Source organism: Triturus cristatus, chromosome 2_1, assembly GCF_964204655.1.
Source record: "Triturus cristatus chromosome 2_1, aTriCri1.1, whole genome shotgun sequence".
Classification (NCBI taxonomy): domain Eukaryota; kingdom Metazoa; phylum Chordata; class Amphibia; order Caudata; family Salamandridae; genus Triturus; species Triturus cristatus.
The window spans coordinates 220,857,911-221,434,626 of record NC_140581.1 but is presented as its reverse complement, the minus strand read 5'-3'; positions in this window follow the sequence as shown (position 1 = coordinate 221,434,626).

Sequence of the window (576,716 nt, the reverse complement as noted above, 5' to 3'; positions counted from 1 at the left end):
AGAAAGCCTGGGCAGACCACTGCTGGGAAGCGGGCGTCAAAGAAAACACTTTATTTTTCTTAAGAGAGACACGTTCAGCTTCTCGTGCTAAAAAGTGTCTTCAAGGGAGGGCTCGAGGTCACCAGTGATTTATAATGTGGTAGTTTATGGACCCCATGGTGGGGGCTCCAGCTGTGCAGGGCCCTGTACATTGGCATTCCTGATTCTTTTAGAGGAGACACAATGATTGCTCATTGAAACTTTAATGACCTAGGCATCACCTGCACTTGAAAGGATCTCTGCCCTGTTCCAAACCTGGCTGTAACCTCAGACTTTCCCATTAAAGAAGGCACAAATGACAAATTATATTCAGGAACACTGGAAGTATGCGGCAGGAGAGGGCCAAATTATGCAGCAGAGTTGGTGAATTTATGTGACAAGAAAATGCAAATTATGCGTCACAATGCAGCACATTTTCAGCTAATATTACTTCACTATTTTGTCATTTTTACACTTGTTAACACAGTACATTGTCTGGCCATAGGTTGCACCTCATCAGTACCAGTTTAACAATCAAAGCCATAGGCAACAGAAAGCTGACCTGTCAACACGTGTCATTGTGTTTTTTAGTAACTTTTTAACCATTTTTAGAGCTAGAAACAATGTCTTTTTTGGGGTAAAATCTGCAGATTACACAGCGGATGATGAATTATGTGGCAAATGCAATAGATCCATAATTATTAACTGTATGACATTATTCCACCGCCTTTTATCCCGCAGGGAATCACAACGCGGTCGTTACAATGACCGCATTGTGATTCCGCATACCATTACTCCGCAAGTCGGAACAACGACTTGCGGAGGGGGGGTGCTGGATGTTGGAATAGTATAATTTACTATTCCAACTCCAGTCTGTGCGGAGACTAGGGAAGGTGTTGGATTTTAAATCCAACACCTCCCCCCCCCCCCCCCCCCCCCGCAAGTCGTTGTTCTGACTTGCGAAGTAATGGTATGCGGAATCACAACGCGGTCGTTGTAACGACCGCGTTGTGATTCCCTGTGTTTTAAAAGTTTCGGGGTAACACGTTGTTTACCAATATTATGTCAAAAACGCTGCAGCTGCACAATAGCAAAATTCCAGTGGCCCTGATTCTATTGTATGTAATTGCATTTATGTAGTGCTTATTACCCATGACAAGCCGTCGCAAGCACTATATAACTGCATAAAAGGGATAACTTTTTTTCTCATTCTTTAAAAAATGGTGTTGCAAGGATTTATTGTCAATTAGGCAGTCTGGACTTTTTTGTACCAACAGCTTCTTGCATTCTCTAGGGGAACGCTTGTAGTTTTGCTTCTAAAAACTACAAATGCTGGCTAACAACTAAGACCGTGCATAGTGATATCGGCAAATAGGGGTCTGGACAGTAAGTTTGTTTCAGTGGTTGATGGCGGGTGGCACCAGTACCTAATAGTTTGGGCGAGCATTTTTAAAAAGATGGTCCCGCAGGCAGCCTCTGCGTAACATTTTCCTTGCTGCCTGTCATGCCACACAGTTACTCTAACAGTCTGTAAAAAGGCAGCAGAGGCGAGCAGCCCATCACTGTGCTCCTCTACCTCTTGTTTGCTATGTAGCTCAGTTTGGGTAGAGCGGAACACCTGCACCACAGTAAGGATGTATATGGGGTGCAATATTTCACTGTGCCTTATTGAGCGCCGCGAGGTGCTGACCTCTCATAGTCCACCTCACAGAACACTGTGTGTGTCTCTTGCCCTGGGTGAACATTTAGTAGACTTGCAGAGTGGATCAGCATGGCACTGTGCATGAAGAGCACCTGGAAATGTGCCCACCAAAGCTTTCTGCCGCAGCAGTATGTTGTACCCCAGACCGCTCTGCCCTTGCGTGGATTACCTTTTGGCTTTCTTACCATATCTCCAAGTGTCAGCTGGTGATTGAAAAAAAGGAGAAAAAGGTCACCCAGTTCCAACTTAAAGACACAGACACATTTCAAAGGCTCATTTGAAATGTATCTTGCCTGCGAAACCTCTGGACCTTGCTGTCCTGCAACCTGGCCCAATGTTGTAATCAGTTAGTGCCCACCCTGTCTTCTACTCCCCTATGCCATCTTCGAACTGGCAACTGCAGTCCTGTGCGTTAATGCACCTTTCTTCTGAGACACAGTCCAGATGCATCGCCTCTTTTGAATGTTTGCCTGAAAAGGGGATTTTTAAAGCTCAAGCTTGATGCCAGAGACAAGAGTTCATGTTTTACATAGACAAGGGGTCCACTGGGGTTGAGTGCTGATGACATCTTTCTTGATATTGACACACCTCAAAATATTTATTTCATGTGCATTGACCATCCATATCAATACAATGCTAGACATAACATTTTCTGTCTGAAATTTCTCAAAATCATAGTTACGCACCGGGCTGGCCCATCAAGCACCATGCCCATGAAGATGTGATTTGACCCCCCCTAGATTTCCACTAGGGTCCCTACTTAGTACTTGGCAAGAAAAATTCAGCCACTCCCACATAGCAGGGGGAGCCCCCTTTGGCCAACCAGTAGGTTAGGTACTAAACAATACCAGAAAAATCCCAAATTGGACCCTCCTCGCACCTTCAGAGCATAAGTCCCCAAAAAAGAAGTGGGGGCACTTACCAAGTTAGGCAAGGTGCAAGTGACACCACGGTGCATAACATCACGGCATGTGATATCACAGTGTGTGACATTACAGGAAATTACATCACAGGAAGTGACATCACAACCCATGACTTTTTATGAAATAACATCACAAGAAGTGACATCAGATCTTAACACCTCACACATATGTTTAGCAGATATATCATGAGTAGTTTGAAGGCATTACGAAATTTAATAAATTAGATTTTCTGTCAAGGTAGTGGCAAAAAAGTTATGCAATCCCAACACAAAAACAGGACCTCAACCTATACATTTATCTTTTTAAAACTCTACCACAAAGAAATGGGCAACAAAGAGAAATGAGCCAGTTAGTCTGGTCTGCTTAATTGGTTGCAAAATCTGCATTTTAAAATATCGTCTGTGGTTATGACACCTGTTGCAGAGATTTTTGAGTTAGAGGTGGGCGAGCCACTGAAAGCTCGAACCAGGCTCAAGCCTGAAGCTTGGCTCTTGCTCAGCTTGAAGTCCTGCTGGAACCTCAAGCCCATAGCGAGCCGAGCTTCCATGTGTCTTCTGCTTGCCACCCTCATTCCATCACTCCATCCAGGATGTGGCGGTGCGGCATGAGCTCGCAACTTTGGAGCTGAGAAACCGGGTTCCAGTCTCGTGGTTGCTCTGCAGCCAGTGAGTCTAGGCAAATCACTCAATCTCCCACTTCCTGTAAATAATGAATAGGACCTTGTGTAATGTAATTTATCCTCACATAAACCACTTCAATACAGTAGGGTCGAGTTCACACTATATAAAACACTACAGAAAAATGTGCAAAGAGGTCAAAACAAAGCGTGAACATAAGGAAACACAAATATATACGCATCTACTGGCTGTTTTGTACGAAGTCAAACTAGAAAACCATACTAAATTGCAGCTTACCCGCTTAAATTGCGTGATCTTCTCCTTTTTCATTATGCGGTATGAAAGTCCTTTCAAATCTGCCACTTCAGATTACCAGTTGTACAAAAACCTATTGTGTTTGATTTATTAGACTAAAATGTGCTCTAAAATAATCGGGGCCACGTACAGGGTTTACATTAACTTTTAGTAAGTGCTTCTAGTGTCTTGCCATAATGTACCATATTAACATCAAAGATACCACATATTAAAACAAGATCAGTATCATATTTTAAGTGATGTTTGTTGTGAGATTTGCGTAGTAAATATTTCCGGGCGTGACTCATGTACTGCCTCTACGAGCCGAGTCAGACCCTTGGCTCGGCTCTGGCTCGGCTCTCCATGTTAATTTGTGGCTACGTTAGGAGCCCAGTAAATCTCAGGGAATAATAATGGTAACAGAACTCTGTAGGTTATCGCATTTTCTGGAAAGATCTGCATTTTGTCTAGTCCCAGTTAGTTTTGAATGAAAGGAGCATAGAGGGCTAATGTGTGTCCTGTAAAGCACTTCATGTGACATGCAGATGGCAGATATTTATTTTACGTCAATAGATGAGTGGGTTTCTGCTTTGAACAGAGATCCTTTTGTTACTTGCAGTTCATACGTTGTAATCCTTTTACTATAGCACAGTGATCTATGAATGACATGTGACTCCCTCACCTAAACCCTAACTGTATCTTATGTACATCCTGCACATTAATTTGTACACTTGCATGATGAATTGTCAATGAATTGTGTATGTGTGATGTTAAGCACTCTGATACAATGCATTGGGATGGGTAGCGCTATAATAGGAATAAAACAAAATAATGGTATTTAAATTGTTATTTGTGTAAATACTGTGACAGACCAACACACTTGACATTCTTACGGTGCATGCATATCTCTTATATACAAGGACTCCACAAAGTTAAAGCCACGCCTCTTTTAAGTACATGTGAAGTGAAAATAAGCTGTGTGCCTTGAAAAATTACACAGGGACCAATTCAGCATACTTTAGTGGGGCCCAGCTTCTTGGCAGGGTTGACCGTATCCACCCTGTGAAAATAGAGGATGGACTCCATAAATTTGCCTGTACCGCTGACGTGTGCCCTGCCCGCCGCGGGACAATAACTAGATATGAATGTAGAATTCACCTGACTTTATAGGGAATGTGTGTTCAAAGGCTTCGACGCCTGCTCTCCGGCTCCTGACGAAAGTTTGAACTGCCATTGGGCACCACCTTCCACCTCCCTCCTCCCACTGGCCCCTGCCTAAACGCTGGTGGCCCCCTTTATTAATATTAGTTGTTTGCCTTGTGCTTTTCTGTGCACTGGTATATTGGTGAAAGTGGATGTGCTGCTTCCACTCTCATTTCAGTGGCATTCTTGTAAAATGCAAGTAGTCTCACTCGCTTAGTTAAGATGCTGTTAGAGATACTTCTGACATAACCTGAAACTTCTGAAGCTGCCACATTGAGTCTTGCTGTTGCCACAACTCCTATGTTTGTCATATCCTTGAGCCTTGGTGCTGTCACTGAGCCTCGCTTTCAGTGCCTGCAGGTCATAATGCTGTCATGCCCTGCAACTCAAGCTCTTGTGACTACAAGTAAGTGCTGCTGCTCTCATATACTGTCAGTTCCTGCTGCTGTCACTCTGAGTACTGCTGTCAATGGATATAGCTCATGCCATGATCCTGCTTCTTCAGGCCACATGCACAATGCTCTCATCTACTGGTGATCTGGCTGTCAGTCCTTCTGCTATCACCTCCCAGGGCTTGGTTGCCGCTGGCAAACCACAAATTGAGTGTATGGATGTGTGGATCATAAAGTCTGTGAGAGCAGGTCAACTTCAAGGATACAAGAGGAGGGATTTACTTCTGCAGCCTCAATCTTCAATCATAGTTCCATCAACAGACAAAAGGTCGAAGGAATAAACTCTCCCATAGACTGCTAGCTATTACTTCCACCTTCCTGCAAGAGATCATCAGGTATCAGTTCAGGTGAAGCAATATGAGCTCCTCACTAGCTGGGGGTGCAGGTGTGGTCTGCAGGTGCTCTCCACCAGCTGGAGCTACAGCATACAAGTGTCACGGGAGAAGCAGGTCCATGTGCATGCTTACACCTTCCCACATACATGGGGCTATGCCCAGGTCTCCATCTGGTTATCCTCATATCGTTCAATCTAATCCTGCATCAGGGTCATGTGCTGTTGATATTCACCATATTAAGGTGTGTTCACATTTTTTCCACAGCTTCAGCTCCATCATAAACATGGCTGACATTATTTATCTTGTTGAATTTCTGGTGCAGCATGTACACATTTAAATGTTGGCATCTCTAGCTAACCCCGTCCATTCAGAGAAAAAGAATATGTGACTGAGTACAAGTTTGGCCTAAGCATGTGTTTGTAATTTTGAAATATATTTAACCTGCAGCTCAAAAAAACGAACTGACAATCTTGGTGCTTTCATGTCACAGCAGCATATAGCCATTTCAAGAAAGAATTGCAGGGCCAAAAACTGAAAAAAGATTTAGCAACCCTTTGTATATTATTTTAAATGTATACCACAGCAAAAATAGATACTTGGCATTAGGACCATGATCTCTGTTCCACCCTGATAGGCACAATGGAGATGCATCACTATCATTAAACCATTAAATCGTTGCTAAATATGTAAATATTAATGTTATATATCATGTTACACCGTAACCCGTAGTGCATGTGCACATAGACAAACCTGAACTTTAAATAATAGATAATGTAATCAAGGTGCGACTCCTGTATAATAAATAGATGCCACAATAATTAGCATTTGCTCTACGAATTAGACAGCATGGAAAACACAGCATAATGCCTATGGCAAAATATAAAAAAAGAATGTGTGTTCATGAGGATTGGTGGAGGTGAACGCTTGGAGCATCCTCAACTCAACCTTTATTTGAATTTTGAATATTGTTTTTTACATCAACTCAGGAAGACGATGTGGTATAGTGATGAAGTAAACCTGGGGAACTGGTTTTGAATCCAAAGTGGCACTTCAGTGGAAATTGGGCAGTTCTGTGCAAATAACTTAATCTGTTATAATGGTGTAATTGTGTGTAAGTGGATAATTCAAAGATTTAAACCCTCACTTAAAGTATGCAGTCTCACTCCCCAAAATGTGCAATAATGTTAATGTTATTGACATTTATAGAGCGCACCTGCTACCCGAAGGTGTCCTGGCACTGATCTGGTTCTCCCCAGCTAACACGTATGTGTGATGTAAATATAAACACATACATGTTTTACATTGTTTAGTTATCCCGCTTATTCCACTCTGTAAATGCCCCTTGCTTTTGAGCTCTTTGTGAATTCCCTCATTTATTGACGTTCAGATAGAAGCCCCATATTGATTTTCTTTATCTCAGTACACATTCCACACCTTTAATACAGTTCGTAAAGCTCTATCTCTCGATGTCTGTGGGTGCACTTTTTTGTGTTTACTAGGAGATTCGCCACACACATGTTCCTGTTCCATGGGAAATTTTGTTTGTTATATGTCTTACGAAGCTTTTAGTATGAAAATACACCTATCAATAAGGATTCAGTGCTTTCTTTTCTATCTGTCAGATAGGCACTCAGGCGCAAGACTCTATGTGCCAAACATGTTGATGGCATCTGATGCTGGCAGGTCCGGTGGAACTCTCGAAGCTCCAGCCTTGCTTAGTGTCTGAGTGGAAAATTTTGGCAAAGTCAATAGATCTGGCATAAATGTGCTGAAACATGAAAGTACAGACATGCACGAAAGCTGTTTGCATACATTAGCACATTAAAGCCAGACATATTGGCAATGTGTGCTCTCATACTGGCTCTGAGAACGTCTCTTACCGCATTGTGTAAAGGGGTAGCCTCACCAGTGTGGCTTGAAGTACTAGCCCTCCCCTTAAGTTAGGGTCATGTTGCCCCCCTGACCTAAGCTCCTAATAAACTTGATTCTTTCTACCAATTATAGTGTGTCTTGCTTCCCAAAAGTGACATACCCTTATTTTGCTTCCATTTAACTAACTTCATCCGTAAGATTAGCGGTGGTCTATATCACCATATGTTTTTTCTCTAGGTTGTGTCTTTCCAAGATCTAATTCTTTCAATGTATGGATTGATGTAAGGGTGATCCTATGTTTCTTATTTCCCCATACTTTTCTTCCTAATAGAGTCATATGCCAATTAACCCAAGAGAGAGTCTCTTTGACAGAACAGATCTTGCAGAGTCACACCTAATTTATGAGTTTTGCTGCAGTTGTTGTAAGAGGTCATTGCTGATGTCATAGAGGCCAAAAGCCATCTGTGAAAATGTATTTTATTTTTTATTTATTTTATAACGTTTTATATAGCGCGAACATGATCCCGAGGGATATCAGAGCGCTTTACAAATGGAGGGAGAGGAAGGTAGAGGTTGCAGTACATGAGTCAAATCGGGATACCAAACAAAGTACATATCAAAATAGAACTCACAGCACAAGAACGGATACAAATGAAGGGGTCGACAAAGAGTAAGATAACAACTGATACGCGGTGAACAAGGAGGGGAACAGATGAATCAAGAAGGGAGAAAGAAAAAAAAACAAGAATAACATCCAGCGCAGGGCTTAAAGGTGTGAGTCCAATGTAATAGAGCAGAAAACCCAGCACCCTATTAAGGTAGGAACTTGTTCATAAGGAATCTTTTTACTTCCATTTTGAAAGTGACCTTGGAGGAGATTCTCCGTATTTCTGGTGGGAGAGAGTTCCAGATCTTCGGAGCAGAGCCGGAGAAAGTTTGGTGACATGTTGTCCTTTTGCGAAAGATCTGAGGTTTCAGGAGGACGGAGTTAGCACTCCTAGAGGGTCTATCCCCTCCGGATAGCTCCAGCTTTTGCGCTAGATAACTGGGGGTTTTGAAATGGAGGGCTTGGTGTGATAAGCAGGCAATCTTTAGCTGTATTCTTGCTTCATAGGGTAGCCAGTTTAGTGATTTTAGGACTGAATGAATGAATGAATGAAAGTAGATTTATAGAGCGCAACTCAGCCCCATGGGCATCAAGGCGCCTAACCAAAAACTGGATAAATAAAATAAACTTGCTTCCTGGTAAGCCTTGATAAAACACCATGTTTTGAGTGCTTTTTTAAACTGGAATAATGATGGTTGGGCCTTAATTTCTACAGGAAGGGCATTCCAAAGACGGGGGGCCAGATTGGAAAAAGCTCTACTACCCCATCGGACTTTCTTTACCCGAGGAACTGCCAAAAGATTCTTCTCAGAAGAACGCAAGCTCCTACTGGGAGTGTATACAGCTAACAGAGAGCCTAATGCATTAGAAGGACCAGAGGATAAGGCTCCAAACACCAAACACAAGAGTTTAAATACAATCCTCTGCTAGATTGGAAGCCAATGCAAATCCTTTCTAACTAAAGTAGCCGAAGACAAAAAGGGTGCAGCGACCACAAATCTTGCCGCAGCATTCTGCACTACCTGGAGGCGAGAGATGAGACCCTTGTTAATATCAGCGTATAGTGCATTACAGTAGTCCAATCTTGAACCTACTAAAGCGACTACCGTTTGCTTACGCGCCTGAGGGGAGAGGTAGTGAGCAATTCTCCTCAGAATCTTAATAACCCCCCAGCAGGTGGCCACCGTTCTATTGACTTGCAGGGTCATGTTCAATGAGGTGTCAAATATAACGCCGAGATTCCTAGCCGAGCAAGATGGTATAGGGCAGGATCCCAAAGATGGGGGCCACCACTCATTAGACCAGATATCCTGGTTGTTACCAAAAATCAGTACCTCTGTTTTTTCACCGTTCAGCTTCAGGGAGTTTTGAATCATCCATTCTGACACTGCTTGCATGCAGTTCCTGAAACTGAGCGCGGAGGTACAGGCCGAATGAGCTAGGGATACCATAATTTGGGTATCATCGGCGTATGACACTACCTCCAACCCCATAGCCTTCACCAACCTAGCAAGAGGGGCCACATAGATGTTGAAAAGGGTCGGACTCAAAGCCGACCCCTGTGGCACCCCACAGTGCAGGGATTTAGCAGGGGAGAGGAACTCTCCAAGTTTGACCCTCTGTTCTCTTAGTTCTAAGAAAGAGGACAGAAGGCTCAGGGCCGAACCCGCTACTCCAGCCTCCCTCAAACGAGATGTTAAAGTTGAGGGAGACAGGGTATCAAAAGGACCAAAAGAGTCGTCCGACCTTGGTCCACCTTCATCCGGATGTTATTCACCACCATGGTGAGTGCCGACTCCGTACTATGACATTTTCTGAAACCATGCTGAGAATTATCCAGATAGCCAGAAGAGTCCAGAAAAGCCGACAGATGGAAATTCAAGTGGGATTCCAGCAATTTAGCTGGGGCGGGTAGCAAAGATATCGGACGAAATTTTTTCAATATTTCTGGATCTAGGGTGGGCTTCTTAAGCAAGGGCCTCACTATTGCCTTTTTCCAGGCCACTGGAAACGTCCCCTGTGTCATGGCATTATTCATCACCTCTAACAAAGGAGGTAATAGCCTATCCTGACATGATTTCAGCACATTCAGGGGACAAGGGTCCAGAGTAGAGGCTGATTTTGTCTTTTTCAACAAAAGCTCAAAACCTTCACGGGACAGCGGAGGGAAGTGAGTAAAGGTCTTAAAAGGATCTCTATTCCAAACCTCCATTTTTTCCAGGGCCAAGGAAGAATGAGTTCCCAAAGTACTCCTCTGTGATTCCAGGGCAAGATAGATTTCCTCAATTTTATTATGAAAGAACTCCGAAATTTTGTTACATAGCTCTTGTGACCCTACCACAGGATTAGGCACCTGAAGAGAACAAAGGGAATCCACGATCTTAAAAAGTTCATTAGATGACGACAGGGAAGAGGTGAGATTAGAGAAAAACTCCTGCTTTTCCTTGATCACCCTGGATTTATAATCTTGCATCAATTGTTTATATGTCTCTCTTTCCCTAGGGTCCCAGAATTTCCGCCATTTTCTTTCCTGTCGCCTGACGCCCTGCCTCAAGAGCCTTAATGGCTCAGAGAACCATGGAGCAGAAGGCTTCCGTCTTGCCACATATCGAAGAGAAACAGGAGCTAACACATCTACCGCTCTAGAGATGGAATTAACGAGCTGTTGTGCCGCCTCATCTACTTCCTTGGTTGCAAAATGTGAGATATCCCCAATGAAAGGAATAAGAGATTCATTGGTAATGTTCTTATAACATCTTTTAGGTACTCTATTGATGGGGCTCCATTTAGGCAGCTCTCCAAGGGGGACTGCTAGTTCTAAAGGTACTGCCAAATGATCAGACCAAATCAGCCGTACGGGGGAACCAACTGACAGCCTCGGATCATTAGAGAACACCCCAACTAAAATATGTCCCGCTCGATGGGTAGAACTACATACCAATTGGCTAAAGCCACATGCATCAAGCGAGTCAACCAAGGAGAGTGTGTCATTAGAACCCACATCATCTAAATGAAAATTTAGATCCCCAAGAATGGTCAGATGAGACTTACCGAAGTAGGGTTCCAGAATTCTAAGCAACTCGCAACTAAAAGAAGATCTAGGACCAGGAGGTCTGTAAATAAGAACGCCAGTAAATGATACAGACGGGGAGCAGGAAATACAAAAATACCAGGCCTCAAAAGAGTCAGACGACTGAGATAGAGCTTTGATACTACAGGCCAAAGAGATTTCATATAGAATGGCCAAACCACCACCTCTACATCTTGTTCGATCGAGTCTCTGCAGGGCATAGCCATCAGGGATAGCCATCCGTAAATCATGACCCGCAGAGTCCGACGCCCAGGTTTCGGTGACAAAAACCCAAGAGGGTTTCCTCGCTGTCACAAATTCATGAAAGGCCAGATTGTTTTTAATAAGGGACCTAGCATTCACAAGGAAGCCCTTTCTGAGTTGAGAATCATTCCCTCGAGTAATAGGCCCAGAATTCAACCCATTATTAGAGCACGAAGGCGATAAAGTACTATTACAAGTATGACATACTTCCGCACATAAAAGGCCCTCAGGCAAAAATCTATGATGGCATGCTAAGGGGGAAGGCTTGAGGACAATCAGCTCCTGCATGGAATATGAGCAGGAGACCTGCGGCAGCGAAAATCTATCCTTACTGGCCTGCCCATCCTGCAGCCCTTCCTCAGCGCTGACGGGCGCAGACGGGCTGAACTCAGGCGTAACTCCGGCGGAAAACCGGCGATTCCGCTGCGCGAGTCCGCTGCGCGACCGCATGACCCCCTTATGAAGCCGTCTAGCGTCCTTGTGACGACTAGACCGTCAGATGCCCAAAATGGCGCCGCCAGAGAGATGTGCGCATTTCTTTTGGTACCCGTGACCAATCTGGCCGCCGCATTCAATGAGGCCCTTAGTGGGGCCAAGGTATATTTGGGGAGACCACAGAGCGTAGCACTGCCATAGTCCAGCCTGGACAAAACCAGCGCTTGGACCACTTGCTTGAAGTCAGCTTGTGGGATGAAAGGTTTGAGATTCCTGAGTAGCCTCATCAGGTGGTTAGCTCCCTTGCAAACATTGCTAATATGAGTCTTCATGTTCAAAAGCGTGTCCAGGGTGATTCTGAGAGATTTAGCTGAGTCAATAATGAGGGGGGAGCAGTTGAAGGCAGTGAGGTGGTTCATCCAGAGGTCTAACTTAGGAGTGTGATTCGAAGGAGAAATGAGAAGGAATTCTGTTTTGGAAGTGTTGAGCAGGAGGTGGTTCTCAGTTAACCAGTTTTGAGTAGTCAAAAGGGTAGTGTTGAGTGAAATGATGTTGTCGGGAGAGGAGACTTTCAGATAAAGTTGGGTGTCATCCGCATACATATGGAAGAGAATGTTCATGGAATTTAGAGCATTAGCTAATGGTTCCAAGAACAGGTTGACGACAATGGGAGATAGGGCGGACCCTTGGGGGACCCCCATGGATACTGGTGATGGCTGGGAGAGAGAGTGGTTCGCCTTCACTCTTTGGGATCTGTGATGGAGGAAGGACGAGAACCATTGCAACACCGTACCAGATAGGCCCATCCTATGCTCTAGAATGAATAGGAGATTGTCGTGATTAACAGTATCAAACGCAGAGAAAAGGTCCAGGAGGATAAGGAGGCTGAGGTGTATGCTGGACTCAACCACCATGGAAGAATCCTTTATGACTATCCACAGAAGTCAACCTGCACCCACGAGTGGTGGTAATTAGGGCACTTGGTTCACAATCTTGCATCTTTTCTTCGATTTATCCTTCACCTGGGGTATTTTGGGAGAATCGGAAGCCCATATTCCTGGAGTCCATGGTATTCCTGGTGTCCATTTTGTATGATTCTTTGGTATTTTGTGTCTTTTCATTTTTCAGGTTTGTACAAATGTGTTCTAACGCTCAGTCTGCCTATTTCTCTCAACAATTTCTACAGAGAAAAAAGATTTATGCACAATTTATGCAGCACTCTATGCCTGAAAGGGAATTGTTTTGACTTATACTGGGTTCTCCCTTGTGTCTGGGCAAAGCTATACCTCTCTGAAGATCTCTAATGAGAGCAAAACACGTGTCAGCGGTTGCTTTTATTCATTTCAGGTTGGCTTGGATGGTATTTACCAATCCAAAGCTGTAATACTGTGCCTGGAGTGGTAAAAGGTTTTGGCCGTTTTACAGCTCGGCAAGGATAGCACTGTGCTAATCCTATGCTTAAAGACTTTGCTGTAAAAACGGTAAAAGACTTTGTCCCTTTCTATCTCGGCGTGGATAGCACTGTCCTAATCCTCCGCTTAAAGACTTTGATAGAAAAGCAGACATTTGAGGTGAGCAGATCTAGATTGTCGCTGGTGTTGAGAGAGCTCTATACTGGAGCTGCTTTCCACCTAAACTTGAGAAATACCCAGAGTTCTCTTTCTCTTTTTTGCATAGTTTATGCATCACTCTATGTCTGCAAAGGTATTCTTTTGACTTATACTGGGTGCTCCCTCGTGTCTGGACAAAGCTTGACCCCTCTGAAGGACAACGAAACACGTGTCAGGGGTTGCTTTTATATATTTCAGGTTGGCTTGGATGGTATTTACCAATCCAAAGTTGTAATACTGTGCCTGGAGTGGTAAAAGGCTTTGGCCATTTTACAGCTCAGCAAGGATAGCACTATATATATATTTACACTCACACAAAGCGTAATATGCTATTTATTACCATTGTTGAGTTGAGTGGGGGCATGTAAATGTTTATATATATTGCTTGTTCTGTGCCATATTGCTGCGGTTCTTCTACGTTCTAAGAAGCCACAGAAGCAGATACATGCACAGGACAATACCAGATTCATCCCTGTGATTCGAACAGCATCTTTGCAAATTACAGATCCTTGCCTCAGCGCAGAGTGGCAGAATAGCTGAGTCTGTAAGCAGGGAGAAAAGAATGCTTTCTCACCATTATAAGCTGCCAGTAAGTGATACTGGCCAAAACTAGGAGTTAAAAATACAGCAGAGATCTCAATGAAATATGCATGATGTGTTGAGGTATTCACTTCATGCGCCTCAGGCTGACTGAAGGAAGCTAACACAGCTAGGGCAGCTCCAAGCAGTGAGTGCTTAGTCACTAAGGCAAACTGCATACAAATGATGGACGGAATACGGAACAAATCAAACATTTGGGAACAGTCTAGCCTGAACTGCCAAGCCAGGTCCTCCCTTGACCAGAAACAAGCATCCTGGGACCGGTTTCAGGGCATCACCCCTCATCACCAAGGCAGGACTTAAACTGTGCAGAGAGCCACCTGCCTCTCAGAACGGGCCAGTAGCCCTCTAGGGATGCTGCATTCAGGCCTCTTTCTCCCTAGGCTGCATATAGCTCTTACTCCTTGTGAAGGAACTCAAGCCTTCCACACCCCCTGAGAGCCTGTTAGCTAGCTTTCGCTAACCGTTCTGTATATACATGATAACGCAAATTTCCCCCCACAATAGTTTATAGTGTATGCCATTAGGTCTAGGCATGTCGTTGCCAGTGGAGTAGCAACGGTACCCTAGGCCCTAGTGCTAGCAAGGAAAACAGGGCCACCAAAACCAGGTTTGGTTGTAAAAACAGCTATTATTGGGGTGTGGCGGCACCCTTACACACCGGTGCTTTGCACCCGCGCATAGGTGTTCAAGGGTGCAACAGTGCCCCCCCCTGCACGGTTGATGAATACGCCCCTGGACACTGCAATAAAATACGTTTTGATCCATTCATGGCCTCCTATGTCTATTGTTACCCCTGTGTGCACACTAAATGCCAGGGCCTCATTCACAAGGCTAGTTCTGTCGATTCAGAATATCACGCACGGCATACGCCTGCAGCCTAAGTCATTCGAAAACTTTTTGGAATACAAAAAATAAAAATAAAAAATGTACCCTACTGGCGTCGACATAATATGCAAGAATTACAACTCCTAAACTGCTGAAACATTACTTCCAAGGTACAAATGTGGGAGTTTACCAAGAGTAGGACACCAAAATGCTGAATATCTACAAAAAAACATGTGAGAAAGAGAAACAGAGGTGGGGCCCTGGGGGAGCAAAGGCAATCCACTGGTAAACCTACAAAAGTGTATATCAGTTAGAAGCCTAGCTTACAAAAGGAAATACCCACAACTACCTAAGTAATATTGCAATGCAGGGAGGCTCAACGTAACACCTCCCCAGTCGTGAATTAAGCTACACACTACACACAGACCAATCATACAATCTCACCACACACAGACCAATCATACAACCTCACCACACAGAGGCCAATCATATAAGCTCACCACACACAGGCCAATCATACAACCTAACCATACACAGACCAATCATACAAGCTCACCACACACAAGCCAATAATACAACCTCACCACACGCAGACCTATCATATAATCTCACCACACACAGACCAATCATGCAATCTCACCACACACAGACCAATCATACAACCTCACCACACACAGGTCAATCATACAAGCTCACCACACACAGGCCAATCATACAACCTAACCACACACAGACCAATCATACAAGCTCACCACACACAAGCCAATCATACAACCTCACCACACGCAGACCTATCATACAATCTCACCACACACAGACCAATCATACAACCTCACCACACACAGGCCAATCATAGGACCTGCAAAGGATTTCCAAAAAGATCATTGGGTGTAGTGAGCCCCCTGAAAAGTTGCAATGCGAACAAATATAAAGCAACCTAGAAGCAAGCAACATGGACCGTGTGATACCAATTAGCACCCTAGCAATGTGACAAAACAAGGGCAACAGCTGCCCAAAAAGGCAAGAACTCAATGAATACATATTCAATAAAATGCATGTACAACATTTTAATACATCAAAGTAGAAAGGCTTGTGGATAATAAAATACGTGTATGTTCTCTATAAATGAAAACGTGTAGCGTCCACACACTCCTGAAAGTGCTTTCTAAATCGACATGTGGCCACTACACGTACAAAACAAATGGAATCACACATTTACATATTCTGCTGACGTGGGTGAGGGCTGTTTCAAGAAAAACACCTGTGTCACACCCTACCTCAGTATCACTAAATCAACCAGTGACCAATCCCACGCATGTCAGCCCCACAGGGATCAGAGACAAAACAAGTTGTCCCCAATGATGTGAAACAGGGAAAACGTTACCTTCTGTGGTGTGGCTGATAAACAGGCTTTAGTGGAGTACAGCTTCACTCCCGGACATGACTGAGGAATGTAACTAGTGTTAACTTCACCCTCAGCCTGCTCCTATGCCATCCATGCCAAGGTGATTTGTCGCATTTGTGGCTACTTACTGGGTCATTTGCATGGACTTGGAGAGCTCACGGCTGCCGTGTCACAGCCAGCCAATTCAGTTGCTTGCATCAGTACTGAGATGAGGCAACAACCATGTGCAGCAGCACATAACCTTGCCACGGTCACAGGATGTGTGTGCCATGCAGTTTTATGCCATTGCCCATTTCCCACCCATGCTCGGGTGCCTCAAAATCACACCGGCAGCAGTGGTGCCACACTGGTACTCTGCATACATTTATCATCATTGAAAGTGCTGGCACTCCATTGATATGCAAGCTGTGATGCCAAGGACAGGCCATCTCCAGGAAATATACTACACCGACGCGCCCAGAAAGGGTATATATAACCGAAACTGCTTGGAGGACTTGGGGTGCTGGTTTAGACTCGAGGTACTGGGCATCCTTGGGAGGTGCCACCAGCTAAATAGGAATGGCAGATCCTAATTCAACGAAAGTTTATGATTTGTACTAGAGAGGTAAGAAACTACAGGTGTTCTGTGACTATAGTCAACTAGCTTGTGTAAGTGAAACCATGACATTTCTCACAACGGAGTTAGGTGTTCAAGTGATTTGTGACACATTCAGATGTAGAACCCATAACTACACCGTGGCAAGTCACAAGTTGTCTAAAATAATCTGTTATTGCCGTGTGTGCTTCAATGCATGCCAAAAGAATCTTCAAGCTGCAAAACCTCTTCGTTCCATCCTCCTCCTAAAACCAGTGCCTCTTCCATCAAACATCTTGTGTCAGGGTTTCCTTTGTGCTTGGCACCCCAGAGCCCTCAAATGCTCTCTGTGCACCTTCTCAACCCAACCCACTCTAGAAAATAGCTAGAGTGCATCAGGCATGTGATGGCTGGGCAGTAGGAACATGTGAAGACTGTAGGAAAACACACTAAGGTTAGGAAGGCGGGAAGTGAAAGGGATGTAAAAGATGGAAAATGTAGCCTAGATGAGGCTCATAGCATCCTTGAGGAGTCCTAAAGAAGAGAGATGTACTGTGGAGCATGTGTAAGCTAGGTTAACCATCTGTAGTTCCAGCAAGGTTGGTATGGGTCACCAGCTCTGTAACAGAAACAAGAGCCTGTGCATGACATCGGTGCAAGCAGAGGTGTAGGTGCAACTCCCAACAGCTAAAGACCACTTGGCTCTGATACAACACAATCTCCTCATCGTCCTGCCTGGTGTAACTCACCGAGATGGTGGCCAGTCCATTTTCTCCAGGTATAGTGTAGAACCCCATATCCGCCTCCAGAAGGGAGAAATAGGGTCTACGGGAAAAGTTTATCGACCAAACAACAGTTCCAATCCCCAATACTATTAACACAAATACAACAGGAAACTGGTGGTCTAAAAAAAGGAAGAACATAGGGAACAAACCAACCTAACTCGTAGCACCAAGATGAGCTATCCTACCAATAACAATCGCTAGGGAGGAAAGATACCAGTGAAAGGAAATAAATTCGCATAATGTTGATAGGATTTCCATCAACTGCCAAGTGAGGCCAGTGTCATCATTTGGTTATCCTTCAATCTTAGCTACTGCTCCTCAAAGCCTTGAGGGAAATCATGTAGCAACAGATTGCAACTGAACAGTACACAGTAAAGTCAGAGAAGGAAACTTTACAGATAAAGACTAACCAGTATGGTCATGAGTGATACAGCAATAGTAAATCATCTCTTGTGTGATGGAAATATTAGCGCAGTGCAAAAAAGTGAAATTTAAAAAGGAGTTGGGAGAGAGAGAAACAGCCTTTAATCACCATCTCAATGCCAATCCTATTAAAAGTATGTATAAGCAACTTTAAACAAATAGGTTGCTTCACAATGGGTCGACTAGTTTCAGCCTAAATAGAACTTTTTCCGGCTTTCTTCAGGACCTATACAAATAAACTAGCTACTGCAAAATAGTGAATATGAAAAATATATGTAACGTGTGAAAGAAAATTGTCAAAAAGTACAACCTTGAGTGATGAGATCTCTGAATGAGCAGGGTAGTCTTCACTCCTGCATCATTCGAGATACAGACCTCACCTCACCTGGTCACTAACTCAGGTATTTGAGACCCCGCTCTATCCGTCGGTGCCTCGGACTCTCCTGGGTTTTTCACCATCTCAATGCCAATCCTATTAAAAGTATGTATAAGCAACTTTAAACAAATAGGTTGCTTCACAATGGGTCGACTAGTTTCAGCCTTAATGGAACTTTTTCCGGCTTTCTTCAGGACCTATACAAATAAACTAGCTACTGCAAAATAGTGAATATGAAAAATATATGTAACGTGTGAAAGAAAATTGTCAAAAAGTACAACCTTGAGTGATGAGATCTCTGAATGAGCATGGTAGTCTTCACTCCTGCATCATTCGAGATACAGACCTCACCTCACCTGGTCACTAATTCAGGTATTAGAGACCCCGCACTATCCGTCGGTGCCTCGGAGAGTCCGAGGCACCGACGGATAGAGCGGGGTCTCAAATACCTGAGTTAGTGACCAGGTGAGGTGAGGTCTGTATCTCGAATGATGCAGGAGTGAAGACTACCCTGCTCAATCAGAGATCTCATCACTCAAGGTTGTACATTTTGACAATTTTCTTTCACACGTTACATATATTTTTCATATTCACTATTTTGCAGTAGCTAGTTTATTTGTATAGGTCCTGAAGAAAGCCGGAAAAAGTTCCATTTAGGCTGAAACTAGTCGACCCGTTGTGAAGCAACCTATTTGTTTAAAGTTGCTTATACATACTTTTAATAGGATTGGCATTGAGATGGTGATTAAAGGCTGTTTCTCTCTCTCCCAACTCCTTTTTAAATTTCACTTTTTTGCACTGCGCTAATATTTCCATCACACAAGAGATGATTTACTATTGCTGTATCACTCATGACCATACTGGTTAGTCTTTATCTGTAAAGTTTCCTTCTCTGACTTTACTGTGTACTGTTCAGTTGCAATCTCTTGCTACATGATTTCCCTCAAGGCTTTGAGGAGCAGTAGCTAAGATTGAAGGATAACCAAATGATGACACTGGCCTCTCTTGGCAGTTAATGGAAATCCTATCAACATTATGCAAATTTATTTCCTTTCACTGGTATCTTTCCTCCCTAGCGATTGTTATTGGTAGGATAGCTCATCTTGGTGCTACGAGTTAGGTTGGTTTGTTCCCTATGTTCTTCCTTTTTTTAGACCACCAGTTTCCTGTTGTATTTGTGATAGTGTAGAACCCACCAGTGGTTGAAGGAACATGAGTGTTATGCTTCTCATTGAGTGGGCTGTGAATAAAAGATACTGGTGAGCTCATTCCCAAAGACAGGTGATGTGCAATTTCCACAGATGTGAGACAAAGACAACCAAAGAGGATGTAATCCTGCATGTACTATAAGACAACTCTAGCATGTTCATTGTGTCTTTGCCGGAGGGTACCACAGGAGAATTTTCTGTAGACGATCTCTGGTAGGTGGATGGGGGTGCCACGGAGGTGACATTGTGGTTTCAAAATGCACCTGAACGATGCAGCTGTGGGAAATAAAAGGACAATAAACATTATGTGGCTTAAGATTTGTGGGGAAGTAAATATAGAGCAAGAGTGGTTAGCAAACAAGGCAGACTACATATGAATATTGGTTAGACACAACCGTAGAAAAATGGAGACATGTGGCAAACTTGTGCAGAGGGCATGCTGGACATGGTGTAAAAATGAACCCAGTCTGAGTTTGGCCATCAAAGAGGACGTCTACTGAGTGATGGATGGCACTCACATAAAACACTTGCAGTAGGGGACCAGACACACAAAGGTAGGTAAGTTAGAGGGTTAGACTAGTGTGTGTTGATGCAGATGTTGACAGATTAGCCCAAGTACTTTTACAGCAGGACACAGTTCTGATTGAAGTTCAGATTGACAATATGCCCAGGTTAAAATTCAAACAGTGGCCCATAGTCATGTGTTGAGTACAAGGGGGTGAAATCTCAGCAATCCTAATGGCCTGTGTTGAATCTGTGAAAGTATGATCATTCCTTTGGCCATGTGATATTTGATGGAAACATGTATCATGATGTATTAACAGGTGCTCCTCCTTTTCAAACACTGGGCCATCAGGCAATCAGCAACCCCTTGAGTCCTGCAGCTCTGTGGAGGACACATGCTTCATATGCCATTAACCACCGGCACTGCCTCGGGATCTTTGTCTGGACGGTAGAAGGACAGAGGTAGTAGTTTGATATGATAGCAAGGAAAAACTCACACTAGTACAGAATCTAACATCCAAAGGCAGGCAACTCCCTCTCATAGGTGATAGAGTCCAACACACTCTGGGGGCACTGTGATGCTGCACGTGTGTTAATAGCAGGTTATTTACAGATAAACCAACAACATCCAAACCTGAGCCATAGGCACAGATTGCAGCATAGTACATCCCTTGGTGGTGGTCTGCCTGACTGGTGATGGCAATATGATGCCATTTTCCTTACTTCAGGTGCATATTAATATGCATGGAGCCTCACAAAGGGGGGCTGAGATCAGTCTTACAAAGGGTAATAATGCTCCAGCAGGTACTCAGGCAGATATGAAAACATCATAATCGATGACTGACATTTGGCCGGAGGCAACATCGTCTCACAGATCATAAAACGCCAACATATTCATTACCTCATTGCTGTGGAAATTCAGCCCTAACTCATCCAGAGCTGTAATGGACAGGCGGTCAGAATCTGCACATCCTGATACATCAACAGTTTTAGTTTCAGTTCATCTAGATGTGTCATAATAGTTTCGCTCCAAATTGGGAACAGGGTGTAATATTTACCACACAGCTTTTAGTATGTGGGATGTTACAAGACAGGTCAGAACAATTGAGGCCTGTTTACAAAGCGAAACTTTACCACGTAGGTATGTACTTTTTGTAAATAACGTTCTTTATGTCACTTCAAAACCCGTTAAGGGTAGAAAGATGTGTTTTTTATGGTTCAAAGCGAGTAGAAGTAAATTATGGTAAGAAGATTTTAGGGTTCTATGACGAATAGAGGTAAATGTTAGTGGTTTTTAGGGTTCAAGACTGTGTAGATGTAAAGGGATGTAAGGGTTTTAAGGTTACAGGGATAGGCAGAAGTAAATGTCAGTAAGACATTTTTAGGGTTCATGACGTGTAGAGGTAAAGGGACGTTAGGGTTTTTTAGGGGTCAGAGATGGGTAGAGGTAGATGATGGTAAAGGCTTTTTAGGATTTAGGGACAAGTAGAGGTACAGGGGTGTAAAGTGGCTTTTTACAGTTCACGGACAGGAAGAGGTAAATAGTGGAAATGGGTTTTTCGTTTCAGGGATCGATAGAGGTAAAGGGACGTAAGAGTTATTTTAGGATTGACAGACAGGTAGAGGTAAATGGTAATATACAGTTTTAGGGCTGAGGTATGGGTAAAGGTAAAGCAACATAAGGTTTAGTCAAGGTTCAAGGGTGGATAGAGGTAAAGGAAGGTAAGGGCATAAGGGAAACTGAACTCTGGGAGGTATTTAAAAAACACACATTTATTTTAAATGGGGGCATTTGCGGGTTTCCCCAGTCACACAAAAAAAACGATTATGTGGGGGGTCCTAGAAAAAAAAGATAATGTGTTGTTCTAAAGCAATGCGCGAACTTGACCCAAAGGTATCGGGTATCAGAGCGCCTTGCACGAGCACCAGTTGCGTTACATGAATACACTTTCATTTTTAGGTCTCGCCTGATCCAGCGCATGCGCTGCTCTGGCCGAGACATTTTGTATACAGGCTTTTCAAAGTGCTGCCGTGGCCTAAAGCTTCAGTGCACGTGAACGTGCACGCGCGCAGCGCCATGTGTCTTTCCTCCGTAGCACGCGATCGTAATCGCGATCACTTTCACTTTCGCGGCCGCGTGGCCAAAGCTTGTGTATGTTAATGCTTTTGTTATTTTAATGCTTTTGTGAATCGCGGCCGCGTCTGCCTCACTTTCGCGGCCGCGTCCGCTTCACTATTGTTTGAGTTTCGTTAGCATCCTTGCTCGCTTTGAGATGTACTATAAAGTTATTTTTTTAATCTAAATTCCTTTTTAAACCGTACACATCATGACGTGCTTACGCTCAACTGTGATCACGTGGACACTGTAGGTTCAGCGTTCCTTGGGGAGAGTAATTGGTGAGTCCAGATCCGTTAGCGATATTCTGTTTCTTCTCCTTTTCACTACTTGGAAACTGAGAACATGTTTTGTTAAATTTTGGTTCTTTTTATAGAGTTGGAGTGTGTAACTACTGCCTCTCAGTAAGATGTCCCCAGACACGTAATTCACTGGGTGCTTTGATATGTTGGGACTATTTCATTTTGTTTACCTTCACTTTGTATTTTGTACAGCTTTTGAATTTCACATTCGAAGCTTTTGTGGTAAGCTTTTGAACATTCGATTCGGAAAGATATTGATACTTTAATATGATCACCTTGTACTCACTTTGAGTCCTTTGTTTGTAGAAACGCATGGACCCGTGCATACTAGAGGTATTATTCCGCACATGGTTGTGTGCACGCACGTTGATGCACCAACGATCTTAGAGACCTTGCACGCGTTACACGTTGGGGAGTGGTGTCACTGGTATACTGTTGATTTTTCGGGTCTAGTGAGTCTTTCATACAACACCTATTACACCAGCTGTTTTCTTTTCGTTATGGCGGCACGTTCCGCTTTTGTCTTTATTTTGTATTCAGACTCTATTTACGTATTGAGTATCGTGTGTGCAAATTCTACCTTGTGGATTGTGTTCTTAAATGACAATACACGTCCTTAGTAATGGTCTTTTTATCTTACCCTCGTAGTTCCGAACGGAGGCAGCTATCTGTTGTTCATCAATTGTATCTCATTACTGTTACCTCGTTATATGAACCCCTGAAGAAGGGTTTTTTCAACCCGAAATGCATTGGGTCGTTTTTTGTTTAAATATGGAGCATTACTTAGTTGGATAATTGATCAGAGCACAAAGATTGTACTTAGTGTACTTATTGTGTTTGTTACCAATAACTTTTTGCTTTAAATACCTTGTGATATTCAAGGATGAAATAGAAAGTTGTTTTGCAACTCACCTTTGTCAAACATATTTATTGCATACATGAAATATAAGAAAAGTAGGTAAAATAATTGAAACCTTTGGGACATTTACTGTGCAGTTTCGGATTTTTCCGTGTCCTCACACAAGCAATTCTTACACTGGGCTCAGGGCTACACCCCATCACACAGTGGCACGCTTAAGGAACTAAACTCATTTTCACTCAGATCACAGTTTCACTTTAAACCTGATAGAGAAAAGTGTGCAGGTCGGAACACACTTACAGAGCTATTTTACCCAAGGATGCAGCATAGACATAACCCACAGCCCACAGAGTGTTTATAACAGTGCATTAAGGGTAATAAACATGGGATATTAGTTGCCAGGTCCTCGAGGATGCGACTTTTTTCCACTTGTTGCCAGTCATGCATGTTATAGGTTCCTCCTGAGGCAGTGGAGCGACGGTGCATTAGGTGTTGCACATCATAGGGCAAGATCTTGTCCTGACCAAGGTCTCATCCCACCTTGTCCAATGTTCTGCCAGTGAGTGACAAACCTGAGCTCCGCAGACAAAGGACAGGATCTACACAGAGGCTAAAGAGGGAAAGATCTGTGCAGGCAGTTAACTCTGCTAAGATGATCAAACTCAGGTGTCCAGGAGAAGTACAGCCTTTGCCAAAACCTCACTCAGACAGGACAACATTTGTTAAACCTCCTGCCACGTCAATAGCATCATTGTGCTACTGAACCAGAAAAGGGCTTATGTCTGAACTGTTGCACAAACAACCAGGTCTGAAACTGCTTGAGAAAGACCCTTCTCCTTTCCATGGGAAACAAAGGATGGAAAGCTGTTAAAGTGTTAGATGTGCAGAGTATTCTCTGCCTCCACTTTTCGAAAGATGACTCGGAAATCAATATTTGGTCTCTTAAGCTGAGAAGACAAAGTGGGGAGTCATGCCTTTGAATGTGAATCTGCTGTTGCAAGAAGCTGGTGCAATGCACAGAGGTAATGAGATTGTGTCTAGTGTTTCAAGTAGGCAAAGCTGACTTCAAAAAGACAAATAATTTCTATTGCCAAGCCCTAGCAATAGCACATCAGTGCTGTGACAAACAGTATGTAGAAAACAACGCTATAGCGATTGCTAGTGAAGAGTCATTGGAACTATAAACGCAATAGGTCTCGCATTTACGCGAGTTTGAGCTATTCGCATTGTAAATTACAATGTCTTTTATTTATGTTTTGGGTTTTAAAACAAATAAAAGGCATTGTTATTTGCAACGCTAGTAGCTTAAACTCTCGCAAATGCGAGACCTATTGCATTGCAAATGCTTGTTTTGTTAGGCACCGGGAGATTTAAGTGATTTGCCCAGAATCACAGGATGTTACGTGTCCTTGCTGAGACTTGAACCAAGTTTCCCAGATTTGAGGTTGACCGCCCTAGCCGTTAGGCCAACTCCTCTCCCAAATGTAGGAAGCTGGCTCTGTATATACTATACCAAAATGAGGTATAGTATGCACAGAGTCCAGTGGAACCCCGAAGGTAGGCAGAGGTAAAAGTAGATAGCACCTTACTCTCTTTTTGTGGTAGTGTGGGCAAGCAGTAAGGCTTTATCAGAGGGTAGTGTTAAGCGTTTGTTGTACACACTCAATCAGAAAATGATGTCACACACTCAAAAACTGAACTCTGACCAATTTTGTTTGTATACAAATATTATTTAGTTATATTTATTTCTTTGAACCAAGCAAGCCTGGCACAGGTAAGTGATTTATACTTTGCAGTAACAATACGGGTTGAATTGAAGTTGTATATATACTTTGGTTTAGTTACAGCAGAATCACTGGAAATGCAATACCTTGAAATATTGTACATATAATTTATAATGACTTTTCAATAGCAAGTCATGTATTTTACTTTGCAGACTACTTTTCTTACACAGTGTAGTATACCTGGATACTGCACTGGGACATTTCCTGTAAACAGGTAAGTAAATGTGCTCTGGTTATTTGTTCACAGTTGTATAGACTTTTATAGATTTTCCAACTCCACGCTTATAAACTTTTTCGTAGAAAACAGTCAATGTTATCCTTTGGGAGGAAATAGAGTTATTGGTTAGCTGGAAAGTACTTTGTTGTTGGAGTTGGTTTTCTGGGGTTAGATTCAGGGGTCTCCCAGGGTCCAGGATGCACTCTCAAAATACCCTCAGCGGCATTAGGGCGGCCGGGTGCAGAGTGCTGAGGCACAATGTTATCCAATGGGCATAGGGGACCTCCGGTTGGTGGCTGATCAGGAGCAGGCCACAAGGTTGTAGGAGCAAAGCTCCTGGACTCTAGCTCAGGGCAAATGGGGGTTCAAGTTAGCACCAAAGGTACACGCTCAGCGGCACTAGGACGGCTGGTTACAGGGTGCTGGTTTGTCGTCGGGTGCCCTGTTACTTTCAATGGGGATTCTCCGGTTTGCAAACAAACAGCACGCTCGGGGCAAAGGTCTTCTGGGAGTGACCTCCACTTGGAGAGGTAAGTTGGGATTCTGTGGGTTGGCTAGACACTGTCGGTTGGGCTACCCAAGCCCGTGGGGCGTCAGGTGCTGGGGTGTCTTTTAGGGTCAGATCTTCTTACCAGCTCCTGGTCGTGGTTGAGGAGACCCTCCGGATTGAGGCTGAGGAGTCAGTTGGAGGCTTGAAGCTGGTCAGGGATCACTATATCTCGGCTCAGGATTGCCAGGAAGACCTCCTCGTGGTGTTGGGCCACTCGAACTCGGGCCGTGGGCGACGGGTGAGGAGTGGTGCAGACTCACGGATCTTGCCGGAGCTGGAGTCTGTTGGTGAACAAATCCAGTGTTCATGGGAGACAAAGTCTTTTCCTGGGAAGGCAGGGCAGGTCCTCGGGGTTCTTGAGGTTGCTAGCTGCAGGACACACCAGAGTTTTCCCTCTGCAGGTTTGAGGTGGGGACAGGCCGGTAGGGCAGGGCCCAAGTCAGTAGGCGTCCTCCTCTCCTTAGCTTCGGCACAGTTGTTCGGTCCTTCTTCTTCTTTTAGTCGTTTCTTGTCGGAGGAGGCAAGGTTCAGCGGTGCCCCTAAATACTAGATTTAGGGGTGTTACAGGTGAGTAAAAGGTTGAGACCAATGGGTACCTTCCTCGGGTGGGTACACCCCTATTATGCCACCCTCTAGTGGGAGGGGGGAATATGCCTCACGCGGATTGGCTGGATCCCCCCATCAGCCAGATGGTGGGGACTGAGAGTTGTGCTTCACCTCGCCTCCCCCACCTGAGGGATGGGGTTGGCAAAGGTGGGCACAACTCCCTTCCTCACTTGGTTTTCCCACCGGTTGATCCACCCAAAGTGGTGGTCAGAACCAGTGGAGACCTGTTGCTGGAAGCAACAAAAGGCCTGGGGAAGCTCAAAAAGTTAGCAAGCCTTTGAAGCTTCCCCTCTGTGGACCCTGCCCATCCTGGGGGGGCTTTGCACCTAGTCCCATGATGTGCATTGTTTCAGGCCCCCGAGAGCAGCAGGCTCTTGACCCAGGTGTCTCGGAACATGTGAGCATTGTAAACAAGAATGCATTTTATAAATCCATGAAAAACTCATGTGTTGAAAAAAACATGCATTGTAATAACGAATTTGCATTGGGAACATATGACTTGTGATACCACAAAATGAATGGCTGGCTTGAAAAAACAGAACACATGAAAATGGTTAAGGCAGGAAATCTGAAGAACACATGGATGACCAGGGACATGAAACGGTATCAGAACTGATGAAAGCACTTACCAGGCTCTGTCATACAAGCAGCCTGCTCAGCCAGTCCCTGTGGCACCATAGCAGCACCACCAGGGCAGGTGGTGGCACATGGCAAAGCCATCATAGGCCTCTGCACACATGATATTACATGAATAGTTTCTGTGATTAGCGACAATTTGAAATTGTATGCAGTGTGACATTATGAACACAACATTAACTTTTTGAAACGAGCCCTACAGTCTTTACTAAAAACGCACAGTCTACAGAGAGGGGTTGTAAGTGTTCTAGTACTACCAACATTGTAGCCTGTTTAGTTGAACAAACACTACTGATAATTTGTTTACATTTGCTGTATATAAAAGCGCAAACTGCTTTACATAGAAAACATTTGTTCTTGTTGTTGCAGGAGTTAACTTGACGTGTTGTACATAGGCCATTGGTACATACTTGTGTGGACCCCGTTAGTGAGCAGAGCACAGAAACCAGGAAGTGATGATGAGAATGCGTAATTAGCGCAGCACCGGAGTACATTCTATCAGTACTTTACAAATCTTTATATTGCACCCTTGTAGAATATGTGACGTGATGCGACGTTAGTGGGGAGTTGTGGAGCATGAAACATGGTTCCTTTAGAAACCTTAGGGCACTTGGATTAAGAACATTAGGCATGGCGAGGGGAAGCTTTCAAAGCATTTCTGGCCTTGTGAGGCTGGTGACTTGGTTATTTATATTTTATTTTTATTGTAAGCATATACAAGCAAAAAAAAAAATCAAGAGGAAAACAAACCACCACATGGTCGAAATATTCCTGAAATAAAAATGTTACCTCAAAAAAATATTTACAGTTGCACCATTTATTTTATTATTATTATGAGACAAAAATGAATCACCACATGTACAATCACTCAAATCACAGGCAACTACAATGTTGCAATGTCATTCTAAAACTATATGACAAACTTTAACAAGCACTGGCAAAGACAATAGGTCTCGCCTATGCAAAAGCTACTGGATTTGCCAATATGTTTTAGCCATGTTGCACACTGGCATGGAAGCTGTTCAGCATGGCTAAAAGTTAGTGGTGTATAGGATACTTGCGTGGAGTGGAGTGTCGCAAAGTGGAGTAGAGTGGATTGTTATGGAGTGGCGTGGAGTGAACTGGAGTCTTATGGAGTGGTGTTGAGTGGAGCAGAGTGTTCTAGAGTGTCGTGGAGGGAGTAGAGTGTTGTAAAGTGGAAGGGAGTAGTGTGTCAGAGTGGAATAGAGTGTCATAGAGTGGAGTGGCACAGAATGTCCTGGAGTGGTGTAGAGCAGAGTGGAGTGATGTAGAGGGTGTTGCTTTGAGTGGAGTTAGGTGTTGTAGAGTAGAGTTGCGTAGAGTGGAATGGACTGTCATAGAGTGGAGAAGTGTAGGAGAGTGGAGTGAGATTGAATATCATAGATTGGAGTGGCGTGGAGTTATGTTATGTTATGTTATTTAATTTTATAACGTGCACGGCTACTCAAAGAGTGTCCCGGCGCAAACAAAGGGGAAACACACAAGAAACAAACCTAACCCTTACATAAAGAGATGAGTTTTTAGCAATTTTTTAAAAACAACAATGTCATCCACCGAGCGCAGAGCAAGGGGAAGTGCATTCCAGGCTCGAGCTGCCAAAACAGACAGGGAGGCACCCCCCAAGCGATGCCGCTGGAAACCAGGAATCTTTGCCAATTTAAGGGATGCAAAGCGCAGAAGTCTCCCCGGAACATAAAAAGAGAAACGCTTCTGCAAATAAGCCAGTCCAAGGCCGTGGAGCGCCCGATGGGCTATGGTGAGGGATTTAAACACCACCTGCGCCTTGACCGGGAGCCAGTGCAGGGAGCGCAAGTATCCCCGCACACTCACCCTGGGCGGAATCCCTCCCAGAAGACGGGCAGCTGCATTCTGGATCACCTGGAGTCTATTGAGGGAGTAAGCTGGAATTCCCACATACAGAGCGTTCACGTAATCCAGACGAGACAGGATAAGCGCACGCACAACCGCCTCGTGAGCCGACTACAGAAGAAGCGGAAAAAATCTTCTCAGAACTCTCAGGAGACCAAAACAACAGCCTGCCAGTCGATTGACCTGGCTGGAAAAGGAAAGATTCGCATCAAACCAGACACCCAGGTTCTTGGCTGTCTGGCTACTGGACAGGGGGGGCGGAAACTCAGCTGGCCAGATCAAATCTCTGAACCCAGGTGGGAAGACGCCAAACATCAAACCTCAGACTTGTCTTCGTTGCATTTCAACTGGGCCCTAGCCAACCAGTTGAAAACTGCCGCAAGACACGATTGCACAGGGGCCACAGCAACCGAGTTCTTATTCCAAGTGAACAGAAGTTGTGTATCGTCTGCGTAGGCAACCACCTTAGCCCCCAGATCTTCCGCCAACCTAACAAGAGGGGTAAGGTAGATGTTGAACAAAAGAGGGCTAAGGGATGAGCCCTGGGGCACCCCTGTGCACACCCTCTGTGATGAGGAGACAGCCGGAGGAAGCCAAATCTGCTGAGACCAGCCCTCCAGAAAGGACTTAATCCAGCCTAAGGCAGAGCCAGTTACACCAATCTCTGACAATCTATCCAGTAGAAGAGGATGGGGGACCGTGTCAAAAGTAGCCGACAGGTCGAGCAGCACTAAGGCTGCTCTCCCGCCGGCATCGAGACAGTCACGGATGGCTTCCGATATCTTCACTAAGGCACCTTCCGTGCTAAAGGAGGGGCGAAAGCCCGATTGCGCCGGGTGAAGTAGGCCCGCACCCTCCACATACTCTGAGAGTTGCCTGTTAACAATCTTCTCGCACACCTTAGAAAGGCTAGGGAGAAGAGAGATCGGCCGATAATTCCCCGGCACCGAGGGATCAAGAGCAGCCTTCTTCAAGAGGGGGAGGATTTTTGCCTGCTTCCAAATACTAGGGACCTTGGCGACGTGCAAGGACATATTAATGATGTAATTAACTTCGGCATTCACCGTCTCTGCCACGGAAGCCAAAAGTCTTGTCGGGCAGGGATCAGCCGGAGAACCGGACTTCAAGCCCTTCAAAATTCACAGCGAGCCGGGAAGATCAACTGGGGAAAAATTAGCAAACGAATGGATGGAAGAAATACCCACCTGGCTGAGCACCGGGGAGCCCAGAGAAGAGGATCTACAATCCTGAGCAACAGGATTTAAAAAGCTATCTTTAATCCCCTGGATTTTACCCAAAACATTTTGGAAAGGGACTCACACCAGGCAGCAGCCGCGGGCATCGTGCTACTTTGAGCCAATGGAGACATGAAGCTCTGAACAATGGCAAAAATCTCCTTCGAGTTGTTTTGCACCTGATCTATGCGAGTAGCAAAAAACTGCCTTTTGGCCAGAGAGATGGCCTTGTAATATATTTTCTGGCACTGCCTGAGCCTGCCCTCGGCCTCCAAGCAGTAATTTCTGAGGCGCCAGGAACGCTCCAGCTTCTTACAGTCCTGCTTCAGGTGATGCAAATCCTCCGTGAACCAGGGTTTAGAGGGAGAATCCCTCGACCTTCTAGAAGAAGTTGGATTGGTTATCTCAGCTAGAGAGTCCTGCAGCTAATTATGAAAGGCATCAAGATTCCCATCCAAATCCTGCGACAAGGATGGTCTTCTCGCCTCCAAAGCTCTTACAAAGTCAACAGGGTCAATTTTCTTAAAAGAGGGTTTGTGAGAAACTATAGACTTTGAACACGGGGAGGCTACTTCCCATGAAAAGGAAATTAAATAGTGATCAGACCAGGAAACCGGCAGAGGGGCCTTAATTTTGATGGGAAAGGTCGAAAAAATGGGATCAAGGATGTGGCCACCTTGGTGAGTCGGCTGACAGACCCACTGCGAAAACTGCGCTACCTGGCAGATCTCAAGAAGCTCCACCGTATCCCTAAGATCCCCTTGATCGACATGAATATTGAGGTCTCCAAGAATTAGGTAGTGGGAGAACCGAAGTGCCTGCGATGTAACAGCCTCATCACAAGCCTGAAGGAAGGATTTGGCCGCGCCTGGTGGGCGGTAAATCACAGACCCACCAAGCGTAAAATGGGCTGAAAAACGAATACTAAAATCCAGTGCTTCACAACCGCCCCACTGGCAAAGGTCACTTTTGCCCAGCTCCCACCTATCCTTAAAAATGACAGCAACCCCCCCTCCTCTCCCGACGGGGCGATCTAATCTACAAATGTTATAGCCTGCTAGCCATTGACACTATCGGGTCAGAGGAGCCATCCAGCCAAGTTTCAGTAATAAATAGAAGGTCCAACGAGTTATCCTCTAATAAATCAAAAACCTCCAAATAGTGCTTCCTCAATGAACGCACATTTAACAATGCTGCAGAGATGGCTGGAGCTTTAAGCGCTGGGGAAGAATCCAAACAAAGATGAAATCCACAAACCCCACACTCATAATTTTGCATTCCCCATAAATTGGGGTAGATCTGAATGTCACAACAAGCGCCCCTCAGCCCTTTCAGCAACTCACTCGAAAAACGATGACGATCACCAGCGCACCTTATTTGCGAAGCAGCATGACTGGCCACGGCCGCCGACGAGACGCTGACGGGCGCAGACGGGCTTGCCTTAGTCGCGCCCGCTGTGCTCGTCCGCTGCGCGAACGCGCAGCGTGCATTGAAATAGCTTCGGTGGCCAAAGAGCTAGAGCGCGCCCGCCAAAACAAAATGGCGCCTCTGTTCTGGCACACCGGAAGTGAGTGCAAAGAGCAGAGATATGAGCAAATTAAAATTTCCCCCAAGATCGTGTTAAAAACATTACATGTGCAAAACAGCACTATGAGCAAATTTTAAAATTACCCCCACACAGTAAAACACAGATAGCAGCAAGAGAGAGCAGCGTCTTTTAGATAGAGCAGGTAAGACAGATGTCAACCCCTAAGCACCTGCAAACGCACAGCGTGCATTGAAATAGCTTCGGTGGCCAAAGAGCTAGAGCGCGCCCGCCAAAACAAAATGGTGCCTCTGTTCTGGCACACCGGAAGTGAGTGCAAAGAGCGGAGATACGAGCAAATTAAAATTTCCCCCAAGATCGTGTTAAAAACATTACATGTGCAAAACAGCGCTATGAGCAAATTTTAAAATGACCCCCACACAGTAAAACACAGATAGCAGCAAGAGAGAGCAGCGTCTTTTAGAGTGCAAAGAGCGGAGATACGAGCAAATTAAAATTTCCCCCAAGATCGTGGCAAGTGGAGTGGCATATAGTGGAGTGGAAAAGAGTGGAGTAGTGTGTCGTAAAATAGAATGGATTAAAATGGCATCGAGTGGCATAAAGGGAGTTGAGCAGTTTGTCGTAGATGGGAATACTGTTGTATAGTTGCATAGACTGCAGTAGAGTGTTGTAGAGTGGACTGGCATAGATTGGAGTAAAGTGACATAGAGATGAGCAGAGTTTAATTGAGTAGAGTGTCAGAGTGAGCTAGCATTGTAGATCAGAGTGTCAGAGTGGAGTAGAGTGGCCTAGAGTAAAGTCGCGTAAAGTACAGAGTGTAGGAGAGTAGGATCTGCTTCTTATGGTTACCCTCACTTTTTGCTGATGTTTCACTGTTTTTCGACTTTAGTCTGGCTGGGGCCCTGCTATTCAGGGCCCCAGCCTAGCTGCTTCCTCTCTAAGTTGATTGCATGTACTTTAGGTACATTCCAGATTGGATTCTGGGGTACCCTTATAAGTCCCTAGTATATGGTATAATATGTACCCAGGGCATAGGTACGCCAGAGGCCTACCAGGGGCTGCAGCATGAATTGTGCCACCCCTGGGAAGCCCTCTACAGCAGCCTGTGTAAGGTGATGTGTGCACCCCTTACTGAGCTATAGGTTACCTATATCTCTCCATATCACTGCACATGTAAAGCTATCAGTCACCCCTATTGCAGGCCTTGACAATCCTGAAGGCAGGGTGCTGGGTTTCATGTAAGAGGGTGACCATGCATGAGCAGAGACCCTCTGCAGCTTTCGGAACCTTTATTCCGGGGTTGTTTGTGATGCAGCCAAACCATATACTCTTAAGTGCATTATAACCTTGCGGTAAATGCTAACTTTGGAATGGCTGCATGGAAACATGTCATGTTTGGTGTCAAACACCTTGGAATCATACCCCCACACCAGTAACTGGTGTGTGAGGTATGATTCCATCCTACTAGAGGGAGAACCATGCCAGCACCGGTATACCCGGTACTAGTTTAACACACCCTGGGATCACAAAATGGATGCTGCCAGCCACAGACACGAGTCTGCCCTCCTGCTGCTGGAGGAAACTATGGCAGGGGAGGCCTGGACCATAGGTTTCCTGTCATAGGGAGGTGTAACCACCTCCCAGACAGGCTTTAGTGTATTGGGGCTGGGTGGGTGCACTCTAAGAGTGCTTTAATGTCTGCACTGGGGGAACATTTGGTGTCCCTGTGCATAGTCCATCTCAAACCGGTTGCAGGGGCACTCAGCTCCTGCTCTGGTGTGAAACTGGACAAAGGACATGGGTGTAGCCACCCCTCTGTCCTGACCCTCCCATAGGTGGGTCCCCAGTTTGTCCCACCCCTTCCTTGTGTATAAAGTAGGAACCCCTGACTACAGGACTTTAGATTTACCTGGACGAAACTCTGCTACAGAATACCAGAACTTTGCCTATCTACACGACGTTGGATGACCGAAGAATCTCCCTTGGAGTAAAGGAGTTACTCCCCTTCAAGGCAGGCACCAAAGACGCATCTGTCTGGTTTGTATCAACGCTGCTCCCGAAGGACACCGACAATATTGCAACACAGGAGGTGGGTTTCCAAGCTTCCCCGAGGCCGATCCATGCTCTCAGCAACTCTGAGATCCAAAGCCCTTGTGGGGACTGTGCAACCCGAACCCCTGGACACCGCAACCATTTGCAGCAGCATATGCCTCTTGGTGATCCCAGAGGCTGTGTTTTGGGCTACTTGTAGTCCAGACCCCGAGCAGTGATTCCACTGAAGATTACTGGCCTACACTCCTCGAGTGACCCGTGGGCTTGTATCTAGTGATTCCTCTCGATGTCCCTTCGCGATCCCTTGTCTGTCGACTAGTGGGTCCCTGAGAAGGGTACATTAACTTTCAATGGGCTTTCCTGGTTGCCCCGGACGTGCCCTGACTCTCCATCACTTGGGAAGTCCACAGGACCTTGCTGGTCCACACCGAAGCCATTTTCTCTCACCGCGTGGGTGGCTCTTGCCAAGGCTTGTTGGTCACCAATCTGGAAACTGACCCCCCAGCACTCGACATCCTTTGTGGGACAGCTTGCCTGAGGACTGTGGTCATTGTCGATGCCTCCTGGTACCCGTGGCACTGGAGTCAAGCTTCACCTCTTCGCACCTGAAACACCCGACATCGGTGGGGATTCGTCTATCGTGCCCCTGGTCACTGGCATGTGACCCAGGCTTGGATCACACCGGAAACTTCTCCTTTCCACAGCAGCAGCACTTTGCAGCACATCGCCATTGAAATCAACGACGATTCCCGACACCATTTGACACCTATGCACCCGGCTTCCCTGGGTGAGGTAACACGAGTACTCCAGTGCTCCCATGGGTGCTGGCCCTAGAACTCCCTAAGCCTAAAGGGGTTTGCTCAAAGTCCTCTCCTAAGTGTCCATATTCTTTAAAATTCCAACCACGACTTTCCTATTGAATTGTACGGGGCTCGCGGCTGTGTTCTCACACTGCATACGTCCCCAGTGGGTCTACTGTGTCACTGCCTTGGGTGGTTCCTTGGGGTCTCAGCGATTCTACGTGCTCTAGGCACTGTGTCTAGTCAAGTCATGGTTCTTATACAACTTTCTTAATATATGGTTTGGTCACCCCCTGGGGCCCATAGTATATTGTGCTATTTACTGTCGTTTAATAACTGTGTTATTGTGTGCCTTGCTCTCTAACTTCATAAAGAGGTTAGTAGAGAGTGTTTAGAAATAAATACATATATTTTATATATATACCTTGTGTGGTTCTCCTTTCATTTAGTTATTCAAGAGGTTATAATCTGGTAAACCAAGCTGCTTTACACTCCTTCAAGACTTAGCCTGAAGGCTGCTCTCCATAGCTACCACTAGGATAGCTTTCAATAAAGGTTGTCTTAAACCTATTAATCAATAAGGGTTGTTTGGACTGGTGCAAGAGACCCACTATAAGTAGTGGACAACATATACCAGGCCAACTTCTCACACAGTGGTGCAGAGTAGATTGGTGTAGAGTGCAGTGGTATGTAGTGCATTCGTTTTGAGTAAAGTAGTGTAGAGTACATTGGCATAGAGTTCAATGATGTAAGGTAGAGCGGTGTAGAATGAAGTGGCATAGAGAGAGTGGTGCAGAGGAGATTTCAGTGGCATAGAGTGCAGTGGCGTACCATAGACTCAACCCTAAGAAGGAGCATTGGCAAAATAAATAGCCGGTATTTAAAGTTAATTTAATAAATACAATAAAAATGCACATGTGAACTACCTTTTGGCAATGACAGGAAAGGAACCTTCTGCTAAGCGGTGGTGAACAATGTACACAGACTTTGTGCAGTCACTCAAACTAAAGCGAGCCAGTGGATAAAGTGGGCTAACACATTGCCAATGTGTGCTGTGGTTGGCAGAAGTAAAATACAAATGGGAATTTAAAAGACCAATGGGTGAAGCCAGAGAGAAAAACTACCCCTCTGTATGCATGTTATGTATGAATTTATTTGAAAAAATGGGGTTTCAGCCACTTCCTGAAAATCTTATGTACTTTAGTGAGGAGAGTTTACTGATGGATCTGCAGGACCTTTTATCTTTGCAAAGGGATCACATACTATGCTCTTAAACAGTGCTATTTTGCCACACACAGTAATTACAGTTTTAACACAAATCAAAATCCTGTAAAATGTTACCATAGTCTTGTTTTCAACTGCTGTTACTTCGGCGCTTCTATCAATGCTAATGCTCACATCATGCAGTGCACTTCTATGATTGAGGTTGAGAGGATCATGTATGTCTCCAAAGCAATCGGTGGTTAAATTATTGTTTGCTTTCATTATATGCAGGTTTAAAGTGTGTGTTAACTTCTTAACATTAACTTGTAATTGTTCTGCTATTTTGATATCTTTAAGTTATTCTTCATTTTGGAATGTTACAATTAATAACCTCAATTGTGCCTCCAGAATCACCATCACATGTCTGAATGGTGATTGTGCTATACTGCACATTTACAATGAGAGAATTGCTTGCTGAAGTTACAACATTTTAGTTGTATCTGTATTGTCATAAGCTGCTATGTAGCGTCTCAGATCCCTTTGTTTTTATGTTTTATTTGTTTAGGTTTTGAATGGTTTGTGAATATTTATAAATATCATTTGTTGTGAGAGGTGTGAAATACCCTTTCATTCTTTTCCATCTTTGGAGAATCCAGAAATATTTTGTTGTAGTATACACCAAGAGTCTTTCACTAGAAGGCATGATTGTTTACTAGCACAATCAATCAATCAAGCAATCATCATTTGTATAGCGCAGCACTCTCATCCCCAGCGGTATCTGGGCGTTGAGGCAGCCATGTCTCCGTCAAAAAACAGGTCTTGAGTTTCTTTCTGAAGTCTGCCAGGGAGGCTGCTGTTCGGAGGTGGAGGGATAGGTCATTCCAGGTCTTGCGGCGATGTAGGAGAAGATGCGCCCCTCATTGCGGCTGTGACGGTTGTGGGGGTGTGTGTGCAGGCAAGTGAGGAGGAGCGCAGGTGTCTAGTGGGTAGATGGAAGTTCAGTCGATGGTTAATGGTTGATGTAGGACGGTCCTTGATTATGGAGAGCTTTTTAGGCGTGCGTGAGGATCTCGAACTGGCATCTCTTCTGGATGGGGAGACAGTAGAGGTTTCTAAGGGGGGGGGGTGATGTGGGTCCATTTGGTGAGGTCCAGGATGAGTCTGGCGTCAGCGTTCTGTATGGTCTAGTGTCTTCTGAGGAGCTGCGTGGAGAGACCGACATACAGAGCTGTGCCGTAGTCGAAGCAGCTGGTGACGAGGCCTGAGTGATGATCTTTCTGGTGTTGGCTGGGATCCATCTGAAGATTATGCAGGACATGCAAATGGAGTAGAAGCAGGTGGAGGCGACCGCGTTGACTTTTCATTGCATGGTCAGTTTGCTATCGAGGATGATGCCTAGGTTGCGTGCGGGTGTTCATCTGAGTTCTGCTGGCCGCCAGCTGTGGTCCCAAATGGATGTGTTCTTTCTGAAATCAGTACTTCTGTCTTGTTGGAGTTGAGTTTGAGGCAGTTGTCTCTCATCCAATTGGCTATGTTGGTCATGGCGTCAGTTTGTTTTAGAGTTGGAGGGATCCTCGGTGAGTGAGAGGATTATGTTGAGGCCATGGGATCTGATGACGTCTTCGAGGGGTGTCATGTAAGTGTTGAACAGGGTGGGGCCGAGGGATGATCCTTGGGGTACGCAACATATGATGTCCTTGGGTTCGGAGGTGAAGGGAGGCATCCAGATGGTTTGTGTACATCCTGTACTGTGGTAAATATTCTTTTTACCTTGACTGAATTTCATACGGAATCTAAAATAAAGTAAAATAGCTCAGAATAACAAGAGGCAGAATCCGTGGTATAAGAGATTTTCTGAATGGGCTTTATTCCAAAATGGCCGACTCGAGTGGCGGCCTTCAGGTTCCGTCACCACGAGGGTTCAGGAAGTGAAGTACAATACTTTATTGACAAGAAGTAACTTTTATAGGTCATACATTACAATGAAACGAATGCAAAAGGCGTAACAATTGATAAGAGAAATGACATAGTGGTACGTAATCGAAACTAGGCGTAATAAGGAGCAGAAAGAAACATGATTGGCTCTGATTATCATGCATAGGTGGATCTATAAGATAATACTTAACATAGATGCGCGCGCAGCAGCATGACGTGTGATTGACGTGCAACTAGGGGGTGAAGGGGACTTGACATTTAGCTCTACATGTGGAGACGAGAAGTCTGGGGGTCAAGTCAACCTAATCCCAAATCATATCTAACATCCTATGTTTAGAGAACTATGTTATCCACAAGAAAAGACTCTCGGACAGAATCTATTCTATACTGACTGTGTGTGCGTGTACAAGCGTCTAAGTGTCTATATGAGATGCGAGGGGCAGAAAACTTTCCATGGCAACAGGGCTATGAATTACTTGCAGGAGGACGGAAAGGCCGAGTCCTTTGCTTGTGAGCTAAAGGAAATGTTTACCTAAATCACTAGACAGGAATGCATCGGCTGAAGAGCAAAGTAGATAATTCGAAGGTGAAATACAGCTTCTTGGCAGGCAGGCAAAACTGGCCGAGGCAGGCACCGTTAGCTGCACAGGGAGTAGGACAAAGTTCATGGATACAGATGCGAGCTCAAGCTGAAGCTGTCAGAGACAGAGAGCAGGGAAGGCTTTGAGGACAGAATCGGGCCTACTTGCCTGAACTGTAAAAATGGAGTAACTTAGCCATATAAAGTCGGTGGCCTTTCATACTTAGGAATCGAATATCCAGCCCATTGATGGCGGATCTGACAGAGAACATGTTGACGGTGGACGCACATATGTTTGCGTTTTGGAAACTGGAACTGGAGGGAACATACATGTACTTGTGACATGCACATAGAACCGTTGGGGTCCAAGATAGGGGACATAACTGATCAGGAAAATCCACATTTCCACATTCCCTCCTTGTCCCCTACTTGCCCTTCAAGAGATATCAATCTTCATCATTCCATCGATTTGCTCATGGAGCATCATTTCTTCTTCCTTCTTCTTCCGGCATTTTGAACGAGAACTTTGATATGGAATGCATGATGTGGCACACAGACCACAAATCGCTGGTCCACATTGCAGGCATAAACAACAACTGAAGAGCATAAGAAGGCCAATACCTAGGAACGATAGAACTCTCCATCCCCAGGCTGATATTACACTCCAAAACCACCCGGACCACGTCCAAGTGCCTGGATTCTCGTGTATCTGGCTCACAATCTTATGAAGGCGTGTTATAGCTTTATATACAGATGGCGAATTTTCTGGTATGAATATGCAGCAGCTGGATCCGATGACCCTGCAAGCTCCGCCCCTATCGGCCAGGATGACGTCAAGGACAAGACGATTCTGGAGAACAACAATTCTCATCACTGATTGTTCCTCTGTCAGATTGCCTAGGGCGGCTATAGTCTCGTTTACTACAGCTTCAAGAGTCTTGGTTAGTCTACGTATCAGCTTACTATTTGATATTGTACCTATATAGGGAAAGATACCTTTATTGAAATCTACATACTTGTCCCATGCCGTCTCAGTATAATCGACAACTGGGAGATCTCTTCGCTCTCTATTGTGTACTAAATGAACATCTCGATAATAATCAGGAGGAGCTAGGAAAACAGGTGGTAAAAGGAATGCTATGTAACAGGTACCATCCCAATCTAGAGGCAGACGCATATATGCCGTCTGACCACATATAAAGTAAGAATGGCGAGAAGCTCTAAATGAAGATTTACCTTGATCACTATATTCTACTGTAGTAACGCATTGGCTATGGCCCATATGTATGGAACCAACTTTTCTTACACATAATTCACCCTTAACTGGAAATACTGACATAGTGGGCAGAATTAGTTCAACTTCGGATTTGACATTCAGAATCATAAGATTAGGTGTAAAATTACCTAATTTATACACTTCATTTTCTAGATCAGTCCCTGTTCTACTGGGGTGACCCTCCTTATTAGGGTGACAGACTTTGAATAAAACTAGATTCAGATTTCCCCATATCCAATGTTGTTGATAAACTGCTGTGTCTGGGTCTATGGAATTTAGTAAACTAAACCATGCTCCGCAGGAGCCATTGTGTGTGAACGGATGTGGAAAGAAAGGCAGAACTCCTTTGTTATTCTGATAGGGAGGGAGTCGGCCACACACCCAACAATTGGTGGCATTACTAGTCTGATGGGAATGATGTAACATACTAATGAAGGTGTTATTGCGCAGCGCAAGTCTATAAGATAATTCATGTGGCGGTAGGTCACTAAAAGAATGTTCAGCAGCAACATTATAAACATGTCTAGAAATAGGATGATATATGTGCAAAATCACACTCGTAATAATTATTAAAACACTCAATAAAAACAAAATTAATAATGTCCTCATACAGTAGCTACGCAGTGATTTACAATACGCCTGTCGTTTCAACATTTCTCGGGTATTTTCTCTACTCAGGTCCAAGGGATACATGTCAGAGACAATTCAACCGCTTCACCTTGGAGAGGACTTAAACAATCAAATTGCTCGACTGTTTGGGCCTAAGCTTTAATTTATAGTTCTGAGAGTCACTTTGCTCAACAAAAGGAAGTTTTGAATCAGTCTGTGAGGGAGTGCAGGGCACAGTGTCTATATCCGAGGATAGTCCATGAAATTTCTTAATGTGGCTGGAATGTATCCAGCCCTTGCGGCCCTCAACTTTCACGGCTGTTCTTGTGGTCAGCAGGACTAGCTTCGGTGCTTTCCACCTGGGCTCCAACTGGGTCTTCCGATCAAAATTTCTTACAAACACCAGATCCCCCGGAGCAACGTCATGGGGTTTCACCTCAGTGTTGTCAGGAAAAGCTGCAGCTACCTGTGAACGACAAGATTGTAGTGCAGACATCAAGGAAGCCAAGTAATCTGTCAGCATATTACAATTAACATCAGTTATTTTACGTGGTATAGGCGTCCCCCACATATTTGGTGGCCTTCCGAAGATCACCTCATACGGGGATAGCCCTGTTCGAGAGTGTGCTACCATTCTTATGTAAAATAGTGCAACTGGTAAGGCTACTATCCAGTCAACACCTTTCTCCTTACATATTTTAGACAATCTGATTTTCAAAATTTGATTATGTCGTTCCACGAGACCTGCTGCCTCGGGGTGTCGGACACAGTGGAATTTCCACTGATATCCCAACAAAAGTGAGACATGTTTCATTAATTCGGATGAGAAAGGCTGGCCGTTATCTGAATATACAACACGTGGTAAACCGTACCGTGGGAAGAATTCTCGAACTAACTGTTTGGCAGTAGTCGGGGCCGTGTAATCTGATACTGGGTACGCCTCAGTCCATCGGGAGAGAGCGCAGACAACTACCAGAACATATTTGAATCCTCGACATCGTTCCATCTGGATATAATCCATTTGGAGCATTTCAAAAGGATGATCAGGAGTCTGGAATCCACCCTGTTCTACGGGAACACCTTTTCCTGGGTTGAACTGACAACATATCATACAGGTACGGACTTTTTGTTTAGCTGCTGCTCGTAAATGTTTATTGAACCAAATGTGTTGAATGCTATCTAGCATAGCTTTCTCTCCTAAATGCGCTGGGCTGTGAATTGTAGCTATAATGGCTTGGACCATAGAGTCAGGAAGAAACCATACAGATTTCTCCTTCGTCATCCATCCCTGATCTGTCTGGATCCCTCCTAGTTCAGTCCATTTCTTTAATTCTTCTGCAGTAGCATGTGTCTGTATGTCAATTACGTCAAGTGCGGGATCCTTAATTGTCATACACTGTGTTGGTGTCTGAACTATTGGCTTTGTCATGTCTAATGTGCGATTCTGAGCAGTCTGTTTAGCTGTTCTGTCAGCTAAATCATTGCCTTGAGAAATGATATCAGTAACCTTCGTGTGTGCTTTACATTTCATAATCGATATGGCAGTTGGTAGATGTATTGCGTCTAACAAGGCATGAATGAGGGTTCCGTGCTGAATGTGGGCACCATGGGAGGTTAAATAACCTCTCTCTCGCCACAGCACGCCGAAGTCGTGTACAACTCCGAATGCATAACGTGAGTCAGTGTATACATTAACTTTCTTATTTGTGGCTTGAATACAGGCTTGTGTTAGAGCAATAAGTTCTACTGCTTGGGCTGACAAAGTATCTATACAATTTGTCTCAATAACTTCAGTGTCTGTTGTGACTGCATACGCGGCCACTAAGTCTCCTGTACTTGCTCTCATGCACGATCCGTCTACATACAACGTCAGGTCTGGATCTAACAATGGAACGTCTGTCAAGTCTTGTCTAGGTTTCGTCTTTATTTCAACAATTTCAACACAATCATGAGCTAGTGGGTCTGTTCCAATTACAGGTAATAGTGTAGCAGGATTCAATGTATTACACCGTCGGATCTCTATGTGTGGCTGAAACAATGTCAGTTCATAACCGGTAAGTCTTGATATGGTCAAGTGTTGTGTTTGTGTTCGGTTCACAAGAACTTCTACTGCATGTGGTACTTGTACTGTCAATGGATGTCCTAACACTATGGCATCGCTTTGTCTGATTGCTAAAGCTGTTGCCGCCACTGATTTCAGGCACGCGGGCAAAGCCTGAGCTACGGGATCTAATGTACTGGAAAAATAAGCACATGGCTTGCGTGATCCTGCTTGTTCCTGAGTGAGTACTGACAAGGCAGTACCTTCGCGTTCTGTAACAAAGAGTGTAAAATGTTTGCTATAACATGGTGTTGCTAAAACAGGTGCTTGACATAAAGCTTTCTTTAAGCTTTCAAAAGCTTGTGTATGTTCCTGAGTCCAAGGGAGAACAGTCGATGTGGCTGCCTCCTGTGTGGTTAACTGAATGAGTGGTTTTGCTAGAAATGCGTACTGAGGGATCCACTGCCTACAATATGAAGTGAGGCCTATGAAAGCCCGCACCTCCTTTTGTGTCTGGGGTATTGACATGTTAGCAATTAACTGGATGCGATCTGGTGTAAGCTGCCTTCCCTCCTTGGACAGCGAGTGACCAAGATAAATAACTCGCTGGACACAGAATTGCAGCTTAGAAGGAGACACCTTGTGCCCCTTGTCGGCTAGAAAATGTAAAACTGTCAGAGAAGCCTTTTCACATTCAGGTTCGCTTCTCGCGGTGATCAGCAGATCATCGACATATTGAAGCAGTGCAGTGTTGACTGGCATGTGGATACTGTCAAGTTCTCGTTTCAGTGCTTGGCTGTAGATGCTGGGGCTTTCTGTGAATCCTTGGGGAGCGCGTGAGAATTTAAAGCTGCGCCCATTTAAACTGAATCCGAACAAATATTGGCTTTCCGGATCTATTGGGACGCTGAAAAAGGCATTCTTGAGATCAATTACAGTAAAGAATGTTGCTTCGGAATCAATTGCTGTCAATAATGATGATATATCGGGGACCACAGGAAATTGTGGCACAATGCACTTGTTTAGTTCACGCAAATCAATAACCAATCGGTATACTGGCGGAGCAGTAGGGTCAGTTCGTTTAAGAATCGGAATTATCGGCGAATTACATATATTGGAGTCTGTTTCTACAACTACTCCTTGGGCAATTAACTCATCAATGATTTTCAGCAAAGCCACTACAGCATCTTGCGGTAACTTGTATTGTCGCAATCGTGGTAATACCACTCCTGCCTTGAGTGTAACTCGGTATGGTGTAATGTTCATGTAACCAACATCAGTAGGGCCTTGTGCCCATAGATGCGCTGGTAAAGTCTGTAGTCGGGGATCCATGTCTCTAGACACATAGTGACCTTTAAAATCACGTAAAAACAACCTTACTCCTTCCGGAGAACAACATATTATGGCTCCTAGGGCTTTCAGAGTTTTAATTCCTAACAGATTTTCTGGGCATGATTTAGTAAGCAATAAATCTGTAGTTCGTGTCAAAGGTCCTATCGTAAGTGGAAGAGGCTGTGATACTTCATTAACAATAGGTTTTCCTGAAAAACCAAGGGAAACATTTTGAGAGCCTGAGAGGGGTGCCCCTGGAACTTCACTACGTTTTATAGTTGTTCGACTTGCCCCTGTATCGAGTAAGAATTTTCTATCTTGACCTAATAATTCACTATGTACATAAGGTCCTTCTTGATCTACAGGAATCTCGATAAGCGGTAAGTCAACTTCCCTCTCTAGGCTGGTTCATGCGTAACGCTGATACTCAGGATATTCATACTGTGCAGTCTGATACATTTGTCGTGTTGTGGTTTGTGTGGCAGTAACAGGCAACGGTGGTGCAGCTGGCACAAACTGTATTGGCTGTTGTGCGGCTGGCATGGCCTGGGAATGCGGCATAGCTCCTTGTTCATTCTGATCTTGTCTGAGTGGCCGTGATCTTTCTTGTGTTTTACCTATGGCGATATTATGTTTTAAAACTGGACAATCGTGTACGTAATGACCTGGCTTTTTGCAATAATTGCATGTCCCTTTTACCGGTCCCGCTGAATCGGACTGTGTCATACCCTTTTTATGTCCTTCAGCCGGTACTGTCTGAGACACTAGCATTTTCATTTTTGTATCTTTCATACGTCTTTGTTCGTGTTCTTGTTCATCTCTAATTCTATTGTGATGATACTGTAACATTTGTAGCATTTGTGACGGAGTGTTACTTTGCCAGGTACTCTCGAATTTCAATATTCTATTCTTTACTGGAGGTAAAGCATTTTCTACTAATTTTGTCACAAATAAATGTGGATACGACTCACTACTTGTTTTTATACCACTATTTATTCCAAAACATTTTTCAAATCGGGCATAATAGTCACTTGTGTCTTCATCATGCTTTTGTTTACAGGCCGTGATTGCACCCCAATCTTCCTTTTTCGTAGTTAATAAACGTGGCAGTACTTGTACTAGTAAACCTGGTAATGCTTTGACTTTATCCCCGAGCCCTGAACCTGCAGCTCGGGCCTTTTCTTCCGTTTCTAATGCTGTCCAATCTATCTTTTGGTCTCCCACTTCCCACTCTTTTTCTTTCAGTTTTTCATAAATGCCAGCAGGTAAGAGCACCTTTAATATCGTCATAATATCAGGATAGGTATACTCTCCCATCAGTAACATGTCCTTAATTTCTCGGTGGAAACCCGCTGGGTCTTTGTCATGACTTGGTACTACTTTCTTCATTTCTAACAATTCAATTTTTGATATGGGTGTGTATACAAATACACGGTGAAACTGATTGTCTTCGCCTTTTATTGGGTGCACTTCTCGTAAGGGATTTTGTCTATCCATATAATACGGTGTTCTTTCTCTGCGGGGCAGCGGGAAAGAATCCGGACTTACAAAAAGGACATACTGTTTACGTGACACTAATATTTCTTTAATTAACTTATTACTAGAACCTCTCCATCTGTTCGTGAGTAGTTCCGTTAATATATCAGGTAAAGGACCAGGGTCAGCATGTTGGCTCTTATATAGTATAAGGAGTTGCTGAATCATATAGATTCCAGCTAAACGTTGTTCATCTGCACTAAGGTTAAAAAACGTGTGTGCTACGGTCTCATCACCGTATTTTTCAGGACTGTCAATCCAGTGAACGGCTGATCTGGCCAATTCTTGCTCATCCATGGAATCGAGGAGGTGGTAACCCCTTCGTTCTCGTAGTAGTTTATCTGCGGCTTGGAACAAATGTTCAGGAGACTTTAAATTTATTACAGGCGTCGGATACGTTCTGCTATTATTTGGACATACAGAGTGTATGGGATCAGAAAAGCATCTAGTATTATCACAGGATCTTCCTCTGCCTACGTATGCTATGGTTTCTGACTGTCTTGCGGAATTCCCTGATTCGGACACTTCATCTTGCTCGAACTCGTCTGTTTCCAATCTTTCTTCATGAATACGTTCTATTTCTCTACGGATTTTTCGGCACATGGCTATTATACAGTTTTTCTTATCGTGTCTCCCTTCTGATATATTCTGGCTCCATCTTGTAAGAATAAGCATTGTATTCGGGTCTACCCCCGGACGGTCTTGATTTCTGATCACACAGTTTATGAGGAAACGTAACAGTTCCCCCTGTATCTCTACTTTCTGGAATTCCATAGCTCTGTTAATACATTCTGGGTCTCGCCCTGTTTGGACAAAATGATATATGTTGTCTAGATGCGTAGTCATTCCTGGTAACCTCGCTAAATACTCTGCGGCTCGTCTGATACGTAATGATGCCAGGACCATTTCGTCCTCTTTACCGACCACCGGGTCATATCTACAATCTATAAGGAGTTCCTTAAGCGTACGTTCACTTACGAATTTGGGTGTACGTGAATGCGCTGATTCTTGAAAAACAAGTTTATTTATTCTAGGTGGCGTAAAAGTATTGCTTGCACCTCCCGTGGCCCCTTCAGGGGCGTCGGGTGTGAATGGATTCGTCGAACGTGATACAGCAACTATAGGTGTCGATACCACTGTAGAATCGATTGCGGGGACAGATGCGGAAACAGATGTGCTTGCCGGAGCTCGTGTCGGGACTTGCTGTTGCACGGGGACAGATACCTGATCCTGACGTTGAACCCCTCCGCCAGACGGTCTATGTGGTGTGGGGTTAGCATACTCGGGAGCTGCGTCATCTGGATATGAGGAAAGAAAAACATCTTCTGCGGTTCTGGGATGCCCTTTTGGATGTACCTTAATTGGAAATAATGGGGGTGGCAAGTCTTTTGGCATCTCTGGAACAGCCTTAGGTAGTCCTTCGGCTAGGAGGGGATACATACCACTCATAAGAGCGTTTCTTTGTCTATCTACTTGTTCTGATTTCACTCGGATACCTTCCTCAATTAATATATTTTCTTGAACTTCCTTTGAACTCTCTTTACTCCTCTCTTCTTGTCTACATGCTTTTTCTGTACGTCTATGAGATTCTTTACGCCATAACTCAACAGCGTCTTTCTGTGACTGTCTGACTTTTCTTTTCCATAACTCTTCCTCCACTTTCATGATGCACTCTGCATCCCAGGTTCCCGCTGCGGGCCACCTTTGACTTTCCGGCAATCCCTTGGTATAATCTACCCATAGATCAAGAAACAATATGGCATCTAAGCCATGCTTGTGATACATAAAATGCCCTGGAGTGTCCCTAGGAGGAATAGGAACTGCTTCTTCGAGCACCCCTTTTCGGGTAGTAATCTGTCTTAACTTCGAGAAGAGCGGCATCTTGACAACTGATCTGATACTTATTCTTGAATTCACTTAATACGAAAAAACACAATAATGAACGGTGAACAATGAACAATCATTCATACCACAATATGCAAGACATTTGAACACTTTAAACATTTAAACATTAAACATTTTAAAAATGACCGACGATGATGACAGTCTGCATAACTAATCACCAAGCTGAATTCTTGACAATAACTGAATACTTCGGAATACTTGATATACTGCTAAACAGTACATATACACTGCTAAACAGTGCAGACCGGATTTGTGTACCCAAATCCGTCTTGACCGGCACAACCTATGTGCGCGTCAACACGCCTCCCCGGCGATGGTACTCACCGAGTAGCTCCTTGAAACGGAAGGCCTCAGAGAATGAACGGGACTCGATGACTGCGGACAGCGGACCCTCTGGACATCGGGATTTCGAAAACCTGGTGGGCCTCTGTATACCTCGGATCTTGCTCTCTCAGCTAGGCTCTGGTCGGGATACTTCGCACTTCTCACCGCCTCGTCTGGGTTGATCGCAGCCTCAGTCGCCCCCGCTTGACCGGAGGGAGCTTACAGGAAATCCTGCTGGTACGCGTTTATGGTCCGTCCAGCTGTGGCAGGAGACCGGGCCTGCAACGCACCGCCGGCGCGTGAGATGAGAAAGTGTCCCTGTTCGGGCGCCATTATGTGGTAAATATTCTTTTTACCTTGACTGAATTTCATACGGAATCTAAAATAAAGTAAAATAGCTCAGAATAACAAGAGGCAGAATCCGTGGTATAAGAGATTTTCTGAATGGGCTTTATTCCAAAATGGCCGACTCGAGTGGCGGCCTTCAGGTTCCGTCACCACGAGGGTTCAGGAAGTGAAGTACAATACTTTATTGACAAGAAGTAACTTTTATAGGTCATACATTACAATGAAACGAATGCAAAAGGCGTAACAATTGATAAGAGAAATGACATAGTGGTACGTAATCGAAACTAGGCGTAATAAGGAGCAGAAAGAAACATGATTGGCTCTGATTATCATGCATAGGTGGATCTATAAGATAATACTTAACATAGATGCGCGCGCAGCAGCATGACGTGTGATTGACGTGCAACTAGGGGGTGAAGGGGACTTGACATTTAGCTCTACATGTGGAGACGAGAAGTCTGGGGGTCAAGTCAACCTAATCCCAAATCATATCTAACATCCTATGTTTAGAGAACTATGTTATCCACAAGAAAAGACTCTCGGACAGAATCTATTCTATACTGACTGTGTGTGCGTGTACAAGCGTCTAAGTGTCTATATGAGATGCGAGGGGCAGAAAACTTTCCATGGCAACAGGGCTATGAATTACTTGCAGGAGGACGGAAAGGCCGAGTCCTTTGCTTGTGAGCTAAAGGAAATGTTTACCTAAATCACTAGACAGGAATGCATCGGCTGAAGAGCAAAGTAGATAATTCGAAGGTGAAATACAGCTTCTTGGCAGGCAGGCAAAACTGGCCGAGGCAGGCACCGTTAGCTGCACAGGGAGTAGGACAAAGTTCATGGATACAGATGCGAGCTCAAGCTGAAGCTGTCAGAGACAGAGAGCAGGGAAGGCTTTGAGGACAGAATCGGGCCTACTTGCCTGAACTGTAAAAATGGAGTAACTTAGCCATATAAAGTCGGTGGCCTTTCATACTTAGGAATCGAATATCCAGCCCATTGATGGCGGATCTGACAGAGAACATGTTGACGGTGGACGCACATATGTTTGCGTTTTGGAAACTGGAACTGGAGGGAACATACATGTACTTGTGACATGCACATAGAACCGTTGGGGTCCAAGATAGGGGACATAACTGATCAGGAAAATCCACATTTCCACAGTACGGAGGGAGGTAATCCACTAGCAGGCATTGTGCTGTATGTCAACGTTGGATAGTTTATCGATGAGGGTGTGGTAGGAGACGGTGTCAAATGCAGCAGAGAGGTCGAGGACGATCAGGGCCACTGTTTCTCCATGGTGGAGGATAGTTCTAATGTCGTCTGTGGCGGTAGCAGTTGTGCTTGGTGGTTCTGAGCTCTGGGGTGTACCAGCTGGCTTGTTTTGAGGTTTTGTTGGTTTTTGTTGGTTTCAGCAAGGTGACTGTCAGTGGAGAAGTTCTGGATGGCCTAGTCATGGTCTGATGAAGCTTCAGGTTAGGTGGTGCTGAGGGCCTGTGTCCACTGTGTCTCGGTTACTTTACCCAAGCTGCGGTGGGGGGAGCTGTGATGCTTGGTGATGGTGTGCTGAGCATTGGAGATGGTAACGTGAACAATGGTCCGGTCGGTCCAGGTGAGTTCTGTGATGTGGCTGAGGCGGTGGCGACAGGGGAAGGGTCCTTTTTTTGAGCGCAGGGAGGATGTGCAGCAGATGTTGTTTTGGTGTACGGGGTCCAACCTGAGGTTGGCTGCCTCTGGTCAGCCAGCCAACTAACAATCAGAGTAGAATGAATCATCAAACCTTACAAATATTACATTGAAGAAAGACGTGGCATCATTTCATGCAGTCCTAAAAGTATAACATATTTTTTTCCATTATGTTATGTATGTTTTTATGTAAATGTGTGTGTGTGTGTATGTGTGTGTGTTTGCATGTATGTATGCAGAATTTCAATAGTGCAAACATATCTAAAAGTCAACAGAGCTCCGTAGTCATAGACAAGCATGTCAACTAGTGATAAGAATGGTATCTGGTTTTTTGGGACTTTTAATGTTCCCTTAATATAACAAGGAATGAACCACACTTTCAACTCTTTTACAAAAACCTTGAACTGGTACCATGTAGGAATGAGGGCCAATATAAGGAACAAAATGACACTGATCCAGTTCCAATCACTCACACACATAATGATCTATTCATGCAGGACCCCTTCTAAATGCACCACATGGTTTTCTCATCAAACCTTCTCTTGCTACTCCTCTCCTATCTCTTCCTTATTGTCTCCTCCAGCCACTAGCCCACAGCACAGCACCACCTGTATTGCTGTCTTACCCATCCTATTTACCCTTTCAGCCATCCCAATAGCTTGAAGGTTATCGAAGGCAGTACAACGAGGCACACTCATAATTCTATAGGAGCTCTTTCATTTCATGTTAACTGTGTGCCATTAGCAATAATTACATACGTAAGGTACTCTTCTCTGCTGAACAACTCTTACAACTTACCAATTGTGGTTACAGTTGAAATTTCACTCAAAAATACTCATCCAACCATTTTGAATGCACACCCATTATTACTACCACAAATCGATGTACCTCACACAAACTCATCAGTGGAAAAATAAAGTCTAGAAATGTGCCGCTCCATAATTTACCTGGGTCATCCCCAGGGGTCTTGTGATAGACGTCAGAGGTGCTTGTTAGAGCAAAAGTTCAAGCGTTGCCAGCCAGCCATTCAAGTAACCAGAGAAAAATCCTCACTTCTTAAAAATGTTGCATGGAACACAGGTGTGGCATCCTTCCATGTAGGCTTAAAGGTATAGTATATTACTTAATATAGTTGTTTATGTTAAGCACATATTTTTTTCATTGTTAATGTCATGTTTCTTGACAACAACTAAATATTCTACTAGGTTAAGGGCTGCGGCAAAAACGTATGTGTAATGTTGCAATTATGTTGCTTCATGGTAAATGGCCTCTTGGAGAAGCTGTCAGGTCTATCTCATTCTGGCCTAACCAATATACTGGCGCTCTTTAGCCAACTTTCATTATTATATTGTTACCATTCCATTATACTGCCTCAGCTCTGCACCCTGAATCGAAGTTTTACTTCTGAACCCACTCACTGTTGTGTGATTACTTGCTGGCTTTTCACGGCTTCTCTCAGGGCTCCTCAGTGCTAATAAAGCCTTCAGCAGGCAATAACCTACAATATTGCTAGAGGGTGAGGAATCTTACCCTGAGAAGGTCAACAGAAAATCAGTTTAGAGCTCCGCATTGGATAACATGACTGGCTTTTCATTATATTATACTTCTGGCCTTTGTGGCGATATGAAGAGGACTCAAAAGGGTTCGATGAGAGAGCCTTGAACAATTAAACAATTAAAAAGTCTAGATGTCTTAGCAATCTTACAAGAGTTCAGTGTCTTTGGGAACTCAACACTCATGTAGGAAGCCAAATACCGGTCGGTAACGGCCGAAATTCAGTAAATATCCCGTTACCGACCGGTATTGAGGCACTTGAGATGTAGGTGGCTGATTTCTGGATTCGGTATTTACCGAATCGGAATTTTAAGAAATCGGTAAAATACCGATTCGTTAAATACCGAATCCAGAAATGCTATGTAGGGGGCACTCAAGTGAGCGCATAATTGGTGTCTGGATTCGTTATTTACCACCAACTACAAGTTGATGGTAAATGACGAATACCTTTAAAAAAGCATTTTTGTGCAATTTGTGAAGTGCCATGTGGCAGACATACATGCCCTTAGGGCATGTATGTGCGCCACATGTGCACACATGCACGAATCAGGGGTGCAACAGGGCGTCAATATGACACCCTGCCACCCATGATAATGCCTCCCCTATTACCGATTCGGTATTTACCGAATCGGTAATAGTAACTGGAATAGGAATCAATGTGAAGGGATGCATTATTACCGATTCGGTAAATACCGATTCATAAATACCGATATTTACCGAATCGGTAATGATTACCGATTAATTACCTACATACTATTTACCGATTCATAAATACCGAATCGGTAAAATTCGGTATTTATGAATCGGTAAATGTTATGCTACCTACATATGTCCCTAGATGTCTTAGCAATCTTACAAGAGTTGAGTGTCTTTGGGAACTCAACACTCAGCTCAGACATCCCTCTCAAATACTTTGATTACTGAAAACATCCTATTGTGAGACAACCCTGCTATGGATGATATTTTTCCAAATTCTACCGTTGTCCACTTTAGGTTCAATATAGTCCAGTATAGCTACAAAGCAACCTAGTCTACCACTGTGGGATAACATGTGGCATCAGGACCATTACATTGACAGATCATATTAAATGACTACTGAGCTATCATTGTAATCAGAGATGTAAGGAAAGATTTGGACAGTTGATTTATTGAACAATGTTGTGTGGCGAAGATAACATGCAATTATAGACGCTAAGGACCTGATTTAGAGATATTTAATCTTTCTAAAAGTATTGATAATGTAATCTTCTACTTAAGTGTAATTTCTACCCGAGGAATCTCCCTCGGAGGAATTAACACTGCCTTGCTGTAGCATGTTAATCGTTATCCTATATGTCTGGTCCAGATTGCCTTCCCAACTTGGATGCTAATTAGAAACTGTGCTAGAAATAGCACAAATAGATTATGGATGCTTAAACGTTCCTGCTTCAGGTGGCCTAGTTTTCTTTATGTGATATTGCTGAAGTAGTATGTAATCTATCAATGTTTTAAAGCAGCATAGGCTGCTTGTTCTTGCAAAATAAAAATAGAAAAAACGTCCAGTTACCATGAACTTGTTTCTGAGAAAAAGAACTGAGGGGGGAAAATGGGAAATGTGACATCAGTTTCAGAAGCTTGATGGCAATAAAACTAAAAGTTTGAAATGTTATTGACCATTTCCATTTTGTAGCTTGTCTTTATACTCTTTCCAGTTTATCATATAGGGCCCATTTTGTAAAGATTTGTCTGTGAATTGGTGTGCTATACATTTGACCTAAGTGGTCATTTAAAGTTGGTGGGCAGTCTGCTTGTTCTGTTGCGAGATCTCAGACTGTCTGGTAGGTATCACTACCTTCAGAGCCATCACTGGTGCAGCTGTTGCTCTGAAAGGCAAACAAGTTTCATGAGTGAGAGCCATGCAGTTTTGGTCCCAATCAGAAAATTTGTTTTGTTTTTCAGAAACAAACTCCTACATTGGAAGTTGTTTTAGAAAACCAATAACATGGCTCAGCCATGTGTGTCATGGCCAGTGTTTGATGGCCTGGCCATGACCACCATGCCACACATGATGGGCCTGCTCAGGGAAAGCAAATGAGAGTCTTTCACCCTAGAGCGTGTGACTGTCACTAGGACCTGGTGGCCTCGTGGTCATTGATTTATAGTGGTAAAGCCAACAGAGTCTACTTTGGTGGAAACCCTGGAGTTCTGCCACTCAAAATGGGGCTGGGCACTGCCATTTTGGCAGCCGGTGAAGGCCCAATTTATGGTGGTTCACCTGCTCCTCCAAACTGTAAGTGAGGCCCTTATTCTTTAAATTACAGGAAGTCATAACTACTATTTTATAAATCGGGTCCATTAAGTCATTAAGTAAGGATTGCAGTGAGAGTTTGATGGGTAACCAAACCTTCAAATGGATGGATCTTCAGCATTATTTAAGATATACCAGTGTTCTGCTCAGTATCTGTTCAATATATATATATATATATATATATATATATATATATATATATTCACTGAAAAAACCATAGGTTTCACACACGTTATAGTTACGAATTAGCATTTAAAAAACCTTGCAAATTCACTTAAAAAACCATAGGTTTCACACATGTTATAGTTAGCTGGACATTTCACTCGCAAAAAACCAATGAAATTCCCCCGTTATAGTTAGTGCAGGCAACTATAACTCACGCGACCGCAATCCTCTGCTGATGACGTCAGATATTACATCACTGTATTTAGACACTTATTTACCCATGTCTTCTTCCATTAATCTTTAGCTATACATATATTACAAATATTTATTTTTCAGAAAGACACATATGTCATCACGAGGTGCTCACAAATTAGGTGATGCACTAAATTAGAAAGGAGTGTGGACAGAAGCAAAACTGGGCTGGAGAAGACTTTAGAAGGTATCACCACATTAATAAAATAGAGCAAGTACTTAAATGTAACTACTTTAAGGAGCAGCTATTTTGAGTAGCAGCAATTCAGTGTGAGTTGGGTGGTCTACAGAAATATCAACTGCAGATACCAATTTACACAATGTTGTCAAGTATTGTTTAAGTATTGTGAAATTAGAATAGCAAATGTATGCTTCTATGTGTATTCCTAACTTGTTGATTTTGAATTAGTCGAAATGTTACAGCCAATAGTGTTGCGGGTCGAGACTGCTGAGCTGTAACTCAGTAACTATTAAATGATTATATGTTGTCAGTGTGAACCACTGATAAGCAAAGGTACAATCACCCACATTTTTCTAGAGTGGCACCATAGTGCAAGGGGGCCTGCGTTACAGTCAGGATTGTTTTTGCTCAGGAATGTTAACAATCTTTTGAGGTGTTTTCCTCTTTTAGAATGCAGCACATGTAGAATCTAGAAACGAGGGGAGATAAACATATTTCTCTTCGTTACAACTCGCCTCGGAAGGCATTATAAGGTTTACGAGTGTTCGTAAATATGAGAATGCACCAAAAACCATAGGTGGATGTGTGAGAACACCCACACTCCATCCTGAAATGCCATGCCAGGGCACAGAAACGCAAGGCAGTAGCTTGCACAGCCTTGCGCTACTGCAGATTTACTATGCCACACAGTGCCCCAGAATGCAGCATCTGAGCCAGGACATAAGGTTTCGATCCAGAGCACTGATTGGGGACAAATAAAGCATAGACAGAACACCTTGCTAGCATGCTGTCGACTATACAAGTACATGGGTGTTTAGATTCCTGCCATTCCAACAAACACAATCAAAATACTAGTGAGGCTTTCATTTGTTAAATGCTTAGTGGTCACTGACGTTCAGCACTGATGGTGCTTGAATGTAGCTAGTACAACTCAAAATACTGCACAGGACTTACTACACACGAGCAGCACTACACAGAATGGGCAGGGCCGACGACCCAATGTGCTTGAGGGATTGCGGGTCGCAGGGCACCTTCTATCACACCTTGTGGGAGTGCCCCAAAATCACGCAATACTGGGAGGCGGTTATGAACACCATGACGCGGGTTTGTGGCCCCACTGTCCCCCGGACCTGAGGCGTTGCCTCCTCAATATTTGGGAACCAACAGACCTTAACCACGCAGCACAGGACTGGGCGACCTTGGGTATGATGTTGGCTGAACGTAACATAGCGCAGAAATGGGGCTCACAAGCAATTCCAACGCTTAGACAATGGTGCGGGGACATGGATAGAGCAATGGTGGCAGAAAAAGCTGTTTTTGTCCACAGAAAATGCCCCAAAAAATGGACTCGGATATGGGGCAAGTGGAATGCATACAGGGGGAATATTTGCACTTCTCCACTCTAGGAAACAGACTCAGACATAAGTGCATAGTGGATATTCTCACCTTTGGCACACCCCACGAGAGCGGTATATTTCGAGTGTACAAGAAAATGAGGGCTTACAGGCAAAATGCACTGATGGAAATATTATTAATGTATTGGCACGGGTGTACCTTCTGTGCGTATTTATATTGTGTTAATTCTTTGACTCACTTTCAGTTACTAGAAAAGAACAATAAAAATATATTTTTTTTAAATAAAAAAAAGTCTGAAGAAGCTGGCCGGCTGGATCTGGTGGCTTAGTGTACTGATCCGTCCACTGTAGTGGCCTGTGTTTGACCTCATGGTCACAAGTTCAAAGCCCAGCGGGTCCACTCCGCCTTTCATCCTTCTGAGGTTGCTAAAATGAGTACCATTGAGTTGGGTAACTATAAACATCTGTTATTCAGCGCCAAAATACCCTTGGGTGAACATGCCCTTTACAAATACATGTCATGTTATGACTGCACCCCTTGAACATCGAATCGAAGACAATGAAGGGGCCAATAACACAGAACCGACCTATGACTAGTGGGCCTGCCAGAGGGAGTGGAAGGACAGCAGCCGGAGACATTAATTATGAACTGGTTCCAATCTTGGATCCCGGAAGGTGAGATATCCACTTGCTTTAAATTAGACCAAGCCATTGAGCGCTTGCCCCATAACCGCCACTAGGGGTTCCGCCCTTACCTGTCATTCTCTAGGTGCTCAACTATGCAGACAGCGATGCTATTTGGTGGTGGTCCCGCCACTCCCAGACCTTCACTGCACAGATTCTAAAGTACTGCTATTCTTCGACTATAAGGCTAAAGTGCAACTCATGGGCAAATCCTTTCTTGAAATGAAAAGGAAATTCAGGGCTATGGACATTTAGTGTGTACTAATCTGACCAGCTCAAAGTCTTATTCTAATTGAAAGCTCTGTTCTTTGAAAGTCCAGATGAGGCATGGGACTGGGCAACTGAGAGGAAACAGCTTCTGAGATTGAAAGTGGAGCCCTTGATAAACTGGTGGGGGCGGGGGGTAAGATGAACAGTCCCAGGATGGACAGAAGTCGGAGACAACACAGCAGGAGAGGACAGGCCCAGCTAGCACAGACCTATGAATAGCAGTGGGAGGAGTCTCCTGCAGATGCACCCAATAATCATCAGCAAGAGGACCCCCAGGGAACCAAGCTTCCAGTTGCCTGCTCAGAGAGACATAACGTTTCTCCTGGTAGCCCTTCCTCCCATCCCCATAGGTTTGCCCCAATATTATTGGCTCTACAAAATGCCTTCCCGCCTAGGGCGTGATCGCTCATGTGTTAAGAGGCTGGAGTGAGGATAGCTAATCCCACTACATTAGACTTTGCTATTTGTTTCTTTGGTTATGTCAACGTTTTCAATGGAACTGTTTGACTAATGGGTGGCAGATGCTTCTGAAATTGAAGTACTGGGTGAGGGGCGAGGAGGGGGGGAAATAATTGCATTTATAGCTGGTAGGAAAAGAGTGAGGGAGAAGGAAATTCTGGCATGGAAAGAGTAGTTGGGGAAATGGAAAGGTTCCTAGCTTAGGCAAAGGAATAATTTGATCTCTACTGCCTTGAAGATGCAATGGAAGCCCTCAAACAGAATATACTTTGGCTATAATTAATCGTTTTCAATGGAACTGTTTGACTATTGGGTGGCAGATGCTTCTGAATTTGAAGTATTGAGTGAGGGGTGAGCAGGGGGCTGGGTTGTTGTTTAACAGTTTTGATTTTGCTACACACAAGCGCTACACACCAGGCTCCTTCTCTAAACACCTAACGTACAAGATTGACATTCTCACCATAACCATAATAGTGGGTTGCATATATAGTAAGATTGTGTCTTGGAGGTTGCTCAGGACAGACTTGGGTGATACATATTGATAACAGGTTCATTATATGGGAGGCAATGAACGGTAGTCAACATATATGTCCCACATATATGTCCCACTCACATTGTGAGCAGCCACACTAACGGCGCTGACAAAGATTATCGTGACGGATCCTGGGGGGGGGTCTCATTGATGGGGTGACTTCAATGATGTCATGCACCCACACATAGACACTGGAGATGAAGCTGGACTGGGGCGTCAAACATCCCTGGAGTACAAGGGCTCGCAACCCAGCCCCCATGGAATACACCTATTGCTCTTACTCCCATAAGTCTCATTCGCAATTAGACTACTTCTTCCTTCCTTCGTTAAAAATCCAAAGGGTGTCGGGATAAAATTGACCTGAGAGAACTTTCCGACCACTCACCCATTGAGTTCATTATGGGGCTGAATCCACACAGAACGAACACGCATTTGGGTTCACACGTGGGTTGGCTGACGGACACTAAGTTATAGAAATACGTTCAGGAGAAAATAGAATCCTATTACAAAGTCAATTTTACCCCAGACATTTCATCTGTGACACTTTGGAAAGCCATGAAGGGAGTACTCGGGGAGACAATAATCGCATTTATAGGTGGTAGGAGAAGAGTGAGGGAGAAGGAAATTCTGGCACTGGAAAGAGTAGTTGGGGAAATGGAAAGGTTCCTAGCTCAGACAAAGGAAGAATTTGATCTCTACTGCCTTGAAGATGCAATGGAAGCTTTCAAACAGAAGATACATGGGGCTTCTAAGGTGGTCCTGGCAGATACTGACAATAGATTATGTAAATTCAGTTACAAAACCAGGAAACGAATCCATAGATTTGCTACCAAAATGCTGAAAGACAGGTGAATCCTACAGGTTCGCATGTGGGACTGTGGGGTGTCTCACGAGGCACAAGAAATAGCCGATGCCTTCTCACAATATTGCAGGCAGCTATACCGGTAAATCCCTCTGGGCGGCACTACAGATCCCTATAGTAGCTGACCTGGTGGTGCCAAGGCTCTCGATTTGGGAAAAAGGGGGTGGTGATGGACAGAGTTTCTGAATGATGCAGAATACTCTTACCAAGTCAAGAGATCATGGTTTTAATCCATCACCGTTTTTTAGCTCACTGCACCATCCCAGCTCAGAACCTGGCTACATGCAAATTAGTCTGTACCTGTCCCAGTGCATGATGGGAACAGGGCAAACCAAACTACCAAGCCAATTCTTATACTGGGAAGGAAACAAGCTTCCGGGGACCGGTTTCTGGCATCACAGCCTTCGTCGGCCCGGCTTGTCTGAATCCTGATGGTGCAATGAGCAAGGGACTCACGTCTGAGCATACCCTCCCACACTGAGTGTGGATAAAATCGATTTGGGAAAAAGGGGGTGGTGATGGACAGAGTTTCTGAATGATGCAGAATACTCTTACCAAGTCAAGAGATCATGGTTTTAATCCATCACCGTTTTTTAGCTCACTGCACCATCCCAGCTCAGAACCTGGCTACATGCAAATTAGTCTGTACCTGTCCCAGTGCATGATGGGAACAGGGCAAACCAAACTACCAAGCCAATTCTTATACAGGGAAGGAAACAAGCTTCCGGGGACCGGTTTCTGGCATCACAGCCTTCGTCGGCCCGGCTTGCCTGAATCCTGATGGTGCAATGAGCAAGGGACTCACGTCTGAGCATACCCTCCCACACTGAGTGTGGATAAAATCGATTTGGGAAAAAGGGGGTGGTGATGGACAGAGTTTCTGAATGATGCAGAATACTCTTACCAAGTCAAGAGATCATGGTTTTAATCCATCACCGTTTTTTAGCTCACTGCACCATCCCAGCTCAGAACCTGGCTACATGCAAATTAGTCTGTACCTGTCCCAGTGCATGATGGGAACAGGGCAAACCAAACTACCAAGCCAATTCTTATACTGGGAAGGAAACAAGCTTCCGGGGACCGGTTTCTGGCATCACAGCCTTCGTCGGCCCGGCTTGCCTGAATACTGATGGTGCAATGAGCAAGGGACTCACGTCTGAGCATACCCTCCCACACTGAGTGTGGATAAAATCGATTTGGGAAAAAGGGGGTGGTGATGGACAGAGTTTCTGAATGATGCAGAATACTCTTACCAAGTCAAGAGATCATGGTTTTAATCCATCACCGTTTTTTAGCTCACTGCACCATCCCAGCTCAGAACCTGGCTACATGCAAATTAGTCTGTACCTGTCCCAGTGCATGATGGGAACAGGGCAAACCAAACTACCAAGCCAATTCTTATACTGGGAAGGAAACAAGCTTCCGGGGACCGGTTTCTGGCATCACAGCCTTCGTCGGCCCGGCTTGCCTGAATCCTGATGGTGCAATGAGCAAGGGACTCACGTCTGAGCATACCCTCCCACACTGAGTGTGGATAAAATCGATTTGGGAAAAAGGGGGTGGTGATGGACAGAGTTTCTGAATGATGCAGAATACTCTTACCAAGTCAAGAGATGGTGCCAAGGCTCTCCCCAGAGGGTAGGGCAGACTTGGAGAGGTTCCTCTCGGAAGAAGAGCTCTTAGCCGCTCTGCAGGGGATGTAATCTGGGAAAGTGCCCGGTCCTAATGGATCCCCCCAGTTCATTATGGGGCTGAATCCACACAGAACGAACACGCATTTGGGTTCACACGTGGGTTGGCTGACGGACACTAAGTTATAGAAATACGTTCAGGAGAAAATAGAATCCTATTACAAAGTCAATTTTACCCCAGACATTTCATCTGTGACACTTTGGGAAGCCATGAAGGCAGTACTCGGGGAGACAATAATCGCATTTATAGGTGGTAGGAGAAGAGTGAGGGAGAAGGAAATTCTGGTACTGGAAAGAGTAGTTGGGGAAATGGAAAGGTTCCTAGCTCAGACAAAGGAAGAATTTGATCTCTACTGCCTTGAAGATGCAATGGAAGCCCTCAAACAGAAGATGCATGGGGCTTCTAAGGTGGTCCTGGCAGATACTGACAATAGATTATGTAAATTCAGTTACAAAACCAGGAAACGAATCCATAGATTTGCTACCAAAATGCTGAAAGACAGGTGAATCCTACAGGTTCGCATGTGGGACTGTGGGGTGTCTCACGAGGCACAAGAAATAGCCGATGCCTTCTCACAATATTGCAGGCAGCTATACCGGTAAATCCCTCTGGGCGGCACTACAGATCCCCATAGTAGCTGACCTGGTGGTGCCAAGGCTCTCCCCAGAGGGTAGGGCAGACTTGGAGAGGTTCCTCTCGGAAGAAGAGCTCTTAGCCGCTCTGCAGGGGATGTAATCTGGGAAAGTGCCCGGTCCTAATGGATTCCCCCATGGAATTCCTGAAAAGGTTCATGTCCACTCTTGTTCTGTGTCTCCATAGTATGATCAAGGGTGCGGGTAAAGAGACACTCAATCCACTTGACATCTGGTGGTCCTCCCTAGAAGAGATAGGTCACTTATGGCGTGCGCGTCCTGTAGACCAATTTCGTTGATTAATATCAGAACCCTGGTATACTACACCCAAAACAACTTCATGCTGACCAGGGGCACCCAGCATTGTATCGGGCAGCTGAACACAATATTAGCCCATCTGGACTTGGCCTCCGTTCCCACGGTTGTAATGCAACTAGATCTAGAGAAGGCCTTTGCAGGCGGTGTGGCGGGTGGAGCGGCACAGCCCTGCTCATGACACCTGGCGTGAGGAGTCTGCAGTAGGACGCACATGGACACACTATGCTATACTGTGGTAGAGGTCGCGGAGGCGGGAACTGGGACCATGGGTGGGGAGGGGGGTGCAATGGTGGTGTAATATTATGGTTCTGGTTGTATGTTGTGTTTCTGCTTTCGAAAGCACTATACAAAGAAATTAAAAATACATAAATAAATTAAAATCCTCGGTTCCAGTGGGTGAGAGGGCACAGGTGTGATTCCAATTCAATTCTGGACGGTGAGCCCTGCCTCTGACGTCATGCACAGCTATGTGCCTTGCCATTCATTCACTGTCACAAATCTTAAGGCTTGAATGTTTCTTGGTGTTTCTCACAGGAAGCAGCACGAATATTCCCTCCTCTTCATTTGGGTGACAGAGCACATTGAACTACACATGCTGCACACTTAGAATGGACCATCCGTGTGATGCCCAGCTCGCGCCTGCCCATGTGTGGGGCCCCTCTGCCTCACAGTGCACTTTAATAACCCACATTTGTTCAGAAGCTGACAGGTCGGCCCAGTCCTGGACAGATGGGCAGATTGTTGACTGCACCACATTTATTTTGTGCTGTGCAGAACATGCTGAAGAGTGTTTCAGGCGGCCCTAAATGTCGTTGCTCAGCATCCGTGGTCGAGCATAATGTGCCAGATGTTACACGGTGTACTAGTAAGTCCAATAACGGCAGATACGGATGCCGGCCTGTGGGATATAGATAGCCATCAATTTAAAAGGAACATATTCCGCTGAGAGTGGAGCGGTAAGTGCCGTTCTGAAAGACTTCCACCAGGGACTGATGCGGAGGAATATCTGCATACATTATTCATAAGTATTTTTAGCGAGGCTTCAGAGCACGCTGCAGAGCCATCTGCAAATATTATAAATTCACAAGGAGGAGACCATGCCAAGAAGAGGGCCAAGAAACGGAAGAGCAGCAAACAAATAACTCAGTGTTTATGATTTGTGTGGGTGTGCCCACACATTACTCTCCAAGGGACAGAATCTCAAAAATCGGAGAGTGAAAATGATACGTCCAAGTTCCAGGACTATTACTAGGAAGCTACGACAGTGGCAAGTCCCCCACGAGTCCTCACATGCACACCCATTAACGCATATGGAAAGGTAGCACACTGACACGAAACCCAAAAGTGCATTTTCACTCTGAGATGTGTGTTTTGCCCCTGTGACGAAAAACCTTCCCTGATGATTCTCCATACTTCGTGGTTTATCTAGCTCCATTTCTTTTCTGAATACGTCCTGCCATTGTACTCCTGCCCCTGTCAAGAGGATTTCTGTGGAAGAATGGGGGAAGCTATCAGGAATTTCAAAACACTTTTCAACATGTAAGCAAAATGCTATTTTGCTTCAGGAGTGCTTCCCGAACACAGAAAAAGGGACATTTTCGAACTTGTTGTCATTAATTGCTACTACTGCCACTAGTCTCTGAGGGATTTCTGTCTTACTTCTCCTTATGGAAGCGCCTGTTCTGGAAACTGCCTGCACAAACTTGCTGAATACCCCGAAATTTTAAGTTTGGGGGTGTTCACCAACTTTATAAGTAGACCCACCCTAGCATCAACTAACCACTTAGAACTTATAGGTACGCTCAGAAACCCCATCATTGTGTGATGGGTGATCTGTAGACAGATCTATTGAGACTCTGGTTCGGTGGCCTGCTATCTTTGACAGGCCCAAGCCCCATTAACAGTGGCCCACCGCAAAGGCATTTACAACAAACCGCAAGAAGGACATGGTGAGTTTCCATTTAGGAAATAGTGAGGAGCTATTAAGACTCTAGAAACCGGGCACTTACTAGGGCAGGATCAACATGCTCTAGTGACACTGGCCTAACAAAGGGACCATCTGCTCCCATGGCTTCCAACCATCCCCGTGGTCGTAAATTTGGTTGCAGTTCTACATAGATGTCTTCTGGCTTTGTTTTCTAATCTCTTAAACAGAGCACCACATTTTGTAAATGAAGTTGATGAAGAGGCATTCTCATCCTAACCATCTGATGAACAAGCTACATGTGTCTGAAGAAATGTTAGCATTGCCCTCATAAATGAAACCTGGAGAAAGCACCATGAGGGAGGCAAGTTCCTCCAGACAGTCTACAAATAAGCTGTGGCAAGAACAAACCATGTGATTGTGGGTCCTATCCATAAAGATGGGAGGTCGGATCAGGGTGGATTTTCTACTTATGATGGAACTGTGAAGGGTAATCACCAATAAGAAGCAGGGAAACTAGCCAGAGCAAAATACATACTTTACCAAGAGATTCTATGCAACCCAGAGCATCCCCACATCTATCACAAACCAGGTCTGATGTTAATGTCATTAATATCAAACGTGGTTTGTGATAGATTTGGAGCACCTTGAAAGACCAATGTGCAGTAATGTATCATAATTGCCTTCAGTGGTTACCTTTTCAGCATCAAGTGGGTGCAAATGCTTACCCTAAAAATGTGTAACCAAGTGATGACATCCCGGAATGCTCATCCCATGTGCATACTTGCATACTCTTGCATAGGTCAAACCATATGTAAGGTCAGGCAGTTGTGATTGGAGGTATGTGTGCCTGCATACTCAGGCCTTGCCTACAAAACATTGCTGAGCAATCATTTTTCCATCTCTTTGACTGGAGGAAGATTCAGCTTGTAAAATATGTGCCTATTAAAGTTACTTCTTGGTCTCTGCCACATCAGAGTCTCCCAGTTGTTGGCTCTTTCTTGAGTTAACATGTCCTCTCCTCCTGTACTTTCATCTTCAGCCATCCCCTTTGAGTGGCACGACAACTCCAGGATATACCAAGTGATAAAGGGTACCCTCAACGTCTAGGGAACAAGGAAACACAAACTATATATGATCATCTTTATTAAGCCTGGGCAAAGCACTACGCTACGCTCGCGTAGTTTGCGAAGTTCGCGCTACTTCGCACTACGCGAACTGCACGTAGCACAGTGCGAACACGCGTAGCATAGTGTTGCGTAGTGCTGCGGTCATTTTTTGCTTGCTCGCGGTCCTCAACGTCAAGTTGGCGACCGCGAGCAAGCAAAATGACATCCCGGCGAGACTTTTTCCTTGTTCGCGATCAGCAACATCAAGTTGGCGATCGCGAGCATGGAAAATAAACCTCCCGGCGAGATTCCCAACGCGAGGAGGTCAGGTTTCTCATTGCGAGTGGTCGCGTATGCTCGCGACCGCTCGCGATGAGAAACTACCAGTTCGCGTTGAGAAAGCTGCAGCTCGAGTAAAAATATACTCGAGCAGCAGAAAACTACAGCTCGCACTGTGCAAGATGCCATTTTCAATGATTGCACAGTGCCGGTTGCTTGTCCGCACTGTGTAATCATTGAAAACGACATCTGGCACAGTGCAAACAAGGTACTACGCAGTTCGCGAAGTGCTACGCGTAGCTCGCGTAGTGTGAACTGCACTTTGCGTAGCTTCGCGAAGTGCTACTTCGCGAACTACGCCCAGGGTTAATCTTTATGCAGCCATAAAGTGAGGTCTACCATTTGCACTGTTGTGTGTATGAAAATAAGTTTTGGCACAGGCAACTCTGCTGCATCTTAATATTGATGTGAACCATCTCCGCAGATTCTTCAAAAGTGTTGATGTTCCACATAGTTGTGGAGCTTGGCCAAACAGATCTCAGCCCCTTGCCAGAATTAGTGCACATGTAAGTCCTCTCAGATTTGTTTTCCGACCCTTGTCTCAGACAAAGATGGCATCAAACAGGTCTTAGAATATTCATGCTACAGCCTCTGATGTCTCACTGATACTAATCGGATCCAAAAAGCTTTATTGTTGGAAAAACTATAATCTGTTTCGAGCTCATAAAGATTGTATTTTACTTTGTGTTCACTTCACGTTGATTTTCTAGAGTCCTACACAAGTGTGGACTTTCATGAATGTGGGCAGTCAAGACAAAGTTGCACACTAGCCATCTTGCCTTATAGTGTAGACAATTTATCAAACAGAATTTTAATAGTGAAAAGTAAGTATTTGTGTTAGATGGTGATCTCCTTCATAATGAGCTCAATATGTCCTCGAGCTGTTGACATATCACCCTTTAGAAAGGATATCTTGGAGATGCCCAGCGTCGAAGCAGTCAAAGGAAGTAAGTCTTAAAAGAGTAAAAAGCTAAGGGTAAAGACGCAGAGTTTTGCCATTCCATATGGCTGTTTTTGGAAGCAAAGAATTCAAATTACCAAAACAGCACTGCCCTGATGAAATTCTGGAGTTGTGGCCTTCAACAAGCAAAGTTAAATAAGAGCAAAGCAGTGGTTGTTTTGGCCAATCAAATGTCCTCACTGTAAACTAGGATACAGTGGATAGTTGAAACGAGCCAATCTATTTTGGTCAGTGTTGCATATCTGGGTAAAAAACAATTACAGTGGTCAAACAGCCTAGCAACATATTTACACTGACCATTAGTGTAAAGACACACTGTTCATGACACATATTTTCCCTTCGATCAGTGGACCAAGTATTTTTCTAGTGCAGTCTGAGGTATACCCATGCACTCGGCTCCTCCCACTAAGATGGCTGACAAGCTGCATCGGGCTTTGTGAGGAGGTTTAGGTAGATCCGGTAATCCAAGGGAAGGCCACCACCGCCGGTCAGAAAGCACAAAAGAGTATCCTATCCCCTATGCTCCCACTCTAACATGTTGAACACACAAACACACACACACACATGCACACACACACAACCCCCCACACACACACAGACACACACACACACAGACAGACACACACACAAAACACTGAGGGAAGGGTTGAATAAGCAACAAGCCCAGATGTTGGTCCTTCATGCACAAGCATGCCTCCTGGGTCTGCAGGTCTGTTTAGAGTGCAGAGTGCATGGCCCAAGTTTGCAACCTGAGAGTGGAGCCACAATCAATTTATGGGAAGGAATTGACCAATCTCTAACACAAGTACTAAAGAAAACCCTGATTCCTATTATGTCACCTAAATCCAGGTGCTCAATTGCTCAGATTATTTCAAGAAAAGTGGGTCTAAATAATCCACTTGTGTGGCAGGTCTTCTAACATAAATATACAAATGAGGAATGTGTTTACGTATGGGTGACATACAAGAGAGGTTCAGATTCAAATTACCAAGCAATAAAAGCAGCGACATCTTTTTCAGTGTACAAGGCAACCTTCCCAACCAATTAACACTTCTAGAATTTAGACCCTTGCCAGGATAAAGTTAGCACCATCGTGGACACAGGCGAAAAGGGTTCGCCTTCCATGTTTGCCTTGTACAATGCCAATATTAAAAAATCTCAAGTATTAAAATGACATTTTCAAGATCGTAACATAATTTTAAAAACGTTACACCTAAATTAATTTTAATTGTCAACTATTCTTCCTGCCTTGTCGGGCTAAAATTGTAAAACTCTTTCATCGAAACAGCATTTTCACAAGAAGTCTCAGGGCATAATGCCAGTCTTGGTTCTGTGTGGTTTCAATGTCCTTAACTTTCCTGCCAACTTCTGAGCTGAACAGTAGTTTCCTAAGAGGCCGCGTTGCGCTAGAATATTAATTCCTCGTGGGGGGTGTTCTTTCCAATAGCTCTCGCGCCTCATGAAGGCTTGAAAAGGTTTGTCTCTACAGTATTTCGTTCCAAGGGAAATTCCGGAAGGACTGAGATTTTTTTTTAAACCAAAGCAGCTAATTACAGCGCAGAAGCAGGGTTTGCAATAACATCAGTGGCCTTCAAGTTATACAAAGCATGCTCAGATGAGCGCATTGGGGTCTTGCTGGTGTCACGTTGCAGGAGGTCTTAGTTTGTTCAAGGGAGAGAATGTTTGCTTAATCCTGTGACACATTTTCTAGATATATCATGAGGAGAGAAGAGCCTACAATTCAAAGCAATTAGGAGCCTGCATTCTTCAACACAAATGTTAATTGGTCTCATGCATTTCTGCCACAGCATCCATGCATTCAGGTACATATATATATATGTGTGTGTGTGTGTATGTATATATATATGTGTGTGTATATGTATAGTCACTTAAAAAACCATAGGTTTCACACACGTTATAGTTAGGAATTAGCATTTAAAAAACCTTGCAAATTCACTTTAAAAAACCATAGGTTTCACACAGGTTATAGTTAGGTGGACATTTCACTCGTAAAAAACCAATGAAATTTCCCTGTTATAGTTAGTTCAGATAACTATAACTCGCACGCCCGCAATCCACTGCTGATGACGTCACACATTACATCACTCATGACATGGTCAATGGCATCACTCATGACATCACTGATGACATCATCCTTTGATAGAGTGGCGGTCTTTTACGAGTGAAATGTCCACCTAACTATAACCTGTGTGAAACCTATGGTTTTTTAAGTGAATTTGCAAGGTTTTTAAATGCGAATTCCTAACTATAACGTGTGTGAAACCTATGGTTTTTTAAGTGAATATGTACGTTTTTTTAAATGCTAAGTTATGTATTTATTACAATTTTTTTTTCAAGGTTTTTCACCGTGCGCGCGCTTTGGGCGCGCGGTGCGCTGCGCACACCGTGAGCGCACCCCGCGATTTTTTTCAAATATAATACAATGGTTTTTTCACCCTTGGGGGTCCTTCTGTGACCCCCTGACAAAGGCCAGGGGGTCAGGAACTCTCTTCCCTGCCCCCTTTTCACGTTTTCCACCTTTTTTCCACCTTTCCTTTTCAGTGCGACAGACAAAATGGCGGCCGACAGTTCCTGATTTCGACCGATTCGAATGTTTACTGACATCTATCAACCAATCAGAATTTCGCTCGTGCACTTTCAGGGTAGGAGCTGAGCGGAGCGCCCCATTAGTTTTGAAAATTTCGCAAGGATTCGTCAACCGGCGCCAAAGTTATTCAAAATAGAATTTTCAGATTTCCTATGGGAACTCGGTCCTAACTATAACTATCTACTGGCGACCGCCAGTAGATAATATATATATATATTTATATATACACACACACACACACACACACACACAGTGGTGTAATTTATGCATACAAATCTATACATACATAGGCTTACACCTCTGCATTCTTAAAAAACAAGATTGCAATGAAAAGATATTTGTAACTAGTATAATGCATTGTACAAAGCCAAAGGAAATTTGATGAAGTGATGTAGATGGTACCTGTGTACTTTACTCTTCTGCTCATACTGAGGTGTGACGTCACTTGGGTTGTCATGAGGACTCTGTGATGCCATTTGCAAATGGAAGTGTTAAGTGGGAGCCTGAACAGTTTTTTTTCCTCTCCCATAAATAAACATGCTTCTGATACTGTACTGGTCCTGAGTCTTTCAGGATAAGATAACTGCAAAAGTTTTGACTGCAATGTATGCCCATAATTTGGCAGGTGGAATTATCAGCCGTTTTTGCACTTAGTGAAAAATTGAGGATATATTTTATTTATTTATTTATTTATTTATTTATTTATTTATTTATTTTAACTTGTAAGGCGCAACAGCTACCCAAAAAGGGTTTCCCGGCGCCGAGATACAGCCAAGACAGTCAGGGGCGAAAAAACTGACTATTCAAGTTATTGTTCGAAAAGCCAGGTCTTAACATTTCTTCGAAACCTGCCATAGTTATCCTCTTTTCGAATGAAGGGAGGAAGAGTGTTCCAGAGGGATGGACCAAGGTAGGCAAATGATTTGCCTCCCATTCTTGCCAATTTAAATCTTGGAATACAGAAATTTGAATGAGATTGTGAACGGAGATTACGTTTGGGGAAGTAGGGATGGGCCAAAGCAAGAAGGTATTTAGGTGCTGTACCTGCCTTGATTCTGAACATATACGTCAAGGCTTTGAAGCGAATTCTGCTATCAACCCTGAGCCAGTGAAGCTCACGGCGGTAGCTAGAGACCTCGGAGTTTTTAGGAATTTTACACAGCAAGCGGACTGCGGCATTTTGAACAAGTTGCAGTCGACTGACAACAGCTTTATTTGACCCGAGATACAGAATGTTACCATAGTCAAGGAAGGGAAGTGATGAGGGCATTGACTACAGTCTTCTGGGTGGAAGGGGGCAGCATCCAGATAATTTTCCTCAACCATTTGATAATGGTGAGGCACAGCCCAACAACTTTATTGACCTGTTTGCTCATAGAAAGGGCACTGTCCAAGATAAATCCCAGGTTACGAACTTGAGTCACTGGTGTTGGAAAAGCGGCCAACTGGTCAGGCCAGTGAATGAGATTCCAGAGTTCCTGCTGTTTTCCCAAGAGAAGAACCTCTGTCTTGTCTCCATTAAGTTTTAATTGATTTCTCGTCATCCAATTAAGGATGTTTTGAAGACCAAGTTTGAGGGGAGATGAGGAAGATGTGACTGGTTGGGATAGGGAAAAATGATTTGGGAATCATCTGCGTAGGTCATAAGGGAGAGTCCGGATTTTTCAGCAAGATCAGCCAGGGGCCTGAGATAAATGTTAAAAAATAAGGGGCTCAGAATTGATCCCTGAGGCACGCCGTGAGGGGCGTTGAACGATTCAGAGCAGGCCGTAGAGGATGTTATTTGGAATGTCCGGTCTCCCAAAAGAGAATGAATCCAATCAAGCGCTTTACCCCGGACACCATTTCTATATAGTGCCTTAATGAGGATGTCGTGTGATATAGAGATCGAGGAGCACGAGCGCGACCGTCTGACTTTTGTCAAGGAGATTGCAAATATGTTCCGTGACTCCAAGAAGAGTGGTTTCCGTCGAGAAACCAGCTCGGAAGCCAGATTGTGAGGGGTGTAGGAGAGAGTTCTTTTCGACAAAGGTGGACAAAGCTGTGTGAACATGTCTCTCCAAGCACTTGGAAAATGCAGGGAGCAGGGAAATGGGTCTATAGTTTGCCAGGCCTTCTGGGTTAGCTGTAGGCTTTTTAAACAGTGGCGTAACCATAGCGTGTTTCCAAAGAGTCGGGACTGAAGAAAGTTCAAAGGAAGCGTTGAGCATATCAACTATAACTCCTAAGGACTGGTCGTCAAGTTGTTTGAGGAATTTAATTGGGACAGGGTCCCTGGGGGAACCGGACTTGATGTTTTTAAGGATGGATTTCATTGTGTCTACCGTTATGAGTGGCCACGATTCCAAGGTAGTTTCACCGAATGGGGAAAAATCCAAATCAATAGAAGAGGGAAATATGGTGTTGTTAGTTTTAATGTCCCTGATGATTTTTTCAATTTTATCAAAAAAGAAACAAGCAAGGTCTTGGCATTGTTGTGAGTTTAATGGGGGAGCCACAGCTGTGGTGTGGGCACCAGCTATATCCTTGACCAAGTTAAACAGAGTTTTCGATTTGTTTGAAGCTTCAGTGATAGACTGGGACACAAAAGCTGCACGTGTTTTAGCACAGGCAGAGTGGTATAAATTCCTTACCACGTGATAGATGTTTTTAGCTTCAGGGTCATAGTCTTTACGCCATTTTCGCTCCAATGCCTTACATCTTGATTTTTCTATTTTTAGTAGGTCATTAAACCATGGAGCAGGATGGCGGTGTCTGTTACTTTTAATGGAAGTGGAAGATAGGCAGTGGTCAGCAGCATCGCTGAGCAATATATGAGTGGCTTCAGCCAGGCTATTCATGTTATGGCCCTTCTTAGGAGGGTTTTCATGGAGTGCCTCATTTAATTTGGCCATGTCAAGTGATTTCCAATTTTTCCTGGATATGGCAGGAATGTCGGGTGTCGTAACAGCGATGGGTAGAAGTTTAATACTCAGTTCAATTAAGTAGTGGTCCGACCAACAGATAGGAGAAGTGTTATGCCATTTGGGCTCGGTCAGGTTGGAAAAAATGGGGTCGAGCAGGTGACCTTTATTATGAGTCGGCCCAGTGTTAATTAAAGACAAGTTAAGGGCCTTCAGGTCATCAAGTAGATTAGTACAAGCGGGAATGGATGAGTCCTCCAAATGCAAATTTAGGTCGCCAATAAGTGAGAAATATTTCGATGCCCAATAGTACGGAGTAATATAGTTTGCTAAGTTTGAAGCCCATGTGGAAAATTTCCGGGGGGCCGGTACATCAATATGCCGGACATTGTATAATTGGGATTCAGAGAGATTTTAAAAAGACCTGCTTCACAGTCAGGGATGGAAATTTGTTCAAAAGTACACTTCACATTTCTGTTGAAAATGATAGAAATTCCACCTCCTGACTGGTTTTGTCTATCAATCCTAGTGATAGCGTAGTTAGCGGGGAGGGCAGTAGCCACATCAGGGCCCGCACTCTCGTGGAGCCATGTTTCAGTCAGAAAGAGGACACTGGGATTTGCCTCTAATAAGAGGTTGAAAATGTCCAGTCTGTGCTTGGGAAGTGAACGGCAGTTTGTACTATACAGCACGAATTCCCTTCCCTCGATAGGACGAGGTTGTTTGTGTTTCCTGTGTCTTCTAACAGCATCAGGGAAAGGTTGGAGGATGGTTGTGGTTAGCTTGCACTTATTACACGACACCACTCCAGTGCTATGGAGATTAAGTGTGGAGCAACTTGGGTTGGAAGATGGGCGTAACGCACGCAGTTCTAGCAAGGATCTGACCAGATGTCTGTGTACGAGGGGTGTATAGTGCCCCGTACTGGCCCGGACGGGCACAGACGGGCTAGTCTTTGGCGTGTCTTCGGCGTACAGAGTGCGTGCCCGCTGCGCTTGTCCGCTGCGCTTCCAAGGCGTGTGCATACTTGTAAGGAGGGGAGGGGGTGTGGCTAACTGCGAGGGGCGTGGCCAGGCGACTCGTGGGTGGCAATGGGGGCAAAGGACTCGCCCTACTCGTCCCAGCACTGGATCTGCAATTGGGGAAGATGACCGGCCCAAAAGCACCAGAAGCGTAGGTAAAACACAAGTACAATTTCTATCAATAACAATGTGCAAAATAGCGTGAGATACAAGTTTAAAAAGTTAAGATGCAAACACCCCCGGCTTCCGCCTCAAGGGTAGCTGTAAAACACCGGCTCGTAGCTCAGCAACGGCGTTAAATGTGTCGGGAAGGGGGCGTGGCTAACTGCGAGGGGCATGGCCAGGCGACTCGTGGGTGGCAATGGCGGCAAAGGACTCGCCCTACTCGTCCCAGCACTGGATCTGCAATTGGGGAAGATGACCGGCCCAAAAGCACCAGAAGCGTAGGTAAAACACAAGTACAATTTCAATCAATAACAATGTGCAAAATAGCGTGAGATACAAGTTTAAAAAGTTAAGATGCAAACACCCCCGGCTTCCGCCTCAAGGGTCGGTTGTCGTGAAAATGCTATCACCTACGTGAAGAACACTGATGCTGAGTAATTGCTGTGTGATTTGCCTCCTGGTGCTACATGCAACTGCCACTCTGTTGATGACTGTATTTACCAGCAGAGGCAGAACTGGATATACTGTTCAAAGAAAGGACTTTACTTGTACTGTGCAGTTCAGCAGTTTGAGTTCAGGTTTCCTTACCATCCTTTAGACCGCATGTTAACGATGTAACTATTGTTCTATTTTGGCATCTGACTCACCGGCTCTAAATGGCTTGAAACCTCACTGCCATCTTTTCTATCTTTCAGTGACTGGCAGGTGCCAGTCAATTGGACCCAACACTGCACTTATTTATACTTCCCTCATCGGCAGGCAATTTCTTGTAAAGCGTTAAATAATCTATGAAGTTTCAATTCAATGAGAGGTAGGGCCGTATTCCTGCTTGTTTGTCTTGCAACAATTGCCTATGATCTAGGGGGAGAATTGTACCAGTTGTGCTAGAGGAACCAACATCAGCTTCCATGCGCTCATAACTAAACTGCCTGTCTGATTCATACCCAAGAAAGAAGACAAATACATCTTGAGGTTCTAAAAAATATAATCAATTATGTGCCAGTATGTAAAGTCCCCTCTAATTTGTGCCGCAACTGTGTGGCAATGTAGTATTTGTGTGAGTAAAAGTCATGCAACAACCCACTATATTGAGCTACCAAGATCAATGGAGTTGTGTGGGATGACCACACCCCAATCATTTTTTATAACTAAATCAAAACAAAGCATGTTATCTTCGTAATTTTATATATAGCTTGATTTACTACGTCAAATAGTTTTTAAAAATGTTAAGCAAGCAGCAGGATATAAAAAACAGTTTTCACTTTAATCAGAGATAGGGTCCAGTCCCAGAACACCAGAGTTTTGACATAGCTTCATTATAAGAAAAACAAGATGACCAACCTTTCTCCAACAGTGGTTGGACATCAGAGCAATATTCACTCCATTGTTTAGGATCTATAAAGCCAGGGTGGGGTCGTTCTTTAAGCATTTTATTTGATTGGTGTTCAGTGTGATGATTTTGATACCCATGCTCCCAACTTTGTGGCCAGGATTCTTCTGTTATTTTCAGTACCAAGACTTTCTCCCATCTTCCTCTGTGTTGATGGTATGAAACGAGAGTGGTATTCCACAATCTATCATAACAGAGATAATGTGTCTTGAAATCTCGTAGCAAGAGCATTTCTTCAACTTCCTGGACATCATGAATTCACCTTCTTAACTTTTAATTTAAAGCCCAATGCCCAATAAGCAAATATTGGAATACATTCTCTTTTGTTACTTTACCTTTGTTTCTACACTGTTCAAACTTCTACTTCCATTGATAATATAACTTTCTTAAAGTGTGCTAGCCTACTTCTTCACAAAATCACAATTTCTAAATTTGGTGCCATATACTCCCTGGAAAATTCTGCTGTGGCCAAAAATTACAAGTAGAATGGGCAAAGATGTCTGATATTTTCCTAATAACTGAAGGTTAATTTGACAGCCAGTATATCTCCCTTACTAATGATTGGAACAGGTTCTCCATTGACTTTCCATCCATCTGCTAATGCCAAATAAAAAATAATCCTTAACTCTCCTGTTTTTGTAACTTTTAAAATCTATATTAATATATTTGAATCTGTTACTGTCGTGAACCTTAAAGATTTAGAGCTCACACCCCGTAAGTTGCCTGAATCTCAAAAGGAAAATATTGAGTTTTTAGGGAGGAAAGGACGACTGACGTGTGTCCTTCTACTGTCATTATGCACATGTGATGGAAGGGCATTAGGAGTCAGACAGAGAATCACTTGCATCTGCAAATTATATTGCTGAGCTTTCCCCTGAATCTCAGAATGACGACACCCTAACCTTAGTATTACGACACATACAAATAATAACATTTTATATTATATCACTTCTTATCTTTGTAGGAATCATGTGAGCAAAAATCATCATAACATCTGAGCAATCAAAAATGAAATAAGAGTGAACGCTAAATACATCAAACACATTGTTCATCACATACCCCTATCAATAAGCACAATTCCATATGTATATAATATTTAGCTTACTCCTAAATTGATGTATTATTTAAGCATACATTTTAGTCGACTCTTGTAATGTCACTGCATATCTGTATTTCAATAGGCATCAGACTTGAGTCACATTTGTCAACTTCTTTTCCTAGCAAATGGCCAGTCAGTCTACCTTGCATGCTTTTATATAACCTTTTCATTAATGAAGGCTAATAGAGCAGGGGTAAGCTGTTTGTGGGATCTTAACCCTTGGATCTTGCATTTGCTGCACAGTAAAGAAAACAATTGGGATTTCAGGAAGGACATAAAAAGTTGCTGTAAAATATATTTCAGTTGCTTTGGCATACGGCTTGCACAAGATCAACCCACTCGCAGATCTCTAAGATAATATGAAATGCTACAGAAAAATGAGTTATGAGTTCATGAAATACAAATTCAAATACACTCAGGGCCAGATTTACGGGCTTATTTACTAGCCCTTTCCGCTGCCCTTACTTCACTTTTTCCCATGTTGAAAGTGACACCCTGATGGCTCAAGGGGCTTGTAAATAAGCCCTTTAGAGTTTAGTGAATAGGTTACTCGATCACAAACATGACGGCTATCTCGACCCCCTTATTCCACGTGCATTATTTCCTTTGGCACTTGTAATACAGTGGATGGGATATCTGTCTCCTAACTCTGTCCTTACCACAAGTGAATTCAGTATCATTTCACATGTTTGACTTAAAATCATGAACATTGCACTCTGAGACACTTTAAAAGGCTTCCAATTCTGAAGGTTTGTTAGGTAAGGTAAAGTAGACATACAATGCAGCCAGCAAACGATGCAACTTTTCGTTTTGGCCATAAATCACCATTCCTATATTATTTTTGGTGTCTCTTGTTTGCAGATCTATCAGTTTTTAATTGTAGAAAAGAAAAAAGAGGTAAGGGCCACGCCTGTCTAATTCCTCACTATAGGAGGATATCGGATGACAGGTTAATTTTTCTGGTTTAGGTTTCAGTACTACATGCTTTGCTAAAATAAAAGATGTAAATGTGGACGCTATCCAAATGAACCAAAAAACAATTTAATAAAATCCCAAAATCTCCTTGTGGCTGGCAGGCCTTAATGAATTAATGTTCCCACTATATGGTAAGCTGGAGCGCATCGTTGTGTAAATCCACAAAATTCGGCTGATTTGCTTGCACCTGCCATTGATGGAAGCAAGCACAGGCAAAGACAATAAGTCTGGGTTTAATGTTCTAACACAGTCAGGGCAAGCCCATTAAAGTCAGGCAAGAAACAAATGGTGGACTGTATTGAGCCCGTCTTTTTTCTTTGATACACTTGTCACTTTGTTTTTTGTTTCTATTACAAATAAAAGATTAATGACAAGGGAGCTTTCCAGCCGCGGTCCGTGTAGGTAACAGCAATGGGGCTGGGTAATGGGGGATATCGAGGGGATATCGAGGGACTATGCTGAGGGAAAATTAAATAAATCATTCATTTTACCTCTGCATTGTCCCTCAAAATTCCCCCTTACCCGGCCTCACCACCTTACGCTGCTGGAGCTTTTATTTATAGTTCTCCTTTGATTTCTATGTGAGAGAAAGGAAGGACTAAAATAAAGACTCCCAAGAAACGTGACATTAGTTTGTCATAGAGACAAAGCGAGGATAGTATTGAAGACAGTTAGGGCCCTCAACCCAATTTAGTTTTTATGAAATAAAAAAAATACATAGTTCCTACTGAACTTCAGAAAAGCTTCCAGGAGAGCAGGAACAAGGAGTGCGAAGGGAAGGGAAGGGCAGGGAAGGGAGGTAGCGATATTCAAGAGGGTGGTGGGCAGTGGAAATGAGGAGTGCACAAAGGGAGGAGCAGGAAGCACACCAGTGCTTAATTTGTAAAACAATTAGAGCCAGGGCCCTCATCAGAAGACTACTGCAGCATGCACCACACATTGCCCCTGCCATGTCTGCCAGTAATATTACCAAAACAACTACTAACCATTACATTCCTACAATTCACACTAATCCTGGGCCTCCAAAGCTATATGAATGGCTTAGGCAGCAGGTAATAGTCATTTTCAATCTACATTGAATTAATAAACAACTGTGGTCGTCTCTAAATTGGAAAAACAGCGCCACCATGTGGCAGACTGTCACAAGCACCAGTGTTGACAATTAAGTGGTGATGCCGAGCACCAGAAACCACCCACTCAAATTAAGCACTGAAGTAGACACAAAACAGCGGTGGTTGGAGGAGCGAGGAGTGGTCATGGGAAGAAGGAAGAAGCTGACGGGTAGAGAAAGGAAGAACAGAGTAGGAAAAGCTAAACTAGTACCGCTCCAATCGGTGCGTGGCGAGCCTTTTGGGATTAGATGTTGGTGGGTGTATTAAAAAGGGTTGATTAGTCTGAATAACGTAATCCCAAAAGGCTCGCCACGCACCGATTGGAGCGGTACTAGTTTAGCTTTTAGGTGAGGTTTATGACATCATCACCGCGATTTAGGTTTTACCTGAACTGAGTTTTTAAAGACTGCCTTGACACTGTGTCACATACTGCATCCACCAGTGCATGATCACTATATCCGAGCACATTTGCATCCTGTATAGTGCATGTATACGAGGAGTCTTTAACTCCATTACACTAATGTACATATATGATAAAGTGATTTTAAATGATTGTTGTTGGCCTTCTATGCTTCTTCCCTTTCTTCTAGGCCACTCCATTGCGGAAGTGATAGATTAATTCACACTTTCTTAGGGTAGACTTGACTAGGTACATACACATAAATGTGAGACCCTGTCATACACCCTCATGATTGTAGATAGTTTGCACCACACTGGTCCTGATGAATTGCCGCTGGATCCTCCTGACCATTAGGCGAGAAACATGTTGACCATCTGAGCTGAGCGTTGTTAGTTCTTGACCTAATGAGTCCAGACTACCGCCACTCACACTGTTTTTAAATAGGGTGGATTACTGACCTAATAAATTACGTTATTCAGACTAATCAACCCTTTTTAATACACCCACCAACATCTACACCTGCCTGGCCCTTACTTGCACTCATCTTACGGCAAGGAACAAAAGATCTCCGATAAAGAGCCCCTTTTAGGGTGCCCGTTGGGTATTGCAGCGCCGACCCGACGAGGAGCAAAACCCAGATGATGAAGCATGACACCTAGCTTGCTGGGTGTGTGAGGGTTTAAGTTCCACCCTTGCAGGTCCCCCACTCCCCTTTTTCATTCAATTTTTTACATCATTTTTCACTTTATCTCCACCCGGGAATGGTGGACTGCCAGTCAAAGCAGTCCCTGGAGATATGCAGAGGGATCAATGTGGATTGGGCCGGGTTGAGACGGAGACCGGAGATCAGTTCAAAAGAGTGTAGATTATTGCAAGATGTCCTGATTTGGCTGGGGGAGGACTATGGGTGACGGGGATTGACTGCATTTTGTTCTGTGACCTAATAAAGTTTGTTTTAAAAAAAAAAAAAAGATTTGAAGGCACCGTGGCCCAGAGTGGGCTGGTTCCACCAGGAACAGTAGGACGCCATCTGCATGAAGCAAGGTTTTGTCCTCTGGAGATCCTCCCCACCGCCAGCCCCGAACTCAGGTGTTGGAGCGAATGTGATGGGCGAGGGGCTCCATGGCTAGGGCAAAAAGCAGGGGTGAAAGGGGACACCCCTGCCTCTTCCCTCTGCCTATTGGAAAAGTGTCAGAGAGTACGCCGATGACCTGCACCTGTACCGCTGGTTTGGAGTACAGGATGCATACCATTTGGCAGAACTTGGGACCCAGGCCCAAGACCCGCAGGATGTCTCCGAGACAGTCCCAGTCCACCGAGTCTAAGGCTTTCTCAGAGTCGACAAGGAGAAGCGCTAGGTAGGGGTCAATTCCTGGTAGTTAGCCAGAGCCACGTGGAGACGCCAAAGGCAGTGCCTGGTGCCTCGTGCCGGCATGAACCCATACTGGTCAGGGTGGACCAGTTTGGCAAGATATGGTTTGAGTCGCTGAGTGAGAATCGTGACAAAGATCTTGACCTGATCAAGGAGATGGAGCGGTAGTCAGTGCATATCGAGGAGGGGGGTTGTGTTTTGGGGATGAGGACTATGGTGGCAGTGTCTGTTTTGGGAGGGAATGAGTCTTTGTCGATGGCTTCCTCATAGAGGACTATGGTGGCTGTGTCAATTTTGGGAGGGAAGGAGCCTTTGTTGATGGCTTCCTCATAGAGGGTGGCCAGGTGGGGGGTGAGTGTATCTCTATAAGCGGAGTAGTATTCTTGTGGATAGCCGTCTGGGCCTGGGGTCTTGCCGGCTGCAACCAATGAAATGGCTCCCTGTATATTGTCAGCCGAGATTGGATCCTCTAGTCCAGCCGCCTCAGTTGCCAACAGTGCAGGGAGGTGCAGGTCCTCTCGGGAGAGCATCTCCACCAGGGAGGAAGTGGGTTTCCGGGTGGAATAAAGCTCAGAGTAGTAGCACGCAAAGGTTTGGGCAATCGCTTTGCGAGAGCGGTGAGTGTGTCCCGATGAGTCACGGATCTCTGGAATTATCCGGGCAGCCAGGGGGTAGGTTGTAAGCCGGTGCAGCAGTTTCCCATTTTTGTCCCCCCACCCATAGACTTGGGCCACCGAAGACCCTCAAAGGAGTGGGGCCGAGTCCAGCGAGAGTTGCCAGATCTCATCTCTCACCAGCACCAGCTGACGCAGGTGAGACTCACTGGATGAGTCATCGGTGGTGCGCTCCAGCTGCGCTGCCTGTGATTCAAGGAGAGTGAGTCTGCTGTCTCTAGCAACCCACTGAGCCTTAAGAAGGCTCCTGGCATGCCTGCGAATCGTGGCCTTACACGCCTCCCATAGGGTACCCGGTGAAGAGACTGAGGCCTGGTTTATGAGAAAGTATTGTTCAATGTCGGTGTTGAGGGCCTCTTTGAATTTGTTATCCTGAAGGAACTAGGCATTCAACCTCCACAGCGGACGACGAGTGGCGGGAAGACCACCCATAGTGAGAAGCAGCGGCGAGTGGTCTGAAATGCCCCGGGGGAGGATATCTATGTCCCTGACATTAGTGCATTCAGGGGCAGGTGCAAATATTAAATCGATGTGAGAGTGACTGTGGTATGCTGCTGAGGTATGCGTTTAGTGGGAAACCCGGGGCTGCCATGTACGCCACACGTCACAGAGCCCCATGGCTGCAGTCCTATCTGTGAGTATTTTAGCGTGAGAGTTGCGAGCAGAAGAGGGAGACCCCGTGCCGTCAAGTGCAGGTTGCATGACGGCGTTGAAGTCCCCTCCTACTATAGTCGTGCCTGGTGGCATAGGAGCAATTATGTCGCCTATGTGGTGTGGGTCTGCGTATGAGTGGCATTGGGAACGTAGGCGGAGAGGATATTCAGGGTGGTTTCACCGAGGGTTCCGGAGAGGGCGATAACGCACCAATCATTTAAAATTACGGCTTAGGTACCCTAAGTTTGTCACTCCACCTGAATCCGTTTCATTCCCATTATTCCACAAATTTCTTCGCTTCGTCTTTTTTCACCTTTGGAATATCCCCAAAAAAACAGATTCTTTACACATTCAAGCAAAACTACAAATCCCAGAAGCCCCTCAGTCGTGATTCCCGCGAGTGTTTAAAAAGTGGCTCCAATTGGATAGCTCGTACCTACTGGGTGACAAACAACTGAGGCAAAGAAACACGGACACTGCTGTTTCCTGAGGTAAGAGCTTCCGCCTTGTAACAGACTCCATAAACTCTGTTCGACTCTCAGGCGCACATTACCTGATGCCGTATTTCGTATTCCTTAGATTCTTCACTTGCGGAAAGTTGCTTCCCCTGACGGCCGGCTTAGTTCCTGCCTCGCTAGTCCTTGCTCCGGAGAGCAGACGAACGTGTGAGCCGATTGACTCCTCCTGTTCTCGCCCTTGGAGGTAAGCGCCCACACACCCCCGTACAAGCTCAAGCAAAACTTTGCATTACCGAAGCATTTCTTGATAGGTTGCTCCTCCATGTTTACAGATCGTCCAGAGCACCTGTAACACTCGTGACTTTTCAAATGTTCGTTGATTCCATAACGCCAGAAAGAAGTTCCTTTGGTTGACTCGACACCCTTCTATACACCCTAAAGCCTCACTAGTAAGAAAAGCCAGGTTTCGTTTTTGTTTGTTTTTGACAGCGTTTTCAAGGTGGTGGTCTTGATTTGTTGTTAAAACATAAAGAGGTAACAATTTGTCGATTTTGCTTGTTCTAGGATTCGGGTTGAGTTCCCCCCTCCTTAGATTAAGGTAAGAACTCTCTTCACACAGCAGTCTAACGCCTACAGAGTGGGTCAGCTTAGTAAATTATTTCTTCTCTGCTTTGTTTGCAGCCAAGTGTTGGTCCTGATGAGAATCCCTGTCTACAAAGGGATTCGAAACGCGTAGACCTTTTTTCTTCTACGGCCAATCTTGTGTAAAATATAGTATTGAGATTCATTACTATGCACAGTCGTGTTTATTGATGGCCTTTGTGTAATGATTTATTTATTGAGTATCACTGTTTCATATTGCACGTTGTTGAGTGAGGATGCATGAGTAGTATGATTGTTGTTCTCATGGGTGAGTGTACTATTGATTATAGTGGTGTCTAATTCCGCAAATGTTTATATTGTTGAGCTAATTGTATCTATGTTTTTGTAATGAATATGTATCGTCAATTGAAAATGTCTTCAAATGTAAACTGAAAATATTTACAGGATTAAATCCAACGGAACAATTGGTTGCTAGTGTCACTGTTTCACTCAGTTCACTAATCAAAGTTTAGGCAATTTACACGCAGCACTGGCTTTTGCTTTTGTTTTCTTAAGAAGGCTCCTGGCATGCCTGCGAATCGTGGCCTTACACGCCTCCCATAGGGTACCCGGTGAAGAGACTGAGGCCTGGTTTATGAGAAAGTATTGTTCAATGTCGGTGTTGAGGGCCTCTTTGAATTTGTTATCCTGGAGGAACCAGGCATTCAACCTCCACAGCGGACGACGAGTGGCGGGAAGACCACCCATAGTGAGAAGCAGCGGCGAGTGGTCTGAAATGCCCCGGGGGAGGATATCTATGTCCCTGACATTAGTGCATTCAGGGGCAGGTGCAAATATTAAATCGATGTGAGAGTGACTGTGGTATGCTGCTGAGGTATGCGTTTAGTGGGAAACCCGGGGCTGCCATGTACGCCACACGTCACAGAGCCCCATGGCTGCAGTCCTATCTGTGAGTATTTTAGCTCGAGAGTTGCGAGCAGAAGAGGGAGACCCCGTGCCGTCAAGTGCAGGTTGCATGACGGCGTTGAAGTCCCCTCCTACTATAGTCGTGCCTGGTGGCATAGAAGCAATTATGTCGCCTATGTGGTGTGGGTCTGCGTATGAGTGGCATTGGGAACGTAGGCGGAGAGGATATTCAGGGTGGTTTCACCGAGGGTTCCGGAGAGGGCGATAAAGTGCTCTAGGGGGTCTCTGGTGACCTGGGAGGGCACAAAGGGAAAGTTACGTTTTGTGAGAATGGCGACCCGAGAGCCCCATGAGAAGCCAGAGTGCCAGGCTCTATCAAAGCCATATCTGGCAAGGAAGGGACAAAGGTTGCCTAGGAGATGGGTTTCTTGGAGTAGAAGAATGTCTGGAGTGTGCCTTTGGGCATGGTGCAGGACTGCGGTGTGTTGAATCCTATCTAGGAGGCAATTAACGTTCCATGACATGAGGCGGAATAGGCTATCATGATGGGACATCTTGGCGGGAGTGGTGCGGAAACCTGCAAGGCTGGTGGAGCCTGTCGAGGGGCGAGCTCCCTGAGGACAGCGATCTAAGTGTCATGAGGGACAGTTGCGGCCGCGTCGGGGTAAAGCGGTGTCCAGCCAGTGTGAAGTTGTGTTGCTGCGTGTCTGTAACTGTCAAACAATTAATAACTAGGGGCAACGGCCCCAACCTCCCCCTCCCTTTACTTCAGGAACGGAGGCATCTGTCGCCCGTTAACTGTGGAAGTAAGTTAAACTAGAACGTTTAGAGTCAGTGAGACCTGGTGGACCCCTCCCATTGAAGGATCAAGGAATGCATCAGCAGAGACATCTGATTGGGATGGTGTGAAGCCGTGCAGAGCCACCGCCCTAAAACTGTGGTGGAAGTCTTGTGAAGCCTTAGACTGGGAGGGTGGGACTGAGTGAGGGATCAGAGTCTGCAGTGGTGACAGTCTGGATCTTGGGTGAGGAGCTTCGTGCAGGCGTGGGCTCCCGAGAGTGAACCCTAGGAAAGCAATGTGGCTTCGGCAGGAGGGCTGGGCAATCGGGTCTTGAGGAACCAGCCCCAGGGGAGGCTGATTGCGTTAGTATCATTTTCAGATTTCTGTGAGATTGTGTGCGCCTGGACCATGGAGCAGAGTTGTGGGCACCAGATGCCTGAGACCCGAGAGCCCCGGAAGTGGTTTTGAGCTGGAGGGGGCATTCCTCAGTCAACCAGGTCTAGGCCGCTTTGAGAGAGTCAAAGAAGTAGGATTTGTCCTGGAAAATTACTCGAAGTCGCGCTGGGAAGAGAAGTCTGTATTGCAGGTTAAGGGCACGGAGTTTTTGTTTGACGTCTGTGTAGGAGCATCGTAAGGACTGGACTTACCTGGTATAGTCCGGAAATAGCATGATCGGATGATTTTGGAAGGCAACAGTTTGTTGGGCGCGGGCTTGTTGCAGGACGAGATCCCGGTCCCTGAAGTTAAGGAACCGTGCAATAATGGGCCGGTGTGGCACGCCCTGAGGAGGCTTTGGAGCCAGGGAGCGATGAGCGCGCTCAACGGCGAACCATGTAGAGTGAGTGCCAGGCGGTATCCAGGTGTTGATCCAGTCTTCAATGAAGGATTCCATCGGGCCCCGCTCAATTCCCTCCGGAAACCCCACCAGGCGAAGATTGTTACGACGAGAGCGGTTTTCAGTGTCCTCCGCCCGTTTGTGAAGCTCTTGAATTTGAGTTTGGAGGCGAGTCACTTGGTCCCTAACAGTGGACACATCGTCCTTGACTGAGGAGATCCTGGACTCCGCTTCGGTGAGCCTGGCTATCACATTGCGTATGTCTTGTCGGATCAGAGTCATGTCCCCTTCTCCGATCTTGTTCTCTACTGAGGTCTCTGAGGCAGAGATGGCTTGAAGAATCATGCTAAGGTCTCACTGTGATGAGGGGTGGCCCTCTGCACCCTCCGATCGGGACCCTTGCTCAGTGACCATATATTGGTCCATGGTGGTCTGGTTCGTAGGGTTCTTCGGTCCCCGGTCGTGTCCGGGGTTAGCAGGCCAGAGGGTTGTCTCAACGTGTCAGCGATTAGACACTCAGGATAATGACGGGCACAGGCCTCTTCCTCCTGGTGCAGCACCACCCTCCCGACCCACTGCCACAAAGGAACTCCCGCGCCGGCTTGTTCGTGGGGGGGCCCCGCTGACTGACCACGACAGCCGATCCCTTCGGGGGCCCGGAAAGAGTCCATTGGGTGCCACAGAATGGTGTTGACCGGGATGCCCTGGGGCCTCTAATGCCACTATTTGCCACTGTGGAATCGAGTCCCCTTGGCAACAGTCCAGGCCCAGGCCTCAGTATTTATTCGCGCAGCGTTGTTCAGAGGCAGCAAGCGGGGGGGGGGGGGTATGTGCGGAATGTGGCAATGCGGTCTGGCCAGTGCGCCTGTGCGGTCCCAGCCATCCGGCTCCTTCACTCGGGGATCAATTGTCCGCTTACCTCGCCTCTGCAAGCAGGTTGATCGCTGGCAGCCTAGGCCCGCCCCAGGTCGCTACTGTCCTCCAGGCCGTAAGCAGATCCTGAGGCCTTCCCGAGCCTCAAACCCATTGGTGTTGCTCTAGGGGTGGATGCCAGATCCTGCACAGGACTCCCGCGCTCACCCAGGTCTCAGGGCCGCTCCGGTGGCTAGGCCGAGTCTTCTGGGTGTCAGCTGCAGGCAGGTTTGTGGCTAGCTTGTCTTGCAGGGCCGGGAAGTGGACACCAAGTCCCAAACAGAGCGGCCAGGCCAGGCCCAGATCCGATCCGGCCCCGGCCCCGGCTCCAGATCCACGATTTGTCGGCTTCGTTTCACTCCTGCATCCTGTGGAGATGGCAGCCGCCGGTTCTCTGCAAGGCGGCCGCAGGTGAGTGCGGGGCCGCCGCGGGTCACAGTTGTGTCTCTGGGTCGGCTCGGGCCGGACACTGGTCTCCACCTCCAGCTGCAGCCCGTCGCTGCGCGGCATTCACTGGGACGGGAGCTGGGGCGGGCAGTAGCAGAAGATTGCCACTCAGATTGCAGGATGCCCCCAGCCTGCTGCGCTGCACGGCGATGACCGGCCGCTGCGGTTCAGGTGGCAATGCAGCAAATTATTTCACTATATGTACTTCTAGTGATAGGAGCGGTGCAAGTTACATGATAAAAACGCTCCAGAAAGTTTGTGCAAATCTGCAAACTAAAATGTTTGTGGTTATCCACAACTTTAGCATTACTCATTTCCATGAAGACTGTTAGAGATCTGCTCTTATCTAGGGGTGGAGTAAATCTCGTTTCCATGGTGGGAATGAGTAGGGAACACCACTAATATTAGAGGGAATATATGTTAGCAGGTGTCTCAATATAGAAAAAGCTTGAACGAATGAATAACAATGTAATTGTGTTCTTGAAAAGGACTTTCACATCTATTGTTGTACAATGCATATAACTGCACAAGAAGAACTGTTTTTACATGCATTTAAAAAGCAGTTCACAAACCATTTCCATGAATACTCCCTGGTAACCTTGGTGAAATTAAAAAAAACTGCACTCAAGAAAGAGAACAAACCCCTGAGTTCATACTTAAAACTCTGTTATCAATCCCTTTATCAATGCTCTTGTTGTGGCTGTCACTCTTTCCTCTTTCTTGAAAGGGAAGTCCGGTGTAAAGGATAGTCTCCATTCCTAGCCTTGCTCTGATGTTCTTCATCTCACTTACTTCAATGAAGATGGCTTCTAATTGATGATGTCAAAGATGAATCTAGGCATCTGTCACGATCTCTGTTGAGACCCGGACTATAATAGCTCAAACGAAGAGCAGGCTCTCTACAGGGGCCAGGGATGTTAACACAAGATGTTTAGCATATTTTAGGGAGGACCTCTAACCTTTAAGTGTGAGAACTGAATAGAAGCTGAAGACTGACATAGGCTGGAGCAGATAGGAACCTGTAGACTGGATTGTAACTGTGTAATGCCTGTAGAAGACAAAACTAGTGAGGGAAAACATATTCCACTCCCTCTTTTTTCTTTTCTCACATCCTGCTTGCAAGAGGTGCTTAGAATTTGCCTCTTCTGTTTTTAACTACAATTATTGCTTCTATTTGTATATGTTCTTGCATTTAGTAGAGGGTGAATGTCCTTGTGCTATACTACAGATTTTCATTTTAATTCATTTGGTTGGCAGTATATTATTTGTTTGGCCCTATTTCTTTGACTTAACTTTCCTGCCTGACCCAGGGTATGCAGGGGCCTTAAAATGGCAGCCTGGGCTCACAATCACCACCAATGCGCCATAAGCGCACCAAGGCATGCCCTTCTGAGCCCATCCGGATCCAGCTGAAGGCCAGACACGCTAATCCTGAGAATTAGCAACCTGGATCCCATCTCGATACAGATGAAATTTTAAACTTTTTCCCCCAATTATGCTCCCAACAGTAATTCCAATGAAGTGTTTTTGTTTTGAAATTCTTTTTTATCTTATCACTTAATTCACAGTAAAGTCCGGCTTTTACAATCATTGGATCCTGAGCGCCAACTGCAAAATCCTGTACAGTGCGGTCTTTGTGTAATACTAGATCCACCATTAAAAATTGCCTTTTCATAGATGCTTTGATATTGAATGACAACCTACAGCGCCTGTTCCTTATGGAAAGTGGTTTTCTGAGGCCTGTTCTTTATCTTTAATTTTGAAGGAACTATTCCCTAACCATTTAAAAATTATTTCTTCAACCATCAACGGCAGGTAGCGTGGTTCTTATCATGAGCCAGTATCAATGCTATCAAAAACTTTTAGTCAATTTTATATCTTATATGTTTTACTCAAGCATAATAACAGTGTCTAGACAGGGTATATTTACTCTATTCCCTCTCACACACTTACTACTCCAAATTTGTCATGATACCTTGATCGTTCTTAGAGATTTTATTACCTTGGGTGTGTGCCCAAAATGCACAAGACCTATTCTTCAACAAAAAAAATCTGTATCCTAAGCAACTACATATTCGTCTCACACATTCTGCAGGCTATTCTTTAGACATAGCTTTCTTACCAGAATTTGTGTTTCATTCTGTCACTCATATCCATTTCATTGGTGTGACTGTTACTGTATCTATTTTAATGTAATGGAGTTCAAGACAACTCAACCTACTCTTAAATCTGCAAATAGAACATGTATTTCTTGCAATTTGAAAGAGTTTAGTGGTCAGTTGAAAATTGAAGGAGACTTCTGATCTTTTTGTTTCCACTTACGATATTATGACTCTGTGTAACTGCCTGGGTCATTGTATTACTTACTTAACTACTATTCTGGATGAGCTGAGTGGCTTACAAGAGAATTCTACTAAGACAAAACAGTCGTTTTGCAAACAGTATGCCAAAAATCTGACAGCAAAGAAGTTGCTCTTTAAGAATTTAGAGGTAAAATGGAATAACACTTATAATCAAACTGATAAATCAGCATTTCTTAACCCCTTTGTCGCGGGGCAAATTCCGCTGCGGTGCGAGAGAGGGCGGTGTTGGGCGTGGCGCTCCTGTACTCAGGACATCATGGTGGGCGTGTGCTCATGACGGCCGGGAGCCGTCCGATCTCTGCCCACTGATTAATTCTCTCGCACAGACGGGGAATTAATACCGCGTGGGCGGAACGGCAACATTCGGACGGGTCCCAGCTGTCATGAGCACACGCCTACTGTGACTCATTACGGCCAGGAGCCGTCATGAGCACTCAAGGAGTTAAAGAGATGTGGATGTATAACTACTGTAAGAAATGAGGTTGTTGGTTGAAGGGTTTGAAATCTGACTCAAGCAAGAGCCACAATCCTTGTCAGGGTGAACCACAAATACTCACTAAATTAACCTGTGCTTAACCCTCTGGTAGCTTGGCACAAAAGCAGTCAGGCTTAACTTAGAGGCAATGTGTAAAGCATTTATGCAGCACTTCAAACAGTAATAAAGTGAAAACACAGCATAAGAAATATCCCACACCAATTTAGAAGAATGGAGTAAAATGAAATAAATTATTTGACACCAAAGCAACAAAAATCCAATCAATAGAACCAGAGATATGCAATTTCAAAGAGTTAAGGTAAGTTTAGAGCCTGAAAGCACAAAGCGCCCCTCATAATTATCTGGCTGTGGAAGATCGGATGAAATTCAGGCCAATCGCAATGAAACGTGTACTGAATACAGGGACCAGGTCAGTCCCACTGACAAAGTTACCTTCTAAAGTCCAGCGTGAAAAGTTCAGTTCATGGTGGAGGAGACTGCAAAGAGCAGGGAGAGCATTGTGATGGTAATCGCTATAGCAAGAAGAGCAGACTGGGTATCGCAGACGTTTGTCACTGTAGCACAAAGATCTTGTCAGGCATCGCAGATGGTAAATCTCATAAGCTTCATGTTGGTGTTCACCACTTGGCTATAGATTCTGTTTAGCAAAGGGTAGATCTCACGTTGCCAGTCGTTGCTGTAGTGCAAAAAGTCAGGTTCACTAGAGTTTCCAGTTGGAGGTCAGCACAAGCGACAAGAGCTTGGCATGAACCAGCTCGTTCGCAATCACAAAAATACAAAAACCTCCTGATTTCTCCTTATCTTCAAGGAGGAGTTCAACTAATGCCACACCAAGGGTGTAGGACTTGATGGGCACCTCTTGAGGATCACGAAGTCACTCCAGCAGAGTCCAGCATTGCTCAGGCAGTTCCAATTGCAGGTCTAAGTAGCAGGTCAGCCGGGCAGATACAGGGAGGCCCCTGGAGCTGATGTCCCTGTAGCTCAGAACTGGTGGTCAGGCAGCTGGCCCTTGGAGTCACTGCAGGGTACAGGTACAGTCTTCCTTCTCAGCAAGAAGGACAGACCTCAAGAAGCAGTGCAGCAGCGTATCCTTCTTCTGTAGTTACCACAATCCAGGAGTGTACTGAAGAGTGGGTTTGAAGATTCCCTTTTAGTACCTGGTGCCGACTTTGAAGAGGGAGAAGCTTCTGGAGTTTCCTCTTACAGAATGGTCTGGAATATCCTGCCTTCTTGCCCTGGTCCCAGTCTGTCTGGAGGCACTAGTGTCCTTTGTGTGTGCTGAGGCAGCCCCATTAAACTGCAAGTGTGATGTGTGACACCATGCCAGAGATGGCCCATCCTACAAACCCCCAAACTCTCTATTGTGTGGCAGCCTAGGGGGAATATATAATGGCCAGCTGGCAACTACACCTAGTCAAGTGACCCAGTAACAGGCTTCAGGCACCAAATGGTTACGAAAAGAAAATGTCAACTTTCTAAAAGTGTAATTTTCCTAATTGTGACTTAAAATCCGACTTTACCAGTAAGGAAGATTTTGAATTACATTTCCTCAGACATTAAAATATGACTTTCCTTTCTGCTGCTAATCAAACATCATCACTTATTAAATGTAATACTAAGGTAATCCAATGTTATCCTATGGGAGGCGCAGGTCTTGCAACAGTGAAACGTTAGATTAGGTGTTTTTTTACAACCAGGATATGTGAAACTTAAAAGCACATGTTTAACTATTTAAATACAATGCACCCTGCCCAAAGGGCTGTTTAGAGCCTATCTGAGGGTCGAAATGGCAGTTTAAAACTACATACACAGGCTGCAATGGCAGGTCTGACATGTTTAAAAACGCTTCTTAAATGGGTGACACAACAAGCGCTGCACACCCACTAGAAGCATTTTATTTACAGGCCCTGGGTACATGTAGTACCAATGTACAAGTAATTAAATGTGCAATTGGGTGTAAGCCAGTTTTACCATGTTTAAAGGGGGAGCACAAGCGCTTTAGCACTAGTTAGCAGTGGTAAGGTGTGCAGAGTCCTCAGGCCAACAAACATTAGATCAGCAAAGATAGGAGGAATAAGGCATAAAAGTTTGGTGAGAAGACCACCCCAACACTGACAGGTGTAATACTGCCTACTCAGATCAGCTAAAAGAAAATATTACATGTAAGATCATTAAGCATGATAATATTTCAAAATACATTTTTATGGCAATATCTTCCTTAATTGAGAGGGATCTAATAACACTCTTTGTTCTTTCTTCGCACGAACAGCTGGATACTTTATCAGACTAGTTTCAGATAAGGCTTTCTAATACACACACTTTTTACTAATTTACAGGAAACATTCTTTGCATGGAATTTAACTTATTAACTTATGAAGGAGTGGAACAGCTAATTATTAATAGTAAGCCTTCTGGAGCTCCCGCAGATCTGCTTCCAAAATGCTTTTAGAAAACATTTAATTTGCAAATTGCACCACATCTGATGAAAATTAACTCTTGTTGGGTACAGACTATAGGCCAGATAGTTTTAAATCAGCTGCAGCGTGTTCTTCTCTTGGATAAAGCTGAAGATGGTTTTAGACAAGGCAGGAGCATTGAATTGTCAGTCACTTCTGAATTCTCGCCCAGATCAGAACAGAATCATGGGAAATTCCCTAAGGTATATGAAGCTGAGTTATTACAACAGTTTAATGTGATGGTGTATGATACTGGCAATGGTACTCACCGATATTTAACATGAAAGACCTCTCAAATCCCCAATGCTCTGAAATTTTCTGAGCCTTTAGGCCATAGGTGTTTGGATAATTGTTATGTTTCCTAAATTAAATGCTGCTAAATCAGAAATCCTAGCTGTCTCTGAGAAATTAATGGAATGGAACCCTTTTATGTGACCCACAATCATGGAAGTTCCCCAAACCAGTGAAAGGAATTAGAAATTTGGTGAATAACCTTGATTCCCAACTAATCTCCAATGGACTCTGTAACTAAGTTCTGCAATTTATCACGAGATCATTTTGCAATGCGTGCTATCATTTATATCTTTCCCGCATAGATGTGGTCATTGCTTATGTTCGGTCACGGCTCGACTTTGGCAACTCTGGCTATGTAGGTTTCTCAAAAAAAAAAGTCTTCTGTGACTACAGAGAATCCAGAATTCCTGAATTCAAATTTGGTTTAATTGCGGAAATTAGGACATTTCTCTTGGTATCATGACCACTTACTCTGGTTGCCAGTCCCTAACACTATACTATTTTAATCTGCTTGTATTCTTCATAGAATTGTCTATGGTAATGGTTCTACTTTCCCTATAGAAAAGTTCAAGATATATCAACCCCTGCATCCTGAGAGATACCGCAAGAGGCTAGATGGCTGCCTGTGGTGGCAAACCTTTATGTGTGCCAAGTGCCAGCATCTGTAGCTCCCTTCCTTTGGCTCCACAAACAGAACCCATTGTGCTCCAATAAATATGAACACTAAAAACGAGATTATATGAATGACTAACTTTCTTATTCTGTTTCCGTGGCCTCTGTCAGCAATCCTATTAGGGCTCCCATATATGAGGATAAAGGAAACAGAGCAGGGGAAACAGAACTCAGGAGAGGCATAACTGGATTCTAAGAAACATGGAAAGGAGAAGGTGTCACAGAATACAAAAAGAACAGACAGATGAAACCTTACAAGCTAACTGTATAGAAACACATCTTCACCTAGGGAAGGCGGACAATCAGCTGGGGCGAGGACTGGCTTAAGAAGAAAGAACCTTTTTAAAATAATACAGGGCAAGGACGATGCAGTCAAACGAGAACAGCAGCAAAGAACCATGAACTAGAAATCTGCCCAGAAATCAGAAAAAAGGGAATAAGAGAACAGGGAACAGAGAGGCAACAGCAGCAGAACAGGGTTCCAGAAAAAGCAGTAGCGCCACAATAAAATACAATAAAAGAACAGCTATTGCAGCAATGTAGGAGATCGGAAGAAAGGAATCATGCATCTGCAGAGCACACAGGAACAAGGGTGCTGGCTTTAAAGCACAGCTGCAAGTTAGGTCCAGCTTGAGCAGAGCCTCGGCAGAAACACCACTGCAACAACAATAAGAACAACATTCAAATAGTGACTCCAGGGAGGAAAACAGCTGCAGCAGGTGTGTGCAATTAGCCAGGTCTTGAGGGTCACACCTAGAAAGTCGAGGCTAGCCTGGGATTTGGAGAGGGAACGAGCTCAGAAGACATAAGGAAAGCGACTGGAAAACTAGGAATGGAGTGTTGATCAGAAAAGAAATAGAGTAAGCCAGTAAGGCATGGTTCAGCCTTACAAACACTTTGAATCTGGTTAGCATTACTTTTGCAACACAACCCCGACACAAAGAGTTGTGGTGGGATCTGCAATCTTTGTAACCCAATATCATGCAAAGTTGTGCATTGTGCTGGCCTGTGCTACTTTGCATTCCTATGCACTCACCCATGGGTTTTCATGAAAATTCCGGTGTACAATGAACTGTAGACATGGATTTGTACCAAATTCCTGGCCTCTTCCGGAGGCAGGGGGAACAAAGAGAAATGTTTTAATTTCACCCCATTTTTCCCACTTTGCATTGGAGCTGTGTTTTACAGCAGACATAAAAGCCAGAAACACCTTAAAGCATAGTTTGTGTACTGGAAGGGACCATTTCTAGCACAAAATCTAGACTTCCCACATAGAAGGTACCCTTGTGCTATGGCGCAATGTTCTCTACGTTGGCTCACGGCAGCCAAAAGGGCACGCGTGCAGGCAGAGATTCGAACAGCGCCACATCTTAGTAAATATGGTGCTGCTATGCTCTCTCCCATTCACCCAATGCACAGCAGCAACTTTACTTGCTTTCCTGTATTGTGGAACTGCTATGTAAATCTGGGCCCATGTGTCTACTTGCGGCAGGTTTTCCCAGGCATAGTATAACAGAATATAGGTCCAGGATGACAGAAGCATACAAACCTCTGGATAGTGCCCAGATAGAGACCACTTTATTTGCAAGCAAATCCTGCCTAATTAAGTTACCACAGAAGCCATATACATGCAAGGATTAGGTGGGCACTGAGAGGTATTGTCCTTTCCTGAGTCTATCTTCTGTAGTCTGGGCAGTAATGGTGCTAGCAGTGACTAGAAGCCAAGCCATAATCATGCCCCCAGGGTCAAAGCCAGACTCAATATTCTGTAATTCACCAATGCCTGGAAAGACAAGCGGGGCAATTAACATCTAAAAGGCCACTTTGATCCTGGTTATGCTGACTCCTAGGGAGGATGCCATGGCATTACCAGGAGAGAAAAGAAGCTAGCCCGTTCTCCCTTACAGGACTTTTACTTACCCTGGAGTCCCAAGTTGGACACAGCCAATGTCATAATTCTTTGCCATACATCGATGTTTCCCTACACAAATCCTCTAACACCTAACACGTGTACACTCGCTTGGCAGATGTGTGTCTACAGGCTGTGGAATGCACACAAGGCCTGTGGGAGACTGAGGTGGAAGCAGATAGCACAGATCATTGGATTTCTGTTTCACTTTTCTGGGTTCATGAATATAAGGCGGAAGCCGAATGTAATGCTTCCAATGCCTGCTCCCATGAGGGACAGGAAGCTGAGGGCCAGGCTCTGCTCTTCCCATGTGGGAGATGAATCTGTTTGTCAGAGCATGGTAATGGAGTAGAACCCAGTTTGGTGGAGCTTTGGTTTACCAGTTCAAAGCCTCCTCTGAGGAAACAGCAGCAGTGAAAATGTGGCAGATGTCAATGTACATATATATTCATTGGTTGCTGAAATATCGATTCTAATGTATGCATAACTACAATTGAAACTAATAAAGATAATTTTTAAAAAATCTGCCTCTGAAGAAAAGTTCTGCAGAAGCTTATAATTTAGTTTTGATCATCTGGATAGTGAGACAGAGCAGCCGGGGCTTGCTCTGGGAGATGGTTTTGGTTAGAAAACCAGAAATCTGCAAATTACGCAATAACACAAATAAGTTAATGCTGAGCTAGTCCTTTTACTTTTAAAACTACATAATACGAATTCAATTACAAATGTACACAATGGAAACCTATCCCCTCCTAAACGAGAAATCTATGTAAGAAAATCCTCCTGTATTTGGCAGAGTTTGCAATGTAAAGCTGCTCCTACTGCACATCACAAGGATTACACCAAGCGAAATCAAAGTGCCTTTCTCTTGGATCCTTTTAATGTGTTTGTGATTCCATGAGCTCCGACCAACAGCTGCGCTGGGAAGCCAGACCCAAAAATGTGAGGCAGAATTTCCTGAAACTAAAAGCAGATTTACCTTTGAGTGCAGCCGAGCAGAGCTTCGGGTAAAACTATTACTAGCATTGATTTTGATAAATGGAAAACAAGCTATGGAAGCAGGTGATTTCAGAAGTGGCAATCAATTAAGTATTTTATTAGTGCACAAATTTGAGCATAAAAGTGGAATTGAATTTTTGTGTGCTGAAACAGTTTTAATTAATGGAGCAGATATTTTATACGAGGTCTGTGCCTGATCATATACTATTAAATTACAATGCAGCTTGTGATATAAAAATGTGAAAACTTAATTAACCTAACATAAACCACTAATGATACACATCTGAGCAGCTGTATTCAGGGGACGCTGATGCTAACAAGGCAAAAATTAAACTGCAATAGTTAACTTAAAGCAATCCCCGGAACATCTCCTTCATAATTAATAAATGAAAAATGTTATTGCAGCTAATCAATAAAGTTGTTAGAGAGAATTGATCGGGTGGGGAACTCTCTTTTGCGGGTACGATTTTTCACCTATTCAGAACAAAAGACTCCCTGGGGTACTATAAAGCTGATAGACACTTAAGAGCCGGACCCGAAAGAAAAAAATCTAAAGGAAGGCAATTAATTAAAATCCAGACTCGTGACGTCTCCTTTCGCTGCACCAGTGGAGGTACAGATGCAGGTGCTTGGGATCTGAAGGGCTTGCCATATCTTCTCATGCAATGGGAGGGAAAGGAGAGCGTTGGGATGTGACACATACACTACTACACATACTACTACACACTACTACACATACTACTACACATACTACTACACATACTACTACCTACTCTAAACCAACAAAGGTTATTCATGCAAACCATACTAGAAAGAAACAGGCATTTAATTTTATTCTATAACAAATTATGAACCACTATAAAATAAATAGTTAAAAAATCATTAAGCATCAACAAATCCTACCCAGTTCAGTTACACATTAATACGAAGTACTAGAGACAATATTAACTCTATTTTGCTGGCTTGTGTTTATTTTTGATTGGACCTTGAGCTCATTGCATCGGCAGCCATGAAGGCGTGAAGGCGCTTCGGATGGCGTGGGAATTGAGAGGGGGTGGGGTTTTGGTGCAGGTCAGTGTCCGTGACCCATTGTAACCCATCCCTACCCCCCTCAAAAAACAAAAAACACCAAAACTAGGCTTCAAAGGCTCCCCCTGATGATCCGGGAAGATTGGAAAACTCAATGGACATCAGCTCTGCTCAGCTTCCAGACAAACACTCTCGGCATGTGTTTCCAACTCTCGTTGTCTACCACCGTGTGATATCGGCTACTCACCGGGTGACCATGTGAAAGGAGCCGATACCGTGTGACACATGGAGGCACCGTGTGAGGTGGCAGGTCTGGTGAGCAGCTTAAATATCAAGGTTCATATATAAAAACACCCTGAAAGCGTCAAGCGAAATATTAAAAGTAAAGCTAAAATTCAAGGTTCATATATAAATACACTACAAAAGGGGCAACCAAAATATTAACGGGGAGGAGCTTAAATATCAAAGGTTCATATGTAAATACACCATGAAAGGGCCGAGAGAAATATTAGAGGTGGGGAGCTAAAAAAAACAAGCTTTATGTGATTTGCCCTAATTAGCATTTTTTTTTTAATGTATAAACTTGACAAAGGTATGGCAAGAAATAGGTTAAAATAGACACAGCGAAATAGAAGTATATAAATAGTACACAATATTTGTGATATCTCCACAATTACTATTACCCCTTCAGTGATGTGACAGCAAAATTGAACCTCATTATGCATTTCTGTGATGCCTCAAAGTGGGAAATTACTTTTATTTCCAGCTTACTTACATTACATTAAAATGGGCAAGCCAGTAACCCAGTGACCTGGGCAGGACAATTATTATCAACAAAGTGATCTCTATGAGGGAAGTGTAGCCCTTGACTTCCACAACAATGGTACTGAAAAACCTCTCTTACGAGTTCGGTTTTGTTATACATTTTGTGCATTTATTTCACAACAGATCCTGTTTTAAAAATACAAGCTAGGATTTAAACAGTATTAATACAACTAAACAGGACAAGGTGCTCCTATAAAGTGATGGCACTCTGAAAGTGATGTAGTGAACAGAGAGTGCGCTGGTGCTATATCGTGCAGTACACTGGATCTCTGGCGTATCTTGGATTTCCAACCCGCCCCACACGGAAGCCAATTATCCTTGCAGCTCCGTTCACCCTTTTCTTCTGCACGCCGTCACGAACAAGTGTTCCAGCGGTTGCCTCCAATTGTTATCCGCTTCATGGCCGTTTGTCCTCCGAACAACAACCCCATCTGGGTTCCTCCCAATTGTTAGCAACGATTCTGTTCGCCTCCAACCGAGGAATTGTACTCTCAGGCTTGTTAATTACCAGTCCTGATGATGATCTATGTATTGCGTAAATAGATCGAAACGTCGTCGACCCTATGTACAAACATGCATGTTAAACACATATGTTAAAAATTGTGCATGTCATTGTACCGTCTTGAAAGCTTGCCCTTGTATTTCCTATCGGCAATAAGCTTCTCTCTTCAGCCTGATAAATGTCTTTTATGTGTCACTGTATGTAATTGTGTCAAGTGTTGAAGGACGCAGGACTGTGTCCCACTCGATATTCACACGTATGTCTATATTATCCGTTTTTTTGATCATTAAACTTCAATGTCCGGCTGGGCATTGCATAATTATATAGAGCCGATTCTGGTCTATATTTCTCCTATGTTGAATTGCTTTTGAAGGACCTACTGTTTTTCAAATTAGTAAGTACCCTAGGTCCTTCCTACCTCACGGGTTTCCCCTTGTCACTACATGAGTGTCGAAATCCACAATCGAATTTAAAACACAGTCCACATTTGTAATTGTCGACGTTTCGGCCCATAGTACAGAGTTAATCAGACGAGGGTTGTCATCAGTGTAAGATGTTGTAAGAGGTGTCAGGGGGATGAGAAACAATCCTATGGTCCTAGAGGGTGCATCAATCCAGGGACAACAACACATGTGCTCAGCAAAATGACAAACAGGGGAGCATAGGTCAATCTTCCTTTTGACTTAGGAGGTGTCTCAAAATGGGGAAAACATCAACATCCAGCTTGCCCAAAAATGACAAGCAACAGTAAGGATATGGGAGATAGGTTCCAATCTCGCCATATCAAAAGGGTCATAACATCAAAGGACAGCAGACCTCTAGAAACCTAGGTGGGACAAGAGATATGGGGGAAACTCACGACTAACACCAGTAATGGCCACTTCAGGGTAGGCAATAACAGTTTGGGTGTGTATATATATATCTCTTCAATACAGTTGTAAAAGCCCTAAAAAAACAAGCGAAAAACGTGACGGTCAATAATCACTCATTCAAGCTACAGCATGTGCTGTCGGGTGGATCGGTATAGCTGCAACGTCTCATAGAGCATGCAGGCCAGAATTATTCTAAGGCTTGTCTTGTTTAGTTGTATTAATACTGTTAAAACCCTATCTTTTATTCTTTGAACAGAATTTCTTGCAAAATAAATCCACAAAACTCATAACAAAACCATACACGTAAGACCGTTTTTTCAGTACTTCTGCAGTGGAAGTTAAGGGAAGTCCCATAGGGACCACTTTGTTGAAAACACATTAAACAGCGTGCCCCAAACACCCGCCTCGGCCTATAGACCAACAGCTTCCTGATACAATTTGGAAGAGTAGCAGAAGAATTAGTAAGTGGTAATATTATTAATAGTATACGGTATAAAATCATTTCCATGAGTCCTGCAATATTAGAGAGGATATAGAGTTTGTGATGCGCACCCTAGAAGTGTCAGTACTCGGTCTATAGGGAAAAGATGGCTTCCCAAGCTTGCGAGTCACAAAGAGGGCGGGACACCCATTTTATTTCTCCTTTCCTTACAATTTGCAAGGATTGACAACATCTCCTTCACACATTGAGATAGCAGGTTTCCACTTGCACAGCCTGGAGTTATTATGATTATTACAAACTTGTAATGCGTGCAGCTACCCCGAGGGGTTTCCCGGCACAAAGCTGGAGTAGTGACAGAGAGGGAAATATCTGTAACACAAGTTAGAAAAGCCAGGTTTTTAGACTCTTTCGAAAAGCAAGAAGGATCCTGAATTTTTCAAGGAAGCTGGCATAGTCCATAGTAATGGCCATAAGTAGGAAAAAGAACGTCCTTTCCTGTGAGGCAGACGGGTTTTTGGTCAAATAAACCGAGTCTGCAGAGCGGATCTCAAGGGCCCGGTGGGACTGTAGAGGTGGACTAAATCCAGGAGAAATTTAGGCGCAGATCCAGGTTTGACCCTGAACATATAGCAAAGGGCTTTGAACTTGATATGGTTTGACACCATCATCCAGTGTAGATCATGGAGAATGCTGGAGACTGAGGTGAACTTGGGAAGGCGATAAAGAAGCCTGTTGTCTGCGTTCTGCACAAGTTGCAGTCTGTGGATAGCGGATTTGTCAGCTTCCAAATACAGGACGTTGCGATAATCCAGTCTAGAGATCACAAGGGCTTGGATTACCGTCCTCTGCGCTGAGAGAGGAATCAGCCATAGGATCTTTTTTAACCACTTGAGGACTGCAAAGCAGGTAGATGTCACCTTGGCCACTTGTTGCAGCATGGATAGTGACTCATCCACAATGAACCTCAGATTTTTAACACTGCTAGAAGGAGTGGGAAGAGCTCCCAGTTCAGCGGGCCAGTACAGCGTGCCCCCAGCGATTAGACCTTTTGCTTAGAGTCATAACTTCAGTTTTGTCTCCGTTTGCTCACTGAATTTGTTGTAAATGTAACAACTGTGTAAATTGCAATGCAGATGTACTCCTTGTATTATTATAATAGAAATACATAAACATAGCCTTAACACATCATTTTAACCAAGAGGTTCCTTCTGCTGTAGCATCAAGAAGCAATTTAATTTTTTCTGGGATTACATAAAAATAGTTGTACTTGACTATTTTTCGAGCATTCTGCATTCTTTTTTACACTTGTAGATAACAAAAAATGTTCCTGAAATAACTAAACTGTATCCCATGCTTTGAAAGTTAAATACAATTCCTAAATCTGCCATTCCAGTCATTCTGCTGTGTATGTGGGCTGATATTCAAGTCTGTCTTCTATGTGTATTTTATATTTCTTGCACTTCAAGTTCAGATGTTCTGCATAAGTATGGCCATAGAAAATCTCAAATTGGCCCTGCTCCAGACCTTTCCTTGTTGCATACCTCTGCCTCCCTCCCTCACAGCAGCGCCTTCCGCCTGAGACCTCTTCTGGTGGTAATAAAAGGTATCCCTGAGCCCGAATCGTAACTTGACCTTGCTAAACTCCTGTACAGCTCAGGAAGTTTGACGGACAAGGGCACCTTGATTTTACAAAAATTAGTACAGTGTTAAACAGCACCTTAGCACCTACTGTTTATTTTACTGTTTTTGATATGTTAGGTCATCTCGTTATTCTCAGTATAGTGCTCTGTTCCAGTGCTTGATTTCAGCCAGTGGTTGAAGGTGGGACCCACCTTTGCTTATTCTTTTACAAATTAACCACTGCTGCTTCCCCTGTGATGGGGTTCACGCTCTGTAAATACTTCAAGAATTAAACAGACTTTAAGAGGAATATTGGATTTTGTAGTAACCCTAACAGCTTACATTTGGTTTCACAAATTGGACATTTTTCTCTGTTGCCTGTTCCCAACTCACTCAGAAATGGAGGTCCCTGAGAACAGTAACACGAGCATGACTAGAGGCTGACAAACATGGCTGCCAGTGGATCTCTTGCCAGTGCGCGCGGCGCATTTCACTAAAGCGGTAATACGCGCTCTGGTGCAATCTGTCAGTCTCGCGCTCTAAAGGTCAGCATTCTGAAGGCTGTGAGGAGAGGAGCAGCGCCTTCGTGTCAGCTTAGCTCCTTGACAGAGCTGTGCTTGGGGTAATATCATATTTCATCGCATCATCTGATAGACAGATTGGGGGGGGGGAAGGAGCGAATCCGTGGAAAACAATAATTTATAGCTGGCGGTGTCTCAGGCCTGCCAACTGTCACCTAAAGATCAAGCTTTGAGGGTAAAAGCATCACTCACTGGACTACAACACAAGTACACCTGCGCGTGCACAGATACATTTTATAAACTCGCATGGATATTGTCTTCATTTGCATGTAATACCTATATGTTTAGAGATGGCATCGCCATTGCAGGAAGACTGTACTGGTACAAATAGGGGGCAAAACCATGTCGCCCTGTTTTTCAGCTTTTGTGATTCACTGAATTTGTTCCCCAAGGTATGTAAGAGAAATGTTTTGCAGTTCAGGGTAAAAATATGAAAATGGATTGTGTGGGAATTGCAAAACATGTATTATAGGCATTGGCTTAAAAATCATTTAAAATGTACCACAGACATTTTAAAACCTTAACACTGGGCCCAGAGCGTGAACAACAATTCAAAAGAGAGCAAACTGAGTTTCCACTGTTAACCCTGTTTAGGTAATAAAAGTGAACAAGCCGAGAGAGCTTCAAGCACAGTCCCATCTTTCATTTCTGGAAAATGGAGAACAGGTAATTTCTCCATGGAGCAGAAATAACGCAAAACCAGATTGTTTGCCATGGTGCAAATTGTTCTGCTTTAGAATCAGCAACAATTGTGGCAATGTGTTTTCTCTGTTTTGTTGTGCACCAATGCAAGGTGTCTGCAATACAAAGCCCAGAAGTATACACAGTGTAGCAAAATGTACACAAAGAGTTGTGTGCGGAGGTGGGTTCTGTCCAGTGCTTAATTGGAGCCTGTGGGGGACATCAGCACTAATCTTTGGGGACCAGCACTTATTTTCCTCATCTAAAGAGTAAAAACACAGAGAGCGGTAACAAGGAGGAAGAGATAGACGGAAAAACATTACCAAGAGAAACAAGCATTGAAAATGCAAAAGGTCTCGCCTTTGATTAAGTTAAAGCCATTTGCTTTGCTAATGGTATTGTATAGCAAAGCAAATGGCTTTAACTTAATAAAAGGTGAGACCTATTGCATTTTCAATGCTTGTTTGAAATGTGTACTCACATTAAGGGAAAGCTGTCACATAATGGGAAAGCTGTCTCGTTTTTAAATTCACATATGAGCACTACTACATCAGACAGGCTGATCCTGCGCAACAGCCTAAGCACCTGCCCGTGCTTTTTCTTTTTCATATTTTCCAATATTAGTTTTTCAGACATGTGGTCTTAAATTCACGTACAAAGAGTGGTTGCCACTTAAATATAAAACAAAGCAAAAAGCAAAAACAGTATTTGCGCTAGTGGACAGCTTTAAGAAAGGTACTGAAGTAAATTAGCAGTAAACAAACACACCAGCTAGAGAGGTTCTTCAAAGTTCATATGCTATATATCAATTTAAGTTGCTATATCCTCGATGCTACATTTAGCCGCGGCTTGCTACAGAACTGCACCATTTCAAAACCCGCCTTTGTTTCCCTCGAAAGGGTAGGGACTCCCACAATAAACTAAACAGTTCCTCGACTGTCCTTTTGTCTAAAGGAAATGCAAAAATACTCACCGAACTCCGATGAAACAAAATTCCAATGAATGGCGTGTTTACATTGGAACCTTTTGTGTCTCAGCTTCCTTCTTGCTCTGGGCACTTTGCGTTCTTTATCGGACAGGAAGTAGCATACTGTAAGGTGACTGAGACTTTTTGAAGCTGTGACAGGAAGTAGGTGGCTTCGTGAGGGTGGTGAAAAATAACAAGGAAAGAAAGCTGCTCTTCACCTGGAGTTCATCTGAAATGTAAATTTGACAATGGCAGTGTATGTAAACTGTAAACGTAAAGTAGAGGGTGTGCCATAACGGCCAGAACTGCCGACTACACAGCTCGGAAACCTGGTTTGAGTCTCGGCGCTGGCTCAGCACCCTGTGATTCTGGGCACATGTCTTAATCTCCCCGTGTCTACAAAAGTGGTGCGTCCTTGTGTAAAGTAACAGGGTCTCAAGTAAAGCGATCCCATACCTTTGGGTGGAGTTCGCACGAAATAAAACTGCAAAAAAATAAAATAGTGAAAGGAAAATAAACCAATGCCGGGAAAGTTGCAGTCACAGTCAGCTCTTTCAAGACGCCTGAGTAATTCTAGCCGCATCATTTTTCCACCTTCTTCCTAAAAACACGCTGTACGAAGCAGTGTGAACGTAGCCGCTTTACGAGGTAACAGTCTGCGAATAAATTTTCACGAGCAGTGATGTCAGGTGTGGAAATATGGATTTTTATGATCAGTTATGTCCCCTATCTTGGACCCCAACGGTTTCATGTATAAATCACAAGTACATGTATGTTCCCTCCAGTTCCAGTTATGAAGACGCAAACACATGTGCGTCCACCGCCAACATGTCCTCTTTCAGATCCGCCATGAATGGGCCGGATAGTCCATTCCTAAGTATGAAAGGCCACCGGCTTTATATGGTTCACTTATGCCATTTTACAGTCCAGGCAAGTAGGCCCTGATTCTGCCATCAACCTTTTCTTGCCTTCTGCCTCTGAAAGCTCCAGTCCGAGCTCGCATCTGTATCCATGAACTTTGTCCTCATTCTCTGCGCAGCTAACGGTGCCTGACATCAGCCTGTTGCCTGCCAAAAACTGTATTTCACCTTCGAAATTATCTGCTCCACTCCCTATCCAATGCATTCCTGTCTAGTAGTTTAAGTAAACATTCTTCCAGCTACCGAGCAAAAGGCCCGGCTTCTCTGTCTTTATGCAAGTAATTCATAGCCCTGTTACTATGGAAGATTTTCTGCCCCCGCATATTGTGTAGACACTTAGACGCTTGTACACGCACTAACAGTCAGTATAGTCAGTATAGAATAAGATTCTACTCTAAGAAGGCCTCTCTTTTGGATAACATAGTTCTTTAAACATAGGATGTTAGATATGATTTGGGATTAGGTTGACTTGACCCTCCAGACTTCTGTCGCCACATGAAGAGCTAAATGTCAAGTCCCCTTCACCCCCTAGTTGCACGTCAATCACACGTCATGCTGCTGCGCGCGCATTTCTGCCAAGTATTTCTGCTGACATTGCGAAATTCTTTCATGGAACCACCCTATTATGACATCATACCTGATGACGTTCCCTAGTTACACCCAGTTACACCCACTTTTGCTACGCATGTATGTTTTATCTTTACTATCAATTGTTACGCCTCCTGCATTTGCTTCACTGTAATGCCTATTGTATAAAAATGATTACCTGTCAATAAAGTAAGGTCTTCACTTCCTGAACCTTCGTGGTGATGGAATCTGGAGCTCATCAATTTAAATTGATTCTGGAATAAAGCCCGTTCCGAACCTCTAATACCACGGATTCTGCCTCTTATTTTACTGAGCTATTGTTATAGATTTTCCGCATCAAATTAAGTTCCGGTAATTAAATTATTTACCACATAAATGGCGCCCGAACAGGGACACTTTCTCATCTCACGCGCCGGCGGTGCGTTGCAGGCCCGGTCTCCTGTCACAGCTGGACGGACAACAACGCGTACCCACAGGATTTCCTGTATCTCCCTCCTGCCGAGCGGGGGTAACTGAGGCTGCGATCAACACCCAGACGAGGCGGTGAGAAGTGCGAAGTATCCCGACCAGAGCCTAGCTGAGAGAGCAAGATCCGAGGTATACAGAGGCCCACCAGTTTCCGAAGTTTCCGAAGTTCCGAGTCGAGTCCAGTCCGGTTCAAGTTCAGTTCAGTTCCGAGGCCTTCCGTTCCGAGCTACCCGGTGAGTACCATTATCGGGGAGGCGTTCTGACGTGCACATAGGTTGTGCCGGTCAAGACGGGTTTGGGTACACAAATCCGGTCTGCACTGTTTCAGCAGTGTATCTGTACTGTTTAGCAGTATATCAAGTATGTCTAGTATATAATTCAGAATTACCTAGTTAGTATCGAGTATTATGCTTAGTGACTAGTTCCCTAAATGGCCATCATTGTCTGTTTCATTTAAATGTTAAATGTTAAGGTGTTTTAAATACGTTCTGTATATTGTGGTGTGAATGACTGTTCATTATTGTGTTTTATGGTATTAAACGTGTTCAAAATTAGGTATTAGATCAGTTCTCAATATGCCGTTTTTTTCGAAATTAAGACAGATCACAACTAGAAAAGGGGTACTCGAAGAAGCTGTTCCCATTCCTCCTAGGGACACTCCAGGGTACTTCATGTATCATAAACATGGCCTAGACGCCATATTATTTCTTGATCTATGGGTAGACTACACCAAGGAATTACCAGAAAGTCAGAGGTGGCCCGCAGCTGGGACCTGGGATGCAGATTGCATCGTGAAAGTAGAGGAAGAATTATGGAAAAAGAAAGCTAGACAGTCACAGAAAGATGCCATTGAATTATGGCGTAAAGAATCGTATAGACGTACAGAAAAAGCACGTAGACAGGAAGAGAAGAGTAAGGAAAATTCAAATAAAGTTCGAGAAAGTGTATTAATTGAAGAAGGTACTCGAGTAAAGTCAGAACAAACAAACAGACAAAGAAATGCCCTTGGGAATGGTATGTATCCTCTTCTGGCCGAAGGATTACCTAAGGCTACTCCGGAAATACCAAAAGACTTGCCACCCCCATTATTTCCGATAAAAGCACATCCCAAAGGGCACCCCAGAACCGCAGAAGATGTATTTCTTTCCTCTTATTTAGACGACGCAGCTCCCGAGTATGCTAATGCTGCGCCACATAGACCGTCTGCCGAGGGGGTTCAACGCCAAGACCCTCCTCCGTCTGTACCTCTGCAACAGCAAACCCCGACACAAGTTCCGGCAAGCACATCTGTTTCTATATCTGCATCCACACCTATGGTTGCTATATCCCGTTCAACGAATCCTTTCACATCCAGCTCCCCAGGTGGTGCTACCGGAGGTACATCAAGCATTTTTTCTACGCCACCCAGAACAAATAAACTTACTTTTCAAGAATCAGCGCATCCACGTACGCCCAAACTCATAAATTCCCGCACGCTTAAGGAACTTCTTGTAGATTGTAGATATGACCCTGTGCCCGGCAAAGAGGACGAAATGATCCTGGCATCATTACGTATCAGACGAGCTGCGGTGTATTTAGGGAAGCTACCAGGAATGACTATGCATCTAGATAATATATATCATTTTGTCCAAACAGGGCGAGATTCTGAATGTATTAACAGAGCTATGGAATACCAGAAAGTGGAGATACAGGGGGAACTGTTACGTTTCCTCATAAATTGTGTGATCAGAAATCAAGACCGACCGGGGGTAGATCCGGAAACAATGCAAACTCTTACCAGATGGAGCCAGAATATATCAGAAGGGAAACATGATAGGCAAACATGTATAATAGCCATGTGCCGAAAGATCCGTAAAGAAATAGAACGCATACACGAAGAGAGATTAGCGGTAGACCAGTTTGAACAAAACGAGGAGGAGGAAGGATCAGGACTGCCCACAGGACAGTCAGAAACCATAGCCTATGTAGGTAGAGGAAGATCTTGTAATAGTATTAGATGTTTTACTGACCCGATACGTCCGATATGTCCAGATAATAACGGGAATTTCCAAACACCTATAATAAATATAAGGTCCCCCGAACATTCATTCCAAGCCGCTGACAAATTACTCCGAGAACGAAGGGGTTATCATATACTCGATTCTATGGACGAACAAGAATTAGCCAGGTCAGCCGTACACTGGGTTGATAGTCCTGGAAAATATAGTGATGATACACTAGCGCATACGTTTTTGAACATCGCCCCAGATGAACAGCGTTTAGCTGGTATCTATATGATTCAACAACTTCTTATATTATATAAAAGCCAACACTCCGATCCTGGTCCCTTACCTGATATATTGACTGAATTACTCACGAATAAATGGAGAGGTTCCGGTACTAAGTTAATTAGAGAAATACTAGAATATAGAAGGCAGTACATTCTTTTTGTATGTCCTGAACATGTCTCACTGCCCATCAAGGAAAGAACGACGTATTACATGGATAGACAAAATCCCTTACGAGAAGTGCACCCGATAAAGGGTGATGACAATGAGTTTAAACGTGTGTTTGTATACATACCCATATCCAAAATAGAACTATTAGAAATGAAGAAAGTGGTACCCAGTCATGACAAAGACCCAGCGGGTTTCCACCGTGAAATTAAAGATATGTTACTCATGGGAGAATATACCTACCCCGACATTATGACAATATTGAAGGTATTATTGCCTGCGGGCATTTACGAAAAACTCAAGGAAAAGGATTGGGAGGTGGGAGACCAGAAGATAGATTGGACAGCATTAGAAAACGAAGAAAAAGCTCGAGGTCCAGGTTCAGGGCTCGGGGACAAGACCAAAGCACTACCAGGTCTACTAGTACAGGTACTGCCACGTTTATTAACTACGAAAAAGGAAGACTGGGGTGCAATCTCAGCCTGTAAACAAAAGCACGATGAGGACACTAGTGATTTCTATGCCCGATTCGAAAAATGTTTTGGTATAAATAGTGGAATAAAAGCAAGTAGCGAGTCGTATCCACATCTGTTTGTGACAAAGTTAGTTGAAAATGCCTTGCCCCAAGTTAAGAATAGAATATTGAAGTTCGAGAGTACCTGGCAAGGTAACACTCCATCACAAATGTTACAAATGCTACAGTACCATCACAATAGAATTAGAGAAGAACAAGAACATGAACATAGACGCATGAAAGACACGAAAATGAAAATGCTAGTTTCCCAGACAGTGCCAGTTGACGGTCATAAGAAGGGTATAACACAGTCCAGCGGTTCAACAGGTCCTGTGAAAGGGACGTGCAACTATTGTAAACAGCCAGGTCATTATGTACACGATTGTCCAGTTTTAAAACATAATATTGCCATAGGTAACGCAAAAGAAAGACCACGACCAATTAGACAGGATCAGAACCAACAAGGAGCCCCGCAGCATGCACAGTCCATGCCAGCTCCGCAACAGTCTATGCCAGCTCCGCCACCGCAGCCTATTGCTGCCACACAAACAACGACCCGACAGATGTATCAGACCGCACAGTATGACTATCCTGATTATCAACGATACTCATGAAACAGCCTAGAGAGGGAAGTTGGCTTACCCCTTATTGAGGTCCCTGTAGATCAAGAAGGACCTTATGTACACAGTGAACTGTTAGGTCAAGATAGAAAATTCTTACTTGATACAGGGGCAAGCCGAACAACAATAAAACGTAGTGAAGTTCCAGGGGCACCCCTCTCAGGCTCACAGAATATTTCCCTTGGCTTTTCAGGAAAACCCATCATTAACGAAGTAACACAGCCTCTTCCACTTACGATTGGTCCCTTGACACGAACTACAGATTTATTACTTACTAAATCATGTCCAGAAAACTTGTTAGGTATAAAAACTTTGAAAGCTCTAGGAGCTATAATATGTTGTTCTCCGGAAGGAGTAAGATTGTTCTTACGTGATTTCAAAGGGCACTACGTGTCCCGAGACATGGATCACCGACTACAGACTTTACCGACACATTTATGGGCACAAGGCCCTACAGATGTTGGTTGCATGAACATTACACCATATCAAGTCACACTAAAGGCAGGAGTGGTACTTCCACGAATGCGACAATACAAGTTACCCCCAGATGCTGTAGTGGCTTTACTACAAATCATTGACGAGCTTATTACCCAAGGAGTGGTTGTGGAAACTGACTCCAATGTATGTAATTCACCGATAATTCCGATTCTTAAACGAACCGATCCAACAGCCCCGCCAGTATATCGATTGGTTATTGATCTGCGCGAATTAAATAAATGCATAGTACCACAATACCCCGTAGTCCCAGACATTTCTTCATTACTGACAGCCATTGATTCCGAAGCAACATTCTTTACTGTAATTGATCTCAAGAATGCCTTTTTCAGCGTCCCAATAGATCCGGAAAGCCAATACTTGTTCGGATTTAGTTTAAATGGACGAAGCTTTAAATTCACACGCGCACCTCAAGGATTTACAGAAAGCCCCAGCATTTATAGCCAAGCACTGAAACGAGAACTCGACAGTATCCACATGCCAGTCAACACTGCCTTGCTTCAATATGTCGATGATCTGCTGATCACCGCTAGAAGCGAACCTGAATGTGAAAAAGCCTCACTGACGGTTTTACAATTTTTGGCCGAAAAGGGGCACAAGGTGTCCCCTTCTAAGCTGCAATTCTGTGTCCAGCGAGTTGTTTACCTTGGTCACTCGCTGTCCAAGGAGGGAAGGCAGCTTACACCAGATCGCATCCAGCTAATTGCTAAAATGCCAGTACCCAAGACACAAAAGGAGGTGCGGGCTTTCATAGGCCTCACTTCATATTGTAGGCAGTGGATCCCTCAGTATGCATTTCTAGCAAAACCACTCATTCAATTGACAACACAGGAGGCAGCCACATCGACTGTTCTCCCTTGGACTCAGGAACATACACAAGCTTTTGAAAGCCTAAAGAAAGCCTTATGCCAAGCACCTGTTTTAGCAACACCATGTTACAATAAACAGTTTACACTCTTCGTTACAGAACGCGAAGGTACTGCCTTATCAGTACTCACACAGGAACAAGCAGGATCACACAAACCATGTGCTTATTTTTCTAGTACATTAGATCCCGTAGCTCAGGCTTTGCCTGCGTGCCTGAAATCAGTGGCAGCAACAGCTTTAGCAATCAGACAAAGCGATGCCATAGTATTAGGACATCCATTGACAGTACAAGTACCACATGCAGTAGAGGTTCTCTTGAACCGCACACAAACACAACACTTGACTATAGCACGACTTACTGGTTACGAATTAACATTGTTTCAGCCACATATAGAAATCAGACGTTGTAGTACATTGAATCCTGCCACACTGTTACCAATAAACGGAACAGACCCACTAGCACATGATTGTATTGAAGTTATCACTATCACGACGAAACCCAGACAAGACTTGACAGACGTCCCATTGTTAGACCCAGACCTGACATTGTATGTAGATGGTTCATGTATGAGAACAGGTACAGGAGAGCTAGTGGCCGCTTACGCAGTCACAACAGACACCGAAATCGTTGAAACAAATTGCATAAATACCTTGTCCGCTCAAGCCGCAGAGATCATCGCTCTGACACAAGCCTGTATTCAAGCCACAAACAAAAGAGTCAACATATACACTGATTCACGTTATGCATTCGGAGTTGTACATGACTTCGGCGTGCTGTGGCGAGAGAGAGGTTATTTAACTTCTCACGGTGCCCACATTCAGCACGGACCCCTTATTCATGCCTTATTAGATGCAATACATCTACCCACTGCAATATCAATTATGAAATGTAAAGCTCATACGAAAGTTACTGATATCATTTCTCAAGGCAATGATCTAGCTGACAGAACAGCTAAACAGACTGCTCAAACTCGAACATCCGACATGACAAAGACAATAGTCCCGACACCAACATATTGCATGACGGTTAAGGATCCCGCTCTTGACGTAATCGACATACAGACACATGCTACACCAGACGAAATAAAGAAATGGACTGAGTTAGGAGGGATCCAAACGAATCAAGGATGGATGACGAAGGAAAAATCTGTGTGGTTCCTTCCTGATTCAATGGTCCAAGTTATAATTGATACTGTACATAGTCCAGCACATCTAGGAGAAAAAGCTATGCTAGACAGCATTCAACACATATGGTTCAACAAACATTTACGAGCAGTAGCTAAACAAAAAGTTCGTACCTGTATGATCTGTTGTCAGTTTAACCCAGGAAAAAGCATTCCCGTAGAACAGGGTGGATTTCAGCCTCCTGATCACCCTTTTGAAGTCCTCCAGATGGATTATATCCAGATGGAACGATGTCGAGGATTCAAATATGTTCTCGTAGTTGTCTGTGCTCTTTCCCGTTGGACAGAGGCATACCCGGTTTCAGATTACACTGCCCCGACTACTGCCAAACAGTTAGTTCGAGAATTCTTCCCACGGTACGGTTTACCACGTGTTGTCTACTCAGATAACGGCCAGCCGTTCTCATCCGAATTAATGAAACACGTTTCACTTTTGTTAGGCTATCAGTGGAAATTTCACTGTGTCCGACACCCCGAGGCAGCAGGTCTCGTGGAAAGACATAATCAGACCCTGAAAATTAGATTGTCCAAAATATGCAGAGAGAAAGGTGTCGACTGGGTAGTAGCCTTACCCGTTGCACTCTTTTACATGAGAATGGTAGCACACTCTCGAACAGGGCTATCCCCTTATGAGGTGATCTTCGATAGACCACCAAATATGTGGGGGACGCCTATACCACGCAAAATAACTGATATTGACTGTAATATGCTGACAGATTACTTGGCTTCCTTGATGTCTGCACTACAATCTTGTCGTTCACAGGTAGCTGCAGCCTTTCCCGACAACACCGAGGTGAAACCCCATGACGTAATTCCAGGGGATTTAGTTCTAGTGAGGAACTTTGATCGGAAGTCCCAGCTGGATCCTAGGTGGAAGTCGCCTCAGCTCGTACTGCTAACGACGAGGACAGCCGTAAAGATCGAAGGACGAAAAGGCTGGATACATTCAAGTCATATCAAGAAATTTCATGGACTACCATCAGACGTAAACGACACACCTTGCGTGTCTTCCCCGAGTGACTCAAAACTTCCTTTGGTTGAACTGAATAGCCATGAGCTATATAAACTAAAACTTAGGTCTAACAAGTCAGGCAATTTGATTGTTTAAGTCCTCTCCAAGGTGAATCGGTCGAATTTGTCTCTGACATGTATCCCTTAGACCTGTGTAGAGAAAGAAACAAAAGGATAAAGTTGAAACGACACGCGTACTGTAAATCACTGCGTAGTCATTGCACAGTGACGTTATTAATTTTGTTTTTCCTAAGTCTTTTAATAATTACTGCAAGTATATTGTTGCACATATATTATCCTATTTCTAGACATGTTTATAATGTTACTGCTGAACATTCTTTTAGTGAATTACCTCCGCATGAATTGTCCTATAGATTTGCGCTGCGCAATAACACGTTTATTAGTATGTTACATCATTCCCATCAGGTTAGCAATGCTACAAATTGTTGGATATGTGGCCGACTCCCTCCCTATCAGAACTATAAAGGAATTCTACCTCTCTTTCCATACCCGTTCACACACAATGGCTCCTGTGGAGCATGGTTTAGTTTAATTAATTCCCTAGATTCGAATTCTGCAGTTTACCAGAATAACTGGGTATGGGGAAATTTGAACTTAGTTTTACTCAAAGTCTGCTACCCTAACAAGGAGGGACTTCCCAAAAGAACAGGAACTGATCTAGAAAATGAAGTATATGGATTAGGTAATTTTACGCTTAATCTCATGATCTTGAATGTCGAATCCGAAGCTACTCCAATTTTGCCCGCCATGTCAGTATTTCCAGTTAAAGGTGAATTATGTGTAAGAAAGAATGGTTCCATACATATGGGCCATAGTAGATGCACCACTGTAATAGAATTTAGTGATCAAGGCAAGTCTACATTTAGAGCTTCCCGCCATTCCTACTTCATATGTGGTCAGACGGCATATATACGTTTGCCACTAGATTGGGATGGTACCTGCTACATCGGATTCCTTTTGCCACCTGTTTTCCTAGCTCCTCCTGATTATCATAGAAATACTCATTTAGTACACAATAGAGAAAGGAGAGATCTCCCAATAGTCGATTACACTGAGACCGCATGGGAAAAATACACAGATTTCAATAAAGGTCTCTTTCCCTATATAGGTACAGTTACCAATAGTAAGCTGATACGTAGATTAACCAGAACCCTTGAAGCAGTAGTGAACGAAACTATTTCCGCCTTAGGCAATTTAACAGAAGAGCAGTCTGCTATGCGGATTGTTGTGCTTCAAAATCGTCTTGTCCTTGACGTCATCCTGGCCGATAGGGGCGGAGCTTGTAGGGTCATCGGATCAAGTTGTTGCATTTTCATACCAGAAAATTCGCCATCTGTATATAAAGCCATAACTCGTCTTCATAAGATTGTAAGCCAGATACACCAGAATCCAGGCACCTGGACTTGGTCCGGTTGGTTTTGGAGTGTATTATCTACCTTTGGATGGAAGGTCCTATCCTTCCTAGGTATTGGCTTCCTCATATTATTCAGTTGCTGTCTATGCCTACAATGTGGACCAGCGATCTGTGGTCTGTGTGCCACATCGTGTATTCCACCACCAAGATTTCATTCATCACGGAAGAAAAAAGAAGAACAAATGATGCTATATGAACAGATCGATGGATTGATGAAGATTGATATCTCTTGACGGGCAAGTAGGGGACAAGGAGGGAATGTGGAAATATGGATTTTTATGATCAGTTATGTCCCCTATCTTGGACCCCAACGGTTTCATGTATAAATCACAAGTACATGTATGTTCCCTCCAGTTCCAGTTATGAAGACGCAAACACATGTGCGTCCACCGCCAACATGTCCTCTTTCAGATCCGCCATGAATGGGCCGGATAGTCCATTCCTAAGTATGAAAGGCCACCGGCTTTATATGGTTCACTTATGCCATTTTACAGTCCAGGCAAGTAGGCCCTGATTCTGCCATCAAGCTTTTCTTGCCTTCTGCCTCTGAAAGCTCCAGTCCGAGCTCGCATCTGTATCCATGAACTTTGTCCTCATTCTCTGCGCAGCTAACGGTGCCTGACATCAGCCTGTTGCCTGCCAAAAACTGTATTTCACCTTCGAAATTATCTGCTCCACTCCCTATCCAATGCATTCCTGTCTAGTAGTTTAAGTAAACATTCTTCCAGCTACCGAGCAAAAGGCCCGGCTTCTCTGTCTTTATGCAAGTAATTCATAGCCCTGTTACTATGGAAGATTTTCTGCCCCCGCATATTGTGTAGACACTTAGACGCTTGTACACGCACTAACAGTCAGTATAGTCAGTATAGAATAAGATTCTACTCTAAGAAGGCCTCTCTTTTGGATAACATAGTTCTTTAAACATAGGATGTTAGATATGATTTGGGATTAGGTTGACTTGACCCTCCAGACTTCTGTCGCCACATGAAGAGCTAAATGTCAAGTCCCCTTCACCCCCTAGTTGCACGTCAATCACACGTCATGCTGCTGCGCGCGCATTTCTGCCAAGTATTTCTGCTGACATTGCGAAATTCTTTCATGGAACCACCCTATTATGACATCATACCTGATGACGTTCCCTAGTTACACCCAGTTACACCCACTTTTGCTACGCATGTATGTTTTATCTTTACTATCAATTGTTACGCCTCCTGCATTTGCTTCACTGTAATGCCTATTGTATAAAAATGATTACCTGTCAATAAAGTAAGGTCTTCACTTCCTGAACCTTCGTGGTGATGGAATCTGGAGCTCATCAATTTAAATTGATTCTGGAATAAAGCCCGTTCCGAACCTCTAATACCACGGATTCTGCCTCTTATTTTACTGAGCTATTGTTATAGATTTTCCGCATCAAATTAAGTTCCGGTAATTAAATTATTTACCACACAGGCCTTAAATGTCTGAAAACTCAGGGAAGGAGGGTGCGGGGGAGGGGGTTAGATCGTTGAAGGGGGGAGCTAAATGACGACCTTACCATGTGCCCATGAAGGCGGCTCGCTGCTGGGTGTCCTGGTCCTGTACTGCCTGGGGCTGCCGGTCCTGGGAGGAGTGACTTCACGAGCGCATGGCAGTGTGCGCTGTGCCAGGTCCTGGGAGGGCTGACTTCCGTACACATGCATGTTTAGCTTTGGCTGAATCGAATGCAAAATGCTTTTTGAAGAGACGCCGTGAGTGCGCGTGCTTAACAAGATGGCGTTGGACTGTCCACTGTCCGTACGTGTGCATGTTTAGCTTTGGCCGAATGGCGAGAGCAGCCATCTTTGTCCATCCGTACGTGTGCATGTTTAGCTTTGGCTGAATCGATTGCAAAATGCTCTCGAATGGAGAGAGCAACGCATGCGCGCTGCTAACGCCAGGCGAGACCGAAAAACAGGAACCCACAAAAGCGAGATAAATTAACAGGCAGTGTCTGGCAGTGGATTATTTATTTATTTATTTAGTTGACGATTTGTAGAGCGCATGGTGACCCGGAGGCATCTCCGCGCTATAATGGACTTGTGCAGACCGAGGGGAACGAAGAGATCCTATTTAGGAAAAAGGAGAGTTTTCAGTGTTTTGCGGAAACGAAGGTGGCAGGGTTCCAGCCGCAAGCGGCGTGGGAGCGAATTCCAACCAGAGGACGCTTTTACTGCGAAACGTCGACCGCCAGTGCGCACCTTCCTGAATCTTGGGACGTTGGCCAAACGCTCATTGTCCGAGCGCAGGGGTCTGGGTGCCTTATACAAAGTGACCATGTCTCTCAAGATCGAAGGCCCTAAGCCGTAGAGGAGTTTATGAGCAGTACACATAGCCTTAAATTCTATCCTCTGTCGCACTGGAAGCCAGTGTAGGGCCTTGAGTGCAGGTCCGGCAGAAGCTCTGATAGGAAGATTCATCAGGAGCCGGGCAGCCGCATTTTGAGTACGCTGAAGTTTTGCCAAAGTAGATTCGGGGGCTCCTAGATAGACGACATTACTGTAGTCCAGACGAGCCAGAATCAAACCTTGGACCAGGAGTTTCCTCGATAGAGGGGGGAGTAGCGGAAGAATCTTTCGGATAGAACGCATAAGTCCGAAGCAGATTCCTGCTGTTTTGGCTGCCTGGGTCTTCATGGACAGGTCAGGTTCGAGCCAGACTCCCAGGGTCTTAATTTCCTTCTTTGGGGTGGGCACCTCGCCAAGAACATCAGGCCAAACCGATGGAGGGATAGTAGCCCATTTCTTGCCCATAAGCATAACTTCGGTTTTAGATCCGTTAAGCTTAAGTGATGAATCGCACATCCAGTGGTGGATTTCCTGGAGGCAGTTCAACAGATTGTCTGGGCAGTGGTCAAGATGTGAGAGTGAGACGACCAGTTGCGTGTCGTCCGCATAGCTCACTATCTTGATCCCGAATGGGGCAACTACATCCTCCAGAGGGGCCATGTAGGCATTAAACAAGGTGGGACTTAGCGAGGACCCTTGAGGGACTCCGCTCAGAAGAGGGAGTGAGGCTGAGCGGGAATTGCCGTCCCAGACCTGGAATGAGCGGCCCGATAAGAAAGACTCTATCCAGGCAAGTGCGGTGCCCCCGAGTCCTGCCCTGGCCAGACGGTGGAGCAAGGCACGGTGATTCATCGTGTCGAAGGCTGCACTAAGGTCCAGGAGGATCACTGCCACTGACCCTCTTGAATCCAAGATGCACCTAGCCTCCTCGAGAACTGCGAGGAGGGCCGTGTCCGTACCGTGGCCAGGACGAAACCCAGTTTGGGACCGACGCAAAAGGTTGTTGGATTCGAGGAACTGGGACAGTTGGACATTGACCAGTTTTTCGGCCATTTTGCTAATGCCCGGAAGGAGCGAGATCGGCCTATAGTTTGCCAGATCGGAAGGGTCCAGTTGAGGTTATTTAAGAAGAGCTTTGACTACTGCACCCTTCCAGCTCGGAGGGACAGAGCCTTGGGACAGCGAGATGTTAATCAACTCCGTGATAGGGGACACGATGACAGGGGCCACTGTTTTCAAGAATCTTATGGGAGCGGGGTCACAGGGGGAACCGCTTTTCATTTTGGCCAGAGTCTTTCCCACTTCGTCCAGAGATACCGCCCTGAACGCGGTCAACTGTGGGTGTGAGATGTTTCCTGTATGGAAAATAGACACATCAGTGTTGCAGTGATTTAACTGACTGGGAGGTGGGAGTGAGGCCAAAATACAGGAGATTTTGGAATCAAAATAGGTTGCCAATTCATCGCTTCTACCCGGTGAAGACCTGTTGGAGGAAGGGGGTACTGGTATTTTCAGAAGCTCTTTTACGATGAGGTAAGACTCTTTTGCCGAATTAGTGGCATTTTTTATTCTAGCGTCGTAATAAGAGGCTTTAGTGAGTTTCAGGGTGAGTTTATAGGTTCTCACCGACCTACGATAGGCGTCCTTACTAGAGTGGAGCCAGTCCTTTCTCCACAGTCGCTCCGCTTTTTTGCATTCTTTGCGGAGTGTTCTAAGTTCCGGGCTAAACCAGGGGGCTGAACCTGTCCTGCCGTATTTGTCCTCCCGAGATTTTATAGGGAGGATAGAGTCAAGGGAAGTGGAAATCCACTCCCTAAAATTTCTGTCCGCTATGACAGGGTCCTCAGAAGGATTAAGGGTCGAAGAGTTCAAGGCTCTGGCCCAGTCCTCTGTGGAGAGTCTGGACCAAGACCTGTCCCGGGTGTAGGTGGTGGGCCTGTGGAGCTTCCTGAGTACTCCTGATAGGAAGAGAGGGACCAAAAAATGGTCCGTCCAGGGGAGGGGAAGAGATGCTTTGGCTTGGAGGGTGTGGACATTAGTAAAGACTGGGTCTAACAGGTGGCCCTTAATATGGGTGGCTCCAGCATTGGTCAGTTGGAGACCATAGGACGCCAGGTCAAGGATCAGATCTACGGCCCCTGTATCTAGGGGGTCGTCAAAATGGATATTAAGATCTCCTAGTATAGTAAAATTAGAGGTGGAATGGGCCAATGAAGATGTAAATTCTAAAAGGGCGCTCGCAAAGGAGCCAAAAGGGCCGGGGGGGCGATAAACTAGGAGGCCTGACAGTGAGCTTGTCAGTGCCAGCTGGATGGTAAAATGGCAACTCTCTGAGTCCGAGATATGGGCATCCTTAATTCTGCAGGAGAAGTGATCCCGATGGAGAATAGCTAGTCCACCTCCTCTGCCAGAGGGACGTGGTTGAGACTGGATGAGGAAGCCTGGGGGAAGGGCTATGACCACGTCTGAGTCTGAATGAGCATTAAGCCACGTTTCCGTAAGGAACAGAATATCAAGGTCATGGTCTACAAATAGGTGATTGATGTGTAGAGCATGCGAGGGAAGCGACCTGCAATTCAGTACGGCTAATTTAAGGCCAGGATGTGAGATGGGTGGATCAGTAAGTTGAAGCTGAACGGGATGACATAGTATACAGCTAGTAAAGGGTCCGTCTCCGTCATAAACATAGTTGCACATAGTATTGTTGGTGGGTCTAAGACTTAGAAGGGCCCGGCGAGAGTAACTTACCCTATTAGAGGCTAGCTCCGGCATAGATTCTGGCCCTGTGCCCTGTCGTGCGGGGACGGGCGCAGACGGGCTTGCCTTAGGCGCGCCTTCGGCGCGAAGACGACGCGAAGACGGCGCTCCCGCTGCGCTTCCTGGCCAGGCACATTATATTGGTATTTACTGAAGAGGGAAGTCGGAGGGCATGGCCCACGAGGGCGTGGCCAAAAAGTGGGCGTGGGCGTGGTCACCGTCCACGCGGTGCCGAGATCGTTGGGGACGTAGGAGGGGGTCGAGGCAGCGTGGTAGCGCAGGGGTCAGCTGCCCGTGCCAAATGCCGCTCGAAGTGCCCAGGTGAGAGTGAATAATTTTAAAAACACACGAAGTCAAACAGAGCACAAGTCAGTCAATCAAATTTAAAAATGGAGCCCAAACAGTCCCGGCTTCCGCCTCAGGACACACAAGAACTAGCTGCCAGTCGCTTACTAACAGCGTTTATATCTGGCGCTTGATGGGGGCGTGGCCAAAAAGTGGATTAAAGAGGCCTGAGGTGGATTCAGGGCTACAAAGACTTGGTATTTGGCACGTTGACATTTAGTAGCACTGGCCACGGGCTTCTGAGCAGGGTTTTGGGCACCGGTACTCATTCATTTACAGATTAAGGGCTGGTTCAGCCACAGGGGCAGAGCATAAACATAGAGATCCCCAGCACACGTCGAGGGTGTCTCAAATATTTTTTCAAATGCACAGTGCAATCAAAAACTAATATACAAGTGAGTCCTTTTCTTGTTTCTTTAATCTCAGGGTCTTCAAACAGCCGACACATGTTTTGTCGCATACATGGGAAATCGTCCCGCGGCTTTATAAAGGCTAAGTCTTCTGAGATGTAATCTTTTATTTGTGGTGATATTTCCGACCCACAAAAGGGGTTCTGTGTCGAACGACATTTAAACGTAGACATGTCTATGCCAAGGGGATTCAGATATGTCCCCTCAGTCTCCAGCTAGATTCAAAGTGCAGAATTCTAGACCATCGTTCTTTAGATGTGCTCCGAGTACGGGACTCGGAGCACATCAAAGAACGACGGTCTAGAATTTTGAAGACCCTGAGATTAAAGAAACAAGAAAAGGACTCACTGGTATATTATTTGTGCTTACACTGTGCATTTGAAAAAATATTTGAGACACCCTCGACATGTGCTGGGGATCTCTATGTTTATGTATTTAGTTGACTTAGGTCACTAGCTTTGGGGAGGTCAGTGGTTCTCCTCACCTTGCAGCACCGTCACAGATGATTAGAAGTTTTTCAAAAAATACAAGTGCTATTCTCCTGTGTGGCGCCATCTTTCCTAAATAAGTATACCACGGACCATTAATCCCCACAGGTGCAGAGCATACCTCACTCACACTCATTCTCAAAGACTTTCTGCAGAAGCCCTAGAAATCTTCATGCTGCATTATAGATTCAAAATGACCTACTGTACTGTAAACTTGCCTTAGCATATTCAACTTAATTTTGGTTTCTTCACAGAAAATATTTTATCCTAATTAAAAACTTTTTTCATACAACGTTGGAAAGGTGGGTGTGCACCCTCTCCACACGCATCACTGAAACAATGTTTTGTGGTTTTAGGTCTGAAACAGTCCCTACATATTGGTTGTAAATGCATGGCCTGTGTAATGTCGCAAACTCCTGGACCTAAAAAATATATGGATTATTCCTGAAAATTACAACAACCTCAAAAATGTCAAAGCTGACAAAGTTTGAGAATGGGGAAAAATAGTCCCTAAATATTCCTGATGGCACCCATGGCCATCAAAGCACCACTATTGCGTTTCGAGATTGTGCTGTGACGCAGCATACTCCTATTAATGCAAATTGCAGAAGTTTGCACTTTGTGAAATTCTATGTCTGGCTTCTTGAGCATAGGATTTCACAATTACTCCCCCCACCTCTGGTTAAATTCCTTTACACAATGTTACAATTTTGTACTACTAACACCTTAAAGTTGCCTCTTCAAAAACAGATATACTAGTGTAATTGTGGCCTTCATAAATATACTGTGCAAATGGAAAATGCTGTTGATCTACTTTCTGTGGATCAGAATTGGGATTTGCAATGTGCAAAGTAAACATTTTGCACATTTTCCACACTTAAGGCATCGTTAGTCACAGAAAATGTATTATGCATCAGGCTCCTAATGAATAATTCAAAGGTTGTAACTTTGTGGAGGTTCGCAGATATTTTCAAAGACTTTTCACAACTAATTTATACCATGCACATTGTGACTGTAAAAGATTAGAAGTACTCGAACAAAGCCCAACACCTAAAAATAGCAAAGCATACATAAACGGTCAAATACATTTAGACAATGCAGACAGTGATAATCTTTACATAGTCATATATTAAAAAAAGATAAATAGAAAATGAAATCAAAATGAATGCTACAATAACTGAAAAGATTCCAGACACGTAAATGAATTACCCTAGAAAAAGCACACACTTAGAAAATTACAGATATGTAAATAGTTACTATCTATAAAATAAACACATCTCATTACACATATAACTCTATTTTACACACACTCCAAGACACATCAAAACACACTGTATGTCTCAATCAAATACACCTACATGCACATTCACACATGTGCATACACACATACACACTCATCCCCATATGTATTTGCACACGTAGGCAGCTGTAGCAAAAGAAAGAAAAAGGACGCAATAAAAAGCAAATATGTCAGTCCTCTATAGGATTAGTCCCTGTAGTTAGTCCTCCATTGGGGTACTCACTCACCCAGTACCCAGCTGCCAAATGTATCACTGCAAGAAATGTTTGCAGAAAACTCCAGATTACGAACGGGGTAGAGCACACTCTTTGATAAGTTCAGTACACAAAGAGATGCGACAATCCAATCTCTGCATCACTACAACCTTGTAGAGAAAGAAAGAAAGAAAGAAAGAAAGAAAGAAAGAAAGAAAGAAAGAAAGAAAGAAAGAAAGAAAGAAAGAAAGAAATGTGATTCCACAATGACTCACAGCACAAGTGTGGGAGGGGAGAGCCCGGGATGTGGTTCCTGTTTATGTGCCCCCCATAATAATGTGTGAGTATTATGTGCCTCAGGTGATGGTTGTTTCATTATTCTTTTCAGTTTTATACACAACATAGGCGGAGAACCCGGTCTAGGCTATATAGAACTACTTTAGAGAAAAAGAAAGAACTGTGAGTCCACAACGACTCACAGCACAAGTGTGGGAGGGTAGAGGCCTGAATGTGGGTCCTATTTATGTGCTCCCCACAGTAATCTTTGTCATGTGTGTATTATGTTCCTCAGATGATGGTTGTTTCCCTGTTTTTTCAGTTTCATAGTTCTACACAGCATAGGCAGAGAACCCTGTCTAGGCTAGATAGAACTACATTTGTGTGATTTATGCTTAAAATATGCCTCTAAAGGTACTTTACCATAGCAGTAACTTTACAACAGTATTTTGAGTTTTGATACAAGGGGGGTGTAGATATGAACTCCTACTACTAGACATAAATGTCATGTGCAGAAATTTTCACCCGCAGAACTACCTTTGCGAGTTGGCTTACTTGCCCCACACACGAGGCACTCCGTGGTTCCACCTCAAAATACCTTGGAAAATTGTTGGTGCATTACCAACCTGCCTGAAGTCTCATGGGGACGAACTGGAGCCTATTGTGAAACCGACTGGGGTAGAGTGGTTGAAACGTTTCAGCACTCCGTCCATCATCTTGTTATGTTTGCTATTGTGAAACGCACCATTAAATACAAGCGATATGGTGGTTGATCTCTCCATTTTCAGGTCTCCTGTGAAACTTTGTGCCTTTATTATTAGGACTGAAAAACAACTGCCTCAGATTCAGAAGATCCTTAATGACCCACCTCTTCTTCCTGCCGTTTTCAAAATCATACCTTCTTCAGGGTTAAGTGGCCCATTAGCACTGAAATATTAAACAACATCTCCACCTTTTCTTCACTCTACTGAGGCATGTGAAATGTCACAGAAGAAACAGTAAACACCATCAAAATCACAAATCTTTTATTCTTTTGCTTGAACTAATTTATCTAGTCCATTTCAACGAATGCCTGCATAGTGTGCAAAACAATAGCAAATATTTTTGAGTGCACCATTGTATTCATAGGAAACAAACTGCATGCATCAAACAAGATCTAAAAATAGATTCCTTTTTTACACAGGACAAAATTTGAGCATTTATATTACGCAAAAACAAAAGGATTGTGTATTTCCTGGCTGCACTGATGATTTTATTTTTATTTTAGTCATTTGTCAAGTCTCCTCAGTACAGTTCTCAAGTTGTCTAAAGTCAAGTGTGAGCTTCGCATTCTTAAATTCCCAGCGTAAACGTTAAAGCGCAAGTGTAAAAGCACAGCTGACTGCCTTATTCTTGTAATAAGTCTCTGCTTTGACAACCAACAGCGAGGATTAAATTAAGAGGGGATAAAGTCAGCCTTGTTTGAGATTAACCTCTGCATCTTCGTCTTGTAGGTGAAAGTGTGTGTGTGATTGAGTTAGGTTTCCTGAGATTAGCAGGGAGCGTTTTGTCAACAACATTAGATTGTGCGGGATTCAGTAATGGTTCAAGTGAAAATGTGTACTGTGCAACAGAAGGTCAGATATCTATTAACTATTGCAATGCAAGCAGGGTCATCCCATGGGCTGGGTACACAGGCTTTGTACCGGGGAAGTGAATTAAGAGGAAAATGTTGAGGTAGAAAAGAATAGAACGACAGGAAGTTAGTGGCAGAGAAACAGGGCATTGGTATGAAGAAAATGTGCCAAAGTTTGTCTAAGAAAGTTACCAACTGCAACAGCGAGATATTAATAGAAAGAAAGAAAGGGTGGATAATGCACGCATTACAGAATTACTATGGAGAGTGAAAAAATGGATACACCGGTGGCAGGATGAGAGAGATGGAGCACACGAAAGAGTTACAGGAAGAAAGGAGAAAACAGTTACAGGTAAAAAAATGAATGAAAGTAACAGAAAGTGAGTGAGTGGGAGGTAAAGAAATGGCACAGGACGAATATGAACGGGAGTTAGCAACAGAGAAAAACGAATAGTGATGGAAAGACAGCAGTAGGGAGGAAAACAAGAATTTGCAATGCAATAGGTCTTGCATTTGCGAGAGTTTAAGCTAGTGGCATTGTAAATGAAAATGCATTTTATTTATCTGTTTTGATAACTAACACATAAATAAAAGGCATTGTCATTTACAATACTAAAAGCTCAAACTCTTGTAAATGCGAGTCCTATTTCATTTCAAAGAAGTGGCCGCCATTGTCCTGGGCTGCTAGGAAAGTGAAAGCGTGCATGGAGCACTGAATGTTGCATGAAAGCATGTTGTGCCTGCAGTAGGAGAAATTCGCTAAACAAAATAGTGCTTATAGACTAAATAAGACATTCTATGTAACAACAGAAGTAAAAGGGCCAGGGGCGTGGCTAACACCCACTGAAGATGGCGGCAGGCTAACGGAGTTCTGTGGCAGCTGTGGGGTAGTTTTTATCACATCCCTACAATTTTGTCACCAGACTGCTACTTTTAATTTTCAAATGAAGCAGAATACTTTCAGAACAGAACTGCATTCACAGGTACCCTCTTTTAGTGTTGTGCCTAGCAAATCCTCTTATTTTAATATCCATATCATTAACAACAACAACCGGACTCCCCTCCGGCTGCCTCAGGAGTCCGGTTGTTGTCATCTTCCCTTTTGTGGTCGAACCACTCCCAATTATTTTGTCCTGGTATTTGGTATGTCTTTTGTCTTATTTTGTTTCTGTCAACATCCTTATTTCTTTTATCCTTTTCATGTTTTCTTTACTCTATCTGCATTTCCTTATCTTTACTTCTATTTTCATACTCTCTTCCATGTTTTCTTTATTCATGACTTTACACATTATTACTTAGAATGTAAAAGGGTTAGGCTCACCGATTAAACGACAAAGACTTCTTACTCATTTAGCCAAATTAAATGCTGATATTGCTTTGTTACAAGAAACTTATGTTACTGAATTGGAGACCAAAAACCGTGTTAGAAATTGGGTATGATATGCATTTTCCTCACCAGGTAACGTAATGGAGTTGTAATTCTGTGTAAAAAATCTTTGGATGTTACCTTGTTATCACAAGAATCAGATAAAGAAGGTTGATGGCTTCTCATAAGAGTACAAGGAAACAAAATACCAATATCTGTTTTTAATATGTATGCACCCACACATCCTGATAAAACATTTTGGGCCTCAATTATACCCAAACCGATGTCTATTTCTAATGACTACTTAGTTTTTGGTGGGGATTACAATCTGGCAATGGATCCTTTTTTAAATCACTCCTCCGTGTCTTCTTTTGTCTCTTCCTACATTCAAAAGCAATTCACCACAGCCATCAAACAAAGATCCTTTATTGATTCCTGGAGAATTTGCAACCCCTGTTTACAAGAATATACTTTTGTCTCCCCTGTACATTTCACTCAGTCTTGGATTGATCATCTTTTTGTCTCTAAACCCTTATCTCAACACATCTTACGAGCTGAGATAGGTACCATTTTAATTTCTGTTCATGCACTGGTAATTCTAGGTCTAGACCTCCTTCCCCTTCCTTCCAAAGTTAGACGTTGGCGCTTCAATACTTCTCTTTTATTGGATACCTCTTTCACACAACGCTTTGATACTTTTATAACAGAATTTTTTACTCTGAATGAATCTCCTGACTTATCAGTTCCAATGATTTGGCATACATGCAAAGCTGCTTCTAAAGATTTTATCATTACTTATGTTTCCACTAAAAAGAAGATAAATAAAAAAAAACACTAAATATAATGAAACATATTAAATCCTTAGAACAATCCTACTTCGTAACCAAATCGAAGGCTTGTTAAGATAATTTAATTAAGACTAAATTTGACTTCAATAAACTCTCCACGGAAAATGCTAACTCTTAACTCCTTAAATCTAGTTCCAGATACTAAGCTAGTCAAAATAAAGCAGGTTAATTTCTTAGCAAATTATCTTAAAATTAAAAAAGAGTGACCTAAAATAGAAACTATTTTAAGAGATGATTCCATGCCTCTTTTTAGAGACAATGATATCCTTAATGAATTTACTAAATTCCATCAAAATCTATATACGTCAGAGTTAGATCCTCTCTAATTTGATATTAACTCATATCTTTCTTCTATCCATAAGGAATTTGATTCAAACACTGATTTTTCCTCCCTTGATTCTGATATCACAATTTATGATATTCATACTGCAATTCACTCTAGTAAAAAAAAGGTAAAGCTCCTGGATCTGATGGTTTTCCTATTGAATTCTATCTCCATTTCTCTAAACAATGAATCCCTAAATTACATCAATTATTTACCTTCTTTAATTCCTCCAAATCTGCTACTGGGACATTTCAAGAAGCCTTAATATGCCTTATACCAAAAGATAATAAAGATCATAAGTTAGGCAAAAATTATAAACCTATTTCCTTAGCTAATTCTGATTTTAAGATTTTTGCCAAGATTCTGGCATTATGTCTTGATCCTCTCCTCCCCAATTTAATTGGTCATGAACAAGCTGGTTTTGTTAAAGGTAGACAACTCCCTCATAATGCCAGGCTTTTCTTAGATGTTCTGAGTAAATCTAAAGCTTATAAACATTCTTTAGTAGCCATTTCCTTGGATGCTGAGAAAGCTTTTGATTGGATACACTGAAAATGTTTATTCTCTACATTTTTATGGTTTGGTTTTGGGGAAACATTCATTATTTTATATTATTCCCCTTCCACATCTATATTTGTCAATGGCCTAATCTCCTCTCCTTTTCTTGTACACAGAGGTGTACGACAAAGCTGTCCCCTAACGCCTCTTCTTTTCATTCTAGCTCTCGAACCTTTTCTATCTAAAATTCAACAAAATAGTGCCATACAAGGATTCAAATATGGAGATAAACAAATTAAATTTTCAGTCTACGCTGATGATATTCTTTTATATACGGCCTCTCCTGATTCTTCTTTACAACCCTTTTAAAAACCTAATTCTGCCAAATGTGAAATCATTCCACTTAATATATGGTGTATCAAACACGATTTCATCCCTTCAGGATTTCTTTGGAGCCCAGCAAAAATTAAATATTTGGGCCTTTGGTTCACTACTTCTATAAAGGACACTATATCACTCAACACTACTACTTTACCGTCTACTTTATCTAACCTCACTTCACAATGGAATCCGCTATTTCTTTCCTGGTTGGGTAGGTTAGATTCTAATAAGATGATGTTAGTCCCCATCATTCTTTTCTATCTTTCAGCAATTCCAATGAACTTTCCCATCTCTACTTTTTAAACAATTTATTCTATTATCTCTGCATTCTTATGGAATTAAAAGCAGTATATATCTTTGTCCAAATTGCAAAGGCAAAAGCAGCAAGGGGGAGTTCATTTTCCCCATTTTCAGTCTTATCTAAATGCATTCTTTTTAAAACAGTCTATACTTTTTCAAGATGGCCCACCCACAATTCCATCTCCCACATAACTGGAGTTATCTTTTATTCAACCTTTCTCTTTGGCAGAATGTTTGTCCTTTACTCAACGCCCTTCTTATATGTCTATTCCTATTCTCAAAAATGTTTGCAGAATATTACGTCCATTTGATATTTCTTCCCTTTCACCTCTAGATCAATTCCTTCAATCCTCGATCTGGTATAATACATTAATTAAAATTAATAATAAAGCTATTTTTTGGAAAGCCTGGAGGGATAAAGATCTATTATCGACTCATCAATTGATACATAACCCTTCATCTATCTCTTTTTCGCAAGCTCAATCCATCTTTCACTTCCCTCTTTCATATCGAAACAAATTTCAGTCACTGATCTCTTCTATTTCTACCACATACCTTTCACTTTATTTGTTACCCATTTCCCCTCTTCCTATTTCACCTATACTAACCTTACTGCTAACTGCCCCTACTGCTTCTCATATATATAACCACCTTACCTCTACCCCTGTTTATGGACAAAAATCAACCCTAGCAACCCTAGAATTACAATGGGAAGCAGATCTTCACACCTTCTTTCCTATTCCTTTGTGGGACAAATTATGGCTTAAAATTCGCTAAACATCGTGTGCTGCCAACAAAACTAAAAAAGAACAATTGATGGAAGAATGCAGAACAATGTGATACATTCACCCCAGTACAGAGATCTGGGCTTAAATCCATAGATTTTTGCACCCCATACCATTCCAGTTTGAACCAAGCCCTATGCAAATCAGTCTTGAACCTGCACCCAACGGGAACAGTCCAGCCCAAACTGCCAGGCCAGTTTCTCCCTAGACTGGAAACAAGCATCCTAGGACCGGTTTCGGGGTTTCACCACTCATCAGCCAGGTTAGCTTGACTCCAGTGGCATGGAGAGCACGGGACCCAAGTCTGGGCATACTTGGCCCACTCGGGGTGACAAACGTCATACATTTCCCCCAGTACCAAGATCTGGGCCTAAATCCATTGTTTTTTTGCTCCCTATGTCATTCCAGTTTGAAACAAGCCATATGCAAATCAGTCGTGAACCTGCACCCAAAGGGAACTGTCCAGCCCGAACAGCCAGGCCAGGTCCTCCTTGGACTGGAATCGGGCATCCTAGGACCGGTTTCGGGATTTCACCCCTCACCAGCCAGGATAGCTTGACTCTAACTCTCAACTCAAATGCTCTTTTTTTTATTTATAACCAACTTCTAATCACTCCTGTTTCTTCACAGAAATTTGGTAACGCCACTTTGTCATCTTGTTGGTCCTGTTCTGCACCAATTTCTGATATAAAACACATTCTGTTTGAGTGTCCCACCACCTATCAATTTTGGTTACAAGTGTAGAAACAAATTAACTATTTTTCATACACATATATTATTCTCCTTTACTAATTTATTTTTAGGTAGTCTTTCTGATGATTGGCATTGCTGTACTTTTAATATACAAATTGTAGACTTATTAATTGCTGTCGAATTTCAACAGATTACTAAAAATTGCAAGAATGCTCTGCAGCTCTCCTTTGAAGAATTGTGGTATGGTGTTTGATATAATCATTGACTAGATAGAACCTTTACTGCCCCAATGTCTCTTACTATTAAACGAAATTCTCCCTGGTCTCCTGTAACCATTTTTCTAGATTCTTCAGTTTCAAGGACTTTCATACATCAACCCTTAACTGATTAAGTTTCTAAACCTCCTTGAATATATTATTTTTCTTTTTAGAGCTTCCATACTAATTGTACTATGTTTTGCTTTTTTGTTTCACTGATATGTACTCTATGATTTTTGTGACCATGACTGCTGTCTAGGCTGTCAACCTGTCAACCTGTAAAACCACAAAAAGAGAAAAGGGATGTGAGGATGTGTAAGATGGCAGAGAGGAAATGCGTAGAAAAGGATGAAGGAGAAAGAAACTCCGCAGATCACCAAACCAAGGAGCCCTGGTAAACCAAGAGAGACCAAAGCTGGAGGAGTGAAGTGAAAAATCCCGCAAAAGGCAACACACAGACGGGTGAGAGAAGGCAAGAGAGTGATGAACGAAGTGGCAAACTGAGGCTAACCACGGACTTCGCAGATGCCACAGACTTTGCGGATGAGAGAAACGATCTGTATGAAAGCTTTGAATAGTGGTACCTGACACAGCCAGCAGCAAGCTCACAGCCCAATTGTGGTCCTGGAAAGACAGCACCAGGTGAGTACTGGGAGGAGACAAGAGGGAGGAAAGGCAGCATGTAGGGTGTGAACTCGTACGTGGCGGTCTCTCCGAACGCTATCTGTGCCGAACACGGCTTCTCAATTACAGTACTAAGGATTTCTGAGCAATTCATAGACTTTTTGGATGCTTTTCAGATGTCGACGCTTTTGCTCCAAGCATGGTTGTCTATTCAATACGTGACCAAAACGAACCTATAAGCACTGCCCTGAAGAAGCCCTGAAGAAGCCTATGTTTAGGCGAAACGCATTGACGCATATGTTTTTCTGTTTGAAGAAGAATTTTTTTTTAAAAAGCAACATTTTTCAGCAAAAACTAACTCAACTGTTTTCTCTCTTCAACTAAAGCAAAATATTTACCTGTTATTATTTGGAAACTTTGGTTGCCTCTCATTTTTATGTTATGGCATGTAGGGTAAGAGCGAAGTTCGAATGAAGCAACACTGGGGCGAAAGTAATTACCGATCCATGGCCAGGAAAGAGCATAAACATACAAAGAAAAGAGAGAAAGAGATGGAGAATTATAAATGAATAAGGACACAGAAAATATAGATAAAGAAGTTTTTTTCGGGGAGTTGGAAAACCAAAGGAAATCAAAAAAGATTATAAGTGAGAGAGAGAATAAGAAGTAAAAGAGAAAACATAAAAAGGGTATTACATCCTCATAAATAGTACATCCCTTCCCTTAATGTCTTGTGTCTTCTCCCTTGGGTACACTCCTGGTATCCAAAGAGAGGAAGGAGCCAGCTGTGAGCAGCAGACTAACAACCAACCTAAGGAGAAAGAAAGAGAACTAATAAAGGGCTATACAAAATAGAGAGAGTAACTGAGAGAGCATGGAAAACTTATAGATTAATTTAACTTTGGGAAACATCTATTTTCGACAAGCTTATGATGATGCCTTCTGTCCACTCACACACACCTGGCTTCTTAAATTCAACATTGGCATATGGTGTAGCACAGCAATGTTAGATCCTATTTTTCTTTATTTGTATAGAGCCGTTTTCCTCTCCAGGAACCCTGGTACATTGCATAATCTCTGCCCGCTATTCTGCGAGACACAGCTGCAGTGGTGTCTTCTCCATCATGGCGGAGGAGAGTTGTCCCCTTGCTGAGAGCTAGCAGAGGCAAATGTGAAAAATAAAATGATAATAAAACAATATTTCTATCATTTTTTGTTTTTACGGAGTCAGACCCAGCCATGTCTAGGGCAGCGCGGGGCCATTCTGATGACAGAAGCAGGAAGGAGGAGTAGTGCGCAATGGCCAAACCGACATGCACACTTATATTTCTCCAACCCGAGCTGTGTTGCACAACCGGGTGGAGAACAGGCAGGGGATTTTAACTAATATTACCTTGGTCCAGGAGCATTACAGCTATGGCTGTTGAATATTTTCTAAGTAAAGACATTCCAAATTAACAGACCTTTTTTACATTTTGCTGCTGGTACCACTTCCTGACCACTTAGGTGATCACTGCTGGTAATCCTGCATAGGATGGCCAATAATATCATCTTAATTCATGTTGCCACTATTACAACACTAATAATAGTAGTAGCTCGGAATGATTTTTATTGAACATTAGTAGCTCTTGTTACAGAAAAGGTTGGAGACCCCTGGTCTAGAATTTCTAACTTGTTGCAATATAGGACTGTGAATTGTAAGAGGATCCGACTTGATTTGTTTAACAGACCAGGGCCTACTGTAAGAGGTTGTTGCTTTTATTTGTACATTGTCACGTTGTGCACCTGCCACACTGCGTCTTCTGCACCATTGTCACTATGCAACAAGATTATGTTCAGTACCTACATGATGATAAGATGTGTATATAAATGATTAATGATTCAAAAGAAAGCCCACATTCTGTATGAATTACAACTATTGAATGGATGGATTAGCTTGGGTTACCACTGATTGTTATATGACGTTTCCCTGCCTTTCCGAGAGAGTGCCATGCGACCACTGTTTTGATATCACCGCTAAAATGGTAGAATTAATGCTTATGATGATGATTATTAAATATTACTATTAATATTATTATCATTACAAGAATAATGTAGAGAAGATGGTCAAGAAGTGAGCAGTGTAAGGGTGTTTGTGTTCTGAAGTGCATGGGTTTTATACTGGAAGGGGACCCTTCCAGATCCTTTCAGTACAAACCTGTTTTTTAGTACAGAGTGCAGCACATAAGAAAAGTTAGAAAAATGTGAATACTTTTAAAAGTTGGTTCATTGTTACACCTGCCTCGAGGGGGTGTAATTACCCAACTACAAATAATTGTAGCTACATATTTGTATCAAAACCCATGGGCGGATGCATGGTAATGGCCATGTGCCAAACATAGTATGCCATCATAATGGGATTTGTGTTGGAAACAAATCCCACCACAACACTTTGCGCCGAGTTTGCGTCACATTTGTGACTCATACTCTGTGCAAAGTGTTAGTAAGCCTGGGCAATTGGCTTTGGCAGTGCATGTTTCTTTTTCTTGACAGTAAAAATATGTTTTGCTTAGGTCTCCACTACAGGAGGCTTAGGTGCTTTTTTTTTAGAAGGAACAATCCAAATTTCTCCCACTGCAGAAGCTGTGATATGGAATTTTGCTCTGTCTAAGGACCATGCCAGGCACATCAGGGTGGTGCAGTCTGTGATTTGGAAGGCTAGATGGCTCTGCCATACTGGCTGCAGCTGGGAAGCGATTTGGGAATGTATAAGGTAACCCTGTGGGTATTTATTTCTTTCTTTTGAATTGTTGTCTGCATCACATCTCTAATTTAATATTTATTTGCACTTCAATTCTCACTTACATTAAGGACTGAGGCCTGCAATTGTCTTATTACGTTTTAGGTCCATTAAAAGGCATTGGTATTTCTATATGAAATTGTGACATAAAAACAAACAATGCGCAATTGTTTTATACTGTATGTTGTGACGCAGCTTTAACAGACACCGAAATATTATTCTTAAAGTGATCAGCATCATCTATCAGGCACGGCTTGAACACCGGCTAAATGTCCTCTGGACTTCGAATATGAGCAACTACCAACCCCCATATGTGGCCCTTAGTCCACTATAGTATGTTACACAAGCAAATCATTGTAATTCTTCTTTTTTGAAAACAGTGAAGTCAAACAGTCATTTCCTGACCTTTGATTCATCATTAAGCAAATAGTGCAAAACAGAGGCCTTAATATGACCTGTTTGTAAAGCTGACGGTTCCCACCACAAATGATTGATGAACTTACTACAGTTTGGATAAAAAAGTTCATTGACTCCAAAGAGAAGTTAAAAACCAACACATGTCTCAACAGCTGACCAACAATACGTGTTGAAAACCACCCACCAGCACATATGAGGCAACTGGCACCTACTACAATAGAAAACTATTCAGGAAACTCACCATGTGCAAACATCCATTCACCACACTCACACCTATTAAGCAATCACCATGGAAAATCACAAAAATGATCCTGTTCCTCCAAAAGAAAAAGGAAATTCCTTAAGTTGTCAATAGGGCTCAAATGCACTATATAAACCCTAAGATATTCTGCCAATGGAATTATTGAAGAGAAAACTGTGGACGGAGGTTATAGTTACCATAGGGCATGGGTTATAGTTACTTGAGATAACTATAACTGGTACATTTCAATGGTCTTGTACATTTAAAAAAGATTTTCACACACTAGAGTAGATATCAAGATAGGGGGTAAAAGACATACTAGAGAAAACAATACCGGTATGAGAGGGTTGGGGCATAGAATGTCTGTAATGGCTGCAGTTCCAAGGGACAGGAGGCAGCAGAGTTCTCTGTGCCGGATAGCATGCACAGCTTAGTGTGCCTTCACCTCCCTCACCTCCTCTTAGAACCCTTAAGAGATCATCTGCTGGTCACCTGCTTCATGAACTCCTAGAGAGCAGCCTAAACAGCAGTCATGGTCACACGCTCAAGTGCTTACGGCTGGAACACCCCAAGAAAGCCCAGGGCTCTCCGGGGCAAATCTCCACCTCGGCTACTAATCCTCAAGATGAAAATTTACACCAAGGGGATGCAGCTGAATGCTCCATTTTCTGGGGCTCTCTTGAACGGTGGAAGGAGGAGTTTCAGGTGCTGATAATGGACAGTCCTGCTAACGATGTTGGTTAAAACTGGTCGGAGGAGTCCCATTGACTACTTCTTCCTGGAATATCCATGTGTCCTGATCAACCATTCCCCTCGGTTGCCTTCTCAGCCTCCTCCAAGAGTGAGGAACCTCTTGGCTTCTGATCAAGTGACACTCTGTGTGGGGCACCTAACATGCTGCTGGACGATCCCTCCCTCTCTGTGAAAAATGGAAATATTTTGAGCATATCTGTCAACTACTTCATGTAAAAATGCAACTTTCTATGGAATAATAAAAAGTGTTACAGTAAAATAAAATGTCACAGAACCACTCCTCTTTGCCATGGAACCTTCTAAAATGAAGCTGCCATTATTAACTCTGGGTCGCAATGGTTATCAAACATACAAAAGAACTACAACATTTTTATCACACTTTAATTTAAAACATCTATTACATATATGGAATAATATCACCTAAGCAAATGGAATGGCTAGAAATACAAAAATGTTGTCATCCAAACATTTACTTTTTTGTTGTTGCAGAGTTTTATATAGCACGAACTTGACCCGAATCGGGTATCAGAGCACTTTACATAGCACCAGTTACGTTACATGAGGACACACATTCATTTTGGTTAGGCAGTGGGAGATTAAGTGATTTGCCCAGAATCACAGGATGTTCAGCATCATTGCAGAGACTGGAACCCAGTTCCCCAGATTCGAGGTCGACCGCCCTAGCCGTTAGGCCAACTCCTCTCTATGATGGCAAAAGGGAACAGGAGACTGATAAGTAGGTCATATGTTAGATCTTAAAACATCATGAATTTCTGCTGAATAGCACTTGTCACATCGCATGCGTTTTCTACGCATGCCATTACAATACAAGTCGTTACAACGATGCCATTACAATGCAAATCATTACACGACTTGCTGTAGGGGGGGTGCTGGAGTTTGGAATAGTATAATTTACTATTCCAACTCCAGTGTGTGCAACAGTAGGGAAGGTGTTGGATTGAAAATACAACAAATCCAACACCTTCTGTCCCCTATAGCACGACTTGCGTTATAATGACATGCAATGTAACAACGCGTCGTTGTAACGACTTGTGTTGGAATGATATGCGATGTAACGCATGCGTTGTAAACAATGTTTCCCATTTCTGCTACGTGGATATGTGGTGACTTTTTATTGAAATAGTGTCACAATTACCACTTTATGTGTTTAAATGTATAGGTTTATTAAAAATGTGTCAACACTCTATCTAAGATGTATATCTGAGTTGAAAAACATCTTCTAAGTTATATGTGTATAAATAAGTACATTTAGAATTTAAGGGCACATGGCAACAATGAAGTACAATTTTACAAAATTGTATCAAGCAATATAAAGATGAAAATATCCTTTGTGCCAGCATACTCACTATAAGGTGTATAGTATATTTAAAAAAATATTTGGGGGATGGATATATGCATTATTAACATTCACCGTAAGTCACATTTGACTCTGTAACCTAAAATGTTCACACCTTGGAAACACACATACAAAATAAACACGACACAGCATTACAAAGATTTTAAAGCACACAAACAATGTTATTTTATTTAATACTGTTTGACTTGCCATCTTGCTGCTACTCATGTGCCTCAAGATGAACATGGAGGGCTAGCCATGATGTTCTCAGAACCCCACCTGTGCAGTGGGGAGAGCCTAGGGTACCTCTTGTTGGGCTTGCAAGATATCTCCAGCACAGCCTTTGTATTCAATTTTGGCTAGTTCTGAAGGTTCTCTCAACAAATGTAGCACTCCCTGGCTCTTTGGACCAAAACATGCACTGGAGTGTGTGGCAAAGGCTGCCAAATCTCAGTCCGCTCGCAATTGCTCAGCTGGATATTAGATCTCCTGAACAGCTGAAGATACTTCTGAAGGATCTGCTTCCCATTGATTTCTAATTATTCTTAATCCTTAGCCATTCAATGAATAACTAGAAAAAAGGAGGAGCAGGATGGGAGTGGATTGTTTGGTGATCCTTGGACAGCTCAAAAATGGCCACCATTCTGTTCCTGTATGTCATTTCCTGTGTATTGTGGGAGCCGAAGAACTCCAACTCCAAGGTGCTTTGCTAACTCTATGGAGATTTACACTTACAAAGTGGAGGTGAAGAAATCTGGTCCAGAGGTATAATAAATAGGTACAATAGTAGCAGAAAAGGAAAACACATCTGTAGATGTGAAAGTATCCATAGTATTGTATGAAAAGATTAAAGTTAAAAAAGAATTAGATGGATTTATAAGTACATGTATGTGTTTATCAAGCTGTGGGTATATAATCCTAATTTACATATACTTTTAAATGCCTACGTTACAAGAAGGTTTTTAGGATGTGACTTGAAATGTTATTGTGTGAATGATGCATATAATCATAATCATCTATGACTAAATGAGTGAGTGATGTGTTTATGTATGTGTATTACATTGGGGTTGCTGCTTTGGATTACCAGAATGGGGTTGGAACAGTGGGGTCTCAGGATGGTATATTTGTATAGAGTCATTGTCCACCAACATTGCCATTAACTCAACACTGTCAAGCCACTGTGATGCAGCAACAAAGCTAATGGTCAGTTAAAAACTAGGTCATTCGTTGGTCGTGAACTTACAGACCCAGGCTTCGGTTATGTGCCCCATCCCACAAACCTGAATCAAGCCATAGAGCAGGGGTAAGGGCTACTTGTCAGCCCAGTCACATGGTAATGTTATGAAACATGCAAAAGGCTCCAAACGTCTTACACATAACTTTAAGGGAAGACAGGAGCACCCCCATATGGTCAAGACTTCTCAGCTTGAAAATATCAAGAGTGCACTCAATAATAGCTCATAGTGTAGGCGTGCCCTACTGTGCCTATGTTCGCGCTTTGTGGTTGGACATCAGAAGGGATTGAGGTAATGGGAGAAAGGACATAACCAGCATCACCTGCAAAAAATAAAGATAATATTTTCTTAAAGGTGGTGCCATTCAACATGTAATACACAACCTACACATGCATATATTCAATATTATTGATTGCTATTGGTCAGTACTGCGATGGAGTAAAGTTATAAGTGACCCACGAGATAAGGTTTATATAGCCTTGCTCAGAAAGCGGTATAAAGCTGCCCTAAATACCCAAAAAAATGAAATCAAAGAGGATGCATGGAATGAATTATTAGCAGTAGAGGTCCTAAAGGATAGCTCTAGATTTTGGGCTATCGTGAATAAACCCTTTGGAATCGAGAATGCCCCATTAGAATGTAACATCACAGAGGCACAATGGCTCTCTCATTTTGAATCTATATACGAGCCCCTGCTATCTTGAATTCCCCTGCTAGGTCAGATCATATAAGGAACTCCCTTAAAGTGGTCTTTAATGTAGACGAAGTAGAACTGGCTATAAAGTAAATGACCAGTAATAAGGCCCCAGGGCCGGACCATGTTCCGGACGATTTATATAAACAATATCCAACTTTCTGGGCAAAAATTTTGACAAATGTCTATAATGTGTCGAGTCACAAGGGTTTACCCACATCATGGACTTCTTCAATTATTATCCCAGTTTTTAAAAAAGGCCAGAGAGTAGACCAACGCTGTTATAGGCCAATATCTTTAATTGACTCTGCTGTTAAAGTTTTGTGGAGAGTGATTTTAACTAAGCTAGTGGATTGGCTGGATGAGAACGGTGTTTTAACAAACCTCCAATATGGTTTTAGACAAGGAAGGTCCACATTGGATCAGTGCTTAAACTTACACCTATTAGCAGGGAAATACACATTGGCCAGAGCAGGGACACTACAGCTGGCCTTTATGGATCTTTAACTCTGCTTTCGACCTGGTAAATAGATCAAAGCTATGGTCCATTCTGGGAATAGATCAATGTTTAGTTCACTTCATGGCTGACTTGCATAGGGATCTCTCCGCAAGGGTGAGAGTCAACCAAGAAGGTAATTGCAAAAAGCACTCTAGGTCCGGAAGAGGCGTCTGTCAGGACTGTATTTTAGAGCCACTGCTTTTTACCCTATATATAAATAACTATGGAAAGTTTTTAGATTCTGCCAGCTTAGATATTCCGAGAGTAGGAGACAGGGTTATCTCTGTGCTTCTAAACGCGGATGACGCTGTATTACTGGTCCGTACAGCTGTAGGGCTTCAGAGGCTTCTGGACTCCTTAGGAGCCTTTATGAAATCACTGGACCTAGTAGTCAACATAGCCAAATCACATATAATGACTATGGTTCAGAGGCCAAGAAAGTCAAAAACGTTCTATTGTGAAGGTGCAGACTTGTATAGAGTGACCTCTTTCACCTATCTGGGAGTTCTATTCGACGAAAGGGGCTCGTGGGTCCCCCAACAGAAAGCAAAAACAAATGCGATGGCAAGGTCTGTGGCTGCTGTTCATGGTTTTGCACAGCTATTGGGGACCAGGCCAATCACAGCCATGCTTAACATATATAGGTCTAAATGCATAGCCATTGCAACATATGGATCTGCCATCTGGTGCTATAAGACAGTGGAGGGGTTACAGATAGTGAAAATAAGTTTTTACGCACTCTTTTGTCGGTCCCCCAATCTTCCTCTACTTTTCTAATACATCAAGAGCTAGGTGTTAGTTATTTATCTGATTGGTTAAGGTTGGCTCCGGTGGTTTGTTGGCTTAAGACCTGGATCAACCCACAATTAACTTTGAATCACGAGATCATTAGGGAGTGTGTCTCTATGGAGTGAGTTAGTTGTATCTCCTGGCTACACTATGTTAACCCCTTCGACGCTCATGACGGAACGGTTCCGTCATGAGCGTCGGTTGAGCTGTGCTCATGACGGAACCGTTCCGTCATGACCACGCCCGCGCAGGTAACGGTCAGCACAGCGGGGGAATCCGCCCCGCATGGAAGGGGTTAAGCAAACATTATATAAACTAGGGCGCCCAGACCAGATCTACTTGACTACCCGGATAAAATAAGAAAAGAGGATCTGGTGTGGGTTCGAACACATTTTTTTAATCTACTGTCGGTTGAGAGCGAGGCGAATGAACTAACGAAACCCTCAGTAAGAGTCTATTTCTTGCTAAAAACCTCTCCCAAGATTGAACCTTACATGACTATTGTCACTAAGCCCTTCCATTGCCTGCTTTTAACCAGGTTTCGTTTTAACTTGATTCATTTTCTTTTAGGCGATACACAAGGTTGGAGTAGGGCATGTGATTTAGGCACTTTATAATGTTTTGTGATCATTATAGAGATATTCATAGGAGGAACATATTGTTTGTGCATGCCCAGCATTACTTCAAGCCAGACGGCAGTTGCTGAGAGGCCAATGTATTATGTTGGGTGTACGCTCCTGTCGTCAAGCAATAATGGCTGCCCTCAACCCTGTTAACACCAAGTTAAATATTGGGCTTGCGAAATTTGTTCATAAAGCGTCAAGACTTCTTGAAGCCAAACTTGCATTCTAGCCAGAGTAGAGATTTTGAACTAAAAGACGATTTATCCAAATCAGAAACTACATGAAATCCAGGGTGATGTATTGTATTAGAATATTACCACACTTTTACGATTATTGAATTTTATCTTATTGATTAATTGTTTTAAAACTTTTATCATAGTTAACTTGATTATTCAATTTTTAGCTTGTTGTTGTAAATGGTTTTTTAAACCAAACAATAAAGAGTTATTACCATAGGAGGTTTTTACTCCCAATTCTGAGAGGGAAAGGTTTTACTCAGGTTAGACCTGCCCTACCTTATCTCCAGATGTTGAATGACACATGGGAGATATTTAATATTGCGAGTTACCTAGTGGCTGCCGCTAGACTCAGAAGAAAACGGCATCTCCTGACAAGTGTTTTAGGAGTACTCGCTACGATCAAATGATTACCATTTTACGCTGGCATATTTAACTTTAAATTATTTTTTAATTTTTAACTGAGCTATTTATTACTATTCATGTATTAATTGGTATTTTGGGTTTTTATGTGTATCAATGAACTCTGACTTTCTAATGTTTTTTAGGTTGCCCATATTTATTGATGATTTGTATTTTAGCTGTTTTTACTGCATTGTGTAATATGTCGTATGTGTTGTACATTTATGGAATAAAGTGGTTTGACTGACTGACTGACTACGCTTATGGTTTTGATGCCATTTCCTAGAAATACATTCCACGTGAAAGTGATTTGTTGAAGTAACCACATGCCACCGAAATTCCCAGCAACCAGCTGAGGTGCCTGTCGAAAAATGTAGCTATTGTTTGTGCATCCAAAAATGGCAGTGTGCACATGAGTGAAGCAGCCAATTGCACGTTGATGGAGTGCAAGCGTGTCTATTGGGGAAATGTTGTTGCCAGTGTCTCAGTGGCTGAAGTGCCAAATTTATGTTATCAGAAGTCACCCAATACCTGAGGGAAGTGGGTAATGGCATGAAATTCCATTTCCAAATATTGCCTTTCAGTCAGTGTCTATGGCATGGCAATAAACTGGTGGACTTGGCTGGTAATGCATCTCAATACCTGTCTCAAATGGTGTTGTTGGTTTGCCTGTGAGGTACACACAGTGTCCATAGTGACTTTCTGGAAAGTTTCAGGGGCCAAGAAATGTAGTGCAAACAGTATTTTGACATAGGTGAATGGAACTAATGCTCCCAGTTTGCAACCATGACAAAGATCACATCAAATGTCAAGAAGCATCAAGCAATGACTGCTTCATTGAGCATCCCAAAGCTTTTGACACTATAAATCCTCTCTCTCTTCAACAAATAATTGTTCATCAAAATGTAGGGTCAGACAACAAAGATATTCTCCAGTAATGAGATAGGTGTGTGTCTTGCTTCCATAGGTGGGCGGACTGTGTGTGACTGGTTGATATGATAACTTCTCATCTGTTGATGAGTGTGGTGGAATCCCAGCTGTTCACTCTCACCCTTGATATAGGAAAGGTGCTGAATGTGAATGAAGCATTGTTGTAATAAGTGCTCTTTATTACTTGTAGATGTGCTTAATTACATATAGAGTTTTTTTAATTACACATAGGTCTCTATTTGGTCTTGGTGTGATTCCTTTCCTCCACTGCTTTCTATGAGACTGCCTTGCCGTATCAGTGATTGTTCATGTGTGGCATATAGCTTACTCAAAGACTTGGCTGGAGGAGATTTGAGACTGTTTTGGCAGTAGGACTATTTTAGATGTAGGTGTAGGTGTAACAGTGATGAATAGAGATTGTCTTACTTTTTTGTAGGTGTGCTTTGTACCTGCATTTCCCTGCCTAACCACCTATTTGCTTTTTCCTTTAGATCTACACATTTAGTAGTAGATCTGCCTCATTTTCTAACTATGCCCACTTGTCCCTCCCACATTCACTCCTAAAATGGAGCCCTCTACTTGTGTGGCAGAAAACACAAGCTATAAGAGATAGGGAAGGCATAGATGGAGATCTCCACCTAGAGATTGATTAGCATTTGCAAGTGCATAAAGTGGTACTAAAGCTATTCTTGCCCGTTATAGATATAGCCATTGCTAATGCCTCTCCCATCACTTTATGAGCTACTTGGGCATCCGTATCTACATTGCCCTCCCATGATCCTTGTACTTCCATCTCAACTGTGCTTTGACAAATTAACTCACTCTTTTGGGTAGAATCATACTTAGCCATACTGGATTCAACTATCTCACCCTCTATGCTTTGAGCATTATGTTTGACCCTTGTTTTCTTTGTTTTTTCTTTTTTGAGTTTGAACGAAGAGTGAATATCTCAGAAGTGATTTAGTCAATATACTGAAGGATGCTGGAGTGGTTTTGCCGTGCTTTACATGGGGGCGGCTATTCTTTATTGATTCCCAATTTATTGGCTTCTGAATTCTGGAGCCAACCATATTGAGTGGCAGAGGTGGTGGAGTGGCATATTGTGTGGCACGGTGGTAAAGTGGTACAGATCCAGCCATGTACTGTACAGAACAACCTGTGAAATGCTACTTCTGCGTAGAACTCCTTGTACAACTCTACAAAGTAAACAGCACCAGCAGTAGTTGAAAATATGAAGCCTTTAGTGTTAACCCAGCTGATCACAACCCCCACTGACAGAGTAAGACCATTTCACTGTAGCCACTCAGACTTGAACATAGCCACCACACTATCGATATCGTGGAAGAACATCAACCTGTGGAGTCTCCATAGAATTTAGGATTTCCTTTCAGAAATTGGGCGCTCTACCACTATCATTCACTTCTTCAGGCATAAAGTCATTTACCATCTGGTATTTTGGTAGCCAAAGAGAAATTAATAGACAGTCTCAGTTCATTTCCAGAGCTTAGAAGTCCACCTGAAAATAAATGCACTGTCCACATTAACATCAATTAGAAATAAGAAGGTAATGTAGACACCCATCGGGGAGCCAATAACCTAGGAAGTGGTAAAGCCCAGTCCCTCTAGTCCAGCAACAAACCACCCACCAAATCTATAAATGCCCGCTGACTTGATGTGATATTTTCACTAAACAAAGTATCTATAAAAATACAATGTCACCGTGTCATGGCCTCCTGATCGTATTCTTTTGTTTTGACCCTCAAGAGTATATTTTATGATAATGAAAATAAGCAGTGTCCTTGATACTTTGGAGTTCTCTCCCAGCAAATGGATCTCACTGTTTTTATTTCCAGTTTGTGGCAGCCATAGTTTAGAGAACGATCACATACATGAACAAAAAGGTGACTGCCTTTGTGCGCCCTAAGTTGGCAGGGTATGCCCAGACGTGGGTCCCTTGCTCACTTTGCCACTGGATTCAAGCTAGCCTGGCTGATGACGGCTGATTAGCCAGAAACCAGTCCCAGGATGCTTGTTTCCAGTCCAGGGAAGACATGGCTTGGCAGTTCGGGCTGGACTGTTCCCATGAGGCACAGGGTCAGCCTGATTTGCATATGACCATGTCTGAACTGGGGTGGCGGAGTGAGCTAAAGAATGATGATGGATTAAACCCAGATCAGTTGACTGGAGTGAGTGCTTGCAATGTTCAACACTCCGTCCATCATCCCCTTTGGTTTTGCTTTGAAAGGCACTCCCTAAACAGGTTGGTCCTTCCACCACCTTGAGACCAGAAGCCTGTTGACCTTAGATGACTGGCAAAGAGTTTCTGATGGTTGGCGCAGCTGTGTCTCAATCACCCCAATCTCAGTGGTTCCCCCCACCTCTAAATGAAGTAGGGGAGCAGCATAGATGGCAGAACTCAACTTCCATTCATTTACAGCAGATGCCCCACATTCTTCTAAAATGGCCCTGTAAGTCTCCGATAAGAGGCCTAGGTTTGAATGAGCATTAACACGCTTGAACAGGATAGCAGCACCTTGATGACTAGAGTATAACATTTTGCTGTGCTACAAGAGACCTTGATAAACTGGGCTACTTAGCTGGCTATTAATGATCATTAATTTTACACAATAAATCCACAAAGTGCCTACCTCAATTTGCAGTATGTGGGTGCAAAACACCTGACTGACTTCAGACCAAATCTTAGTCTCTGTCTTAAATCTGAAATTGTTGGAGCATCAACACATATTTATCGAACAAGTTGTTACAAATGAGTGTGCAACTATTTATAGCACAGAGTACACATGTACACACACAGCAGTGTCCTTGTGAAGGCGGATGCTGTGGAATCTCAAAGCCCTGGTGACATTGCTCTGCTGTTTTCGATGCTCAGAGTGTAGCCAAGCAGGCAGGCAGGACCGCCGGCTGCCTCTGCTACACCTTTCAATATTCTTTCACTCTGGGTCTAAACATGTAAATACAAGAGCCAGCTGCTTGCTTTCCATTCCACTCGGAAAGCCGGAGCCTTCAGAAAGATCTGTTCTATTTTCTTAACAGAATTAGGCTGTGCATAGTTAACCCATTGAAACAGATTGAGCCTCTCGTCTAATCCCATTACATGCCATGGATTTTCTGGCTGCAGCATCTTCAGAATACAAAGGAGGCAGAGACAGCTCGAGAGTTTTGAGGCCTGTCATGGCCTATAAAAATCAGGGGGAAATGACAGCATCCTCTCCCAGGCACCTCCAGGTGGCAGAAGGGCTGGGCTTGGCGCTCAGATGCTCGGCAGCAAAAGCCTGCATCAGAAAAAATATATAACATCTTACTGTTGCAGAAACACAATTGCCAATTAGTGATGTGAATCCTTTACAAAGCACTTCAGGAAAAAATCTCTCCAAAACATTATTGAATATCGTGATTAATAAATGAGACCAACACCGTGCTCAAGTCTCAGTTATTGTTGCTGTTTTCATGAGGATTCATTTTCCCACAATTTACGCCATTTTAACCTGCATGCCGTTTAAATAAGGGTACATTTTATTTAAAGTAGGATATTAATTTGTACCACCCCCTGCGTTTCCTTCAAAACATGCTAAAGCATTCATTTCGAGGTTCGTCATATAGTACTAAAAAACTGCAGAAAATCTAAAAATATATAGTGCGTCCGAATGCCGTTGTAAAGGAAATATTGACAAGAAAAGAACAGAATTGCCAACAATTCAGGAGCCGAAACTGTGGTGTTATATCGGGAAGAAGAAAGAAACCAGTTCAAAAACCTAACAAGATGCCTCCTCTTCATTTTGGAGAAAACCCAAAATGGAGGACACCAAGCAGTTGGTCTCCATTTGAATACAGGAGTGAAATTAAGTAAAGTTTTTTGCACTGAAATTCCTAACACATTTCTACAAAAAGTTTTCAAAACAAAAATATAAACTTCCATCAATTCCTAAAAATAGTTGAAATAGTATTAAAACCCTTGAAGTGATGAAGGGAAATCTCCAATTAAAAAGAATACAGGCCCAGGGAAGAATGCTCTCTTCAGTGATTCTTTCAGCATATGGGCCAGCTGGCCACGCCCACTTTCCCTATACCATGTCATGCAATAGCAACGAGGACTGAGTGTGGGAGATAGAAATTTGAAGGAGGAGGCAGCTAAGTAGCGGCTGGCATCTACCGGGATGGGGGGCAGATACGCGGGAGCAGGCGCAAATAACATTAAATAATTAATAACACAAATAAAAACACTTACAGAGACGCACCAGACCTCTTCCTTTCTCTTATTTCTTCCACTGCAGCCCCGCCACCAGGAAACTCGCTTGTCCAATCCTGGCGGCGCTGCTCTCATACCATGAGAGCAGCCTTAGGATTGGTGGGAGCAGCCTCACTCAGCGCTCCGGAGGCTTTGGCTTGCTCTACAGCTGGGTTAGGGAGGTTTAAGGTACGCATGTGTGGCTAGCCTTTGCCAGACGGCCAGCCAAATAGGCATGGGCAATTTAAACAGTGCTTAGCCAGCCCACCCTACTCTCTGCTGAGTGACATGCTGCTGTAACTCAGATGCAACCCTACCCCCATCCTGACGTTCTGTTTGGACCGGTGTTAAACAAAATGGTAATGACTTACCATTTTATTTTTCATCACGGGGGCTTTGGGAATAATTTAAGTGAGGTGGTGTTCCTCTGCTCCAACAGAGGAGCCGCCCCTGGGGCTCTATCCTTTTCATCAGGCTGGTGCTACATGAGGAGGGGGCAGCGGGAGTTAGCAACATCAACAGTAGAAGACAACAAAAGACACTATTAAGGAAATGTCTTCCTTGATGCAGAGCGGCAGGAGTTTGGCATGCTTATGTGCTCCATTTTGCAGTCTGGAGGTTTCCTAATTTTATTAATCCCTAATGTTATTAATCCCGTACTGACTTCCCCCTACTATATATATCGATCTCTGGCAAGATGGCTGCCGCGTTGTTCTTCGTCTAGTAGAGATCTACTTGTCCCATTTGGTGTTGGCTGGTTGTGAGCAGGACCATGTCCTCTACATATGGGATGTTAGCCCGCTGGATTCGGGCGTATGACTTAAATCAGATGGCATACTCCACAACCGCTCTGTGGTTGGAAATGATTGTACCAGCGAGTTCTGTATTACTCGAAATCAGGACCCTGGACCATTTTAAGATGGCCGCTGCATTCTCCTCAGCATATCGAGACAATCCGGGTAATCGCGTAGTCTCGCGAGATGGCGGGAGAGCCGCCCTTTGAAAACAGACACAGTCGCGCTGTTAGTTGTTCCAGTGTTGAGGTACCGCCTGGTTGTACAGTGACAGGGTAAGCTGGGGGTGTATGAGCTACTGAGAAACAGCTGTCTGCACCCTCGGATGTTGCGTGGATGTTGCGGTATATAAAGACCAAGGTTATTTTTAAGTGTGGCGCGAATAAGAGGGGTGTCATCTTTGAAGTCAGTTCAGCTGTATAAACATTATTGGTAACGAGTTGTGCTGACGTGATACATCAGAAATGAACGGGTTAGTCGCTGAAAGGACACATGATTGAGTAGAACTACCAAACTGCTAGGTGATTGATCTATGAGAGATCGAGGAACAGTAAACATATAGAGATTGTGCCGGATTAGACTAGGTATATATGGTCTATACATTTTTTCTACAGGTGCAGGCACCAACGACGGTCGTGCCTTGCAGAGCAGGAAGGCGATAGTAAAAGGTTTAGAACGCCCCTGCGACTGGTTGGTGGCTGGTATGTGGGCCCATAGCCCCAACTAGGTAATGAATCTAAGCTGATTACCATTACTATCTTTTTGATGGTCAGTGAATACATCCCTCGCCGAACTGATTAAGCTGTATGTTTGTTTATTTGTGTTTGTCAGTCCTTTTTAAAGGTGTGTGTCCAGAGAAGGTGATCCTTGACCCCTTCTTGCCCTGATGAATTTGCCACAAATTTTATTGGCAATGAAACATGTTGGCCGTCATTACTAAGGTATGCAACATGCTGTGTTTTTAAACAGTGGGATAGACTCCTAACCAGAATAAAACAATTATCTGAGAGTCTATATACCCTCACCATTTTTTACTGTCTTTGTCTGCACAGTTTATGTGTTTTTCTGTTTTTTACACTACACCGTCTTGTGTTATGTGTTTTTTCACTGGACACTGCACACTTTTTTCTTGAGAGAGAGTTGCCGATGATGAAATAAACGTGGGCAAGCTGGTGAGAACCAACCAGTAGCTCCTCTGGTGGTGCGCACGTGAGGTACTCTCTTTCTCTCTACACATTTTTTCACCTCTTTAGCATTGAGGGTCTCTGTAGAGTGTATCTTTTTGTGGACTGACTGCACATTCTCTTTCATTCTGACTTTTCTTATCCACTTAACTTTTTAATTTTGTAGCATTCTGGATGGGTTGTCTCCATACAATATAAATGAGTGTTGGAGGTTTGTGATAAAGCACACTTCCTCTACCTAGTCCAGAATAACAAGAAAGTTATGCTACAGTGTGCCAGGACTTTTTGTGTTGAAACTATTGTTGATTGGAGGGCGTTCTGGCACGTTTTTCCCTCTCTAACTCCTTTGTGATTGAATGCTTTTGCCTGTACCAAGGGCTGATACCAAGGCCTGATCAGACCATGGCAAGTGCCTAGCCTGGCCCACCTGTGGAGGCGGAGGTGCTCATGCCAAGCCGCTAACCGAGATTCGAGCGGTGTACTCTATCCGACTGGCACCAAATCGGCTTGTCTTTTCAAATTTCGTTGAAAAACTCAATATTGCTGCCAATGCCAGAAAAATATTTAAACGGCTCTAAAACACAGAAATATACAAGATTGTCTGGTCATCTCCCAAAAATGCTATGATCCGCTATTAACCAACGGTTGAGTTGACAAGTATGACATCTGGCGTCCACCTTTAACTTAAATGGAGGAGGTTCCTTCCATAGGGAGGTGTTTCTGACATAATGTGGCCATCCCTAACAACTGGTGCTCACTCCAGCCATAACAGGGCATCACTCGCATGAGGTGAGCATCCTTACCATACGTCATGGTGGGCGTTTTGCAGAGGACGGCCGGGGGCCGTCCGTTCCGCGCATGCGTGGAATTCTTCCACGCCGCGGGGGAATTCCAGCTGCGTCGAAGCGGATAAGGTGATCGATTAGCTGCCTACGGATGGGAACTCTGGCATGCTGTGAGGATCTCTGACATCATGTGACCATAAATGATATGTGTAGCAATGTCTGACATAAAATGAACATTAAAGGCAAAAGGGCAGGTTCTCCTGAAACTTATTGGCAGCCCACACCATTAAATGTAACACCTGGTGGGCACCTCTAAAACTGATGGGCATTTCTTGCATCTGTTGTTGGTGCAGGAGTATGAGACCAGTTCTAGCCACGCGGTATAATAGCAAACATGAATTCTTATTGAAAATTTGTTTATTCAGAAAAAAATGAAAAAGTGACATATGGGAAAAAATAGTGTATATTTATGTAAAATGAAAAGCTGATGTTTGAAGACAAATTAAGTGAATATCCCACCAGTAGATAAAGCAGTGCATGGCTATTCATTCACACTGGGGAGACATCTACTGCTGGTGCTGTGCTTCAGTAGGAAGCTTTTAACATGAACAACCAGATCAAAATCTTGTTATTCACTGCAATGACATCACATCAGTGGGTAAATATAGTGGTTAACCACTCTTAGGATGTCAATAGGGGAAGCACTTGTTTCACCTTTGTTCTGCCGTCTTACGTGGGTTTCCAGCGACCTGACAGCAGCGTTGGTATGGTGGTCTCACCTACCTTATTCTGCCTCTCCTGGTTCTGCTGCCACCAATCACCTTCTCCCCCATCAACATGTCTCCATAGACCTGTCCTGAAGAGATATCAACCTATGCTGGCAAGCTCCTCTCACAGAGCTGCTGTCAACACAGCAGCAGCTCTCTGCTCTCGGAGGGAGAGGGTATATGTTGAAGATGGTGAGGGTAAGTGGCAGAAGGTTGGGTGACCAGATGTCCCTGTGTCCCAACGCTTTCCTTAATTACAAATGCGTGTCCCAGTTTTTGGGACGAAGGTCAAGGCAGCCTGCAAAGGACAATGGAAAGGTATACCATTATTAAGTAATTTCTCTGTTTCTTTCAGGTAATGCAGAAGGAAGTCTGCTGCATGCTCCCAGTAGGGGAGGAGGTTAGGAATTTAGGTAACATTAGCTAAGACAGGACCTCTACCCTGAGACCTCCTGCCCTTCTCCCCACTCTGTCTCCCCTCTGCTGGAAGCATGCATCCAACTTCCCCCTACACTGCGTGAAAGAAACAATTACTTAAGAATAGTGTATATCTACTTAAAGAGGAGATACACACACAAACACACACACTGACACCAACTCCTACACCCCTCCCCTATGCAAGAATCGGGACAGGCCAGACATGAAAGTAACAAATCTCAGGACAGGCCAGACATGAAAGTAAGGCTAAATGCTTTAATTCTACTTTTATGTCTGGCAGGCCCCGGTTTTTACGTCTTAAAATCTGGTCACACCACAGAAGGCCAGTTTTTAAAAAATTGTTTACATAATATTTATGGCTCCCCGTTATTGCTCTGCTCCTAAATACATGTTGGAAGCAGAAGCAAATGATTTGGTGGTGGAATATACAACTGGGTGACATCATAGACAACTCGGGCTTTGCTCACGTTACTTATTTAATGCCACTCAGAACCCTTTGGTGATAAACACCTTTGCTAATCAACTACCCATCTGTTATTCTATATCCTATTACTTTGTTTTTAGAGGACACTGTAATCGAACCCACGCATGCACACTCCATGCTGGAACCTGGAACCAAGCCACATCACAGACACTTCTATGGATGTGATTCTGGGCCAGCACATTTTCCAAACAAAAAACTAGAACATTCCACGCAGACTAAAATGGGGCTACAGTTTGCCAGTCACCTTACAGAGGTAAGGACCAGGCAGGAGATAAAGACCCGAGTAGGCTCAGCAGGCAGTGGGTAAAACCTGAAGGCAGAAGTAAATTGGGATCTGAAGTCTGGATGGGAATTGGGCAATGTGTGCAGCAGATGAAGCTAGACGCGTAAATAATGCAAGATTAAATTGGAAGGAGAATGGCGAAGTCAGTAGGAATTTTCAAAGCAGAGTAACAACAGATTAACCACCATTAACAATAATCTGTGTACTATGTGAATAATTACTCATCTGTAACTATAACTGATCACAAAAAGGCATGGAACGGTTATACTCAGAGCCTTACACTGTACCTTGAAGCCCTTATGAACGAAGATCAAATAAAGCGCGTCTCTGTGCATAAGGCACCAAGCCTTAGAACTCCCTCCCTTACAATTATACGTTTTTGAACATGAACACAAGCTGGACAAATTGGAACAGAATACAGAAATGGAGCTCACGGGAAAACAGGGCCAGATTCTAAGAAACAGGAAATGGTGCAATATTAGAGAATACAGAGGAAGCAAACAGATCACAACTAACTGTGAATCCATGACAGGCATTTCAAACTAGTATACAGGATAAGCAAGAATCTCTGTAATGCAGGACAGAACCTCAGAGAGCAAGCTGTCTGGATGAACCCTTATACTTCTTATATCAAGACACTCAAATGGGGGGTGCCACAAGGATCTGCTCTGAGTCTGACCTTCTCCAATACATATATGCCCCCGCTTGCCTTATCAGTGGAATCTTTTGCCATTAAAATCATCTTATATGCGATAATACTAAGTTATTGCTTTCTTACAAGGGTGATTCCGCATCAGCAAAGCAGGCTTTCTTTGCTTTTATGGGGGCAGTCATGAGTTGGTTGAGAATAAATAATTTGCCGTGCAACCCAGATAAGACAGGCGTTCTGTTATTTGGCCCCAACCCATTGTCAGGATGGATCGGTAACTGGCCAAGATTTTGTCTGGTGCCTCCTCCACCAACTGAGGTTGCTAGACATTTGTGGATGTTGTTTGATTATCACCTCTCTTTTAAAGCTCAGGTCTTTTCAGTGGTGAAGACTTGTATTTGGATAATGAAAGTGCTGAAAATGTTCCTGGCTTTTCTCCCTTGAGAAGCACACAGATCAGTTTTCCAAGCTCTTTTCATCTCCTGAATGGACTATTCAAAAGTACTTTACCAGGTCTGCTAGACCACCTGGTTCAGCGAATGCAAGATGTGCAGAATAGGGCAGTCCTTCTTCTATTTAAACTTTTCAGACGGCCCTCCACTTCTTTTAAAAAAGCTATATTGGCTCTCCTTTGGAAAGAGAATTGTGTTTAAATCTCTGGTGTTAGCTCACCATGAATTTTATGTCACGGGCCACAATATCTCATGGCCAGGTTGCGGCAATACTTTCCATCCCGGGCTGTGGGCTCTTGTGATGCCCGGTTGATGGTGTTTACTCATTTTAAACTGATGAGAAGAGGAGGGTCTTCTTTTTCTGTCTGGGCTGCTTTGAACTGAAAGCATCTTCCTTTTTTATCTCAGGAATATGCCTAAATGAGGACTGTTTTCATAAAACTTGTTTTAAGCAATGAATACACTTGTTTAGCTCGCAATGATTTTGTCCCTTGATTTGCTTCTGCCTGTAGCACCGGGACACACTCAGAATAGCCATACGCTCAGACTGGACATTCATTCATTCATTAAAAAAGCACGCAAATAAAGAAGCATTTGTGCATTAATCAAGAACGTACAATATTGGCTGACATTGTGCAGAAATGTATTTTGCACTTGATTCCAATGTATATGTGGTTGGGATGCTATAGCCATTGAAACAATTATGCTATGACCTGTTAAAGAGTGATTACATTGGCTTATGTTTACTAGGCCTCAGTTAGGTCTTGATTCCAACTTGTTAAAAAATATTGTCTGATCACGTTCATGCTTTGTTTATGATCCTGCTGTACAGAGATCAGCAAGACCTGTTTGTTTATTTCTGAATGACAATGTTCTTGAGGAAGGCTCTATAGAATGGGCTCTCTATTGTAACATTTACAAAGTTCTTCAGTTTGCATGCAGTATTACATCCATTCGTAATGGTTCACTGTTTGTGTATCAAGTTTGTTCTGATGTCTCCAAGTGACATTAGGTCAGAAGGTTCTGATCCATATTCATTTAGTGGGTTAGTGCTTAGGTTCTAGGGCTTTGTGACGATTTTACAATCTGTATTCTGATTGCTGAAAATTAGCAATTTCAATTCTCTTCTATCGGGAAATTTGATCTATAATCGACACATTTGAGGGTGAGCAAGAGACCCTTTCTATGCTACTAGGGATGCTATCCGTTTTTTGCTGCACTTTTTAAACTCAGCCAATTTCTGATTTTGCTCATTATTCTGAGTTGTCCTATTACTAAGAGTCTTCAAGGTAATGAATTTATGCATTAAAACGAGACTTGCTGCATCTGCATTTACTATCTCTCTATTGTACCTTGTGAATTTTTGTGCTAAACGTTCACGTTTTTTCGAAATTCCGCTCTAGAACTCAATTATTGAACAAGTCTTTCCTTAGCTTACTTTATTTTCATATGCCAATTTGTACCTTGTCTGTGGGGATCATTGCCTCATGAAATTGAGGTTCGCACCATTCCCGATCACTCCAACCAATGGGCGTACTTTTGATGTGTAAGAATTTATGGGTACGCCCACACAAGCAAAGGAACAGTAACCAAAAATGATTGTATGATTTGAGAAACAGAAGTAGTAAGAGCATCAAAAACAGGGCTCAGAAAAAGAAGGAACTATCTCACCACAACAGGATTTAAGAAAGGTGCAGCTACAGCAGCAAAACGGGAGCCACGAATATCAATTCTCCAAAGCATGGCTTTTAACACGACCAGCAAGCAAGCCAAGTTCAAGCAGCGTCTCAGAAGGGCAGTCATCCATTAGAACCAATCACTGTGTTTTATCTTTTGTCCCACAAAACCTCACTCTACATGAGATTTCAAGTTTAACAGCCATCTTGAGTCCTATTCTGAAAGAGGTAATTACCCGGAACGTCCAGAGCTCAAGACTAGCGGAACAGCCCTAAAACATTGCTGTTGGAACTCAGAAGGCGTAATTTATAGCCAGACTGTACCAAGGTCGATTGTTGGAGTGTTCAAAATTACATTTTTGTCAGCAAATATTTGTGAAGATGAGACACTTTGTAATTCTCCAAGGTTGCACAGCTTCACAAAGGAGTAAAGTCTGTCATCATTGTGAAACTTAAAACATAATTTGTTGTGATAGATTTTTCTCCAAAAATCATATTTTTCTAAAAAGTAGAACTTTGTTATTTCTTTAGCTCATAAAAGCTACTTTTTGTATGATTGTTCACCCACTGTGTTTCTAAAATATCGCACGTTTTGCTTAAGTCAGTGGTAAATAAAACTACGAGATGGTGACAAAAGCCAACTTTGCAAATTTCACACACACCACAGATGTAGTGATAGGAAATGTTTGAATACAAGTCTAGGTACATGCCCTTCTGTGTTAGCAACCCTGCAGTGCCTATCCTCCCCCAGCCCAATTACAGCGCATTCAAAATGCAGTATTGATGGGAGCGGGCCGCCTTATCAGAGAGTTGTCAGCTCAGGAACCTTCCCACATCAGGCCCTCCCTCCATACAACACTCCCCTAATCTGCAGACATTAAAGCCATGTAAGAAACTGAGCTAGCCTCCTGTCAATCTAGGGAGATCAATGCACAATTAATTACTATCATCAAGTACTCTGCTCAAGCACACTTATATTTATCAATTGCTAATTAGGAGCTCGTGCTATGGTACTGACTGTCAGCTCTGCTGTTCTAAAGGACCAGGCGCTGCACGTACAGTTTGATGGTGAACTTACAATACACAAAAGTAGGCCTTTGTTTTATTCAGTGATGAGCGCATAAAATGGAGCATGATAGCTTTACTAATATTTTAGATTCATCCATTTCAGTTTTTCTCTAAATTGAAGGTCAAACGTAAAGGAGACTTCTAATCTCCCATCGCAGCAAAATTAACTTTCAAGGAGCCCAGTTTATAAAGCAGATGTCCTTCACCTTCACGAATTGCTTTCAATTCCATCCTGACATTTTTATTGAAATGGCCGCCCTGATTGCATTTGAGCAATACGAGCCGACGTGACGTGCTTTGCCGCCCTCCTCGCGCATTCCGCGCATGTCTAGGAATGCGGCAGCGCGAACATTCCAACCAGCAGCCAGGCCACACTGGCGCCGCAGCCTCAGTACATTGGGACACTGGCAGACACGGTACACTTTTACAATTGTAATCAACTTAGGTATCGATTTCGTGTCATCTAAAAACATAATCGTGAAAAAATAAGAGGTTCTCGATGTTTTTTTGTTGAATTTATTGAGAAGTTCATTAGAGTTGCTTTTAGGACTTTATACGTAGAGGAGAAATAGCCTTGTAGGTTTTGACTTTGATTTATTTATTTCATGTCGGAGAAATGACTTTGCTGGTTAAAAGTTTGTCCTGGAGGTTGAACAGGATAATACTTAATGATGCTGAATTCCATAATTTGCCTTAGAGCATGCTTTTATCATTTGCTGGTAGTCCATATATGATTCTATTTGCTCTATTTTGATCCTTTCTCTAACGACTGTTTTTAAAGCAAGACATGTAATTAATCTATTGTTATACTGCATAGCATTTCTCAAAAATGGTTTTCTTGTTAAGCAACGTATTTCCATGCAACCCCTGATGGAGTGTTAGCAGCAATTGCTTTCTTGCACTGCACAGCGTACACCTGTGTGGCAAGTAAGGCATGGTCGTTGCCAATGTTCATGAGTATCCCTCAATTTACAACTTTTCTGCGTTCATCACTTTTGCAACGCCCACACTGATAAGAGTATCAATGTAATTGTGCATTTATGTGGTTGTTTTGTACACATCTGTGTGTTGTTGTGTGGTTGTTTAAGAACACTTGGTTCAACTAGATTGAAAAAATACAGAAGCAATTGAAGCCAGCTGTAGTCCAGTCGGACACAAAGGAAATTCTTCAAAAACTGCTTTAGGGTTAGAACTCCAGTGCAATGATTGTCCAAACAATTCTTTGTGTAGTTTCTTGAACCAAATATAGTTTGGTTTATACTCTAGCATGGGCCCAAGGCAATCCAGACCCTGGCATAAATACAGTGCTTCACAAAATATTACAGTGATACACATTAAAAGAATATTACACTATAGTACTGTAGATAGGTTAGATATTCAGGAAATATTTATGGATAGAGAAAATGTAGACGATGGATGGTCATATTTCAGCATTGGCTGAAGCTCATGTAAACTCTTTATGAAAGTGCAGTTGGAGATAGACTTCAGAGTATGGAGATACACAGCCTTATCTGATTTTCACTGGGGGTATATTCCATATATTTGGTTTGTGTCCAGAGAAAGATTGTTTGATGGTACAATATAGGGGTCTCTAGTTTTAGAAGAGAACGCCTTCTTAAGAACATGTTTCTGCTGGAGATCTGGAGTTTTTGTAACAGGTATTACCTCTTTGTCCAACTCCCCTTCCAGTTATTACTTTATGAGGATAGCTCATTTCCTCAGACAGAACCCATTGTCTTATTTCCTTTTCACAACCGCAAAGAAAAAACCTCCCACTATAACGAAGATAAAAGAGCTGCCCATCCAGAAGGCATTCGGTTTTTTATATGTCTTCTGGACAGCCTTCCTTGGTCTGGACTATAGGATTGCTGTCTCTTTTATTATTTTTCTTTCTCAATTTAATGTATCTTGTTTTTTTGTGTTTCTTGTGAGGAGGTGCAGTTTGTTACCGAGCACGGGTCCGGACCGTCTAGGTAATCTTTTTGAAATTGTCAACAAACGGGTCAGCTCCAGCAAGCCCAACAGGCTCACGAACACCTCAACAGAGAACTGTGAATCAGTTGCATCCCTTTTGAAGACAAATTATAGAAAATTAAAAGATCAGTTACCATTGACAACAAAAGGCAAAGGGTTTCAAACAGCAATGTACAACCCTCTCATATGCAGACTACTATATATAGTAGTACTCAGGTTTCCTTACATCCTAGCAAATAGGTTTCCTTACATCCTAGCAAATAGGTTTCCTTACATCCTCGCAAGCCTAAAATTCCAAAAGATCCTAAAGACCCAATCCCCTCGACAATCATAAAAGAGATCAGCTAACTTGTCTCCTGTGCTTGGACAAAAATCATAAACACATTGCTAACACAAGGCACTAATCATGCATATGATGCTTCACTTGAAAAACATGATGCAGATCGGTCAGATCGAAATAATATTTTTCTGGTGTCTAACATCCCTTACTGGCAAAACTGCTAGAGAAATGTGATCACAATCAATTAGGTCAATTAGTTCCAATCTGGTTTTAGTCCTGGACACAGCACAGAATCGGCCATCTTACACATCATTTAAGATGCACTCAAAATAATGGATCAGAACAACTCATATCTTCTCAGCCTCCTGTACCTATCCATGGTATTCAACATCATCAATCATGATTGCCTTCTGGAGATACTTTAACTCAGATTGGGGCTTTTGGGCAACATTCTCAGTTGGTTCACCTCTTTCCTACACAATTGATTGCAAATCAAACTGGGAGGCTCTCTATGTAATGTGTATGCAGTGAGTGTGTGAGTACCGCAAGGTTCCACCATATCCCCTACACTTTTCAGCCTATGTATAGAACCACTGATGTAAATGCTTACTCAGTCGAACCTTGCGTACCACCTATACGCAGACGACACACAGCTGTTCTTAAAGATCTCCTCCCAGCACGATATCACAAGATTCAATGAGATTCTGATGAAAACCCAAACGTGGTTGTCACGTAACCAGCTACCATTCTCCGCTCCCCATAGTACCCTACCAATGCAAGAATGGCTGAGCCAACTAGACGCCTACACTTGCAAACCCACCACTGTTAAATCTACAAACTTTCATGGAATAACACTAGATACAAAGCTTAACATGCAAACACACAATAGCGCATCTACATGCAGTGCGATCCACCAACTCAACGTCCAAAAAAAGGTTAAACATTTTTTACCACTACAAGACTTCAAGATCGTGGTTCAATCCCTGGTAGTGTCAAGACTACACAACGGGATTGCAACCTTAACTGGTCTACTAAAATCACACACAGCATCACTAAAGGCAACCATAAATGCAACAGCAAGATTAATAACAGGTGCATGGCACTTCAACCACATCAAACCCTCTCTCAAGTGCCTATATTAAATCCCAATAGAAGCCAGGATCCAATTGAAGATAGTGTGTCTGACGCACAAAGCCCTGAACCATGAGGCACCCAGGTAAGCTTAATATCTCAGGTGGCTGTGGCTCTCTTCAGAGCATAAAATCCTTACTGCGGGAACCTCCCATATTCAGAAACAAGAAGACCTACGCTGGCATCTTCTCCAGATATGCCCAGAGAATATGGAACTCTCCCCCATCGGAGATCAGGTCTAATCCATCGACAGCCATCTTCCAGAAAGAAATCAAAGGGATTTTAGAAGACTGAACACAATGTTCTAGACTATGCTCTATCTACCCTTCTTGGATAAACTCAGCCATCTCATCATGAGCACTCTATCATGATGACATAAGAGAGGATGAGGAAATGCTGTGCCTACCCTTATTTATTGATTTCTAATCTTGTATTATATTTGAATGTCATGTTACGGGCTACTTGTGATACTGATGATGAATGCCATGAAATAGGATAAGGTTGTTTATGTACTGCAATCTGATACCCTTGGGTCATGTTTGCGCTTTATAAAATTATCTAAATAAATAAATAAAATTTGGAGAACAAATAAATATTTAGAGAGTTTTATACCTTGCTTTCTGCGTGGCTGGGAGAGTCTACGCCATAGGTGGTGGAAAGTTTGCGTCTGGAAATAATAGCACTGTGAACAATGCGGGCAGGAGGACAATGAGAATGCGAAGCAGGACTGCATCTTCCCAGGCCTCCATTTCTGGGTCATGCACAACAGAGAGAAAAGGCAGTGAAGTGTCAGAATGAGTCATCCTATCCATTCCAATCGTTGAGCCAGTAACAGTTACTGAAATAAGATGTTTAGGTGATGATGCAAATAACTTTCACCTCTTGCTAAAGAAGAATACAGTTTTGAAATGTGTGTGGCTCAGTACTTAAAAAAAGAAGAATGTATATCTCTAGAAAAACGTTTTTAGGGGATTGTGATTGGGTAATGAGTTTCGTCAAATGGTATGAGCTATTAATAAGGAATAAGATTGCTATATTTTGTTTAACTTAGTGAGGTTTTTGCTCACTTTGGTGGTAGTAAGATGGGGGGCAAGAGAGCGACCAAGTGACAGCATTGTTAAGTCAATTATTTTAAAAAGGAGCTGGAAGGATGTAGAAACAGACACAGCTATTTTACCTCTAGCAGTAGGCTGGGAAAGCACAGACATCCAACAGGCTGTGGCCAGAGCCTTGCCACCTGAGAGAGAGGGAGAAGAAGTATGAGCATCATAATAAAAGGGTTTGTTCAAGTTCCCCTTCCTCCTCACTCGAGGAGAAAATATGCATGTAGAGAGGGGGTTGAACAGATCCATGTTTATTTATGGTCAATTTGAGTTTCCTTTCAGTAAAAGCAGACAAAAAAGAATTCATCAAGCCTTTCCTCAATGTAAGCAACCCTTGGGCCAGCTCTTCAATCACACGATGAATTACATTTCTTAAGTCCCAGATAATGGAGGATTTCAAACATTTGTCTCAGTAAATGCACATGCTGGAGGAAACATTCAGTCTCCTTCATTCAATTAAAGTGGATTTCATGTTGATCACATTAGGAGAGCTGATAACAGTGATTTCAAAAAACTGCGTTCCATCAGAAGCAGTGATCCAGAAAATAGAAGCAGCTTTAAAGAAGGCCTAAGCATGTTGCAGTTTCGCTCAGAGTGCAATTGCTACTGCTGCATACTCAACGTAATTTCTAGTTAAAGACTTTGATACAGTGAAAGCAGACATGCAGGATGAGGAGGACTGCTTGCAGTCATAGGCAACTATGGAGCAGCAGGCAAGGTTCCTGTCAGACATTGCATGGGCTCAGAGTGTCTGCAATGGCAGTTGTCTGCACTGTTTTGGGCCCATCATCAAATTTGTTGGAGATACTGAATGGCTGAAAGTTCTGAGAAGTCAATTTTACTAAATATCCAATTTTCCTGTCTGAAACTGTTTAGGGATCAGTTAGATGCCATTGTTAATAACGCATTTAAAGACAGAAAGCATGACCTTCTCTACAAGGGGAAAGGGTCTTTTAATTCTTGGGCTACTACCCAGGATAGCCACAAACATTCTAGAAGGAGAAAGAATTTCCAGCCATGTCAGTCTTCAAAGATCCTTCATCTAACCAGAAATCCTCTTTCAGGAGACGAGTGCTCCTGAAGCTTGTGGCATAGTGGACAATCCTGTGGCAGGCCGTATCTAAGAAGCAGATGTCTAGGATCTTTGGGTGCTGAATATTATTCTGCATGATTAGATTATCGACTTCTCAAGCAAACCTCCAGATTCTGTGTTTATCCTTACTCCTGTTTTCAAGCGCAACGGGAAGCAGAAGCACTGTGGAAATGCCTAAAAGATGTGGTCCACAAGACGGCAATAATGCTGGTTTATGTTGAGGAAAGGTGTCAAGAATGTGTTCCATTCCTTTTCTGGGGAAAAAGGCTTCAGGAGGATATCATCCAGTTCTGGATCTGAAGAAGGTGAATACAAGGGTGTTGACAATCCATTTAAAAAGGGGGGGCACAAACCCTACCCGCCAGCACCAAAGACAACGAGCAATCTGGGGCGGGAGGCCCGTTTGCGGGAGGAAACGAGACCCGACCTGATGCGAGGCCGAGAAGCGAAGATGGCGATCGGACCTGGCCGGGCTAACGGAGGCCGACAAGAGGACAGAATGGGAGCTTGGGGGGCAGCCGAGCACAGCGAGGTCTGCCCCCCGGGCAGATTGGGAGGGGGGAGGGGTGTAGTGGCCGGCGCGGCCATTTTGAAGGATTTGGGCTACATTTGGGAATAGCCCAAATGTAGGCCAATTTTTGAGTTTTATAGCCCAAAGGGTTTATAATGTATTTTCGCGCTAACCCAGCCACCATTTTAGGTTTGGTGACCTGGTGGCTGGGAGCGCTGTGCAGGGCATATTTTTTGTCCCCTCCCGCCCACCCTATTTTCTGGAGTTTCAGGGGGCGTTTTTTGGGGTTAGAATTTTTTGGCGTGGGGAGTTTTTGCAGGCGGCATTTGTTGGAACAGGTACATAGGGGCAACTTGGTGTATTGTCGCTTGGAACAGGTGCAGGTGGGGTGGTTGACAGTTGTCCGGGATTGGCTGGAGTTTGTTGTTATAGGTTTGGTAGTTTTGGAGCAGGAACAGGGAAAGGGTAACCAGGTAGGATGAGTTTAGATTAGAGGTTGGTTAGTTACAGTAGCACAAAGGCAGGTAGGGATTACGGTCAGGGGAGTTTAGGATTTGGAAAGGCTAGATTGTGTAGGATTGGGTTATATGATGGTTATGGAATGTTATGTTGTATTTTGTGGGATGGGGGAACTGATGTGGGGATCGTAGGGGTGGGGGGAGGAACAAGGGGTCAGGAAATTCTTTTATAGTGAGGTGTTTAGTTTTGTAAGGCAGTGGCGAAGGGATGAAATTGTGATATGCACCTGTTTCAATAAAGCGGCCTTTTTCACACACAATAAACTGGTCTCGTGTCGGCTCGCCCCCGTGTCTGCTCGCCCCCCCCCTTTCCCCCTTTATCTCCCAATAAGCCAGAGAGCACACAGTGGTCGGCCAAGAGCCCAGCTACGGTTGCGGAGAGAGGTGAGAGGCTAAACGGGGTGCCCTGACCCGGGCCCTGCAATGCGCCGATAGGCACGGCCGCCAGAGAGAACGGAACCCGGTGAGGCCTACAACGGAGTGCGTGCGAACGGGGCTGAGCCGCGATGAGCTGCACCACCGCCGCTCTTCCTCGTGGAGTGTTAGCTAGAGCCATCGGCTGGCGTGCAAGGGGTGGAGTGGCAGTCTTCCAGACGCACAAGCCCGGGAACAGAGGAGGTGACCGGAGAGCACAGGGGGGTGGGAGGTTCGGGCGGGCCCCGGGCATTGACCACCTACGACTGTGACTGCGACGGAGGTGAAGCGGAGCTTGGAGGAGCCATCGAAGGAGCCCTCGGAGGTCCATGCTCTCTACACAGCGGCAGCGGACTACGGGGGAACGCTGCACAGTCTCAGGAGACGGAGGTGAGACAAGCCAGTAGGATAGGAGCGGGGAACCAGTGCATAGAGGCCTAGTGTCCTGAAACAGGCACGAGGAGGGGCCCCCAGAGGAACAGACCCCCTTAGCAACACGAGGAGAGTTGGCACAGACCAGAGCAGAGGTGCAGGGGCAGACCGGGGAAGATTAAAACCAGCGGGAGGCCCGAGCAACAGAAACGGCCTGGTCATATTTGCTCCGGCCCGGTGACGAACAGGGAAAGCCTGGAGAGAGGGCGAGTGCTCGCCGACAGAACCAGTGCGAAGCTCAGTGAGCAAGAGAGCCATAGGGCGCGACCGGGGGCTCGGAATGAGGCCCATTAAAGAAGCTCACAGCGCTGGTGGAAGCAGGGCCCAGCAAGACCTAACAGGCTGCCACTACCAGTGGAGTGAGTGCTGGCCGAGCGGAGACGCGGAAAGCTACATTGCCGGCGCCCTGTCTTGCAGGTTACCGGCCAGAGACATCGGCTGGCAGGCGAGGCCTAAAGGACCGGCCGGCACGGAAGAAGACAGTCCCCCTGGACGATAGATATCGACTGGGGACGGGAGTCACATTCCCCCACGATAGAGAGGAGGGGACTGGAGCGGTTGTGAGAGAAAGGGCAGCCATGTCCATGGTGAGGGGTAAGAAGGACAGAACTCTTAAGGAGATGTTGACCAAACTTCCTTCCACGGGAGCCGGAGACTATCCCCCACCACACAAGCGGGACAAGATACGGATGCACACGAGGCCCCGGTTATGCGTGTTTTCCTGGAAACGCTCTTTGGCATGTTAAGGGACGACTTCCAGACACTGAAAGGAGAACTTGCAAGGGAGATGAAGGAGTTGAGACGGGACATCGACGCAGTGGGCGAAAGAGTGGCCTCCATTGAAGATCAGGAACAAGCGAGGGAGGAGGAGGTAAAGCAATCGCAGCAAGAGATCCTCAGGCTCAAAGAGCAGCAGATTGACCTACAAGCGCATACAGAGGACTTAGAGAATCATTCTCACTGCAATAACATCCGCGTAAAAGGTGTGCCATTCAAGGAAGAGGGGCCAGACATCACGCTGTACTTACAAGGCCTCTTCAGCACCGTGTTGGAGGTCCCACCGGACTTCGACATAAAAATAGATAGAGCTCACCGAGTGGGGCTCCAGGGTAGAGCACCGGCACCCCCGCCTGATAAACTGGTGTACCTTCCAGGTTTTCAACTTAAGGAACGCATACTGAGAGTGGCCAGAGACAAGCAAACCATACGATATCAGGACCATCCTGTAGCTCTATACCAAGACCTGGCACTGATCACCCCTCAGAAGCGAAGGGAGTTTCGGTGGGACACGACACATTTATGGAAACAGGGGATACAGTACTCGTAGGTGCACCCATTTAGACTGATCTTCAAGTGGCAGGGCAAGCTCTATCAACTTCGGTCACTACAGGATACCTGCCGGGTGCTGGGTATCGAGGCCCAGCAGTAGGAAGAGACGGAGAACAGACAGTCTAAGGCTCCCAGAGTGAGATGGCATAAGGTCACCGGAAGGCGATGTACAGAGCGGGCGATGAGACCTGACCCCATGACCATGGCGCAAGAACGACAGACGGTGCTGGAGAAGTTGTCAAGAGGGACATCCTCGAATGCAGATTCTTCGAACGACTGAGGGACAGATACGTGACATCAGCTGGGCCGGGAGGGGCAGTGGAGTCATCTACAGGGAGCGGGGGGGCTGGGGGCTATGACCACACAAAACTCCCAATCTTTTGGAATACCAAGGACACGCACGTGGACTTGGAGGGTCCTGGACATTATGGGGTGCACAGGGGGTAGGTACATTTGGGGTTAGGGAGGGAGGGGACACTGGTATGCAGTTTATAGACAGGATGAGGAGGGTCAGCCGGCACCGGAGACTTGAGGGGGGAAGCACAGCGGCAGGGGGGAAGAAGCACAAAGTCTTGAGGTCATCCCAAAGACGACGCCCAACCTAGGGTGAGACATGGCTCAGCCCACCGCGAAAATCCTAACTCTCAATGTGAGCGGCCTTAATAACCCTATGAAAGGGCGGGCCATCCTTTCCTACCTGGAGAACTCAGAGGCGGATATATGCCTTCTCCAGGAGACACATCTTCTTTCCAGGGACTGGCATAGGATGAGATCCCGAGTCTTCCCACACCAATTCTTTTCTTCTCCCTCAGATAAAAAGGTGTGGTGGCTATTCTTGTGGCCAAAAAATTCAGGGGGACAGTGGGGGAGAAGGCGGCCGAAATAAGGGGAAGGTTACTGGCTCATACTTTCACGATAGGGGGACACAACCTATTTATAGGCCTAATGTATGCACCTAACATTCCTGCGATCAGCTCTTACGGAGGTCATGCACAGACAAGAACGCAGGACGATCATAGGGAGAGACTTGAACATAGTTATGGAGGCGGCACAGGACAGGTGTGGTGATCGATACTCGCAGACTGGGGAGGTTTCACAGGAGGGTAGAGAGTGGCTTCGGTCCCTGGGAATGGTGGATCTGTTGGGGAAGGCTCACCCCACATGTTGCAATTTTCCAATTATTAACATGCACACAAGACATATACGAGATTGGACCACTTACCAGGTACGGTAGAGGTCAATCAAATGGTAGAGGAGGTGGATATGTGCCCAGCGGCATTGTCCGATCACTATGCAGTGACGGTCTCTCTACAAATGCCCCTGCATAAGAAACCAAAGGGGGGTTGGCGGCTAAGGGAGACGATGCTTCACAAGGAGGAGGTTAGATCGCAGCTTACTAAATGCATCCAAGGGTACCTTGAAGTCAATGATTCCCCAGACACTCCAATAGCTTCATTATGGGGGCCCTGAAAACGGTAGTGAGGGGGGAACTAATTGCGATCTCTGCGGCCAAGAATAAAGACCGTAAGGAAAAAAGGGCTGAGCTTTCGGCACAGGTGCTGGAGCTCGAGAGGGTTCATAGCCGGACGAGTGCACCGAGGGTCTGGAAGCAACTGAAGACGGCACGGGCACAATTGGCGGGGCTAGACCTCAACAGAGCGGAGTATGCAGCACTGAGGCTAAAACACTCCTATTATAGTGGCAGGGACAGGACGGGACACATGTTGGCAAACAAATTAAGGGCCCGGGACCAACAGACGAGGATGCAGACTATCGAGACTGACAGGGGAGAGAACCTGACAGATGACGAGGACATTGCGCAAGCTTTCCGGGACTTCTACACAAACTTATACTCCAGAGACAATAAATCAGAGAGTTTGATAACTTCCTATTTGCAGGGGATATGGACGACAGCGCTAACCAGTGATCAAGCAGAGGTGCTGGATGCCCGATCCGGATCGAGGAGGTGACAGGGGCGATAGCCCGCCTGAAACCTCTTTAGTCACTGTGGCCGGACGGCTTTTCCGTTTTTTTTTAATATAAATCCTTCTGTCAACTGCTCGCTCCAATCCTGACACGCCTGTTCAATTCATTTGAGGGGCCGGGCTCAATCCCCACCGATATGTTGGCGGCATCTATAGTGGTACTCCCTAAGCCGGGGAAAGACAAAAAAGAAGTGCACCTCTTACTGCCCGGTATCCCTACTGAATGTAGATCTCAAATTACTCATGGCCATACTAAGTGATACATTTAATTTGTATTTCAGGGTTGATCGGTGCACATTCTATAGATGTAAAACGTACATATAGACTGTCCCCCGATCACCTCTGCATTACAAATTTCAGCATGTCCTTTAACTGCTAGAGCTCCCTACTGTATGACCGGAGAAGCAGGTTCCAGTCTCGGCGTCGACTCAACATCCTGTGATTCTGGGCAAATCACTTAATCTCCCTGTGCCTAAAAAATGAATGTGGCCTTGTGCAATGTGACTGGTGCTCATGTAACGCCTCCAATACCTTCGGGTCGAGTTCACACTATATCATTTTTGTTTCCTGCCCCCATCGGAGGGTGGCTGATGAGATAAGTGACCCTGGCTCTCCTCTTCACCCCCTGCCTTTGTTCTCCGCTGCCCTCGGCTCAGTCCCGGCACCCCGACTCTGAGGGTAGGTTTGTGCTGTTTATATTTTAATTCTGGATGTGAGGCAACTCGATTACTACTTTCCGGAATGGTGTAAAAAATCATTGAGAATACTGCTTATGAGAAGAATTTATTATTGCATTCTCGCACAGCTTGAAATGTGGAATATTTGGAAATATTTGCGGTTTTGTGGCCATGTCATATAATGTCATTTTGGATCGTATGAAGCAGGGATGTCCCGAGTTTCTCTTCACAAGAGCTTGAATTTAGCCATAATTTCAGGATAACCAAAGAATATGTAAATGATACAATTTAGATAACTTTATGCATGATTGTCATATGTGTATTTAATAAAATCTGATATGAACCCAACCTTCATGGACCAACATTGGACATCACTGCCAGAAAGGGAACTGTGGTGGAGCTAGTCTGGTAACATTGGCCCCATTTAATATACATTGGCTATGAGCATGTGCGTTGTCGGACTCTCTCTCGTCGTGGTGATGCCTGGGGATGCCATTGGGCCACATACAGGCCTTCAGACTCTATGTTAACTAGATTTTAATTTCTGTGAGGAGGTTGTTTTCGATGCTATGAATGAATTCACATATGTCCAGAAAGCAACCAACAGCTACTTGTAAAGTGTTCATTAGCTTTCACACTCATTTGTTTTTTGGTATATAGTTCTCTGATGAAACTGTGTGCATCTTTGAGTACAGTGCAGCGAAGGGTGAATGCAGGCTTAGTGAACCCCCGGTAGGTTGTTCTGGCTCGCTCGCTACGCTCGCTCGCCACAGTGCAGTATTTACGCCCCACCACTTTCAAATGTCACCAGCCGCTACTGGCAGCACCTAAGAGCAAAGAAGACATTCCTCCGGGACTTGGCAACGGTGCAGATTGCTAAGGTCCTTCCCTCACACTACAGTTCATGACACAGCCTCTCTGTTCCTCATGTTGGTTATGTTTCTCCTTTCCATCAGCTCCCTCATGTTTCAGATCCTTTGCTTTTAGAGGGTTAGATTTTGTCTTTGCTGCGTTTGTACCGCGTCTTACGCAGAGTCACAGTGGAGTCTGCTGCCGCTCCTCTTTCCTGGTCATACGGAAGGCTTCCTGGTATTCCTCCACAATTATCAAAGCACCACAGGGAAATATGACTGAATTTCTGCTTCCATATCTTTCTAGAGGTAGTTGTGCTTTCACGTGTATACATCTACCTTCCTGGCTCCTTCGGTGTCTCAACACTTCATCATCCTGAATCACTTAGTACTTAGCACCCAGCATTGGACAAAACCCACACTGGGTCTGCAGTGTGTTTCTCTCTTCCCTATTCCACATTTTCCCCTACCTGTTGCAGTGCTCTACTGAATATATGGCAACACCTACAATGCAGAAAGGAGGACAAGTATTCAAGTTGGATTCAACATAAGTGGAGAACCTAACATTTTGCTAGGCCATCAATTAATCTAAATATAGATCCATCACAAGTCTTGGCCTTCTCTTATTTACAGGATGAGCTGGAAAAAGTACATCAGTTACAATCCTTTTTGTGACAACCTTGATGGGCTCTCAAGTAAATACATCAACAAGCATAGTTACACCTGGAGGAGCCCACACGGTTCAGAGGATACCACCAGGGAGCAGTGATGTTGTGGATACAGGTGACCTACATGCCCTACAGTGCAGCCTTCTGCCAACCAAAGGCGACATTCACCTCACCTTACATCCTATGTCAACAAGAAACTCAACTTCAGTTCATTGTGGAGACAGACGTTTCCTCCATAACAGTTGGGGACCTTGTTGTCACAATGGCATGCAGTAACTGCAGCTCTACATCCAGTGGCCTTCTTATTAAAAATTCTCACATCAACAGAGTAGAATAATGCCACATATGACAACGAAATGCTTTCCATAAAAGATGCTTTGGCACAGTGGAGACCCTAATTGGAAGTGCTGTTCATTCTGTTTTAGTACGGACTTACCATAAAACTTTAGTTCCTTGTCTCAACAGAACCGGGCCTCACCAGGAGCCTTAATCACTTCACTTATGACTGGAACGAAATGAGACCTAGGGTCGTTCCTAGTCTGGCGATCATATACCAGCACTGAAGATGGCTGGCTGTGATGGGATACCTACACTGCACACTCCACCGTGGGAGGAGAAGTGGCTGCAACACACAGTACACCAATAGGGATTCAAAAATTGGGATACAATCAGAATTACCAATCAGGGTGATGTCTGGCAGGGTTCAGGCATGAAATCATCTTTGCACTTTCTAAAACCCAATTTTATAAATACTTGCAACTGCGTCATGCACATGCGAGTCACCAAGACCCTTTCGATTACAATCTCATAGAATCTAAATTTATTCTAGGACAGATGTGAAAGGGGGGAATTTCCCAACTTTACCAGTCCACAGAAATTAATGCTTCGGACAAATTCTCAGCCTTCTAGCAGAAATGGGGGAATTTGGTGATGATGCTGTTTGGAGAGATGCCTGTATGATGCTTCGTACTATTGTTATTTCTTCCCAACTCTGAGTAATCCAGTTGAACTTTTTGCACACCACATTTCTTACCCCCTGCTACCTCTGACAAACTACTGTATAGTTATGCTCATTTGTGGGGCTAAACGCCACTCTCCCACTTCCTCCCATATGCTGCATGCCTGCCCCTACCTACCCCAGCATTGCTGTGTGTTTAGTTTATAAAATTAATATTAATTTGCCATTCTCCTTGTCTCCCTGTGGCTCCTCGTCTTTTCACACAGTCACATAAATCAAATACTGTTCCACTGAATTCAGGGACATGTAGTTCTTTTTGCCTTTAAAATGCTCTAACCACCATCCCAGAGGTGCGTGCCAGCATTTTCAGTGAGCCCTAGCGTTGTTGATGCCGCTATATACTGGTGCCACCGCGGAGGATCACAGAGGAGGCGGCTGGAGCCCTGGAGCAGCAGCAGATGGCAGCTCAACACGGGCTCGGCTGACCCGTTTTCAGCAGCTGCTTCCTCCCTTCTCCTCCTGCCTACGCTGCTCTGCCCAACCTCCTCCCTCCGCTCCTGGAGTTCTCCCGCTCCACCATAGCCACCAAAATATCAGGCTCCCGGCTGGAGCTCAAGGTCAAGCGATGCCGCTGAAAGTGCCAGTGGGACTCTTGTCTCAATAAAAGGACATAATGGCTAACTGGCCGCCTTATTTTTAGGTCTCGCCTGACCCAGCGCATGCGCTGGTCTGGCGAGACTTTTTGTGAGGGCTCAAAAAATGCTACCATGGCCAGCCTAGAGCTACAGTGCATGTGTGTGGGCGCGCGCTTAGGAGCAGAGGCTGGCAAACCTCGTCATGCTCATTAAGCGCCCGCGATCACTTTCGCGGTGCCCCTTTGATGTTCTCGTTCAAAGAACATCAAACATCAAAGAACATGTTGTGTTAATGCTTTGCTGCGCTCATTTGACTTACAATGTGCTTTCTCTTTCCACAAACTCGATGTTTGTGTTCCTTTATTTTGAGATGCTTTTAGTATTACTGTTTTGTGACTTAAAGAACATTAAGGAAATGTTACTGTGAAACTGGACAACGTTCACAGTGTTTATTTCTGATCGCAGCGGCTGCTTCATGTCCGTTGCACCATTCAGGGAGTCCTTTCGTTGGCGCTTTCATGAGGACATGATGAGGAAGCTGGAAACTTTTGGCACATTCTCTTTAAAAGCACAGCATGTTGGCGACTGGTTAATCGATTAGACCTATGTAGCGCTTTAGATCTCAAAGCGCTATTCTGGGTGCAGCAGTTACAACTCATGAAATATGGGGTGCAACTCACAAGAAGGGGGCAGGTTTGAGTGCACATTGGCTGCAATCGAACTCTTAAGATGATGGGCTGTGTGTATCCATTATCAGCACTCAGTCTTCGCTAAGTGATCTTGTTTGTTTTGTTGTTGTGTTAATGCTTTGCTGCCCCCGTTTGACTTACAACGTGCTTTGTCTTTCCACAAACTCGATGTTTTTTTATTTTGAGATGCTTTTAGTATTACTGTCACACACACAACCACATGTACAACCACACACACAACCACACACACACACAACCACAACTACACACACAACCACACATACAACCACACACACACAACCACAAACATACACACAACCACACACACACACGCACACACAACCCCACACACACACACAACCACAACCACACACACACGTTCAACCACACAACCACACCCACAACCACACACACAACCACACACACAACCACACACAACCACACAACCACCCACACACACAACCACACACAAGCACACACACACACAACCACACACACAAACACACACACACAACCACACACACAACCACACACACACAACCACACCCACAACCACACCCACAACCACACCCACACAACCACACCCATAACCACACACACAACTCCACACACAACCACACACACACACAACCACAACCACACACACAACCACACACAACCACACACACAACTCCACACACAACCACACACACACACAACCACACACACACAACCACAACCACACATACAACCACACACACAACCACACACACAACCACACACACACATAACCACACACACAACCACAACCACACACACACACAACCATACACGCACCCACAACCACACCCACACCTACACCCACAACCACACCCACACACCCACACACACACACAAACAACCCCACACACAACCACACACACCCAACCACATACACACACACAACCACACACACAAACACATACAACCACACCCACAAACACACACACACAACCACAACCACACCCATAACCACACACACAACCACACACACAACCAAACACACACAACCACAACCACACACAACCACACACACAACCACACACACAACATACACACAACCACAACCACACACACAACCACACACAACCACACATACAACCACACATACAACCACACACACACAACCACACACACAACCACACACACACAACCACACACACAGCCACCCACAACCACACACACATAACCACACACATACACACAACCACACACACAACCACACACACAATCACACACACAACCACACATCCACACACACACCCACAACTGCACCCGCACCCACAACCGCACCCACACCTACACCCACAACCACACCCACAACCACACCCACACACACAACCACACACACAACCACACACACACAACCACACACACACAACCTCACACACACAACCACATACACACACACAACCACACACACACAACCACACACACAACCACACCAAGCATTGGCATAGCCAATAGGTCTCACCTTTGGGACCTTATAAGTGTTTAGCCATGCAACAGTTGATGTGGTTGCACCAAGGATATTGTGCTGTATTACTAAATACTTAGAAGGTCCCAAAAGCGAGACCTATTGGCTATGCCAATGCTTGTTTTAATACGGGTGAGATACTGAGGTTTTTTGAGATCTCAGTTATCCAGCCAAAGAAACACCACCGACTACAGCCACCTTCCCTAAAAGTCACTATTTATGGAGGGGGCACATCTCCGGTAACTGTTTTCAGAGAAAGAGTGCAGCAAAGTGCCAAGCCAGAAGGTACAGTGTTTTTCTGTTTGTTTAGGAACTGCTCTGTTCAACAAAACGAGCAACCAGGATTTCTAAACAAAAAAAAGCCTGGTGCTTCCCTTAAGCGTATAGATTAGGAGTGTAATACACCGAATCAAATTAACATTTCACATGTAGTTAGTGCACATTCCGTGGGCAACTACTGTAGTTGTAGTGATCACTATTCACTCAAGAGTCATCAATAACTCAAACTCTCAAAACTTTTACTAAAATAATGTATGGAGAATGCCTGATGGTTTTTAAACAGACTTTCTCTAATTAATATACCTTCTCGCAAACTACTACTGTTTTGTCTGAAATAAATCATCTGAAGCAATCAATTACATTTTCAAAAGGTAAATAAATATACAGAAATTAATTTGGAAATAACATTGAAGGCCTGCATACTTCAAAATGTGAGGGTATGAGCAAAACAAATGTATTCGTTAAATCCAGCACGTCAGACGGATTAAAAATTCCATGTAAAAATAAATGAGCCTGTTTTTGTTTTGATGGACTTTCCCCGAGTTAAAGTATATATTTTTTACCTTTCTGTGTGCTAGGCAGCCTAGGTTCTACCAGAGTCATGTTCCCTTCGTTGCACCCACAGCTGCTGAGAAACTAGGAAAAGGGCATATTTGTACTACTGACCAAGATCTGAAAACACTGCTGTGGCAAAAAGCACAAGCTCAGAGTCCTCCCAAACTAGGACAAGAATTGTCCATCTTTCTCCACATCGCCTTCTCATCCCAGTAGTACAGCATTAGAACTAGAGTGGTAAGGCCGTGTATAACTAGCCCCTTTCTCCCTACGTTTGTTTTTATTCATTCCTCTCCTCTGTCTCCCCTCCAGAAGCTGTACATTAGGACCATCTGGTACTATGCTTGGCTGCTGGCTGAGGAGGTCGAACTCTCCCCTTATGGGTTTGGGGCTAAAGCCAACATGTTTTCTTCTACTGGAAGAATGTCCCCTATAAATGTGCATTGTTCAAGTCCCCCCATAGAATTCATGAACACAAATGTTGCCGGGGTTGACTCTACATGTTTTTGTCTTGATATTTGGACAAGTCTTTGCATATTATAAGGTTTGTAAATTTGTGCGCAATGAAAGGCCATCCTTCTTTGTAATTATTTGTAATCATTTTTAAACTTGGTAACAAAATCCACACAAATACACTCCACACCATGCCACATAATTCCAGTCAGCATAATATCACTCAGCGCCATACACTTCCACGCCACACAATTCAACTCTATACATTTCCAATATACACCACATAATTTGACAACATATCACATATTTCAACTCAATAAAATAATTACACACCACACAACACATACATCTAATCCACACCACAGAATTCCCCATCATGCCACATAATTCATCAGCACACCACATAAGAAAACTCCACAGCGTACCGCTACACCACACAAAATGCCATTACATATAATTACATTCTGACACACAATCCCACTTCATATAATTCCAGGTCACTCAATACCACATAATTGCTCATCTACATATACATTACACACCATGCCACGTAATTCCACTCCACAAATCAACTCCACACAATTCCACAACTAACAATTTCAAGCCACATAATTCCACTCAACACCACATACATCCACTACAATCCAAAACACAAGGGTAAAAGTCATTCTCATTTACAACGTCAATACCTCAAACTCTTACAAATGCGAGACCAATTTGAATTGCAAATGGTTGTTGCTCTTACTTCAACTATAAGCCTGAGAGAACTATGGGCTAGATGTCTGAAGCACTGGTCGCAAAATACTGGTCACAATTTGTGACAAGTATTTTTGTGACTAGTATGCTATTTTATTAACTAACCTATGTACTAACATGTTGGTTGGCAAAATAGTGATTCCTAGTGGGCCGCTATTCAACCTACCTCATGAATATTAATGAGGTCTGTTGCAAATTGCGGCCCACTATGAATCACAACCATTACAGGGATGGTGGCCTGCGGAAGTCAACAGACCACCATGTCTGTAATTGCTTTTAAATAAACAATTTTTAAAAAATGCAACCCGTTTACCTTGAAGGAAAACAGTATGAATTTAAAATACAAATGAAAAGTTTAGGCCATGACATGGGTCCACCTCCTACTCTTAAAAAAAATTTTGTCGACATTTACAAAAGGGATGGGGTCTCATTTGCAAATGTTTTACCACCACATGATTGTAGTCAGTAAGACATTAATGTTTTGCGACCTGTTTTCGGAACCATTCCGAATCAGTATTTGAAAGGGACACAATAAAAACGCTCCTTCCAAATACCGGACTGGTATTTGGTGGCAAACCCAAGTTGAAAATCGCAGTTTGGATTTCATACGTCACAAAAAGGCTTTTTGCAGGCTCAAACGGCCAGATTCTGCGAATCGGACCTTTTGCGATCTCAAAAAAGCTTTAAAAATCTGGCACTAAGTTCACTGTCTTGTTAACCCTCGTTTTTGAGAATCTTTTCTGATTGATTAGTTCTCTGATTAGCTCTTGCTTTCACCCCTAATGTTTAATCTCCTTTCAGGCTAGATCAAGATGTTATCCTGTCAGAATTCATGCCTAATCCTTCCACTCCAGAATAGGAGACTTTGCATTGTCTTGATGTCAAAAAGGCTGTTCTGATTTATTTGTTGAGAGAAACCTTTTTTTAGGAAGGTAGATTGTTTGTTTGTCAACTATGGACCTGTGAGAGAAGGTTTATCCATCTTTAAGCTGTTGGGTTCGCTCAACAATTGCTATTGCTAATAAGGAGAACCATATGCATTGTCCATAAGGGGTTAAAGGGAGCTCAGTCAAAGCCATGTGCAGAGACCTTTTGAGGCATGGGCAAAGTGGGCTCTGGCCCAGGGCCTCTGCCTTTCAGGGGGCCCCTGATAGAGCCACTTGCCCTGATGACCCTGAATACTTCTTAAACAGATTGGTTTAAATACCATTTTCTTATAAAAAACATTTAGGGCCTCATGTAGGTAGCCAAATACCGGTCGGTAACGGCCGATTTTCGGTAAATATGCCGTTACCGACCGGTATTCAGACAAGTGAGATGTAGGAGTCCAAAAACGACTTTTCGGTAAATATGAGGCGGTAAATACCGAATCATATTTACCGAATTCTAAAATACCGAATCAGATTTACCGAATACATACTTAACGAATCGGTAAATATGAAGTGGTAAATATGAAGTGGTAAAAATCAAAATGACATGTAGGAGCACTCGGTAATTAAGAAATCCAAGAAAATCGGTAAATAAGAGTCGGTAATTAACACGGATTGAAAGCAGGTGGTAACCATCAACAGTGCATATAAGCAATCCCAAAATGCAACAGCGTGGACAACATGGCCGCTATGTATGTCATTGCAAGGCGCCTACGTCTACAGGCAGCAGGACTGAGGGTTTTGCGACGGGAGGAACGCATCTACAGACAGCGCATCACACTATTCCAGCTGACTGATGCAGAGATACATGAGAGGTACAGGCTACACCCCGAAACCATCATGGATTTAATCAGGGACCTTCACCCACTCCTGGACCAGCCAATAAGAAGGGCGCACGCCATACCCCCACATGTGCAGGTGCTCTGCAGCCTACATCAGCTGGCATCCGGCAGTTATCAGGTGGTGATAGCTGCGGTGGGTGGTGTATCCCAGAGTTGCCTGTCACGTTTCTTCAGGAAGTTCCTGGATGCCATGATGCAGAGAATGCACCACTACATCAGCTTCCCCAACACACAGGCTGCACTGCAGAAAACAAAAACAGACTTTTATCACATGGCACAGTTCCCCCATGTCATCGGCTGTATTGATGGTACACACATCCCAATCTGTCCACCAGCTGACACAGAGCACATCTACAGGAACAGGAAGTCCACCCACTCCATCAATGTGCATACCGATTTGAATGATTTTGTTAAGGGTCCTGTGGGTGGCAGAACCAAAAGGTGGGCGTATGCTATTTACAACGAAGTCTGGAAGTTGTCGCAGATTGAGGCGGCTTCCAGATTGAGAACTATTGATCAAGCAAACATGGAGAAGGTTTTAGCCGTTATAGATAATAGCATTAGCACTCTCTCTTCTAGGATTTATACATTAGACAATATTGTTTCTTCGGTTGTTGATATTGTGCATGATGATATGTCTGTGTTATATCATGGTCACAACCAGTTGCGTTCTGTTATGCAGTTTGCATGGACGTTGCAGACGTTAAAGGCAGGGAGGGTCCCTTGGGACTATCTGACCACTACATCGTTATTCCTTCCCTACAACCTTACTGACAAGCAGCGATTTATGTCCATGAAGGATGCTACATATTCATTGTTACAGATTGAAAAGTTAGAACCGTTGCCTTTCTCTGTAGCGGAGATCAATTCAGCTACGTGGTTAGTACACGGATTGATAACTCTCCCAATCGCGCTTTTTAAGTTTATGTCTTGTATGAAACATTATGCTTTGGGTAGGTATGAACCGCTGCGCACCGCTTTCATGCATGAGGTTTGGTCCCTCCCCTTTACGTATAGATGTACTAGGGACGGAACTGAGGTTTATTTGAAAGGCGAGGAATGTACCACTACACCAGACCATTCCTTGGTATGTAGGCACATTCAATTACACGGCGCATGCAATGTACAAGCCCCGAATTTGGCGTGCGTCCTACGAGGTATCCCAGTGCCTGTGATTACACCTTCTTTCACGCTGCTTGCAAACGGTAGTTATTTAATTTTGAATAATGAAGCTTGCTGCGGGATGTTAGTGGGAATCCCATATATAGTAACTGTATCGCAGAGGGTTGTCTGCTGCAATAATGTTCTCTTTCCACCCCCGCATGGGCGGCTGGATGTTTCCATCTGGCCTTCGATTCCGACCTTGAAAGCAGAGTTCAACAAGTTGAGCAGAATAAGAGCGCTATTGTCCCAATAAGAGGTGCCATTGACTTCCTCTCGTGAAACATTTGTCCTTCACGTTGCTAATACGCGCACTGAGGTACAGGCGCTTCTGAATACTGACCTCCCCCTGCATTTCGGCTCTTTGATCCAAACTATTTTCAATGCCTCGTCCACGACCGGCCTGGCTCATTTTTTTATACTTGTGGGCTCGGGTCTCGTGACCTCTTTCCAAACTATTTTTGGTGTGATTCCGGCATTTCTTCATTCACTTTTCTCGAGCATCTTTGGAGGTGTCCCGCTGCTTCTGGCGCTAGTGGCAGGTGTGCTGCTTTTCCTTTTTATACTCCGGAATGGCTGCTCCTTCTGTGCCACACGAGCACCTGTCCCGTCTGCATCTTCTTCGTGATAGGATGCTTGACTTGTATGGTACTTTGCCATTGGCGACTGTGAGCCTGGCTTATGGATTATCCTTCAGGTATTCCTACTTCACCTGCGTACAACCTGTATTTCATTGCCTGGATTGTCCCTTTGAATGGCCTCTGGATTTGTGCTTGACCAACATGGTGTCTCCGGTGCCGGATTTCGATCGACTGATGAGGCCCTTAGTGTCTCACGAGTTGGCCTGTTCTGGTGTCCGGATTATGGCCTGTGGTGCGGCGCATGGTATCCTGGGTAATTGGGACATCTCGGCGGCCGCCTACGACTTCTTGGCTATGAGCTATTTGGAGGAACATTCCGGGTGCCCTCTGATTGTGCTAGAGGCTCCGATGGTTGGAGAACACGTATGTTCCTTTTCTTTACTTAATTGGATGGCTGAGACTTTCAGTGGCCCTGCAAACGATTTTTTGTTGGAAGCAGTGGCCACATATGCTGCCTATACATTCATGGATTAACTGGACTGTCGTCCATTGCGCCTGTGCTACTGGACAGCACCCTGGCGCAACATTTATTTCTTTTATTTCTCTTTTTTCTCTTCCTGATGGTCGTTTTGAGTTTTTTTATCTACTTGCATTTTTTTTTAGAATTCTATGCTGCTATTTTTTGTAGTTTCGGACTTTGGCGCAGCATTGGTTACGCCTTGTTCTGCTCTGACGAAACTGAACTCTGCGTTCTCTCTTTTCTTGCCTATTAAATAGTGCTTCGATCAAGGGGGCGTGTAGTGAGTTCTCCCTGAATACGTACATACATTGTTAAGTTCGCTTAACCACGTTAAATGTTAGACAGCCATCTTTTTGTCTTTGCACACGACACTGCGTTTACATGTTATTTCTTAAATAAACTGCTGACTCGAGACTTGCTTCACACGAGAGCAATCTGTTGTTACCATCCCAAGCTCTGCACAGCGACCTTGGTCTGTACATGGTGTGACAAACAGTCTGGAATATTACACAATGCATGTTTTCCACTCTAGGTTGATCGACCCACTATTTAGCCATGACACACGCGCAGCTGCAAATACCTGAAAGTTGGTGCTTTTAATATCACAGACATCATGTTTATTATTCAGACCGAAGACGAGCCTTCCTGCGAGAAGACTCCTGATGCTCCTGTGATGTGATTTCACTAAGCTGATCTTTGAGGTATGGGGTCCCCTATTCAAGCCTAAGAGACCTTCTATTAGCATACAAATAATATTAGCTTCTTAGTAAAGGGAAGGTGGTAGTATCCTCGGTATTTTCCGATTCGGTAAATACCACCTCGGTATTTACCGATTCGGTAACTACCACCTCGGTATTTACCGATTCGGTAAATACCACCTCGGTATTTACCGAATCGGTAAATACCACCTCGGTATTTACCGATTCGGTGAATTCCGATTCGTGATTACCGAATGTTACCGAATGGGTAACTGTTACCGAATTTTTACCTACATATAACTTTCCGATTCTAATTTACCGATTCGGTACGGCTCGGTATTTAAGAAACGGTAAAATTTATTTACCTACATGAGGCCCTTAATGTGGTAACATTTTGCAGAGAAATGTTTGTTTGTCAACAACATGCAAAAGTCATAAAAAAATGTCTTTTAGATCAAAGCAGTACCTCACATAAGAGGAATCTACCATGAATAAGATGAAGCTCAGAACATAGGGAGGAGAAGATGTGGCCTCACGGCTCGGGTGGTCGACTTCGAAGATGAGGAACCGTGTTTGAGTCTCGGCAGAGACGCTCAACTTCCTGTGATTCTGGGCAGATCACTTAATTTCGCTGTGTCTAACAAAAAAGGAATGTGTCCATCTGTAACGTAACTGGTGCTCATGTAAAGCACTCTGATACCTTTGGGTCTAATTCACACTCTATAAAACAAAAAACACAAAAAAACTGTACTGCAAGAAACGCACTTTCAGTTTCACAGGAAAACTGAGCACACATCAACCCAAAAAACAAACAGCTATTGGTTTAAATTGTCCTGGATGTAGACTTCTGTTGTTGCAATTGGCTACCAGTTTCTGCCTGACCTGATAGACTCTGCTCTTGCATCTCAGCCCCAGCCACGACTGTCAGGTCTTGCACATTCTCCATGCCTTGGTGTTAGTCTTTTCTTAGGAGTCCTAATTGTTTTTCTGAGGGTTTATACCCATATGTTATGACATAGGTTTCTCTTGGTTATCAGCGAGTGATTATTGGTATTACATTCAGGTGGTTTCGATTAAATATCGAAATTAAATATTGCATTTTGTAGCTTAACTATTGAGTCTAAGAAGTTGACCAATTTGGGTTCAGCCAGGAATGTGAATTTGCTGATGTCATGTCCCCGGCCTGTGTTTAAGTAGCCAAGAAACAGAAAAACAGGAAGAAGGCGGGAATTATCTGGGCGACAGTGAACTGGTTCTAAAGATATACTGCTCCTCACTCATCCCTGTACAGCCATTCACACGGAAAGGGGTAGAGACATGGGATTGGAATGCCAGACAATGGGAAGAGATTGAGATGCCAGAGGTTCCTTGTCAGTAGTGCCTTCTTATGGCTAAAAAACAAGTCTGTAGAGGTGGTTCATGTATTAATCTAAACCTGCTTGACTGGACCCTGTGCCAAACTTCATATTTTTTACTGTGTTACATAACTGGCATTTGAAACAAGAACTGAGAAATTACTTCTTGCAAGGCATGTGACCACCTTCTTCCATGCCCTTATGTGATAATGTGAGGTAGTGAAACTGTGATGTCACGTAGAATGATGAGTGGAGAAAGTTCTGTGGTCAAAGGGAAAGGTGTTCAAGGTTTTATAGGGCAGTTAAGATTTGGAATGGAAAGGGGGACATAGCACAATATGCAAGCTCTAATAAATGCATTGCATGTACTATCTACGATTCCCGAGTATAATCTACTTTGTTACAATGGCGATGAGGGGAAGAACTTAAGATCAAAACTTACAGTGAACTGGAAAATGAAGAGTAAATCACTGAGCTTGATGTAATGAGTTATCTGAGGCTGTCACATTGGCTCCAATGAAGATTGTGGAAATTGTTAAGTAACCAACGGTGAGCGTAAAAAAAGGGGAAGAAAACAAGCGGTGAGTGGCAGACACAGTCGGTGTTGAAGAGAAAGGCAGACGTGTATTGCACGCGTGCGCGAAAAGCAATGCAGACATTTTGAGCACCATTTTGCAGTCAGGCAGTTTCCAAATAGCGCATGGAAATTGGAAGCGAATAAAATAAGTGAGCAAAGCAAATACGAACAGCGGGAAAGCGTTAATAAAAGTGTGCAACTGAAAGTGTGCATCTCGGTAAATAATTTGATAGTAGGCACACTAAGTGTAAAATATATAGATCAATGAATCTCTAAAAAGCATGTAACATCGCAAGAGTTTGAACAAATCTTGGTGACCATGGAAAAATCAGGCATACATCTGGACATTCTAATAAAAAGTATTAAAAAAGGCCATTTTAAAGTTAGGCAAAAAAGGAAATCAGATTCTGAAATGTTAAACTGGTTAATAAATTGAATACATAGATAAAAGAAACACATAATAGGGAAAAGTAAGAGTCATGTCGATATAAGATACTAGCAGGGAAGTGAAACTTGAATTCAGAGATATATGAAGAAGATATTACCGGAAGTGTTTAAAATAAAAATTTTAGGAGACCATTCATTATCTTTTGACTTATCGGCTCAACAAAATGTTGCTCAGAGGTGTGAAAAATGGAAGAGAACATTTGAGCACTTTCTAAAAGCAACATATAAAAAAGACACTGATGAACAGGCAAAAGACGTGTTGCTTAATCATGTGGGAGATGATGTGGAAAACTTGATAATTACGTTTGCTGATCAAGAATGAAATACTCATAAAGGGCATATCAAATTTTTGAATGACAAATTTGATCAACAAAGTCATCTAGATTTTGAAAGGTATAATTTTAATATGACATTTCAACTGGAAAATTAAACAATGGCTGTCACAAGCTTAAAAAAAATTGAAACTTTTTGTGAGTTTAACAGATTAAGCAAGACGAGACAATACGACTGAGAGTTATACAAGGTTGTAACTCTGAAGGTTAGGAAAAAGTTTCTAGTAAAAACATATGACTTACAAGAGATTCTATGCTTGGCTTGAACAGAAATACAAGCTCAGAAACATGCTACGAACATGGAAGAAGGAAGAATGAAAACTATAAAAACAAGTAAGACAGATGTCAAGGAAAATGAATAGTGGAGAAAGAATGGAACCACAAAACAAAGAAAGACGATTGTTTAACAGGTGTGGTTTTCAATTTCCCTATCAGCAAACCCGTCCGGCGATAGGACAACAATGTAGGGAATGTGGATAGCAGAATCATTTTGCAAGTGTATGCATGTTTAAGAAAGAAAAGACAAAAATCTGGACAAAAAAGGAATAAGCAAACTACTTTAGCTGCCAAAAAAGAGACTAGAACACAACGGAATGGAAGGAATGGAAGAAGATTCTGACAAAGAACTTGAGCAATCTGAAAGACTTTACATGATGCAGGAAGAAAGTGAAGTTCAACATCTTAATATGACAAAAAGGGAAAATATTTTTTTTTAAAACGTCTGTAGATTTGATGGTTGGTTGGTCTCCAAAAGGTCCCATTGGATCTGGATTGTGGAGCGATGTGCAACATAATGTGCATAACAGAATATATGAAAATGGAAGAATAGCCCTCTTTAAGCCCATCAAATGTCAGTGTCTTTCAATGGCGAGCTAAGCATTCTGTTTCTTGCTTAGGGAAATTTGAAGAAACACTGCGGTATGGAGATGAAGTTAGCAAAAAAGAAATACAATTTTTAAAAGGTGAAGTTCCAGGACCATGTCTGTTAAGTAATGCTACTTCTCAGGGTATGGGTTTGTTAGCAATGACATGTAATATAATGACGGATCATCCAGTGCTGAGAAAATATTTGGAGTTATTCAGTGGATTAGGCTGGCTAAAAGATAGAGCAATTACCCTGCATATAAATGAAGCAGTGAAGCGAGTGGCACAAACACATAGAAGAGTACCAATCCACATGCAAGTGAAGGTAGAGAAACAGGTACAATTATTACTTGAACAAGATATAATTGAGGAAGTTACAGGTCCAACGCCTTGGGTGTCACCCATTGTAATTGTTCCAAAGAGACACACTTGGGACATCAGGATCTGTGTTTATATGAGGATTCATAATACAATCATTGAGAGAGAAAGATATCCAGGTCCTCATTTTAAAGGATATGATTAGTAATATCAATGGTGCTGTTGTTTTTTCTAAACTTGATCCATGGAAAGGATATCATCAATTAGAAATTGATAATCAGTCGAGATACACCACAACGTTCTCTATGCATCTAGGACTATTTAGGTACAAACGATAAAAAAATGTAATATGTTCAGCTGCTTAGATTTTCCAAGAAATTATAAAAAATCTCATAAGGCCAGTACAAAATAGCATGAACTATAGTGATGACATTTTAGTTTTTGGCAAAACACAGGAAGAACATGACCAGGCTCTAAATGTAGTATGTCAATAGCATCAGAAAGCTGGGTTGGCGCCCCATATAAAAAAATGTGAAATAAATAAATCAGAGTTCACATTCTTTGAACATATATTTTCACGTGAAGGAATGAGGCCAGATTCTTTCAAAGTAGTAGCTCTAAATGCAATACAAAGGCCAAAGGATGTAACAGAGTTGCGATCATTTCTGGGAATGGCTAGTTATTGTGCACTATGTGTTAAAATGTTTGCAACCATAAGCTCACCACTGAGAGAGTTAACAAAGAAAGGAAAACGATTTTATTGGAATGCTGAATGTGAGAATGCTTTTAAAGAAATAAATCTAGAGATATCAATTGCAGCAAAATTAAAATAATTTGTGCTGGATCCGGGGAACAGAGTTAGTGGTGGATGCCAGCCCTTATGGCTGGGTGCAATTTTGGTACAACATAAACCTGGGAGAGAAACTCCTATATATGTGCCAGTAAGAGTATATCTGAGGGGAAAGAAAGGTACTCTCAGCCTAAACAATAAAGTTTGGCAGTGGTCTGGACATGCAAACATTATTATTTTATATTTGGGAAGCCTTTTTGCAATTATAACAGATCATCAAGCTCTCACTTCTATCTGTGGGAATCCAAAAACAAAAATGCCATCAAGGATTGAAAAATGGGGAATGAGACTAATGGATTATTATTTTAGAATCAATCATAAACCAGGAAAGGAATATAATACAGCTGATTATTTGTCTAGACACCGATTTAAGACAGGTGTAGAGCAACAGTTGGAAGCAGAGGAGTATATATGTTTCGTAATCAAATCGGAAGTACCAGGAATTATTACACAGAAAGGGTTAATTGAAGCAATGCAAACAGATAATACTATTCAAGAAATAAAGAGAATTATACATGAAAATAGTTGAAGATTAATAAACAGTGCAAGTCGATTTCAATCAAATATAAGGAAACATGATATATTGCCATTCAAAAACATACACTCTGAGCTATATATGGCTTCATATGGAATACTTCTAAGAGGTAACAAATTCATTATTCCAGCAAGTTTACAATGATGTGTCACTGATCTCGTGCATGAAAGTCACAAAGGTTTTTCTGCCACAAAGAATTTCTTGAGAGAAAAGTTATGGTTTCCCAGACTAAACAGTCAGGTCGAAAAGGTGGTTCAGTCTCTTGCCATATATGTCAATGTACTTCTAAGTAAAAAGGGATGGAAGAGTTTCACATGTCTGAATTGCTAAATGCTGTATGGCCTAATGTAGCAGCAGATTTCTATGGCCCATAGAACTCTGGAAATTATCTGTTAGCAATAATAGATGAATATTCTCTGTTCCCTATTGTGAAGGTAGTGTTGTCAACATTGACATCGGTAATACTCCTGGTTCTAGATGAAATAATTTCTACTTGGGGAATACACAACATTCTGAAAACAAACAATGGGCCACCATTTAGTGGGAATGAATTTCAAAAATTCATGAATTCTTTTGCAATTAAACACAGTAGAATAACTCCAGGCATGGTGTCAAGTTTTGCAGGACTACAGAAATACTCCACATGTGTCTACGAGAAAATGTCCTTCGGACTTAATGTTTGGTCAGCTAAGAAAAACTCATCTATCACATCTGCCAGCGGATCCACCAAAGGATCATGAAGAAATAATGCAAAGAGATAAGGAGGCAAATAATAAAATGAAATATTATGCAGAAAGAGGAAGACATTCTTTAAACCAAGACTATGAAATAGGAGATTGTGTATCCGTGCGCCAACAACAGATAAAGAAGTCACAAAGCAGATTTCACCCTATGCCTATGAAGATAACAAAGGTTCAAGAAACAGCATTAACAGTGGAAGATGACAGCAGAGTAATAACAAGAAATAAGACGTTTTTCGAGAAACTCAAACCGAGTAGTGGACACGAAAGAATACAATTGAGCACTCAACAAGATGAGCGGATGCTCAGAAAATCTGAAAAAATGTTAAGAAAACCTGAACGGTTGATTGAAAATTGCTGAATTGATGTGTTTTTTCTATTTCTGGAGGTGGAGAAATTCGATAATGTGATGTACTGACACTGTGATGTCACATAGAATGATGAGGGGAGAAAGTCCTGTGGTGAAAGGAAAAGATTTTTTAGGGAATTACAGGGCAGTTAAGACTAGGAATGGAAAGAAGGACATAGCACAATATGCAAGCTCTAATAAATACATTGTGGTTACTTTCTACGATTCTTGAGCTTGATCTTCTTTGTTACACCTTGATTCTATTTTTCTCAATCCCTCCTCCCCATTAAACTAGTAGTTCATGAAAACAAAGCACATTCTTGGCTTTGCGTTACTCATTAATATCCAGGTTCACTTCTTCTTAATGCTATTTATAAGGCATGAAGTATCAGGAAGAAGTAATTTTCTAACTCAGTTCAATTTGACAATCTCTTATCTCAGAACAAACTCACAGTAATCTCACTCTGCGTCATGAGAGCTGTCACCTGGCGGTACTCTTGCAAATAGATGTCAATAAATAACTAATAATCACATTACCATTAACATTTACATTAGGAGTAAGTTTCTACCATCATGGGTGCTTATCATGAAGAATATAGATTATTATGAACGTTTGGCAGGTAAATGGTGACATGGTCCAATAAAGGCATTCTAATGTAGTGTTTTCACTCAAGTTAGAATGCCCTGGGCAGGGAGGTGGTGTGTACTCCAGAGGCGTGCCTCCTTGGAGGTTTCTCCAGACTTAAACCCAGAAGGTAGGCATTATATTCATTGACTTACCAATTGGTCTTAGCCAGAAGACTGATCGGGGTGGCTAGAATGTACGGGGTGGTGGGGTGGGTGGGACAAAAATAAAAGTAAATAAATAAGTGAAAAAAGAATTCCACTTAACTTGCTGGGGCGACGTCCTCCTCTTTTGGGTCTTCTCCAGGCAGGCAGGCTCCAACGAGGGACCCAGGAAATTGCACTAACCAATCCTGGCGCTGCTCTCATGAAGCATGAGAAAAGTGCCAGGATTGGAGGGAGAGGCCTCCTTTGGCGCTCCCGAGGACACTGGAGCGCAATACTTTCTCTAACCCAGCTGTCCTAGACAGCTGGATTAGAGAGGTTTAAAATGTGCACGTCTGGCTGGCCGTCTCAATACGGCCAGCCAAAGAGACATGTGCACTTTAAACTTAAAGTGCCCTGCTCATCACTTGTCTCTGCAGTCAGCAGTGTCTCCGTCCTGGTCCTGACGCTCGGCTCGGGCTGGGGTTTTGAAAAATAAAATGGTAATAAGTTAACTTTATCACCATTTTATTTTTCATCTCTGGTGGCATTTAGTTAGGCAGGCGACGCTCCTCCGCCTTAATAGAGGGCCGCCCCTGAGACTGATTGCTATTTATTGCAACACTTCAGGTGGGCCTTTGTATGGTAAGTGAAGGAGGGACATGGTGCAATGGGCACGAGCTGAGGAAACCCTACATTGGGAAGAGGGAGGTGGAATGCGTACGCTCCCAATAGCTGATCTCCGGTGGAGAGTACTTTTGCAAGCTTTTGAAGAAAACAACACTTAAAAATAAAAAAAGATAGCCTGGAGTTGAGAAAACTTGGGAGACTGCCCCTAAAGATGGAGGTTGCATTCCTCTTTTTTTCTCTGTACAGGAACAGGTTCACTTAAATGTAGTGTTTTTCTGCTGAATGTTCCTGCCCTTACTGATTACCCTGAGATTAATTTAACACACATAGAAATTCATACCAACAGGTGTTGTACGGATCTGGTCTATCTTGCCAATGTTTGTTTGGATAAGTTTCCATTTAATTCAAGCCTCTCCCTGTCGTATTGGATAGATTCTTACTGCTTAATACTGTGAAACAGATATATATGGAAAAGGAACATGAACATTTGTTTACTTTTGGTATATAGATGGCTTGTGAATGATGAATAGTTTAAATAAAAAGATATTATAAATAAGAAGTTGAAATGAATGACCTCTGTGACCATTCAGATGTTCTTCAAGATGCTGACGTCAGCATGATAGCGAGAAGACCTCAGTTATTTCATCGCTCCTCATTAGTGGACCTTTCCTCTATGTTGGCCTCCCCAGAAATTAGTTGCACCATGAACAGATAGTGTAGATGGTCATTGTGAGGCATAATTGTATCCAAGGGATGTATTCATAAGGGTTCTCTATTTTGCTTTCAATGAGTCTAGGATATTTCCCCCTACTTTATCCATAGGGCCATCTTTGAGCTGCCTTCTCCATGGTACGGGGTATGCTTGGCACAGTCTGTAATGCCTGCCTTTCTTAAATTCCAGCACCTAAGGTTTGATGACAGTGCTCGGACATATGTAACCTCTAAACTTTCTTTGAACTGGGCTTTCACTTGTTCTAAGGATCTTATCAATCTTTTTAGCAAGCATCACAAGTGGATCTTTATCCTAGAACATTTTGGGCTCTTTCCTTCCTCTGCTGTTGCATGCCTATAATTAGCAACTTCCTGCCAGGGCAAGGAAGCCCTCTGAGACAGCAGGCTGTGCTTTATGAATATTAAAAATCAAACTCAAAGTTAGCTGTGGAAGAAGCGGACTTGATAAAGGTCTAACCTGGTTATTTAACTGAAATAGACACAGAAATGGGTTGTGCCTATGTAGCATATTATTGACTCATCCCTTCTTATAATTGATATAGTTCACAATGACCTGGCAACACAACCGCTGTGTGGTACTGATTTTTTGCAGTATATAAAACGTATAATGCATGTCAAAGAGGCCCTAAGGAGCTTGCTGTGTCACGTCCCCATGGGCCCACACTTGGCATCCTTTTCCAGGGTACCAGATGCCAAAATTGGTTGAAAAGCTCACTGCCTAAATGGCCCTAGAACCACTGCAGAACTACACTGTCAATAGAACTGTGGGCCACAGACCATAGTACCAGTGTAGAACCCCAGTATGAAAAAACACGAGGCCCAAGGGAGCTGTCACCAGTGAAGACCGTACTGTCAATCATCAACAACCCCAAACCAAGACACCAGTTCAGAACCTCATTGACAATAACCCTGAGGGCCCCACACCACAATCCACTACAGATAATAAAATATCGGACTCCAGACCCTGACACTAGTGCGGAATAGACTGTAAGTAAAACCAAGGACACGAGAACCTGGCTCCAGTGCAGAACCCCACTGTTAATAGAACTGACGGCATTAATCGATCGCACCTTTGCAGAGCCCCACAGTGGATAGAAGTGTGGACCACAGACACGAGGGCATCTGTGCAGAACCCAATGTCAATAAACCTGATAGCACCAGTGCACTACACCACAGATAATAAAATCGAGGACTCCAGACCCTGGCACTAGTGCAGAATATGGAGAAAGTAAAACCAAGGACCCCTGGCACCAGTGCAAAACATGCTGTAAGTAAAACCAAGGACACAAGAACCTGGCTCCAGTGCAGAACCCCACTGTTAATAGAACTGACGGCATAAATCGATCACACCTTGGATAGAAGTGTGGGCCACAGACATGAGGGCACCTGTGCGGAACCCAATGTCAATAAACCTGATAGCACCAGTGCACTATACCACAGATAATGAAATCGAGGACTCCAGACCCTGGCACTAGTGCAGAATATAGAGAAAGTAAAACCAAGGACCCCTGGCACCAGTGCAAAACATGCTGTAAGTAAAACCAAGGACTCCAGGCCCTGGCACCAGTGCAGAACCCAACTCTTAATAAAACTGAGGGCACCAAACCATGGCACCAGTGCAGAACCCCACAGTGGATAGAACCGAAACCCACAGCCACTGGCACCAGTCAGAACATACTGTCAATAACAACCCCAAACTAAGGCACCAGTGCATAACCCTAATCTGAATAAACCTGAGGGCACCAGAACATGGCACTATTTCAGGACCCCAAAGTCAAAAACCTGAGGGCACCAGTGCAGTACCCCACAGTGGATATAACTGAGACCCACATCACTGGCACCAGTGCAGAACATACAGTTAATAACAGCGACCCCAAACCAAGGCACCCAATATCAATGAACCTGAGGGCACCAGTGCAGAACCCCGATGTCAATAAACCAGAGGGCACCAGTGCACAACCGCACAGTGGATAGAATAGAGACCCACAGCACTCGCACCAGTGCAGAACATATGGTTAATAATAGTAACCCCAAGCCAAAGCACCAGTGCAGAACCTCAATGTCAATAAACCTGAGGGTACCAATGCAGAACCCCAATGTCAATAAACCTGAGGGCACCAGTGCAGAACCCCAATGTCAATGAACCTGAGGGCGCCAGTGCAGAACCCCAATGTCAATGAACCTGAGGGCGCCTGTGCAGAACCCCAATGTCAATGAACCTGAGGGCGCCAGTGCAGAACCCCAATGTCAATAAACCTGAGGGCACCAGTGCAGAACCCCAATGTCAATGAACCTGAGGGCACCAGTGCAGAACCCCAGTGTCAATAAACCTGAGGGCACCCGTGCAGAACCCCAGTGTCAATAAACCTGAGGGCACCAGTGCAGAACCCCAGTGTCAATGAACCTGAGGGCGCCAGTGCAGAACCCCAATGTCAATTAACCTGAGGGCGCCAGTGCAGAAACCCAATGTCAATAAGCCTGAGGGCACCTGTGCAGAACCCCCGTGTCAATAACCCTGAGGGCACCAGTGCAGAACCCCAGTGTCAATAAACCTGAGGGCATCAGAACATGCCACCAGTGCAGAACCCCAATGTCAATAAACCTGAGGGCACCTGTGCAGAACCCCAATGTCAATGAACCTCAGGGCACCAGTGCAGAACCCCAGTGTCAATGAACCTGATGGTACCAGAGCAGAACCTGTGTCAATAAACCTGAGGGCACCAGTGAAGAACCCCAATGTCAATGAACCTGAGGGCACCAGTGCAGAACCCCAATGTCAATGAACCTGAGGGCACCAGTGCAGAACCTCAATGTCAATGAACCAGAGGGCACCAGTGCAGAACCCCAATGTCAATGAACCTGAGGATGCCAGTGCAGAACCCAAATGTCAATGAACCTGAGGGCGCCAGTGCAGAACCCAGTGTCAATAAACCTGAGGACGCCCGTGCAGAACCCCAGTGTCAATAAACCTGAGGGCGCCCGTGCAGAACCCTAGTGTCAATGAACCTGAGGACTCCAGTGCAGAACCCCAATGTCAATAAACCTGAGGGCACCTGTGCAGAACCCCAATGTCAATGAACCTGAGGGCGCCAGTGCAGAACCCCAATGTCAATAAGCCTGAGGGCACCTGTGCAGAACCTCAGTGTCAATAAACCTGAGGGCACCAGTGCAGAACCCCAGTGTCAATAAACCTGAGGCCACCTGTGCAGAACCCCAATGTCAATAAACCTGAGGGCATCAGAACATGGCACCAGTGCAGAACCCCAATGTCAATGAACCTGAGGGCATCAGAACATGGCATCAGTGCAGAACCCAATGTCAATAAACCTGAGGGCACCAGTGCAGAACCCCAATGTCAATGAACCTGAGGGCACCAATGCAGAACCCCAGTGTCAATTAACCTGACAGCACCAGTGCAGAACCCCAGTGTCAATAAACCTGAGGGCACAAGTGAAAAACACCAATGTCAATGAACCTGAGGGCACCAGTGCGGAACCTCAATGTCAATGAACCTGAGGGCACCAGTGCGGAACCTCAATGTCAATGAACCTGAGGGCACCAATGCAGAACCCCAGTGTCAATAAACCTGAGGGCACCAGTGCAGAACCCCAGTGTCAATAAACCTGAGGGCACCCGTGCAGAACCCCAGTGTCAATGAACCTGAGGGCGCCAGTGCAGAACCCCAGTGTCAATAAACCTGAGGGCACCAGTGAAGAACCCCAATATCAATGAACCTGAGGGCACTAGTGCAGAACCCCAATGTGAATGAACCTGAGGGCACCAGTGCAGAACCCCAATGTGAATGAACCTGAGGGCACCAGTGCAGAACCCCAATGTCAATGAACAGATAATAAAATTGAGGGCTCCAGACCCTAGCGCCTGTTCAGAACATATTGCAAATAATACCAAGGACAACAGACCCTGGTGTCTGTTCGGAACATATTGTAAGTAAAACCAAGGACCCCAAACCCTGGCACCAGTGCAGAACCCCACTGTTAGTAAAACGGAGGACACCAACCATGGCACCAGTGCAGAACCCCACTGTTAGTAAAACGGAGGACAACAACCCTGGCACCAGTGCAGAACCCCACTGTTAGTAAAACGGAGGACAACAACCCTGGCACCAGTGCAGAACCCCACTGTTAGTAAAACGGAGGACAACAACCTTGACACCAGTGCAGAACCCCACTGTTAGTAAAACGGAGGACAACAACCATGGCACCAGTGCAGACTCCAACAGTGGATAGAACCTTGGGCCACAGACCCCACCTCCAGTGCAGAACCCCACTGTTAATTAAAACTGAATAAACCTGACTCTTGCTCCACTGCAGAACCCCACTGTGGGTAAAAGTGAGGGCCACTGAGCCTGGCACTAGTGCAGAATACTACAGTCCTTAACAGGTACGTGGTGAACCCGCTCCGGTTTAGCAGATCAGCTACATTGGGTGTGGAGTTCTATATGGGCCTCTTCTGCCTGCAACTCGGCAGACAAAAGCTCATAATGAACACTAAAAAAACAAAGAAAGTTGAGATGATAGAAAGGGGAAAAGAAGATGGGAGGAAGGAAAAGTGAAAGTACGGAGAGGTAAAAGATGGGTGGTGGGAAGGAGGGAGGAATGGATGAGTGGGTGAAAGGAAGGGTGTAAGGATGGGTCAATGGATAGGTGGGTGGAGAGGTGAAACGGTTACAGAGTAAATGGAAGTACGATTGTCGATGGATGGATGGATGGATGGATGGATGGATGGATGGATGGATGGATGGATGGGTGGATGGATGGGTGGATGGATGGATGGATGGATGGATGGATGGATGGATGGATGGATGGATGGATGGATGGATGGATGGATGGATGGCGGACGGACGGACAGATGGAGGGAGGGATGGATGAGTGGGTGAAAGGAAGGGGGTAAGGATGGGTCAATGGATAGGTGGGTGGAGAGGTGAAACGGTTACAGAGTAAATGGAAGTATTATTGTGGATGGATGGATGGATGGATGGATGGGTGGATGGGTGGGTGGATGGATGGATGGATGGATGGATGGATGGATGGATGGATGGATGGATGGATGGATGGATGGATGGATGGATGGCGGACGGACGGACAGATGGAGGGAGGGATGGATGGACCGCTGGATGGATGGCTTAATTGGACGGATGCATGCATAGAGGATGGATGATGGATGAATGGATGGATGGATGGATGGATGGATGGATGGATGGATGGATGGATGGATGGATGGATGGATGGATGGATGGATGGATGGATGGATGGATGGAGGGATGGATGGATGGACCGCTGGATGGATGGCTTAATTGGACGGATGCATGCATAGAGGATGGATGATGGATGTGTGAATGGTGGATGGATTGAATGGCAAAAGACTGAATGATGGATGAAAGTATGAATTGATGACAGAATCTAAAAGTGAAATGAGGGATATTATCAGGCGGATAGAAGGGTGAAAGCATGAATGGATAGATGCCGGGATGGAAGAGATAAGCAAGATATTCTGGGAAGTGCCGGGATCACTTGCTCACTTGCTTCGTACCATCAGAGCTTAGGTTCAAAGTGGGGGTATTTTAATCTTGAGGCTACTGCCTTGGTTATTGAAACTGAGGGACGAGCTCTGGTTCTTTAATTCCTCCAGGACTGGCACGAATATCAGGTGCCCCTCATCATAAATGTGTTGGTGCCATTCTTTTAGCATATTTTGTGTTGTGCTAGTGTACTGCGTCTAATCTTTGCAATAGATGCACGTGGAGCAAGCACATTTCATTTCATATATGGTGTTCCTGAATTCGGTACCAACCCATCGAGAAACATGCCCCTCCCCCACTTCTTTAACACTCTCCTAATGCAGCTGAATCCCCTTCCAGTGGTATCACTCCAATTGTACATTAAGCACAAATACGCACTTGCGCTGATGATGCACTTACGTTTTACGTTATCACGACAAAAGAACGGCGTTCGGGGCCTTACTTGTCTTGTAGAAGAAAAGGTGCGTTTGCATGCCAGAACACAACAGAGCTTGGCACGAACATTGAAGAATGAAGAAAGGGTTTAAGAGACTGCCGGGTAATCTGCGTGCTCCCACGTCCTGATACCTGAAGTGTGAACATTAATTAAAGGTCACGAGGAGAGCTTCAGTACATTATCACCGGCTGACCTTCCTGCGCCGGGCGCGCGGGCTCCAGGGCACGTAGATAATTGATTGTGGCCGTCACTGCGTGTCCATGCCAGGCTGCTAATCCGCGGGGCTCTTGTTGATTCAGACATAAGTCAACACGTTATCGTCGCCGAGCTCTTATCTCGGCTGCGGACAATGGGCTAACACAGGGCCCTGACTACCACTCCCCGCGACTCCTGGGAGGCAAGGTAAGTCATTACTTGTAATTAACATTATCACGTAAATGAAAGCGGTAAATCAATCAGCCGTGGCTAATAAATAAATCTTTAATCTGCCACTATCTACTTGACGAGTAGCCATGAGTTTTTAACGCCTACCACCTCCCACCTGTCCCCCATCACCTGACCCATGCTGAATAGTCAGTGACGTAAGCCAGGTATGCCTTCTCCCCAGCCCACAATAACGTAAACATGTTCCCCTCACCTTCACACAAACCCCACATACCCTCCCTCTGGAGACCACATTCCAGCTGCTTGACATCCAGACACCACCTTTTGTATCTCTCAAATTCCCCACTTTCCAACACTTGCACCACTCTTATGATCCCATGTCACCAATTCCATATCAGCACTGCTGCACCCAATGTTTACCCCCTCTAAACCTCACATCGTAATACCTTTTATTCACTCGCCAGCCTTCCGTTTCCACCTAACACTGATTCATACACACCATAACACCGAAACTCTCGTTAGCACCGAGGCTCGACAACCACCACCCCTTACTTGCTGTAGCCTCAGATTCAACGATGCACACCAACTCTCTCCTAGCCATAGTCACACCAACCCTCACCTAACCATAATTACACCCACTCACACCTAACCATTACCACACCAATTCACACCTAATCATAATCACACCAACTGTCGCCTAATCATAGTCACACCAACCCTCGCCTAACCATAGTCACACCAACTCTCGCCAACTCTCGCCTAACCATAGTCACACCAACTCACACCTAACCATATTCACACAACCCTCGCCTAACCATAGTCACACCAACTCTCGCCTAACCATAGTCACACCAACTCACACCTAATCATAATCACACCAACTGTCGCCTAATCATAGTCACACCAACCCTCGCCTAACCATAGTCACACCAACTCTCGCCAACTCTCGCCTAACCATAGTCACACCAACTCACACCTAACCATATTCACACAACCCTCGCCTAACCATAGTCACACCAACTCTCGCCTAACCATAGTCACACCAACTCACACCTAACCATAGTCACACCAACTCTCGCCTTACCATAGTCACACCAACCCTCGCCTAACCATAGTCACACCAACCCTCGCCTAACCATAGTCACACCAACTCTCGCCTAACCATAGTCACACCAACTCACACCTAACCATAGTCACACCAACTCTCGCCTAACCATAGTCACACCAATTCACACCTACCCCATAGTCACACCCACTCTCATCCAACCAAAGTCACACCAACTCTCACCTAACCATAGTCACACCAACTCTCGCTTAACCATAGTCACACCAACTCTTGCATAGCCATAGTCACACCAACTTTCACCTAACCATAGCCGCACCTATTCACACTTAACCATAGTCACGCTCTCACCCAACCATAGTCACACCAACTCTCGCCTAACCATAGTCACACCAACTCCCGCCTAACCATAATCACCCTAACTCTCTCTGGCCTATCCCTGAGACATCGCCAAAAGATACCCAAACTTCTTTCTACGTCAATGTGAAAAACCTCTCCCAAAGAGATCAATATCAAATACACCTTCGTCTACTTACACCCCTATGTTCAACCCCTACGTAATTTACATGTGTGTAAACCACTTTACTGATTCATTAGTTAGCATCATACGTGACCACACACACATCACAATCCTTGTGAACTTCAGCACATTGGTTCTAGCTCCTCAATAATAAAAAACCATGCATTTTGACCCCCCGCACTGAAACACCAACAGTAGTAATTAATTCATGAAAGTCTACACACACTCATGATCTCATTTTTAGCACAGACAAGCTGTGAATGGCTGCATACTGCCCCCCTTATCAGGGGAGGACCATTAGGCGTTCCTTGCCATTTCATTTGGGTTCAGTCAAGAACAAGGACTTAACTTCCACGGCTCGGTAGCTAGGAGCCTTTCGGGCAGATTTAGTAGTTTCTCATGCAGCTCAGTGCAGCAGTCGCAAATGCTGCGCTGCACTACGTGAAAAGGAGAGAGGAGGAGAGCGCCATATTTACTAAAATAATGCACTCTCCTCCCCTCTCACTAGTGCCGGCGCTGAAATCAGCTGCCGTGCGCCACGGAGACACCTTTGCGTCATGGTGCAAGGGTGTCTCCGTGAGTCTAGCATAGGTTTTTAAAAAAAAATCTTTTTATTAACATAGCTCATGGAACCATACAACAATAGACAATGTCCAAGAAGCAGATTAGGAAATTGTGGTGTGGTGAATAAAGACGAGCACATTAGTACACAAGTGGGATATCCAAGTACATAATTACTACCCAGACTCCCTCCCCGACCCTCTATATTTCCGCCATGGCCCCCAGATCTTCTTCCATTTCTTGATGTAGCCCCTGCTCTTGTATATGGTTTCCTCAGCTCTTTGGCACCAATCTAGGTCTCTACTCCACTGTTCCCATTGCGGGGGGCGTCTGGGAACCCCACCCCCGGGCGATGTTTCTTTTCGCTACCCCTGCGGCCAATGCCAGCCAGAGTTCAACATGCCTCGTCCAGTCTATGTCCCCCTTAATCATCAGTAACAGCCACTTTGGCTCCATCGGAACCTTGTCACCCACAACCGCGGACATATTGTCCGTGACCTTGGTCCAGAAAGGAACTGCTTCAGGGCACTCCCATAGTATGTGGCAGCCCCACACGCAAAGGGCCGATTGACTCCTGCCCCACACGTAGAGATGTGTGCGAGGGTAATATATACGATGTAAAATGTTCAATTGGACCAGCCTAAACCTGGGACGGATTGCTATTTCACGTGAGCTCTGTATGGCGTCTTCCCAGTCATCGTCATCTAGGGTACCAATGTCACTGGCCCATGCCGCCCGAGCCTCACCAAAGGGTCTGGCATATTATTTATGAGCTTTCGATAAATAGTGGATGTGGGCTTCTCCAATATGGGGTGCAGTAGTAACCTATCCTCCAAGGGGGAATATTCCGGGATAGAGGAATCTCTACTAATATGTGAACGTATGGCGTGTGTGAGACGTATGTAGTGGTATTGTTGTTAGTCGTGCAGGTCGTATTCTTTCTTGAGGTAGGCAAAGGAGCGGGGGGCAGATCCCTTCCAGACGTCACCCAAGTAGTCAATACCAATCAGCCTCCGCCCCCTAAAGCCGGTCAGAAGTGTCACCTCTCTCAGCTGATCTCCAATCCATAGGGGGGTTCTACCGGTCAGTTTTTCCTTCCACCCCAGGAATCTGTTCGCCTCCCTCCAACATTGAACTACCACTCTTGTGTGTACAGGCCACTCTCTTCGTGACCTCTGGGCGTAGAGCAGGTACTCACAGTTACCCCCTGGCAAGACTAACCTGTCTACTCTGTAGGCCGCTTCGGAGTTATCTGTATATACCCAGTCATTGACTACCTGGAGCTGCGAGGCACAGTAATATAATCTGACATCAGGGAGTGCCAGGCCCCGTCATATACCCCTCTAGTGAGCTTGTGGAGCGCTATTCTAGGAGTCCCACCATTCCAAAGCAGTGTCCGCACCACCTGCGAAATGCGTGCAAATACCCCCGGGGGGACAGGATACGGTGTATTTTGTAGGATGTATAGTAGCCTCGGCAGAACGAGCATCTTAAATAATGCCGCTCGGCCCATGAGGGAAAGAGGTAATGAACACCAGTGACTCACGTCCGCCCGTGGCGAGCCAACTGAGGCTCAAGGTTCCTAACAAAAAATTCCTCCTCATCTTCCATGATATAGACCCCCAAGTACATGAACCCGTCGGTGGCCACGGTGGCTGGGCATCTTGGGGGGATTCGTTGGGGGGTGAGGGGGCCGACAAGGGAAAGATCCCCAACTTCCCCCAACTGATGGTGTAGCCGGAATAGCTGCCGAATAACTTGAAGAGGTCTAACGGCTGCGCAATCGAGTGATATGGCCGTGCCATGTACAGCACAATGTCGTTGGCGTAAAAGGAAATACGCTCTTCCCATTTGTCTGTCAGCGCCAGGCCCCAGAAAGACCCATCTCTCCGGATCCAATGAGCCAGCGGCTCCAGGGCCACGGCAAAAAGGAGGGGAGACAGGCGGCAGCCCTGCCTGGTGCCCCTCCTAAGTGGGAACACCCTGGACATAGCGCCGTTCACCCTGACTCGAGCTACAGGTTGTTCATAGAGAAGACGCACCCAACTGCAGAAGTTCGGGCCAAAACCAAGTTTCCGGAGCACCATAAGTAAATAGGGCCATTCAATACTATCGAATGCCATTGATGCGTCTAACGCCATCATCGCTGTCTGTGCGTCTCCAACATCCTCCGTCATATATAGTACGCCGTACAAGCGTCGCAGGTTGTGGCGGGTGCTCCTACGAGGCATAAAGCCAGACTGGTCGACATGCAACAGGTCAGGAAGAACAGATACCAGCCTGTCTGCTAGGGCCCTGGCCAGGACCTTGGCCTCTACGTTGATAAGGGAAATGGGGCGGTACGAGGAGCATTGGTCCGCCGGCTTCCCGACTTTATGAATGACCACAATCGGGGCTTCGCGTGGATGGGGGGGAGCCTACCCACCTCCCACACTTCCGAAAACATCCGAAGAAGAGGGTTGATAATTTAGTTTGCCTGCCTCTTGTAAATTTCTATTGGAAGCCCTTTGGGTCCAGATGCTTTCCCAGACTGAAGCCAATTAAGGGCCTTCCCAATTTCCTCCACCGTAAGATCCACGTCCAGGCGGGGACTCTGTTCTTGGGACAACTTGGGCAGCGCAAAATCCTGCAGGATTTCAGCGCAGTCACCCTCAGCCCTGGTGCACACCGGGGAATACACCCTTTCGAAATGAGACACAAACGCCTTCACTATTTACAAACTGTTGGATACTGGGGACCCCGAGGCGTCCATCACCTCAGCAACCCAGGAGCACTGCCTGTCGCGTCGCTCGAGCCAAGCCAGCAACTTTAGGGACTTATCCCCAACATCATAGATCTGGTGTTGGTGGCAAGTGCGTATGCCCGTGCCTCCCCCTCAGCTAGCGATCGAGTCTAGCATAGGTTTTGTACTGGAAGGAAACCTTCTAGTACAAAATACTATGTACTGACTGGCTTTGAACATTTTACCACTTTGTATGTGCAGCACGTATGCAAAATCGGAAAAGGAAGGAGAAATAAAAGCATTTCTCCTTCATTGAGTCTACTTGAAAAGGGTGCAGTTTTTTTCACGCTAAACCCAAACTACTTTATTTAAATTGGGTTTAGTGTAAGACACCTTGGGTAGTTGTATGGGATCGCCCATGCTCCACCCTTGGTACGCCCCCATGGTGCAAAGTAATGCAAAACAGCAATATGTGCTGCTTTGCATTACCTTTCCAATATTTCCAGCGCTAAACAAGTTTAGCACTGGAAAGTAAATTGTTGAAAAAGAAATTTTGCACCGATTTGCGTCACTTTTTTTTGGTGCAAACACGGCACAAAATCTTAGTAAATCTCCTCTCCTGTGTCTGGAAAAAGCATGCCCCTGAGCACCCCGGTAACCATTGCTGATCATTCTAGCCCTGAATTCTTGGATCCTAAGGGGGATATTTTCAAACCTTGTGCACTGGTTTAGCGTTACAAAAGTGACGCTAACCAGTGCAAATTAATTTTTTTGCTATGGAAATTACCCTCTAAGTAGCGCAAAGCAGTGCTTTGCATTAATCTGCACTGAGGGGGCGTTACATGGGTGGTACATGGGTTTTCCCATGCAACCACCCATGCCTTTTGACGCAAAACCATATTTTCAAAGATTTGTGAACATTGTTTAGCGCCAAAAGTTAACGCCCCTTCAAAGGAGGCGCTAACAGGAGAAATGCTTTCATGTCTCCGTGCTTTTCCAACTTTGCAGTTGTGCTGTACTGTGCAGCACGTATGCAAAGTGGGAAAAGCTTTGCATGGTGCCTAGCATAGTATTTTGTACAAGAAGGGTACAGCTCAGCATAGTATTTTGTACAGGAAGGGTACCCTTCCTGTACAAAACCTATGCTACACTCATGCACACAACCTAGCACTACGGACCGAGGGTGTGTGCATGGCGCATGACAGCTAAAATCAGTGCCGGCGCAAGGGAAAGGGGAGGAGTGAGCCATATCTCTGAATATATGGCCCTCTCATGCTCCCTCCCTGTCGTGCAGGGCAGCCTTGCAGGGGCTGCGCTGCGCTGTGTGACTTTTTGGAAAATCTCCCCCTTTAAGTCTTCCAGAAAATCCTAAAAACGATCTTAGATATAATTGTCACTGCTTAAGAACCACCTGATTTGCACTTACAATGAGAGTCACTGTAAACGGATTACCACATTGTTTGCAGACCTGATGACGTTAAAGGACATCCTTGTGCAGAAATTGTGCTGTACCTCACACAAAGTACAACAAATCTAGACTTTACAAAATGCCAGTGCACATTGCCCATTCTCACTACACAAACAGGATTACATTCCTCACCCCTTGGAGAGTTGTACCCCATTGTATGCTTGGTGTCCCTGCATCCCTGAGAACAGCACCTATTTAAATGGTTGGTGACCCTGTACCCCAGAGATGCTTGCCCAATTCGATGTTTTCTGCACCCTAGAACTGTGCTCTGTCGAAACCTAATGCTCTGCAGTCCCAGAGTATTCAGACACACAAGGCTGAAAGACCCTGCATCTGAGAGTATCCACAGCCCTGTGCAGCTCTTCTTTGCACACAAACAGCTGACGCACCTGCACACCAGTGACTTCGTAACTGTTCGAGACTATGTTATCCAAACTTCCTTGGTGATCAGTGTACCCACAGTGGCATTCTCCCCACAGTTTAGAGTCATTGGAGGCCCCGTATCACAAGTTATAACTATATTATCATACTGTGCCGAATCCTCAAGAGACTGGTGCTCTATCCTGCGCAACGCTGTGACATGTCTCTTCAATCTTCTCCTCCAAGTAAAGAAAACTTCAAATCATCGATGACCCATATTTCCTACGACTACTATTCTCCTCCCATTCCTATTCCGATCACTCCTCAAACTCCCTTGGTTCTTCTGTCACTCTCTCTTCCAGTCAACCTACCTGACCATCAGCTGCTTACCAGCACCATGCCCGCAAGCTTCACAGTAAGTCACTCCCAAATCATTATCCCACCCCATCCCTTCAGTATCTAGGGTACACAAACAATGCAATGGATTAAGCTATCAACCCACACTGTGTTGGTGTTTCTGGAACTTCAATCAGTTTAAACTGCTCAAGGGTGAGAGATCTATCCCTGGGAAGGTGAATGGGAGCAGCTCCAACTGGCCCATTTCACAAGATCACCTTCCAGGAAGAAATATGCTAGTATCTCTAGATCCTCCTTAGCACTGGAATTGTGGAATGAGTTACCCACCATGTTCTCTTCACATATGATCACTTAACTTTTAAAACATCCTTCAAAGCATGGCTGTTCACTGAACTGACCAATCAACGGCCTACTCCAATGAGACAGCACATTAGCAATATATTCTACCACTGATGGGACAGGAAGACATAGGCTCCTGGACTGACAGACAGGGACACCACCACAGACAGAGAGAGGCAAGCTATGGACTAGTAGGCACAGATTGCTTTGAACTATAGAAAAATGGACACCTGGGGAAACATATAACCACTGGAAAAATGAGTCATGGTATTGGTGCAGATCACTGCATCGCTATGACGGGGAGATACAGAGTGAGCAAGAGGGATAAGGAGACTGTGACACATGAGATACAGAAACTAGGACCCGGGACCTTGGGTGATGTGATACACAGGTATGGACACTGCAACGTGGAGTCATTGCATTGTGATATGGCGACACACACTCCAGCAGATGGGGATATTGACATCCTAGGATAAGGAAAAGTGAACAGGGATGGACTGAGGGCCTGATTACGAGTGGATCGGTTAATTTCGACTCAGGCACAAACCCCTCTTTACGCATGGGTCGGAATTACGAGTTTTAAGGTATTTAAGGCATCTAATAATTATGAAATGCGTTAAATAAATGAACCTTTATTACATTTCGTCAGGTTAAACCTACCAAAACAGGGGAAAAGCACACTGTATTTACAGTATCATGCGGATTCTGGTGTGTTCAATTCCCCACATTCTCGTAAAAGGTGTTATTTATTGCGATAAATAACGTACCCTGCGGTCATTGTTTATCAGGAGTGCTAAATAACTCCTACACTTGTAATCAGGCTCTATGACGGTGAGGAATGGACAATAAAGTATCTCTTTTCCAAGCCTATGAGACTAAAACGCAGTTCAATAACAGAGTAACTTAAGATACGTAGTCAGAAGTTACTGTTGATGCCATAAACCTATTAACATCACTAGGCATATTTGCTTGATGATAAAAGTCATATAATATAGAAAGGAAAACTTTACTTCAAAATTCTGTTTATTTTTGCTGATACTTATGCAGCCTAATGTTCATATTCTACGCCACCACATCTGCCAAGAGTCATGAACTGACTGTGCGCCCTTGCCACCCACAAAAAGTTAAAGTCTATAACGGAGGCAATTCAGTGAGGTCGCAGTAGTACATGGTAGCCATGTTTCCAAGACTCCGTCAATACTTGTTATAAGCTCAAACCTCTAAGACAGTGGTCTTCAAACTTCCTAATGCTGCGCCCCCCCGTAAAAAAAAATCCCAAAAAAAATCCATGGGACCCCCCTCAATTTTTGTACAATAATTCTGCTACATTGGCAATGATTAAATATGTCCAAACATATTTAAACATTGCATTTAAGCACTGTTATCCCTTCTTACACATACTACCGTTCAGGATATAAATGACTAAAGTTGTTGGTGATGGCCCATTTCAAGCTGGCTTACTGCCGCTCATGTTTTTAACACTTAAAACAAAGCATGATGCTTCTCTGGGCCAGAGACTGAGATCACTTGAGGCCCTCCAGTATGAAGACCTCTGCTCTAGGCAGGGGCATCATTAACACCCCACAGCCCCCGCTCCAATTCGGCGGCTTCAGCGGGTGTGGGTGTCACTGGACAATTCTGTGCAAACGAGAAGCATTTATGTTGTTTTTTTATGGCCCCTTTAACTTTGATTGGAGACTCTCGTCTCCCAAAAAATCATAAAAAGGACCTCTTACAGTGGAAGGAGGAAGGAAGGAAGAGGTGGAGAGCGGGAGAGAAGATGAATGGTTGGATGTAGAAATGGATGGTGAGATGGATGGATGTACAGGTAGATGACGAGAGGGATAGAGGGAAGATAGAGATCAGGATGGATCATGGATGGAGAGAAAATAAATGTAGAGATGAATAGATGGAAAGAAAAGCTAGAATGACAGATGGAAATAACGAAGGAACATACGATGTAAGGATGTGTATATGGCAAGAAAAAAGGAAGGATGAATGATGGATGAAAAAGGAAAGAAGGAAACAGACAGAAGTAAGGATAAAAGGAAGGGTGGATACAATAAAAATGGAGAGAAGAAAGGATGGATCGAACACACAGAAAGAAGGATGGGTGAATGAGTAGTTGAACGAATGGAAAAAGGTACAGAAAAAGAAAAAGCATGATGGGAAAAGACAAAAGAATGATGAGTGTGGGAAGGGCAAAAGACTGAAAGAAGGATGGCGAGAAGGAAGGAAGAAAATGTAAGAATTTCAGAATTGCCTCAGGAGGAGCAATCTCCTATGTAATGACTCCCGAACATGTTTGACTCACCCCTCTACTCAGGGGCATTTAGGACAAGGTTCAAAGGGCAGGTATTTTACTTTCCTGGGTCCTCCCTGGCCCCTCAGCCACATCTCCTCCTCTGATCAAGGCAAATAAAGGCTTTTAGTTTTATAAAATGACAATATTTACTAACTTAGTGTTGAAATTCACCTCATCCCATTCCTCCCAACACACCAAAGGCCTTGGAATAATGGTTGCCCTAATTTAGGCAATTTTAACCCTTTCACAAACTATCTGTGTGACCTAAAGCAATTCCAAAATAGATGCCAATGAGTGTCAATTAACAGATAGAGTAGACTCTTCAGATTGTTATATTATCATTGTAAAAACTGTGAGGGGGGCACTATAAGGAAACACTGGCTTCGAAAGGGATAATAAATAGGGGTAAACTCATGTAGTTTCATTCCACGGAATTCCACAAAGTTACAGAAAAACTCCACAGGATTCCATGGAATTCCACCAAAGGGCAGAAAATATGCAGCTTGTGCTGCAATTTAGCGCCATTAGTGCGAGCAGCGCTGAAGATCCAACGCGAATGGCAACATGCGTTGCAAAAGAGTTCATTTTGCTGCCGCTCGAGTAGAAAATCTACTTGAGCAGCAGCAAATCTACTCAAACAGCAGGCCTCTGATCGAGATCCCTCGCAAACAACAGCGAATGCCTGTATTCGAAGATCACACTAGGGGACGCCAAATCTTGCTCGCGCATGCCATCTCGCATACACTCAAGCCACGCGGGAGAAAAATTCTGCCACGCGGTGATTAGCGGAATTTGGCCAGAACTCCGCGTTAAAGAGAAACATGGAGTGGCCAAAATTCTGCATCTTCCACATGCAGAAAGGAACATTCCGCCCACCCCTAATAATAAACTGTAAATGTTGTCTTCGTGCTTTTCAGCAATCCGGCCTTTTAATCTCTATACCACATTTTAAAAGCAGCCTCAGAGTGTAGTAGGCAGACCCTGCAATGTTCGAAATTACTGAAAATTGCTGCAATTATGCATCACAGCTTAGCTTCATACTAGTCACAGTGAGATGAAATCCTGACAGAACCTCAGAATATAGCACTGCACGATTACCATAACAAATTAAATGCTAAATACTTGCATGCAATTATCGAAGAATAGCGCTGCTTCCGAGGCTTCGACAGAAACCCACAAAAGTTGGAAGTAATTCTTCTCATGTACCCGAGAGAGTGTATGATGCTGCGCTTTACAAATGGCAGACCATGCAACTTAACTGCCAGTGTGTTCGAACCCAGGAATGTATCACAGCCTGTTGGTGTGATCTAAACCAGTTATTACATGCCGCTCCTGAAGTTCTAGGCCAGAGTCACAAGAGATAGGGTAGGTAAATTCCTCATTCCAAGGAGACTTGAGGGGGTGAGCAGAGACAGGGGGAGCGAGGGGGGACTCAAACATCCCATAGGTCCCGGCAGCTCTACCCTCCCTCCTGTCATGGGTCCCACTGCAGCCATCATTGAGTTACAGCATTCACCAAGGGAGAAGAGATGGGCAAGCCTCGCCGCCACTGCTGTAGACTTGCCCTGGTGTACAGTCCGACCCTCAGGGGCCAGAAGGGACTTTGTGGTTTGGCGGTTTGGCGCTATGGCAAGAGAGGGCAGGAGAGAGTGTCCCTAAGAGTCGTGGTCTCTCCCCCAAGACACACACGCTGCACTACTCCTACTGAATAACAATCATATAGGGGCAGCTGCCTCTCACTTGGTACAGCCTCATCACCACAAACAAAACCATCAGCTCCTGCATAGAACTAATGGAGCAGGGGAGATGGACCGGCCCGGGGCTCATAACCTGTAAATATTGATGGCAGCGGGCTTATACCAGTGTCCATACGCTCCTGAAACCATACTCTTTCCTTGGAGCCCTCAGCATGCCAGCGCTCTCGCTCGTTAACTCACGTCTTGTTATGCAGCTGTGGAGCAAGCTTGGAATCGTCCAGCTCGTTAATACTGGTAGAAATATGAGTAATTCCTACTGGAATATGGGTTGTGGCACATACATATGTGTACAGCAGGCATATATACCCACTACGCTACAACCATATCTGTACAGCAGGCACATAAAACTATTGCGCTGCAACCATATCTCTGTAGCAGGCACCTAAAGCCATTGCGCTACAACCATATCTCTGCAGCATGCGCATAAACCCAGCACGCTGCAACAATATCTCTGCAACAGGCACTCAAACCCAGTAGCTGCAACCACATCTCTGCAGCAGGCACATAAACCCAATACGCTGCAGCCATATCTCTGCAGCAGGCATATAAACCCACTGCGCTCCAACCATATGTTTGCAGCAGGCACATAAACCTACTAGTACAAGCATCCTCAAATGGTCCGTGCCCATCTGCGAGTGCAGGCCCGTCGAAGCGCCCTGTGTGCCTTTAACAGGACATGCCTGGTCCTTTTCCCTCAGCTCTGTTTGTGATTCATCCGCGGGGGTGGCTGCGCCTCCCCAGCCCCCTCCCTGGCACAGAGCTCCGCTGATACCGCCTGTCATTTGTCTTCCTCCGTCGGAGCAGCATTTCCAGGAAGCGAGCAGTGGAGTTAAAGCGTGTCAATCGGCAGCACTTACTGCGGGTTCTGTTTCAAGCACTAACGCAGAGCGGGTGCGTGCGCTAATGGGGTGATGCGGGGCCTCTGGTACAGCAACATCACGACATGATCCCTGTCAGACCTCGAGCCGTGACGCTGGCACCGCGCGCCAAATGAACATGCAATACAGGCTTACTGTAAACGTATAAATAAAGCTGAATTTAAAGAAAACCGTTTAGCAGCACAGGATTTGCTGTTACTATTGCCATCACAATGTAGGAAACTGTAATAAGCACTAAACTAATGGAAAATAACCCTAGAACTGATTGATATAATTTAGTAAACACAAAATGCAGGGTTATATATATATATATAGATATATATATATATATATATATCTATATATATATATATATCATGTATTTATTTTTTTGACATTGAGGAAGGCAATTGTGCAGAAACTCTTCTGTTCGGTGTTTCTATCATGTTGGAATTAAAACTTTGAAAAAATGGGCATTCCTGGTGTGCGCCTCAAATCTATGATCACAAGATCATTTCTCTGCGAGAAATATATATATGTGTGTGTTTATATCTCCTCAAAAGCACAAAATACCTAGTATAACGCACTCTCAAGTCACGGTAAGAGTTGCTGCAAATTATCCAAATGTAATTCATCTTCTCATTTTATATATGTATATATCTATATATATATCTAAAAATATCCCTGCATTTTGTGTTTATTGTATTATATTATATTATATTACATTATTTATTACCCAGTGGCGGTCACCAGTAGGTAGTTATAGTTGGGAATATGTTTCCATAGGAAATGCATTTGTGTATATAGCCCATGATGGCGGCTAAAGGGAAACGTACCAGGGGGTGTGGGTCTGTCACCGGTACACTCGATCACTTTATTACTCGAGCTGTATCAGTTCTGGAGCATGAACTTGCTATAACTGAGCGACGTCTGTCCACGGAGCTAGTGCAAGCCAGACGTTCATCTCTGGGAATTCTGGCACTGGCAAAATCTCCTTTGAATTTAGCAGGTCAAGATAAGGGTCAAGATAGGGGTGATTTAGTACTACGGGAGAACCCTGGGGATAATACTTCTATATCACAGATCTGTAGTGAAGTGTGTGATATTCCTGGTGATTCAGGTGACACTGCCATAACAACAGGCAGCACCCCCGTTATTACTAAATCTGCTCTAACTTATCCGCAGACTAGGGCTAGCGGGAAAACTGCAATCCCCCCCAACCATAAGAGGAAAAGAGTGGGGATGTCCCAGGGAGGGAGAAAGGCCAAACACCCTAATGTCACGGAAAATCCTCCAACGGGGGAGATTCAGATCAATGACCATCCATCTTCAGGTGATAATGCTACTAGGCATATAGAGCAGCTCCAATCAAGCATTATGATTCCCCAGATAGAGAAAATGGTCCGTTCTCTGATACTTCCACTGTTGGAAAGGGTTAAGCTGGTTAGTGATAAGGTCGATAGACTAGAACAAACTGTCCTAGACAATTTTTGTTCTCTCAAAAATGTCATCAAGCTAGCTACCAAGGAAAGGGATAAGATTCTAGGGGAGCCCGCCAGCCTCCCCACTCTCCCGCTGGTATCCTCTGATTACGAAGTAACGCCTGGGGTTTCTCCTGAGGCTGCTCTTCCCAAGGCACAGGTTATTGACAATTCAATAAGACAAAGTGTTGAAAATGAGAGGGATAATCCTACGAGTGTGTGTAGTACCAATGCCAGGAAAAAGCGCGAGAACAAGAGAAGGTCTCTGGAACCTGGGGTTAGAAATAGTACACTGACTAGGGCCCATATACATTTGCCCCCTGCTTCTACTCCCTATGTAGCCGTACTGACAGGAGTCCCGGAATTAAAAGAAGGTGCATCAGAATCATATCAGCTATTGAAAAACAAAGTCACCTTCTGGCTAAATAGGAATAGACCGCTCCCGAATTATCTGGACGGAAAGATCCTCTTTGTCAGAAGGGTTAGCTGGGTAGGTTCAAGACCCAAAGATGTTCCTGGGGACTCCATTATTGTTAACTTTGGTGATAGTCGAATAGTGCATTATATATGCGACTCTCGACTGGTTTGCGACCAGTTAAAAATTGGGGTGCATGACTTAGGGTTTTTCTACAATTTTAATCCCAACGTTCCTGAAGGATTTAGTTCAGCTCAGAATAATTGGGAAGCAAACGACTTGTGCGACCCAGTCACTCTTGCCTGACCGGTATCTGGGACGCAGTTCCCTATTGCACCCCCCAATCTAAGCATTACAGCCGGAGATTCTAAGTCTAATGTAAATACATACTATTCCCCCGTTAAAGGGACGGCTGAGATAGTGGATGTATTAACCCCTGAGTTGTCTAGGGAAAAGCGATGTATATGCGAGCAGCTTTGTGCTGATCCCGCATATGTTCATGTTCAAGGAAGGGAGGGGGGATCAATGGTTTCTTGGAACATTGCAGGTTTAAAGTCAAAAATGGACTCCCCGGAATGGTTAGCCTATATAGGCGACTTTGATGTCTGCCTCTTCCAGGAAACCTGGTCCTGTGAGCCCCTGTTTTTGCAGGGCTTTTTGAATTTTTATGCACCAGCAACCCAGGGTCCTAGGGGGCGTCCAAAGGGTGGCCTGGTAACCTGGGTTCGTCAGGATGTATTTCCAGAGGCATGTGCAATATCAACTGGGTCTGAGGATATCCAGTTAGTCAGGGTATCACTAGGGATCCTGGGCGACTTGGATATTTACAACTTGTATCTGAGAGACCCCAATGGGACGGGCTCCCAGGTTTTGGCTCACTTAGTCTCCCTTATAGACCAGTACTCGGGTGAGAGGCGAGTGCTCGTCGCTGGGGATTTTAACATCACCTTTGAACCACTTCTAGACCCTGACTCTGGGTGGGGTGTTGACCCTGTGGAAGATCAACTGTGGGGGGTACCTGTGCTTGATCTCAGTCCAGTAAAAAGGTGGACTGCGATTATTGTCCAGGTTAATGCTCTCTGCTATGAGTATGGTTTGAGGGCCTTGAATGGGAGGACGCCAGGTGATAAGCAAGGGGCGAAGACATTTGATAACGGTCGCCACTCCAGCAGGATTGATTATGTTTTATGTAGCTTGAAATTATGGCAATCTGTTCTAGATATGGTTGTTGAGGCTAGAGCTGAGAGTGACCATAACCCCATCTGTGTAACCCACGGATGGTGGTCTAGTAATCACCTATTATCCGGGGAGCCAGTTTCGAGCGTGCCTGAGGTACTTTCAACAAATGATATGCGTAGACTTAGGTGGGGTGAGCTCGAGCATAACATCCTGGCTATCGCCGACATAGATAAGAAACTAACTGATACCATTGTCGAGCTTGAGGATACGATAAATTATGTGCCAAGTAGTGCTGTAGCCACTGTATCCCATGACAAGTTGGTTGCTGAAATAGGCTCGTATTTTATGAAGCCTATGAGGAACAAGAATAAGGCTCCAACTAAGAGAAATAGATGGTATGACGGCGCCTGCAGAGAATCTAGGGCCAACCTGGTAGTAGCTTTGTCTAATGGAGGAAAGGATTGTGTCCGCTCCGCCAGATTAACATACAAAAAAGCTGTAAGAATGGCCAAAAAAAACTGGGATGAACAACGATGGCTTGATCTAAAAAGTGCTTGTCGTACCAGAGATTCCCGGTTATTTTGGAACATTCTTAAGTGGGACAGAGGTGGGCGGCCTGACAGTCCATCTAATTATGTCTCACAGGTGGAGTGGGTCCATTATTTTAAACCTCAATACGCTTGTAATCCCTCGTTTAATTTTGCATGGGTGCCAAACTATGCTTTTTTTTCCCAGGGTCCCTTTTGCATCCAAGACGCTAAAAGTGCCTTGGGTTCAGTCACTAGTGGACGTGCCCCTGGCCAGGATAGGGTTCCTTCGGATGTCTTTCTCCATGACAAAGATAAGTGGAGCAAGTACATAACCCTACTGGCTAATGCTGTGGCTGTAGGCGCTCCAGTTCCAAAATCATGGAGGGGGGCTGTTATCATCCCTGTATTTAAGAAAGGAGATCGGTCGCTCCCAGGAAACTACAGGCCAATTAGCCTTATTGATTCTATCCAGAAGGTGGTAGGGAGGATGGTCCTGATCCAAATTCAAGAGTGGATCGATGATAATAATATTCTGTCACCCTTCCAAGCAGGTTTTCGAAAATTAACCAGCACGGTGGACCAAGTCTTTTGCTTTGTACAGCTCCATTGGAGGGTGGTGACATTGGGAAAGGGCAGTCTCTACGCAGCTTTTGTTGATTTAAGAGCTGCCTTCGACCTCGTTCCCCGTCATCGGTTGTGGGCTGTTCTTGAGAGGCTAGGTCTTCCCAAAGAAATGTTGACAATGGTTATTCGATTGCATGAGTCCAACTATGCTAGGATTCAGTGGGGTGGGGCAGGTGAGGACACCCCTGAGTTCCCGGTTGAGCGTGGTGTGCGACAAGGCTGTACTATGGCACCCACGCTCTTTTCTCTCTATATAAATGGGATTGTAGATCTTATGCTCTCTGTCAATACTGATGCTCCAAGGCTGGCTGGTGTCTCTATCCCCATACTAATGTTTGCAGATGATACGCTTATCGTATCTAGAACATCTAATGGCCTGCAAAAAGCCCTCCGCCTGTTTGATGATTTCTGCCTGGATTATGGTCTGGAGGTCAACGTGGCAAAAACAAAATTTATGGCCTTCAACCCTCATAGTAGTTTCCGAGGGAAAAGTGTGTCCATGAACGGGCAATCTCTAGAAATGGTAACTAATTTTACGTATCTTGGTATGCAAATTTCAAGTAGCAATAACTGGCGTAAACATCTTGAAATGGCTTCCCTGCGATTTAAACAGCTAACTGGTGCCCTGAGTAGGGAATTTAATAGGTCATTCACGAAACCAATAAGCCCGGTATTGCAAGTTTATGAAGCGAAGGCCCTAAACTCTGTGCTTTATGGGGCGGAGCTCTGGGGCTTTGATCAGTTGGCGACTCTGACCAGTGTGGAGCATAAATTCTTTCGAAGTATAACTGGTCTTCCCCAGAGCACTCCTCTGATACCACTTAGGTATGACCTGGGCAGGAGGTCCATCAAGAATATTGCAAGGCTCCGTCCGGTTTTATACTGGCGGAGGCTTTGGACTACTCCTGAACTTTCCCACTATGCCAATGGCCTTATGGATATTATAAAAACTGATGTCTTTCATAAAATTGAGTGGCTGAAGAACTTACATGCGACTCTAAAAGACATGGGTATGGAAGGGATATATCCAATGACTGCCCAGTTCCCATCAAAAAGGTCTCTTAAAATAGCATACTGGGAAACAATAGATTCCCAGGTATTGAGTAGAGCTATGGGGATGTCCAGTAATTTTCTTGAGTTTAAAGACTCCCCTAGCCTTGAACTATACTGGGATCTGGTCACTAATGTGGGTGATAGGAAGCTTTACTTCCAGTTTAGAGCTGGCTCTTTGCCTCTTAGATTTCTAACTGGAAGGTGGGTTAGAAAATCGGAATTGCAGTGCCCTGCATGCGGGGCTGTAATAGAATCAATTCCCCACTTCCTGTTTGCCTGTCCGGCATTTACTATCCCAAGACGTGTATGGCTTTCCCCTATGTGCAAGACTCTTGGCACAAGGAGCAGCGCTGTGGCATTACGTATTCTGCGCACTAGCTTCTTGACAATAGTCTCTGTCGCACTGGCAAAATATCTGGGATGGGCATGGGCATTGCGAAGTAAAGCAATTAAGCGTACCCTTGATGGTCTTCAATGAATTAGCGTCTGGGCTTTCCCGTTTAACTTTTGAACCGAGGATTATTTAAAAGTGTTCTTAACTATTATATGTCAGTCCATTGATGTGTTTAATGTATTTTTAAATGTATTTAAAGTATTTATTGAAATCCATGTTCTATGTACTATGTTTGTGTCTTTTATGATTGTTTTAAATCGAATAAAGACTGATGATGAAACTTAATATATATCTATATATATATATATCATGTATTTATTTTTTTGACATTGAGGAAGGCAATTGTGCAGAAACTCTTCTGTTCGGTGTTTCTATCATGTTGGAATTAAAACTTTGAAAAAATGGGCATTCCTGGTGTGCGCCTCAAATCTATGATCACAACAAGATCATTTCTCTGCGAGAAATATATATATGTGTGTGTTTATATCTCCTCAAAAAGCACAAAATACCTAGTAAAACGCACTCTCAAGTCACGGTAAGAGTTGCTGCAAATTATCCAAATGTAATTCATCTTCTCATTTTATATATGTATATATCTATATATATATCTAAAAATATCCCTGCATTTTGTGTTTATTGTATTATATTATATTATATTACATTATTTATTACCCAGTGGCGGTCACCAGTAGGTAGTTATAGTTGGGAATATGTTTCCATAGGAAATGCATTTTTGTGTTGCCAATAACTTTGGCACCGAATCTCCACAACATGTTGCAAAAAAGTGCTCTCTTTTGCCTTGTTTGCGCACGGAAAGTTTCAGGGTGATCCATCAAGCGGGGACGAGAAAAATGGGGGATTCCAAAAGGAGTTTTCCCTATACAATTGCCCCATTGGAACTATAGACACAGCTACAGCCTAAACCCCTGAACGGATCTACACCAAATTCGGTAGAAAGCTAGATCTAGATCCAGAAAGAGTGTTTTTTGTGTTTTGGTGTAAATCTGTCCAAAAGAGGTTTTGAGCGATTAATGATAAAATAACTTTGTATATTTCGCAATGCAGAGGCTCCGCGGATCTCAAAAGATCTCAAACTGAGATCTGATTGCCTGCTACCACCTCAACCAGGAAGTAGTGGTAGCTATCTTACGACTTGGGAATCAGTCCTGATTCCTAAAAAACAAGTAGAACAAGCATTGGCATAGCCAATAGGTCTCGCCTTTGGGACCTTATAAGTGTTTAGCCATGCAACAGTTGCATAACTAAATACTTATAAGGTCCCAAAAGTGAGACCTATTGGTTATGCAAAGCGGCCGTGTGGCCGCGAAAGTGAAAGTAATCGCGGTAAAGCGCGGCGCGCGCACCCGCGCACATGCACTGTAGCTCTAGGCTGGCCTGGTAGCACTTTTTGGAGCCCTCTCAATAAGTCTCGCCAGACCAGCGCATGCGCTGGGTCAGGCGAGACTTAAAAATGACACAAGGGTGGAATGGTACGAATACCCTGACCCACTAGGCCTGCGTGTGGGGTCCAAAAGAACCTCACCAGGGGCAAAAAACTTTTTTTTTTTTTAAAGTTTGCCACAAACTCAAAGAAGATTTGCAAATTCTCAGTAAAGTCAAAAAAACTAGCATGGCCTCCTGCACTTGTTTTTTTAAGCCCCTCAGATGGGCGGGGGAAAACAAATTTATAGTTTGGGGGAGTGGGGTGCACATGGCCCACCCCTCTCCAGGCCTTTTTTGTCCCTCGTAACGCAGGGCCTTTTTTGTCCCTATGAATCCAGGACCGGCCTCATTGACGAAGGGGGGCACACGGACCCTCCCAGGACTGATTTCGGCCCGGGAACCTCAGCCCCCATGGCCTGGCTGAATTTGGAAAGGAGGAGCCACACAGCCCTCCTCCCCGGGCCAATTTCGGCTCTGCAAACCCCATCCCTCATGGCTTGGCCATATTTGGAAAGGGGAGGGGGCTGTGTGGCCCCCTCCCTGAGCCATTAATGGCCCTGGTGACCCTATCCCCCAGGTCCGGCTCATATGCAATGTCCTGTGGTGCCCACCCCCAGGATGTGAGCAGGGAAACCTGTCTTTGCTCTTGCTTGGCAGGAGTAATTTCAAACCTCCCGCCAAGCAGGAGTAAACACCAGGTCCACTCCCAGCAGGCCTGGAACTTGACAAATGTTACCGCCTGCTGGGAGCAGACTTTTAATCTGCTTCCCTGCCTGTAGTGAAGCAGGCAGGGAAACAGATTAAACGAATGCTCCTGCCCACAGGGAGCAGCATTTTTAGCTGTTCCTGCGGGCGGAAGCAGTACCGCTCCCATTGGATGCGGGTAGACGGCTGGGGCCACGGGGTTTCCCCCATGGCCTCCAACAAAAGTGTGATGGTTTCCCTGGGTGGGCATCAGGGCATCCACCCTTTGTTGGCCGGGCCTTGGGATGGGGTCCCCGGGGCCTAAACCAGCCTGGGGAGGGGGGCTACGTGCCCTCCTCCCAATTTACAGATGCATCCAGGCACTGGGGGATGGGGTCCCCGAGGCAAAAAATTGGCCCAGGGTGGGGTGGGGGCACATGATCCCCTACTCCTTCAAATATGCGACTGTGCCCAGGGGTCACAATCGGCCCGGGTGGAGGGGCTGTGTTCCCCTCTCTCCCTTAAAAAAGTTGTTGGGTTCTTGGGGATGGGGTCCCCAAGACCAAAAGCGGTCCACGGAGTGGGGCCTCGTGCCCCTTTCCCCTAAAAAATTTGCTGGGTCCCGGGGATGGAGTCCCCAGGGCAAAAAGTGGCCCAGTGAGGCAGGGTGGCATGCCCCCCTCCTCCAAATAAATGTGCCAGGTCCCTGGGGATGGGGGCCCTGGGACCAAAATAGGCCCTGGGAAAGGTACTGCGTGTCCCACTCCCCTTAATTTTAATTAGTGGCCATAGGGGATGTGGACGCCAGGGCCATAATAGGTTCGGGGATGGGGGCCATGCAGCCCACTCCTCTTTAAAAAAAATCCTTTGAAGGTTGGCCACAGGGCCTGGCCTGTGGCCAGGCATTGTGGACAACCCCTACCTGTGCACCATGGGGTTGGCTGCATCCGGAAGGGCCCAGTGGCCAATCCCCGCCATGCACGACCGAACAACCTGTACAGCGTTAGATTGGAATAACGCATGGTAATTAAATTTTACTTTACGTTAAAATAAAAAAACGTAGAAATTCACTGAAAAAAACAAAGGCTAAAGTAACAATATAGTTAGGTGAAATGTTCTGTTTTAAACTCTAAAAACCAATGAAATTTACCAGGGATAGGTAGAGTATCTCAAGCCCCTATAACTCATGCCTTAAGGTAACTATAACTCACACCCTCGCCATGCACTCCTAAATACCTTAGATATGACACCACTCATGACATGTTCTCTGACATCATTGATAACATCACAGTGCATGATGGGGGCATGAGTTGTAGTTACTTCAAATAACTCTAGCTATAACTGGTGATTTTCAATAGTTTTTAGAGTTTAAAACTGAACATTTCATCTATCTTGAACGTTACTCTAACCTTTGTTTTTTTCAGTGAATATATATACATATATTGAAATAATTTAAAATTGTTTGAAATAATTTGCAATTATTCAGATTGTAAATGTCTGGTTATTGCAAATAACGTCGAGTAGACATTCTTATATATTCTCTAGCAGTCAGGCTCTCAAATGCTCAAGGTATCCTTTTCAATTTGAGTGTAAATCGTTTAATCAGAGTTCTGCTGTTTTGGGGAGTATAAGGCCAAAATATGGCTTTTACCAAACTTAAATTTATTGCTATAGCTTTTTGCTGGTGTTTGGGCCGGTAATGTTTTAAAATTGTGTCCTCCAGATCTAGTTCTCTGGGGCACGGGCAGAAATGCACAGTGTTTAATTTGTAAATAGTAAGTGCCGGACCCACACGCTTGCTCAGAAGCCCGCATCTAGGGCTATTGAAGGTCGCGGGTGCCGAATACCAAGGCTGCATAGATTTGATACCACTGCATGCCTCTTTAACCCATCACCAGACACATGCTGCCTCTTTATCTTACTCTTGTAATTTCTTTTTTATCCCTGCTTCCTTCCTTTGTCTCAATTTTTCAGTCTTTCTCTTCTACCTCCTTTCCCCCTTTTATGTTTTTCTCTTTCTTGCTCTGCATCAAAGTCTCTTGCAGAAAAACAAATCCCGATCCCCGACAACGAGTGCCAACTCAAATTAAGCAGTGGCATGCATAATTAATCTGTTGCTCGACGTTTGTATTCTGTTCTTGCTAGAAGTCGCTTACCCAGATATCAATTTCCAACATTTGGAAAAATACCTACATTTTTTGTGGTTTGCACACTGTTTGTCATGCACCCACAATCCTTCACAATCCTTCACCCAACTTCTGCTTTAGAATCCATGGGGCAGGGCCGAATTGTTTCACACCGAGAAGCATCGCATGGAGAAATTGCCAAGACATATCTGCCCTGAGTACAATCTTAGTATGCCAAACACACTTGCTTTTTCCAGTCTTAAAGCTTGTGCTGCAGGCGTGTGTGTTGTCGACCAGCTGCAGCACATCCTTTATTCACTAACAGGACACCCACAATTGGTCCAACAAGGGCACAAATGTACCAGAGTGTAAGCTTACACATGCTATGCATTAACATTCAGGCAATCTGCAAATTTTACCTTTCTTGAAATCAACAACCCCGACATACCCAGTTTTGTTGATACATTAAGTATTATTGGCATCAAGCAGCCAGTAACTTTCCCTACACATATCGCAGGACATACCCTGGATGGGGTTTGTTCTAATAGCCCAGATTTGGTAGTAGAAACTCCTGTTCACCAGGATTGGTCTGATCAGAATCTGATCTCCCTCACAATTCTGGTTAACTTAGACGCCCCCCTGTCCACCACGACTATGGGCCCTCACACCCTACGTAAATGGGGAAAGATGATGACAGACCCAACCTAACCTCATGTCTATCCACCTCCACTCGGACCCCCACAGAAATCTTAGTTGAAGGCCTCACTCTATTGAATAATTGGATTACTAATACAGCTAATGATTTAGCCCCTGTAATACCTCTTAAGAAGCACAGATCCCACCCCTCAGCTCCACAGTCCTCTCCGATCGTAGCAGCCACTGCTCTGCAAACAATTAGAACACAAATGGCGGCAGACATACAGTCTTGAGGACCTGTGTTGCACTTGTCCACAATAAGATCTGACAGAAACAAGAAATAGTTTAAAATATTTATTTTAACTAACGTGCCCTAACATGCAGTATACGTGCCACAACAAGCACGAAAATGCATAGTACAAATATAGTCAGCATAGCAGCTAGTCCATAAAACATGAAGGGAGATGTCCTCATGGAAAGACAATAGAGCCTAACCTCCCTCCCCCTGCTAAGAAGTAATATTTTTATATAGTGGAAGATCTCTGGGCTTTGTCAGCAGACCCCTTACTTTAGCCTATAGATGGTAGATCTACATCATAGGTGCTGTCTCGCTCTTCTCCCTGGAAAGGTCCCTCTGCAAGTGTGTGCTACCTATTCGTGTATCCCACTAAAAACCAAACTACGTTGTCCAAAACAACAGCTGCATCGGTATGTTTTGTCTAGGGGCTAAGGCCAGGCCAGAACAAAATAACAAGGGGCATAACAAGGGGCATTGTTATTCGGCGTTGCACATAATGTTCAGTCAAAATCCCAGGAACATGCAGAGAGTGAATACAGTGATGAGCAGCCATAGAAAATATTGCAAAAAGTAAAGAGGTGTAGTAACGTGCGCAAAGCAGCAGGCAGGCTGCAACGTGCTCATGCTAACTTAGTGAAGACGACAATGTCCCTATGGGCCACGTGACACATGCACCACTTTCAAACTGTGCAGAAAGCTTATCATGCCCAGATCAAGCCAGCCAAAAAAAAGCATACTTTACTGCCCGGATTGAAGAGGCCCAGTTTGATCCTAATATTATTTTTAACATCTCCAAATCATTTTTTCAACTTAAGGCACTTGTTAGGGACATCCCCCCCTCACAAGCCCTATGTGACCAGATCTCTCCATTCTTTGAAGAGAAAATACATGCCATTCAACAGGGCTTCCCAACCACTACACTCCCTTCTGACTGTTTTTTACTAGATACCCTCTCCAAGGCGGGGATTGCAAGTTTGGTAACCTTTCTTGAGGTCTCACTGTCACAGTCACGACAGGTCATCCTTTCATGCAAATCTGGTTACCCCAATGACCCCAGTCGCCCGGCCATTCTTCACAAGGTTGTTGACATTGTCAACCCTTTATTAATAACATTCTCAACGCCTCATTATCAACAGCAGCGGTCGCTACAGATTGGAAATTGGCAGTTGTGAAACCCCTGTAAAAATCTCTCGCAGACCCCACCACACTGTCCAACCTTTGCCCCATCTTGTTGCTGCTTTAATTAACCAAAGTGCTTGTCAATGGCCAACTAACTTCCTTTCTGGAAAATTCTAATGCATGTCAAACCCAGCAATCTGGCCTTTGCCCCAGACATTCAACAGAATCAGCTCTGTTGGAAGTTTCTGATACCATAAAATTGACCTTGGATGCGGGAAATAATACAGTGTTGATTTTACTGGACCTCTCCGCCGCATTTGATACCATCTCACACTGTAAATTCCTTCAACAAAACAAGGATTGTGGCATTTCCAATAAAGCCCTGTCCTGGAATAAATCTTTTGTAACCAGTAGGAAACAAGTAGTCACGTTAGCACCTTTATCCTCTACAGAAAGACCAGTAGCATCAGGAGTTCCACAGGGCTCATCTCTCAGCCCAGCACTAATAAATATATACATTGCCCCCTTACTCTCCCTGATAGCTTCTTTAGGAATTGCAACTACATCATATGCAGACTATAGACAGCTGATTCTATCATTGGACAAGGGGCCCCTTGGCACAGAACTAACCTTCCAAAATGTTCTCACTGAAGTTGTCCAGTGGATGCAATCAAACCATTTAAAATGCAAAGATTCTGTTAATTGGGAAGCCAAACTGCTTTCATCCAATCCATGGTGGCTGAATTCTGCCCCCACCCCACCACAGTAGAAGTTGCAAGAAATCTAGGAGTAAAATTCAACACCTCACTCTCTTTCCGCTCTCCAGCTCTTGCTGTGGCAGCAACATGTTTCAATTTAATCAAATCAGAAAAACAGTTGCTTTGACTCTTATTACTTCCAGACTCAATTACTGTGATAGTCTCTACGCAGGATCTTTAAAACCAATACTCCACAAACTCCAGATGGTGCAACATGCGGCGACCAGACTTGTGCTGAAACTCCCCAGTCGGAGTTCTGTTTCCACTGCTCTAAAAAGTTTACACTGGTTACCGGTACGCAAAAGGATCCTCTTTAAGATCCTTAAACTGGTCGCCATAGCATTTAAAGTCACCGGACCAAAATACTTAACTGGCAGATTCATGCACTCTCACATGAATCTTCTCAAGTTCCCCCTATTTAGACTTAAATCTCAAGATGGCAAGTCCTGCTCAGTACTAGGTTCCAAGGCATGGAACCAACTTCCCAGTCCATTGCGGTTCACAGAATCGGAAGCCCTTTTCAAGAAGCACTTAAAGACCTGGCTCTTCCTGGTCCCCCGTGTACTCTGTTACTCCCTCATCTAGTCATCTTTACTCTCCCTCTTACTTTCCCTCCCATCTGGGTTATAGGATTCAAACTGTAGCGACATGATACTCCATTGCGAGTGGCAGTGTGCTTTATACATTTAATTCATTAATTCATTCATTCATCTGAATGGAAATCATTTACAGTCACTGGTTATCTGTCATGGACCAATATCGGACAGTTTTGGAAACAGGGTTCTGTGGTCGTGGTAAGACAGCATGGTCTACTTTGTAACAGGGTCGTGCCTCTAGTGGAACTGGGCTTTTTTCTTCTTCATTCGCATTGCATTATGGTAATTGTGGTCTTACATGTTTTATTAATTCACTTCACCAGTGTTCTGACACGTGTATGCCTCTGGTATGGGGGTATTCTTGTCAACTATTGAATTATGGTGATTGCAGTCTTGAATTAGTTTACTCACTAATTGATAGGCTGTTGGGACTGTTTAGCTATACGCCGTAGGTAATACCTCCCTTCAGAGAGAGGCAAAACAACCCTCTTTCTGCACTAAATCTATGGGCTTCCAGAGGTTGTTGGCAACACATCTGTGAGGTGGGTTGGGAGATTGGGCACTTAGAGGTGCTGCTTTTTCCTTACAGCACATTAACTATGTGATACATTAAAAATTGCATTTTTACACTAGTTACATTGCACTGATGAAATCAAACAGGAGCTAAAAAACGTGCTAGGACTTTTCCTATGATGTGTCTTCATCTATCTTCTATACCGTCCTCTCTTCTTGGAATGTTAGGCATGCCACTGTGAGGGAACTGATTAATCAGATTCTGGGCAGAGCCTGAGCAGGAAGCTATGGCTTCTTGTGGGGCATTCCATTTTAGTGCACAGTCACACTCTTGCACCCTATAATAGGAAGTTTGCTTAATCGATACTGTGTAGAGGCTATTTCCTGCAAAGACTTTGTCCCTAGTGTTTGTACTACCATGTGTAGAGAACGGCAGACCGGGTTGGACCGGGGGGGTCACACAAGGAAAAAGTCTTACCATCTGACTTAGTCTTTTTTGTGGAAGTTCAAATACTTCTGTGGGGCAAGGCAGGATGCTGGGCCAACAAGGTCATAATGAAATCATATACTCAGTTTTCAGTGTCCCGCTAAAGTCTTGATTTTTGGCGCCATAATCTCTGAATGGCACAAACTTAAAAGATGTAGTCGCAGAAATACTTTCTATCACCGGATGACACTGCTGCTTGTTCTTGCTCTTGAGTTTCACTTCGGGCTTAGTCCCTTTGTTAGAGCTCATAATACCCCAGCAGGGCAAGGCTGAGTGCTATAACGAAGCAGGGCTCTACAAAGCCAGATACCTTTGTCAAGCAGTCTTGCTGAGACATTTGTCTTCACAGAAAATAGCTCTGAGCAAGACGAAATAGAAAATATTGCCCATTGAAGTTGCACCTTTCTCAGGCAGCCTCAGCCGTGTGCATGGTTCTTCCAGAGGTCCACAAATAACCAGCTTCCCCCAGGTTCCGGATATTTTTTTCTGGTCACTCCTAAAAGGCACAGACTGCTAGAGAAGGCTTCAGGAAGACCAGGTCACAGACGGCAAAGGAGACAAGGGCTCTCCAGTAAAGTCTAATCCAGTCAACTTCCTACTGGTTAGTTGATTCTTCCACGGAGAAGTCCTTATTTTTCCTTTACATCACTGAGACTAAAGAAAAACAGCTGGTCTGGCCCTTGAGAATCAGGTCCAGTCCTTGGGTACAAGAGGATACACCGGTATGGCTATTGGTTGAGAGAGCCATACTAAACAATCTAAACCCAATGGTGCTGCTAACAGCTAACAAACACACTCATGCCTCCAGCTCTATTTTTAAAAACACAAAAATTGCCCTACTAAGAATAGATAAGAAAATGAAGAACAGCGTAAGGGACTCGAAGCTGGAGTCTCTCTGGGCCAATAGCAAGATCAAATACAAGGGAAAATGCCTAGCCCTTGACACATGGATAGAGAAAGGCATCTCCTACCCAGCCCAACTAGAGGAAGGGGGCTACCCCATCACGTTTGCCATACTGAAATCTAGACATAACCTCCCTGGCATTGAGTTCTACAACTTCCTGAAAATCAAAACAGCCTTAACCAAAGCCAAACTATCGCCTGCCAACCCGTCAATCATACAGTATATGGCGAAAATCAACAGACTAGGCCATCAGGTATCACACCTCTACAAACTTCTACTCCCAAACTTAACAATAAGTCAACTAACTACTGGGTAAAACAAGGCAATATCTCACTTGATGAGCAACAGCTGGCTATGTTTTGGACCTCTCCCTCACGTAATAAAATCTACCCGGTACTATCACAAACAAAGTTCTGGCTACTCCACATGGCTTTCTGGACCCCTGCTCGATTATTCTCACTAGGCCTCAGGGAAGACGATCTACGCTGGAACTGTGGCAAGGAGAAGGGGAACTAGCACATCTTATCTATTATTGCCCAACACTCAAAATGTTCTGGAAGAAAATCTTTGATTTTATAAATAAAGCACTGGGGTGCACACTAACACCCGAATTTTCCTCCCTCGCCAACGCATTCATGACCACAGAACTAAGCATGACAGAGACCTACTAGACCTCCTACTGACCGTGGCAGTGAAACTGGTCCTGTCCAACTGGAAGGACACAACTAAGACCTCATACAAAGGCTGGGTCAACTGGGTGACGTAGCTCAGAGGCGCGGATAGCATTGCTCTACAAAACTCACCCTGGAGACCAGCAACCAGGGGGATGTGAAAGTCAATCGACACGTATCTAGACTCCTACGAACCCCCGTGAAGCCACTCCGACTCCCTAGCACCCACCCCCTCCAATGGGGTGTCGGCTTTGACACAGGGCTATAAACTCAAATTAGGCTCACCTCTATAGAACCTCTCTTGTATCCTCTCTTCACCCTTTCTTTCCTATTCTCTCTCTTTCTATCATCCTTTGCCTAATTTCCCAGCAAGTCAATGTAGAGGGGATTAGCTAAACATGTATACCAAAGTACCTGTATTACTGCAACACAAGCTCATTTTGGCTAAACCCCGTAACAAAAATGCTAATGTACTTGCTTATAAAATTTATAAAATACTATGAAATCAAAAAAAAAGAGGATAGCATGAAAAGGTCTACGTCAACACCTACAGTGCAGGTTGCATACAGAGATGAGGAACCTCCTCTTCCAAGGAGCTTAAGGGGGGGAGGCATTCTCAAATCCTAGCCCAATCCCATGAAAATTCCCACAGTTCACCCAGCCCTTCTTGCAATAGGTCTCAATACAATGGGAAACCCAATCTACCCTTGGGGGCCTGGGCAAAATTAAATGGATGGGTAAAGGTGCCGTCAAGGGATTTATTTAAAGATACACAGTCATATAATTCCAAATTCTTAATGGGATATAAGCTTTTATCAATTGCTTATTAGAAAATTAATTCTTGTGTTTCATTTTAAACACTATCAATCATGACTAGAAAATTAAATCACAACAAATATACAAAAACAAGAACACGGTATATATAAAGACAGAATTTATATTTTTCAAAATAGTTGTATGGGTACTGAAAATATACATAAATAATGTAGCAAGAGGAGACAAAATACAATTCAATGGTCCTACAATGTCACATTTATATACACGTTTCCTTAAGTTGATGAATTTTTAGAAAGAGTGTCTCAGGTCGACGTTTCGGTCTCTTATGTAGTCATAGATGAGACCATCTTCAGGGCTATTATGTATTATATAGATAACCCCTATTGAGACATGGTATAGACAAACATTACTATCCCTGTACTATAATCTAAGAAAAAAATATATAATAATATATAACACCCGTGTTCATAATTTAAAAAGAGTTATGTTAGCATTTATGCAACATTGTCCTATTATTGAATCTGATTCCAAATGGAATACTTTACAAGACTGAATAGTCGTAATTCTCGATATCATTAAATGATGAATCCAACAAGACAATCAATCTAGATAATTGCATTCTATCTATTATACAGAAATGTATCAGTCTGTCCACTTAAATACAACTTCATCATTATATTTCACCCAACAGTAACCATATATCATTTAAATATAGGAAGGCAGTGGGCTTAGCATATAAATGCTATCATCTCTCAACTGTAAGATATTTTGTAAAACGTATTGACATCATGAATTTATAAAAAACTGGCACCAAGGCAAGCGTTCATTAGACCAGATTATATTTTTTACTTATATCAATATTCGTGAACATTGCTGTTCCATTATGCACACAACAACAGAAAATTTGTTTTTCTTTATGTGAATAAGGGACATATGAAAACAATATCACCTTAATGATGTAATACCTCAAATTATTTTATAAGGTCAATATGACATGTATTCTATTCTTTAAGGATAGTTTATTCTCATTTTGAAGCATACACATTCAAATAAATTATCAATTTGTTTCGGAAATTGAGTATAATGATAGATTAAATCAATAATTAAATCCTATCCTTGGTTTCAGAGAAATCTATCTCTACAGTTATTTGATTACCTGTCGTCAATTTGATTAATCTTAGTTGGTGATGCACACTTTAGTGGTGAATCGTGATGTAAATATTCTTTTCTTGAAGATTATCTAATCAGAAAGATAATAGATGTTTCTTGTTTACATGTTCACGGCTGCCACAATTGAAATATGAAGGGCAACTTATTGAGTCAAAATACCTGTTTTCGCAGATGTCTAAATGCTCATCTCGAGCTAATAATGTGTAAAGAACCGTGTTTTCACTTTGGGTCTTGAACAGAAAATGACACAACAGGGCGTCTCAATTGTAGACAGACCTACAAGATATTTGCAGAGAACTTGTAAAAAAAGGATTTTAAGATAGCAGGCTTAGTGTAATATTAACATCATAGCCCCAGCATCACCTTAATGACCATTACGTTAGATTCAATAGCATACCTGTTAATTGGAGCCTGATCGAGAAGTTTGTGCGAAGTATGTCTATGTCCTAGTCATGCAACTCAAATGTTCACAGGACATACAGATTTAATCTAGAAAATATATATAGACAACTTGTAGAGGGAATTTTAAAATAACACACAGAAAATTATCTTTTAAGCGTAACCTGATAGTTAATTGTAAATCGTTACGGTTGTCGCTATATCATACCTGGAAATTCAGACCCGATAACAAAGTTATCACGAAGCGCATCCGCCTCCTAGTTGCAAAATTCTGGCGCTCTCCCGAAAGGTCAGCATCAACCTAGATCTATAATCGTTTGTCTTTTATACTTTATCCAGGATAAACGTCACACGCTTAGAGATCGAAAGAGGACTATATTGCCATCTCATTGGCTGTGCCTTGCCAGGTGCCGCTAGAGGGAAGTCATATTTGTTTATGTGACGCTATCGGCCATCTTTGATTGGTGAATATACGGTTGCAAATAGTTATTTATTCCTATACTTACAATCTATTGACAATATTATACACAGAATGTTATCATATTTCATTATTGTTCTAATGGTCATATTTCCAATCTTTGTCGTTGTTACGAAACAGTGAAATATCCAAATCAATCGGTATATGAAATAATTGTGAGTCGAAGCGGAAGCATATATACATCAGTATATAGCTGACCACCATCATAGACTGATGTCATATATAGCGTATCATCAGTCCATATTATATAGATATTAAAACAAAAATTATGAATATTTGAAGTGCTACTCCAAACATATGTTTACATCTTTTGTATAATACCTCTGGGAAGATATTTAGGAAAAATAAAACCTCGCTTTTCATTTAAAAGTTAGCATATTGATGTTAACCAATCTAAAGTTAGATTGAGGCCACTATCCACTAAGTCTAATCAACAAATTAACCTCTTGTTAGGAGGATGTTAGTTCCACGTTGTTTAACAATTTGAAAGGTTCAATCACGTTCAGAGATTTCAGATAAAGGAAATCTTTGTTTTTTTTTACAAAGAACAAATCAGCGTAGACATGCTAATGTTTGCCATTCTGTAGCTGAATTTAAGCCTCTATTCGTTAGATCGGTACAGCAAATTAATCTTCCTTCTTTCAGTGAGAGTATTTGTTCCATGTTATTTTGCCTTTTGGAGGGTTTGATAACCTCAATTACCCACCACAACATTTCTTTCTCTGTGTGACCACGGTTTATATAGTGTTCATCCAAAGGGGCATTTTCAACTCTGCATCTTATACGTGATTGATGTTGTAAGATGCGCTTCTTCACTGCTTGGATTGTTTTCCCAATGTAGTGTAGACCACATGGGCAACAGATACAGTATACCACATTCGTAGTATTACAGTTAGAGAAAGACTTCATGGTGATCGGCACATCATTGATAACACATGTTTTCATGGTTTGGGTGGTGTTAAATGCTAAACACATGTTACACTTATGATGTCCTATCAAAGGTAACAGTTGTTTCATATTATTTACTGTATTATATTTCTTGGTACTGTAGGCATGAACCAAATGGTCTTGTAAATGTGTGCCTCTTTTAAAGGCAAACATAGGTTTTTGTTCAAGACCTGAGATCCCTTTCAATAGGCTCCAATGCTTATTGACTATTCTTTTAACAGAGTTGGCATGAGTGCCAAAGGTGGTGACACATATCAATTTTGGCTCACTTGTGCGATCTTTAACTGTTAAAAGGGTCTCACTGTCATTGTACCATGCCTGTTTCATAGAGCGTTTTAGAAATCTAGAAGGATAGCCTCGAATTTTAAGCTTATCCTTTAATTTCTTTGCTTCAGAAAAGTAATCATTTTTAAAGGTGCAATTCCTGCGTAAACGCAGGAATTGCCCAAAAGGCAATCCATCTTTTAGTGCTTGCGGATGATGGCTATTGTAGTATAAAAGTGTATTTCTTGAAGTTGGTTTCGTATAGAGTGTGGTATAAAGATGGTTACTCACATCGTTACCAATGGTGATATCTAAAAAATTCATTTTCTGGGAATCAGATTCCAATGTAAATTGTAGATGTGTACTTCTGGCGTTTAACCAGAGATGGAACACCTGTAGTAATTCTCTTGAACCACGCCAGATCAGGAAGACGTCGTCTATGTATCTAAGCCAGTGTGTAATGTTGGCTGAATAGGGATTAGACGAATGAAAGACATGATCATTTTCAAATGTTGAAACATAGATATTTGCTATACCAGGTGCATAGACTGCACCCATAGCTACTCCTTTCTGTTGTTGATAATAATCATTTTCATAAAGAAAGACGTTTTCACACAGAGAGATCGGATACATTTCTCAATGAACTCGTACGGTACTCTATGTGGTCTTGGTCTTGTCTCAAGTAGATTGTACAGAACCTCTTGTTGAGGGATGTTAGTATACAAACTCTCTATGTCCATTGACACGAGAAGTTCAGTCACCGGATCAAAAGGCAAACCTTCTACTTTATTTATGACAGCCATAGTGTCTCTGATGTAAGAAGGCTGGTTAATTGCAAATGGTCTTATGAGGAAATCAGCATATTTTGCCAGGGGCTTAAGGATAGAGTTGCACCCTGACACAATCGCTCTGTCCGGTGGACAAATGGGATCTTTATGCACTTTAGGAAGCATATAGATAACTGGTGTTGTAGGTGCTTTATTAATTAAAAATGCTGCTTCCTTAGCATTAATCCAACCTTCATCGAAGCCTAATTTACTTAGGGATGCAATCTCTTTGGTTAACCTTCTTGCAATAGAGCCTATCTTCTTTGTCGCAAACAGTCCCAGAAAATCCTGCTCCGGGGTTCTCTCAGGAAGACAGTATAGCTGTGCTAGTGTGTAGAGCTCTGACTCTCCACCTACAGATTGTCTTATTAAAATGAGGAAACTCGACAGGAAACCAACCCCCGGCAGGTTCTGAGTTGAGGTCACCTCATGTGGTGGCCATAGATATCCTGGCTGGTAACAGAAAAGCTTCAAAGCTACCTCTGCTATTGTGGCTCTAAAAATTACCATATTAACTAAAAAGTTTATACTTCAAACCTTCGTGATCCACATAAACAAGGATTATATCACAGACCACCAAAACACAAACTTCATAGGGCAGGGGAAGAAAGGCTAGACCTAGTAAGGGGCAGTGCTTGCTGACAACTAGACAGGGTAGTACTGGGGTATCCAATTTGTTTAAATACTTCCAAGCCTCTCATTTGTAATACCTCTTTGGCTTGACCGGAAGAGAGATAGTGAACAGCAGTGGACACCAAACGCTGATGATGGACATGAGCCAATTTTGCGACACAATAAGAAAAAAGAAAACTAGGAACGTAAATCAAAGAAGTCCAAAACCTGTCTAAGGAAGGGTGCATTGGGTGGCTGTTGGAGGAAGAGAAATGGAGAGATAGGGAAAGTTATACGTTTATTCTATATTCAGAAAACCAATTAAATCAAATTTAAAACTCAAAGGCCCTGCTGACAACAAAGCACTGTTTCCCACACATAGGCTGCACTGTGAGGTTATTGCCAGTTCTGTGTGAGGTTCATTTCTTGTTTCTGTCCACACTGCACTCCCATATTAAAGTTAAGTAGCCAGTAACCACATCTTTTTTTAATGTTTGAACCTCTGTCTTCTGCTGTGGGCCAAGCCCTGCTAAACAGAATCAGCAACAAATGGCCTTCTAAAAGGATGTACCTTTATTCTTTTAGTACAGCACCAGTAAATTAGAACTGGCTGACTTCGGAGAATAATAACATATTTACTAACCCAAGAGCACACAATCTTTGATATTGCATTTGGGCTACAGAATTGTTATGAATAGGATGGGTATCCAGAGGATTTGAAGTGCACGTCATGCAGTTTGCAAGCTGCTCTGGTCATGTCAGTTCTGCTGCAAGACCCATGTCTCATAAAGACATGTACGCTAATTTCTTAATTTGTAGTCATAAATATAAAAATAAAATGCTAAAAGTACGTTGGTCTAAATTTATCCTCTAGGTACTCAACATGGGCTGCTGGTACCCTTTGAAAATGGTGAGGCGAGCAAAGTGCCCCACCACTTCCAAAAAACAAAATTAACAACCCCTTCCTCCAAAAGCCCAAATACAAACAACATTTCTCTCCAAAAGCCCAAAATTAAACGCAAACACATACATTACACAATTAATAGAAATAAAAGTAAGTTGTAGTTACCCACAGGCTACGACCCGTCCTCCTTGGTGTTCTCCTACAGTCAGTGGCAGGAAGAGATCCCCTAACCAATCCAGATGCTGCTCTCATGCTATTCCCCAGCATGAGAGGAAAGCCAGGATTGAATGGAGCGGGTTGCACCGGCGGTCCTTTAGGGCCTAGAGGCCTATGCTTGCTCTCCACCCAGCTGTCCAAGACAGCTGAGTGGAGAGCTGCAAAGTGTGAATGTATAGCTGGCCATCGTAACACAGCTGGCCAAACTGACATGCATACTTTACAGTGTCTGGCCATTTCTCCATGCTGCCAATCGGCAGCCGAGGGAAGTCAGGACATGCCCCCATTTCTCCTGGCTCAGTGGCAGGCTGGTGCGTGCTTCAAACCACGCTAAGTGTTAAAAATAAAATGGCAATGGAATCATTTCATTTCCATTTTATTTTTAACACTTAGCGTGGCTCACCAGAGGCGGGGGCCGACACTCCCCCGCCTTCATAAAGAAGTTGAGGCTGGTAATCAATTTGTTATCTGTGTTACATTTTATACAAGGCATATTGTGTTCCTAAGCCAGCTTAGGTGTCTTAATGATATTCACCTATGTAGCAGGAGGGCATCAGACATTTACACACATCTTAGCAACTCTGATTAAGCAATCAGTTGACCCAGGCCTCAAAGGGACCCACACATAATACCCAACCCAACATCATTTCCATTAGTTTCCAATTGGTGTATTATTCTTTTTTCCCATAACATTTTAACACCTTTGTCAGAATATTCCCTTTTTTAAAATTATTTTTCTATCTATATATTTTTTTATATTTATTCATTGCTTTTCCTTTTTTATATTATTTTTCTATCTAAATTTGTTTTAATTTGCCTTACATTTGTATGGATATTTCAGTTATTTATTTCTTACATAACACCGTTCTCCGTTTTCTAAGGGTCGCCTTGGTGCTCTGTCAAAAAGTCCATGTTATGATAGGCCATGAAAGATTGGGGCCGCATAGTGGAATCCAAAGCTGATGGTAATTCTCAAACCTGAAAGCAATAAGTGATATGAAAGTTTGTGAAAATTTACATTTCTCATCTGTACTGTAAAATGCAAACATTTTGGTTTGGGAACGTCACCTGCCCTGCGGGCCCAAACTGTGAGTATCTGGTATCCTGTTTTTTGTATTTTGGCCACAGCCTCATGCTGATTTTGCATGTGTGCTACAGCCTAGGACTCCATTTGACAGAGAGTCCAATCTTGGACCTGTCCTTGATCAGGTGGGGTGCACCATCGGGGCAGAGGACTACAATCCCTGTCACTAGTTTTTGCATTTCTTACAGTGGTAGCAGCATAACGTCGTTTTGTAGCAATTATAGAATGACCAGACATTTTGTCTACGACACAAGAGTGCAGGCTTACAGGCTAAATCGTGTAAAATGCCAAAGCTACCAATAAAGTCGAATCCTAGCATCGAGATCCTGAGTACGATGATACATTGTGTGGAAAGCACCAGGTGATTGTCTGAGTGAAAAATAGTAGCACGGGCCTCTAGGTTCCATCTTGGAGGCCCCTGTCCTTTTCATGTGCCCATTATTGGAGGTAAGTTTTCCTTCCTGAACAGTGGATGTGTATTGCTGATATTCCTGAGACTGAATGGAGGGAACCTAGTTAATTAAGTGGGGAAAGAGAGTCAGTTCTCCCCTTAGAAATTCAATTAGATCCTTTTGACACATAGGGCTGCTGTTTAGCCGTCGCGAAGACCGACATATGGTGTATAGTAGGAGATAAGGGTAGAACTGTAGTTCCAGTTGTCAAAGTGTGAAGAGTCAACCTTTGTCCCTCTTCACATCTCTCAGCTGTGGCTGTTGATTGTTAGATGCAGACTGCTCACACCTCCCTACTGGAGAGGACCCTGCTGTGAAGAGCACCACTCTATCTAAAGGCTGAGATGGACGCATGAAAGGAGAACCAACATAAATCAGTTTGCTAAGTGCAGACAGAAAATACACATCACTGTCTTCCATCCCAGCATAAAAGTGGGAGCTGTTGATCCAATTGTTGTCCCACTTCCAAGTTCTGTTTGATCAAGAAGAGGATTCTCTTCAGAGTGCTTAGAGGACTACTGCACAGCCAAAGCTGGTGTCTGCCTGACAGCCAACATCGCAGAGGTGAGGGGACATCACTTAGACTCTGATCTAGACGAAGAACTGGTTTCCCTGTCCTGGGAAATCTGATCTTAGATTCTCTTTCTTTAAGAAGCTATATATGATACAAGAATATTCAGAGATAGTCTGGACAAACTGCTGGTAAATGTTAGCAAATCCTGGAGGGTGTGGCCAAGATGACGGTTACAGCTTGAAGCTGCTCCTGACCTCCTCCACTATCTGCAATAATCCCGACCAGTACTGCAACAAAGCCAAGAACCCACCGCTCCCCCCGTGCCCTGGACGAGTCCACGTCATTGCTGTGGAGCAGGGGCTACTGAGCTGGAAGAGTGCTGTGCTGCCTGTGGCCTACTGGGTTCCGGCTGCACCTGTGAGTTGGGGGTAGAGAGAGGGAGTGAGTGGTCGACAAGCACCTACAAGCGCGGCTGCTTTAGTTGTGTCCCAGCGGACGCTCTGTTCCGCGTGGGCCCTGTGGTGGAGACGGATTGCTGTTCTGGCCTGTGGTGGGCAGTGCGGTTACGGCCGGGCCTTCTCCTATTCCGAGGATGGCCTCCCCTCAATATACTAAGTCCAAGGCCAAGGGTGGGACCCTCGGGCCTGAGCCAGCTACAGGTGAGACGGACTGCTGCTGGGGCTGCTGGGGCTGCAGAGGAGAAGAGCAGTCCCCTAGGAGGATAACGGCTGGGGAGTGTGGCCACCTTGATACTGTGGCTTACTCGTTACTACAGCAGGGGCTGCTGCCCAACCACCCCTCCCCCCGCTTGGTGGGAGCTCTACTTGCTACCGCCCTATGACTCAGGTGAGCAGTGCGCTGATCCTGTTGCCGTGCTACCATCACCTACCTGGGTCAGATTCTGGTGCCTGCTTGAACCTCAGGGGCCACTTCGCATCGGTGACTCCTCTTGACCTACCCTGTGGGGCAGTGGAGGACTAAGCAAACTCACCCTGCGTGGGACCCCTTCTTTGCCCCAGTTTTGCGGGGACTCTCACCACACAAGACTCACATACTACAGTGATAGCCCACATCCCAACAAGGGACCCCTGCTACTCCCGGCTTGACTTCTCGGACGCTTGTACCTGCCTGGTACTGGCCCTACCCCTGAAGGCAACATGACTGCTCATGCTGCCAAAGGGTAATTGGTCAATAAAGGACTTGCTCGCCTATCCACCCCATCCTGCATGCGACATCTCCCTACGGTCTCCGACACCCACCACGCTCTGGCTGCTCGTTCTACTCAATGGTAAGCAGCCCATGGGTGAGCCTTCATCACACCGTTGACTCTTGAACCCGGTCCCAAAACACCCATAGTGGGCAAGGACAGAGCCCCACAGCCTGCCTTAGCCCAGACCAATATGGACTGCCACACTACGATAGGGGGGGCATCTGGGGTGGCAGACCAACCCGACCTGGCCACCATCCTCAAGGCATACAAGACTCAAAAGTCGTCCTAGAAAACAGGGTGGGTGAATCCAGATGGCTGTGGCGCTCCTCCGCCAGGATCTCTGAAACATTGTCACCTGAGTCACCGAAGCCAAATGACAGGTGTCTTCAGAGGAGAGTGAAGTTTCTATCCTGAAACAACAAGTAGCCGGACTGTTGACTTCAGCAGCGGTCCTGGATGAGAGAGCGGAAGATGCAGAAAATTGCATCCGTCCCAATAATCTGCGGATAGTGAGATATCCGGAGGGCTCAGAATCGTCGGACGCTGTAAACTTCCTAAGACTGGTTTCATTCATTAGTCCCAGAGTCAGCTCTCTCACCGTGGTTCATAGTGCTACAGGCCCACAGATCCTTGGCCCTGCGCCCCCCACCTGGGACCCCAGCATGCCCATTGATTGCCAGGATCCTAAAATTTTGAGACAGAAAGGCAATCCACATGGCATTTTGAACTCCGTTTCCAAAATTCACACATCATGCTCTTCCCTGACTACACCAGGGCCATTCAGCAACGTTGTCACTCCTTCCCAGAGGTCAAGCAAAACCTCTGGGCACTTACTATTCCATCTATGCTCCTTTTCCTGACGATACTCATATTCCTATTCAATTCGAAATCGTACTTTGTCGAGACCCCTGAGCCGGCCCAGGAGTGGGTTGAGAAGAGAAGAGACACCCGTGCCCCCCCCTCGGGCTGGGTGGGCCCCAGTGATGGGCCATGCAGTGTCACTGCGAATCGCTTTCCAAAACCACAGAAGTAGAGATTAACCCACTCCTATAAACCCCACACATGTGATGATGGCTAATGGGCCCTTCAGGCTCTGACTTGGAGCCCCTTACACTTGGAGTGACGGGAATGATGGACGACTGAATGAGGCCTCATCGGAACAAGCCCCAGGGGCAGAGGCTCCCTTGCTTGATCCTGTCTAGGCATGTTTCCCTTGTTCTCAGGGATGAGGAGCTGGTGGTCATGCCCCGCGACGACTTACCATTCTCTTTCGTAACTGTAAGTCACACTTACTCTGACTATCTTGGTACTATCTTCTATTTGGAGAACTTCTACTCAGCTTCCTGCGTTCACTACATGCTTCTCTCTCTGTTTTCTATTTCTTTTTTCTTTAACCTTTGTTGAGGTCCAGTTTGGGCGACAGATTCTTCAGGGGTGGAAATATGGGGAGGGGGAAGTTTTGGGGAAGAAAGGGAATGGTTTATTGTATTGGTTTTTGTTTTGTTTACATTATATCCACTGAAGTGTTATCTCGCGCCTGTGCTATACCTCATGAATGACCCTACAAGTACCCTTTTTCTATTGCTACTCTACTCAGGCTCCGAGGCGGGTCGCGCCACTTTGCTGTCCCACAACCCCACTGACGTCCAACAGGCCCTCACTTAAACTGGTGTCCTGGAATGTGAATGGCCTCCTGCACCGCATTGAATGTATTGCTGTCCAGCCAGCTGTTCTCATACACATGGAAACTCACTTACTTGGAACCCAAATGTCCCTTCCTCCGATGATATGGCCATCATAGGGAGTTCCACACAGTGGTTAACTCAGGGTTCCAGAGGGATGGCCATTCTGTTACATGGGGGGTTTTCCCCTGGCACTTACCAAGCCACACATAGACCCTCAAAGGCAATATTTGGCGGTGGAGGGCGCCCTTGAAAGCTATCACTACAACTTCCTTTCAGTCTACTTGACTTACTAAGCGCCCGTAGCAGCATTCAGTGACCGCCTTGCTTGCAGATCTACCAATGAGCACATCAATCCTCGGTGGCAACTTTAACGCAGTGCCCAACTCAGTCCTAGATGCAACCAGTGCCCCCACTCAAGGGCGCATCTCCAGTGTACGTCAACTTTCAACTAGGTCTGGGCGGAGTTTACGGAGTTTCACTCTGCGGAATTCTGGTGAGTTGTCGAAAAACTCTGCTAAATTCTACAGAGTTTCCGCAAGCAGGCGGAGTCTTATGATCACTTCACTGTATCAATGAGATGTCGCTATTACTGTCATTGTTCTGCCATTGTACAACAGATTGATGGCATATCTCCAACATGACCATGATGCGGGCAGTGCCCATCAACCAGCCATAACTCACTGGTGCTGTGCATGCACTGCCAACCCCCCAGGTCCCTGTGTGTTTCACCTCCCACCATTCACCAGAGATATCATCACCATTGCACTCTGAACACTGCTAGTCCTACCCCAGAAACTGGGTTTCACCAGCTTTCTTCCTGTTAATGTGCCCTTCAATCATTTCAAGTTTCGCACAGAGCGATCAGTGCACACTGTGGATATAACTCCAAATGAATAATTAAATCACCCAGTTATGGAAACTAGTATCACGCTGTCATCAACAGATACATTGAATTAAGTGGCAGCTGTCGCCTGTGTTCCACAATTTTCATTTTACGTAATGACTTCCTGTGAAAGTGATGTAAATTAAAATTAATTAATGCACTTTGATGTATAGGCTCATCTAAGAAGAAGTAGGTAAGAGAGCGCCTTTGGGGAGATGTTTACCAGCTAACAGTTCATTGGACATGTTGTAGACATTAAGCACAGAATGCAAATATTCATCCAATGCACAACAGCAGCGTCAAGCGCCTGCAGCCACGTTTTGGCTCCGGGTCGAGGGTGAAAATCGATGCAGGCTGGTGGTGAATATCGAAAATGCTGGCAAGCTATCTCAGTATATTCCACGCTCACAACTGAAATCTGCTGTGATCTAGCGGACATGAGCTTCGATCCTAGCCAATTTAGGATTCCAATCTTGTTGAAGTTGGAAAATTGAGTTATAGCAACCCGTTATTAGCAGCGCTTAGAAATCGCAGACACATTGTATGAATCGTTACATAAAAACTAGCTTGGAGTATTAACTTTCTTGAGCTGAGTGGAGCTGGGAATTCTTTCCAATGCCCTACTACAACCTCTCCCTATGGGTCTCTGAAGGCCAGTGCCTACGGGACTGTTCACTCTCCAGCAGGGCTTGAAGTGGGCCGGGTTCTGCCGGTGCTCAGTTCTACAAAGTAGGTTCTGAGACAGGTCCCTATCGGGCTCTCCATTTTTGCCCTCACCCTCAGGGTGAAAAAGACAATCTCAACTCTGTAGCAGTACCACTGCTCAAAGCCTTGATGTAACTTCAAAGAGACTCGTATAAGTTCTTTCACAGTCTCATCATTTCAGAACTGAACCATTTTCAATATTATATACAATAAAGCCATAGTTGTTGCTTAGTTATTTTATGCAACTAACAACCATTGATAAAGCAAATAGTCCTGGCTTGTTGTAGGTATTTACAGAAGCAGCAAAATACCTGTTGGATGGCACACTATGCTAGGCACAGATTTTTTAGTTTACGTGTTTTTAAGCCACGCCCGCAATTACATCGACCACGCCACTTTGAGTAACCCCGCCACTTTGAGTAACCCCCCGTGTTTTTTATTCCACTTAAAGCCCTGCTCGCAAGGCATAAACCAACGAACTATAACCAGGTTCATTGCGGGGCCCACAAGTTAACACAAAACAGCATGTGTTTAAAGCACTAAACAATGTGTTATATTTCCACACGGCCTGCACATCACGGCTTTGATGCTCAGGTGCTGTTCTGAGCTGGGAGCTATATTTAGGGATCAAAGCTGAAAGTCAATTAAAGTTTTATGAAAGTTGAGAAGGGGGGCTTGGGGGGGGGAAGGCGACCGCAGGGAGTCCCCACCCCCGGGCAGTTTGGGAGGGGGCGTGTGGAGGGAGGGGTTTACTGGCCCTGCGCGGTCTTTTCGAACTTGGGCTTGTTAGTAGGAAAAAGATAGCCCAAATGCAGCCCAAGTGGAGCCCAAATGTAACGAAATGTTGCCCAGGTATAAATACCTTGGGCGCCCGCCCCCGGCCACCATTTTAGGTTTGGTGACCTGGTGGCCGGGAGCTAGGATAGTGTTGTGTTTTTTGTTCTGGTCAGCAGTGTTAGTTTTATTAGTGTCTGGTTGCGATGGCGTCCCAGGACTATAGGGTGTTGGAGGCTCTCAGGCTTCTGTCGGAGGCGGGTCGAATGGATTTGGTCATCGGTGAGGTGGCGGGGCCGTCGCGGCCCCCGCGGCAGGCCTCGGCTGGAGTGGCGGCTGCGGTGGCAGCGTGTACGTCTCCGAAGCGGTCGCGGCAATTAACGGTGAGTGAGCGGGGACGCCCGCGCGTGCGGAGAGCGGTCCCCGCTCGTTATGGCCAGGCTGGTCGGGCGAAGGTTTTGGGGGAGGCGGGTGCTGTTAATGCGGCGGGGATTGGTGGCAGTGCTAGCGGTTCGGCGGAGCTTTCCCTGTCTTCCCCCGTGGGGGGTGCTAAGCGCGGAGGCGGGCGCGGCATGAAAAGGCGCTCGGCATCTGGGCCTGAAGTAGCGTCATGTAGCGCGAGGGTGGGGAGCGCTGTCTCGAGTGCGGGCGGGCCGGTGGTTGTGGCGCAGGTGGCGAGGCGCGAGCATGGGGCAGATCCGTGGGCCGGGCCAGCGAGTTTTGGTTCAGGGGATTCGTCTTTTGTTGGGGGAAGTGTGGGGGGGTTGGAGGCGGGTCTCGCGTTCGGGACGCAGGTGCCAGATGGGAGGGGTGGTTTTAGGTATGCAGAGGCAGGTTGCCCTGCCGTGAGGCTCAGGGGGTGTGGTGAGGCGGCGCCTAGCAGCCCGTTATTGTTTTCGCCGGTTCCTCTTTGGGGGGTGTGGGTTTTTCTGTGGGGAGGAGCTCTATGGGCGAAGGCGAATGGGCGCAGGTGGAGGGGTGGTGTCCAGCGCAGGAGGTGGGGATGCAGGAGGTGTCTGAGTGGGGGAGTTCTGCACAGGTACTGGAGCAGGGAGGGGCGGTTTGGCGTTCGGCGGGTGAGGAGTTTGGGGGGAGGGATGGCAAAGTGGGAGGGGATGGGTGGTTTGGGGGGGATAGTGAAGCGTCTGGGGGGGGTTTGGAAGGCGAAGGTTTGGACATTTTCCCCTCCTGGGCTGAAGGTGTCCGGGGTGGTAATGAGGAAGGTGCGGTGGGTTGGTCAGGCGCGCGGGGGCGGGACAGGGTGGGGGGTGCCAAGGAGAGGGTGGTTTATGGGGCGAGCGGTCGTGCCAGGAGGAGGTCGGGTAGGTCGCTATCTTTGGGGGAGGAGTATGGCGAGGTCTCGGCGTCCGTTTTGGGGCAGGCTAGGTTGGAGTGGAGCGGGGACGAGGAGGAGATGGTGCCGTCGCAGCGCGGGGGGGTAGGGCGAGCGGGTGTGTATGGAGGGGCTATATTAGGCGCGGGTTTGTCGAGCGGTATCGGGTCGCGGGAGGCTGTTAGTTTCATGGCTCCCGGCACACCAGTCCAAACTTTTTCTTTTCAGGATAGGTCAGGTAGCAGAGCAGCAGACTCGGTAGGGCGAGGTGCGGCCCAATATCGCCGAGGAGAAGGGAGGATGAGGCCTGGCGCGGCACATTCCGTACCGGCGGGGGATCCCGTCGCGGTCAGCTCACGAAGGTCAGGCGCGACCTCGCTGGCCCCAACGTCACGGCGTTCAAGGTGGATGGACTTTTCAGATAAAATGGATGCTTGTGTTAAGCGTGGTAGAGGGGAGGACCGGCGAGTACAGTCGGCTCCCCCCCAAGGTGGTTATAAGGCCATGGAGGCCGCTGGTGCTAATGTAGGGTCCGGTAAGGCCCGAATGGTGGATTTTGCTGAGGAGGCGCTGATGGTGGAGGAGCCATTACTGCTCGACTATGATGAGGATAGCCCCGAGGAAGGGGAGATACGGGGTGATGAGGTGGGGGGACACTCTCATGCTTCTCGTAGTCTGTTTCAGGTTCCGGGTGTGGCACCCATTGCACAGTCTGTGGTGGTGAAATCGGCAGGAGAGCACGGCCCGTCAGCAAGGGCGCATCCTCCAAGGGATTCTTCGGCACGGGCGGTGAAGCGGTCGGAGTCGGTCCGCACACCCTCCTTAGAGCCAGGTGAGAGCGCGAAAACACAGGCCAAACCTATTATGGTGTCTGTGGGGTCCGGGGAGGATGGGGGTGGGGGTGTGTCGGAGGGGAGATTATATAGAGGCAAGTATGTGAAGGACACGGGGGTTGGCACGGGGACGGAGGGAACATTGTCGGGGACCAAGGTGGAAAGTGGGTCTCAGGTAGAGGCAGGCGATGGGAAGGAGAAGCCGCAGAGCAAGGAATTGAAGATCAAGAAGCTCCCGTATATGGGGGTGACTAAGCCTCTGGGGGCGCATTTGATGCTGGCTACGAAAGAGCGTATTTGGAAGGGTGAATATGTGGAGATTCTGAAGCTGTTGCACAGGGAGGTGAGGTCCAAGGAGGGTTCGAAAGAGGAGGAATATGAGTTGGCCAAGCGCCCTAAGGTGCCGCTGACGATAGAGAATTGGACGGCGGCTTTCCTAATTTATGCTAGTGTCTACTGCGAAAAGTTTCCCGAGCGCTGCGTAGCCATATTTAAGTATATGGACGTTATCCGAAAGGCTCAACTCACTGGTACTGGGTATGCTTGGGCTCAGTATGACGAGGAATTTCGGGCCCGTATGGCTTGGGATTCTGAAGCTAAATGGGGTGAGCTGGATAATGACTTGTGGCAACATACTATGGGGGCCGCGCCAGGGGGTAAGACGATTTTTACGGCTAGTGGTTTGCCGCTGGTTTACCGGCCCTTTCAGGGAAAGCCCACCCGGGGTGGGGTGGGAGGCTCAGCCGCATCACAGTCTGGGGTCGGGGCTTGTTGGGATTTTAACAAGGGCCTGTGCACGCGGGAGTATTGTAAATACAGGCACGAGTGTTCTAAGTGCGGCAAGCGGCACTCCCTCGTTAACTGCTGGGGAGTTAGGCCATCAGGAGGGCAGCAAGCAGGTGCAGGAACGTCTGGCGGCGCGCAGCAGTCACAGGGTGGGCGAGGGGGTAGGGGCGCACAGGGTTCTGGGCCCAAGGACTCCTACACCAATTAAATTGGATCGGCTGCAGGATGCATTGGGTGGCTACGGGGATTTGGTGGCAAAGCAGACTCTTTTGGATGGTTTCAGGTGGGGTTTTCATTTGGGGTACCACGGGCCCCGGCAGAGACGGTGGGCGGATAACTTGAAATCTGCCTCAGAGCACAAGCTGGTGGTGAGGGAAAAATTGCGTAAGGAAGTGCATGAGGGGAGGATGGCGGGCCCGTTTGGAGAGTGGCCAGTTCCTAATTTAATCATTTCCCCGATTGGTGTGGTGCCCAAGAAGGAGGAAGGGCAGTTTCGGCTGATTCAGCATTTGTCATGGCCTGAAGGGTCGTCAGTCAATGATTTTATCGATGAAGACGCTGCTTCGGTGTCATACTCCTCAGTTGACGTCACCATGTCACTGGTTGTGGCCGCGGGCGCAGCTGCAGGGATGGCAAAGTGCGATATTAAGTCGGCTTTCCGGCTGCTCCCGGTTCATCCGGACGACTGACCTTTGTTGGGCATACAATTTGAGGGTGAATGGTATGTGGATAAGGCGCTACCCATGGGTTGCTCGGTGTCATGTGCTCTTTTTGAGCTCTTCAGCACTTTTTTGCAGTGGTTTTTCACACATCGCACTGGTCACAGATGGGTCACACATTATTTGGATGATTTCTTTTTTGTGGGCTCTTCGGGCTCTTCGGAGTGCCGGCGTGCGCTGGAATCGTTTCAGGAGCTTATGGAGGAGTTGGGGGTGCCTTTAGCTCCGGAGAAAACAATGGGGCCGGATACTGTCATTTCATTCCTGGGCATTGAACTTGACTCAGTTGCGATGCAGGCTCGGTTGCCCGCGGATAAGAAATCCAAAATGTTGGTTTTGCTGGAGGAGATGTTGGCTCGACCGAAGGTAACGGTGAAGGACATACAGGTGTTGCTAGGCCATCTAAACTTTGCTTGTAGGGTGGTTCGGGCGGGGCGGACTTTCTGTCGGCGCCTGGGCCGGGCTTTAGCAGGCCGGCACTTGCCTCATCATCATGTGCGCCTGTCGGCAGGGGTGAAGGAGGATCTGCGGATGTGGTCCTTTTTCTTGCACTCATTTAACGGGGTGCCCTTGGCCAGGGACGAGGATGTACAGTGGGACGTGCAGCTGTTTTCAGATGCAGCGGGCAGTGAAGGTTTTGGCATTTACTGGCAGGGGCATTGGTGTGCGGAGCAGTGGCCTCAGGAGTGGAAGAATGGTGGGCGGAGCATTGCCTTTTTTGGAACTTTTCCCACTGGTGGTGGCGTTGACCATCTGGGGCGCAGAGCTGGAACACAAGAGGGTGCTTTTCCGTGTGGACAACATGGCGGTGGTGCAAATCGTCAATAGACAATCGGCCAGGGACGAGCAGATTTTGAAATTAATGAGGGTGTTTGTGCTGGGCTGTTTGCGCTATGACATTTCATTCAGGGCTTTGCACGTACCGGGCGTGGACAATGACATTGCGGATGCTTTGTCTCGTTCACAGTGGGGGAGATTCCATGGGCTGGCCAAGGAGGCGGACAGGACACCGACCCCGATGCCGGAGCACCTCTGGTCGGTCGGCAACGCAGGGTGTTTCAACTGGTGGTAGGTTCCTTGTCGGTTTCCACGCGTACGGCGTACACATTGGCATGGAATGAATTTTTGGCTTCAGGTGCTAGTAGAAGGGACGAGCCGGGGCGCAGTTCGGAGGATGTGGTTCATTTTATCCTTGACCTCATTGAGAAGGGTTTGTCAAGAGTCACTATTGCGGGGAAGCTGGCTGGGGTGGCGTTCATGGGTAAGCTTTTTTGGGGTTATGCCCCGTCTGCTGGGGAAATAGGTCGCAGGATGCTGGAGGGGTGGGCGAGGGAGCGGGGCGGTACCGGGGTGTCCCGTTTGCCGATTTCCTGGCAGACGCTGGCTCGTTTGCTGGCTGTGTTGCCTGCAGTTTGCACTGATGAGTTTGAAGTTGCATTGTTTTCTACCCTTATGGTTTTCATGTTTTTTGGAGCTTTCAGGGTTTCGGAGCTCCTGGGGACCAAGGTGAAGCGGGGGATTTGTTGGCAGGATGTTTTCCTATCGGACACAGGTGTACACGTTTGGTTGGCCAGTTCCAAAACAGATCAGAAGGGGGTGGGAAAAGGGGTTTGGTTGGAAGCAGGATCCCCTAGTTGCACATGCCCGCTGCGCTTGGCCCGGCAATGGAGGACGCTCTCAGGGGGGGATGGGGGTGAGTTAGTTTTTCAGCACAGGGACGGGGCGCGCGTCTCTGACTATCAGCTGCGTATGGTCCTGCGTAAGGGGTTGCAGCAGTTGGGGTTGGATGGAGCTCAGTTTGGGACACATTCTTTCAGGATTGGGGCAGCGACTGAGGCGCATAACCGGGGTTGGTCGCAGGGCGACATAATGCGCTTGGGGCGTTGGTCTTCTTCCTGCTTTCACAAATATGTGCGGGAGGATCCCCCTGCGGCGCCTGCGTCCATTGTTTTGGTGTGAGTCTCATATTTGTTTTTCATTTCAGGTTCGGTGGCCGGGCCACGCACGAGGGAGTTGACGGTGTGGATTGTGGGGCATTCCTTCGTCAAGTGGGCGCACGTTCAGGCGTGCAAAAGTTATTTTGGGGAAAGTTTGGGTTTCAATGGCAGCCTTTTTCGTCTGGTATGGAAGGGAAAGGGGGGGATGCTTTGGAGGGAGCTGATCCCCTGTCTGAATAAAGCCATGGTGAGGGGTCAATGCCCGGATATTCTCTTAATTCACTTGGGGGAGAATGATCTTTGTAGTGTGAAAGGGGTGGTATTGTTGCGAGCCATGAAAAGAGACTTGGCTTTGTTGAAAGAGCAGTGGTCGGGTTGTCATGTTCTCTGGACAGAATTGGTCCCGCGGAGGGTGTGGAGAGGGGCGTTGAAGCCCAGGGCGGTTGATAGGTCTCGGAGGAAAGTGAATTTGGAGATCTCCCGGTTTTGTCGCGACTTGGGCTTCGGGAGAGTCACCCATAAAGATATCCGTTTTGAGGCGGTAGAGTTTTTTCGGGGAGATGGGGTCCATTTGTCGAGGATGGGCATGGATCTTTATTTGTTGGAGCTCAGGGAGGTCTTGTCTCGGTGCTTGAGGGGGCAGAATCAAGCTCGTTGTGCTTGAAGCCTTTTTTGTTGGGGGGCAGAAAGAGGGGAGGGTAGTTGCACCGCCCCCCTTTTTCTGGGTGGCGGGGGTTATGGTGAATTCTGGTCAGTTTTACCGGAAGTTGGTGGAGTTATTGGGGTTGAGTTGGGGTTATCGACAGGAAAAGGTTAGTTTGGGAAGTTTAGTTCGGTTACACAGTTTGGGGGCCGATAGCTGGAAAGGGGCAGGCAGGGGAGTTTTGGTTAACAGAAGGTTTGGATTTAGAGATTGTTGGGGGGTTATACAGGAGTTTAATGTTTTATAATGTTTGATAATGTTTTTATATTGTTGTAATGTTGTAATGTACGGGCGGGGGCGGGCTCGAAGGTATTTAGGGGAGGGGGCGGGGGGCGGGGCTAGGCATGTTATATTTAGTGAGGCCTAGTTTTGGAAGGCGTTTCGGCCAAGGATTTTAATTTGTAATGTGCACCTGTTTCCAATAAAGCGGCCTTTTACACACAATATTCTTGTCAGTGGCCTGCTTCCCCCCCTCCACCCCTCCCTCCCAAGGGGGGCTTGGGGGGGGAAGGCGACCGCAGGGAGTCCCCACCCCCGGGCAGTTTGGGAGGGGGCGTGTGGAGGGAGGGGTTTACTGGCCCTGCGCGGTCTTTTCGAACTTGGGCTTGTTAGTAGGAAAAAGATAGCCCAAATGCAGCCCAAGTGGAGCCCAAATGTAACGAAATGTTGCCCAGGTATAAATACCTTGGGCGCCCGCCCCCGGCCACCATTTTAGGTTTGGTGACCTGGTGGCCGGGAGCTAGGATAGTGTCGTGTTTTTTGTCCCCACCCTCCCCTCCCTCAAAAAACACGTTTTTGGGTTTTTGGCCCCTCTTTGGTTTTGTTTCGGGGTTTTTTCGTTTGGGGTTTTTTAGTGCAGGTTTTCCGTTTTTCCCTTTGGCGAGTTTTTCTCAGGCGTTTTGTGGGAACAGGTGTGCAAGGGGTTTTGCTATGTTTGTACTTTGTCGCTTGGAGCAGGTGCGGTGCGGGGGTTATGGTGAATTCTGGTCAGTTTTACCGGAAGTTGGTGGAGTTATTGGGGTTGAGTTGGGGTTATCGACAGGAAAAGGTTAGTTTGGGAAGTTTAGTTCGGTTACACAGTTTGGGGGCCGATAGCTGGAAAGGGGCAGGCAGGGGAGTTTTGGTTAACAGAAGGTTTGGATTTAGAGATTGTTGGGGGGTTATACAGGAGTTTAATGTTTTATAATGTTTGATAATGTTTTTATATTGTTGTAATGTTGTAATGTACGGGCGGGGGCGGGCTCGAAGGTATTTAGGGGAGGGGGCGGGGGGCGGGGCTAGGCATGTTATATTTAGTGAGGCCTAGTTTTGGAAGGCGTTTCGGCCAAGGATTTTAATTTGTAATGTGCACCTGTTTCCAATAAAGCGGCCTTTTACACACAATATTCTTGTCAGTGGCCTGCTTCCCCCCCTCCACCCCTCCCTCCCAATAAGAGCGTGCCGCTGAACGCAGTAGGTTACAAGGTGGGGATTTTTAGCTAGCTCTCCTTGCATAGTGTCTGCTGAGCTAAACACAGGAAAGAAGTCCCTAAAGTCAACTGAAGAGAAAACGGCGTCACAGCCAGAAGCAGGGTTCAAGAGGTAGAACACACAAAAAACTACATATTTGAAGAGCAACACTCTTAACATAAAGCTCAGATTGGCTCGGCTAACAGTCTCCGCATCGGGTGCTCGTAGATTGCCAGTCATGCATAATGTACTGGCAATGTTTTACGTGTTAATAATAAAATCAGTTATTTACAATGTTTGTTGCCGAGTTTGGTGTTCTATTTCTTTCCACGCTTACTTGCCATACTTAAAATTTGTGGGGCTTAAGATTCTTTGGTTGGGTGGGGGTTCTCAACAGAGAAATGTTAAAAATGTTAATATTGTGTGGTGCACCTGGATTGGATAAAGTGCCAGCCGTCCTCCAATCAGGAGTAGCGTGCTACTCGCCAAAAAAGCACTTCAACACCCCATCAGGGGTAACAAGCGCTATATAAATGCAAACCTTTTCCCCTCTTCTATTCCTCTGCTATCCTTCTGAATCCAAATAACTGACTAACTCAAATTACTTTCATATTTCACTATACTAATTCAACACTAATCCTTTATGGTTTCCGGAGTAGCGTGCTACTCGCCCAAAAAGCTCTTCAATGCCTCGTCAGGGGTAATAAGCGGTATATAAATGCAATTACAATACAATACAATACAATCCTAGGTCATCTTGCACTGTAGCAGTACTGGCTACCACTTCAAACAAGTCCCAGGATATGTTCCGCCATGGCATTGGTTGGTACACGACTCAGAAATGCTAGTCTGATGGACACATGGCGCCATTAAAAAAGAATCAGCGGGCAATGGACTTAAGTTCTTTAACTAGGGGACGGTGACCACCAGTAAACTCCACTATGCTGTGGTCAGCGGAGTTTTTGACAAACACCACGCTCCAAGCGGAGTGCAGAGCAGGTAAAACTCTGCATACTCCACCGGCAGAGCGGAGTACACTGCCCACCCCTACTTACAACCTGAATGGATGCACTGGGGCTCTGTGACGTGTGGAGTCTGGCACCCCCAGAAACGGGTGTATACTTATACCACGGCAGCGCACACAAAAAAGAGTCCTGGATCGACCTTTTCTTATTTCTGGCCACGGATGTGTACCAGGTGGACTGTGTGGCCATCCTCCTGAGAGGGATCTTTAAACATGCCCCCTTACTATGACACTTTGAACAACTGACCAGACTAGAAGTATCTCACTGACCCCCAATTCGAGGCTTCCTTGGAGCCTGAGTTCAATATTTATTTTGGAACTAACCAGGGGTCAGTGAACTTGGCAGGCACTCTGTGTGGAGACCGGTAAGTCAATGAGCTGAGGTTTGGCGAAGGGGTTTGTTTGTAGGAGTGAAAGGGAGAAACTGGAGCAAATTACTGCCCTTGAGACCCAAGTTTACACCCTAGAAAGTCAGGGCTCTGACTGCCCTGCCCACGACCATGCACGGCAGCTCTCGATGGCCAGGAGCCAGTTGTGCCAACTCTCCCTTGAGGACGCCCCTCAGCGCTGGCGGGCAAGAACGAGAAACATTTACGAACACAGACTCAAGTTAGGGAAACTTCTCTATTGGCTTGCAACCCATGACACAATCTCAAGAATAGTGCCTCAACTGGCAGACACAGAAGGCCGTCACCTGCTACACCATCTGACATCTTGCAGACTTTTGCAGTCTTTACTAAGACTTCTTTGCCTTTAGGCCTTGACCTCTCTTCAGAAGGTAGAACAATCACTACTGCGTTTCATCTCACTACCGACGGTCCTCTCTTCCCTAGCCCATGAGTTGGACCAGCACAATATATGAGGACCAGATTGAGTCTGCCAGCTGATTTCTACCACATGGTTTGGGCCTGCCCAACCCTTTCACCATACTGGCAGAGAAAACGACGTGAACTCTTGGGGGTAATAGACGAGGACATTGAACTAACCCCCAGGGTTTCTTTATTGGACGTGATCAATGAGATTGGCGGCCTCCGGGCTGACCATATGCTTGTGGGTATTGCCACATTGGTCGCTAATTGAGACATTGCCCGGTGATGGAACTTCCCAATCGATGTATTCCTGGCAGAATGTAGAGCAGGAGTGGACTCGTGCACACACCTGGAAAACCCCATCTATACTGCACAAGGCTGTCCTCCAAAAACACAAAAGGATATGGGGAACCTATTATGGTTTGGGGATGTGATTTGTCAAGTGGTCGATTGTAATGTGAAGGTGCTGTGCAGATGTAATTGTCCTTCATTTGGTGAATTCCAAAACGTATTAACATTTTGTTAAAAAAAAAGTTAGCAAATCCTAGAAAGCTTTGAATTTCTTTCACAGAAGAAGGTGATGGCCAATTTAGCACTGCCCAGTCTTTTTTGGTTCCACGGACAAACCTTGAGGAGACAAGATGAATCCTAGATATTCAACCTCATATTGTTCAAATAAATAATTTCAAGTTTACAGGTTAAAATATTTCCCCTTAATATCGTCAAAACTCTTCGAACATGATTGCAGCATTTTTCAATAGACTTGAAGAAAATAAAAATATCATCCAGGTATACGATCACATGAATATTCAGAATATCTGAAAAGATGTTATCAATGCACCATTTTAGCATAGAAGGAGCATTACTTAGCCCAAAGGGTATAACTCGGTGTTAAAAATGGCCAACCAGTGTTTCGAAAGCCCTTTTCCATTCTTCCTCAGTAATCCTTAGTAAATGGTAGGGTCCTCTAAGATAAACTTAGTAAAGACCGGTGAGCCTTTTACCAATTCAAGAATCCTTCAATGTTACCTTGCTCAACTCTGTAAAATCAATGCAGGGTCTTAATTCATTTGAATTTTTGGGAACAAAAAACAGGGAGTCCAGCTGGAGATGTTCATGTTACTATTGATCCATTCTCCAAATTTTCATTTAGATATTTCCTTAAAACCATATTCTCTGGGTCGGATAGAGAGTTGATTCTTCCATTAGTAACTTAGCTTCAGGAATTAGATTGAAGGCACAGTCAAATGAAAAATGTGGAGGCATTCATTTTCTGAATGTTTTCAAAAGCATCTCTATACTGTTCATATTGCTTTGGGGATGAGAAATGGGTTGCCACTCCCATTTCAGATTCCTCTGAGGGCTGGAGCCTTCCTTGAACTGCAACTTGGTAGACCTTAAGGCAGGTTTGTACACAGTATTGTGAGCTGAGCATCAGAATTCTTGCAGACTGATTAATAAACAGATTATGTAGAAGTACCTAAGGAACACTAAATATAACCGGAAGGTTTGGAGTGACAATCAAGTCACACAACAAGTCTTCATGATGTTTAACGCGTGAAACTTGCAGTGGAACTGTACACTGTGTAACTGGCCAAGAAACTAGAGGCATGCCATCTTCGCTATGAATGAGATCCACCTTATCTTTAGCTTGACTGGGAAGATTATGCTTTAAAGCCCCATCTTAGTCCTTAAACATACCTGTGGCTCCAGAATCCCACTAACGTCAGCACTGAAACAGGACCTGAGCCACAAGAGATGACTACTGAAACCTGGAAAAGCTGGACATTTTCAGTGCTACTTGAAGACTTGACAGGAGGAAGTGATTATTTACCCAATCGGTCCTTCCTCCCAAAGGACGGGTTTATTTGCTTCCCAATGGCTTTAATGAGTGAATTGGACATTAGTAGATTATATGGCCACTCTCACTGCAATAAAGACCAAGACATTTAAGACTTTGTCTTTGCCTCTCATCCTCCAACAATGGTCTTCGGTTTACCCCTATTTGCATTGACTCTTTTAGATGACAGACTAGTACCAGGAGTCTCAACTCTATGAGGGGTTGGCCTCAATCCCATGGGAAACAGTGAAGCACATACACCTTTCTTTGACTTCATCCTCTCATTGAGATGGTATTAAATATTCAAGACTGCTTCAATGGCTTCGTTTATACAGGTTGGGTGAGACGTGTATCACCTCATTTTGATTTCTTTCTTTAGACCTCGACAGAGAAGTGTCAACAAAGTCAATTTAACCCATATTGCTGCGGCTACCAAACTCTTGAACCAGGTTTCATAGGTTACCACAACCCCTGAACTTTCAAATGTTAATCGAAAAGCCAATAAGAAAGTGAAATAATTATTCAAGCTTGCCTCAGATGAAGTCACTAATAGGGTGGCAACAAGCCTGGGCAGACCCATACAGGCAGCTGAATAATTACCCTATTTTAGTCTTGTTCAGAGAAAATTGGCTGGGATGAAAGGCAAAATGGACCATTGAGGAGTCCAATAATTATTTTAATTTGTTGAGATCCCCATCAAAACACAAGGCACTAACAGGAACTTGCTGTAATTCCGAGGGCACTCTGGCTGCTAGAGCTTGGCACAGGACAGTGCTATGTAATGTTTACATTTCTGAACCCTGCTGCTGAATTATACCTTGCAAGGTTTGGGTAAGAGTCATCTCCGTCGAGCAACAATGACGACAATAGCGTTGGAATTTGTCTAGTGCCGATCGTGCAGTGCATTTCTTCAGTCGGTATGTTCTCGACTTGATGCTGGGGCGATCTCCTGCAGAAACCTCTGTGCCAGCCACTGAGTAGATAACAACAAGCTGAGGTAGTACCCTTTGTAAAAAATGCTATGGATGAAAAAATGCCAGTGGCAGAAAACAAAACTCCCTAAGATTGCAGATGACAATAGCGTATAGGTAACCAGGAGTCAAATGACAACAGGGGACACAAATAGGACAACTTTAAACCTGACTCCCAACTCTCATAAGACTTCAGAGTCTCCCGATATAAGTTTCCAGGATTGGGGGACTTTTAAGAATGATGAACCTTAAAGCATGCACACTAATGAAATAGTAAGTTACTCTACTGACAACGCCCAAGAGTTCTTCTGCTTAGCGCTACCTACCACCTACTAGTGCCACCTCCACCTTGCTTTTGGTGCAGGTGCATAAACCTGCATTCTTGGGTGATGGATCCCGAAATGGGGTTGGATTCTCAGGGGGAGACAAGGAGGAATTCTGTCTCCAGCGGGTTTAGTTTCAGCTAGTGGAAGGACATCCAGGACTGAATGTCCTTTGGAGTTTTAGCTAAGAGGAGTATGTCCTTTTGAGAAGAGATTGTTAAATACAACCGTGTGTCCTCTGCTAGAGTTGATATGAGAAGTTTGCATATTTAGCAGAGTGGGCAGAGGTCACAGTTACAGGATGAAGAGAACTGTAGATAGACTAGAGCCTTGAGGACAACCTTCATCTATGGGACAGATCTGATAGGGTCTGATAGGGTCATATTCAACTTTATTGGTCGCAGTTGAGTTTCAAAGTATGAAAAGGACCAACTCAGGATGTCAGAAAGGTGAAAGAGGACAGCTAGACATGAATCTCCATTGTACCTCTACTGGTGCATAATGCATAATTAGCAGAATAGCCATTGCTGTACTACAGACTGATCTAAAATCAGATTGCAGATTTCGAGTAGGCTATTGCCTTCAATTAATTGTTTGATTTGAGTTGAATCTCTGCTATCCAGCACTTTCACTAAAAAAGGGAATTAGTTACTGGGAGGAAATTGTAAAGTTGTTGCGGTCTGCCACTAGATTATTTGGCAGTTGAGTGACCCGTCCAATTTTCAGAAAGTCTAGAAGTTTTGTTTTAGGCCAGAGAAGAGTTGATCAGCTATGCCCAGTAAAGGGTGAAGCGAGTACTCATCTTTTTCATTATGGTGTCAGGAATTTGGATCAGCATAGTGCAAAGCTGGTCTACCATTTGCTACTGTCTTAAGAAGATTTCTCTCAGCAATCCACCTGAGCTTGCACCAGACACCAATGTTCTTAGAGGTTTTTTTTCTCCTTTGAATTGGTTGGTAGTACAAGCTCAATCTTTTTAATCTTCCCCACCAAGAATTCAGAAAATTCTTCACATCTGCCTTTTGAGGTGTAAACATCCAGGTGAGTGGGTGGATTGGGGTGTTTTTTGATAAAGTCAAACTGTTTTCTGGGATGAATTCTATTTTATCTATTTGAGATATGACGAATGAAGTTTTGACATCAAATATGTTGCTTTTGATTGTTTTTCCTTAAGTAAACGGTTTGACCAGCTTTCTCCAGTGGAAGATGAAAGTTTCATAAAAAGATATTTTTAGAGGACGAAAGACATCGTTCTGAGATTAGCTCCATTAATCATTCGATAACTACCTGGTTGTTACCAATTGCGTGATAAATAATATGCTTATTGGAGGGAATTAGTTCTGCTGTGCAGATTTCTATTTTCAGGCGGTGGAACATAGACTAGTCATCAACTTTGAAGGTTTTCCATTAGATAGCGTCTCTGTGGGTGACCAAGACCCCTCCTCCTGTACATTCCTCACAGATGCATGATCAAGGAGTTTGGAGGGACAAGTAGGTCTGTAGAAATCAAAACCATCTCTGGGGCTTCACTGATACACCTGGTCCTTTTAAACCAACAAAGAAGAGATTGGCACAGAAGCTGTAATATAAAAGACATCTTTTTATTTAACCTCTAAAGAGGGAAAAATGTGTCACACAGTGTTCTCAAATCACTGTATGAGACATTTTCTAAGGAGTACTCCCTTCGATAGCCACTTCTCTGATGAGCCTCACAGAGGGCACCAATTGTACAAATCAAAACCTTGGCACAAAGATTGGCACAGAAGCTTTTTATTTAACCTCTAAAGAGGGAAACAATGCGTCACACAGTGTTCTCAAATCACTGTATGAGACATTTTCTAAGGAGTACAGAGAACAGGGGCATTATATACCCACACAGGGGCTGAAAAAAGGCGGTACAAGTACACATGAGAAGAGTTATGCACATAGATGGTCATACAGAAACTGCACAGTCAACAAGTAGGAGGAGTAATAAGTTGCTGACATCAGTTAGAACAGCCTGACAGTTCTATACTAGGAACAGGTGTACTCTACTAGCTAAGCACATCTGAGCATGTGCAAGACTCTGGGAGAGGGAAACAGCAAATGGCCAGCACATAGCTAACTAAAATGGCTGCCAAGTACAAAATGGCTTTCAGCTCATGCTAAGAGATTAATGCAATCTTCAACAGATGGTCCTTTTAGCATGAGCTAAAGACATTTCCCATAATCCAGTAGGCAAACAGAAAATATGCACATTAATTTTTTTTCATAAATTTTTCAATATCCTAATTCATTGCTTGGTGGGCATTTCTCATTCTAAATATTGTTAAGCGGGTATGTATAAGGTATAAGCAGGAGTACAAAGGGAACAGAGCATTGGGTCAGGAGAGAGTAATTACTATTATCAGAAACAGAACTATTAGCTTTCTAGTCCTAAGCAAATCCTAGAACCATCCAGTAAAAACATTTTCAAGGCTCCTATGTATTTCAGTGACCATCTATTTCAACTTCAAAATAGCCAACAGCACATATCTAATAAAAACATTTTCGCTAGACTTTTCCAGTGTTTCCTTTATCAGGGCTAGAGTATCAATCAAGGAAAGGGTAAAGTAACATTTGTCAACTGCTCAGAGGAACTTTTCTCTCATAGAATAAAGATTATTCCTAATACAATTATGAAAGCAGTCAGACATATTATTACAAAAATGATCCTGGATCCAGAGGACCAGGAGGACCACACAGGACCATGAGAATTAGGACGAAGAGCTGTAAAGGGCTGCTCCTCCTCAAAAATGGGACGACCAATGGGGTACATTTTCAACAAAAAAGAAAAAGAAGTCCTTGGGAAATTAAAGTTGCTGTACAACCAACCAGAGGGGAGTCTTCTCCCTGTGTCCGTTTGAGCCTCACAGGCAGGCTCTTGTTGTTCCCACGGTGGAGCTGCGCAACTCGCAACTCAGGAATCACGGCCCAGTTTCAAGGGAAAGTTTCTTCTTTCAGGATAGGGCAATCACCCACCAGGGCAAATGCTCTCCTCGATCCTCTCCAGTGTCTCAGGCAGTGCACCAGTTTTCTTCACTTTAATCTAACAGGCACCAGAGACACAGCACCTGTACCCTAAACTCAAGTCCTTCCCTAACTCATGTATTGCTCTGCTGGCACACTGCTCTTTCGTTGGGGCCATAGATTGCATTCAGTGTGCCCAGGTATCTCTTGACCAACAAAGGTGAAGACTTTACAGCCACTTTGGGACCAGGATTCAGAGGCCTGATGCTAGGATCTCTGAAGCAACCCTTGTTTCAAAGGGGGTTACCTCAAGCAAAAACTTTCTCGCCTTCCTGGTCGGACTGTGACTCTCGGCTGGGCATCAAAAACTTGATCCACGATTTCTCCTTTCTGATTTGTGACCCCGTCTTTCGCCCAAGACAGTGGCAGGGGTACACACTTCACATCCCAGTGCTTCCGGCCTTCTACCTTCTCTGAGGTCCTGGTTGCCAGCAATGCCTGTGCTGGTTACCTTCACTTTGACTTCAAGCTGGACTGGTGCTGACTCCTCAAGCTAGATCTGACGTCCGCGCCCCTCTGGCAATGGTTGTAAGGCAGCAAATATCTATTGGTGGACAGAACAAAAGGTCTTTAGACAAGGCACAGAAATAATCTATCAACAGAGAGGTTAGTCTCAGAATACTTCCTAGTCTAGGGACGCCCCATATATTAGCAAGGTACCCAAGAACCACTTTCATCTCTGTGAGAGTAAAAAAAACAACAGCCTCGACCTATTGGCAAGTATAAAAGGAACTCTTTGGTGAACTGACAAGAGTAATACGTCACCCAATCCCAAGCAGCCAAGGAAGTCTGTGTTCATTTACTAAATTCTGAGGGAAAGAGAAAAACAATACAGACATACTCCAAATCCTTACATCTGTATATTCCTATCTTAATCATCTAAAGACCCTCAAGAAAAAAGGAAATGTTCTACACTTTTACTCATAGACTTTGCATTACTTGTACAGGACTGCAGACACTTCTGAAATGATTTCTCTTATTAAAAGCACCTACATTGTATGCTTAGGACCATGCTCTCATGTTATAGGATTTGGGAAAAAGGGGGTGGTGATGGACAGAGTTTCTGAATGATGCAGAATACTCTTACCAAGTCAAGAGATCATGGTTTTAATCCATCACCGTTTTTTAGCTCACTGCACCATCCCAGCTCAGAACCTGGCTACATGCAAATTAGTCTGTACCTGTCCCAGTGCATGATGGGAACAGGGCAAACCAAACTACCAAGCCAATTCTTGTACTGGGAAGGAAACAAGCTTCCGGGGACCGGTTTCTGGCATCACAGCCTTCGTCGGCCCGGCTTGCCTGAATCCTGATGGTGCAATGAGCAAGGGACTCACGTCTGAGCATACCCTCCCACACTGAGTGTGGATAAATTGGATTTGGGAAAAAGGGGGTGGTGATGGACAGAGTTTCTGAATGATGCAGAATACTCTTACCAAGTCAAGAGATCATGGTTTTAATCCATCACCGTTTTTTAGCTCACTGCACCATCCCAGCTCAGAACCTGGCTACATGCAAATTAGTCTGTACCTGTCCCAGTGCATGATGGGAACAGGGCAAACCAAACTACCAAGCCAATTCTTGTACTGGGAAGGAAACAAGCTTCCGGGGACCGGTTTCTGGCATCACAGCCTTCGTCGGCCCGGCTTGCCTGAATCCTGATGGTGCAATGAGCAAGGGACTCACGTCTGAGCATACCCTCCCACACTGAGTGTGGATGAATTGGATTTGGGAAAAAGGGGGTGGTGATGGACAGAGTTTCTGAATGATGCATAATACTCTTACCAAGTCAAGAGATCATGGTTTTAATCCATCACCGTTTTTTAGCTCACTGCACCATCCCAGCTCAGAACCTGGCTACATGCAAATTAGTCTGTACCTGTCCCAGTGCATGATGGGAACAGGGCAAACCAAACTACCAAGCCAATTCTTGTACTGGGAAGGAAACAAGCTTCCGGGGACCGGTTTCTGGCATCACAGCCTTCGTCGGCCCGGCTTGCCTGAATCCTGATGGTGCAATGAGCAAGGGACTCACGTCTGAGCATACCCTCCCACACTCTTCCCCCCCTTTTTCCCAAATCGATTTTATCCACACTCAGTGTGGGAGGGTATGCTCAGACGTGAGTCCCTTGCTCATTGCACCATCAGGATTCAGGCAAGCCGGGCCGACGAAGGCTGTGATGCCAGAAACCGGTCCCCGGAAGCTTGTTTCCTTCCCAGTATAAGAATTGGCTTGGTAGTTTGGTTTGCCCTGTTCCCATCATGCACTGGGACAGGTACAGACTAATTTGCATGTAGCCAGGTTCTGAGCTGGGCTGGTGCAGTGAGCTAAAAAACGGTGATGGATTAAAACCATGATCTCTTGACTTGGTAAGAGTATTCTGCATCATTCAGAAACTCTGTCCATCACCACCCCCTTTTTCCCAAATCGATTTTATCCACACTCAGTGTGGGAGGGTATGCTCAGACGTGAGTCCCTTGCTCATTGCACCATCAGGATTCAGGCAAGCCGGGCCGACGAAGGCTGTGATGCCAGAAACCGGTCCCCGGAAGCTTGTTTCCTTCCCAGTATAAGAATTGGCTTGGTAGTTTGGTTTGCCCTGTTCCCATCATGCACTGGGACAGGTACAGACTAATTTGCATGTAGCCAGGTTCTGAGCTGGGATGGTGCAGTGAGCTAAAAAACGGTGATGGATTAAAACCATGATCTCTTGACTTGGTAAGAGTATTCTGCATCATTCAGAAACTCTGTCCATCACCACCCCCTTTTTCCCAACTCATGTTATAGGAGCAACAGGAAAATCTAAAACTGCTAATTTAGCAGGGATTCATATTAAATAAAGAACTAAAAAACGTCAACATAATGGGTACATTAAAGATCAGTAAGGAAACAGCAATCTAGACTACTCATCCTTTCATAATTTCATCAGACAGGATGGGCAGTAACATAGCAAATTTATTTATTAATTTTATTAATGCTAATAATGTTTAAAACAGTATTACTGAATAGCCAATTAAATGTCTCATGGCTATTTCACAGACAGTTTAGACAGGCTCAAAAGAAATTTGAGAGAAAACATAAATTTGCCTACCCTTAATTTGTAGAGGAGCTAGCCTCCTCGCCCCATTTTTGACAGTAGGAAACCTGTAACAGGTTTCATTCTGTCAACACTATCAACCCCAATTTGTAGCAACTGGGCATAAACAAACTCTGAGGAGCTAAATAGCACATTGAGCTAGCTAAAGAACATATTCCTTTAGCAAATGTACAAGTGTAACACGAGGGCACATGAATTCAAACTAAATCCCATTGCTTCCTTAATTCAGCCCTAAAAGCATTAGTGCTATGCATATGGCAGAGCCATTGTCTTAATAAGAGCTCACATATACCATTATTATTCAATCTGTTCATATCAGTGCACAAAAACTTGCTTTTGCCAAAAAAAGTAAGCAAAACCTCTTTCTGTCCCTGCCCTGCCATTTCGTCTTTCAAATGTCGAAATGTCAAAGCAAATGTTGCGCTGAGCCCTGCTAGGCTTCTAAATGTAGAACTTCGATATTTAACCTATTCAGCTGTTCCATCTTGTGTGCAAGGTTTTCATGCAGTTTTACAAATTCAAAGTGACCCCGGAGACTGAGAGAACAACAGCAGCCCACTCCATTCCTGTCTATCAGCAATTCAGAGGTAAGCTTAATAACTTCTGCCAGTTTTTTTTGTACATATTTATATTTGTAAGCAGTGTGCTGAGTGCTTGTCTAGCAGTATAGATGTCAGCTATTCATTCTATACTTACATATGTGTATTTACTGGAGCCTAAGGCAGTTTAAAAGCTGCTCTGATTGGAATAACCTCATTTAAATCGTGAATTTTACTCAATTTCGACTTTGATGTTTGGGGCACTTAAAAATGAATACCCTACAATGTTTTTGCATAATAGTCATCCCCAGAATGTCCTCTACATATCCCAGAGATGTGGCATCAGAAATGTATAATGTATACCCTTATAAAAATAAGTTTTGTACGCCTGGGTAAAGTGACATTTCACATGTAAGTGACCCCCTACTGCTGTATAGCATGGCTTAAATTCAATTTGGATGCTAGGAGGTCACAGCATCATTATTAGGCATTATAAATATTAAAAAACGAATTTAATGCACCTATTTTAAATAACATTTTTTATATAATCAAAATAACTTTTTTTTTTTAAATAAATCTAATCATTTTGATGAGTCCACATATGAAAAGCAAGCTGCATCCCTTGCCTATCACATTTAAACGCATTCATTCACAGCCCTAAGAACAGAAACCTAATTTGAAACATCTTAAGTCTGCGCCACTTTTAAATAAAGGACAGTCATTATTATTTAACATCAAAAACCACTCTTATCCTTATTTAAAAAGGCATTAAGAAAATAAATCCCTACTGTCAATCTGTCATCTGTTTATCAAAAATAATGAAACTATATTTCTAACTTTTAAAACAGCAGTCTGAAATGCAGGGTTTTACACGTGTTTGCACTGACTTAAGGGGTAGTGACTTTAGCTGTTTTCTGTGGCCGGAGTCAGAAATACCCACATGCTGACACAGCTGCTTGACACGTAAAGGCGTCGAATTCACACGCCTTTCAAGTCAGCCTTTCGAGCCAGCAAAAATCTGTCGTTCTGTAATGTGTATTTTGGTTCAGCAACAACCAATTCACTCAGATAATGTGAATGCCTTTTAATAACTAATACAGAAGGATAAATGCTGTGACATTTTGTATCTTAATTTTATCTATTACAAAACACACAATTTCGTTTTTTGAAGCTTTTTTATTCCTATTCAATGTGGATTCTAATTTTATCTTTAACATTGTGGCAATTTGCACACATGTATAGTGTCTTACTCTGTCAATTTAATGATAGCGTGCAGCTATTTAGCATATATTATATAATACATTGCTGGATTCATTTAAAATGTATTTCATTTTAATGATATTTTGCATAACAGAATGATGACAACAAAAAAAAACATTGAGCTCATTCCAGACATTTTCAAAACGGTGTCACACACATAATACAGGGCACTTAAGGCTAGCCATTCTTGCACCAAGAGCGCAATCGCTACTTACAAGTACCACTAATGACAAACCACAGACATTTAAACACACATTTAACCCACAGATCAACACTTAGGACAGAAATAAAAGACAGCCCACAGACTGTACTTAAACCAAACTATTTGTAAATACTAGTTGTAAGTCATATTCACTAGATTTGGCTGGCAGAACACCAAGAAAAAACGCTCTGCATATCACCACTTATGAATGTTACTAAGTGCACAGACCAGGATCCTTTCTACGTACATATTTAGTTCCTCGGGGTACTAGTCACCAAGGAAGAAATACGTTTCTATACCTAAACCTAGTTAGGTATCCCCTCTAGGGGAGCCGGCTAATTCAATACAAGTTCCAAGGGTACCTACACAAATGCAACACATTCTACGATGTGTGCTAAGAACAGGCATGCCAAAAATATTGCAGCATATACAATATTATACACAAAGTAGAGATTAACTCAAAGTGTACCGTTCAAGTTTACAAAAGTTTTTCATTACCTGCCTACATAAACTGCAGTTTACATATTTCCAAATTCCAAATATTGGCCAATTTCCATACAAATCCAAGAAGCGTCGTAACAAACGACCTTACCAAGCACAAGTTTCCAGATTCTAACTGCCAAGTTCTGAGTGACCAAACGGTCATTTTCGAATACTCACGCCAAAAATGTTCTCAGTCAGGAGTGGTAAGCAGTTGGAGGAGTACAATCAGGAAGACCAGAAATATACTGGGCTGCAGAGACAGAATCTCAGTTTTAGGGTACCTTTTTACTAGAGTCCTGTTCTGTCCTCCTCAGTAGATTCCTGTCTCCCATCAGGATCACTCCCTTGGATAGCCACTTCTCTGATGAGCCTCACAGAGGGCACCAATTGTACAAATCAAAACCTTCTCTGGGGCTTCACTGACACACCTGGTCCTTTTAAACCAACAAAGAAGAGATTGGCACAGAAGCTTTTTATTTAACCTCTAAAGAGGGAAACAATGCGTCACACAGTGTTCTCAAATCACTGTATGAGACATTTTCTAAGGAGTACAGAGAACAGGGGGATTATGTAACCACACAGGGGCTGAAAAAAGGCGGTACAAGTACACATGAGAAGAGTTATGCACATAGATGGTCATACAGAAACTGCACAGTCAACAAGTAGGAGGAGTAATAAGTTGCTGACGTCAGTTAAAACAGCCTGACAGTTCTACACTAGGAACAGGTGCACTCTACTAGCTAAGCACATCTGAGCATGTGCAAGACTCTGGGAGAGGGAAACAGCAAATGGCAAGCACATAGCTAACTAAAATGGCAGCCAAGTACAAAATGGCTTTCAGCTCATGCTAAGAGATTAATGCAATCTTCAACAGGTCGGTCAATTACAGGTTTAGAAGTTCATTTACCAAGCTTTTGTGAGGAACAGAATGTCAATATTGCGGGTGTGGATGGTTTCAGAAACCTCTGTGCAGTTTTAAGCGGCAGATCTGCAGTTATATGGAAGGTACTTCGTGCAGGATTATAAAATGTTAATAGTTAGTGATGGAGCAATAAGTAGAGGTAAGAAATTGCTTGGATTCATTCTTTTTTTTTGTCTGATAGGAAGCTTGTTTCCTGTTGTCCTTGACAATCTAGATCTTGTGGAGTCTTGAGAACGAGTGGGCAGTGTTTGATAATTGTACTCTTCAAATAAGATTTTCACATCCTCTTTAGAGAGAGAATTGCAAGCTGTCTTTGTACAACATCCTTTCTTATTTCCCGGAGTGGATGGCAAGGGGCAGTTAGGGTCCTTTGGCCGATAACCTGTTGATTTGCTAGTGGTTATGAGATGCTCAATTTTTAAATCAGTGTAGCTTAAAGTTTTCAGATCTGCAAATAGGGTGCTGATTGAACCGTCAATGCTATCTAATTTGGCTCAAATGTTAAGAATATACATGTTAATATATATATATATAATATATGTAAAGGATTCTGAAGCAAAGCTCACGGTTCTCTTACAGGCTGGTTTGGGATTCTCGTTAGGGTAGGACCATTTGGGTAACTATTCTGCTCATTGATACTATTTTTCAGGTGAGAATGAGTGGATGGCTAGAGAGATGGATCATTCCAATTTCTGAAGATGATAGTTTGGGCAAGGGAAGGGTAACTACATGTTACATATGTAGACAAAGCTGAGGTAGAATTGGTCCAAGATGATTCCAGGCAAGAGAAGACAACGTTAACTGGTGTATGGGGAGAAATTTCATGGGAACAAGGGGGGAATAGGTTTGAGACATGCATGTCTGATTGGGACTCACAGATTGCCTGGTGTTCCTGATGCTTTAAGTGTTCAGTAGAGCTGTGATTCAGAGATCAAACATTCTGATATTAGCATCAGAGGCTTGAATAATCTTGTTGTTTTTGTAAATGGAGATCAACACTTCCTCCTTAAAGTTCATGGATGGAGATACTGAGAGTTTGAGACCATACCGATTTTATTTTTGTGCGCGTAAAAAGAAGATAGTTGAAAACATCTTTGTAGACGGAAGTGTCATGTGAGAAGAAAATCATGTATATTTTCACCTACCCTCTTTTGGTACACTAGTACCACGTGGATAATCTTGAATGAGTGTGGGCCTGCTTTCGAATGATTAAACGTTGGGAGGAGCTTCTTTCTAGCTGTTGTATTGGGTACTAGTAGAGAAGTAACAATCTTTGAGTGTGCTAGAGAATATCAAAAACAATATGTGACAGTCTACAGTGCTAGGGCCTGGGACAAGTTAGAGTGTTATATTGAATACACACATAAATTAACATTGGGCGCTCAATAAGCACATTCGCATTCTGTTTGCATGAGGAATAAGACTGTTCTTTTTCGACTAGTGAAGTAATTGAGTATGCAAGAGTCCTTCTTTGTTTTTGCCTTCGGATGTTTCTGTGCATTACATGAGGAAGAGATCTCTTTTCTATGTTACCTAGTCAGGCAATTGGGGATGCCTAAGTCCTTTTCACTGTTGCATATTTCAGGCACTGGAGAAAGTCTTTTGCCATTAGGAGTAAGCCAATTTTCCATACCAGGCAAAGATAGGTAGTTTCAATGTGAGAGTAGAGTAGCTCTGTTGGCAGAACAACGCAATATGTCTCGCCAACAGTGTTTACCTTGTGCAGTGCCCCTTCCTCTCCATAGGGAATATTGAGCAAAACTAAAATTAAAAACGCAGCCTCGATATGGACAGCAGACACAGTTTAGCTTGAATACAAGCACTAAATTATCTCCTCTCAACCAGCCATGGGTGAATGAGGGATTCGGGAGGAGTGGCCTGCTTGCAAACATCCTCTCACAGGGTAGATGGACTATTGGACAGTGACATACCCCCTTTCAGAGGGCCATGGGGCAGGCCGGGGTTATTGGGCCTAAAGGTGGGGGTTGTGGCCTTTTACTCCTTTTGCTCAAGGCCAACCTACTATGGGTCCTGAGGAGATGGCCAAATACTACTTCTTCAGCACTTGACTCTCAGTGGTTGAGCAGGTCGGCAGTCCAAGGCTTCTCAGGGGGAAGTAGGTGCAAGGCTTACACAGGCACAAGACTCAAAGTACGAACAGCAATCTCAGTAAACTGATTGCCCAGTCAAATACTCACTTTTGTGATTAAAGTATTATTTAGTACAAGCACTCCAAGTATATTCACACAAAACTAAATAATATCCACAGTCTCTTAAGGTCGACATGCTAGCGTCGCCCTGGGCAGTGTCCATGGGACCTCCCTTCCCTTCTAATAGAGCAGGTAATTCCCCATTCAATAATAGAGGTGATTTTCAGGTGTGGTCCATGCTAGTCAACAAAGTTTCATTCTAGCCTTAATAGTCAATTAAGCAGCACCAAGCATTACGTTGGTGCAAATCTGAAGGTGACCTGGCAACTTAGAAACAGTCTTACTCAACCAGGGACAGCTGGGAATTGAGGTAGGTCCATGGCATATTCTAACGCTGTGGCCTCTCAATGTTAGGGGATCACAGTGTCTCACAGTGTCTTTGGGATTGCGTGTTGGCGCCGCCTCAGTCTCTGGATGGTGTGCTCAGGTGTCAGATGTCTCCTCAACAGCTTCTTTAGCTTTTGATAAGTACTATCACGTGCAGTGGTCTCTAGGGTAGGTCCTTCCTTGTAGGTCTTTTGGCCGGGATCTTTGTGGCATGATATTCTAGGGTGCCGGCCCTAACACTCAAGGTAGCATCCAACTAGTAAACGGGGGACGTGGGGTTACAGCACAGCAATGATGATGGCCCTAATCTTTATAGAGACCCCAACTTGGCACACGGGGTCGCCGACTTACCAATGAGAGGGCCAGACAGCCCACACTCTCACAACGGTTCAGACTGGACTGGGTCTCATACTTAACTCACTGGGATCCACTAAACAGAATCTCTGCTGCACCCTGCTTCCTTCGGGTGCTCTCCTCCTCACAGGGTATGCCGGTCTTGGCAGGTAGGCAGGAGGCTAGTGCTCCATGCTTAAGGCAAGTGGTTTTGGTTTGATGCGTGATGGCCTCTCACCAAGCAGGGAGACTCACAAACCTTGGTACCTAGTCCTGGTTGCAGCAGCTCGAAGTCTTGGTGATTTCATTCCATGCTGAACAGTTTGTGGGTCTCATGCTCCCACTTTTATAGTCCACGTCCAGACACAGATGTTATCTAGTGTCTGGTCCTTTGAAATTCATGTTGTGGGTGTCGACTCCTTTGATGTGCCCTCTCCTTTGTCCTGCCCTATGCCAGAGAAACATCTGCAATTCTGACTGACCCACAACACAGGCCAAGGGAGTAACCAGGGATCATGCCTGGCTGTCAATGTCCACTGAAATATTCCTCACAAAGGTTCAAAGACCTAAGCCCTCATCTCTATTATGATTCCCTGGTTCTACAGTGCTAAACTGATCAGACCCACTTTCCTGATAATGAGCTCAAGCCCCACTGACCTCTAATTCTTTCTGACTCCAAGAGACCTCTGATGTGCACAAACGATGCTCTGCGCTCCTCCTCGAGAGTGTGTGTTTCCAGGTCAGCCCTAAGAAATTATCAGCAATCCACATCTCCTGCCTGGGGTTGCAGCCCGCACCTCCAACTAGCCTTTCCAGGCCCTGGGCTTCCAAAATGGAATCTACAGGCCCCCACATTATGCGCCAAGCACAGGCACACATACAACACAAAATGCATGGGCAAGCATCATGCGCTGCACAGAGCTACATATGGCCATTATCTGGGATAAGCATGAGTTAAATACACACTGGAGGACTTTTTCCTGACTGCCTCAGTAGGCACCCCTCCAGTGACACGTCAAAAGGCCTGTTCAGACTACTGATTACTACAAAACATAAAATGGGAATGCTGCCACCATCGTGCTTTTGTCGCTTAGCTCCTGGAAAGTGCAGTATCCCTCTACCACTATGAGGGTAGTGCTTCATGCACCACTCTCAGTCTTACAACTGCATTAACAAGAGGCATGGCTAAGAGATGGCGCACACACAGGAGCCGTGTTGGCCCTTGACTAATAATTAGTAACAGGGCTTCAGACATCCATGCAGCTGGAGCACTCAGGGTAGGGGTACACGTCTGTCACCATACTGGGGACTTTTCCATCCCAACAGGCTGCCTGGTCATCCATGGGCTGTTTTGAATCACTCTACTGGGTTTTTGCTGGGGCTGAGCTTGTTTCTGGGACTAGTGAATGGTGGAGGGTGAGGGAGATTTCTGAGTAGTGCCACTGAGGAGGAATGATACAATGACGGGCTGCATCCTCAAATGGCCATCGTAGAGCTGTCTGGCATCAGAGAACTTCTGGCTGACAGGAAGACCGTTGGACCTCTGGAACACATTACCACTTGGAAACTTCTGGATGAGATGCACCTGTCCCTGGATGCACCGTTCTGTTGCACCAGTGCCAGACGCAGTGTGTTTCATGCGAGAGACAGGCCTCTTAAACACACTTTGTTGCTTCTAAGAGGCTCCAGATGTGTTGCAGCGAGAGTCACCAGGTTACTTAAGTGCAGCTTGGAACTCCTTGTCGCCGGTGTGGTCCTCGTTGTTCACTGTTCTTCTCTAAGTGTGAGGCTGGATACTGAGCCGGGTTCTTGTATATTGAGGGTGATAGAGCGCCATGTGATTCTGAGATTTGTAGGGGTGCATCATATTCACTGTTAGTCAGCACCCGCATATAATCAATGTATATTTAGAAGCGTCATAGAAATGTATTTGCTATAATCATATAACATAGAAGTGTTAGAATGTAATAACGTTTTGTGAAGTTTAACGTTGCAAGTTATCGTGAATGCATTCATTACAACGTAGCTGATTAGTTTTCACAGAATACTGTAATAGAGAAAATGTGTGTCATGTTAGAATCACAATTGTAGGTTGCTTATTTACATGATGGTAATGTCGAATTAATGCCTAGAATGTGATTTCGTAGTGTGTTTAATTTTGTAAGGCCTAACCGCATATGTAGAAGAGAAGGCCTGTTTATTTCTTATTTTAGCCATGCTGTAGGCCAGCAGGGTTTTCTTGGTTAAGGTTTGAGTCGCAGCGGAGTGTAAAACTTCAAGATGCGAAGAGTTTTTCTTTTTCGTTCCCATGTTTCTGTTGCAGGTGCAAGGAAATTTAGCTCGTTAGTGAGAATAAGCCTTTGTTTTAGGAGTTGAGATACGGAGTGGAGCCAACAGGGGAGTGCATTGGAATGTGCAACTGTAACTCTTGGTATGGAAGGTGCCTGGGACCCAAGGACAAGCTAACGGACGATGGAAGATGGACAGCTTTGGATGGAAATTTACCGGAGGAAGACCTGGCTGAAGAGGGGTGTCAAAGGGCGTGTTCTGAATTATTGGGGTTTTGTATTAGGGACAGTGCCCCGTGGGGTGAGCAGACGAGGCTTAGGCGGGAAGCTAGAAGGAGCATCGAAGATCGAGCTCTCACTAAGTGAAGACTTCTTATGGAGTTTCACTTCTGACACCTTTTTCCAGTGATTCTCTTGCATGGGAGGGAATGCTAAGTAGGGATGCCACTTTAGAATAGAATAGGGACAGAAAGGTTTTGACTGATGATTCCCAGCATTAACATCAGTATTTCGATTTTCTATTTGATGCTTTTAGAATCTGTAATTCTTTTCATTTTTAGTCGAATGCGAATTCTTCATAGGCTAGCTTTTGTGTTAGTGCCCATTTATCTTTTGTGCCTTGTATTAAGGTGCCTTTATGTTCAGATGTTTTTGCTCATAATAAAATCTCGGAAATTTTAGATCTTGAGTCCTTAGTCCTTTAATGATGTCAACTTGCGGTAGTTATCTGTTGATAATTGTGTTTATTCCCTCTACGCTATTTGGCAAGTAAAAAGATCCTGGCGACCTGAAAGGGTTCTTGTAGATAATTGGGTAGACAAGAATCCGGCCCTATCAGTTGGTAGCAGAGACGAATGGTTATTTCCGATAGCGAGGGAAGATCTAGATTAGGATAAGTGATCCTTGAGGCCCATAGACGCTAAGTGATGGTGAATCATCAGATGGTGAGCAGCAGACTGCGGTGGGTGATGGACATCAACGGAGAGTAGCAGTGTGGCAGAAAGCAGCGGTTCGAGCAGTGAGTATGAACAGGGCGAGATGTTGTAGATTGCGGTGTTGATTTGTTCTGTGATGTCTTGCGGTATCACGACAGGAGGCGTTGTACACCTCTGATCCTCAGGAGCGAAGCTAGGTCTCACCTTCCCCGAGAACACTGCAAGTCTCCAAGATAGTTATAACAGGAACCTTGCAAGTATTCCCAGGGAGCGATGAGCAGACTCGGAAACTTCCAGGAAGTAGGTGTAGTGCAGGAGGGGTCGATGAAACAACAAGAAGGTACTGTGAACAAAAAGGACAGTTAATGTTAGAGATCTAAACATAAGGGAACAAGAGGTAAGGGATTCTAAATGTGATTCTAACAATGAATTGTGTGAGGTCTCACTTACCCAAAATATACGCAACTTGAACCAATGGACGCTCAAAGTCTGAATGCGATCTAGTTATGTTGCTCAATTTAAAAGAACGACATCATTCTTTAGAACAGTCTTTTGCAAGGGTGGAGCAAATCACTAGATCCGTGAAACAAAGTTTTTAGAGCAATGTCCGGACATGGAAGTTCCAAAAATAAATGAAAAAATTATCTGAAGTAACTTTTCCGCAAGGCAGTGTTGAAAAACAAGGATTGTATCGCTCCTTGACTCTACTGCAACAAGTTGCCTCGCTAGTACGTTTGTTGAGACAAAGGATTGTATCCCTCCTTGATTCGACAGAAACAAAGTTGCCTTACTTGTAATTGTTATATCCGAATTGGAAAAGTCTCTCGAAACGAGGTTTAACTCCGGGAATGGCGTACAGACAAAACGCCACGAAAGGCGCACAGACAAGCTCCGAGTCAGGTAGGCAGGAGGACGTCGGGATCGGCGTGTAGACACAACGCCGTGAAAGGCACACAGACAAGCGCCGAGTCAGGTAGGTAGGAGGACACCGGGATCGGCGTGTAGACACAACACCGTGAAAGGCGCACAGACAAGCGCCGAGTCAGGTAGGCAGGAGGACTTCGTGATCGGCGTGCAGACACAACGCCAAAGCTGAAATACAGGAGACAGTGCAACAGCGGGCAAAATCCAAGACTCGAATGTTCCAACGAAGCCGCAGTGGAATTCAGAACAGGCAGGGATGTCCAACGGATTGGAGAAGCCGAGCAATGAGTGAAGGGGGCGTTTCTCTATTCAAAGGCTGCATGTGATCCAATTGGTTGCTCCATATCACAAGACCAAAAGACAGGAGCATTTTGATTCGTTGCCAGGTACTCAGAGACCACACACAATTACCCTAACCCTCCCAATGCATTATGGTACTAGTAGTGCTGAATGGGTGGTGCTATTAGGTCTGGGAGGTTTTGCGGGTAACAGTTCTCCCCCTTAAAGGTGGTCTAACTGGGCGCGGTTTATCAGGGTGGAGAGCATGAAATCTGCATATTAGCGTAGGAGCATGCACATGTTCAGCTAATTCCCATGTTCTCTCATCTGCATTGTAACCCACCCAATCTACCAGGTATTGTAGTTTCCCTTGATGTCTTCGGGAATCAATGATTTTCTGAACCTCATACTCTAGTTCTCCTTCTACTGTTATGGGTGGAGGTGGGGGTTCCGGACAAGAAGGCTGAATATACGGCTTTAATAAAGAGATGTGAAATACTGGATGTATTTGCATTTCCGGGGGTAACTCAAGTTTCATCACTACAGGGGAGATAACCTTAACAATTTGGTAGGGTCCTATGTATCGGGGTTGCAATTTTCTTGGCCCCGCTAGTCGGAGGTTCTTGGTTGCTAACCATACTTGATCCCCTATGTCGTATTTAGGACCTTCTTGTCTATGTTTGTCCGCTTGTCTTTTCATCTGTTGTTTTGTTTCTTGTAACTCATTTTTTGCCTGATTCCATATGGTTTGTAAATTTGCATGATGCTCTAGAACAGCAGGGATATCTACTAGTGATGGTGGGAGATCTAGCGGTAAGGACTTGGGGTGGTAACCATGAGAAAAAAAGAAAGGTGACATCTTGGTGGCTGAGTGCATGGAATTGTTGTATGCAAATTCAGCGAGAGCTAAGGCAAAAACCCAATCACTAGAGAAGGTACTGAGTAGGCACCTAAGATATTGCTCTAGTGTTTGATTAGTCCTTTCGGTCTGCCCGTCTGTTTGAGGATGACATGCTGTGGACAGACGATGCTCTATATGTAATGCCTGACATAACCCTTGCCAGAATCTGGACACAAATTGGGGACCTCTGTCTGACACAATGATAGAAGGTAATCCGTGTAACCGGACGATGTGTTCTATGAAAATATTTGCTAGTTCTCGGGCCTTGGGTATTTGAGGCAAAGGAATGAAATGGGACATCTTGGAGAGCATGTCTACCACAACGAGAATTGTGTTATACCCTCTGGATTCAGGCATGTCCGTGATAAAATCAAGACTAATTGAGTGCCAAGGGGCTGGTGGGATAGGTAATGGTTGGAGAAGTCCAGCAGGAGCACTGTGTACTGCTTTTTGTCGAGCACATGTGGGACACGCCCCTACAAAGGAAGAGACGTCTTGATTCATACCCTTCCACCAAAACCATCTCTTGCATAGTTGAAGGGTCTTTTCTTTACCTGGGTGCCCTACTAAGGGTAGAGCATGACACCATTGAAGGAGGGTCTTACGGAGTTCTTCAGAAGGTACATAGATGCAATTGTCATGAAAATAGATGCCATCTTTGATCGTATTGAGAGGATCGTTTAACCACTCTTCAGGCAATAGAGTGGAATATGCAAGGGATAGTTTTGTTAACAATGAATCAGGGACTTCTGGTTTCTTGTCACCTATGGCTGCTATTTTGCTGTCAGGAATGAGGGGTACCGGTTTGTCAACATAATGTTTGGACTCAATACCCATTCGTGATAAGGCATCAGCCTTGCCATGTTTGTTTCCAGGACGGAACGAGATGATAAAATTGTATTCGATAAAGAAAGACACCCATCTCATTTGTCTTGGTGTAAGGGCTCTGGCTGATTTAAAGAATTGTAAATTTCGGTGGTCTGAGTAGATTGTGATCACATGAGGTGAGCCAAGGAGATAATGGCGCCATTCCTGAAAGGCGAGTTTAATGGCTAAGAGCTCGCGTTCGCCAATGGTGTAATTTTGTTCGGCTGGTAGTAAGGTTTTGGAAAAATAGGCAATGGGGTGCATCGTTCCTGATTTGGTGTCTCTTTGTGAGAGTATTCCCCCTACTGCATATTGTGAAGCGTCAGCCTCGATGAAATATGGTTGAGTCTCATCAGCATGACGTATTATGGGGGCGGAGGTGAATCTGCTTTTTAGCTCCTGAAAAGATCTTTCTGCTGTCTCATCCCATAAGAAGGGTATTCCTTTTTTAAGGAGTCTTGTGATTGGACGTACGAGATCAGAGAAGTGGTCTATAAACCTCCTATAGAAGTTTGCAAAACCAAGGAAGGATTGTACTTCTTTCACGTTCTGTGGACTAGTCCATTGGAGGATGGCAGATATTTTAGCGGGATCCATTTGTAATCCTTCCTCCGATATCACAAAACCCAAAAAATCTACTTTCTTTGCATGAAAAAGGCATTTGTCTAACTTAGCAAATAGACGATTGTCTTGGAGACATTGAAGGACTTTCTTAACATGAATAATATGCTCTTGTTCATTCTGAGAGTAAATAAGAATATCATCGATGTATACTATCACGAATACATCAAGATATTCTCTCAATACTTCGTTTATGAAGAATTGAAAGGTGGCTGGGGCATTACATAACCCGAATGGCATAACACAGTATTCATATAAGCCAAATTTGGTGCGGAAAGCCGTCTTCCACTCATCTCCTTCCCGTACGCGTATCAAATGATAGGTGCCACGGAGGTCCAGCTTGGTAAAGATTTTGGCCTTGCCTACTTGATCCAGGAGTGTGGAGATGAGTGGAAGAGGGTATCTGTTTTTTATCGTCACCTTATTTAAGGCGCGATAGTCCAGGCAAGCTCTCAACCCACCTTCTTGTTTGGGTATGAAAAAGATGGGTGAGGACACTGGAGAGGTCGAGTGTCGGATGAATCCCTTTTTAAGCATATCGTTGAGATATTCCTGTAAGTATCTTGTTTCAGGTTCAGTTAGGGCATAGATTCTGCTAAGGGGTAATTCGGCCCCGGGGACCAGATCTATTCGACAATCATAGGATCTGTGAGGGGGTAGTTCAACAGCCTTAATTTCATCAAATACAGTGACAAAGTCTTGGTATTCCGCTAGAAGAGAAGAGGGATAAGAAGATCCTGCGCAATATAAAGGTGCATGCATATGGATCATATCGTTGTAACAATGTTCGACACAATAAGTTGAATTCAGTGTGACTGTTCGGTTTTCCCAATTTATGTTGGGGTTATGTTGCTGTAACTAGGGAATCCCCACAATCGCTCCAAAAGGAGGAGTATCGATTAACTCAAAAACTATTTTCTCCGTATGACCGTTGTCACAGATCATAAGCAACTCTGGTGTGTGATAAGTTACCAATCCTGAGGATAGATCTGATCCATCAACCGCTCTTACTTTCTCGGGCTGAGACTTTCTGATAAACTCGATTCCACACGTTTTTGCTAAGGCGATATCAAGGAAATTGCCAGTGGCTCCAGAATCCACCATAACAGGTAAGGATTTTCTATGTTGGGGGGATAACAGTAGTACTACTGATATGGTCAGATGTTTGGGTATCAGGGAGGAGGTATTTACCAAAAAGGGTGAGACCTGTAGACCTGTTGGACTTGGAAGAACGGTCTCGTTACCTTCCAAGTCTAGGCATTTTCCAAGTGTACCACGGAGATTGATTTGTTCAGGGGAGGCTTTTTACTTGACCGAGGTTTAACTGGGCAATCTTGGGCATAATGCCCTTCCGTCCCACAATAGAGACATAAATTAATCTTTCGCCTCTTATCTTTTTCTTCTTGCGTTAAAGGTCCTCTGACCCCTCCGATTTGCATCGGCTCACTAGAGTCTTTCACTTCCTTTTTGTCATGTTTTGAATTCAGGAATCGTGGATATTCTTATTTGACCTTTTCCCCTTTTCTTTCGTGCAATCTGTGATCTAGTTTCACTACTACGTCTATGAAAGAGGCACAATCTTCAGGGGGATCGACAATTTGGGACAGGATATCCTTTAATTCGTCTCTTAAACCCCTGTAAAATAATGAGGTTCTTTTAGCCTCAGGCCATTGAGTCTCCGTAATGAGGCGGTTAAATGTCGTAATATATGTTAATAGATCCTTGGATCCTTGCTTTAAACCAAGTAGCTCGTTATCGCTGGCCTGCATATAAGAATGTCTGGCAAAGAGACTTCTCATGCTCTCCTTAAACTGAGGTAAGTTATATAAGATAGGGTCGTCATTTTCCACTAAGGTAACGGCCCACAAAGCAGCATTCCCTGATAAGTATGATATGATGAATGCAACTTTTGCCGCATCGTCAGGGAAGGCTGCTGCCTTACTGAGAAATTGTAAGTGACATTGGTTCATAAAGACGGCGAATTTGTTGCTATCACCCGTGAATCTCTCTGGCATGGCTAATGGTGTTTGTGGGGCTGTGACTACAGTGACATTCACCGGGTTGGATGTAGTATTGTCCAGGGATGAGGTGCTGGGAAAGGATGGAACCTGAAAGCGAGCTGGCTGGATGTAGGGTCTTTTATAAGGGGTACCACTATCCAAACCCAGGGACTTTGGACTTCTCAGCAGATCTACCTCAACGACTAGTCTTTGATTTTCTGCTTTAACCTCTCGGAGTTCTGTTTGTAAAGTAACTAACGCATTGGCGAGATCCGCCATGGATAGTTCAGAGGCAGCTGCCCCAGTTGCCAGAGTCTCTTTATCCATACTTCGCTCGGGGGATCAATGTAAACGTGAGCTCGGCTTTCTATCACGACAGGAGGCGTTGTACACCTCTGATCCTCAGGAGCGAAGCTAGGTCTCACCTTCCCCGAGAACACTGCAAGTCTCCAAGATAGTTATAACAGGAACCTTGCAAGTATTCCCAGGGAGCGATGAGCAGACTCGGAAACTTCCAGGAAGTAGGTGTAGTGCAGGAGGGGTCGATGAAACAACAAGAAGGTACTGTGAACAAAAAGGACAGTTAATGTTAGAGATCTAAACATAAGGGAACAAGAGGTAAGGGATTCTAAATGTGATTCTAACAATGAATTGTGTGAGGTCTCACTTACCCAAAATATACGCAACTTGAACCAATGGACGCTCAAAGTCTGAATGCGATCTAGTTATGTTGCTCAATTTAAAAGAACGACATCATTCTTTAGAACAGTCTTTTGCAAGGGTGGAGCAAATCACTAGATCCGTGAAACAAAGTTTTTAGAGCAATGTCCGGACATGGAAGTTCCAAAAATAAATGAAAAAATTATCTGAAGTAACTTTTCCGCAAGGCAGTGTTGAAAAACAAGGATTGTATCGCTCCTTGACTCTACTGCAACAAGTTGCCTCGCTAGTACGTTTGTTGAGACAAAGGATTGTATCCCTCCTTGATTCGACAGAAACAAAGTTGCCTTACTTGTAATTGTTATATCCGAATTGGAAAAGTCTCTCGAAACGAGGTTTAACTCCGGGAATGGCGTACAGACAAAACGCCACGAAAGGCGCACAGACAAGCTCCGAGTCAGGTAGGCAGGAGGACGTCGGGATCGGCGTGTAGACACAACGCCGTGAAAGGCACACAGACAAGCGCCGAGTCAGGTAGGTAGGAGGAAACCGGGATCGGTGTATAGACACAACGCCGTGAAAGGCGCACAGACAAGCGCCGAGTCAGGTAGGCAGGAGGACGTCGTGATCGGCGTGCAGACACAACGCCAAAGCTGAAATACAGGAGACAGTGCAACAGCGGGCAAAATCCAAGACTCGAATGTTCCAACGAAGCCGCAGTGGAATTCAGAACAGGCAGGGATGTCCAACGGATTGGAGAAGCCGAGCAATGAGTGAAGGGGGCGTTTCTCTATTCAAAGGCTGCATGTGATCCAATTGGTTGCTCCATATCACAAGACCAAAAGACAGGAGCATTTTGATTCGTTGCCAGGTACTCAGAGACCACACACAATTACCCTAACCCTCCCAATGCATTATGGTACTAGTAGTGCTGAATGGGTGGTGCTATTAGGTCTGGGAGGTTTTGCGGGTAACATGCGGAGTTGGTATGAATGTTGAGTGATTGCAAGATCAGGCTGTGAGCGCGCGCAGCCGGGGAAAGTCTTAGGCTTGACGAGTAGCTTAAGCGATTGGGTGTAGAAGAAACCCGCGGTAGATTTTGTTGACCACCCTAAGGGGATCGTGAGGCGCCATCGATCACCTGGACCGAGATAGGGGGAGCGATTGTGTGAGTGCATGACAAACCGACACTGGTCGTGGGTTGTTGTATGTGGATTTGAGTATTTGTAACCTATCAGAGGCGATCTGTCTGGCCGGACGGGGACAGACAGTTGCCAACCGAGGTCGACAACTTCGAGAGACTGTGGACGTACAGTCAGAGAAGTAACTTGTTTGGGACAAATGGTTATTTCAGCGTATGAATGGGACGAATGCAAGGGTGAGACGTGAGTTGTGAAGGAGGGGAGCTGCTGCGAGTGACGTCAGAGGGTGTCGCGCTGCGAACGGTCGGTTGGTGTGAGCCGCGTTGTCATTGGTGGATTAATACCAGGAAGTAAACGGAAATATTGTGTGCATTCAAAATTTGGTCAGCATGAAGTGCTTTAAAGTGTTCCGAGAGTTGTGTAGAGGTGACAAACATGTGGTTACTCGTGGGGGAGAAGAAGCCCCTTCCGAGGATACTCCGGCACATTACATGGCAAGAAATGTGCGGTTGCATACTATAATTTGGCTTGAAAATTGGCATAAAGTTGCCCAAGGAGAAGGAGAATTAGCTTTCCCGAGATATGGTTCATTCAATTTGGAAGTGTTGTATCAGTTGAAGTCTGTAATGGGGGCTTTACGACCTTTGCCGAGGCCAACGCAATGTGAGGCATTGCACGCGTGGATTAGAGCAGCGCATGATAGGAAAAGAGATAGAAACCAGGAAAGGGTGAAAAAGTCAGTTAAGGCGTTCCAGGATGCCAGATGGGATGCAGAAGAGAAAAGATGGAGAGTACAGGCAATAGAGGGACATAGATTGTATCCCTTATTGGTAAAGACTGATGGTTCAAAAGTAAAGGCAGCGGATGATGAGGATGACAGTGATATTGATGATAGCCTACTAGAGAGGTTATTGTCTGAGAGACCACCTCCATACAACCCAGATGCCCCGGAAGGGAGGTCAGCCCCGATGGAAGGGACTGGGGGAGTACTAACTCAGTCAGAGGTGAGAGTAGAAGGAAAGATCGCAACAGGAGCTGAGGGCACTAGAAATCAGTCTGTAGCTAGCGCAGAGGTTGGGAGAGGTGCAAGGTTACCGGATGCTCTAAGGGTACCGGTCACTATTGGACCCATTGTTTCTGTTTACGACCCAGATCAAGAGAAGGTCGAAAGCTCAGTACAGTCAGCTGTAGGAGTGAGGAGTGTGACCGAGGGAAGTGGGTCAGTGAGTGGGATGGAGCAGACTCCGAAGCCTATAGAATGGAGTACGCCACTGCCAGCCACAGCAGACTCCTCTAGGGGACAGGGGGAGCCGAGACCAGTGAGACCGAGGTCTTTGGCCAAGTCAAAATTATATTTGCGAATGTGGACACCACCAGTGAGAAGCCAGAGTGTGATAACAGCAGAGAGCAAACGAGGCACAATAGTGAATCGTTCTGTTCCTATGAGTATGTCAGAAGAGAGTAGGTCATCAGAACGAGAATGTAGGTGTGACGAAAGGGATGACGTGGTTTGTCGAGAAGTACTGAGGGGAGCCTTGAAAGGGAGGATGTTAGATGTTGTAAGATTGAAGGCAGAGGTGGATGAGATAATAAGTGGGAATTTACCTCTTGAGAGAATCTTAATGTACGAACAAGATGAATTGCTTTTTGTAGCGAAGGATGTGACTCGCAAAGCACGAACTGCTCATGAGAAATTGTCAGATTTGGCCAAGCGGTATGAGGTGGATTTGTCTAAAACGAAATCATTGCAAGGAAGTCATAGGTTGCAGTACAGTGATCAGGAACTAGAAGAGAAAAGAGTCATGGGATTGAGAACCCATATCAAGGATCAAATCATAGCAATGCGTGCATGGGGTATGCTTGACAAGTGGGAAGAGAGGTGGTCCAAGAAGAAAAGCTCTAAGAGAACAATTGGAGAGACACCACCTCCGGGTGGAGGGATGATGGAGATAGGGAATTACCCTTTACGGGAGGTGCAAAATGGAGGATACGTCCATGTACCTTGGAGTAGGGGTGATTTGGCTGCCTTCACAAATGATTTTCCCCGACTTAGGGAGAAACCTGTGGAGTGGTATAAGCAAGTTGATCGCTTTGTCAAAATTTCGAAGGTACTGTGGATTGATCTGAACACTTTGTTTGACATTGTGGTTCCGAGTTATTTGTGGTCGGCATGTAAAATTGCTGTTGAGTGGCTGACTTCGGAGCCTGACAGGGACCCGGTTTCGAATGGTCCGTCGCCTATAGTGATGAAAAGGTTTGAACAGGTGATTACATGGTTGAAGTCGAAGATCTCACCTCAGGACATCGATTGGGTGAAGATAGATAGGACAGTGCAAGAGCCTAAGGAGACTGTGCATTTTTATGAGAGACTTTTACAGGCTTTTAAACAGTACAGTGGTCTAGATGTGTTGGATACGAAAGACATGGGACAGTTTGTCTCTAAGTTTGTGTTGGGATTGAGGACCGAGGTTAGTCTCATGATACAGCAGCATCTGATCTGTTGGCAGAAACAAGCCTGTGGATGAGATTTTACGGTATGCTAGATACTGTAGTGATGAAATAGAATCCAAGCACAGGAAGTTGAAGGATAAATTGATGCTTGTGCAGATGCAAACAGCCCAGGGACAGCCTAATGGGGGAACGTTGGGAAGGAGACAGGGAAATAATCAAGGAGGAGGGCAGAATGCCCAAGGTCAGGGAAGGCCAAAGTCAATAGACCCTAAGACAGGAATGGATGTGGCGACATTGAAAAAGACTACAGCATGTCATCTTTGTCACCAGATTGGACATTGGAGACGCGAGTGTCCTCTGAACCCGTTGAACCAGATACAGCAGGAAGGAGAGTTAGACCAGGTTCCTGTGGTGGACGTCTATCTTTAATCAGATCTTGAAGAAGAATCTCGAAAGTCTTGTGCTGCCACAAAACTCTGTTCTCGTGCAGTACATTGACGATCTGCTCGTTGCGTCAAAAACTGAAGACGCCTGCAGGATCGATACCGTAGCTCTGTTGAATTACCTGGCGGAGAATGGGCACAAGGTGTCTCCGAATAAGCTGCAGTACTGTTTGAGCGAAGTACAGTATTTGGGTCACAGAATTGAGAAAGGCAAGAGGAAGGTGTCACCAGATCGCATTGAGGCTATTCTGAAAATGCCTGTTCCTACTACCCAGAGGGCAGTTCGAATGTTTTTGGGAATGGTTGGTTATTGTCGCCAATAAATCCCAAACTTTTCCTTTTGAAGCGAAGCCTTTACAGCGGCTGACGCGTAAGGATGTCAGTGATCCGGTACCATGGGACGAAGGTCATTTTTGAGGCTGAGAGAAGCTTTGTGTGGCGCTCCAGCTTTGGGAATGCCACATTACAACAAGGCATTTGCCTTATTCTGCTGTGAGAGAGAGGGTTGTGCATTGGCAGTTTTAACCCAGGTTCATGGAAATGTCCGTAGACCAGTTGCCTATTTTTCAGCTAGTTTAGATCCAGTAGCTTCTGCGTTGCCCGGATGTCTCAAATCCGTTGCTGCAACAGGTGTCAGTATCGAAAGATGTGAGAGCATTGTAATGGGTCACCCGCTTACTGTTTATGTACCACATTCTGTCGAACTGTTGATGACCAGGACTAAAACACAGCACCTCACGAATAATAGGTTGACGCGTTATGAACAAGTCATCCTTGCTGCAGAGAATGTGACGCTGAAGAGGTGTTCCGTTTTAAATCCTGCTACACTGTTGCCTATTCCAAATGTGGATGATGAAGAGTGTGAGGACCATGATTGTCTCGATGTGACTGAATTGGGCACCAAACCGAGACCTGACATTGTCGATGAGCCGCTTCCAGTCTCAGATGAGACTTTCTTTGTGGACGGCTCCTGCTTAAGAGACAGTGCTGGGCGATTGAAAGTAGCGTTTGCTCTATGTACCATCACTGGAGTGGTTGAAGCTGCTTGTTTAGAAGGAGTATACTCCGCACAGGTGGCTGAACGTATTGCTTTGACCCGTGCCTGTTTGGCTGCTGACAAGATCCGTATAACGATTTATACTGATAGTCAGTATGGGTTTGGTGTCGTTCACGACTTCGGACAGCTATGGTCACAGAGAGGGTTTATGACATCTTCTGGTTCGCCCATTAGAAATGGAGATTATGTGAGGCAGTTGTTAGAAGCGTTGCAATGTCCAGAGGAAATCGCAGTTGGTAAGTGTTCGCACAGACAAAGGGAAATGATTTTGTGTCATTAGGTAATAACTATGCAGATGAAGTCGCTCGATTTTGTGCAGAGCAGGGATGCACATTCACTGAAAGGCATATTGAGGAGAGCCAAGAAAGAACCGATTTCAACGTGATGTTAGCCATGGCTGATACATGGGAAGAACTGAAACGGCTGCAAGATGAGGTTTCTGACCAAGAACGGGATAGTTGGATGCGTGCTGGATGTGAGAAGGGAGACGTGGATGTGTGGGTTTCGAATGATGGAAGAGCTGTGTTGCCGGAATGTCTGTTGAATCCAATGGCAAGACTGATACATGGTGCTGTGCATCTTGGCAGAGATGCGATGGTGCGAGTGTTTCGCCAAACGTGGTATAATCCAAAGTTTCGTGTAGTAGCTGAAGCTGTGTGTCAGAGATGTGTCAACAAATGAATGTAGGGAAAAGGACAGCGGTGACTCTGAGTCATATTTGGAGGTCAGGTGGGCCTTTCAACAGAATGCAGTTGGATTTCATTGAGATACCAAGGTGCAATGGGTTGAGGTACATATTAGTTGTAGTATGTGTCTTTTCTAGATGGGTGGAGGCTTACCCAACTCGTAGATGTGACACACTCACCGTAGCCAAACTACTACTGAGGGAGCTTATCCCGAGGTTCCGAGGTTCGGTTTCCCGACCTCTTTTGAATCAGACAGAGGAACGCATTTCCATAGTGAGGTTATGAAATTGCTTTGTGCGGCCTTAAATGTGGACCAAAGGTTGCATTGCAGTTATTGACCAGAGGCTTCTGGGATTGTGGAACAAGTTAATGGGACTTTGAAAGCCCGAATGGCTAAAGTGTGTTCTTCGACCTCTTTGAAATGGCCAGATGCATTACCCTTGGTTCTCATGAGTCTCCGTAGTGTGCCTGATAGGAGAACTGGATTGTCGCCTCATGAGATCCTCATGGGGAGAGCGATGCGTTTGCCAGCGATACCTGGCACTGCTTTGATTAACATCACTGATGATTTGATTCTCGACTACTGTAAAGGCCTGGCTGACGTAGTCCGTTCTGTGTCTCAGCAGGTGCAAGCAGCAGCTGTTCCAGCCGCAAGTGACCTGTGCCACAACTTGTGCCCAGAGGATTGGGTACTTGTGCGTAAACACGTGAGGAAGAGTTGCCTGGATGCTCGTTGGCGTGGGCCTTACCAGATAATCCTGGTTACGAATACAGCAGTGAAGTGTGGGTGATTGCCGAACTGGGTGCATGCCTCCCATACCCGTAGAGTTCCAGCACCCTCGGAAGATACAGCCCCTCTCGTGAATGAAAATCCAGCTGAGGTGGCAGAGCCATCTGGGAGGGCAAGTCAAGCTGTAAGGGTTGCTGATGCAGTTGGTTGTGCACTAGACCGAGCTGAAAGGGGAAGTGCAAGTCGAAGCCCAGAATCTGACTCAGATGAAGAAAGTGTTGCTGTGGGTGGAGTAGAGTCAAACTCTGCAGAAGAAGAAAATAGTGCACAGGGTATTCCAAGGGAGAGCAGAAGTGTCACAGAAGCAGAAAGAGTTTGGCCCGTGGGTCAGAGACGGGTAAACTTGCGAGGGGCACCGGGAAGAGATCTTGCCCTAGTTTCTGAAACATCTGAATCCGAGGAGGCTGATGAAGAGCAAGCTCAAGGTGGCCTGAGAAAGTCGAGGAGAGCAAGAGTGCTGTGTAGAAGGTACACCTCACCAGAGTGGACATACGCTGTGACTGATGCCAGGCATACCGAGCACTGGGAGGCTGAAATCCTTGACGCTAGTCAGCAGTTCTCCGAATCTGAGGGTAGAAGTGTTGCTGAAAATCCCAGGACTGGAGATCGATGGGATATTGACCCTCAATATTCCGAGTCCACCGCTTCTGAGTAAAGTTTGTGAACTGATTTTGGAAACCTTAGTCTTTCCGACTTTTGCTGTCAAACCAGCACCTCAGGAGTTGATGACACTTCGAATTGAAATTTTGCAGGGGGTCCTGGAGCTTTTGGGACCGTATATTGTTATGGACTAATGGCAAACTTTTGTTGTATATAAGTCTGAAAAGAGATAACCTAGACCCGAGTGGAAGAAGAACAAATTTAGGGACCTTTCCGTTAGATAAAACGAAAGAAGGCTAGGGAAGTCTTTTTCTGGACTGTGTAAATAAGGAACTGAAAATTGCTAGGGGTTTTTCCAGCTTCGGGGTGTGGTGATTGAACTGATCTGACAAGAGACACTTGAATGAGAAAGAGACTTTTACCTGTTGTCATCGAAGTGAACTCTGAGAACTTTTTGAAAATGGCAGAAGCTAGAAATACTCACCGTAGGGCTAAATTAGTGATAGGTACACTTTTAGGGATACTGATAGCTGCTATAGTTGCGATAGTTGTAGCCTCATATATAGTGTCACACGAGCAGGAGGGGGAGGTACAGGGGACACCTACACCTACCACTTCCAGCCAAAAAGGGGTTACTGTAGGAGCTCAAAGAGCCTTGACACTTAAAGAAAGTCGTAGATTTCATGTTGATTTATCTAGGGGTGATTTCAAACTTAATGCTTATGCGAAGCTGTTGTATGAGTATGTTGATGTGATGGATGAGAAGGATTGCTATGTGTGTATGCAGTTGCCTTCTTCTGTAGATGAGGGTATTAGATACCATCACCTTCCACTAACATATGGGATTTCTTGCAGCTTATTGCTTAGCCTGTTTTATGAAAGGAAACAGTTCGAGTATTTCTTTTCCAATTATGATGCAGTACTTCCTGAAGTTCCGGCATTTAAGCATTTGAATAAGTATGATTATTATAAGTCAGAAGATAGACTTTGGACTTATTTCATACCGACTACAAGTCTAGATACAGCTTATGCGCATAGACATAATTTGTCCTGCTTGTTGTCTGAAACTGAAAAGAAGTTTATTGGCCAGATTGAGGATAGATATAGAAAACTAACCCAAACACGAAACGAAGGAGAGAGTCCAGTAGATTGGACTGAGGAGGAGAGATTACACAGATCCAAGGGAAGTTATGGATCTATAGCATTAGATCAAGTGCGGAAGGGGAATTTGTGTGTGGGACGTCCTCAGACCTATTATGATAAGGTTTCAGTGGGACATAGTACATGTGATCATACCTTTACCATGGAAGATTCCGCTAAGAACTTTTTGCAAGGTCCGGTGCAAGTGATTCCAACGGTGTATTATGTATGCGGAAAGAATGCATATGTGAGATTGCCTGCGAATTTGTATGGTACATGCTACTTGGCTATCATTTTTCCGAAGATTTACCATACAGAAGATTTAAATTTGTTGGAGACAGGACAACATTCGAAAGTGCGAAGAGCTGCAAGTGCAGGTGAAGTGATTGGTGATATCTTTGGAGCAATGATACCAGGTTTGGGCGTGATCTTGAATGATGGGAAAATAAGAAAGTTGGCGACTGTGGTTGATGAATTGTCAATGAACACTGCGAGGTCATTGTTGCTGGTTGATGGGGAGATGTTATCGATAAGAACAATGGTTTTGCAAAATCTTCTAGATGTGTTATTGGCAAAAGAGGGCGGAGTCTGTAAATTGTTGAAAGTTCAGGAATGTTGTACATATATTCCAGACAATAGCAAGGATCTGGAGAGATATATAGATAACATTACGACGATTCATCAAGAGATTACGGAGTTGACTGAAGAGAATGTGTGGGAGAAGATTGGTAAAGGATTTGGTCGTATTGGAAGTTGGTTTGCAAATTTGGGAAAGTGATTCCTCGGATTTGTGCTGAAGCCACTAGTAATTGCTGTGGTTTGTGTGATCTGCTTGTGTGGACTCGTAAGGGCCTATAAGTGGTACAGGGGAAATAAGGTTGAGAGAGCTCTCAGGGCGAATGAGAGACGAATGGCGAGACTGCAGGACAGTCAATATCAGAACCTTAAAAGGATGGAGGGGTTCCGACAGAGTAGAATGGCTACCACCACTGTTTAGGTCGGTTCTTTCTCCAAAGGGAATGAAGTTGTGATGGTGTGATGACAAGTTGTCATCAAAGAGGGGAACTGATAGAGCGCCATGTGATTCTGAGATTTGTAGGGGTGCATCATATTCACTGTTAGTCAGCACCCGCATATAATCAATGTATATTTAGAAGCGTCATAGAAATGTATTTGCTATAATCATATAACATAGAAGTGTTAGAATATAATAACGTTTTGTGAAGTTTAACGTTGCAAGTTATCGTGAATGCATTCATTACAACGTAGCTGATTAGTTTTCACAGAATACTGTAATAGAGAAAATGTGTGTCATGTTAGAATCACAATTGTAGGTTGCTTATTTACATGATGGTAATGTCGAATTAATGCCTAGAATGTGATTACGTAGTGTGTTTAATTTTGTAAGGCCTAACCGCATATGTAGAAGAGAAGGCCTGTTTATTTCTTATTTTAGCCATGTTGTAGGCCTGCAGGGTTTTTTTGATTAAGGTTTGAGTTGCAGCGGAGTGTAAAACTTCAAGATGCGAAGAGTTTTTCTTTTTCGTTCCCATGTTTCTGTTGCAGGTGCAAGGACATTTAGCCCGTTAGTGAGAATAAGTCTTTGTTTTAGGAGTTGAGATACGGTGTGGAGCCAACAGGGGAGTGCATTGGAATGTGCAACTGTAACTATTGGTATGGAAGGTGCCTGGGACCCAAGGACAAGCTAACGGACGATGGAAGATGGACTGTTTTGGATGGAAATTTACTGGAGGAAGACCTGGCTGAAGAGGGGTGTCAAAGGGCGTGCTCTGAATTATTGGGGTTTTGTATTAGGGACAGTGCCCCGTGGGGTGAGCAGATGAGGCTTAGGCGGGAAGCTAGAAGGAGCATCGAAGATCGAGCTCTCACTAAGTGAAGACTTCTTAGGGAGTTTCACTTCTGACACCTTTTTCCAGTGATTCTCTTGCATGGGAGGGAATGCTAAGTAGGGATGCCACTTTAGAATAGAATAGGGATAGAAAGGTTTTGACTGATGATTCCCAGCATTGACATCAGTATTTCGATTTTCTATTTGATGCTTTTAGAATCTGTAATTCTTTTCATTTTTAGTCGAATGCAAATTCTTCGTAGGCTAGCTTTTGTGTTAGTGCCCATTTACCTTTTGTGCCTTTTATTAAGGTGCCTTTATGTTCAGATGTTTTTGCTCATAATAAAATCTCGGAAATTTTAGATCTTGAGTCCTTAGTCCTTTAATGATGTCAACTTGCGGTAGTTATCTGTTGATAATTGTGTTTATTCCCTCTACGCTATTTGGCAAGAAAAAAAGATCCTAGCGACCTGAAAGGGTTCTTGTAGATAATTGGGTAGACAAGAATCCGGCCCTATCAAGGGTTACATCAGGTGCCTCACCCGTTCGAGACTGGTGAGTCCTTGTTCAGTCCTTGCTGTCACTGGATCAGAACGTGTCGTTCGTAAATGTCCAAGTGCGGGCAGTTATTTACACCAATAGTAATTCCCTCCTGGAACTTGTTCATCTATTATCCATAACATTTTATTATAGTGTTTGTTTACTTCTGATTAAATTGAACAATTATTCCCTGGAACAACCATAGAACTGAAGACAAAATATTGTTTGAAGACAAAGGACTCGCACTCGCATCATGCGCTTTGTCTATCAGTTAGTAAATTTGTAGAGTGCTTCTTGTCACCCGTGAGGGTATCCAGGTTTCGGGATCACCATTATCAGTAGAGTCGTGTGGCCATCTTTTCTTGAGCCTCAAAGTCGTTCTGATAGACCCAAACCAATCAGTGAAAAACAGATTGCTATTTTATTTGCTTCAGCAGATTCACAACATCATCTCACTTAAAACGTTAATGAAACTGCGCCAGAGTTCTTGGCACCACTTTTCTCAAGAAAGACTAGTTGCCATCTGCCCTTTGCCTTAAAGTCGTTCCGGTAGACCCAATCCCAGCAGTGATGAAAAAAAGACTATTTTATTCGCTTCAGCAGATACACAACATTATCTCCCTCAAAACATTAACGAAACTCTAGCAGAGCGCTGTGGTTTCATTCATTTGTTTATCAGCCCTATCTGACGTGTTCCCATTGCAGTGTCCTTTAAACTACGGCCCCCAGGGGCTGTAAATATATCTTTTCACTTTACCTTTTCACCTCCTCTTAACCTTTGCCTCTGGGTTCCCAGCAACGCCTGATATCAGGGAGCCCCGCGCGAGGGCTCTAACGGGGTGCTTGGTGCTTATCACTACGGCATCGCAGAGGAGACAAAGAGAAATGGCTTTGCTTTCGCATTCCGGGCCTGCTCCGAGAGGCTTCCTCTGCAAACACAACCGAAGAGGCTCAACTGAACACTGAGAGAAACGCGAGACCGGGTGAGAATTGTCTTCCGCCCACAAACAATATCTTATCCTCCCATAACATGGTTCGCAGATGTGAATACCTCACAGATGTTACTCTCTGATTTTGGCGCTAATCTATTTTCACAACTATTTCATTTTTCGAGATCTTGCGGAATTTCGCTAAATATATCTATTGTTTGTTAAACCCATTTTCGGATTTCGGCCTCAATTTCACTTCAGTTTCGTAGTTTGCCATGTATGCGTTGTGCATGAGAATACCCTGCCAGTATCAAGGGTACATTTCGCACCGCACTGAACGACGCATTGTTTTGTGTAGCCAAAATGTGCTATAAAGCCCCCTTAAGTCCCATGCTTGAGCTTTCTGTTCTCCACTAAGGAGGAATGGCTGGTCCATTTACGTGGTGGGAATCTCCAGCTGACAGCTCCTCTTTCCTGGCCATACATATACACTCGGGCATTGATCGACTGGGCATATGCTCCTAAATGCATGTCCATGGATCATATAAAAGTGCCACAGAGTTGCAACGGATGTGAGCCCCAGTGTTAGAAATTGGGTTACTGGTTGACTAGGTTGTGTACTCTGGTCAATCAGCAACCACAATCCCACCCAGGGTAAAGCACAAGCAAACTGCAAACTAACCTGCGCTCCACCCCTGGTAGCATGGCAGTGGCGGCTGGTGGACTTTACAAGTGGTGAGGCAAAAATCTATCCCTTTATATTATAAAAGGAGTGAGTGAAGGGAGCAAGCCTGACTCCGGATGGGAATTGGCGGTGAGTTCTAACATTGAAAACATTTTTTTTTGTAAATAGTGTGATATTGATTTAACTGCCAGCTACTAAATTCTTCTATGTAATTCTTTTATAGCACTACTCATCTAAGTGTAGGGTGTCAGAGTGCTCTCATCACACAGAGGGGCACAATAAATCATACAAGTGTGTAAATCAATGTACAGGAAATGTTACACAAGACATTGAGTCTTGCAGGCAGTAGCGGCTTGTGGAGGGCGTTCGGTGAGGCAGTGAGGCGGGGCGGGGGAGGGGCAGGGTGGGGAAATGTAAACACCGGAATATGGATGAACGGAGGTAAGTACACATTTAAATTAATAAAACGAATTTCGTTGCGCGCACTGCATCGCAAAATGCGATGCAGCGCGCGCAAAGGAATTCGTTTTATTAATTTAAATGTGTACTTACCTCCGTTCATCCATATTCCGGTGTTTACATTTCCCCACCATGCCGCTCCCCCGCCCTGCCTCACTGCCCCACCGAACTCCCTCCACAAGCCGCTACTGCTTGCAGGGTGTAGGAATCTCATATCATCCAAACTTCTAGGCGTTATATGTTAAGAGTCAATGACTGGGAGAGACATATAGTTAGAAAACGTAATGCAGGTGATTGTAATTGTTTGTACTAACAAGACTTTATCACTTCTCAAAGGAACTCTACTTTGCAATTTAGAATACCAACAGATTGAGATAAAATAAGGATGTAAACCCATTACTTACAGGTTGCATGCAGCGCCTTGATGCCAGTACAATGTTAGAATGATTCAAATTAAGAACTGGTAGTAACAAAATGACCTCAGTGTCAGAAGCAGGTGCCCACTTACCTAGCTAAATATTCTGTGATGTGCATTTTACACAGTGTGCCTTGCAGCAGGCACATTCATCCTCTTTACTACTTTATGAGTCAAAACTGTGAATGGGTAAAACAAATAACGCCCAGAGCTGTGTTAATATCTAGTCATCATTTCCTGTATAATCCCCTCAAAATTGCTGGGCGTACATAGACCTCTGTATCAGATGTCGTCACCCTGTAAAATAGTTTGAAATGCAGCCTCTTTGTGACCAGTTAGGTAATCTGGAACAGATTTACTGTCAAATATGTGCTTGATGCCAATTTCATTGCTACAGATTTATTTGGAAATACATTTGTAAATGGACTGTCCCTCTAGTCTTCAAGATCTGGCCCCCATGACTTAAAACCCCCTTTCTTTGCCACACATTGAGTATTTTTTTCCAAATTCACTAAATTCAGCAATTAAAGTAAACAAAGACAGAACAATGAGTACAGAATTTATTTTTAAACGTGTACAAAAGCGCAATTGTCAAGTTTGATGAACAGTTATAGGAAACGTTTTTAAATTAATCCTTACTGTAGGCAACATTGGCAAATTGTGTCAGGCTTCATTTTAAGGCAGTTTTAATATTCAGTAGGTGCTGTGCCCGTTATAGTGGAATTATTTCATCTTTTACTTAACTGCCTATCTTGAATGGCTCCTTTGGGTTTTTCAATTGCAGCACCAGGAACATTCTGATCACAGCCCTATCAGGAATCAAATTAGAGCGGAATGTTAACCCTCGGTTCACTCCTGCTCCATCCTGACTCCTGATAGGGCCTGGGGCGATTTTGTCTTGCAGCCCGTGCATGCATCGATTCTCAGACAAGCTGTGCTGCAAAGAGTATGCGCAGCATGTATATGGGTTGCGAATGTGTGAAGAGGGCTTAAATGAAAAGCGCTGTTCACACAAGCGCAATATATGGAGCTTAATTGCCCATGCCCTGTGTTGCTCCTCTGTGCACTTCCATTGAGACATGCACAGAAATTAAATCAAAATGAACTGACAAATCTGTTGGTTCGTCCATTTGCATTTCTTGGAGGCTGGAAATGCACAGAGTAGCATTTCTCTCCTCTTGCCAGCTGTTGATGGGAGGCCGCTGCCCATGTGCCCCCTATGGACCAGCCACCACTGTAGCGTGGCAGAGAGCATTCAGGCTTAACTTAGAGGCAATGTGTAAAGTTTTTGTGCAACACATCACACAATAAAACAGTTAAAACACCACAAAAAAGTATCCAACACCGCATTATATATATAGAGCAAAATGTAATAACTAAAACAAGACCAAAACGACAAACATCCAATTAGTAGAACTGGAGTTATGAATTTTTAAATAATAAACTGCAATACAGTACCTAAAAGCATAAAGCGCCAACTGTGGCTATCTGGTTGTGTTGGACCAGGTCAAGGTCAAAAGTTCAGGCCGATTGCGATGGAGCGCCGGTTGAATAGTCCCAGATTATTTCAGCTGAAGGTTTCCCTTTTCAAGCTTTGTGCCAATAGTCCCATTCGCACAGGAGAGGGTCATTAGGAGCAAGGACAGCGTTGCAGGCGGTGGTCGGTGTGGAGCTAGGAGCCGGCCAGGCATCACGGATGAGCGGGCTGGTGCTACACATTGGCGGTCTCCCGCGAGAGGTCAATGCTGCTGTGCAAGGAGATGGGCTGGCCGCGGCTCTGCTGGATTTCGGTGCTAGCAGCGCTGTTCCAGTGCGAATTGACCAATTTGCGGTCATGCAGAGCCCACAAGCTTGATCTCAAGAGCCACACCAAGGGTCCAGGACCTGTGAGACACATTCTTTTGGGTCAGGAACATACTCAAGAAGGGACCAGGAGCTGTGGGAGAGCCATGTATGTCTCTAAGGCTCAGATCAGGAGGCTAGCAGGCTAGCCCTTTGAGTCACTCTGGGGTCGTGGGTTCAAGATGGGTTGCAGGCCCAGTTCTTTCTCCCCTGGCAAGAGGGCCACCGGCAGCAGGTCAGCACAGCAAGGCAGCCTCTCCTTCAGAGTAGCAGTCCAGCAGAATGGCAGTCCTTTCAGTAGCACATCAGTCCTTCTTCCTGGAAGAGTATCCACAGGTCCAGAAGTGTACTGAAGTGGTGGTGTCTGAGATCCTTCTTTTATACATAGTTGTGCCTTTGAAGTTGGAAGAAGCTCCTAGAGGCATACCTTTGAAGTGCACAGCTGCCCTGCCTTCCTGGTTCTGTCAGATCAAGTATGCAGCCCTTTGTGTAGTGGAAGGGCACAGCCTATTCAGGTGTGAGACTGGGCCCAGCTCCTCCCTCCCATCCTGCCAGTGATGGCCCATCCAGTCACACCTAAGCTCCCATTGTGTGTGGCTGTCCAGGAGGAATATATAAAGCCCAACTTCCAACTGCACCCAGCCATGCAACAAGGCTACAGGCATCAAATGGCTAAGGCAAGAAAAGGGCAACTTTCTAAAAGTGGAACTCTCAGAATTGCAATTTAAAATCTGGCCTCACCATAAGTTAGGATTTTAAATTGTGATTCCAAAGACACGAAACATGAGCTGCTTATCTCTTCTCATTTGGAAATGACACTAATAAAATGTAATAAGGTATCTCCAGTGTTATCCTATAGGAGAGATGGCCTTGTAGTAGTAAAAAACAAATGTAAGAGTTTTTCACTCCTAGAACATGTGAAACTTAAAAGTACATGTCCTACCTTTTAAAAACACTGCACACTGCCCTTTGGGCTGTCCAGGGCCTACCTTAGGGGTGGCTTATGTGTATTAAAAAGGAAGCTGTGGGCCTGTTGCAAGGTTTAGTTAGCCAGGTCGACCTGTCAGTTTAAACTGCACACACATGCTCTTCAATGGCAGGCCTGAGAGATGTTTTGAGGGCTACTTTTGTAGGTGGCACAATCAGTGCTGCAGGCCTACTGGCAGCATTTAATTTACAGGCCCTGGGCACATGCTGTGACACCTTACTAGGTACTTACAAGTAAATTAAATATGCCAATTAGGTATAAGCCAAAATAACATGTTTTAAGCAGAGAGCACAAGCACTTTAGCACTGGTTAGCAGTGGGAAAGTGCACAGAGCCCTAAGGCCAGCAAAAACATATTCAGCAAAAAAAATAGGAGGAGGAAGGTAAAACATTTTGGAATGATCCAGCAGAAAGGGCCAGGTCCAACACCCAGTTGTTTGTACCCCGGGGCACGTAGGTAGTACACAAGGTGGCTGCAGATGCCTGGACAGCCCTTGCATAATACAGAGCATGCTGATACAAAATATGCACCATCACAATCATGTATGTCTGTTTCCTCCTTTTCATGTGGGCATGGCCACGTCTTATTACAAATGTGGGTGAGGTGGTAAAAGAAGCTCCTAGGAGGTGCATTAGCAGTGCGCCCCCAACCACGCCTCTTAGTAAAGGGGAAAGGGGGTACCAGGTACCCTCCAAGCAGCTCCCTGCAGATGAGTGAAGTGCTCATAACATCCTTCTGCAGAGGCATCCCTTTGAAACTCAGGCCAGGACTCTGCCTGCAGTCAAAGGAAGACTGGCAGCTTTAAACAGCCATTTAGTAATGCACTGAGTGAGGTGCGCGTTCACAACTGCACTATGAACAGCATATTCACTGTAATAGTGTCCACTGTTCCAGTCTGCGCATGGCACAACTAGTTTAGGGTGTGCTGCAGCGTAGAGTGGAACTGTGAAAGTTATCCTTAATAAGATCCCTGGTGTCCATCTCTGTCCAAGAGTGATGACCAGTGAGGTGCTGCTAACATTTCCATATGTACACCAGCTCCTGTTTCCTTGTTGCTCCTCCTTGCTGCTCTGCAGGGGGTTACATGCGGCTAACAGGTGACCTGGCTTCAAAACACAGCATTATTGTTTAATTTTTACCTCAGCACTGTGCTTCTCTGTATAGCCAATAAAGAAGCATAACACTAAGTGATTACTAAGCACCACTGCGCGCTCTCTGTCTCTCTATCTCTATCTCTATCTCTCTCTCTCTCTCTCTCTCTCTCTCTCTCTCTCTCTGACACACACACGCACACACTGCAATAAATGGTACTATTGAACAATATAAAAATGGACATAAGACGATTTTTGCAGTTGGTTTTGCTTTTGCACCAACCTTGATAATGCAACAAAAACTTTACATTTCATGCAACACAATAAAACTTCAGAAAATAAGTACAAAAAGTAAACACTGGGAAAGCCAATGGGTCCGGTTTTCACTTTCGATTAGAAGCCAAACCTATTGACTTTTGCCAAAGCCACTTGGCACACTGAATGTCATCTATGACTTGGCAGCAGGCTCAGAGGAAATTTACTTTTCACCACTGGTACAATGGAAGTAGTAGGAGAAGGGGAGCCGTCAGACATGCTGAATTGCCTCAGTGGCCAGGCAGTAGCAGCATGCAGGACTAGCACATTCACCTTTGTTTCTATGGATACCAAAAAGCTGATCCTGTGATGGAAACACAATCTGTCATTAGAGAAATTATACATTAGCATCCCTAGTGGCAACAGCATGCTACTGAAGCTAGGTCCTCTGAATGGAAAGGGACACCTAACAGCATTAAAAATAGGAGAGAGTGATGGATGAGCATGTTGAGAGGAGGGTAGAGCAGCAGGAAGTGAGGAAGAAGAAACCATCCCACCAAACGCTGTAACATCTGCAAGAACTCCTTGATGTCCCATCACCAGAACCGTAATGAAAACTCAATGATACAACGTAAATATCTTCAAAGTCCATCAAAGAAATGGCAAAGAATCAACAAGCATTGGTAATGCATCGGTTTCGCCTATGTAATGAATAAAGAGCTGTTTTCATAAATCATTGTACCGGAGAAGGAAAGAGCTCCCTGACAAATAAAACTTAAGTGGAGAGTATGTGGAGCAGCCGCCAGAGCTGCTGACTCCAGAGCTCGGGATCCCTGTTCGAGACTCGGCGGCACCGCGCAACAGCCAGTGATTCTATGCAAATCAATCAATCTATCCTGGTGATAAATTGTTATATAAATATGCTGCAAGAGTAAAAGGCAAAACTTTCTGAAAATATCATTCCACCAAAGCGGATGTAAAAAGTATTTCGGCAGTGGGACACTAATAAGAGAAGCGGATGAGGAACAAGCATTGGTAAGTGCAGGAAAATATGCGACCGCCATTAGAAACGGAGAAAAGGTAAGTGGCACATACAGGAACCAATGAGAAGCCAGGAAAGAGAGGAGGCAGGATGTAAGTCCCTTTTATGTTTATTTTAAAAACAATACATTTCTCAAGTACAGCGCAAGCGCTGTGCAGGCGAAACCTAAAAATGCAGGGAAGGCAATGGCTAAATACGGCCGACCCAAAGAGCACTCCCTCTCTTTATACTTCTTCTAGGTATTTGTTTTAATGAATTGATGACCCTAGCTCTTACAGAAAGCAGAGAAAACAGTTTTTAGCCAGGCCTAATAAGGACAAGGGCAATAACGAATTCTAGCCCTAGAGGTGATAAAAGATCATTTCCCAGGTAAGAATGCTTTTGGATTTGTTGTGTACTGAACTTTCACCTGACAACAAGCTGTGGTTTAAACGTGTATTTGAAAATGTTTTGGAGAAGCAAAGCACTTCCTAAAGCACAGAAAGTCAATCCCTCTACAATAAGTATGAAGCTGTAATAGTTTTCTATTGACCGAATCAGCAAAAGGAGTGAGAAAAAACCAGGCACACTTTCTTCTGCTGCATGTAGGTTATTCCTACAATGCGCTGCACACATTGGCTTAATAACAAGTAGGTTGTAGGTGGAATACCATCATTATTCAGATTTTTGTGGGATTAACAGATTACGCCCTCTTTCAGTTTTAACACTTTTCCATATTACAGAAAAATCCCCTCTGTAATACGGAAAGCACATGTGCAAATGAGGAAGTCGCCTATTTTCCACAGAATGTTTCACCATTTTCGTGAGTCATGCCCATGGAAATACTGTTCCAATAAAAGTGTTTTAAATCGTCCCTACACGCATTACAGGCCAACCCTGCTCCTGAGGATTTCAGAGAATAGCGCTACCTTGGCGCTCCAGTCTGGGGGTTGTCTGGTGGCACGCCAGCCGGCGCATCCTGTACGACATGGCTGTGCCCAAGGAAAGGACTGCATTTGCCTTCTGTGCACCAGGGGCGTCACGCAGGCCCCAGTAGCCCTGCGGCAAAGGGGGGCTCTCAACCCTTCAGGAGCCCCCAAACCCTTCTGGGTGGCCCCATTCTGCCCAGGACATATGAATATCTTTGAGATATGGGAGACCCAGGGGCCCCTCTATACATTCTGCATGGGGTCCCCATCATTTTACATTACGCCACTGCTGCGCATCCTTCGTTATCAGCGCTTTCCTCAAATGGCCCCATTGGTGGCCCCCATGTTGGATCACCACAGACCTCTCAGAATGTCGCTGTACTTGGCATTGGCCCAATCGGCTGGTGCTCTGGGTCTGATTTACATAATGGAGCCTCTTAGGTCGAATCCTTGGTCGCCACTGATTGTTTTGTTATACAGGGTACACCACTTTGTCTCCTCTGGTCCTTCTTGTCCTACAATGGTCTCATCAACGACCTTATGGAGGTGGAACTGAACATGGTTCACCAACGGTTCCGCTTCAAAAGTGATGCACTAGTGCATAAGTGTGCCTGAGGAAGGGCCCTGGGAGAGAGTTATCATAGCATTGTAAGTCCCGGTGATTCTACATTTAGGAAAGCCACTGGTGGAGAAGATCTGTAGCTGCGCTAACAACATGACCCCAGAAGGAGAAGGAACCGGCAGAAACTACTGTATGTTGGGAAGGTACTGAAAACTGCAATTTACTGGGCCCAAAAGTGGTTTTAGAATCAAACCAGGGCGTTAAGACGGATGAAAAAACTGGGGGTGGGTGGGGATCACTCAAAGGGGCATGGCTGTAATTAGGGCATGGTTTAAAAAGTAAGCAAAAAAATCTGTGCTTAGCATAGTGTGCCACCCGACTGGTATTTTGCTGCTTCTGCCATTGCATCCAGATATATAATACAAGTAACATTACACCTACAACAAGCCAGGACTATTGGCTTTGCTAATGGTTGTTATGTGCATGAGATAAATAAGGAACATCTATGGCTTCGTTGTATAGAGTATTGAAAATCCTTCACTTCCGAAATGAGGCTTTGAGAGAACTATGACAGGTCTCTCTGCAGCTGTATCAAAAGCAGTGAAGAGTGGTTCTGTCGCAGTTAAGATTTGTATTTTCACCCTGAGGGTGAGGGCAAAAATGGAAAGCCCGATAGGGACCCGTCTCAGCACCTGCTTTTTAGAACTGCCGGTGCTGAGCACTGGCAGTACCCGGCCCACTTAAAGCCCCGAATCAAACACTCTGTGTTAGGCGTATTTATTTATTGATTCACTCGTTCTTTTATTTAATAATTCTCGGTACAGCGTTGGAAACCCTCTAGTGCGATGCAGCTCTCTACAATAAGATTTAATTCTGCAGATAAGACATTTTCACATGAGGAGGAGTATTTGTGGCATCAGAGCAGCCACAATAGACACTGAAGAGGGGCTCTCCAAATGAATCCAGGCTTGGTCGCCTTTATGGACGCACACCACATCCAGAGTCACGTGTTAGTTATTTTTTTTTTTGTAATTTCTTTCCTCTGCTGCCGATGCCATTTATCTTGCTAATATCCCTCACTAAGTGGATGGTGCTGGGGGACCGTCCCCGGTGGGAGTTAATCACACCATTCTGAAAAGCCTTCTCCCTCGGTCTCGGTGGGTTTATGATTTATGCTGTGTAAACCAATAGGAAACGGGGAAGGCAGCTTTCAGGCGCGTGGACAGGTGGCCATTAAGTGGATAGCGCATAAAATATTCACAGTCAAGCGGCCTCCGCCACATGGCTAGGCCGAGAATGGTACAGCTTGGAAAGCGTGACGATTAGAAGGAAGGAGTTCCTGATTGGCTCCACACAACTGGCTGGACTACAAATAGGGCCCACTCGGTCTGTTTGTGCTATGAAGCACTGTTGTCTGGTGGTGTCAGGCGCAAGCCAAGACAGCGCGCGCTATTATTGTGAATGCACGGTTCACAATGCACGCATGAACAGTCTGTCTTTCACTGCAGACAGAGGGCCCGCCCTCCGCCCTCCCTTTTAAGGGGGCTTGAATATCCCCGCAGGCGGCGGCAGTGAGGACCTCTCCCACCTGCAGGGTGATACCTGGAAGGCTCCTTAAAGCGCCTTGAACCATTCCAATGTTTGCCCTCAGGGCCTCACTGACTGTCAGCCATTTCATATATAGCCCACAATCAGTGCTCCTTCCGACAGCTTCTTTGCCCCGGGTGCTGAAAATGCAGGTGCAAATAAATGCCTTTGCTCCCACTGGACACTGCATAGTATGGCCAAAGTGTTTTCTGATGTCTGGGCTTTCATGTTCCGATTAGCACAGTGCAGAATATGTTTTATCTTTGAAAACTACACAGTGGCACACATAATGAAAGGAAATACACTTGGAAAAACCCGCTCATGATCACATGTAAAAATAACATTTTTTGTGTTGATATTCGTGGCACTTCTGCCGTTTGTAAATGCTGTAAATACCAGATATTAGCACTGCCCGATTTAAGGCAATCACCTTACCCACCCAGGAAGGATAGAAAACTGAGTCTGCCTTATTGGAACTCAAACTCATGATTGCAGAACGCTGCACTTGCATGTGGTGTGCGTTCATTTCACTGAGCTACCCTGCTGGTTCTAAGAGCTTAAACGCATAATGATAAAAGAATGCATCAGGGAGCTATGTGCTATCCAAAGTGTGGTCTAGATTTGCGTTCTTGCATCTTTATATACCAGTGGGTATTTATGAGGAACTGCATCTACTTGGCATATTTCCTCTATTTTATTGTAATCAGGAACTTTGGACTTTTGACCCCTTTTGTGGTCTTCCAAATCAGTGGCGGCTCGCATAGGGTGAGGGGTAGCAAACACAGACATACGACGGAACGGAGGAAAGTAATTATTACGTTCCTCCATTCCGTCGTATGTGCGAGTTTTCAACCCCCCACCCTGTGCCCCCCCCCCGCCCCACAGCACGCCCTATGCGAGCCGCCACTGGTCCAAATCCATATGCTCTTTTACGTTATATGCGTGTGTCGCCTCAGATCTATTCCTATGACTGTGGCCTGCCCTGACCCTGTCAAAGGGCCAAACTGCCACTGAGGCTTGTCAAAATTATTCAGAACTCTGCGCTTGTAGAATTGATGCAGGGCATCCTACCCTGCGCTAGGAAGGGTATTTTCCCTGTGGTAATTGCATACTTACAATGTTCATGGAAGGTATGTACTAAATGAATAAATGGCTTGACAGACTCAAATTATGGATGTGTCCTGGGAACTTTAAAACTTTGGGTTCTTCAGCTTTGGACTCATCAGCTGCCTTGACTGAGGTGGAACCCTCTGAAAAGTTTGTTGATTTCTTATTTAAATATGTTTATGAAAACCTCCATGGTTATTGTCAAGCTATTGTGACATAAAGACCATAAGGCCCGACTCCATCTTGAGCAAGCCTCGACTCCATCTTCTCTATTTTTGCAGAATCATCAACATGTCTTTCTTTGATGCCGATGTCACCTGTTCTTATCTTTCCAAGAACCTGTGAAAGTGTCAAGTCACTCAGAAATTGACATCGAGAAAACAACTCATGCAAAATCAGTCTGAGACGAGCGCCTTGTTATCTCTATTTCAAGGACAGACAAGAACAGTAGCGAAAACAGTGCAGTCTGAATTGGCGTGTTTTTACCTTATTTGTTTATAACAATGCATCTAAGACTATCATCTTGATGTGCACGTTATGTTGGACACTCCTGAGGTTATGTTGGAAATTCCCCTCTTAGATAAGATACAGTATGAAAGGGCTGCCACTTAACCACATCAAGAGAAGTCATTCACCCAAGATTATCTCGCAACATACTACCAGAGAAGATCTTGACTGCCAGAGATGGAGGTGTTGGGTGATGTGACTGCGGCAGGGGATGTCGAGGATCAGTCTGGCTGTGGCGTTCTGGACGGTCAGGAGTTTGCAAAGCGGTTTCCTGTTGATTCCGGCTTAGAGGGCGTTGCTGTAGTCCAGTCTGTTGCTGGTGAGAGATGCAGGGTTTGCGAATTCCTTGATGATGGAGAAGAGTTCTTTGGTGTTGTGAGCGTTGGTGAGGAATCTGTCTTGAAGGGATTTCTTCCTTGTGGATTTGATGAGGGGGTGTTGTGTGGTGGTGGCTATCGGGGTTTTGTTGTTCCTCCATGTTTGTTCGAGTCGTCTGCAGGAGCGTCTGGATTCTTGAAGTGTAGGGGTGAACCAGCTTGCTTTCTTGATGTGACTTCTTGTCACTTTCTTGAGGGGGGCGAGTGCATCGGCGCAGTTCGTGATCCAGCGGTGGAGCTTGCGTGCTGCGGTTGTGGCGTCTGGCGGAGTCGGTGGTGGGGTGCTGATGTGAGTGGAGGTGAGCTGGTCTTCGGTGACTTTTTTGCAGATTCTGCGGGGGTTGGGCGGGTACTGGGCGTGCTTGCGTACAGTGGGTTTTTTGAAGGAGAATTGGATGCAGTGGTGGTCTGTTCACAGGAGTTCCCTGGTGTGGCTGTAGGAGATGCTGTTTCCTTCAGCGAAGACTATGTCAAGTGTGTGTCCGGCTGTGTGAGTGGGGGCAGTGACTATATGCTTCAGCCCTATGTTGGCGAGGTTCTCTAGGAGGGAGGCGGTGTTAGAGTCGTCGTGGTTGTCCAGGTGGAAGTTTAGGTCTCTGAAGGGAATACACTATTGTTTGCCCTTTACTGAAAACACAAATACTAAACCCAAAACCCAACGATCCTTCAACCTATGGCCCTGCTGTCCTTCATTGCAAAATTCTTGTAAAGGACAGTGCCTACATAATTGCAAGATTTTGTTCTCCATCCTCTTCTGATGGATTTTTGTCTAGGACATAGTGACCTTAGTTGTGGATGACTTAAGCAAATTATGTATGGCAACGGTGTTTATACCCTGATTTTATAGATCTGTCAATGGCATTCAACCCAGATGAACATCTAATTTTTCCCTTAAACTGATCTATTTTTTTCAGATGGATCTTACGTGATTCAGTTAGATCCCTTTTCATTAGGGCCAATGCCTGTGTTGTTGGGTGTTCCTTAAAGTTCTTTGTTTTCTCCTCTTCTATTAAGTTGTATATTCTACGATTGACTCATCTGCTGCTTGGTTTAGCCTTTTGCCTTTCACATGTACGCAGATGAAACTCAGATCCGTCTTCGCTTCCAGGATAAGGAAGAGACAAGAAACTAGATGCTCTCATCGTCCCTTTCATCTCTTCTCGTCCTGGTGCGATGGTGGATGAATGTCAACTATCTTCAATTGAACACTTCTAACTATGAGATTTTCTTGACAGAAACATACACTTGGTGTTTTGGATAGCCGTCTTGGGCCTCCCTTAATGGGTAACTGTCCTGCCCCATTGAGCGTTGTTAGGAATATAAAAAAAAAACTACTGGGCCAAGAATGATCTCTTTTCTCTGAAATAGGTACAGTGTCAAATGTTTCATTTGCAAGTTCTACATTGTATTTTTTCCTTTCTTAAATTTTTCTTTAAACAATTCTTGTCATTAATGCATGTATACATTCAGAACCAGATTTTTTCAGCTAAGCCTATAAAGAAGGAGCAATGTATTCCATATTCTGCAGCTCATGCTTTCTTTGGTCTTAAGCAATGTAACAATAACCAAAGCGAGAGATTGGCACTGGTTGCCAGTGCCAAAAAGGATTTTAGTCAAAGCAGTAAGACTTAGATGCTGCACTTCTTACTCAGCTTTTCCATCCTTTCAATCTTTTTTCCACATTTACTCTTCCAACATAAAATGAAGTCTGTTGCATCGTTTTTAGGGTGCTACATGCTTTATTAGCAGTTGTTTAAAAAGATATACCCTCACAAGAACGCTGAGAACATCTTCATTGAATTTGCTCCATGTGAGTAGATTTAAAAGATACCGTCTAGGAGGTCTGCCTTTTTCAGTGGCTGCAGCAAAAATGTAGAATTCCCTTCCAGTGAAGCTACGGATGGCATCCTCCCTTCTGGAATTCCAGAAACACCTTAAGACCTGGCTTTTTCATCAAGCCAATGAAATATTGTGACTGAAATTAAAGTGGGGATCAATCTTTTCTATCCCTACCTGCACCCATTTATGTGTCTACAGGCCTCTGACAATAGTGATCATTCTGAATGAAATAACATATCTTCTAAATTTGGGAAGCAAGTACCATGCTATAATCCTTACTCATCTAATCCCCTATTCAGCCATATTACGTTTACCAGGTCTGTGAATCACTAGCTGCCCCAGTCCAAGGAATTTTCTTTAAATTCTGGGTCTTGCAGTTTTGTTTATTCCATATAAAACCAGGACTACAAATCCCAGAATACAAACAAAAATTCAAAGAAATTCAAAGAAAAAATCGGACCTGGAGCAGCTGTTATGCAAGGACCTAGGAAACGTAGAAGATATGCCTGCTTCTGCTTCTCAGTGTAATACAATCAAAATGGATTGGCAGATTATTTAGGCACCAGTGTGCCAGGTTATGGAGCTCAGATCTTCAAAATACAAGGCGCACCTACACTGTGTTGAAGAAACCGGTTTCTCTTGCAGCAGCAATTCTGTTTCTGGGCACCTTTAGTGAGAAGGTATCCAGCCTCGTAAAACTCATCTTTAGTCTGCAACCATGTCCCACTATGAGATTCTGAGCTCCGAAAAAGAGACTAAGGCAAAGGCGCCAAAAGTATTTTGCCAACGCAAGGACATCCCTGAGTACAACATTTTAATTTTCCCGCTCAGAGCGTTTCTTGCCAAAACCAACAGCTTCAGCGCCGGACCTCATCCAACAGCTATCCGACTTCCTGAGGACTTCCTCATATACAGCCGGCAACCTTGCCCTGCAGGAGGATTTCGATCTACATTTCAGAAACGTAGGGCCCAATTTGTATCTTGGCGGAGAGAAAACTCTGTCGCAACACAACATAGTTCCCTCTCTGCAAAGACTATGGTCCGCCTGCCCGATTTAAATGCAGGCAGACCATAGTTTGAAGATGGTGGAGACTACTCTGTTGTGGTCACATTTTTCAGATGACCGGACTGAGTAAGAGCTGTTGGACGTTTGACTAATGTAGATAGGCAGACACATAGCCATTTTTCAATGTCTGTCACCGCCAGGAAAACCTTGGAGGTAACGGGCACTTGAAAAGCGATTAATTTCCCCCCAGATGTGGGTCCCTTGCTCACTTTGCCACTGGATTCAAGCTAGACTGGCTGATGAGAGGTGTTACCCCAAAACCGGTCCCTGGATGCTTGTTTCTGGTCCAGGGAAGACTTAGCTTGGCAGTTCGGGCTGGACTGATCCCTTTAGGCACAAGGTCAAGACTGATTTGCCTATAGCTTGGTCTGAACTGGGGTGGGCATAGTGAGCTAAAGAATGATGATGGACTCAACCCAGATCTGTGACTGGGGGTGAGTGTCTAAAAAAAGTTTCAGCGCTCCGTCCATCATCTCCTTGTGTTTGCTTTGTTTGCCCAAAGTTGGCAGGATATGCTCAGACGTGGGTCCATTGCTCACTTTGCCACTAGATTCAAGATTGGCTGGCTGATGAGGGGTGTTACCCCAAAACCGGTCCCAGGATGCTTGTTTCTGGTCCAGGGAAAACTTAGCTTGGCAGTTTGGGCTGGACTGTTTCCATGAGGCACAGGGTCAAGACTGATTTGCATATAGCTGGGTCTGAACTATGTTGGCTAAGTGAGCTAAAGAATGATGATGGATTCAAACCAGATCTGTGACTGGGGGTGAGGGTCTGAAAAGTTTCAGTGCTCCGTCCATCATCTACTTGTGTTTGCAATGTCGCCCATTGGCATGGGAGGAAAGTCATGGTCTCTCTCTATCGCAACCATAGACTTTCATTGAACCATACTGCATTTTTGGTGCTATTTGTCCTTAAATCTTCCAAAATTCCTATGTTTATTTGTTTTCTAAATTGGATTGGGATTTTTATTGGATTGTGGTTTTGACCTTAACCTGTTTTGGAACTTCTAAATGCTTTCCACATTTACTTTAAGTTAAGGCTGTCTGCTCTGTTTCAAAGCTAGTAGGGGTTGAGCTCAGGTTTAAATTACTGAAATGTTTGACTAGACCTAACAGGTTAGTGACTTTACTATTTGTGGTGGACTTCCATTCCCCCTAATTAATAATTCACTGTCTTACAAATACATCAGAAGTAATTGATAAGGGTTTGATGATCTGTGGGCTGAAAGGGTCTGATGGTGCACACAAAGAATTTGCATTTTTAATTACAGGAAAGAGTTAGGCTGGTGAGGTATTTTTTAATGTTGAGACACAATCTTGATAGGTTCAGGAAATGATTAGTTTATAACAGGGAACAGAGAGTAGCATGCTCAGATTATTTCTAATAACTGTGATTTCTGAAGAAAAATAGGTGGCAAACTCATTGCCTGATGGGTTTGAGGAAAGATGGGGGTGTTAATAATGCTCATGGTTCTAGCGAGCCACTGAGGGTGTGGTTGGGAAAATGTGATGAGGAGCTGAAAGTAAAAGGGCAGTAAATAGAGTATGTTTTTCTAGTTTGCATTTGTCTAGGTCTGTTGCCATTTGGAATTTACACATTATATGTAGCAAGTCCCTCATCTTGGTTTTTACAGCAGCGACGTTTGGTGAGAACCACAGCAGTAGGCCTGGGGAAGTGGGTTTAAGTTCCTCAGTTGTTAGGGAGCATTGACTATGCAGCTAAGCAAGGAATTAAAATGGCCAGAGGATATTTGGTGCATACGTGGTATGAGGCCATTGTAAGCTTGGTGAAGGATGGCTGGGAGCATGTCAGGGAGTGTTTCTCCAATAGTTGTGGATATTTATAGAGCAATGGGGTACAAGAGTAGTGTAGATTGTCTTGTTTATCATGTCATAATCTGATGGTAATGGTGTGATAGCAGGCTTAGAGAGGGCTTATGTGTTAAATATGAGCTTCAAAGTTAGGGTTTTGCCAAGTCCATAAGTGAATGGGATAGCTGTGTTGATTAAGACGTGGTCAGAGAGAAGCTGAGAGAAGATGGTGTATTGTAGGTGGAAAATATTCTTGAGGAGGAAGTCATCAAGAAGCATATTTGGTGTGTTGGTAGGAAGTAGGTCAAGGATTGCAATGAGTTCTTCAAAAAAGTAATGTATCTGTCATGGTGGGTGATACATGCTAATAAGGTTTACTTTAATTTGAGAGGTGATTGTTATGCCCTGGTAGTAAAAGGATGAAGGGGAGATTTTTATGTGGGGATCAAGATAGCGTTGAGGTCCTTGTTGAGTAGGATGCCAACACTACTACCTTTCTTGTTGGTGCAAAGGGTGTATGAGAATGAAGTGAGGTCAGTGTGAAGAGCTGCAGGTGTGGCAGAGTCCTTTAGATTGATTCAAGTTCTCCATGAAGTGAAGTTAGTTTTGTGAGAGTGAGTGAATGAGGTTTTGTTGCAAGAAGATCTAGTATTCCACAGGCTCAAGGAATTAGAATGATTGTTGTGGGTCTTGAGGTATGCAACAGTCTGGTGGCAAACCGTTATGTCTAGATATTGTTGTTGGGTTTTGGCTTACTGGTGCACGATGTGCATAGGCAACTAGGCTGGTGAATTGTGAGTGTGATGGGTCAGTGATATGTTGTCACAGTTATGGTATTTTTCTCTTCTTCCTCCCTTCTCCATTTTATGCCTTTCTATTTCTTGCTCTGAGATAAAGTCTAAAGATGAAATATAATTGCAGTTCCCCAAAATTAGGTGCTGGTGGCCACAGCCTGCAAACACAGTCATAAATTAAGCTCTAGATCCAACAAACTATCACCAGTAAAGCAATTATGGCAAAAAAAGAACAAGACCCATGGTAATGTAGATTCAAGCTGTGCATTAAATCAATGATGTTTTCAAGATAGTCATATTGTTGGAGATAAAAGCAGCTGATGAAGGATCTTTTTTTTTTTTTAAATGTCCGCAATGGGGAGAGGTTGTGGCCTTACAGCCAGAGCTGCCGACTTTGGAGCTGGGGAACCAGGTTTGAGCCTCGACTAAGCCTCAGCTTCATGTGATTCTGGGCAAATCACTTAATCTCCCAGTGCCTACCCAAAAATGAATGTGTCCTTGTGTAACCTAACTGGTGCTCATGTAAAGTGCTCCAATGCCTTCGGGTCGAGATTTCGCTATATAAATCTGCAGAAACAAATGGAAATTAAAGGGTGCAAAAGTAAATGAGCAAATAAAACAAACGTTTCAAATATGCATCTAAAATCTGGAATAGCAACCATCCCAAGATGGGACTTGTTCTGTCCCAACACTGACGGATAACAAAGCATTGCCTGGCCCCACCGGTAAGTTGCATCAGCCACACAATATGTTTCAGTGCCCTGTGCGTGCTTCACTCATTAATGCTGAACTAGGTCGCAGAAGTAGGGCATGTTGCAGAGAGGGCACAGCTGGAGATGCTCAAAAACAAGGGCTGGCCTTGTGCTATTTTTGTAATGCTTCACTATCTTTTGGACTACGGAAAATGGAAAATCTGGATTTTTTTTTAAAGGCACCCACTGCGCTGGACTAATGCTTTTACTGTAGAGCTCTTAAGGTAATCTGAACGTCCAGGTTACTTATTGTGATTCAGACACTTCGCCTTTTATCTTATGGAGGTCGATAAAATGAGTATAATTTAATTGGGTGATATTTAACACCTCATATTGGATAAGACAAGTCTTAAATTGTGCTATATATAGGTTTGTACTATTTTTTATCCCCTCTTTAAAAGCCTATTTTTGCTCCTGTGCAACTGCAGACTGTGGAGCGCCGCGCATGATTTGCACCAAATTGTTAAATCTCATATGGAGTTATTACTTTTGATACTGATTGATAAGGGACGTTGGGAAATTGTTAAGTTGTCCTTTAACATGCAACTTTTCAGACACAGGCTTGAATTACAAATTAGGTGAACTGTCCCAATTTACAGCGCCTATCGCACATGTGCGCAGCACAGACAGGGCAATGTGTGCGATTATATTAACAAGCATTGGCATAGCCAATAGGTCTCGCTTTTGGGACCTTATAAGTATTTAGTTATGCAACTGTTGCATGGCTAAACGCATATAAGGTCCCAAAAGCGAGACCTATTGGCTATGCCAATGCTTGTTATGAATCCATTCAGTAGTTTCAGAGATATTTAAGTTGAGCAAATATAGATATTTGGGAGCCCAACAGCCTACTGAGACTCTACTGAAATTTGATTGGCTGCCAACACTTCAACTATATATGAAGACTGAAACGTGTTGGGCGTTGTAACAGTTCTGTGCACAATAAAAGCACCTTGCAGCAAAATCCTTAGAGTGCACTCTCATTTCTCGTATGATGTGCGAGACTGAGAGTAAATATTTACCTGCTTGACCCTGCCACCCAAACCTCGAGCACCGAAGCCACTCTAAGGGAACAGAACGGAGAGGGTATATATATATATATATATATATATATATATATATATATATATATATATATATATATATGTGTGTCCAGAACCCGTCCTACTATTCCAAATGCCAGAAAGGACAAAGCGAACCCAGATTAAGTGCTTGAAAATTTATTTCGTGCCCAGCACCGCCGCCATTACGCGTTTCAGCCCTCTAGGGGCCTTGGTCACATGATACATCACATGGCTCATGTCTCACAATTTAAAGTGGCAGTGCTCAGGAAGAACAAACAGACACTTCCGATTCATCATCATAGAAACAGAAGAAATCCAACAAAGTACATCATGTAATACCTTATTTTCCCAAAACAAGTATTATAACATTGGTAATGTGCAAAATAACGCAAAGTTATGGTATAAATACCAAAGTTTTGATCAGACAGTTCATATTTTGACTAATAAATAAATAAATATAATTTAAAAGCCAAAAAAGGGTTAAAAGGAACGTTATCACCATATCAACTTGAACGGAACACATTCTAAAACACAGTAATCCACGTTGATAAAATCAGTATGTGAACCATTGATAGGATATGACAAAGAATCAAGAATAGAAACGACATCCAGGTAAAATACCTAATTCTAATATTTATATCCTGAAATTATGACAATATCAATCCCTATTACATTCAATGTCATGTTATACATTTTGCGCTTATACCCTGTTGCCACTCTGTCAGATGCACAAGGGGAAAAGAAGGTGGATGACTACTACAGCCCCAGTGGGCTGTTGTACTAACAAAACAATTCAACTACTTGTAGTCCGTTGTCTGCCTGATGTCACATAAAATTGTGATACTAACCTACTGTGCAAAATTGTGCTATATAAATAAAGTTACAATATCAAAATTTAGTTAAAAAACTAGCAGCTTACATGTTAAGATATAACAGGATTGAATATCGATGAACTAACAGTTTATAAATGGGTGAAAAAGTCCTCACTAGAATTCAATCCGTTTGGAATTTTGCTATCCAATTCCAATATATATCTAGTTTCCAATTTCCTCAGCAGAGAATCTCGGTTACCGCCTCTTCTCAGGGGAGGAACTGAGTCTATCACAAAATATCGCAACTCACTTGATCTTCTTGTATGTACTTCATCAAAGTGACGAGCTACTGGATATGCTGGATCACCATGGTTGATAGCTCGAATGTGCTGGAGTATCCTTTTGTGGGCCTGGAGTCTGGTGCTGCCCACATAGCGTAGCCCACAAGGACACTCCAGCACATAAATTGCAAACTCCGTTTTACAAGTGAGTTTTTTGTCAATTTTGGTGATCCGGCTGCTCAATGGAGTAGTGTATTCTGTTTTATTCACTCCATGTTTACACGCTTTACAGCTTGCACATTTAGTAAAACCTTTGCTGGCTGAGAGCCACATTGTGTTCTCAACCAACTCAGGGCTACTCTTGACAAGGGAATCACTCATTGAGCGTGCCTTTCTAAAAGTCAAATTAGGTGACCGAGAAAGAGTACTACCCAACACCAGATCATTTTTGACCAAAGCCCAATTCTTGTTGATTATCTTCCTTATAGTATGTTGTTGATTACTGTAGGTTAGAATCAGTCTAGGTGGTTGTGAGGTCCCTGGTTCAGTGGTAGTGTCAATAGAAGGTTTGATAGCCAATGCCCGTGTTCTACCCTGCTCATTAGCTTTAGACATGGCTCTATCTACCACTCTGGCGGTGTATCCTCGTCTCAGAAATCTAGCCCGGCATTCAGACTGTGCTCTGTGACAATCAGAATCAATGGTACAAACTCTTCTGATGCGCAGCATCTCCCCAAAGGGGATGCTGTGGATCAGGTGTGCAGGATGATGACTAGATGTGTGTAATAGTGAATTGCCAGCAGTCGCCTTCCTATGGAGTCTCGTGTGTAAATGATTGTTTAAAATGAATAATTCGACATCCAAAAAGCAAATGCTGTCACAACTGACTTGACCTGAGAACTTCAAATTTAAATTGTTCTCATTGATGTTATCAATGTTTTGGAGAGCCCCAATCTCCGGGCCCTTCCAAATAATAAGCAGGTCATCAATGTACCTATACCAGCGTATTATATGGTTAGACATAATTTCTTCAAATGTTGACCTGAGGACCTGTTCCTCCCAAAGTCCCATATGCAGACAAGCGTAACTTGGGGAAAAACAGGCCCCATAGCCACGCCCCTGATCTGCTGATAGACTTGTCTTTGAAATAGAAAGAAATTATTCTCTAGACACATTAATATTATTGACATTAGCATTTTGTTATGTTCAAAGAAACAGATGGAACGTTTACTCAGATAATAATAAACCGCCTTGAGTCCGTCTCTGTGATGAATACTAGTATATAGTGACGAGACATCAAGAGAGATGAGTAAATAGTCATCATGCCACACAATATCGCCCAATTTGCGTAAAAGGTCCCCTGTATCGAGAATGAAAGAGGGTAAAGTTCTCACAAATTCTTGGAGAAAAAAATCAACATATTTACTAGCATTCTCCAAGATACTATTACATATATATATATATATATTCACTGAAAAAACCATAGGTTTCAGGGACGTTATAGTTAGTTGGACATTTGACTCATATAAAACCAGAGAAATTCGCCCTCTAGTTAGTTGAGCTAACTATAACTCGCGCGCCCGCAATGCACTGGTGATGGCGTCACATATTACATCACTCGTGGCATGGTCAGTGACATCACTGATGACATCACTGATGACATCATCCAGTGAATGTGTGTTTCTGTAAAGTTTAAATATTTTTCATATATATCTATGCCAAGGTGTATTGAAGAATGAGAGGATTTACAAGTGCCTGAATGGATTATTTAGTAGGTGCATGACTGACGGTATAAGTGAGTGATTGCAAAAACCAAAGGAAATGATGGACGGAGTTTTGAACATTGCAAGCACTCACCCCCAGTCAACTGATCTGGGTTTAATCCATCACCGTTCTTTAGCCCACTCTGCCACCCCAGTTCAGACATGGCCATATGCAAATCAGTCTGACCCTGTGCCTCATGGGAACAGTCCAGCCCGAACTGCCAAGCCATGTCTTCCCTGGACCGGAAAACAAGCTTCCTAGGACCGGTTTCTGGCATTTCAGCCGTCTTCAGCCAGGCTTGCTTGAATCCAGTGGCAAAGTGAGCAAGGGACTCACGTCTGAGCATACCCTGCCAACTTATGGCGAACAAAGCAAAAACCAAAGGAAATGATGGACGGAGTGTTGAACATTGCAAGCACTCACCCCCAGTCAACTGATCTGGGTTTAATCCATCACCGTTCTTTAGCCAACACTGCCACCCCAGTTCATACATGGCCACATGCAAATCAGTCTGACCCTGTGCCTCATGGGAACAGTCCAGCCCGAACTGCCAAGCCATGTCTTCCCTGGACCGGAAAACAAGCTTCCTAGGACCGGTTTCTGGCATTTCAGCCGTCTTCAGCCAGGCTTGCTTGAATCCAGTGGCAAAGTGAGCAAGGGACTCACGCCTGAGCATACCCTGCCAACTTATGGCGAACAAAGCAAAGACCAAAGGAGTGATTGAACATGTGTTACTGAATGCATGGTTTAGTGACTAAACTGTGTGAAAGTCTGTATTAGTGTCTCAGTTGGTGTATAAGCGGCTGCATGGGTTGGTGAGTAGCTACATGAGTGTCTATAAGGGTTATTGATTTGTTGTCTGAGTATCTGTATGGGTGCCCGAGTGTCTGTGTGGGTGGGTGGGGGGGTGTGACTCAGTGCATAGATGTCTGAGTTAGGTGATTCACTGGTTGTATGGATTCAAAAGTGCATCTGGGAAGGGCTGTATGGGTGAGTTAGAGTGTGTATGGGTGTGTTGGTGAGTGAATGAATGTCTCAATGGTATATGTGTGAGTAACTACATATGTTTTAAGGCAGTATATGTGAGTGTTGGAGTATATAAATGACTATACGTGAGAGTAAGTTTTTTAAGAGTGGGTGTATAAATGAGTGTCTGCTTGTATCAGTGATTGTATAAGACAGTAAGAATCTGTTAGTATCTGCATAAATAAGTGATGTGGTGTGTGTATAACTGTATACATGAATAAATGGGTATGTGATCGATTCTTTGCATGACTGACTAGGTGTGTGGGTAACTCTATGGATGAGTGGTGGAGTGTGACTGTATGTATAGGTGTATGAGTGCATATTATAGTACTGTATTGATGAGTAACTGCATGTATAAGTGACTGGATGTGTGTGTAGACCTAGGAAATAATGGGTGGTATGTAGTATCTGGCATTGTTGTGTGTATGGTTTCACAAATAGTATGTTATGTTATGTTATATGTTCTTATATCGCGCACAGCTGCCCCAGCAAATGGGCGTCCCGGCGCTCAGACAGGCAGAATAAAAAACACCCAGAACAACAAAACGGAAAGGAAAACGGAGAGCAGCGAAAAGAATGATAGCCTATGTAGTAAAGCTGCAGTCAGAGGGAAAAAGATATGTTTTAATAGCCTTCCTGAACATAAACAAGTCATCAAGGGCGCGGATATGAGCGGGTAGCGAGTTCCAAAGCCTAGCCGCCAGAAAGCGGAAGGAACGCCCTCCCGCTCTGCAGCGCTTGAACCGTGGAACTACTGCTAGATTTTGGCCAGATGACCTCAAACAGCGAGAGGGAACATAAGAAATGAGAAGATGCTCCAGGATCGGAGGGGAGGCCAGCTTAAGGATCTTAAAGGAGAGGCATAGAGTCTTAAACTCGATCCTTTGAGCCATGGGCAGCCAGTGAAGCTTATGGATAGTTTCCTTCGCGGAGCAAAATCTAGGTAGGCCCACCAAGGCTCTGGCCGCCGCATTTTGGACTCGCTGCATCCGGATAACTTCCGCCTGATTGGCCCCAGCCAAGAGTGTGCTCGCATAGTCAAGCCGTGAAAGTATGGTGGCCTGGATTATCAGTTGTCTAGTGGGGACATCAAAGAATTTCAGGGTTGGCCTAAGCCCCCGCAAAGCCCCAAAACAGGCAGCAGCCACTTTTTTTGTATGTCCACAGAAACTGAGGGTAGAATCTAGCCAGACCCCTAGGTTTTTAACCTCAGGGACCGGGATGGGTGCTGGACCCAACTCTGGGGGCCACCACTGATCGCCCCAGAGATTGCACTGTTTACCAATGATAAGGACTTCCGTCTTTTTAGCATTGAGTTGTAAACAGTTGGCCATCATCCAGCCCGCTACTGCTGTTAGACCCTCCCTGAACCTAGGGACCTCAGAGTCAGAATCTCCATTTAGTGCAACCGCCAACTGCGTGTCGTCCGCATAGGAAACCAGAGTTAGGCCCCACTGCTTGGCGACTGCAGCCAGCGGCAGCACATATAAGTTGAACAGCGTGGGGCTGAGTGCCGACCCCTGAGGAACTCCTTGTTCGATGGAATAGGATTTAGATTCAAAAGGAGGGGTAGCGACCCGGAAAGAGTGACCTGCTAAGAAGGACCGGAACCAATTCAGTGCTGAGCCAGAGATACCGGCCTCACCCAAGCGCTGCAGAAGTATCACATGTGAGACCGTGTCAAACGCTGCACTGAGGTCGAGTAGTACCAGTGCCACAGTTTGACCGGAATCAAGCACGGTGCGCAGATGTTCCGTCATTGCTAGAAGAGCAGTCTCCGTGCTGTGACCCGCTCGGAAACCATTCTGGGAAGGATCCAAGATATTAGCAGTTTGAAGATATTGGGTCAGAATTCCATTGACATAAGCCTCCGCAACCTTGGAGACCCATGGGAGAAGAGAGATTGGACGATAATTCTCCAGTTTAAGGGGGTCCAAGGTGGGTTTCTTCAAAATAGGGGTGGCATAGGCTTGTTTCCACTTAGTTGGTACAATCACTGAACACAATGAAAGATTGATAAATTGGCGTACAGGGGGGAAACATAAAGCAGCCGAGTCTCCAAACTGCGCGGGTCTGCAGGGGACCCGGATTTAACTTTGGCTGCCAGCCTATTAAACTCGGCCTCTAAGATTCACGGGAATGTAGATAGAGCAGCAATAGAGGTAGAAACGGGTCTCTGCCCTTCACCCTGAGGGGTGGTATTAGGAAAGGAGCGATAGATGGAATGCACCTTATCCAAAAAGAAATTGGCCAATTCCTCACAATGAGATGCAGAGCATATCTCAGCAGCTGAAGCTCTTTTAGCCGTCAGATCTTTAAGAACTTTAAAAATCAGCTTGGCAGGATTAGAGCTGCGTTTGAACTCCTGGGAGTAATGAGCCGCGCGGGCTCTGCAAATGGCTCTGTGGTATATTTTAATTTTATCAAGGTACAGTTTTTTTTTCTGAGCGTCATAAGTTTTTCGCCAGTCTCTTTCCGCTTTTTTGCATGTTTTTTTTAAAAGCAATAGGGTATTATCATACCATGGGCTGGGTTCAAAAGAGCGACATTTACCCCACCTAGCAGGAATTAAAGAATCAAGAGCACGAGAAACCCATCCACAAAAGAGATCGTAGCCAGACTCGACATCATAAAAAGGGTCAAGTGGGTGTTCACTGAGCACCCGATGGAAGTCCTCGAGTTTCAGTTTCTTCCAAGGGCGTTTAAAGACAGACCTGTCTGAGTTTGTAAAGGGAGGATTTTCAGTTACAAGGTTCAGAACCACCAAAGAATGGTCTGACCAGGCTACCGGGGAGGGGGGCAGAACCTTGGCCGCAGACAGATTAGTGAAAATGGGGTCCAGGATATGACCACCTATATGCGTAGGAAGGGTGACCATTTGTCTTAACTGCAGCGCCTCTAGATCTGCAAGAGTACTGCTGATATCAGGAGTGTGGCAGAGATCGAAATGAAGATTAAGATCGCCAAGAATGGTGAAATTAGCCGAGCCTATCGCGAGAGAGCTCACTATTTCAGGAAGAGCCTTTCTAAAGGCTATATCACTGCCAGGGGGTCTGTAGATCAGAAGCCCAGAGAAGGTGAGGTGAGGGTTAATCGAGACAGGAAAGTGCGCACTCTCACAGCCATCTATAGTCACTTTCTTCCAAGTGCAGGGGTAGCATGATTTAACTACCATAGCAATACATAGCAATAGTAGTCTGTATTTTAGAGTGCGTGTATCAAAGCTTATATTAGGGCATCAGTATGTGCATCAGATTATCACGTGGATGATGTCATCAATGATGTCATGAATGAATGAATGAATAAAAAGGCATTTGTAGAGCGCATGGCTACCCGGGAGTGTCCCAGCGCTATAGAATTGATCAAGAGCAGATGCGGACTAAGGAAATAGCAGAGTCTTTAGTTGTTTGCGGAAGGCCATGTGATTGGGATTTGTGCGAAGTTGGAGTGGGAGGGCATTCCAGAGTTTGGAGGCATTATAGGAGAAGAGCCGCCCACCGCTTCTGGACCTCTTTATTCTTGGGACTTTTGCGAGATGTAAATTGTCAGATCTAAGTTCCCTGTTGGATTTATAGAGGCTGATAAGGGATGAATTAATGGGAGGGCCAGTCCCAAGCAGCGTTTTGTGCGCAATACACAGAGATTTGAACTTGATGCGTTCCAACACGGGGAGCCAATGGAGAGATTGAATTGAGGGCTTGGCCGATTGTCTAATCGAGAATCCTGTAAGTAATCTGGCTGCGCAGTTCTGGACTAGTTGAAGTTTGGAAATAACAGCTGCAGGGGCGCCCAGATAAAGAGCATTTTCATAGTCCAGCCTTGAAAGAATGAGGGACTGTACCATGACCTTTTTTGCTGGGGGGCAGGAGGGGGAGGATTTTACGTGCCATTCTGAGCAACCCGAAGCAAGTAGCTGCAGTCTTCCTGGCCTGAGTCCTAAAGCTCAGGTCCTGGTCTAACCAAATACCCTGACTCTTGATCTCGGTTTTAGGGGAGGGAGGGGATCCATGATGGACGGCCACATGAGGTGGGACTGGAAGCAGCGTGGGTTCCCTAATACCATAATCTCCGTTTTTCCCCCATTTAGTTTAAGCTGGGATAAATCCATCCATTTGGAGATTTCTTCCAGGCAAGAATGGAGTTTATTACTGTTGGGATCCAGAAGATTAAGGGCCACCACTAGTTGTGTGTCATCCGCATAGGTCACTATGCGGATTCCAGAGGGGGCTACGATGTCAGCCAGGGGGGACATGTAAATATTAAAAAGTGTCGGGCTAAGCGAGGAGCCCTGTGGGACCCCGCTAGGTAGAAGAACTGGATGGGACAGAATATTTTCCTCAAAGACCTGGAAAAATCTTCCTTCTAAGAAGGAGCGGAGCCACTGTAGGGCGGTGCCCGTAACACCAACTTTCCTTAGGCGCTGGATAAGAGTTGAATGGTTTAGGGTGTCAAATGCCGCGCTTAGGTCGAGGAGAATAATCGCTGTGGAGCCTCCCACGTCAAGGATTTTTTTACATTCCTCTGTGACTGCTAATAGAGCGGATTCTGTGCTCTGATGGGGGCGAAATCCAGTTTGTGAAGGGTGAAGGAGATTGTGAGATTCGATAAAATCAGAAAGAATAAGGTTGACAAATTTTTCTGTCACTTTGCTAATTCCAGGGAGGAGGGATATTGGTCGGTAGTTGCCTAGGTAGGTAGGATCAAGGCTCGTTTTTTTTAGAAGGGCCCTAACCATAGCTTTTTTCCAATTCGGGGGGGACTATTCCAGAATTGAGCGACGTATTGATCAGTTGGAGCATGTTGGGGGCTAGGGTAGTAATAGCCTTTTGAGAATATTCAGGGGGGGGGTGAGTCCCTGGGAGATCCACTCTTTATGGAGACCAACAGGGCCATAAGAGTTTCCAGGGACAGTGGGGGGAAGGATTCAAGAATGGGCATAGTGTTAGATGGGGCCAACTTGATTGGAAGCTCTGGGACAGTGTTCCTCTGAGGAAAGGATTCAACGATAGCTTTGACCTTATCATTGAAGAATTGCGCTAATTTATTGCAGCGTTGCCCAGTGGGGTCTAGTGTTAAACGGGGAACAGTAAGTTTGAGAAATTTCTTAATTATGACGAAGGTTTCCCTGGGCGAGTTCTGAGCTTTTAGAATCCTTTCTTCGTAGTAAGATGATTGAGCTATTTTAATCTCAGCTTTATATTTGCGAATGGCTGATCTATATTCAGTTTTGTTTGACGGAAGGAAATCTTTCCTCCGTTGTCTTTCCTTGATTTTACATTGTTGTTTTAGGACACGAAGGTTAGGGGTGAACCAGGGAGAGTTGTGAGGTCCTTCTGTCTGTTTGAGTTTTGTTTTGGGAGGACTAAGTCCAATGATTGGTCTATCCAGTTATGAAAATCGTCATTTGCTGTAGTAGGGCAAGCATTGGGTTTGGGTTTAGTTTGTTCCAGCGCTTGGATCCATTCCTCTAGGGGAAGCTTAGACCAGCGGCGACCGAGTGTCCAGGAGGAAAGAATGGGGGGTTTAATATTTTGCGGAGACCAGGAGAGGTCAATCAGCGAGTGGTCTGTCCACAGGAGAGGAGAGGGATCTGACCCCTGAAGGTTTTCTAAACTAGAGAACACCTGGTCTAGAAGGTGGCCTTTCACGTGAGTGGTAAGTGTGATTCTGGGGATTAGTTGGAGCATTGTGAGGTCCTTGGTGAGCTCAGTTGCGTTAGCGGTAGATTTCGCATCAAAGTGTAGGTTGAAATCACCGAGTACAGTCAGGTTGGGTGCAGAGCTTGCTAGATTGGATGCAACCTCCAAAATAGATTGGTGAAAGAAACCTAGTGGGCCAGGGGGACGATAGACAAGGATACCGGAAAAAGATATGAGGGGAGAAAATTCTATAATAAAATGTGCGTTCTCACAGTCAGAGACTGGATTACCGAGCAGGCGGCAGGTGTAATTGTCTTTATGGATAACTGCTATCCCTCCACCCCTGCCTATTAAACGGTCTGCTCTTTGAATGGCAAATCCTTGGGGGAGGGATTGAATGATATCAGGTTCTGAGCTGATATTCAGCCAGGTTTCCGTCAGGAATAGAACGTCTGGATCTAAGTCTGTCAGGACCATCCAGATCTCTGTAGAGTGTTTAGGGAGGGATCTACAGTTTAATAAAAGAATTCTGAAGTGGTCAGAACGAGTAGGGGGTTCAAAATGGACAGTTGTAAGAGTGATATGGCAATGTGGACAGTGTCCGTGGAACTCTTCGGGAGCAATGGAATGCATTCAGAGGGTGTCAGGGGTTCTATTAAACTGTCTGAGCTGGTAGGAAGAGTAGTGGTAATGCCAAGAGGTGGAAGAAGCAGTGGTTCCGGCCCTGTCGGGCGCGGACGGGTGCAGACGGGCTTGCCTTAGGCGCGCCTTTGGCGCGCAAGCGGCGGGCCCGCTACGCGCATCCGCTGCGCGGTCACGTCATCACGCGCTTTTGAAGCAAATTGGGGAGGAAGGAGACGCCCAGGTACAGCCACTAAAATGCTGACCTGGCGCTCAGCAAAGCGGAAGTGTAGAGGAAAGAGGCGCGCTTCAGAGCATTGAACACAGCTCTGTTCCCCCCAATATACAACACTAAAATCAGCTGTAACACAATTTTAAAAGCACAATTTTTTAAAAAGGTTCGTTTTCACAATAAAAGTTCATCAGTGATGTCATTTGAGATGTCATCAGTGATGTCATCATTGATGTCACTGACCATGTCATGAGTGATGTAATATGTGACGTCATCACCAGTGCATTGCAGGCGTTAGTTAGCTCAACTAACTATAACGGGCGAATTTCTCTGGTTTTATATGAGTCAAATGTCCAACTAACTATAACGTCCCTGAAACTTATGGTTTTTTCAGTGAATTTCGAAGGTTTTTTAAATGTTAATTTCATATTTAAATATTTATAAAACCAATATTTTTTTATATATTTTTTTTTATATTTTGGAACTCTATTATACTTTTTTATATAGTCAAAACAAAGTATGTATATACATATTTTTTTTTTGAGAAAACTGGACTCCAGTACCGGTAGTGTACCAAGCTCCATCAGCACGAGAATCCTATCCACCATATTGCTAAACTCGTAAAGGATGTGCATTTCGTATTCGACGTCTTCGTGGCACCGCGTTCTGCCTAACATCATATACGTATAAGGTCGCGCCAGCTGCTAGTTTGGTATGCGACGGGTGCGCGGTACGTCATATACGTATGGGGTCACGCCAGCTGCGCGTTCCGTATGCGATGAGTGCACGCTGCCAGGCCCAGTGTTACGTCATAGATGTATGGTGTCGTGCCGGGTACACCATTCCCTCATTTTTTTTTATGTCTCAAAACTATATCTAAATAAGTTTAAAGTGTATATGAGAGCAAGCGATAATCTAAAATATTTTAAACATTTATATATTTCTAACTGTAATAAACTTATATTATGGTAAATATATTTTCTCAAAATTGCGTCGGGTGCGGCCTCCTTGCGCGCTCGGTTTTCGATTGCCATGTGACTTAAAAAAAAGCATTTGATTGGTTCATAACATTTCCCATTGTAACAGTTGGAGGACCCCACCCATTTTAGTCATTCTCTCTACAGCGTTTGATGAGAGACACCTCTTCTGCTTAGAGAGCTTTTTTGAAAAGTTTTTTGCTGTGTACACATATTTTATAGTACACACAACATGCAACGATAATCTTGATCAATATTCATGCTCTGTACAGTAGCCTTCCACGTGTGATGGCCATGCATCTGAAACGTTCCATCAAAAAACAAATGTGTGTTACACGATGCCCCTGGTGTGTGTGTGTGTGTGTGTGCGCATTATTGTGCTGCCTTTCGGCCTGGGTATTAGTGGCTCGAAGGGGTATCATCAGCCACGGGCAGAGGGCACATCCTACATCACATGTGACAAACCGTAAAGAGTAATGTGTAGATTTGTGTTGCAGTATGTTCTGTTGTCAGGCTTTACCAGTATAGTAGTGTGTCATATGTGAGACTTTCAGATTCACGTTTGACATGCATTGCTTGACTGTAATGAGCGTTATCACTGTGTATGACATAGCCTCACTGCTGAATCTCCCTCCATCCGAGCACATTCACATGTGTGCACTTCGCGATAGCAACACTTTCAATAATACCGCACACCATTGATATGCGTGTCTGCGCATATCCACAAGCTTGACAACGACATGTGATGTTGTCCATTCAATCTTTTCGGACAGCATCTCATTAGCGATAGTTGCCGCCCTCCCAGTACATGCTACATTAATGTAAATTGCGGATTGTGCGACGTCAAAACTGCAACAGGGACACACACATAAGTACACTTCCTGCCCAGGCAGGAACTGAACAACATTGGAAATATAATAGAAAGGAGCGGAGTAATGTTACATACTATAAACAAATAAATGTTGTAGTACAATATAAATTTGAGTTATTTGTTTTTATTTCTTATTCTTTGTAATTCTTTATATAATTCCTTCCTGATTATTTCTCAATTAATCAATCGTTCAATAGTATTCCAATAAACTGATACATTGGTTTACCTCTAAACCATCACATGTAAAACTGTTACATCAATTCAAATATAACGTTCAAACAATATTCAAAATTGCAAACATTATAATAAATCCATTGAGTAAATATTGCTCAGTGTATGCAGTCATACAGCCAACATTAACATTCCTTTCAAGTGTAGAGAAAAACCTTTTCAATTTTAATAATCTTGAAAATTTAAATAGATCAATCTCCAAATCAGTATAATTACATCCATTTTTAGGACAAAATGACAAACCCTTCTTAAGCACACTTAACTCTTCTGATTTCAAGATTCTTGTAGAAAGATTGATAACCTCCAATTCCTCAACCTCCTCCTTATTGGTAATTTGATCTTCATTTAATATCTTACCTACTTCCTGTTCTTGTCCTGACTGTGGGTCCCAATTCTTGTATTTCCTGTGCTTCCTCCCCCTTCTTTTCCTATAGTGGCTTTTGTTTTTCCCCTTTTTATTCTCATAATTTCCTCGGAAAAAGAAGAATTTATTGTGGGTACGCCCCCCACTGCTCCTACTAGTAATGGTTCATCAGTAGAGGAAATACTCGAACTACTATAATGAACCGAGCTCAATTCGCCTTGATTCAGATTATCTTTGGTTTGCATTGTTTTTGGAGCTTCATCATAGCCCCTGGCAAATGTAAAAACTCTACCCTGATTATAATCTCTATCGTCTCTGCGTAATTTACTCAGTTTCTTATCTTTAATTTGCAGTTGATGTCTGCTGATAACATCCTTCAAAATAACATAGTTTTAATCAGTTAGTTCCGGTAAATTCATTTCCTTAATTTCTTTTTCCAAATCAATAATTTGCTGTTTCAAATTCTCAACTTTTCTCTCTGCATTTTTGACTAATATGCCCATCATTGTAAAAGATGATGCATATAGATTCTCCTCCCACTCCTTCAAATGGTCATCCTCTAGGTCGTCAAAAGTAGGAAAAATTAAAATCCTAAGCCCTCTAGGAATTCTTTTTTGGTCCAAATAATTCTTGAGTGTCACCCCGTCCCACCATTTGGATGATTCTAATTTTTTTAACTTCTCCAATTTTAGAAATGTATCCCTCAAACTGATCTTGGATATGTCCTTCCTCATTGTTGACTATAATAACTTGCTCTGTTGGAATACTTCTGCAGCTAGTTTCTCCCGATCATCTTCCATATTTTGGAACCAACACGCTACTCCTGTGCTACACTCCCTATAAATCTAATACAATGAATACAACGATGAGGGTTACAGCTATGTGTGCACCAGAGAGTAATATCTTAGTGTAATAATGTAATTTACCTACAATTAATGGTCTCCTGCTCACTCCTAGTGGCCCACCGTTAAAGCCACTTAAATACAAAACATTGGAAATATAATTGAAAGGAGCGGAGTAATGTTACATACTATAGACAAATAAATGTTGTAGTACAAAATAAATTTGAGTTATTTGTTTTTATTTCTTATTCTTTGTAATTCTTTTTATAATTCCTTCCTGATTATTTCTCAATTAATCAATCGTTCAATAGTATTCCAATAAACTGATACATTGGTTTACATCTAAACTATCACATGTAAAACTGTTACATCAATTCAAATATAACGTTCAAACAATATTCAAAATTGCAAACATTATAATAAATCCATTGAGTAAATATTGCTCAGTGTATGCAGTCATTAACATTCCTTTCAAGTGTAGAGAAAAAACTTTTCAATTTTAATAATCTTGAAAATTTAAATAGATCAATCTCCAAATCAGTATAATTACATTCATTTTTAGGACAAAATGACAAACCCTTCTTAAGCACACTTAACTCTTCTGATTTCAAGATTCTTGTAGAAAGATTGATAACCTCCAATTCCTCAACCTCCTCCTTATTGGTAATTTGATCTTCATTTAATACCTTACCTACTTCCTGTTCTTGTCCTGACTGCGGGTCCCAATTCTTGTATTTCCTGTGCTTCCTCCCCTGTCTTTTCCTATAGTGGCTTTTGTTTTTCCCCTTTTTATTCTCATAATTTCCTTGGAAAAAGAAGAATTTATAGTGGGTACGCCCCCACTGCTCCTACTAGTAATGGTTCATCAGTAGAGGAAATACTCGAACTACTATAATGAACCGAGCTCAATTCGCCTTGATTCAGATTATCTTTGGTTTGCATTGTTTTTGGAGCTTCATCATAGTCCTTGGCAAATGTAAAAACTCTACCCTGATTATAATCTCTATCGTCTCTCTGTAATTTACTCAGTTTCTTATCTTTAATTTGCAGTTGATGTCTGCTGATAACATCCTTCAAAATAACATAGTTTTTATCAGAAAGTTCCGGTAAATTCATTTCCTTAATTTATTTTTCCAAATCAATAATTTGCTGTTTCAAATTCTCAACTTTTCTCTCTGCATTTTTGACTAATATGCCCATCATTGTAAAAGATGATGCATATAGATTCTCCTCCCACTCCTTCAAAAGGTCATCCTCTAGGTCATCAAAAGTAGGAAAAATTAAAATCCTAAGCCCTCTAGGAATTCGTTTTTGGTCCAAATAATTCTTGAGTGTCACCCCATCCCACCATTTGGATAATTCTAATTTTTTTAACTTCTCCAATTTTAGAAATGTATCCCTCAAACTGATCTTGGATATGTCCTTCCTCATTGTTGACTTTAATAACTTGCTCTGTTGGAATACTTCTGCAGCTAGTTTCGCCCGATCATCTTCCATATTTTGGATTCAACACGCTACTCCTGTGCTACACTCCCTATAAATCTAATGCAATGAATACAACGATGAGGGTTACAGCTATGTGTGCACCAGAGAGTAATATCTTAGTGTAATAATGTCATTTACCTACAATTAATGGTCTCCTGCTCACTCCTAGTGGCCCACCGTTAAAGCCACTTAAATACAAAACATTAGAAATATAATAGAAAGGAGTGGAGTAATGTTGCATACTATAAACAAATAAATGTTGTAGTACAAAATAAATTTGAGTTATTTGTTTTTATTTCTTATTCTTTGTTATTCTTTATATAATTCCTTCATGATTATTTCTCAATTAATCAATTGTTCAATAGTATTCCAATAAACTGATACATTGGATTACATCTAAACCATCACATGTAAAACTGTTACATCAATTCAAATATAAAGTTCAAACAATATTCAAAATTGCAAACATTATAATAAATCCATTGAGTAAATATTGCTCCGTGTATGCAGTCATACAGCCAACATTAACATTCCTTTCAAGTGTAGAGAAAAAACTTTTCAATTTTAATAATCTTGAAAATTTAAATAGATCAATGTATTTAAGTGGCTTTAACGGTGGGCCACTAGGAGTGAGCAGGAGACCATTAATTGTAGGTAAATGACATTATTACACTAAGATATTACTCTCTGGTGCACACATAGCTGTAACCCTCATCGTTGTATTCATTGTATAGGAACTGAACAACACCCCGGTTCCCGGAATAATTAATCACACCCCACGCTGGCATGGCGTACGCAAGCCCAGCCCACTTTGCGTACGTATAAATAGGATAATGACGACGCCACATGTCCCAGTTCTTCCACACTGCCTCAGGTGATATGGCCGCATCCACCTCGCAGATCACAATGCGCAATAAAAAACAAGCATTGGCATAGCCAATAGGTCTCGCTTTTGGGACCTTATAAGTATTTATATATGCAGCACAATATCCTTGGTGTTACAACATCAACAGTTGCATGGCTAAACACTTAATTTTATTTATTTGGATCACTTGTATCGCGCACGAATCTTCCCCAATGGGGATCTCTCGGCGCTGGCAAAAAGGATCAGCAGTCGGAGAAGAAAAAGGGGCGAATTAGAAGAGCCAAGTTTTAAGTATCTTTTTAAAGAGAACCAAATTTGAACATTGGCGAATAGATTCAGGGAGGCTATTCCATAGCTTGGGTGCTAAGTAGGAAAAAGCACGACCCCCTGACCTTACTTTCCTGATTTTATATTTGCACAGGATTTTACGATTGCAGGATCTGAGCTGTCTTAAAGGCTGATACCATTTGAGTTTATCCCTAAGATAAACAGGTCCCAATCCATATAGGAATCTAAAGACCAAACATAACATTTTGAAAGTGGCCCTTTTTCTGACTGGCAACCAGTGTAGTTGGCGCAGAAGCGGCATGGAGGGGGTTCGCGCAGGCTTATCGAGAGCAAGGCGGGCAGCTGTATTCTGCACCACCTGCAAACGGGAAAAAAGATCCTCCCTGATTCCGACCAAAAGGGAATTTCCATAGTCCAGTCGACTCATTAGCAGGGCCTGGATAAGAGTTTTTCTGGCACTCAGCGGAATCCAAGGAAAAATCTTTCTTAACATCCGCATGGTACCAAAACACGATGACACCAGGGTTTTAACTTGGGTCTCCATTGAGAGCTGATTATCTACAAGGATCCCCAGATTTTTCGCGCAACTTCTGGGAATAGGGGCTGGACCCAATTTTGATGGCCACCAGTCAGGGGTCCAGAAATCAGCAGCTTTGCCGAACAGAAGAATCTCCGTCTTAGATGAGTTCAGTTGTAGAAAATTATTTCTCATCCAGTCGGCAATATCGATCATACAGGCTGCAAACTTTTCTTTGGTAGTTGCAGGATCTTTTCCAAAATTTATAATCAGCTGCGTGTCATCAGCATAGGAGATTGCCTCAAAGCCACAGTTTCTGATAACAGACGCTAGGGGGGCCACATAAAGATTAAATAGTGTGGGGCTTAAAATAGAGCCCTGTGGGACCCCCTTATCAACCTGTACTGAAGATGATACGCAGGACCCCAATTGGATAGATTGAGATCTCTCAGATAAATAGCTCTGAAACCACCTGAGAGCTAGGCCACCGAACCCCACCTCCCACAGTCTACTTAACAGTATAGAGTGGGAGATGGTGTCAAAAGCTGCCGAGAGATCCAATAGCACCAGCATAACCGGAGAATCCTTATCAAGCGACAGCCTGATGGAATCCGTGACCTCCAGAAGAGCTGCCTCGGTACTATGCGATGTCCGGAGCCCTGACTGTGTAAAGTCCAGAAGCTTATTTTCTTCTAAGTAGTTGGACAGATGACCATTTATGATGTATTCCATAACTTTATACCAACCAGGAAGAAGAGAGATGGGCCTGTAGTTAAGAACTTCAGTAGGGTCCGCTGATACCTTCTTAAGTAATGGCTTGACACGAGATACCTTCCATTTTTTTGGGAAGGTGGCTGTCACTAACGATATGTTGCAGATGGTAGCTAAGGAATCTGCAAGGATAGGCGATAACTCCTTCATGATCCTCGGTGGCATAGGATCAAGAGGGGAGCCCGACTTGATTTTGGCCAACCGAGCCTCAACCTGGGCAACTGTAATGATGGGAAAGACATCTAGCCCAGGGGAACATAATACTGGTCTAGGAACCTGGCAGTTATTTGAGTTGTTATTAACCTCAAAGGTACGATAGCTCAAGGAAATTTTGTCTGTAAAATGAGTCGCTAATGCTTTACAGAAATCCTGTGTAGCTAGAGGAAGTGCCTCATTCTTCCGAGGGCAAGTAAATTCTCTCAGAATCTTGAAGAGCTCCTGCGAGGAGTCCTTGGCCTCCAAGATCCGTGTACTCAAATGGGTTCTCCTAGCCTTTTTACAGTTGTTCAGGTAGGCTCTGTGAGCAGCCCGGTATCCATCTCTATCTTCTAATGCCTTCGTTTTCCTCCATCTTCTTTCTAAGGTTCTAGTACCGGTTTTCTCCGTTTTAAGGCTTCAGTGAACCATGGCGCCGGAGCTATTCTTGGCGTGATGTGCATCACTCTTAGTGGTGCGATCATGTCGAGGGCCTCCATGATGGCGGACTCGACCCTCTCTAAAGAGGCATCACAATCCGTCACATCAAGAGATGGAGGAGAGTAGTTACTGCTAAAAGTAGCAGCCGTCACTCTTTTCCATGCTCTACAGGATTCCATATGATGCTTATGTCGTTTGGGACGCCCCAATGCATTCCACGAGAAACAAAGTGCGAGATGATCTGTCCAGTCCACCTCCATCAGTGACTCTACTTTCAGATCTAACATTTTGGAAAAAATAGTGTCCAAAGTATGACCTGCGCGGTGAGTGGGGGTAGTCACTCTGGATGTAAGATCTAAAGCTTCCATACTAGCATGCAAACTTTCTGAGTCCCTGTTTGTGAGGACTTCCAAATGATAATTGAAGTCCCCCACCAGTAGGAATCTGATTGACCGCAGTACGAAAGGGGCCAGTCTTTCAGAAAGCTCGGTACAGAAACTATTCTTTTCACTATTTGGAGGGTGATATACCAAGGCTCCTGTCAGCTCAATGGTGTGAGCTTGATGTATTCGAAATATCAATAACTCGAGGGAAGGGGAGGAAACCTTATCCAAAATTGTTATGTGATACGGACAGCGGGTGGCAATCACCAGTCCTCCACCCCTCTTTCCGACTCTGTCCAAACTTGTGACCGAATATTCATCAGGGAAGGCTGTGTTTAACGAAGAGATATTCTCCTCGTTAAGCCAAGTTTCTGTGAAAAAACACAGATCCGGCTTGACATTATCTAACAAATCCCAGATTTCCATCACATGTTTAGACAATGAGCATACATTTAGATAGAGGGCTTGGATGGCGGAAGAGACCCCCTGTAGGAAGGTGGATATCTGACTATGGTTACCCCCAACTTTTTGCCTAGTGTCTAGCTGGTTTTTCGACTTAGTTGGCCTGAGATCCTGCCATTCAGGGTCTCAAGCTGTCTGCTCTCTCTTTAAAATGGACTCCATGTACCTTAGGTACATAACCAATTGGTAAGGATCACCTTATTGGACCCTGTACAGTGTACCCTAGGTACCCAGGGCATAGGTGTACCCTAGGCCTCCCAGGGGCTGCAGCATGTATTATGCCACCCCTGGTCTGGCCTTCCAATCAGACACAACTGGCTGATCACTCAGCTGGGGCAAGGTCGTGTAATCACCCCTTGCTTAGATATAGTATGCCTATATCTACCCTTATATATAGACACATGTGTACCTATCAGTCACTCCTATGGCAGGCCTTAACAATCCTGGAGGCAGAGTGCTTGGTAACATGTGAGATGGTGCTCTAGCATGAGCTGAGCCTGTCTGCAGCTTTCGGAACCATGTCCTTATAGCTGTTCTATGATATAGCCTACCATATACTCTTAAAGTGCCTTATAATCTTAAACGGTTATGGTAACTATGGTTTGGCTTTATCAAAACATGTTGTGTAAGGTGTCTAACACTTTGGAATAATACCCCCATACCATTTCTGGTGATGAGGATATTATTCCTCCCTTCTAGAGGGAGAGACATGTTAAAATCCTACTTTGCTGTTTAACTCTAACCAAAGCCTCAGCATCACAAAATGGATGCTGCTGCCACAGACACAAGTCTGACCTCCTGCAGCTGGGAGTGATCCCAGCCAGGGAGGCCTGGACAATAGGTTTCCTGCTTGGGGAGGTGCTAGCACCTCCCCAGACAGCCTTTAGTGTATTGGGGCAGGGTGGGCTGAAAGGAATGAGACATGCCTGGGGCACACAAGGTGTTCCTTGCATAGTCCAGTTCAAACCGGCGCTGGGGCACTCCAGCCCCAGCTCTGGCGCGAAACTGGACAAAGGGAAGTGGGTGTAACCACCCCCTCCCAGGTCCCACCCATAAGGCGTGACCTAGCAGGTATCCCAGCCCCCCAGATTAGTATAAGAGTGGGAGTTGGGCCTCAAGACTTTAGATTATCCTGAACCTGCAAAACTGAACAGAAACTCTGGACCTTCGACATTCGACGAAAGAAGAAGACTGAAGAATCTCCCTTGTTGCCAAGGAGTGGCTACCCTGTGCAAACAGGCACCATCAAGAGACTACCCTTTGCTTTGCCCACGTTCTACGAGGAACCGACTGCAGAGCCCGACCAGAGCCTTGACTTCCAGACTTCTCCGACCCTGATCCACATCTACAGCAGAGCTGAGATCCGTGGAGGCGACGAGCGACGTGGGACCGGCTACCTGGAAAAAGTGGCTAGTAACTTACAGCGCAGCTTCTGAGGTACCCTCGAAGTTGTGCACCGGGGATTGAGAAGCCCCAACCCCAAGCACCATCTGCACCGAAGATCAGCCCCCACACTCCACGAGTCCTGCGTGGGGCCCTTCAGCATTTTCCTGCTTGCCGCGTCTGTCCGGTTGCTTGCCCGCTGGCTAGTGGCCTTTGTGACGACGCACCCTGAAATCTTCTGCGCTGGTTTGGCTCCTCCAGACTGGCTCCCGCTTCTCTGCAAAGAAGAAGCACCCTAGACCTTCCTGGTCTGCACCAGAAGCAAGTCCTTCGTTCTTCGTGGGTTCCGCTTGCCAAGGCTTGGTGAGTCCTAGTCCAACTTCGACGCCGCCGACAGCAAGAGCCTTCGTGGGACAGCTCGCCTCCTGGTCCTGGTTGTCCTCGACGCTTCCTGGTCCTCCTGGCTGCAGCGACAAGCTTCACCTTCACCTGCAATCTTCACGACATCGCCTGGTTCCTTCCTGGTTCCACGTGGTCACTGGCTAGTGACCTTGACTCTGTCCCTTCTGCTTGCAGGTTTCCTCTCTTCTTGATCCCAGCCTTGGGATCCACCGGACACTCTTCACTGACTGCCTGTCAGCATCTTTCTTCAGGCATCCATAGGAGTCGACGACGAAAACGACGCATCTTCACCCCTATGCACCCGCAGCCTGTGGGCTAGGTAACTTGGGTACTCCGGTGCTCATCAGGATAGTGACTATCCTAGTGTCTAGTTTTCAAGTCTCAACTTCCTAGCTACTCCGGAAGTGTCCTAAATCTACCGTTTTCTAAACTGTACTATTGCTATTGACTTTTACGCATTACGCGTGAGTGTTTCCACTCTGCACACGAATCCCGTGGGCCTCCCACTTCCTAACTAACGCTAGTGTAGTGTAGCCCCAGCGATTCCCTAGGCCTAGGCCTATTCTATTTCCGTGACAGTGGTTCTTATACCACTTACTTAGTATATGGTTTGCGTGGCCCCTAGGGCCTAACTGTATTACTTACCTGTGTGACTTAATGTATGCTTAAATAAGACTGTGTTGTACTTACCTCTAATCTCATAAAGAGTGCTGAGGGTTTGACTAGAATAAATACACTTTATTTTATATATATATCTGTTGTGGTGTCCTTTCATTTGGTATTCAAGGGATTATATATGGTATCACAGCTGGCTTCACATGCCATTCAGAGTTTAGCCTAAGACTGCTCTTGTCCATGCTACCACTAGGATAGCTGGTCTATAAGGTTGACTTTACAACCAATCACCATAAGGGTATTTGGACTGATATAAGATGTACACTAGAACTAGTGACATCATACATCAGGCCAACTTCTCACATTGGTGAGCAGCGGTTGGGATCTGAGCTTGCTGTTGTAATACCATTGTAATCTTGAGATACTAAATTGAAAGATCACACAGATATTGTCTAGGTACATATAACATAGATTATAATACTTAAGTCCTACTGGACTTTGTAGTTGTAGGTTGAAGGGAGTAACACACCCTGACTACAACTGCTAGAGAGGTTTAGTAGATACAACTAGTGTAGGTAGGTGCACACACCACACCCTCACTAGATCATGTCTCTGAGAGGAGATCAAGTAGATGCTCCCTCAGGAGGATCAGGTCTGCAAAAGACCCCCTCTAGATATGATACCTTAACATTCCAGGAGATGAGACACTTGTGTACCTCCAGAGGAATAAAACAGGGTGCAAACCCTACCCTCCTTCAGTTAAGACAACTCCTAGAGGAGTATGACATTATTAGGGCATCTCAGGCAGGTACCCTAGGTACAGAGGAGGGTCTACCCACCACAGAGGAGTCAGAGGAGACTTCAGATGAAGAGGTAGACAGCCAGGGCCAAGTAGGAAGACTTAGCCAGGCTAACCTAAGCTTACATGGGAGTTTGCATGGGGTCCCCCCTTACAGACCCCCAAGTAGGCTTACACAGAGAAGCAGGAGGGACAGATCCCCTTCAAGGGAATCCATCCACTCCCATGTCTCTAACATCTCTAATGCTTCCTCTCACAGGGGAATGACTTCCCATGAGAGAAAGGAGCATGAAGCCAGAATGAGGGAAGCTAATCTGAGGATTCAGAGGGAAGAACTTGCCCTTGCCAAAGAGAAGCTTGCTCTGGCTAGAGAACAAAAGTTAAGTGGGTTAGAACCCACTGGTGGCAGCAACATTCCTAGAGATGGGGATAGGTCTTATGACCATAGAAACCTAAGCAAGATAGTCCCCCCATATCAGAATGGGGATGACATCCACAAGTGGATGACTGCTTTGGAGAGGGCCTGCAAAGTACAGCAGGTTCCCCAGAGTCAGTGGGCAGCTATCTTGTGGCTCTCCTTTTCTGACAAAGGTAGAGACAAGCTCCTCACAGTCAGTGATGAGGATGCAAACAATTACAAAGTCCTGAAGAGTGCTCTGATAGATGGGTTTGGCTTAACCACTGAGCAATATAGGTTGTTGTTCAGAGACACCCAGAAGACACAGACACAGGACTGGTCTGATTTTGTGGATTGTGCCACTAAGGCTTTGGAAGGTTGGTTAACTGGCAGCAAGGTGCAGGACTATACAGGATTGTACAACTTGATTATGAGGGAGCAGATCCTTAGTAATTGTCAGAACCAGCTTCTCCATCAACACCTGGTAGACTCAGATTTGACCTCTCCCCAAGAATTGGGAAAGAGGGCAGATAAATGGGTCAGGACCAGGATTAGGCCTAAAAATCAGGGTGGTGACCAAAAGAAAGATACCACCAAGCCTCAAGAAAAGGGTGGGGATAAAACAAAAGAGAAATCTTCCTCAGGGCCCCAAAACTCCACACAGGGTGGTGGGTCCCAAGCTCCCTCCTCTACCACAGTTAAAAAGCCTTACTGCCATGTGTGTAAAACACCTGGGCATTGGAAAACTGACAGCAGTTGCCCACAGGCTAAAAACAAAACTGTTCCTCCAACTACTCCTGTCACACCACCTATTACTGTCAGCAGTAATCCCCCAGGTGGTGGGAGTGCTCCCAAAAGTTTGGTTGGGTTTTCTTGGGGAACACAGGGGGACTCTGGCTTAGCCAATTCCCCTACAGCAGCTACTCTTGTCTGTGATGGTGGCATGGGGTTTGCCAACTTCACTGCCTGTCCCAACACTTTGGGTAGGTACAGACAGGAACCCTACATCAATGGTAGAAAAGCTGAGGCCTACAGAGACACTGGAGCTAGCATCACTATGGTGGCCCATAGGCTAGTTCCCTCTGAGCAGCTTTTGCCTGGTTTCTCATACCAGGTAACTAATATTGATGGCAACCAGAACAGTCATCCCATGGCAGAGGTATGTCTCAGCTGGGGAGGTGTCACTGGCCCCAAAAGGGTGGCAGTGTCTCCAACCTTGCCTGTGGACTGCTTACTGGGGAATGACTTAGAACTCTCAGCTTGGGCTGGAGCTGAACAAGACACCCATTCTAAAATGGTAGGCCTTTCACAAAAGGGTAGTGGGGTTGTGCCAGTCACAACCCCTGTCCAAGTAGATTTCCTCCCTGAAAAGGTTGGAAGGGCAGTGGTAGCCACAGCCCAGGCAAAGACAGACTTCCCTGTAGAGATTGGCAGAGCTGTGACAGTCACAGCTCAAACACAAACTGAGTGCCTCCCTGAAAAGGTTGGCAAGGCTGTAATGGTCTCAGCCCATACTCAGACTGACATAGGTGTAGTGAAGCCTGAAACTATGGATCACTCCACACAAACAGAGAGTAGTGGGGAGGAAGAAAAGTCTCCCTCTCCCCAGACATTAGGAAAAGGTCAGCCTCCTCAGGGATCTGACCTCACCCCTTGTGAAGGAACTGCCCCAGAGGTAGCCAGGCCTGGCCTGGCAGAGCCTCTGATGTCAGTGGCCCCTTCCAAGGTGGGACCCAGTCTGGTGCAGGTAGCCTGCCTCTCTCTACCCTGCCTCAGTCAGCCCAGGGCTGCAGAGGTCAGGGAGGCCAGTGGACCCCAAGAGGGCCCCTGTCCACAAGAACCCCCCCATCAAAAGAATGAGGATTGCCTGGCTAGTAGCCCTAGCCAGGTGATGGGTAAAAACATTCCTGAGGGATCCCCTTTACAGGTAATTAGGGACCTCCCCCAGAGGGATTCTGTTGGGCAAAGGCAAACATGGGACCTTAGGGCCCCAAACCTGACCTGTCCCTCCAGTAAGCCCACAAAAGGGACCCAGCCTCCAGCTTTAGGTAGCCAGAGGCTGACCCTGAGAGCACAGTGCAACTCAGTGAAAGAAAGAAAGGCATCCATGGTGGAGGATGATTGGAGGAAGCTGAGGCCTCACTTTGAGGACACTCACTTCAGTACTCCATCTCAACACCAGCCTTTTACTTTGCAAAGACACACCCAAGGTAGAGATTCCCTATGGTGGAGACCCTATGATACCCTTAGGATGAGGGATTGCTTAGTGGACCATGAGACAGGGGGTAACCATGCCAGTGCTGGTTCTTCCTTATATGGCCACTTAGGCAATAGAGGCTTACCTTGTCAAGGCCAGCCTTATCTCCTTTCGTTTGGGGGGGGGGTTGTGTAGGAAGGTGGATATCTGACTATGGTTACCCCCAACTTTTTGCCTAGTGTCTAGCTGGTTTTTCGACTTAGTTGGCCTGAGATCCTGCCATTCAGGGTCTCAGGCTGTCTGCTCTCTCTTTAAAATGGACTCCATGTACCTTAGGTACATAACCAATTGGTAAGGATCACCTTATTGGACCCTGTACAGTGTACCCTAGGTACCCAGGGCATAGGTGTACCCTAGGCCTCCCAGGGGCTGCAGCATGTATTATGCCACCCCTGGTCTGGCCTTCCAATCAGACACAACTGGCTGATCACTCAGCTGGGGCAAGGTCATGTAATCACCCCTTGCTTAGATATAGTATGCCTATATCTACCCTTATATATAGACACATGTGTACCTATCAGTCACTCCTATGGCAGGCCTTAACAATCCTGGAGGCAGAGTGCTTGGTAACATGTGAGATGGTGCTCTAGCATGAGCTGAGCCTGTCTGCAGCTTTCGGAACCATGTCCTTATAGCTGTTCTATGATATAGCCTACCATATACTCTTAAAGTGCCTTATAATCTTAAACGGTTATGGTAACTATGGTTTGGCTTTATCAAAACATGTCGTGTAAGGTGTCTAACACTTTGGAATAATACCCCCATACCATTTCTGGTGATGAGGATATTATTCCTCCCTTCTAGAGGGAGAGACATGTTAAAATCCTACTTTGCTGTTTAACTCTACCAAAGCCTCAGCATCACAAAATGGATGCTGCTGCCACAGACACAAGTCTGACCTCCTGCAGCTGGGAGTGATCCCAGCCAGGGAGGCCTGGACAATAGGTTTCCTGCTTGGGGAGGTGCTAGCACCTCCCCAGACAGCCTTTAGTGTATTGGGGCAGGGTGGGCTGAAAGGAATGAGACATGCCTGGGGCACACAAGGTGTTCCTTGCATAGTCCAGTTCAAACCGGCGCTGGGGCACTCCAGCCCCAGCTCTGGCGCGAAACTGGACAAAGGGAAGTGGGTGTAACCACCCCCTCCCAGGTCCCACCCATAAGGCGTGACCTAGCAGGTATCCCAGCCCCCCAGATTAGTATAAGAGTGGGAGTTGGGCCTCAAGACTTTAGATTATCCTGAACCTGCAAAACTGAACAGAAACTCTGGACCTTCGACATTCGACGAAAGAAGAAGACTGAAGAATCTCCCTTGTAGCCAAGGAGTGGCTACCCTGTGCAAACAGGCACCATCAAGAGACTACCCTTTGCTTTGCCCACGTTCTACGAGGAACCGACTGCAGAGCCTGACCAGAGCCTTGACTTCCAGACTTCTCCGACCCTGATCCACATCTACAGCAGAGCTGAGATCCGTGGAGGCGACGAGCGACGTGGGACCGGCTACCTGGAAAAAGTGGCTAGTAACTTACAGCGCAGCTTCTGAGGTACCCTCGAAGTTGTGCACCGGGGATTGAGAAGCCCCAACCCCAAGCACCATCTGCACCGAAGATCAGCCCCCCACACTCCACGAGTCCTGCGTGGGGCCCTTCAGCATTTTCCTGCTTGCCGCGTCTGTCCGGTTGCTTGCCCGCTGGCTAGTGGCCTTTGTGACGACGCACCCTGAAATCTTCTGCGCTGGTTTGGCTCCTCCAGACTGGCTCCCGCTTCTCTGCAAAGAAGAAGCACCCCAGACCTTCCTGGTCTGCACCAGAAGCAAGTCCTTCGTTCTTCGTGGGTTCCGCTTGCCAAGGCTTGGTGAGTCCTAGTCCAACTTCGACGCCGCCGACAGCAAGAGCCTTTGTGGGACAGCTCGCCTCCTGGTCCTGGTCGTCCTCGACGCTTCCTTGTCCTCCTGGCTGCAGCGACAAGCTTCACCTTCACCTGCAATCTTCACGACATCGCCTGGTTCCTTCCTGGTTCCACGTGGTCACTGGCTAGTGACCTTGACTCTGTCCCTTCTGCTTGCAGGTTTCCTCTCTTCTTGATCCCAGCCTTGGGATCCACCGGACACTCTTCACTGACTGCCTGTCAGCATCTTTCTTCAGGCATCCATAGGAGTCGACGACGAAAACGACGCATCTTCACCCCTATGCACCCGCAGCCTGTGGGCTAGGTAACTTGGGTACTCCGGTGCTCATCAGGATAGTGACTATCCTAGTGTCTAGTTTTCAAGTCTCAACTTCCTAGCTACTCCGGAAGTGTCCTAAATCTACCGTTTTCTAAACTGTACTATTGCTATTGACTTTTACGCATTACGCGTGAGTGTTTCCACTCTGCACACGAATCCCGTGGGCCTCCCACTTCCTAACTAACGCTAGTGTAGTGTAGCCCCAGCGATTCCCTAGGCCTAGGCCTATTCTATTTCCGTGACAGTGGTTCTTATACCACTTACTTAGTATATGGTTTGCGTGGCCCCTAGGGCCTAACTGTATTACTTACCTGTGTGACTTAATGTATGCTTAAATAAGACTGTGTTGTAATTACCTCTAATCTCATAAAGAGTGCTGAGGGTTTGACTAGAATAAATACACTTTATTTTATATATATATCTGTTGTGGTGTCCTTTCATTTGGTATTCAAGGGATTATATATGGTATCACAGCTGGCTTCACATGCCATTCAGAGTTTAGCCTAAGACTGCTCTTGTCCATGCTACCACTAGGATAGCTGGTCTATAAGGTTGACTTTACAACCAATCACCATAAGGGTATTTGGACTGATATAAGGTGTACACTAGAACTAGTGACATCATACATCAGGCCAACTTCTCACACCCCCCCCCGTCTGATTTTCCTCCTCCTCACAAGCAGGGGATTCCTCCTGCTGATCTAACCTATCCTCTTTAGGCGTACTGATATCTGGGGGAACAACCGGGAAAGGCCGACTGTAACACAATAGGTCCCTCTCCTGAGTGATCGTAGCAGGGCCCTTTCTAGGTTTCTCCCCTCCCCCTTTCGGGACCCTCAGACCTAAGCATAACAGTTTTTCTCGCGAATAAACTATCCTCCGGACAGGAAATACCTGAGCATCGATAGTCTCCATTTTTAGCCGGCAGCGTTCGAGACGCGGACGAGTGCAGACGAGTTTGCCTTGGGCGCGCCCTCGGCGCGCCCGCGGCGCAGCCACTGCGTGCGTCCGCTGCGCGGCCGCTTCCGCTCTTGGCTTTATAGCCCCGGAGGCTGCACCGCTAACCTCAAAAATGGCGTCCTGTCCTTCGCCGTAAACCGGCAGATGGAAGGTTTCCCGCAAATGAGGCAGAGAGGCCAAAAGCGCCTGAAAGCGATAAGCGCCGGGATTCTTTTTATTTTAAGGGTTGTTAGGGAAATACAGCCCCAATTTCGATTTTTAACCACTTCCCCGAGTTCCCAGCAGTCAATTTTGCATTCTGATTAATTTGCCCATATAAAATAAACACATCGAAAGAAAAAGCATAGTACAAAATAAACGATTCAATTTAAAAACAGAGTTTTGAATAAAACGACAGCGGAGTGCTTCGCCCTCTCTGACACACTGGTCACCTATTACCACTGCGCGGCCGCTTCCGCTCTTGGCTTTATAGCCCCGGAGGCTGCACCACTAACCTCAATAATGGCGTCCTGTCCTTCGCCGAAAACCGGCAGATGGAAGGTTTCCCGCAAATGAGGCAGAGAGGCCAAAAGCGCCTGAAAGCGATAAGCGCCGGGATTCTTTTTATTTTAAGGGTTGTTAGGGAAATACAGCCCCAATTTCGATTTTGAACCACTTCCCCGAGTTCCCAGCAGTCAATTTTGCATTCTGATTAATTTGCCCATATAAAATAAACACATCAAAAGAAAAAGCACAGTACAAAATAAACGATTCAATTTAAAAACAGAGTTTTGAATAAAACGACAGTGGAGTGCTTCGCCCTTCTCTGACACACTGGTCACATATTACCACCACTTAAGGTCCCAAAGCGAGACCTATTGGCTATGCCAATGCTTGTTCTTAAAAGTAGTGAGATCACGCATTGTGTGTAGTTCCACAGCCTCGAGACATCGAATAATACATGCATAATAAACAATAACCTGTGATTGTTGTCGAAATGCACATTTCATCTACAGACGTTCAACCAACAATGCTGATATCCCTGACCTGTGACGAATGTCACATTTATCCAGAAAGACATCATTCATTGTCACCATCAAAATCACACACCAGTTACCATCTTCATGAGACAGATACCGTTCAACACTACAAAAACACAGAACAATGATCATCAGTGCAGCTTCACCTGCAGACTCCTACAGAACTACACTAAGCACCCGACAATAGTTATTGTCACATTTTCAGCTACTAACACTGTGTAACACTAACCTAAGCACCAACCATTGATCACCAACACAGCTTCATCAAGAATCTGTGGGCTCGATTCACAAAGGTAAACTTAGACCTGAAGTCTAAGTTTAGATCTGAAGTCTAAGTTTAGGCTTGAAATCTAAGTTTAGACTTTAATTCTAACTTTAGACTTAAGGTCTAAAGTTAGATTCAGGTCTAATTTAGACTTCAGGTCTAAGTTTACCTTTGTGAATCGGACCCTCTGAGTAACCACACTAAAAGAAGTGATCATCATCACTCCTTCTTCTACAAACTCCATAACCATGAAGGAGAGATCACTGTCACCCATTCACATAGAGTTTCGGGTAAGCACTGAGATAAGCACTACACATTGCAGTGATTACTATATGCCATCATCTACAGGCGCTAATGAAAATGGCTATGATAAATTTGAGTAATCCATACATGTCAACATTTTGCAACTGAAGCGAGGAGAGTTTGAAAAAGAAACCGGGGAAATGTATTTTCCCGTGTGATTTACATTGAAGTGGAAGAGGTATTAGGTGAGAAACAGCCTTAATAAAGATCTTTTGGGCTTAAATAAATTGGGAGTCTCCCGCCTAAATCCGGACTGTTGGCATTTGTGGTAATCACTGTCAAAGCTCCACCTACAGACACTCATTAACAACACTGCAAAAAGAACCCACGAGTGATTGTCACCACACGCCACCTACCAACAGTAATAGGCCTATCATAGGCAACAGTGACCATCAGCAATCATTCACGTACCAGTGCCGATCCACCTGTTTATAGTAAAAAGCGTGAACCATTGACTCCTGCTGATACAATAGGCCAGGACTAGTGCTGGCAGAAGGAACGGTGGGAGACGAAAGACACCCGTAAAGGCTCTTACCAAAGAAATGAGAGTCACCCTTTATGCCAATTTAAGCAAGATAAACAGACAGTTCAGCAGGCCTATATGGAAAAATGGGAGCTAGAACTGAATTCCAAGAAGATAGAAGAAATGTGACACATTATTTGAACAACAGTAGCAAAATCCTCAATATATAAAGAAGTCATATAACATTTTTATGTGTTGCTATTTTTCACCACAAGATTGAAGGAGATGTTTGGAGGGAGTGTGAAGAGGGGAGTACTATGTCCCACCTGAGGTGGTACTGTCCCAAGATTCGTAACTTCTGGTTGCATTGGGATTATTGGGGTTTTCTGGTGAATCAGTCAATATCCTTTAACAACATTGAACAAAAAAGAATGGGTAAATTTGATGGGATACGGTCCCCATTCACAGCACATGCCAGCGGCTAATTATCTACAGACCGGATTGGAACATACACGCCCACAACATACATGTTACCAGGTCAGGCATGTGCTGATTATCTTTGACTTAGCCCGAGTGAGTACCTTGAGGGGGAGAAAACCTGTTGTATCTTCGGTGGCCATGCTTCCCTTATCTGTGTGCTATCTAAAATAAAAAAAATCTGTGGTCAACCCTTGCATAGTGCTATACCAGTACATGATTCTCACCCAAACATTGCCGCTTGCTTGTTGTTTTTGTTTGTTTCTATGCAACGTGACTCCTTGTTGTTATGTATAAGCTACAAATAAATAAAGTTGTAAAAAAAGAAAGCGTTAAGCCCTGATTATCAACATAATGTCACATATAACCATCAATTATTAATAATTTTCAAGCTGCAAACAGTGCCAGTGGGTAGACATTTGTATTGAATGCACAGAATAAACACACTATAATAACCCACCTGGGTATTTGCTCACGCTTTCACTTTACAATGGACTAGCAATGATGCGTAAAAAACTCCCAACGGTGACGCTAATCATTTACCTGGAGACACCAAGTACCATCACAATGTGCAGCAACTAGTGATCAACATGATATGTTCTCCCTACAGACACCACGCGATAACGCAATGATGGCCATCAAATTGTGATCACCGCAGGCACTGGTTCACCCACGCTCTGGTCAGCAGTAAACAACAAGCAACAATAAGACGCGCGGCCATGAGACGCGCTCTGTGGTGGGGGAAGGGGAGGAGCATTGAAACCGAGCAGGCAAGACTGAGGCGCAAAAGTGAAAGCAGGCTGGCTGGCCAGTGGTGTGCGATGTGCGCGCACCATGACGAGAGAGGAAAGCCATATGGCGCCTCTGCTCGTCATTGTGCGCGTAACCGCACGCCCGTCGCCAGTGCACGCGCCAGTGGGCTGAAGCACTTCCCCAAAAGTGGATTGCATGGCGGCACGATGCACGTGATTGTGCGCGTGCTCGCCATGCAATCCACTTTTGGGAGCACTTTAAAATGCCCCTTACTAGAGTCTCGCATAGCGATTGCGTAAACGCAATAGCTAGGCGAGACCTAAAAATGTGGGGCCACATTTATCAAGCCTTTGAGCTGGTGCAGTGTCATAAAAAGTGACGCAAACAGGCACAAGGGCTGGGAGTGGGAGTTACTTTCTTGCTCAGATCCTGTTCTGTGCTGCAAGGTAGCTCAAAAGTAACGCTGCTTTGTGCTACTTTGAGTCAAGAGGGCATACCATTGACATTCACAAGCAACCTCCGATAGTTTTTGACGTAAAGACCTAACTACAAAAAATGGTGGAGAGGGACTTGTGCCAAAAATGATACAAAATTGGAAACTTCTTAAAGTAAGTCAAAGTATGCTACTTTGTACTGAAAGTGAATTTACCCTCCAGCCTATGCTAGACATCACACACGCACCCCTGTGGCAGAGTATGTGCATGGCGCAAGGCTGCCTGAAGGTTACCAGCGCAGGAGAAGACAGAATCAGAGCTTTCTCTTAGTAGATATGGTGCTGTTATGCTCCCTCTCTTTGATGCAGCGCAGCAACTCTGCTAGTTCGCACCTGCACTAGAGAGCCAATTAGTCAAAGATAGAGCAATGGTATAAAACAGCGGCTCCGTCTTTCACTGGAGGTGAACCACCTTCTATTTGAAGAGAGGGAAGCTGGCAGTTTGTCTGGGGCCCATTTCTACCCTTACAAAGGCCATGCTTGGGGGCGCACCAACTGTGTGCTACCTCATGTGGTGCACGACTAGTATGCCTTCTGACTCCCCCATGTAAATAAAGGGAACTCTCCGTGATCGCACCAACATGATCCATGTTATAGATGGAGCCACACAAACCTCTGCAGTTCCTTCTATAATACCAAAGTACCTGGAAGGCACAAGCAGCAGCACAAACGCCTGGTGCGCCCCCGGGCACTTCATAGAAAACTGTTGCATAAGTCTAATAGTGTATAGTCAATAGCTAATAGCTTTTAACAGTCTCTAATTGTACTGTATTGTACTGCTGAATAGATGTGATTTATTCCCGGATTAAGTGGGACTTACTACCTAATTCTTTTATATCACACATATTTACTCAGATAATAAAGCTTGGGGAATCCTAAGCCCTTTGTGCTGTGGAATCGCTTGGTCTGATTCACAGATGCCATCTCAGAAAAGCCTTTTGGAGTAGATTTCTGAATTGGAAGGGATCCATGAAGAATCCCAGGGATAGTTCAGGAACTCTAGGACAATCATAGAATTGATTCACGAAGAAAGACACATTTATCTTTTATCTTTGAGAGAAGAACCACCATCTCCTACCACCACATAAAATATGGGTGTATTCCCTTCAATTTCCCATCCTTGAATTTACGCCTGCCTTTAACAACAGCAGTTTTACATGTTTTCGGAGTGAGCAAACTAGTCTACTAGCGAGCTGTAGGAAAGTGGAATATTATGTGGTATGGCTGGGTAACTGTACTATTTAATGTTATCACAATACCCCAAAGATAGTCCTTGGATTCACACTAATAAATCCTTATCTCAGTACTGGTAGAGTTGCAAAGAGCAGTCAGGCTTTACTAGAGGAACATGTTAAGTATTTTAGATTACCAACATGGATGATAAGTAATTGACACTCCTCGAGAAAAATCCAACACAAATTTATAAAAATATAGTGTATTTTTATGTTAATTTAGACACCAAAATGAATGGAATAAAGGAATAGCATACATATAACCGGAGTTATGGATTTCTGAAGCAATATTAAATCAGTGCAGAAAAATAACATTGTCTTTGATGGCAAAAAGGACTAGTGACAATAGGTCACTTGCAGGTCAAGTTACTTGGAACCCTTATAGGGTTAAGGTCATGCAGGCCCCAGGAGCAGGCCACAACAGTCAGATCAATTTTACCTAACCCGTACAGTCCAGGTGCAGAGTTGCTCTGACTGTCCTTGGTGCTGAACGGGAGCCGTGGTGGTGCTGATTTTACCACTTACACGGTGCTGGAAGAAACAGAATGCAAAATACTACACAATGTTCCCTGTAGATGGAGCCTCAAGTGTCAGGGCCGGTTACCTGATTGGTGACCAGCAAGCCTTGGCAGCAGTACGCACAAAGAAAAGCTGCTGGAACGTCACAGATTCTGGGAGAGTAAGGTAGGGGCCTGAGACTTCGGGACAGGTGGAACTACAACTCCCACAATGCATTGGGCCACCTAAATTTGGGCAATCCTTCGGGCTCAAGGGCCCAATGGCCAGCGATTCTCAGGATCCAGTGAGTGTTTTTACCTACAGTTTACAGGGGACTAGTGCCACAAGTCCAGCACAGACTAAGGGTGTTTCTGGCATCCACCAGGGCTCCTCTCTTCTGGAGTGTCGAGTATTATCCAAGTATGTGTGTTGTTCACTCAGTTCCAAGTCTGTTGCCTCAGGGACAAAGTATCCCTTGTTTGATTTGGTGCTGTGGGCAAAGTCCTGTTGTCGGAGACACGGGTCTCCTCTTGCTCCTTCCTTGAAGTAAGTTCTTAAGATCTGAGGTTCCGGTGTTGAGGGGAGTCCATTAAATCCTATATTTAGGGGATTTAGAGGTGTGGGAGCTAGTAGCCAATGGGCAGCTAGTCCCTGCATCTAGTCCGCCCCCAAGGTGACCACATCCGGTAAGGTAGGTCACCTTTCTGATCCAAAAAACACTATTCCTGCCCTCATAAAGTGGCAGAAATAAATTTGAGGTGTACAGAATAGGCTGCCCACCCTACAGGTGTGGCCAGCCTTTCTGGAGGTGTACACCTCCTGCATAGCTAATTTCCCGCCTTGCCCGTGTGCAAGTGCACCCGGGGCAAGGGGATGGATGTGTCCTCCTCAGGGAGACAGCCCAGATGCATATTAGAGGTGGTGCTGCCTTTTAATCTCACTGTTCTGATGTGCCAATTCACTAGCCTGCTGGGGAGGAGGGAGGTGTGACCTCCTCCCTGCCCAGCCTTTATTCCTGACTCCCGGGAGCAATCACACTGCCTGGCAGGAGGTTAGAATCATGTCTTGGCAGCAGCAGGTGCAGAAAAGCACAGGCTGGTCAGCCAGAGCATAGTGAAGGTTGGGCAACATCTAAGGTGCCACCTTGGCGCATGCCACATCACCCAGGGCACAAGATTCGTGGCAGGGATAATAAAAGGAACGATGTTTGATACCAAAGATGACATATTTGAGTTGTACCGTAATGGAGCTGCCAGTCTTGAGAGTGCTTGGCAGCAGTCTACAGTTCACTATCAGAGTCATAACCATCAGCATTTGGAGCAAAAAGTGGGGGGTGATCATACAATAAGGGGCACTTTCCAACATGGGCACTCTCTGCATTTTGCAGAGCCGATACCAAAACAGTCCTTTCCTTCTCCTGAAGCTATGAGTCCAAAATCCAGCATACATGGCACAATAAGTGCCCCTTATGTTCGAAAATTCCACTATTCATGATTACGTGAGCTGTGATGAGAAACTAAATCATCAATTGTTTTTTTTATGTTTAGAGGGGTGGGTGCATCGATCCCAAATTGAGGTGGCTGTGGCATACGCAGGAATGTTTGATTCCATTTTCAGAACAATGTGCTATTTAAAAGGCAGAATTTAGGAATATGGCGAGAACATTGCTAGCTCAAGGTCTACACAAGACAACTCTAAGGAGAGACGTCGGGTACTAGCAGCAGGGGGGCGTCACAGTACTGTGACGAGGCAGCAAAAGTGCCCCCCTTAGAGAGAGGTTGAATTCGATATTTTAATTAGGACAGCAGCAATACTTCCAAATGTCCTGGGTGGGGAACGGGGTCCATAGATTGAAAAGGGTTCCTGGATCCCTCAAAGTAATTTGTAATCTCTGTCCTCACATGACTAATATTGGACTGCTCTTCTGTCCGATATGTCCACACTTTTAGATCTGTTGAAGAAAATAAGTAATGGTTTTGTGTTTTAAGAACGGGGCCATTGCATAGGGCCAGAATGTAGGATTTGCCGGCTTGGCAAGGTAAAGCAACATTTCTGCAGCACCAACTACTGGTGGTGCAAAATTGCTACGAAATGCATGAAACACATTTTATCTGTTTATGGGAGTTCTCCAGCAGGCAAAATGCAATTTTGCCCGAGCACTAAAATCCTAACACAGTTTCTTGCCAGAAATTAAAGTTTGAATGCATCTGAGCATCTGAGGTAATGCACATCTGTTGCTCCCTTGCTGATTGGTAGTAGCTTTTGCCAGTTGAGATCATTATCCCCAGTACATGTCATCTGCAGTGTCATTATAATCATAGGAAATTGCATCTAATGTGCCTTAATGACTACTCCATTATCTAGACCTCAAACAAAGGATTTGTGTTCAGCACATGAATAATTATTCATTAGTGGAAATTAAACTGCATTATCTGATTACCTAATTTGATCATTGTTTTGTGGTAGACTGCATTTATTTATTGGTATTTTTATTGTATTCTGAAAGGTTTTTAACAGAGCAAGCTGTACAGTAGGTTATGTGAGTGCGGAATAACATCTGTAAAAAACTGTTAACTGCAATAAAAACATAGTAATGTTTGTACTTAGGAAATACATCAATCAGTGTAAACAGTGCTATATGGTTGTCCAGCAACTTCAGTAGGAATGTACTATATAGGCGACGTTGGAGAGCCAGATAGAGTATTTTTAGAAGGAGGGCATGGGAGATTCAGAAAATGGGATATATTTGTATACTTTTTGTGTTCCGTAATTTAATTTGAGTGCACAGGCAAATATCTGTGGCCGTAATTCCTAGACGAGTTTTGCACCCACTGTTGGCACTTCAAATTGAGGAGAGTCTACGACAACTGCAGATTTCCAGCAGTTGGAAATTTGGAGTTAGGAGAAGAAAATGGGGCATCGTGAGATCTGTCATGCAAAATTTATGAAACACCCACAAACTCGTGACTATTTGCAAACATTTTGCATGCTGTTATGACTCTTGAAATACTCAGAAATGTGTTGCAAAAGTGTGTGGAAAATAGAAGGGAATACCTCGAAATGTAAGGGGTGCAGCTTAGAGAATTGAAAATATTTTCCTTCTTGGAATAAAAGGTAGAAAAACAGGTTTTATGCTCAAACACATAATTTCTGAATTGTTCCCACATGCACACTCTCTGACCAGCGCAGTAGTAAGGAAAAATGTAACGGACATTTTTGACTTCCCTAGATGTGTTACTAATCCAGCATTTTTTGTGCTCCGTAAAAAGTCTATAATCAGTTGTATTGTGATACAATGTATTTTATTGTGTTGTATTGTATAGTAATATTTATATAGCGCGTACTACCCATGTGTGGGGTGCTGAACCAACAGAGTGTAGGTTGTGTGGTTTTTGATCCTATGTGGGAAGTGTTTCCATGTGGGGCGTGTTGACCACCAAGGTGTGGTTGTCTTGAAATAGACGCAGCACTTAGAGGCGAGATGGATGAAGAAGTGTGAGAGATAGGCGCACATGGTTATGGTTTGTAGTAAGCTGGGAGCTATGAGCAGCTCTGCAAGTTCCTTTATGGTATTTGTTATGTTCAGAGATCATTTAACTGATTACTGCACTGGGGTTTCCATTCTGAGGAGTTTTGTTTAAAGTTAATGTTCCTGAGCAGGCATATGCAAAAGGGAGAAATGGTGGCGGGATCTGCTGGGATGGGCTTAGTTAATAACATCTGATTGTAATTCTGAGCTGTCAAGAAGCAGTCACAGTATGTAGCTTGTTTAGACCTGCAGTGGCAGATCACTTCAATTATTCCTTTCCTATTTAGTCCATGATGAGTGGTTTATTTGCTTGGTCTGGGACAGTACTGGGTGCGTAGTTTTGTCTTATTTGAGTGGGAGAGCATTGAGCAGTGAAAGGGAATGATAATGTAGCCTGTATGAACTCGGATCCCCTGCCCGAAAGCTTAGTATTATGGTATTAGTATTAGTTATATATTGTATTGTAGATACATGTCTTTGGAACCTTATATGTTCTTAGCTATGCAGCACATTAGCCTGGGTGCTGAAACATCCACTGCTCTAGCAGTACCGCCCTTCACTGCCCTTGATACAACTTCAAAGAGACTCGTTTTAGTTCTTTCAAAGTATCATCATGTCAGAACTAAAGCATTTTCAATGTAATATACAACACAGGTGCTTATTTATCATATGCAACTGACATCCATTGACAAGCAAATAATCTAAACAATTGAACAAGCTCACACACTTGTTCCTCGCCTTCCTAGGCCTGCTCAGCTTTCTACTTTCTTTTTATTTCCGAGCAAGCTTTCCCAGGTCAGGGGCCTCCCCTTTCTAGCCAGGGGGACAATAAACAGGGGCGTAGCTCCCATTGGTGCAGCAGGTGCAGAGGCACCAGGATTCAGTGCCCTGAGAGGCCCGTTGAACCCTGATAATGGTTATATTTCACTACCCCAACAGCAGTCAGGGCCATTTTCTTGCTCGCACCATAGCCCATGGTAAACTTGCTAGCTACTGACTTTAAAACCTCCCTGTGGTGAAAATCCCAGGCTCTTGTCTCTAAAATGTTAGATTGCTCTCAATTAGGAAAATCTTCGACAATCCGCCCCTTTCACATATGCGCTCTCTTCCTCACAATCACTTCATAAAACTCATTCAACCGTTCCATGCGTTTACCAAATTCTGCCGTCCTCTCCTGCGTCTAGTAGCAGTGCCTTCACGTGTCATGCCAGCGGCACAGGCGCTATAATACAAACAAGTATCGGTCAACCATTGCATATGCTAATCAATGGAAAATTTGAGGCAAGCGGCAACAGATTGTAGACAAGCATTTGCAATGCAATAGGTTTCGCATTTGCGAGATTTTGAGCTATTGGCATTGTAAATGACAATGACTTTTATTTCTGTGTTGGTTTTTAAAACATCAATAAAAGGAATTGTCATTTACAATGCCAATAGCTTAAACTCTCGCAAATGCGAGACCTATTGCATTGCAGATGCTTGTTTTTTTTGTTCATATCGATCTCTTTTGTGCTTTAAAATGCCGGACAATTCTCTAATAAACCCAGTCTGTAGATGTGAAGTGATGTGCACGTATGTTAACATGTGATACTTATTACATGCGCGTATTTTCCGTGCGCGCTCCTCTTGGTCGTGTGTAAGACCTTGAGTTTTCAGTGCCTTTCACCTTAATATTTAAGATTTGGTTAATCGGCCGGATGTTCCCGTATTTCTGAAAGATGATCGGCCCAGCGTAGTCACTTACATGAAGTAAATCCGCTGCACTCTGAATACGCTTGGCGCTGAGGGGTAGTTTCCGGGTGTGCGCTGTGTACTCGTGTTTAACCCTCGAGTTTAGCCCCCGGATATCCACGTGAAGACTAACAAGTTTGCAACGATTTGTGACCCATACATATGTCCTTATTTTACATTCAATATGTACCCAAGGTAGACAAATTCTGTGTACACTTGAGCGTGAAATTGGCCCACATGCAAGCATTGGACTTGTTTCCCCCAGCAACCCAGGGAGTAGTTCGTACATTAGCAGTCAGCCTATCAGTGCGGGTAGGAGATGAAGTTATACTGAATTAGCGTAAAAGCCAAACAATAGAACTGATCCTAATCGAAATAAATCATCACACATGGCCTTATACGAATTTAAAAAAAGAATGTAATTAACAAAAAATCTTGCATTTCAAATGCCTAATGCGTATTTGTACATCCTGTTGACGACAAACAATATTTACACACATTTCTGTGTAAAACTTTTACTACTTCACATACGTTTTAAAGCATTAGCTTAACACATCTGTGGGCCTGCTGACCATATCAAGTTACAAGGTGCTATAAAAACAGGGTAAAACTATTTCCACCCTTGGTTAGGGGCGGGTAGTCCCTGAAAGTTGGAAGGAGTCGCCTGTGAATGCCTAAAGGAAAGGAGCAATCAATGGCGGTCTAAACGGAACTGAATGTCTGTGACGATCTAAGGAAACAAGCTATTGATGACAGCCTAGGGCACGGGCACTTGCAAACATTTTCTGTGCTGTGACTAAGAGCTACATCGGGGCCAGGAGGGTGGTCGGCGAGGGGTGTAAGGTGGGCATAGGGGAAGTGAAGCATGTACATGGTGTGAACAGTGCGTTGTGGAGTTACTTTGAGGGTTTCAATCCATGGTGCCCTTTAAATTATGCAAATAGTCTCCATGGTAGTCATTGAATTGACAGTACTTTTAATGTATCGGAGTCACGGACCACCTACTGCACCCTGTTGTAAGCAGTCTCTGCTTTCTATCACTACCTTTGGCAACTCAAGTCTAACAAGAAAGAGAGTAAACAAGCGGCCGCGTGGCCACGAAAGTGAAAGTGATCGCGATCAAACATCAAAGCGGCCGCGAAAATGAAAGTAATCGTGGTCAACGCGCGCCCGCACACATGCACTGTAGCTCTAGGCTGGCCTGGTAGCACTTTTTGGAGCCCTCCCAATAAGTCTCGCCAGACCAGCGCATGCGCTGGGTCAGGCGAGACCTAAACAGCTACTCCATTGTGCCTGACGCATTTCAAAGACAGTGCTTTTTCCTCAGAGGCTTTTCGGAGAAGACGTGCTGTCCGGTCACTCCTCCTTATTTACATATTATAGCGCGCCCTGATTGGGCTGTTCCAATGAATCTGCGCTCAAGTATCATGGGAGTTGAAGTGTCCGGAATATTCTTTCACAATGGCAGCACTAGTGACTGTTTAAATACCATGCCCTAGATGGGCCTCCGCTTCAGGACCCATCCTCAATCCAGCACTGTAGCCCCACGTAAGGTTTGCTTCTTAACGATGGGCAACTCCTTTGTAAATACAAATATATGTGATCAAGGCCATTGTTTGGCCGAAACGCGACATGGGCAGCACGAGCACAGATTAAAACGTCCAAATATCTTGGCACAGCATAACTTTGGAGTCTGTTGCATCTGTTTACGCGCTGATCGGCGTTGGATGCGTGTTTGTGGCCAGTAGGTAGTTATAGTTAGGACCTAGTTTCCATGGAATTTTTTTTTTTTACCTGCCTATAACTTTGGTGTCGTTTGACCAATCTTTAAAAAAAAATCTTTGTACTAACAAAAGCTCGAGAGACCATAGCAGAAGTACATTAGTTGCCATGTACAGAGAATCATAGTCAATACTTTCTCGGGTGAAGCAGGCCCCCTTGTTGCCCCTCATCATACTACTATAATGCCTCCCACAGCCCTCTATATCTTCTCCACGGCATGCTCACCCTTTCCCATTTCTTAACAAACCCCCTACTCTTATACACTGTTTCCTCCGCTCTCTGGCACCAATCGAGATCACGTTTCCATTCCTCAATCTGTGGGGGTGTCAGCGCCCCCTAGCTTCTGGCAATGTTACGCTTTGCCACCCCCGCTGACAATGCCACCATATACCCACATATCTGGACCAAACGGCATCACCTCTAATCATTAGGAGTAGCTATTTTGGGTCGAGCGGAACAGGCTCGCAACCACTTCCAACATGATTTATGTAACCTTCCGCCAGAATATGGAAACGTCGGGACATTCCCACATTATCTGTATGAAGGTACCTTCCTCCCCGCACCCCCTAATGCACAGCGTGGAGAGGGCATGACCCCAGAAAAACAGGTGAGTGCGAGGATAATAGGTGCGATGCAGGATCTTGAGCTGCACCAGTCTAAATCTGACACGCATGGCCACTTCTCTAGGGTTCTGGAGCGCTTCCTGCCAGTCATCATCATCCAGAGACCTGAGAGAGACCAAGGAATCCGGGAGGTTGTTAATCAATTTGCAGTAAATCGTGGCGGTTGGTTTCCCCTGTATGGGGTCCAGCAGTAGCCAGTCCTCCAGCGGGGAATATTCTGTAATGGAAACCCCCTGTTGGATGTGAGTGCGCAGAGCATGTAAAAGCTGCAGATGCGTGTATCGCTGCGAATCGTGCATGTCGTACTCTTTCTGCAGGTAATCAAACGTGCGGGGGCGTCCCCCTTCCACACGTCTACCAAATATTCAATGCCTATTAAGCGCCAGCCCCTGAATCCCGTCCGCGCAGCCACCTTCCTGAGAGGATCGCACGCCCAAAGCGGGGTTCTGCCCGTCAGCCTCCCCGCCCAGCCCAGTAGTTAATTGGCGTCTTTCCAGCATTGGACCACCACTTTCGTATGCTCCAGCCAGCATGTCCGCCAGGAGTATAAAAGGGATTCACAGTTGCCCTGCCGCATACTTGCACTGTCCACTCTGTAGGCTGGCTCTTCCGTCCCTACATAGACCCAGTCATTAATCACCTGCACTTGGGAAGCCCAATAGTACAACCTGACATCCGGAACTGCGATCTCTCCATCAAAGACTCCCCTATGCAACTTAAGTAGGGTAATTCTCCGCGACCCTCCAGCCCACAGCAGATACCGCATCTCCTGCGTTATGCGCTTAAAAATAGTCTGTGGTATCTGAAAGGGAGTGTTCTGTAATATATAAAGAAGCCGTGGTAGTGTCAACATCTTGTAAAGAGCCGTCCGTCCCATAAATGAGAGCGGAAGCGAGCGCCAGTGGCTAACATCAGCAGTTAGGCGACTCATTTGAGGCCCCAGGTTTCTCGCCAGGAATTCTTTCTGGTCCCTGGTGATGTAAATTCCCAAGTATTTAAACCCATCCACCACCAACGGAGCCGCGCAGTGCTGCGGGACCCTGGTGGGGAGGGGGGGTTATTGGGGGGGGGGGACCCGAAAGAGGAAAGATCACCGACTTTGGCAAATTAATATTGTATACTGAATAGCTACCGAACAACTCAAAAATATGAAGGACCCGCGCTATGGAGTAATACGCCGTGCCAGGTATAGTACAATGTCGTCGGCGTATAAAGAAATACGCTCTTCGCAATCATGCGGCGCCCGCAACCCCCAAATCTCGGGATCCCTCCTGACCCAATGAGCCAGGGACTCCAACGCCATGGCAAACAGGAGCGGGGAAAGAGGGCACCCCTGCCGAGTGCCCCTCCGAAGCTGAAAGGATCTAGACAGGGCACCATTCACCTGCACTCGCACCGTAGGCCCCTCGTATAGGAGTCTGACCCAGCTGCAAAAGGATGGGCCAAAGCCCAGCCGCTGATGGACCATAAATGGGTATGGCCATTCAATAGTGTTGAAGGTCATTGAGGCATCCAGCGACATCAATGCCGTCTGCTGAGATACGTTCCCACCCGTCATATGCAGCACCCCATAAAGCCTCCGCAGGTTGTGCCTAGTGCTTCTACCAGACATAAACCCTGACTGGTCCACATGTACCAGGTCCTTGATTACCAACAGCACCCTGTCCGCCAACACCTTTGCCAGGACCTTGGCCTCCACATTGATAAGGGAAATAGGCCTATAGGAACTGCACTGATCTGCCGGCTTACCATGCTTGTATATCACCACGATCGTGGCTGCCATTTGGTCTGCCGGGAAGTGACCCACCTCCCTTGCCTCCTGTAGCATAGCTAAGAGCGGGGGGAGTATGATCGTTGCCTGTTTCTTGTAAATTTCTACCTGGAGCCCATTGGGTCTGGACGCCTTCCCCGACCAAAGCAAACCCAATGCTTTACCCAGCTCTTCTACCGTAATGTCCGCTTCCAGGTCATCATATGCTTCTGGGGGCACCATTGGCAAGTTAAAATCCCAGAGAAATTCTTCACAGTCGATTGCGGACCTTGTGCTTACCGGGGTGTATACACGCTCAAAGTGCATTGCCAATGCCTCTGCTATGTCAGAACGGGTGGACCGAAGCACCCCATCTGCGTCCCCGATCCCCACCACCCAGGACCTGTCCCTATCACACCTCTCCAGCCACGCTAGGAGTTTGAGGGCCTTATCGCCCACATCATAGAGGCGGTGTTGGGTGGCTAGCGCATATACCCGTGCCTCACCTTCCGCTAGGGCCCGCAGATCCTGTTGTTTCAGCGCCAACCTGTGTCGCGCCTCCGCACATTATGTCATTTCAGTCTCGCCCTCCAACTGACTGATCTCCTGCTCAAGTTGTCTACTTTGCAAGGTCTCTTCCTTTTTTTGTGCCCCAATTAATGCCTGTGCCTGTCCCCTCAATACCGTCTTGTATGCTTCCCAGAGCGTGATATGCGATTGTACCGTCCCCTTATTCTCCTCATACACCAACTCACTCACTAATACAACCACTGATATATTCACTCATTCACCCATGCAGCCACTCACACACTGTCAGTCACTGATATAGCTACTCACACACCTGCTCACTTACCTAGAGAGTCAATTACATAGCCATTTACTCACCTATACAGTTATCCACACACACACTCACTTATTCATACAGATACTAAAATATACCTATACAGTCACTGACACAAGCATACACTCATCCATACAGCCACTATCACATTCCCTCACTCATACATACAGTCACTCCTATACTCAAAACTCACCTACACTGCCTTTCACTTATCCAGTTACTTACTCATATACCACTGACACATCCATTCACTCACTGACACAGCCATACACACACTCAGTCACCTATACAATTCCTCACTTATGCACTCACTAACCAATATAGCCACTGCCTCACCACCTCACTCATCTATGCAGGCAGTCACACACCCTCTCACCCAGCCACACAGACACTGATATCGCCGTGCAGATACTCAGATACCCAATCAATCACCATACAACCCGCTCACTAACCCATACAGTCACTTAGACACCGTCTAACAGACTGATATAAACATTCTCAAAACCTAGTCACTCACCCATACATTCACTGAGACACCTCTGTAACTTTAGTTTTTTTTAGTAAATTTCTAAGGTTTTTTAAATTCCATATCTTAAACATAACATCCCTGTAACTTTTGTTTTTTTTCAGTGAATATATCTATATAAGAATCTTCGCAAAACTTTTCAAACGAAAAAGTTCATCCACCTCAGCTCAAGTTTTGGGATGATCCATCAAGTGGGGGCAAGAAAAAAGGGGGATCCCAAAACTTAATTTCCCCATGCAATTTTCATAGGGTTTTAACAGTTCTACAGCCCAGACGGCTGACTGGCATTACACCGCATTTGGAAAAAAGCTAGATCTTTATCGAGAAAGCATGCTTCTTGTGATTTGGTGTAAATCGTTCAGTAGTTTTTGAGAAATGAAAGTTTAAAAACTTTACATAACTTGATGGTTTGCAGGAAACACACAATAGTGCCACACTCATGCAACTTCAAATAATAGAGCAATCTGAATGACTAAGGGGACTTTTTTTTTCCTGTGAGCCAAGTGACTGTGGTGGGTTGACCGTGTATGAATGGTTGACCTTGCTGCTAACCGACGCAGGACACAGTAGAAGGTCATGCAAGCTAGGGCGTGGCCTTCCGCGGGAGGGGTTGTGCCTCAGGTTGGCATAATTTTCCATGGTAATAAACATTTATTTATGCAAAAATAAAACTAGAAATTCACTTAAAAAAACAAAGGTTAAAGTGGCGTCATAGCTAGGTATGGTAGTAATATCTAACTTTGCATAAAAAAACTGAAATTCACTGAGAAAAAGATTAAAGTCACTTTATAGTTAGGTGAAAATTGGGTAAGAACAGTTGCGGACAACGGCGGACACGGTGACCGCACTCCCTTGCTGTGCTCCCTTCGTGGTAGTGTCAACACTATGACCAAGCGAGTGTGCACAATCAACTCCAGCAGGTTAGGTGCCAGCTGCTTGCGATTTGCTCTTCTACTTTGCATTATAACCTAAGTGTTGCTTGGGACTGCCCGCAGATTGTACAGGTTCACTGCAATTAGGACAAGGACCCAACACACGCACAGGGGCATTGTGCCCTCCCATGATTGAGCTTATACCCCTTAAACTGGTCTCACACCACAAAGGCGTACGATCTGTAGCCAGACTGCGCGCATCAGCCTGGGGAATGTACTTCTCTTGCATAGGCATAGTACGTTTTTAACGACACATGGTATCACATGCCCTAACCTACATGTGATTTTATATGTTTTTATTTGTGATTTACAATTGTGTTTTTTGGTGTTTAGTTGTGACTACACACTGACTGTATTCATATTGCAATAACGTTGTTATGCTCTTTGGATCTTACATGGTTTCACCACCCGTGTTTGACATCTAAACCCCCCTTGCTCCCTCTAGCCCCCCCCCACCCTTCTTACTCCTATTTTCTCATATTCCTTAAAGGTCTTATCCCTTCCTTCGTGACTTACGTTTCCCCTTCCTCATATGATTGTGTATTTGTGTACATGTATTTATGTGTTTTATATTGTAATGTACAGCCCTGAAGAAGTTCATAGTATATGAACGAAACGCGTTGGCTGGTAACTTTAACTGTTTGGATGCTTATGAAAATAAAGGATTTACCAAGACAAAACAAACAAGACTATATGACTTATTGAAAACTTTGCTTTGGAGTAGCGCACCACTCCAACTTTGAGTTAGGTGAAAATGGCAGCCTAAACTTAACATTTTTTAATAAGAAACACTGAAAAACGCCAGTTATAGTTATTTAAAATAACTATAAATCACACTCTCAACATGCACTGCTTATAACCTCCATTGTTGCATCACTCATGTCATATTCTATCACATTACTAATAAAATCAACACAACATCTGAAATGGCATCATTGACGACAAAGCTGTACATTGCGGGGGCACGAGTTATAGTTACTTGAAATAACTATAACTGGTGAATTTCAGTGTTGTTTAAAATGTTACTTTTATACTCACATTTTCATCGAACTAAAACACCACTTTAACTATTGGTTCTTTCAGGGAGATATATATATTAGACCTTCTGGTGTGAAAGCCTTCCGTGGTACGGCGCGCCTTTGCAGAAGCGGTGATCTGGAAGCCGTAACACCGTAAAGTGCGGTACGTTGGAAAAAGCATAAACAGAGAGAGGAGCTGGGAGATCTTCCCGGCAGGAGACGTAGGCAAGTTGATTTGTTTTGTTCCTGAGCGCTCTGCAGTGTGCTTGGGTGATCGTGCCTGGTGCTTAAGTTGAACTGCAGAGATGGATAACTGGATGAAAGAGAGAGAGGAGACGGCGGACTCAGTTTTCAAAGAGGGACCTGAAAAATTAATGGAAGGTTGCCAAGAGATACAACCAGGGCCAACTGAGAATGATGTGGCGACACTTATGCGAAAATTGGAGAAATTAAAAAGTAACGAGGTATCAAAGTGGTCGGAGGTGAAATCATTAAGTAAATATCTAGATGTGGGGAGAGTGCCTCATGGGCTGAGTCCTCACAGCCCCCACCTAAGAACCCAGATCTGGAAATGCTCCGTGAATGGGATATGAACAATACCTCGGCGTCACAGAATATGATGAGAATACTCATCAAATATGCAAGCATGGACCATGATAAGATTTTGGAGGAAATCAAAATAATTGAAAGTGATCTTAATAAATTGGCGAAAGAAGATGTAATAAAAAAGTTTGAAGTTGAAATGTATGCCCGCTTAAAGAAACATGAACAAATTATAACTGAACGTAAAGCTATCAAGTTCCAGAGAGATCGGATGGATTATCTGCGTGGGCAGATTTACACATTTGCCCGCAGATTCGATAATATTAGGAGACAGAGGATGTCCAAAGCTGTCAATGTGAATATAGTAAGGAATGATGAGCCATCCACAGATCTGAGCTCTGAGGCGAGCTCGGTAGCAAGCTCAGATGCGGAAGTGGGAATAGATCAAAACAGCAGAGGCCCAAAGCAATGTGAACCCCCTTCGGTTATTGAGGAGTTTGGTTTTTTATACATGGACCGGACACAAAATACAAGGCCAAACCCTCAGAGAAGAAAGAAAAAGGAATACACAGGAGGCGAAGAAAAACGGCGGCATGGGCGTGGAATTGAGATAAAAAACAAAGGCCAAGGAGACATATCAACATCGGTAGATGAAGCACAAAAAACCATCATAAACCTCACGGATCATGTGCTGTCAGAGGAGGAAAATCGGATCTTAATCATTGGGTCTATCAATTTGCATTCAGACAAATTTCAACTATACACAAACTCGATTGACTTTTTTATGTAGATCAGGAAACTGAAACTCAGAAAGTTTTTTCACAACAAAAGGCGAGCTCCAGAAGAAAGTGAACATGATATACAAGAAGGAGGTGGTCTAGAAGTCGGTGACATGGAGTTACTATGTGATTTTCAAAATCCTGCGTGGGAGGGAGAGGGTCTGTCTAGTGCTGCTAATGTGAGAGAGACTGTGGACTTGACGGGTCTAAATGTTTTTGAGAATGAAAGGTCAAATTTTAGACCCAGATCGACCTTTACCCCAAATACCCCGAGAGATGCAATAGATATGTTCTCAGATCAAGTAATCAAAGATCTTAAAGAGTTAGCAGTCACCTCCAGTAAAGTTTTCCCCAAAGAATATGGTCAATTTCAGAAAGATTATCAAAAGATCATAAATAAGATAAAATCAAGGGATGATGTGGTGGTCCAACAAGCAGACAAGGGTGGGAACGTAGTTCTCTGGTCACTAGATGCATACAATACTGAGGCGAAATATCAGCTAAGGGACCGCCACTGCTATTTGAAAGTACCACAGAGCAATCTGGAAGAGGTGAAACTTAAATTCTGGAAGGATCTTGCCCGCTGGAGAGGAATGGGGTTGCTTTCACAATCAGAGTATCTCTTCATGAAGGTAGAACATCCGGTCAGCCCCATTCTATACTTGATACCAAAAATTCATAAAAACAGAAACCTCTTGTGGCAGGCCAATTATATCTGCAATTGGAAGCCTGTTTGAGCCGACCTCCAGGTACTTGGACTCTTTTCTGCAACCCTTTGTCCAAGCCCTCCCAGCCTACATTCAGGACACCAGGGATTTTTTAAATAAAATCTCTGGTGTGCATTGGAAGGAGACCTATCATCTGATGACATTAGATGTCATGAGCTTATATACGAGCTTAGCGCATAAAGATGGTCTCCGCGCAACTCAACATTACCTGAACACACGTTCCATCAGTTTGTACCAACATTCAGGAATGTTCTTGGAAATGTGCAGACTATGTCTAACTAACAACCACTTTATATTTGGAGGGGAGACATACAGGCAGCTTCAAGGCACAGCAATGGGCACCTGCTTCGCCCCCAGCTATGCTAATTTGCATATGGGCTGGTGGGAGGAGCGGGTGTTCAAAGCCCAGTTTGGCGATGAATGGAAGAACACTATTGTAACGTGGACCAGGTTCATAGATGCCCTATTTGTGATCTGGGACGGATCCATGGAAACAGCAAAGAGGTTTGCTTGTGACATTAATACCAACGCCCTAAATTTAAGATTCACAGACAACATCAGTAAGACCTCAGTGGCATTTTTGGACCTGAAGGTATATGTTGAGTCAGGTGTGAAACAAACCAGAACTTTCAGGAACCCCACAGCAGGGAATGCAATCCTGCATGCAGGGAGTTCTCACCCTCAGAGGCTCAAAATGAGTATTCCTTATGCTGAGCATCTGAGGATGAAACGCATCTGCAGTGAAGCTCAGGCCCTATCAGAGGCACAAGATTCCCTAACCAAGAGATTTGTCGAGAGAGGATACAATCCTACTATTCTGAACCAAGCCAGAAAGAAAGTGTCCTCCATTGACAGACAGACCTTTAAAACCTGATATAGAGAAGATCAAAACAAAGAAGTCTGCGGCAGGGAATCAGATAAGGATGATCACAGGATACAGTGCCTACCAGTCTAAAGTGAGAGATAGTCTGTGTAGGCACTGGTACTTAGTCCAACAAGATCCGGTAGTAAGTGAGGTGGTATCTCGTAAACCCATGATCACCTTCAATAGAGCAAAATCTATGAGGGCCGACCTAGGGGTCAACAAAAAATCTAGTTGGTTGCAGAGTGTTCCAGGCTTTCACAGATGCTTTAAATGTAAGGCTTGCAGGATTAGACGCAACGAGAAAGAAGTGACGACACCACTAATGCACATCCCATGGAAAATTAGACAATTTTTGAACTGTAAAAGCGATTACGTTGTGTATATCCTGCAATGTACGTGTCCAAAGTTGTACGTAGGTAGTACCATTCATATGGTCCACATTCGCTTTTTACAGCATCTACGGGCTGTGAAGAATAACGGTAAGAATTATGTGGTAGCTCGTCACCTAAATGAGATGCATAAAGGGAACCTAGATGATCTGTTCTACTTTGCTATTGATCAAGTACCCAAATTGAAAAGAGGAGGGGATAGAGAGGGTAGACTCCGTCAACTAGAGTCCAAGTATATCATGTTGTTTAACACAAAGTCACCAAATGGACTTAATGCTGAAGAAGACCTCTATGTCCATATATGTTAATCCAGTTAGGCCTCTCACATGTTTTAAAACTGTTCAGCAGAGCCATGATTTTATGTTACTAGGCAGACATCTTAGTAGGGGAAACGTTATCAATGATATCATCAAGTTGGAAATCGTTAATGCTATGATATATTTTGCCCGGGTAGTTGGAAACAAAAAGTGATGTCATGTAGATTTAAGTTTCAATATTATCGAATTGGATATAGAGAAAACCAGGTAGGGTCTTTCAAGAGTGTTGTGTCTGTGTTCTATTTAGTGATAGAAACAACTGGTCTTCTAGGATAAATTATAAGTTCTGTAATGCACTTGCACTTTGTAATGGAAAGCGGAATTGCACTATACATGGTTGCCAATATAATAGGAAAATGCATTTGCACGAGTACTTGAGATACTGGCGGGTATATATAAAAGTACTTTAATGCACTAGCACTTTAATGCGTAATTTTGCACTAATCTGACCAAAAATCAAGTTCTGTATATATATCACAGGCACTGCCATGTTTTTAGTCTCTTTGATCTTTTAGATCATGGCAAATGACATCCATTAAGAACATTGAAAGAAATGTACCCAAGTGAATATTGAGAAAATTGTTTACATGGACATGAGTTCGATATCCAACTTCTCTGAGCATGAGGGTTAGACAGTCGGAACCGTCGTAAACCTGCTTTTCATTGTACTGTATTATGAAGCAGTTACTTATAGGATTTTAGATGCCTTTATCTGGTGATAAAATATGTGTTTTTATCATTATTATTGAATATTATATTGCATGACGATTCATGACTGTTAAATGATAATGCAATGATTCTTTCAAGATTGGTGCACAGAATACCACAGAGTAGGTGACCCTAGTGTGAGATTGTAACATGGATTTACGGGCACTTGCCTGCTATTGGATTCTGTAATATGTGCATAGAATTGTGAAAGAAACTCATGAAGTAATGAGAAATCATCAATTAACTTTTGCACTTGCACTTCATGGGAATACGATGGGGTACATAGTTAAATATTGTAAATCTCAATTGGTAACTGCTTCCATGGATTTATAATGAACCCCTTTGTATAAAATCAATTATGATATTCTGCCTAGAATTATCAAGCACACCAATATTGCAAAAAGAAGTGACTGAAACTTATGAGGTGTGCCGATAAGAAAGTCTGTTTTCATGTTGTATGAAAAAGTTCTGATCATGTGATCAGGACACTCTGCTGACTTTTAACTTTAAATACACGCTAAACAGGAAGTGATCACTGTGTGATCAAGGCAGTGAATGCCGAAAAGCGTTGCAGCGTAATTGTGGAATAAAACGCTTGATTTTCAGAAACCTCCCCGTGTCGGTGTCCGGTTCATGGTGTGAAGAATCGGATATGGTGTCCGAAACGCGTCAGGCTTGAGGGTTTCAATAAAATAACATCTGCCTCATATTATTGGGTTCAAGTCTCTGTTTGCCGGATGGAAATGCGGAGAATATTGTTGGAGTTTTTTCAGTTATATATATATATATATATATATACCTCATCGCCTGGGCCCCGGCTTGTAGTGTTGGTGCCCTGGAGATATATATATATATATATCTCCAGGGCACCAACACTACAAGCCGGGCCCCAGGCGATGAGGTCCTCAGGGCCGAAATCTGTCCAGGAGTGGGGCTGCTCGGACCCCCTCCCTTTCACTTAAAAAAAAGGCCAGGCCCCAGGGATTGGGTCCTGTGGCCCGAAACGGCCAAGGGAAGGCAGGGCCATGCAGACTTTCTCCCATAAAAAAACAATTGTAGACCGGCAAGTCGCTGGAGGCCCCACCCCCTTTTTCCACTACTCTGCAAACGCACCTCCTGGTGCACTGATGGTTGGAGGTTGAAGTCCCCTTGGGTGCTGGGGGTACTTAGGGTCCAGAAAACCCTTCTGTTTCCTCCAGTAAGTCCTAGGCAGCTAGATTGCTAAGAGGACTTGAAGGACAGGCCCCCTTTCTCCACCACTCTTCAAACGCACATTCTGGTGCGTTGCTGGTTGGGGAATGAATTCCACTTTACTCCTGAGGGCCTCAGGACTAAAGTAGAGCTCTTCCCCCGATCAGTAGTGCACCAGGAGGTGCGCTTGCAGAGTGGTGGAGAAAGGGGGCTTGGCCTCCAACAACCTCTTAGCAGTCCAGCGGTATGGGACTTACTGGAGGCAACAGGAGGGGGTAGTTGGCCCCCAAGGACCCTCAAGAGCCAAGAGGACTTCAACCCCCAACTAGTAGTGCGCCAGGAGGCGCGGTTGCAGAGCGGTAGAGAAAGGAGGCATGGCCTCTGATGTCCTCTCTGCAATCCTGCTGTGTGGGAATTACTGAAGGCTTACACGAGGAATTGTTGGCCCCCAAGGACCCTGTAAAAGTAACTGTGCTCTGCTTTGAGTAAGCAACAGCAAAATGTTCTTGCTTGCTCAAAGCGGGAAACAGCTATTTCCCGGGGGTGGGCACCCCAGGACACAGCAGGAGCCGGCCCTGTGGGGTGGCGGTCTCCAGTTCCATCTATGGCTTCAGGAGTGGGGCCATGCAGCCCCCTTCCATTCTACAACAGAGCCTCGGGCCATGAGGCCCCGTACTTTAAATTTAAAGATTTGCCCCAGGGAGGTGGCGGTCCCCAGGGCTGCGGGGGGACCCAAATGGGCCCCTGCATTAATTCAACATACGTCATGGGAAAGTGGCAGTCCCCAGGGCAGGGGCAACCCCTACATAAAATATGAACAATGCCCCATGGAGTAGTTGATCCCCAGCGCTTTATGGGCTATAGGAGGGCGGCCCGCGCACCCCCCTCCTCCATATATTCTACATGCCGCAGGGATCTGTCCCAAAGGAGGGTAGCAAATTCCAGAAGCACTGGAGACCGAACTTCTGTACTTTTTTTAAATTTTCTGTGGGATTTGCAGATCTAGTACGAATTCCGCTGGCATTTTTCCCAACAAATGCTTCATGGCCCGTGCAAAGTCCACGTTGAACCCCCTCACCCCCAAGAGGCGGAGGGAGTCAGTGTTTTTCTACCCTGCCCCCTGGCTGCCAGCACTTCCTGGTTTGAAGTGTTGACAGCCAATCAGATCTCAGCACAAGATCGAGGATCCTCCGCGTCCCTTGATATTCAACTGGAACTTTCTTTAAATAACTCTGCAACTACTGAAACGATTTACAACATTTAACAAAAAGGTCACTTTATGGACAAACTGCTACCTTTCTGCCAAATCTGCTGTAATTCTATTCAGCAGTTCCAGCTGTAGTCGTGTCTAAAGTTCCTATGAAGATTAACATGGGGAAAAAACGTGTTTGGACCCCCCCCTTTTTCTCGGCCCCCACTTGACAGATGACCCCGAAATGATAAAGACAGCAGCTGAAGTGAGTGGTAAACTAGTTTTGAAAATTTGGTGAGGACTTGTCCAATGACGCCAAAGTTATTTGAAATAGAAATAAATTCTCATCCTATGGAAGTTGTATGCTGCATCCTAACTATAACTACCTACTAGCGACTGCCAGTATGTAAAATATATATATATATATATATATATATATATATATACATATATATATATATATATATATATTACCTACTGGCGGTCGCCAGTAGGTAGTTATAGTTAGGACCGTGTTTCCATAGGAAATCTCAAAATTCTATTTTGAATAACTTTGGCGCCGGTTGACGAATCCTCGCGAAATTTTCAAAACTAATGGGGCGCTCCGCTCAGCTCCTACCCTGAAAGTCTCGGGGTGATTTGTCAAGTGGGGGCCGAGAAAAAAGGGGGGTCCCAAAACACGTTTTCCCCATGGATTTTTCCATAGGGACTTTAGTCGCAGCTACAGCCCGAACGGCTGAACAGAATTATGTGAAATTTGGCAGAGAGGTAGCCATAAGGTCCATAAAGTGCCTTTTGCAGGTTTGGTGTAAATCGGTTCAGTATTTCATGAGAAAATAGCATTTAAATCAATATATATATCTATACGCGCGCAGCGTGCGCGCACTGAGCAAGCCCTGTGCGCGCACCCTGCCGTGCGCGAGCGCACTTTTGATTGGTTGTTAGATGTCAGTAAACATTCGAATCGGTGGAAATCAGGAAGCGGCGGCCGCCATTTTGTCTCTCGCAGTCTGAGGCAGTAAAAAACAAAGGGGGAGAACGTGTAAAGGGGACAGAGTGGGGAGATATTGACCCACTAGGCATTGGCAGGGGGTCACAATAGGACCTTGTAGGGCAAAAAAAAAGAATTATATTATTTTAAAAAATATCGCCGAGTGCGCGCACCCAGCGCGCACCCGAAAAAAACTTTTCACAAAAAAAAGAAAAAAAAATCACAGTGAAGTGTTTAGATATTAGGTGGCTCTAAAAAGAGCCCTTGAGTTCATTGAGTGCTTTTTTTGGTAGTACCTACAAGTAAGTACCGATGCAGAGTCTTAAGTTCAAGAGGAAGACTCTGTTGCCTTCATCAGTGAAGTGTACACCATCTCCTCTATAAATGTCTTGCATGTTGTAACGCAAGTTGTTGTGGTATATAGAACCCATACCATAGTCTCTGAGGAAAGCAGAAATAGATTTGTTGACGTGCTTCCTTGCTTTGTCAATCTGCGGACAATGTTGGTTGGACCAGTTCCACTTTTGCCTTTGGCATATATTAGAATATACAAAGGCAGTTTGTGGAAAAAGTGACATCAATTGCACAAAGGTGTCCTTAACAAGCATTTCCAGACCTACCCCAGTTAAAGTGCCTAGGTCATTTCCACCACAGTGCACAATAATAAGGTTAGGCTGTGGGAGATGTAGAAAGGTTTTCACCAAAGGCATTAATTGGTGCCACTTTAACCCTCTCTGACCAATCCATTTAATGTCTACATTTGGCAAAGCAAGGTCTCTCATCATACCTCTTTTTACTGCATACTTTTCACTCCAGAAGACATAGCTGTGACCTACAATCCACACTGTGAACATCTTTCAAGGAGATCTGGATGCACTCAGGAGGTGTCTTTCAGTAGAAAGGCAATATGAAAAGAAAGACAGTTGTAAAATGGAGGCTAACATACTTTAATAAAAAGAACTGATTGGCTGATTCAAACTATTTTACAGTTAAAACTAGGCTGTCTGTATACATTTTTAGAAGCATGTTTTGTATTGGTTATGAAAAATGTGTTGCAACTGAACATTACTTTGGATTTGCTGAGAGGTTTGACAGGTCAAGCACTCTTGCTCTTTGGTTTTGAAACATTGTGTGCTGAACTTTTGACCTCTCTGCACACACCAGTGTTCCATGACCTGTTGCTATGGCAGCAGGCAGAAGTCATGTTGGGGGAAGGGTTCAGTTGGAAAAGGGTTGAACATGACAACCAATAAAAAAGTGTGATTCCATTTGAAAAAATGTGGGAAGGAATGTGATTTGGAGTTAACATGTATATGTGTGAAAAAAGAGAGGGAAACTGTGCCATTAACTGGTTCTGCTGAGAGGAGAGAGGTGTTCAGCTCAGAGATTCTGGTCTGATAAACTGCTGTGTGACTGCCACATTTCTTTCACAACTAACTAATTTTAAAGGTGAGTTATGAGTTTGAGAGGGGGTGTTTGTGGATAATTTAGATATAAAAATAAAATTGTGATTATTTGTTTAAAGTTCTGATTTACATTTTGTGTTTTGGGAGATAATTAACTGTCTTGAATATGTAAAATATTATGGAGTATGTTTTCACCATAAGTTAAGGTGTACTGGTAACAATGAGGAATAATATTTTGTGCCTACTATCAAACCATGAGTTTTTGTGCAGAGAGGAATTGTTGACAGAGATTTAATTTGTGTTGCTGTTGAAAAGTAAGACTTGCACCTGAAAGAAAAGGAAAGCTTCTTTTTAACAGTGCTGGTTAGGATTTAGCAGAAATCACTTTGAAAGAAATAAGAGGCAAATGCCAACACATTTGAAATTAGCATGGTAGATTTTCGTTCTACATTAAAAGTTGTGAATTACATTTTATGTTGTGGAAGATATGTATCTGTCTTGAACATGTTAGATATTTTGGAGTATGTCTTCCCCAGAATCAAAGGTGTGCTGAAACTATGCACTGTTACATACATCCCAGCAGTCTTCATGCATTTCTCTTGCACCAGACAATAAACAGTCTCTGTGTGCTGTTTCAGATAGCACTGTGTAATGCAAACACATTCAACGTCACCAAGGCACATTTCCTTTGCTCTAGTGTAGTCACTCACCCAGATTGCACATGCTCATGGTATGAAGTAGCTGTTAGGACATGTGCTCTTTTCTGCCTCTGTGATCTACAAGAAAAATGTGTCAGGCAGTAATAGTAATTATCACTTGCTCTACCACAGTAGTAAATGTGCTTTGAAATTGCCAATCAAATTCTGTTTTCTGCTTAGAAGCACACCATGAGGCTGTGTGCGCACAGGAAATGTGGCCAGAGATGTAATTTGTGTTGCAGTTCTGTAAACCATGCACTTGCAGGAAGGGACAGCTTGTTTTCTTCAAATGTGGTGGTTAGCAGTCAGCAGTAATCACTAAATCGCAAATGAGAGGCAAAAGCTAAAACATTTGAAACCAACAGGGTAGATTTTCCTTTCAAAATATCAAAGGGACAGGTAGTTGCCATATGTTCAAAACTGAAAATAACCCTTAGCACACATGCACTGTTACATACATCCCAGCAGTCTTCATCCAGTTTTGGAAGTCTCTTTGCTCATCTGTCTTGCACCAGACAATACACAGTCTCCAGAAACACACTCTTGGCACACACGCAGCAGCTTCTCCAACACTCCCATGTGTAGTACTCAGCTCTGTGTGCTGTTTCAGATAGCACTGTGTAACGCAAACACATTCAACGTCACCAAGGCACATTTCCTTTGCTCTAGTGTAGTCACTCACCCAGATTGCACATGCTCATGGTATGAAGTAGCTGTTAGGACATGTGCTCTTTTCTGCCTCTGTGATCTACAAGGAAAATGTGTCAGGCAGTAACAGTAATTATCACTTGCTCTACCACAGTAGTAAATGTGCTTTGAAATTGTCAATCAAATTCTGTTTTCTGCTTAGAAGCACACCATGAGGCTGTGTGCGCGTAGGAATTGTGGCCAGAGATGTAATTTGTGTTGCAGTTGTTCTGTAAAACATGCACTTGCAGGAAAGGGACAGCTTGTTTTCTTCAAATGTGGTGGTTAGCAGTCAGCAGAAATCACTAAATCGCAAATGAGAGGCAAAAGCTAAAACATTTGAAACCAACAGGGTAGATTTTCCTTTCAAAATATCAAAGGCACAGGTAGTTGCCATATGTTCAAAACTGAAAATAACCCTTAGCACACATGCACTGTTACATACATCCCAGCAGTCTTCATGCAGTTTTAGAAGTCTCTTTGCTCATCTGTCTTGCACCAGACAATACACAGTCTCCAGAAACACACTCTTGGCACACACGCAGCAGCTTCTCCAACACTCCCATGTGTAGTACTCAGCTCTGTGTGCTGTTTCAGATAGCACTGTGTAACGCAAACACATTCAACGTCACCAAGGCACATTTCCTTTGCTCTAGTGTAGTCACTCACCCAGAATGCACATGCTCATGGTATGAAGTAGCTGATAGGAGATGTGCTCTTTTCTGCCTCTGTGATCTACAAGGAAAATGTGTCAGGCTGTAACAGTAATTATCACTTGCTCTAACACAGTAGTAAATGTGCTTTGAAATTGCCAATCAAATTCTGTTTTCTGCTTAGAAGCACACCATGAGGCTGTGTGCGCACAGGAATTGTGGCCAGAGATGTAATTTGTGTTGCAGTTGTTCTGTAAAACATGCACTTGCAGGAAAGGGACAGCTTGTTTTCTTCAAATGTGGTGGTTAGCAGTCAGCAGAAATCACTAAATCGCAAATGAGAGGCAAAAGCTAAAACATTTGAAACCAACAGGGTAGATTTTCCTTTCAAAATAGCAAAGGCACAGGTAGTTGCCATATGTTCAAAACTGAAAATAACCCTTAGCACACATGCACTGTTACATACATCCTAGCAGTCTTCATGCAGTTTTGGAAGTCTCTTTGCTCATCTGTCTTGCACCAGCCAATACACAGTCTCAAGAAACACAGTCTTGGCACACACGCAGCAGCTTCTCCAACACTCCCATGCGTAGTACTCAGCTCTGTGTGATGTTTCAGATAGCACTGTGTAACGCAAACACATTCAACGTCACCAAGGCACATTTCCTTTGCTCTAGTGTAGTCACTCACCCAGATTGCAGATGCTCATGGTATGAAGTAGCTGTTAGGAAATGTGCTCTTTTCTGTGTCTATTAGAGATAAGGAAAATGTGTCAGGCTGTAACAGTAATTTGGTACTATCCAGGAACACTGTTTTGTGCCTAAAATCACAGCATGAGTCTGTGTGTATACAGGAATTGTGGGCAGAGATTTAATTTGTGAAGTTGTTGTTCTGAAAGAATTGCAGTCCCAGGAAAGGGGCAGCCTGTGTTATGTGCCTAAAATGACGGCATGAGTCTGTGTGCGCATAGGAATTGTGGGCAGAGATTTAATTTGTGAAGTTGTTGTTCTGAAAGAATTGCAGTCCCAGGAAAGGGGCAGCCTGTTTTCTAAACTCTAATTATCCCTTAGCACACATGCACTGTTACATACATCCCTGCAGTCTTCATGCAGTTCTGGAAGTCTCCTTGCTCATCTCTCTTGCACCAGAGAATACACAGTCTCCAGAAACACACTCTTGGCACATATGCAGCAGCTTCTCCAACACTCCCATGCGTAATACTCAGTTCTGTGTGATGTTTCAGATAGCATTGTGTAACGCAAACACATAAAAACATCATCAAGGCCTCATTTTCTTTGCTCTAGTCTAATCACTCACCCAGGTTACACATGCTCATGGTATGAAGTAGCTGTTAGGAAATGTGCTCTTTTCTGTCTCTGTAAACTATAAGGAAAATGTGTCAGGCTGCAACAGCAATTATCACTTGCTCTACCACAGTAGTAAATGTGCATTTAAATTGCCAATCAAATATTGTTTTCTGCCTAGAATCACACCATGAGGCTGTGTGCGCACAGGAATTGTGGGCAGAGATTTAAAGTGTGCTGCAGTTGTTCTGAAATACTTGCACTTGCAGGAAAGGGGCAGCTTGTTTTTTTCAACTGTGGTGGTTAGAACTCTGCACAAATCAGTAAATCACAAATGAGAGGCAAATGGTAAAACATTTGAAATTAATGAAAAGCTTAAAAAATATTTTAATGAATTATAATTACAAAAAGGAATTTTTTTTAAGTTTCTTGCAGGTATTGCTGAGCAACAGTGAAAAAATAAAAAAATGCCTTTAAGGACAAGAAAGAGGAAAGAAAAGCAACAACAAGTATATCTGGACAAAACTGGGAAAAAAAATAGGAGGAAAAGCTTGTGATGGAATAAAGAAAAACTCTACTGGTAAGAAAACTAAAGTTTTCTTTAAAAATATCTTCAAAAAAACAGAAAATGGCAAAAATAAATGTAAAACAAACAGTGTTTTATGTACAAAGCAACAACAGAGTCAACAGCAAAAAACAAAAGCTAATGTACAATCAGAAGTAAGTAAAACTGATTTAACACGAAACTTAGATTTTAAAAACATTAGTCGAAAAATGTTTCAGAGAAGAGTGATGTTAAATTTGCTAAAGGATGTGAAAAAATATAAGAAAAAATCAAAATTTATTAAGATTTTTTTTTTATAGAAAATATTGTAAGTAAGGCTTTGGAAATAAAAAGAAAACTTTTTATTCTAATTTTGAATAGGATGCGTAGATTAGATAAATTAGTCAATGCAATGAAGTCACAAAGCAAAAGGAAAAGAGAAGTGAAAAAAAGTAACTTTTGTAAAGTGTTCTTGGGAGAATGGAAGCACAGTTCAAGTACTGAACCATTTTTTAATGAAGAGAGTTATCTTCAAAGTAATAGTTTGTTGCATGCAGTTGACACCAATGGTAGAGCATATGAAGTTAAGGATGGTCGTGTGATGGAAAAAGAGAAAATGGTCCCAAGAAATGAGGAAGAAGTAATGGCTGCGGAGGCTATGGGGAGACGTCCAAAAGCCCCAGTGTACACTTGGAACTGTAGTAGTATTTGTACTGTGCATCAGGAATCTGTTGATAAATTACGTGACTTTCTAAGAGAATATAGTAAAAAGAGTGTAAAACAGAAGATGAAGGTGCTTCAAACACTAGATCCATGCAGAGTGAGAGAGAATACTGGTTTGCAAGGACATTCTCTGGCTTGTCTTTCTAGAAAAGTGTGTAAAAGTGTTTTTCATCATTTTAGGATGCTGGCTGTTCATCATACTGAAATGAGAAAGTTTGTGAGAACATTGTATTTTGCTAAAAGTCCAGCAGTAAAGTTAAATGAGTTAAATAATGCTCTGTTCCGTGGATCTGTATCAGATGTAGTGAAGATTAGCGATGAGATTCAGTTTTGTTACTTTGGTCCAGAACAAGAAAGTGCAGAAAAGGGCACAGTTAATGAGGAAAATGAGGAACAGAATGTAGAACTCATTATTACTAAAAATTTTGAGGATGAAATGACAAAATTTACTATCATCTCTAATGAAAGACCAAATATTACTTGTATTTGTTGCCGCAGAAGCCATTATAAAATTCAAACAAGGAATGTTGATCTGTATAAAAAAAGTGAAAATGAAGATAATTATAAGTGGAAGGATTTTGCAACATATATATTTCTGGAAAATTGTTTTGAATTGGGTGAAGATCAGCGTATTTGTAAATACTGTTATAATAAGTTAGAAGAAAATAGAATGCCTACCAGAGCTGCACATAATAATTTAGAATTGGATGCTATTCCTGCCGAACTTTCTGATTTAATTACATATGAGTCTATACTCATTCAATGTGTTCATCCGTTCCAGACCATAGTACGTATGGAGACCAAAACTGGTAAATTACCTCCTTCAGATTTACTGAGAGGTTTAAAAGGAAGAGTGGTGTATTTGCCATTGGATTTGAAAAAACATATGGAAACTATTGATGCAGATACTTTGGAAACTGAACCATTAGTTATTCTGGTTAATGGTGTACCTACAAAGAATAAGAAGATTTGGCAGGAGCTGGTAGATGTACGGAAAGTACAAAGAGCAAATTTATATTTGAAAAGGAATAATAAATGGTATGAATCAATTTATATAGAAGAAGAAGAAGAAGATTTACAAGAAGACACAGAAACACCAACTGGACAAATTGAAAAAGTGGACAAGTCAAAAGAAGAAGAAATTTATGAACATTTTAGCATACATCCTCTTCATTCAAAAGAAGTTATGGGAGACACTATTGATCTGTTTCAGATGAAGAAAGCAAAAGGAACTCCCATGAGTGTATGGGAGAAGAGCTTGGAAGCTCGATGTTTTCCTCAGCTGTTTCCTACAGGAAAAGGTGGACGATACGATGAACGCCCAGAACAGATTCCAGCTTCTGAGTATCGGACTACAAGACTATATGCTGAAGATTCAAGATTTCGTCAAAGTATTCCTTATTTGTTTCATCTTTTATTTGAAAGCGACTTGTCTGCATTATCTTATACAGTAAATCACATTTTAAAAAGTGGAGTACATCTACAAAATGTGTCTGCTAAGGATTTTATGGAGAAAGTGCAGCACCGAGATGATCATTTGGAAACACAATTGATCAATCTGATGGCTTGTCAGCGTGGGACAAATGAATATTGGTACCGACGCCATGGAGAATTAAAATGCATGTTACGGAATTTAGGAACTCCTACATGGTTCGTAACCCTAAGCTGTGCCGAGTACGCTTGGGATGATTTACTGGATTTTCTACGAGAGGCAAATTCAAACATTAAAAACATTGAATACAAGACAGCAGGAGAACTGTGCTCATTGGATCTGGTTAATGTTTGCAGATATTTCAATCATAGATTTGAGGCTATGATGTCCTTCATCTGCAATAAAAAAAATCCACCTCTTGGAGAAGTAGTGGATTTCTTTTGGAGAAAAGAGTACCAAGCAAGAGGTGCTCCTCATATTCATATGCTGTTGTGGATCAAGGATGCCCAAAATTTGGAACAGATGCTGATGAAGCAGTGTTATCTTTCATTGAAGAATATGCAACATGTGCTATACCTAAAAGCACAGAAGAGAAAAAGTTAAAATAGCAAGTTTTACGTTTCCAAAGTCATCGGTGTGGAAAATACTGTCGACGGAAGTACAAGACCAAAGATAAATTCTACACAAAGTGTCGATTTGGATTTCCTAGACCTGTTCTTTCAAAAGGAAGAGTCAACAGTTTTATGTCAGCTGTGCGCCATACTATAACCAGAAAATCTCCCAAAAATACATAGGGGCAGATTTATGAGCCCCTTGCGCCACTTTTGCGTCACTTTTCCCATGTTAAAAGTGACGCAAAAGTGGCGCAAGGGGCTCATAAATCTGCCCCATACAACCTAAGAAGAAAAGAAGAGTCAAAATTTATAAATGACTACAACCCAGTCATTTTAACCATGTGGAATGCTAACATGGATATTCAGTATGTGGCAGACTATTCTATTGCTGTTGCTCGGTATGTCACATCTTACATCACTAAATCTGAGAAAACAGAATTGAAGGAAATGTGGGAAGAGATTTCTCACGAGAAGACTGTCAGTAAGAAGCTGTACAGTTTCAGTTTAACGATGTTATCGCATCGAGAAATTGGATCCTACGAATGCTCAGATAGGTTATCATCTGCAAGTCTTTACTCGAAATCCAGAAGAATAATTTGGGTCAGTTTAGGCCTTGCAGGAATGCGAAATCGGGTACTGAAATCTGTTGGAGAAATTGAATATTTGGCCGAGAATGACCCAGAAAGTACAGATATTTTGAAAACAAACATGTTGGACACATATTACCCAAAAAGAAGTCATCATCTTGAGAACATGTGTCTCTATGAAGTGCTGCAGAACTACATTTTTTCACGGAAAGCCACAGAAGACATCAACAATGGAAAAAAATAAAGTCATTGGTGAGGAAGGATGTTTGGTGAAGCAAACAAAAGGAAGTTTGATAAATCACAGGAAGCTGAGTTGCGACACTACTGATAAAAAGGAATTTTACTACTTGGCACTTTTACAGCTGTTTAAACCATGGCGTTCAGAGGACGAACTACTGGGAGAATTTCAAAGCTATGAGGATTCATTTAATGCATGTAAAGACAGCATAGAATGCAGTACTTTCACAACTTATGTCCAAATGTTAAATGAAGAAAATGAACAGGAAGCAAAAATTGCAGCTGAAGTAGCTAGAGACAGTTCTCAAGACAGACAAAGTTCTGGAACACTTAGTCAAGATCCCCTAGGACAACCAATCGTAGAAAATGAAGCTGCAGTAGCCATGACTGAAGTAGAAACGGCTATGAATCAAGCACAGGAAGATTCAATAGACTTACTAAATCTGGAACAACTGAATGAAGAACAAAAACAAATTTATGAAGAAGTCACCAAAAAAATTGATCATGGATTACTACATGAAAAAAAACAGTGCTCATGCACATCATTTGAACCAATCAGGATGTATGTGAGTGGACAAGCTGGAACTGGTAAAAGTTTCTTAATAAAAGTCATCAGAAGCTACCTACAGCAAAAAACAGCTTCAAATTTGTCTTGTGTGGTAACTGCTCCAACTGGGTTAGCAGCCTATAACATAAAAGGAATTACCTTACATCGCTTGCTAATGTTACCAGTGGAGCATGAGAACAAAATAGAATACCACAAGCTAACTGGAGAAGCATGCTTCGAAGTTTCAAGAGTGTTGAAGAAGATGCAAGTTCTCATTATTGATGAGGTGAGCATGGTATCAAACTTAATGCTTGCCTTTGTGCATTTAAGAATGCAACAAATTCTTAAGAGAGACTATGACGTGTTATTTGGAGGTAAACACGTCATAGTTTTTGGAGATCTTTTACAGCTCACTCCAGTTAAAGGACAACCCGTGTTTAATACTGTCACACATGAAGACACGAAGAAGTCATTAGGAAGCATTGGTAATGCGAATATTTGGTCGTTAATTGAGTACAAAGAACTCACTACCAATATGAGACAAGCAAACGATGAAGATTATGCAAGTATTCTGAAAGATATCAGAATTGGACTACTCACAGAAATTGGCAAAAAAGCATTACAGAGTAGGATGCTACATAATTTATTTCCAAATGAAGAAATAGTTGCAGAGAAAATATACAAGAACATTGCTGAAAAAAATACTGTAATCTGCTTAATGCCAACACTACGTGAGTGCTCAATATTCAATGAGGAACTTTTGAAATTGGAAAAGGAAGAGATTAAGAAAATGGAAGCAGAGGACAAAATTCAGCATGAAAGAATTACTATTACATTAACAGGCAAACTGAAAAATATATTGGATTCACTAGAGAAGAACATCTCCAAAACTGCTGGATTAGAAAAAAATCTATATGTTTGCATGAATTGTCGAGTGATTTTAAGGAGAAATTTGGATGTAGAAAAAGGTTTAGTGAATGAAGCTATGGGAAGAGTTGTGGGTTTTATTAATTACCAGAAAAAAGTTGGAATTGAATGTTTAAAAATAAAATTTGATCAGATAGAAGAAGTTAAAGACATTTGTCGTTGTTCAGTTCGTTTCATGCTTGTGAAAGACTTATATGTGCGTAGAAAGCAGTTTCCATTTTCTCTAGCATATGCTGTAACTATTCACAAGTCTCAAGGATTGACTGTAGATAGTGCTTTTGTAAACATTGGTTCTACTGTGTTCAAAGAAGGTATGGCATATGTTGCTCTGTCATGAGTAAAAACATTATCTGGTTTATTTATGATAGACTTTGATGACTCAAAAGTTAGTGCTGATACAAACTGTGTAAAGGAGTATAATAGATTAAGAAGAACCTATGCTCCTCATTTAGGTCAGTATCCTGTGATTGAAAAACATGTTGTTTCTCGGAAAAGGAGAATTGAAAATATCTGTAATGTGGATGAACAGAACAAAAAAAAAGGACAGTGATGTGATAGCAAGGAAAAAGAAAAAGGACAGTGTTGAAGAGGTTGTTGGTTGCCATTTTGAAAATAGCTCTGGTGTCAACTGCTATGCAAATGTAGTGCTGAATGTTGTATTTTATCTTGAAAAGTTGCAAGAACAGATAATAGTAAATCATGGAAAAAGATTGTGTTCTCTGCTGAGTCTCCTTTATGAGAAGCTAAGTAATGATAAAACTAAAATAGAAAGTCCTTCTGATGTTAGAAATCTTTTAGATGTATGTTCTGGATCTACACAGTTTAAAGAAAATGTCCAGCAAGATGCACAGGAATTCTTAATATATATACTGAGCGTACTTGAAGATGAAGGAGTAGAAGTAGAAAACTTATTTGGTGTCTCTTACAAATGGGAACATTGCTGTGAAAACTGTATGAACACATGCAGTAGTAATGTTGAATCAGAAAGGTTCATATTTTTACCATTACCACAAAGTAAATCAGTGACTTTTAGTAAATTAGTTAAAGATGCCAATCACAACATGGAATGTTCTGAATGTAAATCTGACATGTTTTCCACGTTATTTTTACAGAAATATGGTCAGTATGTAATTTTAATGATGCAACGTTGTAGAGCTGATGGTTCAAAATTGGATACTTTAATAAAGAAGTTTATAGGACAACAATTATCAATTTCTGGAAAAACTTTTGTTACAGTTGCAATAATTTTTCATGAAGGACCTACTGTAACTTCTGGACATTACACAGTTTATCTTAAATGTGAAAAAGGCTGGACACTGTGTAATGATTCCCAATTGATTTTCAAGCAACGTTTGCCTTATGATTTACCCAATTCTTACTTAATTTTTCTGAAACCTAAATTTTGAAAAGTAAAAACTGCATCTGAAGAAAGCATTTTTTGTAATTTAAAAGGATTATAATTGAAGATATCACTTAAAAAAGGATTTTGAAATTACTATTTGGCCTAAAGGAAAAGTAATAAAAACAATTGTGGACTCCTTTGACAGAAATCATTTTGGCATGTGTGCTTTTGCAACAAGGTTTAAAGACGGTTTATCTGGAAAATTGTTATTCATCTAGAAAAGTATTTGTAATATATATGTAATATTTCTAACAAGGTATATTTTAGTGAGGATAGTTTTGGGGCTTTTTTTAAACAATCTTTCTGATTGTTTTTTTTTTGCCCGCTGTTAAATGATGAATACAATTGTTTTCACTATTTTAAGTGAAAATTAAAAAATTCTGAAAACAGCAAAAAAAGGGCAAAAAATTGCTTTGTTAAATATGTAAAAACATGTAATGCTTTTTAAAATGTTTGATTGTATAGTAATACTTTTTTTCTTTTTTTGCAGAACTAGAAAGAAAAATTAAAAAATGAAATTGTGTTCCCTTGCAAATTACTAAAAAAAATTTTTTCTTAATAAGTTATTTTTTTTAAAAAATAAGTGAAAAATATTTGTATTTCTCAATCCTCCCTTTTCATGCTTCCATTTCTTCACCTCTCTTTGTACATTAAAATTGAAAAAAAAAAAAAAAAAATGTTAAAACATCGCAGGGTGCGCGCACCCCCAAAAAAAAATAAATAACTAAATAAATCCCCCCAAAATTTTTGGGGGTTTAGTTTTTAAGTGGCTCTTAAAAGAGCCCTTGAGTTAATGTAGGGAAACAGGAAGAGAAAAACGAAAAAAAAGAAAAAACATCTATGGCCTACTGCACTCATGCGCATCAAATTTTCTCTGAATGAGATCAAGACTGGTCTCACCCACAGAAATAAGTCGACCGCAATCAGTGCAGCGTGTGGACAACCTCGCCAAACAAGGTGGTCCAACAAGAGGTGTAGAAAAAGGTGAAGGCACCATCGCAGTAGAAGTGCTAGCCTGAGCTGCCGAAGATGTGCTCGGCTGAGCTGCTGCAGATGTCGTCAGCTGAGCAGGTGGAGGGTTTGCTCCAGAAGCTCGACGAAAAGTCACTGGATGCATTTTGTCAACATGCCTCAACATAGTGTGAATGCTAAAAGAATACTTCTTGTTAGGATTCCCACGTGACAAGACTTTTTGACAAAGTACACAAGTAACTTTAGGTGCATTTACCTTTTTTTGTCCCTCTGGAAAAGTGAAAAACTGCCATATAAAGCTGTCTTTCTGCTTCCTGTTCCTCTGTCTCTCAAGCTTGTCCTGGTCACTGTCTGAAGATGGTTGCTGTTCAGCCATTGTCTCTCAACAACAGAATAGCTCCTTCTCCAAGTGAATCAGAACTAATAATGAGGGGAGTAGGTGTGGTTTGGGAAGAATCTGGAACTGAAAGTACTTCAAACCAATCATAAGTGATGATTCTTGATCACATGACTTGCCATGAGGGGATTGGGCGTGGTGTTGAAACAATCAGAAACTGAAAGTAATGATAACCAATTAGAAGTGTTGTTTTATTAAGCACATAACCCGAGGTGCGCGCACTGCGCAAGCTCCGAGCGCGCACCTTGTGAATACGCATGCGCGAACGCGTAGGAGCGCATACGCATACGTCATATGCGCGTACGTAACGCGCATACGTTGCACACGCGTATACGCGAACGAAAAAGCGCGTAATTTAAGCATATGCGGAGTGAACCGCGTGGAGCGCGTACGACGCACGCACGCATGCGTACGTACGTACGCATGCGTACTGGGTGCGCGCTCCCAGCGCGCACTAATACGTATGTATGCGTATGTAAATAACGTACGACGGTATTCTTAAAAAACTTACGAAAACGTACTAGGTGCGCGCTCTGAGCGCGCACCCCAAGAATTGATTTAAAAAAAAAAAAAATGGAGAAAAATTAATTGCAAAAATTAAATAAACTGTTCAACTTTATCCTAATTGAAAGTTAAAAAAAAAAGAGCCAAAACAAATAAAAGGATACAGATAATATATAAATGAATACATAGGATTTAAAAAAAAAAATATATATATATATATATATATATAATTTAATATTTCAAAAATTAGCATTTAAAAAAACATACAAATTCACTGAAAAAACCATAGGTTTCACACACGTTATAGTTAGGAATTAGCATTTAAAAAACCTTGCAAATTTACTGAAAAAACCATAGGTTTCACACACGTTATAGTTAGCTGGACATTTCACTCGTAAAAAAACAATGAAATTCCCCCGTTATAGTTAGTACAGCTAACTATAACTTGCGCGACCGCAATCCACTGCTGATGACGTCACATATTACATCACTCATGACATGGTCAGTGACATCACTCATGACATCACTGATGACATCTCAAATGACATCACTGATGATGTCACTGTTGAAGACATCAATGTGATAAATTACCACATCTTCTCACACCCTTATAAAACATTTGATATACCAACTGAAAATTACACAGTACTATTCTCAAATCCATAAAAATGCAATACTAATAACTGCATACCCAAAAAATAACTTTTAGGTCTTCATTCACCTCCACACACTCACCTGTACAGTCACTCATAGTTACATTCAGTCCATAAAAAAGTATCATATGAATTTATACATACATCTATATACACACACACACACTAACAATTATCCATAGAGGTACTCTCACACTTGGGTGCCAATTACGATCCGGTAAAAACCGGGTACGAACCGTCGGTCGGAGCGTATTCTCCGTCCGACTCGTACCCGGTCGTAAAACATTACAAACATGGAATTACGATTCGCACGGAAACACCATTTCCGTACGAATCGTAAAAAACACCGACCGACGAAAATATGCATACGAATGTGATCCGGGAATGCTGCGACGTGACGTCGGGACGCTTCCAGGCAGCGTTTCACGACCCAGGAATTACGATTCGAACCGACAGCAGTCCGGACGGCAATATTTTTACGGCACCCAAAAAGTGTCGGAAATGCGAAGTACGGCGCGAAATGACCAGAGTAGGTGGCCCGGTAAGCGCCGTACCCCCCCCAGTCCCCGCATGTACGCGCCGTACCCCCCCCAGCCCCCGCATGTACGCGCCGTACCCCCCCAGCCCCCGCATGTATGCGCCATACCCCCCCAGCCCCCGCATGTACGCGCCGTACCCCCCCCAGCCCCCGCATGTACACGCCGTACCCCCCCCAGCCCCCGCATGTACGCGCCGTACCCCCCCAGCCCCCGCATGTACGCGCCGTACCCCCCGTGTCGAACCCCCGACTCGAACGTACTCGGGTGTACGTACACGGGGGGTTCGACACGTACTCGGGTGTACGTACACGGGGGGTTCGACACGTACTCTGGTGTACATACACGGGGGGTTCGACACGTACTCGGGTATACGTACACGGGGGTTCGACACGTACTCGGGTGTACATACACGGGGGGGTTCGACACGTACTCGGGTGTACGTACACGGGGGGTTCGACACGTACTCGGGTGTACATACACGGGGGGGTTCGACACATACTCGGGTGTACGTACACGGGGGGGTTCGACACGTACTCGGGTGTACGTACACGGGGGTACGGCGCGTACATGCGGGGGCTGGGGGGGGTACGGCGCGTACATGCGGGTGCTGGGGGGGTACGGCGCGTACATGTGGGGGCTGGGGGGGGTACGGCGTGTACATGCAGGGGCTGGGGGGGTACGGCGCGTACATGCGGGGGCTGGGGGGGTACGGCGCGTACATGCGGGGGCTGGGGGGGGTACGGTGCGTACATGCGGGGGCTGGGGGGGGTTCGGCGCGTACCGGGCACCTGTTTGGACGTCTCCATGGTTGCTATTGGAGTTCGGTGCGGACGGTCTTTTAACCATACGGTTGTACTATCGGACGCCCGGGACGGATCGTGATTCCCCGGTTGGACTTCGCTTTTCACGTTTGTACGGTAACTCGTCCGAGGACGTGTCGGACACTTTTTCAGACCCGAGGACGTGTGGGGAAATATTCCCAATGCGACTCGTATGGGCTTTTTACCGTGCGAATCGTGATTGCCAGTTTGAACGGCACTTGTACGATTCGTACGGTAAAAAGACCGGATACGAGTCGTACGGGAATTTTTTTTACCGGATCGTAATTGGCACCTGAGTCATTCATACAAATAATCACACTGCCATTTACTCATCTATACAGTTATGCACACTCAAGTTCACTCACTCACAAAAATAGTATCATATTCTTATGCTCAATTAGAATCATTGACACAAGCACACATTCATCCATACAGTCACTGTCACAATCACACACTCTCACATCTAGCCACTTATATACTCTTACACACATATATAATGTCTTTTACATATTTAGTTAGTCACAAATGTACCACTGAGATATACATTCAAACCATAAAACACCGACATACATACACTCACTCAACCATACAGTCCTTCAGAGATGCACTTTTAATAACATCCAGTCATAGAATCACACACTCACTCATCTATGCACACTCACACACACTTTACCCACACAAACACGCAGGAATTCATACAGATACTGAGACAAGCAATCAATAACCCATAAAGACACTTATATAGCTATTCACAAAACCATGCCACCACTTATACACCAACACACAGACACATACAAAACATTTATACAGTTTATGCACTAGTCTGAAGTAAGATGCAGTTAAGGGACTCACTTGTCGAGTCAGTTACACAACACAGAAAATCATCCCTTTACACACTTGTACACCCACTCATTCTTTAACAGGCCTTTCCCTATATTTATAAATTTTTTTGCAAATTAAACGTTCACTGGATGACATCATCAGTGACGTCATCAGTGATGTCATTTGAGATGTCATCAGTGATGTCATGAGTGATGTCACTGACCATGTCATGAGTGATGTAATATGTGACGTCATCAGCAGTGGATTGCGGTCGCGCAAGTTATAGTTAGCTGTACTAACTATAACGGGGGAATTTCATTGGTTTTTTACGAGTGAAATGTCCAGCTAACTATAACGTGTGTGAAACCTATGGTTTTTTCAGTGAATATATATATATATATATATATATATATATATGGATAGATGGATAGATGGATAGATAGATAGATAGAGTTATTATCTACTGGCGGTCGCCAGTAGATAGTTATAGTTAGGACCCTGTTTCCATAGGAAATCCGCAACATTCTATTTGGAATAACTTTGGCGCCGGTCGATGAATCCTCGCGAAATTTTCAAAATAGGTGGGGCGCTACGCTCCGCTCCTACCCTGAAAGTCTCGGGGGGATTCGTCAAGCGGGGGCTGAGAAAAAAGGGGGGTCCCAAAACGCGTTTTTCCCATGCATTTTTCCATAGGACCTTTAGACACAGCTACAGCCCGAACGGCTGAACAGAGTTACTTGAAATTTGGCAGAGAGGTAGTCCTCAGGTCAAGGAAGTGCCTTTTGTAGGTCTGGTGTAAATCTGTTCAGTAGTTCCTGAGAAAATAGCATTTAAATCAATATATATATGTGGGCGGAGCCTAACCACACATCTCATCCTGAGATCTGATTGGCTGTCAGCACTTCATCCAAGAAGTGTTGGCAGCCATCTTGGGACCAATATACATGATAGCACCTCATTAAAAAGCATTGCAGTTAATAGAAGATTTTAAGACTTTAGTTACATTATAAATCATTTGTTGATGGTACCATACTCATTTTAGGAATTGTGGTATGTTCTAAGGTGATTTCACCATGTGAAAAAGCCTTCTGCTGGGATATCATGATTGAGAGAAAAATATTTTCTCATGCTTTTACCACAGAGGTTTGGAAGGTGATCTATAAGCTAAACTGAGAGCTTATTTTCTGTAAATTCACATTATCTTTCTCAGTCATGTGAGAATGAAGTCTGACATTCTCAGTAAAACATGTACATCCAACAAGGGCAGAGACTGTCAGTTGATTCCTTTGTGTTCTACTGCAGCTTTGCAGAGTGTTCCAAAGAACTACTAGAGCGCTAACCGTCCTACTTATGATAAATGTATGGCACACCTGAAGCCATCTTGCTTGGATTAAAGTGGTAACTCTTAAAACATTTAATTTAAAAAGGAACAAAATGAGGTGGTTCATTTTTCCATAAAAAGTATGATTAGTGCTGCATAAAGAAAAATTAGGGCACATTTTGAGTGACTTCTCAAATCCTGGCATGCAGACTGAAACATGCACTTTCAATACCAGCAGCAGTTTTCCCTGGTGAGCAGTAGCTTTACTACAGTGATCTAATGAGCAAAAAGAGTGCTAACATTCTGATTTTATGGCAAATGTGTGACACATTTGAATGCCTTCTTGATGGAATCAAAGTAAAAAACTGAAAGTATTTCCTACTGAGGAGACTGCAGTAAATGAGGAAATTAGGAAACTTCATAACAAATAAGTCTCCCAAGATGGCCACCAGAGACAAAAGAGCCCAAATGTAGCCCAAATATCACCCAGATGTAGCCCAAGTATAGCCCAATGACAGAATGTCCAAGAATGTTCTTAAAAACAACTAGAGCACTTACTGTCTTCATTATGACAAAAGTATGGCACACCTGAAGCCATCTTGATTGGAATAAACTGGTAACACTTAAAACATTTAATTTAAAAAGGAACACAATGAGGGGGTTCATTTTGCCATAGAAATTATGATTAATGCTGAAGAAAGAAAATGAGGGCACATTTTGAGTGACTTCTCAAATCCTCTTCTATTTCATTAAAAAATTCTGACATGCAGACTGAAACATGCACTTTTAATACCAGGAGCAGACTTCCATGGTGAGCAGTAGTTTTACTACAGTGATCTAATGAGCAACTAGAGTGCTAACATTCAGAATTCATGGCAAATGTGTGACATATCTGAATACCTTCATGATGGAATCAAAGTAAAAAACTGAAAGCATTTCCGACTGAGGAGACTGCAGTACATGAGGAAATTAGGAAACTTCATAACAAATAAATCTCCCAAGATGGCCACCGGAGACAAAAGAGCCCAAATGTAGCCCAAAATCACCCAGATATAGCCCAAATATAGCCCAATGACAGAAGTGTGCAAAACACTTATTATTTTGTGTTTTTGCAGTGTTATATAGTGCAGACTTGTCAGGTATTGGAGTGCTTTACATGAGCATTGGTTACATCACACAAGAACAAATTCATTTTGGTTGTAGACATGGGGAGACTAAGTGATTTGACCAGAATCACAGAATGTCGAGCTGAAGCAGAAACTTCAACCTGGTTCCCCAGTTGCAAAGTCTGCAGTTCTGGAAGTAACACCACATCCTCTCCCCTAAGTGCAACATTTAATCAAGTTGTCAACTAGATAAAAAAAAACATAAAGATAACAAATAATTTAAAAGTGCTTTGTCGCTATTTGAAAACTCAGAAAATATGTCCTTATTTTAGTCTTTTAGAGCACTAACCATAATTTTGATGCCAATAAGACCCTCTCATATATGTAATTTCTAAAGGAATGCTCTAGGTATTACAGTTTTGATTACATCAAGATGATGTCAGGCGCTCCACACTTTTGTAATAAATATAGAATGTTAGCAATCTAGTTGTTCATTAGGATACTGTTGAGAGGCAGAGGCCAGGGGCACGGACTCTGAAAATTGAAGGCAGGTAGGAGGGTGCAAAGGCAACAATTTAACCACACTGAGCAGGCAGGAAGGGCCGTGGAAGCACTACAGACTATGGAGGGCAGTGGAAAGGGGGGCAGGGGCAACAAACCAACAATACAGGACTTGCAAGAGAGGCTGTTGGAGGGAAGATCTATTACGGGTCAAGGAAGCTAGGGGCGGTCCCCAGAGCCCCGGGAGCCACCACAGAACTGAGCAGGAGAGTGAGTCAGGGACAAAAGGGGCACCTTAATTTGAGCCGGGGTGCCTAGGAACGCTTGCTCCAAAAATGAAGAAAACAGACATATGAGACATGGAATTGGAGGCAGAATACAATGGCAGTTTAATGAGAAGATGCAACTTCAAAGAAACCGCAGAATAGAGACCTAAAGTACAAAATACAGAATCCAGATAATCATACAGCTGTCATGATATTCTCTGTATCTCAATTAATGGACTGACAGAGAGAGAGAGAAAACACATCTATAAATGCATCATGAGAAACAAGTTACACCAAGGAAAATGTTACCTAGGGACACTCACATTTACTCTTAGAGCAAGCATTCCTGCAATTACAATACAACATCTTTTAAATGCAAAAGTAAAGAGAACAATGGTTAAACATAACATGACATTTCATATAGGTAAAATAGAATAAGATACTTCAAGCAAAGCCGAGCAAGACATTTTAAGCAAAGGAAGACAAGAGCTCCCAGTTCTTGGGGAAAACCTGCACAGCCTGTTAACCTACATACAGACGGCGAGGTTGTCCGTCGATATCTGTGGGTGCTCCCTTTTTATATCATTTTGTGGGCTCCTTTGCACGCTACATCTACCTACGTATGCTACCCAAAAGCTTCGTCTGCAGATTTTACCAGACATTTCGTCATTTACCCACTTAATGCTGACAATGGACTGGGTGAAAAGGTCAGTCTCTCAGGCCAATCGCTTATCGTAAGTTCCATAGAGCAAGCAGAAAATAATGGGTATTGTACAGGAATTCAATATATTCATGTATAAAATCTCCTCAGTTCTCCTAACTTGATGCTCTGCGGTTGCCACTTCCTTAAAAGCGGGAAACCTGCCCAGGAAGCAAGTACCAGTCCAGGATGCAGCCTACTGTATGTCGACAGCTTCAGGGGGATGTTGAACTTTGATACCGAGCACGGAGCACTCGGGTAGGGTGGGGGCTACTAGTTTGGAGCAGAAGGCCTCGCAGACCTGCCTTCAGACTGCTATACACTAAAATTGCAGAGCTATGGTCAATTTAACAAAGAGGCCTACATATTGAACAGAAGGGCCTACACAGGGGTTTTATGCTGGCTGAGTGGTAAGGATGTCTCAGGATAATTATATAGCAACACAGGACCCGCTGGTCAATTTAATACGGCCTACAAATGCGTCTGGCAGGGCAAGGACAAGGGTCTCATACTTCAGGTGTGGACAGAACGGGCCAGGGGCCCCCTGTGATACAAAATCTACCCTCCTTCAAGGCTGTGGCAATGTAATAGACCATTGTGGGCAGAAGGAAGAGGCAATGGTAGTACAAGTATACATGCCAACAGACCCGATTCAGCCAGGAAACGTCCAATGTTTTTAAGCTCAAATGGGCTTTATTTGATCTGTCTCCTGTCTACAATATCCTCTTTTTCAATGTAACTCAAAGGGGAAAATCAATACCCCAGTTTTTTTTCAAAATCTCCCTCTTACCAAGTTCAAAATGTTCGCAAGTATGGTACATTGGATCATGGAAGGAAATGGGATAGGGACATGGACTTGGATAACAGAGGACAGGAGAGACATGGAGAGGTGCACCAAACTGACCCTGCAGGGCAGGCATCAGGGTTTGCAGCAGCACAATACACCACACAGGGCATGCAGGACGGGAGTGCAGCACAACAATCCATAGAAAGCAAGAGGGAGGGGACAGGACCATGCACATGGACAACAGAGAACAGAGGGGCAAGAGGCAATGGTAGCTAGCTGACCATAATGGACAGACAGGAGAGAAGGCTGCAGCATAACAGACCATAAAGGGCAGGAGGGACGGATCAGGGGCATTACAATGGAACAGACAAGCCAGGAGGGAGGGAGTAGGGGTCTGCACATGTAAACAGAGGGCTGGGGGCAAGGGGGCAGGGCAGGAGCAGCAAGATGGCCATGGAGGTCAGGCAGGATGGGCACTAGAAGCAAGACACAACATGAAGAGCAACAGTGAGACTGTGATGGCATACACACAGACCATGGAGGGAAGGTGGGAGGGGGTCAGGGGCAGCTAACTGACCACACAGGGAAGGTGGGAGGGGCCATGGCAGCACAGAAGACCATGCATGGCAAGTGGGAGGGTTAGTGGCAGCACAATGGCTATGATGGGCAAGAAGGAGGGTGCAGGGGCATGCACAAAGGACGATGGAGGATAGAAGGGAGGGTCAGGACCTGTGCACAGACAAGAAAGTTCAGGGGAAGGGGCCTCACAACAGACCACACGGGGCAGGCAGGAGGAGCAGTTGCAGCACAACAGACCAGGGAGGGCAGAAGGGTGTGGCAGTACAATGGACCATGTAGGACAGGAGGAAGAGGATAGAGGAATGGCATGTGGACAGGCAGGGTGGAGGTGGCAGGGACAGGTTACAGTCATCTGACAATGCTAGGCAGGTGGGAGGGGAGTGGCAGCTCAACAGAACACTCAGAGTAGATAGGAGTGGCAGGTCCATGGGACATGGTGGGCAAAAAGGATGGAGCAGGGGCATGCACAAAGACATCGGAGGGCAGGGGGAAGGAGAATAGGGGCAGCAAGCTAAGCACAGAGTTTAAGCAGGAGGTCAATGATGGGGCATAGAATTGGGCAATGGAGGGCAGGAGGAGTGGACTGGTACATCATACTAAATTGAGGGCAGTGGCAGCACATCAGACCATGCATGGCAGGAGGGAGGAGGCTAGTCCATGGATTCACACAACAGAGGATAGGGAGGAGGGGGATGGGGCAGCAAGCTAACTGTTCAGAGAAGGCGGGTATTAGAAACTTTATTGTTTTTAAAACATTTTGTCTGTGCAAACTACTTAAAATATGAACAAGTATGCAGCATAATCTCACTTTTATTCAGGAAGAAGAAGACGTTAGTGACTGTGACTCCGGGCTCACTTGGCAAAAACACCCCCTGACCCTCCACCCCCTATCGCAAAATGTAATGCCCGTGAAAAGGGTAGGTGAACACAGTGTTATATAGAACATAGTCCTGAGAGCACGATTGAAAATGAAAACTAGATATAGTGTATGGTATAAACTATGCACCAAAAAGTGTGATATAAGATGAACCAGGCGTGAAATATAATATGCAATACATTGTGCGCAATGACAGATTCATTGGAGAGCGCGAGATAGCACAGGCACTAGCGTGTGCTATGCGATATGCGCCTTGGAGTGTAATATGCACAGGGCAGTGTTGTGTAACCTAACTAGTCTCTAAAGTTGTAATATAAAATATGTGCTGGGGAGTGTAACGTTGCATATGCACTGTGACAAAGATATGGATCCCAAATTGTAATATGTATGGCATAGCACTGTGCGTTATAACATAGGCATTGAGGAAGGCACGTTAGATGGGGCAATATAACCCGTGCGAAGACAAGTGTGGCATGACATTTTCACGGGGTGGTGTTACAGTGCACATGGGCTAGAGAGTGTCATAGCATATGCACTAGCTAGTGGAATACAATACAGAGGTGTGTGGCACTCGGCAGGCAATGGTGGGTGTAACACAGCATTGGGCTCTGTCAGGAGCGCGCTGTGACTCGCAAGTGATGTTCGTCCCCTTTCCAGAGAGTAAAATAAAAAGTATTACACATCCGGCAGTGGATGTGTGTTTTATTAACTGTGAGGGGGGTTTCTTGCATAGTTTTGGTCGAATTTTTGTCGAATCCCCTTTGAATGGCTTGGTGTGCATGTGTATTAAATGTGCCCGTCAATAGCTACCCATGTTTGTATAAATAAACGACAAGGGTGTCTACCGGGATTAGGCACGGTAGAGCATCAGACATGTCAGAGCTTCACTAGTGGTGTAAATACATTCCACGTGGATTAATTGCATGCATAGTCGCCTTTTAATGAATATCACGCAAATCGTCATGGTGATAGGTACGTACGGTTTGTCCAGCATGTCCTAGGTGTGTCTATAAATATATATTTTTTTAAAATAATAAAAAACAGTGGCCGGCCCTGGGGATTGGGGTCAAAAAAATATAATTAAGAGACAGGCCCTGGGGGATGGGGTCATCAGGGCCAATAAATTAGAATAAGAAGGGGAACCACACAGCCCCCCTTCTTAAAAAAATAAAATAAATAAAAGACTGGCATCGTGCCGGAGGCCATGCCCCCTCCATGCAGCACTCTGCAAACACGCCCCCAACAGGCATCTCCAGTATGCGCCAGGGAGCTGCGCTGCAGACAGGTGTTCTGAGGCCAAGCCCCTTTTTACACCTCTCTGCAACGCAGCTCTGTGGCGCTTACTGGAGGTACCTAGTGGTCTAGTGTGACCCTAGGGACCCTTAGGATTCAAGGGGACTTAATCTCTCAACTTAGAACAGCCACAGGGCGCGTTTACACAGTGGTGAAGGGAGGGGACGGGGCCTGAGGTGACGTGTGCAAACACGCACCATGGCACGTTTTAAATTGGGGATATAATTTTCCTTTAATACTGAGGGCCCCTGGGGGCTAACTAGCCCACCAAGTGCTTCCAGTAAGCGCCACTGAGCTGCATTGCAGAGAGGTGGTCCAGGCCGTGCCACTTTTTACACCTCTCTGCAACGCAGCTCTGTGGCACTTACTGGAGGTACCTAGTGGGCTAGTTGGACCCTAGGGACCCTCAGGACTCAAATGAACTTAATCTCCCAACTAAAAACGGACACAGGGCGTGTTTACACAATGGTGAAAGGAGGGGACGGGGCCTGAGTTAACGTGTGCAAAAACGCCCTGTGGCCTGTTTTAAGAGGTAGTTTTAATCCCCATGCCCTATTATATACTAGGGGCTTATAGAGGAGGTAAGGCTAATCACAGGGGGACCCCAACGCATAATGTTCCCTAGTGTATGTAGGTGTTTTCACTGTATTCTAAGTGTCTTTTAACATAGCACTGGCTCTAGGACTGGTTAGTCAGACTCAGTTACCACCAGTATCCGTCTGAAAAAGTTGAGGGTACAGGATGATTTTGCAACAAGGCTTCTTTCTGCTCTTCTTTTTGTTCTTTCTGCACGTTATCCTTCTTCCTGCACTTATCTTCGTATTTGAGGACTTCTGTTGCTTCTTTCTGCACTTCTTTTGTTTTTTTCTGTGCATTTTTTCTTCTTTCTTCACATGTCCTATCTCTGTAGGCATAGTTAGAAATTAGCATTTAAAAAACCTTTGAAATTAACAGAAAAAACCATAGGTTTCAGGCACGTTATAGTTAGGAATTAGCATTTAAAAAACCTCAGAAATTCACTGAAAAAACCATAGGTTTTAGGGGTGTTATAGTTAGCTGGACTTTTCACTTGTACAAAACCATTGAAATTCCCCCGTTATAGTTAGTTCAGCTAACTATAACTCGCGCGCCCGCAATGCACTGCTGATGACGTCACATATTACATCACTCATGACATGGTCAGTGACATCACTCATGACATCACTGATGACATCTCAAATGACATCACTGATGACATCACTGATGACATCATCCTTGTGATAGAGTGGCAGACCTCCTCTCACCCTAATATAACCTTTGATACACACATTCAAAAATAGAGACTAAAATTTTCAAAACAATGGACATACCAATACCAGTTACAACAACCTCTTCAGTAATTCTAAGATCCACATACACATCCACTCATTCACCAACAGTCCAATACAGTCACTCATACATGTACTCACTCATCATATGTACTCATACACCTATACATCCTGTTACACAATGCCACTCATCCATAGTTACTCACACACATAGTCACTCATGCTAATAAAGAATCAAACATACATTTACTTGCATATACAGTTATACACACACCACCACACTTACTTCTACGGAAACTTACACATACTTAGTCTTTTAAACAATCACTTATAGAAACACATACTTATTCATACAGGAACTCTTTCAATCTCTCACTCTCACATATACTCACATATATACACCAATAGTCACATATACTAGTTTAAAACATATGTAGTTACTCATAAAGACACTATTGAGACAGTCATTCACTCACTAACACACCCATACACACACTCATCCACCCATACAGTCCTGCACACATACTGTGTTCAACACATACAAACAGTGAGTCACTCATTCATGCACCTATGCACTACGTAATACCCCCACCGAACCATGCAGACACTCAGACTGATACTCAAAAAACCAACTAATAACCTATATAGACACCCATGTAGCTACTCACCAACCCATGCAGCCACTTATACACAAAGTGAGAGACTGATACAGATATTTACATATTTAAACATTACTCACTAAGCCATGTATTCACTATGATACACTTAATCAGTCAGTTACACAATCAATTTTTCAAAAACAAATCATCCATTTAGACACTTATATACCCATTTATTCTTCCATCGACCTTGAGATATACATATATAAAACATATTTAATTTTCAGAATAACACACATTCACTGGATGATGTCATCAGTGATGTCATCAGTGATGTCATTTGAGATGTCATCAGTGATGTCATGAGTGATGTCACTGACCATGTCATGAGTGATGTAATATGTGACGTCATCAGCAGTGCATTGCGGGCGCGCGAGTTATAGTTAGCTGAACTAACTATAACGGGGGAATTTCAATGGTTTTGTACAAGTGAAAAGTCCAGCTAACTATAACACCCCTGAAACCTATGGTTTTTTCAGTGAATATATATATATATATATACACATATATACGTATCTATGTGTGTGTGTGTGTGTGTGTAAATGTATTATATAGCGGCTTAACTGCAGTAGTTGATCCAGGGAATAGCGCATAGCTGCAATCCAGACAGGACCCCCCCCCGCCACTTTGTGGCATCACTTTGAGATCTCCTTCAGGTTTTCCTGAACGCACCAACTTACGGGGAGTTGGGAAGGGAAGTTAAGTCAATGAAAACAGGCTGTGCTACCTTTCATAATGAAGGTTCTTATAGCTACAGATATGCAAGAGATGTAGCTGTATACCCAGCTAATACTTGAAAACCAATAAAATCTGTAAAATATATATATATATATACACACACACACACACGTCCCCTCATACAGAGATGACCAGGACAATCTGGGCTTCTTAAATAATTTATTGTGCTTGATGCCTCGTCACCAACGCGTTTTGGCTTTCGCCTATTTCATGGTGTGGTGCGAGAGCAGACACGTCTCGTTTCATACACAAAGTCATAACAATCGATGATGGACTATAAACGTGTGCAGTGTCAGGAGAGTTTCACAAAATAGGCACCATCTTAACATGGATCTTCAGGCTATTCCAAGCAATACAACTAGATTCATTATGCTCTAAGTTGTTGGGGAGTTCACATGTAATAAAAAAGATATTATATATCCAAATCATAAATTACTTATTCTTAACGTACAATTATGTAATGCCACAACAGGCTTGCATGTAGTGCTTGACAGCGCCAATAGTAGTTAACAAATGTATATACAACATTCCTGTTGTACATAATACGTGTATGGCCCAAGTGGGCTGGAGTGGCAACAAAATTATTTCCATGGAGTTTGCATTATTTGCGTCCCCCATACAAAATACACTGAATATCTCATCCCATACTGTCTATGTCTTATATTTCTTACACACAAAGTTATTAAATGGGGTTTTCCTACCAGTCACCACTCACAGGAGCTATTTATGCCCCCTGCGCCCAAAGAGCAAGCCGGTGTCTCGCCCAAGTGGGCTAATCTCGAAATGCTTTTCTCGAAGCTGAGCCTACTACAATGTTCTTCGCCCTTTGAAAGCTGGAACGCGTTGGTGATGAGGCATCAAGCACAAAAATTATTTAAGGAGTATGGAGTGTCCTGATCATCTCTTTACGAAGGGATGTGTTGAGTATGATAGGGTTGCCAGATCCCATCCAGGACCCCCGTGACGTACAACCCTGGGTCTCTGGATTATGTTGTAGTGGAAATATATATATATATGTTCCGGAGCAAAAAAACTCTGGATTTAGGCCCAGATCTCTGTACTGTGGTGAATATATGACATTGTTCTGCATTCTGTCCATCAATTGTTGTTTTTGCATTTGTCACCCCGAGTGGGACGGGTATGCCCAGACGTGGGTCCCATGCTCTCTATGCCACTGGATTCAAGCTATCTTCACTGATGAGGGGTGAACCCCCTAAACCAGTCCTAGGATGCTTGGTTCCAGTCCAAGGAAGGACCTGGCTTGGCAGTTCGAGCTGGACTGTTCCCATCGAGCGCAGGGTCAAGACTGATTTGCCTATGGCTGGGTTCAAACTGGAATGGCATGGGGAGCAAAGAAACAATGGATTTAGGCCCAGATATCTGTACTGGGGTGAATGTATGACATTGTTCTGCATTCTGTCCATCAATTGTTGTTTTTGCATTTGTCATCCAAGTGGGACTGGTAACCGGTCCTAGGATGCTTTTTTCCGGTTCAGGGAGGATCTGGCTTGGTGGTTCAGGCTGCACTGTTCCCATGAGGCACAAGGTCAAGACTGATTTGCATATGGCCAAGTCTATACTAGGGTGTCATGGTGAGCAAAAGAATGATGGATTTAACCCAGATCTTTTGACTGGGGGGGAATGTTTTGATTTGTTCTGCATTGCATCCATCAATTGTGTGTCTTTTGCTTTCTCACCCTTAGTGCGCCAGGTATGCCAAAACATGGGTCCAAGGCTCACTGTCCCACTGGATTCAAGATATCCTGGCTGATATGGGTTGAAACCCTGAAACCGGTCCTAGGATGTTTGTTTCCGGTCCAGGGAGGACCTGGCTGGGCAGTTCTGGCTGGGCTGTTCCCATAAGGCACAGGGTCAAGACTGATTTGCATATGGCCTGGGGTGGCATGGTGAGCAAAAGAATTATGGATTTAAGCCAGATCTCTTGACTGGGGGTGAATGTTTTGATTTGTTCTGCATTCCTTCCATCAATTGTGTGTCTTTTGCTTTCTCGCCCTAAGTGCACCACGTATGCCCAGACGTGGGCCATAGGCTCACTGTGCCACTTGAATCAAGCTATCCTGGCTGAAGAGGGGTGAAACCCCGAAACCTGTCCTAGGATGTTTGTTTCTGGTCCAGGGAGGACCTGGCTTGGCGGTTCTGGCTGGGTTGTCCCCATGAGGCACAGGTTCAAGACTGATTTGCATATGGCCAGGTCTAAACTGGGGTGGCATGGTGAGCAAAAAATTATGTATTTAACCCAGATACTTACCAGGCATGGCAAAGGCATGCATGGTAAAGACCTCTGTGTGTAAAGGCATGCATGGTAAAGGCAGCGCGTTAAATGCATTGGGAGGTAAAGCCATCATTCTATAGGGCGATCATGGGAGTAAATCTACAATGTGTCGACATAGAACTTTAAAAAAAAATCTTTCCTTTAGCACTCGCTGCATTGCTCTATGCTTGCACTATTGTAAAAGTGCAATTGATAAGTGTTCCCATTTTTACACTGGTGCCTAGCAGGAGATGAGTACAAATTGCACTAGATCCTATGTTTGCTTTGTGACTAGATCCTATAATGGCAACTGTGGTGCAAGGTGTAATATTGAATACAAAACGGTCTCAAATATTGTTTGTGTGCATAATTGTCTATTTTTATCAATGATTTGTAAGTTGAGTCAAAAGCCTGGCACAAATGTAATTTACTCTGGGTTATTTTGCATGAACTTGTACTGAATGGATCTCAATGACCCCAATGGGCATTCGCGATACACGGTAATTGGCATGCCTCCATCTATGGTTCAAGAAGAAGACTTGGGAAAGGAAAATGCAACGAAGGAGAGAGTGGCAGAAAACATTTACTCACCTTTGAGCACCCATGTTCCCTGTAGAACCGAATTGGTGACTGGAAACACAAGAAAAGCCCTTGGAATCGCAGGCTACTTTCAGGGTTGAATGGGCTAGGACATTCCAAGTCCTTAAAGCCAGAAAAGGAGTCCTGAGAGAGCAGCATCACTGAGGTATGTTATGTTATGTTAACTTCACAATGGTAGCAGTGGAAACCATCAGCCGCGCACCTCACACTGGAGTGGCCGTATTCGGAGCAACAATGAAGAGGTAAGTAACAATGGTTAGGTTGTTCACGGTGCTACCTACACCAGACTGCACTCTGCTACCAAGGACTTCATCGAGAGGTAAGAAAGGAAAACATTACTCATAACATGAACCAAGTTTGTTAGGAGCACATCAAGCAGTAAGTACATGTAAATAATTAGTTTTTTAAAGATTAGTCCAAAGATAGGAAATGATACCATAATTTCAGATATCCAAAGAATAGTTAAACTATCACAGCTGGTATTAGCGGAACAATCAACTTGTTACAATATTGAAGTGCAGGTAAAAACACATGAACCCTTGGTATTAAGTCACATATGAACCAATGATGTAAGGTAGGCTTGCTCCTACAATCAATTAAGCCAAACAGACAACAGGCACTACAGTCAATATGTGTTTCATCAGAAAGCACTTTTTAAAGGCTAATTAAAAATTGGAGGTGAATGGTGAAACCCAAGCCTTGCGTACAAGTATCCAAATTAGTATGAATGAAGGTATACGATTGTGAGATGGGACGAAGACTGAGTAATATTCAACTGAGAGAGTCTGGAATTTGAAGACCTTTAGGAACAGAACAAATCAAGAGGTGTGAGGGTACGATAACCTATAGGGCCTTTAATAGAGAACCGGTGTAGTCAACAGACAATATTATTTCTCTGTGCATACTAATTTGTCTACTTGCAGGCAAGACATGAATGTGTCACACTGTGTCATGCATGTCAGTGTATTTCTTTTCTAATCTCTAGCCCAACAGATGTCCATGGACTTACAGGTCTTCCTCTCATTCTCAGCACCAGGGGACAAGAGGATGATGCTCCATCCACCAGTGGAGGTCAGTATATAATTCCAAGAGAGAATCCCTGCTGCTACAGGCTGTCAACTTTACAGCTTCAAAAAGGAGAGGATTAGAAGATTTTTGACCCAAGGCAACATGCCAAAACTACCATCATGTCACTGCTGGTCACCAGTCTTCCTGGTTGGACAATCTTCCTGATTACATATACCCTAGCTCGAGGAGCAAGGCTTCAGAGCTACCCTGCTCATCCACCCTACTGGCATTCCAGATGAATCTGCTGCTGCATCTCCACAATCCAGGTGCAACCCCTGTGTTCACTCAATCATCAACTACACAATCACCACATGACCAGCAGCTCCTGGATTGACTCGGGGGTACAATAAGAAGATAGATTTAACACAAAACAGGTACACAGAGTGGGAGGACGAGGGATGGCAGAGGTAGGCTCAGACTGAGATGGAAGTTGAGCCCAGACCCCAGAAACAACCTGTTATTCCTGGTCAAGAAGATTCCTTACTCCCTGTCTTCCTAGCATGTATTAGGCTAGACGACCGCCACCTCTCCTTCCTGTGTGCCAGCCACAATTCCCAGCGTGCTTAGCGATGAACTTACCAGAAAAGGCACACCTGAGGCCATTAAATGTGAGCAGAAACGCAAGGAAATGTGGGAACCCAGAACCCGATGTGCTTACACACTGCCTCTGAGGAAAGAGCGTGATCGCTCTGAAACGCGTCAGGCAACACGGACATAAATTATCATATTGTAGTGCTGTTTCTGGAAAATAAATGGTTCTGTGAACTCTCAGCTGGAGGAGTGCGCCTCTCATTGCATGGGCATCTTTGTGGAAACATTAACACGCGGTCTGTCCAGCCGCGGAGAGATCGCACCGCCCCTCAAAACCTGACTGGGGATCGTCTTACCGGTAACAATTGGTGAGTGAACGGCGCAGCTGATCCTAGAGTGAGAAACAGGACTCCAACTCTGAGGCCCACTGGAGGGCAACTATCAGTCCGTTCAATGCTTTGTGAAGCACACAGCCACTGGAGGTAAAAATAGGGTACTAAACCACAATTCCCAGCGTGCTTAGCGATGAACTTACCAAAAAAGGCACACCTGAGGCCATTAAATTTGAGCAGAAACGCAAGGAAATGTGGGAACCCAGAACCCGATGTGCTTACAAACTGCCTCTGAGGAAAGAGCGCGATCGCTCTGAAACGCGTCAGGCAACACGGACATAAATTATCAGATTGTAGTGCTGTTTCTGGAAAATAAATGGTTCTGTGAACTCTCAGCTGGAGGAGTGCGCCTCTCATTGCATGGGCATCTTTGTGGAAACATTAACACGCGGCTTGTCCCGCCGCGGAGAGATCGCACTGCCCCTCAAAACCTGACTGGGGATCGTCTTACCGGTAACAATTGGTGAGTGAACGGCGCAGCTGATCCTAGAGCAGGGGTACTCACAAATTTTCTGTCGGGGGCCAAAATTACAGCATGGTTAGTGGCCGAGGGGCGCACTGATAGGGGTGGAGTCTGTGGGGGCGGGATTAGTGGGGGGTGGAGCTAGAGTAAAAAAAAAAACCTTTCAAAACATAGGCGGTATGGCTTAAAAAGACCACATTCGTAAACACACAGACGCTGTATACATTTCGTTTTCCAATTCCAATTCCCATTCAGTACCTCCAGGCAAGGTGCACTTTCCCACACAGGGAAAACAATGTTGTTCAAAGAGGGGAGAAAACACAAGTATCACTTCACTGGCAAACACTGTAACGTGGCGCTAATGTGTTTATGTGTAAATAAATCAATCTGGCCACCTTGCAACCACTGTCTTGCTCTAATTAGTTATTTATTTTTGACATTTGGAATGTTTTATTCCTCTCCACCCCGAGGCTGCACTGGTGTCAGAAAAAGACGTTTCCAGCAAAAATGTTTTCTTTTTTGGATCCATTTTGCAGGGGAGCAAATAAAGGAAAGAGAAGGTAATACCTGTTTCCTGAAGTCTTGGTTTTCCCTAACTGAGGAGCGAGACCGAAAGAGAGGGAAGACTCGGAGGCTTAGAGGCCGTCACCGGGGCATGCGCTCACAGTTATAGGGACTTGGGGAGGCTGCGCACAGGAGCCATATGGACTAAATGTAGGAAAATATACATGACAAATATTCCTGGTCGCATGGCTTCGCTATATTAAAAAGCATGTTCGTATCCCAGGTCTCGCGCACAAACGATTAAAGAAAATAAACATACCTGTGCAGGCGCTGCTGTGAAGGTTCTCCGGGGCTGCGGGCAGGATGGACGTCGTGAAGAGGGACACAGGAAGCTCACCGAAAGGTCCTTTAAAAGTCAGCTGTAACTAGCGCTAGTTACAGCTGACTTTTAAAGGGCGTGAGCTTCGTGTGACGTCAGAGGCAGGCAGGCCAATCAGATGCAAGCAGTAAGCAGAGACGATGGCCGCAGGAGGAAACATTGTGAATACGTAGCGCAATCACAACGTTTGCTCCTGCGGCCATCTTCCCTGCTTACTCCCTCCAAGGAAGTGTACTGTCATCGATCAAGGTCCGCGGGTCGCCAATGAAGGCCGGGCGGGCCGCAAGGGGCCCGCGGGCCGTACTATGAGGAACCCTGTCCTAGAGTGAGAAACAGGACTCCAACTCTGAGGCCCACTGGAGGGCAACTATCGGTCCGTTCAATGCTTTCTGAAGCACACAGCCACTGGAGGTAAAAATAGGGTACTAAACCACAATTCCCAGCGTGCTTAGCGATGAACTTACCAGAAAAGGCACACCTGAGGCCATTAAATTTGAGCAGAAACGCAAGGAAATGTGGGAACCCAGAACCCGATGTGCTTACAAACTGCCTCTGAGGAAAAAGCGCGATCGCTCTGAAATGCGTCAGGTCACATGGACATAAATTATCAGATTGTAGTGCTGTTTCTGGAAAATAAATGGCTCTGTGAACTCTCAGCTGGAAGAGTGCGCCTCTCATTGCATGGGCATTTTTGTGGAAACATTAACACGCGGCCTGTCCAGCCGCGGAGAGATCGCACCGCCCCTCAAAACCTGACTGGGGATTGTCTTACCGGTAACAATTGGTGAGTGAACGGCGCACCTGATCCTAGAGTGAGAAACAGGACTCCAACTCTGAGGCCCACTGGAGGGCAACTATCGGTCCGTTCAATGCTTTGTGAAGCACACAGCCACTGGAGGTAAAAATAGGGTACTAAACCATGATTCCCAGCGTGCTTAGCGATGAACTTAACAGAAAAGGCACACCTGAGGCCATTAAATTTGAGCAGAAACGCAAGGAAATGTGGGAACACAGAACCCGATGTGCTTACAAACTGCCTCTGAGGAAAGAGCGCGATCGCTCTGAAACGCGTCAGGCAACACGGGCATAAATTATCAGATTGTAGTGCTGTTTCTGGAAAATAAATGGTTCTGTGAACTCTCAGCTGGAGGAGTGCGCCTCTCATTGCATGGGCATCTTTGTGGAAACATTAACACGCGGCCTGTCCAGCCGCGGAGAGATCGCGCCGCCCCTTAAAACCGGACTGGGGATCGTCTTACCGGTAACAATTGATGAGTGAACGGCGCAGCTGATCCTAGAGTGAGAAACAGGACTCCAACTCTGAGGCCCACTGGAGGGCAACTATCGGTCCGTTCAATGCTTTGTGAAGCACACAGCCACTGGAGGTAAAAATAGGGTACTGAACCACAATTCCCAGCGTGCTTAGCGATGAACTTACCAGAAAAGGCACACCTGAGGCCATTAAATGTGAGCAGAAACGCAAGGAAATGTGGGAACCCAGAACCCGATGTGCTTACAAACTGCCTCTGAGGAAAGAGCGCGATCGCTCTGAAACGCGTCAGGCAACACAGACATAAATTATTAGATTGTAGTGCTGTTTCTGGAAAATAAATGGTTCTGTGAACTCTCTGCTGGAGGAGTGCGCCTCTCATTGCATGGGCATCTTTGTAGAAACATTAACACGCGGCCTGATCAGCCGCGGAGAGATCGCACCGCCCCTCAAAACCTGACTGGGGATCGTCTTACCGGTAACAATTGGTGAGTGAACGGCGCAGCTGATCCTAGAGTGAGAAACAGGACTCCAACTCTGAGGCCCACTGGAGGGCAACTATCGGTCCGTTCAATGCTTTGTGAAGCACACAGCCACTGGAGGTAAAAATAGGGTACTGAACCACAATTCCCAGCGTGCTTAGCGATGAACTTACCAGAAAAGGCACACCTGAGGCCATTAAATGTGAGCAGAAACGCAAGGAAATGTGGGAACCCAGAATCCGATGTGCTTACAAACTGCCTCTGAGGAAAGAGCGCGATCGCTCTGAAACGCGTCAGGCAACACAGACATAAATTATTAGATTGTAGTGCTGTTTCTGGAAAATAAATGGTTCTGTGAACTCTCTGCTGGAGGAGTGCGCCTCTCATTGCATGGGCATCTTTGTAGAAACATTAACACGCGGCCTGATCAGCCGCGGAGAGATCGCACCGCCCCTCAAAACCTGACTGGGGATCGTCTTACCGGTAACAATTGGTGAGTGAACGGCGCAGCTGATCCTAGAGTGAGAAACAGGACTCCAACTCTGAGGCCCACTGGAGGGCAATTATCGGTCCGTTCAATGCTTTGTGAAGCACACAGCCACTGGAGGTAAAAATAGGGTACTAAACCACAATTCCCAGCGTGCTTAGCGATGAACTTACCAGAAAAGGCACACCTGAGGCCATTACATTTGAGCAGAAACGCAAGGAAATGTGGGAACCCAGAACCCGATGTGCTTACAAACTGCCTCTGAGGAAAGAGCGCGATCGCTCTGAAACGCGTCAGGCAACACGGACATAAATTATCAGATTGTAGTGATGTTTCTGGAAAATAAATGGTTCTGTGAACTCTCAGCTGGAGGAGTGCGCCTCTCATTGCATGGGCATTTTTGTGGAAACATTAACACGCGGCCTGTCCAGCCGCGGAGAGATCGCACCGCCCCTCAAAACCTGACTGGGGATCGTCTTACCGGTAACAATTGGTGAGTGAACGGCGCAGCTGATCCTAGAGTGAGAAACAGGACTCCAACTCTGAGGCCCACTGGAGGGCAACTATCGGTCCGTTCAATGCTTTGTGAAGCACACAGCCACTGGAGGTAAAAATAGGGTACTAAACCACAATTCCCAGAATGCTTAGCGATGAACTTACCAGAAAAGGCACACCTGAGGCCATTAAATTTGAGCAGAAACGCAAGGAAATGTGGGAACCCAGAACCCGATGTGCTTACAAACTGCCTCTGAGGAAAGAACGCGATCGCTCTGAAACGCGTCAGGCAACACCGACATAAATTATCAGATTGTAGTGCTGTTTCTGGAAAATAAATGGTTCTGTGAACTCTCAGCTGGAGGAGTGCGCCTCTCATTGCATGGGCATCTTTGTGGAAATATATATATATATATATATATATCTATATCTATATATATATCTATATATATATCACTTAAAAAACCATAGGTTTCACACATGTTATAGTTAGGTGGATATTTCACTCGTAAAAAACCAATGAAATTCCCCCGTTATAGTTAGTTCAGATAACTATAACTCGCGCGCCCGCAATCCACTGCTCATGACGTCACATATTACATCACTCATGACATGGTCAGTGGCATCACTCATGACATCACTGATGACATCATCCTTGTGATAGAGTGGCGGTCGCGCGAGTTATAGTTATCTGAACTAACTATAACGGGGGAATTTCATTGGTTTTTTACGTCCACCTAACTATAACATGTGTGAAACCTATGGTTTTTTAAGTGAATTTGCAAGGTTTTTTAAATGCTAATTCCTAACTATAACGTGTGTGAAACCTATGGTTTTTTCAGTGAATTTGTACGGTTTTTTAAATGCTAATTTATTTATGTATTATTATGTTTTTTTATATATTTATTTTACAATAAACTACGTATTAAATTTTTTAAATTTTTTTTTTCACCGTGCGCGCAAGGTGCGCGCACCCCCGCGATTTAAAAAAAAAAAAATTCTGCCGTCGGGGTCCTTCAGGGACCCCCTGACAAAGGCTAGGGGGTCAGGAACTCTCTACCCTGCCCCCTTTTCACGTTCGCCACCTTCCTTTTTCACTCTCGCACTGAAAACAAACAAAATGGCGGCAGACACTTCCTGATTTCGACCGATTTGAACGTTGACTAACATGTAACCACCAATCAGAATTACGCTCGCGCACGTTAGGGTGCTCGCACGGTGCGCGCACCCTGCGCGCGTATAGATATTGATATGGTTTTAAATGCTATTTTCTCAGGAAATACTGAACAGATTTACACCAGACCTGCAAAAGGCACTTCCTTGACCTTATGGCTACCTCTCTGCCAAATTTCAAGTAATTCTGTTCAGCCGTTCGGGCTGTAGCTGTGTCTAAAGGTCCTATGGAAAAATGCATGGGGAAAACGCGTTTTGGGACCCCCCTTTTTTCTCGGTCCCTGCTTGATGAATCACCCCGAGACTTTCAGGGTAGGAGCTGAACGGAGCGCCCCATTAGTTTTGAAAATTTCGCGAGGATTCGTCAACCGGCTCCAAAGTTATTCAAAATAGAATTTTGAGATTTCCTATGGAAACACGGTCCTAACTATAACTATCTACTGGCGACCGCCAGTAGATAATATAGATATATATATATACAGATATAGATATATAGATATATATTTTATAACCAAAGTGCCCTGAAGCAACGGCAGGTCACTCGACAGCGCTCTGTGAAATGCAGCCTGCTTTCCTGCGTCACCTTATCATTCTCTTGCCGTCGCGTTTCAAGGTACATAACTTCTTCTTCTTGGGCAGCAAACTCAGCATTTGAAACTCGCATTGTTCCATTTCGGGCTTTATTTATTTGTTTATTTAGTATGTCCGCCCCCCAGTGGGCGTTTGCTCAGTGCAGTAATGAATTGCCTCATGGGATTTAGAGTCCCCAATGTGATGAAAACTGTTCTCTTTGGTAAGTTCAAATGTTGGTTTGTATTAAAACCTTTATAAGCCTTAGTAGGTAGTGATGCATTAAAGCAGGCTTGAATTAGCATTTTAAGCGCTGTGCTGCTCAGTTCTGAAAAAGTTGCAAAGCTGCAGCCTCACCCAGTTGGTTTCACAATCCTCTTCCAACTGGCAATGGTGCTCCTCCCCACGGCCGGGCCGCCGTGTATGAATTTTATAACCAAAGTGCCCTGAAGCAACGGGAGGTCACTCGACAGCGCTCTGTGAAATGCAGCCTGCTTTCCTGCGTCACCTTATCATTCTCTTGCCGATGCGTTTCTATATCCTAACATTCCCGGCTACACATTTTTTTCTGCGCCCCACAAATCTTTTGCACGTTGGATTTTTTTCTGGTTTCCTCCTCCCTAATTCATTACAGTGAAATTGAATTATTTCCCCGTATTCTTTCTGATCATAATCCCCTAAGTCTTAATACATGTAAGGAAACCTCTTCTTGGAGTTTTGAAAGAACACTCCTATAGGATGAAGGTTATCAGTCCCATATGAAACTGTGGATAACGTTTTTTCTTGACAACAATCTTGGCACAGCCCCTCCCATGGTAGTTTGGGATACGCTAAAAGCCTGTGTTCGTGGGGAAACTCTTCAATATTCGCTCAAGAAAAATAAATTAGAGAAAGCCCATTTGATGGAACTACAAACTAAACTAGCTAAAATGGAGGAAAACCTTATTGCAGTCATTCAGTCTAAAGGTGAAATCGACACGGCACAATTGCAGTTGCAGCTGCCAGGGCAGAGATTTGTTCAGTACTGGCCGATAAAGCCGCCTCCAAATGGGCTGCGGCTCGGGAGAAAACATACGAATGCAGTGAAAGAATTGGCCATCAGTTGGCCATGAGAACTAGGTTGCAGGTTTCGGCCAGCGAAAATAAAAAAATTAAAACATCTGCATAACATAAAACTTAACATAACATGTACTTTTGTATAGCGCACGTATCACCCGAAAGTCTCAAGGCGCTGAATAACAGATGTATATTGTTACCCAACTCAATGGTAACAATATACATCTGCAGGAACTATCACTAGCAATCCTGAAGAAATTTGTGCAGCCTTCTGTACATTTTTTCAAGACCTATATTCTGAAAGTGTAGGCAAGCAACCAGACCTTAGCTGCCACCTAGATACCTATCTAGATTCAATCTCATTAGCAATGCTGAGTAGAGAAGAGCGTGAGCTACTTGAACTTGATCCATCTTGGGAAGAGATTGTTAGAGCTTTGCATAGCCTGCCAGATGGGAAAGCTGCCGGGCCTGACTGTATCCCAGTGGAATTTATAAGGTCTTTCTCCCACAAGTTAAAATTATTCTTAACGATGTAGTGACTCAAATCTTTCAGGGTATCTCTCCCCCTCAATCTTGGTCTACAGCCAAGATTATAGTATTCCCCAAAAAAGATAAATCGCCAACGGAGATGGGCTCATACCGGCCTATCACCCTCAAGCAAAGAATAGGTTGCATTCTGGGGTTTGCTGTTTCACTTAAGCATTGCAAGTATGGGTTAATAATCGTACATGCTAAATAGTCAGAAATGGCCGATTGTGTCACTCATCATGATCTGAGGTCAGTTGGCAATATTCTCCTTCTTTTTTTGGGAGGCCATGTTGAATTACAAGCTCATGACTTCCACCATCCGTGAAGAGGCCTGAGGAAATTTGAGGGCCTGGGTAAAACTTTAAATCTCACTTGTGTGCTGTAGAAACTGCTGACCATCAATGAATTCACTCATTTATCCAGGCATCAATCTATGTGTACACTGCATCATTCCTCCACCCCAGCACTCACTTATCCATTCACTGATTTGTAGAGGATTTTTGTGTATTTACATACGTTTGTGCATCATAAAGTGGAAATTGCAATTTCACACTTGATTACACATGTATATGTCTTAAATAGTATTGTTGCTTTAAAAAAAAATTCTATGATGTGTAGAAGTGTGTTGTCCTGACTCTTGTCAACTATGCATCAATTTGGGCCTAACACCCATGTTTTCCGAAATTCATATCACCATTGCCCTCTCCCTGAAGATCACTGTATGTTTATTGCTGCAGCACATGGTCAAGTAGAATATTATTTGTTCATTTCCATTGTCATTATGTTTGTTGTTCTTCATGAATCTTCCCTGGCTTAGTCACAAAACTGAACTCTTTCTTTAAAGTCTTTCAGCTAAGATCACTGTGCACTACTAATTCATATAGCACTCTGTGTTCATGTATCTAGTTTGTTCTACCATCTCTGGATAGCATTAGGATGGAGGGGCAGAATAATTATTCATGTAGTGGGATAGTGCCTAGGTGCTAAGGCAATATAAAGTTTTATGAAACTGTTTTGCTATGAATGTAACATTTTCGATCATACCATGAAGATTCTGCAGTTCTGTTAATTCCATATGTGAAATAATTGTATAAAATCACTCTATTTTGGCGGTGAGCCATTACCTGTTTTACATGGGCAGCTGTCCGTTTTATTCTTGATTTTGCTGCTCACTTGGATTTAGAATATTTTGATTTTCCATTTCTCTGTAATACTGTATTTGCTGGGACCCTTTATGGCAATTGACCCAGGCTATACTTTTGAATTTTTTTGTAATAAATATTTAAAATATTCCACTGATCTGTAGCTCAGTTCTTGAGTCTGCCTTTTACTTAATTGACTGTATTTCTGATATTGTTGATGTGTTGGGAGATGCCTTATCCCCAGGACACTTTGCCTCATGAAATTGAGGTTTAACATCTTCTCCGATTCATCAAAACTATGGGCGTCCGGCTGAGGGGAATTTTGGGGTGCCAAAATTGTGAGGTCCACTGTACCCACAGACTCACTCCTTCATTCAACCACTCATCAATTCACACAGACACATACACACCTTGACATTCAATAAAAAAGCCTTTTCATTCATAAAAATGCTAGAACCTGATGTTTAGCCAGTGTTTTCTGAATATATTTTTAAATTATATTATCATACCTGAAAAAAAAACACGCCTTCCTCCATAGACTGCAAAGTATTGAAAAAATGTATGTAACCAGGCAGTATGATTTCCATTAATTGTTTTTCCTGCCCTAAACATGCGTGTAGATCAGTGACACTTTACATAGCTGGGGAAGGTTGGTAGCTGTCTAGAATATAATGAGAATGCAAAGTGTATTTAGTGGCTAAAGGAGGCACAAAATGTGTGGGGTGAGGTCAATTTGTAATCCTTCTGGATTTTGTTTCTACTGACCTCAATTAAGGTGAACTTAACATATATTTTTCTGATTTCCAATAAAGTAAGTGTATTTCAGTTTACCTGGGCCCTATTTTCTCGTAATGCACAGAAGACGGACACAAATATCAAATTGTATTCATAGGCACCGAGAGAATACATATGTCAAGTGTAAGCATTTCTTGGAATTCCAATATAATGTTGTAGCAAAATCACTTTGGCAGATGATGTTTCCAGGAAATCACAAACAACAGAGAGAAGCATCTTCTAGCTAAAAATGCACACAGAAGCTAAACATGGACATTCAGTGCAGGCAGGAAGAAGAAGGGTAATCAGTCTAAATGCATTATGCACGTGGCATTAATGTTCTCCATCTTCCCATCAAAATTAATCTAACTAATGAAAGTCCTTTATGAGGAGTATATATTCAATACTGGTATTTGTTAGACTTAAATACTGATTTACGGTTCATATGATCTTTCCAAAAATGCAATGCCCACAATTGCTGCTAAAAGTGGATTTGAAGTAGCAACCTTACAGCAAATATTGCAACTAAATCCAGCTGCTAAATTATAGGAACCCAGCACCTGTAGCAGAAAAGAAATATTGCATGCTGTTAGGTGCCCCAATGCAGCTTGTTATTTCATGAATTCACTTCCAAATCGAAGCAAGGGCGGCTGGATTTGGAATGTTGATGTTCCCTGATGGACATCCAGGGCCTGGAGGGCAATTCACCAAAATGCCTGGGGTAGCGGAAGTGACTTCACATTCCGTTTAATCTTTACTTTCACTCACACACATACACACGCTTACACATACACCTGCTTACATATACACATTCAGAAATACTCTGCTTACACATACACATTCAAACAACACGCAATCTCTCTTACGAAAACAAACTCAAAATTGCAAGCACGCACTCAACATACGTACATTTAAAAGCTTTTTATTTACTTACCTCAGCTGGCAGTGAAAGTCATATTCCAGCTATTGGTACTTAATTTTTTAATAAACTAATAGCAAATAATGTAATATTAATCACCATTCGTATAATAAAAATTGACAGAAAACAAAGAAAGTGAAGCCCCCACCGACGTCCATAAGGACGAGCTGTTTCTGTTCCTGGCTCTGACGCTAGGGGTCGCAAAGGCAGTGCCAGGAGTCACAAGGGGCATACCAGGGGCCGCCAGCAGCGACCCCTGTTGGCCCCTAAATTACTTCCATGACCTGATTCACTAAAAATGTATAGACTCACATATGAACATGTACTTCTACATGGGGGTGTAGATGACGATTCTTGGGAATTCACAAGCATTCCCAGTGGTACGTCTGGAAAGATGTGCCAATTGCAGCTTTCCAGGTATACTACTGGGAAAGTCTTGTCACATTTTTCCATGCTGGTATTCCCATAATGTGAAATTAGGCCAACAGTACACCTATGCATTGGGGAATGCCAGCACTTACGAGCACAATTTGTTCCTTTTCCATTTTTCCCACAGAGTAAACACTTTTGCCCAATTAGAAAACACTTTCCCTGCACAATGCCCAGAGTTTGGAGGGCCTTCTGTTTTTTCTTCCCACCATTTAAAGGGATTTGCCCCAGCCCTTTGCAAGAGCAAATCTCCCACCATTCTAAAATGCCAAAGAGCAGAAGAGCCGTTTGTGAATGGTCAAAGGCGCGTTTGTGGACGTTCACAAACTCACAAGGCTAAAAACAACTCGTATTACCCTCTACGCAACTCTTGAATGGGAGTTGCCCCTACATAAATGTAGGCATTCATAACAGACAGCGCTGGAATAAATGCATTTACACGTAGTAGCGTCTAATTTGTGAATACCTACAGGAGCTAAATTCAGCCTTTTTTACTGTAATCATTCATTTCAGCAGAGACTTTTTAAGACATGGACAAAGTGGGCAATTTCCCCACCCCCCTCACCTCCCCCCGGTAAAGTGAGTGGAGCAGATGAAATTCTTGCCAAAATAACCATGCTCATGTAATCCAGCTTTGTCTTCTAATTTAACAGCTGAGCATGCTTAACAGCAACATGGGGGAAATCTTACTATTTCATGTAAGACAGCAAGCAAAGTTGCTACATTTTGTGAAAGGGATAGAGCAGGATAGAGCAGGATAGTTACATATACTAAGATATTACGCTGCTGCTTTCTACCCAAGAGATGGCACTCGATTTGGCTGCAAACGTGTGTACATGAGTCTAGCATAGGTTTGTTCAGGAAAAGTACCCTACCAGTACAAAACATCATGATTAGAATAACTTGAAAACTTTCATCACTTTATGTGAGTGTTGTACTGAGTGTTCAGCACACATGCAAATTGGGGGTGGGAAATTGCACCAGCATTGTTGGTGCAAAACTCTACATACATCGGTTAGTAGATACTGTTTTGTGTAAACAAAAATGGGAGGGAGCATGGGAATTCCCATTTATCATCCGTGGGACTACTTGATACTTAGAAAATTAAAGCACCTCATAGTGCTGTTTTGCGTTACTTTTAGGCAATTTTGTTAAGACCCCCCTTGTAAGCGCTTGTGCTTATTTGAAAAAGGTCCAGAAAAGACTTGTCATGAAGAAATATCCACATTGGCGATGGCTGAGTCTGATGTGGAAAGCAGCTTGGCAGTCCATAATGCGGAGGTTGCGAGTTCCGCAGATTTTGTGCATCAAGAAAAAGTTCACTTCCTGTTTGGGTTCTCTGACTAGTTGTTGAGACTCGAGATTCCCAAACAGGAACAATGCGCCTGCGCGAGCTCCGCGCCACGCACTTCAACTGCTTTCAGTCAGGAGCCACTGCGTTTCCTCCATGCTCTGACTGAATTCTCTTTATAGCAAATTTTTACTGAATTTTGCCAAGTGAAGTTTCAGACAATTGTGTTACGTGACGCTTCTAGTTGCAATGCAAGCGTCTGGATAAAATGTTGTTGTAATTCTTTTCCTCTCTTCAGAATAGCCGTTAACCTTCAGGAGCAGTAGACGGCTTGTTCAAGAAGAATTCTGCCAGCTCTTTGGAACTCGAATTTTGGGTGAGAGAGAAAACTTCTGTGAAGAGAAGTTTTCTCCAGTGTACAAGTAATATTTGACTTTTAATGCACGCAACTGCAATCTATGATAATTCTTCAGCAAGCAGCATTGCATGTAGAGACAGTCGGCAATGTTCAGCGATTAGAGGCAACAGTATCTTCAAAGACGAGTCTTCAGCAAATTGTGAGCAGCGTTCAATGGCCAGTCAGCAGTATGCAGTGTTCAATGGCCAGTCAGCAGCGTGCAGTGTTCTAAGGCCAGTCAGCAGTGTGCAGCATCCAAAAGACTTGACAGAATAGTGCTGCGCTCTGTGCCATCAGCATCAATCATTCCTTGTGGATACTACAGTATTCAGCAAGGATTCTCGAAAAAACTTTAAGGATAATTAAATGGTTTTGAGAGACAGTAATTGGAGAAGATTCAGCAGCAACAGAAAAAACTCTCTTCAAAATATTCAACGTTAGAACTCTAGATAACTCCTATTGAAGGAGTCAAGGTCTTAACTGCATTCTATGCGCAATATGAGTATGACTAGAGTTTCTTCCAATCAATCAAAAAATACACACATTCTTCACTAGAGAGAAGCTTCCCCCTCAGTGTAAAAAGGTAACTAGAGAAAAGGAATTAGTTAAATATTTAAGGTAAATACTTAGTCAGGGGCAACAATAATTGTTTGTGCTTATTTTCAGGCGCCAAAACAGCATTGAGACAGAAGGCCAATACCTGAGGCAGCCTCTCTTGTTTGTCTTCCCACTCCCCTTTCCCCCGAGCTGGGCTTAGTAGCAGTTTTATCTCCTTAGACTGTTCCTGGCTGCAGTTAGGGGAATTGGTGGATCTGTCATCGGCTTCTGAGGGGATCGCAAATTCAGATCTGACAGATTGAAGTACCCACCTCCTTATTGAGGATATAGATCTCCTCCCGAGCAAGATGGCAGAAGGGTTAGACTTGAAGGCTTTAGCAACAATTCTAGATGGAATGCAGAAACAATTGAATGATTCCGTAGAAGAGAATAAGGCCTTAAGAGCAGAAGTTAGAAGAACTAGTCAAGAGTCAATTCAAATAAGACAGAAATTAGAGGAGTTGACATCTGGGTCAGGTTTTAAGGGTCCTCAAGTTTTTGCAGGTAACCAATCCGCTTCAGATGTCGCCACTCAAGTTATACATGCAGTTTCCCCAATCATTCCTTTGGCCCCCCAGAAAGATTTAGTGGGGATCCTCAGAAGGCGCAAGTATTCCTAACCCAGTGTTCACTACATTTTTTGTGTAGAACAGTAATTTTGTCTGAGGATCAATCAAAGGTGGCATTCATGCTGTCTTATGTGACGGGCGATGCGGCTGCATGGACATTGTCTTTGGTAACCCGGAATGACCCATTGTTATTTAATTTTGAGAACTTCAAGGTTGAATTTTTAAGAATATTTGATCGCCGGTCAGCATCTCAAGCCACTGACAATGAATTATTGGAGTTGAAGCAAGGTAACAGAGATTTAGTTGGCTAAATCGCTCACTTCAATAAATTAATAGTAGAAACTAATTGGCCAGAATCCAAAAGAGCCGCTATATTCTATCAAGGTCTAAAAGATGAGTTAAAGGATGTTCTGGCTCAAATTCCTAGTAGACCCTCTGAAGTTTCTGAACTAATCGATTTGGTATTGCAATTAGAGCATCGAATCAGTGAGCGACGCATTGAAAAAAGAAGAGACACCCGCCCGTTCCCGCCTTGAATAGACCGGGCAAGAAAAGAAACTCATCGCTCCTCTGAATCTCAAGCTAATGATGAGCCAATGCAGATTGGATCTATTCGTGGTCCTTTAACGAAGGAAGAGAAAGAAAGACGCAGGTCTAGTCAATTGTGTCTGTATTGCGGACAAGCTGGGCACTACGTGAAAGAGTGTCCAAAAAAAACGAAGACCTCTCAACTGGTAAAAGGTCGGCTCCACCTGTAGACGGAGTTGCACAGGTGGGAGAGAATATCAAGTTGGCTCCAGATTCCCAACAAATTGCAAATACATTACAGTCATCTGCACCTCATCTTGTGGTAACATTCCCCGTTAAGGTCCGAGATTTGGAGTTACAAGGAGTCTCTGTGATGATTGATTCAAGGGCCACGGGAAACTTTTGTGATATTAAATATGCACAGCAGGTTGGTATTAGATTTGAGAAGAAACAAGTATTGGAAGCCGTGCGAACAGTGGATGGAACCAATCTCTCTTCTGGGCCCATCACTCATGAAACTGAATTGTTGCGCTTGTCAGGTCTCAATGGGCACTCTGAATTGATTACCTTTAATCTCATTGACACTCCCCAATTTCAGTTAATACTGGGTTTACACTGGCTCTCAGAATACAACCCTAGTATCGATTGGAGTCAAAGAACTGTGCAAATAAATTCTTCTTATTGTAGAGAAAATTGTTTTCAAAAACAAACTCATGAACACAAGGAATCGCCAGCTAAGAACTTAGCAAATTATCCTGCCATCATTTGTTCTCTAGAAACAAAAGAAATTCCATTGGAATATAAAGAATTAGCATCAGTGTTTGACAAAAGAGAAGCTGAAAAACGCCCCCCCTCCCCACCGCCCCTACGATTGCAAGATTGAGATTGAGCCGGGAGCCATATTACCTTACCATGCAGCAGAATCTACACACTAACAGAAAATGAGAATCAATACCTCAAAACTTATCTGGATCAGTATCTTGCGAACTGGTTCATTCGCCCATCCCAATCTCCAGTTTCATCCCCTTTATTTTTCATTCCCAAGAAGGATGGTGATCTCAGAACCTGCATCGATTATAGGGCTCTCAATCGGGTGACCATAAAAATCGTTACCCCTTACCTTTGATTTCCGTCTTGTTAGACCAAATCAAAAATGCCAAGATCTATACCAAATTGGATTTGCGTGGGGCATACCATTTAATTCACATAGCCCCAAGAGATGAGTGGAAAACGGCTTTTCGAACTCGATATGGCCTTTTTGAGTACCAAGTAATGCCGTATGGGTTGTGTAATGCCCCAGCGGCATTTCAACATTTTGTCAATGATCTGCTCAGAGAATACTTGGATAGAATTACAGTGGTCTATATTGACGTCATATTGATTTTCTCGAATAATGTAGAAGAACATGTTTCGCATCTGAAATACATTTTAACCAAGCTGTTGGAAAACCATCTATATGTAAAGCTCGAGAAATGTGCCGTTCATGTGAAGAAGGTTAAGTTCTTGGGTTTTGTCCTTTCTCCAGAAGGTGTTAGCATGGATACCTCTAAGGTTAAAGCAGTGCTGGATTGGCCACCCCCAAAAAATGTGAAAGAGATTCAGAGTTTTATTGGATTTTCAATCGGAGGTTCATCCCAGATTTTTCACTCAAAGCGAGTCCCATCACTCGGCTCTTGAAGAAAGGAGTCAAATTTGATTGGTCAAAAGAAGCTGAGGAAGCCTTCCAATTTTTGAAGAGATCTTTTACCCAAGCACCCATTCTATTACATCCAAGAATTGAGGAACCATTTTTTGTAGAAGCAGATGCTTCAGATTTTGCTGTAGGAGGAATCTTGTCCCAACGACACTGTGATACAGGCCAATTATATCCAGTGGCTTATTACTCTAGGAAGTTAACTCCTCCTGAATGTAATTATTCAATTGCATATAAGGAGTTGTTGGCAGTCGAATGTGCATTTTTGGAATGGAGACATTACTTACTTGGAGCAAAGCACAAGGTCACAGTTTATACGGATCACCGGAATTTACAATTCTTGAAGTCAGCCCGAACCTTAACGGCACGACAATTACGTTGGTCGTTGTTCTTTGCAGATTTTGATTTCGTGCTCACTTACAGACCTGGAGTAAGTAATGTCAAAGCAGAATCATTGTCCAGAATTAACACAAATGTCTCAGAAACCCAAGATGTAAAACAAAGTATTATCCCAGCAGAGAAAATCATCGTCACCATCTCTAATTCAGATCTGAAACAAGAGATAAAAGATTCAATGTTGGAAGACGAGATGAGAAAGTGGACAAGAGAACAACCTGAAAGAGAAATAAAAGAAGGTCTTCCAAATCAGAACCACAGACTATATCTTCCCACAAGATCTTTGCAATAGAAGGCTTTAAAGTCCTGTCATGATGAGATGCTTGCCGGTCGTAAATGAGTTCATAAGACCACGGAGTTGGTGGAGCGGAACTTTTGGTGGCCAGGAATGAAAGCTCAGATAAGGCAGTATGTTTCCACCTGCGAGAAATGCTTAGAGGGGAAATCAGATCGCTTCTCTCCACAAGGTCTCTTAATGCCTATGCCTACCCCCCCCCGCATCCTTGGCACACAGTCTCTATGGATCTAATTGTAGATCTTCCTACAAGTCAAGGGTATAACACCATCCTGATTATGGTAGACATGTTCTCCAAAATGGCACACTTTGTTCCATTAAAGAATATTCCACAAGCTTCTCAGCTAGCACAACTATTCTCTCAACACATAGTGAGATTACATGGAATTCCCAAGGTCCTGGTGTCAGATCGTGATTCACAATTTGTTTCACACTTTTGGAGAGCATTTACAAAGAGATTAGCAATAGACTCCCGGTACTCCACCAGCTTCCATCCGGAGACTGATGGACAGACTGAAAGGGTAAACCAAGATTTAGAGCAGTATTTAAGACTCTATTTGCGAGATCAAAAATTAGAATGGTCAGAGTTGGTTTGGGCAGCAGAGTTCGCCTATAACAATGCCAAACATTCATCTACAGATTATACCCCTTTTTATTTAAATTGTGGAAGGCACCCTAGTTTAATCTTTGAAAAAGAAGAAAAGTCAGTTCCGGCAGTAGCGGAGTTTGTAAAAGAAATGCAAGACACCCTATTGAAAGCTAATGAAAATGTAGTTAAGGCCAAAAATACTTACAAGGCTCAGGCAGACAAGAAAAGGAGGGAAGCCCCAACCTTTAAAACAGGAGATAAGGTTTGGTTGTCAACTAAAAATTTAAGACTGAAAGAAAATAGAAAGTTCCAACCAAGATTTATCGGTCCATTTAAAGTGGATTGTACAATAAATCCAGTAACAGTAAAATTACACTTACCCCCTTACTTAAAAGTACATCCTGTGTTCCATGTGTCACTATTAAAAAGAAATCCACCAGACTTACGCACTTTAGAAACACCAAGGCCAGTATTAGTGGATTCATTTGAAGAATACGAAGTTAACAAGATTCTAGACTCTAAGATTAGCAGAGGCAAATTATATTATCTGGTCGATTGGAAGGATTCTGGTCCAGAAGAAAGGTCTTGGGAGCCTCACAGTAATGTTCATGCCCCAAGACTTACTCGAGCCTTCCACAAGGCCAACCCAACAAAACCAACCTGGAAGGGACGCTTCTTGGAGGGAGGTACTGTTAAGACCCCCCTTGTTAGCGCTTGTGCTTATTTGAAAAAGGTCCAGAAAAGACTTGTCATGAAGAAATATCCACATTGGCGATGGCTGAGTCCGGTGTGGAAAGCAGCTTGGCAGTCCATTTTGCGGAGGTTGCGAGTTCCGCAGATTCTGTGCATCAAGAAAAAGTTAACTTCCTGTTTCGGTTCTCGGTCTAGTTGTTCAGACTCGAGATTCCCAAACAGGAACAATGCGCCTGCACGAGCTCCGCGCCGCGCACTTCAACTGCTTTCAGTCAGGAGCCACTGCGTTTCCTCCGTGCTCTGACTGAATTCTCTTTATAGCAAATTTTTACTGAATTTTGCCAAGTGAAGTTTCAGACAATTGTGTTACGCGACGCTTCTAGCTTGAATGCAAGCGTCTGGATAAAATGTAGTTGTAATTCTTTTCCTCTCTTCAGAATAGCCGTTAACCTTCAGGAGCAGTAGACGGCTTGTTCAAGAAGAATTCTTCCAGCTCTTTGGAACTCGAGTTTTGGGTGAGAGAGAAAACTTCTGTGAAGAGAAGTTTTCTACGGTGTACAAGTAAGATTTGACTTTTAATGCGCGCAACTGCAATCTATGATAATTCTTCAGCAAGCAGCGTTGCATGTAGAGACAGTCGGCAATGTGCAGTGATTAGAGGCAACAGTATCTTCAAAGACGAGTCTTCAGCAAATTGTGAGCAGCGTTCAATGGCCAGTCAGCAGTATGCAGTGTTCAATGGCCAGTCAGCAGCGTGCAGTGTTCTAAGGCCAGTCAGCAGTGTGCAGCATTCAAAAGACTTGACAGAATAGTGCTGCGCTCTGTGCCAACAGCATCAATCATTCCTTGTGGATACTACAATATTCAGCAAGGATTCTCGAAAAAACTTTAAGGATAATTAAATGGTTTTGAGAGACAGTAATTGGCGAAGATTCAGCAGCAACAGAAAAAATTCTCTTCAAAATATTCAACGTTAGAACTCTAGATAACTCTTATCGAAGGAGTCAAGGTCTTAACTGCATTCTATGCGCAATATGAGTATGACTAGAGTTTCTTCCAATCAATCAAAAAATACACACACTATTCACTAGAGAGAAGCTTCCCCCTCAGTGTAAAAAGGTAACTAGAGAAAAGGAATTAGTCAGGGGCAACAATAATTGTTTGTGCTTATTTTCAGGTGCCAGAACAGCATTGAAACAGAAGGCCAATACCTGAGGCAGCCTCTCTTGTTTGTCTTCCCACTCCCCTTTCCCCCGAGCTGGGCTTAGTAGCAGTTTTATCTCCTTAGACTGTTCCTGGCTGCAGTTAGGGGAATTGGTGGACCTGTAATCGGCTTCTGAGGGGATCGCAAATTCAGATCTGACAAATTTTCCAGTGCAAAATAAGTTTTGTGCTGGTAAGTAAATTCCATATCAAAACTTTGCCCAGTTTGCATCACCTTTGGTCGTTTTACACCGGCTTAAAGTGTTGATAAATTCTGTCCTTTGAGTGCATGCCCGGCCTGGCCAGCATGAACCCTTGGACTCTAAGGCAGTTGGTAGCAATTACATTGAAAAATAATCTTATAATTTCTCTCTCCTTGCTCCCTCACCTCTTTAACTTACCCCTCTCTCCTAACCACTCTCTCTCTTCAGCTCTATGTACCTAAATCCTCTCTCTGTATCGCAGATTTCTTGAACTCACCTTTGTCTGTAGGCTTGATGTTATGAGCATTAGGACCCTCGCGATTCTGAGAGGACATCAAACAGGTGTTAAGGTGTGGTTGTTAAAGTCATGACTTAACGCGTACCATTAGGGAGTTGTATGATTGTATGCTGAAGAATAAAGATGTCTGTGTGTGGCGTGTTTCATTTGCAGGCTCCCAGCCTGGGGAAGACATGACATTGTCTACCTTACATCTCTCGCAATATACCTAATATAACTCACTCAACTTCATCTCTATCTCATTATATCATCACTTTGCCTCTGCTAGACTCTGTTTTTACCTCTAACTAATACTATCAATACTTCAACTATTACTATTAATACTTCAACTTTCTCTGTACCTCGGCCCTCCCTCCATCTGATCTCTCTTGATCTCTCCTTCATCGTATTTTTATCTTTACCCCCCCCACTTTCTCCTTATGTCTCTACTACAGTACCTCTCTCTATCTTTCTCAACCTTTTCTCTACCTCACCATTACCCTCACACGTCTATCTCATTTCTCTCACTACCCAACTCCTCCTTCAGTACCTCACCCAGCAGCTCTCTGGCTATCTTCCATCTCTATTTACCTCACCATTAGTTTATTAACCTCAGCTCTTCATCCTCCCTTGGTGTCATTCTACCATTATTCCCTTTCCTTCACCTCTTTAAATATCTTACTCCTATATGGCTACCTCAATTCCTCTATCTCACTCTCACCAACTTCTTTTCTCTCTCTCTCTCTCTCTCTCTCTCGCTCTCTCTCTCTCTCTCTTTCTCTTTCTCTCTTTCTTTCTTTCTTTCATAAACATCACTCTCTGGACCTCCACCTTCATTTTATCTCAACCTCACCTTAACTATATTTCTATATATATTATAGCTTCCTTATAAATATCTCTACCTCAAAGTATCTTCCTCTTTCTCCATCTCACAACTCTGTTCAACTATGTATCACCCTCTCTTTCTATATTTCACATATTTCTCAACTTCCTGTTTTCACTCCACACCACATTTCTCTTTCTACTCTTTACTCCTCTGTCCTTATCTCTTCCCCACTACTCTCTTTACCAGACCCTTCCTTCTGTACCTAATCTCATTTTGCTCTCTGCCATGCATCTTTGTGTTTCCTCAAGTCTCCCTACCTTATGTTTGGCTACCTTCATCTCGCTCTAATTCTCCTCTTTTTCTACATTACTTCCCTCAACCTCACTCAGTTGGAGCAGTGTAATCCTCTACCTCTTTACGTTTCCTTCTATTTCTGAAGACTTCACAAGTGACACGGTGATGAGTAGGGAGGGATTTCTAGCCCTATGGACTCGACTGGTTGAAAGGGACATCCCATTTCCATTCATTGGTCCCTCCCATTGCAGGATCGTCTTCAAGGGCAAACCGCAAATCTTTGATGAGCCAGCAGAACCTGTCACCTTCTTGAACAATACCTCTGGGACTCAAATGGAGGAGGATGGTACTGCAGGCTCCTTGCATCTTCGTCAACCTTGACACTTGCTGGGTTTTACTAGTATATATATCCTTTTTATTTATAGAATGATCATTGTCTTTGTTCTCATTAATGCTGTTATTCTTTCCCATTGATCTGTAACAGTTTTAGTTTGTAATTTGTGGGGATATCACAAATCTGTTATGTTTCTGAGATAAGCTATGTCTAGTTTAATGGTTAGCTTGTTGGCTTTTTGTGTGATATATGTTTTATTTTTGCGTTTGTTTTATGTTGAATTCTAGTTGGTTACATCTCTCTTTCATAATAGAAGGTGGATAATTGGATACTCATATACATGTCATTTTCCTTCGTGAACTAAGGGTTTGTGTTATAGATGACCCTGCTCGTGCTTATCTGTTATTTTCTCTACTCCTTTGTAGCTCTGTGATGCATTCACTATGTTTCTTGTTTGCAGTGGCAAGGTATTACTGTATAGGTGCTGACACTCTCTATCCTCCCCCTTATTTATCGGTGAACTAGACCCTTCCAATGTGCCTTTAATAGATTTGTTAGCGCAGTGGATCGCTCTGCGCCCCATCAGCTACATGGATGCTCCAACAGCATGCCAAGTTTGTACTTCATCCCTCGAGACTTGACATCTCTGTTTTCAAAGGTGACCTCTGGGTGTGTGTTCTTGCTTGTGTTTTCTTTTATGCTTTTGTTGCTTCTTTACTCTTTTTTTCTTCACTTGTTTACTTTACCCTTTACGCAATGGGGGTTTTCTTTTTCAGCGTGGATGCTTTCTTTATATGGCCCTTTGTTGTGAGCGACAATGACCCAATTTATACTTGGACCTTTTATTACCCTCTAAAGTGCCTGACCTGAAGGTTGTCTCTCTTAATGTTGAAGGCTTAAAGCCCGTAAAATGTAAAAAGATACAAGGCTACTGTACTGGTCTTAAAGTGGACATAATTTTTCTACAAGAAACCAAAATCTATCACGCGGAGAATGAACAACAAACTCCTAGAATCTGAAGAAGAGAGATTATGAGTGAATAAGGAAATCTAACAATTTTCAAAAGAAAACTTTGGATTGGTCTCTTCTCCAGTAATCCTGTGGGATGATCTGAAATGTTCTGTCATGGGCTTCTGTATTAGTCGGATAGCAAAAAGAAATAAGGACATTAAGGCTTCTTTGGCCGCTCTCAATAAGTTAATTAAGGACAAGACATCTCAAAGGACTCAAATTAGAATACAACTCTATCATTAGTAAGAGACCACACTCTATAAAACAAAAAAGCTCTTCTATTTCAACAAAGCCAGTAAGTCTTTAGCTGCATATCTTAAATTTAGGCCCATCAATTCCATCGAAATGGCGCGAAAAGACTTTCAAGGTGTCAACAAAACAAAAGCTGTAGATATACTGGACATTTTTTAGAGTCTTTATACTGCGCTTTAGACCCCGAAGATCTGAGCCACAGTAGATGCATGTGTAACCTTTCTTAATCACGTCCCCATGAAATCTCTCTCAGATGATGAGAATAGCCCTCTTAATAAACTAATTGAAATAAGCAAAATCTTACAAGCAATTAAGCTTATTCCCGGGAGCAAGGACCCCCGGGCCAGCCAGACGGAATCCCAATTGAATTCTATAAATCCATTTCTGATACAATTCTGCCCCCTTTGGAGTCCCTACTCCACCACTTTGTCACGTCCGGTGCTGTTTCAGGTACGTCAGCGGAAGACACAATACTTGTAATCCCTAAAGAGGGGAAGGATCACCTTGAGTCTAAGAATTATAGACCTATTTGCCTCCTAAATATGGAGGCGAAGATTTATACAAAAATTAAAGCAAAAGGCATGAAACCCTTGATTGCCAAATTAATCCATCAGTCACAGTCCGTTTTTTTAAAGGTAGACTGACATGTGATAAGGCTAATCTCTTTTGTCACGTTATCGAGAAAGCGGCCCTTGCTAAATGTTCTCTTTGATGGTTATGTCTCTATATCTGGACCCCATTGCCAGGTGTAAGGGTTAAGGGGGCTCCCTCTTCCTCCTTTTTTCTATATCAAGGTACTCATCAGGGCTGTCCTTTATCTCAACTGCCAGTTCTTTTGGCTATAAATCCTATACTGTTGTTGATTAATGATTCTCCATAAATTAATGATGTTACTTTCAGCTCACATACATTTAAAACAACTGTCTATGAGGATGATATCCTTATTTTCTTTGAAAACCCTAACATTATGATTCCCAAAGTTCTCTCTCTAATCCAATCTTTAGTGGAATTCTCGGAATACCCGTTCAATAGAGACAAGACAAAGGTTATGCCTCTCACTGTTTACTGTCATTCTTCTTGTATTGGGCAATCGGATCTTCAATGGCAAACAAAAAATTATTACAAATCTTGGCAACTTTCTTCCTGGTCACCTAAATTTACATCTCGGTGAGGAACATTGGAGACTTTAAAAAAGATGAACAAGCCCCTTGTGAACTTCTTGGCCATAATGCTCCCTGTTCAGCTGTCTCCTCATTTTTTCTCTATCTTAAATAAATGAGCATCCATTTTTTAAAGTCAAATAAAAAGCCTAGAATGAATCTTAAGAAACTTAGACTTCATGTTCAATGGGAGGACGTAACCTGCCAAATTGGCATGATTTTCAAACAGCTTTTCTTGTAGCCCGCCGAGTGGGTTGGGTTGATATCTCAACTACCATGGTGCCCCCTTGGCTTTTAATTGAGCGCCATCTCATATCTCTCTGTTTTCAGCTTTAACCATGATTGCCTTGGCGTTGCTTCACTCCTCTTGTGTCTTTCACGATATGATTCGGGCTCTCAAGCTACTGGACAAGTCTTTGTACCCTAGGTTATCTAAATCTTCAGCCCCCTCCTTATGGAATAACTCAAAAACATCTACTATGGTTTCAGCCGATACAGGCCCGGTTTGCGCCGCAAAGGGTGTCAGCGCAATGTCGGATCTAATGGAAGATGATTGTCCTCTTTCATTTGCTCTCCTACAGGCTAAGTATTCACTGACTAATAAGGACTTCTTTAGTTTCTTAAAAATGAAAGCAAAAATGTCAAAACTTGGTACATTGCCTCCTTCATGCTTTCTCCTCTTTATCCAACAATTGAGCAGAGGGGATCATGTAGCTGTGAAAATATATAAAACCTTGCAGAACAGTGCTCTGGTGTACTCTTCTTCACCTCTTCAACAACGATGGTTGACATACCTTCCAGAGCCAAATCTTCCCCTAGTTTCTAACCTTCTCAATAATAAATTAATCTTATCCCTTTTTCAGACACATTTCTACACTGCTGACTTTCTCCACTGAGCACCGTGTAAAATGTTTTAACAACAGATACTTGAGTCTGATCTTTGCTGGTCCTGTAATGAAACCGCCAGTACCATTGATCATATGCTTTTCACATAGAAAACACCTCTCTACCTACTGTACGGAAGTTTATGGTCGAATTTCTAATATTTTTAAGGTATCCTTTTCCCTATCTATTACTCATCATGTTGGATCCAAATGTCTTGAACCCCTCTTTGGGGTTATCTGCTAATGATATGATATGGCTTTACTAGATCTTCTTTGACAGTGGCAGTCAAAGTTATTTTGTTAGAAAGGAAAGCTCTGAACAACATTTCTTTTCACACGTGGTGGGCATGGGTCGCTTATATTAGGAGCACACAGAAAAGTCTATAATTCTCCCCAAGGACACCAGTCCCATCACAATTGCACTGGCATACACTAGATACCTTCATGGCTGTTGCATAATGGACTTTTTACTACTACTATATCTTTTTTCCTCCTGTAGGAAGTGTTTAGTTTTAAAATGTGCTCTACACCCCCATGGCCGTTATCCCTTACCCCTGCTATTCGCTCCTTCGATCCCTATTTTTAGAACTTTTCTTTCTCTTTTTTCCTTCTCTTCATTTCTCTTTCCATAAATATTTGGACATATCTTTTCTGATGCTTTTTAATATGTGTGGCATGCTCATATTTGCTTAGGCCTTATGATACTTATTGTATGTGATGTTCTATATTGTTTTTGTAACTTCTATAGTTTTCTGAAAACTAATAAAATATTTGGAACAAAAAATAAACCAACATCTGAGATCCACCCAATGTGTGGGCGCCCAACTAGGGCCCTACACGTCTACACAGCTAGGACAAAAAAGGAGGGGATTGCAGGGGAATTTTTCTATGCCTCTTAACGGAATTCAGACAATCCCTAGTGCATCAACCTTGTAGAACACTGCTGAAAAATAGTCAAGAAGACTGCCTTTTAGAGATCAGCTGACAGTGGAAAGTTTGAAAAGTTTATTTCTGCTTCTCCTCCAATCTCTGACTCTGGAGAATTACTGTCAGTATCAGTAAAGGGGACCTCTTATTGATCCACGCATAGAAGAAAGTTCACAACATATCTGGAAGAAAAAAGCAAGATCATTTGAAAATGGACTTTCGGTTGTGCTACTGACTGGAAGCAGAAGATATCATTGTTTCCACCTCAAGCCAACATCTGGTGATTTAAGGAGATGTCCCAAAATATTTGGAGGTATTATGAGTAACAGAATTCAAGATAAATATATCTTTTCCTGCAAGGTCTACAATGTTGTACAAAGAAACTATATACCACCTGGGGGACCAGACAAGGTTTCAAGGCTCCCTGACAAAGATGCAACCTTGGTGTGAACAAATTACTGGATAGTTCTCCTCAGAATTTTTTGCTGCAAGAATACGGCTTCAGCAGAACCTTGCAAACTTGTATCCAACCTACTAAAGCCAGGCACAACTACAGCCTCTAGGCCCGCCTGGTTCACAGATTCCAACTGCAACTTATCTCTAAGCATTTTGCAGCTTAACTCAGAGCTTCTGCAAACCACTAAATCAATATACCCAATTCGGTAGAGATCATCTCTCAGCCATGTATTCCTGCTTCTTGACGTCCAGAAAAACAACTAAGCCACAAGATAAGCCTTGCATGACCTCTCTCCATCTCTGCAAGCCAGCCATGGAGGGCGCTTAAGTCAGCCACACTCCTTAGGATAGCAATCACTTAGTAAATTTCTATACTTTTCAAGAGACTCTTTTTCATATTTTTGTACCTCGTAATCTCTGCATTCTATTTTATCGTTTTTGTGTCTTTTTAATCACTACATTTTACTGATTTAACTGAATTAGATTGTAATTTATTTATTAAATGTTGATTTGGGGTTGCAAGTACACCTGCTTTTATATTTAGATGCTAGATTGTTTGGCTATGTTTTCCCTCAGGCACAGAAAATACCAAGACTGTGGTCTATCCCCATATTGGCTGTCTGGTTCCAGGTGGTGGGCTCACTGTTAAACCCTTTCATCCTTGAATAAGTATACAAGTGTATCACTGTAACAACAAGTGGTAGGAACTGGAGACAAACAGGGACAAGGGTAAGAGAGACACACTGTACTGGACCTGTATCCTTCTGATGTATTTGTCTCAGGCACCGGCAAGTATTGGACCCAAGGACCAGCTGTACTGCAAAAAGTGAGAACAGCATCATACTTACTGGTCTTGCTAAAGAAAAACCCTAGCATAACCTGGATAGCAGTCAGATGGACAGGAGCTGGGTATGCAAAATATAAGTTGCTATCTGAAGGCTCCAAGACACAGAAAACACAGACATGTTGCAGGAAGTGAGGGAACCATAGAGGGAAAAAACAACAAAAGTGGAGGAGCGCAAAGGCCAGGTACAAAATTGTAACAAGTCAGAAAGCTACAACTGCAATACCATGTTGCCAGGCACAGACGCCAAGTTGCTTTGGCCTTAAATAGTAGCTATGCTTGCTCTGACACAGAAGCACCCCAGTTACCCAGAAATTAGTTACCAAGTGTAAAGATATGGGGGCGTATCAGCAACAACCGGCAATAATTATCGCTAAGCGCACTTAGCGCTAGGATAATTATCGCCGGCTATCGCCGAATTTTATCTCTGAAATAGCGTGATATTAGCAACGCTTATCTCAAAAGCGATAAAAAAGCTGCCAATTGTGCGATTTTCGCTGAAAATACAGCGATAATCGCACAACGTTTGGCGATAGCTTGCTGATAGGGCAGACTCAGCCATGATATCCACCTTCCATTGGATATCATGGCTAAGTCAAACTAAAAGCAGTCGCAAGGAAAGTAGCGATAACCAAGGTTAGCGCTACTTTTCTTATCGCTGTGCTTGTTAGCGTGCCCATTGATAACTGGAGAAATGTCGGTTAGCGACATTTCTCCAGTTATTTTGAGCTGGAACGCCCACTTTGCATCTCATTAGAGATGCAGAGGTGGGCGTCACAGGAAAGCGCGCTAAGGCAAGGATTCACGCGATAGCTTGACCTTGCTGATATAGCGAAAAAATTATCGCCGCTTTTCGGCCGAAAACGGCCGCAAACGTGTCGATAATTTTTTATCGCCGCCTTGTAGATATGCCCCATGTTTATGTATTGTGTTTATGAGCTGTCGTTCTTCCTACTCCTGTTTGAGACAGTTTTCAAGCCCTTCCAGACTTACTCAAAACACAATACATTAACTGTGTATTGTTTGACAATCTGCTTTCCTACGGTGGGCCAGTTAAAAAGAGATGACAAAAGAAATCAGGCAGTCCTGACTTCTTATGGAGCTGAGACGTGGCACCAAATCATATTTAACTGCTTACACTATAATGATATAATTATTTAACCTCTGCGCCTATGGACAATGTAAGTCTGTGGTAAAAGAATTAAAGACAAGCCAATCTTTGTATCATGTAAAGCTACTTTAGATTGGTAACCAGTTCGGGGTTCTATGCTCTAATCAAAGGAGGAAAGATATAAGGAAAAGGGTTACAATGGGTGAAACTGATTATAATACGCCTGGCTTTGCCCTACAGTTTGGTTTTCAAAACCAACAAAAGGAAGGTTACTGGCCGGCAAGGGGTAACTGGACCAAGTCCTAAATTATTGGGGATTTGGAAATACCACGGAGGGTCCTGTGCTAATAATGGAGGATGATGGGGGGTTAACCAGACACACTTCAAGGGACCAGTTACGGCTCCAATAGATCTACTCCAAAATGTCAGGTGGTTCAGTGAAATTGGATGGGTCCTTACACTGGGCACCTAAAGGTGCTCCAAAACCTCACCCACCCATATCTCAAAACCGACTAGTTTTAGCCAGGGAGCTTGGTGTTAGGGGACACCCAAGGGCAAGGCTGTCAGCTGTACAAGTAAAGCTTGTCAATGCATTCATTCAGTAGTCCCTGGTTTTGATGGTTGTTTGGTTGTTGCAGTGATTCTAAACTCAGCATGACTTGGTCGACACAATCAAGGACCCCCCATGGATCCTCAGTCAAAAGCGCAAACTCCTGGTGTTCCTCTTGGGGAAAAACACAGGAAATATATAAATAATACACTGAGTAATTGGGTTGTAGTGACCATGGCATTGTCACACTCCATGTCGACCACTGGGCCCCAGGCCTGTTTTTTGGTACCAGACTACAAGGCAAACTATAAGAAAGACTACATGGTATGCGGGAAGACAAGGGGGTCAGAGTAGGCTCAATAGGTGGTAAAATATATATAGATCATCAGCATGTTCATGCCCATATATTGTGCCCGATGCTGATCTTGGCACTCAGACTCTATCCACATCAGCTGAGCTTCAGATACTCATGAATCCTAGACAAGCTTTCACCTTTAGCTGGCATATGTACTCAGGTCTCAGTCAGGTTTCAGTCAGCTGGGCCTTCTCTCTGTCTTTCTAGTTCAGAAGAGCTTCACTCTACATGAAGATGGCTCATAGTGTTGTGCTACCCCAAATTATTTGAGTCATGCCTAGTAGAATTCCTAATCCCTAAAAGGAACCTATGAAATGTTTGGAGGAAAAGGAAAGTGGCAGATGTCTCCTGCTCCTTCCCTACATAGTTATTGTTTACTTTCTCTGCAGGGTCATCCCCAAATGTTTTGCCCACACCTTCCTGATTTCTGAACTCGTTTTGTTTGTTGCCAGTACTAAAGTGCTTGTGCCCTCTCTACCATAAACATGGTAAAAATGGTTTGCACCCAATTGGCACATTGTTTATTTGTAAGACTCTACTAAAGTGGTTCTACATGTACCTAGGGACTGTAAATTAAATTCTATTAGCGGCCCTGCAGCACTCATTGTGCCATCCTCTTAAGTAACCTTTTAAACATGTCTCAGGCCTGCCATTGTAGCCTGTGTGTGCAGTTTTAAACTGCCATTTTGATCAGGCAAAATAGACCTTTTGCCAGGCCTAAACCTTCCTTTTTAATATAAATGAGTCAGCACCAGGGTAGGCGCTAAACAGCCCATAGGGCAGGGTGCAGTCTATTTTTAAAAAGTGGACATTTACTTCTATGGGGCCGAGTACGATCTCGCTAGGAAGGCCGCCAAACAGGTTCCGGAACAAGCAAATCCGATTCGGAGCCTATTTTACCGACCGAATCGTTCCACGTTCTTAACGACCAAGTACAATGAACAGATCTCGTCCACGTCGACTGAATCGTTTCCGAACCTGAACCTGTCAGTTCGACTCATTTGCAGCCAAATAGTGCTGCTCAATAGAGCCGGCTTACGAACGAGCGAGTACGATGCACGATTCAGACAGGCTTATTGACTCGGTCTCAGCGAGACGTAACTATGGTGGGAATCAGACTTCGGGGGGCTGTAGCAAGCCCCCCTTCACCCGGGCCCTTTGAATCGGTCCCGTGGGGGTACCCATTGGTCTCCCCTTTACATTCATGCACAGTGTGGCGGGCACCGTGGGGTGCCCTACACAGGTTGCATCCTTTTCCCCACCCACCCCTTTTTGCTATGGGAGCCTGTGTACGCTTTCAGTATAAAGGCTCCCATAGAGTTGAATGGGAGTCCGAGCGAACCGATTTCGTCACCTTACGGGTGCATCGTACTCGGACTCGCGGAGCACAATTCGCTAGGATAGCCCTCTGGCTCCAAATCATACGGAGGGCTTTCCTAGCAGGATCATACTCGGCCCCTTGGTTTTAAACGTTCTGGTAGTGAAAAACTCTTAAATTCGTTTTTTACTTTTGCAAGGCCTACCTCTCCCATGGGATACCATTGCGTTACCTTATTACATTTAATAAGTGCTAACTGTTGAATCGGAGAAATCCCAGGCCTTAGGAAAGTCATGTTTGGTGCTTGAGTAATTGGAATTTAAAACCCTTCTTAATGGCAAAGTCAGATTTTAAATCACAATTCTGAAAATGCCACTTTTAGAAAGTTTTACATCAAAGGGGTTATGGCCCTAATACGACAACTAGAAAGGGCCTACTATTAGAAACAACAAGAATATCTAGTCATCACATTTATATTACACAATACTTTTGTGGAAAACCATGAAACAAACATATGGTCTGGAGTATTTATATACTCAATTATTCATATTATTTCAAATATGCATATCTCCAGTTCTACTGATTGGATTTTTGTCATTTTGGTGTCCAGCTATTTATTCAAATGCACTCTTGTTTTCTAAATTGGTGTGGGATTTTTCTGGTGTTGTATTTTCACTTTCTTAAATGTTTGTGTGTTGCATAAATACTTTACCAAAAAAAACTAACGTCTCCCTTGTGCTGATTCAATCAATCTTGTGGAACACCCCTATTGTTCTTCTATTATCACATTCATGCATACAAACTCAAAATACATAAAACTGCTTTCACACTGCACTAACTCCCTGCTGGAGACTGGGGGAGAGACAAGACATCCGCCTACCCTCAACGCGGCTCTTGGCTGCCAACGTCATTACTTTGCGCCAGGAGGCGCTACTTAATTGGCTGCGGGCTCCCGCTTTCACCCTGCACTAACTCCCTGCTGGAGACCGGGTCAGAGACAAGACCTCCACCTGCCCTCATCGCGGCACTTGGCTGCCAACGTCATTACTTCATGCCAGGAGGCGCTACTTAATTGGCCGCGGGCTCCCGCAGCGCGGGTCCCGCTTTCACACTGCATTAACTTCCTGCTGGAGACCGGGGGAGAGACAAGACCTCTGCCTGCCTTCATCGCAGCGCTTCGCCACCAACGTCATAACTTCACGACAGGAGGCGCTACTTAATTGGCCACGGGCTCCCGCAGAGCAGGAGGCACGTGGGCGTGCCCGGGCCGGGCCAAGGGCTGGCCCGTCTGCGCCCGTCAGAGCCCGAAGGAGGCCGGGCTGGGCCCACTCTCGTGATCCTTACATCTGGCAACATCATTCCAGCAACAGTGTACGTGGAGATATGCTGTAGCCCACCGTTGAACTCTAGCCAAGTAAGTCTCTGGTGGTCTTTGGTTGTACTTGGTGGTCGCCTTTTTTCTTCGGGTGTTGACTCGACACCCAAATGGCCAAACGGAAGCACATGAGTGAGAGGGAGGGCACACCGAGATCTCTCCAAAATTCCCCCTTGGATGTCTTTTTGACACGAGCTGCTAGAGCCCTGGATAAAGAAATTCTAGAGGTTGAGCGCCGATTGTCCATGGAGGGTGGTCCGTTAGTTGCCCCGAACTCAGATCAAATCCTAAATAGAATGCCAGGGGACACAGAATGGAAATACTGGCTAGCACAATGTCAGCAGATGATCTTGTAATCCTTGCAGTCTATTCATCTCCACCCATTTCAACCTCACCTACGATAAATGAACTGCCAGCTAAGAGGAAGAGGAAAACAAAAAATCAGGAACCACCATCAAGAACTAGCACTAGAGCAAAAAACTAAATCAAGGGACTGCTGCATGATGGGAACATGAACACTAAAAATATAATAATGTCAGGACGCAATCCTATGTCGTCAGTCCCTAAAGCCCTAACTGAACAAGATATAGAGTCATTAATTATGCACCTTGATAACCTACTTGTAAAAAAATTTGCACCAATTTTGGAGACGTTGGCAAACTAGAAAAAAGTGTGGGTGTTATCGAAAAAAATGTAAATAACTTGCTGGGTGAGGCTGGTTCAGCAGATTCTAGAAGTTCTGATTGCCCTGTTTCGGGGGGGGGGGGTGTCTGATCCTTTAGACAGCCTATTGTGGTAGCCGGACGTTGTTGTAGAATTACTCAACCTCCTTCGGCAAATATTACAAGGGAAACTGCAATTGACTTTTTGGAGGGTACATCTCAAGTCATGTCTGTGAGGCAAACAGATGAGTGAACCGGGGGAAGAAAACTGGAAAGTTGTCCTAAAGTCCGTCTAGCTACATAAAGTGCCAATGATTCTGTATGTATTGGTCAGTCAAATGTGGTAATGCATGAAGCACCAATTTTGGCTCTACCTCCACCTGAGTCCAAACTCGATCTTCCACCGTAATGTTGTCCTTATGTCGCGATATTAACAAATGTCTCCCCACTACAGAGTAATACAGTAGAGTCAATTGAAAAATAAGGTTTGCCATTGGCTATGCTTTTACACTGACGTCACTAATACTAACTATGATGATATCCTATTTGTTAGAAGAGTGAGTTGAATTGGTCCTTTGTGTAAGTCTATCAGTGGAGATTGTGTAGTAATAAATTGTACGTCACCTGCCCTTGCTGAAAAACTGATTGGAGGTTGGAGAGGAAAATCAGGGAGCGATCATATCCAAAGGATTGGTATCATGCCCTTGGGTTTCTTTTACAGGCATCTTAAACCCAGTGGTAAGCCCAGCAGCATAAATATGAATGCATCCTTCTTTCATCAGGTAACAAGGGAACATTTCTCCATTGAAACTGGAAATAGATACCAGGCCCTCTCTGGGTTGGATAACCGCGATTGAATAAAGCCAAGCTGTAGAAATGTGTTGCCACGTGATGAGGCGGCTATTGCCGACTTCTCAAGAAGGGACAGAAATATAAGCGACCCAAGTATTAGAGAGAATATGAAGTTAGATTTATATAAGGGCCAGTGCCTACCTCCTCGTGGACCTACAGGAGAAAAACCTATAGAAGGTCCCCAGATGTATGTAAGAACTTTTGAGAGTCAGTACCTAAATATTATCTCATGGAACATTGAGGGGTGAAAATCAAAATTAAATGATCCGGAATGGGACAGTGTTGTGGACAGTAGTCATATCTGTCTTCTGTAAGAGACCTGGGCAACCGAGCAGTATCACAGGGTGGGGTATACCACATTCAGCATCGAAGCCAGACATTGGATAGCTGGCAGACCTGCAGGAGGATTGCTAATATGGGTTATGACAACTTTGAGTTGTAAAATAAAATGGCTAAATATAGAATCACAGGAAGTCCTAGGCCTTGACATTATCTCATCAAAAGGGAGCACGCACTTGAGGTTAAATCATCTTTATAACCGGTACAGTAGTCCCCATGAAGACTCTGACACTTTATCAAAAATGATTGAATTTCTTGATAATTCATGTGAAGGATATTATCTTATTGTAGCCGGTGATTTTAATACGACCCACAAACCTATTGACTATATTCAAGATCTGGTACAGAAGGAAGAGCAAGCCAGAGGTATTAATAAGCTTCAAATACCGGCATTGAAAAGGATTACAAAGGTTGGTCAGCAAGTATTGTCTTTTACACTTTCCTACAGGGTTCGCGCCTGTAATGGGCGGACATCCTCATATGTAGAGGCTAAAACTACATTTAAAAGGGGCAGTATCAAGAGTAGAATTGATTTTATCTTGGTAGATCTCGATTTATGGTCTAATATTCACGATATGACTGTCCTGGACAGAGAGGACAGTGATCATAATGCATTGTTTTTGGAGCTATCACGTATTATTCTCCCACAGCTCCCAACAACCAGTAGCTGCTCCTATTATTACATCTAATAATAAAAGGAGAATAAAATGGCCCCAGATCATTTCTGATGAGACGCTTCTACCAATAAGTTATAAAGAAGTGGCTGAGGCCCTAGTTGTACTGGGAAATCATGACTCAAAACACTTTGTCTGCTTTTCTGCACTTATTCTCTAACATAAAGGCTATTGTTAGCGGACAGTGTAACACAAAAATATCTATTGTTAAAGCTGCACCATGGTATAATGAAGAATGCAAGCATATTAAAATAGCTCTATCCTGGGCAGTTAAAAATGGAATAAGGGTCGATATAATTTTTCGAAGAAGAGCCGATAAGATAACACAGGGGGAGGCCAAAAGTGACTGGGAGAAAGAAAGCTGGGGAATTTTAGTAGAGGCCTCAAGAACAAAGGACTCCCAGACATTCTGGCATTTATTATCTAAAGGGCTTAAACAGCCAGTTAGAGAAACAGACTTTTACTTACAATCCCAATTGTGGGAAGAGCATTTTAGGAGCTTGTTCTCAGGGGGAAGCACCTATGCTGGAGGATGATACAGCTGTAATAGGTATGGACACCCTTACAGAAGACTGTGTGGAAGAAGTACACTTTTCTTTAGAGGAGACAATTAATGCGATTTCTTCACTGCAGTCAGGAAAGGCTCCAGGGCTAGGCAGGCTACCAGGCAACTTATATCGCTCTGAACCCAGTATATGGGGCCCTTTACTCCATTTAGTATTCTCTGCTATCACACGTGGTGGGGATATCCCAGAGTCATGGAAAGGCGCTGAAATTCTTCCCATATTTAAAAAAGGCGACAAGGGAGACCCGGGGAATTATAGGCCTATCAGCCTGATAGATATATCCCAAAAAATATTCAGTAAAATGATTTTAACGCACCTCCAAAGTTGGATGGAGGACTCCTGTATACTATCCCATTTGCAGGCAGGCTTTAGATCTTCCACGAGTACCTTAGATCAGGTGTTTCAGTTTTTGCTTTTAATCTGGCAAGAGGTAACTATTCTGAATGGCCATTTGTATGTCGTTTTCGTTGATTTGAAAACGGCACTTGACTCAATAGATCGTTCTAATTTATGGGTTGCCTTAAGAGATCTTGGTCTACAGGGAAGGGGTTTCTCAAACTACTGGTCCGGTTGCACACTGCAAATTATGCCAAAGTTAGGTGGAATACAGATGGTAGCCGAACTAATAAGATCCCGGTCTTAAAAGGGTACGCCAGGGTTGTGTCTTAGCGGCAACATTGTTCACTTTATATATGAACTGGCTCATTACTGATCTTTACGATTGTGGAGGTGATCCACCAAAACTGGGGATTAGAGTTAGTGAAAACTTGTTCTGGATTCCCTAAATACATATGAGCGTGCTCTCTCTGCAACATGCAGACTGTGATATAATCAAGAAAGCCAAAAGTTCCCCTCTTTGCCCAATTTCACCAATTCTAGAAATACATCGGGCTAAGGGAAAGGGCGCAGCTCTATACGGGGCAGAACTTTGGGGGCTGCAACAATTGAATCAATTAGAAGTATCAGAAAACAAATTTCTACGAGCCATTTTAAAAACCTACCAAGGAATACGCCTTTACTACCCATCCGTCTAGACCTTGGTCTAAGGTCTATTATCCATTCTGCCGTCCTGAAGGTGCTTTTGTCATGGACTAGACTCTGGACAAGCAAGACGCAGATCCCTGTTAAGAAGGCAACGGAAGAGCTCCTAATGTACCACAGTCAATCTGGGCGCCTGGTATGGTTTAAAAAAAGTAAAGTTCTGGCTGTACAATTTGGGACTGGGTTTCATGTGGGAGGATCCGAACTCCATTACAAAAAATATGGGGTCTCATTTGAAAAAGAGATTTTGGGAGTGTATTGATTCCTCTTATATTGAAGTTAGGATTACTAGTTCCCTAACAATTTGTTTTCTAGATATTAAAAGCTGTTTTAAGTTTGAACCCTATATGGATGAAATTGAACCTCCCCAAGCACGTGCACTTTACATACAGTTTAGAACCGGAGTTCTTCCTCTGAACGCGCTGAGAAGTAACTGGAAGAATGCATCCGTAATTTCGTTATGCCCCCTATGTAACGCTAGCCCTGATACACCTGAGCACTTTATATTTTTTTGTCTGTTGTATGGAAAGTTGAGGAAAACCTGGATTATTCCGGCCTGTCGCATGCTTTCTTTCTCACGCCCCAAAGATGCACTGCATGTCTTTACATCAGATACAACTAGGTGGCTGGTCTTCACATTAACTAGATACTTGCTTTATGCATGGTGGAGAATGTCAAAATCGGGATTGAGCACGTGTCATTAAAATAGGGCTATTACAGGGGAAGTAAGATCTTAGGCCCCATTGGTGATCGGAAATTAAATTTGTGGCCCATGATCAAACAGGATAGTATGGTACTTTTTTCCTGCCTCTTTCCCTTTTTATCTTATTGCATTCTAACCTCATAGGTTTTAAAGAATTGTTATGTTCTTATCATATTCTTATTTCTATTTCTGTCAGGGAAGTGATTGTTGCCCTTTTTTAATCGTATGTTTTAAGCTCAAAATGAACTTTGTATACAATCAAGCAAGATGTTGTTTTATTCTCTTTTTAACTGAATTTGATATGGTATTATGAATTTGTATGTTTGATGAGATGTTTTTTTATGTATGATCATGTTATTGATCGAAATAAACTACTACATAAAACATATTTTTTGCAAAAGATGTCTCCTCCTTTATTAAAAACATTTCCTTATATATTCATGAAACACTGAATCACAATAATTGATATTTATATACAGAGCCACAGACTCAATGTCAATATTCCAAATAAATATTTCATAAAACATTTTCATCGATCAATCTTATACTAAGAAGTAAAAAAAAACAGAAGGCCTCCTTTGTCATTCCTCCTATTTACACTCGTTTAGAAATCACAATATTCATACACTGATTTTTATCTGTGAATCTCTGCACATGAATAACTCTCAATAAACCTTTCACATATCAAAATCCCATACAAACAATTTTTTAAAAACAGTTTATCAAACCAATGTTCATACAAGTATAGCAAAAGCACAAGTGTCGATGTGGTGTTTCGGTGGACTTGTCTTATTCTGCACCACCTTCTTCAGGACAAGCTTTTATTTTTAAAAGACAGTTGAGTTCTCTCTATGGGCAGAAGTTTAAAATACAACAGAAAATACTGTTAGAGGACTACCTATTAATGCAAAAAACAGGACTATTTTATAAAACCAACAGTCAAGCCAACACTCAAACCTCTAAAAGGATCCCCTTGTAGTATTCCAAAAATGAGTCATTGAATAACTAGGAATTCAAATACACTTGTGAGAGTGATATATAAATACTTTACACTTTGGCACCAAGTTAAGCGTGTTCCAAGCTGCCAGAGGATTAATCACAGGTTAAGTTGGTGTTTGCTTGTGTTTCACCTTAACAAGAATAGTGGCTGCGGCTAGAGTAGCTGTTCACCCCCTCATTCAGTAACCCAATTTCTCACAGTTATGCTCATGTACATATGATTGTTAGGTGTCAGAAAAAGCCTGGAAGAGAATCTCTCATCTGTAGGCAGTATATAGAGCCCCACTCTATGACCTGAAATGAGTATGCGCACACAGTTGTTGATATCATAATATGCAAAATCATGTAAAGCCTCCCCGCTTACTGTATTGTGCCGGAAGGCACATCACCACATCAGATCATTGCATTTCAACATCTTTACAGCAACCCATCCTTGTAGCTAACATACATGTTACATACATCTGTTATACGTTGTGCTCTATCAAGTTAAGAGGGGACACCTCATGCTTGTACTATGTTTTGTTATACAGGCCAGCAAACAATGCTTCATGTTTTAAATATATGAAGGACACAGAAGGTTAATGCTACTTTTCCCTCTTTCCTACCAGATGAAAATAGTAAGATCATCTTCCCTCACAGCCACGTTACAGCTGCCGTGCCTATGAAAGACTATCAGCGAAACGAAATTTTACTTCATGAGTTTCAGAAAAATCATGGCAATTGAACACATATTTTATTAGATGAACCATTTAAATGAGCAAGCCTGCTTTCTAGGCCCTGCACTCACACACTCTAATATATTTAATGTAAGAAGAGTGAACACATTACCTACCACCAGTTCTGTATTGTATCTAACTTAAAAAAATGCAGGAAAAGAAGTGTTGCCTCATACATTACGCCCCCCCATCTTTGTTAAGGGAATGTGTTAGGATGCAACACTGGACTCAATTATCTTTATGAGTTCATCCCAAGTCTTCTAAACTTGCATGCCTTCAGGAGGAGAAGAGGATGGAGAACTGCACAGAGAGCGGGTGTCATCTGGACAGAAGCCTTGTATCTCAGAGGGACACACTATGTTAAAGGCAAGAAGGACTACTTGTCTTATAGAGCCATTGGTCTCTCACAAGACTTACCATTGATGACGGCCATCTCGAAAGCCCAGGGTATAAGTACCTCATGGCCCATAATATCCTTGATAGGCAATTGGGATACATGATTTCTACAGCTGGGACTTGCTGTTTGGAAATTAGAATACTTGTGTCCTTCTACCCTGAGAAGTCAACAAAAGACATCAATAATATCAGAGAGGTATCCTCTCCCCACTTTTATGAAAGATATCAATGTGCCCATTTTTTCACCTAAAATCATCTGTAAGATTATAAACTCTATGTTGTGTTTTTTTTTTTTTAATCAAATAATCATTTGTTATGTTTATGAACTCTATTATACTTATTTTCATCAGGAGTCATCCATTAGGATTACAAACTATATTGCACTTGTTTTCAGCTGGAGTCAGGCTTTAGAATTCCTATTGAAATTGTTTTTGCCAACCGGTCGGATTTATTACATATCACATTAACATAAAGCACAAGACCACAAAGAGGGCGGGACAAGTCATCCTCTTCCTGGTTTTGTGCTCTACTGCCTTAATTAAAAGCAGACTGGTGAGTGCAACAAAAACAAACCATCACCCAGCCATGCACTGTGCCTTGGTCAAAGTCCTTAGGCCGTGGTGTGTATTAGGAAAGTAAATAAAGCTAAAAGAACTAACAAACAATAAAGCAATGATCAAAAAACGAATTAAAATAACAAAGCATCTACCACGGTGTCTGCATGTATACAGCTAAAATAATAGATTAACATAAGAAAATAGTGGAGCCATGTAACCCCAAGGGAGCAATGTAACCCCAAGATACATGGCAGGTAAAAAATGAGGGCAAGTAAAATGTATTAAACAAATCACTATATTAGGCTCACAGTTAGGGTACCATGAGCTCTGTGCATTCCTATGACCCTTACTTCTGGCAGCCTCAAGGAGAGAAGATGTGATGATTGCTTACAGCAGTTAAATGACTGTGACACCAGTGAGTCCTAAATCTGAATGAGAAATGGTTCCTTCAGAAGACCTGGCCACAGTACCTCAACGGCAGGCTCAACAGTTGATACGTGAGAATGCAGTACTTAGAACAACATTTGCCACTTTAGATCTTCCTGTAGCCCTCCAAGAAATCTTTGTTTCTCTGGAGAGCCAACCAAATTGAAAGAACGTCGGGATTCACTTCTAGTTTATTTTGCCTTGCATTCCAATCAATTTGCCACCGATCATTCAAAGGTCGGATACATTATTGGTTTTATGTCTTGAACTACACTAGCTTGGGCTGCTCCATCTGTAGCAGAGTTGAACCAATTTCTGGATGATTATCAAACTTTTTTGAGCTCTTCCAAGAATATGTTCTTGAGATCAGATAGAGCATTTTCTGCTCAAGAAGCTTTATGCTAATCCAAAAAGGAAATACTGATTGTTGCAAAGTCATCCTGTGCCCTGGGCATCCCCCCAAATTTTTGCTGACTGATACTGGTGGTAACTGACTCTGACTGACCCAGCGCTCTACCTAACAAGGGCCAGTGCTATGCTGAAAAAGACACATTAGAATACAGTTAAAACACCTACATACACGAGGGTACACAATGGTATGGTGGGGTACCCCTGTGATTGGCATGACCTACCCTATAAGCCCCTAGTATATAATAGGGCAGGGGGATTGAAACTACCTAGAAGTCCCTAGTACTCTAGGGCATGGCAGCTTAGAGGCCAGCAGCCTTTTTCTGCACTTGCATGTGTGCATTGTTGAAGCCTGAGGTCAGTTTAAAAACAGCCCTGGGTGCCAGGACTGCTTTTAAAAAGTAAATTGTGCCTAAACTCGACTTTGGTGTTTGTGGCACTTACAAATGGATAACCTCCACTGTTTTGGCAAATTAGGGACCCTCAGGGTCTCCCCTAGGTATCCCAGGGGTGGGGGGGGTCAGGTATTTAGAAGGTACACCCTTATAAAATGAGTTTTTACATGCCTGGGTAAAGTGAAATTCCCCTATCCCCCCCCCCCCCATTGTGGTAGAGTGCTGCTCAAATTCGACTTTGATGCTAGGAGCACTGTGGAGGGAGGATCTGCAATACTTCTACAGATTCAGAACCCCTAAAGTCTCCCCTAGTTGCACATGGGGTGGGGTCCTGTAGTTATGAGACAAGTACTTATAAAATATGTTTTTGTAAGTCCTGGTGCTGGAAAAATTGCCCAAGTCATTTTTCCTATTGCAAATCCCCTGTTACATAGGCTAACATGGTAGTATGTTATTAATTAATAACTCTTGATAGGAAAAGGCTAGAAATATCATTCAAAGACTTCTAAGAATGGTATTAATAGATCCAACAATATCATATTGTTGAATTTCTCCTAAAGTGTACATACAAGATGTTACCAGTTTTTCTTGTTTGTAAGTCCAAATTCAGCCTTCCAGTGATCTGCCCTGAGTTAAGTGGATTAGCCAGGCTGCCTTGTAGAGGCGATAAAAAACCCATGGGGTTGACCAGCTCTGCTGGGTGGGCAGTGTGCTGTTCCATAGGAATGCTATGCCAGGGGGAGGAGTCGTAAACTATGTTCTTCAAAGAGGAGAGCAGAGAACAGTGTAATTTACAACTCTGAACTTCCCACCTTAAGCAGATGGTAGGATTAAGGAAAGTATGAGAGTCTAAGTAAATTAGCCATCCTAGGGGTGTGTTTAGCTAGCTCTTACCTCCTTGGAAAATCAGCCATTATGGATTTAGAAGATTTGATGCACTCTGAGACAAAATAATGCCACACTCTACAGGGTGTGGTCATATCTTTGAGGAGTTACCCTGCTCCCATTGGTCAGAAGTGACCTCATGCCTGACCCAGATAACTTGGAATAAGTATCTGAGAGGGGCAGAGCCCTCAAGATCTGCTGCTTGAAACTACTGAAGTTAGAAGTGCCGTGCTGAGAAGTTTTGCTGTGCAAATAGTTCTAAGGCCTGACCTCTGAAGACTGCACCATCCGAAACTACAGCCCTGTGGATTATTTTGCTGAAAAAGAACTAAAGAGTGGACTCACTGAAAGCTACAGGTTAAAAGAGCTCATCTGGGACATCACCAACTAAATCTGCACCTTGGAGAACCACCAGTGGATTTGTAAGGGTTTTGTACCGGTGGATTGTGGGAACTGAAGTCCTCAACTTTCAAGGACATCTTGGAGCTTCCAGACCCTTGGAGTGAGTTTGAGACACTTTGGGACCCCTTGAGGAACTTCAGGAAGAAGTTCAAGAAGTTTGGAGAACTTTGGAAAAAAGCTCCATTAAGGGACTGACTCAACCTGGCCAGCCAGGCCGCCTGCCTTCAACCGTGAGCCGGCCAAGCCAACCAGGTTCGTCCCGCTCCATCAGTCCAACTTCCAGAGTTTGACCGTGACTAGAAGAAATCTGAAGCTGGCAAACTCTCACCAGATCCGGCTACATGAAGACCATCGAGAGACCCCGCGAGAAAAAGCTCCAGAAAAGTTTCTAAGTCCGCTCGTAGAAAAGGTGACCAGGAGCAACCGCAAATGCCAAGCCGCCTGCCTTCCATTGCGTGTCGGCCTGGATTCCTGGGTTGTCCCGCTGAAGCGATCTTGAAATATTTCCTAATTCTACTCCAGGGAAGTTGACCTGGACCGCGTCACAAGTCAATCCGGCGAACCCTCACCAAATCCGGACCAGCTGGGAGCTTCGAGGGGCCTCGGGGAGAAAAGCTCCAGAAAAGTTTCTAAGTGTGAAGATAGAAACTGAGACCGGGACCTGCCGCCAGCTGTGGCCGCCTGTAGTCACGGTCGGCCTGAAACTTTGACTTTGCCCCAGTCTATCGCGAGCAGGTATCACAATATGGTGCTATAATCTTCTAAGTGCTATATTTTATTAAATCTTTGAAAATTCATATCTCCTGTTCCCTACATTGAATGTTTGTCGTTTTGGTGTCATTTTAAAGATAAAAATATTTCATATGTTTATAAATTGGTATTGGATTTTGATTATGTGTTGTGTCTTAACTATTTACTGAAATGGTGTTTTTAAATGCTTTACATACCTGTCTTTGAAGTTAAACCTGTCTGCTCGCAGCCACGTTACCAAGAGTTGAGCATAGGAATACATTTCTAAGACCTATACTGAGCCTTTACTGTGTTAGTGGCCTTATTGCCAGTGGCAGATCTACATTTGCCCCTACCAATAACACACTTTCCAACACTGATGTAATTTCCTCTGTGAAGTGTTTTCATCAGCTGGCTCTTGAGACCACATGGACTGAAGGAACTGAGATGAAACTTGTAGGTATGGCCTTCGGTAAGAAATTAAATGTAAGTTTGTTCAACATCCATTTCTGAGTTAGTAGAGACTTTACTTTTCATTTTACCACGGTTCCTGAAATCCCAAGAATGAAAGGCAAAAGAGCTGAGTCTGTGGACCTATTAATTTGTCTATAACCATTTCCTCCCACAAGATACACATCAACTCTTCTGCTGCTTTTGCCATTCAAGAAGAACCTATGCTGATGTGTGCTGTGGCCCTCTGAGTCTGAAAAGGAACAATGCAATCATCCGATGGGACTCATTGAAAGCATTAATTATTATATCACTAAAAAGTAATGCAAGAAATAAGGCGCATGAGTCATAACACAAAATCATTAACGTACATCAAATGACTCACTCAGATGGAAATAAATCAAATGAAAGCCACTTTTCTCAGAAGCGTAATTATTCTGATACAAATAAAGGAGCAGTATGTAAAGTGAAGAGGTTGCAGTGCTCATAAAGGTGTACATACATGCATACAACATATATACAAGAATGTGAAGAAATACTGGACAAAACCCCAGGGACGATATTTTATCAAGACAGCCTTTTGGATACTATACAGTCACATAAATTTGTCCGATAAGAGTAAATCATAGATCAACCATTTGAGGTTGTGACCTAATGCAATTTACCGGGTCTCATCATGACGTTGTCATCTATCTATTGCACCATTATATTAGTAGGCGTAGAGTTCAGAACCACCGACTTGGTGCATGGTGCGTTATGGGGCATCTTGTCTCTCTTGCACTGGGATCTCTTTGGTGGCCATTTGTGAAGTTAGATATTCGTTGATATGCAACCTCTTTTGCAGTGCATGGTCAAGGTAAGGTTCAACATATGAAACTTTTTGGATACCTGCTTCCACTGGCAGTGCCAACAGAACCATGGCAGACTATATCCACAGACTTTATTGTTGATCTTCTATCTAATGGATACCACATTTTAAAGGTTACTGTGGATTCCTTTCCTAACATGGCTCACTTATTTTTATTCAAGGTAGTTCCTTCATTTGTAATTACAGCTCAAAGTTTGTCTCAGACATTTTTTGATTAGCTAGTCTTGCTACCAAATCATCATAGATCTGGAATTGGAAAACAGTGTGATCTGCTGTTGGAAATCAGAGCACTTAATCATCTGGTTAATGTGAAGAATTGGGATAATATTTGGGGGTAGTGGAAGCACCACTAAAATAATAAACACAGTCCATGTCAGGGTGAACCACAAGTCAGGGTGAACAACAACAATCCTTGCTTGTGCTTAACCCTCTACTAGCTTGGCACAACATCAGTCAGGATTAACTTAGAGGCAATGTGTAAAGTATTTATGCAGCAATCAAGCAGTAATAAAGTGAACACACAACCCAAGAAAAATTTCTAAAAACAAATATAGAGTAAATTTTATTAAATATGAACAAAACTAAAATGTATTCAAGAGAGCATAAGATAATGAATCGTAACGTTTTAGATAAAAATAGCGCTAAAGGGCACAAAGCGCCAACTTTGGGTGTCTGGTCGTGCAAGTCCGGGACAAAGTCACAAGTTCAGCCTTACCGCAATGGAGCCCAGACTGGACATATGATTGACTTCGGTCCCCTGGGAGTTGTACCCTGTGTCCTTGGTCCGAGGTCTGCGTGGCCGTGCTTTGTGAGGCGTTGCATCACTCGACGTTGGTTCCGATTAAGCTTTCAGATGTGTGGCTAGGCTTTGTGGGGCCCCTGAAGTCAATCTGGGAAGCCGGGGACCAAGGAAAGTAGGTCCAATCTTCTTTCTTCAGATAGCAAGGTATTCCTCCAAGCAGCAAGTCAGTCTTTTTGCAGCAGGGCATGAATTTGACATGTTACAATGCCTACTAATATTACAACGCCTACTAATACCACGCCTGTCATTACAATTCCGGGTATTACTACGCGTTGTCATTTACCATGACCTACCATCACATTGCATACTTTTACAGCGAATGTGCCCTTACCACGCATGCCATTACAACGCAAAGGCATGTGTGGTAAAGGTATACTCTTGGTAAAAATATCTAAGGTAAGTTACACTACTCTGCCCTACCCTTAACCCTAATATAGTACCCCTGCACGACCCTCCCCCAACCCACATTCCTCTCTCTATGCTAAAGCACTGCCTGCACGACCCCCCCAACACTACCCTAAAACACTACCCACCCCTGCACGACCCTCGATCGCCGAAATGTATTTACATCGCAGGCGTGGTAAAAGCACATGCAACGTAAAAAAAATGCGTAGTAATGATGGTGTTGTTACATCGCATGCGTTGTAACACTTGCAATATAACGGTATGCGGGGACAGCCACGTTGTAATGGCTGTTTCCCCAGTGCAGTCCTTTTTCTGAAACTTCCACAGGTCCAAGAGTGTTGTGAGGGTTCTTTTCTTATACATCCCTTTGTGTGGGGGAATACCCTGACCCACCCCCAAAAACTGGTTCTGGTCAGCTCTTCCACCTCCCCTTGGTCCAGGCTCCAAATTGTCTATGGTGTCAAAAGGCAGGGCCGGCCTGGTCTCAGGTTCCTTTGTGGTATGCTGTAGGCAAATCCCTTTGAATTGAAGGTGAAGCAGGGCCGTCTTTAGCACTCATGGCGCCCAGTGCAATATTTATTTTTGGCGCCCCCATATCACATGATCACCTCCTTAAATTCCCTCACTATCACCAGGCATAAGTGCCCCTCATCTCTCAAATTACAAGTTATTGCTAAACACAGTACCCCACTATGAGGCCAGCGCCCCCTCCACACGTCAGCGCCCAGTGTGACCGCACCAGTTGCACTGCCCTAAAGCCAGCCCTGAGGTGAAGGTGGATAAGCCCCTCCCCAGCCATTCTTTCAGGAACTCATCTTATCCAGACGTAAGCCCCATATGTATCACTGTCAGAAAGCAATACACAAATCCCAACATCAAAGCCATTCACAGTTATGTGACCCAGGCAGAATGCAAATTTTCCAAAAGTGCTATTGTCAGAATTGTAAATTAAAATCATCCTTCACCATGTATTTAGCTACACTAGGTGCAGCCCTGACGAGATGGGCCGAATATCCCTGGGTGTTAGGGGGCGACTTTAATGCTGTATTAGACGTTGACCTAGACAGGTCTCACCCCCCATTACACGCTACAGAAAGCAAAAGACAAGCTGAGGCGCTCAAGGGATGGACAGAAGGGTGGGAAATTCATGACGCATGGCGGGCAAAACATCCAGGGTACAGAGAATTTTCCTTTTATTCACCACCACACAGACTGCACACTCGGATAGATAGGTTCCTGTGTTCCGGCACCCTGATGGGCTCTGTCACTTCTGTCCTCCATATGGGCAAAACACTATCGGATCATAACCTGGTGGAATTAACGCTACAATGGGGCAAGATTCCAACTCCGATACCGACCTGGAAACTACAGCCCGCGATGCTGGAAGATCAGGTCTTCCGCCATGCCCTCTCGGAGGTGATTGCCTATTATTTCTCGGAGAATGCGGGGTCTGCTAGCACTCGTCAGATGGAATGGGATGCATTTAAAACGGTTACCAGGGGAGTGGCAATTAGCACTAAAACAGGAGTTAGGCTTGCCCTGATAGAACGGCTTACTGACCTTGAGGGTAAATTGGCTGCGTTGTAAGGGGAAGCTGCGGGGACAAATGAACAATTGACACAGCTACGGGAGTCTAACATACAATATGCAGAACTCCTTGAGGAGCTACGCGTTTTCGATCACCGACTATACACACAGAAACAATACACACAGGCAGACAGGTCGGGGCCACTGCTAGCACGGTTGGTTCGGAAGGCTCCCTCGCCGACTCCTATATTGGAAATACGAAACAATGAGGATGTTGTAGTTAACACGCAAATAGACATCAACACTGCGTTTAGGGACTACTATGAGCACCTCTATGGTCCCCTAGCTGGACATACTGACACTGATTTCGAACCCTTTGATGGATTATGCTTACCACAGCTAACGCAACAACAGTGCGACGACTTAACACAACCGATAACAGGGGTGGAAATTCGACAGGCGATTAAAGCTTTACCACGTAATAAAAACCCCCGGGAATGATGGCCTACCGGTTGAATTTTACGCGGTATATGCCGACTTGCTGATTCCTCGTTTACAGTGCATATATCACGAGTCATTAGAAGGAAATGAACTCCCCGCTACTACACTGCAAGCACTGGTGGTCTCCTTACTGAAGCCTGGGAGGAATGGATTGATCATTTTGAGTTATAGACCTTTATCACTCCTTAACACGGACTATAAAATCCTGAGTAAATTGTTGGCCAACCGCCTTTGTCAGCTTATTCCCAAACTAATACACACTGATCAATGTGGGTGTGTACCTGGTAGGAATACAGCGCTTAACATCAGACGCCTACACCAAATTATGCTGGGCACACTCGGCACGGGAACTAAGGAAGGTTGCATATCACTCGATTTACGTCAGGTATTTGATTCCTTGCGTTGGGACTATATGTTCTATACCCTCGCACGATTTGGTATACCCGACGAATATATTGCATGGGTGCGTTTACTATACACGAACTCCACTGCACGAGCGCGCACAGGTCAACATATCTCGAGGCAGTATACGGTGGCTCGGGGTACCCGGCAGGGATGCCCCTTGTCGCCGTTGTTGTTTGTAATCGCACTGGAACCGCTTCTGCACAGTCTTCGTTCCTTTGCAAGTTGTAAGGGGATGATGCGAGGTCGTGCAACTCACACTGTTTCGGCGTACGCAGATGATCTCATTCTTTATGTTAAAGACATGGATGCGGACACACATCCACTGCCCTCGATCTTTGCGTCATTCCAAGAACTTTCTGGCCTGGCTATTAATGCTGCCAAGTCGTGTACCTATTTCTTCGATAACTCTACGAGGAGCGGTCAGTTTACGTTCGGCCCCTGGACCTTCCAGGTAGCGCCCAATACTTTTAAATGCCTCGGAATACAGATTTACTGTGATGCCACGGATCTCCTAGATGGCAACTTAACACGCGCGATTACTGCTCTCAAATCTCAGATCCACTTCTGGGTCTCGCTGCCCCTATCAGTGGCGGGCCGAGTGGCCATCACTAAAATGGTGTTGCTGCCAAGGCTGCTTTATTACTTTACCAATCTACCTATACTTGTACCCTCAAGGTTTTTAAAGTATTGAACTCTTTACTGATAGAGCTAGTCTGGGGCAAAGGGCGCAGACGTATTGGAATGGCGAAATAACAATTAACTACGAAACAAGGGGGGATGGGAGTACCAGACTTGCACGCGTATTGCTATGCTAGCCAGTTACAGTGGCTGGCATATTGGCTTGCAGGACGTAATCTACACAAATTGGATATGTCTCTGCGTGATAGGGACAAAGGGGTCATCCACAAGCTCTTACTGCCTCAGGCCCCCCTACCGGCATCGACACCCCACTTGCTACAGATAGCCATTACTTATTGGAGGAGCGCAGTGAAGTACACTAGACGGACACCTCCGTATGCTCCCACTATTCCGCTGTTAGGCATCCCCACACGAACGGGACTGGTCACTACCCATGCTTTACAGGCATGGGCTGATGCTGGCATTGCCATGGTAGGAGAGTTCTTTTCTGAAGGTGTAATAATGACACATGACATGTTTATACGCGCACATGGTGCACCCGATTCACTGTTCCTCTTACATGAACATATCTCCAGATATATACACACTACATGGTCACCGGAGGGTACTGAACCAATCACGAACACGCTTCTTACCATTCAATACCTGATGGGAAATGGGGCACGCCTGACAAAATGGTTGACTCACGGGATTCGGACTGAAACGGCAATCTCATTACGACCACTAGCCGACAAATGGGAAGAGGACGTAGGCCGTGTATTTACAGACAAGGAATGGGACACTATTCTGGGGCACCCCAAAAAGGTGTCTTGTAACCCTAAATTTAAATGTATTCAATTAATGTTAATTCACAGAGTTTATTTAACCCCACGCAGATTGCGTGCTATGTTTTCGGGGGCAAGTGATGCCTGTCCGCGCTGCCACGCACCCAGCGCAGGGCTGTTACACATGGTATGGGACTGCCCTAGACTGGGGCACTATTAGACAACAGTATGCAAAATACTGACGGATATAGCCCCGGTGCGTCATAACGACACACTGGAATACTGTTTATTGGGACTAGGACCCCGCGAGAAGAGGGGTAATCCCATTTGTCGATTTGCTAATCTTGCGCTCCTTCTAGCTAAAAGAGTCATAACCACACGGTGGAAAGCCACTAGGGCTCCGTCTCTGCAAGATTGGCACCAGAGGTAGTGAGATGGGTAGGGCGGAGGGAGCTGAACTACAGAGAGAGGAATATAGAGGCTTACGGAAAACACCGATATCGTTGAGCTGGTATGCAATCATGGAGGAATATGCAGCAATAGATATATTATCCTATTAAGGAATCGCGACACCATTTATTGTGGTCATGGACCAATGACAATAGATCACATAAACTCCTTACAGAGTCAGTGGGTTCTGTTACCTATTATAGAAGAAATACACAGTACAAATAGGACGGACTGTGGAGCCAAGATACACTCCTGGTTTAGATCTGGACATGTGCAAATGCTACTATGGACAATTGTTGCCGAGCTTGGGGGGGGGAGGGAGGGTTGAGTAAGTTTTGTTTTTGAATGGAATAGATGTGATAGGTCATGTTAGATTTGATTAACCATGACATGTTCTGTTGGACTTCTGATGTAGGTGAAACTGATGTATATTATCTGTAATGGCATGCTGTGAGAGACTCATTCAACGATTTACGGCTTTATGCAATGTCATATAGGACATTTCCTAGACCTATTGGGATGTGAATGTGTACTCTGTTCATTTGAATGTCAATATATGTAATTAAGCCAAGTACCAACGTGCTTATGTATCGCTCTACAATGATTGGACAATTGTTGTGAAAATTAATGAAAACAAATTAAAAAAATTTAAAAAATCACCCTTCACCATTAAAGAAGATTTCAAATTAAAATTCATTTGAGTTTAAACAGCATATCTCTATATGCTCTCTGTCTGAATTTGTGCATGAACCGCAGCAGCCACCCATAAACTCAAGAGGGCAAGAGTATATGACATCAGCATTCAACAATGCCCTGTTAGTTATCATTAGAAATTGTAATTCATGATTTATGCAATACCAAGAATGTATTGTAGAGCGCCACAAGTCAAAAATGGAGACAGGTCCAAAACTAACCTTTTTATATCACAATTCTCAAATATTATGTACGTGTTCTGACTGTGACACATTTTACATCACTCTTGTATGTTGACCAGCTTGCGGTGTCTCCGCAGGACTGTAGAGGATGGAGGCATGATATGGTTTTACTGAGTCGATGGATACCTGCTGCTTCATCTTTATGTTGGCAAACAATGGTAAGATCAATATTCTTGTTCCTGCCCTAGCTTATTTCTCTTCCTACTTCTCAGCTACACATTCACTGACCTTGATTGTCCAGCCAACAACACCAGACGTGGATGGGGCTGCAGCTTCTTGCACGTCACTCAAACTGTAGCTGATCGAGGCTGGACTTCTCACCCCTATATTCCGCTCTCAGGAGGTGCGGCATACACACCTTCATTCTGCACGGTATTTCATAAGGCACGCTGCTCAACAGTGCATTTTTGTCATATTATTCAAAGCTCTCTGTGTGCTTTATAGGGTATTTAGCCGGGGTGCACCTTACTTAAGGCTCTCGCAGTCGCTGCTTGATTAATCATACTACTGTCTCTCTCCCTCTACCTCCCCATTTGAACTAGGCCAAAAGGGATGCAAGCATTGAAGGTGCGCTCCCGCTTTAGTAAGTGGTTTGCAAATACTTTGCAAAGAAAGGCATCAATCAATCAATCAATCAGGATTTATAAAGCGCGGCAAATCACCTGACAGAGTATCCAGGCACTTGCTGGTACCGAAGATATGCACTCAACACTACTAAGCACTACAATTCTTTTGTGACTGCTTGGGCAGTCACCTAGTGCTGCAGCCACGCCCACATGAAGCAACTGCAGCAGATGTGAATAGTTCAGATGGGCTGTGCTACATTCATGAAAGAGAATCATGGAGTTTCACTACCATAGAATGTTTTATCTGTTGGCAGATTCCACGCTGCGGTAAGTAGTGCCTCGTAGGTTTGGACATTAATGGCCACCAGTGGCGTTGTTGCAGAAACTCCTACATGTGCCGGACAAATCCCCTCATGTGCTGAATTCATCAATCCAGACCTAGGCGATTCATTCTGTATATCCCGATAACTCGAGCCCCAGTATTGTGACTTTAGGGGGGGGCATCCTGTCCCAGGAAATAGCTGTATCTCACTGATAAGACAAATAGAACATGAGAACAATACAGACAGCTAGACTATAATGTGCATATACTCCTTATGGTTCACAAATGCAAAGAGAGACTAGATTAATATACTGTGAATGAGTAGAATGAGGTTGGACATAGACTGTTGTATTAGGTCATTTTCAATAGTATATATTTTTACGGAACACAAATTGAATATTAATGAAAATACATTTTGTATATGAGATTTTGCAAAACGAAAGCTCTGTGAGATAATTTCGACAGTTGAAATGTAAAATCTTGAACAAAGAAATCCAACGAATCAAAGATAAAATATGAGGGTTGATGATCAAATTCTTGAACAATGTCCTCCCCCCACCCCAACTCTCCTAATTTTTAGGGGGACCCTACGATTTTTGTGTATACTTATAAGCAACGCACCTGTGCAGTACTTAGCACTGCACCGGGGCACCAACGCATATTTCTCATGCCGGTTGGCACAACACTTCATGGCAACGCAAGTGCGTGTAACACCCTCCTTACAGTTTTACACTAAACCAAGGACTAACACAAGCCAGAAATCAAGCCTTCATCATAACCAACTTGTTGCAAATTGGTTAAAGGGACTAAAGGTTATAAAGGGGGAGTCCGAATAAGAGTTTTTTTTTAATTTAACATGCAAATTGTAGCCACAAACAGCAATACACGCACTGAACAAAAATACACCAAATTGGGCAAGAATTAATTTGGTTTGGTGTATTTTTTCATTCAACCGTTGTTTAGTTTCAATCTATAAACATAGAGAAAAGTTTGAAAAACAAAAAGAAGTGCTCTAGTTTGCAGAACGTGCACAAACATCATAGATTGTGAGTTGCTGCAACACTTTTGAAACATCTTGTTGAGGACTGCCATCTTGTTAATCTTGCATTTGATAGAGAAATTTAACAACGCAAATTTGATATTGAAGCCGGAAAAAGCATGCTGTTTGGTGTAGCATGTTCATTTCAGTATATTAAACCATCCATTCATAAAAAAAGAGATCTTATGATGTTCAAGAACATTGGAAGTAAAATAAAAAATCATAAGCAGCATAGCATGAGAACTGGTGCTGAATTGTGCGTACACAGACTCGTCTTGGGCACACCCACTCATGGAGCACTCTCCTAGCCTATCAAATAGGCCGTTGTGAGACAGAAAGAGTTATTGATTAGGAGAATGGGCATAAAGGAATGTAGATGAAAAATAAGTATCATTTGAGTATATGTAATATGAGAAATCAGAACAGGATATAATGTCACCCAAGATTGTGGTGTAAAAGAAGGCAGGAGTTAGTCCATGACTAAGTTTTGGGACATGATGACAGACAAAACGAGCTGTTGGAGTGATAAGAAGAGAATGATTTGCCTTGATTGATAAACACTGGGCGTTTGTTGGACAGCATAAACATTAGAACTGTGTGAGACTGACTCACCACACACCATCCGGATTTGTTAGCTTTAGTCCTGCTAGCTCACAGTGCACCATCTGTACTCCTAACCTGACATGGTAACAAATGGATTGTGCAACCTCAGAACATGACAACCCTGACTCTCCGAGGAAATTGTGGTAACAGATCGAGAACCCTTTCGTTTGGTTACTCATGCATGCCCAAAGAGATATACAAGAAATACAGAACATGCAGTTTCAGTACTTATTGAACCATTGCGATTCTTGAGTAAAATACACATGCTGCAGTAATCAATAGAAGGAAAAAGAATAGTGTTATTAGCATAACGAGAATGATGATTAAGATAAACAGTTCAACTATTTTGTTATTACGGAGGAGATATAAGTCCTTTAAAATATTGTACTCCTACCTAGCTCTACTTAACCTAGAGTGTCTAGGATGAGTGAATCTGCCACATCCCTGTAGGGTGATCTAACTCCCCATTACCTGTGGGTAAGTGTAACTGGACTGTACGTCTTGGTGGAGAGTTGGGCAGCATCCCTTGCATGAGGTAAACAGGAATCAGCCGGGCTGTAATTCTAGCAAGGGTTGACCTCTCAGTGCCAGCGAAATGCTCCTCTGCCTAAACAAGGGCATTATGTTGTTTTTATAATAAATCATCATCCATGTTACCAAGCCGAAATCCCAGTCAGGCCACTATTGTTTTGGCTATTGTGATACCTCTGTTGCCGAACGGGCAAAACAAATAACATTTGAAGTAGTGAACTTAGCCCTTGTACAGAATGTTCAAGGTATTTGAGAATGTGACTATGAAGTGGAAATGTAAGTAAAGCTCAGTTCAGAAAATAGTATCCTGCACAGGCACACAAACAAATGTGTGTCAAATATCACATGTATAAGAAAGGAGGCAACTTAACAATGTGATCATGTAAAATGATGGTGTTCCTATCCGGGCCCATTATTTGGCCACATAACAGCACCGGAAGCTAAAGGGAACTTGTCCTGAATTGCAGTACATGAATTTAGTAGAGTGAATGAGCTGTTGTGTTTTTTAATAGAATTATAGCAGATTTAAAGCCCTGGGAACAGCAGCAAGGTCATGTCCAGTAGTATTATTAATGGGAGTAAAGGATCAGATGAAGCACATGTTTAGGTTGATAATAGAATTGGAGTCAGTTTCAGGAAGCCAGCATGAAAGAGTAAAGTTAGACTCAGTGGGTGGGTGGGAAGGAAAGTAAGTGCTCAGGAGAGTGTAGAAGAAGAAGTGTATTTTCATGACAACAATTTTAAAAGATGTTAGACCTGGCATCATTGGCATGGATTTTCTATGTATTTTTGCCTTTGCCTCCTGTTATTTTGCTATGTGTGGAGCTTAGTTTTTGCTAGTCTAGATGTTTTGGGCACTTTGCCACTGCTGTTCAGTGTCACAGTGCGAGTGCTCCCTTTGTAAATTGTTGTTATGGATTGGTGTTTCCATTATTGTTTTTTTTGGTTTACTGTTAAGTCCCTAGTACAGTGCACTGTGTTTGCCCAGGGCCTGTAAAACAAATGCAGCTAGTAGACTTGCAGCACTGATCGTGTCACCTACACAAGCAGCCTTACAACAAGGTCTCATACCTGCTATTGCGGTGCCTGTGTGCAGTCTTGTACTGCCATGTCGACTTGGCAAGTGCACCCACTTGCCAGGACCTAACCTTCCCTTTCCTTACATGTGAGTTACCCCTAAGGTCAGCCCAAGGTACCCCTGTGGGCAGGGTGCAGTGTAAATGAAAGGTAGGGCATGCCAAAATTTGTGTGGCATGTCCTGATAGTGAAATACTGCCAATTTTGTTTTTCACTATTGAAAGGCCATCTGTCCCATAGGATAAAATGGGGAGTTTGCTTATAACATCTTATACGCATAACTGCCCATGGGAACAAGGTAGGAACACAACGTTTGATATGCCTGAACTCGGAATGTAAGATGCATCTTTTTGTGAGGGTGATTTTTACATTCTGGGTTTGAATATACCGCTTTTAGAAAGTAGGTATTTTCTTGCCTAACCATCTAGTGTGCCTATGCTAGGTTGTGTATTGACTGGCTTTGGAGTGACAGGGGCTGGGGATGTGCATTCTGTTCAGACAGCCACTTGGGGGGTTGAGGTGTGTCCTGCCTTTCCAGGGTGAGTCAGGGCTGGGCTGAATAGACTTGGGCTGCATTCAGAGTAGGGGGAGGAGAATTCTTTCACACCTGAATGGGCCTGGTCTGCTTTAGACATTGCTGGCTCCACCTCCTGCCAGGATGCTGCACCAGAGAGGACAGAACTGGTTTAGGTTGGGCAAAGAGCTTCTCTGCCACAGAGAACAAAGGATTTTGTATTATAAAAAGAAGGGCACAGAACCCAGACTTGTAGATCACTTCTGGGAATCAAGAGGAACATTTGCCAAGGAGAAGAGCTGGAGAAACTGAGGAGGAATACTGACCCTGTGATGTTTGCTGTCTGGGGTTGGCCTGCAGTGGCTATTTTCTGCCAAGGAAAGGAGAAGGACTTTGCTGTTTTCTATGTGCCCTGCTTGAGGAAGATCTCCAAGTGCTTGAAATAGAGCTTGCCTCCTATTCTGAAGTCTCAGGGACACAAAGATTTCACCCCCAGTCCCCCCTGACCTCCTTTGCTGGGAGTTCTGACCTGCTGAGAGATGCCTGCTAGTGTTCTGGACCTCTGGAGGTTTTTTGGGACTTGAAACTACAAGAACTGTGGAAATTGACGCATCGCCTGTTTCCGAACCATTGCAGCGGTGCGAGAAGAATTTTCCCACGCATATCTGCCACCGAAGAATCGACGCAGCACCTGCTCACAGCTGAAATGTCTACCGTGTGACGAATCCTGTGCACCAGTCTCCGACGTCCGAGATCATCACACCAATTCTGTTGGAGAAGAACTGACGCATCGAGGGACGTGGCTGAAGTCATCGCAGCGCATCCCGAGTCTTCACGCATCGCATCATACCGGATCGTCACACATCGCATCAAAGCGCCAATTCTGTTACATCGTTGGGGAATGCAGTAAGAAACCGGTGCATCACCTCCCCATGCAGTAAGAAACCGATGCATCACCTCCTCTCCGGTAAGGAACCAACGCATCATCTCCCCTGCGCAGCTGTAAGGAACCCATGCATCACCTCCCCCCGGAGCAAGGAACTGACGCATCACCTTCCCTGAGTGTAAGGAACCGGCGCATCACCTTCCCTGCGACCGTTTTTGCTTGCATTTTTCGACATCTCCAAGGTACTTCGTGTAAAAGTGTTGCATCCAACATTTTCTTGGACAGAACTGTTTCTACCTTTTAAGAATCATATTTTTAGTACTGTATTATGGATTTTTGTCATATTCGTCTTGTTTTGGTTTAGTTAAAGATTACTTATTTTTCTAAACTGGTTGTGAAGCTACAGGATATTGCGCTCTGTGAAAGAGGTCAACATGTTTCTTGCCATCGTGTCTATTAGACAGCATTTCTTCAGGACCTAAAAATAATGATCTATCTACACTACTTGTGGTAGTCTCATGAAGTCACAGTGATAGACCATCCTGTAGCATCACAACAGGAGTGCGCCACGTCTTTTTAATCTGGATAGAAGTCATTTTCATTCAAATTGTCCTGATTGGACTTCTATTCCTGTTTTAACCTGCACACGGTCTAGTGACCCACATCCCACACACCTACACCCCTTAGATCCCTCACACCCACTGCACCAAATGGCAAGGAATAAAAGATCTCCACCAAAGAGCCCCTCATAGAGTGCCCGTCAGGTATTGCAGCGTCGACCTGACGAGGTGCAAGCCTTATGATGAAGCATGACACCTAGCTGGCTGGGTGTGTGGGCCCTAATTCCGCCAGGAGGAAATCCCCTCCTTGTGTTTTTCCCACCTTTCAGTGAGCACTGCCTCTCACTTAGCCAACTTTTTTTCTTTACCTGCTAGGAACTGCATACCCTTTTCTGCTTGTCTGAGATAAGCCTGTCTGCTCGTGCCAAGCTACCAAGGCGGTGAGTAGGTGTTATTTTAGAAGTGTATCCCCCTTACCCTGACTAGGATGATGGGTCCCTGCTTGGACAAAGGTGCAAACTATTGCCAACTAGAGACCCCCATTTCTAACAGAAGACAAGTAGAGTATAAATTGCTATCAGGCTGAAAAGGGTGTGGTGGTAGGGAGGGGAGATAGATTATGGGGGGTAGCTATTGGGACACAATCAGAAAGAGGTGATAAGGGTGAGGTTATATAATAATTTGGTCAAAGTAGTGGTTGTCTTTACTGTGCTAATTGGCAATTTGTAGGTATCAAGGTGCTCCTGGGTGCAGGACCTTCTCATCTGCTCCCTGCTCTATACTGTTGTAAAGTGCCTGTATGGCAGGTGCGAAAAAGAGTTTTGAACATGTAGCAGAGAATTTAAAGGTTTAATGGTAATAAGAGATGAGGGTGTAGAGGGTAATTAGTCAAAAGGTTGTATGCACGAGTGGACACGTCATGAGTGGATATATGTTGTATATTCAGGTTATGTAGGCTGGAATTGAATCACAATAGATGTGTCTTTCTGCAAATGGGGATCTTTTTGTTTGGAACTCGTTGTAGTGAGATGTTGATGGGCATGTGGAGACGACTATGAGATAGAAATAAGGATAAAATCCAGTGATTTGCTATGCAAGTGAGTGCATAGCAAGTATGTGTTGCAAAATAAGTGGCAAGGGGAAAACTGGTTACAAAGTGATGTGTTGATGATTTTTTACATCAAGCTTGAAATCTCTAAGGATCATGAGTGGGAAAGTCCAGAGATCAAGTTCCACGAAGAATTCCATTTCTTTAAAGGAGAAATCTAATGTGACAGTGACAAGTTTAATACTACAGTCTGTGTCTAACTGTGGGACAATTACTGTGATTCTGACCTGCTCAAGGGTGAGTGAGCTTCAATCCATGTGTAAATATATTTAATGTAATCATAGTAAGTGAGCAAAGTCAATTCTGTACACAAAGTAGGAAATGGTGCTGCAGCAGGCAAAGGAAAGAGCCTGTTAGCTGACAACACAAAAACGTCCAACAAAACAACAAAAGTCACATGTACACATTTAAACTATTATAAGCAAAAAACAATTGGCCTGTTGTGAATTCATGCTGTTAGAAGGGGAAGCTGATTTTAATGCTGCTCCACTAAAGTTATCAGTAGCTTCCAGTACAGATGCCACTGTGCAAAGAATTAGATTTATATGTTTAAAAATGAAGAGAGCTGTACGGAAGTGAATGTATTTTATTTTTAAGAGGGCAAATATGTGTGTCTTCGTGTGTGTAATATAATAATACAAAACGGGTAACTGTGTAATATAGGCCTATATTGTAATCAAAGGGTTTTAGAAAAATGTATAAACCACAACGCCGAAAGACAAGCAGTTTTCAATCCTACCTGAGAATATCAGACTATGCTACACATGTTACTCATTATGTATTTTTTTATATTGCATAATTTATTCATTGACTTCAGTACTCTTTACAAAGATTTGATCGTCATCCTTTTAATATTCATTCTTTGCCTGAGACTGGAGAAATATCTGCCAATGTTTTGAGAAATATGCATTTTTTTTAGGGATAATGTGCTAATATCAAAATATATTTCATGCAACTATGTGTATTATTGAAGGTCAAATTTGGAATTCCAAAACACATTGCAAGGAAATTAAAAACATTCATTCTAAACTGTGCTTTTCTTTTCTTGCCCAGTGGCACTACAGCATAGGTTTAACAAGACATAGTGCCAAGTTCTCAAGGAGTTATCTCCGAGTTATCGGCACCTTTACGCAGCCAAATTTGCGATAAACTTACCACCCCATTCACAGGCTGGTGCAAACAGCCCATATCACCACTTTTCCAGCAATAGCAACCGCAAAAAACATCGCCAAGGATGACCCCGGCAACTATCGCTAATGAGATGCAGAGTAGGCAACAACACCACTCCACAACATTCTCAACGACCAGCCACATCGGCGATAAGATCACAAAACATGCGATTAGGCACGTTAGCACCAGGAAACTAACACCTGCTCCGACCTGGTGCCTTGTCAGACTACAACTAACACCACAAAAGGGAGCCCAGCCCAGAGCCACACCTGAAAAACAACAGATGCCATGTTGTCACAGAACATGCATCCCGGAGCCCCAAGAGGGCAACAACACCCACCGCCATCAACCCCAGGACCCCACCTCCCCCCCCAGGGCCCTCTCCGGGCACCCTCCCCACCCCCAGACAAAGATATGTCACATCAACCATATGGAACCATATCCCAAATAACCCGCATGATGTCGCACAATCACATCTGGTGACATGCATGTGTCGTCACAAAAATGAGCATCACACATTCACCATCGAAGCAACAAATTAAAATGTATTAAAATAAACACAGAACAGAAATGAAGACACATGTCGGCTCCCCTCAGGACAATCCATAGGTCACAGCCTGCAAGACAAAAACCATGATGAGAAGGTGTGTCCTGCGCACATCAAGGGACAGAGAGAGAGCGAAGGAGAGAGAGAGAAAGAGAGAGATAGATAGACGGACAGAGAGGGGGAGTGAAAGAAAGACGGACAGGGAGGGAGAGAGAGAGATAGACGGGGAGAGAGGGGGAGAGAGAGGAAGGCGGGCAGGGAGGGAGAGAGAGAGATAGACAGACAGAGAGCGGGAGAGAGAGATAGTCGGACACCGAGGGGGAGAGAGAGACAGAGAAGAGAGGGACAGGGAGAGAGAGTGCCTACACTGCGCACCCAGGCCACACTGCTCACCTGCTGCCACTGGTGTGTCTCCAACCACATGCCAGTATGTAGTGCAGTCCACCAGGTCCCACATCTGAGACAGACCCGTCATCTGAAACAGAGTCCAGATACCTGAATGGCAAAGTACATGCCATTGCACACAACACCATCGCCTGTCCGCCCCAGCGCACCCAGGCAGATGCACCCCAGCCCCTCCTGCTGCCCAGCGGTGCATGCCCGCCCCTGCGCACGCAGGCCGCACTGCTCACCTTCCGCCACCGGTGTGTAGAAAAGAGGGCCCACCACGTGCCGCTGCAAGCCACAAGCCCGGGGCCCACAGGCAAGGCACCCTCCACATCATGCAGCCCCGCTCTGCAGGCCACCAGGTCTCACATTTGGTGCTGGGTCTTGATTACTCCATGGCAGAGGACATACCAGTGCACCCGGCATCATTGCGGGCCGCACACTCGCTCAGCCTCATAGGTGCCACTAACTCTGTGATCCCCGAGGCGATGCCACGTGGTGGTAGGCCTGCGCTGCCCGCTGGCTTAGGCCTACACTGCGGTCCAGCAGGGCACACAAAACCTGAGCCGTCCGGACCGCCAGGACGGGGCATCATCGCAGGCCGCACACCCACTCAGGACCTAAGGTGCACCGAAAGTCACCGTCCCATGGCGGTGTGCCTGTGCTGGCCACAGTGTTTCCGGTGCCACCAAATCTGTGCCCCGCTAGTCATGGACCCTCTATGATTGGGTATCGTGGTGCGGACGCCATAATGTCCCCTCCGGGCCTGTGGAATGTGATGTCGCAGGCCCCTGGGCCCCCATGCCTACATGCACACCACATGGATACACCCCGGGAGAGGTTGGAAATGGTGTCATGCACGTGCGCCCGGCCCATTTTATTGGCAGGGTCACATGTGCGGTGACGCATGTGCTGGATGGGTGTGGTGTGGGTGTAAACCAGCCGTGAGGGAGTGGTCATGGCATGCTGACAACTAGACCTGTGAGCAGCTGATCACTACAGGGGAGTCCGGGAACATGTGGCATTGTTGTCCCCACCCACCCCCGGAGCGTAAGCATAGTGGGCTGGCCTGGCATATGCCAGTACAGCGTAAGGGTTTGAACAATCATCCTGGGACTCTGTGCGTGATTCCATATGTGGCTGCACAAGGGAGTTACAAATGTGTGTGTCACTGTTGCTGCATCGGCTCCACACGGACAACAATCAGCAATGTGTCACCCTGTGACCCAAGTCCAATGACATGAGCCACATGAACGTAAGAAGAATTCACTGACCCCACATTCATCCATACTACTACACTTGAAAAACCACAGAGACGACACATCTGTGTGATTCGGAATGTTTAATGCACAATCAGTGGGGGGTTGCATCTGGAGCAGTACAGGGCCATGCAACGCACAGTCTCAAATGTTTGCCCATGGAGGGCCAGCCAGAGTCATTCAGGGTACAAAGGAAGTGGAAGAGTTTAGTCCACAGTCTGATAGCTGGGTCATTAGCGATCAAACAGAATATGGCAGTCCATGTCGAGGTCCAAGGTGAGTGTCGCAGAGTGTATCGGGGGACAGTGGAAGGTGATGATGCAGAGGGCAGAACCAAGCTGAAACCAGCAATGACGCGGAGATGAATGCTACTGCATCCTTCTTAACACGAAGCCAGATTCAGCCGCATCTTCGTCCTCTGCTGTCTCATCTGCCGCACGTGTGGGTGGTGCTGGCCTCTCTCCAGCACTGTGTGGGAATGACACCTCAGGGGCCACAGGTGGAATGTCTGCCGCACTGTGTGGCACTGACACTCCAGGGGGCGGAGATGTGGATGTAGTGGTAGCAGCAGCATGCATATGCGCCAGGCCTTGTGGCAGCAATGCAATGAGGATGGTTTTGAGGTTATTGTGGAACCCAGCTACCTCTCACTGGTGTGCAGCCATGTCAGCCGCTCTTTCCGCATTGGCCCGCTCCATGTTCTCCATGAGCCTCCGCATGAGTCCCAACTCCTGTGCGAGCTCGCTAGAGCCACTCTTGACTAGACAGTCGTTCTTGTCTCACAGTCAGGACTCTAGTGATGTCAGCCATGGTTTGTTGAAGAGCATGGAGCGGACTGTGGGTGTCCGTTAGGGACTGTGAGTGGTCCCTGATGGAACTTAGACACCCACTTATGTCATCTAGTTTGTCTGCCATGCGGTCGAACCCCAACCGCACCTGTTCAGCCAGCTGCTCCTGGCATCCCAACACACGGCGTTGGAAGGCTATGTGTTCTTCGTGGGGGTCCTGGGAAGCAGCCATGGTGGTGGGTGCTGCCTGCAGAGTGGTCTGTGCAGGGGGTGGGTTCTCCTCATTGCAGCTGGCCTGCCGTGCTCCTGGAGGTGTGCTGCTGAGACTGTCAATGAATTCTCGGAGGGCGTCGGAGTCAAGGTGTTTTGGTCCTCTTCGTCATCAGAGAAGAGAGGTTGGGACTGCTCTGCAGGAGGTGGTGATTGTCCCTCTGCAATGTGAAGGGGAGATGAAGTTTAACAATGTGTTTACATGTGTGTTGTCGCATTGTACATGTTTACATACAGACTGCATGACTGTGTACATAGTTGCAGTTTTGGTGGGTGGCTGCACATTTGCTGCGGGACAGTGGACATTCCGACAACATCACGGCTGTGTGTTTGTACTTGTACATTTTCTACTAACATTTCCCTGCAATGCCACTTGTGACTGGCCAGTGTCTACACCCAGTCTGCACCAGTTGTGTCCTCTGTTCTGTGGTGAACGTGTTGCGGTTTGTGCTATTTCGTTTTCAATGTTTGTTTTTTTTTGTTTTTTTTTAAACTTTATTGTGCAAAAACATCAGTACGAATATGGGCCTACAACCACCAGGGCCGGCCGCTAGTATATGCATGTCAATTGCTAGACGTCACGAAGCAGCGACCGATCCCCAGAGGCTCAGCAGGGTTACAGGAGATATTCTCGGAAGTTAGGCAGGATACAAATATTTTAAATTTGAAAGAAAAGAACAAACAAAGAAACCATGAAACAAAACTCAAGGCGAGAAACAGTCTAAACGGCGTCGAGCGCCGATGGGGGGATCCCACCATACCAGGTAGAGAATCAGAAGGACAATAGAGATGCCCAGGGGGGGGGAGGCAGCGGGGAAGTCAGAACAATCAGCAAAAAGGGTACAGTATTCCAGGAACCTCGGGATCAGGGGGACAGAGAAATGTCCGGAGTGTCTTCAAAAGGGGGCGTACAGATGTTACCTCGGTAGGTGTTCCACTGACCCCAAATTCTACCCCACGCCCCGGGCTTGCCCCGAACCAGATAGACCGTCTTCTCTCTGAACATGCACCAGTCCATGTTCTCCTTCCACACTGACACGGTGGGAGGCCGTCGGGAACCCCAAAGCTGCGCAATATCCCTCTTTGCAATCATGTTCCCAAGTGCCGCCCACCGGGCCTGGGCGACGTTGTAGTCATTCGGCTCCCATACATTCAACAAACATCGACGAGCCTCAGGCAACAGAGCGACCCCAGTGACACACTCCATTACGGCATGCACACGGTGCCAATATGCCGCAACCTCGCGGCACTCCCAAAGGATATGAAGGAAGGTGGCGCTCATTCCACAGCCGCGCTTACACAACCCATCCGAAGAAAAACCCATCACAACCAAACGAGGACCCGTCACATAAACACGGTGAAGAATTTTGAGCTGGCCGAGACGGAGACGGGCAGGAATGGCGACCTCTTTCGGGGAGGACAGTGCGGACTGCCAGTCTTCGTCATCCAACTCCAACCCGTCTCCGGTCCAGGCCTCCCGAAGACGCACAAGGAGGTCAGCCCGATTGTTGATTAATTTCTTATATATCAAGGAAATCGTACTATCGGGCAGATGACCATCAAGTATACGGTCCTCGAGTGGTGAAGATGCAGGGACTGTGGTACCGGCCCCGAAGACCGACAGCAAAGCGTGGCGAACCTGTGCATATCTGAAGAACTCCCTCTCACTCAACTCATACTCACTCTGAAGCACCGCAAAGGATTTGACCGCACCTTTCACCCAGAGATCACCCACTCTGCTAATGCCAATCATATCCCAGTTCTCAAAACCTTTCGTTGTCCAGAGGCATCCCAATCTGTCCGATGCAAACAAGGGGGTCGCTCGTGTCAGGCGATCTTTCCATCCCATAGCCACATTGGCATCCTTCCACACACGTACTGCAATCTTAGTGGGTCCCGTTAGGTTCCTCCCCACCGTCCGAGAGTAGAGCGCTCTGTTGAAGTTGCCACCAGGCAACTGATATTTATCCATCTCAAAAGCCGGATTTGGACCGGGTGCATACGTAGCATGGTTGATAGCGGACAAGTGGGAGGCCCAATAATACCTCCTGATGTCCGGGAGCGCGATGCCCCCGTCATACCAGGGGAGAGTCAATTTTGCAAGAGCGATGCGTGCGCGACCGTCCCAAACAAGTCTCCTCTGTAAACCCTCCACCTCCCGGAAGTAGGCCGCCGGAATAATATCAAAGGAGTTCTGGAGTGCGTAGAGAAATCGGGGCAGGGACATCATTTTAAAAAGTGCCGCTCGACCAAGTGGCGACAACGGCAGTCTACGCCACCGAGCCACGTCCAACTTCAATCGCCAGAGAGGAGGAAGGAGATTATGCTCGTGGCGGACCGCCGGGTCCAACGATACGTAGACCCCCAAGTACTTGAAACCGGATTGCGAAATTTGAATGGGAAACCTATTCGGTAAGGGGGGAAGGCCACCGGAAATAATATACACACACGATTTAGACCAATTAATGATCAAACCGGAGTTTTTACCGAAAGAAGTGAGGACGTCAAAGAGGACGTTAAGGGATTCACGCGGGGAGGTGAGGTACAAAAGAATATCGTCGGCGTACAACGAAACCCGGTCCTCAAAGCCAGGGGCCCACTGAATGCCCTTTATCGACGGTTCCCATCGGAGCCAGGCTGCGAGCGGTTCTAGGGCAAGAGCAAAGAGCAGGGGGGACAACGGACACCCCTGCCTAGTACCCCTCCCGAGAGCGAAGGGCTGGGACACCCTCCCATTGACAGCAACCTGGGCTAGCGGATCCGTATATAGAAGTCTCACCCAACTAATAAATCCCGCACCGAAACCGAACTTCGCCAGAGTGGCCCAAAGATATGGCCATTCTATCGTATCAAAGGCCATCGTGGCATCCAAGGAAGCCAAGATGGCCGGCTCGGAAAGAAACTCCGCCCTGGCGAGAACGCCATGTAAGCGCCGCAAGTTGAGAGCAGTCTTCCGGTGCGGAATGAAACCAGATTGATCCGGATGAATCAGGTCACAGATAACAGCGAGTAAGCGATTAGCAAGGACCTTGGCGAGAATCTTCGGTTCAGCATTCAATAGGGAAATAGGCCTGTACGAGGCACAACGATCACGAGGCTTGCCCTCCTTAGGAATCACAACTATAGTGGCCAGACGCTGGTCACAAGGGAGGGAACCGAGCTCACGTGACTCCAGAAACATATCACGGAGAAACGGTGCGACTTTGTCCGGGCGCAATTTGTACAATTCAATAGGCAATCCATTGGGTCCCATAGCCTTGCCAGAACGAAGGGAACGAATCGCGGTAGCAATCTCGTCGGCCGACAACGATGCCTCCATGCACTCTCGATCCTCTTCAGACAGGCAGGGCAATGCAATGTCCCTCAACAAGAAACGAGAGTCATCCTCATCTCTATCGGACACCGGGGAGTAGACCACACGAAAATAGTCAGCAAAGCACTCCACAATCTCGCCATGGTCAGTCACATGCACACCGTCAGAATTCTGAAGCACAGGGACCACACGGTTCGCTCTCTCCTTCTTTTCAAGCCATGCAATCAATTTACCTGCCTTATCCCCAACATCATACAGTCTATCTTGCTGTTCCCTGTACATTGTCTTGACGGCATCCGTAACAAGGGATTTATATTCAAACTGTTTCAAGCTAAGGGCGTGGAGCCTATCCTGGGTGACACCTAAGTCTAGATCAGCCTCCAACTCCAGTATTTCGGCCTCCAGCCTCACGACCTCCCCATTCCTAGCTTTCTTGGTCTCGACTATTAAAGATAGGGCCTGTCCACGAATAACAGTTTTGAAGGCTTCCCACAGGGACACTGAGGACAAAACAGACCCCTCGTTCTCCAGGAAGTAGTGGTCGAGCGACTTAATGAGACTGTTGCGAGTCTTGGGGTTGCGCAGATGCCAAGGGTTAATAGGGGCGATCCGCCCCGCGGCTTGCGTCCCGTGTCGAAAAGAAGCCACACAGGGGAGTGATCTGAGATGCCCCGGGCCAAGTGTCTAACCTCCCCAACGTGGGAGGACTGGGCCGCGGGCATGAGGAAGTAATCAAGCCTGGAGAGACTCCCATGAGCCCCGGAGTGGAAGGTGTATTGACATTGCGTCGGATGCATTAACCTCCAGCAATCCACCAGACCAAAGGTGTCCAAAAACCCACCAAGCCATGATTGGGAAACGGGAAGGGCCCTGGGGGGGTGGCGGTCCAGAGCGCCGGAGAGCACGGAGTTTAAGTCCCCACCCATGAGGAGAAGACTGTCGGGGAGTTCCAGCAACATCCGACCAACATCAGAGAAAGTGGAGGTCTGGAGGCCTGGGGGGACATTTATCGTGACTAAAGAAAGAGTCTTACCCTCCCACCTACCGGTTAGGGCGGCATAACGCCCTCTGTCGTCAAGGATGACATTATCAATCTCTAGTGGGAGGGAAGACCAGACCAGAATACCAACCCCTCTGGAACCAGTGGTGAACCCGGAGTGTGCAACCAATCGGTATCCCCACCTATTCATAGCATGACACACATTGCCGACCAAATGCGTCTCCTGCAGGAGTACCACATCAGGAGTCAAACGACGCAAATATTGCAGTACAACACCCCGTTTGATACGATCCCCCAATCCATTGACGTTCCAAGATATCAACCTCAACCCACTACCCCCCATCCCCACAAAAGTTGCATGAGTCCCCCCACCGAGAGCAGGACACCAGAAGCAAAGAAAGAACCAATATGCCGCCTTGAGAAAAGAAAACACTAACACAAACACCCCCTCCCACCCCCCAACCAAAACCTGTTACAACTCCCCCCTCCCTGCACCCCTGCAGACTATAAAGCCACCCCAAAATGCAGTGTGCCTGTCACCCTAACAATCCCATTCTACAAAAAGACCCCGGAGGAGGAGAGAGGCCCGTCTCCACCCGCCACCCGGACGCGAACTACTATAAGGCAAAATATACAAAAGAAGTGGAACCCAACTGAGCAATGTCCAATTGTCAAGGTTAGGGACCGAAAGGTCACTTCTGTGTAGGCTCACCACCCTCGGCACCGCCAGGGTGCCCCGTTCGATCGCCCCGACCAGGCAGGGAATCCAACCAGTCACTCACATTGTCCGGTCGCTCGAAAAAGAAGGTCCGTTCCTCGTATTCCACTCGAAGCCTGGTAGGGAAAAGCATAGCATACTTCAATCCCAGGTCCCGGAGACGTCGCTTAACCCCCTGAAAGCCAATCCTCTGTCTCTGGACAAGTTGAGTGAAGTTCGGGAAAAAATTGGCAGAGGAGTTTTCAAATTTCACCGGGCCGTGCACTCTCGAAGCCTGCAAAATCGCATCACGGTCCCTGAAATGAAAAAGTTTTGCAATGATAGGCCTCGGAGGAGCGCCAGGCTTGGGCTTACCGCCCGGGACACGATGTGCACGCTCCATAGCAAAAAACTTGCTCAGTCCAGAAGGGGCAAGATGGGTGAGGATTAGATCTTCGACCAGGAGGTCAACCGAACGAGTCTCAGGATTCTCTGGAACACCTATAACACGAATGTTGTTGCGTCTTGCCCTGTTCTCAAAATCCTCCAGCCGATGGGACATCAGGTCGTTGGCTGATTTCAGAGCGCCAAGGTCTGTCTGAAGTTCCGACACGTCAGCCGTGAGGCTGGAAGTCTTCAAATCCAATGACTTCACCTTCTCGTTAGTCTTAGACAGATCGGCCCTGATTAGAGTAACATCAATAGCGACTGTGTCAATTTTACGAGCCAGAGCCTCATACTGCTGGCCGATGGTCTCCTTCATGCCGGTGATGGCGCCCATAATGTCCTGCAGGGACAAGTCAACAGGGGCAGAAGTGTCTTCTCTGGCATCCTCCGGGGTACTGCTGGAGAGCCCGGGGGATCCTTTAGCTTGAGTGTAACGGTCCATAACATTTGTCTGGAACGGTCCCCCACGAAGAGACGTCTTGGTCTTCCGCTTCTCGGGTTCACCTCTGCCCGTCATGTTGGAAGATGCACCCCGGAGGGGCCCGCAAAACCTGGCGAAAATGGCCGCCGGCAGGTCGGGCACCAACAGGCCAAGAAGCTGGCTCGTACGGTCCGGAGAAAGTCACAACTTGACCCAGTAGGCTGTAGTGAGGAGGCAGCAATGACACTAAATGGAGGCTGGATCGGTCCCCGGCCGAGCGAAACGGTCTCCCAATCAGACCATGCCAGGATCCGGAAACAAAACCGAAAGTGGGGGTACGGCCTCCGATGAGGTCCCACAGCCGTTGTTGTTCAACTACGTCCCGGCTCCACAAATCACCAAGTCCCCGGCACGGCCTCCAGGTGGGCCTGAAAAGTTCAAAGGGCTGTAATTCTGGTCGCCCAAGTCCGATTTGAATTCTGGAAAGAGTTATGGACTCAGTCGAGGTTCACCTTCGTGAGTCCGTCCAAGAAATCAGGATATCATCAGGATAAATTGCGAAGAGTGGCGAGGGTCCGGGGAGCCCTGTGCTCACGCGACCATCTCGGATGCGCGCTAAGCTCCTCCTTCGTTTTCAATGTTGATGTGCTGTGCACGTGATGTGTGTGTGCCGCATTTTGGGGGAGTCGCCCCTGCAGCTCTGATTTAGCTGCCCTTTATGTGGTGTGCCTCTGACTTCTGTGCTCATACAGTGCTGAGATGTTGCATACTTGGGTACATAGTTCTCTTTGTGGGAGTTTGGGGCATGATTTCTCCGCAGCTGTGCCCTACTTACTTGTGCATGTATGCCATTGTGCCCATCTCTCCCCTTCCACCCAGTCCCTGGTTGTAACTCACCCTGGTGCTGTTGTGTCCGGTCCTATTGAGCAGTGTCCGGTGCCCCAACTCCTGCCACCGTCTCTCCACTGATGACTGTGGACACCAATTCCTCAATGTCATCCAGCTCCTCCTGTGGGGCAGGACTGCCACCTCCAGTCTGCATTGTTGTCTTCCGGTTGTTGGCGAGTTTCAGCTTGGTTTTGCGCTTGACGTCATTCCAGCGCCTCTTGACCTCGTCCATTGTCCTCTTCAGCACTCCGACTGGATTCACCTTGTCCACGATGGCCTGCCATAGTCCATTTTTTGTCTCCAATGACACAGTGGAGGTGACGAACAGTTGCTGATGGTGTTCGACCACCTCCGTTATCAGGATCCTGGTCTCCTGTGGACTGAAGCGTTTCTTCCTACTCTTCTTGTCCTTGCCCTTCCCTGACCCGAGGTCCCAGGCAGGTCCTCCGGGGGGCTTGTGGAGTTGTGGTTCTCCTCCGTACTTGCGCCGGCAACATCCATTGTGCTTGGCTGTTGTTTGGCATTTGTTTGTCAGGTTTCTTTCTACTTTTATGGTGATTGTTCCCACCTGATGCGTGTGAATTGCAGACCTGTAGCTGGTTTTCGCTGATTTTTGTATCTCGATTGGCCTTATAGCAGCTTTTTTTGCGTTCGCGTTTCTGCAGCATGACGTTGATTTTATCGCGGTCAATTGACGCATTATCTGGTGACTATCGCATGGTACCGCCGTGTTGTGAATGCCTGGTTAACACGGCGTAAAATACCCGTGATTTACTGCGATGTTGGGAGTTGCGTTAAGTAACTTTTGCAATGATTATCACACGTTCTTGATAATATGCCCCATAAAGCTCAATGCGGGACAGTGTAGCCTTTTGCTGACAGGGTTCTGTGTTTACAATTTTATTTTCACACACTGGGGTGGGGGGGTTCGTTGTTAGTTGCTTGCATCAAGGATGGGCTTGCAAGGGTGAGTTTTTCATGTGCACTGAATAATGATCTAGGAGCAGTAATGCCATTATCAAAGCGTTTTTTTACCAGCACTGAAAGGTAGAGGAAATGCAGAGTTGACATTTTTTATTTGTTTAAGGAATCTTAATACCCTGCAAATTCATTCAGCTCTGTGAGATTTGGGAAATCATTCTCTGTCTGGCCTCTTTAATGTGAAATGCGAGCTTTGTCCAAAACTGGTTATGAAGGAAGCATCTTTGAATCTAGTGTATCTTGTTGTTAGTATTGTGTGGTCTATGTTTGGAGGAGGCATTTGAAGATAGACTGAACCCCATTCCTAGTGAGTCACAAGCACAGGATGTCGGTGAGACTGATGCTGCTGCGTCTTGTGTTCATTGTGTAGCTGCTTCTGTTAACCAAGATGGCCGCGATTTCGGAGATTTCTCGGCAAGGAATGTGGATTCCTCTTGTCGTAGGCAACTAGAGAATGCTTAAAAATGGTTTCTGATAAGCTTGACAAGGCTCTCATTGTTTGAGGATCTTTGACCCTGCATGTAGGGATGGTAAACTTTACCTACGCATGAAAAAGGCGAGGACCTCCGACACACAAACTAGCACAGACCAGCATCTACATAAGTTGTTTCCTAAAAGTAATGAAAAAGGAAACATCACCATTGTAGATTTAACAAAGATGAGAAACCTTTTTAAAGGCACTAAGAGGACAAGGGTGCTGGAATGGTGACAGCAAAGGCTGATGAACAGGCATATCCAGTGGCGTGGCGGGGGGGGGGGGAGGGGGCGCAACAGCGTAGCTAGAGCTTGTGGCGCCCGGGGCTATCCCTAAGATTGCCGCCCCTGGGGGGGGGGGGGGGGGGTTGCTGGGGAAAAAGGACGGCAAGCACTTGAAAGAGGACCGAGAGACACGTAGTATCGCCGCTAATAATTACCTCGATCATGCAAGTTACATGCACATACATGACACGGTCTAAGGCTACACAGTTGAATACACCAGTGACTGGCAGTACAAAAGAGAACACACAGACTGCATGATCTATCTGGGGACTCAGAAAAACCGCATGTGACATCCATCAGAGAGCTGCGTGAACAATTACCTGGTAATCCCCTCAGCACAATGCAAACATGCACATACATGACACTGTTCAGGGATCCATCATCTATAGCTGACATTAAATGACCATTCATCATGGTCCCCTCATTAAAGCAGTGCACTTTGTGATCTGCATGGTACATGTTCTTTGCAGCAGGGACATTGACCCTCCGTGCTACCTTTCCAGGAGTCAACCCTTCCACTAGACAAAACTCGGATCTCTCTCTAGAAAGAACATTAATCACCGAAGTTATCATGACATTTTTATTGTTTCTGAAAATTGCTGGAGGCCAGGAAGGAGGCAGCAAGTTTTTTTTTTTAAACCATAATATACTTGCAAAAACTATGCATCCACCCGAAATAGGTACCCTTGCGGTCACACCGTTCGCACCGCCCTAACCTGCTCAAGGTTCATGTGACCTCAGTGACAGAGTCACAGTGACTGGATCACTGTTGCTCTAGGGTGTGCTGCTTCGTAGGCCTGCCCGCAAGAAGGGAGATTAACTTCAGTATGGATTGTGGTGGACAGGCCTTCAAGGTTAACTCACAATTGACACCACTAGGGTACACCTGCTTGTGCTAAGACATCAAGCCTTCTAAGGTCTAGTGGGGCCTTGTAAGGTCTAGCATGGGAATATGCTCCCTCAGTAGAGTGGTCTGGTGGACTGGTCATGAAGGCTGAACCCAGTTCCCCAGTTCCAAATTAGACAGCTCTGGCCATAGTGCCACATCCTCTCCCCCACTGGACACCATACTGCCCCACTGAGAGAAACTCGCACTGCCTTCAGCTACAACCTAATTGTGCCTGCTATAAACACTTGGATGTGGGTGGCTCAATTCAAATTATGCACTTGATAAGAGTAATATGCTACGTAAAAAATAAAAGTAAAAGCAACCACTCATAGGAAATGCAAGATTAAGTAAAGCATGTGAAATGTAAGCAGAAACAACATGGTTACCTTAACGATCTCTCACTCACTATTCAGAAATCAGCGAGTGGTTTTACCTGAAAAGTTACGGACATGACTACAGGGCCCTGAAGGGAACCGTTTCAATGTCCATTGCTTATATCCTTACAAAACGTAAGCAGCATGGTTTAAAAAGACCACATCCATAAACAGAGCCATGGTACACATTTTGTTTTCCAATCCACCCATCAACCAGGTAATGCAGTACCTCCAGGAATGGTACATTTCCCCACCTGGGGACAACAATGCTGTTCAAAGAAAGACGAGAAAACAAAAGTAGCGCTTCACTGGCAAACTCTGTTAAGTGAGGCTGATGTGTTTGGATGTGAATAAAACCAATCTGGCCACTTTGCAACCACTCTGCCTTGCTTTATTTAGTTATGTATTTATTTTCCATATTTCCAACCTTCTATTTCTCTCCATCCCGCTGCACTTTGGAATAGAAAAATGTCAGAAAAAGGGCATGTCCCGCAAGAGTGTTTTTCTTTTTTGGATCCATTTCACAGGGAAGCAACTAAATGAAAGAAGGTCTCTGTAATTACCAGGCATTTTGCGCCGAAATTGACCTGGAGAAAATGGAGGGGTGTCGGGTGTGATATTTGTTGTACCTGGTAAGTGGTAACTACACTACACCGTGCAGAGAACTTTACAGGAGGAATTAGAATTACAAGAAGTGTGAATAGGCAATAGGCCACAGGCCACTGACTCACCTGCTGAGTTGGTGGCAGACAGGGGGGGACTACGTCGGTCGGCGGTTATCCTTAAACCAGGCTCCTGTCCTTGGAATAAAATTAAATTATAGCGTCGGTCAAATCTGAGACGAGACCTCCTCCTCGTCCCTCGGGATGCCGCTACACCTGCCTTTTATTTGAAATGTCAAGTTTTTTTCTCAGAAGTGTAGCGCTATGGAAATACAGTTTAACAGGCACGCTGAGCGCGATATTTACGGCCTTCATAAACGTGGCTTAACAAGAATTATTGACTCCATCCGACTGAACTTATCTCGTGGTGAAAGGGCGCGCTGCATCTTCGGAGTGGCACCACGGCAGCGGAAATCGGTTAAAGTTTCAGGCGAACTCCAGGGGTCCCTAAACATTAAGCCACAAAGAGCAGCCGCCGCCACGATTTGTCTTGTTCATGAGACACTCAACACCGCTTTAAAAACCCTTAACTCGCGCACCGAAGGGATGGGAGCCGCGAACAGCCGCAGTGAGGAGTTAATCACAAGAAACTCATTGTGAATTTGCTTTCCGAATTAACTGATTAAATTGAACGCTTTGCTATGCGCTAGTCCGTAGAAGGGAATTATGGAATACTGTCGCTATCACTTAAGAAACCTACTTCGTCATAGACGTCAACGAAGGGTAGCCACTGCTACCCCCGGCTTGCCATCCAGCCAACTTGGCTACCCCTGGCCTCAGAAGCCATGGCAGCAGCCGCAGGGACATTGGTCAACAAGCTTTTAAATTTTTACTTTCTGCATTTTTGTGCCTTTGCCCCACCCAAGCATTCACACACAGGAGGCTACAGGGGGGCGGAGAGTGGGGGTTAACTCTGTGACGTCATTTGCATCAAAAAGTTCTTGCGATAACTTTTGCTACAGAGGCATTTGGTAGATCCAGGTACTTGTTTTAAGTTTAGTAACATTTCCAAAAATAACAAAAAAGTATTTTGTGTATAAAGTCGGAAACAGATCTTTGGACCATGTTAAAAAGGGGGCTAAACTGCCACTCACAAAAGATTCTTTCCTCCCCTCATATCTCTTACCGCCCTCAGGCTCCAGTACAGGGTCTGTACCGTAGGGGTGATTGGTTCTGCCGCAGCCTGCAGCAAATCGCCCAGCCACTGCCCCAACTCGACTCCTTACGTCACAAGAGCGCGCCGGGTGGAGGTGGAACGCGTGATGCGTCATTGCTTCGTTACTTTCCAGCGCGAGGGCTGGCAAAACATTATGCCCAGGGCCGTCATTGGCAGCGCTTTCACGCGCTTCAAGATTGACGGCCCTGGGGCAGGACCCACAACCGCGGTACGTCGCGCACCCACCACTATGTGATCCGGTGCGCTGCAGGCAGCATTTACAAGCGCATGTGCGCTTACACTTAACACGGGGGCCGCGCGGCACTGGCGGCCCATTGCGGCAGCCTTTATTATTTATTTGGGGACACTGACACTACTGTAGTGACTGACAGTAGTGTCAGTGAGTGTCCAAATAAATTATAAAGGCCGCCGCCACGGCTCACCAGTGCCACGCGGCCGCCGCCCACAAAATAGCGCCGCCTGGGGCGGACCGACCCCACCGCCCCCCCCTAGCTACGCCGCTGAGGGGGCGAAGGGGGTGGACCACCCCAGGCGGCACGAATTTTGGGGGTGGCGGCCAGCTCTCCTCCCTCCGCTCTTACCTGAATGGCCAACTCCTCCCCCTCCCGCTCTTCGATCAGGCCTTGCAGGGACCACCACGAGTGGCCTAAGACCTAGCTACACCACTGGGCATTTCTAATTCAAAATCCGCATCCTGATAACATGCAATACTCTCTAAACTAAATGCAATGAAACTACAGAAAAGTCCAGTTTTGTAATGTAGAGCCTGTACTTTTCTGAGGTTACTTGTGCACGTCACCATGCACAAAGGTTTTGTTCATTGTCGCCTGGGACAAAATGCCAGTCTCTTGTTATATGTCACTGCCAGAGCTTCAAGGGACCCCTCTTCCTTGGCCTCTCGTTCTCTGAGTATACTGAAGAAGTGGTGTACAATGACAAATGAAAACAATAATAGGACGCTGCCGTGGGTCATTGGTGATCCAATTAGACGCAGCGGTCAGAAGACTCTAATCACATCCTGGGAAAGATGAAGTGTTCTGTCCTTTAATGTATCATATTCAGCTCTATAATCACTACAGTGGCAACTTCCAGACCAGTGCGCCTCTTACTGCTAATAATCAGAGTATATAGATTAAATATTGTTCTTTAAAATGCAGCCATATTTCCAGAATGCATGGGTGTCACGTGGGTGTCCTCACTGCATCTGATTGGTTAGGCTTTTAGGTGGCCCAGTTACATACTGTTGCAGAAAGAGACACCCTCTCTGAAACCGTTTTTGCTGCTTGTGTAATACAGAATGGAGCAATTAGAGTTTACTCCATTCCACTTTACATAGTGGGTAATGCATTGTCGCCTCAACAGCTCATGCTCATACTCAAGCGACCATGCTTCTCAAGCACCCGCACAATACCGCAATGAGGCTAACATTGCCGGTCAACAAAAAAGGTCATCCAGGCCAGCAATGGGTATCCGTTCATTCCAGTGAAACAAAATATAGAGGGGTGGAGGGTCTAGATGCGGCTGACCATAGCAAGTTTGGGTTGCCCGCACACATCCAAGGATGATATGCCAGGGCAGTGTCAAAGAGTGGCATGTGTAGCGTGCCACCTGGCAAAGCTGTCACAGCATGCATGCACTTACATACCCAGATGCCAGTGCAGGGTCAGGTCTATCAACAGAGAAATGCCAGTATCCTTTTTGTTCGCCTTCCCCACCAACCCTACACCATGGAGATATCCATCGGCTGACCCACTCTCTACTGAGGCTGATAGAAGTGTTCCGTCAGCATGCAAGGTATTGTGGGTAATCCCATTGGCAGTCCAAATGGTTAATGACATGCCCTTGGAGTAGAAGTGACTGTTGGAATGACTGCTGGAGCTCAAGGAGGAGGAACCTTGTGTCCAAGCCGCAGAGCCCTGCAGTTGAACACACGCTGGTCCGGGCTACCCACGGAAGTCTCCACAGATAATCATTTTTAGTTTTCATCCTCTCTGTTTCTTCTAACCTCTTTTAGGAAACAATCTGAGCCGGTATTTCTTTCACAGCGAGACTAGATCGGATTTTGGTCTTCTGTTTCTCTGGAACATTATGTACCTCTGAAACTGCTTCTGAACAACCCAGGCAACTGTCTCACTGTGCCTGACCGATCACCAGGGTGGAGGGTTAGAGGCCATGAGAGGGGACCCATGCATGCATGTGAGAAGTTGGCCTGATGTATGATGTCACTAGTTATAGTGTACACCTTATATCAGTCCAAATACCCTTATGGTGATTGGTTGTAAAGTCAACCTTATAGACCAGCTATCCTAGTGGTAGCATGGACAAGAGCAGTCTTAGGCTAAACTCTGAATGTCATGTGAAGCCAGCTGTGATACCATATATAATCCCTTGAATACCAAATGAAAGGACACCACAACAGATATATATATAAAATAAAGTGTATTTATTCTAAGCAAACCCTCAGCACTCTTTATGAGATTAGAGGTAAGTACAACACAGTCTTATTAATGCATACAGTAAGTCACACAGGTAAGTAATACAGTTAGGGCCTAGGGGCCACGCAAACCATATACTAAGTAAGTGGTATAAGAACCACTGTCACGGAAATAGAATAGGCCTAGGCCTAGGGAATCGCTGGGGCTACACTACACTAGCGTTAGTTAGGAAGTGGGAGGCCCACGGGATTCGTGTGCAGAGTGGAAACACTCACGCGTAATGCGTAAAAGTCAATAGCAATAGTACAGTTTAGAAAACGGTAGATTTAGGACACTTCCGGAGTAGCTAGGAAGTTGAGACTTGAAAACTAGACACTAGGATAGTCACTATCCTGATGAGCACCGGAGTACCCAAGTTACCTAGCCCACAGGCTGCGGGTGCATAGGGGTGAAGATGCGTCGTTTTCGTCGTCGACTCCTATGGATGCCTGAAGAAAGATGCTGACAGGCAGTCAGTGAAGAGTGTCCGGTGGATCCCAAGGCTGGGATCAAGAAGAGAAGAAACCTGCAAGCAGAAGGGACAGAGTCAAGGTCACTAGCCAGTGACCACGTGGAACCAGGAAGGAACCAGGCGATGTCGTGAAGAGTTGCAGGTGAAGGTGAAGCTTGTCGCTGCAGCCAGGAGGACCAGGAAGCGTCGAGGACGACCAGGACCAGGAGGCGAGCTGTCCCACGAAGGCTCTTGCTGTCGGCGGCGTCGAAGTTGGACTAGGACTCACCAAGCCTTGGCAAGCGGAACCCACGAAGAACGAAGGACTTGCTTCTGGTGCAGACCAGGAAGGTCTGGGGTGCTTCTTATTTGCAGAGAAGCGGGAGCCAGTCTGGAGGAGCCAAACCAGCGCAGAAGATTTCAGGGTGCGTCGTCACAGAGGCCACTAGCCAGCGGGCAAGCAACCGGACAGACGCGGCAAGCAGGAAAATGCTGAAGGGCCCCACGCAGGACTCGTGGAGTGTGGGGGGCTGATCTTCGGTGCAGATGGTGCTTGGGGTTGGGGCTTCTCAATCCCCGGTGCACAACTTCGAGGGTACCTCAGAAGCTGCGCTGTAAGTTACTAGCCACTTTTCCCAGGTAGCCGGTCCCACGTCGCTCGTCGCCTCCACGGATCTCAGCTCTGCTGCAGATGTGGATGAGGGTCGGAGAAGTCTGGAAGTCAAGGCTCTGGTCGGGCTCTGCAGTCGGTTCCTCGTAAAATGGTCGCAAAGCAAAGGGTAGTCTCTTGATGGTGCCTGTTTGCACAGGGTAGCCACTCCTTGGCTACAAGGGAGATTCTTCAGTCTTCTTCTTTCGTCGAATGTCGAAGGTCCAGAGTTTCTGTTCAGTTTTGCAGGTTCAGGATAATCTAAAGTCTTGAGGCCCAACTCCCACTCTTATACTAATCTGGGGGGCTGGGATACCTGCTAGGTCACGCCTTATGGGTGGGACCTGGGAGGGGGTGGTTACACCCACTTCCCTTTGTCCAGTTTCGCGCCAGAGCTGGGGCTGGAGTGCCCCAGCGCCGGTTTGAACTGGACTATGCAAGGAACACCTTGTGTGCCCCAGGCATGTCTCATTCCTTTCAGCCCACCCTGCCCCAATACACTAAAGGCTGTCTGGGGAGGTGCTAGCACCTCCCCAAGCAGGAAACCTATTGTCCAGGCCTCCCTGGCTGGGATCACTCCCAGCGGCAGGAGGTCAGACTTGTGTCTGTGGCAGCAGCATCCATTTTGTGATGCTGAGGCTTTGGTCAGAGGCTAACAGTTGAAGTATGATTTTAACATATCTTTCCCTCTAGAAGGGGGGAATAATATTCTCATGTCCAGAAATGGCATGGGGGTATTATTCCCTAGTGTTAGACACCTTACACGACATGTTTTGATACAGCCAAACCATAGTTACCATAACCGTCTAAGATTATAAGGCACTTTAAGAGTATATGGTAGGCTATATCATAGAACAGCTATAAGGACAAGGTTCCGAAAGCTGCAGACAGGCTCAGCTCATGCTAGAGCACCATCTCACATGTTACCAAGCACTCTGCCTCCAGGATTGTCAAGGCCTGCCATAGGAGTGACTGATAGGTACACATGTGTCTATATGTAAGTTAGGTATAGGAATACTACACCTAAGCAAGGGGTGATTACACAACCTTGCCCCAGCTGAGTGATCAGCCAGTTGTGTCAAAATGGAAGGCCAGGCCAGGGGTGGCATAATACATGCTGCAGCCCCTGGTAGGCCTAGGGTACACCTATGCCCTGGGTACCTAGGGTACACTGTACAGGGGCCAATAAGGTGATCCTATCCAAATGGGTTATGCACCTAAAGTACATAGTATTAATTTAGAGAGAGAACAGCAGGGCTGTGGGTCTGATTAGCAGGCCCACAGCCACATCTAAGTCGAAAACCAGTAAAGCAAAAGCAAAAAGTGGGGGTGAAAATAGAAAGCAGACCCTACTCTCCTACACAACCCCCCCCCCCCAAACTTAGGGACATTAAACTAACCTTGACCAGTTGAGTCTTCATGTTCTAAGTGGAAATATCTGGAGAGTCCATCTGCATTGGCATGGTCAGTCCCAGGTCTATGTTCCACTGTGAAGTCCATCCCCTGTAGGGAAATGGACCACCTAAGAAGTTTGGGATTTTCACCCTTCATCTGATTTAGCCACAAGAGGGGCTTATGGTCTGTCTGAATCTTGAAGTGAGTGCCAAACAAGTATGGCCTCAGCTTCTTCAGGGCCCAAACCACAGCAAAGGCCTCCCTCTCAATAGCTGACCAACGTTTCTCTCTAGGGGTCAGCCTTCTACTTATAAAAGCAATGGTCTGGTCTTGACCATCTAAGTCATTAAGTGGTGTCACTATGGACCCATAGTTCTTAACAAACTTTCTGTAGTACCCAGTCAGGCCCAAGAAAGCTCTGACCTGAGTCTGGGTAGTTGGAGGAGCCCAGTCCTTTATGGTCTGGATCTTGCTCTCCAGTGGTTGAACCTGACCCCCACCAACTAGGTGGCCCAGGTATACAACCTTGCTCTGCCCTATCTGGCACTTAGTGGCCTTGATAGTGAGGCCTGCCTTTTGCAGGGCCTCTAAAACATTCCTCAGGTGGACCAGATGATCCTCCCAGGTGGAGCTAAAGACAGCAATATCATCAAGATAAGCTGCACAATAATCATCCAACCCAGTAAGGACTTGATTCACCAACCTTTGGAAAGTGGCAGGTGCATTCTTCAAACCAAAGGGCATTACCACAAATTGATAATGTCCTCCTGGGGTCGAGAAAGCAGTTTTGGCCTTTGCACTCTCAGCTAGTCTGATTTGCCAGTAGCCTGCTGTTAGGTCAAATGTGCTCAAAAACTTAGCAGCTGCCAGTCTGTCAATGAGCTCATCTGCCCTAGGTATTGGGTGGGCATCTGTCCTAGTGACAGCATTGAGACCTCTGTAATCCACGCAAAACCTCATCTCTCTCTTACCATCTTGGGTGTGAGGTTTTGGCACAAGGACTACAGGACTAGCCCAAGGGCTCTCTGAAGGTTCAATGACTCCCAGCTCCAACATCTTTTGTACCTCAACTTTTATGCAGTCCCTGACATGGTCAGGTTGCCTGTAGATTTTACTCTTCACAGGCAGACTGTCACCAGTGTCCACCTCATGGGTGCACCAGTTTGTCTGACTTGGGGTCAGAGAGAACATATGTCTGTAGGATTGCAGAACTTGTCTGCAGTCCTGTTGCTGATGGACAGTGAGGCTGTCAGAAAAGACCACACCATCAACTGAGCCATCATCAGGGTTCTGAGTCAACAGGTCTGGGAGAGGGTCACTCTCTTCCTCCTGCCCCTCATCTGTAGCCATGAGTAGCCCCATGTCTGCCCTGTCAACATATGCCTTCAATCTGTTGACATGAAGCACCCTGTGGGGGCTTCTGGGAGTCCCAAGGTCCACCAAGTAGGTGACTTCTCCCTTTTTCTCAACAATAGTGTGGGGTCCAGACCATTTGTCTTGGAGTGCTGCTGGGGCCACTGGCTCCAACACCCACACTTTCTGTCCTGGCTGGTAAACAGTCAGTACAGCCTTTTGGTCATGCCAAGCTTTTTGGAGTTCTTGGCTTGCCTCAAGGTTTTTAGAAGCCTTCTTCATATACTCTGCCATCCTGGAGCGGAGACCAAGTACATAATCCACTATGTCTAGTTTGGGTTGTCTGAGAGGTCTCTCCCATCCTTCCTTCACCAAACACAGGGGTCCTCTTACAGGGTGCCCAAACAAAAGCTCAAAAGGGCTGTAGCCAACCCCCTTTTGTGGGACCTCTCTGTAAGCAAACAGAAGGCAGGGTAAAAGGATGTCCCATCTTCGCCTAAGCTTGTCTGGTAATCCTTTTATCATTCCCTTTAGGGTCTTGTTGAATCTCTCAACAAGCCCATTGCACTGTGGGTGATAGGGTGTGGTGAACTTATAGTTGACACCACACTCCTTCCACATTGCAGTCAAGTATCCTGACATAAAGTTGGTACCTCTGTCAGAAATGACCTCCTTTGGAAAGCCCACTCTGGAGAATACTCCAAGCAGGGCCCTTGCCACAACAGGAGCTGTTGTGGTCCTCAGGGGAATTGCTTCTGGGTACCTGGTGGCATGGTCCACTATCACCAGTATGAATCTGTGCCCAGATGCTGTTTGTGGGTCCATTGGTCCTACAATATCTATGCCCACTCTTTCAAAGGGGACCCCCACCACAGGTAGTGGTATGAGGGGGGCCTTTGTGGTGCCACCTGATTTGCCACTGGCTTGGCAGGTGACACAGGAGCGACAAAACTCCTTAGTATCTTCTGACATATGGGGCCAGTGAAAGTGAGGGACAAGCCTGTCCCAAGTCTTGTTCTGGCCTAAATGTCCTGCAAGGGGAATATCATGGGCCAAGGTTAGAAGGAAGCCTCTGAACTTCAGTGGTATGACCAACCTCCTGGATGCACCAGGCTTGGGGTCTCTAGCCTCTGAATACAGTAGCCCTTCATCCCAATACACTCTATGGGTACCTTGAGCATTCCCTGCAGCCTCAGCAGCAGCCAGCTGTCTGAGGGGTTCAAGAGAGGGGCAGTCTAATTGAGCCTGCCTCAGATCTGCCCTGGAAGGTCCCCCTGTCCCAAGAAACTCAACCTGATCAGGTTCAAGTTCTTCTAGGACAGTTCCTTCAGGGCTCTCAGAATCATCCTCCTGGGAGGGCTGATCCACCACCTGAGGCAGGGGGGAAGGCACAGCCTTAACCCTACTGCTCTTTCTCTTGGGTTGTGACTGGTCCATAGTTTCAGGATCCAGCACTTGTTCAGTGTTGCACTTTTTGGCCTGTGACCTGGTCACAGCAAGGACATGTGCATCTATCCCCAGCATTTCTGCATGGGTCCTATACTCCACTTCAGACCAAACTGAAGTTTCAAGATCATTGCCCAGTAAACACTCTACAGGAAGGTCTGAACTAACAACAACTTTCTTGAGGCCAGTTACCCCTCCCCAGGAGAAGTTAACAATAGCCACACTATGGGAGGTAGTGGCATTGCTAGCGTTGGTCACTAGGTAATTCTCACCTAGTATGATCTGTCCAGGGTCCACAAAAGCATGTGTCACCATTGTGACACTAGCTCCAGTGTCCCTGTAGGCCTGAGCCATTCTTTGGTTGATAAAAGGTGTCTGTCTGTACTTGCCCAGGTTACTGGGGCCTACAGTAGAGGACAAAGCTAAGTCCCCATCACAGATCAGAACAGCCTGAGTAGGTACTCTGACTAGGCCAGAATCCTCCTCAGTTCCCAGGGTTAACCCTACTACACCCTTTTGCTGGGAACCACCACTTACAGCTGAACTAGGGGGTACAGTTGCCTTAGGGGCAATGGTGGCTGGGGGCTTATCCTTTTTGGTGCACTCACTAAACCAATGTGAGTTGGACTTACAATAGTTGCACCATGGTTTCTTTTGGCCATCTTTCTTCTTATCCTTTTTGGAACCACCCTCCCCCTGAGCCTTTTGGGGGCCTGGTGAAGACTTCTGGTCTTTTTGTTTCTGCTCATTACCCTTCTGGTCTGCCTTTTTCTGATCACCGCCCTGGTTCTGGTTTTTCTGCTTAACTCTAGTCCTGACCCATCTATCTGCCTTCTTCCCAATTCTTGGGGAGAAGTCAGATCAGAATCAATCAGGTGTTGATGCAATAGCTGGTTTTGACAGTTGTTAAGTATTTGCTCTCTCATGATCAAATTATACAATCCTGTATAGTCCTTAACCTTACTTCCCATTAGCCAGCCTTCCAGAGCCTTAGTGGCACAATCTACAAAGTCAGTCCAGTCCTGAGTCTGTGTCTTCTGGGTATCCCTGAACAACAACCTGTATTGTTCAGTGGTTAGGCCAAACCCATCAATCAGAGCACTCTTCAGGACAGTGTAATTATCTGCATCCTCATCACTAACTGTGAGGAGCTTGTCTCTTCCTTTCTCAGAGAAGGAGAGCCACAAGATAGCTGCCCACTGACTTTGGGGTACCTGCTGTACTTTGCAAGCTCTCTCCAAAGCAGTTATCCATTTGTGGATGTCATCCCCACACTTGTAGGGAGGGACAATCTTGCTCAGGTTTCTATTGTCATAGTGCCTGTCTCTATCTCTAGGAATGTTGCTGCCACCAGTGGGTTCTAACCCACTTAACTTTTGCTCTCTAGCCAGAGCAAGCTTCTCTTTGGCAAGGGCAAGTTCTTCCCTCTGAATCCTCAGATTAGCCTCCCTCATTCTGGCTGCATGCTCCTTTCTTTCAGGTGAAGTCATTCCCCTGTGAGAGGAAGCATTAGAGATGCTAGAGACATGGGAGTGGATGGATTCCCTTGAAGGGGATCTGTCCCTCCTGCTTCTCTGTGAAAGCCTACTTGGGGGTCTGTATGGGGGGACCCCATGCAAACTCCCATGTAAACTTAGGTTAGCCTGGCTAAGTCTCCTTACTTGGCTCTGGCTGTCTACCTCCCCATCTGAAGCCCCATCTGACTCCTCTGTGGTGGGTAGACCCTCCTCTGTGCCTAGGGCACCTGCCTGAGATGCCCTATGAGCATCATACTCCTCTAGGAGTTGTCTTAACTGAAGGAGGGTAGGGTTTGCACCCTGTTTTATTCCTCTGGAGGTACACAAGTGTCTCATCTCCTGGAATGTTAAGGTATCATATCTAGAGGGGGTCTTTTGCAGACCTGATCCTCCTGAGAGAGCATCTACTTGATCTACTCTCAGAGACATGATCTAGTGAGGGTGTGGTGTGTGCACCTACCTACACTAGTTGTATCTACTAAACCTCTCTAGTAGTTGTAGTCAGGGTGTGTTACTCCCTTCAACCTACAACTACAAAGTCCAGTAGGATTTAAGTATAATAATCTATGTTATATGTACCTAGACAATATCTGTGTGATCTTTCAATTTAGTATCTCAATATTACAATGGTATTACAACAGCAAGCTCAGATCCCAACCGCTGCTCACCAATGTGAGAAGTTGGCCTGATGTATGATGTCACTAGTTATAGTGTACACCTTATATCAGTCCAAATACCCTTATGGTGATTGGTTGTAAAGTCAACCTTATAGACCAGCTATCCTAGTGGTAGCATGGACAAGAGCAGTCTTAGGCTAAACTCTGAATGGCATGTGAAGCCAGCTGTGATACCATATATAATCCCTTGAATACCAAATGAAAGGACACCACAACAGATATATATATAAAATAAAGTGTATTTATTCTAAGCAAACCCTCAGCACTCTTTATGAGATTAGAGGTAAGTACAACACAGTCTTATTAATGCATACAGTAAGTCACACAGGTAAGTAATACAGTTAGGCCCTAGGGGCCACGCAAACCATATACTAAGTAAGTGGTATAAGAACCACTGTCACGGAAATAGAATAGGCCTAGGCCTAGGGAATCGCTGGGGCTACACTACACTAGCATTAGTTAGGAAGTGGGAGGCCCACGGGATTCGTGTGCAGAGTGGAAACACTCACGCGTAATGCGTAAAAGTCAATAGCAATAGTACAGTTTAGAAAACGGTAGATTTAGGACACTTCCGGAGTAGCTAGGAAGTTGAGACTTGAAAACTAGACACTAGGATAGTCACTATCCTGATGAGCACCGGAGTACCCAAGTTACCTAGCCCACAGGCTGCGGGTGCATAGGGGTGAAGATGCGTCGTTTTCGTCGTCGACTCCTATGGATGCCTGAAGAAAGATGCTGACAGGCAGTCAGTGAAGAGTGTCCGGTGGATCCCAAGGCTGGGATCAAGAAGAGAAGAAACCTGCAAGCAGAAGGGACAGAGTCAAGGTCACTAGCCAGTGACCACGTGGAACCAGGAAGGAACCAGGCGATGTCGTGAAGAGTTGCAGGTGAAGGTGAAGCTTGTCGCTGCAGCCAGGAGGACCAGGAAGCGTCGAGGATGACCAGGACCAGGAGGCGAGCTGTCCCACAAAGGCTCTTGCTGTCGGCGGCGTCGAAGTTGGACTAGGACTCACCAAGCCTTGGCAAGCGGAACCCACGAAGAACGAAGGACTTGCTTCTGGTGCAGACCAGGAAGGTCTGGGGTGCTTCTTCTTTGCAGAGAAGCGGGAGCCAGTCTGGAGGAGCCAAACCAGCGCAGAAGATTTCAGGGTGCGTCGTCACAGAGGCCACTAGCCAGCGGGCAAGCAACCGGACAGACGTGGCAAGCAGGAAAATGCTGAAGGGCCCCACGCAGGACTCGTGGAGTGTGGGGGGCTGATCTTCGGTGCAGATGGTGCTTGGGGTTGGGGCTTCTCAATCCCCGGTGCACAACTTCGAGGGTACCTCAGAAGCTGCGCTGTAAGTTACTAGCCACTTTTCCCAGGTAGCCGGTCCCACGTCGCTCGTCGCCTCCACGGATCTCAGCTCTGCTGCAGATGTGGATGAGGGTCGGAGAAGTCTGGAAGTCAAGGCTCTGGTCGGGCTCTGCAGTCGGTTCCTCGTAGAACGGTCGCAAAGCAAAGGGTAGTCTCTTGATGGTGCCTGTTTGCACAGGGTAGCCACTCCTTGGCTACAAGGGAGATTCTTCAGTCTTCTTCTTTCGTCGAATGTCGAAGGTCCAGAGTTTCTGTTCAGTTTTGCAGGTTCAGGATAATCTAAAGTCTTGAGGCCCAACTCCCACTCTTATACTAATCTGGGGGGCTGGGATACCTGCTAGGTCACGCCTTATGGGTGGGACCTGGGAGGGGGTGGTTACACCCACTTCCCTTTGTCCAGTTTCGCGCCAGAGCTGGGGCTGGAGTGCCCCAGCGCCGGTTTGAACTGGACTATGCAAGGAACACCTTGTGTGCCCCAGGCATGTCTCATTCCTTTCAGCCCACCCTGCCCCAATACACTAAAGGCTGTCTGGGGAGGTGCTAGCACCTCCCCAAGCAGGAAACCTATTGTCCAGGCCTCCCTGGCTGGGATCACTCCCAGCGGCAGGAGGTCAAACTTGTGTCTGTGGCAGCAGCATCCATTTTGTGATGCTGAGGCTTTGGTCAGAGGCTAACAGTTGAAGTATGATTTTAACATGTCTTTCCCTCTAGAAGGGGGGAATAATATTCTCATGTCCAGAAATGGCATGGGGGTATTATTCCCTAGTGTTAGACACCTTACACGACATGTTTTGATACAGCCAAACCATAGTTACCATAACCGTCTAAGATTATAAGGCACTTTAAGAGTATATGGTAGGCTATATCATAGAACAGCTATAAGGACAAGGTTCCGAAAGCTGCAGACAGGCTCAGCTCATGCTAGAGCACCATCTCACATGTTACCAAGCACTCTGCCTCCAGGATTGTCAAGGCCTGCCATAGGAGTGACTGATAGGTACACATGTGTCTATATGTAAGTTAGGTATAGGAATACTACACCTAAGCAAGGGGTGATTACACGACCTTGCCCCAGCTGAGTGATCAGCCAGTTGTGTCAAAATGGAAGGCCAGGCCAGGGGTGGCATAATACATGCTGCAGCCCCTGGTAGGCCTAGGGTACACCTATGCCCTGGGTACCTAGGGTACACTGTACAGGGGCCAATAAGGTGATCCTATCCAAATGGGTTATGCACCTAAAGTACATAGTATTAATTTAGAGAGAGAACAGCAGGGCTGTGGGTCTGATTAGCAGGCCCACAGCCACATCTAAGTCGAAAACCAGTAAAGCAAAAGCAAAAAGTGGGGGTGAACATAGAAAGCAGACCCTACTCTCCTACAATGCACAAGCAGTGTCTGCTTTGGTTAAGATTACCTTAGTAGAGATAATATATAGTCCTTAGGATTTTCTTACCCCACTATCCCCTCCTAGGACCACCCATCCTACATCAGTGCTGTCCCAACACAGCATGACTGCTGTTCCGTTATCGGTTGTTGGACCTGACCCTCTCTGCAGAGTAACCATACACTTTTTGCCCTTACTCCCTGCCTTTTCTGAGCCCACTCTTGTTGCCTTAAAGGACTATGTGCACATTTAATAAGTGATAGCTTTGGATTGGGAACAGATGGACTCTAATGAATTGTAATTTAAAATCTTCTTTATTTGTAAAGTCAGGATTTAAGTCACATTTTGAAAAATGGCACTTTTAGAAAGTTTGCATTTTCTTGCCCCAATTGTTTGTGCCTTCTGCCAGTATCCTTGGTCACATCACTGTGAATGCCTCTACTGTTGGGCTTTGTGGATTCATTCCAGACCCGTACACAAAAGGGGCTCAGGTGTGGACAGGATGGGCTAATCTGGCAGAAGAGCTGGGGGCGGATCTGTACCCAGCCTCAGTAACACTTCCAAGGGCTTTCTCTCCTGCACCCACAAAGAAATCTGACTCCAGGCCTGGCTCCCTTTTGTCACCCATAGACAGTTTGGAACCTTGACAGCGGAAGAGGAAGAAATTTACAGAACCAGATATGGGGTTAGGACAGGATTTCCCCACACACAAAGGCTGGCACCAGGTATAAATATTGGACCCTCAGGACCACTCTTCAGAAAACTCCTGGACTTGTGAAAATTACAGAAAAAGGACTCTCCTGCTGCCAGAGGACTCCCCTGCTGCTTTAGAACTGCCTTGCTGTCTGAGAAGGAAGACTGGACCTGCTTACCTTCGTACCAGACTGACCTGAGTGATTCCAAGAAAGTTGTCTGACCTCCTGTGTGAGCTACAATTAGACAACAAGCTCAAGAGGCCTTCCTGCAGCTGTCCAGCTGACCTGCTGCTACTGAACTTGCAACCATACCTGTCTGAGCCCTGCTGGCCTCCACTGGATGGAGTCCATGATCTCCAAGAGGTGCCCCTAGGTCCTGGACCCATGGCTGGCATCAGAGTGTACTCTGCAAGAAAAGGTGAAAATCATCAAGTGTGGGCTCCTCACGACCGTGATCATGCCTGTTTGAGCTAAGACTCTGCTGCCTGCAAGGACTGCCAACGGAAAGCTCCAGTGAGACCTGCTCTTTGGTCTATAGCGACCACCAGCTACGACCAGTAACTCGAGGGCCACGCCTTACGCTACAGCAACAACAGCCTGTGGTGACCCCCATTGCAGAGCTACAGCAATGACTGACTTTGATGCCCGACCGACTCTTCAAACTACAGTGATGACAGCCTGTGACTCCCAGCCTGCTCTTCTTGCTACAGCGATGACCCTCCGCAATGCTCTCCCTGCTCCTTGTGGTTTCCTCCACCATGGAACTCTTCGTGCCAGAACCTGAAGGTAACTCTTCAGCTGGACTAACTTGGTCCCTGTATCCATCTCTGTCAGCCTCATCTTGCGACTTTCCCCCGGTCTAGTGTGGCCAAATGACTGCAAGTGGATTTTTGTTGTTCTGGGATCATACTATTTTTAAAAAATTACTTTATTTTTCCAAATTGGTGTGGTATTTTCTTGTTTTGTGTTTTCACTTTATTACTGTTTGTGTGATGCATAAATACTTTACACATTGCCTCTAAGTTAAGCCTGACTGCTTTGAGCCAAACTACCAGAGAGTTGAGCACAGGTTAATTTAGTGATTTTGATGGTTCACCCTGACCGGGATTGTGCAATTGTGGTTGTTGCCTGAGTGGGGCTTCCACCCTCTCATCCAATAACCGAATTTCTTACACTGGAATAGAGCATGCACAGGGTAGGAGTGGGAACGAAAATCAACCAGGCAAAAATCTCCAAACCAGTCGGCTCCATTCCACTCACTTTCAATTAATTTTTGTTATCTCTCACTCTTTCTCTTGTCTCTCTCTTTCTCTCACTTTATGCCCACACTGTGCTTGCAGTCTTAATCCACAGGAATCTGGTGAGAATGACACAAGTGACCGTGACCTTCAAAAACTGGGTCCTACAGCTCAAGCCTCGTGGGAAGTGCCCCAAGGTAAAAATGGCCAATCCGGCTCTGAACTTGTATCTCTGTTTCCAGGCAAAGGGACTGCATGTGGCTATTATAGCATCTCAAGAAAGCACCAAGTGAAATTTGCAAAAGTCTCTGGCAACAAAGGATCATTGGACAACCTGGTACCTAGAGCATCCCATAGTTCAATGTGTTTGGGTGAAGGAGATAACGGACAGAAAAACGGCCACAAAGTGAGAAGCCAGGAACCTGGCAAGACTTAGTTAAAGGGGCAGGAGAATCTGGTAGTGGATTAAAGAGGCATAAGTTGGATTCAAGACAATGCAGCCTTGGTATTCGGTGTGCCAACAAATAATAGCTCTGGCCGTGAACTTTTGAGCAGAGCTTTGGGCACTGGCATTCATTCTTTCAAAAATGATGCCCTGCTTACAAGTAATCTTCATTACACTGAGTCGTAAGGAGATGAGGATAAGTTGGGCAGCCTTCCATAGGAACCCCTATTTTTTCCTGTCTACCTATTGAGGCAGGAGCCTTGTGTGAAGCTCTTGCCTGGGGTTTCCTTACTGAAGGGGGGCAGGAAAGGTATGTTGTAATGTTTATTTGCTTCCCTGTCTCTTTCTGCTGTTGGGTGGTTCTTTTTCCCCAAGCTCTAGCTGGGCATGATATGGTTTGAATTGCAATAAAATTCCTATCTAACCCTGGGCGTAGTACTACGCTACGCTCGCGGAGCGTGCGTAGTTTGCGCTACTACACACTACACAAATTGCACGTAGCACAGTGCAAAAATGCGTAGCGTAGCATAGCGGGCATTTTTTGCTTGTTCGCGGTCATCAACGTGAAGTTGGCGTACACGAGCGAGAAAAATCAACATCCTGGTGAGATTCTCAACGCGGGGAGGTAAGGTTTCTCATTGCGAGTGGTCGTGTATGCTCGCGACCGCTCGCGATGAGAAACTACCACTCCACGTTGAGAAAGCTGCCGCTCTAGTACAAATCTACTAGAGCGGCAGAAAACGAATGCTTGCACTGTGCAAGATGCCGTTTGCAATGATTGCACAGTGCGGACAAGCATCCGGCGCTGTGCAATCAGTGCGAACAGCATTTTCCTACCGCACTACGCAGTTCGTGTAGCTACGCGTAGCATGCGAAGTGCACTTCGCGTAGCTACGCGAAGCACTACTGCGCAAACTATGCCCAGGGTTATTCCTATCACCATTTGGTATTCAGTCTCTGTCCACGTCTTTGACTTTCCTTCACACATACCCTTCTATACCCCTCATCTTTCTTACCAAACTTTCCTTTTATAGTAATAGTCCAATCTTTCACCCCTAAATTTCTTATCCGGATATTTTTGTGATGGTGGTGACATTTTCCCCTTGAGCCACCCCATACCTTCTCTGGTTTTCTTGATGCTATTGTAGTAATGTAAGGATTTTCCCTTTGTATCCCTTGTTTTGTTGTACACCCATTTATGAATATGTGAAATAGAACAACAAGAGTACTACTTCAAGTACTCATTAATGCCTTTGTGAATTGGCCCCTGTGAGAAATTGCATTGATATTTGAAATGAGCGACTGCCCACGACATGGAATAATTACAGCTTTTGTAAGGTTGAAGCCTCCAAGTCACTCAATTAAACTGAGCTCAAACCCCTGGTAGCAAAGACACTGAGCAGGCAGTGGGTAAAGTATTTATGCAGTACCAAAACAGTAATAAATTCAAAATACAAAGCACAGAAATCCCAAACCTTAAAAAACAAAATGCAATACAAATGACAGAAATCCAGTAAGGGGAATGAGAGATATACATTTGTAAAGGTTTAAGTCAAAATAGCTGCAAAAAAAAGAAATCAGCAATGATAGTCAATGGTCATGCTAGACCGGGATTTAGGTGCAATTTAAGGCTGACTGCAATGGAGTAGAGGTTCGATACTCCAACCACGTTTGTCTTGGTGAAATATTGTATCTTCTTATTTTTTTAAGTCCCAACCAACCACAGGTTTACATTTCTAAAGTCCTTAGGACTTTAGGGGAGGGCATTAGAAGGCTCTCAGCGCATCAGGCAGAGGGCAACAGCAAAGTCCAGTCCAAGTCCTGCTGTCACTGGTCAGATAGGTACTTCCAGGGAAAGGACTCTTTCAGATTGTTGTCTCTATCTAGTGTTGGAGTCCTTGGAGCCCTTGGAGTCTATTTCGATGTCCTGGATAGAAGAGAGGGCTCCTACTAGCCTATGGGGTAAAAGCTCACAGGGGTGACCCTACCCACTTTCGCTGTAGTTCCTATTTGCCACTTTGATATGTGTCAGGGCATTTTTCAAGAAGTACAGGAGTATTACTTCAAATCTTCATAAATTCATTTGTTAATTTGCTGCTATATGTTTCCTTTAGCTACATATGTTCTCCTGCATACCCTGTGCATTAGTAATAGAACCTATACTCCTGATATTATTTCGTTCCGAATGGATGGACCCTGCTGATAGAAGACTGATTTATTCTTTAATTGTGTTAATTTTTCTACATATGTGAACTCATTTTGTGGATTAGTGCTATTAGAGGTGGTCGCTGCTATTATTTGCGCGCATACAATGTAGATCATGCACCATGCATGAATATAATAAAGAATGATTTTATGGAGAGAGAAAAACAAAGAAAGTGACTTCAACTTTCTACGCTGCTGCTGGCATAGTGAGGGTCCCCCTTCAACATCGATGAGGACCTGCAATAACAAAAATACATTGTTTCATTTTTAGAGGCAACTAGGTGCCCGCCTTATAAATATGGTTGTGACCAACGGAGCCAAATGGATGAGAGACAGCTGCTTCAAACTAAACTCCTACAAAACAGAAGTACTGATCTTCGGGAAAAACATTTCCACATGGTACCACAGCTGGTGGCCAGCAGAAGTCGGAATAAACAAACCACACCAATAGACCACACTCGCACCCTCTGCATCATCCTCGACAGACATCTGTCCATGAAACGACAAATCAACACAGTCGCCTCCTCCTGCTTCCACACCCTGCGCATGCTCCACCTAATCTTCAGATGGATCCTTATCTGCACCAGAAAAAACATCACGCAGGCCCTTGTCACCAGCCGCCTTGACTATGGCAGCGCTCTCTACACCAGAATCTCCACCCAGCTTCTCAAAAGACTCCAGACCATACAGAACACGGCAGCCAGACTCATCCTGGACCTCCACAAATGGACCTGCATCACCCCCCACCTCAGAAACCCCCACTGGCTATCCATCCAGAAGGGATGCCCTTTCAATATCCTCACGTACTCATACAAAGCTCTACACAACCAAGGACCATCCTACATCAACCATCGACTGAGCTTCCACCTGCCCGCAAGACAACTGCGCTCCACCTCGCTCGCCCACATCCCCCGCATCCATCGCAGCCGCAGGCAGGGTCGCTCCTTCTCCTACATCACTGCCGAGACCTGGAACCACCTGCCCCTCCACCTTCATACTGTTCCTCCTCTGGCGGACTTCAGAAAGAAACTCAAGACCTGGCTTTTCAACGGGAACACAGCACCCTCAGCGCCCAGATACCTCTAGGGGTGACAGTGCTGCACTATACAAAAGCTTTTTGATTGAGTGATTGACTAGGAACACATGGGCTCAATGAAATTATGATAGTCACTGGCTAACTGTGGCATTTCTTTTCATCATGGCAAAAATTGTGAAAACTGATAACAAAATAAGTCCATCAATTATATAAGATTTCCCTTGCCTAAAAAACATGATTGGGGTTTGTAACAAAGAGAAAGATACAATTGGAATTACCTTTGCTCACAAAAAGTGTTGTTCATTAGTATATCTACATTCATGATATACAGCAGCACAAAGAATATATATTTTATTTGTCCCATTCCTTAATATGTAAGCACAGCAAAAACAGAGAAAATCAGATTTGTCAATTTTTTGCTCTTGTGTTTAAATCTTTAAGTTATGAAGACTGGCGCCAGTCTTAACAAACAGTGTTTGCTCTCGTCTCCATTACACACTCAAAAGTATAACGTAAAGAAGTGTACGCTCTATTTTTGTACAAGTGCAATGTATATGTAATGTGGCCCAGACCTACCTTTTTACAAATGACTTCAGAGACGAGAGAGCCGATTTACATATATGCCACTCCATCCCTTGGGGATGAGGGTTCCTCAGACAATGGACAACTCTGGTATGGCCTGTATCTCTATTCCACTGGGAGAGCTGCTGTCCTGAGACGCAATTAGCTAATAGGATTCCCATTGCACTCTCCAAGCCACAGTGGCGGATTCACGTGTCAACATATTTCAGGCAGAGACATTTGGAGCACACAATGTGGCCGCTGCAATGATTTGCCATCTCTCATTTTTTAAAGAGCCTTCGCCTAACTCGTCCTCTTTCAATAATTTACATATTCGATGTCAATATAAATATTTATTTGCTGATAAATGGCAGCTTTCTCCCTTTCAAAAAACAAAACACCAAAACAAAGGAGGCAATCAACCTTTAGTATGCTCACGCATTCTAGTCAGCAGGAGACCTTTTTCAACCTATAGCGTGTGCAGTATAAAGGCTATAATTCATTTATTAATTAATCCAATGAGAGTTCTGTGTCCGCTCTGTCCTGAGCTCTTCTTGTGAATCTTTAAAAATAGGTCGAAAGTCTGATAATATGCTGCTGGAAGTTGTGTGCAGCAGCAGCAGATCAGAATCGAATCCTGGCAGCCCAGACTCATCCTTTCATCATTCCAAATCGATAAAACGTTGAGTGAAATTATCAAAATGTCTTGGTTTATTCAAAATATTATATCCTGCCTGCGGTGGCACAATTTAATGGAAGGACATGTAATTCCAGACACTCAGCCCCAGACTCTTCATTTTTAAAAGATACCGGCCTGATAAGGCTGAGTTCCACTACAGAAATTTGACATGGAACCTCAGGTCAATGTCTCTTTTTACCTGCTGAGAAGTATAAAGGGGAAAAATAACGCATCACAATTGACTTTCCAACCTAATCAGGACTCAAGGACCACAGACTCCAACTTAAGTTTAGAGGGTTTATTACAATGCCAAAAACAACTGAATATACAAGCACCTCAAGACGAGGTTGTAGAAATACATAGAAACTAATACAAAACCGAATCTACGGATTAATCTACTCCGATGGATCATGAAGAGAATAAACAATTCCAAAAATAAAACACAAGCAAGGACTGCTCCAACATTTATGTCAGACTTCATCTGTCTCTAGACAAAGAAAAACATTAGACTGTCCCTACACTGGGGCCGATTCCGATCCTGGAAAAATATTCCCCGTACGAATCGTATCTGGATTTTTTACCGTACGAATCGTACAAGTCCCGTACAAACTGGCAAGTACGATTCGTATGTGAAACAGTCCATACGAATCGCATTGGGTAAATTCCCCGACACGTCCTCGGGTCGGAAAAGGTGTCCGACACGTCCCCGGACATTTTTACGTACGAATCTGAAAACTGAAGTCCGAGCGCGCAAGTACGATTCGTACCGTCCGTCGGATTGTACAACCGTATGGTAAAAAGACCGTCCGGTGCAAACTCCTATAGCAACCATGGCGACGTCCAAACAGGTGCCCGGTACGCGCCGAACACCCCTCCCAGCCCCCCGTATGTACCTGCCGAACACCCCCCCAGCCCCCCGTATGTACGCGCCGTCCCCCCCCAGCCCCGCGGATGTACGCGCCGTCCCCCCCAGCCCCGCAGATGTACGCGCAGTACCCCCAGCCCCCCCGCGGATGTACGCACCGTACCCCCAGCCCACCCGTGTATGTACGGCGCGGACCCCCACCCGTGTATGTACGGCACGGACCCCACCCGTGTATGTACAGCGCGGACCCCCACCCGTGTATGTACGGTGCGGACCCCCACCCGAGTATGTACGGTGCGGACCCCACCCGTGTATGTATGGCGCGGACCCCCACCCATGTATGTACGGCGCGGACCCCCACCCATGTATGTACGGCGCGGACCCCCACCCGTGTATGTACGGCGCGGACACCCACCCGTGTATGTACGGCGCGGACCCCCACCCGTGTATGTATGGCGCGTACCCCCAACCCCGTAGATACGATGCGGACCCCCAGCGCTACGCAATGGGGGTCCGCACCGTACCGTACCTACGGGGGTGGGGGTATGCGCCGTACATACACGGGTGGGGGTCCGCGCCGTACATACACGGGTGGGGGTCCGCGCCGTACATACACGGGTGGGGGTCCGCGCCGTAAATACACGGGTGGGGGTCAGCACCGTACACACCGGGGTGGGGGTACGGCGCGTCCATCCGCGGGGGGGCTGGGGGTATGGCGCGTCCATCCGCGGGGGGGCTGGGAGTACATCACGTACATCCGCAGGGCTGGGGGGGACGGCGCGTACATCCGCGGGGCTGGGGTGGGACGGCGCGTACATCCGCGGGGCTGGGGGGGACGGCGCGTGCATCCGCCGGGCAGGGGGGACGGCGCGTACATCCGTGGGGCTGGGGGGGGACGGCGCATACATACGGGGGGCTGGGGGGTCTGGGGGGGCGGCGCGTACATCCGCGGGGCTGGGGGGGGGGACGGCACGTACATACGGGGGGCTGGGGGGGGACGGCACGTACCGGGCCCCCTATTCCACTCGCATTGCGACGTCATTCGCTTTTCCGGCACGTTTTGGGTGCCGTAAAAATATTGCCGTCCGGACTGCTGTCGGTACGAATCGTACTTGCTGGGTCGTGAAAACATGCCAAACTCCGTCCGGACGTCACGTCCGCGGTGTCCCGGATCACATTCGTATGTATTTTGCTGTCGGTCGGTGTTTTTTCCGACTCGTACGGAAATGGTGTTGCCGTACGAATCGTACTTGCAAGTTTGTATGGTGTTTTTGCCGGGTACGAGTCGGACGGAGAAAACGTTCCGACCGACGGTTCGTACCCGTTTTTTCCAGGATCGGAATCGGCACCACTATCTCTAAAATGACATCCCTACATAGCATTTCCCAGGCAACGTCAGTAAAAAAGGTATCAGCTTGTGAAGACTTCCTAAGAAGTGCATTCACAATGGAATCCAGATGACTAAAGCTAAAAAGCTCGCTCTAAGATACTCTTCCCAAATCAATCCCCTGACTCCTGACTCACTCTGTCTCCCTCTACCTCGCTGAACCTCTCTCTCTCCTTCTTCTCGCTCCTTCTACCTCTCCTCCCTCGGGGCGCTTTCCCTATTACAAAATGCAAAAATGTAGAACTCCCCCACAGATCACCTCACTAACGGACATCTCTCCTAGGTAGTTTTCCACTGTTTTCTCCATGTGGATTCCGTTGACCTTGATTCCCAAGCCTCCTCAGTGAGAAAGAACATCGGTTCCCAATTATCGCTTCGTAGCTTACATTGTTGCACATCTCCTCCATGCCTAACTCCTAAAACAAAAGGCGTTAGTTCTAACTAACAAAGGCAGCTTCTTTCACCTGCAACTGAAATGTGAGAGCAGAACATCCTTGCATACACATGAAACTCGCTGACTACTTCTAAATGCGAGAGCACACCAGGGAAAAAAACATTTTCGGGCCTACACAGTTTGGCCAATGCAAGAATAAACAATTAGGCCTTTCATATCCCAATGTGAACATTTCATTTAGGCTTTTACATCAAATTATACACTCAAGTTAATAATACCTTGCACTACAGCATCTACAATTAGTACACGTTAAGCAATTGCACATTATTTCTTCGTGCAATCTTCATCTTGGTGCACATTTAAACTAAAATGCATTTCATTACACAGAAACTTTTCGTTAAGCAATTGCAGCATACTAAAGAATACAATTTCAGTCATTAGTGTCATTTCATTTCCCTTTGCATGGCACAAATACAATTCTATCCTTTAACATCACACCATTATTACAAATGATCACATGTTAATACAACACAAGAATATATGCGGGTGCAGACTATCCGTGATTATGATGCACCCCTACAATTTTAGAGCACCATCACGCTCTATCAGTTCCACGCTCTGATGACTAGTGTCATCACAATAAATCACACTCCCTGGAGAAGGAACCGACCTAAACAGAGCTTGTAGCCATCCTTCCTTGTCGGAACTTCTCTAGGCTCTTAATATTCTCGTAATGACTGACCTGCAGTCTTTCCATTCTCCTCTCTTGCTCTCTAAAAGATCTTTCAATTCTATTTGCCCTATGCCACTTATAAATCCTCACCAATCCCCACAGCGAAATCACACAAACCACCACTATAATGACAGGGTTCAAGATGTAACCAAGAATTCCCTTTCCTAGGGACGCAAACCAACTCCCTACCTTACCAAATATTTTTACCACTTTATCCAAAATTCCTTCTGTGGGTAGGTCATGCACCTCATGATGTATCTCAGTGATGTTGTTTATATACCTCCTCAGATCTTTACTGTTGTCAGGTATATAAGTACAGCACTGTTGAACCTGCAGCATTTTACAGACTCCACCCTCCTTTGCTAGTAAAACATCTAATGCAAGGCGATTCTGTATCACCATAGCCCTTATCGATACCATCTCTCCATCTACAAGCAACAACGACTGATCTGTATTTGCTAACAACTTGTCCACAATGTTTAGCAACTTCCTAATCTTGACATCATTCAACACCACTCCTAAACCTGGTATCAATGCTCCAAAGACATCTCCCACAATGTCTCCTGCACTCGCACCTCGCTTCCCTCTAGAATGTAATCCATCTTCTAAATGGTCCAAATCCTCCACATCATAAATCTTGGCAAACACTACTGCCACATAACACGTACCATACCAATTCAATGGCAGTTGCACAGAAGCATTTTTCCCACACACAAAATACACGTTCGGCACCACTTGAATTGCATCCTGCAAGAAATTCTTTGCTGAGGCCTCAATGGTGAAAGTGTGATCACATACACTTTCTCCTACAAAGACCTTATCATAATAAGTCTGAACTTGTCGCACACATAACTTCCCTCTCTGCTCAAATTCTAACGCAATTGGACCACTACTCCCTTTTGCCTTATGAGCTAATTCCTCCTTGGTCCACCCAACATTACCTCCCTTGTTGTAACTGTTCCCTATTAGTTGTCTATGCCTATCTTCTACTTGTTCTACAAATTTCTTCTCTACACTGTTAGTGAACATCTTAAATTGTGTCGGTGTGCATAAGCCGTATCTAGGGTTACAGTAGGTATGAAATTCTTCCCTATTCTATCTTCTTGCTTATAAAAATCATATTTATTCAAATGCATATAAGCTGGAACTTCTGAAAGCACATCACAGTTAGAAAAATAATACTCATAGTGACCCTTGTCATAGAACATACAAAGCAATAAACTATAAGTAATATCATACGTCAAAGGAAGATGGTGATATCGGATACCCTCCTCCACAGACGCTAGCAACTGCATACACACATAACAATCTCTCTCATCCATCATACTTACATACTCATAAAGCAGCTTTGTATATGCATTAAGCGTATAATCTTTTCTAGACAAATCTACATAAACATTCGACTCCTACGATACCCTCTTTTGTGCTAGAAGTAGTAGTTGTGGATGTCCCTTGTACCCCCACTTTCCCAACTTCTGCACTGTGTGAAAGAATTATAGATACAACAACAACTACTACTATTGTCACTATTACTCCTACAGTACATGTACCTATTACCCAGTTAGGCCTACGGGTCGAACTCCCAGACTCCATCTTCTCTGGTCGGGGCAGCTCAATAAGAGGATACACAAAGGTCTCTTCTTTTCACCTCAAACTGCTGCTCAAAAGTTCATTAAAATCCTAGGAAAGCTCAGTTCCTCTGGATTTATTTACACAGTCTAAAAAAAAAAAAGACTTCTCTAGCCCTCTTTCTTCTTCTACTGAAAAAGCCCTAATTTTATTCTTCTTCCACTCAGACCTAGGTTATCTTCTTTGAGACATTTATTTACAGTTCACAGTTCATTCACAGTCCCTTACAAGCTCAGATCCAATTTCAATTAGCACTCGCTGCAGTATTTCATGACGAACAGCTGCGATCTCCTGAGCTGGTGGTTGATAAGCAAAAGTCAGAAAAGACAATTCCTGAAGGATCAGAATCTGCACCTTGCTCAAGACTAGAGGTCTCGGAACCGTTATTGTCAACACTCCCTATATTTCCAGTCCAGGAACTATCAATTCCACCTCGATCTACAGCTTGGGCCTTCTGCTGATCACTCGCAAAGACCTTAGTCTTCCGGTTCCCAGCACTCCTGGCATCAGTTACCAGATAAGTCCACTCCGGGGCAGCGTATTTTTGACAAGGCACTCTTACTCTCCTCGACCTCCTTAGACCCTCTGGAGCTTGCTCTACTTCACTCAGTTTGGATTCTGAAGTCTCTGACACAGGAGCAAGATCTCTCTCAGGAGCCAGTCTCAGATTCAGCCTTCCTTGTCTCCCAGGCCACGATTCTTCTATGGCGCCAGCTTTCCTCCTCTGCCCCCAACCGCACACCAGTTGCTTCAGCTGAGTCTGACTCTATACCATTCGCAACGTTACCTTCTCCCTCAGAGTCAATACCTGGGTCTTGTGTAGAATAACCCTCCTCAGCTTGTTCTGGTGGACCAGCTTCATCAGCAACCCCCACAGCTTGGCTTGCCCTCTCAAGTGGTCTCTCTGCCACAGCTAGATTTTCTTCTACAAGAGGGCTTGTTTCTTCCAGGGGTTCTGGAACTCTGCAAGTGTGGGAGGCGTGTATCCAGTTCGGCAAGCCTCCACACTTCACCGCCGTATTCGTCACCAAAATCACCTGGTAAGGACCTCTCCAACAGGCATCAAGGCAGCTTTTCCTCATGTGCTTACGGACAAGCATTCAATCACCCATACACAGGTCATGGCAGAGGTCTCTCGAGGTCGGGGCAGTTGCAGCTTCCACCTGGTGAGACACAGAACGGACCACATCAGCCAGTCCCTTGCAATAGTCAAGGATCAGATCATCTGTGATGTTTATCAAGGCTGTCGATGACACTGCTGGTAACCTCATAGCCTTCCCCATCAGAATTTCATGGGGTGAAAGACCAGTCCTCCTATCAGATGCACTGCGAACACTCATCAACACCACGGGCAATGCATCCGGCCATTTCAAAGACGTAGACGAACACACTTTTGCCATCCTCATTTTCAAAGTCCCATTAATCTGTTCCACAATCCCAGAAGCCACTGGTCGATAGCTACAATGCAGCCTCTGGTCAACGTTCAAAGCAGCACAAAGTAACTCCATGATTTCACTGCGGAAATGTGTTCCTCTATCGGACTCCAATGAGGTTTGAAATCTGAACCTCGGGATCAACTCCCTAAGCAACAACTTTGCTACTGTAAGGCTATCACACCTTCTCATCGGATAAGCTTCCACCCAACGTGAGAAAACACACACCACAACCAGAACATATCTCAAGCCATTGCACCTAGGTATTTCAATAAAATCGAGCTGTATTCTGATGAAAGGCCCTTCAGACCTCCCAATATGACTCAAGGCAACCACAGTCTTCTTTCCAGCATTCATCTGCTGACACGTGACACACCTATGACCCACTGCTTCAGCAAACGCTCGGAACCGTGGATTATACCACGTCTGCCTGAACACTCGCACCATAGCATCCCTTCCAAGATGCACTGCTACATGGATCTGTCTTGCCATAGGACTTAATAAATCATCTGGCAACACTGCTCGACAATCATTTGAAATCCAAATCCCTTCATCTCCTATTTCACATCCTGCTCTGATCTACACAGCTCTTTCCTCTTCTGAAGCCTCTCCCTGCAGACGCTTGAGCTCATCCCAGGTGTCTGCCATGGCTAACATCATGCTGAGCTCAGTTCTTTCTGGGCTCTCTTCTGTATAATCTCCAGTAAATATGCACCCTTGTTCAGCACAAAAACGTGCAATCTCATCGGCATACCTGTTACCCAGAGAGACAAAGTCACTTCCCTTCCTATGAGCTGTACATTTTACCACCGTAATTTCTCGTGGACATTGTAAGGCTTCTAACAATTGTCTTACATATTCCCCGTTCCTAATGGGTGATCCTGATGACGTCAGAAACCCTCTCTGTGACCACAGCTGTCCGAAATCATGAACCACACCGAAGCCATACTGACTATCAGTGTAAATAGTGATTCGGATCTGATCAGCAGCCAAATAGGCATGAGTCAGAGCAATGATTTTTGCTACTTGTGCGGAATATACTCCCTGTAAACAAGTAGCTTCCACAACTCCAGAAATGGTACACACAGCAAATGCTGCTCTCAAATGACCTACGTTGTCTCTTAAGCATGAACCGTCTACGAAAAAGATTTCATCGGACTCAGGTAGAGGTTCATCTACAATGTCAGGCCTCGGTTTGGTGCAAAATTCAGTCACATTGAGACAGTCATGGTCCTCAAAATCTTCATCATCAATGTTTGGCAAAGGCATTAAAGTAGCTGGATTCAAGACAGAACAACGTTTCAAAGTCACATTTTCTGAGGCAAGTATAACCTGCTCTTAACGTGAGAGTTTGTTATTTGTCATATGTTGTGTCTTGGTTCTCGTCATCAGGAGCTCAACTGAATGTGGAACATAAACTGTAAGTGGATGATCCATAACAATATTTTCACATCTTTCAATGCTGACACCTGTTGCAGCAACGGATTTGAGACAACTGGGCAACGCTGAAGCTACTGGATCTAAAGTAGCTGAGAAGTAGGCAACTGATCTACGGACTCCTCTATGACTCTGAGTTAGGACTGACAAGGCACAACCTTCTCGCTCATAGCAGAACAGTGAAAAAGACTTGTTATAGTCTGGCATCCCCAGAGCTGGTGCACGACATACATCCTCTCTCAACTCCAAGAATGCTACCAGGCAATCATGATCCCGCGGTACTGGATCACTCACATTGTGCTTCAGCCTCTGTAAAGGCTTCACCTTCAAGGAAAAGTTCAGGATCCACTGACGACAGTATCCAACCATTCCCAAGAACATTCGGACTTCCTTCTGTGTTGTGGGCACCATCATTTTCATAATCGACTCAATTTGATCTGGTGACACCTTCCTTTTGCCTTTTTCTATTCAATGGCCCAAATACTGAACTTCAGATAAACATTACTGTAACTTTTTGGGGGACACTTTGTGTCCATTCTCTGCTAGGTGGTTCAATAAGGCAACAGTATCAATCCGACAAGCATCCTCAGTCTCGGACGCGATCGGAAGATCGTCAATATACTGTACGAGAACTGAATTCTGCGGCAGTACGAGACTTTTTCAAGAGCTGATTAAAGATCGATGAGCTCTCTGTATACCCTTGTGGGATACGACACCATGTTAACACACAATCTTCCAGCCGGAATGCAAATAAAAACTGTCTTTCCTCATGCAGAGGTATCGAACAGAATGCCTGACATATATCGATCACAGTAAACCATTCAGCTTCACATGGGATATGAAATAGGATCACTGATGGGTTCGGTATGTCAGGAAATTGCCTTTCCGCGATCGCGCTCGCTGCCGATGGTTGAGCTGGCGAGACGCGGAAAGGAAAAGACTACAAATCCTGAGAGACAACGCGAGCAAGTTGCGCGTCTGACGGCAGCGGACCGGAAGCAGGAAATAAAAGCCCTGCAGTCCGGACCGCGGTGCCGATTATTCGACTTCACCCGCGAGGAAGCAGGACGCTTCGCTTTGCATCTCCGTTGGCGGTAAGAGTGTCAAAGGACACAACCTCCGACCGCATCCTTCGAATTACCCTGGCATACATATTGCCGGACCTCTGTGACTCCCCTGTTGGAGGTGATAGATTCACCGTGCAGGGGAGCGACTGCGCACCTAGAGGCGCTTGGGCAGCTATATTGACCCCGTTGGAGAAACCGTTCCCGGTTTCATGCGGGGTGTATACGCGCCCGCGAATGGTATGATTAGCAACCTTGAATGGATGGATGAGTGTGACGATATCTTTCTGGGCATCCCAAGGCAGCGAATACCATATTGTTTTGTTCCATGACATTATACAAGCCAGTTTAGCCAGTATTATATTGTGACTGTTATTGGAAGTGCTATCAATCAAATAGCATCAGCCTTTTGGGAACTGAGATACCCAAAGGTATAAAGGAACGTAATACTTAAAGGTTCCCAGCGGCTTATATACATAATAACTGTACAGACCTAACTTATCACATCACTGCAGTGGTAGCAGTCTGTGTTTCTTCTTGCTTTCCTTTTGTGGTGTTTGTGTGTGCTTCTCTGTTTTATAGTCTCACTAGAAGTACGAGAAAGACCTCAGAGAGCCAGACACTCAAGGCCCGCTGCCCCTGCATCTTCACTTCCAAGAGATGATCCGTTAATCTTTTTCTTTGCAGGTAAGAAGTGGGTGGATTGCGAGGGGGTAGTACATAGAGCAAGGGAGGAAAGGGGGAATCTAAGTGCTCATTGTGTTTATTGTCTCTCGCTCACAAGTCTCCCTCCCCGCAGTCCCCACCCTTTCCTTCCCCCGCTCAATTGCCCCAAAAGTCTGCGTATGTTTACATAGCCAGACTTGGGTCGATTCAGAGGTGGGCCCCCATAGAGCATCGACACAGCCCTGAGGATTCGGACCAGGCGAGCCTGACAGAATAATCGGCCCACGAATCAGTGTCCTCCTGGTTGTGTTGAGTTTATCATGGCCACCTTAGAAGACGTAGTCGTGGCCTTAACGCTTGTACAAGCTGAATTGGCCGCTTCATGTCAGGAGACCGCGGCGCTACATAACCGAGTAGATAGACTGCAGAAAAATCCCTTTGATGTAGGGGATACTACACACACCGTCAGTAGTGGTAGAGATACCAGCACAAATCCAGTTAGCACCACCGGAGAGGTTTTTCGGTGACATTAAAAAAGTACAGGTGTTCCTTACACAAGTCCTCCTACATTTCAACTGCAAGCCCAAAATGTTCAGTACAAATCAGGACCGTGTGGCGTTCTTGATTTCTAACTTGGGAGGAGAGGCCGCTCAATGGGCAGTCCCCATAGTTCGGAGAGACGACCCGAAACTATACGATTGGGAAGCGTTCAGGGAAAGCTTCGAGAAAACATTTGACCGAAGAGCCGACACGTTTTCAGCCGATAGAGATCTCTTGGAAGTACGCCAAGGATCCTCTGAGTTGGTTAGCTATTTAAATAGCTTTAGAAGACTCGTAGCAGAGACGGATTGGCCAGAAGCTAAACAGTCCGCTATATTCTACCAGGGACTCTCTGAAGAACTCAAAGATGTAATAGCCCAAATTGACCCTCAACCTCGCACATGTACGGATCTGATTGACTTAACACTTCGGTTAGATCACCGGCTTAAAGAAAGGCAAGGAGACAACAAAAAGAAAGAGAAAGGGGTAGGTTTAAGTGATCGAAGCTACAGTGGGAAAAAAACGAATAACCAACCGGAACCAATGGAAATAGGCACGGTGAGAGCCTCATTGACGCTCAGCGAACGAGACCATCGCCGGAAGCAAGGGTTGTGTTTATACTGCGGAAAAAAGCGGCACTTCCTCAGAGAATGCCCAGTAAAACCTAAGTATAGGGGAAGAGTAGGACAAACCACAGCTCTGATCACGGAAAAGGAAGAGGGAAACGGCAAAGCTTGAAGAAGACAGAAGGGAAGTCTTCAGGCGAATACGCCATCCCTTCAGTGGATGCATACGATTTCTATACCACCAAACACTTTTTTATACCACTGACAATCAGGGTTAACCATGAAACTCAACACCTGATGGCAATGGTGGACTCTGGAGCCACCGGGTGTTTTATGGATAGAAAAGAAGCACAACGACTGAAAGTGCAAATGGTTCCCCGGTCCACTCCCGAGAAGGTGTATGCGGTGGATGGACAAGAGCTGGAAACCGGTCTCATCACCCATAACACACTGGATTACGAAATCATTCACGAGGATTGTCATAGAGAAACCCTATCGTTCTGCATCATACACGCTCCACAATACGGTGTTATCCTAGGTCTACCGTGGCTCCAAAAGCATAATCCCACAATCATGTGGGCCCAAAAGACAGTGAGGTTCGAGTCTGATACTGTAAACTAAATTGTAATTCATCACAGCTCAGGCCATCGAGGAGCTTAGCCATTAGCCACCATGTAGCCACTGCAGCTGAGAAAGATGTTGCGCTTCCTTTATGCTATGCACCCTACGCTGAAGTATTTAGCGACATCCAGGCCGAAAGGTTACCACCACACAGAGAATACGACTGTCGCATAGATTTGGTTCCCGGAGCGGTTGTACCTTGTGGGAGAATATATGCCCTTACCCTACCTGAAACAACTTATCTACGGGAATATTTAGACAAATACATCGAGCTGGGGTTTATTAGACCGTCGAGATCACCAGCGGCATCTCCCCTCTTTTTCATTCCCAAGGCCAATGGAGATTTAAGATGTTGCATTGACTACCGAGCGTTGAATGAGATTACCATCAAGAATCGGTATCCTCTCCCCCTGATTCCTGTGTTGTTGGAACAAGTGAGAGCAGCTGGCATCTACACTAAACTGGATTTACGGGGTGCGTATCACTTAGTTTGCATCAAAGCAGGAGATGAATGGAAGACCGCATTTAAAACCAGATACGGCCTTTACGAATACCTAGTAATGCCTTTCGGGCTATGTAACGCCCCAGCGGCCTTTCAATTCTTTCTCAATGAGGTCCTGAGACGGTATTTGGATATTTTTGTAGTGGTCTATATAGACAATATCTTAATCTACTCCGACAACGAAGAAGAACATGTTGGTCACGTAAGTTTGGTCTTGCAAGCCCTGCGCAAACATCAGTTGTACTGCAAGATTACAAAGTGTGAATTTCACGTCACCACGGTGGAATTCCTGGGGGTGATGCTTACCCCGTCAGGACAAATTATGGCGGAAAGGAAGGTGAAAGCCATTCTCGACTGGCCTCGTCCACACAACGTCAAAGAAATACAGAGGCTGTTGGGGTTTGCGAACTTGTATCGCCGGTTTATCAGGAGTTTCTCAGAAATAGTCACGCCATTGACGAAGTTGACTCGGAAAAAGACCCCGTTCTTATGGACCCAGGATACCCAAACAGCTTTCGACCTTCTCAAGAACGCATTTGTCACGGCACCCATCCTTACCCATGCCAATCCAGATCTACCTTTCGTAGTGGAAGCAGATGCCTCAGAATCAGCGATAGGAGCGGTACTTTCACAACAACAAGAATCCACGGGATGCCTACATCCAATTGCCTTTATGTCTCGGAAACTCAACGCAGCAGAACAGAATTACACAATAGCAGAGAAGGAGCTATAGGCCATCCGAGACGCCTTCCTAGAATGGAGACATTGGTTAATGGGAGCAATCCATAAAATCACGTTTTTTTCTGACCATCGTAATCTCCAGTTTATGAAAGCAGCACGCCATCTTACCCCACGCCAACTCAGGTGGATGTTATTCTTCGCGGAATACCATTTTGTGGTTACTTACCGTCCTGGAACCCAGAACAAGAAGGCAGATACCCTGACTAGGCAGGAAGTCGTTCTCCCTGAGGTGAAGGCAAGCGAGGATTCCATCATCGCACCTGCCAAAGTAATATGCGCCTTACAAACCGAAGGATTTCTACGAGACACTCGAATTGGGATACAAAACTTCACGTGGAGACGCTGGCTCCAATCACATCCAGAATGGCGAGTGAGACAAGGGCTTCCCATGAAAGGACAACGAATATTGCTTCCTACTCTCAAGCTACGTCGGGCTGCGTTTGTATGGTGTCACGATCTACCATGTGCTGGTCATCCAGGAGGCGCCAAAACGCTGAAGAAGATGCTGCGTCAGTTTTGGTGGCCAACAATCCGTCCAGATGTATTGAGGTGGGTCCAAGAATGCGACAGGTGTGTTCAAGCAAAGACAGATCACCAGGCCACGCAAGGATTATTACAAATCATGCCCACGCCGTTTGTCCCCTGGGAAAGGATTTCGGTTGACTTCATAGTGGGTTTACCAAGAGATCAAGGGAATACGGCGATAATTGTGGTGGTGGACTATTTAACAAAGATGGGCCATTTCATAGCTTGTAAACAAGCCCCTACTGCCAGTCAGCTGGCGAAGCTGTTATTAATCCACATCGTCCGACTCCATGGTCTTCCCAAGGATATTGTTTCGGACCGAGGAGCCCAGTTCACTGCCGGATTTTGGAAGACATGGTGTTCGGAGTTACAGATGGCCACTTCCATCTCTACTAGTTTCCATCCGCAAACAGACGGACAAACCGAAAGACTCAACCAGACGTTGAAACAATATCTAAGGTGCTATGTCAAAGCTAACACTGATGAGTGGGTGGACTGGTTATGGGCAGCGGAAGTCGCGTACAACAGCGCCAAACATTCCTCCACACTATACACTCCGTTCTTTAGCACCTATGGTTTACACCCTAGACTTACACCACTGATACTTCCGAGTTCTAATACACACATCCCTGAAGTACACACAAGACTGCAACATATGCGCAGAATACTCGTGGCCATACATGGTAACCTAATCAAGGCCAAGGAAAGATACAAAACACAGGCGGATAAAAGACGTAGACCAGGTCCGACATATGGCAAGGGGGACTGGGTCTGGTTATCCACGAAACATATCAGATTTAGAAGGTACAGCGTGTTTAATCCGAAATACATAGGCCCCTATCAGGTAGAGAAACATGTTAATCCTGTGGCCGTGCGGCTTAAGCTACCTTCCCATATGCGCATCTATCCCGTCTTTCATGTTTCCCTCCTGAAACCCGGTCGGGGTAAGACACGGTCCCGCCCTGCGCCTGTGGTAGTGCAAGGGGATCTGGAGTATGTGGTTCAGTGCATCTTAGACTCCAAGAGAGTGGGTAAGAAGTTGTGGTATTTGGTTGCCTGGAAGGGTTACGGCCCTGAAGAGAACTTATGGGAACCGAGGGAGGCAGTGCATGCTCCCAAGTTGGTTGCCAAGTTTCATCGCCTGCACCCGGAAAGACCATCTTTCAGCTCACGCTCCCGGTAAAGGGGGGTGTGCTGTCAGGAAATTGCCTTTCCGCGATCGCGCTCGCTGCCGATGGTTGAGCTGGCGAGATGCGGAAAGGAAAAGACTACAAATCCCGAGAGACAACGCGAGCACGTTGTGCGTCTGATGGCGGCGGACCGGAAGCAGGAAATAAAAGCCCTGCAGTCCGGACCGCGGTGCCGATTATTCGACTTCACCCGCGAGGAAGCAGGACGCTTCGCTTTGCATCTCCGTTGGCGGTAAGAGTGTCAAAGGACACAACCTACGACCGCATCCTTCGAATTACCCTGGCATACATATTGCCGGACCTCTGTGACTCCCCTGTTGGAGGTGATAGATTCACCGTGCAGGGGAGCGACTGCGCACCTAGAGGCGCTTGGGCAGCTATATTGACCCCGTTGGAGAAACCGTTCCCGGTTTCATGCGGGGTGAATACGCGCCCCCGAATGGTATGATTAGCAACCTTGAATGGATGGATGAGGGTGACGATATCTTTCTGGGCATCCCAAGGCAGCGAATACCATATTGTTTTGTTCCATGACATTATACAAGCCAGTTTAGCCAGTATTATATCGTGACTGTTATTGGAAGTGCTATCAATCAAATAGCATCAGCCTTTTGGGAACTGAGATACCCAAAGGTATAAAGGAACGTAATACTTAAAGGTTCCCAGCGGCTTATATACATAATAACTGTACAGACCTAACTTATCACATCGCTGCAGTGGTAGCAGTCTGTGTTTCTTCTTGCTTTCCTTTTGTGGTGTTTGTGTGTGCTTCTCTGTTTTATAGTCTCACTAGAAGTACGAGAAAGACCTCAGAGAGCCAGACACTCAAGGCCCGCTGCCCCTGCATCTTCTCTTCCAAGAGATGATCCGTTAATCTTTTTCTTTGCAGGTAAGACGTGGGTGGATTGCGAGGGGGTAGTACATAGAGCAAGGGAGGAAAGGGGGAATCTAAGTGCTCATTGTGTTTATTGTCTCTCGCCCACAGGTCTCCCTCCCCGCAGTCCCCACCCTTTCCTTCCCCCGCTCAATTGCCCCAAAAGTCTGCGTATGTTTACATAGCCAGACTTGGGTCGATTCAGAGGTGGCCCCCCATAGAGCATCGACACAGCCCTGAGGATTCGGACCAGGCGAGCCTGACACGGTACCACTGGACAACATGGGACCACAATCGTTTTAACCTTTCGCAGGTCTTGCACGATCCTAGACTTCTCACTCGGTTTCTGCAATCCCATAATTGGTGAGTTACATGGACTCCCCATTATCTCCTTCAGAATTCCCTGTTCGATCATGGACTCGATCACAGGTTTGATCCCTGCAATCATCTCCGGTGACAGATTATACTGAGGTGTTCTCGGAAACTCAGCATTAGGTTTAACTTGGATCTTAACTGGCTCAACTCCCTTGATCAGTCCTATCTCTTCCCCCGTGGAATCCCATACGTCCAAAGAGACAGAGTCCCTCAGGTCGAGTGGGAGTTCCTCAACTGTCAACATATGAAATTCTGATTTACCACCTTAAAGGTAGCATAATCATCACTAATCTGCAACTCTACTCCTTTGGGCGTGCAATAGATGGTGCAGTTCAAATTACACAAGAGATCACGACTCAACAGACAGACCGGACTTGAGTCACATACCACAAATTGATGTCGATCATGGAAGGTCCCTATTCTTACAGGTATTGGTTCAGTCAAAGGATTAGTCATTTTCTTGTTCGCCGCTCCTACAACTTGAATCGATTGTCCCGAGAGCGGTAAGTTGGGAACTACTGCAGATCTTACAGTGGAGCGGGTAGCACCTGTGTCAATCAGAAAGGTAGTTGGGTGACCATAAACATCCGCCTCTACATACGGTCCTCTCTGATCTATCTCCAAGACCGCTCCAAGGGTATAGTCTACCTAGCGTTAGACACTGTTGTTGCAATGGGTCTGAACCAAGTTCATCAAAAGTCTCAATAAAAGGCATCTGCTGGTAAGTTCAGGTTCCCTGTGGAATTCTCAGTAGCTGGGGAACTTGTACCTGCGGACCTATTGTCCCCCCTTGTGCCGATCTGGGTCTCGTCACTGTATTGACGACCTCAGACGCCTGCACCACTTCCCCCTGCTGGATCTGATTAGCTGGATTCGATCTACACTGGCGCTTCCAATGCCCAATCTTATGACAGTTATGAAATGCAGTGGTCTTTTTTAAGGTAGCAACATCTACTCCCCTCTTAGGATCTATGGGTTTCCCTTTCCGCTGACCTGATGCGTTCTGAGTCCCTCCTTGATTATTTCCCTGCCTTCTTCCTAGCGTTCCTCCATTGATCTGGGCCTGATCTTCCTTCTCTGCATTTTGCATTTGGACCAGCAAAGGCTTATCATTAAGCTTTTTGTGCTTTGAGTCCACTTCATCACTACAGTATCTGGCATACCGCAAGATTTCATCCACGGATTTATTCTGCCAGCAAATCAAGTGTTGCTGAATCAAAAAGCTAACTTCTGGTCTCAATCCTAATACAAATTGGAGACAAACTGTCCCATATCCTTTGGGTCAAGCGTATCCAACCCACTATACTGCTTGAAGGCTTGTAAGAGCCTCTCATAATATGCATGCACAGTCTCCTTTGGCTCCTGAACAGTTCTGTCTATCGGTAAACAGACATAATATCGAATTCAAAATATCGACAGGACAGAATATCGAGTTTTTAATATAGAATGGACAGAATATCGAATTGCCAAAATATAGTGGTGAATAATATCGAAAATCAGGTAAGAAATAAAATATCGATTTAAATAATATAGAAGTAAGTAATATCGACAGTCATAATATAGTTGTTAAAAATATCGATTTTTTTAATAGTGTTTTAAGTGTTAGTATATGTGTTAAAAGTATGTATACATTTTGGAATGTATGTTTGAATATTTTTAAAGTAATGAATTTTATGTCATTTAATTTTTGTGTAATTTAATTCCGTAGCGGGTTGTGTAATTTAATTATGGTACATTAAATAATAATTTTTAACAATTATTAATTATTTTTAATTTAATTTGGCGTTTTACTTCTGTAGCGGGTTGTGGGTTTATAGGGGAATAGGGTGGGAAGTAATTTAATTGTTATTAGGTAATTATTAATTGGTATTGAAAATTAATTGGTTGTTGATTAATTATTAATAGGTAAATAATTTGTATTAATTGGTGATTAATTAGTATTAATTGTTTAATTGATAATTATGTTAATTGTATTAATTTATTATTTGTAGCGGGTTGTGGGTTTATAGGGGAATATGATGGGAATTAATTTAATTGTAAATAATTAATTATTGAAATAATTTTTGTATATTGTTATTTAATTTATGTTTAATTAATTATTAATTGGTATTAATTTTATTTATTAATTTTTGGTATTGAAAATTAATTTGTTGTTAATGAATTATTAATAGGTTATTAATAAAAAATAACATTGGTATTTATAATAAATTAATTATTAAATAGTGTGTGATTGGTAATTAATTTTAATATTTTTATTTGGTATTAATAATTTATTTATTTTTAATAAAATATTAAATTATTATTTTCCCTACTATTGCACTCACTGGAGTGGGAATAGTACTTTTTACCCCTACGCTATCCAACGCTTTCCCTACTATTGCACTCACTGGAGTGGGAATAATAATTTTTACCCCTACGGTATCCAACGCTTACCCTAGAGTTGCACTCACTGGAGTGGGAATAGTAAATTTTACCCTCCTGCTATCCAACGCTTTCCCTACTGTTGCACTCTCTGGAGTGGGAATAGTCATTTTTACCCCTACGCTATCCAACGCTTTCCCTACTGTTGCATTCTTTGGAGTGGGAATAGTAAGTTTTACCCCTACGCTATCCAAAGCTTTCCCTACTGTTGCACTCTTTGTAGTGGGAATAGTAAGTTTTACCCCTACGCTATCCAACGCTTTCCCTACTGTTGCACTCTCTGGAGTGGGAATAGTAATTTTTACCCCTACGGTATCCAACGCTTACCCTAGAGTTGCACTCACTGGAGTGGGAATAGTAAATTGTACCCTCCCGCTATCCAACGCTTTCCCTACTGTTGCACTCTCTGGAGTGGGAATAGTCATTTTTACCCCTACGCGATCCAACTCTTTCCCTACTGTTGCACTCTTTGTAGTGGGAATAGTAAGTTTTACCCCTACGCTATCCAACACTTTCCCTACTGTTGCACTCTCTGGAGTGGGAATAGTAATTTTTACCCCTACGCTATCCAACGCTTTCCCTACTGTTGCACTCTTTGGATTGGGAATAGTAATTTTTATCCCTACGCAATCTGACGTTTTCCCTACTGTTGCACTCACTGGAGTGGGAATAGTAAATTTTGCCCTCCCGCTATCCAACGCTTTCCCTACTGTTGCACTCTCTGAAGTGGGAATAGTAATTTTTACCCCTACGCTATCCAACGCTTTTCCTACTGTTGCACTCTCTGGAGTGGGAATAGTAATTTTTAGCCCTACTCTATCTAACGCTTTCCCTACTGTTGCACTCTTTGGAGTGGAATAGTAATTTTTACCCGTAGGCTATCCAATGCTTTCCCTACTGTTGAACTCACTGGAGTGGGAATAGTAAATTTTACCCTCCCGCTATCCAACGCTTTCCCTACTGTTGCACTCTCTGGAGTGTGAATATTAATTTTTACCCCTACGCTATCCAATGCTTTCCCTACTATTACACTGTCTGGAGTGGGAATACTAATTTTTACCCTCCCGCTGTCCAACGCTTTCCCTACTGTTGCACTCTCTGGAGTGGGAATAGTAATTTTTACCCTCCCGCTATCCAACGTTTTCCCTACTATTGCAATTACTGGAGTGGTAATAGTACATTTTACCCGCCCGCTATCCTACGCAAAAAATATAGCATTTTTTAAATAAATATTACGTTAATATATATGTATAATTATTATTTTTTTACTTACATTAATTATTTATTAATTTTAAAGTAATTTAAGTATTTTTAAGTATGTTTCAGTTAATTATATGTTTTATTTCATTAATTTTACATTAATTTTAAGACATTTAAAAAAATTCGATATTGTGACTAACTATATTTTTTACAACGATATTTAGGATTCTATATTTTTGTACCTACCTGTTTAGAGATAGGGCTTCGATATTTTGGCATTCTATATTTTTCCTTCGATATTTTGGCAATTCGATATTCTTCTTCTCGATATTTCGTCAGTGATCCCTGTCTATCTTAACCCAATCAATATCTTGTGGCGAAATCTTAGATTGCAACCATGTGATTACTTGTTCGTACTTTTTCATAACCACAGGTGAAGGACCATCTGTAACCGAATCTCGCTCAGGTTCTGAAGATGGCCAATCAACAGCAATTTTACAAGCTGACCACAAATCACTTGGTACCACAGTATCAAACAATGTATTCAAATCAATCCACAGTACTTTTGAAATTTTGACAAACCGATCAACTTGCTTGTACCATTCAACAGGTTTTTCCCTCAGCCGAGGAACGTCATTGGTAAACGCTGCCAAGTCACCTCTACTCCAAGGCACATGTACATACCCTCCACTCGGTACCTCTTGCAACGGAAAGGCCTCTACTCTCATTGTTCCTCCACCTGGAGGTGGTGTTTCCCCTATTCTCTTCCTGGAACTCTTCTTCTTTGACCATCTTTCCTCCCACTTGTCAAGCATGTTCCACGTGCGTAGCCCTATGATCAATTCTCGAATGTGGATTTTCAAACCTATGACTCTTTTCTCTTCTAGTTCCTGATCATTGTAATTTAACCTATGGTTTCCCTGTAACATTTTTGTTTTAGACAAATCCACATCATACCTCTGTGACAACTCATGTGCTTACCTTGCCTTGCGAGTTACATCCGTTGCCACAAACAGCAATTTATCTGGCTCGTAGAGTTCAAACCTTTCTAAAGGCAATTTTCCACTAATTATCTCCTCCACTTCTGCCTTTAATCTCACCACATCCAGCACCTTAGCCCTCAGATCAGCTTTAATTGTGCCTCGACTCAACACACTACTTGACTCTCCACTCTCACTACCCTGATCTTCCCGCTGATTTCCTTCCATTAAGTTTCGTTAGACAGATTGACTCCCCAAAACTCTCTGGCTGTTACTTCCCATCATCCTTCCACGAGTGCCTCTCACTGGGGGTTCCCACATCCTCAAGTCAGAACGCGAATCAGCTAAGGACCCTGTCCTCGGTGCTCTCTGTTCCACTTGTACCCTAGAGGAATCTGCTGTGGCTGGCAATGGCGTACTTGATTCTATGAGCCTCGAAGGGTGACCTTCTTCCATTCGCTGTCCCATTACCTCCGGAACCAGTACCCTCTCCCATTACTGACCGTACTAAACTTCCATTCCCTGTCTGATCTGGTTCGTATACTGACTCTATAGAGCCAATGGTGACCGGTACTGTAAGAGCTTCCGGTAGTGTGGTAACTGGGTTAACCTCATTTGCCTCCATTTCTCTCGGTGGTTGTGTCCTTATTCTCTCTGCTCCTGCTGAAATCCTTCCTCTTACTCCCACAGTAGGGTTCATCTGTGGCTCCCCTCTTTCCCCTGTAGAAGCTCCCGTTCCTCCTTCCGAATCTGGATTATATGGAGGTGGACGTTCTGCCAACAATCTCTCCAAAAGACTGTCATCTGTGTCGCTATCATCTTCCTCTTCTCTTCTCTTTTGGGCATCTCCTACTTTTACTAGTAACGGAAATAGTCTATCTCCCTCAATAGTGTTTACACTCAATCTTTTCATAACTGCATCCCACCGCGCATCTTGGAATGCCCTGATCGATTTCTTCACCCTTTCCTGACTTCGATCTCTCTTTCTTGCGTGCGCTGCTCTTATCCTTGCATCCAGTGCCTCAAACTGTGTTGGTCTAGGCAAAGGTCGCAATGCAGCCATTACTGACTTCAAATGATACAACACATCAAAGATGAATGAGCCATAGCGTGGGAAAGCCAAATCTCCCTCCTTTTCAGTCATCTTTTGCCAATTCTGAAGCCAAAGTATAGTATGGAGCCCTACATTCGTAGCCATATAATGAGCTGGGGTATCCTCAGGTGGTGCTTCTTCCCTCACTCGAGTTACTACTCCTCCATCTCCCCTACAAAGATCTCGTAACACTCTAAAACATTTCATGATGTAATCAACTCTTGTACCCACAGTGTTTTTCGTTTTACTTCCTGATGTCAATCCACCAATACTAGCGCAGCTTTACACTAACCGACCTATCACACCGCGACACACTTCAATGTCACTCTTCCTTCTCATGCAGCAGTTCCCCTCCTTCACAATTCACCTTCGAATACTCTTGCACGTCTCACTCATACAACAAGTAACTGTCTGTCCACGAAACGACCGGACAATCACTTGATCGACTGTCTGTCCACCATATGACCAGACAGTCACTTGTAATTGTCTACCTCAATCTGACAATTGTCTGTCTGTCTGCGAAATGACTGGACAACTGCCCTTCCCTTAGCCATCTGCCCACGTACGGCCGGATGGTCACATAAATACTTGATAGGATCCAGTCACTTAATTTTACACACACGGTACCCAAGACCTGCGTTGGTCACTCAGACACTCACTCTCTCGTTCCCTATCTCGGATGGGGTTTGTCGATGACGTCTCACGACTCCCACAATCAATGGTTGACAATTACGGCCCTGGGTGTCTTCTGCACCACAATCTATCTATCCCGGGATCTTAGGCTACTCATCGAGTCTGACATCAAGAAATCACATGGACCGCCCACGATCACAGTCCGAAGCCACAATCACTCAACTCTCATTCCAACTCCGCAAGACATCACACAATCAAATCATCTCCACAATCTAACAACATCCCTTTTCATACTCACTCCTCCACGAAGTGCTGTTTCCGCCGCACCGTCACTCTCCGTCGGTCTCCGCCAAACACTGTCGTTTTCCGCCCTCGATCTTCTGGGCGACCATCTCTTGGGGTCTATGGAGTTTTCCTAACCTTTCCTTAACTTCTCCCCTTACTACAGAGGTAACCGTCCTCTTGCTACTAACTGATAAGGCTGCGTTCCACTACAGAAATTTAACATGGAACCTAAGGTCGATGTCTGTTTGTACCTGCTGAGAAGTGTAAAGGGGAGAAATAACGCATCGCAATTGACTTTCCAAACTAATCAGGACTCAAGGACAACAGACTCCAACTTCAGTTTAGAGGGTTTATTACAATGCCAAAAACAATTGAATATACAAACACCTCAAGACGAGGTTGTAGAAATACATAGGAACTAATACAAAACCGAATCTACGGATTAATCTACCCCAATGAATCATGAAGAGAATAAACAATCCCAAAAATAAAACACAAGCAAGGACTGCTCCAACATTTAAGTCAGACTTCATCTGTCTCTAGACAAAGAAAAACAGACTGTCCCTACACTATTTCTAAGGTGACATCCCTACATAGCATTTCCTAGGCAAAGTCAGTAAAAAAGGTGTCAGCTTGTGAAGACTTCCTAAGAAGCGCATTCACAATGGAATCCAGATGACTAAAGCTAAAGAGCTCGCTCTAAGATACTCTTCCCAAATCAATCCCCTGACTCCTGACTCACTCTGTCTCCCTCTACCTCTCTGGACCTCTCTCTCTCCTTCTTCTCGCTCCTTCTGCCTCTCCTCTCTCGGGGCTCTTTCCCTATTACAAAATGCAAAAATGTAGAACTCGCCCACAGATCACCTCACTAACGGACACCTCTCCTAGGTAGTTTTCCACTGTCTTCTCCATGTAGATTCCTTTGACCTTGATTCCCAGGCCTCCTCAGTGAGAAAGAACATCGGTTCCCAATTATCGCTTCGTAGCTTACATTGTTGCACATCTCCTCCATGTCTAACTCCTAAAACAAAAGGCGTTAGTTCTAACTAACAAAGGCCGCTTCTTCCACCTGCTACTGAAACGTGAGAACAGAACATCCTTGCATACACGTGAAATTCGCTGGCTACTTCTAAATGTGAGAGCACACCAGGGAAAAAAACATTTTCGGGCCTACACAGTTTGGCCAATGTAAGAATAAACGATTAGGCCTTTCATATCCCAATGTGAACATTTCATTTAGGCCTTTACATCAAATTATACACTCGAGTTAATAATACCTTGCACTACAGCATCTACAATTAATACACGTTAAGCACTTGCACAATATTTCTTGGTGCAATCTTCATCTTGGTGCACATTTAAACTAAAATGCATTTCATTACACAGAAACTTTTCGTTAAGCAATTGCAGCATACTAAAGATTACACTTTCAGTCATGAATGTCATTTCATTTCCCTTTGCATGGCACAAATACATTTCTATCCTTTAACATCACATCATTATTACACCACGTTCTAATAATCACGTGTTAATACAACACAAGAATATATGCGGGTGCAGACTATCCGTGATTATGATGCACCCCTACAATTTTAGAGCACCATCACGCTCTATCAGGCCTATATATATTTTTTTTTCACATAGAACTAACACAGCAATGGTGTGTGCTGTGGGTGCTTTAGGCCCCATGGGATGGGGTACCAGGGACCAGTGTAGGCTTGGGAGAGGGCGTTGCATGCCCTCTCCCCTTAATAAAGAATACAGCCCTGGGGGATGGGGTCCCCATGGCCAGTGTTGGCTCAGGGAGGGGAGGGCCACACATTCCCCTACCAAATATCAAAAAATAAATAAACAAGTCATTTTTGGATCCTGCCAACAACCAGAATGGGTGCTGGCAGGGGAGTCCGCAGGACCGCAGACCCCAGGAGCGCTCATGATATTTTTGTAAAGCACTCCTGGACGGAGCTCTATGCTTTTCAGCTGGAGTGCAGAGCCACCTTGTAGTTGGTTCTATTGCTGCACTTTGTAGCCTGAAAAAGTAAAAAAAACAAAAAAACTCAGATGCGTTATTTTTTAATAAAGTGTCACAAAGACAGTCACTTTTAATAAACATTGAACAGTATGAATTAATTTGAAAAAAGTTCTTGTATAGATGAGCTTTATATATGTTGTCATTGTGACCCCTTCGTAAAGCCAAAAGGCTGATCTTTTTATATTTTCCTGTTCTGTACCTTTGATAAAGTCAGTAGCTCTACCTTACTTAAAATGACACCGCCTATGTTCAGCCATGTGTGCCCATTGGAGTTTGGGTTCCAGGCCATGCGCACAAGGCCCCCCCTTGGACTTCTCATGGCTTGTGCGCAGCGGTGATGTTGGGCACCAGTGGAGGTTGGGCCCAGGGCCTGGCCCATAGCAAATCCTATGCTGCACGTGGCTGAAGGCGAGTGTGGGGTTGGCTGTCTGGTAGAGGGTGAACACAGGGCCTTGTCCCGGGCCAGGCCCTGCAGCCAACCCCACACTGTGCATGGCCGAAGGCCAATCGTGGTTTGGGAATTGCTGCTTGCGGGGGCTGGATGGAGGGCATGGCCGTAGGCCTTGCAACCAACGCCACACTGCGGACAGCCAAAGTCCGTGCGCGACGTGGGTTTTCATTGAAAAAAATAAGGTTAAAGTGGAGTTATAGTTAGGTGAAAATTTCAGTGACAATGTAACATTTTAAACAAAAAAACACTGAAATTCAACAGTCGTAGTTATCTCAAGTAACAATAACTTGTGCCCTAAGGTAAAGATAGCTCAAGCCCCCGCCATACGGGGCCATATCTCATCAATAATTTCAATGGAAATGTTACAATGATATTATCAATTATATCATATAAGATGCCATGAGTGATGTATTATGTGGGGCAACTAGCAGTGCATGGCGAGGGCACCAGTTATAGTTAGCTTAGGGCACAAGTTATTTGAGATAACAATCTATAGTGAATTTCGGTGGTTGTTTGAGTTTAAAACATTGTCACTGAAATTTTCACCTAACTATAATGTTACATTAACCTTTGTTTATTGCAGTGAATTTGTAGAGTTTTCTTAACGCAAAGCAATATTTTATTACCATACATGAGCCAACCCTCTGCCGTGCACGGTCTTTAGTCGTGCATGGCGGGGCTTGTGGGTGCAGGACCTGAGTCCAGGCCCCCCCGCAGTCAGCTAACCCCAAGCAGCATGGGGTTAGCCGCAGGGCTGGCCTCTGAGCAGCTAACCCACGGCCACATGCAGCCTTCTGCAACACCAAAATATGAAAAGTATTGGCAACGCCAATTGGTCTCTGCAATCCGAGAGCTAGTGGCCTTGTCAATGTCTTTTAGCCATGTTGAATAGTAGCACAGCTGCTGTTTAGCATGGCTAAAAGTCAAGTAAAAAGTCTATGGCTCAGCCTGTGCTGTATTCTGAACTCACATATTTGAAAGCGCTGCACAATCGTCACTGCACCACATCGATGCAGCTCAATTATAAATCATATTTTGTGATCAATTCTTCAAAAAATACCCTTTCTCTCCCTCATACACTCAAAGCAAGCAGGCGGGCAAGGGAGGTGGATGGGAGGGGGTAGTAGAACAAACCTTTATGTATACAGAGATATCAACGCAGGTGCCTAAGAGCTCACTAAAAATAAGAAATCATGATAAAATAGAACAGTAAAAAATGTTTTACCCAGAGGAGGCAACCCCTTGTTTAGTGTTGCTCCTTAGTAAGAGCAGCAAATGATAAATGAGTGACTCTAGCTGCTCATTTATCATTCACTGTTTTTTTACAGTTTCACAGTTTTTTTGGGTGTCTTGGTCCCACCTGGAACACCCACTGTCTGTTTTTTTACTTTGGGGGCTGCCACAGCTGGCAAACCCCTTGCAAGCGGCCCTATTTCACAGAACCATGCAGGACATGGCAATTTTTTTATATTAAAATGTGCCCCAGTGCCCACCAGAGCACCCCACACCATTATTATCCTTGGGGGCTGTGGAGGGAGCCTCAGGGACCCCACTGTCCAGCCAGCTCCCTGCTCCTGCAGGAGCGGCATTGTTTTATTTTTTAGAGGGGTACCCTACAGCAGGTCCTTCATTAGGGGCTGTGGGGAATGCCCAGGTCACCCTGCAGCTCTGCCGGCTCCTCTGCCTGCACCTATCCCAGGTGCAGCAGTAACTGCCATTGCTCCCATCCCGCAGGAGCTGTTTTCTTTCCTCCAGCCCAGCAGGAGCAATTCCGACAATTTCCATGCCCATGAGCATGGCCAGGGAAATAGTTTTGCACTCACACTTGGCAGGAGCTGCTTTGTACTCCCACCTAGCTGGAGCGGCTTTGTTAAGCAACAAGAGGAGGTGTTCTGGTATTACAAAATATTCTTGAAGCACTGAGTGCAGTTCTTAGTTTTTCACAAGTGGAGCCCAACCACTTAGAACAAAACATATTGTGTTCCATGCTCTTAATTAGTGCTAGCGGAGCCCACCCGCATTAGTCTGTACAATGTATGGAGTGTTCAGATGAATAAATAGTGGAGCGACCATTTGTTTTGTCTGTTCAATAGTACGCATCAACTATGTCCAAATTACAGGTTAAGATTAACAAATAGCGAAGCCCATCTGCTCATTTCCACTGGTCAAGAAACATCAAGTCTGTCCAAGTTAACAAAGCCCACCCGCATTTTCCAAAATGAAAGCAATTGCCTGTTCAGATGTGTTTTTGGTGAGTGACTATATTGGCTCAGATGCCATCTGTGAAGTAGTGTGAGTGAGCGCTACCCATGGTGTAGGTGCACCCATACTGCTCTGGTGACTCCTGTTATCACTGCGTCGGGTGACACGTTGCTCTGCCTCTGGTGACACCTTACTCCTCTGATGCAGCTCACATTGTGCTTGCGGCACTTGCAAAATGCTGGTTGAGTTCCCTGATGTCACATAATAACAAGCGATGATCGACAGGGCAGGGACACATTTATAGAAGCTCCCCACCCAACATGGCTGCCTGTTGCTGTACTTCCTGTAAGACAGCATAGACTCATGGGTATTATAGTTTTGCCTGTGTTAGTTAGCTATTCATGCACACAAAGATAAACATGAGTTTTTTTAGCAAACCTCGGACATAGCAAATCATGCTCCATCTGTACTGGGACGAAGATATAGACCTCCCATATGCATCTTGGCATCTCACTATGTAACTAGACAAGCAGTCTAAAACAACACTGTTAATGCATCTACAGAAAGTCTTGTCAGAGGGGTTAAGGGTGCTAAGCTGGCAGCATTCCTAGGTGCTGGGGCGGGGGCTTGACAATTATCCACAATTTTGTCTCAAAATGTAAAGAAAACATGTATTTGAGACACCACCGCAAGGCATAGGGGTCCTTGTTGATGTGGTGACAGTCAGTCAGCACTCAGCACTCTTTTTGGACCAAGATCTAGCTTTTTGCTGAATTTAGTGTAAATCTATTCAGCGGCTTGGGCTGTGGCTGTGTCTAAAGTTCCTTTGGAAAAATGAAGGGTGAAAACGTGTTTTGGCACCCCTCTATTTTCTCATCCCATTCTTGACAAATCACTCTGAACCTTTCCATGGACAAACTAGGCAAGAAAGCGCACTTTTTTTGAATGTTTTGTGGCGATTTGTCAAACAGTGGCAAAGTTATTAGCAACACAAAACAGGCATTCCCTATGGAAACAAGATCCTAAATATAACTACAGAGTAGCTACCACAACTGCGTTACAGACATATATAGTTAATGTAGTCTGGCTAGCGAATTCACAACACCATATATCGAGATGAGGGAGTTACAGCAAGATTTGGGCGGGGCACAAATTATAACTTTAAGTTATAACTATAACTTTTGAATTTTGAAAGGTTTGTCTACTTTAAGTTGGTTTTGAATAGAAATAATAAATGAAGTTTTCCTAAATATAATTAATCTTGAACCTTGGGTTTTTTCATTGAATTTGCATATTTAGAAAAAAAAATTCTAATCATATGTTTTCAGACCTGGCATCTTTTGGTATGGTGTCCCCTGTCTTTTTGCTTCTGACCTCCTGTTTTTTGATGTGTGCTGAACTTCATTTTTGCTGATTTTAGGACTCTGGGCTCTTTACCACTACTGACCAGTGCTAAAGTGCAATTTCTCTATGCCTAAAGTCTGATGGTAATTGATTTCTCCATGATTGGCATATTTGACTTACTAGTAAGTCCCTAGTGCAGAGCACCGTATGTGCCATTGACCTGCAAGTCAGATGCTACTAGTGGGCCTGTAGCACTGTTTGTGCCACCCACATGAGTAGTCCCACAAACATGTATCAGGCCTGCCATTGCATAGCCTGTGTGGGCAGAGTTAAACTCCCATGTCGACCTGGCAAGTGCACCCACTTGCTAGGCCCAACCCTTTTATTACATGTAAGAGACCCCTATAGTAGGCCCTAGGCAGCCCCAAGGCAGGATGAAGTGTATTTAAAAGCTAGGACACGTATGTTGGTGTTTCACATGTCCTGGTAGTGAAAAACTGGCATATTTATTTTTCACTGCAGCAAGGCCTATCTCTCCTACGGGTTAGCATTGGAGCTGCCTTGTAACATTTTACAAGTGTATCTTCCAATTGGGAGCTGATAGAAAATTAGTGTTTGGTGTCTCTGGACTCACAATTTAAAAACACATCTTTTAGTGAAGTTGGTTTTTAAATTGCAGGTGTGAGAATGCCACTTTTACGAAGTTTTACTCTAAAAAGGGGGTTGGCCCTAGTTCACACAGCTAGAATGGGCCAAGACATTTGAGTTTGGTCTTAGTCTGTTGAAGTAAGAAACAGCACTGTAAACTGTCAGCTAGAAAATCTGTTCTTGTGTACCTTTAAGAAGTTGGCATTTTCTTGCTTTACCATTCTGTGCCTTGGGGCGTGGCCATGCCGGTGTCTAAGATGGCCACTGGGATATGAAGCTCACGCTCCTGGAAGCCCCTATATCGATAATATAGCCACAGTCATCCATCTACAGCCACCGGACACGTGGCACATTCTACAACAATGAAAGAAGCACACATATGCTGCATATAATTTCTGGTGTGCGTAGAGAGGGGATGATACCTCACCCATTGGGTGGTGCCCGGCCTGAGTCTCAGAGGTCCCGCAGTGACAGGGGCACTGGGTAAGCCTGAGACGAGGGCTTTCAAGCACAGCTGGGCGACCCTGCAGGATCTCTGGCATTTGGCTCCTACTCTCCCTGCACCTTGAGACCAGCGGGGACTAGGTCCCGCTCACCGGGGTCACCTTTGGAAGCCTGCAGGGGACGACATGCCCTCCATAGAGCTGCGCGGCTGGGTCCTTCTGCCCTGCAAGGTGAGGTACATCACCAGCCCCTGCTGCACTGAGGTGAGACCCAATGAGTGTACGCGGTCAGTGCTGTCAGTTGGGCTCCTGAGCATGGCCGCAGCCATCCGGCGACGGCACGAGGAGTGGTGGCTTCCTGGGCCGGAGGTGGCCAAACTACAACGCCAGTACGGGGATGCAGTGAGTGCCCCTGCAGACACCTCTACATTGCTGCCGTCCCAAATCTAGCAGACCTCTAGACCTCCCTTTTTACATCGCTGAATTGGCCAACTTGAGACCAGCGTGGATGCCTGATGGTGCATTCCAAGTGTCCGCCTCTGGCTTGAATTGGGACCACAGACTTCAGTATTCAATTAAACGTGCCTTGTTGAGGAGGCTGCTACTCTGCGGTGGTGCTGTCTTATGCTAGACACCGGGGACCGCCTGTAGTGGGATACCAGGGTGCAGGCTTCCTCCATCTGCAGTCTGTACGTCCATCACAATTGTTAGCTGCCTAGTCCCACCCTTGTGTTCAACACCTGGGAGTGCTTTCCCATCAGGCCCTACAGACTGCTAGGGGTCTCCAAACCTTTCTGTACTGAGAGCTACTTATATTCAATTAAACGCATTGAGAGCTACTAATATTATTAGTTCCTTAGCCATAATTTTGGTGAACAGTTGGCCCAGAGCTGTGTTTCAAAAGAAAGTTGCCCTCCATATGTGCTTAGGGCTCACATATCCCCCTTTCAACTCTCTGTGCCTACCTATCGGGCTGACACAGAATGGATCACGGACCCAAAGCAGAGAAAGCTACAGTTCGAATGTGCCAGGGATCAGGATAGCTCCAGATCACAGCAAACATGCCCGATGGGTCAACCGGGGCCCATGGCCCCGATAGGCTGAACAGCATGGACGTCCTGTTGGTGAAGATCCACTCTGGCTTCTGATCCAATGACACCCAGTACAAAACCCTGACCAGCAGGCTTGATGGCATGAGTGAGCACCTAGATTGACATCAGACCTGCTTAGATGGTGCAGAAGAACACCTCATAATCCTGGGGCAGGGCGTCAAAGCAACTGGACAAATTAGAATGCTTCCTCAAATCAGTTGCTATAAAAAAATGAGGATTTGGAAGCACGATCACACCGTAATAACCTGCACATAGTGGGAGTTGCGGAGTCAACAGACATCGGTAAGATGGATATTTTTGTGTAAGGCCTCCTGGTAGACCTTTTTGGATGTGAACATTTTACTTCTACCTTCCTGGTAGAGTGGGCCCAACACTCGCTGGGCCCGCGGCCAGCACCTGGTGTCTCACCTCACCTCATCATTGCACATCTCTTAAATTTTACGGACTGTGACATAGTTCTTCGGTTAGCACCTGAGGCTGGGCAGGTGCAGTACCAAGGAACTGAGCTCTCCTTCTTTCCTGACTTTACATTAGAGGTACACGAGGCACGGCACAAATAGGTGGACAGCAATCCATGCTTAGAAAACTGGGCCTGAAGTGCGGCATGCTTTACCCAACCGACTTGGGAGTCGAGGTCAATTGTAAGGCATGGATTTTCAACAACCCAGCGGATGCCCAAGCTTTCTGCAAGCAATATGCCAAAGACTGCCAGTCGCCATGCCGTGGCCCTCAGGAACGCTCCTCATTGGATCTGCAACATTTTACAAGTGTATCTTCCAGTTGGGAGCGGATAGAAAAGTTAGGGGCCTGATGTGGGTGGTGGGTGTGTGTACTTTATTTGTTATTGTTTGTCTATTTGGCCTCTGATTGAAAGTACAATATCCCTGCACCACAAACTATATTTCCTGGATATCATTCACAGCATACAAATGACACGTAGTACCACTGACCCAAGGGTTGGGATGCTTTTCCTATCCTGGAACATCAGGGGCATCAACAACCCTCGTAAGGGTAAGCTGGAGTTACAATATTTGACTCATCATGGTTTTAAAAATGCAATTTTACAGGAGACACATTTCCCCCAGGCACGTCACACACTTTTGCATCTTCATGGGGCCCACATAGGTTTTTCTCCACCTATAGTACATATACGGGGAGGTCTGCATTTTAATACACCGCTCGGTCCCCTTCACCCCTAGAGCACATTTTACTTACGCCGGCAGCCGCTACGTGGCTGTGGCTGGGCTGCCGACAGGCCACAGTGTATTGCTTCTAAAAGTATATGCTCCTACTTGCCATGCATGCTGAACCGCTAGATGCCGAGGTCCTGCACCTTACACTGTGAAAGGCTGTGATTACGCTTCTTCTGAAGCCAGGAAAAGATCCCTTAACTGTACCTTAATAGACCACTGCCCCTCCTCAATATCAACAATAAAGTACTGCCAAGATTATTGCGACCCGGTTGTCACTGTTACTTGAACAATTATAACCCTTGCAATCTGGCTTCGGTCCTCACCGCTCCACCACCCTCAACCTAGTTGCCCTTTTTTCAGTGTTGAATAGAATATCACTAAAGGTTCCGGCTGCTGTGGCACTTCTTGAAGCTGAAATGGTTTTCAACTCCCTTGAATGGCCTTTTTTGCACGCTACAAAAGTTGGGGTTGCCACACGGATTTACCTCCCTAATAAAACTCCTCTATTCTGAGCCATTGGCCCGCATTTGCTCCAACGGCTCCCTTACCGCACCATTTGCAGTTACTCGCGGGATGAGACAGGGCTGCCCACTGTCCCCATTACTATTTATATTCACTAGGGACCCACTACTTCGACAGTTACAGGCGCAACATCTCCATCGTGGCCTGCAGTTTTGACCTGGTCCGATGCTCTTCACTACACTCCGGCGATGTTTTCACTTTTTCTCTGCCACCCAGTGGATAATTTAGCTCCCATTGTGAATGAGTTTTTGCGTTACTGACTTCTCTCTGGCCTACAAATACATTTAGAGAGGCCAGGACTATTCCCACTCACGGAGGCAACATCACCTGTGACATGCGAATTTCTGATGCAGTTGTGCGCCGATTACATCAAATATTTGGGCATTCATGTCCATTTGGATAAGGAGCAAGTTCTCCAATAAAACTATGGCTTAGCAGTGAACAGAGTGACAACACAGATTGAGGGCTGGATACGCCTCCCGCTATCACTGGCGGGTCATGTTGCCATTGTAAAAATGGTGGTTCTCCCTAGTTTCTATATCTTTTTATCAATATCGCTATCCCCCTCACCAATGCTACGTAGTCTGCACCTATGATTGATCTGGGCGGGCTGTAGTCCCCAAGTGGGGTGGGATACTTTGGTACTCCCCTATGAGTAGGAGGGTTCGGTGTGCCACATCTGCAGCTCAACTATCTAGTGGCGCAGTGCAAGTATGCCCATCACTGGTACCAAAGTGATGCCCGGCTACCCTACAATAGGCCTGAGCACTATTAAGCAGAGGTGGCGCCGTTGCGCACCATCCTCCCCTAAGGGATCCTTTTGGATCAAAGCGATATCCAGACGCTTTTTACCACTTGCTAAGAGTGGGGTAAGCTACTAAGAGTCTTAGGTGGAGCCCTGCTATACTCTCCCTCCTTACCCATAGCGATAAGCCATGGTTGCCTTCTGCGTCGGTAACACTTGTTAAAAACACCCTGGCCTGACATCCGTTGAGTTCATTCGCTGATGATGTACGTTTTGCGGAGGCCACCAGCATGGACCATTTCGGCCTGCAGCAGATGCACAGTGCATTTCGTGCACAGATCCCCTCTTATCCACTCGCCCTGTGGAATTCACCCTACTGATTGTACTGATAGATGACTCTGATGAGGGTACCTGGTTTCCAGACTCTATCATACCAGCCTGGTCCTTCTCCCAAAACAGGCATCTTTGGGAACACAGCAAAATCGGCACTGGCCCTTGGCAGATCAGATTTGGTACTACTGCGTCAGCAAACAAAACTTGTTTCTCCCAATCAGGCACAAGCTTCTGCATTTTTTATTTCTCAGGTGCGCTTACACTACACCTTTCTTCTTGGCTAAACTTGACCATACCAGCTCTTCTTACGGTCCTAAATGCAACCTTGATGATGCCAACTTTGTGCATCTTGCATGGACATGCACCCATAAAGGTGGATTCTGGAAGGAGCTTTTTACATAGCTCTCATTAATGATAGGGCTCACTCTATCTCCTGACCCACTACTGGCACTGTTGGGATATGTCCGGGATGTGCCTAAAGGGGTTCACAGATTTACTGCATCGGCACTATTGTTGGCGAAGTGAGAAATTCCTCTTCATTGGGGAAGCAAGCACTGTTCCACAGTTTAGGGATGGATAAGCATCCTTTCCTTTTGTGACACCACCAGCAAAAGTTATTCTTCAACACAGCCAATCTTCACCAGGGCCAAAAATATATGGCAACCACTATGTGACTATTTGCTGCAGCAAGAACAGCTAGAATCAGTGAACAAATCTACAATAATGTATACTCTGCGGACTCCACAGGGCACATTTGCTCCAGATACCAACATACCTATTATAATGCGTATATATCTGCTGCCTGGGGTTCCATCCTTACTTTTATTCCTTTTTATTTCAGTCTCTCTAGTGTGACTCGAATGCTTTGTAGCATGTGATATTACTGGTAAATGCATTCTCAACCAAAATGGATGGTTCTTCCAATTATGTTGCTTTCGATATTGTACATGATTATTTCCCCTGATTACTGGGTATAGTATGTGAGTTTTGTGTATTAGTTAAAATGATAAATAAAAATAAAGATAAAAAACTTTGTGCCTCTGCCTGTTCCAAGAATACACATCTGGGTTAGATGACAGTTGGGCTTTGTGAATTCACTCTAGACAGTCACACACTAAGGGAGCTGAGGTGTGCCTTGCATATCCTGAAGGCCCATCACCAGGCTGTTGGGTATTCCTGAGCTAGAGTGGCGGGAGGAGTTGACACTGACACCTGAATAAGGCTGAGCCTGTCCCCACACAAAGCAGCCCCCCGTAATGTGTCTGAAGCCAGGGCTAGGAAGGTCAGGGTCTTGTTCACTACAAAGACCTTTCTTTGAAGTGTGTCTACTTCAAAAGACAAATTGGGTATAACTACTAGGCCTCTGATGACAGAGCCCTGCATCACAAGGGTCTGAAGTGTTGCCCCCTTTCTTTATTTCCTTTACTTCTTCCCTGTTCCTCCCCCACCCGCAATGGCCCACCTGCCCTCCTTGACCCTCCCCTGGGTGCCCAACGACACGCACGACATTCTACTCAAAATGTGGACTTAACGGAGCCTGGACAGGCAATTTGTTACCAAGTTTTATTAACCTGTTTGACAGCATGTTTGTAAATACCATTCTGATGCGGCATAGACACCACATACCCCGACATAGTTAACCTAAGTGACAGTCATAGCAAGATATCCACTAAAGCCATATAGAACTAGGAGATGTTACAAGAAACTATAATGTGGTAATGATTGCAATGTGTACTGCTAACTAACACAAAATATGATGGATACGCCCCACCTTGAAGATATACTTAGGACATGAAGGGGCACATTCTCAAGGAGCTATCGCCGAGTTATCTGCACTTTATCGCAGCCGCGATAAATTTACCGCCCCATTTACAAGCCGGTGCTAACAGCCCATATCACCACTTCAGCCAATAGCATCCTCAAAAAACATCACCACGGATGACCCCAGCAACTATCGCTAATGAGATGCAGAGTAGGCGTTTCCCGAGCAAAAAGCTGCAACAACACCACTTCACAACATTCTCAACGACCAGCCAGATCTGCGATAATATAACAAAACAGGCGATATGGCGTGTTAGCAGCAGGAAACTAACACCTGCTCTGACCTGGTGTAAAGTCAGATAACAACCGGCAGCAGCCAAGGGAGCACAGCCCATAGCCAAACATGAAGAACAACAGATGCCCCCGAGCAACTGAACGTGCAGCCCGGAGCCCCAATAGGGCAAAAACACCCACCGCCACCACACCCCGGACCCGACCACCCGCCCCCCCCCTCCCTTTGGACAAAGAGAATACACATCAACACCACAAAACCATGAACCAAACCAATCCCCTGAAGTCGCAGAATCACAACACCTAACATACAGGTGCGGCCAAAAAAATGGAAATCGTAAATCATATAATCCAAATAAAAACTTTATTGCAGATCAAACAAAGAACAACAATCATGTAGAGGCACGGCGGGGCTTCTATGGGCATTCTGTAAGTACAGCCTGCAAGACAGAACTACAGATAAGAAGGTGTGTCATGCGCTCATCAAAGTACAGAGAGAGCGAAAGAGAGAGAGGGGATAGAGGGGGAGAGAGAAAGAGAGGGAGAGAGATGGAGGGAGAGAGAGTTCCGACACTGCAGACCCAGGCCTCACTGCTCACCTGCAGCCACCGGTGTGTCTCCAACCACATGCCGGTACACACTGCAGTCCCCCAGGTCCCTCATCTGAAACAGTTGCCAGAGATATGAATGGCAGAGTCCAAACAGTAGCACACGCCATCCGCGCTTGCCCGCCCCTGCTGCAACCCAGCCCCTCCCGCCGCCCAGCGGTGATTGCCCACACCTGAGGAACCAGGCCTCCCTGCTCACCTTCCGTCACCGGTGTGTCTCCAAGAGGGCCCAACACGTGCCGCTGGGAGCACCAAGCCCGGGGCCCGCAAACATGGCACCCTCCACATCATGCAGCCACGCACCGCGGGCCACCAGGTCACACACTTGATTCTGGGTCTTGATTTCGCCATGGCAGAGAACATATCAGTGCACCCGGCCTCATCGCAGGCTGCACTCCCGCTCAGCACTCGAGGTGCCACTAACTCTGTGGACTGCGAAGCGACGCCACGTGGTGGTAGGCCCACACTGTCCGCTGGCTCAGGCCTACACTGCGGGCAAGCAGGGCTCACACCAATGCCACCATTCCAGACCGCCTGGATGGCGCAGCATGACAGGCTGCACACCCGCTCAGCACTTACGGTGCCCCTACCTCAGTGCACCGAAAGACACCATCCCGTGGCGGTGTGCCTGTGCCTGCCGCAGTGTATCCAGTGCCACCAAGTCTGTGCACCACAAGCCATGGGCCCTTTATGATTGTGTCCCGTGGTGCGGACGCCATCATGTCACCCCAGGCACTGTGCAATGTGCTGTGGCAGGGCCTTAGGCCCTCAGGCAGATACCCACACGGAGAAACCCAGTGACAGAGTGGAAATGGCATCCAGCACGTGCGCCAGGCCCTTTTTATTGGCATAAAACAGTACAAAATCCAAAGGTCTGAAGCATAAATTGAAAAAAATATGCTAAGAAGCTACAATCAGCCGGTTAGCAAATGTTCAGAAAGTCACGGAAAAATACACCTAGATATGCCCCGAGGCATTTCCCATTTTAGGACCAAATCCCTCACTCACCACGAAGGTGACATGCTTCATCATGGGGATTCTCCTCTCCAAGGAAAACCTAGTTCCTTGGAGGGCTACAACCCTCTCAACTAGAGAGAGGAGCGCAGGGATGTTTTGAATATCTAATAGGATATCCTAAATCCTCATGTGAAGAAAAGAAGTGTAAGCAAAGGCGCGGCGCAAATAATATGTAAGTGTTACAATGTGAATTAAAACTGCATAAGGGTTGTACAATTAGACTTTTATTTGTATACACCCTTTGTCAGGATTAAAAACAGAGCACCAGCGGTATGGATTTAAAACCGCTCTGGTGACAGTGAATGAAAAAATGGTCGACATGTTTCAGCCATAATACCTCAAACTTAGGTCAGGCTTTCTTCAGGACCTCAAACAGGTGCTACTGTAAAAAATGTGAAAAACAGTGCAACATAAAAGGATACCGGACAAGAAATTTTCTGTGTATCCAAACCCTCTTCAATCTGTCATGTGGATAGAAGAGTCAAGTACCTATAATACAAAAACAACTTTAATAAAAACGAAGTTCTTCAATCATAAGGTGTATCACGTGACTCACTGAATGAAACATTGTTAAATTTCTTACCCGCAAAAGCTGGGTATTCAATCCCACCTCTGCCTGGCAGCGCTCAGGAAGAGGGCACCGCTCTAGAAAAAACGGTGTACGTTGTAAATCACAGGACTGTCCTACACATATCTATGGGTAAGCATTACCAGCCATGTCCTAAAAAAGACTGATCAGGGTAAAAATGGGGTTGTGGTTGGTAAGGAAAAATGTGACCTGGAGGTGGAATGGGGGGGGTAACCAAAAGGACCAGGTGGCCACCATCCTGGTGGTTGTTGAAAATAACCACGTGGGCCACGTCTCTGACCCCTGTACCCTCGATTAACACCTCTGTTAAGAGGGTGAGCTTGATTCGAAAGTTCAGAATCACTTGACCATTCATCACTAGATGACGTGGAGTAGTTTGATCCATACCTTTTACCTTGACGATTGTATTGTGGAGGCACATATTCAGCACTAGTGTATGGATAAACCTTCACCATTGAAAAGCGAGCCAAATCTTTCTTGAATTTGTTGATCTTCATTGTGAGGACAGAGTCCTTAAATTCCTTGTTACTTTTGTTGTTATCCTCATTCTGTTTTTTGAAAAGAGGACCTGACAAGGTAACCTTGATTTGTGATTCTAGGGCCTGGATCTCAATCAGAATGGTATCTGCAATGCGCTTGGCTGTGTTAATTATTAAAATTAACCAATCCCGGGTACACCGCCAGGCTATCAGAGACCAGTCCTTTAAGAACAGTTTATCATCCAGAAAGAGGCGAGGAGCATTGGTAACAATGAGTCCTGTTGGTGCACAGTTACCCCGCAAATATTCTGTCATGATTGCCCCATGAATAAATACCCTGGAGTGGGATTTCCTCAGAACCAGTAGTTTGGACCAATCATCACTATGAGTAGAAGATCCCACCTGGAAAGTGTCAACTATACTGGGAGTGCTCAAGATGGATTGAGCCATCGTATCATCAAATGATAAACCCTGTCGTTCAGCCATGCTGAAAATCTGAAACTAACAAGATATGAGTGTGTGCTGAGAAAATGTGGACTACTTGAAGAACCCTCTAGCAAAACCTCACTATTAGACAGATTCAATTGATGTGAAAAACAGAATAATCTTATGTATAATCTCTGCTGTTGGAAGAAAAGACCCACAGCCTACAAAACTACAAAACCAAAACAGATACAAACAGGAGGGTCTAATTTGTAATTTGTGGGGGTATTTGTAGAGCGCAGCGGTCGCTCCGGAAGGAGCATCTTGGCGCTGATTTCCAGGTAGAAGATCAGGTAACTTCCTAAAGGTAGAAAAGTTAGATGGCTGCCATGGTGTAGTCGTCGGGAAGATTAAAAATCCAAGTTTTTAGTGCTTTCCTGAAGTGTTTTTCTTGGGTTAAGGACCTCAGGAATTTGGGCATGCTGTTCCAAGCTTTAGTGGCAAGATGATTTAAGGTTTTGCCACCTTTGGTTTTCAAAGAGAACCTAGTAGGAAGGATTAGATTGTCCTTAGAGGAACGCAGGGATCTGCTAGGGTTGTAGTGAGGGAAACGCTTGATAACTTGAAACTAAGGGAAGTTTAAAGACCACAATGGATTTGTTCCCCAATTATTCACTTAAAACAGTACAAAATCCAAAGGTCTGAAGCATAAATTGAAACAAATATGCTAAGAAGCTACAATCAGCCGGTTAGCAAATGTTCAGAAAGTCACGGAAAAATACACCTAGATATGCCCCGAGGCATTTTCCATTTTAGGACCAAATCCCTCACTCACCACGAAGGAGACATGCTTCATCATGGGGATTCTCCTCTCCAAGGAAAACCTAGTTCCTTGGAGGGCTACAACCCTCTCAACTAGAGAGAGGAGCGCAGGGATGTTTTGAATATCTAATAGGATATCCTAAATCCTCATGTGAAGAAAAGAAGTGTAAGCAAAGGCGCGGCGCAAATAATATGTAAGTGTTACAATGTGAATTAAAACTGTATAAGGGTTGTACAATCAGACTTTTATTTGTATACACCCTTTGTCAGGATTAAAAACAGAGCACCAGCGGTATGGATTTAAAACCGCTCTGGTGACAGTGAATGAAAAAATGGTCGACATGTTTCAGCCATAATACCTAAAACTTAGGTCAGGCTTTCTTCAGGACCTCAAACAGGCGCTACTGTAAAAAATGTGAAAAACAGTGCCACATAAAAGGATACCGGACAAGAAATTTTCTGTGTATCCAAACCCTCTTCAATCTGTCATGTGGATAGAAGAGTCAAGTACCTATAATACAAAAACAACTTTAATAAAAACGAAGTTCTTCAATCATAAGGTGTATCACGTGACTCACTGAATGAAACATTGTTAAATTTCTTACCCGCAAAAGCTGGGTATTCAATCCCACCTCTGCCTGGCAGCCGCTCAGGATACGTGAGGCATTACTTTATGGAGAGTTTGTCAGTGGCAGTCGGGCCCCCATTTTTTCATTTTTTCATTCTCTCGAGCCCGGAACGTTATTAGATAGCGTTGGCCATCGGCTGTTGTTCACAGGTTGATTACGGTACGCCCTTTGGTTTCTTAAGGGGCTTTAATTACGTTTATCAACTGGGACAGACTAATGTCAGCTCTGCTTCTTAAATACAGCGTAACTAGAGCTCTGTCCAGGACACTGTCTGTGTTCTTGGACTATGTCGAAAATACGGCCTTATATTCCTCTAGGTCGGTGTTTTCACTGACCATGTTGGTTTATTTGTGTGCCTTCCCATAGAATATGGTTACTTGTACAGTTCCCTGATAGTTTTCCTGATTTTTAGTCAGATAATTTTTGCCAGCATATATCTTCATAGGAGTTAATGCTTACCCATAGATATGTGTAGGACAGTCCTGTGATTTACAACGTACACCGTTTTTTTCTAGAGCGGTGCCCCCTTCCTGAGCGGCTGCCAGGCAGAGGTGGGATTGAATACCCAGCTTTTGCGGGTAAGAAATTTAACAATGTTTCATTTAGTGAGTCACGTGATACACCTTATGATTGAAGAACTTCGTTTTTATTAAAGTTGTTTTTGTATTATAGGTACTTGACTCTTCTATCCACATGACAGATTGAAGAGGGTTTGGATACACAGAAAATTTCTTGTCCGGTATCCTTTTATGTTGCACTGTTTTTCACATTTTTTACAGTAGCACCTGTTTGAGGTCCTGAAGAGAGCCTGACCTAAGTTTTAGGTATTATGGCTGAAACATGTCGACCATTTTTTAATTCACTGTCACCAGAGCGGTTTTAAATCCATACCGCTGGTGCTCTGTTTTTAATCCTGACAAAGGGTGTATACAAATGAAAGTCTGATTGTACAACCCTTATGCAGTTTTAATTCACATTGTGACACTTACATATTATTTGCGCCGCGCCTTTGCTTACACTTCTTTTCTTCACATGAGGATTTAGGATATCCTATTAGATATTCAAAACATCCCTGCGCTCCTCTCTCTAGTTGAGAGGGTTGTAGCCCTCCAAGGAACTAGGTTTTCCTTGGAGAGGAGAATCCCCATGATGAAGCATGTCACCTTCGTGGTGAGTGAGGGATTTGGTCCTAAAATGGGAAATGCCTCGGGGCATATCTAGGTGTATTTTTCCGTGACTTTCTGAACATTTGCTAACCGGCTGATTGTAGCTTCTTAGCATATTTTTTTCAATTTATGCTTCAGACCTTTGGATTTTGTACTGTTTTAAGCGAATAATTGGGGAACAAATCCATTGTGGTCTTTAAACTTCCCTTAGACCCTCCTGTTTGTATCTGTTTTGGTTTTGTAGTACCTTTTTATTGGCAGCCATGAGGGAGTGGCTTTGGCATGTTGACAACTAGACCTGTGAGCAGCAGATCCCTACAGGGAAGACCTGGGACATGTAGCGTTGTTGTCCCCCCCTGTGAGCGTAAGTGGAGTGGGCTGGCCTGGCGCATGCCAGTCCAGCGTAAAGGTGTGAAAAATGACCCCGGGGCTCTGGGCGTGCTTCCATTCTGGGCTGGACAGGGAAGTGACTAATGCATGTGTTTCCGTTCTAGTGTCGGCGCCACCCGGAGCGCAATCGGCAATGTGTCACCCAAGTCCCACAACATGAGCAACATGGACGTAAGGGGGAATCATTGACCCTACATTCATCCATACCTCCACACGTGACAAAGAATGTTTAATGGGTGCTTTGGTGTATCGCCCCCCAGGACCATGCACTAATTTTTCTAATACATTAATTGAGGTTCTTGCCCCTCATATTAGCATTGACAAGGACTTTTTACTGGTAGGGGATTTTAACATACACAGTGATCTGAAAGACTGCAAAGAGGCACAGTCTGTGTTAAATGATCTTTCTCTACTTGGGCTAACCCAAAGGAACTTTGGGCCAACGCACCGGGCAGGAAACACATTAGACCTGATTCTATCCAAATTCCCTGCAGTCACATGTTCTCCTCCCACTCAAGTAAGTTGGACTGACCATTATATTATTGAATTTTATTCTTCCTACCCTATTAACACTTTGCACAGACCTATTTCTCTTCCTTGTCTTCGACGGCAGTGGCACAAAGTTAATAAAGAAGTCTTTACCAGTAACTTTATAGAGCCCTCTGTTACTATGTTAGAAAATGTGGAAAGTGCTCTAAAAAAGCTGGAAACGGCTTCTAGAGCAGCCATAGATAAGATAGCCCCCATAAAGAGTTTTAAATCTCGCCCTGCTAATAAACAGGAAATCTGATTCTCCAAAGACCTTAAAATATTAAAACAAGCAGCCAGGAAGCTGGAGAAAATATGGAGGTCCTCCCATTTGGAGAGTGATAGAAAGCGCTATTGGGACTCATTATCCAGCTATCATAAAGCAATCCGGAGTGCGAGGAAAATTCACATAACATCTCAAATCACGGCAGCAGGGAATTCTCCCAGGGTCCTTTACCAGGTGCTCAGCTCGTTTGTTAAACCAGTAGCATGTGAAAGCATCGAACTTGCGTCTCAACAGCTCTGTAATGGTATATCATCTTTTTTCTCCAATAAAATTGACACTATTTATGAGAAAATTGTGGTATCTAATAATGCCATGACCACAGACACAGTTTCTACCTTTCAAAACACAGAATTCAATCATGGCATAAACACTCTGGACACCTTTCCCTCCATTACTTATGAGGATCTATCTGTATTGGTCAAACAGATTAAAAGTGGCAGTCCAGACGATATTATTCCAGCCAGATTAATGCCCACTCTATTTGACATACTAGGTCCCACGATCATTAAACTCATTAATCTGTCCCTGAGCACGGGATCTGTCCCCAAAGAATGGAAACGTGCACTAGTCAGGCCTATCAGGAAAAATACCACCACTGCTTGGACCGAATTATCCAACCTAAGGCCTATCTCACTGTTACCTTTTCTGTGGAAACTTACAGAAAAGTATGTTAATAGACTCCTTTCCAACTTTATCGAAACTGTGGGCGGCCTTGACCATTCTCAATCTGGCTTCAGGCCAAAACACAGTACAGAGTCTACATTACTGTCTGTTATGGACGACCTGCACATGCTCCAAGATAAAGGCTATTCTGTGATCTTAGTCTTATTAGATCTATCAGCAGCGTTCGACACCGTGTCTCATAACATTCTTATTGACCGGTTGTCGAACGTGGGGGTTAAGAACAAAGCCCTGGCATGGCTGAGAAGCTTCCTTTCTGAGCGCACCCAGACTGTCACCATGGGTACGTATCGTTCAGCAGAGGTAAAAGTCTTGAAAGGGGTACCACAGGGCTCTTGTTTAAGCCCAACGCTTTTCAACATCTACGTGGCTCCCCTGGCAAGAGTGATGCGTAAATTTGGCTTCATCCCCGTGTCATATGCTGACGACACGCAGCTCCTCTTCCCTTTTAAGACTCTTACCTCGGAATTGAGGAGATCTTTCTCTGCAGGCATGGAAGCTGTAGCAAGTTGGATGTCCACCAACTACTTACAGTGTAACGTTAGTAAAACGGAGGTCATGCTGTTCGGTGAAGCGAAAATACTCTGGACTCCAGACTGGTGGCTTCCTGGTCTAGGCGTAGCACCTGAGCCCAAACAGATAGTTAAAAACTTGGGGATTCGCCTTGACCAGGATTTGTCACTAAAACAACATACGAATTATGTCGCAGGCGTATGTTTCCATACTATTAGCCTGCTACGTAAAGTCTTTCCATTGCTGCCTGACCAATTCAGAAAGACGCTGGTGCAGGCCCTTGTTATGAGTCGGATCGACTACTGCAACGGTCTCCTGCTCTCGGCAAATGAGGGAGTATTGAATAGACTTCAGGTAATACAAAATACTGCGGCTCGCCTTGTTCTTAATGCCCCTCCTAGAACAGCATCAAAGCCACTTTTAGAAGAACTGCACTGGCTCTCTATCCGCCAAAGGATAAAATTTAAAACTTGCTGCCTAATACACAAGAGCCTAAATAGACAAGGTCCACTATATCTGGAAAAGAAATGTATTCCATATATTCCATCCAGAATGCTCAGATCCAGTAATGGGCATTTACTGGTAGTGCCGCGTGCCAAGAAGGCCAGGCACGGAAGTAAGGCACTATCAGTGTTGGGACCTAAATTGTGGAATTGTCTCCCTGTAGCTATTCGTTCCTGCTCCGAACACCTGATGTTTAGGAAACAACTTAAAACCTTGTTGTTCACAAATGCGATCTAGTGACTTCCGCATCTTCCACTCTTGATAAAGGACTATCCCGTCAGCAGCGCAGAGATACTCCAGCTGGAGTAGATTCTAGCGCTATAAAAACCTGCAAATAAATAAATAAATAAACAAATAAAATGCACATTCAATGGAGTGTCGTAGCTGGAGCAGTACGGGGCCATGCAAACCCCACGCCACATTGACAGCCCATGGAGGGCCAGCCAGAGTCCTTCAGGGAATGACAAGTACATCAGAAGAAGATGAGTCCAGTCCGCAGTCTGATAGCTGTGTCATTGGTGACCAAACAGAATATGGCAGTCCATGTTGAGGTCCAAGGTGAGTGTCGCAGAGTGCATCGGGGGACAGTGGAAGGTGATGCTGCAGAGGGCAGTACCAATCAGAAACAGGCCATATGGCAGAGATGAATGCTGCCGCTTCCTTCTGACCACGAGGGCAGATTGATCCACATCTTCGGCCTCTGCTGTTTCTGGTGCCTAACATGTGGGTGGTGGTGTTCTGTCCCCAGCACTGTGTGGCACTGACACATCAGGGGCCGGGGATGTGGATGGAGTGATAGCAGCAGCATGCATCAGCGCCAGGCCTTGTGGCAACAGTGCCATGAGGAGGGTCTTTATGGTATTGAGGGAGCCAGCTACCTCTCGCTCGTGTGCAGCCGTGGCAGGCGATCTTTCCGCCCGCGTCCGCTCCATGTTCTCCATGAGCCTCCATATGAGTCCCAACTCCCAGGCGAGCTCGCTGGAGCCACTCTGACTAGACAGTCGTTCTTGTCGCAGAGTCAGGACTCTGGCAATGTCAGCCATGGTTCATTGGAGGGCATGGAGCAGACTGTTGGTGTCCGTTAGGGACTGTGAGTGGTCCCTGATGAGACTTAGACACCCACATATGGTGTCTAGTTTGGCTGCCATGCGGTCGAACACCACCTGAACCTGTTCTGCCAGCTTCTCCTGGCACCCCAACACACGGCGTTGGAAGGCCATGTGTTTGTCGTGGGCATCCTGGGAGGCAGCCGTGGTGGTGGGTGCTGCCTGCTGTGTGTTCTGTGCAGGGGGTGGGTTCTCCTCGTAGTAGCTGGGGTGCCCTGCTCCTGGAAGTGGGCTGCGGAGGCTGTCCACGAGCTGTTGGAGGGCGTCGGAGTCAAAGGTGTCGTGGTCCTCTTCGTCATCAGAGAAGAGAGGTTGGGACTGCTCTGCAGGAGGTGTTGAATTTCCCTCTGCAGTGTGAAGGGGAGATGCAGTTTAACATTGTGTTCACATGTATGTTGTCGCTTTGTACATGTTTACATTCAGACTGCATGACAGTGTACATTGTGACTGTTTGTGGGGAGCTGCCTAAATGGTGCGGGACAGTGGACATTTCGACAACATCACGGATGTGTGTTTGTACATTGTCAACTCACATTTCCCTGCTATGCCACATGTGATTGGCCAGTTTCTGCACACAAGCGACACCAGTTGTGTCCTCTGTTCTGTGGTGGACGTTTTGCGGATTGTGCCACATCGTTGTCGATGTTGATGTGCTCTGCATGTAATGTGTGTGTGCCGCATTTTGGATGCTTCGTCCCTGGAGCTCTGATTTGGCTACCCGTATCTCTTACAAGAGGTGTTCCTCTGACTTCTGTGCTTATACAATGCTGAGATGTTGTATACTTCGATGATATTGGTCTCTTCGTGTGAGTTGGGGGTCTGGGGCATGGTTTGTCTGCAGCTGTGCTATGCTTAATTGTGCATGTGTGCCATTGTGCCCATCTCCCCCCTATCCCCCCAGTCCCTGGTCGTTACTCACCCTGTTGCTGTTGTGTCCGGTCATGTTGAGCAGTGTCTGGGCCCCCAACTCCTGCCACCGTCTTGCCACTGATGACTGTGGACACAATTTCCACCATCTGGTCCAGCTCCTCCTGTGGCGCTGGACTCCCACCTCCAGTCTGCATTGCTGCCTTCCGGTTGTTTGCGAGTTTCTGCTTGGTTTTGCGCTTGACATCATTCCAGTGCCTCTTGACCACTTCCATTGGCCTATTCAGCACTCCGACTGCATTCACCTTGTCCACAATGGTCTGCCATATTCCATTTTTTAGTTCCCAGTGACACAGTGGAGGTGACGAATAGTAGGTGTTCTATCACCTCCGTTATCAGGATCCTGTTTTCCTGCGGAAACCTTTTCTTCCTACTCTTCATCTCCTTGCCCTTCCCTGACCCGAGGTCCCAGGCTGGACCTCTGGGGGCTTGTGGGGTTCTGGTTGTCCTCTGTACTTGCTCCAGCAACTCCATTGCGCTTCGCTGTTGTTTGGCTTTTGTATGTGTTTTTACCCCCAACTTTTGCAGTGCATTTTCCCGCATGGCGCGTGGGGATTGCAGGCCTGTGGCTGGTTTTCGCTGATTTTTGTATCGCGATTTGCATCATCGCCGCTTTTTTCACGTTGGTGTTTCGCATTTTGGGCAGCGGCGCGTTGATTTTAACACGTTCATTTGTCGCATTGTGGTGGGTCTATCGCATGGTGCCACCGTGTTGGGAATACCACGTTAACAAAGTGATATTTTCCCACAATAGACTGCGATGTGAAGAGTTGTGTTATTCTACTTTTGCTGTAGTTATCACACGTTCTTGACAATATTCCCCTAAGTGTTTATATACTACACTAAACTCTGCAATACCCTATTTGGAAGAGACTGTAAATGATTTATGTTGAAACATTAATGTACACCGCTAACTGTATAACAAAATGCCAATAACAATATGTTAAAAAAAAAAGTACTGGGCCTCTGACACAATATTGTCAGAACACTTCTGGATTGAGGACATTCTGCCAGTAAGAAGAGCTGTGTTGCTGTCAGGAGGGACTGCCACTTTTCTGTTTGCTTTGCTGTGCTGGCCTGCTGCTCGCTGCTTCTGTCCTGGGAGTGAAAGAACTGGGCTTTGCTTTCTACATCCTGCTTTCCAAATTTCTCAAAGGCCTTGAGTTATGCTTGCCTACTGTTGGAAGTCTCAGGGCCATCAAACACTTCATCAGCCAGCACCTGGGCTCCTCTGCTGAGAGCCCTGCACTGCCAAGTATTGGCAATTTTAGTTATGGGCCCTTGGAAGTGAGTTCTGTGTTATAAGAAGAAAACCAAGCATCAACTCCAAATGTCACTTCAGAATTGGCGCACCCCTGCAGGAATCACCTTATCGCCACTGCATGAACCGAAGCCGTGGTATACGCTTGCAGAGTGGGCAACTCACCGACCACTGTTTACAATGCAAGTCCGACTTTGCCACTGTGCCCCGAAGAATCGCTGCTACTTGAGTCTAGAGAACTGCATCACTGATGTCCGTAATGCACAGTGCCAACGCAGCACCTATGGTTCAAAATCAACACAGCGGAATCAACGCATCACGCTGTGATATCGACGCATCATCAACACCATGTGGCCTTCTGGAACCAAGGTACCACACTCGCATTTGACTCATCACCTGCACATCGCATCTTCACAGGGCGTTGGGGGCTCAACATCCCTGCACCGCCTCCAGGAACCCGCACATCACTTACTACTAATCACCTACTTTAATGATGCCTCACTTCCCCTGCGCCACACATCATCTTTGATTTTTATTGCTTTGAAGCTACTTTGTTTGGGTCAAGCGCAAACATTGATTTCAAAGCGCTATAACTTTATTTAATCTTCGAAAACTCATATCTTGACTTTTGTATGCTGTTTTTGTTGTTGTTTTGGTCTTGTTTTATTCAGATAAATATTGGCTATTTTTTTTTAACTAGAGTGGAGTACTTTTGTGGTGTTTTCACTGTGTTACAGTGTGTGTACAAATACTTTACATGTTTCCTCTGAGGATAAGCCTGACTGTTCTTGCCAAGCTACCAAGGGGGTGAGCATTGGTTATTCTGAGGGTGTAACTTACATACCCTGATTAGAGTGAGGGTCCCTACTTGAACACGGTGCAAACCCCTGCCAACTAGAGACCCCATTTCTAACAGTTGTTTATAATGGTTTTATTTTTTCTATTTTGATTGGGTACTATAGTATTTCTGCAATAGGTCAAAGTTCATTATGAACTTCTGAGTCATCTTCATGATCATTTTGTTTGCAATAGTGTTTCCTCATTTGTACTGTGGTACCTTCATAACATTTGAAAAATATATTTACACTAAAGAATTATTTTTTATTTAAAATATAGTTTCAGGGTTTCAAGGCTAGTTTTGTTTTCTATTAAATATGTGTTAGTATTGTAACTGTAGATTGTGTTTACCAAATATACGGGTACCGCAATAGTGATGCGGTTGTATCAAGAGGTGGTACTTTTGCTTTTGTAAAAGAGCCTTTCATTAGCTTAGAACTTTATCAATTGCATGAAACAGGAAGTGTGTACTCCTTACCCCCATTTAATTGGATATCTTCAAAGGAGAATGTTGTGCTCTTTGGAAGAGGGAAAATATTGTGTTCAAAAGCCACCTTGGAAGATTTGGACAACTGCTATGGCTGAAAAAGATGATCCTGTGATGTTGCAAGTGGAATAAAAAGAAGAGGTGGCGCGGAGAAAGACATTGAAAGATTTTATAGTAAGGGAATGTTTTTCTTTGCCACGTGGAAGGAAAAAAGTTAATTCCAAACTTTCAATCTGCCTAACAAGATTATTTCCTGTGGGTACATTAAACAATACTCCTTCAGTACCAACGAGAATGAGAAAACACCTGCAGGCAATTCATTCATTCCAATTCACTTCACCTGCTTAACCCAGGACTCCGCCACAAACTGCTGCCAAACCGCACCCCAGTCCACAGTGGGCCCCTTAAATTGCTCGCATGGCTACTTCACATGCCTCCGCACACCTGTTCCCACCACACACACCACACCACTCACCAAGGTCCTCACTCTCACAGCACTACACACCCACCCCACACAACAACACTCACTCGCTTACATGCTCCTCAACACATGCTCTCTCAGAAAGCACTCCACAGAGATTTGGGATCTCATTGACTCCAACGTACTAGGCGTCCTCTTCCTCAGCGAAACATGGCTCAACCCCACATCGGCACCGGACATCACCGCAGCCATCCCTACTGGATACAAACTCCTGCACTAGGACAAAACCCATAAACCAGGAAGAGGACAAGTCATCATCCACAGAGACAACATCAAGTGTACCTCTTACACTGACCCAGAAGCCACCTTTATGAAACACATGCACTTCAAGCTTCAGACAGACTGTAAAACCCCTATCTAAGGCCTACTGGCCCCCAGGACCTCTCACCCACTTCAGCAACCTCCTCATCGACCTCACCGCAACCCTCCCCATGGGCAAAGACTTCACACTCCTAGGCGATGTCAACTTTCATATCAACAACCCAATGGACTCCAACTTCACAGACGTATGCAGAAGTCTACAGAACATCGACCTCACCCTACTCGTACAAGGCTCTACCCACATCACCGGACACACCCAGGAATGCATCTTCAGAAAAAAGTTTTTAAACTGCCAACATCAAACTACTCACATGGGTGAACCACTCCATCATCCACTTCCCCATGATACGGCCTCCAACCACCACTATGGAGGCTAGCAACATCACAAGCGGCTGCTGGAAGAAAGGTACAGAAACAGAATGGCTTAATACTGTCTAAACTACCCAGACCCAATCAATGGCTTAATCAATGACACAAACAATTTCAACAACTGGATCACCATCTGTGCCAATACCAAGGTGCCCCTGAAAAGTACCAAACACAAAAGATCCAATAAACAAGCTAGCTGGTAGAACGCTGAACTCAGAGAATCCAAGAGAGCTGACAAACAACTTGAAAGGAAATGGAGAGCCACTTGAGGAACCACTGAAAGAAACACCTACAAGGCCACACTTAGACACTATCACCATCACTATAAAGTAAAAGAGACCAAAAAAGGCTCTGACCCTGAAAATCGAATCCAGCTCCCACAACTGCAAGGAACTTTTCACCATCATCAAGGAATTCACCAACCCAACAGCCACAACCAGCACCCTCTCCCCTACACAAGAACTCAGCAACAACCGCCTCGACCTCTTCCATGAAAAAATCACCAAGATCTATAGAAACCTCAAACCCAGCCACTCCCCATTACCCTTCTCAGCCTGCTAACCTTATCTACCAAGGACTACCAACTGGAACCCTTTATCCATCATTGGCACTGAAGCAATAATGAAGACAGTCCACTCAGGGACGCCCATAGACTCCTTCCCTCACCATATCTACAACCTGGGAAGAGCCACAATCAGTGCTGCACTCACTTCCATCATCAGCACCTCGCACAAGACAGCCACCTTCTCAGATAGCTGGAAGCGCACCGAAGTCACTGCCATCCTCAAAATACCCTCAGCTGACCCTGAAATACTCAGCAACTACTGACCCATATCGATGCTCCCCTTCCCAGCCAAAGTCATTGAGAAGACTATCAACAGACAACTCAATGACCACCTAGAATGTCACAAACTCCTGGATGACTCACAATCAGGATTTGGAAACAACAACAGCACCGAAACAGTCGTCATCCAGATGACATATGCACCATCCTCGACTGTGGACAGACAGCTGCTCATATCTTTCTCAACATCTCCAGTGCTTTCAACACCGTCTCTCACCACACAGTCATCGTAAACCTACACAAAGCAGGAATACAAGGACCAGTTCTAAACTGGATAGCTTCCATCCTCGCATGGAAGAACACAACGAGTCAGGCTCATGCCGTTCACATCAAAACCCAAGGACCTTATCTGCGGAGTCCCACAGCAATCTTCCCTCAGCCCCACACTTTTCAATATGTGCATGCCTCCTCTGGCTAAAATCATCAGATCCCACGCAATCAACACCACCTCCTACGCTGAAGACACCCAGCTTATTTTTTGCCTCTCAAACAACACCATCACCACCAAGACAAACTACAAACTATGCATGATCATTGTTCCCAAATGGATGAAAGAAAACTGCCTAAATTTCAACACCAAAGTGCTAATCTTTGAGAATAAGAGCTAACCTTCAGACTCTACCTGGTGGCCTGCTGAACTCAGACCCACACACACCCCAATGAACCACGCTAGGAACCTAGGCCTCACCAGGGACACCAATCTCACCATGACGTCCCAGGTCAATGCAGTCACCTCCTCATGTTGACCTCCCCATGCTTCTACATCCTCCGCATGTTACATAAAATCTTCAAGTGGCTCCCACGGGACATGAGACATACCATCATGCAGGCCCTAATCAGATTGGACTATGCCAAGGCACTCTAAGCCGGCATACCAACCCATCTTCTTCACAGAATTCAAACCATCCATACTCCGCTGCCAGACTTGTCCTCAGACCCACACCGCACCACTCAGGAGAGAGCTTCACTGGCTTCCCTTCAAGAAGGCCGCCAGTTTAATCTTCTCACACACACATTCAAGTCCCTACACCACACAGGATAAGCATACCTCAGTCACATGCTTCGCTTTCACCAACCCACCAAGCAACTTTGCTCAGCATCACTTTCACTTGCACACATACCTGTCCTCTACAGAAGTAGAACAGGAGGCCAATCATTCTCCTACTAAGCTGCCAAATCTTGGAACAACCCTCCCAACACATCACAGCCTCCTCTTTACTTCTTGAATTCTGCAAGAAGCTGAAGACCTAGATTTTAAATGGGTCTGCTTGCAGGGCCATTGATACTGCCTGTACTCGGGCCCAGCCTCACCATAAGCCTACTCTCACCTTCTTAGCTCCTGGATATCTTCACAGGTGACAAGCAGGCCTCTACAAATCCACCGTACATTACCAGTTTGGCGGGTGCAGAAATTTGGCGTCAGAAGGAGATAAAAGATACTGAAGCAGGAAGATCGGCAGCAGCCACTTCTTCAGTAACTGCAATACCTCCGACTTGTTCGGCTTCATCAGCACCTCTACAACCACCCGCTGCATCTATCCCTCCAGTGACACCGTCTACTTTTTTCTGCTCCATCAGCACTTCCAGCAACACCCGATGCATCTGTCCCTCCAGCAGTACCTGCTCCTGCTACCGTGGTGCAAATACATCTTCTGAGGCCGAATCACATTATAGTAGAGCAATATGGTAGTACAGCGACATACTGTCTCTTCTGCCATTCGGTCATTGTTGCGGAAGAAAGATATGACCATCCATCGTGAGCTTGTCATGGCTCACCAGTGTACTCCCTGACGCTCTTAGTTTTTTTTGCCTTTGTTGTCCTCCTTTTTTCTCTTCAGACTAATGTTTTGGTAAGTTGTGTTCACCCTGTAAAAAAAGGAAAAAGGAAGAAAATAAAAGTTTTTTTCCAAACTAACTAAATGTCTCAAAAGATAAATACCAGTATTAACCATATTATTTCAGTTATCAGAAATAATAAATTGCAATTATTTGAAGATAAATGATAAGAGTAAGGTATTTAAACATTTGCATTTTGGTGGCTTTATAGTAAACACCAAGTTAACAATGGACTACTACAGTGATACTGATGTATTTAATAAACATAACACAAAGTCAATCCATCATTGCTTATCTTTTTATGTGTTCTCAGACAAAGCTATCATTTCTATTACACGACTGTGCCATCATTTAGAACAGTTACAGTCTAAGATGATCATATGGTAGTAGTCATCATGAAGTACTGGGGGATAAACAAATCAATTGGATGGTGAAAAAAACTCATAGATGCTCTGCGCGTTCATCTGTTAATATATCTTACTAAGTCATTTGATATGTGAAAGCATAGAAGACAATACTTAGAGAAGATTGTTACAAATGGCATCACCATGCTAAGCCACAAAGTGACATATCTCCTGAATTATCTAACTAGAGCTCATAAGTGCCATTTTTGCATTCTAATAATGGTAATATTGTAACTTAGAACTTTTAATGTAAAATAAGAGGCTTAAAGGTAAGAGTAGCATTATTGCATTCTGTCCAACTTGTGTTATTTTGTGCATTTCATAGGTTGTAATTAAACGGTCAATGGTGTTGAATAAATTCATTATAAAAATGAAGAGTTTTCTTTTGATGCTTTTCCAACAATATGTTGAACCTGTTGTTTCTGTATGAGTTTCACCATCTTTTTCCTTATGAAAGGAAGTGTTTGAAGCAGGACACGTGTTTTGTAATGCTTTGCAGGTACAATTCTAATGCTGTCTCTTCATCTGTTGGAATAGCTAATTCTAATGATGCACTCTTTGTCAATTGCTTGTTATTAACATTTTACTAATAAGGTTCAGATGTGCAGAAACAAGTAGAAAATGTTATTGTAGTCTTACCAGTACTATTGTTTTTCTTTGTGTCCTCCTTCTCTCTGTTCATTTTTTTCTCCTCTCTCTGTAGTAGAATTTCTTTTTTTGCTTCTCCGTGTATTTTGTTAAACACTGTGTTCAATGTAGGCAAATCTGTCTTCGAAAAAACATAAGAAAGTAATGGTTACAGCGGTAATTCGTTTTCTATTTGTTGTCATTGTAATGTGACCAGAAACATGTTTGAAATGCCTCACTAATACGTGCTAAACCTTTTTGGTGCAGACTAGTTTATTTCCATACCTCATTTTGGCTTTTGGTAATATTGTGCTACATTAGTATCCCAAATTGTATTAAAGCCAATCATTATCCTCCTTTCAAAGTTGTTGGTATGATGGAGTTTCATAATGACCATTGAGGTAACTATTTATATATTTGTTTGTCTGTTTCTGTGTTCCTTATTCTTGTATGTCAGTGTATGTTTAAGATGGTTAGGGTTTGGTTTGTTGGGCACAGTTGAATTATTTGGGCCAGACACAATGCTAAAAAAGCAGGTGCTAAAAATATTTTAGATTTAAAAGGAGTTGAACTAACAGGGGTTGGTGAAAGAGGTCTGAAATGGAATCGGTTACTTCCTCTGTTAGTAATTATGACCATCCCCACTTCATGGTTATCCACTGTTGTGGCAATGATATAGTACATCTTAGTGTCTATGTTTCCAGCCAATACCAGTCCTCTCACCAAAGAAGGTTCATTGCCAAGATTGCAACTCCCTCCCAGTCAAACTATCACTGCAGCCCCTGCAGCCGCTATTCGTTCATCAACATTCATAACAACAACCACTGTGGCATCACTGACAACAACCACAGATGCCAGTGTGGTTTCTACCACATTCCACTATGGCATTCCGGCTGTAATCATTACACGCACAGCCATTGCCACCTCTGCAGACCCAGCAGTTTGCATCACTGAAATTGCTGATGGAGACAATGGAAACTACACTATGGTTCCTGTTCAAAGGTTTCAGGAGAATGAGGCTCATTCCTTTTCCAGGTGAGGTCATGGAGGTAGAAACAGTGGAGGCAATGGTTCTGTCAGAGGTGCATGAGGGTTGGAACCCCCTCATCTCACTACTGAAGAAGATGATGCTGATGTCCCCGAGGATGAAGGAAAATCACCTTCTGACACAAGGCTGGTTATAGTGGAATTAAATCAACATATGCCGAACCTGAAGGGTGGACCGGTGTCTATGAGTGAGTTATTTGTCCAAAATGTAAAATCCCATTCAGCCAATCCCGATACCAAAGACACTCTAGACTGGTACATGCAGAAGGCCAGTCTGGTCTGGATGCCTCATCCGCGCCAATATAAATGCCCTGAACCACCTCACTGTGTCCACACTAACACCAAGTCTTCTGACACTGGAAAGACATACATCTACTGGCTTGGAAAGGGCCTAGTCAAGCTGTTGCAAAGATAGGAAATGACCTTGTTGCACATGGAACAGTACAACACCCTCTAGAACACCTATCACGTGCACCTCACCATCTTCACAGAGCCTCCCACGGAGAGAAAGGAGGCGCTCGACCCATAGAACGGAACTACCAGGTCATCCATGGTAGCATGCACCCCCAACCCCACAAAAAAGGTATGCCTCCTTTGTCTCGTTGCCTTTTGTGTTGTTGCAGTTAGAGTCACTTACGTTTTGTAGTTGCACAGTTTGTTCTTGTTTGATGGGTGTGGCTTTACTTGTGCTTTAATGCACTGTACGATGAAGTGGTTGCCCTCTAGTCTTGTTCCTGGACTTCATCTCTATCGCTGCCACCACAGGAAGGACATCCTTATTGCCTGAGAACATATCAGATATACTTTCACATCGTGAGAAAAAAAAACTCACAATGCATGCAACTACGCCGTGTGGTCTTCATTTGACATGTGTGATATTTGTGCTGTGTGCTTTTTGAGACATTTCTCATCACAGCAGGGGTGCGGATGACATTGAGGTCGGGGGTGCAGGTTCTGCACTGCTGTGCCATTCAAGATTAACAAGTGTCTAGCGCTGCATGTCCTCTCCATGTGTATGTATTGGTGCTAGTTTGCAGTTTGTGGATCTTTTTGATTTTTCAGGCTTGTTTTTTGGTATTTGTTGATGGTGCCTGCCACTGACATGTTGTACCACCAGCTGTTTGGAGGAGGTTTTTTTTCAGTGCTGAAGGCCGCTGCTTTTCGGACTGCGTGTTCTTGTAATGGCTCTTTGCCACATGCTGTAAATGTCACATACAGTAATATTGTGCTTGGTAATCATTGCTAAGGATGTTTTATGCAAGAGGGTTGTACACGTAATAGCGCAAATAGATTAACGTTATACCGATGTATGCACAGTGGCGTAACGAAAGTTCAAGGGCCCCCCTGCAATATACACGGAGGGGCCCCCCTCCGGATTTATTCTGGAGCGCACAGGCAGAAGTGCTGTGCCGAGGGGGCCCCCTGCAGCTCAGGGCCCCCCCCGCACCGCGGGGATGCGGGGCCTGTGTTACGTCCCTGTGTATGCAGTAATGGCGATTATATACTACTTGTAATCCGGTTCTCAATTGTTTCTGCATGCCGAGCGGTTGGGCCTGATGACCCCTGCTTCCGTATGCTTCCACACACTTCACACACTCCGCAGAATCTTCAGATGGATCCCAGTCAACACCAGAAAGACAGTCCCTCAGACTCTCATCACCAGTCACCTCGACTACGGCAACGCCCTCTATGCCGGCATTGCCACCCAGCACCTCAGAAGACTCCAGGCCATACACAACGCTGCAGCCAGACTCATCCTGGGCCTCCCTAAATGAACCACATCGCCCCGCACCTGAGACACCTTCACTGGCTCCCCATCCAAAAGAGATTCCAGTTCAAGATCCTCACGCACTCCTACAAAGCCCTCCATGACCTAGAACTTGCCTACATCAACCAGTGACGGAACTTCCACCAACGCTCTACAGACCTGTGTTCCGCTTCATTGGCCCTCGCACACACACCACGCATCCGTCGCAGCCACAGTGGTAGCCGCTCCTTCTCCTAAATCACTGCCAAGGCCTGGAATGACCTTCCCCTCCAGCGCCATACAGCCCCCTCGCTGGCAGACTCCAGAAAGAGACTCAAGACAAGGCTCATCAACAGAGACACAGAGCCGAGATACGCCTAGGGATGACAGTGTTGCACTTTACAAATGCTGTTTGATTGATGCTGGTGCATTGTACGGAAAGTATTGTGAATTTGTGATTGTGGAAAGCACAAGGGTGTAACTTTTCAGTGCAATATTTTACTTACATTGCATGGCTGATCTACCAATCTGTTTATCTTTATAGCAAAATGCTAGCCATTCTGTAGTTATGTGAGACCAGTGAAATGCCCATCTCTCACATTAAAGCAACATTAATTATCAGCCCACTGAAGTCATGTAAGACAATTTGGAAGTCATTAATATGCAACCGATTTTTCATTCGGGCTGAGGCTGCAGCGGCATTTTAATGGAGAAAACACCTACCTTTTTTTCTCTACTCTGAAGAAAAATTGCTTCATTTGTTTGAGGGATAGGTTTGATTTCTGTAGGATGCAAATATGCTTAAGCATCTATAGATTTAACTGGTCATAAAGTGGTACACATTTCTGATGTAGAAGGGAATGCATGTCTACCATATGAACCTTGATAATAGCATTTTATCTCAACAAATTAACTCTACACATATTATAATGTGAGTGTTCATCCCAACACTTGGAATACACAATAGGCAGGAAGCTTTTTCAAGGGACACACGCTGCATATAAAATTAGAGTAACTTTGTACACCTATTTATCTACAGCACGGTGATATATCTTGTTGCAAAAATTCTATTAATTCTTTTAAAATATGCTTTAAAAATATGCTTGAAAATAAAGACAGAAAAAATAGAGGATGCATCGCTCATTAGATGTGAATAGAAAGCATGGAGAATATTAATTACTCTTGAAACGTGACTGCACTTCTGACTGTCCTGGTACAAAAACATTCTGGGCAAAACATCAAAGACCAAAATACCGAAAGGTAAGTTCATATAAAGGAAGTGTAGATTTACGATTTCTTACTCCGCGAGTACTGTTCCTTTGAAGATACGTATATCATCAAGCTGCATATATGGGGAGTTAGGTATAGTCAATTGTACACTAACCTTTCAATGTTTTTATTAAGTCTATATTGTGACCTCAATATTCTTATGCCTTGATATTCCAACTTAGATATTCAGGGCACATAGCTTGAAACGTACAACACAACAATGTACAACATAACTGCAATGTGGTGTATGTCTGAGAGTATTTAATGTAATACAATGGAAATGAAAAGGTGTGCTTTCTTTAATAGTGTTCTATCCTACAGGGCATTAACTAATGAAAGCTCAGACATGTCTCCACGTTGGAAAAAGCTCACGATAAGGTAGATAATATCTCTGAGTATAACACCAACATGATGCAACGAAAATTATGGGAAGACAAGAAGTGACTGTCCCTAGCAGTAAAGTTACTAGTCTTGGCTTCAAACTGATTTGAAGGTACTAAGTAGCAGTAGTGGGGGGGGCACACATTGGACCACACATACAACTAGTGGGCTACCTACAAAGGTGTATCTCAAATTACATAATTGATGAGATCACTGAATTAATGTGACAGTGTGGTACATGCTCATCATACTGGAAGATATTGAGCAAGATACACCTAGACCTAATTTTCTAGAGCCTCTTCACTACTAACTGATGTAAGCTTTTGCAACATGCTTGGCCTCCTAACAGGCCTTGGTTGAGGGAATGGAATGAGCTCTCCTTAAATGGTTGTGCAAAGGGTTAAGACTGCAAGGCAGAGACTTGCTGACTCATATCTCATTGACGGCCCACACCTATCTTTAAAAGCTTTGCTACAGGGCATATGTAGTAGGTGCTTACTCTACTAAAGGTTCCTTGAGACTGTGCCTAGCAGGGTCTTGGCCACATAATGAAGCTTGGGTGTCTGGAGGAAGTGGGCTCTTCACAGGGCTTAGACCATAGGCAGCAGAAGCTTGTCCACCTGTGCCTGGTTCATTGCCCACATGAGGTCAACTATCCACAAACTGTTTGTTACAGGTCAAAGTCTGAGCGCAGGAGGAATTCGGTTCACTTAAGGGAGCTTCAGTGCCTAAAGGGTAATTTATGCTTTACATGATTTTCTGCCATTTAGTGCTTCCTTTCATATGTGAAATGCTGTCCTGGTATATAAAGTCATTTGAACAACAATAGGTTGGATGATGTTATAAGTGATGTCATCAATGAAGTCATTTGAGATGTCAAATGATGTCATTGAACATGTCATGAGTGATGTAATATGTGAGGTCATAAGCAGTGCATAGCCATGGCGCAAGTTATAGTTAGGTCAGTAAACTAGAACTGGTGAATTTGAGTGTTTTATTGTTTCAAAAGGATAGTTTTTATATTGCTACAAGGCCTAAGTACAACCTCACTTTATCTTTTGTTTTTTTCACTGGATTTCTAGTTTTTTTTAATAAAAGCTACAATCTTGGTGCCTTACCTATCTATAAAATCACATTAACCGTTTGTTTTTTCAGTGGATTTCCAAATGTTTTGACTTGAAGTAAGACATATTACCAGACCTAACTATAACATCACTTTAACTTTTGTTTTTTCAGTGATATTTTTTTTTTACATAAAATAAGATCATGTTACCTTACCTAACTATAATGTCACTTTAACCTTTGGATCTTTCAGTAAATGTCTATGGGTTTTTGGTCATATTAACCAACTCCCTGAGAGAGCATACTTTTTTACCCCTCCAACCCCCCACGAAGTCCCAGTCCACATTTTCCATTTTGTTGTCCGTTTTAAAAAACATTTATAAGGTCCTTTGGGACCATAAGAAGGTCCGCACCGGGTGCCACGAGAGTCCTGCGGTACATCAAAGAGGCTTCTACAGGTCCTGTAGGAACCGCAGCATGATTTTTTTTTAATCTGGCACCAGGGGGTCTGGGTACTACTGCCCTGACTTCTTATAGCTTGATTTTATTTTCTGTTCTGTCATTTTTTCTGTATCTCTGTATAAAATTCCCTTGGAAAACATGTTTTGGGACCTCGCCTTTTCATGGGGCCCACTTGACGGACCACCCTGAAGCTTTCAAGGAAGGAGCTGAGGTGAATGAACTTTTTATAAAACATTTTGTGAAGATTAATATAATTAATTTATGAAAGATTCATAAACATATATATATCTATAGATAGATAGATAGATAGATGTATAGAAAGGTGTCAGCGGAGAGGCCAGTGCCTCCCAATACGCTACTACTCACACCGGTGGGGGGGGTTGTATTTGCATATAGTAATTAAGTATTAATTTTTTTAATAATTTTGTACAGCTTGGGTTCAGCTTATGGCTGTATGTGGTTACAAAATGCATGTGCTCCTAACACTGCACCGCAGCTGTGTAACGGTATTGAACATGTTATAAATATATGCATTCAGGAGTAACTCTGTGTGCAGGGGCCGTTGTCAGGGCCTGTCCCAGCTGGGAAAATCATGCATGCAACCAACTTTAACCATTAAGGCTAATGTACTAGTGTCCTGGAATGTGCGGAGTCTCAATGGGTATCCAAAAATATATAGAGTGTTAATCTATCTTCAACGGTATAAGACCCGCATAGTTATATTGCAGGAAACTCACCTCCTACAGAACGAGGTAGCGAAACTAGGCAGATGGTGGAGAGGCTATATGTATGCTGTTACATATTCTAACTACGCTAGAGGGGTGGTGACATGGATACTGCCAGGTGTCCCCTTTGACAAGCGAGCAGTACATGCTGACCCTAAACGCAGATACCTGATAGTGGTGGGGTGCTGGACGATTTCGAGACCTTCCTGGTGGATACGTTTGCCCCTAACGTGGATGATGGTTTGTTTTTCCTAGATGTGGTGTGGCTAGTAGCCTCATACATGGCAATTTAAGTTATTTGGGCAGGAGCCTTTAAGTGAATAAAAGATTGGCAGCTGGATAAATCCCCTCTAATAGACTGTTGGCTTGGTTGGTGAACAGGGAGAAGCCCCAAATGCGTTGTCAGGGCACACCTAGGAGCGGTTCCTAAATGGAAGGGAGTTGATCAGACTTACAGAGGACCAAAGGCGCAGCCTTAATAGCCCCCTTGAGATAGGGGAATTCAATGAGTTGCTCTTGGAGTTGAAGCGAGGTAAACGCCGGGAGCAGATGGGCTGCCAGCGGAGCTGTACCAAACACTACCTGATTTAATCCTTGAAACACTCCTGGGTGTGTTTGTGGAGGCACAGGGAAGGGGAGTGCTCCCCAAACTATTAGAGAAATAGTGATGGATCTGATTCCCAAGGGAGGCAGAGACCTGACACACCTCACCTCCTATTGGCCATTATCTATGATAAATCCAAATGTCAAGCTGCTGTGTAAAGTTCAGGTGAATAGAATAATGAGAGTGGTATGCAAGCTGGTCCACTCAGACCAGACAGGTTTTATCTCAGAAAGAAGTACAGTGTATAATATCAGCAGGCTGTCCCCTGTTAAGCACAAGGTTGCAGAATTGGGAGTGGACTTGGCATTTGCTGCAAAGGATTTGGAGCGCACTTTTGACATAGTGGACTGGAATTATATGCGGTGATTATGCACTGAATGGGTTTTGGTCCAGGGTTTATCGGATGCTTTTAGTTATTGTATACTGAGCCAGTGAATAGAGCCTGAACGGGGAACTTGATTTCTGAACCACGGTGCTTGGGCAGGGTACTAGACAGGGCTGCACTCCATTCCCAGTGCTCTTTGTGCTAGCGATGGAACCACAGGCCTGCAATCTTTGGAAATCCCTAGGACCGTGGGGTATATGGACTGCAAATGTGGTCCATAAAGTATCAATTTATGCAGATGGCATGTTAGCTGCATACATTGATACTTAGTGCATTGAGTGCCCCAGCTGTTGGAGGTGATGCCTGACTTTGCTGAGGTGTCAGGGCTACGGACTAACAGAGACAAATGTAAACCATTCCCACTGGGTGGACTGGGACGAGAGGGAGCCCCTTTGCCAGTGGGGTTGATGCCAGGATGGGGGCGCAATTCATTCTGATACTTGTGGACAGGGGTAACCTGGGGCCGACAGGAACAATACGATATGAATGTAGGAGGGTGATAGATGGGCTGACGAGATCCATCAGCTTTTGGATAATGCTTCTGCTGTCTCTGATGCCCTGACAAAGATGGTGTTTTTGCCATGGTGCCTCTACATTTTGCAAAATGTGACGTGTCTGATGCCGGCAGAGACATTTTCTCCATTGGACAGGTTGCTGACAGATTTGATGTGGGCGGGCAGGAGAAGTCATCTGTGCTTGTCCACTTTGAAACTCCCAATGTCTGATGGTGGGATGTGGAAGCCGGATGTGTTCTTCTATTATGCTGTGATGCAGTTGCGAAATGCACTGCATTGGCTGGACGACGACCTGAACTTGGAAAAGGCACTCCTGGCCAACACAACAGCCCTTACATGCTCCCAGAGGTGCTTTTAATGGGGGTGGGTACCTGCTCCGGCACATGACAACAGTATGGTACGCGATTCAAGCGTATAAATTTTCATTACTTGCATAGGATGTACATGGCCCCACAGAAGCTTGCTAAAATATATCTGGAGTCCCCAACGGCTTGTGGATGATGCGGTCATGTCACTATGGACTTCTTGCACATGACTTGGGGATGCTTGCGTATAGTGGGGTTCTAGGGAGAGGTAGTATTGTATCAGAGAAGGATTATGGGCCTGGCACTGGAGTTGTCGATTAAACAGTGCCTGTCAGGCATTGTCCCAAGCGGGCAGCCGATAAAGATGGAAGCCAGAATGTTTGAGCTCGGAGTGGCGTGGGTGTGGCACAGGATAGCGACACACTGGGTGTTGGTAGGACCACTGGCAGGGGCACAGTGGAAGAAGGATGCAACGGAATGGGCAATAGATGAAGTACTTATTAGGTTCATGAGACAAGATGAGACAGCGGAGGATGACTTAGTAACTTGGGGGGATTAATAGAATGACAGAGCCTTCTGATGACAGGCCCCCATGACACCAGGGGTGGGGGGAGAAGGGAAGAGGGCAGAGAATGGGAAGGGGGCAGACCCTGGGAGAGTTGGAATTAAAATTAGAAGATTTTGTACGTTATGTCCAGTGGGAAGTGAATCAAAATTGAATGGATATTGATGTATATGCAGTACCCACTTGAACGGTGTGTTCAGGGCCGGACTGACTACCAGGCGTTTTGGAATTCTGCCGAGCAGGGGTCTGATTTCACTGCAGTGGGGGCTGATTTCGTTCATGGAGACCTGCGTGTACTTCGAAATAACTAAAGCAAAACGAATTTCGTTCAGTACACGCAGGTCCCCATCAACGAAATCAGCCCCCAGCTCAGCAGCATTCCAAAACGCCCGGTAGTCAGTCCGGCCCTGGGTGTGTTGCTCGGATGTACAAGGTTGTTCATAAATATTAAAATGGCAATAAAGATATATTTTTATTAAATATGTAAATTGTGGAATTGAATTTTATTTTGATTGCCAGATGCTAGGTGTATAGAGGTCTAGGGTGGGAAGTTAATTAAGTAATAATTGATTACCAATTAATTATTAATTGTCAATTAATTATTTAATTTATTTTAAATATGTAAGTTATGGAATAGTTATTTTTTAAGTTTTATTTTAGGTGTGAACTGCTAGGTTTGTAGGGGTACAGGGTACAAAATTAATCAATTAATATTTGAATAAAAATTATATATTAATTTATGTAACAAAATACCCAGTTTCGTACATAAGGTCCAACAGTACATATCGGTCCCAAAGTTGTATGCAGATGGCTCCACGCCAGTCTAAGGAGTTTATCAAATCTCTGACTGTTTGAGAGGAGTTTATCAAGTCTCCAGAGTAAGTAGCACCGTAAACTCTTAAATTTTCTGTGTCTGGTCAGATTCCATTTTTTGACTATAGTGCTTTATGATGTCACCTACTCCATATTGGTGCTGTGATTAATGATGTCTCCTGCTCTATACTGATAAACATTTCAACTTACACATAATAAAGAGACTTGAATTCATACATACTGGATTTCTCACTTAATGGACCATGTACTGTTGGACCTTATGTATGAAATTGTTAATTTTGTTACTTAATGAGTGCTGCGATATCTCTTTTGTATGCATCGTAGGTGCAGTGGCCGAGGATCCACTACAAGTTTGGCACCTTTGGTAGTAGGAAGTCTGGATATCTTGATAGAGCACCATTGCTGTAACCTTCGGAAGATATTTATTTACCCACAAAGACTGTGTACTATCAAGAGGTATGACTCACTGACCACTACTATCATTTTGTTTATTTATGTATTAATTTATAATTCGTTTTTTTAGTGAATAGCAATTATGAAATGAATTCATTGGTTTTCGTTTTTTAAATGCATTTGTGTGTGTATATATATATATATATTTATATATATATATTTGATACTCCCTTTCTTCTTGCCTTATCGAAGAAACAACGGAACGGACTGCAATTCTTTTGTGCAGCGTTATTTTATTATCGTGCTTTTGGCCGCCATGACGTGTTTTGGGATTCACAGAGCCCTTGATGACATATAAATATATATATACACACACACAAAATTTGAGCCAGGGCTTTCTCAAGGCTAATCATTCTTTTCAAAAGTCATACAGTCTGACGAAGGTTGAATGCATTTCAGTCAGTCCCAGGGTAAATCCGTAGTCAAGGCGCTCCCGCGATGTTTTTACATGTTGCCTTGAAACATACTGAAATGCATTCTACCTTCGTCAGACTGTATGACTTTTGCCAAATAGGGCGAAACACGTGTCGGCTGTTCCTCTTCTCTAAACACTTGCCATCATAAAAACGAAAAAAAGAGTGAGATGGTTCAACAAAGCGGTGAATAAAATAAAATAATCACTTCCACTCAAACCAACTTGGACTACTGTGCTGCGTAATAAAAAGGAATTACCCTACTTGCTAAAACAGATTGCTTGGAAGGGAGGAACACATACTCACACCTTTACCCACACATATATGTAATGTGTTTGAAGTGAAGTATTTTCCCTACTCTTGCTTAGACTGCAGTGGGAATAGTAAAATTGACCTCTTCGCGGTTCAGCACTTTTCCTACTGTTGCATTGTTGTTTGTTTAGGAGCTGTACATTTTACCCTTCCACAATTCCAAAACTTTCACTACTGTTGCGCAGACTGGAGTGGGAATAGTAAATTTCACCCCACTGAAATCCAACGCTTTTCCCTACTTTTGCACAGAATGGAGTGGGAATAGTAAAAGTCCAATACTTTCCCTACAGTTGCCCTATTTGGAGTGACAAAAGTAAATCTCACTCCTATGAAATACAACACTTTCCCTACTGTTGCACAAACTGGAGTGGGAATAGTAAATGTTACTTCTCAAAAGTCAAATGTTTTCCCTACTGTTGCACAGATTGGTGTGGGAATAGTAAATTTTACCCGTCCAAAATCCAAAACTTTCCCTACTGTTGTAGTGTTTGGAGTGGAAATAGTAAATGTAACCTCTCCAAAGTCCAACAATGTTCCTACTGTTTTATAGACTGGAGTGGAAATAGGAAGTTCAGCTTTTTCCCTACTGTTGCACTGACTATAGAAGGAATACTAAATATAACTCCTCTGAAGTCCAACAATTTCCTTAATATTGCTGTGATTGGAGTAGGAATAGTAAATCTAACCCCTCCGAAGCTTAACACTTCTCTACTATTGCAGAAACTAGAGTCGGAATAATATAGCTAGTATTTTTAGACTCCAATAGCTTTCATAATATTGGTTAAATATATTTTATCTCACAAGAAAAGGGGGGACCAGGAGCGCTTATAAGTCCAATGAGATCAAATCTATAACAAGAGTATGCAGTTCTTTCCAAAAGAAAAAGAGGTGGGACAGAGAATAGGGAAGCGGAAGGGGGTCCTGCTCACTTAGGAAAATGAGCCCTCACACACCTGAATGGGTGTCATGCTTCATCATAGGGCTTGCTTCTCGTCGAGCCGGTGCTGCAATGCCTGACAGGCATCCACAAGGGGGCTCTTTGTCAGAGATCTTTTTTCCAAAAGCCGTAAGTGAAGTGTGGGTGTAGAACCCTTTTGTGTAGATTGGTGTATGAAAGTGAATGTATAAAGTAAGGAGCATGTGAAAATAGACTAAGTAGTCCACTAAATGGGATTTTTTATAAAGTGAGTTTCCTTGTCTGCTAAAAACGTCGGGCTGTCACCAAACACAATGATCTATGATAGCTATATGTAAAAGGTCAACACGTTTCTTGCTCTTGGATAGTTGGTAATTTGTGAGGACAAAAGGTTTTCCTAATCTACCTACTGGTCGGAATGTAGTTATATCAAATGATATCCATACACAAAATGACCTAAATGTGGTGAGGTATTTGACACTTTAACATTGTTCCTTGTAAAAGGAGTGGTCGACCCAATTTGGGCGCAATTTTGTCTTGAGTAGGAGGAGCATTGGAAACGCAAACTTAGCATGAAAGTCAAATTTTGGACTACACCTGGCGACCTACTGTTGTCTCATTAGGCTCCGTTTCCTAAAGTATTGGTTGGACTCCCTTCCGCTCACCTTGTATCTATCCGACCTCTTTTTCTTTTTCTCTTAGAAGTAACTTCATAATCTTGTTATGGATTGAATAGATTTTATGGCATTCATTGTTTTATTTTTTAACATTTTATATTATTTGCTTTTATTTTAAAATTTCTTTTGATGTTTATAGTATTTTTTGTAAATATATTTTTTGGATTGATCAATTTTTTATATTTTATTTATTGTCTACATCAATTAATATATTTTTTCTTATTCAATTGTTTATATTTGTTATGGTTTTATTGCATATGTAGTTTTATATATGTCTACATATATGTGTGTGTATATATATATATATATATATATATAATATTTTATTTAGTGTAGCATAATTTATAATATTTATTCCACATTATATCAGTTTAGCATAATTTATATTATGTATTCCACATTATATAAATTTATTAATATTTTACATTTATTACTGTGACTATATATATATATATTCACTTAAAAAACCATAGGTTTCACCCATGTTATAGTTAGCTGTACATTTCACTCGTAAAAAACCAAGGAAATTCCACGTTATAGTTAGATCAGGTAACTATAACTCGCGCACCCACAATAAACTGCTGATGACGTCACATAGTACATCACTCATGACATGGTCAGTGACATCACTCATGACATCAATGATGACATCTGAAATTACACATTGTGGATTGCGGTCGCGCAAGTTATAGTTACCTGATCTAACTATTACGTGGAATTTCATTGGTTTTTTACGAGTGAAATGTACAGCTAACTATAACATGTGTGAAACCTATGGTTTTTTAAGTGAATTTGCAAGGTTTTGTAAATGATAATTCCTAACTATAACGTGTGTGAAACCTATGGTTTTTTCAGTGAATTTGTACGGTTTTTTAAATGCTAAGTTATGTATTTATTTATTTATTTTTTTTCTGGTTTTTCACTATGCGCACACCCTGCGCGCACGGTGCGCGAAGCGCACCGTGCGCGCGCTGTGGGCGCACGGTGCGCTTCGCGCAACGAGTGCCCACGTTGCGCAGTCCATGCCGTGCGCGCCTCGCCTTTTTTTACGCAGTAACATTTTTTTTTTCTCCCTTGTGGGTCCTTTAATTTATTTCATAAATGTGATTGTAACTTCTTTTTTTTGTTTTTTTTTTTGCCGTACGCGTACCCCGCGATTTTTTTTTTTAATTTTTAAATTTATTTTTCGTACTTTTTGGTCCTTCTTTCACCCCCTGACAAACACTAGGGGGTCTGCAACTCTCTTCGTTGCCCCCGTTTCACGTTCCCCACCTTTGTTTCTCAGTGCGAGAGACAGAAAATGGCGGCCGACACTTCCTGATTTCGACCGATTCGAATGTTTACAGTCATGTAACCACCAATCAGAATTGAGCTCGCGCACGGCACCGTACGCGTACGGTAAGCTTATGGTAAGCGCACGGAGCGCGCTTACAGATATATATATTGATTTAAATGCTGTTTTCTCAGGACCTACTGAACAGATTTACACCAGACCTACAAAAGGCACATCCTTGACCTGAGGACTACCTCTCTGCCAAATTTCAAGTAATTCTGTTCAGCCGTTCGGGCTGTAGCTGTGTCTAAAGGTCCTATGGAAAAATGCATGGGGAAAACGCGTTTTGGGACCCCCCTTTTTTCTCAGCCCCCGCTTGACGAATCCCCCCGAGACTTTCAGGGTAGGAGCGGAACGTAGCGCCTCATTAGTTTTGAAAATTACGCGAGGATTCGTCGACCGGCGCCAAAGTTATTCCAAATAGAATGTTGCGGATTTCCTATGGAAACACGGTCCTAACTATAACTATCTACTGGCGACCGCCAGTAGATAATATATATATATATATATATATATATATATATATATATATATATATATATATATATATATATATTCATATTAATAACTAATATTGAACAATTGATATAATGTTGAATAAGCACTTTATGAAATATATATATATATATACATATTTAAAATATGAATAAATATATTATAAAATAGATATTTTACTAATTATGTTATTATTATTATTATTGAATTTTATTAAGCGTACATATCACCCAGAAGGGACTCATGGCGCTGTAGCGGCTTCATTAGAGAAAGTTAACCATGGCGTAGAAGGTGATTAAAAGAGCCAGGTTTTCAGCTCTTTTTTGAATAGTCTGTGATGGATCTGAGATGCGTCAGGAGCTCGTTCCACTGTTTAGGGGCTAAGTGGGAAAAATATCTGGCACCATTTCCAGCAGTTCGGGCCCTGAAGGGGATCAATAGATGTTTTCCTCCTGATCTGGGATTTTCTTTTGACACACACCAATTGAGTTTCTTAGCCAGATACATCGGCCCTTTTCCAAAAATGGACTTTTGTGTAAGACAAATGAGCTTGAAACAAGTAAGTTTCCTAATTGGGAGACAATGTAGGAAATTTAAGCTGGGGCAGATGGGGACCGAGATGGAAGGTTTAATACCAATCTGGCAGCGGTGTTTTGCAACACCTGGAGTCTTGTATATAATTCCTCATTAATGGATGCCATTAATGCATTTCCATAGCCTAGGCGACTGATTATCAGACCCTGAACCAGTGATTTCTTGAGTTCCAAAGAAATCCATTGGAAGATTTTTCGTAGGGTTCGCATTATGCCATAACAGGTGCCCAGGAAATGATTAAGCTGGACATCATATACCTAGGTTTCATACCATGGTTTTGGGGGATGGATAGAGGCCCAAGCTTGTTGGCCACCAGTCATTTGACCACAGTTCTTGTGCTTTTCCAAATAATATTACCTCGGTCTTACTTGCATTAAGTTGTTGGTAGTTGGTTTGCATCCAGTTAGTTATGTGAGTCATACAATTTTTCAATATAGTGTTTGTGTCTGCTGGATTGGGTCCCAGGGTGCATACGAGATTACGTCGAACCTTTAAGATCTATTTACCCTTGCCAATGGTGCAATATAAATGTTAAATAGCATAGGGCTAAGAGCTGATCCCTGGGGACTCCCTAGTTAACTGTTGAACTATGGGAGACTAGAGATTCTAGTTGTACTGTGGTGGTCCATCCTTTTAGGTAATTTTCTCAGCCAGTTGAGGACTTTGCCTCCGACTCCTATCTCCTCTAGCCTCTGCATTAAGATTGTGTGAGAGATGATGCTGAAGGCAGCCGTACAGCTAATAGGACCAGCATTGTTGCCTGCCCATCATCTAGAAAGAATCTTATGCTGTCAACTACCTCTGTTTCGGTGCTGTTGCCAGCCCTAAAGCCCGACGGCGAAGGTTCGAACAGTTGATAGCTTTCTAAATATGTTGTTAGTTGTTTATTGACCGGGGACTCCATTACCTTCCCAAAATATGGAAGCAAGGAGATTGGCTCATAGTTCCTAAACTCTTTTGGATCTGCCGATGGTTCTTTGAGGATAGGTTTAGCCCTTGCTCATTTCCATTAGATAGGAACAGCCTCCAGATTTAAAGACATGTTAAAAAGATCTGGGAGACTGTTAAGTAGAACAGCGGACAAAATGTGAGGTGAAACTAGGTCTTCTGGTGAGCGTGATTTAGTCCAGTTAAGGACACTCTAACCTCCTCCTGAGTAAGTTTGGTGAACACATCTAAATTTACTGTACTAGGAACATTCATAACGTCAGCCTCAATATTTCATTCTTCTATCCTGTGTTTGGGAAAGGTGTTATAAAAGTTTTCCTAAAACAAGATGGACAATTTGTCTACCCAGTCTTGTGAGGATGGACTGACGGTCTGACAAGGTGAGGGGGGGAAATGGAATATACCTAATTTACATTATTGTATATAGTAAAATATTTAACATTTACTACTTCAAACTCTATTTAGATTAAAAACCCAATATCTTTAGTCTATTTTTGGACGATATTAGTGTCAAAGATGTTTGCTTCAGATAATTTTGTACTTACCATAATAAGTGTAGGAACAAGATATTTTGGTAAACGTTATTTTTGACACAATATATTTTTCAACTATATTGTTTTACCACAATATTGTGTCAGTAATCTATGACAGTCTCTGGTGCTCTTCTGATCTGAAGTGACACACTGGAAGATCTACTCCTCTGCTTCTGAATTTGAATATCCTTCTGCCCTGCCATTCAGTAGTTCAAATGATCTGTTTCCCCTCTTAAATCTGCCAATTGCCAAGTAGCAGTCTATTCCACTGATGTTGGGAGGACATCATCGGTCAGCTGCAGCCATGAGACATCTGACTGAGTGTCCTGGAAGAAGTTGAGGAACTCCTGTTGTAGATGTCGCATTGTGACACTATCAGAAAAAATCCAGCAAAGTATAATTAATGTTATTGTAGGATTAAACTTTATGATATATGCAAATACCCATGACTATAACAAATGTTGGATGTCCATTGCTCCATCACCCGCATTGATCTCTGTCTAGTAGCCTTCTTTTTCAGTACACTAATTGATGGACATTGCTAATATACAAGACTATGTTGTACTTTTGTATATCAGCACTATTTCTTTTTTTCAGTGTTATTATTACTACTTTAAACTCATTGCTTTCATCTTATGTATATATCCACACATAAGAGTCAGATTTCTTGATCACGAAGTTTCCGGTGATGCCCTATTTCTACGTCCTCCCCAAAATACACAAAGCCACTAGACCACCACCGGGACGCCCCATTATATCGGGGATAGGGTCACTCTTAGAACCCTTGTCCACTTTCGTAGACTTTTTCCTACGACCGTTGGTCAAAGAGATGCCAACATTTTTACAGGACACCAAAGACGTACTGAGATTGTTACCTGAGACTACCTTTGACACCGAAACAGACCTTCTGGTGAGTTTCGATGTTGAATCTCTTTACACCTGTATCCCCCAGGACGAAACATTGGAATCCATTAGGGGCTTACTCGATACTAAAGATTTAGACACGAGCACCCCTATCAATTTCATCATGGAATGCGCCAGGCTAGCAATGAAAGAAAACTTCTTTAAGTTTGAGGAAACCATCTACCTCCAGACCTCAGGAACATCGATGGGCAGTATTTTTGCGCCCAGCCTGGCGAATCTTTATGTTCATCTTTTTGAACAAGACAAAGTGCTGAATAACATCATTCCCTTCCACGACAGGATTGTCGTTTGGAAGAGATATATTGATGATATTTTGGTTATATGGCGTGGCAATGTGACCACCCTGCTTGATTTCCATGCGTGGCTTAATGCACAAAATAATTTTCTGAAATTTACAGTGACACATGAAAAGACAAGACTGCCTTTTTAGATATTGTCATCTATCCAACAGAAGGCGCTCTGGGGAGTGAATTGTACAGAAAACCCCAAGCAAAAAACTCACTACTAAACTTTCAAAGTCACCATCCCAAGTCTCTTAAACAGAACCTTCCTGTCGGACAATTTCTGCGGATTCGCAGGAATTGTTCCACCAAGGAGACTTTTGAAAAACACGCTGCTGACTTGTCTCAACAACTGAAAGTTAAAGACTATCCGACCTTCTTGATAAGACAAGCTAAAAAAAGAGCGGCGAATAATAACAGAGACGCTCTCATTGCACCCTCAATACCAAAACCACCACTGACGAGATTGACCTTTGTCAATACCTTCAGCACACTGTCCAACCATGTGCAGAAAGTAGTGCGGAAACATTGGCGCATCTTGAATCTGAACAATGAAGAAATACCTCCTCCACTCTTCTCATTTAAGAGAGGGACGAGTTTAAAAGACAGTCTTGTACATACACGACCTAAAACTATGAGAAACCCTTCTACATCAACACTTTGGGACTTGCCACCTGTACAAGGCCACTATCCCTGTGGTAGCTGTTCTGTGTGCCCACAGACAACACCCACTAAATCAGTAGACATTGGTACCTCGAGACCATGGGTGCTTCATAAACATACAAACTGTAACTCAGAGAGAGTTATTTACCTGATTACCTGCCCTTGCTCACTGAAATATATAGGGATGACTACCCGCAAAATTAAAGTAAGAATAAGTGAGCATAAGAGCACAATCAGGCGTAAGAAGCAGGCCACGAAAATGACTACCCACTTCCTAACATCGAACCACAAACCAGAAGACATGAAATGGCTCGTCCTGGAACAACCATTTATTCCACCACATATCACAGATGTCACGAACTACCTTTTTCAAAAAGAACAGAAATGGGTGTTTAGACTTCATAGTGATCAGGATGGGCTCAATGACGATATCCCTTGGGCATCACTTTAGGCTGATACACAATTGTATCCCTTGAATAGACAGTGTGGTTCAGTGACATGTGCTTTCACACCATCAAGTTACTCAGGCTCGTGTTTGGTTACACCCACCCTAGCGGCTGCCTTCTCCATATGTATAACACCCTTCCAATACTCCATGGAGAAGACAAAGGTTTGGTTTCACTGTCCTTTTGTCTGACTGGGCGATACGTATGAGGATTTGTTCCTTGGCTGTCTACCCGTTCTGCTTGTTGAAAAGACTACATTTCCCAGACTCTCTCAACGTGACGTGACGACGTAATCGACCAGCGTCCCACTCACTTGGTTGCCGTGACAACAGACACCGGCATTCTTTACTTTAGCTGTGTGCTTCCACCCCGCTGGTTGCCTCCCCTACGAGCTCAGCTCTGTTTCGAGGTACCGACGGATAGGTGAGTAGTGATCTCGTCTGTTTTGTTCTGTTTGCTGTTAATAGGCAAGCACATAGCTGCCATTGCTCGGGTTTCCTGGGCACTTTGGCAGAGATACAGCTTTTCTTCACTTTATCGTAACTAACAGAGTCGCTCTCGCAAGCGGGGCTTCTCGTTTTAATTGTTACCATGGCGACCACTTAGCCTAGTCCGTGACAATGTTTTAATATTATGTAGCATACGAATGACATCATGTGAGTTTAGCGGTTTTTTTGGGAAATTCGCATAGTGAGCGACTGCGGTTTAAAATTGCCCAAATTCTGAGCAGTAATACCTGTGAACCCTCTGATTCTTTTACAGAGCGGGGCCTCCCCAAACCTGAGCAGTAGCCAGGTGAGGTGAGGTGCACACCCACAACATATTGGGAAAGTGCCATAAACTCTATTCACTTCAACCATTTACACAGACTCATTACAGTCTTGATACATTTAAGAGTATTTGCATACTAGATAAATGTACTGGATGCTAAACGTTGACCTTGAAAATACCATTTTCTAAAAGGTTTGTGCCATGCTGTGTTTTCTTCTTTTTTCCTTATGTTTGCATCTCTGTAGGTCAACGGAGTAAAATTACTTCCCACAGAGCTTCTAGGCCCTTCGTTTGGGTCCAGGTTGTATCAATCACTTCACTGCTCATTTGAGCACTGTTTCATTTCTGCAGTAGCTAAATTGGTCCTGACGAATGCTTGGGTGAATTCCACCCAACAGCAGAAACATGTAGACCTTTTTTCCATCACAGTTATTATATTATTGAAACTGTTATAGCACTGTTTTTATATATTGCCAACAAGGTAGCGATCTAATAAAATGTGTTTAGTGCCTTGTTAGACAATTTTTATCCAGCACCTTTACACTTTCACACTTCACGAGCACTGCAATTATCATACTTTTCCATCATCCAACAACAACTAAATATACCAGCTACTGGTTTGGGACGCATAAGAGACCAAGATCTACAAATTGCCAAGTAGAAGATGGTACTCTTCCAAGTCCTCCATTCCCAGATGATGAAGCTAACCTCTCGAGGTTGATGATGGCAATTTTTACATCTATGCATACATACACATATGCATACTTGAATCCACAGCTTTACTAGTATCCAGCATCACCTTTATTCCTATGTCAAGGTCTCCAATCGTATGAGACTCATAGTTGTTTTTTGTATATTATTATATCCACACATAGCCTCCTCAGTATAGTAAATATGTTACTGCATTCGCAAAATATTAATGGTTGAAACATATCCTGTATCCCTGGAATTCAATGGACCCTCCACCCTCACAAGACCACACCTCCCAGCAACCTCTGCTACTGGGGGGGTTTCCGCCTCCAGCGCCATAAAGCGGGGCGCCACCTCCCGCATCGCGGGACTTCACCAAACCCTCCACCCTCACAAGACAATGCCTCACAGGAGCCTCCGCTACCAGAAAGAGACTTGCTGCCTGTTTTCCCACCTCCAGTGCAGTAAAGCTGGGTGCCACCTCCTGCAATGATTGACTTCACCGCACCCTCCACCCACACAAGACCACACCTTGCAGCTGCCTCTGTACTGGGAGGAGACTTGCTGCCTGTTATTCCATAAACCAATGCGCCACCTCCAACATCGCAGGACACACGCAGGCGGTGCCCGGGCCAAGGGTGGGCCTATCTGCGCCCATCAGAACCCAGAGGAGGATTGGCTGGGCCCCCCTCTTTTGCCACAGTTTCAGGTCGCCCTGCCCCCGTTGGTGCCACTCTCTCCCCATTTCTGCATCCGCGCTCAGCTTCTGCCTCTCTGACTGTCCGGCGCCAGTCTTTTCTCGGCAGTTAGCTGCCCTGCAGTGCTTCCCCCGGCCCCTGGCATCCTTGTCCCACTACGTGTGCCCTTCACTGTCTGCCTGCCCATTGTTTGGGCGTCCTAGCCCACTTTTGCCCTGTCTTGTCTCTTGCCCTGCAGCACCTCTGGTGCCCCCCATTGATACACTACAGGCCAGGTGTCCCCCGCGCTTTGCCTCCTTCAGCCCTTACTGCAGTGTATGGCACCTCCCCCTGGGGAGGCCACCGCCCCTCCCTCCCTCTCCCTACCTCCAGAGCCCAACTTCCCTCTGGCATGGAGACGGCAGCGTGGCCACTCAGCGGATGCATGCAGAGGGCATGCCGCGCACGCCTAGACCACACCTAGCACCAGGACCCCAACTTCCATGAGCCACCACTGCTTCACCTCAGACAAACTTTGTGCCCAGAACATCTTACTCTAGGACAACAGCAACTGCATCCGTGCCTGTCCCAGGACTACCGAAGGCCCTTTCTCCTGCCGGAACTGCGGCTTCACCTGCATCACTGAGGATACCACCCAGTCCCATCAGCCACATAGTGGCACACACACCAAACAAGGCAGACGTCAACACCTCTGGAAAGATCAACTACTCACTGATCAATGCATGCTCACTCGGATAACACGTTGCCGAAATCTGGGATACCATCACGACCCACACCCCGAGCTTGGCTGAACCCCGTATCTGCTTCAGACATCGCCATAGCCACCTCCGACAGATACAAGATCGCGCACTGGGGTCAATCCAACAGATATGGCGGTGGCATTGCCATAAACCTTTAAATGCTCAACCGCCACGGATGATGCCACCCCCCTCATGGAGCACCTCAACTTCCAATTCTGAATAAACAGTAAAACCACAATTGGAGGCACTCTCGCCCACAGACATCCAAGATCCTGCCCTGCCTTCTGCAACCCATTCCCAACTTCATCGCCCCTATCGCCAGCGACTCAAATGTGTACATCTTCCTAGGAGACCTCAACTTTCACCTTGAGAACACCGACGACGCCAACATGGCTGACCTCCTACAATGTATAGCCAACCTTGGACTCTAGCAGCTGGTCACTAATCCGACCCACACCGCAGGACACATGATCAACCCCATCGTCTCAACCAGCAACAGAGTTAGAAACAGCCACATAGAGGAGATCACCTGGACTGACCACCACTGCACCCACATCTTTATCTTGGAACCCCTCCAACACCCCGCCTCCACAGCCAGCAAGACAAAGGGCAGCTGCTCAAAGGTATCAGAGCAACACTGGACCAACATCATCAACTCCCGCCTACCCACCACCACCGAAAACACAGAACAAGCGGCGGACAACATAGCGAACTAGATCACAGCAAGCGCTGACAAAGTCGCACTGAAAGAAATGAACACAACACCCCAACTGGTTCATGGCAGAACTGAAAACCCAGAAAGTGACTGCAGACAGAAGGAAAGAAGATGGCATGCCAGTAGGACCCTGGAGGGCCAAAAACTCTTCAAAGACACCCTCAACAGATACCACCACCTCCTGAAAAACACCAAGAAGACTGCCTTAGCCACCCGCATCAATGACAGCTCTAACAACAGCAAGGAACTTTCAACATAGTCAAGGAGTTAACCCCTCGGCAACCAAAAACAACATCATAATCTTGCAAGCTCTCTGCGATATTCTTGCAGACATTCTCCACAACAAAATCAACACCATCTACCAAGACCCCAACCTACCACGGAGGATAAGATTAACCTCCTCACACCGACCGACATCCACCCACACCAGCTCACCTTTTGGAACACCCTCACCAAGAAGGAAACAGCATCCATCATGAGATCAATCCACCCCACCTCGGAGCCTCAGCAGACCCCTACCAACACCACACTTCCTACCTTGGCATTCAACCCATCAGCAAAGAATTCACCAAAGTCCTCAACTCCTCGATCACCAGTGCCCACTTATCCAAGAAATGGAAACATGCAGACGCGAAGCCATTGATGAAGAAGCCATCCAAGGACTGGGTCCTACCTACTACTAAGTACTACCGACCCATATCCCTGCTCCCCTTTCCATCCAAGGTCATCGAGAAAGCTATCAACATCCAACTCACTAGACATCTGGAGAACCACAACACCAAGACAGCTCCAATCGCAGCCACGGATGACATCAGAATGCTGCTAGACCATGGAAAAACAGAAGCCTTTATCCTCCTTGACCTTTCAGCAGCTTTCGAAACTATATCACACCATACACTGATCAGCATACTCCAGCAGATCAGGATCCAAGGAGCAGCCCTCTAGTGGATTGCATCCTACCTCACAGGAAGAACGCAGAAGCTCATCCACCCTCCCTACTCCTCGCTCCCTAAGAACATCACCTGCGGTGTCCTTCAAGGCTCTTCCCTAAGCCCAACCCTCTACACCGTATATATAACACCCCAGGCCAATATTGTCAAGAGTCACAAACTCAACATTATCTCCTACACTGACGACACCCAAATCATCCTCTCCCTGATAAACGACCCAACGACCATCAATGACAAATTCCAAAGATGCATGAAAGATGTGGCCATCTGGATGAACAACAGCTGTCTCAAGCTCTACATCAACAAGACAGAAGCACTCATCTTCGGGAATTGCAAGGACACCCTCTGGAACAACGAATGGTGGCCACCTGAGCTCGGCCCAACCACCAAACCCACTCAACACGCCCACAACCTAGACATCATCCCCGACAGACAGCTATCCATGAAGTAGCAGGTCAGCGCCGTCTCCTCCACATGCTTCCTCAACCTCCAAATGCATAGGAAGGTCTTCAGATGGCTCCAACCCAACACCAGGCGACTAGTCGCACAAGCTCTCATCACAAGCAGACTTGCCTACTGCAACTCCCTCTAGGAAGCAATCACAAGCCAACTCATGAGGAATCTCCAGACTATCCAGAACACAGCAACCAGGCTCATCCTCCACCTCACCAAGTATGCTGGAAGGGAGAACCCCTCCAAGCTGGCTGGAGCATGTATCCAATAACAAAAAATGTATTAGCAGCCTTAGCTCAATTTCAATCAGTTCAAACGCTTTTGGGACTGTTGTCGAAATATTTTTTAATTATTGGTTTTATTCACTGAGGACATAGTATTACATCAGTGGTTCCTTGGTAACCAAATCATGCTCATCTGAAAACCACATTCATGCAATGCATTTCAGGTCTAAGCATGACCCTTCTTCTGGGGTCACTTCCAAGAGTTCTGAAAAATGAGTGAAACAGAAGGCTTTTCAAAAACAGTCCACAGGTTATTACTAACTAACCAGCATTAATGACGTCATCCTAACTTGTGACGATCATACAAACTCAGTAAAAGGGTATAGCACCAAATAACTGGTTATAAACGAAAAAGCATGCTCACCAAGACTGAATGAAAGTGCTACAAACGTGCAAAACCGAACACCACAGTATTGATATTCTGTAAGTTGGGTTAAAGGTTAAATAGACATCACGCTCAAAACGTCTTAAAGAAAAAGTGCTTACTGTGAAACGGATACCATGAGTAATAAAGTTAATTGAAACGATACAAGCTATAGTGAATGAAGATTACTAGTGGCATGCAGTGATTTTTAATCACAAAAATAAATGCATGGCTTGCTGCCGACGGGAATGGCCGCGCAGTAGCGAAGCTCTGCAGCGCCACTCCCGAATTATCCTGATTTACTGAGCCCCGAGGCCCCGACCCGTGCGGAGAGTTGGCGCTGGGGGTTCCGGAGCCCCCGCTGACCGAGATGCGAAGTTTGGGAGCGATCGGAGGTGGGGCCGAGACTGGGCTCCGCTCCCCGGGTGCTGGTGGACTGCCGGGCGGTCGAGAGGTGCTGCCCTGTCGGACGCGGCGGCTGCGTGAGGCCGCGGTTGCGGCCTGGGTCTACCGGAGCAGGGTGAGCTGAGGCGCGGCGCCCCGGGCGACTCGAGGGCTGGTTCGGCGGGGCCCTCCGACATGCCCGGCCCATTAGAAGCCCCGGCGGAGACAGAGGCTGAATGGCGATAAAATAACGGAAGAAGGCAGCGGAGCTTCGGGCCTGGTGGTGTGGCCGGACCGCGGCCCACGGTTGCAGTGCTACGCCATGGAGGGCGACTGAAGAGGTACTGTGATGCAAGATCGCCGCTTTGTGAGGTGGGAACAAGGGGCTTGATGACTCCTGGCCCGAGTGCTGACACTCACCAGTCGGAAAGAAGCGCGACCCAGGCGGGCGCAGGAATACGCGAGGCCGCGGTGGCGGCCTAATCTACCTAGGGAGAGGCAACTTGGGGCGCGGCGCCTCCAGCGGGATAAAGGCTTGTTCCGAGAGACTCTGTGGCCCCCCCTGCACCTCAAAGACCCCAAAAGAGACAAGGCGTGATTTGCGGCGCAATCGTGGCAAAGAAACGGCGGAGTTCCAAACTGGATGACCTGACCCTCGCGCCGTCGGTGAGAGGTGCGCTCAGACAGTGGTGTGAAAGGAGAGTGGCGGTGGAGGTGGTCGGACGCTTGCTGAGGCGGTGGAGAGGGGCTCGGCGCCTCCGCTGCTGCCGTTGTGTGTGTTGGGGTGTGCGGACGGCCGCACTGCCGGCCCGGACCTAAAACTGTAGCGGCAACGGTGTGGGCCCGAAGGAGAGTCTGGAAGCTGGACTGATACCCGATAACGGCCAGGTCACGGTCTTTTGAAAGATTCGCCCGGTAGGTTGGTTGTCCCCCTAAGGTGCTGAAGACGGCGGTGTGGGCGCAGTCGACGCGCTTGCCTCCGAGTGGGGGGGGGTGATTCTCCTACTCCCCGGCCCCAGTAGTCTATTAGGGGTGAAAGGATACCACTCGACTGGGGCGAGAACGCTTGGGGGACAACCACCACCTAACACAGCCTTACCTGAGAGCGGGGTGAGAGACTGGACAGGGGGCCCTCGATTTTCCCACTTCTGCGGCAGAGAGAGACTCGGCCGCTGGTGCTGCTCAGACGACGACTGGCTGCGGGAGCGGAGGTGCGGCCCTACTGGGTGGCGGGACCCAGAGGCTGCTCTACTAACTACGACACCAGGTTTCCCGGAGTGGGGGCACATGGCTGGAGGGCGATTATCCTGCTGAGGTGAAGTAGAGACGGGGAGGACGGAGACTGGCCCTACCCACGGTCCATCGCAGGATCTTGCAGCCGAGTGGGGTGCCCTGGCGACTGGGGTGCAGCCTGCGAAAACCGACAGGCCGGGTGGAGGTTTCCACTGCAGGCGGCGGGGACTAGCGGCGGCGCCTCATAGCTGAGAAGTGCCCACTGAAGGGTGATCATGCCATCTGGGCGGAATAACAAAACTGCGACACAGACGAAACTAGAGAAATTCGCATGGCACCAACAACTGGGCGGCGATTGGGCTGGGACGCCGGCCTCGGACGGTAAGATTGACCCGACAAATAAAGACCTCCTGGACGTCATCACTGCCGTCAAGACGTCCCTTGAGCATCGGATCGACACTATGGCCACCGATGTTGGTCTGATCCGCGAGGATGTGAGAAAAATCGCCGACCGGATGGGGGCAGTGGAAAATGTCACCAAAGAACTGTCAAATGACACCGGCCTCCTCAAACGTGAGGTCACTGACCTGCGTGCCTCCCATGAGGTACTTGCCCGGCAGCTTGAGGACTATGAAGGCAGGATGCGCCGGAATAATGTTCGAATTATTGGTGTTTCGGAGCGGGCGGAGGGGCATGCCGTGGACCTCTTTGTCGAAGCTCTGGTCCTCACTCACTTACAGCCTAGGGGACTCTCCAAGTGTTTTTCCATTGAAAGAGCCCATCGAGTGCCGGGGGGTCACCCTAGGCCAGGGGCCCCTCCCAGACCAATTCTGGCCCGAGTGTTCAACTTCCGGGACCGAGACCTAATTCTTCAAACGGCAAGGGCGGCTCCACCCGTCACTGTGGAAAACAGCAACATTACGTTCTTTCCGGACTTTACCCTACGGGTCCAGAAACAAAGACAAAGCTTCCAGGAGGTGAAAAAGGCCCTTCGCGAGCATGACGTCAAGTACGCAATGATGTTCCCTGCCAAGCTGCGAGTAGAGGCCGATGGCAAATCATGGTTCTTCATGCGCCCGGAGGATGCTTGGGACTGGCTGGAGGGTTGGCGCACTGTAGACAAACGGAAGAAAAAGGGACCTTCGGCGGCGGATGCGGCCGATGATTGGCGCCAGCAGAGACGCTGTCCTGTACGGTCGGACCCAGGGGCCCCTGGCCCTGCGGATGAACATTAACTCTGGTCGCTGGTAAGAAGGCATCTGATCTAATATGGCCGCACCGAAATTCCCCTGTCGATGTCAAGAGGCGGACTACTATCCTCATGCTGACATTACTTATTGTATAGATTGAACTCATGAGGGGAGTGTGTTGAACCCTTTGTTACGTTGTCAACAGGGTCCCCCATTGTAGGCAGTGCAGGGGCGAGAGCCGAGCTCCCACGAATATAGATAGAATTGTTTTCTGGACTGGCTTGGGGGAGTCTACTTCAAGCTCATAGCTACGGGATGGAGTGGGGTTCTGGCAGCCCAGGCAGTGCATAAACGGAATTCTCTGGCTTGAGAGTAGGGTTGGGGGGGAAGGGGACGGTTTTTGTAAGATGTCAGCTGGTATGATGGGAGTGGGACAATGCACGCTTCCTCGAAGTATTTATGGGGGGGCGACAGGCACTCTGCATATTGGGGGAGTCGGGCGGTTTTAGTCCCGTTTTGCAGGGAAGCAGGGAGGGATGGGTGGTTTATTGGATTGAGTATGTTGGGGGGTTGTTAATTATTGTTTTTTTGCAGCAGTTCTACACGGTAACTTTTGCCAATGCAGGGCCCGGACTATTCACCTACTGATCTCTGATCTCCTCTCCGTTGTCTTAGGGAAAGGCAATGGGCGGCGGGTAAGGATATTGAGGGTGATGGCTGTGAGGCCCCTAAACACTGGTCACCCCGACCATTCCTGCATGTTGCTATCAAGATCTTATGGCTATGGCTCAGAGACTTAGTCTAATGACCTGGAACGTTAATGGGCTGGGCGATAAAATTAAACGGAGCATAGTGCAGCAATACATACACCGACATCGTATAGATGTGGTGCTGCTCCAAGAAACACATCTTATAGGCAATTCCTGTCAGGCCCTAGACCGGAAAGGGTATCGTATGGTTGCGCACTCTGGCTTTACCTCGGAATCCAGAGGGGTGGGGATCCTCCTGAGAAAGGGCTGCCCCTATGTGATTCACACCACTCATACCGAGCATCAGGGTAGATATGTTGTTTGCTCAGGTAGCTGGGAGGGGAGGGCCCTCAACTTGCTCTCAGTATATGCGCCACCTGGCCTTCAGCGGCAGACCCTGGCGGACATAGGGACAACCCTAATGACCCTTCTGGAGGGTGCTGTGATTATGGGCGGTGATTTTAACCTGACTATGGACGAGACAATGGACCGCATTCCACCCCGTAGGGGCAATCCGCGGGGCTCGCAACTGAGCAATTTTGCGGACGCATTCGGCTTGTTGGACATTTGCAGATGGTCACACCCCCGAGACACGCTTTACACTTTTCAATCTGGAGTGCACGGCAGTCACTCACGGCTTGATTATCTGTTCACACAAGCGCAATATATCCAATGCTTTACAGATTCCTCTAGTTTGGCAAGGGGGATTTCCGATCACTCCCCGGTAATATCCTTCTTCGGAGCCAATACAACGCGACAACCTGGTCCCATCCGGATTCAGCCGTGGTTGCTAAAAATCCCGCACATTAGAGACTCCTTGCGACGAGACACTGATTACTATTTTGATGAAAATGCGGGGTCGGTGGCTTCGGCGGTAACATTGTGGGGCGCGTATGGGGCGGTTATCAAGGGACGAGCGTTGTCCCTGATGGTGGGGCACAAAACCGAACGTAGGCGACGGGTTAGCGAGCTGGAGGCGGAGATACTTCATTTCGAGCAAGAGTCTTTACACACCCCAGCTCACGAGGCCCAAAACCTACTTGAAGTTAAGAGACGGGACTATAAACAACTGATCGGTGAGGAGGCCAGTCGATGAACCCTGGCCACCCGACACAGAATTTATGAGTTGGGGGAACGCACTGGTAAATTGCTGGCCTGGCTGGAGCGTAAAGAATTGGCTGCGCGATGGGTAGGGGCGGTCAAAGGGCTGAATGGGGTGTTGATCATGGACCCTCAAAACATCGGCGAAGTATTTGCAAAGTATTATGAGAAAATATATACCCCGCCACAGAACTCGCAGGCACGTTGGGCGGCAGACCTCCTGGCCACCATAGAAATGCGGTGTCTCTCCCAGCAAGAACGAGAGACTCTGGAGTCAGATATCTCACTCGAGGAAATTCAGACAGCCATCCGGGATACTCGCTCCGGAAAAGCCATGGGTCCCAACGGAATCCCGATAGAATTCATGAAATCCATGGCTCTGAAACTGGCACCCCACCTGCTCAACTTGTATAAGGAGTGCTATGAGACCGGCACTCTCCCGGCCGAAATCCGCAATGCCACAATAGTGTTGATCCGCAAACCCGGCAAACCAGCAGATGAATGTGCATCGTACAGGCCTATCTCCTTGAACGCAGTGGAGGCCAAAATTCTGGCTAAGCTGCTGGCCAATCGACTACTTCCATACCTTGCGGCCTTGATCCACCTGGACCAGTTGGGTTTCATGCCAGGCCGCAATACCGCACGTAATCTGCGTCGTGTCCACGGGGCCCTGGGTCGGGCGGCCACACTTCAGGAGGAGGCACTATTGCTTGCACTCGATGCTAAGATGGCGTTCGATACGGTGGCGTGGGAATATCTCTTCACTGTCCTGGCCCGCGTGGGGTTGGGACCTCGGTTGATGGGATGGATTCGACTACTATATACCTTGCCCACGGCTCATGTATCAGTCAATAACCACCGTTCGACCTCCTTCTCCCTCTGCCGTGGCACGAGACAGGGCTGCCCCCTGTCGCCGCTCCTTTTTGCCTTGGCACTTGAGCCACTTGCGGTCTGGATCCGGAATGACCCAGAAATCAGGGGCCTTAAATGGACAGCAGATCATGAAGACCGCATCTCTCTATATGCGGACGATATTTTGTTGTACCTGGCCTCCCCTGCGTATTCAATCCGCCGAGTACTACATATTTTTCATATGTTTGGGGCCCACTCTGGGTACCAGATCAACTGGTCCAAATCCCAGATGTATCCCCTATGGGGCGACCCGCCACTTAGCCCTAGGGGGTATAGTATACCGGTAGCGTTACAGGGTTTTCAATATCTGGGCATTTTCATAATATTGGACTCCGCATTATTCTATGAGCGAAACCTAGGGGGCCCATTACAGTGGTTCAAATCCGACGTGATCCATTGGAAAACACTGCCCCTTACACTCCTGGGACGGGCAGCCCGTTTTAAGATGCTAGCCCTCCCCCGTTTTCTCTATGCCCTTCAGAACACACCCATCCCGATCCCAGAGGCCTACTTCTTAAAGATTGACGCAACACTGCGTGGGTTGTTGTGGGATGCCGGGCCGCCGCGCATTGCAATGCAAAAACTGACTATGGGCTGGTATGACGGTGGGATTGGACTGCCGGACTTACACCTTCATTACCAAGCAACACAATTGATCGCGGTCAACCAGTGGGTGTTCGGGTCCCATGACGACCCTAGCTTCCGAACGGACCGTTGGCTCATTGGGAAGGGAGGATATAACAGGGCGTTGTACTCAAACCCGAAGAAACTAGGCTTGACTGCCCCACGGCCAGAACGGTGGAAATCTGGCACTTGCTCCAGAGGCGAATGGGGTGGTACGGACGGCTGACTAAGGCCACTCCACTCTGGGAACCGGATTGTCTGGGTCGGCTGAGCACCTGCGCAGGAATCGATAGATGGGATCTTATTGGCATCTCTACGGTGGGGGCGTATGGGATAAAGGCAGGAAGGCGTCTTTCACGGAGCTTCAACTTAAGTACCAGCTTGCACCCTCTGAGCACTTTCGCTATCTACAAATAAGCCATGCTATCGATCGCGCCATGCCCGCTGATACTCCCCTTCCAGATTACTCGCCTTTGGAAGACAGATTGCTGCTAGATCCAATGGACCGCAGGGCTATCTCCTTAACGTATAAAAAGTTAATTAATACTCGCGCTGACACAATGCAGAAAGTAAGGGCCAGGTGGGAAACGGATGTAGGCGAACTGTCTGACGAAGACTGGAGGGATGCGCTTGCCTCCCCTAGGGAGGTGGCGATACCAATGCGGCTCCGCCTGGTCCAGCTCAAAGTTCTGCACCGTGTGTATTTTGATGCAACCCTGTTGCGTAAATTAGGTAGGCGTTCAGATGAGCTCTGCCTTCGAAACTGTCGTCATGTAGGTACATTTACACATATTTTGTGGGCCTGCCCCCACATACAGCACTATTGGATAGAAGTCACCCGTCAGATGGCACAGGCCATCGCGAAATCAGTCACCCCTTCCCCTCAGCTATGCCTTCTAAATGTGTGGGATGATACGGACCTTACCCAGGCGGAGCAGGAGTGGGCGGCGTTAGGTTGGGTCATAGCTAAAAGGAATATTGCCCAGAAGTGGGGGGTAGCCGCCATTCCATCATTGCGCGCATGGGCCAATGATATGGATTTATCAATGGTGGCGGAGAAAACGGTCTATAAGAGTCGAGGCTGCCCTAAAAAGTGGGACCACAAATGGGGACGATGGAATAAATATCGGGGGGACATCTGCATTTCCCCCACCATAGAACTCCGACGAGAGAGGCAGGCCATACTGAACAATTTGGGAGTCGGTGCGCTGACCGGAACTCTTGGAGAAACCTAGCCTGGATGGCGTGTGAGGGGGCCCCCCTGGTCCTAAAAGGTTCCGGGATTCACCTCTATAATGTTTCAATGCCTGTTTTGTCTCTGTGCTAAATGCCTTTGATGTACTGCTTATCGTCTCTAATGCCCAACGTGTATTTCGTCTATGTAGGTGCTATTTGAGTGTCATAACTGCTGTAATGCTGCGGATTTAGCTGTTAATAAAAAGTCATTTAAACATTTTTTTTTTTAAATGCATGATTATCAGACTGAATCAGATAACAGTCGAAAATTAAACTATGGAATTACATGAAACGCAATCAGAGACTCCAAACCATGCATAATGATGGCTATATAATAAAAAAATGAATAGCTATAAAAAACAATTGATAGCTATAGGAAACAATTATTGATAGCTATAGAAAACAATTATATTCGAGTCTGTCAATCATTCCATGCGGTTGCATGGCTTACAGTTTTTTTGTCCAAAAAATTCAGATCTTGCCAGCATCTTCTGAGGATCAGTACCCTGCTTGGGTTTAAGTGCCTCTAATATGGTACAGTGGAGTTGTGAGATATTATGTCTCGCTTCTTTCCAATGGGCCGCTACAGTAGATTTCATATTTTGATTTCTAATGTTACTTTTGTGTTCCCCAACACGCACTTTCACTTTGCATTGAGTCTTGCCCACGTAAATTTTGCCGCATGGGCATTTCAAGGCATCAATTAAGTTGGAAGTGTCACATGTACTGGAATGTTGAAGCTTCATGTTAGTACCTTTAGTGGGATGCACAAACAAATTTCCAATTATCACGTTGTTGCAGTGTACACATTTCATAAATTTTTGCATGCCTTTATGAACTTGTTCAACAGACTCCTGTCTCTTTGATAGTAATTCTTTGAGATTGTTTGATCGCTGAAACGCGAAAGCTGGACGTTGCGGAAACAGCTCCTTAAAATCTGGCTCTCTTTGGATGATCGACCAGTGTTTCATTTTGATTGACTGTATCACGTGAAATTGAGTAGAGTGTTTCAGAACACAATTGATTGGATTAGACTGCTTGGATTCTGTTCGATGAAGCAATGACTCTCTATTGAGGGTTGAAACTCTTTGGATAGCGTCATCTATCACTTCTTTTGGATAACCACGTTGTTGGAATTTAGCGGCAAATCGATTGATGGTGACATGAGCTTCATCTGGATTGGATGTGATCCTTTTCAGTCTAATAAATTGAGAAAAGGGAAGATGGCGTTTTAGTGAACCTTGTTGGAAACTCCTGAAGTGGAAAGAGTTATTTCTATCAGTCTCCTTGGTATACACATTCGTTTTGATCTTTCCACAGTCGATTTGAATCATTACATTCAGGAAAGCTATGCGATTTTTATTAATGTGATGAGTGAATTTAATGTGGTTGTGCACTTGATTGAGGTCAATGATGTTATACTCCAGTCTGATCAAATCACCTTTCCAAATGACTAAAATGTCATCTATATATCTTTTAAAGAGAAAAACATGTTGTGTCCAGGTTTGGTTCTTGAGAATATGTTCATATTCTAATTTCTCCATAAAAATAATGGCGTATGAGGGCACTCTGGTGAAACCCATTGAAGCCCCATTGCATTGTGCATAGAACATTCCTTTCCATTCAAAGTAACTATGAAACAATGCAAAATGTAACAACTCAAGTAGCAATACTTTGTCCGCTCCAATCTCACCTTGTTTCAACAAGTCCATTCTATAGCTTCTAAGCCGTCTTGGTGCAGGATAGAAGTATAGAGAGCAGTCACATCTATGGTGCTTAACCACCAATTCTCGATGCCATTTGTGTCAAGAACAGACAGCAAGTTCAACAAAGATGTAGTGTCTTTTAGATATGTATCCCATTGTTACACTATGTGCTGTAGAAAACTGTCTAAGTACCTTAAAATGGGTTCAGAGATTGATCCACATGCCGAAACAATAGGTCAGAAGTTGTTTTTTCTTAACAATCTTGTGGATTTTTGGAAGCATGTACATTTGGGGGCGTCTTGGGTATTAAGGTATATAAATATTTTTTAGTGTTGCCGTTGATCCATACCATTTCAACTGCTCGAGGAAGAATTTGATGGAGAATTTGCTGGAAAGCATTTGTGGGCTCCTAATCAAGTTTAGTGTAGATGTTGGTATCTTGAATATGTGCCAATACGCTGTTTTCATAGAAATCTGTATCCATGACTACCAACGCTCCCCCTTTATCTGCTTTTTGGAAGGTCAGTTGTTTGTTGTTGGCTAAAGAAGATAGGATGCTCCATTCTTTAGGTGTAAAATGTACTCTTTTTATTTTCCGAAAATCAATCTGGTTGATCTCAGATTTAACCAATCTTTCAAAGGCATCTATGGATTTGTGTGAAATAGGTGCACAAAATGAGCTCTTTATCTTAAATTCTTTGAATTCAGGTTCTTGTTGAGCAATAGTCGAAGGTTCTATGGTACAAAAGAAATATTTTAGTCTCAGAGTCCTTACAAATTTGAAAAAAGCGATCTCTGTCTCGGCTGCATTACTATGATATGCTGGTACATATGAAGTACCTTTGTTCAAGACTGCAATTTGAGCAGTGGATAGTTCTACTTTCAAAATGTTCACCACTAGGTTTTCGTTTTGCTTCGGAGTGATCTTTTGTCCTCCTCTGTGTAGGGTACTTTGGCCCTCCTTGTTTTTACGTATTTTTGTCTCGTTGATGGTTTGATGCTGGGCTGATAGATAAAAAAGCCGCTTTGAAATTTGTGGACCTCCAGAGTTTGTTGTTGGTTGCGAAGGTATATTACCATTGTTACCTAATGGTGGTTGATTTTGTGCTATATCTGTATCGGGCACCACACTCTCTTGCGAAGAGCCCACATTGGCTTGTTTTTGCTATTTTCGTTGGTTATATACCTCAGCCCAGGTATAGACCTCATCGAGTTTATAATCGATGGTATCCCTACGAGATTTCTTGATTTTGCAATCATGAATTTCTTTTGCATATTTATTTAGTTTCAAATTAAGGTCTTCGAGAAGATCGCCCCAGTTTTCTGGAGATTTATTTGATAATTCTCCTTTGATGATTTGGATTTCTTCTCCTAGGGACTTCAGAATGCTAGATAATTCCTCAATGATTAATAGAATTAGGTCTAGAGAGCATTTATTTAAAATCAAATACCATTTTCCATGAAGGCCTTATTGGTTTTACACAGCATCGGTTTCAGGGCAATCCATAAACCTCTAGGAATTCTCTTGGCCTTGTGGTACTGAATGAGAGTCGTTGCGTAGAGTCTCTGATTAAGTTCTTTCCTACTAAGATATTCAAATTGATTGAGCAGTTGAGTTGTGGTGGATACATGTGGACTGTAGAGTCTGGCCTCCGGTATCAAACCATACATTTCTGTAGCCACTTCAGTGGTGAATGCTAATGTGTCGACTTTATTAGTAGTTAATGATGCGATTTCCTCAAACGACATTATGGGTGGTGCACAACTGGAAGGGCTGCGGACTTAGGTAAGTAGATTATGACAATGTTGCCAGTGTGCACTCGTGGTTATGGCTGAAGAAGCAAAATAAAATCGAATTTTATTCACTGTGCATCCCTGCGAGTACGCCGTGTCCAAAGGCGCCAACTCTACAAAGCAACAAGTATGCTGGAAGGGAGAAATCCTCCAAGCTGGCTGGAGCACGTATCCAATGACAAAAACTGTATTAGCAGCTTTAGCTCAATTTCAATCAGTTCATACGCTTTTGGTGCTGTTGTTCGAACTTCTTTTTAATTATTGGTTTTATTCACTGAGGACATAGTATTACATCAGTGGTTCCTTGGTAACCAAATCATGTTCAGTTGAAAACCACATTCATATATCCCAATGCATTTTGGGTCTAAGTATGACCCTTCTTTTGGAGTCACTTCAAAGAGTCCTGAAAAATGAATGAAACAGAAGGCTTTTCAAAAACAGTCCACTGGTTACTACTAACTAACCAGCATTAATGACGTCATCCTAACTTGTGACGATTATGCAAACTCAGTAAAAGGGTAAAGCACCAAATAAATGGTTATAAACGAAAAAGCATGCTCACCAAGATTGAATGAAAGTACTACAAACGTGCAAAACCGAACACCACAGTATTCAAATTCCGTGAAAGTGTTGTTAACGGAAAACAAAATGTGAGTGAACAAAAGATACGATGCATGATAATCAAAACCCATACTGGTGCTCGTATACGAAAAGAATCCTAAATACGACAGGGTGATAAAATGCTCCCGCTGCTTAAGCCGTGACCACGTTATGCACGCATTTGAACACTCGCTCGTTTCCAAAATATCTTGTTGAGCTAATGGAATACGGGATGTGGCTATGAACTGGAAGCTAAAAATCAAAAAGTGCAGAGCTTACCCAGACGGTGAGAGAATACTGACTACATCTCCAGGAATGTTGGCGATTCGACGTAAGTTGGGTTAAACATTAAATAGACGTCACGCTCAAAACGTCTTAAAGAAAAAGTGCTTACTGTGAAATGGATACCATGAGTAATAAAGTTAATTGAAACGTGAACACAGCATAACGTAACAAGCTATAGTGAATGAAGATTACCAGAGGCATGCAGTGATGTTTATTCCAAAAATTAACACATGATTATCCGACTGAATCAGATAATAGTCGAAAATTAAACTATGGAATTACATGATACGTAATCAGAGACTCTAAACAATGCATAATGATGGCTATATAAAAAATCATAATTGATAGCTATAAAAAACAATTGATAGCTATAGAAAACAATTATTGATACCTATAGAAAACAATTATATTTGAGTATGTCATACATCCCATGGGGTTGCATGGCCTGCAGTTTTTTTGTCCAAAAAAATACAGATCTTGCCAGCATCTTCTGAGGATCAGTACCCTGCTTGGGTTTAAGTGCCACTAAAATGGTAAAGCAGAGTTGTGAGATGTTATGTCTCGCTTCTTTCCAATGCATCGCTACAGTAGATTTCATATTTTGACTTTTAATGTTACTTTTGTGTTCCCCAACACGCACTTTCACTTTGTGTTCAGTCTTGCCCGCGTCAATTTTGCCGCATGGGCATTTCAAGGCATAAATTAAGTTGGAAGTGTCACATATACTGGAATGTTGAAGCTTTATGTTGGTCCCTTTAGTGGGATGCACAAACAAATTTCCAATTATCACGTTGTTGCAGTGTGCACAGTTCATACATTTTTTTGCATGCCTTTATGAACTTGTTCAACAAACTCCTGTCTCTTTGATAGTAATTCTTTGAGATTGTTTGATTGCTGAAACGTGAACGTTAGACGTTGCGGAAACAGCTCCTTAAAATCTGGTTCTGTTTGGATGATCGACCAGTGCTTCATTATGATTGACTTTATCGCGTGGGATTGAGTAGAGTGTTTCAGAACACAAATGATCGGATTAGACTGCTTGGATTCTGTTCGCTGAGGCAATGACTCTCTATTGAGGGTTGAAACTCTTTGGATAGCTTCAGCTATCACTTCTTTTAGATAACCACGTTGTTGGAATTTAACGGCAAATTGATTGATGGTGACATGAGCTTCATCTGGATCACAGGTGATCCTTTTCAGTCGAATAAATTGAGAAAAGGGAAGGTGGCGTTTTAGTGAACCTTGATGGAAACTCCTGAAGTGCAAAGAGTTATTTTTATCAGTCTCCTTGGTAAATACATTCGTTTTGATCTTTCCAGAGTCGATTTGAATCATTACATCCAGGAAAGCTATGCGATGTTTATCAATGTGATGAGTGAATTTAATGTGGTTGTGCACTTGATTGAGCTCAATGATGTTATTCTCCAGGCTGATCAAATTGAGTCTCTGATTAGGTTTCATGTAATTCCATAGTTTAATTTTCGACTTATCTGATTCAGTCTGATAATCATGCGTTTATTTTTGGGATTAAGCATCACTGCATGCTACTGGTAATCTTCATTCACTATCGCTTGTATCGTTATACTGTGTTCGTGTTTCAATTCACTTTATTACTCATGGAATCCGTTTCCCAGTAAGCACTTTTTCTTTGAGACTATTTGAGCGTGAAGTTTATTTAACCTTTAATCCGACTTACGGCGAGTCACCAACATCCCTGGTGTTGTAGTCAGGATTCTCTCACCGTCCAGGTATGCTCTGCACTTTTTGATTTTTAGCTTTCAGTTCATAGCCACGTCCTGTATTCCACTAGTTCAACGAAATATTGTGGAAACAAGCGAGTGTTCAAATGTACGCAGAATGCGGTCAGAGCTTAAGCAGCAGGAGCATTTTATCACCCTGGCGTATTTAGGATTATTTTCGTATACGAGCACCAGTAAGGGTTTTGAATATCAGGCATTGTATCTTTTGTTCACTCACATTTTGTTTTCCGTTAACGACACTTTCACGGAATTTGAATACTGTGGTGTTCGGTTTTGCAAGTTTGGAGCACTTTCATTCAATCTTGGTGAGCATGCTTTTTCGTTTATAACCAGTTATTTGGTGTTTTACCCTTTTACTGAGTTTGCATAATCGTCACAAGTTAGGATGACATCATTACTGCTGGTTAGTTAGTAGTAATTAGTGGACTGTGTTTGAAAAGCCTTCTGTTTCATTCATCTTTCAGAACTCTTTGAAGTGACTCCAGAAGACCCGAAATGCATTGGAAAATTATGAATGGGGTTTTCATCTGAACATGATTTGGTTACCAAGGAACCACTGATGTAATACTATGTCCTCAGTGAATAAAAACAATATTTAAAAAGAAGTTCGAACAAAAGCGTATGAACTGATTGAAATTAAACTAAAGCTGCTAATACATTTTTTGTTATTGGATACGTGCTCCAGCCAGCTTGGAGGGGTTCTCCCTTCCAGCATACTTTTTGCTTTGTAGAGTTGGCGCCTTTGGACACGGCGTACTGGCAAGGATGCACAGTGACTAAAATTCGATTTTATTTTGCTCATTCAGCCATAACCACGAGGGCACCCTGGCAACATTGTCATAATCTACTCCTCCTCCACCTCCCCAGATATACGCACATCACCCCTCACCTCAGGAAACTCCATGGGCTACCAGTCAAGAAGAGATGCCAGTTCAAGCTGCTCTCCCACACATACAAGGCACTACACAATAAGGGTCTGGTGTACCTCAACAAACAAATTAATTTCCACCAACCTACCAGACAACTCCATTCTGGATCCCTCTCCCTAGCAGCAATCTGACACATCTCCTGGACGAACAGTGGAGGCCACTCCTTCTCCTACCTGGCGGCTAAGGCCTGGAACAACCTCCCCCTGCACCTCAGAGCCTCACCATCACTCCAGCAGTTCAGAAAGGACCGACCTCAAGACCTGGATGTTCCTGCAATAGGAGAACAGGCGGAAGGATCCCACAGTACCTTGAGACCATCATGGGTGAAGCAGCCGTACTCTACGAATTCTGATTGATTGAGTGATAGAAATTAAAAAGATATGCTTCGAAAAAACACAATTAAAAAGCAACAGAGCACGTCACATCAGAACAGTCAAAGCAGAACACAGCACAACAGCCACTGTACAGTACATCAGATTACTATAATGCAGCAACAAATACACAGAAGTACTAAAAAATACAATAGAACACAGAACCACCATAACAAAATGCACAAATGTTCTTGTCACCCATAACCACCTTCAGAATCATTTTTTCAAAATACGGTGGTAAAAGATGTTTAGAGCAAGCAATGCCATAACTCACCACAAAGGCCATAAAAGAGCATGAGTCAAAAATATTTTGTGATCCAGTCAACAGTGTCATTCAGCAGTATACCCGACCTCTGTCTGCTAGGGAACCACTATTCTTGTGTGTAGCTATAGAGCAAGTACCTGCTCAGCTACGGACTTCACACCCCAGACGTACTGTCAAAGTGAGTCATTGAAAAGCATTTCGCCAACCCAGCACTGATCCATATTAGAGTTCTCACCCTCCTCACTCAGTTTTACTTTGAGACTTCACCCTCACTACTCTGTTAGGAACATCTCAACTCCAGCTCATGTCTACACTAGAACCTTCACCTTCCTAACTTTGGTCTATGAAATGCCCCACTCTACCCTGCATGGTACAAAATTAGCTCTCACCACCTCCATTCATGCGAGGGGTCAACATGTGGCCTGGGCATGTCTCTGAGTAAACATAGAAATTCAGACTCTCAGCAGTGTCTTTAAACACACTCCTGCTTTATTAATTCTAACAACATTTCTTAAATAGAATCTAGCAGTCTATTGTTGAAACCATATACTTATCCAGGAGTCTTACATGTTGTCCCTGGCACTTTACTGGGTTCTTTCACTCCATGGACCTTGACACCCCAACAGAAAAACACTTCAATGAAATATTACATGGAGATTCTCAGTGGCTACGGCACCGACCGGGGCCTTTGTTGAGCTACCTGTTTTAGAGTAGGGCACTGTGACCATGCTACAGGGTGGTCCCCTTAGGAAAAAGCATCCCCTGCCCCATGCATCCAGGACACAGAATCCAGGAACAGCAGCTGGAAGCACCATTAACATCAACAGTGCTATGTATGGTCCATACAACAGATAGCTAGAGAATCATTAGAAGGAACACAAACCATGCAAGGCTCATGTACATCCATATTAGTTTTAACGACGCAATTGGCACACACCTACTTCTGCACTGCAGCTCTGAAAAGCACTGAAGCATCCATGACTGCTGTCAAGGAATGCTTATTGACGGTCTGCATGGAGGCCCTGTCTAGTTGTGAGGTTGGCTCTAGCCGCACTTTGTGGCACAATGGACGACACCATGCTCTTGGAAAGAATTACATCAGTTGGCAAGGTGTTCGATCAGGCAATCAAATGGTTTGACTTGTGTAATCTTTTGATGAGCGTCTCAATGCAATTAAGTGAAGCTCATCCCCCAATGATTTCATGAGTCATTCCTCTGATCTCCCTCTCCTGTATTTAATATGTATGTGCAGACCAGCAAGAAGTATTTAGACCAAGGGATGTTGGCTTATGGTACAATGTGCAGCCATTTTTCTAAGTAACCAGATGTTAAAAGCAGGATTCATAGATATCGAAAGATCATTAGAATGCTATCAAAGACTGTATGGACAGAAGTAACTTGTGTTAAATGCTAATAAAATAGATTTAAGGATTTCTGTACCTAAGGTCGCTTTTGAGAATCCGACTATAGTAGAAGTTCTTCCATGCTGACAACTGCAGAATATCTTTAAAAAAAGGTAAAAACATTAAGGGCCGAATGCTTGAAATTATTTTGCAGCTGCCAATCCCTCTAATATTCACTTGACACTTTGCTCTGAGACCCCTTGTTGCTGAACAATTTGTAACGCAACCTTTTAGTACATAGGTCACATCACAAACTTACAGATGGGTCACAAAAAAACAGTATGCAATTTTCTACCGCTATTAATAAGCTGTCTGTACGCACATCTGTTCCTAAAAGTTTGAAGAATTAATTTGAAAAAAAATAGAGCAAGGATAGCTAAGAACAGCATTGTGCTGTGCCCCCTTTTTATTAAGCTTTTCAGTACATAGGTCACATCACAAAACTACAAACGGGTCGCAAAAGTACAGTATGCAATTTTCTACCACTTTTAGAGCCCTGTCCGTATTTACATCTGGCCCTAAGTACTACCTAACACTTTTAAGGATTTAATTTGAAGAACATAGAGCAACCATAGCTAGGGATATAACTGGATCTTGGCTCAGTTACTGCATTACTTTGGTAATAAGTTTACCAAAAATCTGGCATTCATTTTACAAAAAGTTTAAAATGCTGCAGCTAGGAAGGTAATAGGAATTAAAGGTAGACAACATATAAAAGATGTATTATCTAATTTGTGCTGGTGACTTCAAAATGCCAAAATGATAGAACTAACCAACCTTAGTATATGGAATCCTTTAGTCAACAGGGCATAAATATTTAACAAAAAGACCCTTTCTTATTAGATTCCAAGTTGATCACTGCAATCAGAAGACCTTTATAAGCAATCTTCCTATGTATGCAAAGCTCCTGCTAGATCAGGAATAATTTTCCGCTGCCCCAAGAAGAAAACAAGAAGAAAACGTATTTATTTTTAGGAACAAAAGTTAAAGACCTATCTATTTCCCATTTTAAATATCTGTCTGAAAGCCAGGCCATGATCCAGGCTCAATCCTCACACTTGTTATTCTGCAAACCTAGGGCCAGATGTACGACCCTATTTTGCAGGCGCAAATGGGTTTGCGACCCTTTTGCGCTTGCAAAATGTGAAAGGGCTTTGTACAATTCCTAAATAGCGAGTCGCAATTCATTTGCGACTCGCTATTGAGGAATTGCAAGTCGCTATTAGGAAGGGGTGTTCCCTCCTAATAGAGACCGCAACTCCATATATGAATGTTTTGCGACCGCAATTGCGGTCGCAAAACACTCACAAATGACCACCCTCTTCAAGAGGGTAGTAATGCAGTCGCAATTCGGAAAGGGTCCCCAGGCGACCTCTTCCCCTTTGTGCCTGTCTGTAAAAATATTTTTTAAGGGCAGGTAGGGGTCCCAGGGACCACTACCTACCCTTAAAAAATTAAACGAAAACATTGCCAAATAGCGTCTCGCAAATAATGAGTAGCAAATGAGTCTCAATTTGCGAGGCGCTATTTTGCACATCGTACATCTGGCCCCTAGAGCTTAGATACCACATGGTTAAAGCACTATATAAATCACAAATGTAAACTGAAATAGAGACTATTCATATGCTCTCAACACACACTTCATGGAATGCAATTGGCGTTTGTGTGCGTTTCTCTCTGGGCATATGATAGCAGTGACTGGCATATTATGGCAATGACTACTGGTGTATCACTGGGTGGCCTGGTCACATCATAGCTTCATGTGGTGCAGTGCCTAGGCTTATGATGGCAATGGCTGGCATATCGTAGGGATAACAGCGCTCTTAATGGCAAAGCCTATCCCAGGTCATTATATGCTTGCCCTGGAGACCTAGAGCAATGACAAGCATATGATGGCTCGCACATTAGAGGTTGCGAGGGTATATGATGAGGATGACTGACATATGATTGGGGACCAATGCACATGACAGCAATAAAAGGATGGTTTTCAGTTTAGGCTAAGAGGGTATATTATAATAATAATAATAATAATAATAATAATAATAATAATAATAATAAAGACATTTATAAAGCACACAGCTACCTCAGCTGAGGTGCCGGCGCTAGAGCAGAAAACAGAGCAGAGCGAGCGGAGTGCTAATCCCTATGCCTGAACTGCCAGGTCTTCAAAGCCTTTCTGAACTTGAGTTCAGAATTCAGCACAAGTAGATGAAGAGGCAAGTCATTCCAGCGTTTGGAGGCTCCCACCTCAAACGTTCTGCCCCCTAGCCTTGTTTTGGCAAAGCAAGGTGAGGTAGCGTTTATGGTTGGTCCTCAGAGGTCTACCCTGCTGGTAAGGGCGAAGTCTCTTACTCAGATAGTTAGGGCCTCTGCCCTGGTAGACCCAAAACGCAAACGTGAGGGCCTTGAATTCAATTCTCTTGGCGACTGGTAGCCAATGTAGTTGTCTGAGGTGAGGAGAGATATGCTGGCAGAGTGTAACCTAACAGACCATCCTCGTGGCAGCGTTTGCACTAATTGCAGCCTTCTGATCAAGCCACTAGGCAGGCCCAGATATAGTCCGTTGGCATAGTCGAGGTGCGAGGTGACTAAGGCATGCACAAAAGTTCTACGGGATTCCTCTGGCAGAAAGTCGATTAATTTTCTAATAGTTTTCATCTCAGTTCTACGGGATTTCTCTGGCAGAAAGTCGATGAATTTTCTAATAGTTTTCATCTTACCACAGCAGGCCGCAGACACTCGCTGGACATGGGCTGAAAGGGACAGGTCTTTGTCCCAACGGACACCAAGGTTCTTAACCGAGTCCTTAGGCACAGGAGGAGACGCAAGTTCAGCAGGCCACCACAGGACTGCCGGGGGTGGCGCAGCTAGGTTGAAAAATATGACCTCCATTTTATCGGTATTGAGCTTTAAAAAGTTATTGTTCATCCAAACGGCAATGCTTTTAAGACAGTCTCTGAAAGAGTCCTAGACTGACGATGACACATCTCTAAAGGAAAACATCACTTGGGTGTCATCCGCGTAGGATATCACCTTGACGCCCGTTTTTGCGATGAGATCCGCCAATGGTGTCATATAGACGTTAAAGAGTAGTGGGCTTAGGGCTGTGCCCTGAGGCACCCTCCATCTGAGTGGTTTCGCAACGGAGGTGAAGGGGTGGAGAAAGACTTATTGGTCTCGGCTGTGGAGGTAGAAAGCGATCCAATCCAGCGCCGTCCCACGGATGCCTATTTGCTCAAGTCTGTCGAGGAGGATGGGGTGAGACACCGTGTCAAATGCTGCCGACAAGTCTAGGAGTACCAGCATGGCCGCAGAGCTCCCGTCAACCGCCCAGCGGATGGAATCAGCAACTACAATCAGTACTGATTCAGTGCTGTAGCCAGTGCGGAAGCTGGACTGCGAGTCATGCAGTAGCTCATTGGTTTCTATAAAGGCAGCCAACTGCAGATGGGGCAGTTTCTCCAGGATTTTAGCGGGGGCTGGGAGTAGAGAGCTGGGCCTTAAATTACTGGCAACTTCAGGGTCAGCATTGGGCTTCTTCGGGATAGGAAGTAGAAAGCATGTTTCAAGGCGCAGGGAAAAATCCCTAACCTAAGTGAGGAATTCCAGATGGGGTTGAGGGTCCGGTTGAGCCACTCTGCTAATAAACTATATTGTCAAGCTGGCCAGGGATCTCCCGGTGACCTGGATTTGCATTTCCGAAGTTCCGCGAGCGAAGCATCGACGGGGACCATGGAAAATTCGGTGAACACCGGCTGGTTCTGGGCAAGGCCACGAGAGTCGTCCTCCTCACTGAGGCAGGGAGACGCAGAGAAGGAGGCATAGATCTGTGATTTTTATCCTCAAAACAGTTCAAAGTCTGTTGCACAGTTCCTGAGAAGGAATAGCTGGGTGCATAAGTGCCGTGGGTTTAGTAAAGGATTTCACAATCCTAAATACTTCCCTACAGGAGGTACTAGCACCCACGATGCGGCAGCCAGGAAATCTCTTAATTTTGTTGAGTAGTTTGTGATATTCTTTCAGAGCTACTCTGTAATAATATTGCTTAAAGTGCGTATGACTTTCTCCACTCGCGCTCCAGTTTTTTGCTGTCGCTTTTTTGAGCTCTGATGTCCTCGGAGAACCAAGGAGCAGAGGGGGTAGCTCTGGAAGAGCTGATGGGTCTCTGTGGAGCGATTTTATCAAGGGCCTCCGTGACCCAAGCATTCAAGTTCGCAATGCTGTCATCAGGGTTATTTGAATGGGGGGACTCGGAGTCCTTTAGTTGAGGGCCTAAAGACTCCGGTGAGACCCTGCTCCAATTCTTCCTCATTTCCTTAGGGGGGAGTAGCGACCCTGGCTGTAGTCTTCAGATGCAGCTGGAAGGGGACTAAGTAATGGTCTGACCAGATCACCTGTGTAGGTTTGTCCACTTTAACCTCCTGCAGATTAGAGCATATGAGGTCAAGCGTGTGGCCCACTTTGTGAGTTGGGGCAGAAACCAGTTGGGTCAGGTTAAAACCGGCAAGCGACGAGATGAAGTTCGCGCTATGTGAACAGAATGAGTCGTCAGCATACAAATTGAGGTCACCGAGGACCGTGAAGTTCGAGCGGCGGGTACTGGCCTGAGCGATATAGTCTGCCAAAATAGATGTAGAGCTGTGGCAGCAGCAGGGGGGCCTGTAGAGGAGGAGCCCCGCGAAGGAGGCAGTGGGGGACAATTTTATACAGAAAGGGAGTCCTTTGATACTTCCTATCTGACCAAAATTGGTTGTGGCCTTCTCCAAAGTGTCTTTATGGATAATCGCCACACCACCCCCGGTCTGTTGTCCCTCCTATTAGCACAGACTCTGCTATAGCCCTGGGGGATGGCTAAGGCCACTGCCGGGTTGGTGTCTTCGCGCAACCAAGTTTCGGTGAAAAACATTAGGTCCCAATCATTGTCAATAAGGGATTGGTGTATATTGAGAGCATGTTTGGGCAACGATCTACAATTGATGAGACAGGCTTTTAAATCAACGGCCCTTGAGGACCTAGAAGGGGAATGACCCATCTCTTAAGCCTTTCGAATAGCGGGACTGGGACTGAAGGTAAAGTTACAACAAGGGCAGCAAAAGGGCCTGTCCCCCTCTCCTAGTGGGGCACACGCAAAGCCAGGGCAAGTAGCAGGCCTAAGCGCCAGCAGCTCATCTCTGCCCCAACCTACCATACAGTCTCCCGCAATTTGGGCAGCATAACTGGCGGTGGCCGTGGTCCGGACGCGGACGGGTGCAGACAGGCTTGACAGCGGCATGCCCACTGCCCACCCATCCGCTGCGCGTCCGCTTCGCCGTGGCAATTAAATAGCAGCCAGTAAAAGAACTGGACTGCTAACCCTGAAAAGATGGCGGCGGAAGATGTCACCACCAGCGCGAGTCAAGATGGCGCTCAGGCGGGACCTCTTCACGCCCCACTGTGTCTCAAGAGGAGAATGAGGAGGATACAGTAAGTGCCCCCACGTATAAAATGTATTTTTAAGGCTACTGCCAACTGTTAAAAACAAGGAGCTATGCACCCTTCAACACGCAGCAGTGCACAACCAGGCTAAAAACATAAAAATCAGGCCGCAGAAAGCGCAAGTATACCCCCGTAGAGAAAGCACCACTGAGCACCCTGCAACACGCAGCATTGCCCAGAAAGAAAGATTAGGGAGTAAGTGAGCAGAATCAGGTTACTGGCATACATAGGCAGCAGTACGGGCTTCCGCTCTGGAGACGACTGTGCATCTGCGTCGCCGTGGCGATTAAATAGCATCCAGTAAAAGAACTGGACTGCTAACCCCCAAAAGATGGTGGTGGAAGATGTCACCACCGGCACAGGTATATGATGACAATGACTGACATATGGAGACCAATGCACGCAAATTATAGGCTCCGATGGGGATGACTGACATATTATTGGAGACCAAGGCACATGCGGATATGAAAGGATACCTTCCATAATAGGCACAATATAGGCGATGAGAGTATATGATGATGATGACTGACATACAATTGGAGTCCAAGGCACATGACAGCAATAAAAGGTTACCTTTTATAATAGCCACATTATAGGCTATGAGGGTATATGATGATGAGGATGACTAACATACGATTATAGACCAAGGCACATGACAGCAACGAAAGGCTACAGTGCAAAGTTTTTGCAACTACTACAGTGAGGAAGGTAGATGAATGATGACTAGAACTAGCGTACAAGGGTGGTACCTGGGCATGTAGTGGCAATGGGTATTGTAAGAAATTGGGTTGTTGTTTGACTGGGGTGTGAGCCCTTGTCAAGCAGCAACCACCGTCCTCCTCAGAATGAGGCACAAGCCAATCCTAAATCAACCTGTGCTCAACCCTCTGGTAGCTTGGCACAGAGCAGTCAGGCTTCACTTAGAGGCAATATTTAAAGTAGTTGTACAACAGTCCAAACAGTAATAGAGTGAGAAACACCACACAGAAAGAATCCCACACCAAGTTAGAAAAATAGAGTTATTTTTAATCAATAAAACAAGACCAAAACAACAAAATCCAATAATGTGGCCAGAAATATGCAATTTCAATGATCTTAGTGAAAGTAGCAACAAGAAGCACAAAATGGCAAATGTGATTCAAAATCACAAATTCAGGCCGACCGCAATGGAGAGCGGTCCAGCTACAGGGACCTAGTTAGGGCAACTGAACAGGGTACCTTAAATCCTGGTTTTCTGAGCGTTGTGAGGATCTGCGTCGAAGATGCATTGCACAGCTTCATCATTGAATATCCCATCGACGAGGGCTTGCAATGTGTAGTCCGGCGTTGAGGATGCGGTGCGCAGTCGGGTGATGTGTTGGTTCTGAGGAGATGCAAGGCTGCAATGAATAGTCCTTCATCATCAAGGAGGCTGCCATTGAAGAGGGACGCCAGGGTCTGCACCATGAATGCGTCATGCAGTGGCAGTTCGATGAGGCTGCGGAGCCGATTTGAATCGTTGCATCGGATCCAGTCCACACAGCAGCTGCGATGCATCAGTTCTGCTCGGAGTTGCGCCAAGCAGCAGAGGAGATACATCTGTTCGGCTGGATCCACAGAGGCTGGGAGAGCACCTCAGGCCAACTTCCAAGGGTGCAGGACTTGGATGGCACCACTGGGCAGGGTAGACTCACAGATGACAGACTCCAGGTGCTGGGGTTGAGGCTATTGGAGCCTTCTGTCGCTAAGGCTCAAGTCAGGAGGCCAGCTAACTATCCCTGGGAGTCACTCAGGTGGTCCTGGGTTTAACAGATGTAGGTCCTGTCCTTCTCACTCCAGCAAGAGG